The 576716-nt window shown below is 38.7% G+C and overlaps 6 protein-coding genes and 1 long non-coding RNA gene across 21 annotated transcripts; 3 read left to right on the top strand and 4 right to left on the bottom strand.

The window, feature by feature from the left end:
- Positions 1 to 80379: 80379 nt before the first annotated feature.
- Positions 80380 to 116807, top strand: SAMTOR (S-adenosylmethionine sensor upstream of mTORC1). The gene is made up of 5 exons (XM_065835626.2): positions 80380 to 80614; positions 92434 to 92575; positions 100389 to 100562; positions 108699 to 108813; positions 113576 to 116807. Exons 1-5 carry the CDS (start codon positions 80380 to 80382, stop codon positions 114203 to 114205), a joined length of 1296 nt encoding a protein of 431 aa, XP_065691698.1. The 3' UTR covers positions 114206 to 116807.
- A 1456-nt stretch (positions 116808 to 118263) lies between these two features.
- On the top strand, positions 118264 to 145627 carry TMEM168 (transmembrane protein 168). 2 transcript variants are annotated; one of them, XM_065835614.2, is made up of 5 exons: positions 118264 to 118384; positions 122604 to 123870; positions 134307 to 134449; positions 136619 to 136893; positions 140973 to 145627. In XM_065835614.2, exons 2-5 carry the CDS (start codon positions 122734 to 122736, stop codon positions 141518 to 141520), a joined length of 2103 nt encoding a protein of 700 aa, XP_065691686.1. In that variant the 5' UTR covers positions 118264 to 118384; positions 122604 to 122733; the 3' UTR covers positions 141521 to 145627. The 2 variants fall into 2 exon arrangements, with proteins under 2 accessions (XP_065691686.1, XP_071659407.1); XM_071803306.1 differs by lacking the exon at positions 118264 to 118384 and adding an exon at positions 120473 to 120563.
- A 74191-nt stretch (positions 145628 to 219818) lies between these two features.
- LSMEM1 (leucine rich single-pass membrane protein 1) lies at positions 219819 to 229315 on the bottom strand. Of its 2 annotated transcripts, none has more exons than XM_071803675.1 (4): positions 229192 to 229315; positions 225616 to 225747; positions 222188 to 222322; positions 219819 to 220478 (listed from the first exon to the last, which is right to left on the bottom strand). In XM_071803675.1, exons 1-4 carry the CDS (start codon positions 229313 to 229315, stop codon positions 220270 to 220272), a joined length of 600 nt encoding a protein of 199 aa, XP_071659776.1. In that variant the 3' UTR covers positions 219819 to 220269. The 2 variants fall into 2 exon arrangements, with proteins under 2 accessions (XP_071659776.1, XP_065711183.2); XM_065855111.2 differs by lacking the exon at positions 229192 to 229315 and adding an exon at positions 228220 to 228591.
- Positions 229316 to 230497: 1182 nt separating this feature from the next.
- IFRD1 (interferon related developmental regulator 1) lies at positions 230498 to 241299 on the bottom strand. 2 transcript variants are annotated; one of them, XM_065856207.2, is made up of 12 exons: positions 240966 to 241298; positions 238733 to 238837; positions 237728 to 237809; positions 237177 to 237301; positions 236724 to 236881; positions 235396 to 235446; positions 235124 to 235302; positions 234910 to 235018; positions 234408 to 234542; positions 233060 to 233188; positions 231931 to 232026; positions 230498 to 231203 (listed from the first exon to the last, which is right to left on the bottom strand). In XM_065856207.2, exons 1-12 carry the CDS (start codon positions 241009 to 241011, stop codon positions 231114 to 231116), a joined length of 1305 nt encoding a protein of 434 aa, XP_065712279.2. In that variant the 5' UTR covers positions 241012 to 241298; the 3' UTR covers positions 230498 to 231113. The 2 variants fall into 2 exon arrangements, with proteins under 2 accessions (XP_065712279.2, XP_071659406.1); XM_071803305.1 differs by lacking the exon at positions 233060 to 233188 and having other exon boundaries at positions 240966 to 241299.
- Positions 241300 to 285254: 43955 nt separating this feature from the next.
- On the bottom strand, positions 285255 to 339476 carry ZNF277 (zinc finger protein 277). Its single transcript, XM_065836800.2, has 12 exons — positions 339389 to 339476; positions 317955 to 318153; positions 314638 to 314726; positions 312300 to 312382; positions 300718 to 300809; positions 299199 to 299309; positions 295892 to 296024; positions 289361 to 289428; positions 288049 to 288145; positions 287502 to 287544; positions 286649 to 286823; positions 285255 to 285677 (listed from the first exon to the last, which is right to left on the bottom strand). Exons 1-12 carry the CDS (start codon positions 339420 to 339422, stop codon positions 285485 to 285487), a joined length of 1317 nt encoding a protein of 438 aa, XP_065692872.1. The 5' UTR covers positions 339423 to 339476; the 3' UTR covers positions 285255 to 285484.
- A 178-nt stretch (positions 339477 to 339654) lies between these two features.
- Positions 339655 to 576391, top strand: DOCK4 (dedicator of cytokinesis 4). 11 transcript variants are annotated; one of them, XM_071803294.1, is made up of 54 exons: positions 339655 to 339821; positions 422371 to 422454; positions 423450 to 423490; positions 425871 to 425926; positions 427856 to 427952; positions 432105 to 432253; positions 433600 to 433684; positions 435313 to 435464; positions 450291 to 450372; positions 450971 to 451031; positions 452941 to 453073; positions 454597 to 454685; positions 468216 to 468341; positions 485157 to 485281; positions 486791 to 486953; positions 488516 to 488622; positions 489275 to 489431; positions 495038 to 495135; positions 495243 to 495326; positions 495427 to 495527; positions 496243 to 496324; positions 497379 to 497549; positions 499005 to 499197; positions 506101 to 506228; positions 508087 to 508221; positions 512776 to 512874; positions 519009 to 519103; positions 526544 to 526619; positions 528159 to 528259; positions 528917 to 528975; positions 531097 to 531245; positions 532743 to 532828; positions 538056 to 538082; positions 538253 to 538348; positions 539674 to 539734; positions 543361 to 543454; positions 546992 to 547140; positions 548164 to 548250; positions 549920 to 550024; positions 551828 to 551969; positions 552578 to 552744; positions 553855 to 553941; positions 555615 to 555791; positions 559148 to 559231; positions 560923 to 561042; positions 561397 to 561518; positions 561777 to 561897; positions 562415 to 562496; positions 562712 to 562821; positions 563972 to 564139; positions 566303 to 566375; positions 568871 to 568984; positions 569939 to 570000; positions 573289 to 576391. In XM_071803294.1, the coding sequence occupies exons 1-54, from the start codon at positions 339785 to 339787 to the stop codon at positions 573712 to 573714; spliced, it is 6075 nt and encodes a 2024-aa protein (XP_071659395.1). In that variant the 5' UTR covers positions 339655 to 339784; the 3' UTR covers positions 573715 to 576391. The 11 variants fall into 11 exon arrangements, with proteins under 11 accessions (XP_071659395.1, XP_071659396.1, XP_065692859.2 ...); XM_071803295.1 differs by lacking the exon at positions 538056 to 538082; XM_065836787.2 differs by lacking the exon at positions 563972 to 564139.
- Positions 556223 to 564107, bottom strand: LOC139826919 (uncharacterized). Of its 2 annotated transcripts, XR_011737021.1 has the most exons (5): positions 563836 to 564107; positions 563339 to 563390; positions 563065 to 563138; positions 557166 to 557299; positions 556223 to 556350 (listed from the first exon to the last, which is right to left on the bottom strand). It is a non-coding gene; the product is annotated as an uncharacterized lncRNA (long non-coding RNA). The 2 variants fall into 2 exon arrangements; XR_011737020.1 differs by having other exon boundaries at positions 563339 to 564107.
- Positions 576392 to 576716: the final 325 nt, after the last annotated feature.

The raw sequence follows: 576716 nt of genomic DNA, 5'->3' as shown, positions 1-576716 counted from the left end.
AAAGCAGCTTTCCAGTCAGTCAGGACCAGGCTGTGCCAGTGCCTGGGGCTCTTCCTCTGGAGAGGAATTCATAGTGCAATTCAACATTATCAAGATAGTAGCTGCCAATTTTTGAAAAGAACCGAAATAATGACTTGGGAATAAAGGGCTTGTGTTACTGTAGTTGAAAGAAAGGTTATCTGAATACCATTGGACTAAGGGGAATGGATTGCAACAAACAGAAGTGGCAAGAAAAGGGAAGCAGTGTTCCCTGGTGAGCAAATATCTGATCATAGAAACAGAACTCCTGAGCGATGCACTCAGGGCTTGATCTAGTACCTGTTTAAACCAGTGAGAGCTTCCCCGTGGTTTTGGGGGCACTGAAAGAAGCCAAAATGTATCATGAAGAGAGGAAGAAAAGTTTCATAACATTTCTGTTTTTTTCTATCCTGCTAGTAATAAACATGTAGCAAAGTAAGCTCCTGGAAATGATGGGAAATTCTGAAGAGATTTCATAAGCTGAATTTAAAGTACTGAAGATGCAAAAATGTCAAGTAAGAGCATCAGTAGTCTTAGCCTCAGTCAGTTAAACAATTGTTTAGCTCCAAACAATTAATTATGTAAATAAATGTTTGCAGGACTGATACATATATCGGAAAGGATATCCAAAGCAAATAATAACACAAAAATTCTACTGTCCTCTCTCCATTGCTCAGGGAAGAAAAAGTAGCTTGGCACTACAAGATTTAAATTCATGTCAGTGTCTTAGGCAGTTGACTGCTGTGCAAGTAGTGAGGAAAGAGAAATGATTGTACATTTTACCCTGTGAGGCTAGTTATGAAATACTGATGCCAACATTGCATTATATAATAGAGCTAATAATAATTAGCAGGTTTCATCCATAGTGCAGATGAACAAGTTTAATAACGTGTTTTAATTTCACTTCAGATCCAAATGGATAACATGGGTCAGCTTGGCTGATCTGTGCATGTGTGTATCAAAGATTCTTAAAAGCTGCTTTTCCCTTAACAGACTGTGAATTTCCCCAATACTTTATTTTGTAAAATTTATGACACAGAAGCTGGAATTCAAATACCTTTTTCCCTTCACAGAATACAAGTTGGAATAAAGTTGGAATGCGAATTTTGTGGACCACATGTCCTAGTTAGAGATAGGATCTGAATTTAGGACCATGAATTAGGGCTGTTTTTGGAAGATAACTTACAAAGCAGATTGGTCCATTCATTCCTGTCCTGAAATAGAAATAGATCAGCAATATCAGAGGTGTTTGGTTTTGCTTCAATGTTTTATTAGAAAATCTAAACTTCCTATACAGCATTCAAATGTTTACTCATTTCACTCTTTCATTAATAATTAATCTTAAAATTCTAGATGTGAGCTCTTCTCTTTCCAAGGTGAAAAGCTCTTCACCCCCCATCCTCACTGTGAACAGCACTTTAAATTCGATGTACAGAAACACTGCAAAAAGTTTAAACTTATTTCTGACTGTCCCTCCAGATAAGATTGCCAAAGTAGAAACCAGTGATCAGAAATCACTGCAGGACTCACTTTGTTTCTTCACATTGTTTATACAATTATCTCTATCATCCAGCCACATTTTGGTGGATGCCAGCTTTTTTACTTCAGATCTTTAGGATTGTTTCAGTTTAAATACCTTCAGATACAAGATCTTTAACACGTTCCATTCTAGGTTGGGAGAGTCAAATTTGCCTTAAGTCAAGCTTTCTCACTGATAGCATTATCATTGTCTAATCATTAAAGGAGCAGAGGGTCTTGTCCTCAAGGATATCAGTTTAAGTCCAGCTCTGCGTATGTATTTAGCCAACTCAGAGGACATGATGTGGTTCATAGTGATTAATAACTATGTTCTCCAGAAGCTGGCATCTTCACTGAGGTCTACAGTATATCTAATTGAATTGGCCTCACTGAATTTAATCTTGAGATCCTCAACACATCAAAATTAAGTACAATTTTAAATATAGTTATTAAATTATACTTTCCTTTTACTAGGAAATATGGGCATGCAACACTTTAGTGACACAAGAGATAAAAGATTAATAATATCTCAACTGAATTTAGAACGATTTACAACTTTTATTTAGAAATAAAATGGCATTATTTATTAAAAAAAACACACCAACCAACAATTATTTGAATATTTACCCAATGTAGGCTAAGAACAAGTCATTATTTGTCATAGGTCCTCTGATATTATACAATATACAATATATTCAATATACAGTTGAAGATGTAGACTGTCATCTAGGCACACTGCCAACAAAGTGAATGACTCTTTATCCTTGGCTTCAGTAACATCAAGATGACCATAATTTAGGCACTCAAATGCCTGAAGATAAGGAAACTATTTTGTACTTGTTGATTCAGAGGAGTGGCAGTGTATTCTTAGACATCATATAAAATTAATGGGCAGAAGGGGCCTACCCAGAGGGCAACCAAGAAGGCCAACAAACTGAGCAAAGGGAGGAAGAACTCACTGGTGACGATGGGCACAGAAACACTCTTCTGACCTCTGTCCCAGGTTGGTCTTCTGTCCTGTCAAGATCCAGAGCACAAAATCTTCTCTGGAGGAGGGCTGATTCTTCTAAAATGGGGCCCTGGGGATGATTAGAGACCTGATAATTGGATCCATCCTCAGTTTGAGTGAATTCAAACCTTCCATTCCTTCATCCCGTGCCACAAGATGAGACCATGGAATAAATGGTTTACGTGGAGTCGTTGTGAGACTGATGAAACTGGCAGGAAAGCAACCATGGAGGAATTTGGCATTATATCATAGTGATTATAGCTCTTTGCTAAGAGGTGTGTGTCCTGGGTTATAAACTACCTGATAAACTCCAAAATCATTGACGATAATCTTGGACCACTGTTTGCAAAAAGAGTTTATGCTGGGTGAATACTTCTAAAGGTTTATTTCATTTACAAACTGATTAGCCTGGTATCAATGTCAGGATAGGTAAATTAACAGCTAGAAAAACCTAGACAATGATTAGTCCCAATTAGAAGATTTGTGATAGGATTAATGAATGATTAATCCCGATGAAGAAAAGTTTTAATTGCAATATTTCTGGCTAAATTGTAAACGTCATAGTTAAAACCAATATTGGAGATGTAACATACTTACATCATTTGACCGAGACTTGTACAACTTCCTGCTTAAGAAACAGGATACAAAAATAACTGATTAAAGCTATTGAAATCTAAGTAAATGACAGTGTGAAATTGTAGAATCTGAATCTTCATCAAATAGAATAAAAGTTACTGCAGCTTTCACAGATTTGTTGTTGGCCTCAAATGATTTCATTTTTTATCAGTGACCTGGAAGAAAAAAAACATCTTGGTTGAGAAAGTTTATGGGGATTGAGGGAGCAGTAACAATGAGGCTGGCAGGTCACTGATACGATTAGATTATGTTTTTGAGTAGGCACAAGCAAATAATGTGCATTTCTGTTCAGTTTATTGCCTCTTAAAGATGAGGAGTTCTATACTAATGAGTGGTCATTCTGACGGTGACTTACTGTCCTGGTCATCAGTCAGATATCGGTTCCCAGTGCACAAATGTGACTGAAATGGCCAAATGAAATCCTTCAGTATGAGACCAAAGACATGTGGAAGAGGAGTAAAGAGACCATCTCACTTGCACATGTGGTACAGATGTGACTGCCACCAGAATACTGTGACCAATTTTTGGCCGGGTAAGTGCTGAAAAACTGATGAAGACTTAGAGAAGCCCACAGCAGCACTTAAAGGAAATTAGTGAAAAGACTATTAAGCCTGAAAGGCTAAAGGAACTATTTGAGGCTATTGCTTAATCCCATACAGGGAAAAAAAGAATTTATTTAGCTGAAAGATCAGCATGGTATGGGTCAGCAGAAGGGCCGGTGAAAGAATACTTCCACCAAAATCCCTTGGTGGGCTGCTGTATTTACAGGGAGGGTTAGGAATGTTGTGTCGTTATGCTGGGACCCTGTTGGAGTGAGTGGTTCTGCAGCAACAAAGGCTTGTAAGGACAGTTGAAATTAAAGAAAGGATCCCATGACTTGGCCCGTAATGAGTGGGGTTATCCCTGCTGTGCAGTGCCAGGTGAACAAAAGAAACAGAAGGTCAGATTAGATAATAATCTCAGATCCTTGGTGCTTATCTGAGCCATATGTTTATCATACCCTACTTCAATCATTTGTCTAAGCAGAATTATTTCCTAATATCATTAAAACAAAATGTCCTAAACCACTCAATACTTCACATGTCTAGTTGAGCCACCATTCCTGGGGAAGCTGTATTCTTCCATAATATTTCAGCACGAAGTCTAGAAGTGCTCCAGCTTGCAAAAGTGAGGATGGGGGAAAATTTTAATTACATTTCTCCATTAAAATAACTTAATCCCTAGGGAGGGCGTTGTTCAGGTTTGGACAACACGTTATAACTAAAGGGCAAAGCCATCACCATTTGTTAGCTTGGAAATGGCAAAAATGCAAAAGATAACATTTGCAATGCAGTAACTCACTGCAAACAACCCTGCATTTTCCAGGGCATTTCACATGCAAGCTGCCTTCCAATCAGTGCAAGCCAGATGAAGTTTTGAACACTAAATATTACCTGGTGAAATGATTTTGCACAGTAATTGACCTCCTGCCACATGTCACTAATACAGTGTCCGTTCCCCTAGATGTGGCCTATAATAGAAATTTTTGGAAAAATATTAACCTGACCGTATATTATTTTCTGGTTCATTAAATATAATAGCAATTCTGGCAAAGCCTTTAGTTGATGAGAGAGGTTTGGCCTCCACAAGACAATGTTGTTGCAATACTAGATGCTATATCCTTATCTAATTTACTTACAGCCAATACATTTTTGAATAGAGACATGAGATAGTAAAACCACAAAGGACAATTTATAACTTACAGTCTACAAAACTCTTCCAGCTCTCAGTTTTGTCTCTGCTGGCAAACACTTCCATAATTCCAAAAATCTTTAGTGGGTTCTCTTTTGCATATAGATCTACAGCTCCTCTTCCCCTGCCACTAGTACAAACAATTTTGTTCTAAATGTTTGATGCTCTTTTGCCATGAGGATTCAGAGGGAGGAACAAGCATATCACCCTCTTGGTGGCTTCACTTCCATATGTAAGAAAGACCCTATAAAAAGGATTCAAGTGTTTGTTTTCAATGCTTCATCCAGCTTTAAAGCATCTGCTGTTGCCCTTAGACCATTTCTTTCAGGTCATTTGTCACTGTCCTGGTTTGACTGGCAGTGACAGTTAACCTTTGCTTAGCACCCTACAGATATTTACTTAGTACTTCAATATATTTTCACTTGCATGCTAATAAAATACCTGCATTTACAGAGGACCTTTTATCCCAAAGGTTTTCAACAAGCTCTGGAAGCTATAAATTTACAGCAGTTCTGTACAGGTAGTGTAGTTTTTTGCTTAGTACAAAAGACAGTTGCCAAAATCTAGGAATACTGATGTTTTAACAAAGAGACTGCTGAACACAGAATTAAAGCTGAAGGATGTGCATTTGAAGGGACGTTAGTCTAGGTTGTAGAGCCAGGTTCAACTACCTGCTGAACCCACACCCACAAAACTTGCACCAGAGTCCCATGTGACCCTTGGGAAGGTGCTAGTTCACAAAGCACGTGGGCACCTGACATGGGACTTCAGTAGAACTGAAACACTTCATCTCAGTGATGCAGACCTCAAAGCTATACCTGGCTCCTTAGGCAACAGCAAATCTATCAATACCTACATTTTCTTGTTTCTGATGATTAAAAAATAAAATAAATGTGATTCTAATATTGTGCATATCTATGTTCCAGCTCCAACCATGCTGCCCAGACTGAAAATCTGATGTTTATCACATGCCCTTACCCAGTCAAGACTCACCCACAAACTGCCCTTTGTTCTCAGGCCCACTCCATCAAGTAGGTTTAGGTCAAGCTTACCACAGAGTGGCAGCAGAGTTTAGTGCAGTACTAAACACAACATTATATCTGCAGCAGAAGGAACACTGGTTCTGATTCCTGGTCTTGACAGTGGCTGTCAGAGGTGGGCGAGGGGGGAAGAGTGTGTTGCTTTCCATCTAGTCCTGGCTGAGTCTGGAATTGATAAAGAGCAAGAAGAATGAAGAGCTTCCTCCAGCTTTGCCTTTGGTCAGTGTAGGGACTAGTATCACTGAGGCTGAAAAGAGTCTAAAACTTAAGCCTCCTTCTTCCTGAGTTGGCATGCTAACTGTAGGACTGGTTTTACAGAAGACAGCGGCTGGTCTAAAAGGAAACCATGAGACTTGCTTCACCTTTAGAAGAATGTTGGTGGGTGTTAAGCCTCAGTAAAGGACTGTTGGCAATCTGTGCCAAAGGGGTAGAAATCTGGATGCAAAGGCTGGAAGGAAACTGCTGAGCAGCCTAGCAGATCCCACGAGGTGAAGGACTGAGGGAGAGGAACCTTGAGTTCCAGTGCAGAGGACATCCACCCTCAGCCCAGATAGAGCTTTCATGTCTTACCCATTAAAAAAAAACAACAAACAAACCACCAACAACAAAACAGACAAACAAACAAAACCCAACAATCAGCTTTCTCTCTTCACACTGGGAGATGCACTGATACAATAAGAATTGAGGTCAGGATTATTTCCAGATTTAAAAATGTGACATATTCAGGATCTGACTTGACTCCCATGAAATACATATCTAAAATGAGCAGGTATTTTAAAAGTTTTGGCCTCAGTATCAGAAGTAAGTTTTGGATCACACCAAGTAAGAAAATATAACACTTTATCTTGGATTTATATTGTAAGTCAAATGCAAATGATTACTTTTCCTCATTTTCAGTTACCTCTGGCTATTTAATCCATCCTCCACTAATTCTCTTCTGCATTACTGGTCTGTAATTTGGTCTACATGATGAGAATCATTTAGTTCATAGCATTTTAAACTCATCTATAGACAGCTGATGACTGATGTATTTTTCTGTTCCTGTAATAAATTTGTTTCAAGCAAAAGGAGATTGTTTGGAAACAACACCTTAAATTTCCTAGTAAATCAGCTACTTAATATTTAATTTCAAATCATACTGGGAAAACAAATCTGATTTTTTCTCAGTCTAATATCTGAAGGGAAAAAAGTAAGATAACTGCAGAAATACAGAATTAGTAGTATTCTGATATGGAATATGTCTTCTTAATCCATAAGGAGAATGATTTTATATGTGGTGTTGACATTTTTCCATCTTAAAAGACAGCCACTTTAGATTAATTTAATTTGAATTCCTACGTTGCCTCTGTAAATAAAGAGAATGAATAACCAAAAGGAAAATGCCTTTGCTTATTCCCAGTTCTGAAAGTAATTTATTATTTAAAATATTACCATTAAAAATGAACCGTTTCCACATATAAGATGAAACAGGTAATTTTTCTACAGTCATCCTTACAACTCTGGAAAACGTGAATATCTGTTTACTGGGAAGCTTTTGAGAGGTATCCTCAGTAACATACACACAAAGAGACATCACAGATGTCATCTGTCCTACATTTTTTATGCCACTGTCATGCTAAATGGCATTAGACCTTATCATGCCTTTCTTTTAGATTCTTCTTTTTGTGCTGTATCCAGTCCCAACTTGCTCTCGCAGCATAAACCAAAGGAGCTCCCAGGTTTCACCATTGCTTCTCCTATTCTGTGTTATAGGACAGCACTACTGACACTTGACAACTCTGGATTAATGCTGCCACTCGATCCTGCCTGACGACAGAGTCCATAAGCGCCCCGTTCAGTCTCGTATCAAACAGCCCACGGAGGCTGTACTGAGCGTATTTTGTGTTGCTGTCAGGGGCTCTGCTGTTGTTTCGCTCTTACGTGGCTGCCTGTGCTTGAACCAGGGAAAAAAGTTTCAAGGAGTAACAAACACAACCCAGAGAAAAAGCTCAAGGACAAGAAGTCCTGTCAAATCAAAAGATTCTTTCCTCAGCTGTCCGAAAAGGCAAAACTTGTGATCAGAGAGGATTCCCAATGCGGGTGGGCTGTACTGTGGGTACATATGCAGCAGCAATAGTGGGGAAACAGTGCAAGTACAATTGGCATCCAAGAAGCGCAGTAGTTCTGTCCTACAGGGCATTTGACTGACCACTTACCCCTCTGAGTTTTCTCATCCTTCTTGGGATCTCTTTTTTAGCTAAAGCACACAGTGGAGAACTGCATTAGCTAAAATATTTCTTGAATCAGACAAGAAATTAAAGTGAACTGAAGACTTGACTTAGAGCTCAGCATTAATATTTTCAAGAGGCAATGACTCAGCTGAGTCTTATCACAATTCTTTTGTAAACTCAAACTTTCATCTCTGTTTCTGCTGACCCCTCGCAAAAGATTTTGCTACTAAAATGGAATCATATTTTTTGATGCAGGTCTTTACTTCATGCCAGTTAAGCTTCTGTGCCAGTGGAATTACTGGTTTGTCTCTGCTGTTGTGAGTATATTAGGAAAGCATTCAAGATTTTTATTCCTTAAAAGGTACCAAATCAGTTCAAAGTGACCTTATCTACTAAGTGGGGTTCAAGGCCGGCATTTGTACCTTACATGGTGGCATGTGCTCTGTGCCATGTGGTGGGGCTGGTTTTTTTTGCTTTATAACACTTCCCTACCACAGAGAGAGAGCCTTCACCTCTGTTAAGTAGCAGCTGATAATTCTTGCAGCAACATTTTTTCACTTATATATGCAAGACTATTGTACATAAAAACTTACAACATTCTGTTAATCATTTTAAAGCAAATGCCCTTTCCTTGAAAGTCAGTCAGTACTCTGAGGTCTTTTGGCACTCTACCCAGAGATGGAGATACAGGTAATATTTTTAGCTTTCAGGCCAATTCAAAGAGTCTTACTCATTCTAAGAGGCTGTTCATGCCCTTCACCATGAAGTTCAAGTGATTCATGGCTTTAGTCTACTCAGGCTCCTTTACATTAATATCTACTATACAGGAGCATAATTTCTTGGTGTAATTAATTTCTCCCTCTTCAATAGTCTAATATTACTAGTATAATAATTTTTAAGCTTACCAGCTAGAACTGATGTGAAGGTAGAGGTTTTCAGCTCATTTTCAGCTCATTTTCAGAGTTGCACTGATTAGTTTGCCAGAGTTCAATCAGGCAAGTCTTCCACATTCCTATAACAATGTTCCTATTCTCTTTCATAGTTCTGCCCTGTTATAAGTTAAAAGACAGTGCTGAAGGGCTCTGTTTATCAACAGGACTTCCATTTTAAATAAGCAAGGGGCACTTTCACTAACCCAAGCAATAACTGCAGTCTACAAGTTGTATCCTTCTTTATCATTCTATAAGAAAAAGAACTGTTGACATTATTTCTTTCTGTGAGTTTGAAAAATTAGTTTATTTGTGCAAAATACCTGGTGCCATCAGAGTCTACAACATTCTGGAACATATCCCAATATCTGACAGGTTTGCTCTGGTCAGTAGCCTGCACTCCCATATTACTTTCTTTTACTTTTTATGAAAGTAACTCAAGACTATCTCCTTAAGCATTTTTTACAGTGAATAAAACAGACTACAGGATAGTCAGAGACTAAAGAGCATTTATGTAATGTCACTGAATATTTCTTGATAGTCCTGTACTTCTTCAGTAGCTCCTTATTAAGGCAGGAAATCATTTGACAGTTTGCCTGGTTATCAAACAACAGGAGATAATCTATGAAAACATCATTCTTTATTATTGCTACACTTCAATGATACAGTTGTTAAGATTGCTTCAGAAGTAAAACTTCCTCTGGGGAATTCAGAGTCAATCAGCTGCCAGTCATGTCTCACAGTGACTTGAGCCATAGAGCTAGTTCCTCTTAAAGACTTGTATTTCATATTGGTGTCTCTTTCCATTAAATGTATCTATTCAAAATGAATACTTGTCAGTTATTCAATTGTTGAAAAGTAAGTGTAATGCGGATCATAATTCTGCTCAAATTAACGTGGTTCAGTATTTGCAGTATTTTGTGGTCATATTATAGAGACAGCTGGAGGAGCTTATACCAAAATGTCTTTGATAGCTTTAGTTCTCTGGTGTGGTTTCTTCAGTGACATAATTTCAATTTATTTTAGCTAGTAATAACATTATACCATATGATACTGTGTTAACTGTTGGGCTTGATCTCCCTTATCTTTACAAATGCATAAGCATAAAGCATATAAAACATAAGAAAAGGGTAAAAGGGGATGATAGTTCACAAATCAGCAAGGTTTTGTAGTTAAGGCTATCTAGTTAGCTGTTTTACTATGCAGCCTACACATCCCCAGTGCAAAGCTCATAAGTAGCATCTGCTTTTTGACACAACTTAAAGATGTTGGCCGAAGTTATGCAAAGACTCCAGCCTGTGTGTTGGTACATAGCAAGCATGAAATGACATCTGAAAAACTGTTACTATTAAGTTGCACATTTTCTATATCGCACTTTGTGTTTTGATAGTGGAGGCATCACCACTTTCACCGCATGGGTTAACAGTGCAGCTTCAAAGAAGCCAGGCAGTGGCGTGTGGCTCTTGTGATGTCTCCTGGTCATGTGCATTCCACCAGACCGATTATCCAGAAAGCTCTGGAGAATGGCAGTCTTATCTGGTATTCAGAGGGCAAGTCTTAGGTATAATTAATTTAATCAGTTAGAGTAAAATTTGTGTGTCTTAACTTGTTTTCCCCAATCGCGTGTTTTGTCTCTGTGGAGAAGGAAATTGCAGCAGCAGGAGGCTGCCAGCCTGATGCTGCCGTTGAGACAGAACCATTCCTCACCATACCCACCAGAGATGCCACTCTTCACAAGATAACACATTTAATAGCCTGGATTTCTCCTTGCCTTGTCTCGGGCAAAAATTGTATGAGGATTTCTTTTCATGAACAAAATGTTTGCTTATGTTCAAAAGGAACAATTCTTCCATGATTCTTCTTGGCTGTGCCATTGAATTTAGCCTTGTTTTGCAGTGGTACCTATACAATACCAGTATTACATGTAACCCTGTGAACTCATTTAGGGAACATCTTGTTGAGAGAGCTGGCATGTTTCTTTCATTCTCTGCTACAAGCCACTAAGAATAAATCCTATTAAAAGTAATGCAAATTGCTGTCATTAAGAAGATAATCCTGTTTAGCCTACATAGAGTTCACATTTTTCTCCAGCAAAACGTTACAGATTCTTGGTTCTTTTTCCAAGAAGCGTATAGACAATGCTCATGTTGCTGATGAATAACATAATATCTTCTTTTTGTTTTGTACCCACCCTCAAGTTATCATTGTTTCATGCAAAACAGCTGCAAATCCTGAAGTCCGCCTAGCAGGGTTTATAGGTGAGAGTTACCTGAACAGGAATCACTAGTATCCTCCACATGTGGTCTGGCACTGACCTGAACAAATTAGCACACATTCATTATTGCTCACAGTACCCAACACTAATAATATGTTAATTCTAATAATATATTATACTGCATATGATACAGTCATTCATACTGAGATATTTTCAGTGGAGAAATGACAGGAGATTCTATGGCAAAGAATTTTAGGTTCTCAGACAATGATTATATGGAAGATAACACAGTCTGTGTAAATGAAATCTGAAAGACTGGCATCCCATAATCTCAATTCACAGTCCTAAAAATATCACACTGTCCTTTCTGAAAGTAATATAAACCATCACATTAACTCACTCTGAATATTCTAATGAAGGGTTTAGCTTGGAGATTAAATAGATTGAACAGGCAAATTGACTGCAAGTCCTTCAAACATCAGCCCGAAAGTCACCATTTTTATCAGAACATTCCATTTTATTTGGAAACAGGGGGTTTCAGCTGATGCTTAATGCACACTAATAAATGAAAAGTTGAAAGATTACTTTAAATTACTTGTATAGTTTTCCACATGTGTTTTGAGATAGCTTTTTAGGCATTCTTCCTTCAGGGTTACCAGACTTCTCAGAGTTCCTGGAAATTCAAGTTACATAGCATTAACAAAAAAAAAATGTATGTAAAAGAGCATATTGAATTAAACATAATATACGGTATAGAATCATAGAATAGTTTGGGTTAGAAAGAACCTTCAAAGGTCACCTAGTCCAATCCCCTTGCCATGAGCAGGGACATCTTCAACTAAATTAGGTTGCTCAGAGCCCCGTCCAGCCTGGCCTTGAATGTCTCCAGGGATGGGGCATCTACCACATTTCTGAGCAACCTGGGCCAGTGTTTTACCACCCTCATTGTAAAAAATTTCTTCCTCATGTCTAGTCTGAGTCTCCTGTCTTACAGTTCAAAACCATTACCCCTTGTCCTGTTGTAACAGGCCCTTCTAAAAAGTTTGTCCCCATCTTTCTTCTAGGCCCCTTTTAAGTACTGAAAGGCTGCAATCGGGTCTACCCTGAGCCTTCTCTTATTCAGGCTGAGCAACCCCAACTCTCTCAGCCTGTCCTCATAGGAGAGCTGTTCAACCTCTCTGATCATCCTGGTGGCCTCCTCTGGATCATCTCCAACAGGTCCTTGTTGTTTCTGTACTGAGGGATCCAGAGCTGGACACAGTACTTCAGGTGGGGTCTCACCAGAGCGGAGCAGAGGGGCAGAATGACCCCCCTTGACCTGCTGGCCATGCTTCTTTTGATGCAGCCCAAGATACAATTGGCTTTCTAGGCTGTAAGTGCACATTGCCAGCTCATGTCCAGTGTTTCATTCACCAGTACCCCACATCCTTCTCTGCAGGACTGCTCTATATCCCTTCATCTCCCAATCTCTATTGATACTGGGGGTTGCCTCAAACCAGGTGCAGGACCTTGCACTTGGCCTTGTTGAACCTCATGAGGTTCACATGGGCCCACTTCTGGAGCTTGTCCAGGTCCCTCTGGAAGGCATCCCTTCCCTCAGGTGGGTCAACTGCACCATGCAGCTTGGTGTTATCTGCAAACTTGCTGAGGGTGCACTCGATCCCAATGTCTATGTCACTGATGACGATATTAAACAGTACTGCTCCCAGTATGGACCCCTGAGGGATACCACTTGTCACCAGTGTCCATCCAGACATTGTGCCACAGACCACTACTCTCTGAGTGCAACTATCCAGTCAGTTCCTCATCCACCAGACAGTCCAACCATCAAATCCATACCTCTCCATTTTAGAGAGAAGGATGTTGTGGGGTATTCCTATATATGGATGGATTTTTAATTAATATCTTAACGTTTATTAATATCCTAACATCTGTCTAATTACAGTAATGTTAATAGTAAATGTCAAACTTGTTTACTAATTCTGTGATTCTCTTCAGGCTATAGTATGTCTCTTAGGAAAATGCCTGAGCTACTGGCCATAAGCATTCTTATAATAAAGGAACTATTGAAATTCCCTGTCAACAGTGCAGAAAGGACTTGAAGAGTGGTGGTACCAGAGGGAAAGTGCATAGGCAAAACCAAGAATGGATTTGCAAACGGGAGGTCATGCTTGACCAATACAATATCCTTCTGTGATGAAATGACTAGCTTGGGAGATGAGGGGAGAGCAGTCAATATTGTCTACCTGGACTCCAGTAAGGCTCTCTCCCATGATATCTTCACAGAGAAGGTGACTGGCTGGATGAGCAGACAGTCAGATGGATCTAGAACTGTCTGTACATCTAGGTCCAGAAGGTACAGATTCATGCTATGAAGCCTTGTTGGAGGCCAGTAGCTATGAGTGTACCCCAGGGGCTAATATAATGTACAGGCCTGTTCAGTCTGATCTGGATGATGGGACAGAGTGCACCCTCAGCAAGTTTGCTGATGATACAAAACTGAGAGTAGTGACTGACACACCAGGGTGTTGTGTTGCCATCCAGAGGGATCTTGACAAGTTGGAGAAATGGGCTGATAGGAACCTCCTGAAGTTCAGCGAGGGGAAGCACAAAGTCCTGCACCTGGGGAGGAACAACCCTACGCACCAGCACATGCTGGGGGCTAATAAACGGGAAAGCAGAAAAGGATCTGTGGATCCTGGTGGACACCAAGTTGACCATGAGCCAACAACACACCATTGGGTTAAAGGCTAATGGTATCCTGGGCTGTATTAGGAGGAATGTTGCCAACAGGCTGAGGGAGGTGATCCTTCCCCTCTACTCAGCACTGGTAGGGCCGCCTCTTGAATACTGTGTCCAGTCCTGGGCTTCTCAGTATAAGAGAAACATAGACATACTGGAGACAGTGCAACGAAGGGCCAGGAGGATGATTAAGGAATTGGAGCATGTCTCCTATGAGGAAAGCCTGTTTAGCCTAGGAAAGGCATGGCTCGGGGGGATCTCATAAATGTATATAAATATCTGCAGGGAGGATGTAAAGAAGACAGAGACAGGCTCTTTTTAGTGTTGCCCAGTGACAGAGTCAGAGTCAATGGGCACAAAGTGAAACACAAGAGCTGCAGGCTGAACATCTCCTGATGTGAAGGTGACTAAAGCTCAGCACAGGCTGTCCAGGGAGGCTGTGGAGTCTCCATATTCAAAAGGCATCTGGACATAGTCCTGTGCAACCTGCTGTACGTGGCCCTGCTTGAGCAGAGAGGTTGCACAAGATGTTCTCTAGAGGTCACTTCGAACTTCAACCATTCTGTGATTCTGTGATTCTGTGAAGCAGAACTCTATTATTATGGTCAGAGATAATCAAGAGGATGGTGTTGTGATGACTCCTGCAAAGTATTTTACCTAGTGACTGTGATGCTGGCAGTGTTGCACTTCTTACTGGCTACTGTGAGGCAGTCTCAGAAGCAGTGGGAAGCTCAGACTCTGTGTCCTGCCTTCTTGTAAAGCCTACACTGTCCATACCTGTACAGACCTCAACCAACAGGCCAAGTAAAAATTTTTACTTGTGTGTCATTTATTTCTAGAGCTGTGATAAACATATGAGGATTATAGACATTGATTCATTTGCTTTCTGTGCCATGGTGTGTGTTTCTTTAATGATATCAGTTGTCAGTTTTCTTGTTTTCATCACATTTTGTGTGTTTAACAGATGGTCACATCTTGAAGTTCTGATCCTGAATGCTCCCTCCTATAGATGTAACTTCACTGTCATCTTTTATTCTAGTGAGGCTGTTTTCAGACTTGGGATCTCTTCTCATCAAATATTGAATATGTTTTGTTATGTTTTAGGGACAGAAAGAAAAAAACTTTTTTTCATAGTTGATAAGAATATCTCAATATAGCATATTTCAATGTAGCTTGCCAATGTTTCCTACTGATTTCAAGTGTCTGAAGTGATAACTCACCATTAAACAATCTTCCATGTCTATACAATTAAAGATGTATTTAATTTCATAAAGGAATATTTCTACTTCCATCTTCCCTTTCAGTTTGTTCAGAGATATAAGGGAAAGTACAACATCCCATCTCCATTCAAGATGACAGTAAATTCAGACCCCATAGCAAGGTTCTTCTGTCATTTTATGATTTCAAAAAAAGCACCTCAAAACAAATAAAGAGTAAGGAAGAAGTCTGTATAAAAATTAATAACTCATAACAAATTTATTTCTAGATATACTGCATCAGAATAATAATTTGCATATTTTCTGCCAACTGCCATTTGCAAATCCCTAGGATAGTTTTCATCCAACTGTGATCATAACAAACCTTTCCATCTGTGTATTTTTCTATGAGAAATCTCCATCAGAATTGTTCCCAAAAGGCCTTATGGGCTCAAAAATCTCAGCATGGTTCCATCATTCTCATAGGAAAAGTGATACGGAATTTAAGAGAAAGTTGTGTTTGTTCCTTAGGCTTGCTCAGCCATTCCAGTGAACAGATCAACCATAATTTTGCTTCAAAAACACTAAAAAATGTACAATAGCAACACTATTTCATTAAGGCCTTCTAAGTTCTAAAATATGTTTTCTAATACACAATTTATGTGGAACATTTGTCACTTCAAATCTGCTAAATTCCATGCAATTTTTCTAACAGAGGATGATTCTTCTGAAAAACAATAATTCCACATTTTGATATAATTTCTGTGTTATTTTCTGAAGACTCCAAAAGTTCTCCCCAAAGAGTGGCAAATTAAACACATTGGTATTCCAGAAAATATGTTACCTCCCTTTAACATGTGGGTAAAATGAGGCCATAAGAAAAAAGTCTGCCATTTACTAAGGTATTTCTTAATCCTGGCAATAGTTGCCTGTGGTCTTGGATACAGACATACTTGACAAGTGATTTATAGCGAAGTCTCAGGGAAAATCGTTGTTACAATGAGAAAAAGATCTAGATATACTGAATCTCAATTCTGTTTTAACCTTAAAATTATTATTTGACTTTTATTGATGGAATGGGAACAGCTATAGTAAATTACAACAAAAGTTGGTATATTTAACTTCCAATGGAAGCAAAGAAACAGTAAAGGAAAGATCTTATAGTCTCTTTTGAAACAAAATTCTCAGTGAAATGAAATTCAGGAAAGTACTTCAATGCCCATCGGAACCTATCCTTGTTCACAGCAGTGCAAAAGTGAGTGTTCTGGGTCTCTCAGTTCAATACACAGTTCCCCTTGGTTCTCGAAACTCACAAGTAAAGAGGTAAGCGGAACTAAGGGCATGAGAATCTTTCCAGGAAACAGGAAGATTTAGGAAGGGAATAAGGATTACCCGAAAAATGCGTCATGGCTTATTTTAAAATAAGCCACCTTTTAAAGTAGGCCATCTAATAAAAATCTGCATTTTCCTACTTTCAGACTGAAATAAACACATCAAAAGGAAAACATTTAAGCAAGTTTCAAACTTTAAGAGTGTGCCTAATTGAGGTACTACCTAAAAAGACTGGCAGAATCAAAGCCTGATACAGGTAGGCAATGGTTTTGCAGACAGTAGGACTTTGCTAGATGAACACAAGGACAAGCCATGTGCTCTGAACCAGGCAGGAATGTTAATTTAGATGAGAGATATGGCTTAATACTTTAATTTATTATTTTCTATGAAGTAGCCAAACAAACATTTTCATATCAGATTTACCTTGCAGACATGGTAAGACACATTTGTTATGTGAAGCACCTTGCCAACAGAGGAGCAGTAAGCACTGTGCCCTTTATCTAAGAGGCAAAGGAGGCACCGCACCCAGCTAACAGCAGCAGACACCAGTATCACAGGACTTCAAGGCATCAAACAACGAAGAAAGAAATCAACTGATTGGATGTCGTAGCACACAAGCAACATCTACCCACATTTGCCAGTGCACTCCTAGGACCAGAAACACACCCCTAATTTAACGGGAGATGCTATCATTTTTGCCATGTGATGGACACATGTCTGACTAGTCATGTGTTGATGAAGGGGTTGGGAAGAGAGGGAACAGAGGAGGCAGGGAACACATCACAGGCTGGCAAAAGCATGAATTCAACCAGCATCCCACTCCTGCTCATGCCTGTGGGCACTTGGAGAAGAGGCTGCAGGAATAGGCTGTGAGCTGGGAAAACTGTGAGGCAGGCTGGATCCATCTGGTGGGTCATACTCTGGGGAAGACTGAGCTAAACTATCAAAGAGTTTTAAAGAAAAGCTTTGACAAGTATACAGATGTTGCTGAGAAGCTAAACTCTTTTAAATTGCGGCTCATCAGAGAGAATACAGGACCTACTTGTTCTGATAGAATAGACAGTGTTAAAGTCATGTGTCCGAAACAGAACTAAAATAAATTGAGAAATTTAGGGGAAGCTAATCTTACAGTCCAGAAGGTATTTGCAGTGAAGCTCAAAAGGAAGTTAAGGTAAAGAGATGATCTTCTGCACCAGGACATGAACATCTGAGTTCTCAGCCCCTGCACTGATCTCCAGGCTGAGACTGAGACAGTCACTTCACCACCCCTTGCTTCTATTTCCCCAGCTCCAAAGTTGCAATAAAAATAATTGTCTTACTTTTCAAGTACTTTTGAGATCTGATTTTATTGATAAAAATCAAGGTGAATGTTTAAGAAGAGGAGATGTAAGCAGAGGTATATAATCTGTTGCTTAAATCTTTACTGGAGGGTTGAAGCAGAGCAAGCGTTTTAGGGCTCTTCTAAGAAGAAACTCAAAGGGTAAACTAAAGAATTACAGATCAATAAGACTTAATCCAATTCAAGGTCATTCTAAATGGAAGAAACAATTAAAACCAAAACAAAAATAACCTCACTATGGTAATGACAACACAGCTCTATCATAAAAAAAAAAAAAACACAAAAACCACCCACATCCCTCCCCTCCCGCCCGGCACCCAAACCCATACATAAACAAGATCATACCTCTTAAACGTATTATAATTATTTTGTTTATGGATAAAATAAAGATTGATGATATTTACCTATTTACTCGTTTTACTGTGGGTTTTGACTGGGAGAAAAAGGCACTTTCCACTGAATAGTCTGTAATGCAAAGGTACAGTGATGGGTTCTAGATTAACTGGAACCATACAAGAGAAATGCCTACATGTTCTGTTAAAACTACTTATTTTGGAGAGCTGAATAAAAAGAAAAAAAAAAAAAAAAACAAAACACAAAAAACACGCAGCTTATTTAAAGAGGCATAGAAAATAATCAACAATATTTCTAATCCTCATTCTTGGCTAACCTTCCCAGAAAAGTAAATGGAGATTAGGAGGATCAGAAACATGTCGACTATTGGGAGACAGGGGCATAACTGGAGCCCTGTCCAGAGGATTTTACAGAGGGTTTCTCTGGAAAAAACCTTCCCTTTTATTGCATGTATAAAAACACCTCATGTGCTGCTGAGTTGGGGTCCTTCACTTCCAATATTCTGCAGGCCACACTCATCACCTGCAGCAGTGGAAGTGTGATAATATCAGCACAGGCATTAATGTCACAATGTCCCCTTGAACATTGTTGCAGAGCTCATGAGTAAAGCAGTTTAATTGCCAATAAATTTTGTGATCAGTTCGTAGCAGGAAGCACCTTTTAGCACTCAGACTTCCAGATTGCCACAATAAATAGGCTACAATTTTATTTCAACAGTTCGTTTAATTATTTAAACTTGTAGAATTGCAAGTAGTGCTGTGCTGAGGAAATTTGGTAAAATTCAGTTTTCACTCCTGGAAGAAATTTCAGGAGACTTTGTAACTCTGATTTGATTTAAAAGATATATTACAGAAAGTGTTGTACGAGATGAATAATATGAAAAGAAAAAAAATCATCACTGCTCCAAAATGCAGTGGATTTCAAAGAGGAAGGTGATCCCCTATAACATATATTATAGGAATGCTGTCATGAACTAGAGCCTTTTTGAATGCCTAAGGTACTGCAGCAAGTAAACAGAGCTCTTTACTCAGCATTTATACAAGGGATTGTGCACTGTGATACAGAGCAATGGAATATTTGATTTGTGATTTTATATTGGTAGATCACAAATTCATAAAGCTCCTATGAACAAGGAGGCATAGTGATCACCAGCTCCTAATAAATGCCTAAAATTTCTTTGATGCACAAATCTTTGTTGCCTTCATAAGTGTTGTCAGACTAGATTTCATTAGCCATATTTACTTATTTGATATCTTTGCTCATTAAAAAAGGGGTTAGTTTAATGAGTCACAAACAGTGAAAAAAAAAATCCTATGTAAAATAACAAAAAATCTGGTTGAGGGCTCCTATTTAGTCAAGATATTGGCAAGTAAAATAAAAAATCCTGTCCCTGTGCAAGCTTTTGCGAAGTATTTATAAGGACGGCCTTAATATTGCATTAAATAAAGCCGGTAGAGCAGCATGCAAACTCTTTGCTATGGTATTTTTTAATAGCATAATTTACCATAATTTTGGGACCTTCATTTTTCCCACATTCCAAAAAAAGGATGTGAATGTTCTCAGCCTAATCTTTGTGAGGCTCAGGACTCTGTCACTAAGCACAGGTCTGTATCATTCAGATAGTGGTTCTCAGCAAGTGACAGAAACAACAGCTCACTTTCTCACAAAAAAGGATGCTGAAGTACAATCAACATTTTCTAAACTCTCAAAATGCCTTTGAAAGAAATATACATGCTCATTTACTTCCACTGTACTTTTAAAAATCATGGCCATTTTCTCTTGTATTTTTAGAAGAAGTAGCATTCCAGGATGCCATGGCTCAAGCACACTGATGCTGTCAGGAATTATCATATCAGTGGTTTAAAGATGTCCAAAAGTATCTATTAGCTGATGGGAGAGGAATTTAGTGCAAGACATTTTCAAGACAGGAAATGTCCACCTTTTCCTTTAATAAGAAAATACGATTAACTTGGGAATCCTCAATTAAACTAGAGGCTTACAGCAACATAGCAAAGCGCTGGGCTACAGACAGATCCCTTTGTTAAATAGACAGATTTTATTAATACACGTTGAGCCAGGGAGACCTTTGTTAAGGTTTATTGTGCACAAGGGCAGTTCACCCAGGGGAGCAGTGGACATACGTGAAGGGCATCCCCAGGTGAGCAGCTCTCCGTGGTGGGGGCTGCTGCTCCCAGCCACCGTAGCAGCTGTGACACTGTCCTCTGTGGGCTTCCACGGGGGGGCAAAAGCTGTATTTCATCCAGCTTTTGTAGGAGCCCTGCCAATAACTCTGAACATATCCCAGCCTCTGTCCCTCCTGAAACAGCTAGTCCCCAGTACAGAGGAAGGTAGGAAATACAGGCAGTAGTCTCGGCATCCAAGATTTGGAACTCTCATCAGTGATTTTGTGCACAGATCTGGTCTCCAGACTTTAACCTTTCCTCATGTTTCTCTAGACTACTTCACTTTCATGTTATTCTTTATTCTGTCATCGTCATTTGAGAAAAATAATAGCAGTTGATCTCTTCCAAAAATTCACCTCAGTCTCACACACAACTGATATCTTACATTTCCGTCAGTGAAACTAAAGCCTGCATTTAAAGGTTTTTGGTATTAAATTATAACAGTGCTCCTATGGAGGTACATATATTTACCTGGGCACCCAAAAACATTGAACATGATTAATGTGATTGCAACCAATGACAAGGTAATTTAAAATGAACACTAAAAATACCACCCTCACATGCGTTATTTTTGGAGTATCTACAGCAGTAGCAAAAACAGCACAGAGGACTGGGCACAACTTTCACAAACACTGTATAAGATGTGAAATCTAAGAAGAATAAATTAAGTTACTGGCATCTGTTTGTCTAGAAATAGAATCATCTTACCGTGTGCTCTGTATAGAGAAGGAAAATACACACTTTTGAAAATGAGTCAACATTTTCAGAAAAAGCCTCTAGTTCTAAGTGTGTCATGTTCTGGTTGCCCAGCTCAGACACTTGAAGGCTGGTTTGTTCCCTGAGACTCTCTCCATGTTTCAAGCCCTGTCTCTGTGTGTTTTCTCTCATGTATAAAACGGAAAGCACGGCCTCATATACTTCAAGGTCCCAAGCTTAAAATTGCCTGGGTGGCTGAAAGTCAAGCTACCTTAGAGACTATGGAAAAAAATATTAGCATGATCTTCAGAAATTACAACTACAGTTTCAAAATAAATATGTATTGGTACTCACTGTATCATTTTTTCACTAAAATTTTCTGATGCAAAAGTCCTGCATTGTAGTGCAGGATACATCTTGCAGAATCTCGGGAAAATCCAGTTCTCTTTTTTCCTCTTCTAAGGTAAATTTTCTATAGAAGTACTTTATCAAGATGCTAAAGCAAACAATTTACCCAGCTCCACAAGATGTGACAGTATAAAGTCATAAAATATGTAAAAAAAAAAGGTAAAGGCCATGTTTCATTAAATTTTCAAAGAGCACATTTCTTTTTAGTGTAATTCATGTTCATGAAACTGTTTTGAAGGTGAAAATTTCTGTGCGTATGCAATGTTGCTTCTATCAACAATATCCTTTTATTTGTTTTTGTTTGGGCAGAATGAGAGAAATAATACATTATGTTGGCTATGCCAAGTAGGCAATAGGCATTACAGCTATCTGCTTGTTTTATTTGCTTCATAATATTTTGCTATGAAAATTAAACTTAAACTGTGATTTCAGCACTTTCCTGTAGCTTAGCTCATGTCTTCATACCTTCACATGATTCTTGCAAGCTGCTGCCCAGGAAACCATCAGTGTCATGAATTCTATTGGACTCAACAGGATTCAAACGCAAGCTGAAATTAAAGCACACGTCTAAGTGTTGACCTAAAAAGACATGGATTTGTGCACCTTTTTTACTTATTTATTTATTTAAGAATTTAAGAAAAACTGTTCTTTAAGAGTTTAAGGACAATTATATAATTTTATTAGTTAAATCCATTGCATTATTTTGTCTTACACCTTGTACTGCTACCTGCTGTAAAAATACCTGTGTAGAGTCACAATACCTGTGCTTGGTGGGACTCTTCAAAAGCCTGGACATAAGTTGGTAAGCTCATGTTTAATTCTAAGTACATTGTGATGAAAGCTGTACGTAAAATCACGATTTTGTCAAAGAGAGGATGAATGTTACTGTTCGTCTTTGTACCATATAATGTTTTTTCAATTCACTGTAAAGGAAAGTCAGTCATGACTAAGGGCAGCATGTAGATTCTGGAGCAAACATTAATGACATCATATTATTTCATAAAGATTGTCCCATTTTCAGTGTCAGTGAGGCTGGTTTTTTGTCATCAATAAGGGCTGGCAAGTCCTGTAAAACTGTATAATTAGAGACCAAAAGAACCACTGATAATCAATGTGCTCAAACTGAAGTGATTCTAAAAATTTTTGGAATGTAATGGACTATGATAAATCATTCAAAATTCCATACATTTGGTTAAAAAACGGTCCGTAAATATGCTCCAAATTAAATTCTGTAGAACTTTGCCGTTAGGTGTGGAACTTGTTGTGTCTGTTGAATCATTTAACTTCTATCTACTAATCAAAAAAATATTGAGAGAAGCAAGATAGCCTTGTTAGTTTGACTCAGCAGAGTAGGTATTTTATTCTGTATCACTTGACTACATGATTGTATATAATGTTAACCTATTTTCTGGATAGAGTTACACCTGTGAAACTTGTTCTAAGAATTTTCTCCAGCTTCAAGTAAGTACCTTGTGTTTTAGTGAGTCAAATTTATTTACCCAAATCATGTTATATGGTTGGTTTGGTTTGGTTTTCCTCAGTGTTCCAGGTCATTGTTGACTGGTTCCTAGGACACAAGCAGAAATACTGGAAGATAGATAAGAAATATTAAGTTTCACTCCCTAGTGAGAGGTGGCTCAGAAGGACACTTGTGCAGGTGAATAGGGAGTGCAGAGTCTTTTCTAAGCCCCAAAAAAGGTGAAAGAGGTGTTGATGAAGAACTTGAACTCAATTTCTTCCTGAGATGGCTCCTGGAAGAGTTACGTTGTCGATGATGAAAGGTAAGACAGGAAACTTCAGTCATGCTCAAAACCGGGAAAAGTCAGACTAGTCCCAGAATTTGGTTTCTGTTGTAATTTATTATTATGTAATGCTCCTCCATTACAGTATAATTGAACAGGTCAAAACTGCTGATTAATTCACAGATTAATTCCCAAACTGCAAACAGTTAAAACTTGCTACAGAATTGTCATTTGCATTAAACTCATATAAAAATGCATAGATTAATGTAAAGTCATTAAAAAGATGTGAACAACCAAAGCCTATGTCTCACAATGCCTTTAGACCTCCATTTTACTACACAAATATGTCATTTTTAAGATTCATTGGTGGTCCATAATTTTTCCATGTGAAATATCAGTCTTATTTTTAAACTGAGAGATGGATGGATGGATGGATGGATGGATGGATGGATGGATGGATGGATGGATGGATGACAGATGTACAGACAGATCTACAAATCATTTTTGCAAAAATGTCAAAGTTGCACCATGTAAAATATCTGGTGTCAGCTATACAGTTGAGTGCTGATCCTTGAAATGATCCAGTCCTTTCTGGAAGTTGCTCTGCAAATAACAGGTCTCTTTCAGTGACATGGAAAGAGTGATGCTGCACACTTGGCATCACCAAAAGGTCTCCAAACAAGAGTTTGAGCAACTGTACTGGCCAAGAGACAGTAGAGCTGGGAAGGAGCCTGACTGGTGCACCTTCATCCATTCACTTATTACCAACAGGCAAAGAGACTGTTGTTATAGATTAGCCCTAGGAAATACAAGGCACCTAAAGTGCATATTTTGTCTCATCTCAAAACTAAGAAATAAATTTCTCTCCAACTGATGGGTGATGAGCACCTTCATGTTAACTATTCTTCCAAAAACAACGTTACAATGGGATCTCAGTTCTAATCCAAAGCAATCTTTTTGTTCTGAATTGTGTTGTAATAAACTCAGTTTTGTAGCCCATTCTCAGGCCTTAGTAGGATAAATTGTCATTGATTTCTTTTTTGAGTAATCATGTTTTTGACATAACTTTTAATATTTTTTAAACATCCTGGCATCACTTCGCTAACGTGAAGCAAAACAAAGTGTGAAATGGATTGTCAAATTCATCTAAGGACCTACTAACCTTGCAAACGTTAGATGTGTTAAAGGCTTTGAAACATTTTATAGCCTTCCAAAAAACCCAGAAACCGTAACCTCAGAGTCTAAGTCAATTTTTTATGGTCACTGATATGAGTAAATGAAAACCTGTCCAATGCATTATCTGTGTCTGCTACACTTCCATTCTCACTTACAAATTCAGAGACCAGAGAAGAATTAAAATGTTGCCAGTGAAATTCTGGCCCCACTGAGCCAACATATGATTTGTCATTGATTCACTGAGATTATTAATATTTTTGATTTTTTTTGCATAATGAGTACCTGTTTTCTTAGTTACTTGGTTGTGCTGGAAAATTCATATTAAGTCCATAAAAGCATATTAAAAATGAGTATTTTCTTAAAAACAAATTTGGACCAAGCTTCTGCAATTAGTCGCTGTTTGTATTTTTATATAATTATGTACTTATATGCCTTATGGATTCTATTGCTATTGACACAGTATTTCCAAAAATTGAAAAAAAATTACACTTTCTCCCTTCCATAGCAAATACTAAAGATACACATTTTAAAAGAATTTGTTGTTGTTGTGTCAGATGTTTAGGCAAACACTCTATTTTTAGCTATTGTACTTTACCAGCCAAGCTACTGATATCTCAGTAGGTTTTACAGCTCTGAGTTAAGGAAATAGCATCACCCTTGTTTCTCAGAGACATAAGAACTTCCCATTGTGGCCTCCCATAATTTCAGGCCATTCAGTTTCATTCAGTGACTCTTAGACTAAGCTGAACAACTCATGGTCTGAAAAGAAATGGAGAAAGTTATTCAGCTCTGTTTCAAACGTAATAAAAATGATGAACTGAAGCAGAAACAATGAGCTGTCATATGGGAAGATTGTGGTGGAGCTGAAAATTGAACTTGGTTCTCCTGGGTCTGAAGCCAACCACGCTAACACTTTATCCTCTGTTCCACTCTACCCAAGGCAGCTTTCAACAAAATAAGGGAGAAACTTCTCTGAGAGTTTAAAAAGTGTTAGAGCAGATGAAATGTTCCTAGCTAAATGCCACCTCAGCAAGCTTAGAAGTTTGCAAAAAAATTATTCCAGCTGAATGCCTGCCAAAACTCACCTAAATACAAGTGATCTAATTAAGGCACTGGTCAAGTGCTTTCGCCATGGATTGTTTACTAGATAATACACCAGAGCAATCAGACGTGTAGGTTCCCCGTGATTAGGAAAACTGGGTCATTTGCATAATTTTGCTTATGTCCTGGTTTTTTGATATCTAACTTTGCAAATATAGCCTTGTGCCTCCTTTCATTCATGAAGTGCATATGAAGGACAGGTTTCCACCTAGCGTGACGTGAAGACGCGGTTCTGCCATCAACCAAGTTGTTCCATTCCTGGAAGGGTTCTTTTGCAGGGGAATGTAATCCCAAACACTCACCTACTCTCCAAGCAAGAAGGATGCAGGAGCACCGTGCGTGGGAGTTGCCCATCTGCATCAGATTGCCACAACCACCACACGTCTATGCTTGGTGATCCTGGAAGAACACAGCATTCGGTGGGTATCTTGGAGGGAACAATAGGCTTTTACATGGCTCAGCCTTTGTCTTTATAGATCAAATAGCAAACTCGTTTGGCTTGCCCTGAGGCATACTCAGGCTAAAATACATTTTTTTTCTCAGGAAATTAAAAGGACTAAATATTTGGATTAGAAAGCTATTTCAGTCTTAATCTCTATATTCCATCAGCATGGTGTCTCCATAATCTTTCTCCTTTTTAAATTTTTTTGTCTCCCTCAGGCTAAAATAGTTTGTGCATCCAGCTAAGGACTGTGGCTGGGCAATGGCAAACTCTGCAGGAGGAAAAAAGAAGTCTTTCCTTCAAATGCTGATTCATTTTAACTACCTCTGTTCTCTCTCCATAGAGCAGGATACTTGGCTGTTCACAACAATGAATAGGGTTCCCCTGTCCCATTTTCTGCCCTCTGTGATGTCTGATCTGTGGTTGTTTACAGTAAATGGTATCATATATAGTATGTTTTATATTAAATAAGCCAGTGGCTGTGTGGCAGAGGGGAAAGTACTTCAGATGGTGAGGTGAGACCAGAGGAAGGGAGAGAAAGATGGAACCAAACTGTACTTTCCCCGAAGGCTGCTGTGCTTGCTCAGTTGGAGGAAGCTTTGGATTTGCAGGATGGGGCAGGTGAGAGGGAGTCAGTGCAATCCAGGAGCTGCTTGAGAGGAGCAGGACACAGAAACGATGTCAGCCCCTGGGTGGTGGAAAGCAGGGAGCTTCCCAGGGCACTGAGAGAAGCCCCTACAAACGGAACCCCTGGAAGCTGCTGGGAGATTTGTTTTCAAATCTTGGTATTTAATGCGTCCCTTGGCTGGCTTCTTAGAGAGTTAACTGTGGTTTATTAGTCTGCATTACACCAAGGCTAGGAGCCTTCTGATGTGTTGGTGTGCTCACCTCAAAGGCAATATTAACCAATTCTGATCCCAGGCCCTGTTAGTTGGGGTTCTGTCATATTCTTTTTTCCTAATGTGGACAACAAAGTGTTTCTGGATTTCCAGCTGTTGCTATATGATGATATCTATGGAAAGGGTTTTATTGTTTGCTCTTGGCCATGCACCACAAAATTCAGGGACTATCTTCTGTATTTTTGTTTGTTTGATTGGTTTTTATGGAACAAAAAAAGGTTTACAAAGCCCTACTGTAGACCACACTGGGATTCTAGATATTTGGCACTTGCTATTTGTTTGCCATTTATTTTTATCTCACTTTGTAACTCCTGGGACAAAGCTTCTTTTACAGGTAAAGGCAAATGTCTGAATTTCTACTACATTGGGACCAAAACACTTTAGTTTCATTTTGTGAAAAAATGCAGTTTCACAGCTCATTGCTCAGACAGTGCACAATGGAGAGGACACAAAACAGGCAAACAAAGGGAAGAAGTGTTGCCATTAGTAAGTCTGGTTGTACCTAACCAGAAAAGCGTTTGCACTCCAGTAGGGATGGCAATTTCCCTGATATAAAGCCCTCAAGGTGTGCAGACAGATGATGTTGCCACTTCAATTAGGCAAATAGACTCAGGGACTGTTTTCTTCCTTAAGCCATCAAGACTATGTTCAGGTTTGTAGAACTTTGTCCTTTAATATCTTCGTGAGTAAATAAATGCAAGGCAAATTAAACCAGCTGAGACTGTATCACGACTCACTCGAGCAGGCTGTAGCTTTCCACAAGGGAGTTATACATCAGCTTAATAATGCAGTTCATAAAGAGCATGAGGTGATCTGCATTTATCTACATTCAGGAAATAACTGCATAAAATGAGGCTGATTCTCCTTACATTTACCCAGTTTTCAGATGAATTCCAGTGGGATTTCTCCTTACAGCACCCTGAATGAGAATCAAAACCCTCTGTTTCACACAGCAGTGATGAATCCAATTAAGCTGGTCTGCCTTTCAGCAGTGATGAAAACAGGTGTGCTTTTTCAAGGCATCCTGTGTGGCTGCCATATATGTGTTATACCTCCACATGACTTCAGTCAGTGTAAGGGAGGGTATTACAATGGGTGGTGCTTGTGAGTGATGTGATTTGTACCATGGATACAAGCACATCTCCTGCTGGGCTGGGGATTACACAGGAATGCCTGTGCAGGTTCAGCCTGCCCTTCTCTATGTCCTTCTCGTAGGAGACAGGATCCAGACGAACCTCTCTAAGGGATGACAGCAGCATTTCAGTGCAGCAGCTCAGGGTCTGGGGTAAGTTGCCGGCTCTCCATGGGTGTCTGTGTGCCCCAACAGACCTTCCAGAATTGGGGGTGGCTCCTGTGGATCCTCAGAGCTGGACAAAATCCAGTTCTCATAGGAAACACCAACAATGAATGCCTTAAAAGCACCTTTGTGGAGATTTTTTCTTTTCAATCAGTTTTTTTGGGTAGAAATACCTCTGAAATACTGCAGAGGCTTTTCTTGCATAAAATGTTCAACATACTGGTATTCATCTCATTGCCTGTGGGAATTGCTCTGTAGCATCCAAGAGCTGTTCATGAGTGGATCTATGACCATGTTCCAGTCTCCTCCCCTGAGCATTCCTGTCTTTTCTCAGCTGTTAACAACTTGGTTAATTTTCTGAGGAGATTAGAAGCAAGGCCTTAACAATGATAAATGCTGCTGAAAATAAAGGGGGTGAATTAAGAAGACAGGCCTAGCAGACAATACCTATTTTACTGGGATTTGGCTCTGCTGAGGAATACTTTCTTGTGAATACGAGTAACAAGTCATCACCTTTTCTATAGACTATAGTGAAGCAAAGCAGCTGCACTATTCTCCATCTCTTCTGAGTATCTGCTCTTTACTTTCTTCCAAATGAGTTCCTTGTAAAAATATCACATTGCAATGCTGCTCGAAGGCTACTTCATATTCTTCTTTTCTTAAAAGAGATGTGTATTCTCTGACATCTGAGGTGTCTTTAATCAGCTCTGAATATGGCCTCATCTTCCACATTGTTTTGCTTGCTAAATTAGAAGGAAATACATAAAAAACCCAGCCCTTAATCTGTATGTTTTTCATTTGAATTGGGGAAATAACTAGCTTTGGGAACAACATCTTAATTGCTGAGATTCTTCTGTTGCCTAAAATATTACTAAAAATGAAGAATTTGGCCTAGTCATGTTTTTAAAAACTTCTTATAAAACCAACAGTTTTACAGAATCTGATTCATTATCTTCAAGCTAACAAAGCACCAACCGTGTCATTATTAACTTCTTGTTCATGATATGGAAGATTTTCAGGCTTGAACTGGTTTTAGTGGCATTTTTCAAACAAGTGAAATACAACCCATAAAAAACCAGAATTTTAACTTCTGTGGAAAATGTAATATTTCACAGTGTTCCATTCCAAATCAGGATAAAAACGTAAAATCAGATTGTATGTATGCTGAAGTACTATGACTTTTTAATATTGGAACATAATATTTTACATAAGGACATTACGCAATATTATATATGAAAAATATCATATTCAAACATAGTCTAGCGTTAATGCGTAGATCGAATCAAAATTACAGTTGAATGAAGGATTTTATCTCATAAAAATGAGACATTTTCTCCACTTGTACTTGATTAAATTTAACCAATTTAAATAAGTTATCTGTTAAAAATGGAGAAACATGTTTTACTAACACTTAAAAATTAATAAGACTATAGCCAGAAGGTGTTTAATAAAAAAACTTTCTGATCAATTTAAAAGTAAAATAATCATCAAAATAACTGCTCAGCTGCAAGTTTCAAGATATATTTTGAACATGTGGATTGAAATAGGCCACAATTTTTTATGTGGACAATTTAAACTGGTAAGACTATACCTTTCAGTTTCAAAAGGGGCAGCAGCCAAAGGCAATTATTATATCCAATGTTGCTTTAGGGAGCCATGTAAGCACTGTTGAACGTATTGAACTGATTTTAAGGAAAAGGCAAGTTATTTTCCTTCCCTCCACAAGCAGATCTGCCTTTCAGAGCTCCAGAAGGCACAACACTGTAGCTCTGTTACATCTGTCCTATAAAATTCCTCACAAACAACAAGCATAGGAGCTGTGATGTATAAATACATCCTATGAGAGTCTGTTGGGGTGAAGCACAAGAAGCAGGATACAGAAGGATGTTCAGCAGGATCAAGGAATCATTGTAGGCTCTGCTATTCCTCAGTGTAAAGTACTAGAAAAGCAACATCTACAAAGGTTGTTTGAGTTATAGTAGTGGATCAGTGGCAAAATAGATTCACTACTGCTCCTGCAAACTGTGATGAAACTTCTTCTGTAGACCTTTATGAGAAATTCCACATTCACTCCCCCCCAAAATTAAGCAGGAGGGTATCAATAGTCTCAAATATTAATAACCTAGTTGAACCAAACTATATAGTTCACTTCAATTTTTAGTTTTAAAATTAAGTATTTTTTATAATTATTTTAAAAATTTTCCTGCAAGTGAGAAGATTGTAAAAATAAAAATGTTATAAATATTTTTACTTGCTATAACTGTGTTCACGGACAGGTGGTATTTTATATGTGCAATAATCTAAAGAGTTACTAGGTTGCTGCCAGAGCAGCTCCATTCTGCTAGGTCTGAAAAGGAAGATGGAAAGCAAGATCCTCATGGTTCGGGTTTGGATTTTGCAAGTTCTATACCACAAATTTAGGAAATTTAGGAAAACGCTGATGGAAATTGAAAAGGATATTTGGTTTGTAGAATGAAAAATATCACAATTGCTGAAAGGCAGGGAATCTGTAAGTTTACACAGAATTCACCCACACTGAAAAAGAAGAATATGTGAAGACTCAGCAGCACCTCTTCTGTGACATCGTCTAGCCTTAAAATGAACTTTATTTTGGACAGAGAGCTGCAGAAAAATTGTGAAACTGCTACAGAGGAGCAGCAGTGAGTGGGTTAGTAGAAAAGGGGAATAGGCAGCAGGCAGGGAAAGCGAAGGCAAAGATAGACATATATAAAAAATATATAATATTTATTATATAATATCTGTTAAATAATATAATCCTACCCCTTACCTGCCACATAGCATTGTGGAGGATCTGTGGGCATCCCCAGGGCTTGAAATTGCTATTTTGCAGCTATTTGAGTTCTTACTCAGTTTGCTATTTCTTCATGTTTCTGACATAGAGTGTCTAACCCTGTACAGCTTTGGGAACTTGTTTTCTAATGAGTGATGGATAGGTTCCTAAAATTTCAATAGGTTTATTACTTCAGGGAGAAGTGCACATGCATTTCCATATTAAAGGACATATCAGAAGTACTGTAAGTTAAAGCGTAGCAAGACCAAAGTAGGCATTGAATGGGCAGACTTCTCTAAAGGACTTATTTTTCTTGCTGAAACATCAGATCACACCAGCTTCTGTTCTTGCTTGGTGTAAGGCACTTTTAAACCATATTGGCAGGATAAAGAACTTCAGTATTGTTTGGAATAGATCCCATACCTCTTTAAATATTGCATCTAACCAAAAGAATATTTCTATAACAACAACGTTGTATTTCTTCCACCCTCTACTCATCTCCAGAGCCAAAATATTTGTTATGTGATGCTCTCCAGCTCATTCTGCTATCAGCAACGCAGAGCCGTTACAGCAGTCAGATGTAATCTGCTTTATCACCAGCAAAGCAGTTGCCAGGAAAATTTCATACTACTGCGATTTTAATATTAATTGAGTGAAAGTGTCCATGGTATTTGAAACATATATTGATTTTCAGTCCCAAAGTTGTATTTTCAAACATAAAATTTGGGTGGCTTACTTAGCAATTTTGGTTTGTTGAGCAAGTGCATGCTTTGCACAACTTATGTATGTTGACTATGAAGCATCAAGGTAACATTAGTATCAAGTAAATTTTGCAGCCAGGCACGTTTAGCCAAAAGCCAAACTTTTTAGCTGATTTTAATTACATGTTGAATTGTTATAGAATTATCTGTGGCCAAAGGGAAAACTGTGATCATTGAGCCTTAGCTCTGAAATATCTAATGACCTTTCCTGTGCCAATGCACCCACTTGTACTGTATTCCCACGACTCCCTCTGGTGGCAACTTCTCCATCCCAGATGCCGGATGGCATCTTCCCTGTTTTTTACTGATGCTACGCACGGGTTAGTGGCACGCTGGTGGAGTCTCAGCTCATCCAGGCATTGGAAATACAATTAAAGTTTCTGCTGGAGTTATATCATCTTTTTCTTACTTTTTGCTATGTATCTAGCAATTCAACTCAATAAACAAACTTCTGTTAAGTCCCCATAATTAAAAGACCACCAAAAAAAAGGTTAATTTAAATAAATATTTTGTAAAAAGAAATAATATTTCTGGTTTATATACTTCCCTTTCACATAGCCCACAGCTGTATAAACACCTCACAAATGCACCTGATTTGCACCAGGGCAGGCTGCTGAAGCAAAGAGCAGGTCACAAATCCAAAAATAGGGAGCTGTGGCCTAAAGGAGGCAAGTGATTTGCCCAGTTTTACGTGACAAGTCAGTGTCATGTTGGGAAAATTAAACCTGGATTTTCTTCTCACCTAGGACAATTTACACCGGCCGATTATTTAAAGGTACAACTTCAATGTCTGCTAACTCACATTTTCTTTCAAGAGTTTTAGTTTCCAGGTATTGGAGACAGAATCGCTGTCTGCTGCCATCCCTGCCAGACCATCCCTCACTACCTGCTGCCCAGGCACGTAGCAATGGAGCCTGACAGCCTCTGTGTGACCAAAATCCTGGCAAATGTGCTAGGAGTTCAATGACAGGATACCCATTGTTGTCCAGTCATCTGACTTCATGAAAACTGATTGGTACCAAAATGATCTTACATAATTAAGGCACTTTAATGGCTGCTAAAATCCTTTATAAACATTGCATTGCAGTTTTTTCTCTTATAACTTGTCCTTCCTTGTGCATATTTGACCTCACTTTCATCAAGTAATACAATTGTAGCAAAAAATATAAAGCAAGAGAAACTACAGATTTTGAAGCAAAAGTGATTATCTTCAAACTCACTAGCTGAGAGACAAAAATATTTCTGTTTATCCTGCTGTCAAATCAACTGTGTTTCGTTTGTTGCTTACACAGATCAGTACCAGGGGTTTTCACAAGGACACTCACTGTGTTGGTAAGTCACACTCCATACCCACACCAAACATGTAGCTCCTTCCCTTGTCATGAATAAATCATCGTAGCTGAGTACATAAGAATGATGCACAAAAGCAGCATGACTGGTCCAAAAGGCAGAAGGATACCATGATATGTCTGAGGAATGAAAGGAGAATAAGATATGAAGCACCGTAATGCATGATGATGTGCTGGTGATCAAAATAGAGTAGCCTGCCACTAAAGAATGCTGTGTGCATTACTGGGATACTGGGAGACTAAGGAGGTCTCTTATGTCACCTCTGCTAAACAGGATCCTGCTATTTTTAACACCTTAATTCAAGTTAGAATTGAGGTCTCTCTTTCAGACAGGCATACCTCCCTGCCTATGTATACGTAGACAATATATGTGACATAATTTTCTATTGCCTCGAATGGAAATTTTTATTCAGTGATTTCTTATTCCAAGGCTGTTCTTCTGAAGAAAGGTGGTTTTGTCTACATGATCCTAGTGAATTCATTATGACTAAGGCTCTGGTCTTTATCCTGTAAGTGCCTATGCATGAGCATTTTATGCTTGAATTTTATTTTTCTAGCTGAATCATACCTATTGCAGCTCCCATGAAATGGAGGCATGCCTGCCCCTGGTGATGTGGAATCAGAATAAGGGTACAAATGGAAGCACACCAGTCCTGTCCCTGTCTGAGAGAGAAGAGTAAACCCTTGCAACACTTCTTGCTCTGTTTAGGTTTGCCCTGTATTATAGGTTCTTAGAGTACACTGACAAAGATAATACAAAAGAATGAGGCCTGCCCACCATAAAAATTCATTAACACCGCAGGCCATTCTTATCCCAATGTCATAACAATTTGGCTGCATTTCTCCCTCTAGAGAATTTTTCTTCTTTGCCCAAGTGAATCTTCTTTTTCTAGCCACAGAGCAGATCAACTACAGCAGAGCTACCTAAATCACCTGTAAACCAGAGCATTCTCCTGCTATGGGGACAGTGTGGATTCAAACACCTAGGGGCTCTGGAAAGGGTAGAAATCAGTGTCCTGGGTAAGTGCTCCCAAATGTCAGCTCTAAGTAGGACATGTCAGCTAATGAATTAAACAGCAATATTCCCTGCAAAACCTCTGGGTTTTGTCTCAGGAATTCAATATTGGGGTGCGCTAAACTGAACTACTCTGTTCGGTGTTGAGTTATTGATGCCGCGCTCTGTGAAAGACATGAACCAAACAGAGAAAACAGAGTAACAACGAGAACAATGCAAATCCATAACTTAGAAGAAAGGTTATGGAAGAGTTTGGGTTGTTGGTGGAGGTCATGATTAGAAACCTGGGTACCTCAATGACTGACTGTGGCTAAGTAAGAAGGATTTGTTATCGATGTCTGTGGTGGTAAGACAATAAACGGTAGCCTTTAATCAAAGAAAGGATGTTAGGCTGGACGATACGATACATTTTCCTGCAGCAAGGTAATTATGTACTTGTGCTGGTTTGACTGAAAATGGGTTAATTTTCTTCATGCAGTCAGAAACCTTTCTTTTTCATAGCCAGCATGCTCATTATTTGGACCTAGTTTGAGAACAAGCAGATAACACCCCAGTACAGAATTAATGTTTCTAATTGCTCTGGTCCGAGAGCCAAGGACATTCTGAGTGCTCTACCCACAGGTGTGAGGCATCGAGGAAGGGGGGCATGGATGGGGCAGAGCTTGACTGACATCCAGTCTGATCAATAAGAGTATTCCATCCCATTAGCATCATGCCTCGCATATAAGGAGTCCAGGCCTTCTGGGTGGTCCTGCTCTTTCGAGAGGGATCAGCTTTAGGACCAGGTGTGGCATGCTGGGATTGGCTGCTCAGTTGTGGACAGAGTTTGTGAGGAATTGTCTTGAGTATCTTTTATTACTGTTTTATATATATATATATATGTTTAGTAGTAGTGTATTAGTATTTAGTTATATGATTAAACTGTGTTTATCTCAATCCAAGTTTCTCCCTTCCCTCTTGATTCTCTCCCCTATTGGGGGGGCAGAAAGAGGGGGTGAGTGAACAGCTATTGTGGTTGTATTGCTAGCTCAAGTTAAACCATAACAGTGCTAGAACAGCTCACCTGGGAAGACAGTAGAGTGTTCATCACCAGAAGTCCTGAGCAACAGGTCAGATGCAGATACAAACCCATCTAGATGGAGCAGAGGGTTAGATGACCTTCAGCTCTCACTTTCAGTGATATTTTTGCAGTGGACTAGACAATCTCCAGAGGTTCCTTCCAACCCCAACCATTCTGTGATTCTGTGTCAGGATTCTCACAGCACATGTAAGGAGTAAACCTCTGAGGTGGGAAGGCATCCAAACTCTGGACTGCCATAGGTGTTCATCGGGAAACAGGTTCTGCACATGCCCAGCTGAAGTAGTTGCTTGTATTTAGGTGCCTGAGGAACTTTCAGACTGACCTTGCAAATACCTCCAGAATAAGGCAAGGGCAGAGATGCTCTCTGGAAAGATGTATTGGACACAAAGTTTACAGCTGAGCACAGTAATATCCATTCGCAGCATATTGGTATGTGACCAACAGGGAATTTTAGACTTCAGTGAAGCAGAACTAGCTAATAATAACAATTGCACAGTTAATTTATGGGTGTAAATTTGCATAGGTTCCTCAGGGCCAATGAGGTCAAGAACCCAACTAATTTTCCCAGTTTTGTGGCAAAATCATGCAGTTATGTATTCCAAGATATACAGTTAACTCTAGAGAGATAACGTCTTACTCAAGCAGTAAATGTGTACAGCTCAGGTTTAAATACGGTATAACTCAAGCACAAACTTTTTTCCGTAGCTGAGTATTACAAATTATCCACAGCCAATCTGTTCCACCTTTTCTTCCTGATCTGCTTCTCTAGTAACTGGTCCAGCATTTACCCTGAATGTTTGAGGCAGCTCCTCTCTCAAATTCTCCCTGAGTTCAACTGTCTGAATGAACAGAAAACATAACTATTTACTGTTCATTTCATGACCTCCTCAACTACCTCCATTTTTAAATACAATAAACACTGGTGGTGCATTCTTATTGCAGTATCCAGGATTACATACTCCTAACTAGTCATCCTGATTCATCTGAGGTTTTATGTACACAGCTCGCTGAGCCATTAGCTGTCAACACACTGTTGGGTAAAAGTACTTATTAGTGGATCTCAATTTTGGTACAGAAACTTGTAACTGTAATGAAGACATGTAGAATATCATTTGGGTGATACCCTTGTTCTTCAGTTATTTTAATCATCAAAAAGTGATGTGGAATTGATATAATTAATATTGTTCATGTATTTTCTTTCAGCGTTCACAGCATTTTATTAGTGTTGAACCAAGAGGCAGTAAAGAAGCCCTGCAGAATCCAACAGAACAGCACAGCCAGGAAGGAGAGTCTATCTCCTTTCCCTGTGCGAGGTCCTGCTGCCACCCCTAGGAGCCTTGCAGCAGCGTTGCCTGGAGCATGTGCAGTACAAAATACCCCCTGCTTTCAACTGAGGTGAAACAAAGTACGGGCTCCACGAACACACAAAAAAGCATCCAAACCTGTGATACAGGGAAAGTATGTAATTTAAATGAGAAATGGATGAACTAAGCAGGAAAAAAGACAGAGTCCGTGTTATACTGCAGCTGTTACACCTACTGTGTGTTGGAAGCCCGTATGTTGAAAAATGCTTATTTCTCCCTGGTAATGAAGCACTAACCTTGTGACATTACACCCCAGCCGCTACTTCTATCCCCCAGCCCATGTCTCCTCACCCCCACATCCCTTCTCCTTCTCTTTCCTTGCTGTTCCCTCAGCCACCCTCAGTGGTTGGCTGCTGGAGGGCCAGGGCAGGGCAAACTTCTCATTCCTTCTAATGTAGCAATGTTATCGAGACACTCGACAGGGGGTGATTTATTGATATATTGCAAAAGCATGTGCTTTTGCTAACAGGTAGTTAAATGATTAAAGGCAATGTTTTCTGTCCTGTAAACTTGCTTGTTGGATCTGCCTGGAAGAAACAATGAGCACAGAGTGGAGAAGGCTTCAACCATCTTTTTTTTTTTTTCTTTATAAAAGGTCCCATCACTAGTTTATCAAATTTGCAGGATCGTATTTATATATAGGCTGATTCTGGGAACAGTCTTTGCTTGTTTTTGTGGTCAGATAGGAGCAAAATCTGCTTCCCGTGTGTATGTTTTTCCATCTACCAGCGTAACTTGTTTTTTTAAAGTAGTCCTTTTTTCCTCATCTTCTTTTCTGTTTTTCTCCAGTGTCTGGATATTTTCCCTTTTCACTGACTGCAGTGTTTTCCATGTACATTTTGAATCTATTTCTTCTTAAACTCCTTGGTGATTTAATGAAATTCATATGCCTTTGATTTCTTTCCAGAATCCTGGCCTAAAACATATTTCCTATCCCCTCTTTGATGTTTTGCTTTAGGAGAATGTTCTTTAGGTAGACTATTCTTAAATGGCACCCTCTGTGGAGACTCTATTCCTTTCCTTAAGTACATTTTAAACTCCATTTTAACACCGCACTCCAGTATTCACCTTTAATGCCACCCCGCTTATCACATCCATGTAACGTTTGCCCGTAGTGTTTCACTGAGTTGTAATGAACAGGATATCTGACAAACACCTGATGATTTGCATGCAAGCAATTTCTCCTGAAATCACACCCTATCTGAAACAGAACTAACTTTGCTTCTTTATGAATAAGCAAACTTGGCTCCAAGCTGAGATAACAGGTTCTCTTACCAAATTTCTAGTAAGAGCATTGCAACTCTGCAGGGAACCCTAAGGAGAGACACCCTCCCGGTTCCTTCAGAGTCTTTATGGAGCCTGGAGAGAGCTGAGCTCCTCTGAAGCCTCCTAGACCAGCTCCTAGGTGGGAAAGGCAGGATGGAGCAGCCATGGTAATCAGTGCTGCTTCTCCAAGCACAGGTGCTACTCCTCATGTGGTCACCCTCCTCTCTGCTGGTGTCTCACTGTTTTTGATTCATAGGAAGGTCAAATATTTCAGATGAGAATCTCACCAGAGATGACTAAATGTTTCCCTAACATATGCATCCCTCAGTAGCCTGCTACCACTATAATTTGGGCTGTTTCAGCCCTGAAGACTTATTCTGAAATAGTCTTTTCCCCGGGCAAGCACCTCCCCAGTTGAAGAGTTCAGAGCACCCAGGCAAGGGCAGACAGGTCACTGAGTGCTGCTCCAGAGGCACCTCCAGGGCTGAGGCATTTGACATTATTTTGCTTATGTTTCCCACTACAAATCAAGGCGACACTTAGGAAATTAATGTATAAAGCTCTTTATTGCACCACTACATCCCATTAGCAGTTCAGAGAGCAGCTGTGAACACTTGCTTGCCAAAGCCTCCTATTGACTTAGTGAAAGCACAGAGAGCTTAATCGAACCATACAGACAGGTTTTTAAATCTTTTTCCCCACACCTTCTCACTTTTTCCTCCTTTGTGTTACTGGCTTTGGCTTCTTGTAACCTAGCAGAGATGCGCTCTCCTTAGCAGGACAGGGCAAATCCATCAAACTCTAATACTCTGCCCTGTTTGAAGCCATTCGAGAGACAGCACACAAGAAATAAAGCTTTGTATTGTGGTTTTCAGTAAATAAAAACACATCAAAAAGGGTGTCACAGAGGCACTGCACTGAATGTTTTATGTTTTGAGGGGATAGTATCTACATATTCTCTTTAACAGAATATTTTCTGTGCACTTTGAACAGAATGCATTTATTGGTAGAGATCATTTTTCAAATATAATTACTATTGGAATTGCTCATAGTATTAGTTTTCATAAATTCATCCAGTTACAATTAATATGTGCCTTTCAAGGACCTAAAAGGGAAGGCATTCAATATTTCTTGTCTCTAATTTTAGTATGATCTGATTTTCCTCTGGTTGCCTTTGCAAACACCTGGGGCCAGCCATATGAGTAAATTAGATTGTGCTAAAATGCATATTAATGAAGCTCAAGCAATGGTTCCCTAAAGGGACAGTAAAACTATATATAGCTCCCTTTTTTCCCCTTTCCTGGTTAATGTGCCTTTCAACACATTTAGATGCTAGTAAAATCATGCCATTTTGGAACAGCCAAAAAATACAAATAAACTGTTAAAACAAAAACTCAGAAGCACATTTGTTGAAAGTATATAAATGATCACTCCTTTTAATATTTGCATTTTAAAATTATTTCCTATTAAAATGGATTTTCTTTTAATTGACTTATCCTATGAGAAGAAGTTAATATCAAGACATTTGGGTTAGAAACAATTGGCATATTTGTTAATTGCCTACAGTGATCTCTGCATTTTCCTTTCCATAAAAAACCCATAGTGCTCATTATAATGGATAGCAGTGGAGGGTGACAACTGATTGTCACGTGTGATCCTCAGTGTAGAGAATGAAATAAGAGAGTTTTGGAAAAGGACACTGCAATAAAGCCCAGTTTCTCAGGGAAGTGCCGTGGTTGCCTGTAATTGGGGATTGTCTACAGCAGCATCTGGGCCAGGAGGGAGGTTTTTCGGTGAATCACTGCTGACGACACCTTGGTTCACACTACAGTGGGGTCACAGGGCGCATGCACCAGATTCATTCAGGAGAAACTAAACTGGAAGACAGACCCCACAGGCACGTTGAAAGGGCATCACCTGCTAATGTGCCCTCTGCTCATAGAAGGAAATTAGATTAAGTCCAAAAGAGAAACCTCCTAAATATGTGGGCACTGGCTCCTCAACATCATCAGTTTCAAACCAGGCAGATGCAAAGGAGACTGCCTGGATGGGTAGGGAAGTCCAGCTTATCATACCAGAAAACAATTGGTTTGGTAATTAATTAGACCAGAGGCTTAGGGAGGATGTGACTCAGTGATTAACAACAGGAAGGGCAAAGAACTACCAAGTCACAAAACAAACTGACACAAAAACAAGTGAGTATTAATTGCTCACATCCTAGAAATTAGAAGGAAGATGATCTAAACACAGATCTTAGTATTAGAACAAAGAGCAAAACAACACTGAACTTTTGGAACAACCTTTTGACTGGAATATCATGGTTTAGGGGAGCTCCAAATGCTTTTAAAATACAGTTTATGGAAGGAAGTGTATAATATAGCTGCTTTTAAGTGTAGGGAGCAGAATCTAATGGTTTAATCTGTTAGAAAGCAATGTTTCATTCCTAAGGATTTTCAAAGCACTGATGTAAGTTCAAACTGCATTTTAAGTAGTTTCAAGTAATTTTAGGTGCTTTTGAGTGTATAAAAAAAAAAAAAAAAAAAAAAGAAGAGCAGAAAAATACACAGATTACTTCTCCCAGGAAAAAAAAAAAAAAAAGAGCAAATCTGTAGGATAAGGAATAATGTCTCTATTAAACTTGAATTGGATGGAAGCATTGAAAGTGGCATATTCGTTAATTACCTTCAGTAATCTCTGCATTTTCCTCTTTGTAAATACTGTAGTGCTCATTATAATGGATAACAATTAGAAATAGTGTCATTGCAAACAGTGCAGAGGCCATGTAACTGCAGCTTGTGGCTCTACAGGCCAGTTAACAGTCCTACCTATTTATGCATTTATTTTTATTGCACGATGTGAGGCACATCAGAAGAGACAATCAAGAGCAGAGACACTCAAAATCAGTGGCTACCTCTCCAAGTGTTGCCTGTCAGCAGGGGCTTTGCCAGGCATGATTTTCAATTAGAAGGAGGAGATGTGGATTCTGGAAGCACTCACATAGTTATTAAGGTTTTCATTTTCTCCCGAGCACCCCTTCAGAGGAAACAATTGAAAATACAGGATGAGAGCTTTCTCTGTATTTAATGAAAATTTACTTTCTCCATTCTACTCTTCTTTCCCAGTGAAATGAAATTTTTGAGCATGCCAAAGCCTCACTTGTTACTTTAAAAACAGCATTCAATTTTACAGCTGTCGAAGTTTCATTCTGACTGTTTTATTATTCCTATTATTGGCTTTCTTCCTCCACTACTTGTGCTAAATTTCTTTACCCTCAGATACCCACCTGTTTGCTCTTCCCTTTGAAGACAATCCCAGCCTCCCTTCCAGAATTACCCCTTTGCCACCATGGGCAACATTTGGAGCCTGTTGGTTTCCAGCAACATGAACTGCAGGAACGACCATCCCTGCTACTGCCATCCTCTCCCTCCCCACTGCTATTCATCCCTAGGAGCAGGCAAAACACATCTGTCTTCTCCTGAGGCTGAGCAACAGTGCTTGAGGTGGACTATCCTGGTAGGAAGTGATCATTCATTCCCATTGATTGCTCTGGACACCCAGGACATGGTCAAAGCTTGACTTACGTAAGACTATCCACCCTTCATGTGGATAAAACTGGAACTAACACTGTCACATCCAAGAGGTAAAGATTTTGTGAAGGCTTTCAAGTCACTCACCATGAAATAGGCAGCCAGTCAGAACAAAAATCACGCAAATGTAGGTGCACAGGCAAAGGATGCTCTCATTCAAAAATGGTCCAGGGACACTACAAAGGAAAGTCTGTAATTTCAGTATGATCCCCTAGGAAAGGAACATTAATTCAGGGCCCCTGGAGAGTTTCCTGAGACCTCTGCTTTTATTCTGTAACCATAGGAAGGTTCAGCTAGGCTCTGAAAAATCAAAATGCCAAACACTAAGTTAGTGCATATATTAATAAATGCAGAATTAGAAACTAAAGGGAGAATTGTGAGAAAGCAAGGTTTGGCTAAGATATTGTGACTACAACAGACAGTGCCTTTCTATAAAAGTAATTCCAGGTCAGTTAACCTGCTCTTAGAAAAATTAAATCTTACGCATAAAATATGCAAGACCTTTAACTTTTCATCTTTGATGTTTTAATTGTATGGTAAAACATTATTTTGTTAAAGTAATTTTGTGCATTTAACTTTGAAGCATTTTCCAAAAGTCAATGACATGTGTTTAAAATATAGCACATCAAAAGATATTTCCATCAACATACGGCAGTTGTCATAAACAGCCTTAATTTCCAATCTAAATTACTGATCTATATATATGCAGACAAATTAATGCAATGGAAAATTATAGAACCCAAACTGTATACTTATTTATTGCAACATGTTTCACTTACATCTCATCTGCCATTCATACAAGGTTACTTCAAGTTTTGTAATTTTTTTTTTCCCCTTTTCATGCTCAAATTGAGAGGGAGACGTGTCTCCAAATGTTCATAACTGAGTTGAAAAACAAATTGAGGACTAATCTGTTCACTGGAATATTATTTCCTATATATCATACATTATAGCTACATTTAAACCGTCACCACCGTGTTCAGCTCTTTGAGACTTTAAGTGAACAGTAAGTAAAACTGACCTTTTGGATTATGTCCGGCTGGTTTTGAATCAGCCAGCCCTACAAAGTATTCTGAGGTGCAGAGATTCACCCATACGCACTGGTTTTCTTTGCAGCCTGGCTCCCAATGACAGCTTCGTAATTGGTTTTGGAGTGACACACAGCACAGGCAGACTGAATTGGGGCACTGCAGAGACTGGCTTCATTGAAAAAGGGTTGTATTCATTGAGGAGAGGATTTCTAACAGCAAAAAAAATGCCTTAGCTAATGATACACTACTAATCACCTCAGATAGGGACAATGGAAAGTAGATTAGCTCCCACAGCAAGTGTTAATGCTGAAAATCAAAAAGGGTGAGTGGTAAAATTTGTTTCATAGTCCTTAAGAAGAAAAGGCTTCTACTTTACAATGAATTAAGACCTGGTTTCTATGAGACAGCAGACTGTCCTCTCATCTTCCAAACTGTTTTAAAATTGAGTCTTTTTCTCTTCTTTTAGACATTGTAGCTTATTATGAGCAAAAAAAAAAAAAACCCTTAATTGTTCAGTATGTCGCCTTCTGTTTGACAGGAGGAAATGAGGAATGATTATTGTGTGTGTGGATTTCACATGGAGCCAGGGAAGAAAATAAAAAATGAAGTGAGATTTTTTTAAAAGGCAAAATGAAAAGAAACCATTTATGAGCAGCAGAATGAGTGGCTGTCTTTTATTTTTGGGTGGGTTTTTTTTGTCTCACAATGGAATTGCATTAGCCTCACCTCCTTTCTGCTACTTCTGCTAAGCTAGATCTCTCAATTATCACACTTTGATATGGTGCAGGGTGCTGGGCGGTGAGGATGGGAGCTGGTACCTATAGACTGAGGATCTTCTGCCCTTGAATGTCTGCGAGAGCCAAGGAGAACTCCTCTGCTCATCCCAGGAAGGAGAAGGCTTCATGAGCAGCAGGTGATGTGTGCTGGCACCTCGTAGGAACTCAACATCCTTAAACAGCATTAAACCAACTGCATTGCCAGGTGGGGCTAATGCTGGTCCAATGGATCAAAAACTGGTCAAGGGGAGCTGAGGTAAACAGAGAGCATCATATAAAACTGGGATAAAAATACAGAAACAAAAGTAATAAAATGACATATAGTAAAGAAAAATTGATTACAAATACAGTTGAGTCAGAACAAAATCAGCTGACTCTTCTTCATTGTTTAACCTGACTAGCAATACAACCACGATAGCTACTCACTCCCTGCCCCCCACCAAATAGGGTCAGAGAATTGAAAGGGAAGGGAGAAACTTGGATTGAGATAAACACAGTTGAACAGAATAAAAAATCACTAATACACTACTACTAAATATACATATAAAATAGAAATAGAATATAAAACAAAAGATACTTGAGGCAATTCCTCATGAAATCCATCCACACACAGTCAATCCCAACAAGCAGCACCTGGTGCCAACAGCTGATCCTGAAAAGAGGAAAAAGGCAGAAAGGGACAGAGGCAAGCAGGGCTTAAAATTAACTCATTTTCAGTCAAACTGGCACACTCTTCCACTCTTCTTCATGCAGTTAGAAACCTTGCTTTTTCATAGGTAGCACGGTTGTTATTTGGACTTAGTTTGAGAATGAGAGATAACACCCCAGTACAGAGTTAATGTTTCTAATTGCTCTGGTCTGAGAGCCAAGGACATTCTGAGTGCTCTGCCCACAGGTGTGAGGCATCGAGGAAGGGGGGCATGGATGGGGCAGAGCTTGACTGACATCCAGTCTGATCCATAAGAGTATTCCATCCCATTAGCATCATGCACCATATTTAAGGAGAGTCGGGATTCTCCACTCTCTTGCACATTCTTCTTCACTTTCTTCACTCTCTTTGTCAGAGCCGGAGGGGTTCTCTTTGGGACTTCCATTAGTTCAGCCTTTTGCCATCCTGCTGTTTCACAGAGGCCTCTGGACCTTTCTGCCTTTTTCATTTTTTTTCTCTCTGGGATCAGCTGTTCAGGACCAGGTGCTGCTTCCTGGGACTGGTTGCTCAGTGTGGACAGAGTTCATGACAAATTACATTGAGTACCTCCTATTTTATATTCTATTATATATATTTAGTAGTAGTGTATTAGACTTTTGTTATTTTATTAAACTGTGTCTATCTCAATCCAAGTTTCTCCCTTCCCTTTCAATTCTGTCCCCTGTTTGAGGGGTGAGGGGATGATGGAGTGAGAGAGCGGCTACCGTGGTTGTATTGCTAGCTCGAGTTAAACTACAACAGCAGGTCTCATCAGCTGTGCTTGTCCTATGCTCCACTGCACTTTTGGGGGAGGAAAGCTCCTAAACACAGGTTCTGGGAAATGTCCCAGTGGACTTTTTAACCTTCAACCATGGAGGTGACAATGAATATGTCTCCATTGTAATTTCCTTAAAAAGAAAATTTGGCCATGGAGAAAAATAAAACTGAGTTTAGGCTTGGAGAAACATTTTTAAAAGAATATTCTAGTCAAAATTTGTGAAAAGTCATAAAAGCAGGTACAGAAGCGATATACAGCAGGTGTCAGCAGCATGCCCTCCTAAAGTGCTCCAGCAGGGTTCTTCCTCTTACAAAGGAAGTTGAAGTGAAACAAATGGAGTAGCAGCTCTCAAACACAAACTATCATAATAAAAACAAGCTTGACAATGATTTTCAGACTGAAATCTGCTCAAGTACAGTATATATTCCTCTCTCTCTCCTTCCTGTCTCCCTACCTTTACCCACCCAAAAAAATACCTGGAAAAATGAGCAGTTCCTGTAGTTACTCATGAAGACTGTTGTATTCAGGTTTTGGTGAAGTAAGGCAGAAGACATTAGAGCCACTGAATATTTGAATTAGTCTCAGCAGGTCAATTACTACAAAGATTTTCTGCTCTAGTTGCTTGCAGAGAGATGTGCAACTCTTAAAATTCAAGCTATTTTCTGTTTAATTTATTTGCAAAGCAAGACATAACAGTGTAAAAAAAAATCAATTGAACAAAACAATTTTATTGGAGTTCACATGCCACAAAAAGGTGTACGAGCACAAGACCTCAAGCAAGATGAGTGAGCAGTCCTGTAGCTGCTTTCAAAGACCTCTAGTGTTTGTAGCAATGGAAGCTGAGCACGCCAGCAGTTTAAGAGGTTTCCCCCTTGATCAATTATTTAGTTTTTCCTTTTATTTTGTTGAAAGATCTTTTTTTTATTATTTAGTACAATCGCTACCTTTAACAAAAGGTGTATCCTTGTGCTTCTGTACATCTGAATTTAGAGGACTATAAATCCCTTCTTTCATACCTCTGTTTAAGTGGCTCCTCTCTACCCCCAGTAGTTTGTCAGGCAGGGAAAGGATGAGAAGTCAGTACCAGTTCCAGCAGATCAAAGAACAGGATCTGTCAGGTCTCCGCTGCCTCCACCTCCAATATTGTGTTGTAGTCCTCAGGGACCAAAGAAGCAGCTTTCATTTGAGAACTTGTGCTGAAGAAGTTACAGAATACCAAAGAATGGATGAAAGCCAAAGAAAGCCTGTAGGGTTGAGATTCACAGGGAAAAAAAAAAAGGGAGAATTAACACCATCACACACAATACTTGTTGTCATTAAAGAGGAGAAAATAAAGATGTCTGAGGATAATTAGCTAAAACTGTACAGTAATCTTCAATTAAAAAAATGAATCCTTTACAAAAATTCCCTCCAGTAACCTTGTAGATCCTGCAGTGTTTATTTCTATACTTTTTATTTCTTTTATTCAAATACCCTTACACACTTTAGATGCAATTGATATTTAAATTTTGTTCAATCCTTTATGAGGCTCAGTGGACAGGAGCAATTCAATCAGAAATAAAGAATGATGTGAATAAGCAGCAAGGGAATGCCTCTCCATTCAGTGTACAGAAAAATTAATAACCACAGAACAGCTATTAAATAGGGCAGATTTTTTTCAATGCTTCAGTAGTAAAGCCACACTGATTTTGTACCAAGCATTATACGCTTGAGAAAAGTGGGTGACAGAGCTGAAATTTGCTAAGAGGGGGAAGGGGAGCAGTAAATCCCACAGTAAACCACCAACAGATGTTACTTTACTCACATTAATGATTTCTGTTTTCTGGGCTTTTCTTTTCTCTTTAAAAAAAAAAAAAAAAAAGGCGATTTTCTCACTAAAACAATACACAAAACACCTGGTTTCACACTTGAAAAGTATAGAACATTGAGTAAGAGATAAAAATTAGTCAAAAAACCATGAGTTTATATCCCTGTTAGAAGGAAATTCTCTTGCCGTTAGTGATCAACAACTAAGTAAATAGCCCAAAAATAGTCTTCCTTAAAGACCACAGGGCCAACAGCAGCCAAGGGAAGCTAGACAAGCAAAACAGAGACACAGACACACTGGCAAAACCTGCAAATCAGCAGGGGCCCTGCAAACCCAAAGTGGGCTCATGCTGGTCCCTCAGGGCCAAGACGATGGGGCAGGACAAGCTGCACCAATTGCTCTGTGAGTCCCAGCGGCTCCACTAAGCTCAGCACAGCCAAAGCTGGGCTTAAAATACCAGATAGTTACATGCTGCCACGTTTCATGTCTGAGATATGAAACAAGGTGCTATAAGTGCATGAGCTAAAGCTGGAAAGTAGAAATAGGAGAAAACTCAGTCTAGGGGGGACCTTTCTAACGTGCTGAGCAGAAATTCGGGTCTGATCAAATCACTGGCTTCCCCACAAACTCTGAATAGTGAGAAATAGCTGAAACTTAAGCTATTCAAATAGTTTCATCTTCAGATGCATCACCATTACGTATCTTATTCTCAACAGGAAGGTTCTGCATAACGACACCAACTTTAACTCCTAAATATAACTGTCTAAGAAGGGAATTTAGAAGGACAGGCTAGGAAATATTCCCTCCACAGCTTCCATGCAGGCTGGGGTAGAATCACCTTTTCTCCATGGATGCTGAAGCTTCTTGTAACACTGAGGTCACATAACAACGTATTCAACAGCACATCTAATCTTTCCTCCCTCAAAGGCAGGACCACTTTTTCAGTGTGTTCTAATATGAAGTTTTATAATTAGTTTTAACTGGGAGGAGAAATATGGCCTGTAGTTTCTCATCATCTAATCAATGCTTGTGCCAGCTCAGGGCATTAAAGTTATAGTGTATTTACCTAGTACTTGCATAAAAGGGTGAGGAACACAGCAGCAGAAAAAGCTTATGATCTTAAAAATTCTCCGTATTACACTAGTGCAAATTTCCTATAGTGTGGAAGAAGAATTCATAGTTGCACAAAATCCACAATAAAGCAAGAAATTAATTCAAAATAGCTGTTCCTCCCAGGTGTAGGAGGAGAAATGGAAAAGGTGTGGGGGGCAGGACCGGAAAGGAACATTTACATTAAATCATTTTTCTCAGAATAGTGACAAATTTAAAATAATATTTAAAATTCTACTCTTAGATTTGCACTTCAGTTTCTCACATATTTTGACATACAAATTATACAAAGACAAGTTATATTAATTTAAGCTTGCATATGAAAATTCCTTTCAAATCCACAGGCGTAACACCCTGGTGTGTTACACTGGTTTATAGGATGCCTGGCTTCTTGTACAGTGATGACATCCTATATGAAATTTATATTCTACAAGTGTCTGGTAGTAATAATAAAGCCTAGTTATATCCTTAGTTTTAAGGTTATTCGATAACAGTGTTGTTTTAATAACTTCATAATGAATCTACATAGAGATGGTACACTGCCAAAGAAAAATGGATATGAGTTTCTTCTGCATCAGCGCTATAAAATTAGGTCTCCTTTTTAATCCTGTTTCTGGGCCATACAAATATAACCTTTATGCTTGCTTACAAGTCATTAATAATGACACTTTCTGCTTTTCATTTTGTTACTGTAGTGATATATAAACAGGAAAAAATGTATCTAAATACCTTGTGCACACCAATTTAAGGATGTATATACTCTTAGTTATTAATATACTGTGCTGATAGTACTTCTAAGTAAATTATATAAATGTTTCTTACTCTTCTATTAGAACTTACTTTTTGTGAACAAGCAATTACTGTAAAATTTTCACTTTTTTATGTTTTCTAATAAGCTTGTGGAATAATGCAGCCATGTAACCACTTATTCACTTGTAGTAAAAGATACTGCAATGGAAATAAAAAACTCAATGGAAATAAAAAAACTACATGTTGCAATTTTGAACACTTAAAACCAAAAACAAACAAAACCACAAATACATTCACACAAAACCACAAATGCAGCTTCATCACTGTAAGAAAGCACTAGCTTTTTTTGACAGTTTAATAGCAGAAACAAAAGTGAAAAAGGAGAATCTGACACCTACAAATCTGGGAAAGTAATGTAAGGAAAGATAGGAGATCATTACCATATAATCATGGCTGGCAAATAGAGATTTCACATGCAGGTTTCTATTGAACTGAAAGATCCAGTGAAGGCTCAGCTTGGTCCCAGCTAACGGGATCTGTCAGGAGGTAGAAGCCACATGCGACATCGATTATCTTCCCCATTGAAGCAGAATTGTTGCTAAGCAGGAAACAACAGAAAACCTCCATATGGTCCCCAAAACCCCTGTGTGCCTCACACATTTGCAGCGCACTGACTCTGCAGAGCTGGTTGCTGTTTTGTGCAGCACAGCTGGATGTGGAGGACATGAGATGCTGCTGCATGGGGCTCTTCACACACAGAACCAGAGGGTGTCTGGGTAGCAGGTTTTTTCCCTTGTCAAGGAGGTATCAGTACAGCTTAATCTGTTCTGCATTGCAGCTGGCCAGTGTCAGAGTGCCCTGAAACCTCTCGCCTGGCTATCTAGAACTGGCCCCTTACACCCATAGTGCTTACGGAGATGAGCCAGCTGGGCTGGAGGTGGCCACCTCTCCAGAGCCAATAAGGTGTAACAGACCTCACACTCCTTCTGTTCCCATAAATATTTAATTTTTAATATTCATTTGTGAGGTAAATCATAGTTCTATTTCATTTGAAAAACAAAACACTTTTCACAAGATTTCTAGGATGACTGAGAACAAAGAACCAATAATTTTACTACTCTAATACCTTAACTTTTATGAGTTACACACACAAATTCTCTCTGTATCATTTTGATGGAAGTTAAATGGAACCAGTAACATCCATATACCAAAACTCTGACATATTACTTTAGTGTTTCACATTACTGTGTCTTATGAAATGAGAGAAGTTAAAAAAAAGGATCAGCAGATTTATTATCATTGAAAAGGACTATCCAAAGACCCTACAACCCACGACATAACATTTAATTTGGATAAAATATATGAGGTTACTTAACTCCATTAAAAAACAGCAACACAAAACCAGGAGTGGGAGAGGTCTTAGCTGAAGACATATTTGAACTCTTGTTTTTTAACTGTTATGTAAACAGATTCATCAAACTCCAGCAACTTCTGATTTCTATGCCAACAAAACCCTCCCAGTCTGTAAACCGGACAAGTTCAGTTCAAGCTTGAGAAAGGTATTAAAATACCAGAAGCTAATTTCAGAAAAGTTTACTATGAGATGGGTGATGGCCGAAAAATAAATGTTTGAAGGAAGAGCCTGAATGAACAGTCTTCTCCCTTTTATTTTTAGTAAGGGAGATATTCTGGAAAACTGGCGACCGCTAGAACCAACTGCAAAATATGTTAATTCTAAAATTATTTTTTCTACACAAGCTGAGAGAAATCTGAGGTATAAAATAAATGTTGTAGTACCCTGTATCAACTCATCAATCTCACTTGGGCACAAAGCAGTTTGGCTGATAGGCTGAAAATTCACCACAGCAAAATGTAGACAAGACCCAATTAAGACAAAAAGTAAATTGAGTTTACTGAATAATCTATAAGAGTCAATAACAAATTACAAAAGCCAGAGAAAATTACAAATAGGTTTTGTTTTCAGTGCACAATTAGAAGTATTACATTTTTTTTAAAAGACATTACATTACCAAATAATGAGTGGGGTTACTTCACATTCAATCTTCAATAATGGAGGACAGAAATTGCATTAGATATTTGAATATGTTTTTGTACAAAACCAGCTGGCTTTTTTAAAACAGAGGAAAACCAGAGTTCCGGGGTACTGGTTAAAAAGAAATATAAATAATACAACACCTCCTTTTTGGATGCTGGGTCATGAGCTGGGTTCCTTGCTCTGTCAGTGGCCCTGCAGTTGGTGCCCAGATGCTCTACAGGTGGGCAAAGTCAGGCTGCAGTTCACTGATCAAGCTGCGTTAAGGATTTCTAGTGCCAAATCAAAATGCATTAAATGACCCAAATCAGAGAGACAGCCTAAATACTACACATCAGCCAGAAGATCTCACAGGGTTTGTGCCAGCAGCCCTCCTGCCCAAGCAGGTGTGTGCACATCCTGCTGTGCTTCCCCATGCCCCATCCTCACTCCGGGATCAGGGATGTTGAATTTCTTCATCTTCCCTTATCCATTGACTCCAGCCATCTCCTTTTACCTTCTCTTTGGACAATTGCCACACCAGGGTCCTCCAACAAGGAGCATTTGGATGGGCCCGTTCCCATCAGCAAGAGCTAGTGGAGTCCTGCCAGAGCCTGGTCACCTCTGCCCATTGCTGGGTATCACTCCAAGAGAGGCTGAGGGGCACAGTGGCGAGGCAGAAGTCCTTACCCAGAGCGCGCCACCCTGTCAGGGTGGCACTGATGGCACCTGCAGCTGCTTGAGTAATGGCAGATGAAGGCAAGGAATAAGCCAAAGTCACCACTGAGTCAAGCTCTTGCTGGCCGAGCAGGCCAAAGCTTCCTTTTCCCCTGCCACTCAGCTTGGAGATACAGGAACTCTCTTGCCATGAGAGAAATAACTGATACGAAGAGAAATAACTGATATGAATTTATCTGAGCTGAAGATGAAAGCAAAAAACTATGAATTTTTAACTGGAAGATTTAGGCATGTCCACACTGCTGTGCACTGGGTCTTGTATATCTTGTCTGAGGCAAAGCACCCGTGTGCAAGAAACACGGACACTTAAATGAAGGTGACTCCTAGGAAGCAACTGACTCCGAGGCACTTACCTGCCACAGCTCCCACTGTCAGAGAAGTTCAGTGATTTATAAATTTATGTGCTCCATCACTATTAACATTAGCAGCTCCAGTTTGAAATACAGTATCCTAATCAATCAGATTCCTCCCGTACAAAGCTACAAAAGGTACAGCAATATTATATATTTTGCTGGCACACACATTTCACAATATTTGAAGTAAATCTGAGTGCTTCGTGATGCCATTGGGCAGGCAGTGAAATTCCCAAAGGCACTTTGGCTCCTTGGCCATTAATTGAAGGGATAACGTTACGAGTCTGGTTGCAAGTCAAGCTGGGAGCTGCTCTCCAGACTGTTATATAGCACAGGCAAATGTTATCTCATCCAGCATAAAGTCTACAGGCATAAATATAACTTGAAGGGCTCTTTTGAACTTGCAATGCATTTTTATATTAAATCAGGAAGTTGTACCAGGCTGAAACGTGACCAGAGAGAAAACTGAATAGTCTTTTTCCTTCACAGTTCTGAAAATAATATCTAACAGTTTCACTACTAGGTAATAAATTACTGTCAATGAGTAAAAGTGATACTGAAAACCCACAAAATAATGATGAATTGGTGACAGGATTGTCACTGGCTGATTATGATTGCAGTACTTGTAGAATATTCACTGCAGTTGCTTATTCTATTTCTATATTAGGTAGGTCTTCCCTTGTCAGAAAAAAAAAGAAGGCCAATAGGTAATCCTTATTAGGGCCAGCGGCTTTTTCATAAGTAATATAACATGAAATTAATGTAATCTCTTTCTGCTTTGAAATATGCTGCAAACAGATCATTATTTTCTTCAACACATTATACAAAACTATTCAATGACTAATTTAAACACACTTTAACAATAATTCAGATCCTGAACCTCATTAGTAAGTAGCTTGCCACCAGTAGTCAGTATTAAAAATGAACTGTTTCAATAGATTAGTCATGTTGTTTTGTTGGACTTTTTTAAAAAAAAAAAAAAAAAAAAAAAAAACACCTTGATTGCACTGATGTAAATCAGACAATAAATTTGCCTATGTGAAGACAAGAACTCAGTACTATGTTTCACAAATACTTTGCAATATTCAGTTGATCTCCATTTTGACAATCACTCCTACTAGCTATCTTACTTGCTACACCTGCAGAATGCGACTACCCAAACAGCGTGAAAATAGGCTAAATATGCCTCTTAACAAAGGGGTTAGCTAAAGCCTCACCCAGCCTTTATCCACTGTAATTTTTTTTTCCATATTGTATATTCATTTACATTAACATCATGGAGGTACCAATGGAGGTATCGCTCTGTTTGTACAAGTTACTACGTGGAGACTGCAGCAGTAGAAAAGGCAACAGAAGGTTTCTCCACCTGCAGACCAGGGAAGCATTATTAAAAAGCAGAGTGAAGCTTTCCAATTAAAGCTTCAGTGACAAATAAGATAACCCAACAGAAAGAGGAACTCACCAAGAGCAGCATATTCCATAAAATCATATTGACTTTCTCTACCTCTACTCAGGTAACTTCTAGAGAGCCGTGCTGTGCTGACTTTTCTTCAGAAAGAGGGAGGGAGCTGCAGTACTTTGCCTTCTCTACTATTGCAGCTTCAAAGAGTCCATGAAGGACACAGAGCTCTGTTTTGATACCACTGCCTCATTCTTGAGGATGGGTAGACCATGGTTTGCCCTCCAGGTCATACGAGCGGAGTCCCTCTAGATCACAAAGACAGATTTGCCATATGTCAGATTCTGGGAAACTGAGCTCTGTAGTTTCTATTATAAACTTTCATTTTGCTCCTTAGAAAGTCACTGCTACCTCACTGAAACAAGCCTCAGCATCTGAAAAGCCACCTCAGACAGGAAAAGACTTACTAGGCTCAGTGAATACACTGACCATACAGGACCTATTTACAGAGCTGGCAGAAACAAACACAAAACATTCTGCAGAATTAATTTTTGGCTGCACTTTATATAGAACTTCAGAGAAAACTGTTAACATGCTCTATCAGTTATTAAAAATGCAAAGTTTCCTGTCATTTAAAAAATTTAGGAGGAAATAAAAAGGAAAAAAAAATAGGAGCTTGCTTAATATTGAATTACTTTTTTCTAATTATCACAAACATCTAGAGCAACCATTCCATTCTGCAGACTTGACAATCTTCATCTGCCACAGGAAGTCTGCCGAATTTTAGCAGTGCTCCTTCTAACTATGTAGTATTCATATCTCCGGTCAGTCGTGGCCTGAAGTTCACAAAGAAGAACTGGATGGGGTCTTGTAGCAAGAATTTTGCATAATATTTCTGGTATGATTGCTAAAAGAGGATTCATCTCTGCTCAATAAGGAGATACAAAGCAAAAAGCAATCTTTCAGTCCTTACTGTTCCTTTCTGACAGGTTGTTTTCTTCTGTCACTCTTTGTGCTAGAAGACAGCAGCTATTATAGATCTTTGGAAGGCCCAAATGCTGATGTCACACCAGCCTGCAACATGAGTTACAGCTGTTCCTCTGCAGAAGAGGGTGTCTCCCCATTCATCACTTGGCCCCTCATTGTGGGGAGGCAGAGCTGCAGCTAGGATTTCAGCTTCTCATGACATGGCTATGCCAGCCCTCCCGCAGGCTGCAAAGACCTGACCTTTCCAATGTAAAAATAGAAAACTGAATTCCCTGGACATAGAACACAGCTAGAATCTGAGGCAGGGGGATATTTAACTTGTTTTCCTGTCAATTAGGTAGATTCCTTAGACTACATATACCCTTCAAACTCTCTTAAATTAATAACATTAAAATCTTAATTGGTAACCAGCCCTTCTGCTTCCCCCAGGCAATTATGACAACAGAATTAGACTCAGGTAACACAATTAGACATCAGCCTAACACAGCACACTCCAAGTGGGTCTCTAAACAAAACTCTCCACGAGCTTGATGAAAACAGCATTAAAATTGCTTTATTGACGTCAGATAGCATATGCCTACAATCAAAAGTTAAACTTTCTCCTTGAAGGCCAAATGCTGCCTCGTTTATCCTATTGGACACCTCTTCCATTCCAACCCAGAAATTCTGCTGATTTGCTTGCTGTAGCATGAGATTGACCTTGTTCGTGCCTTGTTTCCCTCCAGTCCTGCTTTTTTTTTCCCAGACATTGCTCTTCAGACACATATATGAAGCTCAAGAGATCAGGCAGCAGCAATCCTGAGCTGTGTTTCAGCAATCCGCGCTGTGTTTCCTCTTCTGCACACTCCCTCTTTGCTGCTTGGAAGCAGAATCAGGGCTTTATTTCACATACAAAACCACAAAATTAACATGGAGGAGGTGTACAAAAGGGCAGCTCCAAAAATCTGCACAGCCAAGGTCTCAGACCTCAGTCCAAATAAACCTGGGGCCATGTTAAAACAAGTCTTTATCCTTTTGCCCCTAAAGAGAGCCCAGAATAAGGCACAGAGGCGTCACTGCAGTACATGGAGAGAGGCAGGTGTCTCCAAAGCATCACCCAGTCACCCTTTTCCCTGAAAACTTGAGGTGTTGAGGTTATTCTACATTGACTGGCTAAAACCCTATGACTTTGCTATGGAACAAGAATTTTTCTGCTCTATGGAAATACCCCGCCCCTAAGCCACTACGCTAGACTGTCACCTATCTGCTCTACAGAGGTGTGATGACTGTGCTCCTTGCTCCCTGGTACCCTACATCCACCTCGCCTGGTGCAATGGGCAGTTACCAGAGGCAGTTTCCCAGGAAAAGCTGATGGCCTGGGCTTGCTCCCCTGCCCCAGGCACCTGCTCCATCTGCTCGGCTGGTATGCAGAAGGTGAGAGGCACAACCAGACAGAAGGTAAGGTTTCTAAAATGATGCTTGTTTGCAGATATCCAGGCATGGGTTGGAGTTCTTGCCTCAGGTTCTCATCCCTTTTTTCAGGCTAGGCACTAAAACTCCAAAAAGGGGCAAATGTTCAGATACACTCCTGTGCTCAGCAGCCCCCACCACTAACTTAGAGGAGATTGCTGTTGCACAAGGGCTGGTCCAAACCCCTTCTCTGGCACTTCTTCATGTTGTCTCTACAGGGAGCCTGTATGCTTTATTGTATGATCGCACTTTACTCCAAGCACTTAGAATTCAGGCACTGGAGCACTTAATTGATGGGTACTAAGCCCTTTATTATATCTGCTCTCCATCAGTAACTTACTGACACAAGCAAAATTGATATACACAAGGGTTAAAAGGATTAACGGAAATCTACATTAGAGATTTGCACCAGACGAACCAGATTGATTTTTAAATCCACTTGATTAAAAGGGTGTACTTTTTCAAGACTGATTCATTTAGCAATTTTTCCCTTAAAGGCTTCACTGATATTTCGCATACAGTGACTAATTGCTTTTCAGAACGCTGTGTACTTGTTCTCTGCTTCTGTGGACTTTAGTGACTTCTGCACAGTCACTACAACTGGGTAAAGTGGGTATAAAGTGCTACCCTGCTTGACAGTATTTCTCACCACTCTGCAGGGATGTATGCAGGATCACGGAAGGAGCAAGAGGGCATCTGACAACTGCTGTTGCAGGTAGAGCTGCAAACAGTGAAAAAATAACTTGCCAAATCCTTCCCAGGTGGTGGGGCTGTCATACTGGCTTTGTAGGGTGAAAAAAGCAGAGTCAAGGTGAGAGCAGAATCTAGAGGTTCTTGAGCCCTTGCTGTGGAGAGCACAGAGGAGAAAGAGAGGGAAGAAACGCAGCCCTTTGCCACCTGCCCGCTCTGCTGCTGCTCTGACATAGGGCACAAAGCAGCCCCCAGCACACCTGCGGGGCAGCTCTGGCCACCAAGGGCTGGCAGCCTGCTGGCCTCCTTATGACAGAGGCAGACAACGTGATAATTTAAAACCAGCTCTTCCCCTGTTTAACATTCTTTTTGCGCTAAATTCTTGAACCCCGCTGCTCTACCCCTGTCCCTGGGGTTTACTTCTCCACCTTTCTTCACTTTGTAAGCAGCTTTTGTGCAGCTCTGTCTCAGGTTAGTGTAGGTTTTGGTTTGGTTTGCTTTTTTCCTACCTCCTTCATGAACAAGTGGATTTCAGTATAAAAGTCTGCCAAGTCTTTAAAAATCCTCTGAAAATTCTCTTTCTCAGTGAAGTACATGTCAGTATAAAAGTCTTCAAAGTCTTCTAAAAGCTCCTAACACTTCTCCTCCACAGTGATGCCTCAGTCAGACAGCAGGTTTGGCTGGCAGTCACACCATTGTCCATCATGCTAACTAGTATTTTCTCATTGTCAGCTTGTGCTCCCTGCTCCTTTTTATTTTATTTCTGTGCTGTGCCTCATCTTACACAGGAACTGTTTACCTTATGGGACAGGGACTGAATTTATAATGTTTGAATCATACAGATTTAAGGGATCTACAGCTATGAAATACCTGGTTTTTACCATCCACCACTTCTTATGTTAAGGGAGTGTACTCAAATGCCTTCCCATGGAGAAGAGGGTTTGTGGACCTATCTCAAGGTATGTGTGAATGGACAGTTAGTCCAACGAAGAGTTCACCTAGACTGTGCATGCTTTGAGAGGTACAGGGAGATCTCCATTCACTCCCCTCATGCTTATGCCAGTGACAGAAGCACATAGGATACAGAGTAGGAAAAGCCAACACAGCTGGACATGAGCCAGCACAGCTCTGGCTTTAGTCTGGATGCACTTGACTAACATGGGCACAATGACAGTCTGAGACAGGGCTCCAACAAAGAGGGTCATGTCTCCAAACACAGCCCAAATTATGGTAGTCATATGCTGCCCTAAATTCACCATCTCACTAAAATTAGTCCACCATACTAACATATTTATCTAATACTGGTAGTGCCATGCTGCCCATGCTGTCATGAGCAGGAAGAAGAAAGCCTGTGGTCAAAAGAAACCCTTTAGAAAAGTTTACAAAGGGTATCTTATTTCTTAAACATCATCACCTTGTTTATTGTAGTGGTTGCACTCACATGCCCCATAACGACAACAGAAGCAGAACTAGGACAAAATTTCCCCGGAGATGTGGCTCCAAAGCACTGAGATTTGTTCTTTCACACTCCGTTGCAGTGTAGGAAACCTGGCTGATGCCTGAGGCATTTGTGCCAGTTCACCTGAGCACACACAAGAGGAGGTTGGTGTCCCAAAGCTTCCCCAAGCCAGACCACTCATTTCAGAGCCAACCTTTGGGATCCAGTTGTTCTCCTGCTTTGGAGTTGCTAGAAATGTTGAAATTCACTCCGAGCACGTTGACATGTCTTCTTGTAATATTCTGTACTTATTACACATAGAGATCTTAGGAAAATTCATTTAAGGTTTTTTTTCCACATAGCCAGACGAGGCAGGAAGGGCAGTTTATGGCCACAGTTTCTCTGCTTCTTGGAGGCAGCTTGACAGTAACTCTCAAATTTCCAGGGCTGTTATTGCCACCACATGCTCCCTGCTAAAGCTGCCAGGAGCCGCTTGCGATTGTACATGACCTTTGTTGCGACCAGGAGTGGTTAAGACCTGGCTCAGCCTAAAGGAATAAAGACTAATACTCCGGTGAGGGAGCGCTGCACACCAAGCCCAGATCTGACTGGACTCTGCCATTGACTGAAGGAATTAAATTCCTGTCTCAGGGCCCTCAGCTACAAAACAGGTACCTGCCCGCATCGGGCTATGTGATACTTACAGCACGGTGGACCTGTGTAAACCCCTGTCATACCCTAATCGCCGACTTCAGCATTAATGGATGAGGTGTGAATCATAGTGGAAATTAGTTAAGTATTTCTAAGTTGTTACAAATACTGAGCAGCAGGAAGAAAGATTATACCTGACCTCAAGGAGGTAATGCTACAGAGACAAGGGCCTTTAAAGGTAATGTAGTTACAGTGGAAAGACAAAACCAGGAAAGGGAGAAGAAAAAAAAAAAAGTATGAACGAATAACTGAGAAAGGAAAAATAGCCAAGAAAAGGAAGCCTTTCCAGAAGGGAAATAACAAATTAAACAAACAAACAAACAGGTTGAGGGAAATCAACATGCTCAAACAATTTAAAAAAGAAAAAAAATCATAAAAAACAAACAAACAAAAAAAACCTTCCCAAACATTTGTAAGAGGTCTTTCCCACATTACTTTTAACACTTTGTGCACATTAGTTTAAAATCACAAGAAGTGATTACTCAAATCTGGGTACAATATAGATATCCTTCTTGCTAAAAAGTCCAGGAAAAATACCATATAAGGTCTAGGATGGACTGGTATCTGCTTTTCCCACTAGTGCCATGGATTTGAAGAATAAATTAATATTATTTCTATATGTAATGATTTTATTATTTCTAATTCCCAACCAATTATCCATTAGAACCTGTAATATATTTTGTAAGACACCACTCTTAAGAGTTGACAACCCTTGGTAAAAGAAGATATTAATAACTTTTAAATAATCGCTGTGAGATTAATCTCAATTTTGAGGTTGTTCTCCTTTATGATTGACAAGGTTAGCACTTTCATTGTCCCTCCTCTTTGTTCTTATTCTGATTGGACTAATGACTGTGACATGACAGATTTTCTTGTCCTACTTTCTACTTTGGGTAGTAATTCACTTCTTCCTCTGACAATTAAGATATATCTTAGAGAATTACTGTTCTATACACTACATTGAACATAAGTCAAAACAATTTTTAGTTCAGTTTGCAGGCCCCAGAGGAAACTGTTAGCATGTGCATATTGCACCCTCTATAAATGAATGCATGAATTATACATCAATGTTATATGTCTCAATTATTTTTAGATTATGAGTTGTTTATAGAGCACATTAAGATTATAAAGAATTTAGCATACAAAGTGACCCAAAGCCTGTCTTGCTGAGTGCATAATAAAGGTGCTAGATTACATCTCCAGAGAATACAGCTACACCATTTACAAAAAAAAAAAAAACCAATGTAAAGCTTCAAAAAGGAAAATACAAGGAGTTCTCCTGTATACCAGGAGGGCTCCATGGCTCCACTGACTAATCATCAACAGAAACCAGTAAACATAACTACATCATCATAGGCCTTAAGCGCATGAGTCAGTACTATCTAGTCTAGTATATTAAAATATGCAAAACCCACATCCTTCCCTGGGAATTTGTGAAAGTTGGATTTAGATGTGGGTTCTTCAACTGCATGTTTTTTTCTGGTCATGAGTCAAAGCCACTCTAAAGCTTGTAGAAGACTAAATTACACAGGCTACTATTTTATGATTCTAAAATCAAAGATTTCAAGCACAAGAGAATCCACCTTTCTGAAGATCTAATCCGAATTATCACAGTTTTCTTGGCATAACATGAAAAGATCTTTTTCAGAATGTAAGCAGCTATATTCCAAGAAGTAAATTTCAGGGATTTCAGAAAGAGCAAGAACGTTTAAAAAAACCCCACCCTGTGCCTGTAATATTGGGCAAATGGGTAAGAGGATTATGAAGAGCTTTACCAAGTACACATGTGAAAAAGTAGGTCTAGGATTGGGGCAGAAATTAACAATGATTCAAAAATTATTATGATATTGAACACAGTCTGGAAGTCCAAGCATATGGTAAGAGAAGATGAGCCACTAATGCAAGCAGATAAATACAAATGAATTAAAACATCAGGACCTTCACATTTGGATGAAGCACTGGGAAAGAGCATTAGATGGTTTTCTGCTCAGAATTTGGGGAGAGCAATCAATGAAAGGAAGAACTGGAAAATAAACCCCCAAAATACAAGTGGTTTTGAAAATTAACATCAGATATAAAAAGACACCTTCAAGCTATGATCTCCCAAATCCTATTTTCAGTATTCATAAAAAAGGCTGCCACTAATTTACCAGGCACAGTTAAAGTAAACAGATATACTGAACACTGGAGGTGTTTTCAGAGATCAGGAATTATGCTGAGGAAAGGCAAATCTGGAAAGAATTACAATTGGGTTGAATTAAGTGAATAATTTTAATGCTTTTTAAATTAAAACAAGTTTCATTCAAAATTACATTTTCATTTCCAGTCAGAATGGTACTTTTAACACAGAGTAAATCCAAACAATTTTACATCTGATTTTTATGCTTGCCCCACAACAAAATCCATTACTCACATAGGTCTGGTAAGTACCTTTCATTCAGACTAAAGGAAGGCGTAATTAAATATTCCCATGTGTGATGACACCTGAAGCAGAAACTCCTGCCCAAGGTAAACTCCTGCCTATATGGTAAGCAGTCAAGCCAGTTTGGCCAATAGGCTTCTCTGATTTCTCACTTGATTTCAAGGCAATGGGTTGAGGCATAGATGGTTTTTAGCCTTGTGTTATTATGTGCTGAGGGCAAACAAAGGACTAAAAGCAACCCAGCAAACAGCACAAATTGTACTCATCAGAAACAAATGCAGGGCTTAATGTTGTATAGGGCCAGTTGGAAAGTCAGACTTGGCTACCATGAGCTAAAAAGTTGGTCACTAAATTCTCTTTGTATACTCTCTTAGGACAATTATGCAAATGAAGTTGCAACAGATAAATACCAAGAATGATCAAATTCTGTTATTGAAAGAGAGAAGCCAGAAAAGCCTCCAAATATTGGGAAACCGTTTGTTCCAAAGGACAATAAATTACTCTGTGGCTAATGTTCATTAAAAAATCCATATGAAAAGGTACAAAACCAAAAAAAAACCCAGAACCTGGCAGTACTGATCTGAACTGGGTTCCAGACCACAAGGCTCACAAAGTCTTCTTCTCCCTGAAAATGAACACTGAGAGGGGGAAAGATATACCCACATACATAGAAGATATTTATACATACATATATATGCATGTATAAACCCCTTAATTCTGCCTTGGACAAGGCCTTTGGAAAAAGATTATTTGCATTAACCATAGCCCTGGCCATGAGGGAGCATTCAGGTTTCCATGCCATTTTTCATGTCACAGTTTCAAATCATAACACAGCAAGAAAAATAAACAAATAAACAAACAAACCAAACAAAACAAAACACACACACTCACACAACAAAATAAAAAACCCACAGTATCTGTCACGTACAGAGTCCACCCTGTTTTTCCTGATAAAAGTTGCATATGTGTTCATTCCTAATCAAGTCTATGAGCTTTTATACATGAAGGCAGGCCTTGAGTTCCTCTTCTACCTGGCATGGAGAGTAATGATCTGAAGTGATCCTCAATCTGTCTCCAGGAAAGTGCTGCCTCATCTCCTGACGTTTCGGTTGTGATAGTCAGATTCATTGTACCTGAGCTGACAGCTGCTGTCTTAACCCAAATGCATACCATAAAATGTCTTTAGGGGCCTTAGAGAAGAGGAAGGTGATCTTGAACATAATGTATTTATTTTGCAGAGAGAGCTGAGACTGTGGAGGCAGGACAGGTCACGTGCTCATGGAAATTTCTGTACTAGATGAGATATATTTGTGACAGCACTGAAGAAGTCAGGAGAACACCACAATCTGCATTATAAAAGGCATCCCCTGTCTGGGATTCAGCCTTCAGCAGGGATGGAAAGGCACCTCGAGGGCACAAAACACTGAAGAGCAGCAACACTCCCACTCGCATCACTGAAAACAGATCTTTCACGACATTATCCCCAGCTTTCTTGCAGCTTCTGTGTAACAGATGAAGTGCCAGGAAAAGGATGGCAGTAGAGCTTGAATGCATCTAACCTAACTTTATGTTGCTTCTCTCTACAAATAACATAAAAGAAAGCTTGTGACTGATTATGTTCATAAATATTTGTTTCCTAGGGAAAAAAAACAACACCCACCTCAACAGGAGCAGTCAGTAATTGAAAATTAGTTCAGGTTTTCAACTTTGTTTCAACTTTGTAGAAACACGCTGCTTTTCTCATGTAGAGACCCATAAAAATAGTGTCTTTTAATTCTTGTAATAGATATTTAATAAGACATAATAATTATTTGCTAACTATTTACACCCAGAAGCAAAAAGTTTTACTTTCAGTTATCAACTCTGTTTAGTCTCCACCTGGTTTGGAGCAAAACTGGGTTATGATATCATGCAATTTAAAGACTGTACATTTTTATTGACATTAGCCACCCAGCCTCTAATCATACATTAAAGCAACATCAAAATGTATGTGACATCCTGTTGCTCTTTGACATCCATGAGGGTGCAATCTACAGAAAATAAGCTAGAGGAGCAACAGCCAAGGACAGAAATCAGACTAGGTAAGGGTCTGCTTTTCCCAAACTAGTTGTAAAGTAGTTGGACAAACAAAGATTAGATAGTTGGTACACAAAAAGGAAAGCTGCTTTTTCTGGGGGCTGACATGTTACAGATAAACCCAGTATTTTTATGCAGTATATACTAAAACCACTGTGAACAAGCAACATGTAAAAACTTTGAGGCTGTTTGGAGTTAGCAGATGCATCCACTCTGGCAACTCCTAATTACATCATCAGTTGTTTGCCTCTTTAATCCACAATGTTCACTTCTTATTTTGCTGAGGAAATGACCGGATACCTTGAGCTAGCTAACATATGGTCCTGATGGGGGTCCTGGTGGACAGCAGGATGACCATGGGCCACCACTGTGCCCTTGTAGCCAAGAAGGCCAATGGCATCCTGGGGTGTATTAGAAATGGAGTGGTTAGTAGGTCAAGAAAGGTTCTCCTTCCCCTCTACTCTGCCCTGGTGAGACCACACCTGGAATATTGTGTCCAGTTCTAGGCCCCTCAGTTCAAGAAGGACAGGGAACTGCTGGAGAGAGTCCAGCGCAGGGCAACGAAGATGATTAAGGGAGTGGAGCATCTCCCGTATGAGGAAAGGCTGAGGGAGGTGGGTCTCTTTAGCTTGGAGGAGACTGAGGGGTGACCTCATTAATGTTTACAAATATATAAAGGGTGAGTGTCATGAGGATGGAGCCAGGCTCTTCTCGGTGACAACCAACAGTAGGATAAGGGTAATGGGTTCAAACTGGAACACAAGAAGTTCCACTTAAATTTGAGAAGAAACTTCTTCTCAGTGAGGGTAACAGAGCACTGGAACAGGCTGCCCAGGGGGGTTGTGGAGTCTCCTTCTCTGGAGACATTCAAAACCCACCTGGACACCTTCCTGTGTAACCTCATCTAGGTGTTCCTGCTCCGGCAGGGGGACTGGACTGGATGATCTTTTGAGGTCCCTTCCAATCCCTAACATTCTGTGATTCCACAGTAACATGCCAGTCTGCTAAAACCTGTTTCTAAGCATATTTCATGACTGATATACTGGTATCTCTGTGCATGGCTATACATGGGAAGAAACACATATTCTTCATTTATGAGTAGTAACTCACATGCTGTAAAATTCTGGAAAAGACAGAAAAGCTTTTTTTTTTTTTTAAGACATGATGTCAGATAAGCCGATATGGGAGAGTCTAGTGCCTACCACCATCATGGTTTTGATGCATCTGACAACTTTCTGTGATGCAGGAAGTATCTCACTGGCCTATACTGACACGTAAGGCCACTCTAGAAACAGGGTAAATCACTGAAAGTTCATTTAGAATTAAATAGTGAGGCAGTAATTTTGATTTCAGGACGTTCCCTTTGTTTTATAGTGTCAGTTATCTCACATAACTGGAATAATATGGGTTATTCTAGACTAAAGAATGGCTCATAGCCTCAGCTTTTTCTTTCTAGACCTAAATTCCTTTGTTACATCCGCAGGAGTCCTCTAAACCTTAGGATTACTGTTGGCTGTCTAGGATACCATCAAGTTTTCAAAATCTTTTTAAAACTGGCCACAGTATTCACAAGGGTAAGAAAAGTTGCATGAATCACAATTATTTTCCTGTCCTTAAAAGTCATGCCTTATTTATATATCTTGTACAGTACTCATTTTTTGCAACTTCATCATACTGTGCACTCCTGTCTCATTTGCTCTCCATCACCCTCAGGTCCTCCTCTGCGTTGCTGCATTTTAAACCTTGTGATTAGAGAACTGGCCTTAAGTAAAAATAACCAACTCAATGAGCCCTTACCCAGAATTTTGAGAATTTGGATAATCCAACCAAATATTCCTCTGCTCTCTTAACTCCATCTTCCCTAGTCACACTACAAATAAGCACATTTACTCCCACCACACACTAATCCTATTATAATTACTTCTCAGAAAACCTTTGCTATGGGTTGAGAAGAAACGGAGAAGAAAATAAAAAACTGTGCCAGAGGCTCCAGTCCTGTCAGGGGCAGGTGAGTGTTCCTTCCAGCACTCAGTGTGAACCTACCACTCTTTTAACCTGAGGGTGGAAACAAGAATTGCTGTTTTGTGATAATCACCTCTGCTCCAGCATCTTTCCCTTAGCAGCAGCTCTCTAAAGCATTTCTCTACCTTCTCTGGCTTCCCTCAAAGTCCCACACAGTTGGAAAACTCCTGCCTGGTGGCAAGTGGGCATTTTCTTCTGCATGGCAAAGGGGCTCTTTAGCTATTTAATACGGGAGTATGCTGAAGTTACATTTTACATTCTATTTCTGCAATCAATATCACTATAAACTCCCACATCAAGCAGAGGGAGATGAGATTCTTAATTGATATGATTATAAAAGTTGATGCTTCATGAAAACCACCAAAATAACAACAAAAAACAAAACAAAACAAAAACAAAAACAAAAACAAAAACAAAAGCACCACATTACAGCACGATTTCCTTTGCATCAACAAGGTTAATTGTTGTAAAATCAACTTCATAATTTGAAAGACAGATTCCTTGGTCTCTCTTCTGCTGATTGCCTTCCTACCAAGCAGCAAATTTGTGAAAAAGGAAAGCCTACAGTCAGCTTCTGGTTCTATTCACATTACACTGTACATAGTGGTAGAGGCTAAGGGACCTTCATCCCTGGAAGTTTTCAAGACTCAGCTAGACAAAGCCATGGCTGATCTGGTTTAGTTCTGCTTCAAGCAGGAGATGGGGTAGATAACATCCACAGGTTCCTTCCAGACATTTCTGGGAATCTGGTCTATGAAAGCAGCGGAAAGTCAATTGTATCTCAGTGCTTTTTAGATGTCAAATACTGAATAAGGGAAGAGGAGAAAATGCATCTAAAAATAAAAACAGAGTCAAAGAATGCCTTGTTTTTCCTGTCTCACAACAGCAACAAGAGCCAGAAGCAGACAGAAAAAAAAAAAAAAAAGAAGATATTTTTCTCTGGCAGCTTTGGTGGGTGACTCACAGCAAGTAATGAACTCTCTGCACACTGCTCCTGTCAGCACCGAGTGAATTCGCCTTCTGAGCCCTGACCTGGGCCAGGCGACTGCGGACAGAAAGAGGTAACTTGGCTTCTTCCTAGCAGTTCTGTCGATAAGACATAATGCTGAGGACAGCTGAGGACAGCAATCACTGAAAGTTAGACTTTGCAAAGCAGCTAAAAAACAAGTGGCAGGAAAGCAGGTTGAGAAAATCTCAGCAATCTCACATGCCACAGCTGCTCTGAATTGCAGCAAGCTGAATCTCTCCCAAGACTTTTCTTCCCAGAACTCAGAGTGTCTTTGGATCCAATTAACCTTTACACCTACCTACTGCCAGCCAGAAAATGTATGAAACGTGTTCTTGTACTCCTCATATAGCTAAGTACCTCACCAAAAATTGTAGTTTTCCTTGTGACTTCTAACTTACAAACCAAGCATAAAAAATTAACAAAGGCAATTTTTTCATGTGGGGAGCAGAAAACAGAATTTGAGGATGATTTTGTAATTAACTTATTTTTGTCCAGTTACTACATACTGTAATTGCACATAAGCACTGAGGTGCTGATGGTATATTTCACTTAGAATGCCATGCATTTTCACAGTGCTCATATAGCCAGAAAAGGCTATTCATGCTCTTCCAGAGTAATGGGAGGACAGTCTTGCAGTAAAGGTTTGATTTTAAACTTCCACTTGTGCTGTGCAGAACCAATGGTTTTGTACCTCAGCAAAACTTACTATAACATTTATTAGATGCAGAGAGTTGAATTGTATTTCATTTGACCTTCAGCTATGGATACTAGCTTTTAGCCTTCATAGCTCAGACAGCACCATACTAGTGTCTTGCTTCCCCATGCAAATAGGGTTTTCCTTATATCTTACACCTAAAGGCAATGAGCATTATGGCTGTGACATCTGCTGCCAGTGCAGCTGTGGCTCCAGCTGGTTTTCTTCCCTGGGGTAAACGAACAGCACAGTACTCAGATTCTGAGGGGAGTTTAATTGCTTGTAGACAATATCATCGTAATCAGTAATCATATCACTTTTTGTTTTGGAAGAAGTTGTTTCACAAGAAGTATGATTTAAGAAGCATTCCCCAGATTTCTCAGGCTTCAGAATGACAAACCTGTTTTTTCTTGTCTTTACTGTATACAACGTTTTACTGCTTACTTGTACACCAGGCAGAACAAGAGCATCTTATGCAGGCTTTGCACAGCTTGAGGCTAAAAAGAACCATCTCCACCTCCACGTTGCACAGGCTTTATGACTCGAAGTTTTTCCTGCTGAATTCACAAGTACAAGGACCAAAGTGACTGTTTATATTACATGTAGGGCTGATGGAAGCTTTTAGGTTCACACCCTGGGAACGGATTCTTCTTGGCCACATTCTGGAAATGGCTCAGGAAGCGGCAGAGCACTTTCCTCTTTCTTGACGTCTTACTCCTTTATTTTGGAGAATAAAGTCATTAGATACTGCAAGTCTCTTCCTCCCTTATGCTTTATGATCTCCTACTTCAAGTCTAATTCAGTTCAGTTTTAAGTGCAGCAAACTCACACTTGCACATGAAATACGATGATTTGGGGATGCTTGTGAAATACACACATATCACAGGATATCCTGTGACCGTGGTGGATTAGTCCTAGTGAAGGTGGTGGCTCCTTATAGCACTCCTTAAACAACCACCCAATGCTGCCATCCAGGCATTTGTCCATTAGGAACTGTCCCTGGCAGATAAGAAGCTACTGAAAAGCAGTCATGAGAAATTAATTGTATTTAATTCCAATTAGGCTAGATCTTGGTCTGTGACTTCAGGCTGAAGGAGAAAGAGTTCTGTGAGTGAATCTCCTGCTGTAGGATGTTCTGAGGAGAGCTGCATGATCACAACAGTTGACTCCTTTCTGACAGCCAGTCTCTGCTCAAGGTCAGGTAAGAGCAAAACAAGTGAACACAAAAGTAATTATTTAGGGGAAAAAGAGGCAACATCAACAAGACTTGGAATTTTAACTGAGGTGAAAGGAGCTTATGCTTATCTTAAAGATGCAAATGATGGTAAGTAAACACATTTATTGTCTTTTGAAGACAGAACCATTGATCTGTTTGCCCTTGTTATGTTGTCTAATTGATCACCTAACTGGCTGATTGGATTAAAATGTATTCCTGCTATGTGCCCCTTCCTCCTCATAGCTTCTATTTCTTAAATTTTTAGAGCATATTAAAAATCAGTTTACAGCCCTTTTTTCTGATTGCAGTTCGCACTTTTAATATCTCTTGTTATTTTAAGCACACTGTGAGCTCTAGAACAATGTTATATATCCTCTGTTATGTTTTCTGTCTCTAAGTGCTGTATTTATTTGGTAATTTTCCATTTACTGGTAATTGGTTCCTGTAACAAAACTATACTTTTTACTTACAGGAAATCTGCAAGTACTTATTCACTAGAATAAGTCAATCTTTGAGAAACTGAAATCTCATAGATATTATCTTCACTACAGGCATCTGGTGAAATCTAAAAAGACAGGTATTATTATAAGTTTTGATTTTTGTTTTTCTTCTGTGATTCAGGAGGTCACCTATCATGTACAATGAACCTTGTAAATTTTTTAAAAGTAATCAATATTTGGCTAACGTTACCATTTCAAAGTACGCACTCTTCAATTATGAAGTATTATTTTGCAACTAAAATATCAAATGGGGAGCCAGGAACCATACAGTATCAAGAACAAAAACCGTACTTATGGCCCAGTTCTTCATTACCTTGCTCTGCCTTAAGGGTCTACAAGCAGGCAGCAGCTTCTTTCTCAAGTTTCAAGGATAACAAGGGCTGGCTCAAAACTTGCAGTGCAGGTTTGGCCCCTTGGTTAATTTTAGAGGGCGTCCTGGGAATTACACGATCTCTGTGGTGCTCTAGCAGGGGCTGCCCTGTGCCAAAACAGTTGAAGTATCAGTGTCTTTGCCTCACCTCCACATCGAAACCAGCTGGCAAGAGAAACTAGGGAAGTTAAATAAATGGTCCTCTGAGATTAGCAAAGGGTCACTTTTTTTCTTAGCATTTAAACAGTGCAAAATGTGTGACTTGACACGAAACACATGACTCGAGTTATAAAATGTGATGGAAGCATATTGACCCAAGCCTTGCTACTATCTTTAAGAGATTCAAATTTAGACCTGATAAGCAACTGCTGTCAGAAGTAGTCAGTCATCTCTGAGACCCAGCAAGCACATGTGAATTCAGCAACCCCCAGTAGCAAAAGAAGACTCCAGACTACAGCCATTTGCTTGTCACCTTCATTTGGGTGTCAGGTTCTATAGGAAGAAGAGTCTCAGAAACATTCACAGATGACCTGGTAACTTGAAATATCAGAACAGTAAGTATTATAGTCACTGAGTATATACCCAAGAGTGGAGAGAATGTAGAAGATAATTTATTTAAAACAAAATTCCATTAAAAATGTGACTCACTGAGGATTAGGCAACTCTTTTGGAAGTCTCTTACACCATACCAATAACACAGGCATTTTGGAAAGCTCCTCTCCTTACAGTTTCAAAAATTTCAACACATTACTCAGATTGCAAAAAGGAAACTCTAGCACTTCTATAAAAGTCTCAGCAATGGAAAGCTTTAAGAGCTCACCTTTCTGTTGGTATTTCTCTTGTTCAGGATAAAAGAATAAATGGTGCTGGACTACAATTCAAAATAATAGGATCAACCTCTCTATTCTCTGTCAACAACCCAAAGATTACATGTTCCCATTACCTTTGGGGTGTATTAGAAAAATCCCTGGTGTGCAATTTCCAGCTAAGCTTCTTCAGGAAGAAATCCAGCTCCTGTCCTCCAATGGCCTTTAGTGACTTAAAGAACATCAAGCGTAGGAGATTCATAGGCAAGGGCAATTCACATCATAGAAATATTTATGTAGTGCTCTTAACCGCTAATGTAGGCAGATCCATTCAATCCCTGGGAGCAAAAGGTTCCTCCAGGAAAAAGAAAATTGGCCAGGGTCCCATTTGTGTTCATCTGCATGAAGAAGCTATTGCAAAACAATCAAGCCAGGTGTGAATTTAAAGTACAATAGCCATTTGTCTTGTTTCTCTTAGCGGTCTGGCTCCACCAGTTTTCACTGGGGTGGCTACAGAAGCTGCTGTTGACAGCTGTATGCTTGCCTCTTGCTCAGGGGTTTCTACCTCCACTATAAGGCTCGTTCATGAAGCAGCTGCTGGGCTGCCACAAATTACAGACTAAAATTAAGGAAAATCATCAGGTATAAAACAGAAACAAGAATGCATTCTTGTCCTAGGTAATCCTAGGCATCCTAAACAACATCAAGGACATAAAATAAATGAGATTTGTAGGTAGCCTGAAAAAACCTGCCAACAAGGATTCTTAGGATGCCTCATGCTGGATGGAGGAAATTCCAAGTGCTCCCAGGAGTCCTCCCCAAACGTGATTCAAATATAACCAGTGTCCATACCCAAACCAGTTTCTTTCTACCATCTAATCTGAGCTGCTCCTCTTCTAAATGAGCCTTCACAGAGCAACAGAATTCTGTTTGTCCCACCCAGTTGGGTTTACAGGCAACTTCTTTTGATATAGTGAATTGTGTAAAAATAACTACACGTATGGACAATGCACCAACAACTGTAAGGTCAGCTACATCTTTCTATTTGTCTATGGGTCTTTAGACTTCAGCCTGAATGGTAAAAAAATTGAAGTAGCCTTTTACCAAGGGGAAGTACAACCTGCAATAATTTTAAACCAAAAATTTCTTACAACTTTTCACACAGGTTTTAATATTGTTCAGGGAAAAGACAAAGACAAAACCAAAACCAAACAAACAAACAAAACCAAAAAAACAAAACCACCAACGACAAACAAAAAACCCCAACAACAACCACAACAAACAAACAAAAACACACACACGGAAGGAAGGAAGGAAGGAAGGAAGGAAGGAAGGAAGGAAGGAAGGAAGGAAGGAAGGAAGAAAAGGAAGGAAGAAAGGAAGGAAGAAAGGAAGGAAGAAAGGAAGAAAGGAAGAAAGGAAGAAAGGAAGAAAGGAAGGAAGAAAGGAAGGAAGAAAGAAAGGAAGAAGGAAAGGAAGAAGGAAAGGAAGAAGGAAAGGAAGAAGGAAAGAAAGAAGGAAGGAAAGGAAGGAAGGAAAGGAAGGAAGGAAAGGAAGGAAGGAAAGGAAGGAAGGAAAGGAAGGAAGGAAGGAAGGAAGGAAGGAAGGAAGGAAGGAAGGAAGGAAGGAAGGAAGGAAGAAAGAAAGAAAGAAAGAAAGAAAGAAAGAAAGAAAGAAAGAAAGAAAGAAAGAAAGAAAGAAAGAAAGAAAGAAGGAAGGAAGGAAGGAAGGAAGGAAGGAAAGAAGGAAAGAAGGAAAGAAGGAAAGAAGGAAAGAAAGAAAGAAAGAAAGAAAGAAAGAAAGAAAGAAAGAAAGAAAGAAAGAAAGAAAGAAAGAAAGAAAGAAAGAAAGAAAGAAAGAAAGAGATAATGAAAAGGCAGGCTTCAAAAATATTTTTTAAATATATTTTTGGTCATGCTTTTAATTCTGGTTCAGGGACCTTTAAGTAATGATGGATAAAATTCACGTTTATGCGTACAAATGGAGCTTGAAAGGTCATGAGTTACATAAGAATATTGGCCATGATTACTTTTTTTGATGCTTCAGAATTATTTCTATGTCTTCTAAGAAAAGTCTGTTTCTATTTATGTAGAAAAGCCTCCAGGAGACCATTCTAGCTTCTGAAAAGGCAAGGGCAGTAATGCTTCAAGTACTGTTAGGCTGTGTGATAAGCCTCATGCTGCATTTTGCTGATTACGTCAGGCTCCAAAAGAGGCAAATATTATAACTTTATAAGATGAAATTATGTTCCTGCTGAGCATATGACTTGGGAGCTGATAGCCATTTCACCTGCATTTGAAGGAGTCATTCAGCAAAAATCCCGCTTTCACATTCCAGCAAACAGGAGCTCTGCCTCTGGCTCTTATGCCCTCCCTATATTACATTGTGCTGGCAAATCATTGTCCCCATTTTGCAGTATGTTGTCATTATGACTTCCAAAATTATGTCTTTTCCTTGGTGACCAGTGCAGAAAAGCAAGTAGCCTAAACAGACATTTTTATTATAAAAACGTTCTTAATGTCATTTTTCTGTATGAAGCCATCAACATCTACAAGGAGCATTTGCGTCGGTTTGAAAACTTTTCTGACAAAGATTATCTGCATGCAATGCGGTTCAAGGAACAAGTCGAAATGGCAAATATGAGCACTTCAGTACTGGATCTCCAGCAAAATTTTGCTGCTTTTGCAAAGCAGAACTATGTTTTCTGTAAAGATGTAGGTTCCATTTGACAACCACAACTCTGAAGAAATTAAGTATTTGCAGTTAGCTCTTCCCCTCCCCTTTCTTTTTAATTAGTGAAAAAGACATGACACCTGTACGGACTGAAAAATATGTTGTGGCTGTAATTATGGAGCCATTCGGATTGTACAGCTGGGATTCTGCCAAAGCCAGATGAAGGTGCAGGCTGCCATGTGGCTTGGAGATGCTTCTTCCCCTTCCTGTTAGGATGCCAGTGAGATTACAGTCGTCCTCTGAAACATTTTGTTGCTGCCCAGGGAGAAAGCACCAAATTGATGTAGGTCTCAGACTCCAGAGGTTCATGGTTTGTGGTGGCTACCCTAATTTTGTGTGTATCTGCATGTGTGCATCTCCTCCACGGCTTGCTGGACATGTCCCTCAGCCTGCATTTCCACATCACCCCATCCTCCCTGGGTAAATGAGCTGTTCTGGTTTTCAGTGCTGCCATCTCTCCTGACAGCAGACATTTGAACCTTGCCACAAGGCAGATGGCAGCTCTTCCTCATGTGTCTCCTCCTTCCTCAATATGGCTGCCACCTTCTGTTTTGGACAGATGGGTTTATAGCACCTTCATGTTTCTCCAGGCTTCACCACAGGCACTGCCCTTCACTGCTTTTAGTGAGGCTGAAGTTGTGCCCAGTGATAAAGTGATGAGAGCTGTGGAAATCCTACAGAAGAGTGGGAAAATGTGACAGGAATGAGTGGCAGAAGGCAGACTGGGGGCTTGGAGGGATCTGAGGGGATAAGGCCTGAGGAAGATGGCTAGCACAGCATTGCTGTCACGGGGGGATCTTAGGTGGAGAAGATGGTGGAAGCCACACAGGACCTGCCAGGGAAGGAAAACACGGCAGAGCAGCAAAAAACCCTGCATGGCAGCCCCCGGTCCTGCACGGGCTGGGGCGGAGGGGCTGCTGCGGCCCCCAGGCATGAAACCTCCAACAGGAATTGAAAGAAGGGTGTTTGAAGGTAGATGTGTATTTCCTTGCTCATTGACTTTTTTTTCTTTTTTTACCTGCATGTAAAGTAATGATTTCTGTTACAGGTAGCTCAAACACATGTTTTAAATTATTATTATTGAAGTGTTTTCAATGTGTGAGAATTCATTATTTTAACAAGGCTTAAGATTCCAACCATAATTATAGCACTCAATAATGGAAGCTTATTAGTCTAAAGTTTTCCTAGGAGTTAACAAGACGGTTAATGTCCAAGAACACTCTTACACACAGAGAAAGGTTATAGACATATTTATTAGCCAGAAATCTGAAAGACTTCAAGTCTTAAGTCTGAACGTCAGTATGAAATGTATATCTCCATTAACTGTTACAGTACCTTTCTCTTCTATTTCCTAGTCTTTGAACGTAACAGTTTATCACTGTATCCTCAAGAAATTGAAATGGTTATTTAATTTTATCACAAGTCTACCTATCTTTAAATAAGCATTTCATAACAGTTCTCTTCTTCAGACTGTAGTCTCATTCATACCTCAGGGCAGCTGCTATCAGATCATTCTTAATCCATAGCAGTAGGAGAAAAAAAATTTTAAAAATCTAGTGTGGAGAATTCTCACTTCATGGTATTTGTGTCACAGTTGTTTTATTAGATGTTTGGGAGAAAATAAACCATTCTTCTGACAGTAGATTATCTTTATCTGTGGTGCTCATTTGGGAAAACTATTGTACACCTTTGTGTGCCTACTGTCAAAAATTCTGAAACCGCATTAATATTCGTGGTTTCATTTGTCCTAAAACCATTCTTTAGGTTCCTAAGTCCTGATCCTTCAAACCAATGAAGAGAGTACGAAACCTTTTAATTTTATTGATAATATCTTAGGTATTAGCATCACTGAGGCCAGACTTATCCAAGCCTAAAACATGAACTGTGCACTGAATACTGTGTACGCAGCATAAGAGCTTTGGCATTCCTTGCTCTTCCTGAAGCATATTATACGGCCCACAATATGTTGTCCCAAAGATAGAGCTCCGTTTGATGTCGTATGAATAGACTTTGTTGTTGTTCTCTCATCTTCTTAACTGAAAACTTGATGAACTTCAGTAGAGTCCCAAATAAACCACATGACAGTATTCAAGATGCAGGAGAGATTAAAAGGAGTTGGGTAATCTTTGGAATAGACAAGAATAGTTTATGCATACTAGAGATGCATCCCTTTATAGGTCATATCTAATGATACCCAAAATATCTTCTCCCACACCCTCTTAGGACTTAGGAAGGGAAAAAAAGGGAAAAGTGAAATGACACAGCATACCCTGATCTATCCACGGCATCACAGAAATAGAGTATTCTCCATATTTTTTTTTTCCTTGTCTCAGAAATTCACATGCAGTTTAGTCTTTCTCTGGGTGCTTTTTTGCACCCACAACTCCAGTCAGACTGTGAGGTCATCTTAGTTTAGGAATCAGGCTATCGTACCTGCAATACAAGATTACAGGGATAGTGCAGTATTTCCCAAGTCGAAAATGACCTAATGTACAGCTACATTGCTACTGAGCTGAACTGAAATTACACATACTTGACCCACACAGCAAGACTGGAATTTGAATTCCAAGAATTGAGAACATCTTTAAGTCTATCAGGTTCCATAGATGTATAAATAACCAAGCATAAAAGCTTTCCTGCTAGTACTGATTTTTCTTCAAGTTACTGTGTCTGAATTGATTACTCAGCAAGTTTAAGCATAGCAGCTGACAGAAACATGAATCAGTGCTCAAACCACATACTATTTTGACTGACATTGGAATAAAACCAGTTAGACCTGCTGGATGTTTTGACATCTCTTGCTAAATCAAAGTGATTTTATGAGTTAATCTTTTATGGCAGCAAGAAGTCAGCTAAGAAGAAACTCAATCTAGAAATAGTACCTAGTAGTTTTTCTTAAAGCAATAATTATATTGACTCTCTTCATTTAGTAATTCACGCATGCCAAATAACAGAGGAATGTGTGCAGTGCTCAAATTAAAATCAATTAAAAAAACCAGATTTTTGAGGGAATTTGGAATTACTTTTCAATAGGTTATGTTTACCTTTAATGATCTTCATTAATAGAGTATTGAGTATGTTTGCGACGCTTATGTTACAAAGAAGTTGTACAATGTAGTAGAGCATTTATTAGAAAAATGCCTTATCTGTTCTCAGCACTAAAAGATCGGTTTACTTTCTAGAGATACACATAAGATTCAGAATAACTTGCGTATAAAATTTGCTGGTTTTCAGTAAACATTTCATTAGTTCCATGGAATTTAATTCCCACTTTACTATTAAACAAGTGACAGACTGAAGGGATTAACAAAGTCTTAACTTTTCCCTGGTATGTCAAAAGAAACAGTTCCTTTCCACAGACAGACACGGTTGGTATCTGCTGGTCACAATGGAAGCAATGAATGTGTTGTTTATCACAAATGATGGCTACTGTTAAAATTATTTCTACCTTATTGTAACACAAGCTAACAAGCAAAAGACACAATTTCAATAAATAACATCTCCTATCAGTATCTAATTCTCGTGGTCTTGAGGATACATAATTAGACTTCACAATAAGCCCCCATGTGCGAAGGATTTCTCAGCCACCTTCTCCAAGTTGGGTGTCTCTGCCTACTTGAAGAGCAATTTTTATTGGTCCTTCAGTAGAAGAAACCTCTGTTTTCCAGAATCAAAATGTTTATTTCTGTAAATACTGGGACTTCAGACACAAACTGAAACCAATATCAAGGCTATGTTTCCACTAAAATACACAGGGGAATGAGTAATGGAACTGCTGATGTAAACTTATTTTAGAGGTGTCAACCTCCAGGAATGCAATCCAGGATCTGCAGTTATAAAATTATTGTTATGGGGTAGTAGTTTTAATTACTATGCAATTTTAATTACTAAAGTGTGTAGTCTGGAGAAATGTGTAATAATGGCCCAGCTCTTAACAATTGCCTCATTGCAAATTCAGGGATGCGACTCCCACTTTTTCAATCAAATTGTCATATTTTTGTGGCTTATAGGACTCTACAATGAGGAGGAGAAGAAAAATCTTAAACCAAATATGCTATTTCTGCCTGTTTGTTTTCCCTTTGGATGCATGTAGCAAAAACAGTTCCGCATCTGACAAAAGAACCCTTTATTTATTTTAAATTACAACAGTGTTTCGGTATTCCATTAAAATCATTACATGTTTTTGGTAATATTTTTGCAGATTACATTAGAGACTTATGATGATGTCACCACACTGGAGAGAACATGTTGTCTAGAAAGGCTTCTTCTCTTTGATGCTGTGCCATTTTTGGTTCCTTTTCAAACAACCAGCATCTAGAAGACACAAGCGATGAAGAGGCTCAGAAGACTTGGCTGTGAGAAGTGCCACTGAAACAGAGATGGGAGTGGAGCACTGCTGATTTGTGCAGCCCAGAAAGTTTTTATGTTACTTTTCTTGCACAGTTTCCCTGAGGAGAAAGACTGAGAATATAGGTTGCTGTCACCCTTCCCTCAGGAAGGAAGGGCACTTCCACTTTGTATAATCTCGTAGTGAAGATGTGTGTTCAGATCCCCTCAGGCAGAGTGGGGATATGAACTGGTTCTCCCAGAATCTCAGTGAATATTCCAGCCACCTGACTACCAGAAAGGGCTGGGGTTATTCCTCCTCCTGGCCTGTGAATTCAAGCTTTTGTTTCGAAAGATATTAATGAAAAGTGGCAGGCTCTGAAATACTGAAAAAATGCCCAAAGAAACTGTTCTAGTTGGCCCTAAATAGTTTTGTTTGTTTGGGTTTGTTGTTGTTGTTTGGGTTTTCGGGGGTGGGGGGTGGGGGGGTGGGGGCTGTTATTGTTTAAGAAAGTGGTTAATACACAGAAGATTGTTTGGCCGTTTTCTACATTTAAGACAGTAAACCTAACTGCTCAAAACTCTTCTTTCCCAGGTGGTCAAACTCCATCTTCCCCATCAGGACACAGGTAGTTTACTGTCTTATCCCCTTGGAGTAAGTGCACGCACCTTATCACTCGTTCTGCTCTTGTGCCTCAGGGACAATCACAAGATTTATGTCCATTTATGTTCATTTCTTTCTTTTCTTGACTCCTCCTGTGCTGTGTTCAAGAAATGTACTAAGCACAGGTGTTTTTCTTGGCCTTGACAAAGCACTGGGTCATCAGTTCCAGGCCTGCCAGAACCAGTCCTGCTTTAACCGCCCAATCCACCACCCCCCCGTATCTCGGTGCAGCACCCTGGGAAACGCCTCTTTCCACCGCTTTGCATTTGGAGTCCATCGCTGGGAACCAACTCCCACCACATATTCTGAGGTAAGTATCTGTGTGTCCTCGAAGCATAAAGCCTCTTCCTCAGGTACTTTCATTTTTGTTCCTGGAAAAGCCTGACATCAGGTAAATGCTGTTCACTTGCTTATTGAAACTAAATCTTTAAGTTACTTCTTTAAGAAGGGAGAATGTATTTTATATCTTTGTCTGTTTTCATATAGAACCACTTCTGTTAAAAATTTGATGCTCATCTATTTACTGGTTTTTAATGGTAGCTTATGCACCTAGATATGAAAGCAGTCTGTACACTAAAGTACTGAGTTGGATTTTTTCCCTTGTCATATTTCTAAAATAACAGAAAATAGTCAAAATATGGAAAACATAAAGCAACACCATCATTAATTTTACTAAAAAAATGTCACATAAAAACTGTACAATGTGAAGTCACGGTAATAAAGTACGCCTAAGATTACTACCGTAAGCCTTGAAATAATCGTGATTGATTAAAACCACTTTATATTTAAAACCTCTTTGTCAGTTTTAGAAAGAATCCCTGAGAACTGAAAAATAACAATAACATCATTAAAATAGTAACTTTTAATCATTATTCTGAGAGAGTGTATTTCACATGAGTGCAATTTCCCCCCAGTCTTCCAGTTCTACCACTAGATTTCCAATTTTCCAAACTACAGATACACTTTGACTGCGTACCCTGCACTTCCGAGAGAGGAGGCTTATGAGTGGGAGGGATTGATGCCTCAGCAGTATCTGTTAGGCCTGCCTGAAATTCCTCCACCTCTTTTCCGTCACTCTGATACTCCTGCTCTTCTGACCAGGCTCCCTCAGTGCTCTCCTAATCCCGTGACACACACCGAAGATTGGCTCATGCTTTCCCTCTTTGTTCTGTGCTTCGCCAAATCCTACACAATGTAAAGGTGGAAGGAACATGAACAACTGTCTAGATTGCCCCTTAAGCAAAAGGTTACCAATGTAATTTCTTTTTACACTTAATTCTTCCTATGTGGACTTGCTTATAAAACTAGAAATATTTCAGAAAGTTGTCATTAACCCCAGCACCAAGTCTTCTTTCTAATTCATATTTAACTTCATGGATCAGTTCAGTGAATATAAAATACAATAACCCATAAGAGAAGCTGATTTTTGGACATTTTCCAAGTCAAATTAGTATACACTCGTGGTTTTTTTACTTGACACATGCTCTTTTTTTTTCCACTTCAAAATTAAAAGAAAAACATAACTAAAAAAATAACTAGGTCACTATCCTTTCTTAGTGGTGATGTCAGTAGCAAAAATTTAAATTTTCCTTCTATCCTGTATTTTGAGAAAAACAAACCCAAAACCTGAAATATTTTGACAATAAAATACATAATGGCATGTAAATATAGTGATGGAAGACCCAAACTACACTCAAGTATTTTAAGCACTTTTACTGAAAAAGAATAGTACTGAAAAAGCTGGACCTTTAGTCATAATGCACAACCTACTTCCAGGGCAATGTGTGATACAGTATTTGCCTGCATAGCTCTGAGTGAAGTCAAAAAGGGATGTCTTTGGAGTCAACAATGATGAAAAGCTTTTGTTTGGACATTGCTGTTTTATCTTGATAATTGGACTTTTATAAAAGTTTATCAGAAAAGCAGAACAACACCGTGCTCTGTGATTAGCTCTAAAATCTTCCTGGCAGGACCAACACAGTGCTGATGGGGACCTGTTATACACCTCACTGCATAAAGCCGCACGTGTCACAGACTTCTCATTAGGATGAAATCTTGACCCTACCCAAGTCAGATTTGTCACCCATTTAATTGTAGCCGCAATTACCTCCTTAATGTTTTTGAACATCTTCAGAGAAGACAATTAGCTGCTTCTGGCCAAGTCAAACAAGCAAGGAACTTCATGGAGATTTCCCTGCCATGATCTCGTGAGGAGTGGTTTTGTCTGTCCTATTTCCAACATGGACTGAAAGACAGAACCGAAGTACTTTGGGTTTGGTGAAAGCTTGAATGCAGGCAGGGAGAGCTGCAGACGAAGGTCTTGCCCTGTATAGGGCAGTTTTGTCAGCTGCGGGTGTTGCTCCTGCTCTGGAGGGGTATTTCCAGCCAAATAACGTCAGAAACAGTACTCCATCGAGAAACCGGCCCAGCAGCTCCATGAAGACAGAAGAAAGCCTGTACAAAACCGTGCTCCTCAAATGCATGTGTCCAGACCGCAGACACCAACCTACCAAGGTTCATTTTACCTTATTTTGAATCTGGTTTGTTTCTGCAAGGTCTTTTGTAGGTGAGGAATGGGTTTTGTCAGCCAGCATGTGAACTGGGGAAACGCCAGGAGCAGAGAGGAGTCCCCAACTGCAGCGGTGCCCTGGAAGATGCGCTGCCCCATATTCTTTTCCTAATGTGTTTTTCATCTGATTTCTCCCACTAGTTGACTGAACCCTGCAGTGTGACCTACTCCAGATGTGCAGTGTGGAACATTTTGCTGGAAACAGCTAAACCCACACCTCCATGATGCAGCCACCCCTGTGCCCGCAGGGCCGACAGGGGCCACCAGGTGCTGAGCACCCCAGAGGCTTCTGCTCAGCTTGGAATCCAGAGTTGTAGCTTTCCAGAAGTGTGCCCCAACGCTGTAGTAATCTGAAGTCGTGTCCCACTTGACCCAATCAAAAACGCTGCAGCCAAGAGTGCAGGTTTTGTAAGAGAGGAAGACAGGATACATCACAGTGGGGTTTTTAACTCCACTGTTGGTAAAGTGGGCTCTTCTGGAGATTAGAGGGTTCTGGGTTGTGCTGCTTAATTTTAATCTGTACAAGTATTTCATCAAACACTTAAAATGGAAGATGTTAAGATCTCTAGGGGCTGTCACCCTACGGGAAGTTTTCTCTGCACTATAGAGTCACATTCCCTTTTGTGTTTTCTGTGGTCCCATGTGTCTTCTCTTCTTTTGCTGTTACCATCGGACTCTTATGTAGAACGCAAGTGTAAATACATTGTTGTATTCAAATAAGAAAGAATCTGCCATTAGTGTCTCCATTTGCTAGACGGGGAGAAGCGCTGGACTCCATGTCCCGGCATGCCCGGCGGGCGGGGCGCGCATGCCCGCGCTGCCGCAGAGCCCGGCGCTCCCGCCTCTCCCGCCTCCCTCAGCCGGGCTGCCGCGGCGGAGCAGCGGTAACACCATGGAGGCCGCTCCACAGCCCCGGCCCGGCGGGGCCGCCGCCCCCCTGCCGCCGCCGCCGCCCCCGGAGCAGGAGCGGAAGCTGGAGCAGGAGAAGCTGTCGGGGGTGGTGAAGAGTGTCCACCGGCGGCTACGCAAGAAGTACCGGGAAGGTAACTGCGGGGGAGGGGGCCGCCCCGCTCCCCTCACCGCGAGAGCCGGGCCGGCAGCGGGGGGCGGCCCGGAGGAAGCCGCCGTTCTGCGGCGGGAGGAGGGTACCCCCCTCCGCGGGGTCTCCGCTCGGATCGGGGTGTCTTCCCGGAGGCGGGGAAGCCCGGTGCCCTCAGCCGCTGCCGGAGCGCCGCGGGCCGGCTGGGCCTCGGACCGCAGCCGGAGGGGGTGTGCCGGGGGGGCGGCGGCCGGGAGCGGCTCCGGGCTCGCTTCCTGCCTCTCCCCGGGCGGCCGGGGCACCGTTGCCGTAGGCTTCCCGCAGCCCCGCCGAGGAGCCCCAGTCGGATCTGCCGAGGTTTTGCCGCTTTCCGTGGGCTCTTGGCAGGGGGGGGACCCCTTGGTGGCTCAGGAGGGCGCACGGCGCATCTCTAGGAGCTTTGCCCGTGCGATGTAGAAGAAGAGGATTGGTGGGCACGGGTGATGCTGCGAGATGAAAGCGTGCGCTTGACTGGAGGTTTGCTGCACCGGGAGATGGACGTGGGTCCGTGCGGCCCGACGATACCGCTCCGTGTGCCGTTCGCTAGCTGATCGCTGCAGTGAGGCCTTTCACCACAGGCAGCTTCCAAGTTGCGCGGCAGTGTTTTCCAGATTGGAAATCCACAGGAGTGGGGAGGACAGTAGGTCATGAATGCTGAGAGATTGAATGGCAATCTGGAGTGGCACAGGTCTTTGTGGACTGTTTGTGCCTCCTATCTTTCAGATGTGGAGGGATACTTAAGACTGGAGCACTAACTGAAAATAGATTGCTATAAGTCCTTGAAAAATCTACTTTAGCATCAATATTAATGCTCTAATGCAAGGTTCTTTTGGGTGGTATTGGAATGCCGAAAACCTCCCAGAAATGCTTTCAGATGAGTGTCAGAGTTGAGATTTATTTGCTGAAGTCTGTGATCTCTTCAAGTTGATTATAATGATCTGTCTAATCTTTATAATACAGGCTACAAAAAAAATCATCCATTCCTTCTTCAAGTGAGTCCCCAACTCTTTACCGACCTGCTGCATACCTCAAGACAGACACCCATGAAATGGGAACTCTTCCTGTTGTTGGCACTAGTTCTTGTTTCTCCTCTGTGTCTGTGTATGACACTTCTGTTAAAGTAACAAGGTTGTTTCTGGACTTCAGAAGGGAGACGCTGATCAAGAGTCACTGTTTATTTTAGACTTCGTGAGCCAACACTGGAGGGAGGATCTCCCTTGTTCTCCCAGTGCTTGAGTGAAGGAACATAGTATGATTAAATGTTCAAATCCTGGCAGAGTCCAGGTTTTAGCAGTTCATTTTTGTCTGATATTTCAGAGTGCCTGCAGATTAAGACAAACATTGGCACTGTTAACTTAAAAAAAAAAAGCGAGCAATCTCTGTAACAATTGAAATTTTTTAGATGAGAGCCTAAATTACATAGAAGTCTATGTAAGCCCACTTCTCAGCAAAGAAGTTAGTATGCAAGGCTGTTGTGTTTTATCTTCAGCTTAAGTGGCTAAGCAGAAGAGACAGTACTACTCTATTTCTTATGTCCTGTAAATCATGTGTTAGTGGAAACTTTACAGTGATTTTTTTAGTGTCTCTAAATTGGCAACATTGTATGTATTTTCATGGAGAGAGTTAAAAAACAAACAGTTCATCCCATCACATGTATGCAACAGGGAGAGCTCCACCCATTACCTACTCATCCAATAGTAAGTAGTCTTTACAAGTTACTGGCCTTTAGTGGTTGTTGTACTTCATATGTTAGGTTCCTGCAGCTTCAGAATTTTATTTTTGGAGTCCTTTCTCCCTACATTTCCCTATGCTTCTAAAAGCAAACTAGAGGATCTCCTTCCTAAATGCTTCCAATGTCATTCTGAAATTGTAATACTAGGACATGATTGACCTCTGAAGGATCTTTTTTTGGATTTTTTTGTTTTCTAATACTCGGCAACAACGACTGACAAGTATGTTACCCGGACAAAATCAAAGTTGACAGTTTGCTAAAGAGAAGTAAAAAAGCAACAAATGATCTGTAATTTCTTGGTATGATTTGAATTACAACTTGAGTATGAAAAAGTAAAGAGAAAAAAATACATCCTTGGTTATATGCTTACAGCTTATTATACAGGGAAAGCCTCTTGACTACATAGTGCAGTGTACCCACCTCCATATGAAGTGGGAACAGAGCTATCTCTTTCTATTGAAGAATCTTGTATTGTTATTTTTTTGTTTGTTGTTGGTTTTTTTGTTGTTCTTGACGCTGGGTTTCTTTGCTTCTTCTTATGTTATTATAGTTCTGTGAAATTAGTTTCCATTGTGTCTAAATAAGCAAACAAGCAAACAGTACTAGAATTGCTGTTGTGTGGACTTTGGTGCTTTGTCTGTAGATGCTAAAATAGAATTGCATATTAATTTTGTTGGTAGAGGGAAAAGCATGTTGGGTATCCTTCTGAAAGCTATATGATTATGTTGCTTAGGGTGGATAAGTCTAAGAAAGCCCTTGGTATTGTAATATGATATTAAGTTACTGCCTTCTGTTAGAAGTGTTGAAGGGAAATAGACACGTCCTTGACACACTGAGATGTTTGTTGATAGAAATCATACAGGTTTGATTTTAATAAGCTGATTTATTTGAGAATTCATTTGCCTTGCTGATGTTCTCAAGCCTTGAGTTTCAAGAAGCAATTGAAAAGGCAAGCCAGTGTATTATCTGACTTGCTTATAACTGGCACCATTGTTATAATTTTGTTTCATTTCCCACGATGGTTCCCCTCTTTTTTTGAAGATGAGCCAGTGGAAGAGAGACAATATGCTTCAAAACTGCAAGTTAACACATTTCTGAAAAAGCTGCATATTTGTCAAAGTACGAGAGCAATATTTCTTAACTAGGAATGCATCACAATTTATTTGTGGTTACTAAGAGATTACTAAAGTTTAGTCAGCATCATGTCATCTAAAAGGTTTGATGTGAAAACCTATAACTCTTGATTCATCAAAGCTGAATCTTGGCTTATTTTTTAAATTCTGCATTTGTTGAACCAGTTCTATTTTTAAGTATGGTTGATGGATTTTGTATGTACTTCCGTACTGTGGCTCATGTCATATAATGGCCCCAGAGCATGCTGGTGTATTTATGACAAGCATTTGCCATATTTGAAATGTAGCAGCTTAAATTGTTAAGGTTGCATTGAAGTGCATTTTTTTGTTTTCTTCAACAATTTAAACTTTTTTACAGTGTGATTAGTACTTACCTTTCCCTATTTTTGAGGGTATTACTAATCTAGAGTGACTTCTAGTGGGAATATTTATATTTTTTCTCCTTTTTCATCTCCTTTTCATCCTTTTTGATTTCCTTCCCTTCCCCTTACATCCTATCTGCTGTTAAGTAGTGAATAAAGAAGGGAAGTGTATAATCACAAATGCCATGGTAGATTTTGCAATTGATACTCCTTTTTGTTTTAAAATCTCCTGTGGGAGATAATGTTATCTATTCTGAATAATACAGTAGTAGTATATGCCACATATTTTAGAATGGTTTAATGCAGTTTAACATATTAATGTGGGTTTTTCAGTGTGAAAAATGGTGTGTTTTTTTAACTAAGGTGATTGGTCCTTGTACACACTGAGTGAATGTGTCAACTAAATCAGCTAATCATTAATATGTTGTTGCAGAGTACTTTAAGGCATTGATAGAGACAGACAAAGCCTGTCTAGTGGTTCCTAAAAATACACATAATTCCTCAGGTTAGCCTATAAACTTTGTCTTCATGAAGAACACTTACCTTAAGTGAGAAGAAAACACACTGAGGTGTCATGTATTCACTTAGGAGTGCATCTCTTCAGAAAAACACAAGTCTTATACTAAAGCTTTACTCCTGGTTCCTGTCCAAAATGAATTAGTTTAATCTTAGTTATCTACACACCAGGGTAAAATCCAAAAGCTGAAACAGCTCTCAAGTGCTCAGTTATTCCCTTATGAAACTTCAGGGTTCTGCATGCTTGACACAAGCACTTACGAAGTATAGAAATTAGGGTTTTTCATGAGGCTTGAATTTCTCCTACTAGCCTGTTACAACACAGAGATGGGGAAAAAACAATTTTTGGTTTAGCCTCTTGTTCTTGGTTCTGTTGCTTGGTACCACAGGTGACCCAAATTTTACAGGATTTTCCTCTATGAATTAGGCAGCTGGAGCCGTGGGCTGGAACGTATTGTATCAGTTGCGTATACGCATGTATGTTGCATATATGGCATGGACGCTGATGTCTGTCAAGCCTGACAGACAGGCTTATAAAGGCAGATTTAGTGGTTCATAGGGAACTAAACAGGATCTATTGAACAGCTGCTATGTGACATTAGTTTGTTTGTTTCTAGTTGCTTGTAGCAGCCAAGTAGGTTTAATTTTTACCATGGTAAAAATCCCATTCCCTGAGAGAGAGGCGGCCTTTTTTTCCTCTGAGTTGTTTATTACTTTTGTAGTCATGCAGATCTGTATTTATCAAGAAAACATTTTCTGTGCAGCATGACCCTTGGTTATAGATGGTTTTGTATGTAGTCTGGAAAGATGATTTACAAGACCCTCTACTTCTCCCTAGAAATCCTGCTTTGAGCACAAGTGGAAAAAAAATGCCAAGGTATCTGTAAAGGAATTTTATGAAATATTTTGCTGTGTGTTCACTAAAGCATTTCATTTCTCCTTCAGTACACCTCTTAAGGCTGTTCAGGCTTGGAATCACAAAGAACTGGTATTTGTCCTGGTATTAGTTTCTGTATCACGTAAGCTGATGGAAACCTTTCTATGTGGGAGTTTGACTCCTTAAAAGAAAGATTTGTTGAAACTTCAAAGAAATGGATGATGACTTTATTAAGAGGTTTTTCAGATCCAGAAAATCAGGAAGAATTTACAGGACCCTGTCTGATGATAGCAAGTAGCCTGAATAGGTGGGTGGTTTAGACATTCATGTGAGAGTGTTGTTCTTAAGTCAGTTGCTTTATGGTCTCTTCCTCTTTCGTGTTTTTCATGAAAAACCTTGAGAGAGCTTAAGTTCTTCCTGATGTGAAACAGGAAACATTTTGAAATAGTGGCATTTTTCACAGGACAGGAAAACTTTGTCACTGAACTCTCCATGATAAGTTAATGGTTGTTACACCTTTTTGTTAAATATAACTGGTTTACTATAGAACTAAACCTAAGTTTTCAAGATCTCCATTTGTCTTTCCCCACCTGCATTCATTTCTTGGAAGAGGGAGACATTGTGTAATACTAACTGTTACATTTTGAAGCAATAGAAACCAAATTCCGTTTCATTAAAATTAAAATTGGCATAAGCATTAAGATTGCCCTTACGGTTTGCACACCACAGTTTTGAAGTGAACCTTACATTAGAAATCCCATAGTATTTTACAGTTTGGGGCATTTAATCATTGGTATCATTTAGCTAGCCCACAAATTTTGAAAACCCACTGGCTACAGCACAGACTTGCATGCACTGAACAAACATCTATATGTAACCTCCTTCCCTGCTTGTTTATTGCCTTGGCAGGGAAGATATTCTTACTGCAGGGTCTGCATAATGGTATCTATACCTGTGCCTCAACTGCTTCTGATTTTTGCTCCTGCGTTTGCACAAATCTGCCAGAATCAGTAGTTTCTGTAATGTGTTCATCTCTGCACTGGTGTCCTGAAGGTGCAGCACATAGTCCATCCCATAAAGTCAGGTTTGGGGAAGAGAAGGGTGATGTTTTCCAATAGGGTAGAACAAACACCTGGAGGCAGTAATTGCTTAAACTGTTATATTAAACTCTTATATTAGACTTAAATTTAAACTGCTTAAATAGGCTCTATGCTGTTTGCATGACAACCATTGGAGATTTATAGTGGATCAGAGACACAGATGATTCCTCGGGGTGATAGAACTTGATCCCTACTAGATGCTTTAGATAGATGATGAATTGTACCCTGTGAGTCTGTTTAGTGTAAACAGATAGTAAGCTGACAGGTCAGATGTAGAAATCTGCATTTGGTCAAATGAATCCTTCCCATGTGAGTAGGAGAGAAGAACATTGATCTTGAGATAGAGAAAATCAGATTCTTGTACTTTTTCTTTTTTTTTAAAGATTTTATTGTGAAATATTTCAGGTAAATCCTAAAAAACGTAAAGCAAACATCAGGCAAGAGAAGAGAAATATTAGCTCTGACTGCTTGAACTTTGTCCAAGTTGATGTTCTGTATTTAGACATGTAAAATTGGAAAACAGTGAGGCCAAAATACGTAATGTTTTTCACAAAAATACAGGATATGCTGTTTTAGTAAGACAGATGTTCAGTAAGTTTCTAGTTTATCTTGTATAGATGGAAAGTTGTAAATAGCATAGTATTAGCTGATATTCTTTATGTAATTAATTTTATTAATCATTGCTGCAGTATCCAGACATCTAATAGTACAGCTAAATTTCAGCTGACACATTAATGAGGAGATTTAGTTGGATAGTCACAGGAATTTGATTTCAGCTTGGGCTTACTGGACAGTGTAGGGTTGCTTTTCCCACTTACTGTTAGGCTGTTGTAGAAACCAGTTTACTGTTTCCAGCAAGTAAGTGAGAGGCTGCCTTAAGAGGCTGAAAATGAGCTGGATTTCTGTCATTCCACAGTGCATTGCCATCAACAACCAAAAAGAAAGCTCAGCGATCTCGCTAGGTGTTTCTATGGGCAGCAGCCCTTCATCTGAAGCTATCCAGCATTGTCATGCATGCTTTTTAGCTATAAGGATAGGTTTGCTTTTTATGATGAGCAATTTAAACAGCTTTATTAATAACTATTATGCAAATATGAACATGTCACTTTTGCTTCTGTCTTTCATTGTTTGTCGATGTATTGAGCTTATTTTCTCTGCTACCAGAGCCATTAAAGGTAGACATAGTAAGGCAATGTGCTGTTAAATAGAAACATTGAAAAAGGAGTGGATTTAATCTGTTTTTTTTTAGACTACCAATTTATATTAGCATGTAGATAGCCAAAACTTCAAAGTCTTAAACTCTCGTTTGGTTTTGGTTGGTTGGTTTTTGTTTGTATTTTTGTTTTGACTTTGTTTGTGTTTTGGGTTTTTTGGTTGTATTTTGTTTTGTTTTGTTTTTTTTTCAATTACAGCTACTTTGAATTCAGAAAATGGTGGTTTTCCAAAAGGAAATAATGGCTGTTCTAATTCCAGTTTTCCTCCAGTGTTAAAAAACTGCTTCTTTTGGGGGGAGTTGTTGATTAAGACCTAAACCCCTATTGCATCCACCTGAAGCTTAAGTGCATGGTGTCAGCTAAATTCTGGGTTGCAGGATCTTGTTCAGTCATGGATGAAGTGTTTTGTACTTGTTTTTGAGATTGTCAGAGATGACTGCACTGTTTTTCTGAAGAGCAGTGATGGAACTGAGGAAAATAGTAATTACAAAACTTGTCTTGTGAGTGCAGATAGTACTTTTAACTCTGTATGACTTAACTACTTTATTGCTTGATAAAACAGAATGAGTCAAATCAGTTGTTGGGAGTTTTATCCCATTCCAAATTGAAAAATACTGCCTTTAGCAAAACTGAGCTCTGTTTCTTTTATACACAGAGGGTTGTGTTTTGTTTAAAATACGAATTGATATGATTTGTTCTGTCAGAAATTGAAGAACGATTGGCTAATAAATTTTCCATGTATTTCATAACCATACCTTAAATGACAGTTCCATTTAACACTCTGTAAGGAAATGTCTTTTAAAAGTAAAATAGGCAAAGAAAAAGTAGGATGGAAGACAGTTCAATTTTTGTTCTTAAAATAAACTGCCTGGAGAGAATAGTTATTGTGCGGGATGATCCCACCAAGAATGGCAAACCTGCTCTTCTCACGCTGTGCCAGGGACCTTTGAGATCTTGTAAACAGATGTGGAGTGAGGGGGGTTCTTACTGAGCTTGTGTGATTCTTCTTTATTAAAATGTTTTCAGTTGTTGAAACTTACAGCTAACGTTAGGTCTCTAGTGCTATTACCCACAATTAAAAGCATCTTGTAATTAGGATCATTTAAAAATAACTTCTACATGCCTGACCTGTTCTCTCTGTGACAGGATTCAGCAACTGCCGATTACTCTGTGGTTGAGTTTGGGGGTATGATTTGGCTATTCTGTTGGCAATGTTAATGTGGGTGGAAACTATTTAGAGGGATTAATCTGTTCTAGATAAAGGGTATTGGATTTTTGTTATTGCATTAGAAAACGACTGTTAGAAAGAAGCTACAAGATAGTAATTTATCACTGGGGTTTTTCGTTTTTAAAGGAATAGTCAATCTTTGAGGTGAAAATTAGGTAGTGTATTTATTTTCTAGGCAATTCTGGATACCAAGGAAATCAAACATTAAATAATTTTAAAATAATGTCACTGTTGTGATTTGAGAGATGTGTGAAACTCCTGTTAGGAGCCAGTCTTGCCAATCACACTTTTTACCTGGACATTGGCATAACTGGTTCCTTGGTGGAGATCTGAGGTGTATGAACGTCTCTGAAGAGTCAGTGCTCAAAACAGGTTTCAAATCACATAAGAAAAGGTGATCTCTAAGTAAAAGTGTCAAGTAGCCTTATACGTTATATTCTGGTATGGCCCTGAGTACATGAGAAGAAAAGTTGAATGCACAAAATCAAATATTAACTTTAAGATGTGATCAAAGATGCAAGATGCTTTAGATTCACCTAGTACAAACCTATATTTAATTTACAGTGTTATTGATTGCTTAACAGAAGATTTTATTTATCTTATTTATTTAGTAGCCATTAGTTTTACGGTGAAACCTTCATGTGTCTTTTACTGCCTTTTTGGTTACACAAGCAATGATTCATAAATAAATGTTTAACTCTACTAGAATTAATGCAGTATTTACACATGGATTATAACGTATTGTTTGAAAAATTAATATATAGCTTTACTGTGTTCTGGGTATCAGTTTGCAAGTGGATGCTGCCAGACCTGTTGTAGTCAATGCCTCAAAATCTCAGCAGATAGGAAGCATTATTTGCATTTTCAGTTGCTCAGTATTGGAGCATGATTCTGGAATTGAAGTTCCTATAAATGTAATGCACCTGTCTGCCTTCTCAAAGCTCACCCTGGAGAAGAATGGGGGGGTGGCCAAAAAAACCCAACCACAAAAAACCCACAGCACACACAAACAACAACAACAAAACCCACACATACCCAAAACAAAAGAAACATCCTCAGTACCATGATACTTGCCCAGGGGAAACTGAACTTCAGATGCTTCTTTGGAAGCCCCTGCACAATGGTGCCCATCTTAAGAAAATACCTTACCTGCAGTTGGTTTGGAACTTCCATTAATAAAAGGACAGACAAATGGGCATCACATCAAACCCAGTACTGACAGTGCTCTAAGAAAAGACTGACTAGTTAAGAACATCTTCTTCCCCATCTGCCTTATTTCTTAAGTTTTAAGGAAAAGTGGTATTTGGTAGTAGAATAATTGCTTAAGAATAGACCAAATGAAGTACTGGACTAAAAGAAGAATGGTATTAAACTTGGGATTTTATATTTATGATGTTTTCGATCAGTAAGTGTTCACTTGTTTACTTTTTCCTTTCTAATTAGCTGTGTATTCTTCAAACAAAACTTTAGCAACTGTATGTCACTTGAGCATTTCACAGCAGTCTGGAGCACACAGTGAGATTCAGAGTATTGTGGCAGACGAACTATGAAACTTTATCTAAATTGCAGAAGAATTAATTGGCTTTGAGAATACACTTTGAACTTGACTAGTGCTTTCTGGCTTGGTGCTACATGGGCTCCGTGCTTTGTTTACATAAGAAAAAAAGATTTGTAAGAGTTGTGCTTGTTTTGCCTCCTTTGCTGGTAGACCACTGTCTATACCACTTCTTGCTCTCTTTTGTCAGTAGAGTATGTTCTGTCCTGCATGATTGTTTCCACATAAGACCTTTTTGAAATTTCTGGAAACTGGGAGGTTTTATCAGAAACCCCTGCAGGACATACCTGCTGTGGCTCGGGTGTTTCTCTGCTCCAGTGGTCACCTGGTGACAACATCAGCAACTTTTCTTATAAAGCAACTGTTTCTGAACTTGGGTCATCTGGGAAAAAATGAGGGATACCACTCAAATATACTCTATATTTTGTCCAGTCTAATAACTTTCTCATATATGCTTGTTGAATAGCAAGCAGAATAGGTGATTTCTTGCATAGCTTCACTATTTTGTTTAAATCATATCCACTCCCATCTCATCTGCCATCTCCAACAAGGGAGTATAAACACCTAACCTTACACATGACTCATTTTGATGATTGTACGAGTGTGCTAGATGATTATTTTTCAAGAGAAAATTGTTGTGACATCCCTAAACCAAACTGAAATAGGGAGTCATCTGGATGGTTGGATTAAATCTTCTCAGTATGCAAATATCTCTATTTGTCCATCATACCCAGTCTTGCTCTAAGTGGAGGACAGGTGAGGTGAGGGATTGTTATTGCTTTGCACTTGAGGGGAAAAAAAGAGAAAAGGTTGCCACTGGAAGAAATCTGTTGATATTGCTGATTAAAACAAAGTATATCGAAGAACTTGTCCTAAGTTGGTTAGAAACAGGAGTCTCTTACTGACACGAGAAGGACAAGTCATACTCTAAGCTACTTTCAGGCTTTAGCAGGCATTAATAGTTAGCTTATGCTTCATACACTTTTAAAATATTTCTTTGTAAGAGGAAGGTGCTACAAAAACTGATTCTGGAACCATGTTGTTAAATGCGTTTTGATTGCCCAAGTCAAAGCTGAAGTGTAGCTCTGCTCTTGAAAACTTGTTTTTAGCTGTATTGACTTGCAGGTGCAAAATCAGTAGATAATTTTTATTCTACACATTTATATGTATTTATACTAGATGTGTGCACACATTTGTGGTTAAGAAACACAGAAGGAATTGGTGAAGATCATACCAGTGAGCATGTATTAGGGCCGAAATGTCCTTTAATAAGGTATACCAAGGGTTTGCATGCTGTAGAAACCACAATAGGAATTGTGGCTAGCTATGACTAGCATTTATCTTGTTTTCATTTAGCAGTACATTATATAAAGCAAGCTAGGAGAACTGGATACTCAGCAGCAAAAGAGGGAAAATCATCATGTTTAATTACTTGGAAGTACCAAAATTTAACCTGCAAGACTTTTTATCAAGGTGAAGAACATGAAAATAAATCTGCCCCTGGAGGTCAGCAGACAAATCTATGTGTGATTTTCTGACTGTAGTTGGTTTGATTCTTTCGTACTGTCCGCTAGAAGCTAACTCATCTGGACTGTCTAGCTTAGGCAGACATCAATGAAGGCTTGAATTCCTCTTCCAATGTGTCCAAAGCAATCTATAGTCTGGGTTAAACTGCCATTTTAAGCATTTTAGGATGTATTTGCCACGGACATGAATGCTACTAGGAAACCTTTCAGTCATTCATTTCTAAAATGTTTGTCATGTTAATGCTCATGCACAGAATCCTGAAAGCAAAACTTCCCAGGGATTTGAATTTCACACAATAAACTGAACGAAATCAGGACACTGAGAATATTGCTAGTTTCTCAAGTACCCGATACCCCTTCTCCAAAACCTCGAATTTTGTGTTTGACTAGAGAAAGAGGACTTTGTTTTTTGTTACATGCAGGTAAAGTAATCTCTTGTTGTGTTATGTAACTTCTTTTAATTGGAAGATGGGGATTTTGCCATGGAGATAGTGAGACACTTTGTATCTAATCTGCAGTTTTTTTCTGTTGTTTTGTTTAGTGGGAGACTTTGATAAGATCTGGCGTGAGCACTGTGAGGATGAGGAAACCCTCTGTGAATATGCTGTGGCAATGAAAAACCTTGCAGATAATCACTGGGCAAAAACTTGTGAAGGGGAAGGCCGAATTGAATGGTGTTGCAGGTAAATCTTCATGTACTTGAAAGACTCAGTTGCACATTTCTACTTGCAATTCTTTATAATACAAGACTTAGGCTTTTTTTTTTTTTTTGTCTTTTAAAGTTTTGCTCTATAACACATTAATGATTTATTGCTTCCTAAAACATATACTGCCTTACTGTTCCAACTAACTGAAAAAATAAAGCTTATTAAGTGTTTTGTTATAAGGTGACCCCTTTTTTAAAGGATCTTCAACAAACAACTTTTTTTTTTCTCTCAAATACTGAAGCTGTTTGCAAGTAAACCTGTGAAGTAATTTTCCATGCATTTGAACCTAAACTGAGCAAATGCAGTGACTGTAGCTCAAGTTTAATTTTCAGGACTTCAGTTTGATTTGCGCATATAATAGTATTTGATCACTAAATGCAAATCTCTGGTGCTTAATTTTCAAGTCTTAATCTCCTGCAATAGACTTTAGCCTCTGTGAAACTTGTTTTAAATTGATTTCAAACTTTAAAAATACTGTAAGTCATAAACATCTAATTTGTCTTGGGTTATTCTAGTTGTAAAGTCATGAAGTGAGTTCAGCTAAACTATTTCAGTCCTTGAGGACAATAAACTAAAAGAGGTAAAATGTTGGGGTCACTCAGGATTCCTACATACAGTTGGCATCTAAGACATACTGTGGAATCTGTACAGCAGAGTAAAACAAAATATTCTTGAAATCTAGCTGGGAAGAGAATTGAATCTGTTGCTAAGACCTATGCCCAAAACTGGACAGAATGTTCCAATGGCCTTGTCAGGGATGAATAAAATAAAGAAATATTATTGAGGTTGTAGTAAACTCTTGTTTATGCTGTTGACCCTGTTTGGTGGGTTTCCTGTGTTTTTTTTGTTTGGGTTGGTTTTTTTTAATTGATGTGGGATTGGTTATGCTGACTTGTGATCTCAAACTGCCCGTTTCTTTTTTTATAGGCTTCCTCAGTTGTTAGTTGTTTTCTTGTATTTGTGCTATTCGTTACTTCTGTGGAAATGCTGGTATTTGTATTTCTCTTTACTAAATTACACTCTCTTGAACCACATTGAATTCTAATACCGCGATTTCTTGCAGCATCTCCTCCCACTCCTGCCCCAGCTTGGCATTGCAGGCCAGTTAAGAGAGTACTGAGTGTTCCTATGGTCAGGTTATCTGTGAAAAAACAAATTGTACTGGACACAGGGCAGATTCACATGGAACATTGCTTGATATTTCCTTACAGTTCGATTGTCAATTAGTATGTGAAACTTTTTTCAGTAGAGCTGTGTGTGCTTTAATTTCAGGTAAACAGTATTCCCTTAGCTTGTGATACGGTTCTCGATTACCCTGTAGGACAGGATAATGTTCCTTGTGGACAGGGGAGGAACACTTGATGGCCTGCGTATTGAAGTTTTTTGGCTTGGTGTCTCACTTGTTTTCTGTTTGTAGTTCCTACAAGATATACACAGTAAACATTTAAGTAAGTGTCCAGTTTGGGCCTTGCTGCATGAATTGATACTAAGAGAATCTATGTGGTAAGAGATACTAAAGTGCTCTGTCTCAGTAGAAAGCTTCAGTTATAATAGAATGTACCTTTTCAGTTTGCAAAGCCAAGGGGTCAGGAGCTTTACATCAGTAGAAAAAGTGGGATACATTTCACTCCTGTGTGTATCGAATTAAACTGAGGCCTGGATGGCTGAATACCAGAACATTTCAGATTGACTTTGTGTTTTGCAATGTTTTGTTCCTTCTCAAAGCTCCAAGAGGTGCCAGACAGATGGCAGCTCCCTTTGTTGCTGCTCCTCCTTGTGTCTAGGTGCATAATTGCATGGAAGAGACCTTCACTTGCATGAGACTTCATTGAAACCTTTTGCTCAGTGCTTTGACTGTCACCATGACAGCAGGAAGGTAGCTGATTTATTAGATTAAGTTTAATTTGGAGTGGAATGCTGAAAATACTTGGGAATCACTAGTGTATCCCTGCAGAAGAAAGCATAGTCTGGGCTTTTTTTGTTTTCATTGAAATGGTATCTTTTCTGAGATTTGAAACTGAGAAATGTTTTTTTCCAACAGTTACCAAAAAAAAAAAAAGTTGTTTTTTATTAAATATTTTCTTTGTTTTTCTTGTAGTGTCTTACAAACAAGCACCTGATAAAGTAAATCAAAGAATGCAGAATAACCACTAGAGAAGTCATGTGTATGTCTCAGGACCAAGAATAAAGATTTTCTTGCAGCATTCCCATTTTGAAAGTCTTTCTAGCTATTTAGTTGAAGCCACTGGAAGAATCCTCCTTCTGACATCAATTCTCAAAACAGATGAGATAAAACTTATTATTTTACTTCTTCATTAGTTATTGATTTGAACAAGCACATAGCCAGATTTTAGAAAGTGTAAAAGATGGAAAGCAGTACATGATAGCCTGTGCTGATGACCACATGCTGTATTGTAAAGGGCCAGTTTTATTGTTTCACTGCAACATTATATATAATAATTTGTGGGGAGGAGGAGCAGGGAGGGGAAGAGGGATTAAAACTTTGTCCCTTGCAGATGCATGTTAATGATCCCCCTGACTGGTGGTGTAAAAAGCCTACAACACTCAACTGTCCTTCCCTTATGTTCTGTATATATCTCTAGAAAACCAAATATAGTAGCAAATTGTATTTGGAAATAAACATTTCTGTTTCTATTTCATTTATATTACAACACAAAAATTAAATCAAAATGGTGTAAGATGATGTTTACCCTGAATAATTATCCTAACTCTTAATTTTTGCTGGCATAGGTAGGCTGGTGAACCTTTGTATGGACAATGAATGCTGGCCTGTTCTGGTTCTAGTTAGAACAAAATAAGCTAGACCAGCAGGTTTGCTTCTTTCTGTTGCTTTTGCATCAGTGTTAAGACTTGTGTTGACTTGGCTATTTTTTAAACAACAAAAAACAAAATCTGCACTTCTAACTATAAAAACAGCTGTCATGACAAAGCGCTATTTAGACCTGCATTTTTTTAAAAAAGTCTTTTGACTGTTTCATGAGCAAACTCAACAAATACAGACTGATGAAGTTACTGTCAGGTGAGTACAGAACTGTTTGGAAAAACCTGCAGGGAATAGATATTAGAAGCTTGTCGTTAAAAATGTGATTTACTGAGGACTCTGTCAATGTCTGCCTCTGCATCTATTACTAATCAATATTTTCTTCAGCAGTCTGCCAAAATGAAGTCTTATTTATTAAATTTGCAAACAAGATAGAAAAGAATTGTCACTCTGAGATCAGGAATAAAATTGACAGTGTTGTTAACTATACCAAATATTATCAACTATACAAATCCAGGCCAGGGAGTAATTGATGTCAGTCTCTTCAGGGAAGCATTTGAAATCTATAGCAGCCACAAGCTGAATATGAAAACAGTCATGGGATGCTTTCGCAATAAAGGCAAATAACCTACTGGAGTGTGTTAATCAGATTGTCCACAGATATGTAAAGTACTCCTCTGACTTTATTTGGCGTTGCCCTCAGCCAAAACATCACCTTGGCCACTCCATTTAAAAAATAACAAACAGCAGCTTAACTCCAAGAAAGATAAAGAAATTATCAAAAATCTTCTAATTTTTTCTAGAAACTGGCTGGAGCTGTCTCGTCTAAAGACAAGAAGGCTGAGTGATCTCTTACAGGATCTTTGAGAATAACAGGTCTCTGCTAGAACTGGAAAGCTGATCCTGTTTTGGTCTGGAATATTGAATGAATGAATGAATGAATGTTCAAAGTCCTTTCAACGCTATTTTGCAGCTTTTCTCGATGAATGCACTCAGCTGAGCAATTCACTTTCAGGAGAATGGAATTAAGAAGGAGGTGATGTGAACAGGAAGAGGGAAACCATTTAAAATAGGAAAAAAGACAATGTTTATTGTTCATATTTGTATGATAGTCTTCATTTTTGCTTTTAAATAATACTTCATTCTGACAAAACTATATCTGTTTGTTGAACACTAGAACTAATTAGAGTAGTGATCATATAATAACTGCTGGCTGTTTTCAAGTTCTTGGAATCCTCTGGTAATTAAGGATATTGCTTCCAGAAGCTGGCTTAGGGTCAAGGAGTGGACACCACACCAGAGAAACATCTGATTACAGACCTAATTGTGTTTCTCAAAGAGAAAATATCTCAAAACCCTCAAACTGAACAAGTACAAAAAATAAAATGGAAAAATGTATTGTATACAAGTTTCTCAACTTGGAGTTTATTATATAAGAAAAAGTTATAATACTTTTAACTGAGAAACCTAGTGCTCTCACTTATGCTGCATACAGGATTTCCTTAACCTATAGCTGGGTGCTCGTGACAATAGCAAAATATTTTTCAGTGCAGAGGAAACTTTTCTGCTTTTCTAGATATGATTAATGTGTACAAGGCAAATTGTGAATTTTCCCCTCTGTGATTTTTTCCTTTTTTTTTTTTTTTCTTTGGAGGTTGGGAGGTGGGTGGATTAAACCTGTAGAAGAGTTTACACTTTTTTTTCAGGCCAGCAGTTCTGTTAGTTGACATTAATAAATGTATTCCCCAGTGTGTGGGAAGAGGGGCGAAGTATTTTGCAGACAGCAGCCATGGTAAGTGCAGGCTTTCCTTCAGCTCTGAAGGGAAGTATGTTATTTCTCTACCCTCACTGCACTTCAGTATTAGGTTTTGGTTAGTAAATATTGTAAGGAAAATAAGTCAACCTCACCTTTCCTCATTATGAACCAGAAGGAAAGAGATGGACTTTGTCAGTTCTTAGCCTGTAAAGCTGGCTGCTTGAAACCCTTTGAGTATTGATAATGGCTATTAGAAACTGCTTTCTGCCATGGTAAAAGCTGACCAAGCCAGCTTTAATTCAGTTGTTCGTTATTACTTAACAAGAAGAACTAACTACTGAATCTTTAATGGCATTTAAATTACATACGGTGTTTCTTTGGCAATTCTCCTTTTTTTTTTTTTTTTTTTTTAATTATACATTCTATCAAAACCCTTGGTTTTGGTCACTGTATTCAAAAATGAAGTTTCTCTTTCGTTACTGGAGATTATAAACAACCAAATATGTATTCATATTGGCTTTTACTCAAACTTCCTATATGTGTCCAGCCCAAATGGCAGAGCAGGTGGGTCAACTTGAGCACATTGTTTACTGTTTGAGATTCGTAGTATGGAAGACAAGTTTCACTGAGGAAATACCTAGTGTTTTGTTGTTTTTCTTTTTAAGCAAAGACATCAACTGGATAGCTCACCTGTCTCTCTGCCAGCAAACTTAAGCAGTTTACACCCGAACTGTTTATTTCTCAGTTTATGTAGGCTGTAGCAACTGTTAGCTCAGGTAGCATTTACATTGCACAATTCTGCACTAACAAGTATGTTAATTGTGGAGCTAATATCGGATCATCAAAGACTGAAAGCTTAAATGTCAGTTAAAAATTTCAGTTCTCAGAATTATAAGATAGATTCCTTAATTATATTTCTCTTTGTAGGTAATTCAGGGATGTTCTGTTTGTTACTTCAGACAGTTTTTAAATGTAGTCATGTTGATGTAGCTGCATGCTCACAATCACAGCGTGATCAGTGATGGCCTTTACTGGCCATGAAGTTAAATGCGGCTACATCAACAAGTGATCACGGGATGAGCTCCCAAGCGTGATACCTATGGGGAGCTGCTGTGCCCCATGGGGGTGTGGGAGCTGTGTGGTTTCAGCGACAGCTCCTCTGAGGCCACAGGAGCCAAAAGTGCAACAGGTAGTAATTCTGTCCAAATTATTGTACCTTCAGAAAGGTGTGAAATTGAGTTAATCCTCAGTGGTTTTAAAGTCCAGTGTTGCCTGAGGTTTTTTGTTTGGATGGGTGGATTTTTAATTTTTTTTTTTAATTCCCCATAGTAGTGCACAGATATGTGGACTAGGATCTGAATGTGAAGAATTTTACCCAGTTTTGGACATTCTTGTGGTTCTGGCCCCTCTGTTCCCCAGCAGAGAACCCCAGGATTAGGAGGTGCTTCTCCTCATGGTTGACTTGGGTAGTGTCTTATGTGCAGACAAGGAAGGTCAGTTAAGAAGAATATAGAATTAGGAGAACTCGGTTGACATGGTAGACACATGCCTCTGCGTGTGATTTTGCTACGTATTGTTAAAACGTGGATTTTATTTCTTTATTCCACATAGCTGCTCTTTGGTCTGAAAATAGCTCTGGTTACTGAGAATTTGTAACTTTTTGATTATAACATTTACTGAGTTTTTCTCATATAGCTGTCTTCCTGCTCTAAGATTACTGTCTATATTATAGACTTTTTATGTTTAGTGCAAGAATGCAAATGGTCTGCTTGAGCAAGTGAAACTTGCTTGCACGCTGAGTTTGCTAGACACAGGTCAGTTTTGATCTTGAGGTCCTATGAGTATGTCAGCACAGAAATGTCTCCAGGATAACTTATTTTTTTTCACCTCACAGCAAGAATTAGTAACCTGGACATAATGTGCTACTGTAATTATACATTTACTGATTCAAAGTTGTCGTTTCCTACCAGCTTGGAGTAAAGCAACTTCTATCTGTACCTATTTGATGGCGTATGTTTCCCTTTAAGGAATTCAACTCCAGTGACTCTTCTTCACATCTTATATGCTGGAGAAGCTGGATATATGTGGTGCTTATAATATTGCCAACTCTTATCTAAGGCCTGTGTATTCAAAGTCCTTGTCTCAATTTTTTATTTAAATACGGCATTATACCAACATGTCCTTCCCTGAATCTGTGGGGTGAAATACGGTTAAACTACACTTGACCTTATGTTTTCTGGAGTGTTTCCTTCAAACCTCTGCATTTTTGTTAGAGGAAAATTGAGTGAGTTTCAAGAAAGCATCATACAAATGGATTGTTATGAAAACAACATTCAAACAAGTACTATTTCTGTTAAACTTTCTGTGCAGATACTTGGCTGGCACATCTAATTAAAAATACTGCTTTGCACAGGGTGAGTCAGGCTTTTTAATTTCATGGCAACAAATTGTTTCCAATTCTAGTTCTGTTTTGTGGATAAAATTCAGTTATTCTTAAACATAATTCTTGCTTCTCATACACTAATGCTGACTACTCATTGAAGTATGCAGGTGCAATTTAACTTTTTTATAACATGCATTCCTTTTAAACTGGTTAACATTTCTGTTCAAGTAGGAGCAGATTATTTTGTTCTGGTTCCTATTAGCAAAATCAGTAAGTATGGGAAAAATTAAAAGCCAAACTAAGTCTTCCACAATAGTACAGCTACTGCAGATATCTGTTACTTAAAAACAAAAACCACCCCAGGCAAACTCAATTAAAATTAAAAACTGGCATATGTAAATTAGCCCATAAGCCTGGATTATGTTTCTTTTCCCACACATTACGTGCCTTGCAAGACAAATGTTTCAAAGGCCTTTGCATTTATGGAGAGCTAGTTAATAACTGTTTGCACCTTAGTGAAGAACTGTGGTGCTTGGGTGACAGCTGACGTTTACTGTCTGGTGGAGTTCTGACAAGACTTCTGTTGTCTTGCTCTAAAAGTTTACCCAGATGAAACTATTTTGAATCTGTTTACTCAGCTGTGATTTATGGCCTAATTTTTGGAAGTGAAATGCTGCTCAACTTTAATTATGTCTTTGGGTGTATTGCAGTTTCCTGAAACTGATTTAACAAAGTTGTGTAAAACCCAGATCTGTTTAAAAGCTGACTGTACTTGTATCTCTTAAACCTCTGTCTTGTGTCTTATTTATAATAATAACTAAAACCAGCATTCTGTTTTTCTGGGGAATTTTTCTTTTTGTCTTTTCAGTGTATGCCGAGAATATTTTCAGAACGGTGGGAAAAGAAAAGCACTTGAAAAAGATGAAAAAAGAGCACTTCTTGCTTCCAAGACCACTCCAGCTTTAAATGTTCCCCAGGCTCCCAAGGTTGAAGATCCCTTGCCAAACTTTGGCTTGACAAATCATGAAGCTATAACAGAAGAGTAAGTTTTACTTGTTTTCCAGACTTTTTTTTCCCCCTTCTATGTGTTATAAGACTTACATGGATGTTTTCTCTCTATAACATATTAGATCAAGCTGATGTCTTTTTAATAGTTCAGGAAGGGCATTTTCATGTGAACATATATACATGTTTCAATAAGTATTTTTATTGTAGTGTATTTTGGTGGATGCCATGAAAAAAAATTGCTTGAGAATGACAACTTAGTCATCTTCATTTAAGTGTTAGAGCAATTTCACTTTTGTATGTCATTGATGTGCAATGCAATTTATATTAAACCTTGAGGTGAAATAAGGGAGACGTTAATTAAGTTAGAATCTAATGGCTGTTGAGCATTGTTGAAAAGTCGCTTGTGTAAGTACTAAGTGCCAAATATAAATATCAGAGTACTTAAAACTTTCTCTACATAAATAATTGCAGAGAAACTCTTGATTCCAATTATACACTTCAAAAGCAATTTTGAATTATAACCCTTAATTTTAAATGTGCTAGCTTTCTGATGACTGGCTCCGCAGAAGTTGTAGTATCATTGAGGTATTTTTCTAACAACAGTTTTAATTTTGTTTTTGACCTTCACTCAAGTAAGAGGGTTTTTCTTGGCCTTCAGGAGTAGCTTTATTATTTCAGTTACAGTCCCACCCTCCTTTTTTCCCTAAATAACATGGGTCATGTTTGTGGCTATTCCATGTGCGATGGAAAAAATTCAGTATTTTGCAATGATAATGAAATAATGCATAAGCATTTAATTATGCATATCATTACATGTTACACTTATGACTTGCTTCATATTCTTTATAGACCAGTTCCTACAACTGTCTGCAATAGTGTTTTTTCTGTTCTGTGAAGAGATTTTTCTCATTATTGCATAGCATGTCTTCTGTGATCAGCACTAACTTTAAGTTACATATATTATTAGTAACATGCTTGTTCCTTTCCTAACTAATGTTATTAGCAGATGTCTGTCATAATGAGCTGGCATCTTTTGTGGTTTCTCATGTTTGTAAAGTAACTTGGAAAAGGCATAAAGATCCCAAATGTGTATATAGTTGAATAGTTACAAACAAAATGAAAACACTTTCCCCATTGTTGTCCTATTATGACAAAACAGATGCTTCCAAAATGAAGGTAGTGGCTTCTCATAAGCTGACTTCCCCTACCAACTCCTCTTTTTAGTGCTCATTTTGCCAAGTCAGCCTCAAAATGAATACCTGTTTTTGATAAGAACAGCCAGGCACTTTCACATACAAATACTTTATATCATCTGAATAATGCTGGCATTTGTTAACACATAATTTTAGCATTACTATAAATAGCAATTTGTTGGTTCTTGTGGGTTTTTTGTTTTGTTTTTTATTTTTTTTTAAATCAATAGGTTTCATGATCACACACTACTTAAAGTTGATTTGTCTTGCAGTGGGAGGCCTTGTGATAAAGCATTAGTGCTCTCTTTGCATGTGCTCTACATACTTTGTACATAGTTATACTGGCTGTTCTGGAGCTAACTTCACTTGAGTTTCCTCTTGTTAACAGTAATCTTTAGCCTTATCTTTTTTTCTGACTAGTGTGTAGAGAAAGTAGTTAATAGTGGAGTTTTTATTTAATAACTTTAAAAGTATTTGTTAATATAGTGAGTGATGATGATTTTTAATCTTCATTCTCAAAACTTTAAAAATACATACATCCATAAAGACATACCTGCAAAGACAAAATTCATAATATTTACAGGAGTAAGCAACAGATGGTAGTAAGGTTTTTTAGTAATTGTACAGACCGTAAAGCAACAAGGCATAGCTGTTCCAAATTACTGCCCGGAGAAATCAAGATTGAGATTCTTCCTCTATGCCTTATAGAAGAACTGATGGAATTTTTCAGAGTGAAAATGGATTGTGTATTACAAAAAGCATGCCCTTCTCCTGAAATGCTTTTCTACCACGTCTGCCTCCCTCTTGGGGAGGTCTCAGTACAAGGGATATGGGGGAACGTCCCACCACACACACTCTTGTTCAAATATTGTCACTCCACTCTGGTAATGTAACGCTACAAATAAGAGTTGTGGAGTTGTCTGTATGTATGACTAAGCCTGTGACTTTTTGTTTTACTCTAGTTAAGAGAGTAATTTTATTCTTCCCGTACATAATCCTCTCTCAAGTAGTATTAAAAGCATGTTGCTTATGTAGGAGCTCTTTCTGAGCTTACCTTTACTGGCAAGCCATTGTAGAGATATTGTACTTTTCTTGGTAAGAAGGAAAGCTAGCTCAGGAATAAAAGGTTGCACAGGTAGTGAAAAAAATGCTGGGCGATGTGGAAAGAAGTAGGAAGCACTCAGCCAGCACTTAAAGGTGATGGTAGGAAACATCATAGGAACCAGAAGTGCAAATTTACTGCAATTCAGAAAGTCACTCAGCTACTTTGAACCCATTTCTAGTTCCTCATGTTGCTCACTGCTTTGCCAGATTAAAATTGGTGAGCCTCACAGAAATAACTAGTGTGAACAATGCCTTTTTACTTTCATCTTGGTGAAATGTAACACTGTTCACCGCACTTCCTTCCATCCCAGAATGAGTTCTTATGTCTCTAACATTACAACTGCTCCTTGTGAAGGCGGGCATCAAAGTGGCTCAGTCTTGCAAGATAAAAGCAGCTGTTAGCCGCTGTTTAACAGCTCTTCCCTTCAATAGATCAGTCCCTGCTTTGTTCTCTTTTTGACTATTGTTTATATTTTTCCATCAAATTAAAGACTCTTACTTTTTATCCTTAATGGTAAAAATCATAACCTTTTTGGTATAGATTCTTCTCAGGTGATGATTTGATTATCTCTTAAGGTACAAGCTGTCATTCATTCTTTCGTATGTGTTTCAGCAAGCTAGACGTTCCCATTGGGTATGTTCATGTGTGGATGTTATAGAAGATTTGGGGCATACCAGTGTTCCCACTCAGAACCAGATGTATAGCTTTGTTCTGTTCTTCTGACAGTGGTGTAAGGCTTCTGAATTTTTTGCCCTTGCATCCTTGATAAATAATAGAGTAACTGAAAACTGTAAACTAGTAGATCGGCGCTTGAAGTGTTTAATTTCAGAGGTAAAGTGACTTTCCTTACAGTCATATAGCTACTCTATCTCCTTCCAAGAGAAAATGTCACTTACCTGTACAGCACCTAGTTGAATAATAGGTGCATTTTTAAGGGGGCTAATAATCAAGAGCTGTAGTCCATCTAATAAAGCTCCTGAAATAAGCGAGTGTGGAATATATTTAAAATGCACTGTTTTCCTAGGTTATGTACACTTTACCAGTTCCTGATGTTTAACTTCACATTTGGTTTTCCTACCTGTACACTGATGCGTTGGAGAATAGTGAATTCAATATGTGTTTGGAAATTACCTGAATTGGCAAAGTACTTGCTTTTAATTTTGTCTTGACTAAAAATCACCAAGAAAAGTGGGGGCCGAAGGGTGAATTCAGCAAGAGTACATTTCTAATTAAATCACTGGATCAGTGGCTGTCACCTGGATTACAGTTACATTCTGAACTTGAGTCACAGTGCTGAAAAAGTAGGTATCTGAATCAGTGGTCTGTGCCCTCGATGTATGTTCAGTGACCGAATCTAAAATGCTTCCAAATTATTTCAAGCACTTAACGAGGATGGTGTTCCTCCTGGTAACTGGCAGCCTGAGGATTGCTGCTATGCGATCCATTGCGCCTGTGTTCTGAGAGGCAGCAAAACCTGACAAGCAACAGGAAATCAAGACACAAGTGAGCATCTGAATCTCTGCTACTTCTGAGGTTTCAGAGTACATTTGCATTGAACTTGGACTACAAGGCTCCTCGGATGTGACACACCTATCAGAGTGAATTTGCTCTGAATTGAATGCCTTAGATCTGTTGTCCATCAGTGTAGAAAGGAGTCTCTAGCTTCTGCTCAGCTTGGAATCCAGAGTTGTAGCTTTCCAGAAGTGTGCCCCAACGCTGTAGTAATCTGAAGTTGTGTCCCACTTGACCCAATCAAAAACGCTGCAGCCAAGAGTGCAGGTTTTGTAAGAGAGGAAGACAGAATACATCACAGTGATTTCTTTCACTCTACTGTAGGTGAAGTGGGCTCTTCTGGAGATAGAGGGTTCTGGGTTGTGCTGCTTAATTTTAATTTGTATTTCATTGAACACTTAAAATGGAAGATGTTTAGATCTCTAGAGGGTGTCACTCTTTGTGGGAAGTTTTCTCTGTACTATAGAGTCACATTCCCTTTGTGCTTTCTGTGGTCCCATGTGTCTTCTCTTTTTTTGCTGTTATCATTGGACTTTTATGTAGAATGCAAGTGTACTGTCGAGGGTTTAGATTGTAGGGTGACAACAAAAACCCTGGCAGATGTATTGTTAACCTCCTCTTCCCCCCACACCCCTTCAGCCCCTCCCTCTGCCCCTTCCCACTAAGGACAGGTGATCAGGAGGAAAAGAAGGACAGAGAGAAGAGAGTTGGAAAAATTAAAAATGTTTTACTAATGCTACTAATAAGAATAGAGAAAATAATACAAAAATATACAAAACCAATCTTGAAAGTCTCAGCAACTGCAGAGCCAGCACCCAAAGTCCTGGATTTGACTCTGTAGCCAACCGGAGCTGGATTCAGTCTCTCACTAGGCCTCAGTTCACAGGGATGACCAGCAAGGTCCTCTCCTAATGTCGGCCATAAGGAAAAAGGGAAAAAGGATGAGATCCTCGTGATCTCCCACCTTTATATGAAGTATTCACATGAATGGAATGTTATACACAGTTGGTCAGTTTCGTGGTCACTTATTTCTCGTTGTCCCTCTTGCGGGATGTCCATCCATGCTTATCAATAAGTTTGCATTCCATTGCTATGTTTACCAAAACATGTGTCTGGTTCTCCAGGAAAATGCAGCTAATATGAAGGCTTTAGCTGACAGGCAAATTCACTAAAAGAGAAACTTGTTTTTTAACAAAACCAGGACATGTACATACATTATTGTATTCAAATAAGAAAGAATCTGCTCTCAGTGTCTCCATTTGCTAGGCAAGGAGACACGCTGGTCTGAGAAATTTCACACAAGTCTTATGTGGAAAAATACACTGCCTGACTTGTTTGTGGCCACCAGTATATCAGTGGTCCCTCTGCAATATTCAAATTCCTGTGCACAGTTTACATTGAGATTGGCATCCAAGCTGGGAAAAAATTGTTGCTATCATCATCACTCTGAAATCTCACTCAGTGCTAACTGACTCACAGGGTAGCCTGGTAATGTGTGCAGTTTTAACTTAAATTGTTGCATTATTTGTCTTGGTGATACTGACAGGAGTATCCCCTAGATATCTTCCATTGTGGGTAGAAACAAAATCCTTAAACTTGGCATTATTCTGCCAAATGCCACAAGAAATCTTTTGCTTCTCCAACATCCTCTCCTTGGTAGAATGCTGGGAGTTTAGGAGGAACACAGCCCAAATCTCTTTATTGCTGCTTTTTTTTTTTTTTCCTGCAATATTCAATACTGCTTTGTTGTTGCTATGTTGTGTCTGGTTTTATCTGACTCCATAGCCCTGCATGTCTGTTCCTGAAAGTTTTTGCAGTTGTCTCTCTAGGGCTGAATCTTTTTCAGAAAGATGACAAATGATATTTTGGAGATGCTAATTTGAGCTGGCTACAGAAACTTGAAGCAAAAAGTAACATTTGCTCACTGAAAATTTATCATTTTCTCCCCTGTGAATCCCCTGTGAAAGCTGTGAGTTCGCGTTTGTTTGCCTCTATTAATGGATTCTGGGTATTCTAATATCTTAAAAATCTTGCTGGAAATTTTGAGACACAGTCCTGTAAAGGATCCAATAGAAAGACCTCAAACTCTTGGGTGCTAGCGGTCTAAGGCATTATTGTCAACTGCTGGGTTTTTTTGGTTTTGTTTTGTTTTGTTCTGTGGGGGGGGTTTGAGGTTGGTTTGGTTTGTTTTTTGGGTTTGTTGGGGTTTTTTTTTGGGGTGGGGGTGTTTGGTTTTGTTTTTGGGAGTTTTGGTTTGGTTTGTTTGGTTTTTTTGATATGTGAATGCACTCATGAAGTTGTGCTTTAAAGAACAGGTGGATGTAAAGTCTGTACTAGTGGACTTAAACAGAATTGTTTCACTCCAGCATTTACTGGTTTGTTGCAATTATGAAGAAAGAAAAAACAGCAGCAGCCTCCAAATTCAGGCTGCAAGGAAAATAAAAAACTAAAGAACTGTGACTTTGGTCGTAGGATCTATTCAACACCAAAGTTCTTGATATTAGCGACAATTGAGCGCAACATTCAAATTGTAATTATTTTAAGAGGGGCAGCATATCAGGTTAGACAAACTAAGTGCCAGGATGAAGCAAAATCTTTAAATGATGACATGATAGCTGACTGCTAGTACTTCTCTACAGGTGGCTTGTCTTATCTGGTGCTGCATTATGTATACTGGTAACTACCTTAGTCATGAAGAAAATGCCCATGATTGCAAACTCGAAGACCACAAATGTTCCTCTAGGCATTGGTCAAGGAGACTATCCTTTGGAAGATAAGAATGCTTTCAGAGGCAAGGCAGCAGTCACTATCCTCAAAGGTTGTCAGGCATCTTTTTATCTTATCTTTTTTTTTTTTAAATTATATATTTAACTTAAAAGAACAATTATACATTGATCTTCATAAAGGCATTTCAGACTGGTTTGGCAGTTGGTCACAGATGATGTCAGAACTTCCCAAGAAAAGGCAAATCTCATCTGCCAGCCTTCTGCTGTGCTATAAAGGGAACTTCCACCAAACAGTACAAGAATGTCTTGTTCTTTAGTCTGCTGTTTTCTTTCTGATCTTTCACTCCTGCAAAGTTGTTTTGTTTTACGCCAGGAGGTTTTGGACTGTGGTTGAAAAGGTGATGGGCCAGTTATTCAGTGTGAGGTTTTTTCATTTTCAGTGACATTTTGGAAGGGTGCACATCTATCTCTGCAGCATTCTGGAACTAAAGTATTAAAGTGTCCTCAGCAATCTGTCAACCCCTTAGTATCAGTCCGAGCAGTAAATTGTGATTTCTAAAGTTAATCGCCCCCCATTTTTTTATCATTCACCTTTTCTAGTTCAGTGGCATAGTTAAGTATTTAGCATGACAACCATTGGCCTTCTTATCTGTAATTTCACCTTGAACAGCAGGGTCATCACACAGTAGCAGATAAGGAGATAGATTTTTGGCTCACTAAAATGTTCTCCAGTATTCTTATGAGATAGATCTTCATTTTTGAGTGCTTCAGAAGTACTCTGATTAGGACTCTCTCCTAAACCAGATGGCTATTTTTCAGTATTTTGAGTATTGCTTTTGGATATTCAAAAAGAAAACTAATTGCATGGCATGGAATGGAGTTTGGTTTTTGTCTTTTGTTTTGTTTTCCCAAGTAGTTTTGAGGGAATACTTCTGTTCATTTAGATGTTCAGAGTAACTTCCCTACAACCTGAGGAGCTAGTTTTTAAGTTTGTGGCTGGACTGATATAACTCTTTCACAGCATTCATTGAAAATAGAATTGGAGTGAACCTCCAGCAGTCATCCATTTTCAAGAAATATATTTTATTTGCTTTATGTTAGCTAAGGGAATAATTAAATGCATTTATTTTTAGGTTTGTTTGTTTGTTTACCTTGGAGGACCATTATGTGTTCTCTTGTCTTTATTAAACCAATTATGGCACTTCAGACACCCGCTAAAATGAGACTTACAAGTAGATAGATCATAGAGTGTTGCCAATTTCTCTTTTAAACTCCTGAAATTTTAACTCTGACTTGTGTGATTTCAACACCAATAAATACCACAAAAAGGTAAGTGGGAAACAGAAAGCAATAGAGGAAGGCTGTCTAGTGAACACACAACTGGCCATTTTAGTTTCTTACTACAAGTACACAAGTTAATAGTAGACCATAATTCTTCTGCTTGAAGACCATCTGCTTCACTGATGGAGCTTGGCTCTTTAGGTATCTCAGTAATTAAAATAAGGCATTCACTTCTGTTAGTCACTCCTGTGATGTTCTTTGACGAATTTTTTGCATGAGTTATCTGAAATTGTAATTCAGAATATAGCTTCAAATATAACATTTGACAAAACTGAATTCTTGCTGTTTCTCAGATTACTCCACTCCTTGGGGAAGATCAGATTACTTGATGTTGGTAGCTGCTTTAATCCATTTCTGAAGTTTGAAGAATTTCTGACAGTTGGCATAGATATTGTTCCAGCTGTTGAGGTATGTAATGTCTGCTGAATTTAATATAAATTCTGTTATTGGATATTTTAGAATGCTTCAAATGACTGTTAAAAAAAATAGTACGTTTAATGCTTAAGTATGTATCCTAAGTATCTGTGCTTTAATAGGAGCTGTGGCCCTCCTACTTACATCCTTTCCCAGTTGTGAATCTTAAAATTGTAAAATTTAAGTAACCATCTTTTAATGGCATTTCAGATGAGTCCTTGTATCTTTAAAAGGCATAAATAAAAACTGAGTAGGCTTACACTTAAGCATGAACCTCTCAGAACTTGCATTTGTTGACACAAGGAAATGACCAGTGGCTGTACTTGGTGAGTTTTTCTGGGGAGTTTTAGTAAGCAAAAGTGCACTGTAAGGGGGCTTTTAACAGGGCTTCTCTGTTTATTACTAGAAATATTACTGAACTTCCACAATCCTGAGGACAAATTTATCAGCACTTTTTGGGTAAATTACTTCACTTTCTCTAGGTAGTAAGGTTCTGGTTCTCAAATGCATTAATTCTGCTGCAATCATACGTTCTTTCTGTCTCTTGGTCTTGACCCAACTTTTGTCAGTCCTAATAGCCTTTATGAACCAAGCAAAATGACAAAGTGGAATGAAAATGAAAAGATCAGAAAGGAATACATTTTTGACAGAAAACAGAAAAACCTTTGACCATACACATCTTGACCACTTACAGTTTAAAATTAGGCTCTATTAAAATCAGTGGCCTAAGGTATAAGTGGAGAGATGAGAGAGAGATACTCTGTAAAAGTGGAGAGATGAGAAGAAGCATACGAGTACAATAATACAGTTAACTTGAAAGTAATGCTCTTTTATTTGCTGCAGTGTGGTTTACATGCTAAATGCATGTTATTTTGCTGTGGTTATCAGGTTGAGTCCACTAACACCTAATTTCTACTTTCATGTATGTGCTTAGAGATCATGAAAGATATTCTTGAGGGGGGGGGGTGGAAATCTGAGCCTGACAAATTTCTTTCTAAAGCAATTCAATGTTTTTTTCATCTAAAACACAAAGAAACTCTGAGTGGACTCCATCTTGCCTGATTTGAGAATAGGTATCAGTTGTCCAAACGTGATTGCCTTCCACCACTTAGGAGGCTATAGGACACCTGCGCAGGGCTGTTGGTCATGACACAGGATGTAAAGGAGACACATGGCAGCCTATGGCATTGTAATATCTGGCAAGTAAATTTCCAGCTAAGATATATAGATCATGGGTGTTTGCATCTGGAGTTCTAAGTTCCAGTTATAGTCAGTGAAGACCTGTTAAAAACAGTCAGTGAAACCTTAACAACTGCTGTTCCATGCTGAGGTGAATTCTGTACTGGCTGCCTCTCCAGTGACTAATGGGAGCCCAGGCACCTGAAATTACATGAGCTGAATCTAGCCATTAATTTTTGGGTATAATTAATTAATATTTTGGTATCTAGTCTATCGTGCTGTTTTCATAAGAAAACTACTTTTGTTCTCATGACAAAAAACATTATTGGAAGAGTCACAGAAAGGTTACTTGTATGGATGTAATGGACAAATATGAGTAATCCAGGCCAGACAACAGGAGAGGGAGCAGTCAGGTAGCTGCAATTTCTGTGTGCCAACCAGTTTTTCAGGCTCTCTCCCAGTACAAGGGAACAATAAGATAATTGATTTCTTGTCACCTAACATTGTTAGTACCTTGGCTTGATGATGGGAACTCCCCAGCATGCTACAGTACAGACCAATGTAGTTCCTGTGAGGTGTGTCTCGGGCTCACCAGCTTCTCTTACTTCCACCCTCTTGGATACCTTGGTGTGTTCAGGGCACCTTGAAACCCTGATAGCAAGTGCTCTTGAGGTGACATGAAATACGGTTTGTGCACTCAAACACATCTGCTAGAATAAGCTTAAGCCCACCTCCAAAAACAGAATTAATAAGCCCTGAGGTATTCAAGATTACTCTACTTCGAGCTGTATCAGCACCATAACCTCCTGACTAAATTTAATCTTTAGGCCAGCAGTTGGCCTGGGCTGATTTAAGATTTCAGAATAACAGCCAGGGGGTTCTTAGGGTAGTGAATGTTGTCTTCTGGCCTGAAAAGTGGATCTGATAACTTGAAAATAGATGAACTGGTAAAATCTTCTGATTTAGCAGATCTTTTAGGTAAGATACCAAAATACTTACTGAAACACATTGAAGCATAGGGCTTCTTAGGAAGTTGGTTTCTTCAATAATGTTGAATAGAGGGTTGAATCATTTCTTCTTTAATAAAAATAGATTAATCCATATTCTGCATATAGAAATGCTTTGGATATAGATTAATTAGCTGAGTAAAATGCTTCATCTAATTTGAGGAATAAGAGGATATAATTGTAGGAAAATTAGGAGAGGAACTGAAATGTTAATTATATAATTTAAAAAAATAATGTCCTGAAAATGATTAGAATCCCTGTTTCATATACAGAGAATATAAACAGTAGAGATATTATTATAGAAATATATTTCCTTTGAAAGGTTTTGTGTTTTATGGGCTAGGGGAACTGCACAAAGATTAGTATTCTCTTTAGATGGGCGTTCTTCACTCATTTTCAGTGTGTTGGTGTAAGGTACACAGATGGAAACATGCACTATTAGCAACTAGGACAAGAGAAACTGAGACTGGGATAAGCAGAGCAGGTTTCTTGACCCAGTGTTTTGTTGGCTGTTCCTTCACATGTTCTACTTATAACAGATATTCCAGGGTACAATTAGCAATGGTTATTTTCTTAGATGAGTTTAATTTGTCTACATTAAAAAAAAAAAAAAAAAAAAGGCAAAAATTGGGATGACGGAAGAATCTCCACTTTGGAAAAACCAAATACAGTTTCATGCTGCTATGAAACATGCTGAATATGCAGCAGATGTTGTAGTGGAGTAAATATAATCTGAGACAAAAAAAGAGGCTGTATGGGTACTGGAATTAAAAATTAGAATATACAAGTAGGATTGTGTTCTTAAATGTCAGTGGATGCACAGAGATCTGAGTGCTGTTTCAGTGTCTAGGAGGACTGTAAGATCAGTTTATGACTTGTATATCTGCAGTTTAGTAGCAGTCTCCAGTTTTGTCCTAAAACTGCCTGCAGACTTCAGATTCCACTTGAAACATTCCTGAAATTGTCTTTAACATTATTTCTACATAACTGTGTTATGAGTATTTTTCCACTACTCACAAATACTTGCAGTCTGAATAGTTTTTTCAACTGTATATGCATAACTTCTGAGTGTTGCTTCTAAGTAAAGTTAGCATGTTATTCTGAATAATTGTTCTTCAAAGCACTTCTTTCTTTAAAAACTTACTAGACGATATCATGCAATTACTACTGTTAATTTCCTGTTTTGTGTTACAAGGAAGCAGAAAATAGCCCTGCAGGTTTAATGGTTGCAATTAAATTATTTTTATTACAGACACATAATGCAAGTCTCTTTCTTAATTTTTGTATGGTGGAGGCCAAGATTAAAGCTACTGAAAAAATGAATCACAGGTTTTTTTGAACATTGAATACTTTTTTTAATTTACTGCGTACCCTCAGAAGGGAATGTGATTTTAAAATAAACAGAAGTAACATTCTTTTCTACTTGGAAACAATTGTGCATATCAGTTGTTTTATAAATACCTTTACAATAGTGTTCTTAGTGATCTTTGTTGAATCTTGTTTTATAAAACATGCTATAAATATTTTCATGGTATGACAATGCAGGAGATCTAACTCCATGTTTCAGGTGTGTTCTGCAGAACGTTTTGTGTCTGCTTTCATATTCACTTACCTGTTTAGAGTGTCCGTCATTCACTGCACATTCTCTAGGCATTAGTAACAATTTTCGTTGCCGTCATGTCAAAACCTTGTATCTCAATACCTTTTTTTAATGAAAGAAGTGATAAAGTGTCAAAACTTAAATGTAGTGAGTAGCATACTAATATTCTTATTTTTTGAAGGCTCTGTGATTAAGGATGTTAAGAATTTGTTATTCTGTATGTTGTATTGTGGTGTCATATCCTGTCTTTGACAGCTTGAGTGCACAAATGATCAACAGATTAATTGATAGGCCTTACATTATTTTGATAATTGCCCACATGTGTACCACTACATTTCACATCTACAGCAAGGTTAAAGCATGGACCTGCACCCCTGCTGCAAAGCAGTTAGTGTACGGTAATTTTCTAAGGCATATTGCCTTGACATAGCTGCTTTGTTTCTGTACCAGTAAAGAATTACACTTTCTTCCTCAAGTTACCAAGCTAAGTTTCTTGGATTCTTCTTGAAGAACTAGTGGAAATACTGAGGTATCAAATTTAGTTTCTAATTACTAATTTCAGGTTTTTAAAATCCTATAAAAGGTTTCCAGCATCTGGAGAAACAATAGCAATGTAGGCTTATATGTGTTCTTCTTAAATCATTTGTGAGATGGTTGATTTGATACTTCGTTCTACTTGGCCTAATTTCCTTTAAAAAAAAAAATAAAACTAACAGTTCTAGACTATCAATCTCTAGTAAATTACTGCACATCTAAAATTTTGCTTTGCAACTGTGAAAGCTGTTCTAGCAATATGTGTTATTGTTATTTTGGATTGCTCGATTTAATAGCAAGAGGAATGTTCAGCAGGCTTGACATTTCCTCAAGGGAATTGAGAGGTTGTCATTGATTTTTTTTCCTATGGATTTGGATCGTATTTGCTCTTTAACCTTGATGTTTGTTTGGTTTTCTGTTTTTCTTATTCCACCAGAGCGTATACAAATGTGACTTCTTAAATCTTCAGATTCAGCAACCTCTCCAACTGGCACAAGATGCTATAGATGCCTTTCTTAAGCAACTAAAAAATCCCATTGATTCTCTGCCTGGAGAACTGTTCCACGTTGTTGTTTTCTCACTCCTCCTTTCTTACTTTCCATCGCCTTATCAACGATGGATATGCTGCAAGAAGGCACATGAACTTCTCGTATTAAATGGCTTATTGCTTGTAATAACTCCTGATTCATCTCATCAGAATCGCCGGGCTATGATGATGAAGAGCTGGAAAATTGCCATAGAGTCCTTGGGTTTTAAACGCTTCAAGTATTCCAAGTTTTCTCACATGCACCTGATGGCATTTAGGAAAACGTCCCTGCAAACAACAAGTGACTTAGTTAGCAGGAACTACCCAGGAATGTTGTATATCCCACAGGATTTCAACAGTATAGAGGATGAGGAATATTCCAACACTTCCTGCTATGTTCGGTCGGATACAGAAGATGAACAGCTTGCTTACGGTTTTATGGAGCTACCTGATGCTCCTTATGACTCAGACTCTGGAGAAAGCCAGTCTAGTTCAATTCCTTTCTATGAGCTAGAAGATCCTATATTGCTTCTAAGTTAATGTAGTCATTGAAGCGCCCTTTCAGTCAAACCTCTTGCTTAAACTAATTTTGCTATACTAACATGGGCTCAACACACAAAAATGGTTTGCATAAAGAAAATGCAAAGGTTTACAGAGTTTGCTATTTTTTTCTACTTTTGAATTTTAAAATTTATTCTTGTATGAAAGTGAAGAAATACAAGTTTTATGCAAATGACTCATGTCATAGCATAAATTGCTGTTACTTTCTTTAGATTCGTATCACTAATTTTTCTTCCAGAAAGGTACCATTCTTTTCTTTAGTGCTGTGAAGTGTGAATTCTATTTAATTTGCTAAATGTTGTTTCAATATTTTAACTCAATGTGGTTGAGCTTAAGGCACTGGAGTTGGTGGGATTCTGAGAAGTATATGTAGGAAGAAATAATTTGCACTTTAATTAAATGTGCAGATAGGTTAAGACACTTGGTTACACATGTCCCTTCTTAATTATGGAACAAAACTTTTTCTTCCAAAATTTGTTTCACTCTGGTTAAGCTTGGGCTGGAGGAACTATAACATGCTTGCACATTTGATTTTATGTTCATTGCAGTCCTGTTGAGATAACATCACATCAAAATAACATCAAAACACTGGAATATTTTCATCCATAGTTATGCAATGAAATTACACAGTATGTATAAGTAGTAGTTAGACTTGAGATTTCTAAGGAGGTTATCTCCCCGTTCAGAGGAGGATGGGTACGTCTAGGCAGTTATGTTTCACTTCAAAGTTGGAACATAGTTTTGCCATTTTACAAGTGTACAAGCACTAACAGATATCAGTATTTTCCCAATGATGGTTGTCTGTATTTTCTTCAAACTGTTTATTGGGGGACAGGGTGGGTTTTGTCATGTTTTAAAGTAGATTATTTATGCCTTTTAAAAACAAACAACTTTTTCTTTAATTGTCCTTACCTGTAGACCTCCTAAGTTCTATGGTCACTACAGACCGATTTTGTAAAAAGTTTTTCAAGGGTACACATATTTGCACAAAGCTGTGTATTCACGCCTCACAAGCGAAGCCAACTTACACTATTTGTTTGCTTATTTGGACCCAAACATTTTCTAGTTAAATAAAAACTCCACAGCTGTCTGAAAGCTGGTCTGCACTGTAAGGAGATGGAACAGAAGTGTTTTGTATCTCTTAAGTTTTTTAACTTGTGTAATAAATTTGTGAGTTTTTGCAGGAAAGAACCAATTCTATTCAGTGGTAAAAATAGAGGATTCAGCATTAGTTTTGCTTAGATTTCCTTCTGTTTAAAAATAATGGCCAGAATTTTCAGATTTGAATGTTAGGCTGTTAAATCTATATGTAAGTGCCTAATAATAAATTATTTGAATGAGGTGCCACATCATGGTTTGAAGACTGACTTCAGCAACATGGTAGGAAAATACTAATATATAGTTTTGCAGATGGTTATGATGGAATATAACTTACACCATATTAACCTACCATGTTGTATTTATAATACAGAAGCTACCAGATAAACTGAAGTTGTAGCATGGATTTTAGAGCAGTTGCTACAAAAATGAAACTTACCCCTTCCATTGAAGTTTTGCACTGTTTCACAGTTTGGCCTACCTGTTTTTTTTTCTTTCATATTGTTTCCTACAGAGTCATCCCACATTGGTCCTGCTTACACTCAAACATGATCTGGACTGCCATGTTTTATTCTTTCATATAAGCTTTTTTGTCTCTCAAATGTAAAGCTTACCCTAATACTTGATTCAAATTTGTTAATCAATCTGAACGATATAGCTATATACAAACAAATTATTTTCTGATGTGTTTAAAAAAAAGAAGTCTATAAGTCAGTATTTGCATCTAATGCTTTTACCACTTTCACTAAAATGTTCATCAGTCAAAGCCTTTCTTGTTCCCAGTTAACCACTGACTGCAGCAGTGCTCAAGTTAAAGGTAAAATATTGGTGCTATAAATTCAGCTGTTTATGGAAACTTCATCTGTGCATACTTCAAAGTGTACCGAACATTTTAACTTATACTCCTTTTTTAAAAAAAGTTATATACTAGCCAACGTATGTTGGCATTGGTTAATGTAAATTGATTTGTGATTCATACAAAAAAATAAATTCAGACCAAGATTTATCTCCCCAAAATAGTTAAAAGTATTAACACTTAAAATTTAAGCCTCTTTGGCAGGTTGGTGACACCATTCTATTTGTGGTTTAGGGACCCAAGATTCATAACAGCTTGGTTTTCTTGCTGCTGTTTCTAAATACCTGAAGTGTTTTGTTTGTGTTTTGGGTTTTTTATTGTTGTTTGTGGGTTTTTTTGTTTTTTACAAGGGACAGTGGACTGTTGTGGAGGAGGAAAGTGGGATTTACAGAAATACTTATACCTCCCTGAACAATAAAGTGGTGATATCAGGAGTTGTTGGATATTTGGTTTTGATGCGAGAAGAATGCTTCTAGGTTGTGTTTGAAAATTATGACTGTGCAAGAGATCTCTCATTCTTAAGGTGCTGGAGAGAAAGTGGAAAAAATGTGTATTCGCATTTCTGTTGTCTTTATGTCACTACTTTTTGTGAACAAAGCACATTTATTAAAAAAATGGAACTGAAAACCTTTTTAACAATGGTTTCTTTGGGTTTGGAGATGTTGTCCTTTTTTCTTCCTGTGCAATTGGTTTACACTGAATGCCAGCGAAACCAATGCATGATTATATTCCTTGTTTTCAAGAAAATAGTTGTGTTTTGTTTGTTTTATAAACAACTGAATTATTGTAAAGACGGAACTTTGGAACATTTGGAACTTGGGTTTCAACTTATACATCTCAGTTGGGGGTCTTTGCTTTACAGTAGGGTTTTTGGAGTTCCTGCAGTTGATCCTGTATCATGTTTCTTTGCCCGTTTAGGATGAAGCCACTTTCTAACACAGTTCCTCTCTTTTATCTCTAGATGTTAATAATTTCTCCTCTATCTCGCTGAAAACCATTGCAGCACCTGTTGAATATTTGCCATGGAGGTCATTGTGGTGTTTTTCTACGTGGTGATTTTGAGTACTGGAGCGCTTGGCAAAGGGTGGCAAGGGGAAGAGGAAGCCCAAGGACCAAGGCAGATCTGAGCAGAACTGAGGTGTGACCCCGGCACTGCAGAGCCCACTGGTGCCTTCTGGCCTCTTACTGGACAGTGAACATCAGAAAACCTGATTTCACACCTGTTCTCAGTATTGGTTCCTGCAGAATCTCTGTCCTTTTCTACATCAGGGAGGCTCTTTTACTTGGTGTAAATGTGATCATTCTAAGTCTCTTTCATTGTATCTCCAGGAATCAGCAGCATATCTTTTGATTCCTTGCATTTGGGATATGTACATTTTCAGGTTTTCTGCTCTTTTTTCCTGATTTACTCAATTAATTTTTTTTTTTTTTTAGAAGGGTTGCATTTCACAAACTTGCACAGAAACTTAGCTGGGTGAGGATTTTTTTGTTTTGCTTACTCTTTTAAGTAAAATATTCTCCAAGAAATTCAACAAATAGTTTCTTGAAGAGCATTCCTAAATCACAGGTGGACAGATACGGCACCAAATGTTTTCCATGATGCTGGTAAAGCACCTGGAGCAGGTGACATTTACTAAGCAACTCAGATTTCTGCTATTCTGCTTGTTAAAGGAGAACCCCTTAGCCCCTTTTTTCTTTCCCCACCCCTCCATGTAACTTTTAGACCTGTTGGCCAGTTTTATTTAAAATTTGAAGAGGGGTATGAACTTTGGAGATAACCGGGGTTCTTGTGAGTTAGTTGTCTGAAAAAAAATCAGGCAGGAGAGACTGTCAGAGTTGAGATGTCCGAGTATCCAGCCGCTGCCAGTTTGTATTTTGAAATACAAACACTGTTTCTGCTACAAAAACTCTTATTCCCGCTAAATGCGCGGAGTTCTTGGGCAGAGGTTACCCGAGCCCGGGCGGGGGGCAGCCACCCCCTTCCCCGCCGTGGGCAGCTGTCCCCATTCTGACGGGCGGCCCCTGGGCGCAGGCACCGTCCAGCCGAACGCCCCGTTACGGGTCCGGCTCCGGCAGCGCCCCGGGCCTCGCCGGACGGGTGGCGTTTGAGCCTCGGCGCGGCCCGTAGCCGCGGCGCCTCGCTCGGCCTCAACATGGCGGCGGCGCTGCGCGGGGGGCGGGAAGTTTCGGGGACGCCTGTTGAGGTGAGTGCGGGCCGGGGCCACCTCTCGCGGGCGGGGGGCACCACGGGGACCCGCGGCCCCTCGGGGCTTGGGCCGGACTTGCTCCGTCCCCACGGCGAGGCGGGGACGAATGGAGCCGGGGGCCTGGCGGGCCGCGGCCTCCCCGCTCAGGCCCGGGCGGGGCGGGGGCCTCTGTGCGGAGCAGCTGCCCCGGCCGGGACCCCGCGGTGAGCGGCGTTATCCCGCAGAGCCGCGGCTGCAGCGCCCGTGCCGCGGAGCCCAGCGCCGGCATTAAAACTTTCCCGGCCGGGCGGATGCCTCGGGCGGCTGCCCGCCGGTTGTCTGGCACCGGTAACCGGCATCACCGCTGGGAACGTCTGAAAACTGACAAGAGTGGTTCATCGAAGGTTTAAGCCCACTGTATTAACGCGTTAGCTAAATTAGACTTTTTGTTTTCAAAGTCTCATGGAGTTGCATCTTTTTTTAAAAAAAAATTCATACTTCCAGTTTAGTGCAAGAGAAGGAAGGAGTGTCTAGTGCTTTAGATAGGCCTCACAGAGATATTTATTCAGCTGCAGTTAAACTACTGAACCATCTTCGGGTTTTTGTTCTTTTTCTATTTTCTTAGACAAATTACAGTAAAAGCTACTTGGGCAGTTCTGTTCCTTTATGTATGGAAAAACTCTTGGACAGTTTAGTCTCTAAATCTATAGTTAGACACCAAGTTTTGCTTAAAATTGTGTTTGCAAAACTTGACAAATGTTTCTGGGTATATGCATCCTGTTTGGTTTGGATCTAAATGTGATTTGCTCAGATACATAACTCAGATGTCGCTAACTGAAACACTAAGGCTATTAGTTTAAAAAACAAATACAACACCTCCCCACCCCCTGATTTTGAAGTCTTTGCCTGAACAGGCAAAGTCTTTACAGGAATTAGTAACGAATACCTATGTTTTAAGGAATAAATCAGATACTGACATTTCCTGTTAAAATTGTCTTAATTGCTGTGTTATATTTATTTGGTAATAGCTGCATAATGGGATACGTTAATCATGAAAGTGCTGCCTTTTCCTCTCATCACCCAAAAGTTGACCCTGTGTTTTGGTTAGAAAATACTAGCAAGTAACAGTGCAGTTTAGAAGTGCACCTTTTTGCTAATTGCCTGAAAGATCAGGAAGAGAAAGTTACATTCACAATCAGAGCTGCCCTTTTGCGAATACCTGGTACTCGAGCAGACTTCGTGTCTTTCCACTGGAACAGGTGTGTTCCCCGTCCCGGCACCCAGTGCAGCACATGGGGCGGCAGCGGCAGGACCTTCTCTTTTGTGGTTCTTGTGCTGCGGTAACAGCAAAACCCCACTTGGCGTGAGTTGAACCAGTCAGAGTAGTTTTCTATGAGAGTGGCTGCTTGCCCGCTCTTAAGGAAGCTTCTTTCCCCAGGTTTCTTGCCACAGATACTCAGTCATGGATTCCAGAAATTCTTCTTAAAGTAAATAGTTTATTTGCAAGGTACAGCGTAGAGCAGCTTGAGCTGCGTGCCTCCTGAAGAGGAACCCCCAGCCAAAACTTGGACAATGATACCCCCACAATCCAAGCTCCCACCTGCCAAGTGTGGGCCCCACTCCGGACCAATTGCAAAATTACAGTCTGGGGTCTTCCCGTTCTTATTGGTTCTCTTCATTTTAATCAGGCAGCCTGTCAGTCAGAGTTCTGACATTCAGTTTCTATTTTGCACCTGCAGCTGGAGAAAAATAACTTCCTGCCAAACCGAAACATTCTTCTGTTTTGCTTTCTTTTAGATGCCATTCTGTTCCTTCACTTATCTCCAGGGACACAGCTCCCCTTATCTTCTAGCGTGGAGACTCTGAGGGTTTTCCTACGTACTGAAGCAGAAAGTTTCAAGGTTCACAGCTTGCAGAAGTTGTGCTAAACGAACTTACTTACACTAAGCAACTTTGGTATAGGCAGTTGCTCAGCAAGTTCCATAAGAAGCAGTATACCAAATAATTCAGTAAGCTCAGGAAGTCTGTTAACAAGTGAGAGGAGAAATATTAAAAGATCTTAAGCATCCAGGCAACTCAGAATTAAGTTTATATGTATAAAACAATAATAATGAGTACAATGAAAATGCACAGTTGAAGTACAAATAACTTTAACTTGCAATGGTGTAATATAATAACCATTTGCTTTAAATATATGGTATGTATTCTATTTCAATTAAACAGATTTTTAATGTGAGTTCTTCCAAGTATTATCTGCAGCATTGTTAGGTATTTAACATAATTTGAAGATACAAAACTTACGTAATTTTAAAACCAGGATTTCTTAGGCCTAATTTCTCTTGACACCGGTTACTCAAGCTGGTTTTACACTGAATGTCGGTCCTCAAATCAGCCAAAGCTTATAGGCAAATCAGTCAATTCACTTTTTCTGTTGTTGTTTATTGCTTTAAAAATTGAGAATTTAAAAATCAAGAGAGTATAAAGTCTCAGCTTTGAGTTTCAGTCAAGACGTCCCTTCATACTTCCCTGAGCATTACGAATAAAAGCAGTAAACTGTAATCTAGCTCAGAGTTTTCTTGATACATTGACTGCTCTCTCATACCAGTAACTCTTCGAAAGTCTCTCTAAGATGGGCAGTTAGGTAATTACTTAAAAAATTACAGAGGGTACATATGTTGGGGACTCTGCCCATGACTGACCTGTGTAATCATAGTCTTAGGTAAACTTTTCATTAATAACTTTAAAAGCAAAAGTTAAATATAAATACTACACAGAATTTCAGTAAGTTTTAACTAAGGAAATTTGGACAACTGGTTGTTCTGGGTCTCTTCATAATTTGTGACACTTCTGTAGAAAATCAGAGATGAAAAAAATATTGATGCTGATTTTCTTGTTTCTGTACTTTCTTTTGATCTACTTGTTGGTTTCTGCTTTATTTTCTCTGGAGGTATAGGCTCTGTTTTATTAATTCAGTGACTCTGGGTTTAGAGTTTCTAGGCACAGAAAGATCAAAAATCAGAGGTACATATGGCTCTCTTTATATGTAATTTCACAGAAAGCTTGTTCTCTGAGTAATTCTTATCAATTTGTCGCTAGTAACACATTTTGCATACAGAGCAGGGTTGTGACTTCAAAGGATCAGTCTGTTTTGCCTTTAACTAGAGAGCTCTGAACTCTGCCCCGATAACTTTGTGATAAGTAGAAAAGTACATAAATACAGTGAAAGTGAGATTTTCATGGAAATAGAATTTCCTTAATGTTTTTTCCTAATTATAGCAATTAGTAGTATTGTTTATGTGTAAACTCTGTAAGATGAAACACCCAATAGGATTACAGTGGCCCTTGTGTTTCAAGACCAGGAAGAAGCTTATCCCATAAAACACTGATGATCTCCAGTGAAATATGCCTGGCCACCTTTACTTACAAAATTCTCCTAGAAATACTACTATCTGTTCCTGTACTGTCTTACTAAGAAAAGCAGGGTGGTTAAAAGGATCAGAGTAGGAGCCGCTTATGTTCTGAATATAATATTTGTCCTGATCATTTTGTTTCTTTTATTCTTTTTTTTTGGGGGGGGGGGGGTGGTGGTATGGGGAAGTGGGTTTGGAGGGGTGAAAATTAAAGGTTACATTAAGAAAAGTCTCTGAAAATGTAGCTAGATCAGTTGATACATCTTTGTGTCTACTCCTGTGAAACTGTGATAATGATAATACCCTTTTTCATTAACTACTGCGGGTTAAGCCTGTTAACTGGTTAAGAAGTTATTTTTGTAAATCATGTAGCTATTTGACTACTAAAAAGTCTTTCAAAGCATATTGAAAAGGTTCAGTATAAAGTGAGAACTTACTTAATGTAATGGTGACGTAAAACAATGTTTTAAACCAGTATTAAATTATTTCAGAAGATAATGTATATCATAGCAGTATTTTGGATACCATAGATGTCTAATATAGATACATAATGGATGGGTTTTGTGGAAAAACTGCACAGGCCAGGTTTGGTTTAACTTTTTCTTGTATCCAAATTATGAAATAAGCTTTATGCAGAACCCATTTTATATTGGTTTAATAATGACCCCCATTTGAATTACCTTTAACAACACTCTTACTCGGTCTTTATAATGTGTTTTTTAATTTAGATGCTAAACTCCTTGATGAGAAAGGATGTGTTGTGTTTTATGCTGTGTATGATGAAAATTAATTGTTTGCCACTAAAACTTTTTAAATTCTTCTTCCAGGACTTCAGCGATTCTGAACTACTGTTACTGAAATGATATTACAGGAGGCGGTGATCGCATTGCATTTATTGGATGAAACCCAAATATTTACTTTCAATCAAGTGGGTAAAACCCCGTAACTGCAGTTTACATGTGTAGGTCACTGCGTTACTGTGTTAGTCATTGTCTCTATGCAGCAATGACAAAGCTGGAAGAAGCAAACAGAGAAGTGAACATGCACTCATCAGTCAGATACCTTGGTTATCTTGCCAGAATCAACGTACTGGTTGCCATTTGCATGGGCCTTTATGTCAGATGGGAAAAAAGGGCAGATGCACTGATTTTGGTAATATTTATTTTGGGGCTTTTTGTTCTTGGAATTGCCAGCATACTGTACTACTATTTCTCAATGGAAACAGCAAGTTTGAGTCTCTCCAATCTTTGGTTTGGTTTTCTGCTTGGCCTTCTCTGTTTTCTAAACAATTCTGCCTTCAAAACAGATGTGAAAGAAGAAGCTACTAAATATTTGCTCCTCTCTGCCATTGTTTTAAGGATATTATGTGCACTTGTCGAGCGGATTTGTGGTTGCGTCCATCATCGACCAACTCTGCTGACAACAATTGAAGTTTTGGAGCTAGTTGGATTTGCAATTGCCAGCACAACTATGCTGGTAGAAAGAACTATGAGTATTATTCTGCTGGTCATCGCTTTGGCCATGTTGATTATTGACTTACGTATGAAGTCTTTTTTGGCAATTCCAAATTTGGCAATTTTTGGAGCCATTGCATCCTTACTTTTTTTTCCATCATTGCAAATCCCCACGAACCCCTTTGCCTTGGCATGTTTCTTCAGCTCCCTGATTTCAGATCCGCTTCTTGATGTTTACTTCAGTGGACTTTCAGTAACTGAACGATGGAAGCCCTACTTGTACCGTGGTAAAATTTGCAGAAGGCTTTCTGTCATCTCAGTTGGAGTCATTGAACTAATCTTTTTCATTCTTGCAGCCTTTAAACTCCGTGATTTGGATCTCTGGTATTTTGTGATACCTGGGTTTTCTATTTTTGGAATTTTCTGGATGATCTGTCATGTAATTTTTTTTATAACTCTTTGGGGGTTTCACACAAAACTGAATGACTGTCACAAGGTATACTATACCCACCGTGCAGAAAACAACAGCCTTGACAGAGTTATGGCATCTAAAGGAATGCGTCACTTCTGCTTAATTTCGGAACGGCTAGTATTTTTCAGCCTTGTCGCAACTGCTGTTTTGGGAGCTGTTTCTTGGCAGGTAAATGATAATTGTTTTATCTTCATCTCTCTCTTGAGAATGCTCCTGAGAATTGTTTGCACTTCAAAATTCCTGGGACACTTGATGGTGTGCTGTGGCTCAGCAATTCAGTGTTGGAACCCTTGGTTTCACCAGCGTGCTCTTCAAATTTAACACTTGTGCTGCCTTGGCTGTGGCCTACTGAGGCAGCTGGAAGTCAGTAGCTTCATTATGCTGAATGGGAAGAGTTAATACTTCCAGGGCGAGAGTGTGCCAAGTATTTTAAGTTTACCTCCTTATGAAATCATTTTGCTTTTGAATTAATTGTGCCATAAAATTTGTTTTGAAAGTAAATCATAATGTTAAACCCTAGTAATGAATGCCATATTGAGGGCTTTTCTTATGGACTGTTTTAATTGAATCAAATCAAATTCATGTTTTAAGAATGTGCTTTTCCAGTAACTTTGCTTTGCATTTAACCATTAATGTAGAGTTAGAGATCAACTGATTAACTGGTAAATTATTGGTATAGCATGTGCTCTAAGAGTCTTATTTTTGAATCTGGTTATGTACTGCATGGTGTGTCCTCTGAAAGACCAGTTCTTAAAGTCACACTGCTTCCTTACTGCAGGCCGGCTGTGTGAGCAAGGAGGATTGGATTCTCACCCATCTTCTTTTTTTTTTGTCACATTGATAATTCATTGTAATTTTTTTCTGTCTCTGTCCTCTGCCCCAAAAGAACTCCAGCTGTTGCATACCTGTTCATTTTCAGTCATCTGTAAATCTGTAGAAGTGCGGTTGTGCTGTGGAATGACTTGTGCAGGACTGTTCACAAGAAGCAAATTGGAAATGTGTCTGAAATCTTAGTATTTGTTATTGATTGATTTCAGTTTCTAGCATCCTGTGTGTAGATAAGATAAGCTGTTGCTCATAACTTCTTCTGATGGGTTGCATATTTGCCTGTTCTGTGGGAAAAGTAGTAATTGTAGTGGCAAAAGTGAAAGGCATCAGACCAAATACTTTTACGTGTCAGGAAATTCAGGTTTTCATTATAATAGTTCGGTTTAAGTAGATAATTACATTTACATTTCTCTTACTATATTTATGTTTCTTTCATAATTTATTTATAGTAATCAGTGAGATGATGAAGGCAGTTGTCTCCAGCTAAAGTAGTTTTTACTTCAGAAGATGATGTGATGTTTGCCTTGCAGATCACTCTGCCTATTTCATCTGTTGTCAGAAAATGAAATACTTTATCAGATCTGGCCAGAACATAATTTAGTAAATGGGCGTATAATTTATTACGGTGATTACAGAAAACTCTGGCCTTTTCTGTATTTTTCTGGATAGTGCCAAGTTTCAAAATAATTAGAAGAAAGTGATGATGCATGAGCACACAAGTTACCCTCTTACAGGGCATTTGTCTTTTTTTTAGGAGAGATTTAAGGAACCTAATGTTTTTTCTTTGTAGAGGGGATTCAAGGTATCAAGACTCTACTTCAGAATCTTTTGCTGAATTTTTGAGTCTGCTGTTTCAGGAAGCCTAACAAGCTCAACAGTAATGCAGAAAATAAGCTTCGCCAGTGAATATGTGTTTTTCTTATGGTGATTTATATGTTTTGTAACAGTTAAAGAGACAAATCAGAGAATGCTCTCTGCCTTTCCTCTTTAAAAAGTATTAGTTGTCGCTAAATACTTACTGGATTGGGGTTTCAGGGTTTTGTTTGGGTTTAAGAAAACTTTGCGACAGAAAAAATCTGGTGACATCAGTATGTGGTAGAAAGGGATCTTAGGGCTGTGTTAGATGCCTTTCCATCAAAACATCAGCTTACTGTTTAGTGGTGGTCAAAAAAGGCAAATTAAATATTGGGAATAATTAGTAAAGGACTGGAGGTATCATTATGGCATTGTATAAATTCATAACTTGTGTATTTTGAGTAACTATGCAATTCTTACTTGCCATCCTACAGATGAGAAAAGCGAAGGTTCAGAGAAGGACGATGAAATTCATTATAGACATGAAACAGTTTACGTGAAGGGAATGAATAAACAAGGATGCTTGTCTGGAAAAGAGAAAACTAAGTGCAAATATGATAAACATATAAAATATTATGTGTGATGTGGAGAACATAAAGAGGCAGTAGATGATCAGTTCCAGTGCAAAGGTTGAGGAAAATCAAGTTGGCAAGAAGCAGGTTAGAGCCAAACAAGTGGGAATAGCTCCTCATGCAGCGCCAGGTCAGCTCTGGGGTGGTTATTGGGGAGTGCCCAGCGGTGGCAGAGGCTCAGGAGAAAGCTGGACGAGTTCACTGAGGTTTACATACTGTGTGGAAACTGTCTGACTCAGGAGGTCCTTGAGCCAACAGTGGTTGGAGTACTCAGGAACCATGTGCTTAGTCTGTCCTTACAGTCTTTCCTAGGCATCCATTTGGCCTCTTTGGAGACCGGGCGTTCTTCTAGATGGACTTTGGCGCAGCCTAATACAGCCACTCTTACATCTTTTATTATTGCATTTTTTTAACTGACATTTTCAATGTATTTTTTTCCTTACATTCTCATAGGAATGCCGAGTGTTGCTCAGTCAGCAGTTCCTGAAGCTGTGTTTGTTCTTTTAAAAATTATGTAGAACATTTTTTGCATGTGTAAGATCAACAATTTGCAGTCTTTCCAGCTTCAGTTTGAGATTTGTGTAGTCATTTTAGTAAGTGCTAATTATATTTGAAATCTGTGAAGTGTCACCTGGATGGTGAAGCATATTTTTTTTCATACCTTTCCTCACTCTGAAGATGTGCTGGAAGCTTATTTAATGATACTGCATTTGATAAGAGAGGTGGCTTAAAATCACTTCATGGTCTGTGATTTGACCTCCTATATAATGAATAGAATTGGCTCAAAACCTGAGCCTTGGAAAGATGCTTCCGAACAGTCAGCTATAAATAATTATCCCTGGCATATAAAAGGTTTAGCTCAGCTGAGTGTGTTAGGTTAGAGACAGAAATGGGGTAATGGAGGGGGAGTGGTGCTGTGTCATGGAAAACTTAGTTACAGGCACGTTATATATGCCCTTTTAACGTTTTTAATAACTGTAATATCTGTGCATCATATAAATCTCAAGTGTATGAAAGGTCAAGACCTAAAGAGACAGTTGTCTGCTAATTGGTAGCTAGAAGTATCCTACTTGATTACGATTGCCAGAAAAATATCAAATCTCCTTTTGTGGAAAGGCTTTTAAAGTGAGGTCAGTCAACTTGCTGTTGCATGCATGGTGGTTTTGTGACTCCTGCAGAACTGTTGAGGCTGAAGGTCCTTTTAGCCAAGGACTTTTTTTTAAGGGGATCTTAGCCCTTGTAATAAGCCAAGGGTTGAAAGTCTCCATTCCTGGTACTTCAGTATGTGCTTGGGAAGAACTGTGGCTCCAGAAAGCAGAATCTCCCTCCAACAGATCAAGCTTTAAATGTGAAAAGCAGAATTTTCAGGTCTGTCTGAACCTGGAGGTTGAGCTCAGGAAGCATGAGAGATGTGAAAGTAATTTGTTAAAGCTGGTTGCATTCAAAAATGGAGTAACAGCTTTTCAGTGGGGCATGCTTCAGTTTGGCCATGGTCTACTGCTGAGAATAATCCCTGCTTTAGCTGGAAAGACACCTTGCCTTGTCAGTAGAAATGCATTAACGTTTTCCTTGCAAAATCTGAAGGAAGTGTTCTGCACCTGCCTTTATGTTGTGTGAGTAATTTCAGTCAGATCAATAGACTCTTTAACTCCAACTTACTCATTTCAGCAATGACTCACGTGCCTGCCCATAATTAGACCCTTGAATGGGACAAGATACAGCAGAAGTGATGCAAATGACTCAGGCATTACTTCTTTCAGAAGCCAATCAAATGATGAAAAATTTCTGATCAAGGTCTTGAAATTTGCAAGCAAAGATCTCAGAAATGCTTGGAGGACTCTTTTTCGCAGTAACTTGAAATCAGATTTCTGTTAAGTGCTCTTTGCCAAGGTAACTACAGGTTTTCTAAATTACGAGCGAAAGAGAATTATTATCCCTGGCAGACCTGTATTTAATATTACCAAGAGAAAAATGAACTATGTCAGAGACAGGTAAAGTAACAGAATGAAGTACTTTCAGTACATTATTCTTGGTTTTAGTGAATTTTATGGGTTAGTAAAATAATCATATGATTATATGCTTGAGTTCTTGTACTTAAATGGACAGTACTATTGAACTTGAATTACTCATGGAAGAAATGTTAGTTTATTGTACGTATAAGTATTTTCTTGTTTTGGGGAGAGTTAGTGATTTTGCAGTGTTTATTGTGATGCGATTGCCTAGTGTTTCTTGAAAGCTCAATTTACAATGCCTTAATAAAATTGAATATGATGGCTGTTTTGAACTTCTCTAAAACCATGAGTATTTTTTGAAAAGTAAGAAGTTTTGTAAGTAACATCTATATTTACATGCATGTGCTTTTGTTAACATCACAGCTTAAACAACTTCTTTGAGGGCAAATCGTATCCAGTCTTCCTCCTTAATTTTCCCCTGCTTTTCTTCCTGACTTTCATTTTTAATTCGGTCCTCAGGCTTTGATTGTCCAGTTTAGTTTGTTGGCGCTTTTTTTGTGGTGGTGTATTGTTTTCCTCAGAGACCCTGCTGCACCCTCTAGCCTCTCCCTATTTTCTCAAATAGCCATGCCACTCCTTGTTTGTTTTTATTTTTCTCTCTTACCTTTCTGATCATCTTTAGTTCACCCCTTTCTTTTCCTCCCTGTCCGTTTTTCCGTTCCTTGACAACTTTACTTGTATATCTTTGTCTCCCTGTTCATAGACTTCTCTGTTCAATTTCTTTTGCAATACCTTTATTCCCTCTTTCCCTGCTGTTTTTTCATCTCTTAAGCTGGATCCTAAATCCCCCTTGCTCACCGCTCATCATTTCTTCTCAAACTCGCCCACTATCGTGTTTATTTTTGCTGCCCATCTTCCTCTCTGCTCAACCCTCCTTGGCTCCTGCCCGTCTGGCGGGATCCTGCGGGCTGTGCCGGGCTGTCGCTCACATCCACCGTGGCAGCATCTTCCTGCTGTCACCACTGCTTCCAGAGGCCTCAGGTCCTGATGGGCATCTCTGGTGACAAGAGAAAGGAAGTATTCGTTGCTAGTCTAAAGCATCTGATTTGTGTGTTAAGCTTCCTGTCAAAGTCTCATTAATTTCAGAATTCAGATTTTTATATTAAAAAAAAAATCAGAAATCATGGAATAGAATCATGGAATAGTTTGGGTTGGAAGAGACCTTCAAAGGTCATCCGGTCCAACCCGCCTCCTATGAGCAGGGACTTCTGCAACTGGATCAGGTTGCTCAGAGCCCAGTTCAGCCTGGTCTTGAATGTCTCCAGGGATGGGGCATCTGCCACATCTCTGAGCAACCTGGGCCAGGGTTTTACCACCCTCATTGTAAAAAATTTCTTTCTCCTGTCTAGCCTGAATCTCCCCTCTTTTAGTTTAAATCCACTTAGTATACTTTTAAATTGACAACCGCTTTTGGTTTTGCTGAGACAAGTGCACACAGACTAGAGTACAGTCTTTCCCACGGTTAAATCATGAGTCGGGGATGGGAAATATAACACATTAAATCCATCTGCCAGTGAATGTGATGACTATTTTCTGCAAACTGTTTTCTACATTTCGCAGTGCTGTTTTAATATTTAGAAGTAATGGATTATTTATTGTTCTCCAGAGACTATTATTCAATAATTTGTTGTAAGACTGTTTCCTCTGTAGTTTATCTGCATTGTAACTTTACAAATTTTGTCCTTAGGCTTCTTGTTACCTGTAATGCACATATCTTGTCTTCATTTGGAATAAGGTGTCCATCAAATATTTGTAGATTAGTTGTCACAGTATCCTTTTTCTCCTGAGCCTTCTCCATCATTGAGGTAGTAAAAATAGGTAAATATTATTCAACTTGGATAATGGAAAGCAGGGCAGAATTTTTGCTTAGAAATATGCAAAGACATCTTGTAAGCCTCCTCAGGTGTTGGTTTGTCACATATAATCCAGGCATCCTGGTGTAGGTGGCCCTGCTTGAATAGTGGGTTAGACCAGGACCCACCTCCTCCATTTGGTGATTCTGTGACCATCTTAGTTGGCATCCATTTAGGAATTTATTTCTGTTTTAATCAGAATGGCTTTTATGTAGGTCTTTGTAACTGGCTTCCAATTTAAACTAATGTTTCTTATTTCTTTTCTTCCTCATTATTTTCATCAGTCACATCAGCAATGCTCCATTGTTAAATACAGTTCCAGAATCATTCCACTTCCAACAGTGGTTTACTCCTTGGAACTGGAGCTGTCCTATCCATGGACATAAAATGATATATCTTGACTGTAAAACACCTCTAAATTCTTCTGGTGTTTTAACAGTTACATCTAGCAATGAACATTGCTTGAAAAGCTAAAAAAAGTGGAAAGATAATACAACTAGTGAACCTCACCCGCCTTTATTGTCTGTCAAGTCTTTTATTTGAGATGAGGACACACTGTGTATTTCCTAAATATTTATTTATAAAGAAGACAGACAAAGGTGAAAAAACCCTAAAGATTAAGATAAAAAATGGCTTCTCATGGTTTCAGTGGATTTGCCGAGGTGGTCCCTGGCTTCCATTTGCTTTTTGAGCAATCTGTCTAGAATCAATGGACACTTAGAGTGCAGGGATGTGCTGCAGGCTGAGGTGGCCAGTGCACTCAAAACCAGAATGAAAATGGGTTGAACAGATGAAAGAACAAAATCCCTTTCTGGCTCTGCCTGTGCATCTGTGGCCATCTGCTCCATTAAGGACCAGTCATCAAATCTTTAGGGTTTAGTAAAGCGCTGACGCTCTCCACCTGGCTGTTAGCTTAAAAGAGGGACCTATCTTCGGATTTACGGAAATTGCCAACTAATTTATATGGTATTTTTTGTTATTTCCAGTTCCTATAGTTTAGGTATTATAAAATGCCACCAGCCTTTTTTTTTTTTTTTTTTTTTGCAGAGCTGAATTAAAAATATTTAGTTACCTTACTATAGGGCTGCTCTAAACATCATTAAACATTCTTGTATTTTTTACTGATATATGTAATCTAAAACTGTTGAAAAAGTGCTGACAGCAAGTCTTTATGTAAGACAGATGTGAATACATGTAATTATCCATACTAGCAATAATTTCCTACTCTGTAGCATAAAATGACCGTTACATGAAGATGGAGTTGAAACTTCAGATGGAGCTGAGTTGATTGATTACATTATAGAGCACATTTCCCATTCCTCTTTGGTATTTGGTAGGATGCAGAGCAAGATGGATTACTGAGGTGATCCTTAGAGTTTCTATGTAGGATCCTACATAGGATCTCATGAGTACTTGTGAACTTTCTTGTCACTATCTTGATATTAGTAGGAGTGTTTTTACAGTTAAATGTAGTTTGTTTTTTTTTTTTTTTAGAAGTCAAACTAGATCAGAAATTTCTTGAAAACCATCCATCTTTGTCAAGTTCTGTTGTTGCAGAACACTATAGGCTTAATAACTTGGTTTTTTGGGGGGGTTAGGGAAATACAGGGAATGTTTAGAGTAAAATGGTATGTTGTAAGAAAACTACTACAAAAAATTTCATTTAAAGTAATAACGTAGTGTTCTTTAGGATATTACGATAGCTGTAGTTTATATGGGCAAGTATGTTTTTTGTTTTGTAATATGTCAACTGTGATCAAAACAGTAATGCAATCTAAGAGCAATTTGCTCTAACAAGATCTAAGAAAAGTCATGTTTATTTGTGTCGTATTTATATATTATTGAAAACCTGAATTAATCATAAAAATGCATTCTAATACTTCCCAGTCCATGTGTTCAATCTTTCCAAGATTGAGAAAATCCTCAAACTAAACTGATCATGAATAGGAAGCTCTTCCAGACGAGCCCTTCCATTTCTGCAGGATCCAAGTCTTCCTGATTTGTTTGGTTTTGTTGTTGGTGGTTTGCTTTGGTTGGTTTTTTTTTCAAATCAAGTTATCTTTCTGGTGTCTACAGTTGCAAAAGTAAGTCTCCAAATCTTGTAACTATTTTAACTAGAGAGTTCTATTTCATCAATGTCTTATATTTTACAAGGTTTCTATTGAACAAAAGCTAACAAAACCTTTATAAATTCTTATTGCTGCTGCTCTGAGTCCTTTTCATTTTCAGAATGCATTTGGGAAACTGAGCAACAAAACCAAGCAGTTTCTGCTGATGCATTTGAATCAGAAATTATATTGTCTTAGTTTCAGGACTTTTTTTCTCGTTATTGACCAGAAAACAAGTTGAGGTTGCAGCATAATTGTTACACTGTTTTAAGCTTTCCTGTCGTTTGTTGATTTCAGGTAATTGTATGGATTTGAGGAAGATTATTCTGAAAATTTTTATTCTTTGACACAAAACTCGAGAATCATTATGCAAATGCCTCTCTGTAGTCGTCTTAAATACATTCTGTGTGCTCATTGATCCTGAGCCTCTGGGTACAGGCAAGACTGAGGCGGGAAGGGCGTCTGTCTGCAATGATGCAAAGTACCTCCTGAGATGGGGGAGAAAATTATGTACATAAAAGTGATTGTGAACCTCCCCTGATATAAGAGTGCTTCACAGGTACACGTTGCTCCTTGTAACTTCAAATTATTAGCAGCAAAACATCAAACTACATTGCAGCACATGAAATCAGATTGCAGTATGAACACTGGCTTTATCACCTGTTGATGGACATGTACATCCCAACCAGTTTTGTAGCTTGAATGTTACCAAGTCGTTGAGCATATTAATTGCTCTTCTGTGATAAGGGAAGCTCTTCGTGGTTGTTCTATAATGATTTAACATCTGCTCAATGTCATGTCCTCATGTCCTTGAGAGCTAGAAGCTAAATAAATAAACTGTTCATTTGTCATTAATTATGTAAAGCATAGGAGGAGCTGGATATAGTTTTATAGTGGCTTCAGGTGTTGAAATTTGAGAATAATGGTATCAGTTACCAGTTATTTGAGAATAGGGCTATTGGTTAATAATGCTTTCTGTTAGTTATCAGTTAATATCAGATTCTGGTGTTTATTTGTGGTTAAAAGTATCGCTGTCACTATTTCGAGGACACATAGGTGAAAATCTTCTGTCAGAAGTATAATGGGACACTTTAAAACAGGGACAGGTAGCAAACACTGTTCTTCATAGGGCAGGAAGCACATCCGAGGGGTAAAATTGTTCTTTCAGACTAAGTCATGTAACGTTTTTGTGTTTAAAATTGAATATGGTTGAGTTAGTGCCATGTGCCAAAAAGAACTGAGTTAGTTTAGGTGTAATATTTTCAGTATCATTTACTTTCTAAATTATTATTAGCGTTGTCTGTGGGTTAAGCTGAGCTGCCAGTTCACATCAAATCACTGAGTGTTAAACAATAAAACAATATTCAGATTTAAAGAAAAAAAGTATATATAGTAAACTTATGCAAAGAGGTCAAATAAAACTTAGATGTAGTCAGAAGCCACAGGACTCTCCTTAAGACAGAAATCTGTAGCTATGAATTTATTTCCTTTGCTACATAACAAACATTTATAACTGCACCATGGGTAATAAAGTTCTTGGTTAATTATATATTATAATACTGTTTCTACCTTTCCTAAAGCATGTAATGCCTCATTAAACCCATTCAGATCATATTAAAATAATTAAAATGAATCTCTATCAGTTCTGCCTCTCACTGACAGAAGGCATTTCAGAAGTCCATTTTTATTTTAGTAGTACTAGCGGTTGAGACTTAACTTTTGAAACTTCTTTTTTAATATAAATCGTCTGTGTATCAGTGAGTGTAATCTTTTCCAAAACTGCTTTTCACCCATGAAACAGGAAAGCTCAATGTAAGGTGTTAGCTGTGTGAATGATACCAAGTCCTGTAGTGGATGTCCCTTCTTTAGTTGCAGTAATGTTCATAAATATGCCCACAAGTCATCTTCTGTGTGATACGTAGTATTCCACAAAGAATATTTAAAAAACTCTCTGTGTTAAAAAGCAAGAAGAGTTACATCTATATCTTTAATGGCGAAGTATAGTACACTATCATCTGATGCTAAGTACCTAGTATTCTGTGGTGTTCTTTACTGATTTTCCTGCTTAAATAGGTAAATCTAAGCTATGATCAGGGCTTTTAAACCTAAGTCCTGTGCTGTTAGTGTTTTCAAATGCATTCATTTCAGAAGAGTGATTGCTGTTCACCAGCTTACCTTCTCCCAAGCCTTTTATTTGTCTGTAGAGTACTTCACTATGTAATATATGGAAAAATAAGCATACATTACGTGTAATAACTTGCATGTTTCAGGACCTAGTAATGTTTGGTCAGACACAGGGGATTATTCATAAAACCATAACCAACAGATAGGAAGGATTTTTCATGCAATACCTGAATCTCTCTGTTTTCTTTGCAGTCAACCAATGGGATTTTCATGAGTGCATTTCTCATCGTTTTACCTCTGGAGTCCATGGCTCATGGGCTTTTCCATGAGCTGGGAAACTGCTTGGGAGGAACATGTGTCGGGTATGCTGTTGTGATTCCCACAAACTTTTGCAGGTATAGTTACCACGTATTTCAGCTTCACAGTAGTGTAAGTTTACTGTTGGTTTATAGAGACAATGCAGTACAGTTGCTTGTAGTTTTCAATAATTAAATACAAATTTCAATAATAGATTTTTTTATTTATCATTTTCATTACCTTCCAAAAAGAATTAGCAACTCCAACTACACCTTCTTATATGCATTTAATTGCTTTTAGAAAGCCAGTGAATGTTTTACACATCAATCATGCATAGGCAGATACAACAGTCCATACCTTGTGCAAAGGAGCATTGAGGCATTTGGCCGAGTGCAGATATTTTACAGCAGATTTAATAAACCAAACAGAACAGTTTAAACCAATTTTGAATTATATTAAATGAGCTCGTGTCTACATTTAAAGGACATTGCAAATAGATTTGAAAGTGGACTATGTGTCAGTTATTGGTATTGTGAATTTTTGGGTGTTTTCTGTTCCAATATGAATGTTAGCATATAAGAAATGCTTGGGGGTGGAAGGATTGTACTATTAATATTTGCCCATCTTCTTATAAGCCTTAAACTTGTGAATACTACTTTAGCCATATAATTAAAATTGTGTACACATTTTTTTTGTAAATGATAAACAAGAACTATGTAAGTTATGTATTTGAGTTACAATAGAAACAGAATGGTAAGTTGAAATGAGAGGCTTAAAAATATGACTGCCAAATTTGTGAAAACTGCCCGGCTTGCAGTGTATGTAATGGATTCAGTGGATAGCAAAAAAAATTAACAGGCAAAGAAACAGAAGGTAATGTGCTGATCTTAGATCACTGTATTTTAAGTAGTGTAAAATACTGTAAAAACAAATTTTCTGAGCTTCAATCTAGGGTCTTCAGCTGCACACTCTTTTAAAAAAAAATCTATGTGGTCAATTATTGTTAGGGATAAAAAAAAGAATTTTCAAAATTTACATTACAATAGAAATTATTTTTGTTTCCATGGCAATAAGTTAATTCTTTCATTGTATTATATTATTCTGGCTGCGGCAGGTCCCTCTAATTTCTGAGTGAATGAGATACTCTTGAGTGACTGTTTAGGACCTGACAGAACTAAACTTCCTTATTAACAAAGCTTGACTGTTTCAGGAATGGGCCCACTCTTCACTTGCTAAGACCAACAGTAATGCTGGTGTATTCAGTGTAACAGTAGTAGCGGAACATTAGCCTTCATGAAGGCATTAGGGAAGTGAGGAGGTGCAAAATTTAATTAGACTGAAAATGAAAGCAGGTAGCTTTACACACTGCCTTGCAAACAAAATACATGGAGAATACATACATAGATACAGCAATATACATTATAAAGTCATATTTTGTATTAGTAGAGTAAGACCATCTCCATATTTTCATCCATAAAATTTATCAGTTACCCTGGGAACCCAGGGACTCTTTTATTATGTATGAATATTCATATAAATATGTAGACACACAGAGACATGTATCTATACGCACACACGCACATCTGTATATATGTGGTTTGTTCCAGGTCTAGTTTGCCATTTTCTTAGAACTTTCATTTTCTAAGTGGTGAATACCATCATCTGAAACGTATTTCTTGCGCTGAAAGATCAGCACCTGAACAGCACACACAAGTACAGATTACTGTATTTGCTTGAGTAGTGTGTTGAATAATGGCTAGTTTGGAACAGAGAGAAATTAATTCAAAATATCTGAGCAAAATGTGTACTTGGATTTCTCTATAGTCTGTTGTTTTAAACGAGTCTGCATGATGTTTTGTGCAGCCTAACACTCATTCTCTCTGCGCTTCCTTCCAGTTGTGTGTCTGAAGGCAGCGCTCTCTCAGTGGGCCTTAATGAAATGGTAGAATCCCACCCAGCATGTTCACATCCCAGCTCCCCTCTCATGCTCCCTTTGTCTTGCAGCAGACAGAATAGCATGGGGTTGTGTAAGGACTACGCTTTGAAGTGAAGTGTGACGGATGGGAGAGGGAGACAGTGGTCCCTCACTCAAACACAGTATTTCAAATTTTTTATAAACTGTACATTTCAAATTAATTTGAATTTAGAACAGTGCTACTTCATAACAGAGAAAATGTGCACAGGGAAAAAAAATCACCAATTACTTGAAGTCCACTAAGCATGAAATAATTATAAATCATGATCATAGCTGTTTTTCTTCTCTTTAGTCCTGATGGCCAGCCAACTCTTCTTCCACCTGAGCATGTACAAGAGTTAAATCTGAGGTCTACTGGCATGCTAAATGCCATCCAAAGATTTTTTGCATATCACATGATTGAGACATATGGTTGCGACTACTCTACAAGCGGACTGACCTTTGATACCCTTCATTCCAAGATCAAGTCTTTTCTTGAGCTTCGGACAGCAGATGGACCCAGACATGACACCTACATATTATATTACAGCGGTCACTCACATGGCACTGGTGAATGGGCACTGGCAGGTAACTGGTTTGGTTTTTTTTTTATTAATAGTTTTGGTATTAATACACTTTCCAAGTGGATTTCTTTAAAAATCATACTGTATTGCAAAACTTGGAAGTTTTCGTCACATGTGTTATCTGCTAGTCCAGAATGGTGAAGAACCACCAGTCTTTGGACAACAGGTTCATACAAGCTCCTGACAGGGAAGGAAGAAAGGAAAGGGTGATGTACAGAGCATGGCTCTTCAGAGATGCAAGGGCTAAAGGAATCATCAAAATAGGCAGGGTTGCAGTATGACTGCCGCTGCTCATGGAGAGAATGGAGAAATGCAGAAGCCCCTTTTGTATGCAGTTAACTTGTAAAGAAGCAGCTTTTTCCTTACCTTGCTCTGTATGACAGTCAGCTATGTTACTTCATGAACTTCTGTGTCATTTTAGTGTTTAGTCACTTTGATAAAAACCCTTTTGCAACTAACTAATGTTACACTTGATCTCACAATTCTGTAAATATTGTTGACCTCAAATGTATGCTTACAAGTTTAAACATGATTTCGTAGTCCCCTTATAAGTCAACAAGTTAAAGATCACTTTTTTTAATCCAGAAGAGTCAAGTGGAGATGACCCGCTACTTCTCTAAAGGCAGATTTCCCTTGTGTTTTGAGAATTATTTGTTCACCGTAATGAACAAGCATAATATTTTCTCATTCCCTGGATGTGACAGAGTGAATTATACAGTGTTCTCTGCCACTGCGTCAGGCAGTCAGGAAGGATGGCATTCCTGGCCTTAAGATGTACTCTTTTGTAAAAGATAGAATCAATGAAAGAAATAGGAGGCAGGTGTACAATGCACACTAGAAAATTAGGTCTTCAAACTTACAGCAAACCTTGTCTCCTGGAAACAGCTATGGTTTGCTGGCATCCTAGAGTTCGGGAGTCACTGTGGGCACAGTGTAGCCTCAAGACTACAAACCCCTAGATAAAGGGCCAGTTTAATGCTCCAGTGAGCAGCCAAGGCACAATTAGCCTACCAGTGTTTATAGAGCCAAATGTCCCTGCCAAAATTGGACAGCTTCAGCCCCTGGCTTGTATCTGGCCTGCCTGAAGTGTGACAGGGAAGTTCAGGTCTCTGTGTACCCATTCAGGTAGCTGTAGCCTAAATTAAACTGTGTCTTCACCTTTAGGATAAGAGCCAAGGTAACCATTAAAAAAAAAAATTTCTGTGCAAAAGGTCCATTGTGTAAATGCGGCTGTGGTCAGCCTTCTTTCAAAACTCCTTTTAGTTTTCTTTCCAAGCACATCTTCAGCTTCTGCTTGGAGATATGTTTATTCACTTAAACGAGAGGAACAGGCAGCTGTCACATGTCTTGCATTCTTTTTTGTGACTAATTTTAGATAAATCATGGAGTGTAACCTGATACTCCTCCCACATAGCGCTGCTCCTGAGTGTAACTTGGAGTATAAACTGAAACAATGAAGGCTGCTTGATTGTGAACTTTTACCGCATGTATTGGATAGTGGCATTTCATGAGATATGGAACATTTGGTCATCAGTTGTGTACTGTCCTCCGACCTCTGGAGGAGATGGAGATAGATGGCTACAATGAAACATAGCATTGGGATCTAATAGGAAAAGCTGTATCTCACTGTGGGTTTATGCTGTGATATGGTACAGCAGTACCAGTGTAGTCTTTGCTCTCTAATGACACCTTTTAAAGGAGGCTTACTGGATTTATTAGATCATTAATGATGTTTCTCTGTTTTTGGAAGCTGAGATGTAACACAGTGTTGTGTAAAAGAAACTGTTAACGAGTCATGCACAAGTATGAGCAATCGGATGAGCAGGGAGGTTGTGTTCTCTGAGTGAAGGCAAAGGTGAGTGCTGGGCTAGTGAAGCATTGTCTCTGTTGCTGAAACTGTCAGCTGAACGGCCTGCAAAAACTGCCGAAGAGGCACTTGTGGCCAGACACACGGATTTCTTACATGTCCTAGGGCCTAAATCTTATGCTGGCCAATGGCTCCGTGTGTTTGAGAAGCTGAGCACGTGTTTATGTGTGCTTATGAAAGATGGGGGGGTTTTCTTTGGGCAGTTCTATCCAGCACTGTTTTGAAATCACCTGTACCCCTGCATAGTTAACACTAAAACAAAGTTTATTTGTAAGCCCTTAAAATATGAATAAATAAAGAAATTTTTAATGTGTATTGACACAGAAGGCTTACCTAGAAAAGGGGAACTGCTTCTGTGCAAGTCTCTGCTGTAACTACACTGAACTACAGCAATTTGGGGAGCATATACCAAGACAATTACTGTAGGTTTGTATATACTTCAGATTTTCTTTGATGCTTTTTAAAAATTTTTCAGGTTTGTACTTTTTTGAGAAAGTTGTAGCCCAGTAATTTTGCATTTACTTTAAATGTGATAGCTTACTCAAAGCTTTAACTCTGAACTATTAAGTTGAAGGACTTTTTTGTCATCCCTTTTAGGTAGAAATGTGAGTGCTGAAATATGCAGCTATTTTGTTTGAGATTCATCTGTGCAGTAAAATTCCTACTAATACTGCTTATTGTACTTATATTCCACAATGAAAATCACTGTGGAATTAAAATGCAGTTATTTTAAATCACATTTTTCTACTTTTCATCTGTAAATCATCTTTCTTCCTTTAAGTTGACAATTTCCAACTAGAGTGTTTTTGTTGTAAGTCTGTTTCATAGCTCTAACTTGCCAACACCTAGAGGTATCAGTTCTTCACATTGTCACTGTGCAGCCAATGGAGATTTATTCCCTTGTTTGTAAGATGTTTCCTTAGGCAGTGGTCTGCTTTTCAAAGCTACCTAGATCCTGCAGTATCCATTACACTTAAGCAGGACTCCCCACTGAACGTAACTTTAATTACAATCTGCTCTTTTAGAGCATTGTTGGAGCAAGAGTTGAGATGGAACATGAGAAGCTGGACACTAATTGCAAGTGTTTTCTGAACGGAAGGAAATACTGTAGAAAAATTCCTATGAAATTTTTATTTCGATGAGCTGTAAATCCATAACTATTTTTAATTTTCTTGAAGCTCTGAAAACAGCTGTGTCTATAGAGTGAACCTCTACATTTCTGGTTACATGAATTTTTCAAGTCAAAGCAATGCTCGTGCTTGTAGGTGGCTTCCTCATTGTGCTTAGAAATAGTTTGCATGTATTATGTGTTGGAGTAGCGGTGGGCTACGAAGGTGATTAGCGGTCTGGAGCACCTTTCTTATGAAGAGAGACTGAGAGAGCTGGGTCTCTTCAGCCTGGAGAAGAGAAGGCTGAGAGGGGATCTCATCAATGCTTATAAGTGTCTCAAGGGTGGATGTCAAGAGGATGGGACCTGACTCCTTTCAGTGGTGCCCAACAATAGGATGAGGGGCAATGGGCACAGGCTGAAGCACAGGAGGTTCCATCTGAATATCAGAAGAAACTTCTTTACTTTGAGGGTGCCAGAGCCCTGGAACAGGCTGCCCAGGGAGGTTGTGGAGTCTCCTTCTCTGGAGACATTCAAAACCCACCTGGACACATTCCTGTGAGATCTACTCTACGTGAACCTGCTTTAGCAGGGACAGTTGGACTAGGTAATCTCCAGAGGCCCCTTCCAACCCCAACCATTCTGTGATTCTGTGTTCAAAAGTCCTCTCCTTTCTTTAAAAGAGGAGTCATTTTTAATATTAATAAAAACATATTTAAAAGAGTCCTTTTCTCCCTTAAGATTATTAAGAATTTAGTACAAAATAAACTGTATTTTGGGTTTTCTTCCCTTGTTTAGCTATTTCCAGGTTTCTTCAACAGGCTGTAATTTCTTTCACCCTGTGAGGGAATTACTTTTTTGTTTGGTTCTTTTTTTTTTTTTCTAATCAAGGGTGAGTTGACAGCATCATCTGCCACAGCAAGTCAGGTGGAATCAGTTAATTTCCCTCTGGAGATCTGCAACGTCTACAGGCAGGGAGGACCAGCTGAAAACTTCTGTTATCTCTGTCCAGGTTCTTAAAATAAGGGATTGCTGGAACCTTCGGTCAAAGTTCCACAGAGGTTTCTGTTTCTTTCTGCTAATGATAAATATTTTTCCCTTGTGGCAGGAGGTGATGCTTTACGACTTGACACGCTTCTGGAGTGGTGGAGAGAAAAAAACGGCACTGTTTGTTCTCGACTCATCATCGTTTTGGACTGTGAGAACTCTCAGCCTTGGGTTAAAGAAGTAAGAAAAGTAAATGACCAATATGTTGCTGTGCAAGGGGCAGAAATGGCCAGGGTTGTGGACATAGAGGAAGCAGACCCTCCACAGCTCGGTGACTTCACCAGGCAATGGGTTGAGTACAACTGTAACCCCGACAACAACATCAGCTGGTCCGAAAAGGGCCGCACGGTGAAAGCGGTGTACGGTGTGTCAAAGCGCTGGAGCGACTACACTTTGCATCTGCCAACGGGAAGCGATGTTGCCAAACACTGGATGATGTACTTCCCACGTGTCACCTACCCATTAGTACATTTGGCAAACTGGTTTTGTGGTCTCAATCTGTTCTGGGTCTGTAAAGCATGCTTTAGGTGCTTGAGAAGATTCAAAATGAGTTGGTTTCTTCCCACAGTGCTGGACACAGGACAGGGTTTCAAACTCGTCAAATCCTAATTACGAACCAAAGAGGAAATTAAGTGAGAGCTCTGGGAGCTTTCTCACTTTACTGTACTTACAACTTTTTATGTGACTATTTTTCTCTGAAAAAATCTGCTACACTCACTTTATTCAGCTCTTTGAGCAGCTACAGTATATGCAACAGTTAGAAACTGCAATCTTGAGCAGGAGAGGGTAGGACTATAAAATTTTGTTACCGGCCTGTATGTACACATGTAAGAGACTTATTTAATATGACCATGCATTTTGGAAACAGATCACATGCTTATACACATTACTTAAAGCAGTCTTCATTCAGAGTCACCAGTTTGATGGACAACAGCTTCTGTTATAGCAGGTGTATTTGCCATATGTCCACTGTAAGGTTCAAATGCAGGAAAAGAACTAAGCTAATATGCAAATTAATATATATGTCCTAGAAATCATATGGTGGGATCAAGGGTATTATAAAACAGTGCTGAGCCAAAAAAAAAAAAAAGAGAGAATGAATAGCCATTGTGGGTAAGCAGCTACTAAGAACCTTTATTTGTTTTTACAACTTCAGCCCCTGCCTCAGTGCCTCTACTGCAATCAGTGGAAATTTGCCACAGAAAATTGCCACAGAAAACAAGGGAATCAGACAACCCTCTAATGTTCTGATGCTGTTGCGACAACATTTTGTGGAGTACAGTTTTAAAAACATTCAGTGTTACTTTCAAAATTCAATATCTTGCTGGTGACCCCTTTTTTTTTGGTCTAAATATTCCCAGTAGTTACTGCATATATGGAATAAAAAGTGCACTGAGAGTTTTTCTCTCACCTGTTAGAGTACTTCTGTCTATTCCAGGCTCTTCCTAGTCTGTATTTTGAAAACCTACCCTAAAAAACCAACCAAACAAACAAAAAACACACCAAAAAAAACCACAACAAACTCAAAACCCAAGGAATTTAACAAAGAAAATAATCTACAGATGAAAACCAGAAATACAAGCATTGCCTTGCTTCCATGTTTTTCTGGTCATTGTTGTACCTAAGACCTTGACTCTGTAAAATGCTGAGTACAGGACTGGACCAATGAGTACATTATCTATTAAACCCACAAGTGAAGTTACTTAGAAAGAACAGATTGTTCCCTTAGGACAGGAGTGAATCCTGAGTATTCTTGAACTCTGTTCTCTCAGCCACAACTCTGCTCTCTCGTGATCTTAATCCTTCGACTTACAGAGCTGGATGGGACTCCAGAAATCCTGCCCCGGTCTTTCCCCTTGAGCCAGAGCAGCCATATAGCTTTCTGATCTCATTTTCTCAAGTGCAGAAAATAAGGAGTGAAACAACTAAGTGGTTAAGACAGTAGAATTTGTGGTGGATTTTTTGCATTTGTGTGTGCAGTCCAGTAGATCTAGATTTCTACTTTTTTTCTGTTTCCATCAGTATTTTAGTAAAAATGTTAGGCATTAGCTGATATTTGTCTAAAATATAACTTATTAATTTTTGTATTTAAAAAACTGAAAAGACTCTTCAAGTCTTTGCCATCAAGGTTTCTTTCTAATTCCATTTGAACTTTTTAGCCAGCTCAGTTAGAGAATCTGCTAACACTAAACTCATTAGTAACTCCTGAAAATGAAATTTGTGAATAAGTTATGAGATCTGCAATAGCCAGAGTAATTTGCACCCACCAACTTCAAAATGATGATTTTGTAGGATTTACAAATGGCAGCCACCAAATTTCTTCATTAGTGTGTATTACAGAACTTTGTTTGGCCAGACACCACCCCCAGCCCGCTTTGCTTTTCTTCATCCCCGTCTGTAAAGTGAAAAGGGGATAAAGAAATAGGAGATGAGATGATGAGATGAGACATCCAACCACAACTCAGTTGCACTGGGTCTTCTCTAAATAAGTGCTGTGATTGCAGCTCAGTCAGGAATTTAAGAGGTGGCTGTTTTCGCTATGGACAGGATAATCACAGCATCTAACTTCAGGTATCCAACTTAAGTTCATAACATGGGAGCCTGAGGTAGGAGTCATCTCATTTAAATTCAGATGTCTGAAAGCTAGTGACTTGAAGTGCTCCACTTCTCATTAACAAAGATGAATAAATATTTCCAAAGGAAGATTCGATCTCTGTTTTAGAATGAATTTTCCTGTGATTGTGCCTCTTAGATTTGTTTTTGCTTTCATATGCTAAAGGCGAAGCAGACACATCCCTTGTGTCTGTTGAATGATCTTAGAACACTTCTGTTCTAAGTCATCCTCTGGAGCCTGGGCTGGGTACATAAGCTCCTTGTTCAAGCACATAAATTGGATACTTGAAGTCAGGCTGAATGAGCATCTGTTAAGTTGCAGAAAAGCAGCTCTGCCTGCTCTGCAGAAGTGATTTCCAGCCATTTCTGGCCAACAACCCTTGAGTAGAAAGAAAAAAGACTGCAGAAAGACAATAGTTTGGTTTGTAAAATCACCATTATTTTGACTGCTATTTCAGGAAAAATTCCTTTGATGACATCCTAAACTGTTCCAACATGAGCACTAGAAATTTTTAACGAAGTCCGCATAAAGCAACACTGTAATACCTGATAGTCACCCTGTGAACATTGGAAAGTCAAGAAGTCAGTCCTTTCTGGTTTGGAAAAACTTTCACTATCAACCATAACACTTCCCATTAATTATAATGGGTAAATCTTACTCTGTCCCTGCTACTGTTACATTTTAGTGGACATCACCTGTATCTTTGTACATAAGGGGAACAGGAGAAGTGGGACCCCCACGCTGTCCTGGAACTGTGAGCAGCCTCAAGTGGAGTGTCTGCTCTGCGTGGCAGTGGCAAGCAGAACAAACACAAGAGTTGGTGCTCATCTTTGGCTTCTTGTTTGTTAAATGGTTTCAAGCTTAGTTAGATCTTCTCTAGGATAGACTGGGTGATCTTCAGAAGTTTGCTGAAAGTTAGATAGAGAGTCAGCTAAAAATACAACAGAAAGATTACATGCAAAACTAATCACGTGTTTGCAGATTTTTTTTATGTTTTCTCAATTAAAGAATTCTAGTTTTCTGAATTTGAAATAGTTTTAACAAGAGCTAACATATTCCCACTTTTGATATTCTTATTTTTTTTAAACAGCAAGGGCATGGTAAAAATGCTGATTTAAACTAAAAGAAATGTTTACAGCCATTCAAACCTCTGAGGCCTTTTTGGACAAAGAGACTGTCTTGTGTGTTTCAGAACACGGTAAAACCCAGGGTGTGGGATGATGAGCCACAGGAATTCAACAGTATTAATTCTCTGCTTCTACACCAACGAATACCAAGGTGTCCTCCCATCACCCCTGTTCCCAGGTGTTTTTGCCTGGCTCCTGGTGCTCCTAGGGGCAATGAGGAGCAAGGGATTCCCCTCGGCTCTTCCCTGTGTGGGAAATACCTGAAAGAAAAATTTAAATCTCATTCCAAAGAACGTTACATATGCTATCAGTTATGTACAAGTTGGTTTTCTTTAGTGGTAACATGCTTAGGAATTAATTGTCTGGTGGAGAAAATCCAAACCTTTTTTTAGAGGCTTGTCTCTGTACTGTATATTCAGGCATTTTGTTACAAAGGTTGTTATAAATTTATATCACAACAGTAATTTTATGTTGACTTTGTTTCATTCACCTTCAGTATAGTATCAACCTTGCTGAAACATGCAAGTGCACTAGGTCCTACAAATGTTAAGTCTCTAAAAGGAATTCAAACTGCAAATTCACGAGTGTTTTCCTCTGAACAAGTATTGGGGAAAAAAGCCATTCTTCTTCATTTTTGCACTACCAGAGTTACCTATTTGCAGTTGCTTATGCTTTGTATGTCTTGTGATTGTTGTTGTCCAGCCTTCAGTTCAAGATTTTCCTATAAAAAATTTCTTCACCTTCACTAAGCTTTCCCTTTATTTTGCAAAGGCCTAATGAATGCTATGCTAGCTGTAAAGCATCTCTGTTGCCAGCAGTAAACAATGTGACTGGGTGAATTTTCTTGTTTATGAATACCTTTCTGTGGGACAATTTTTACTGGACATACTGATTTTAGATCTGTAAATAGGGGTGGTTTTTTTGTCTGTGTGTTTGTGACATTACTTAAATATATTTTGCTGGTTTGGATGCTCATTTCCATTTCATGTTTTTGTTTATGCCTTGATCACTTTCCAAATTTCTGTGCTTCCTCTTGAATTACATGGATTTTTTTTTTCTGTACAGCTTGTTTCAGAGAGGTTCTTTAGCTTGAAATTGCAACAGAGCTTACTGAGAATTTTCGGAGGATTATTCTTAGTTTCATAGAAATGAGAATTATCAGCTTAAATTACTAATACCTTTCACTTTGTTATTTTTTTTCACCACTTAGCAAGCTGGTAAAAATGTTGTTTATACTTGGAGACAATATTTTATAGAGGCTTAATCTAAGACTTAGTTTACGTGACTGTTTGTATTTAGTCAAACTTGTCACCTCCAGTAAGATCAGGTTAATGGAGGGTTCACATCTGAGGTCAAGCCTGGAGATGCAGCAGAAGGAAACTGTGACCCTGCAGAATGGTGAGGAGGACAGATCTACACACCTGCTCCTCTCGGAAACTTCTGAGGAGGTTCCTCCTCACGAAACAGTTCCAAAACTACTCTTAACAAGCCCAGGCTTGTTCAGTGAAGACTGCGGTGGGAAATGGAGGAGAAGCAGAGCGTTAACTGTGACAAGAGGTGACAGGCATGTCAGTGGTAATGCAGTGTCGAGAGCAGCAGAGAAGGGCACTGCGCCATTAGCAGTGCTTTTAACACGTTGACTGGCTGAGTGCAATGAACATTTAGTGGCAATTTTTGCTTTGTTTTGTTTTTTGGGGGGCTTTTGTTGGTTTTTTTGTTTGTTTCATTTTTTCTTTTAGACAGGATGAATTTAATTTTGACTCATCCTTCTAATTCATGACTGAATCCATTACTTTTGTGTTCAGTCTCTAATTCAGAATTACCCTGGAGAGCAGCACAGCTCACCCTCCGTGCTGCCCTGCAGCCATGCTAAATCTCTTTAAATGGAGTCAGGCAACCCAAGGTATATTATGGTTTGGGGTTTTTGGAATAGTTTTTGGTCAACTTTTTTGGTGACCTGGAAAATAAAAGTCAGTGTAAATAGCCATATGAATGGTCAGTAATGTTTCTTCTTAGGTGGTATTATATATATTATTGTTGGAAATCAAGTGTAGCAGAAAAATTCAAGCACGTTGATTTGGAGCAAGTAGCACACAAAGGCTTTGATCAGTGCTACCTGCTGCGCCAGCACTGCGCTTGGCTGGTCTCCCTCGACTCTTGAATACATTGCCCACTACCACCGTGGAGTAAAATACAGATACACTATTACCGCTGTATTTTACTGGAGACAGAAAAGCTGGATCAAATAAAGGCTCGCAATTCAGGCCCAGAACACACACAACGTCCTTGCACAAGCAGGTGCACGCTTCAGGCATTTTGGAAGGGCTGGTCACCCTGCAAGGCAGCAGTCGGACTCTTCAGGATACTGGGCAGGAAGCTCTTCCCAACCAGTGCCTGCAGCATCTTACTGCTCACAACTAGTGACATGGAAATCTAAAATTTTACTCCTCATCAGCATTGAGTGATTTTCTCTATGTAGTAATTATGTAGTGGCTTCAAGGTGTAGTGAAATATTCTGGGCTCTCACGTCAGGTACCACTCTGCACAGGGCTGGGTGCTGCTGGTGCTGACTCATACCAGTGCTGAAGCTGATGGAGGCATGCAGCCAGCTCCGTTGATTACAGACACTTCTATAATTAATAGCTTCTAAAATAAATCACCGTGAACCTGACTGTGCCATCCCACAAATGCAAAGCCAGGATACTGCAGGACAGTCTGTGTCAGGAGTATAAAACAGACAACGTGGCTTCCTTTGCAAATCGAAGAGAACAGCCTGATTCAGAGACTGGCAATAGCCAGAAGTATAAACTTTTTTGCAAAAAAAAAATGTTTGCTTTATAAATTGTGTATAAGGTCCCTAGATACCATGGTACTGAGTACATTATAAATGCATTAGAGATCCATTAAGAGAGATGGGGAGGGGGAAAAAAACTGACAAATTAGGTTTATGTAGCTGAAAGCCCCAAAGATTTCTTCTGCCTTACAAAACAATATAAAGATTTTTATCCTTAGAGAAAGGTTACTTTTTTTCACAGGAAGGAAGGGGCAGAAGGAAGGAAAAAAGAAGCCAAGAGGGAAAGTAATGCTATCACATGGGTCAAATTCAGTGCTGTGGCCAGAACAGCATTTGAAGACCCAAACCTAAAGAGGGGCTTCAGAACTCATCAGTTTTGTTTCTTCCAGAGGCGGCCTGTGTGTACTATGAGCCTGTCTTCCCTTCCAGACCAGGGCAGCGCCATCCAACCTTCCCACTGAAGGAGTCCCACACCAGCTCCCATGCCCTGCCGGGGAAAGCCGTCAGCCCAGCCAGCAGTGTGCTGGGGCACATCCTGACAAACCCATAGGACAGACGGGCAAGTTATCATTCTGTGCTATGTCCTGGCACCATTTAATTTACTGTTACAAAGATGGCTTCTAAAGAGTGAAGATTATTATATTTTTAATATAGTGCCCAAAGCCAGATAATGCTGTACAGCTGCGGTGGGCCAAGTAGCGGGGCTTGTACAATGCGAAGGCAGCAGAGGATGTTACACACCCTCAGGCACATTCCCACAGCAGTGTTTGTGCACAAAACACTTGCTGCAGCACTGGAATAGGTTCCACGTCTTCTGCCATCGCTGGGGAGGAAGATGGCTCAGAACACTTCAGCCAGGTCTCCGCCTCTGTTTCATTTTCACTCTCAGGTGAGTCTCCAGATGCTTCTCTGGATGATCAAAAGTCATACCTTCCCAAATGAATTTGAAATGGGTTTCTAATATCTAAAATTAGTCAGTGAAATAAATTGTTTAAAGATCAAGCATGCTCTGAGAGGAGATTTGATGACTGCAGACAGAATGCAGTACTGGCATACACAGCTGAGGTATGTGAACTACAGAAGGATGGAAAGCGGGGCTGGAAAGAGAGCAGGAAGCCCTACAGAGGAACCACATCCTGCTTGTCTTGCACCCAGATGCACTACAAGGCTGTTTGATTTAGGGCAGGCAGTAAAATATTTTGTAATTCCTGCTTGTTTGGCATAGGTGTATAAAAATAGTAAAACTAAGATAACTACCAGGAAGGATTCAGATGACTGACCCACAGCCTACCTCCTCTACTAATACTGAAAGTGCTAACAGGTCAGCACTCAGGAGTTTGCCCGTCTGAACAAGCCAGAACAGACTGGTTCCACCCACAGACAAGACAAAATAAGCTTTTGTGCCAGCCTACTCTTGATGAACAAAAATGTGTACATAAACATCAGAATTAGCTCTTGGAAGTGAGTAATAGATGTACAAAGTCTTCAGGCATCTCCAGTTCTGAGTAGGCAATTTGTCCTGCTGGTGATGCCAGACTTAAGCTTAGCAAGTCTGGGTCTCCTGGGAATCTACTCCAAATTGTCTAATGCATGCTACGAAATTGTATTATTTAGAGGTAATTTCTGTGAAGGAGTTAAAATCCAGACCCCAACTGTCTGAAAAGCTAGTACTTTTCTGGAATCCACTGCTGGGCATCAGCTGCCCTGTGACTCTTCTGAGGAAAAAACAAGAGGAATTGATGGCGACTGGGCAGTTGCTTTGTCGAATTGCACTGTGAACTGTTAGCACTGGCAAGTTAGCAGCTCTCGCTTGTGTGTGCCCTGGAGGGGGTTTGTTGGTCATTGCGTGACACTCGATGTCAAGTTGCAGCTGGAGTACTGTTACTGTAGTTCATTTGCGGCTCTTCACTAAACAGAGAATTAAGCTGCGAGTCCTGCCAGAGGGTATTGCAGATGCTTTTATGGATTAGCGAGATCTAGGACAGGCTAATGGTAGACAGCTGCACTGCGGGTTCTGAGACACAAAGCTGGTAACCCAAGTTGAGGACTCCTCTCAGCTGTAAACTGTTTGACCCATTCTTATGGTTCACCCCATTTTTGGCCACTCTAAGAAAAAATGATGCAGTACTGGACGGGGTTCTGACCAGACCCGATGCATTTGCTCTCATTTTATGTTCTCCTTCCCCAGAAAGTCTGCAGCTCTTCTGTCTACCCAGTGAGCAAAGTGCAAAACGTCCCCCCAGACCAGCATGCTGCTCAGTGGGTACCAGGTTGTGTCTACCATGTGTCACCTTGTGGCTAAGAGAGCATGAGAGGGTCTGTAGGTGTCTGCTTGAGGATCCCAGGATCTTCAAGATCAGTCACTAAAATACCCCAGAACCACAAACTTTGAAGCTATTTTCATCTCTAGGTCCATAACAGATTGGGGGACAGTCATGGTGTGACCCTGAAAGTCCACAATTATATCAATGTGCTGATTCAACCTGAAATATCGAAACTGAAGTAAATACCCAAAAATACCACTTAGAGAACTCATTCCCTGTTCACTGTCTCATCTCCTCTAGCTAGTTGCTGCTCTTTATATTTTCAGTGATCCTAGGATGGTTTCAGTTGTGTTGGTTACAGTTCTGATATCTTCAGAATTTATGAGGCACTCAGCTTTAGACTGCAAAAAGGAAATAAGTCAAAACTGGTCACAAAGCTGTCAGTTCACAGCTCATTCCAACTCATCCATCCTTCACTTTTCATTTATTCATGGGTTGTCTTTCCCACAGCAGAAATCCCCAGTTGTAGCTCCGATACAGCTCCTATTCAAGCCATCAGATTTACCCCAAACCCCACTCAGATGAAGCTATGATGAGAACAATACCACCCAAGGGCTGGGGAATAGCCATCGAGCTCACAGGCAGCGGAGTGAAAGTGAAGCATCCCAGTGCTCACGGGGGAGCACGTGTTCATCCTGTATCTGCACCGCTCCGGACACCCACGCTGCTACTTCTGCCACTCATCTGTCCTGCAGTCTCCTGAACATTAGTTCGTTTACTGGAAAGTCGAAGGGCAGATGTAACATACTTTAAAACCTTGGGATTTTAGGGGCTACATGGTAGGACCCAGCTAGCACTTTTCCACCAGACATCATCCTGTCACCTAAACAAGTTCAACCCAGCTTCTAGCCTTTTGGTAGGGTTTCGACAGCAAACAAAAAAGGCTCCTTCCCTCACCCGAGATTTTTACCAGCCTCACACACATTGCACAGCAAGCCTGTGTGTCTGGGCGTGCACAATGCTAGAGAAGAGCCACCTTCCTGAGAAACCTTTTTGGTCATTGCTCTTCCTTCATGAGAAAGGGGGGCCAGCTCCACAGCCTCCACCTGCTGCCATCAGTGTAAAGGTGCGGTGCCACCCCACATTGAGGAATTCAAGCTGCAGATATGTGAAGAAGGCAGGGATGCAAGCAGGCCATCCAAGCCACCAGCAAGGGACGATGTGGTTGATGAACTGTCAATAACATCCAACACTCCAGCTTGAGTGTTGCCAATGCTCCAGCTACTTTAAACAGTATTTAAAGCTGTCTGGGGTTAGGTTTCCCCACTCAGGAGAGTGTGGTACGACTGGAGCACAGCACATCACCTTTGTCTGAGCCAGCCCACCATACCACATGCAGTGAAACGCTGCTGCAGTGAGGCCTGGAAGAGATGCTCCACCAGAGATGACTTCAACAGCGCATGGGAGGTGCTGTTCTCGCTGAGCAGCCACAGGAAGTGAACTGTGACCACCCACACCATGGGGGAATAGCTGTAAATACCAAGTTTTGAGTAAATAAGAAAATTTCCGTTCCTTGCCAAACAGCTGTTGATTTATTAGGGCAAGGGGGTGTAAGGTTCCAGAAGCAGCTTGTCCTTGTGTACAACAAATCCCATCCTGCACAGCCCCGTGGTGTTCGCAAGAAAGCCAGCACTGGGTATTTACTTACCATCCTTCATCTCAGGAAACCATGCGTGAACGCAAGCACAGGAAGCTGCATATTAAATGTCAAAATATGCTATGAAAGCTTCATGTGGACTATGTTTTTCCCCAGCTAGAAAGGTTCAAGAATAATACAAGGAGAAATTAAATTACCTATGTTTTTTTCTTTTTTCCATTCATAAACTACACTCTCCTGAAGTCAAGCACTAATACATTAAAATGTTTTTTACCAGTGGCATTTTGCACATCAGGAAGAGCTCATAATTTCATTTTGAATTGGCATTTGCATATTCAGTCAAATACATTTCCGCTCTTGATTAAGCATGCTATATAATTGATATTCTTCTTCCCTGTAGTGTGACACAGCATGTGACTCAAAACTTGCCTACGTAAGGATACTTATGAATGCTGAAGCACAACACATGAAGGAAAGCATATTGTTTTCCTGTATGCTCAGGCTAGAGGGAAACAGTCGTAGTGCTCCGTAACTTTGCTTTCTTCAGAGGACTGGATGGTGTCTTTGATCTGAGAGAGAAATATTTGCAAGGAAATACCAACAAATCTCTCTCCACTGGTAATTTTGTGAGTTTGAGGGAAACAAGCTGATTGTGATGAAAATCTATCACTTTCTTATTAGGAGGACACCAACACTGAAGACTTTTAGGGTGGTTTTTGTTTGGGTTTTTTGTTTGTTTGTTTGTTTCTGAGTTTTGTTTTTTAAGTACTGAATTTACTTCAGAAGACAAGCCAAACTTATACTTAGCGAGTTGCTCCAAAAATGCATAAGCAACCCGGTGGGCTTTTTTGCCCCATGCAGAGTACAGGCAGCCAGAACAGAGCCCTGTGCTTCATCAAACATTTAGAGAGGCATCGCATGCCCAGCCACCATCTCCCTGTATTTAAAAATTCCTTTCTCCTAACCTAGACTTTTCAAAACTTGTCCTAATTGAAAAGTAAGCCCCTGGCAAGTGTAAAATTTTAATAGTAAGCCACTTGAGACATCCAGTGAAGAAGAAAGTTTTTAAAGAAATGGAACCTGAGAAAAAGATTAACCACTGAAGCACCCACTGGAGTAGCTGAAAAGCTCAGCACAAAAGGATCCAGGTATTGAGCACAGGCTGAGAAGCAGCGCGCGGCTGCAACTCTGGGAGAGCGTGTAGCACATTCTTCACGTGCATATGCGCACAGGCTCTGAATGTCAGCTGTACATGTTTCTCCACTTCTCAAGATGTCTTCATTTCTTATTCAGATCAAGGTTTCTAATTCTAAAATGATTCATAATACAAGGTAATGTCATTATATTGCAAGTCAGCTTAATTTGTGGGTTAATTCCCTGCCAAGAGCAAGGCAACAGAGTTCCTAATTCTAAATAAAATCTATTTTATGCCAAATATCCTTACCAAAGACCTCTAATGTGTTGGCACCAAATGGCTCCACAGGAACATCCTACTGTCAGCAGTGCTTTCCAGGCATTACTGGTACCTTATGGTGACTCCTTTATTTTTCCCACGTGATTGTCAGTTTGTTCTACCCTTCTCCAAGTAGTAAACATGAGAGTTTCCTCTCTCAGCCACCACACACATTAAAAAAGATCAGGTCACTTCAATATATTGTACTTCAGCTCTGTCATGTCTGGAAATACTGAACATTACTGTTAAATATTTATATAGTGAAGCAGTTCTGTCACGGACAGAGAAAGCGGTTAGCGTTGGAATCTGAATCACAAATGTCAACAGGAGACCTCTCATTCACACACAGACAGAAGAAAAACTTTATGTGGGATTCAGTTGCTTCAAGCACTTACATGAATTATCCTGAAGACTTGGCTCAGCCCAAATGCTCTTCGTCTGTGGAAAAGCTGAAGGTTTTGCTTTCTGGCCTAGTGGGAGCTGAGAATATGAGAATATTTTAAGGCCTCTCTTGACAAATAAGCACATTCCCATCAAGAGGAACCAAAAAATTAGATCAAAGTACTGGCTTCTCTCTATTGATTTAATCATTGTGAGCCAAATTATAAGCTGTTTTCCTACAAACTCCCATTAGAGGAAGCTTTCCCGAAGTAACTGAATGAACTCCAGAAGAAATCCAAATGTCTCTCCCCATTGCCCAGCACACACAATACATCCGTGCAGTAGCCAAATGTGCTGCCTGCATGCTTTAACATTGCAGGTAGAGTGTTTGTTACTCAGGAGTAGTTACACACATTCAGTTTTGTACTGTATAGCCATCCACAGGCACTGATAGCTGAGTACAGAATCATAGAATAATTTTGTTGGAAAAGACCCTCAAGATCATTGAGTCCAACCATTAACTTAATACTGTCACTAAACCATGCCCCTAAGAACCTCATCTATGTGTCTGCTGAAAACCTCTGGGGATGGTGATTCAACCACTTCCCTTGGGCAGCCTGCTCCCACAAAAAAAGATGTGAAGGGAGAAACAATCCAGAAGAGAATACTTACCTTCTTACCTGAGAGCTTACTTACTGGAGGTCTAGCTGGCACTGACCTGTGGTTTTCAAAACTTGCTAACACATCTCCATGACCTCTCTCCTCCTGAGGTAGTCAGTCATCTCCAGGTCATTGCCAGCGTGTGTGTCAGGTGTTGTGACCCACTCCACAGCCCTGCTAACACCCACACAGCCTTGTAGAGATGCGTTTGACAGCTTGCTCCTTGCAGCCCCCACTCTGTTGGGCTACAAGAAGCAGCTTTACCAACAACTCCAGCAGATCATAGACAAGGAGCCATGGACCAATTGTCCAATAGTAAGTTTTCCTGGGTGCCCTTGATGCAATGTAAAAAGGTTTCAGAGCTCAAGGAGGAGAAATTGGTTCCTCAGTCGTGGCATGACCTGACCTGAATGAAGAACATTATAACGAGACAGATCGTGTCTCTAGAGATATGATGAACAACCAGCAAATCTGGGGAAGCAGCACACCAATACCAGACACCTAATCTCTGCAAAAGCTGATCACCAGCACGGCCCAGAAACCTGCTGCCTCTGATCATCAGCCATCAATTAAGCCTGAGCGGGTTATTTGCTGGCTGATGATGGGATTGTGCTCTGCTGAGGTAAAGTACGTACAGTTGGTCCAGGTAGGACCTGATAGATTTTCAACAGGGTGAATGTGATTAAAGAACCTTATCTATTCTTCCTTGCTCTTACATTATGTGTCTGTCTTTGTTAGTGGAGTCACTTGCTCCAGAGTTTGGTTTAGCACAGCGATATGTTTGTCAGCATTAATGCACTGTGCTGTAAAGCATCTATTTCTTCCCACAGCTACTGTGACTGGTAGAATTGTTGGTCTTCTCCTTGGAGATCCACCTCATCCTTTGCTTCCCTGATCAACAAAGCTTTTTCCTGCATGGCCGTTGAACTATTGCTTAATTAGCTGTAAGGGAAGGATGAAGCATGAATTTGGAAAACTGAAAGGCAAGTTGCAAGGCTAGAGACTTCCACTTGACAGCCTTTTAATGTTAAGGTTATATACTTCGAGACTCAGAGGTAGAAATTATGAGCAACTAGAAAGCTGCTCTCACCACAAGACCATTCTGTAGCCTCTGATGACAGCTGTCGATGCAGCATTCCTGCTATGACAGGAGGGCCTATTTTTTATTAATAATAATTCAAAACAAATTCCAGTGAAGCTGTGGCTGTGCTGTCTTCATGCTGTGTGTAATTTTGAATGGCTAGTCTATGAATGGCTGGTAAGAATTTTAAGACCTGTTTTGTGAATCTACCGTGAAACATTGCTTGTCTTTCTTTAATGAAATACAAGAAAAATGAAGCAAGATTACTGTTCTCTTACAGCTTGGAAGGAATTTCATAGTCCTGTGATTTATTATGCTTGTGGCTGTGATTTTTTTTAATGCTTTTTAAAATATTGTATGAACATTGCTATTAATGTTATTAATATTGCTATGAAATTTAATGAATATTGTAATATACAGGATCTGAACAATTCATGAAAACTGGGTGTGTGTTGTCTTGGAGTCTCCTACCTTACAAGATATTTCACTGAGATCTCAATAATTTTCTTTATACACTGGCTTCTATATTTCATGAAAACCTCACGAGTCTTTTTAGAACATTTTAGATATTTCATGAAAATTGCTGAATATGAGAGTAGAACTCACTTGACTGAAAGTTATGCTTCTCTAGAACTTTTTTCAATTATACAGAAGTAAAATACTCCATTAAAAAAAAATAATAATTTTGCTGTAATAAATTACACCAAAGAGGAAACCTTGCAAACATAAAATGAGCAAGTGATTGAATTTTGGTGCTTACAGAAAATACTACAGGAATTTGTTAAGTACAGGAAATCACAAGTTTCCAACATTATACAAGTAGCTGCCCACTTTGTTTTAGGTATCATGAGGACCAGGATCCTACACGGGAGAGAGCCCTCAGCTGGATGTGCTGTTTGATATGGCAGCCAAAACAAACTTCCAGTTTTCAGTGCCCTGTACAGAACACAAGCTGTGATGGGAGGAAAAAAAAAAAGGTACCTTGTTTCAGTCTGCTTCCCAGTGAAGCCATTTACCTGTTCTTTGTGTGCAGGAGTGATACTCATTCATCCCTGTTTTCCCAAGTTTTGTTGCTCATGGTGAGATTTTCTTTTGTTATGACATGGCTAACCCCTCATTCTTCTCTTTCCAACCTTGAGAGACTCTGAAAACAGTCCTAAAAACACGTAAACTCTTAAACTCCTAGATGTTGTTCAAGCTCTTCCTCCTTTGATACTTTTCTCCTTCTTGTTCAGAATTGCAAGGAAGGAGGAAATTGTCCTTGAGAGCACCAATGGCTCATTGTTATGGTTTAGGCCAGCAGGCAGCTAAACTCCACACAGCCCTTCGTTCATTCCCCCCTGCAATAGGATGGGGGACAGAATTGGGAAAAAAGGTAAAATTTGTGGATTGAGATAAAGACAGTTTAATAGGACAGAAAAGAAGGGGAAGATAATAATAATAATGATAAAAGAAGATACAAAACAAATGATGCACACTGCAACTTGTGACTAACATGCAGCCTGTCCTTGAGCAGCAGCCCCCTGGCCAGATTTCTGTCAGCTTCATATGCTGATCATGGTGTCACATGGTGTGGTATATCCCTTTGGTCAGCTGGGTCCCTCCCACCTTCTTGTGCACCCCCAGCCCACCCACTGGTAGAGCAAGGAGCAGAAAAGGCCTTGAATCTGTGTAAGCGCTGCTCAACAGTAACTAAACCATCCCTGTGTTGTCAACACTATTCTTATCCTAAATCCAAATCACGTGACGTGTGGTCAGTGGGTGTAGGTGGGTGATATTTTGCTGCAGATTACTAACCAAGAAGAGCTGACTGCAAGCAGCAATGGTTCCCGTCACTGCAGTGGGAAAGGGAAGAAGAGCTTTCAGCAGATAAATACTTGGGAAAGCTTTGAATGCCTGCAGGAAGTAAGCTAAGAATTGTACAGTGGTTTTCACTGACAGACTCCATCTAGTATTAAAAAGCACAGACGTGCTTGTTTAGGAAGGTAAATGGAAACTCAGCAAGACACAGGCAGATTGATTCCCTCACAAAATGCTGCTGGCATACGAGGGTGTAGCTTGATGTAGTGGAGCAGATGAGCAGGGAGTGCTGCCTGGCAGGGCTGCAGCTGTACCTTTAGTGTCTCCTGCAGACACATACAAAGTTCACTCAGTGGTTATAATAACCCCTGTAGGATTTCCTTGTAAAATTGTCTTGTTAGGCAATTAAATGTTCTATCACCATGACGTAATTCTATGAGTCATCTGTCATAAATACCATCTCAACAACGCAATGATAAAACTGAATCAAACTGCTTTAAATGATGACTCGCTTCTAGACTGCTCTAGAAACTTATTTCACTGTAAGGTTTTGTTGCCCGGAATCCAACATGTGGCACGCTAAAACCACCACCAGGGTAGACAGGGTGGTTGCTGACACCAGAATCCTTGTGGACTTCTCTCTCGTTAGCCCTGTGAGCCAGAAGCTGTCCTCATCTCTGAGGGCCTGCCTTAGTCAGCAGCTGTGAGAGGCTCGCTGCCGGCTGCTCTCTGATGAAATGCCATCCGGCTTGTCAGAACAAGAATACGATTAAAAAAAACACTGGAGGTCTGGGTTTTGCCCAGTTTCCTACGGAGACAACACATAATAACCATGTGTGTGCATGCATATATTCCCAGTAACTTTTAAATAGTAGTGATCAATAGAAATCTCATTTTGTGTGAGGCTAGAGATGTTCCTACAAGTTTCATGAAAGGACACAGAGGAGATGGAGAGAAACCTCTCGTAATGGTCCCTCTTGAATGAAAGGCTGAATCCACTTCAGGTGCTAGTTACTGCATACAGAGTGAACGGACCATTATTGCCCTTATTGCTGGGGCATAAATCACAGCTAGTGTCATTCAATGCCAGAGTCCAGCTAGGAGATTCAAATCCACAGGTAATTAATTTCCTTCGGTTTTTACTACTCATGAATCCTGTTATTTCTTCTTTGAGTCTTCTACAGTTTGCTTTTACCTCACTGTGTTAATAAAACAGACAAGCCCAGATGCCTCCTGGTTCAGGTACCCCTTTAGGGGATACTTCTCAAGCCCACCCTGAACCTTTCCTTCTTCACCAAAGTCACGGACATCTGTCCCTCCCTGGCTGACACAGCGCTGGAGTATCTCAGCCATATTCTGCTGATAATGGCGCCAGGGATGTCCACATAAAAATGCCCACTATTTTCTCCATAGCCAGATAAGGCCTGAAGGCAAAAGGACTACTTCATCTTGGTGTGAAACACAACAGAAGGACTGCCATACCTTAAAAGTGTGGCTTAGTCTGTACTACATCAATAAGCAGTGAACTTATAGCACCTTCCAAACAAACTGAGGAATAAACACTGTCTTGGCAGTCAGTGCACTCTAATTATTTTGCATTGTTAGTTGATGGCTGCAGCTACTTTCAGCTTAACATGAAATAAATACCCCTGTGAAGACACATCTTTAGTTTTGGATTTGTCATCTCGTCCAAAGTGCTGCAGTGTCTCAGGAAAATAGCTGTTTTTAAACATTAATTCTCTATACCACTTTCTTGAACTGTTTTGTAAAGTAATCTTCAAGACACATTTATGAGGCAGCTAATGGTATCCAGTGAAACAACTCAGTCAAAACAAAACAGTTGTCCTCAGGTGGGGAATTTTTGCAGAGTGGGTAATGCTGGATCACAGGCCAAGCTCTGGAGAGCCCAGAATAGCCCCTGTCACTCATCCTGGACAGAGGTCCCTGTCCTCTGTCCCCTGCCCGGCTGTCTGCCTTTGCACTGAGCACCTGCAGAGGAAGCAGGAAGCCGGAGCTGCCAGCATTATTCTTCACTGACACAACAAAAAGCAGCTGGTCAAAGTTGAAGGTTTCTTTGTGGTGCCTAATGCCCTCCTCAGCTTGCTCAAGATGGAGTCTGGGACGAGAAGACCAAGATGATTAGAGGGTCCGTGGCTCTCTTAGCCTTTAGGGAAAGAAGCCTAGTGTCAGGTCTTGTAGAAGGAACCCAGGTCCATGACAGATGAGTTCCTTCAAGATCCTGATACACAGAAAGATACAACTGACCTCTGTCTCCTATAAACACAATTCTTCGTGCTCTTCCAGTTTTAGTCCACCTGACTGTTCTCCCCAGGGTTGCCCCAACACTTCACTTTTTCCCGTAATTGCCCTTTCTCTTCATTGCAACCCCAAGTTTTTTCCTCCTCAGCTTTCCATCCTGTAGTCTCTGCCCCTGACAAACATTCATACATCATTTCTTTTCTGAACTAGCTGAACTGTAACCCATGTAAAGCATATAATTTCAGAAGATATTTCCTTTAAGTAAAAAGAAGAGGAACACAGTTTCCTCCAACAGTCATTTCTAACTTCAACACTGATTTCTGTCAATGGCAAGCAAGACCTTTACACAGGCTGAATGGTGCTACAGGTCAGTGGCCACAGTATGTCTCTACCAGAGTCACTCTTAAATGGCAGCTTCACAAGGATGCATTCTATTGACCCAGGAGACCCACTGCAGACTGCCTAAAGAGAGAATTAAGCTCCCCATACAGGTTCCCTCAGAGGTGCACAAGGTGCTTTGCTCTGGCTAGGGTAGGGGTCGAGAAACTAAGAACATTTGAGATATAAATAGATTAATGATTTACAGGTCACATCTTCCCGAAAGTTGTGACCTTCACTTGCTAGCACTAAAAAAACTCTGTTTTATGAAATGGAAAATGAATTTGAAGACTTTTGCCTGAATTTGAGTCTCAAATGCTATACCACGTCAGCATAGGACATGCCAGATTTCAAGGTATATGTGTGTCGTTTAGACATCCAAATAAGCCAATCTTCATATTTAAAGGCCATGCCAACTTCACTCTAGTGAAGTCAGCACTTCAGTATGATCCCCCAATGAAGCTGAATGCTGTAATTCATTAATGCACAAAGATCACCTAGGAATTCCTGTTGTGATGACCTCAACCTCTTGGAAAACCCTATGCCTGCTTCAGGTGTGCCTCTGCTCTTCATGCAACAGCTGCTAAAATGCCCCAAATTTACAAAGGTTACACATAATTTAGTTTCTGTGTCACATACAGCTAAGACTGCAATAAAAATGGACAAAGCAGGCCAGAAAACAAGGGGCATGACAATTCCTCTGTGTTACAAGGATAAACTGGATTACATTGACCAGAGGGATACATGCATTTCAAAGAGGTCTTGTAAAGCTGTCACGGTGCATTGCAAGCAATTCTGTGTGACCTCATCATAGTCTGCATTTTGTTTTTGTTTAAAGCTACAAGAAATCACTACAGTGAAGTAAATAACAGTCACTGACTTTCTTTTTTGAGTATGCACCACTATTTATTAAAGCTGATAAGGTAAACTGCACTGCTATTAAGTCTTCAATATCTTGGATTAAAATGAGTTTTTAGTAATTGAACTGAGTCAAAGCTGTTCCTGAACTCATTAGTCACAAGGAGTCTTTTAATTTCTCCCTGCCATGTTGGACTAAATGGGATTTTACTGTCCTCTTCTGTGTACACTTATTTTTCCTATCAGTAACATCCCCCCTCAACCTTTTAAATACAGAGCTTTCCTGTATCAGCTTTGCCAAACAGGTTCAGTAATGTGGTGCACAGCATTATGCAACTGGTCAAATGCTTCTTCCTACTTCTGCTGCTATTTACATATTCCCAGACTGAAAGCTGGCATGCAGACACTAGCTGGCGTGTACTTTGTTTTCATAAACATGAGCTTAGCTACACCTCAAGAGCTTTGGAAACTTCCTAGGCTGACAGATCTGTTAAATTTAGGCTGTGAACCAAACTCCACAATCCTGGGGTTTCTGGGCACTACCGCTATCAAGCAATGTTGAGAATCAGGTCATATATTCAGTAGCCTTTCCTTAGATAACCATAGTTTAAAAAAATTCCCCAAAACCTCAGCATAAATATATCATACCATTAAAAGATAAAATGAACTGCATTGTAAATTAAAACTCCTTTTGCGAATGTTTTTAAAATACAATATTATAATGCTACAAGTTAGATTACAACCTGAAACTTGAAAATAAGCCTAAGATAAAGTCATTTTTTACAAAGTTTTACTGCTGCTTTGAAAATAAGTTAAATACCTGAAATGGTTTGAGGTGATACAAGAGGTCTGCTATTTTTTTTTAAGCATTCACAAAAGCATGAAAAAGAGAAATAAATACACCAAAAGAAAATTTTTACAATTTTTCTTTTTCTCTGTATTTTTTTTCTTAATTATAGGGTCACCACATAAACAAAAGTGCCGAGCTGCGAGACGTACAGGCATAGCTGCAGAAGCTGTTAATATTCCATCTGGAGCAAAGCTGGTAAGAGAGCTCTCCAGAGCAGGGAAGGCACAGAGACAGGTCGCTGGTCCTCAAGACCTGCCAAGAGCAACTGTCCCTGCGGGATCCAAAGCAGGTATTGAGGCAGCCACAGTAGTTAGGTGAATTATTTACACTGAGAAAACGAAAGTCAGATGCTCTGGGGATACAATAATGTCTCTTTATAGCAAGCTTAGATAGCCACTAAGCATGTGAAAGGTTGACAAGAAAAATATGAAGAAACTTTATTTATATGGCCTTCGTAAATCTGCCTTATTTACATTATTTGTCCCCTGAAGGAACAGAGGATCACCTCCAGGATATGCTGCGTTATAGTCATAATCACATCAGTTAAAATAAGGTATGTGCAAATAGGCTTGGAGAAAAATAAATTACTGAGATTTTTTTTTTGTTTTGTCTCATCATAGATGGATGTGCTGTCACAGGGATTGTTAAATGCAGAAATAAAGTATTATGTTTTTCTGGTTAAAATCTTTCATTCTCTACAGAAAAGGGAAAATTTCAAATATTCTGTTGTCATTTGTTTTGGTTGCTGTTGTTCGTTGTTTGAGTTTAAAATTACCAGTAATTCTAGATAACAGTTCCACACAGAGAACTTATCTAAAATGAGTAAATATAATATTTTGAATATAATGATTATAATGCTTTTAAGAGACCAGCTTTCCAAGACTGCTCCTCCTCAGCTTCCGCAAGTTCACTAAGCAGCATTCAGTGCCTCCGTAGGCAGATGTGCCCCAGAAGGTACCAACTGGGAACTGTAAAGCACCAGCACCTCCCAGAGGATGCTGTGTCAGCCCTGGAGCACCCAAACTGGCTTTGCTCCCAGCCACCAGTCTCATTTTAGGCGCACAAATGTTGATACAGGTGTGAGTTAAGACATCAAGTATCTTGCAAATACCACACTGGAAGCCCTCAGCTGAAGCCCTCACACAACGTAGAATCATAGAATAGTTTGGGTTTAGTCACAGCTAGTGAATGACCTGGTGAAACAGGGATCTTCCTGCACCAGAAACAAGACCTAAAGGCTGCAGAAAGTCATCCGGGGCATTCAGTTCAGTCTGCAATGAGGAATGTGAAAGCAGAGAGTTTCAGTTTCTAAATGGAAAATGTTTAAAAACAAATTTAAAATAGAAAAGAACTCTAGATATGTAGATTTCATATTTAGTGGGAACACAAACTCATTGAAATTTCAGCATTCTCAGAAATTCTCTAGTTTTGATTAGGCTGCTTAATCGTATCCACATTGACTCTGCAGACTGAGGCTGCAGTACTGGAGCAGAAGACATTATAGCAGCGTTCTCCACTGAAGGAATGGACAGAACAAAGTTCTGAGATACATCTTCATCCCACAGCAACATATTGGTACCTTTGATCTAAAAGTTATCATCTATTCTCATGAAATCTGATTCACTCTCCACTGAGATTCAAAGATAAAGACTTTTCTGGCTTCAGTAGCAGCGAGGTGTGGTTTCTGTTCTCTCCAGAGCCATCATTGCCAGAGAGAAAATAAAAGCACCTTGATGGAATTGTTAGGCTTTCCCTTTTTATAAGTGAGAATGTAAGAGAAGATTTCCAGTCCTACAAAAATAAGGGGAGGAACAGATTCCAAGTCCCTGAACAAAAGTGTTTCCTGAATAAACACAGGGAATGTCATTGGTACAAAGATTATATGCAGAGAACAACAACAACAAAGTAGTTAACCCAGAATCAGAGGACGTTTTAAAAATAGAAGTATTTTAATATGCTCCTTAATCAAACACATTGTATGAGATCACAAAGAAATCTGTAATTAAGACATCAATGCTTAAATGTGAAACAAAGAAAAATAATGCAAAAATCCCTCCATTCTACTTATATTTATGATAACAGTATGCAAGCAGCATAGCATGATAATATTTTGAAAATCCATTACACAAAGCCTCTTGTCAAATATTTCCAAGTGACTTCAGACAAACACAATCTTTTTTGATACTTTAGTGGAAAAATAAAAGTACTGTATTTAGAGAAACTTACTGTGATAATGAATTTTTACTCAAGTGGTTTTGTCTTCCTCAACAATGAACAAATACTGGCACCAATGCTCTGTGATTAGACAAGCCTTGACACCCAGGGCTGTGACATAGTTCTAAGATAATCTTTAGCAAGGATAACTTGCGCAAATGCCAAAAAACGAGCACCAGAGACATAAATATAAAACTCTTCATGACCGTTGTGCCGATTCTTAGACTCTTTCCATCCCCAGTATGCAATGCTGCATGGCAAGTCTGCTGCCAACTGCTCTGGAAAGTGCAACTGTCTGAACTTTTACATGAAGGCAAAATTGTCCTAAACAGCAACACCAGACAGACAGAGCTCTGCTAAACACAGCAAAAACAGGGCACAAGGTTCCAGCAAAGACAGCAATCTTTCTTCAGTTGTTTGATAAGTAACTCAATTTTAAGCCAGGAAGCCTGGTCCCTCAATGCAGGGGCACACACTTGCAATGTCAATTCTGCTCAGCACCAAGAGACTTCAGAGGAACTTTTGATCTACACTCCACATCACTTCAGTCCTACTTGTATCTACAAGCCACAAAATTCAGACCATTACTTTTGCAAGAGGCTGAATGTGTCAGAAGTTATATCCTCAAATTTGGAAGGAATTAGGCTCATTAAGCTACATTTCAAACTGATATGTGACTAAGCATAAAGTAATCTCCGTCCAGAACTAAAACTGATACATATTCCTGCAGGAAACTCATTTTCCCAGTAATGACTAGACTGAACAGTAAAGTGTAATGATTTATAATCCTACAGTTCCACAATATTAAAAAATCTTCACCAGATAATCCATGCCAATAATCCAGAAATTGGTTCTCTAAAAAAGCTGCATGATCATCCTACTTCAGCTGACTGCTGGCGCTGTACCACACATGTCAGCAGATTCTCCTCTTTGTCTGTGTAACCAAATGGATCTAAATGAAAATGTACACTTGATGAGATTAATGGAGTATTACCTAACCCTGTGCTGCAGGAATCATATTCTGTGGTGAGATAACAAAGACTTACTGTTAGAGGATGATAATTCCTAAGAGTTAAGTCTATTAACCTTTAAACAAGTACTTTGAAAAGTAGTTTGGAAAGCCACCAAAACCTGATCAATTTAAATGAGTTCAAGAAACTCCTTCTTTAACATTAAAGAAACAATTTTTTCATAATTCAAACAAAACATGCAAACTTTCTCTTTCAAGTGAGTTCCATCATGGATTGTAAGACCAGCTATAAAACTGCTGTTCAGGTTAGAGATTGCCAGAAAAAAATATCAAAAATTTTGCTTGTATTTGTGGATCTGTAGAAGCAGTCAGAGTTATAATGGAATGGGCTCTAGTCCATGTAATTGCTTTAGTTGTCTCATAATAGTATTTTCCACACTAAGATATACATTTGAGCACTAATAAATATAAAAATTTTGACCTTTAATCCATTTGTAAGAGGTCACAAAAGCAAAGTGAGCTCTGACAGGTTCTGTTCTTCTCAGTTGTCTTAAAAATTCCTGATTGCATCACTGGTTAGTAACTCGGTGTTTTCCAAGTTCAAATTGATCTTGGCCAAAGAAAAATAAGCAAGTTAATCAGTGGTTAAAGCGAAGATAAAAGAATATCTTTGGTAAGATTAAAAAAAAAAAATAAATTTGGGAGGAAGAATCTGTTTTGCAACAATGTAATTGTTTTCTATAAACTTTGATTAATTATCATTGCATTTTCCTCCTTTAACTCTATATTAATGAAATCTTGTATCAGCATCCTTCATTTTGCCTCAGACCAATGTTAGAGAAGTCTTCATTGCTCTATAGAATGTTTCAACTAGTAAAATAATTAAAAGATGTTACCTCTGTTTATAAACCTTCATTTTCTTACATCCCCAGGCTACCACAGACACAGCAACACTGTTACTAGATAACTCATTGTCTACAAAATATACCATTAAATTTAGAGAATATAAAGTTGTAGAGTCAGAAACACAAAAGAAGCTTGGTCAAGTTGAGACTATGCTTTAAGAGTTGGAAGGAAAAAGCCCGAATATGGAAAGTGAGAGAAGTTCTGACCTCTCACTGGGGTGCCTGTGGGAGGGAGATGATGGAGCTTTAGAAATGATGAAACAAAATCTCTTTTGCATTTAAGAGCTGCAGACCACAGCTGCAGAGCAACAAGAGTTGCTTCATTGCAATTTTTCACTGGAAAGAGAGAAGAGTTTATGTTGAGGAAATGGGTACAGAAGCCACAGAAAGAGTGCCTGGAACATAATCAGGAGAGCTGGAAAAACTCAGAGATCCAAGCACTTTGAGCTAACCCAATTTCAGGTATTATTTTTTAGTAGTATGGCTGTTCCGTAAGTTATTTGGGTAAACAGATAAGGACTAGTCTGCTTTATGCCCCTTCCATTGATGATTACATCTGGTCACTAATTCTGTGCCAAGATATACAGTTCTTGCCTAAAAACCGAGATGAAGGGACAGAAGAATGTTGCTCTCTTTCCAAACTACTTCCGTCTTTTGAAACCAGCATAGATTTGCTAAGCACTCAGTCAACTTCCATGCTTACAATACAGGGCATCTGGAGGAACCACGTGCACTACGGCAAACCTAAATTATTGTGACTGATATTTACGTCTAATCAGCCTCACAGATGTGACAGGATGATTCTGCCTGAGTTTTTTTACTCTCAGCACTCTGAGTCATGTAAAGTGTCAGTTATACTGAAGTCAATAAGAAAATATTTAATTTGCTAAGTGTAGGATCATAAAATGAATCAGTCTCTGAAGAAACAGGATTAGTTAAAAAACAACAAGCAATAATTGCCTGTAATTTTGTTTAAAAAAAAAAAGCAGCAAACTATGACAATATAAAATCTAGTTCCGTCTTATTTTCCACATGCAAGTCAGATTATTTAAATTCATGAATAATGGATGTATCTCTTTTACGATGTCTTGTTGCTTTCTATAGCATGAAAAGACAAGAATTATGCAAATACAACATCTTAAAACAGTCTCTTGTCAAACAGGCATCATTTTCTATTTTTCTGTTGCTAATATAATTGACAAAATACTTGATACTACTGATTATGCTTTTTCTTGTAAACTGCTTATTTTACAGATTTAAACAGCTGTGGGCTTGCCTTAATGAGCTTGTGATTGTGTTAAAAAGTTGTAACCATGCTGTGAAAGAGCAATAGGCAAAGTCTTAGGCATACTATCCTACCAGTTGATAAACAGCATTTTGTGGCAATAAAGGTATAATTCAATCAACATTGGTACATTTCTAAAAAAGGGAGAAGGTTATTCTTCTTCTTCTCCTCCTCAAGTACTCATATCCACATTAAATGAATAGAGTTTTAATTTGCAAATCTGAATGTAGATGTTCTTGAGTTATACAGAATCTCTTCAGAGTTCCGCAAACATCTGTCACTATTAATAATTCCAGGTCTCACCCTAGGACACGTTAAGTCAGTTCAGGTCCCCTCAAAATTTCTTTTAGGATCCTTCGTATTTGCTATAAAATTAGACCCCAGGCTAATTCGAACCTAGAGGCTTCAACCTAAGAGAAAACACGGTTACAGTTAAGGCATAAGTATTGTTCATTCCTACATTACACCATTTCTGCGAATGAAGCCTGACTTGACTTCTACAGCAATAAAACAATTACAGCAAAGTGGCAACTTCTGGCCAAAGATTTTGTTTGGAAACACTTACTGCAAAATTATTTGTCACTAAAGTACTTCAAACTTTTCAAGTACCACATCAGATTAATTCTACAGTGTTACAGACTTTGAAAGAAAAACTCAGTTCTGAAAAACATCACTTTCAGCTTGAAGAGATATTTGGTATCAAGCCAACAGAAACTTCATGAAGTTCCATGAAAAGTACAGAGTTCAACACCTGAGGCAGAAAACTCTGATGTATTGCAACAGACTGGGAACCAACCGGCTGAAGAACAGCCCAGCTGAAAAGCTTCTGGAGTCATCATGTTGGATCTCAAGTCGCATATAAGCCAATAGAGTGCCCTCATACAAACCAAACATCAAACATATTAGGAGGATCATGGCCAACAAACTGCAGGAAGAGATTATATCTCTTTCTACATGGCATTGGCAAGGCACACTTGGAAGAGTGTATCTAGCTTTGAAAAATAAGATAACTGGGGAAAGTACAGGAGAGGGCTCTTGTGGCAGAGGACATGTGGCCTACAAGGAGAGGACAAGGGAAAAAGTCTCGTTTAGTTTGACAACGAGAAGATGAAGACTGAGAGGAACTAATTGCAGTCTACAAGAACTAACTGAAGGAGAGTTACAAAAATGATGACGTCAAACACTTCAGACAATGCCCTGAAGTTGAAGTTCACACTGGACATCTGGAAAAACATATTCACCAGGAAGGTACTGAACCTTTGAACAGATTACACAGAAAGGCCATGGAAACTCCATCCCTGGAGATTTTCACGACTCAGCTAGATGAAGTCACAGCTGACATGACTTAGATCCAGCAACAGTCTTGCTAGAAGTGGGAGGTTGGACTAGATAACTTCCAGAGATCCATTCCAACCAATATTTCTATGATTCTATGTGAGGAACTGAAAACCAGCATGTAGACTTCAACATGCTTATCCTTGAAGAAATAGCAAGTTTTTTTTATTTTGTTTAAACTGGAGAAAGTGGACTGAAGTTTGCATTACACAGCATATTGTAATTAAACAAGTGCCATCTTCAGAGCTACCTTTCTTTTTTTTTCAGCTACGCTAGAATGAAGATACTTCAGCAGGTAGAAAGCTGAGATCTAAGAATCCCAACCAGAGACAAGCACCTTTGAGAAATGGAATTCAGACCTTGTTTCTCTCCTCCGCATTTCTTCACTCATCTTTGCAGCTTGTTTGAAGTCACTTCTAAGGTGCTTCATTTTCCCTGCTGTATGTTGAGCACCTGTGCTCTTAACAATAACTGGTAAACTTAAGAACTGCAACAACCAGGCAGTATGTGCCAGTGCAGCTTCTGAGCTCTGCAGCACCTCTCCTGAAAAAGATGGGTTAATAAGGGAGAATGTGGTTTTACTTTTAGCTATTTTGTAAATACAAAAAAAATAATAAATTGGAATATGCTACACAGTAAAGATTTGCAGGATGTATTTCATACAAAGAATAGTCTAATTAGCTGCCAGCTTTTTGACTAGTGTTAAAAAGTTGCAAGCCCATCCTGTTTTGGTTTTCTTTTCTTCAAGTGTACACCAAGGCTGGAAGAGGTATGGAAGATGAATAATAAGCTTACAAACAAGAAGCCTTTTTGAATTTCTGGTGTTAAAAGTATTTTCAAAAAGCACATAGCTCACAGTTATTGGTGACAAACAAATCTATCGCTGCTAACTGTGACACTGAACCAATGTTTTTCCATCATTTTTCTGGCTTATGGATTTGAAAATGTTCATTCTATGGGGCTGGGGCTTTTTCCTTAGTGATGAAGCAACACCGTTTTGTCCCTGCACATGTATGTATGTGCATGTATGTATACTGACCACAACAGTTTACGTAATTCTCATTTACTTGGCAGACCTGGAAGTAACATTTCCCATGCAGGATAACTGACACTTTGTGATGGCACTTCTGCTATTACAATCTTTGTTTTGTAGTTCATGGAGCTAAAGAGTCCCTTCTCTCCTGGCCACTCCGAAGCAGTCTCGGTGATTCACAGAATCCTCCCTGAAAATTCGAATTCTGAAGAAAATATGTCCAAGTTATTTTCTGTTTGAACATCTGTGTACCTGGACAACAGTTTAGGAATGAAATTCAATTTTAAATTTTGTTGCGCATTTTTTCCAGTGTTGTACTAAATTGGGATGGTTCTTCTTCTAGATTTTCCCACAACATACTTTTCTGTTAGGTAAATCTTGTTTGTGTTTAGTTTTATATACTTAGATGATCACTAAGTACAGTGACACTGGACATGTTAGGATTGAATCAACAGCTCTGAAGGCCTCTTGGCTTTACCACAAGCCTTGGTATGGTCTGACAGTACAACATCAATACCAGCACAGGTACAGTGAGGCCATCCTGAGTTTTGTCTGGGTTCCCAGCAACAGTCCCTAATATCTACAGAGCTGTCTCATGGTCTGAAAAGATTGGCATGGATTAGAATGACACAAAGCTTCTCTTTTGTGTTTCATGATGGTGAAATTTGAAAGAAGCACTGGGAAAAGAATAATGTAAAGTTGAGTGTGTCAACACTGCTATTCCCTCCTTTGAAACAGTTTTCTTGAGGCTATTTTAGCCTCATGAAAACAAAAATCTCTTCTTACCTCTGCATTAGTGCTTAGATAAACCAGCAAACCAAAACAAATTACAGAGAAACAACAACCAGAAATGAGTTTACATTTCCACTTCAATTAGTTTTAAAATTTTTCTGTGTGTTGTTTCACTGTTTGACCTACATGTGCAAATACACTCTATATGTTTTTTTAAATAAAAATCTGGTTTGAATGTTCCCTGCGAGTATAACACTTCTTCCTTGTGCCTCCAGCTAAAAAACGTTACTATTCTTTAACTTTTTATTCAGTTTAATCAGTTTGACATGTTCAAGGCAAAAAAAAATCTCAGCAATTCAACTTAATAAAAAGAACCTCTACCCCTTCCAATCAGTGACCCACTATTGCTGGCAAGCATTAATTTTGTGTTTCTATCAAGAAAATAAAAATCTACACCTAGATTAAACAGTCATAACTTGGTAATTTGCCTGCGGTTGGTTTATTTGCAAAGATTTTCATGTATTATGTTTTACAGATTAATCAGTAAATGTAACCTACCTGCCTGTCTTCAAACTCCACTACTTTAAGCTTTTTATTCCTTATCTGTCCATTCTTTCCATATTGCAGATTAAAAAACCCAAACCAACAACCCACACTTTGGGTAGGCTCTAAATGGAATAATGCTTTATGTTCTATGAAAGTACTACATACTTCTCTATTTCCATAGAAATGCTTCTCAGTAAAAATAAGTAAACAGAACATTCTAAGGAAGAGAAATAGGCCTTTGGGATAGTTTTTCAGTCCATAAGAACAGATATATTGTTACCTTCTGATGTTGCATCCAATTCCTTCGTTGTGTCCACATCTGATATCCTCCTTCAGAAGGCAATGTTGTCTGGATATCTAGTTGGAGTACCACACCTAAAAGGTCGTACTTTTTAACGTGGAAATGATTCATTTGCGTTCTCTTTCCTTAATGCTGACCTCAAAGAAAACAAGATTTCTCAAAAAATGAAATAATTTCAACATTTTTGTAGAGAAAATTATTATGGGTCAGAAATGGTTTCTCAAAAAAGTATGTAATAAAATCTTTAATGCATTGATTATAATGGTTTACACATAAAAAAACTTCAATGATAGAGTTGAGAATATAGAAACACTGATGGGAAATGTGAAATACTCTAAATAGACTGGTATTTTATATTGGCATAGTTGTAAGTCTGCCTTTCTCTAACCACCCTGACAGGCTGACCCCCCACCAGAGCTGCCTGTGACTGAAGATCCAAGGCCCAGCTCTGATACAGCTGTTGTGTAACCTCAGCTCCGGCTGCTGCGCAAATTGCAAGGTGAGGAAGAGCAACAGAAGGATCTGTAAAAACACACAAGATAAGAGGTTTAAGGAGAAAAGAAATACAACCTATAAAGGTATAAAAACTTTCAGGAAAAAACAGGGAATCAGAGGAGGACACTTCAGTACCATCAAGGATCTGCTGCAAGGAGGAACAGAAGTCAACCTTCCCCCACTTGACTGATAGTTGTCTGGCCAGCAAATGTTCCCCAGGTGTCTTACTGGGGTGGGGAACATACTAATGCTTAGCTGAGTAGCTCGTTAATCCTAGTGATTTTTTGTGTGGTTTAGCCAATAGGAAACTTATTTCTGCATTTGACTTGGATATGTTCTGTATGCAAAGTGTTCAGGCACCTTTAACCATCCACTAAGAGCAAGGTGACTCCTCTGCAATCACAGAGGGAAGGTAACTTACACAATAAGGGCCCTACATGTACAGTGCACAACCAAGATGCAATAGAAATAAAGAGATCTGGCTATACGCAGTAGAAATATCAGGATTTAAAATAGTGAGGGGGTGTTTTCTGGAGGAAGAATAGATCTTTACCTTCAAAGAAAGGAAGCTATTCTTTAAAATAATAATAAATAAATCTATATTTTGAGGCCTGCAAAATATGTTGAACAAACCGAAAGTTTATATAACATGGATACTTGCAGTTGCAAGGATCCTGATTGAATAACCCAAGAGGTCACCTTCCAGTCTTAAGTTCATATTTTTATTAATATCTGGTTCTGTTTCATAGTCAAACAAACAAAAAAACCTAAGCTTTGCAAAATCAGACAGACTTGCTCCTCTGAATTTTAAGCTATCAGATGTTAAGAATTGCAAGGCATGCATATCAATTTCTGCTTTTGGCTTGAAGTTTATCTACACAAGAAGGAGCTAAAAAGGAACACACAAGTCAGGAAAGGACTATCAGTCATGGGTTTTTTTGAAAGGAATACTTAGACAAGTTCTGACTTTTTATTTGTAAGCCACGCATTCTGATGCCTAGGATAGGGGGCATAGGAACTAGCTTTGCTGCCTCAATAGAAAAAAAGGAAATTACTAAATGATTTATTAAAGTCAAAGTTATTAATCAGTGAGGAACCTTTCATTATTTAAGTGATAATAACATCGAAAGAATTAGGGAAAAAGGGTCTGATTAAGTCCACATTTATGGTGTTCTGAATCACTGTCTTATGGCAAAGTCTGAGCACAGGGGTAAGCTTAACTGACAAATAGAAAGTCTCAAAAACCGAGTCTGTATTAGCTAATTAAACGGGGCCAGGACAGTCTCAAGCACTGTCTTGCAGTTCTTCATACTGTTTAACATATTTAACTCTTAGCATGCTCCTTTACTGTGGCTTTGCTGGGTCAGCTACTGCTCGCCCAAGTTATGCCACATTGCTAGGACAGCACAGGCCCAGCTCTTACTCCCAATAGACAGAATTATATGGCCACAATGTTTAAAGTAGATAAAGAAAAGAAACATTGGTCATATGAGTGTAAGTCATAATGTGACACTTGTTTTAAGAGTTAGAGAACAGGTTCAGGTGTATTTTATTTAGTAATACAGACATAGCCCTATAGTGTGGACTAACACAGAACAGGAGTTACACAGAGACAGCATGCTGAGGATTGCATAAGAAATGTATCACATTTTCCCAGAGCAGGTTGTAGAGCTTCGAAAATTAATAAGCTTCAGTATTCCTAAATTTCAATGAAGGCAATAGAAAGGTAAGATTTTCATAGTGATAAGAAGCTGAAACTCTCCCTAAATACATAGTTTATCTAGGACAAAATAATTCTATTGCACTATTGACCATAATGATCTATATTATAAGAAATATTGCCACTGAAAATATAGTTCCTGTTGAAGGTCTTATCTAAACAACAACAAAAAAAGTATCACTATAACTAAATTGTTAAATTACTAAATCCCCCCTACAGCATAAGTAAAGAAAATTCACATAACATGCTAATCTTGATATGGACTTTTTCCTCCAGAAGGAATGACAATAAACCATACTGGTAGTACACTTCTGTAACATAACTACATTCACACTACAATTTGTAACACTTATCAACTACATTAACTAAAAATAAAATCACAAGTTTAGTGGACATTATCACAGCAACCAAGTACCCTATTCAACAAAATTGTCTTATTTTCTAAAATAAACACTTGCAGTAATAAATAAAGGTTCCCTTGTGGGGTTGAAGCATCTGCTAAATACCAAGTGAATGATGTATCTTAAGCAGTGATATAACATCTGAAGTACTTTAATTTAGACATATACGCAGATCACCTAGATTCTGACTGAACTGGAATGCAGCTCAACTTTCACTGACCAAGTATTTTCACCATTTTTGGGACACTCTTTAGATACTTATTTTGGGAAGTCAGGGGACAAGACTAAAGTTTCCACCTTATTTTTCTTTCTTTTTGTCACTATACATTTTATAATCTCAATGGAATGTATAATCCAGGATTATAATCTGCTGTAAACGTGGAATGAAACTGCACTCAATATTTTTGGAAATACTTTGGGGTGAGGAAATTAGTAGATATGAGTTGTCCAAAAATATAAAAGGTGTCATAGTATTCTAAACAATTCATTGATTTGAGGCAGACAAAGGCAGAATACTAAAGATAGTGCACTAAAATAAACACTTTAGTAATTCATCCAAAAGAGTGATGACTGTGGACTGACTGTCCATGCAACAATAAACAATAAATGACTGTCCAGCCAACAAGCTGTTGGGTGTCCAGCCAAGAATCTGATTTCCAAAATTGTGTGAGCTACAGTTGGCAACCTTGGGTGCCTGAGAAAAGGAAAAGTCATAGGAAACATTTCATGATATTATGAAGATTCAGATCCTTTCCTTCATACAAGTTTTCCTAAACAGAATGAGTCTTTTCACTACAGCCCAATCCATTATTTAAAAATAATTTAGTTCTTCTTCTTTGAAAAAATGCTGCTGTGAGAAAATGAAGTTTAATCTTATTTGGTATTAACAAGTATTATAACTTTAAATTAATTCATGGATAGGTCTTTGAGACCATAGGTTTATTCTCTTTGCATTTCCTTTTTACTTTTAAAAAGGTATTAATAAGTACCAAATGAGAAAAAGACACCAGTATTTTGCCTCTCTTGCCTTCTTTATTTGGTTGCTAGGATAATACACTTATGTTTTCTCAGGAGCTCTCTGCCTGATAAGCCATAGCTCTATGATAAAAGTTTCTAAAATATACCTGCATGTACTGTATATCAGATTAACTTCCCTGTAGGCAATCTTTGAGCTAGTGCTGCAAAGCATGTCAGTGTTACATATTTTAGTGGCTTTTTTAGAAGCAGTTCTTGCACATTCGAGATGTTCACAAGTCTTTTAAAATGAAACAATATTTGCCTAAAACGTAATTGATAAATTAAGTTATTCAATGTAAAACACAATAAAGATACAAAGTACAGACCTTAGAAGTGTCTGTGTTTTCATGAATTCCATCTATTTATGTCAAATATTACAGTTCTTTGTCTTGAACATTCACTTAATTAATCTCTCTGCTTACAAGACCCTAAAAAAGGAAATGTTTATTTATGCTTTTTCTACAAAGGTTAAGTTGAATAAACAGAAGATATCATTAATTATTCTTAATTCCTATATGTAATTAATTAATTAATTAAGTTAATAAATGAAAAAACACAAAATCAAGTGATTCAAAATTAAGGTCCCAATTAGACATCCAGCAAGTTGAAAGTGTGGACATGCTCAAATAGCAGTAACTCATACATTTTTACATTGCTTTCAGGGATTGCTTGCCTATCTCACTTTCTTTAAATTTCTTTAAAGTGATTGTAAATTTTGGATCAGGAGTTCTTTCCTTAAGGGCTCCTCATTGAAAAGTTACTGCAACAGAACAGCAAATTTTACAACAGCACAATCTTGTTTAACAACTTTTCCTAAAGAAGATAATGACTGTAGAAATGTAAATTGGAAGACACAATGCTTTTACAGCCTGAGAGGGATATTAAAAATGTGTTAGCACTGCTTTTGTAGCTGACTTCATGCCATATCTTTCCTATACCAACTCTGAAAGTACCACCAAGGTAGGCTTTCATGCAAGTACCATAACTTCATGATTGGCAGTATCAAGTATTTAATCTGAATTGTATGAAAACTGTTTGCTGTACAGACAGAGCCCTGTTCCATGGGCACAGAATCTGCCATGTAGTTGACATGTGATTGTATTTCCTTCATTAGAAATCAAAGAATATCTGTAGCATTCATGAGCCATGTATGAGCATGCTGTGGATCCACGAAACAGTATCACTGTAAATTTTCAAATGCCTCAAATGACAGCATTATGATCCAGAGATGATAATTTCAATACCAATATTTGACTGTTTCACTGCTGATAACTTTTAACAACTATCTAATTAGTGCCAAAGTTTAGTAGCACAACCACAATTGCTTACTCCCACCTACCCAGGAGGTAAAAACTGTTCCCAGCCAACCTGCTAAATCTTCACCTATGGCTGGTAACAATTAGACCTTTTCTATATAAAATCTACAGTATGTCAAAAACATAAATATGAAACATCATAAACTGGTTCAAATTCAGTGTGAAAACAGACCACAAGAACCCTGTAGACATGTTTTCACACTTAATTCAATAGCTAAATCATTCTGAATGCCCTGTTGCTGTGTATTTCTCCAGCTGCAGCTAAAAATGCAACTGAAGTAGCTACAGCATAACCACCAAAGTGATACCAAAAAGATCATGAAGAATATGTCTTGTCAAACAATGTGCATTGGCCCTGAAGTTGAACATTAATGAAAATGCCTTTGATGTGCCATTTGCTTAAAGTGGCACTGCATATTTCTGCCTGTTATGGCTATCTTAAGCCAGTACTTGGAGAAATCAAGCAGTTGAGGCCAATGAGTAAATTAATTTTTGTTATAGCTGAAAAAGAAGTTAAAATCTCAGGGCTGGGTCTTCAATTCCTATGGCTATTAGACGGAAAAGTTCATGAGTACCCTTTTTAGAAAACGTGGGGAAAACACCTTAAAGATACTCACTCTCAGTATGAGTAACCTTAGCTCAAGGTCACAGAAATAAGTTACCTTTTGAAAGCCATTGGGACTGATGAAGTTTGCACTGATGTCGGTGCACGCTAAGCAAGAAGTGGTCTGAGCAGACTGATGGATTTAGATTGAATTAGCCATTCAGATGAAATTCAGTTGCTTTGCTGCTGATTATTAAATGATAATAGATCTTGCAGAAGACCTATGTAAATGCTTCCCGTTGCCATCTCAAGGCACTGAAACTTTGTAAACCCAGGCAGATGAAGGAAAATACTAGCCTCAACAGCTAGGCAATGCCAGAGAACAGTCAATCAACCTGTCTGAGACTTGACCTTCCAACAGTAAGATACAAGTACAAATGAAAAGGTATTTGGGCAATCTGAATGTGCCTCCAAGCCTTGAATTCAAAGGGACTAGGAGATTCTTCTGTAAGTGTGTAAAGACGCAGCCTTCACTGGAGACATCACCAAGTAAAGACGTGTTATCTGTGAGTTCAAATTCCAGAATGAGGACAGAGCTGTCTGATGTACAATGACAAGAAATAATGACCACACCAGCCAAGAACAATGACCTGTAGTCTAGAGCTTTTATTTCCTGGTTCCAGAATATATATTATTAATGGAATAAAACATACTTGTGCCATAACTATTGAAAGGATCTAATGGTAAACCACAAGATCAATACTTAAGTCATAGACATGGTTCACATGTTGGTATAGCTAAATTGCAAAAGAGGAGTATTTCAGGTTTTGATATTTACTGTAAGATGTTTTGCAAAATACTGTGTGAACTGTATTTTAATGATGGTTTTATTTCCCCCAAAGGTGATAGTTGTGTTTCTGTTTTTTTCAGAAGAGCATTACTTATAAGCTCTTCTCAAATACCAGGAGAAAAACAAATGAAGTTATTTGGATCAACATTAAAACCACAGAATACTTATTTCTAATTTAGCTTTATTGTAATTGTTCACAATCTTGCCATAGTGTCTAGATAAAATGGTAGCCATAGCAACTACCTATCAGGTACCAGATAGAAATCAGTATCAAATCCATCCACTATATACAAAAATTTTAGGACAGAGCTAAGAGAAAACAACTGATGAATATTCATGCATCAAATTTGTCATATTGAGAAGCTAAATTCATATACATTACCTCAGCAGATTATGTTTTATGTATAAGGAACTGTGAAAACTCTGATGATCAAAATTCAGACCTGAGAGCAACTCTAAACAATAGAAGGTAACTGCTGAGGTACAGAGCTTCCCTTCAGGACAAAACAGCATCTGTCTCCACCAAGTGACCATTTTACTAAGAAGTAATTTTACATAGGTAAAAGCACTATCAAATATACATAAAATAAGACATAGTACTTCAACCTCAGTGTGGCTACATATTAAAAAAATTATTACAAACCACATAGAACAAAACTGGTTTACCTAATTCTGTTCTCAATAAACACATGCTAGAATTTCAATTTCAGTGAGCCATGACTACATTTAAAGCCAGCATAGTGGTGGATGCAGTTTTATTGTAAACATTCAGTATTCTAAATAGAATTTCTCAGTTGTGGGAAGCATGAAAAGAACAGTCAGCTTAAACAGAACAGTTTCCAAGCCTGATCTCAAGGCACAAAAGGAAACTATTCTTACCTACCTTTACAAAATGACTTTTTACCACACTCCAGCATAAGCAAAAGACTGATTCTTAAACCCTTGCTGGTGTAAAAGCCTGGCCTGGCCTTTTTTCATAACACTGTTCCTATGGGAGATCAGAATTATTCATTGTTCCATTTTGCAGCCTCATTTATGGTGTTTTAACATGACAAAGAAGTTAGAGGAGTATTAATAATCATTCTCTTAATGAACTTGCATTTAAAGGTACCAATTAAGCAGCTTTTAGTCGAAAAGCATGCTTGTTCTGAAGAAATAATGCATTTTACACAGCTATACAGCTATGCAAAAGCTTCGTTCTGAATCAAGCTCAGTATTTCAAAAACTGAAAGACCAGGTTCTGACCTGCTACAAGAACTGAAAATGGTCACAGCCTTATTTCACCATTCACATTTGTTTATCTAATGGCCTGGCTGGGATTACTGAAGTGCAGTGTGCAACCACATTGAAAAAGCAGCACGCTGTGAGCAGACCAGCAACTTTTTTCTGTGCATGTCTAATCATAATGCACATATGTGATTGGTCACATTCCTTAAGAAACAAACTCAAAGATCAAGCCAATGCACATTTCAATCTAACCACATTTATATTTGAAAAGTTCATCACATCAGCCCACAGATGGTAAGTTCAAATGAAGACTTTTATAATTAAAACCAATAGTTTTTGCAATGATATGAGACAGGTTTTTTTAAATTTAGTTCCTGATTACAGCATGTATTTTCAGATCTTTGGGTTCAAATCAGGTTTTATGGGACTGATACTTTTCAAAAAGCTTTGGAAAAAAATATACTGACACAAATCTAAATTTAGTTAAAGGATACTACATTAATCTTTTTCAGGGAGAGAAGCAATTTTAAGAAGTTACTGCATGTCAGCTCAGCAACAATTGGTAGAATGTCCATTTCCACTTGAGTTGATGGCAGTCATATAGAGCTACACTTCTACTCCTTGAGTTCACTGTTTCATCATTGATATCTACCTGCTCTAAGAAGAAATTTTAGATAACTAGTTTCACTAAAATTTCAGGTTAGTCTTCCTCTGTGTCAACTTGCCCGATATTATTGCTCTATCAGTGCAATTTTATTAGTTTCTTCCTCTGATCTAATTCAAAAGACACTATGACAAGGGAGCTGTCATGCAGATTATTCTTTTTTAAGAGGTAATGTTTAATCAAAAAGGCAATATGGCACATGAGTCTGCATATATCTTTGGACTTTGTTAGAAATCTGCTCAGTTAGCATGATCCCTTCTCCTGAATCCAGTAACACACCAGCATTTTTCATTTTGCCTCTTAGCACTTTTTATAGGGGAAATTCCCATCATGAAAGAAGATCTGTATAAGGAAAGGGTGAATTATATTCTTCAAAATCATTTGAGAATAGTGTGTAGCACCTAAATAACATCTCTTTGTCTTCTCAAGGGTATATTCTTAGCCCTTGATTATTCACTGCAGGGTCTGCATTGGACAGAAGTAATGTGATATAGTTCTGTCTGTGAAAGAGTTATCTATATACCTTGGGGAAAAAAAATCCTGTAGATGATTCTACTGTGACAACCCATGGCCACTGGAAAAAAAAAAAATCGAGTAATCGGCGCCTATTTTTCCCAAAAAGCAAAACAATAATAAATCAAATCTTGTTCTGACCAGTCATTTCAGATGAGCTCTTTACTATTCTGAACAAACAAGTGAGTTCTTAATTATCATAGAAATATGCCATTTTAAGACTAGACAAGTCCTCCACATCAAAAAAACTGTTGAAAGGCCTATTAATGGGTACAGAACTGACATTTTTACTTGATTATCAGCCGTGTGGAATTAAATGCATAGTAATAGAGATGATTCCTTGAGTAAGCTTGAGCATGTGGAGAATTTACAGATACCAGATTACAAAAACTATCATCATTCCTGATTCCTTGAGGGATTAATAACAAGAAACAGATGTCCACCTGGCCAGTTTGAATACACATTATGTCAGTGGAACAGAAGAATCACTTGACCTGTGAAAACTAGCTAATTCCCTGAGCATCTCTTACAGCCTTAATCAAGGGATTCTCATACTGCACTGGAACTTTGAGTCTCAGCTGTCCCACCAAATAACTGCTAAGTGGACCTTATATTTCCACATCTCTTGCTCCAGACCAAGGGCAAAGCATATTGGAAAGGTATTTTTCGGAAGGCAGAACACTCACTATGCCACATCTGTTGTGTGAAATAACAGAGGGGTTTGTACAAATTTTCTGTGCTTTCATAGAGCATTAGAAGTAAAGTGTTTACTTACTAATTGCACATTAATTACCAGAGTACTTGCAACACAAACCTGTACTGTAATTAGCAGCACATGAAAATTGCAAGCTATCTAGCAAATCAACTTGAACTCCAGATGTATATGTTAAAGTCAAATTGCAGAAGGTTAGAGTTGAAACATTGGTTCCAGGGAACATATAACTAATTTTAAGTCACAGTGAATTCTATAAAATTCGTTTTGTGTTTAAAATGAAACATATTATTTAGTGTTGCTCCTTCACAGCTCTAAGTCTAACCATACAGTTTGCTTGGCAAGACTCTTTGAAATCATATCTTCAATTTCCAGCCAGCAAGATGACTTAATTCCTCTAGCTTTAAAGAATGATTAATTACATTTCAGATACTTCATCATCATTGGCCAGGTTGGTAACACAGATCTGATGTTTTTTCTGCCTAGTGTAGAAATTATTATATCAACCTCACAAAAATAAATTCAGATAGAAAAGTCTTATCTTGCTTTTGGAATGCCATGATTTGTCTTCTAAGGTCTGTTTGTAAGAACTATTCCAAAAATCAATTATTCATGTAGTAAAATAAATGTAATCTTCAGTAAACTAGTTTGAAGTTTTCCTGAGGGACTTTCCAAATTTTAATTTAGTGTGCTTCATATTCATGCAACTTGAATTTCTCACCTGCACAAATCTTTGTGATGTTATAATATTGTACCATGCCAAGTAATTTGCATCTAGTACAAACTGAGTTTAAAAGACTTATGGGTCCAAAGACTTATGGTCTAAAAGCACAAGGGGGAAAAATGTAATAACGATTGATTCTCATTTATTTCAAAATGTGCGTTCTTTACTGATTCCCAGATGTGTCAGCAGGTGATCAAACTAACCCAGGTTTACTTTACTGATCAAGCATTCTACTACACATACTGAAATATTGTCCAGAACTGTTCCACTGGTGCTATATAAATATTATGTGTGCAAGAACATTGCTCAGTAACCATAACTCTTCATATTTCTTAATGGTTTTAATTTTAACCTTAATGATAATGTTCCAGCTACCCGTAATTCCTTTTTCTCCTTAAAACAAAATATTGTGTTTAGTCGTGCTGCCAGAAACAAAACAGACTCCCAGTTCTTTGGCAGTCTCAATTTCTTTCCATTCTACACTTGCAAGTATTCTTTCAGTCAACTCTAAACAATTGCAGCTTTAGTTGTTACCATGAAGGGTAGTATCAGATTGACAGTTCTCTTTGAACTGCCACAAGTTGTTTGTTCCCTTATCTTCTCCCCAGGGAGCACTGTATGTGCTGAGGAGCATTCTACTTTGGTAAAGCTTGTGGTTTTTTACCCAAGCACTACTGGTTACTGCAGGAAGGATGTGGAATTGTAACTGAAAGGTGACCCAGAAACAAAGCTTTTACTTAGACACTTCACAATGTGAGATTAGATTATACCAAAACTCAAGAACCAAAAGCATTTGAGGTCTGTTTCAGCGTAAACAATGGCTTAGATAATATATGCAAGTGCTTAAACTAAAGCCCAGTTTGACCTCATATTGTCTTTTTTTTTTTTTCAACACATCATAAGAAGCAAAACAAACTACCCTTTCTGTACATTTTCATGCTCTTCATTTCTTTCTGAAGGCTGCAGGCTCCCTTTCGCCACAAGATTATTTATGATAGCCTCCCTTACGATTAAAGCACAGACACGAGAAGGATTGAGCCTGAGGCTTCAGTCTAAATCAATGTCTCTCTTTTTCTGCTTTAAAGTACTCTGCACAAGAGCTCTGATACAGTATGTATCCTGTGAAACAAAGCCTAACAGCAGGCTCAGTTTGCTCCATCCTGAAGGTAAGGATTATTTTGCAACACTTTTCTTGTGTGCAAACTGAAGATGCCTCTGAAGCAGACAGAAGCTTCAAAGAGCACCATCTAGCAGGTCATGCAAAAACATACTGAACTTCCAAGCCTATCTTAAACCCTGGATTTTCATGAGTTTTTTCCCAGTACCCAAACTCAGTAGTTTGAAGATGGCTTTGACAGATCCATGTTGTTATATGTAAGAGGAAATTCTTCTATGGAAAAATTGAGATAAAATAATTTAAAGCTGGAAATATTATCCATCAAAATATAATTTTCCCCACTTCAAATTATCTTACATAATAACATTTTTTACATGAATATAACTAGGCTTGTTTTGATTACAGTGGCACTATTTTAAAACTTGTCAAAGTAGTACTCTTTTATAACAAATACAGCAGACAAGATTAATGATTTCTAGGAAATCAGTAATAGCTAAATGAATAAACTCAAGCACCTGTAGAAATTAAATGCTAGAACATATATTTTGTATCATGATTACTTACAGGGTTTGTCGGGTCCAGCTGGACAGCCTTGTTAGCATCACCTATTGCTTTTTTTCCAATTTTCTATATCTCCAATGCAGGATAACTGAGCGAAAGGAATGAATAGAAGTGTGGACATTTTTCTTAGCATTAGATGCTTTTCACAATGGAATCGGAGCTTTTAATACATACAGTATGAGTATGCAATACTGGTATTTTTTATGACATTTCCTTGGTAGTACTTGGAAGTCCTCTTCTAAAAGTAGTTTTACCCTAGTGAAAACTACTTTTCCTTTTTCTTGTGCAGTCATTACACCTAAGCATCTGCCCACTCCTAGTGCCTACTCTAAGACACTCCCAGCTAGTGGCTAACACAATCTCTTCAGATGGCATTTCCTCACTCAAACACGAAGTTGTACAATATATTCCGAATGACTTAACTTGCTGCCTCTGAGAAGCAAGGTCCCATTCCTGTCACATCTTTCCACCACCATACTTGGTCTCCAGTTAAGTCACGTCTTGCAACTGGCTGACTTTTTAACCAAAGCACACCAAGTCTTCCAAGTGAGTTTAATCCTTATACGAAAATTTGAAGCCCCAGACTGAGAAGTGACATAATAAATGTGGGGAATGCTGCAAAGATAGCTTGTGCCATGTTAGCAGAAAATCCACACAGAAATGGTGTTTTGGCTGAAAGACAGATTTTATGGTGTGCAAGACCCAAAACCTGGGTGTAACTTCTGTTGTAGCTGAATACTCATGTTTTTCTGTCATGCCAATTCTTTCATGCCTAACAAAGGTTCCACTTCCATTGCCACCTCAGGGTCCCTCTAATTCCACCAGCCTAGTTTCATAACATTTGTGGGAACTGAGTATCTCTGAGTTTCTGACATTTTGACTCTTGGCTGAAATAGGCCAAGAAGATCAAATTTCTAGATTCAGGATTTGTAGTGTAATTGCATGAGCCACTTTTCCTTTTGGAAACAAGCTACAGGTACTGTTGGAAGAAGACAGAAAATGAAGGAACCACAAGTGACAATTGGTCATGCTGCCTTCTGCGATACTGGTACCAGCTTATGTTCAACACTGACAGGACAACCCACAGCAGAACTTGGGCATGCTAGAACAGAAAATGCCAAAGTTTCACTGCTGCCCATACCAGACATACTGTGGCTTCAACAAGATGGCATTATATGCACTTGCAGCAAATTTTTACTGAATGCACACATCAAAAAAATAATACCTAGAGAATGCCCATGGTGGTTTTGCTCACTGCAAAGTAAAATCCAGAAATAAAAAAACAGGCATGTTTGAGCCAAATTTATAACCTCCACTTTTTGAAAGACTTGTGACCTCTAACCACCAATGTGGCTAAATAAATACTTTGTCTATTGCAGCAGAGATATAGGAAAACACAGTGTAAATGCGCATCATTCTTACCACTAAAGCTTAGACTTCAAATACAAAAAGCAGACAGCTGGAAATAAGAGACCCAGAACAATGCAGATACGCCTCCACAGTCACAAAATAAACTGAAACAGAGCTGACTGCAAAACTCACAAGCCCCAAGTTCCAAGTCTTTGTAAAGAACAGCTGGTGTTGCAATGGAGTTTTTTTACTGCTGTGTGGTTGTCCCTGACCACCTGTATAGCTACTGATATCTTTCTAAAAAGGTGAGTACTCCATTCTCTCTCCTCATTGCACTCTCTGCACATCTGCAATAACTTACAAAGCCAAACTAAACAACAAATCTTATCTTTCATCTTCTCCTTTGCTCAGTTTTACCAGGTATTATTGTCATTATTACTGGTTTTAGATTTTAAAAATACATTTTGTAAAAAGACAGGTAGATTTATACAGAATTTTAATTTAATTAAAAACATCAAAATGACATGCCAAATATGGTCAGCAGACATCAAATAATGAAAAAAAAAAAATGAAGATAATAAAATATAAGAGCTGGTATACGAATACAGGCTATGATACGTAGCAAATACACCCATAACATATATGTTTGATCATGAAACAATAGGGAAGAAATACCTAAAATGCAGACATTTTAAAGTAATTATTTGTACAATTTAGTCAAAAAGTTACATAATGCCTTTCTGAAATGGACCACCATCTGCAGGAAACACAGATGCATTAATACTGATAAACCTTTGCCACTGCAACATCAATTTTTCATTTTGTGCCTTAAATTGATACTTTAATTCCCCTGCAGGTCAAGGGAGGAACAGTAGCTTGGAGTATCAATGAGAATGAAGTACTGGTGAAGAAGCTCCTGCAAAGAGAAGCAGCCCACTAGGCTGCCCAGCTGCTAAATTCAGACTGTCCTCAAGTGCAAAGTGATCTAAGACCCCTTTCAGACTCAGACAGTGCTGTATGTGGATGAATGTCAAATGAAAGTATTTTTCTTACTCAGTTTTCCTGCTCTTTCTAACAGTCTGACTATGGTAAGAAACACAAAGAACAAAATCATCCCCATAAGCATATTTTTGTACCTGGAATTTCAATATTTGTTGACTAAATTTAATCAAAGTTCTAGAGAATCTTAGCACATTTCACATGTGCATATGCTCTTCAACAAAGTGCTGGCGTTTGGAGGATAGACTTAGAAACACAGCCAACCTGACATACCCTCTGAAGAAAAAGAGACGGGATCATGAACTATAAAGTTATGATTTAAGCAGCAGCATTACACTGCATCCAATATCATTACACCAAGTAAACACTGTCATTACAAACTTAATGATATTCTTGAGACATCCACATTAGCACCATTGGTCCTTTATTTATTTCAAATTACTGTTCTTATTTACCTCAGCAGGACTCTGTACGATTACTCCCCAGGCTGCTAAGACTCCTATGGGGATGATTTATGTTGTCATTCCAATATAATGTTTCCCATAATTGTACTGTGTTTAAAAAACATTAGAACCCAAGGGGCTAGACAAGGAGTTATAATATCAACAGCATACTCATATAAATCAATTTACTTCCTTGGAGGGGAAAAAAATGAAAAAGAAGTTAATAAGATTACAGAAGAACTGCAAAGCCAATGCAAGCCTAACATTTTAAGTGTGTTTAATCAATAACTGTAAATGCATCACAGATGAATTCTGGAAATGAAAACATAAGCAGGAATCCATTTCCACATGTGTAGTATTATGTAATCGGCATTAATAGACTGATCACAAAAAGCAGGAAAAACATCATTTCACTGCAAAGATTCAATCCCAGAAAGTGGTGAGCACTCCGAATGCTATAACTACACAATATTTTTAAGAGCTTTCAGACTTGTAAGATCAACCTAACATTAGTGGCAGACGTAATTTCATTATTGTATAATTTTAAAGATTTCAAGTACATTGCAGGGATCAAGAACTAACCCATGATTTCAGAAACACTGACTATTAAGGATAAAATCTAATGATAAGAGTTATGTGGGTAGAAAAACAGGGAACTTCAGCCTCTCTTTTCCATTACCTACTGTCTCATTTTATTTTAAAATACCTAATTTTATTTTTAAAAAATCTCACAAGTCAATTTTTAATACGCTTAATGCAATGTGAAGCATAAGATAACCTAATATGTTCAGAAGATGGATTACTTCTAGCTCTGTCTGATCTGAGCCTCTAAAGGCAGTATTGCTTATTATATTCACTGATCTAATTTGGCTGTACTGTAGCTATATTCTAAGATGCAGCTGTCAATCACTGTAAGATAAATTTAGTGTAATAAAAAACTACAAGACTGAAACAGGACAACAAATATTAAAAACCACTATTCTGATATATTCCCTAATGGAAAATGTAGCAGCTCACTAAACCCAGGATACAGAAGAGCAGGCTGTTATGCGACATACATATCATCAATCCCACTGCAGATGGACCTTATGGGAAGATGAAACTTCTATTGCTTTAGTGAGTTGGTCCAAAGCCTCCTTATGGTGATTCCACTTTTTTTTTCTTTTTTTTTTTTTTTTTTTGGCAAGGCTACAGCTAAATGATCAGAATCACAAGCTGTTTTTTGCAGTTTTAATCTCACTTAAGTTTGCTGTACCCTAATGAAAACTACGTTTACTTTTTCCTGTGCAGGTAGCGTCTCTCCTCAAGTAGCACCCATCTCAGGACAGACTCAGCTTCTGTAAAGCAGTCTGCTCTACAGGATGAAATGGAAATATGCTGCTTCACAGCAGCTGAAGATCTAACCCTTCAGTCATTAACTAGAATAATGAAACTTGCTGCTGATGCAAGAACTATATTATTGTTTCACATTAAAAATCTTCGGTACTTCTAATAAGAAAATAGATGTTTCATAAATCTGACAAATTGATTTTAAATGCTGCAAAGTTACCATGATACTAAGCCACAAAAAATTATTTATTTCAGGCTTGTTAAAAAAAAAAAATCAGTATTTTGAATTCCAACATCAGATCACACATATGCTTCAAATTGAACTGCTTAGGTAAACAGAGCTATTGTCATGGTTAAATTTTGGTACCTGGGAAACCAGTAGGAGTGCAGCTGGTTGGAAACTGTATTACCAAAAAAAGTTTAATTGGAAAACATCAAATTGTTGAGCACCAAGTATTTCATTTAAGCAGCTACTCCAGAAGTAAGAAATCTGGAAAATTCAAGTAGCATACTGCAGGACAGGTTACCTGAAGATTTCGTCCTGGAGTCAAAAAAATCCCTGCAAGCACAGGCACTATAGCAATTGCAAAATGTGCTGGTGGCAACTGCAGCAGAGGCAGGACCTCTAAATGTTCCATGCTTTAAACTTACAGCAAAGGCCAAAATAATAAATAATAATCAATAATAAATAATTCCTCATGAACAGCAAGACCAGTAGCTGGAGCTTGGCTATTGATTGCAATGCAATCAGACATTAACACTGTTTAGAAGTTGTGGGAAGAAGAAAGGTGAAGACTTGGAGAGGAATCTGAGAAGTAACTTGAAAACTAGTCTTCATGCTTTTTAAGTTTATAGCCAGGCCTTTTGTAAGAATTTTCTCTTACACACAGGCAAGGTGTCCTCCCCATTTATATCAGCTTTGGGGACAATAACATTGCCAGTGGTGCTGGCCCTATGGCCCTGAATTGACACTCATCAGTTCTCTTCCAGACCTAAGGTAAGAGATAAATGGGGGTGGCACAAGAAGAAGCATCGAGCAGAAAGTGGAAGCAAATTAATTTCACTGTAGCCCATCCACTGTGTGTTGGGTGGTATCAGCTGATACTGGAGAAAATTGGAATTCTTTCCTCCTGCACAGCTGCCTGTTGGATTGGAAATTTGGCTTGAATAAAGTTGTCCTTCTGAACAGCCATAAGCATTGCTGTGATCTGTGCCTGTTTCAGACTGGCACTGCCCTGTCTCAATAAAAATAAAAGAATAGCAGAAGACTAATAATTGTCGTACAAAGAATGTCATGCACATGTTGATTAGTCAGTCGCTGTTACCTTCCTTAGGGAAAACCAGGCAGATCTTGTGAATTAAATGGATATGACCTTTACCCCAGTCTTTTCATAGCAGGATTTTAGTTTCTTCCCAAACCAGTTTTAGAAGTTGGATCTATTTGGGAGCATGGTCCCATTCCTTGAAAAATATAGTTGTTCAATGTTAGCCATGCAGCTTTGTGATTCCTGGCATCTGGCTTTAGTTAAAAAAAAAATTAAAGAGCACATCTTAGCATGAAGACAAAAGGTAATTTAAACATTGTATAATTTAAAGGACATAGTCTATATTTAAAGTTTATTTCAGATTGTTACCGTGGTCTACATTTGCTTAATCATAAATACCTCAAAATTATTCTCTTTATTTTAGACAGGAGCAAAAAGCTCAACATTTCTCTACAGTGAGGATGCCAAGAGGTTAGAAGGATATAAAGAAATACCGTTTTTTCTTTTGTCTTTCTATCTTATTTTATCCTCCTGTTGCTTGCTTAAGTATTAGACTGCCGTGGGTTTCCTGAGTGCAGCTGCACACTCCTATGACAAAAGAGCTGCCACATTGTAAAAACAAAACAAACAAACAAAACAAACAAACAAAACAAACAAAGTTCGTGGAGCCAGCTTGCTAGAAAATTGGAACCATTTCCCTGCGGGACCAGATACACACCAGTGCCAACAGCAGAGAGACAACTGGAGCAAGTGGATTAAAGGAGGGCGCAGGAGTGGGAAAACAGAGCTGTCCAGTTTTTGCAGCATCTGGTTCAGTTTAACTGTAGTGTAATACCACCCTGGAAACAATAGTCTGTATAATACTAACAGTGAAGACTAAGTGCAGATTGGGAAATCCAGAATCCTATTACTTCTGCAGAGTTTATGTTCCTGAACTAGCTTTCATCTGTATAGAAAGCAGAGGCTAAAGTATTCTAAGCGCTGGCACTTACAAATGCTATTACCAAGAACAGAGCAGGATGTATTACTATTTTATTTTAAATCACAGTGGGAGATAGTTATTAGTGAAAGCAGACCTGTAGAATGTGGGAGAGCAATATGGAAATCCTTTTTGAGCATGAAGAGGTTCAGACCACATCTTTCATTTTCTAAAATAGTACCCTCTCCATCAGGCCCTATTCAGAGCAGACCAGCATCTACAGCTTATGATTCACAGTGCCTAACCTTGCGGGCCCTAATCATGAGCACAAGAAAAATCACATTTTCTTCAGTTGGCCAGACTAGAAACTGTAATACACAACAAGCCAGTTCAAAACTATTATCCCATCTAGGTTCAGAATAATACCACAGAAATGGAAAAATATGAATTCTTTCAAACTCATGCTATAGAATACATAAAAGTCTAACTCATGAAAAAAAATGCCATTGGATGAAAAATAACCCTCATCTTAGTTGTAATTTTCCTGTTCATAGGTGGTAGAATTACCCACAAAAGAGGTAGTTCAAATAGAGTTAACAAAAAGTGAGCAGTTTTGTACAGCAGCTACCTTTAACGATTAAAATCTTTTGCCTGTACCAAAGACAGAATGTGCAGGAGAGTCACCTTCCCCCAAATTGTAATGTAGATCTTGAGAGCATATAAACAGGTTGCTGTAAAACATGGATGCAATTTGCCTTGGAGCAAAAATGGTAGCTAGTAATGAGAGTCCAGTTTAGGTCCCTGTGACTGAAGAGGTGATTAAGTTTAAAAAAAGAAAAAAAAAAAAAAAGAAGTTATAGTGTGGTTAACAGAGTATCTGAGACCTGGACTATAAAAAACCCTATTTCTAGGTTCTTTGAATTATCCTCCATTCATGTTGTTCCCACAAAGAACAAAGAGGAAGCAGGCAAATCCCAATGTTTTTAATGCTTTTTGCAATATTCTGTGATCAGTGCTCACAGTACCTAAGAAAAGACATGTCTTAAATGGAATGAGTATTCGAAACTCTTATTTCCAAGTTGGGGGAAGGAACATTACAGATATATATTTATATATTTATCTGTTTATATGTTTATATATGTTTTTTTCCCCAATAACAGAAGTTTAGGGAAAAGAATCAGTTACGTTATTTAAAAGAGTAGAAAATTTTGATTATTCCAATTCAAAATTGCTGCCAGTGGATGAATCTATAACTATATTTTTAATTTAAATTCTCTAGTGACATTTCCGGTAAATCCAGAAAGAGGATATGGGCACTAAAACCTGTGTACTCAGCAAGCCACAAGGGAAGTGGCAGAGGCTCTCTTTTCACCATCCATGGTTCTTCTTGAACCAGTGTAAATGTGCAGCAAATTCACGAAACCAGAACTGTAACTCTCTAACTGATGATTAGGAAAACCATTTTGGAAGCAGAGCTCATGTCTGTGCTCGCTGCAGCTAAACTTTTATGTATTTTACATCACATAATAATCAGACATAAGCCAAGAACCCTAGGTGCAGAGACACAGAATTTGGAATATCATCTGTCTGGAGAAGGTCCCTTAACTTGAGAGCCTTTCCTACAGTTTCACTTGCTTGATCACTCAGGGAGTTTTGAATTCTTCTCTAGTTGACAGCAGAGTTTCAATGAACCAGACGGAAGAGAGCCTGCAGGTGACTGCACTTTTTTGAAGATGAAGCTCATTCAGCAGATCCAAATGCTGGTTCTTCCTTTCTTCCAGTTGCCATCGGCAGGTAAATCTTTAGTCATTTACAACTTTCTTCCTTCATGACACTTCTCTACTATGATTTCCCCAAGGACATTGTATCATGAGATTGTGTCTCTTCAAATCAATCTTCACCTTGAAATTGTGAGAACCCCCGCTTGGTCACTTTTGGTCATCTGTGTATTGCCACCTAGATTAACAAGGCTCAAACTGAAAGTTGCCTCTCAGTCAGAAACATTCTCGAAGATTTAATGTCTATCTAAGGAAGACTAGCATTATTTTAAAGACTTTCTCAGAAAGCATTTAATCTCAGAGAGTAAATTCTGCAGTGATACACAGCCGTTTTCTTATAGAACTCTAATTGCCCCTTTTCCTCTCTCCTCTCCTCTCCTCTCCTCTCCTCTCCTCTCCTCTCCTCTCCTCTCCTCTCCTCTCCTCTCCTCTCCTCTCCTCTCCTCTCCTCTCCTCTCCTCTCCTCTCCTCTCCTCTCCTCTCCTCTCCTCTCCTCTCCTCTCCTCTCTTCCCTTCTGTTCCACTGAAATTCTGAAGTACAGGGACTTCCATTCCTGATGACTAACCTCTCCTTCAGAAGGAGAGTGAGTACAAATAAAATACTACAAAACAAATACGTAAGTTAACCAAGTAATAATTCTCAATTCACTGTTGACAAGAATAAAGATGCAAGATCATTTCAATCTCAATATACTGCATGGAATTCCTTTGCTTGTTTATAGCATACATAAATTTTGAAAAATATCTATGTAAGTAAAAAGATCAATGCTCATGTCTTATCTTCAGAGATAATGCTGTGAAAAGGGTAGAAAGTCAATCATATGCTTCTCAACAAAATCAGTCTTCTACCTGGGGACTGTGGTCTCCATGAAGTTTTAATCCATTGAGTTATAAATCACAGGAGAAGATGCATTCTTTGAAGACAATTGTCTTTTTTTGTCCTGGCACACAAAAAGAAAAATAAGCATTCAGCCATCAGTAGCAATAGGAATAACTACTCAGCATTCTAATATATAATTCCTGAGCATTTATAATCAAAAACACTGTTTTCACCAACAGTCTGTTTTAGCATGGGCCCAATTATTATCACTGGCTTCCAATTTAAGATAAGCCACCAGAAAACCAAATACTATATTACTTCTGGCATCATATCTTTGTCATTAACAAAAATAATTATTGTCCTTTGCTGTGCATAAACCCATTTTCTAAATGTTTAAGTGTTGAACAGGAGTGGTCCCAAATTCTCTATGCTAATTCCTTTTTTTTTCCTACTTTTCTCAGAAAACCTCAGTTTAATCTCTGTCTTTGCAATCTTCTGATTTGGAACAGTTCCCAGATAGCCTCCAAAGTAGTTAATGCAAATGACCTGAGGGCTTGTTGGGAGGACACTGCAGAAATTCTAACCATTACATGCTTGCATGATTCTTCCAAAGGACTGTTCTCATGAATGCTTTGCCAGTATGGTTAGATGAACCATAGTGGAATTATTCAGTCTATAATTATACATAAATTCCTACCTCGCAAAGAGGCACATGGTAATCATAATTCTTGAATCATTCTCATACCCGCCCATTTTTTCCTATTGTAATGCCATTTAACTCCACTGAAGTCACGCACGTACCCATAGAGTGACAAATGTCCTTGGGGACTGGAGGGCAGCCCAGGTTGTGTGCTTCTACCTTTCACAGCATACCTCCTTGAAGGAACCAAAGTGTCATGGTTAGGGCTACATAATTCCATTTGCACACACATATAACATGCAAGGCTAGTTTATACATGCTGTCTCTCACACACACATTGCTCCTCTACAAGAATTTCAGAATTGGAAAACTGAGATATCACCCACAGTTTTGTAATGCATGTTAAATCAGAAAGAATTGTATCCACAAAAATGTTAGTTCTACAAAATCACGAAGTACAAAAGCGGTTTTCCGCCTAAGCAACAAGGAAAAGAGGGGTCATCTGTGTCTCAGGAGGAATTGGACAGAAAAGCCGAAAAAGATGGAGGTTTACAATTTATAAACAATTATAAAAATTATAAATTATTACAAAACCAGATTACCACCAAATGTCTTTACTTTTCAGGTGCAGCTATCTTTGTGGTGGAAAATTGAATAAGAGGATGAACAAATGAATGTATAAATGGAATGAAAAAAATGAGACTTCATCAAAAACATGAAGATGCAACCAAACTGGAAAAATGGCATGAACTTAACTTCTTACATTCAGAACTGTATCTTGATATGAAAGTGGATAGAGAAGAGATAGAGAACTGAACATAGGAAAAGATGCAACAGACAATTCATCTCATTCGATCCCTTTGTCTGTCTGCACTATCACATCCCCTTTAGCTGTGGCAGAGAAGTTCAGCTGGCACAGCTCCTGGTACACGTCTTGCTGTTCTTCTGTCTCCCACCACACCTCCTTCACCTGCTTGGGCTCTTGCTCAGAGGATAACTCTCCCATGCCCTCTGTCTCCTGCTGTCTGTCCCCAGAGCTGTTGCTTCCCATCAGAGGAGAAATTAGCTCCAGGAAGTATCCCCAACTCTCAGAAGTATCTTCCTCACTCCCAGACATGAAAAGCATGCACTACCCTGAATTCAGACACAACTAAATTGTTTGTCAAAAGTTTCGTAGTGCTATTCTGATTCTTCGATTGAAAAGAAACAGCACAGTTGAGACACATGCTGGAGCTTCTTGCTTTTCCACCAGCCTTTCTCAGCCTTGCTGCTTGCTTCAGCTCTGACAGAGTTTGACCTCATAGAAAAGCTATTCAAAATCCATGGGACCAGAAGGAGCATGATACTATAGCTCTGTGGCTCCCAGCCCTTTCTTAGCATCAGCACCACTACTTTTGCCTTCTTCTTTTCTGTGTTCCTGCCTGGTCCACCATATTCACACTTCCCCAGACTGAAAATACCACCTCTCTTTACCCGCTTGACTGCTCTTGTCTGGCGGAGCTGACTCCCTCCTCCACACTCCCAGCACGGAGGTGGTAGGGACTGAGCAGCAGGACAGGAAGGGAAGGTACAGAGCTCAGTCACCTTCTCGTCCTCCCCCACACTGCCTGTCATTACTGGTGGGACACAGAGCAGTAACACGGCATTACATCCAATTTCTAGAGTGCTTTCCTGGTGGGTAGCCAGTCCAGGAGCACAGCAGGAAGACCAGGGTTCTGGGGATGTTTGTGCTGCAAGTTGTCTGTAAAAACATGCAAACAGGTTTGGGGGCAGAGACTGGACCATGTAACTCCATGTCTCCCATAGGAATTAGGCCTGATGATGCTTGGTCTGTGTACCTCATGTGGTCTGAGGCAAGAGCTGCCTCCCAGTTCCCTCAGGCAGAAAATGTGCAGTAGCAAAAATTCAGAAACAAGAGAAACTTATAGGTAAATTTAAGTGCTTATGGACACAGATGAGACAGGATTTGTGCAGACTGTTCTGTTGACATCTTTTGGCTCTCCAAGTTTCTGCTGAGCAGGTACAAATTGGTCCGTTTCAGAAGTATAATCAATCTGGAGTGGCCTTGCATTGCATAAGGCCATTCTGGCCACAAATATTGCTTAATGTCTAGTTTCAAGCCTTAATCAAAACTTAGGGACGCAAGACCTGATCAGAAGAAAAGTTTACCAAAATTGTTTTTAATTTAGCAGAACATCTTTTCCTTTTGTCTCATTCTCAGAAACAAATGAAACTTTAAAGGAAACAAGGTGGAACAGGAAAGAGGAAAATCCTGCGTGAATCAGGCAGCCAGCAGGAAAATTTCAGCACAGCATTTGACATCTGGCAAACTTACAGCAAAGTTTGGATCTTAACCTTGAAAGTAATGTATAGTTACATTCACTGGCACTGCGATCAGCCCTATTTAATTCAGCACAACAGTATCTTTCCATTAGTGCTAATTACAGTATTCCAAAATAGTTATTCGTTCAAACAGATACCACTTACTACAAAAAAGATCCACATAAAGTTTTCTTTCTTTCTCCCACGTAATCTCACCCCATCATTATTAAAACAATATGTGATATGAGATGGGTAACACTCAGGCCTAGCTAAGATCTAAACAAAGCAACACCCAATATCCCCTGTTGGAATAGTCACTGTTGTTTTTAAAAATCTATTCTCCCAAGAGAAAAAAAACACTTTATCTTTTCACTGTACTCAAAATTTCTGCTGCAATTCACTGATCAGTATCGCTATTGTTTTCAGCAATGGGATTATGTTTATAGGTCTGGTTTCATTGAATCATTTTCTTCTCATAAATCATTTAATCTCTTGCCAAGCTGCAATATCAAAAATAGATGGATGCTTTGCAGCCAGCAAAGCAGACATTCAGAGCTCTATATGCTCTTTCATGAGTAGTCTACAAATAACATAATTTTATCATTTTTTAAATGTTGGTTTTCTCCTTTTAGACTCTCTGCTTTTAAATGCACAAAGATTAACATTGTTACTCTCTCAAAAATTTATTTAAATATAGGCAAATCCACAGATAACATTGTGTGTAAACAAAGGTAACCCAGAAAAATAATTTTAAGCAGCATGTAGAAATAGGGTTTCTGTGAATAAATGCATTTAGGGGGCCCAGTGAGAAATTATCAAAATGATAGGTAGACTCTGTGTCTCCCTGCAGATAGGGTCTGGTATATGTATTTATGAAGACTGTTTGGCTATTTCTCATGCCTCTATCCAGGCAGAATTTAGAGCTATCTCTCACTGAACAAGTTTAATTATTTCAGAACAAGAAACATCAACATTTTAATGAATTGTATGGTAACCCGTGAAAAGACACTGTAAAAAGACACAGTGCTAAAGACTAATTAGAAATTGTACTCTCACACTTGGGTTAGCTTTTTCAAAACCTATGGCCTTGTAGGGAACACAGAAAAACATTTAGATAACAAGCACTGCAGAAGGAATGTAATTAGTAAAGTTAGATATACTGAACAAGGCTCAAAGCACATCTGCAGATCATAAAAATGGTAATTTTATTGTTTGTATTATTTTCAGTGGTATGCACAAGATAACGCTGAAAATCTTAAAATATTGCAATACATAATCTACATGTTGTCATTTCTTCCTCAGAAAACACTAAGCTATAAGGACCGCTATCCTTGCTGAGATATACCTCATACAGAAAATGTCTTCTACTTTAGTAGAGGCGAATTTCGATTTTTTCATCAGAAGATTATCAGCATTAGAAGGTCTTTATTAAAATAAGGTCGACAGTATTTAGCTTTAAAGAAAATGAAATCCCAGGAAGTGTCTTAAAATGATCATGTACATTTGAACCTCACTATTCTCACCATTTGAAACGTTTTTACCATTCAGACGATGGAAAGTTTCTGTTGCTGAAGTGTGATTGTTACTGGTTTAAGTCCATGTTGTTTAAACTCAAACTTTTTTTTTTTTTTAACAAGATGTAAGAATTTTGACCTAAGATAAAACATAAAAAGCAATAATTTTAAAATGTATGTACTAAATGCATACAAGCATGCGGCTGGATCAGCAGCAGAGGCAACACTCAGCTAATGCTCAGATGAGATTCACAATGTAGTTTCTCCATGGGGCATTCTAAAAAACGGTTAGAAAGAGAACAATGGGAATTTCTCTCTTGCAGTTATGTAGCGTGGATAAGCATTAGCAACAAGAAAGAAGTAGCATAGCTAAATGGTAAACAGAGCCCATATGTGTATTTTTGTTTTCTCTGCACTGATCTCCCCAGCCCACAGCAGTATTCATGAAAATAGGACACAACTTATTTTGGTTTTGACCTGATGCTCAAGTCATTACTCAATATTTCCTGTAGTCATCTCTCCATTTTTAACTCCCTTTGCAGAAGTTTTAATTAGCTGTTAGACTGAGTGTTTTAACCTTTCTGCATCCACCAATTATACCGATCACAATAGCGTTTGTGCTATGTATGCACTGGTCACTCTCCTTAATGGGTTTATTTTTCATAAAACACAAAAAACTTTCTTAAAATAAAGAAGATGCAGCATTGACTCACCACACCTGTAGCCCTTATATTTTTACCACAGTTTCAGTGCTTTCAGGATTTAGAAATATATCCATCAGTTGCTTACTGACTAAAATATAATTGAATCCAGAACTATTGAGACTGCTTTTGCACTGCATTTAAAACACTATAAAAAAGACCCAGAGTGTACAGTTAGAATTCACAAATCTTGTGACTAGACCTTAGTTGAAAAATTAAATTAAAATGTTATATTATTAAAGGTTTTTAAATATTCGTGCATTCTAAAAGCAGGATAAATTATTCAGCTCTGCCAGTACTGAACTGTGGGGTTTTTTGTCCTTTCAAGCGTGTGTTCAGAAATGTATACACATGTATTTGTATGTTTGTGTCCACAAATAAAAATGAAGATGTAAGCAAAATACTTTAACAGCTTTACCTAAAAGTCTAGGACAAGTAAATGCACAAGATAATCCTCAATGGACTAAGCAGATGAGGTCCCAAGGTCCCAGGTAGAGACGGTAGATCAGACTTTATTTTTGCTAATGCTTTTATTCTACTGAGTCACAAGAGATTCTGCAAGCATTTTTTGAAAGAGCAAAGAAAGCAACGTGGTGCCTCATTACTGATTCTGATACAGAATCAGGTTCCTGATTCTGTTCTCATTTGGAGATAGAAGCCATTTTTGGGTAAATCATGCATATCTCTCCTGAAGTCAATAGATTTAAAACAGTGTAAAACTGGGGTGAGGGAGAAAACTTACATCTCTCAGCTGCATAGGAAACCATTTCCATGATATATTCTATAAATTTGTAGGAAGCCTACATAAAATTTTCCATTAAGGCAATTTCCTGTAGCATAGCTAATTACTGTCATCTAACTAAGGGGAAACATGTAATTGCAATATGACTCACAAAAACATTAAAGTACTCAACAGAAGATATAGTTTGCATAAACAATCTCAGCAGCAAATTAATCTTTGAACAATACTGTTCTCTAACTATTTATTTCAATATTTTGCAAAGAGATATTTAAAAACAGCAAAACTGCTTTATGGTTGAGGTTCAAGATCAGGAGGATGTGTGATGACTTCTTTCCTAAATGTTGCTGCAAAGTTGCCATAGTAGGCAGAAGTTTATAAGCCCAAAGTTTTCTACAATAATGTCTCATGGGTACTTTAATGCAGATTTCTGGGCAGGTTGAGATGTGCCTTAATTTTGATAGGGCTGAGAAATCTCCTGAATCTCCTGAATCTCCCAACTTTTTGAACACCCAGAGACTAGGCATTTCTACTATGCTGTTCATCAGATGACTTGGTGAACAATCTTGACCACAACTCTCAAGCCAACACAAGGTTAAAGATACAGTATTTCAATGAGCTGAACACACTCTTGGGGTGTGGGATACCTACCTGAACTTTTTCTACATATCATGAAGAGAACTTAAGTGCAAAGGTCCACGATGAAGTTCTCTGTGTAGATTAAAAGTGTAGGAGGGCATCACTCTAAAGCTTGTTCGATTTTCTTAAAGGTTAAGTCACCTCTCTCAGTTGAAATTCCCTCAGATCAGCACATGGACTTTTCTAGATTCAGTTGTGGGACTCTCAGCTATTCCAACTGTATCCAGTCTTTTGGTCAAAGAAGTCACCTTTCCCTGCAAGCCTTGCCTGCCTTACATGCCTAGCCTTCCTGGCTGTAGCAGTACTACTGTTGTGCTGGGGTGTGTGGGGAGCACAGGAGCACAAGACTGCAGAGCTTATTAGGTGGCAAAGCACTTTAAAAGTTTGGTGATAGTCAGACAGACACAGTCAGAATATTACTCAAGTCCACAGACTAAAATTCCCTTCACTATTAAAAGGGAATATATCTGTCCCATAGAGCTGTTGGATTCATTTTGATGCAGTGCACAGACTTTGAGAATTAAAACTGTTAACATAGCTCTGTCACAATATCAAATTCAATGGTTGCATATAATCTGTCAGCTCTGGTACTGAAGCCTGCTTACTGTCGACTACCATTATAAATCTTTTGTTCTCTTTATCAAAGGCACAGACAGCAAAGGGGGGAAATGAAAGCACTAGCAACTGAAAGTATTAAGCATTAATTATATGCTTTCTTTTTAGTTGCCATTTAGAAGGCAGTGGTTGTCCTATTTGAGGGGCAAAAAAGAAAAGTTACAGGGACTGCAACTGCAGCTGCTGCTATTGCTGTTGCTATTGAAATCTAATTTTTTTTTTTGTGGAGATAAACCAAAACAAGCATGTATAAAACAGGACAGAAAGGGTAAGATAACCTGAAGCTTTTCATTCTGGTATTGATTGGTTTTCAGTGCTGGAGCACCTGGTCTTACAAACCTTCCTTCAATATAGATGGCCCCTCTGATAGCAGTTCCTATCCGCAGCCTCTTCCTGATATTTGAAGACATGCTGCTTTCTGACTCTACTTTCTGAACTGCTCATGTGAATACAGATCCTCATCTTCTGGATGAGGATCAGAAGCATCCAGCTTTGCATCATACTTAACAATAAAGCCCTAACCATAAGCTGTGTCTGTTGTCCTCCTCTGCCTTCTCATGTCAGTATCCAGAAGGACACAAGCAACTCGGACAAAGCCAAACTCTCAACAAGAGTTTCAGTTAGGAGAAGACTGTACTACACATTCTTGGATTAAAGGGCAGTCTGTCAGTGCAAGTGGACAAACAGATATATACATTTTCTCTTAAGCAAGGGACTAAAAATATATTTGAGTCAGTATTCAAAAAGGCCTGGCAAAGGAAGGAACTTCTGAAACTCTGCTGCATTTGGCCAAGGAAGGGCTGCAGCTTTACTTTATTACAACACCCTGTGAGGCTGAGTTGGGACGACTGGACTGCGTTCTTTCCAACATGTTAGATACTTCTCTTGCAGTACAAGTAGCAGAGCAAAAGAGGAAAGATTATTGAGGTGATGCTTTAATATAATGTTGCCAAGGGCTTCTGTTTTCCTGTGTCCAGTGACATGCCAGATATTATACATGTAATTGAACAAATAAACTTACAGCTATGGCTAAGAAGACTACAGTGCCCTGCAATCCAGCTGTGTTCTGCTGCATCTGCTCAGGGCTGCATTAGGCTGAGCCTGGGCTGCTCCAGCACAGCCCTCACAAGCCCTGACTTACCCACTGTTTTTGGGATGTGCCCTGGACATCACTTGATCGTGATTGTCTCTAACTAGTACTTGCTCATTCACCTAGTCCTTATATTCTTGCCTAATATTTAGATCTGTATTGTTTCCAAAGTGTTACTTGACTCTTGTAGGCTGACATTCAGAGGAAGGAAAAAGAAAAAAAATAGTTGAATGCAAATTGAATACTATAAACAGAGTTTAGAATATCTGTAAAGTATAACTCCAGTAGCCCATTATACTGACAAATATCTCTCTTTTTTTCCATTAAAATGTTTTTTTTAGTATTGAAAACTGTTTCATTCTAACCCCCTGCAGATTTGTTCATTACAGATAAACTAGTGAATATGCTTCGTTCTCTAGAATTACAAACACAGGAGTGTTAACCTGATTCATAGCTATACTTTGAAGCCACAACTATTTTTCATGTATGAAAATAAGTAACAGAAAAAAAGTTTAGAAGAGCACTGATTTCTCAAGTATTCTTACAATTCTATTATTCATATTAGCATATCATATAAATATAACCATAGAAAACAAACATTTACATACAAGTAAGAAAAACAGTTTCTAATTCCACAGCCTTAGGAAGATTTTGATCAAAACAGAATGTAACTCCAAATAGAAAAAATGTCAGCATGACAACCATTACTTGCTACTAAATAGGCTTCTGTTTTCCTCACACAGATCTGAGAAGTGTGGAGGACAGCAGCTGCTATCTATGCATCTGCTAAGATGGCCATGAATTCTAATGGATTTCCTAATGTGATTAAACACTGCAGACCTCTAGCAGAAAAATATCAGATTTTTTTTTTTTTCCTGAATATCCTTTTTGTTTGAATAGGAGAATAAAAAAGGGCATTGGGAAGTTACCAGGGATCAGCTCCCAAGATTCCTGGTTAAGTGTCCAAAAAAATCTAGAAAGCAATATGAAGGACTGTACTCTATTCTCCTTGCTTACAAAAGTGGGATTGAATCACTGCTTTCTGAGGAAAGAATGGCAAAATGGAACCTCAAATATACATGTTGTAATATGAGGATTTTTCCTTTACTATAGGACCTTCCCTTCTCCCTAGCTCATACATATTTTATTTCACTTACATTACCTTCGCCACCTCAGCATTTCCCAAGGTGACCTGCATGCTGTGAGCATAAAATGGTAACAACTCTAAATGGTAACAACTGTCATTCATTTTGTATTGGCCAAGTGACTACAGCTTACACAGGGCAGTGAAGAATAGGCCTCATTTAATATTACACATAATTAAACCATTCCCATTTTTCTGGAGTGAAAACAAACACAACATTGCTTATTAATAGGCAGCGATCTCTTTTGGCTGTAGCCTCTCTGTTCAAATCTAGTGTTTGAACAGACACTAAAAGCACGATGCCCAGTTCATGTCTGTTCCTTTTGTTTCAGTGTAACTCCAGTAATTCAGGCCATAAAAGTCAAATTACACTGGATGTTACTGGTGTCAAGAAAATAGAGCCATTATTTTACATTTGATAAAACACAGTAGGCCATTCTGTTCGCATTGTGTCACTGTGATGACACGCTTCCTTAGGGAATCACACTTAACTGGTAGTTGATGTCTATTTTGTCTTCCCAAAGTGGGCGTTTCCACGGATGTAAGATCCTTCGTCTAGCAATATCCTTGGGAACTCAACAGGCGTCTCCATGGCTGCTCCATGCAAACTGTGCTCAATGGAAGCATGTGAGGAAGAACAGCTTTGGTCTGGACAGTTGCCATTTAATTGCCACTTAAGTCAGAGAATACATCAAAAAGGAAGCAGCTTTGCTATTAAAGGACAGCTTTTCCTTGCAACACTGGTTAGGAAGCAGGAGGTGATACAAAAAATGGAATTTTCATTCAATTGCCATTTGCATCCAGACTGAGATTCCTCAGGACGTTAGATATGCAAGACGTTTGCAGATCCTTCAAACTGCCGGTTTAGAAACAGTTGGCATGGAGAAATAATAAAAATATAAAAACCAAATCAGCTGTTTTCATTTGGTGGTTGTTTAAAATTCGAAAGGCACTCCTAGGCTTACAGTGATTGAGCTCCTTAGTTATTTCTACATAAAAAAGGCATAGATAGAGAAACACCGTAGAGCAATAACCTGCAGCTAAGTTGTCCTTAATGTACTCATTTTCTCTCTTTTGTAACAGTTCATGTACTGTGACTGGCTCGATGTCCTATACTAACGTAAATACACTTTATCATTTGTGGCTAATAAAGTATAATGCAGTTTTGGATAAAAATCCTATAATACCAAAATAGCAAATTTTTAAAGTAGACCTGAAAAAGTACAATCAGTCTCAGCCTGCCTTATTTTTGCTTTGTTTTTGTTTTTTTTTAATTTGACTAACAGTACTTCATATAATTTCCAGGACGTTCAATGTACAACTCATTCACATTCATATATAAAGCTGGATATTCCAAACCTTTAAAAATCTCTATGAAATAATTTCTGACAAAATATTAAGAAAACAAAAGCCTGAAACTACACTCCCAAGTGAGAATTCATGATGCTAAAATATTCTCCACAGCACTGAACATTTTAATACATTTTTAACAGCCTCTGGATTTCAAAACAGCAGAAAAATGGCAAAGGTTCAAACTTCAGATCTGAAGAATGGTTTTATTTATACGATCAAAATATTTTTTATTATTAAAACTTTCCCAAAAATCACATTAAAAAGTGACTTGGAGGTCTTCCAGGACTTGAAGCCTCTGCAAAATACTTTTAACAGGTGAGCAGGTACACTGAGAAAGCACTGCAAAGTTTAAGTCTGTTCATGTGATGAAACCTCCTGCTTACCCCAGTTTTCTTCTGAAGAGTGAATGATGCTGATATCCCAGATGAGAGCTGGCAATGCATAAAACAATTTGGACTGCACTGCAATTGCTCTGTTCCCCTGTTTCACATGCCTGTCCCAGTAATACAGTCATATTCTTCATTTCACCTTTTCTGTCAGACCCATTTTCTTTCTCCCTTTTCATCTAACACTGTTCTTTTTTTATAGCACTCATGCCATGGGGCACCTTGAGAAACTGTAAATGTTGGCTGAGGATGGTGACCCAGAATACTATTCATACCGATTCAAGACATAAGACTGAGAAGAACATATAAAATAAGCAACGTAGAGCATTGTTAATAGGATATAGAATCGTAGAACACTTCATAGAATCATAGAATGGTTTGGATTGGAAGGGACCTCAAAGATGATCTAGTTCCAAACCCCTGCCATAGGCAGGGATGCCTTTCACTAGATCCAAACCCTATCCAACCTGGCCTTGATGGTCCAGCTTTAAGTCTGTGCTCCTAATCAAGGCTTGTTATGCACGCTGCCTCAACTGACATTTTTCTGTGTCATTTAGGGAATATGGTATTTCAGGCAGAACGAACATTCCCAGGAGCCACAGGGAGAATAGATTTAGCTTCAGTCACTGGGCAAGTTTCCCAGATACTCGATGGATACATCTGGACCTAGTTCTAGGTGTAACTGAGTGAAAATTTCTACAGTCAGTGGCAAAAGTCCCATTGTATCCATTCGGGAAAAATATTACCTGAAGGAAGCAAAGTGCTCAGGTGAGTACAGGTTTTTACTAACTCAGATGTAATGAAGCAAGTTCTCACCACCACATAAATCTACAGAAGGCTTGATGCATTCTTGCACTCAGTATTTAAGCAACTGATATCAATAACCATGTCTGTTTTGGCTTTGCATAATGATTGATGGCTGTGATCTTACACGTGATAGCTATCTATTAAAAAATCTTTCAAATTATTGTTGGTATTGGTTGAGAATTGATAGAGCAACCCAGAAAATCCAATTATTTACCTGTAAATAGATTAAAGTCATCCTCACTGTCTGTGGGTACAGGTATTTTTCTTCATTTGCATAACGAGATTAAGACCAAGAGGGCTATTAAATTGAGAAAAAAAATATTCAAATTGGCTTCATAGTAGTGAGAAAACTGATACAAATTGGAAGAGGAGCTATTTTCAGTACAAAAGCAGGTGAAATCATTTCTTGTAATCATTAATTTAGGAAGCCTGATAAGAGATTTATGGGATTCTGAACCTTGAAATGTAAGAAAATTGGTCCTATAACATGTTCAGTCTGCAATTTCCCACCGTGTATTAAATTCAACGTCGGACATAACAGTTAAAACTTGGAATTTTGCTCATGCTTACCAAGCAATCTTTCAGACTAGTGTAAAATTGCCCCCATTGGATAGAGGCATTTTTAATAAAAATGAAATGTGATCATTTTTCCTGAAAAAGTTCATGTTAAGATTAAATGTTACATTTATACTAACCTACACTTCTGGACTTTTTAATCTGGTTTTGCAACAGCATCTGTAAGATCAAAGGCATTTTGGAGGAATAATAACTTTTAACAAATTATTTTAAGTGTTTAGATGTGTGTGAATTTAATATAGTTTGCATGTGTGTATTTGGGTATGCCCGTACGCATGCATATGTCTCTATGTAATGTAAAAAAGCCTATGGCAAAAGAACATTCAGGTTGCAGTTTCAGGTATTCAGAAAATAGAAAATGCTAGAATGAAAACTGCCAGTGCATCATCATTGGCTCCCTTATCCAGAAGGAAGGGAACAATAGATATTTTTTCACTTTCTAAGTGCTATTTCTGCAGCTCCTAAAACATCACAATACTCCACACAGACACATACACATATTTAGCAATTCCACTCACGCATATGCCAGCTCTTAATTGTAAGCCTCTCAGAAAACACACACACACAAAAATGATAAAATTATATCATTATTATTATTGACCAATTTCATACTTTTATCTTCCGTTCCACATCCTCGTAGTTGAATATGTGTTAGCATTTTCTGTTTCAAACATGGACAGACATTTAGAATATAGGAACTGGGAAAGTACGATTATTCCTCCATCAAGTTTTCTCCTCACTTTCCCCCTATCCTTTGATCATCTCTCCAGTTTATAGCTCAGAGGTGAAATTCTACTTTTGCCATAGTGGTATATATTACAAAAATCACAGGTCTGAAGCAGCCAGCCAAGGTGATTGGCTTTATAGCACCTTAATATATGAAGTGCTCTGTCCTCCAGGCATCTTGCTTAACTTGATCTCTTTCTCCTTCTTGCACTAAGGGAATGGCAACAGCATCCTGTTACTACTAATACACAGGTGTTTTGTACATCCTCCTGATTTGAATATCATTTGTCAGATTTATTATGACACCTGAGACCAACGGAATTTGCTTTGTTCTAGACAAAATGCAAACACAAGATAACTGATAGCCCCTACTGCAAAGAGCTTACACTAAAAAAGACACAGGAAAAGCGACTCCCACCTGGGAGTCAATTGTTTGAGCAACTAATTTACATTGGGAGTTACCTAATCACATCAGACAAGCAAGAATGGATAAAAACCAGTTTCTTCAGGTCGCTGTGCTTCTCTTTCTTCAGGGAAGTAGCTCCAATGTTAGTGCTGTGTGCTAGAGGAATCCCTAAGAAGACTTTCCAATAAACTATCTAATGCCATGATGCATTCAGTGGTGAGACAGCGATTCAGTCCCCTGCGAATCTTCCACCCTGGCAAATTGACCTTGGGTCACCAGGCTTATTGGGCAGTGGTGTTGCCTCTGAGTGGCTGATCAAACTAAAGACCACGTCACTGAAAACCTGTCTTGTGATACATGTAGGAATTAATAATTTCAGCAAATTGAACAAACAAGATCATAGGATAACTCAGACTGGAAGAGGCCTCAGGAGTTCTATAGTCCAACCTTCTGCTCAAAGCAGGGTCACCTATGAACCCAGGCTGCTCAGGGATTTGTCCAGTCCGTTCTTGACAAGCTTCAAAGTTGAGATAGTACCACCTTCCTAAGCAGCCTGTTCCAGTGCCTGACTGTCCTCATGGGGAAAAAAATGTATCCATTCAGAACCTCTTCTGTTTCAGTTTCTGTTCCTTGTCTCTCATCCCCCTCCCACTGCTATGAAGAGTCTGGCTCTGTCTTCTTGATAACTTTCCCACAGATACCGGGCAGGATGCTGTTACGTGCCCCCAGAGCCATGTGTCTTCCATATCGGAGGAGCTCCTTTCCCTCAGCTTCTCCTCACAGGGAAGGTGCTCCAGCCACTATCCTGGTGGCTTTTTGCTGAACTCACAGTACTTTATGAGGGTTCCTGTATTGGAGGGGGGCCAACACTGGATGTGGTATCCAGATGTGGTCCAACAAGTGCTGAGTAAGCCTATATTAGACCTTACAGAGAAGTTACATAATAAAGGTTGCAAATGTTTTCACATATGCTCACTGATTTACAAAAGAAACTGTAAGCTGTGTAGGTATGATGTCATTACTTGGTACTGAGTTTGCCCTGAACCCTGAGATTCTAATCACATTGTGGCAATTAGTATCATGGACTCTGAAACTTGTCTCTTCTGCAGCCAAATGCCTACAGTCAGATTGATAAAGCTGTGTGAACCCTAACGTAAAACCAACCAGTGTGAGTCCTCAGGGAAATGTAGCTGTTGCAGTCAAACTTTAAGCCCGGGCTTGTCCCGGTGCTACTGACTGTCTTGGGTGAACACTACAATCTGAGATAGATGTTGCTGCAAGTGTACCCAAGCCAGCTGAGTCAAGACAATTTAGTGTTGATATATTCCATTTTCATTATAGCATTTGCAAATGAAGCAGTACTTTAACAGAACCATTAAAAGGCAAATAAAGTTGAAGAGAAGTACTGTAACTTCTCTATTTTAATAATATTGTCCTAGTTGGAAGTCTGTGAACAGAGAATAAATGGTTTGGATTGCTAATGTGATTCTGTGTAATAGAAGCCTCTAAAATAACCTTTATGTAAGTGATGCTACATTTTTGAGGATGAAGGATAACACTGCAGAATGAGAGACCTAAAATTAGGTGTAACATTTAATGAATAATGGATTTCTGGAAAATATTAGAGAGTATCTGTGGAATGCAGAGCTTCTACTCCTTCTATTTAGGCACGACAACAACAAAAAAACAAAACAAAACAAAAAAAAAAGAGGCTGTCTACAGTTCTTTGAGCAACTTAACTTTCAGAATGACACTCCAGAAATCAAATCAAAAGGGAATAACCACTTCCTTTATTAGCATTTCCACTGCAATATTATTTGCTGTGGTTATCAACAGTCCATAAAAAACACCCAGGAAAAAGAACAAAGCTTTTAATTAATAGGATAAAAGTAATCTAGTTATGACTATATCTGTCTAAGTATTGCTAGTGAACTTGAGATTTTCTGACACTCATTGCTATAGCACTGCATTTCAGTTCTGATCCGGACTTCCCATTGTAATGTATATGTAGCAAGTATACTTGTTTGGCTAAATTTCAGTTGAGTAGCAACCAAATATTTATCTAAAAAACAAACAACCCCCCAAAAAAACCAAACAAAACTAACCAACCAACCAAAACCACACACAAAAACAAAAACAAACAAAAAAATAAACAAACAAAACAAACACAAAAAAAATACATCAACTTCCGTAGTCGACCAAGTATATGAATGCCAAATTCATGGAATAGTATTTTACAGTAGTTTCAGAATAACCACTGTATGCTCTATTTTTTTTGGCAATCAGGCTGGAGATAAGTGTAACCAGGTTTTCTGGCAAAACCACTTTATCCAGGGAAAGGACAGAGGATGAGAAGTGCTCTTAAAATAAACAGAATTGAACAAGCTCTTTTCTCTACCAGTGCTGGAGTTCATGGCCGTTCTCTAGAAAGGTGCTAACGTGGTTTTTTGTTTGGTTGGTTTGGTTTGGGGCTTGTTTGTTTGTTTTTGGGTTTTGTTTTGTTTTGTTTGTGTTTGTTTGGTTTGGTTTGGTTTGGTTGTTTGTTTGGCTTTCCACTTCCTGTGAAATTCGCTTTCAAAATTCTCCTGATAGTACCAGGCCACATTAACTACATAGTACAGCTTAAATTTGTAATCTGCTAAGCAACATAAAGGCAACAAAATGGGCTTCATATAGAAAAACCTGTATATATATATATATATATGTATATATACACATATATATGTATATATACATAAAGAAACCCTGTTATTTCTAACATTTGTTATGTATATTTTTAATTATTTAGCCAGCTAGGAACTACACAGACCTCTCTCTGCTGCACACCATGAGCATGAGGTTTATGGGATGAAGGACACAGGTTGTTGGTGGCTGTTTCCTGTGCAGGCATCTCTAAGGGCAGAGGTAGGGCAGAGGTAGAATGACCTGTCAGTAGAACAGGTCACACAGAGCATTCCCGTTCCATTGTCACGAGTACAGAGATGCAGAGGTAAGCTTGTCATTAGACTCTTTTCAGTCACCATTCATCCTATCAACAGCAATGTTGAAGGTAAATTTTAACTGAATATGATACAGATATAGAAGACTGTGAGAGCAGGAAGAGAAATGCTTTGATGTTCTGGAAATGACAAATGTAACAGATACTGTAATTTAGAGAAAAGGTCTAATTACTGTATACTAGCCAAGATATTTGACCTAACATTCATACAAATCTAGTCCCTGACTGGACAAAGTAGGAGAAAAGAAGTAGCAGAAATAAGATTAATGCTACCATGACTAAGTCCAAGAATCCAGCCAATAATAGTGCTTAAATAAAAATTCCCATTTGGACAGCAGGGCTGGCACTCTCTGGCTATAAGGCTACCAGGGATGAGGGTTCTGCACAGCCTCCCTACTCGCAACATCGCTGCATAACTACAGTCAGAAATCACTGTCTGACTCTGGGAGGAGAGAAGTGGACAAGAAGGGGAACGGTGCAGAGACAGGTATTTCTGAAGATAGCAGGGGAAACTTTGCTGATCATACTTAGGAATGCAAGATCTCTTTGGCAGAAAGAGAAAGCATAGCAGTAATTACGCAGATCATGGGGTACCCATGCAACCTGAATGCTGCTCAGGGATCAGACAGGCAGGCCAAGAATAGAGATCAGATGGCAAGATCATATTCCCTAGCAGTGACATAAAGGAGTAGAGTTGGTGACACCCTCTTTGACAGGACCAGAAGAGCACTGATGAGCTGCAACTTGTTAACTGAAGGCTCATCCCAGTCCCCTGAAGAACTGAGCCTTTTAACCTCACCATGAGCCACTTTGGTGATAGATGTCAAGAACAAATCAAGGAATTCAACAGCAAGACTGAGGTCCGACTATGCATAAATTGAGAAAGATTTCTCTGTGATGAGCAGAACTCAAGATTCATAATGATAGCACTGGGTGGAAGCACATTAGGGCTGTGTTCAGGTCTGATACTTTTCCAGGACACAAGATCATAATTTATGAGACTGGATGTTTGCAATATACGGTCTGATAAAATGGATCAGAAAGCGAACCCAGCATGCTCAGAATGACATTAACAAGAATATGATTTATTGTATCCTGTTCAACAAATGAGGGGCAAGTTCACTATCTAAATCGCAGCTTCACTAAACCAGGTATCTCACCATAACTTTTATTTTTTAAAATGAACACATGTTCACACCTCAATTCTATGGGATATGTGAATTGCTATTGAGATAACAGCCATGAATTTCAGTGACAAGAGTAGGCCCTCAATATCTTTGAAAACTGTATCTATGATAGTTGCTTTCATCTTAAAACATGAATCATGTGTCAGTTATGACTTGGGAGTAGCTTTGAAAGAAAAAGGGTAGAATAAAGTCAGCAGCAGTTGTCGATGTTGTATTAAAAGAAACAAGTGACTTTGCAAATCCTTGTTCCTTCTGTGATGTTCGTACCAGAGCATGTGCCTTGTCTCTGCTGTTTCAGTCACGAATTATGCCGAAAACAACAGAAAACCGTGTCATTTTCAAATTGTTGTTGTTAAATAATTGATCGTTTTGCTGCCACCATGAGGACACCTTTAGAAACAATGCTTACATGGCAGCGATTCTTGGGCTGTGGGACATCTCTTGAGCATGTTAATTAAAATTACTAATTTAGAAAACATATTTGGCAGTTGAAGATAAATAAATGCATGAGAGATTTGTTTCCTGAGTTCCTATGGTCTGAAATTACAGAAGACTGCCCTTCTGTAGCGGGTGAGAGAATTAATTTAGATTAAATTATCCTCTCATTTTGTTTTCTAAAACATCAGAAAACCTCCCTAGCTGACATTTTTGCCTTTGTGTCACAGATAACATTACGAATAATTTTCTATGATTGTCTCTTCGACAGGCAGAGAACTCATTTTAATCGATACATCGTAAGCTGTTATTACAGCTATTTTCTATCTTAATTCAGCCTGCCCTTCATCATGTGGATTTTTTCCTATAGTTTTTTTTTCCAAAGCCCGGGATGGTGGCAGATTTCCACCACCTAGTGGAAAAAGTCTGTATTGTCTCCCAAAAACCTTTGCTGAGATTTCTCTCTAGCGCCTGTTTTAAACCTTTCCGTTGCAAGCTCCCTTTCACCAGCACTTACTATCAAAGTAGTTTTCTCTTTTCCATGCACTGGTGAATGTGCCCAGGTGTGTACAGCTCTCCTTGAAGGTGTCAGACATTACACATACCACAAAGCATTTGTCTCAATACACAGGAATAGTATGTCTGTGTTTTCAATTCAGTGATTTGTAATGCGAAATGGAAAGTGGAGGAAGATCTGCCAGCGAACATCACTCCTTCCCTGCAGCTCATCTGCTTTGCAGGGAGCCCTGATCCCCACTAAGGTGCATAGTCCAGCACAAACTGTGCCAAACCCCACCATTCTCCTTCAGGTAATTTTCTGCGTCGGGACACTCTGTACTTTGGGTGCCGAGACTGAAATGCCAAACCAAGTCAGGGGAAAACTTCCAGAGAGGAGGCGGTTAAACAAAGGCAGATATACATGGTGCCATTATTACCTCTCCCTATTGCTGCCAGGAAAGGCTCTACAGCCCCTGCACATCTACGGAGTATCCTCTCCTTTCGCACCTGTTCCAAAGTGAACAAGATGTCTCCCTTGGCCTCAGAAGAAACTACTTTTCAGATCCAGCTTTGAATGTGAATTTTCATAGATAAGAGCAACAGGGTAAGAAGCTCTCTTCCTTTCACATTGTCCAGGTAGAATAATGAATCTGAGAAAAACACTGTGCTTGTTGAACCCAGTAGGATTTTTCCTGTTGTTTTCCCTGGGAAAAAAAAAAAAAAAAAAGGATGCCATTATCTGGTTCATATCACTAGATGACTCACAGTATTTAGTGTATCCTCCAAATGCCTCTTTGAATCAGGAAAAAGCTACTACCTCCTCCACTTCACACCTGGAGATGTACAGCTCAGGGAGTTTAAGGTGTCATCACTGCAGTCCCCTTTAGGAGTCATAGGATATGTAACATGTTTAGGAGTTACTGTGATTTGAGTGCCACAGATCCTTCCTGAGAGATCCTCCCCGTTTGGTTATCTTCCTAATCCTTTGGGCTGAGTTCCAGGATACAGATTTTTTTTCCAGCACCTTATTTCCAAACTGCCACTTAATTCATCTGTGCTCAAAACCAAGATCTTCGAAACTCCAGCTAATTTGCCATGTAACGTTGTGAGCATGCATCTTTACAGCAAAACATTTCCCTGAGCATCTGAATACCCTCTCCTGGCAACGTTGATCAGTTAGCGTCTAGTTCACAGCTAAGGTCTGCCAGGATTCAGAAATGAGCTGTTGGCACTTGTGTCTCTCCTACAGTGCCCAAGCTGCTCAGTATTTTAAAGTACATCTGAGAATCATGGTCTACTCAGGATAAAAAAAGACAATAGTAGTGTTACTGTCCCCTCTCCTGTTTCCTCCAACAGCTCAATGAGAGGCTGCTCAGCTGTCATGGGCAGGCTTAAGGAGATTTCAGCTATTGCTTCCTATTTCCCTGGTGAGGGCTATAGACCTTAAATTACAGGGAGTTTAAATGTAGCTCTCACTGACACTTGTTAAAGTTCTACCATTTACATGGAAAAATTACATTGGAGAAAGCAAAAGCTTCAAGTAAAGCTATCAGTAGTTAGGACTTCGATATGAAGTTAATATTTTTGCAGGAGGAACAAGAAAATACAGTGCATGAATAGCTGGCAAGAAATTAACGGCAGCAGGTGAGAAGTATAGTCTGTGGTATTCATAAAAGAATCCCTCAAAGAGGTAACTTAATTAGAAGGGAGAAACCCCATTGCTTTTTTAGATATCTAACAAAGAACCAGAACTAAGCTATACAACACAAATTGTTGGAAACTACCATAAAGACTTTTTACTCATCAACGACACCTGGAGCTGGCAAGGAGAACCTGGATGGAAAGTTTTCCATGTAGTTTATTGCATGCCAAGTAATGGTATTGGTGCTTGTTATTCCTAAGTAAAGGACAGGAGACGAACTGTTTGGGAAGGCTGTGTTTCCCTTCCAGTTAGCTTGTGTAATACTTTTGCGGTTGCAAAAATGTGAAGCCTGTGGTCCAAATGGAAACAGAACTCCGTCCCAAGAGGCACAGAATCATGAGGACATCTGTTACACATAAGACAGTTCATTTTCTTCCAAGTTGGATAGCTAAATGACTATGAATACCGGCAAAATTCCTTATATATCAGGTTGACAGCTTTAAGGAGACAAGACAGAGTTTATCTTGAAATGTCTTGAACTGCAAAAGGTTACTATCACTCAGAACAGAGAAATCAGTCAGATGGCAGCTATCCTGCGAGGACTGAGCCCAGACCAGAGGTCCTTCAGAAGGAAATCTGAATACAGACGAGATGGCAGAGTCTCAGTGATAAGAAATCTGACCCATTTTTTAGTAGATCCAGCTCACTCCTGAGTATTTAACTGCCCCTAGCAAGACCAGAAAGATGCATTTCACTGGATACTTTGAGATGGTGGATATTTCATAATAACATAATATTGGAACAGCTAGTGTAGCTACTTCAGTAGGACGATAGAAATTTGAACTACAAATCCTAGATTCTTACAGAAAGGGAAATGTTGGTCTATAAAGCATAATGGAGGGTGCTTGTTGAAAGAAATGGCTTCATCTTAGATAGTCTTGCAGAGTATTGGGAAGGGTTCTTCAAGTGGCATAAGAAATTTTCCATCTCAAAATGAGTGAATAGATCACAGATAAAAAATTGCCATTTGCATTATAAAAATTTCCAAGAAGGCCTACATCTTCCCCAAATCAATTCATATGCCTAACTCTTGTCAAAGTAATGACCTGAGTGTGTGTCTCCATGTCAATGATTGTCTAATAGGTTTAGTAGTACATTCTTCATCAGTGTGTGAATGGCCATTCTAGTCACTGGCAAAATGTCATTTTATCATAGATCTGAATGAAGGAAAAATGATGCTGAACAGACTAGTGAGATCCAAGTTAACCATCTCTCAGAAAACGCTCTGCCAGCTCCCAGGCCTGGCAAATCCTGTGTGCTGAGCACGGGGCTCCTGCCTCTCCTGCCCCCAGGCAGGGCTGCCTCTCACATCTCCTCAGGGGCCACCACAGATCCTTTCCCAGGAATACGACAGGTACCCAGCAGGTTCCAGAGGCCCCAAAATGCCCATTTCCCATCTCCAAGATGGGCTGAGGTTCCTCTTGTCACAGTCCCTATCCCAACTCCACCCCATACATGGCAAAGTAGATGCTTGAGGAGTTCACATTTCCTGGGGTTGACCCCGTCCATCTTCATCCTCCAGTGCAGGTCTCGCCTGACAGTCCTTCTCCTTTCCTTTCCTTCTGTTTTCCTTTCCTCTCCTTTCCTTTCCTCTCCTTTCCTTTCCTCTCCTTTCCTCTCCTTTCCTTTCCTTTCCTTTCCTTTCCTTTCCTTTCCTTTCCTTTCCTTTCCTTTCCTTTCCTTTCCTTTCCTTTCCTTTCCTTTCCTTTCCTTTCCTTTCCTTTCCTTTCCTTTCCTTTCCTTTCCTTTCCTTTCCTTTCCTTTCCTTTCCCTCCCCAGGCTAGTAAAGGAGTAGAGACTTCACCTTGGCAATTGATCTTCCCTGGTCTCCTGAAGGGCTGCCATGTTTAGAGTGGAGGGGAATGCTGGAAAGCTGAGGGACCTTTTCAAGAGACACTTATGTTAATTCCTTTTTAGACCTGATTTGATCACAAGCCCCTGGGTGTATCATCATGGTGCATGGCAGAGTAGCTTCAGAGACTTGGGATAATGGGGTCAGCAGTGACTGGATTGCAAATACTAACAGGAAAATTTACACTAGTACATTCGTACCTCTCCTTTTTTTTTAAGTTTATGTTTTTGATCAGCTGCACTTCTGCCAAACCTGCCTGCTCTTTCTCCATATGTAAGCCTGGCAAGTACACGACTTGGCGATTTCCAATAAAATAGCAACAGGCATCTAAAAACTCATTAAAAAGGCATTACTGTTCGCCCTGGGAGAAAGAAAAATAAGAAAAAAAGAGAGCCATTGAAGAAAACCAGGCGTTTCTGACAGCAGACTCGAACAGCAGTCCCCGTTCGGCTTAAGCGCGGTCTCCGTTCGGTTGGTTCCGCTGCAAACGCGCCCGGCCCCCGCGCCCCCTCCCCGCCCTCTCGAGTCGCACCGCACTTGCCGACGTGGTGCCCAGGGGATGCTCCAGCCCAAGGGATGTGGCCCCAGCCTCCCTTCCCCTCCCTGTGCCCCCCTGTCCTGCGGCCCGCCCGCCCGCCTCCCGCCGGTGGCCGCCAGGGGTCTCCCTCGGCCGCCGTAGAGCCCTTGGGCCGCCTGAGGCTGCGGGGGGGTCAGCAGGCGGGGGTAACACCCCAAAACAGGCGCTGCCAAGCTCCTGACCCGCGCGGTCGGGACATGAAGCTGCAGTTTATAAGAACAGCCGCGTTGTGTTTTGCTTTGGGCTGTTTCTCTCTGGCAGCAGGCTTCACGTTACTACAGAGTTTTAATAAATGGAAGACTTTTCTAGTATTAATGACAAAAAATACGTGCTGTTCTCCAGGCCTGCCTGGGCTCTGCGAACACAGAAGCAGGGAGGTGACATGTTTTCGGCAAGAATTGTCGGGAGATGTCTGATCTGACACTGACTGTCTGCTTCTCTCTGCCTGAGTGCTCCAGCAAAGACCTGGCAGCACCAGCTCAGACAGGACATCTCTTCTTGGGGGAGACACCAAAACACAAAAAGCAGTAAGGAGGAGCTTTCAAACTCGTGACTTTTCCCTCTTTTACCAGTTTATCTCATCTTTCTTGTTATGACCACCACTCCTCGAGGAAGAGACCTACATGCATCGGTCAGTTTTTATTTATAGGTGCTGAGTCAGTGCACTGGATTTCATTCACTCCCTATGCCAGATGACTCACTGAATGTCCATAGCTGGGGATCCTCCTGCTGCTGGCTTTTGTATGGAGCTGAATGTAGCTCAAGACAGCCCCAAAAGGTTAGGACCTCAGAGAGCTCTTTTTTAAAGTCGTTGGCTTGTATCCGTGTCAAGCAAGAAGTGCAACCCAAAAACTGCTTCAGATCAAAGTAGTGGCTCAGGCACACCAGTCTGAACTAAAATCCTACAGGCGAGTGTCTACAAGAAGCAACTCTCAGAAAACTTTCCTTCCACTCCACAATAGGTTGGATGACATTGTTTGGGGTTTTGGGTTGTTTGTTTGTTTTTAATACACCTAACATTCTATTAAAAACAACATCATTAAATTCTTTGTTACTATTGGTTTACAGGTAGCAAACTTTTACTCTGTTATCTAGTTATTTAAACTTGCTCCAGGATGCAAAGTCAGTCAGTCTCTGATGATGCACAAAAAGAACTAGAATTCATGTCACACCTTCTGCTCCAAAATCAATAAAAATATTGTTGTTCCCACCTACACATCTACTCATATGATTTTGAGAACTCAGGGAGACATCTTCAGAAAATGCTTGAGTGTTCCTTTCAGAAAAAGTAATGCTTTATTAGAACTTAATGGATTAGTCATGAGTTTTTGCTGAGGAGCAAAGGATGTCTGTGAGTTTCAAAATTTCGTGTCACCTTGTAGACAAGCACTGTTTTCCAAAGTCAGTTATGTGGTGAAGAAGACATTAAGATTAAATGAGCAGTGCAGAACTTGGAAAGCAAATCCATAATTATTAATAGATTTTTAAATTGGCAGGCAATCGATTTTTAAGCTGTCCTTTCACCCTTGTGTGTAATGCGGTTTGCCTCACAGTGATAAATTAGCAGCAGCACTGTGCTGCGACTGTTTCCACTGGAAGGTTCTCATTACCATTCAGGGGTTTTGCTGGCTCATCAGGGAATCGTGGGCAGCATTTCGATTGCTGAAGTGTGGCCTAGAAACCAGAGAAAGGATATGAAACAGTCTATAAAATCCTTTTCTTGAATTCTGAGTTTGATCGGCCTCTCAAATAAGACTAACTTTTTTGGCCATAGTGTTACTATTTTCTATGTATCCCAGAGGAAATGTCAGTACACCTCTCTGTCCCTCTTTAAATCTCAGTATTCTTGTTAATTTGACAGGAAGATAAGAACAGTAACTTGTAATGGACCGAATGTGCTTTTTTTCTTAAAATAATAGTTCCCTTAATCCCAGTAGCACTTGGGCTGTGATCTAAGGCTTTGATCCCACTTCCATTATTTGCCAACATCTTCCAAGATAAGTTATGCTAGCAAGCTATAAGAAGATCAAATTAAGTATCTTCTTGGACAGACGATTTTCAGTTACTAGTCAAAACATAAATCCAACTTTTAGTTGCTATTTGGCATTTGTTTTATCTAGGTGTTGCTTGATCAGAGTTCTAATTAGAACAGGCTGCAAGGTTGTTTGTCAAAACAAACATTTTCAAAACACTAAAGCTTGCATGGAGCACATTGCTTTGCTACCATTTCCAGTGGGGTAAGTTCTGAATCTCAGAGCAGAAACTCCAATCAGATAGGGTGAAATGAATAAGAAAATGTGGAAATTTGGATCTGAAATTGCATATCTTCAGGCAATTTAATGTGTAACTTTACAATATTATGCTTTGGTAGAATGAAAATAAATATTTGATCTTCAAAGACTTCAAAACCACATGAAATGGGATTTTGTTCGTCAGATAATTCTAATTCTGACAATACTTCTGCTTTGTTCAACATTGTTCTACTCTGCTCATTTTGCAAGCACACCTCATTTAGCGTTCCTGAACAGTTTGGATTGTGTGCAACACACAACACATCACCTTTATAGCATATGGTTTAACAAAATTTGTGACAATCCTTTTGCCACTCCTAGAATTTTCTGTTCTCTTTTTATTCCAGATTCAGAGCACGTCATTATTGTTTTCTACCATTGTTCATCTTTGTATTGTTACTAGCAAATGATGCACATGAACTGAACTCAGCTAGAGTTTAAGAACAAATGTTTCATTAAAATTCCAGATATCTCAGCAGGTAAAAGAACATTCTTACAAGTAAAATTGCCTTGCAGATTTAGTGTAATGTAAAATAACCGCAAAATTGGAAAGTAACCAACTATTTTTCATATTCAGAAGCAAGTGGTCAGCTAATACTGAGCTTAAATTTCAGCAGGAAAAATTTTCATTAAACTCCCAGAAAATTAACCACGTGGTTAGTTAAACATTAGAAAAGGAGACCTGTGGAAACTCCATCATTTAAATATTTTGCAATGTGAATGGACAAACATCTGTCAGGAAAGGTTTAAGTAAATCTGCTGGTGCTATCAGGCAGTGGGATGGATTTGATTGCTCCCAAAATCCCCCTGTGCCGTCTGTGCACCATTTTCTACTGAAGATGCCCACTGTATGGATTTACCTAACCTCCAACTGGTTCACAGACAGGTCTCTCTAAAGAATATGTGTAATTTTTATTTACCCTAGACCCAGACAAATCCCGCAAAGCAAATTACTTTGGATAGATATCTCCATAGCCTGCAAAGAAGAGAAAAAAGGAAGAAGCGGTACTACTGATGAGATTGACTGTGACTGCTGTCAGATGGAGCTGTTACTGTGAGATCACCTTACTGTACAGAGTTCTTTGTCATATACCAGGTGTTACAAAGGCTCCTGAGAGGTGCAGGCACTCGAGAACAGAGATCTCACCCATGTCTGCAGGAGACATTGCAACATCCGCATGCAGCACAGTGGTTGTGCCACGTGTGGTTGGAGCTTGGAGTTCACTCATCACTTAGCTGTTTATTCAAGGTAAGGATTATGGAGCTCTGGAGTGAGCTGAAGTCCACTTCAAGGTCAAGTTTGTAGAAGATTTTAAGAGTCAAGTATTTGTTTGGGGCTGTTTCACTGTCGGTAGATAAGACAGATATGTTCCCCTAAAGAAGCCACTACTTGCTTCTGTTTGGGGGGGTACTCCAAAAAGTGCTGGTGGGGTGGTTGGGGCACTCTGCTGACAAGGCGGCTGTTCCAACCCTCGCTCTGGTCTCACAGGGAAGTGGCCCTGACTGGAAATGGATATTGGTAACTGAGTCGAGGGGCCATGAGCAGCTGCATGCAGTGCTGCCCCGTGTCACTTTGAACACAAGGGGCTACAACAGAGGAGTTTCACAGTGCTAACAGGATGGGCCTAACTAAAGAGTTCCTCGGACCTTTGTACTTTTCCAGTCACTGATCTTAATTGCTGATCACTGCTAGTGAAGAAGCAATCAAATATGAAAGGGATGATTCAGGGCCTCAGTCCTGTGTAATACTGAGCACACCTGCACATTGTTATGCCTCACCTGGTCCTAAGTCTGCGACAGTTGAGGGCACTCAGCAACTTGCAGGATCAAACCATGGAGTGAAAAATAAAAAAATTAAAAAAAAAAAACAAAAACAGAACAAAAACAACAAAAAACCCCAAATACTTCCAAACAATAATAAAGATAGAAGAAGTCTCTTTATTATGAGTAGTGATTAAATAACTAGATTAAGAGTAACTGATGAAAAGACCAGGGAGATGAGGAAGATTTCATTTCTTTGGGGGCTGTTGCTTTAGCACAGATTTTATTTACAGTCTCCTGCCAGAAAAATCTCTTGGCAATTGGTAGCAGTTTGTAGTGGACCACAGAGTGCTCTGATAGCTGCAGTTGCAACAAGGGATGTGACAAATCCATGTGTTGGAGATGCACCGAGTGCCAAACACTTGAGTTGTTTCCCCCTTGCTAATGAGTAGGGATGTGTGTCAGTGCAAGACAGGAGCTCGAAAGCAGTTACAGTAGCTACAAGATGAGTGGGAGAGATAAGAACTTAATACACTCACTAAAAAGCGGCTGACAGCTTAGAGAAGAACACAGAAACAACACTACGAGTGTCATGTTTTTAGTCATACAATACATTTTCTTTCATCGTTTAACAGTATTTACAGAAAGATTATTTATTTGGGCTTTTAGGGTTTCTTTCTTTACAACTTATTCTATGCTTACTTTCATCATTCTCTGTTAGCTATATTAAAGTCCTCTTTGTAACAACCACTTGTGATGTCCAGAGCAGATAACTTTGACTCCAGTTGGGAATCAACAACAGAAACAGACAGGTCTCTTAAGACCAAACCTCACAAGTTTTATGCAAGTTCTTCATTCTGTTGTAGGCAATGAAGTAGTCACTGCAAAAAGGACTGTCATTCATTCCGGAAAAGGACACTGCAGTGCAAGTTATCTACTGCGGTGACTTTATTTTTTTTTTTTTTTTTTCAATTGTCCATAAGAGAGAGGAAAGCATTGGATGAAAAAAGAGATCTTGAAGTAAAAGAGATGGTGTCGGACCTACTCCCTACTGTCAGCTGCCATTGCACCCTTGTGATAGGAGTAACCGATTTGTTCATCAGTAATGGAGGTGGCTTCTTAATGTACATCCTAGTAGAAGGATCTGAATGCTAAAATGACAAAGCTTCCCAGCAGTCCCTTATGTGATCACACTTCTGGGTGTCGGTCTCCACAACTCTGTAAAATTAGAGTGAGAAAGCATCAGCTCCTACTTTCACCCTCTGAGCTCCTGCTCCGTTTTAAAAACGTGAAGGCTCATTCCAGGTTTCTACCTGCTCTGTGGCCCTTCTCCAGTAGTGACCAACAGCAAGGATAGGGAAGAGTACAAGAACATGTAGCATTTTACCCACAACACCTTATAAAAACACTTGGCCTTCCTCCAGAAAGCGCCAGCAAATCCCAAGTACAGTGTACTAGCATTGCTATGAGATCGGTATTACCAGAATGAGTCCTCTAAAACCATTTCCCATGTAAGACAATGACGCCCGCTTTCAGACAATACTAATTTGGGTTGAATATGGTCTGTTATTAAAGGGTTGTGTTTTATTCAAGCTTGGGTTTGTTTTTGTTTTGTTTTGTTTTTTTCACAAAAGGAGTAGTAAGTCCGTCTATTTAGATGCACAGGAAAGCAAACCACCAAACTGTGTAGTAGAACTGAGTTTATTTTTAAGTTATGGAATCAGAAGTTATCCTTAAATACAAATAATACAGAAGCAAACACAAAATTTGTTCCAAAGAAACAGGAGAATGACTAAGTGAACAAGGTCATGCTGGAATCACGTGAATAGCAATCACTATTTTCTGTGATCATTCACTTATAGTTAAAGTAAAGCTAAGCCGTTAACCCTGCAATTTACAGTGCACAGAGAATCTGGAATCCTTCCCAGAATTGTTGACAATCCATTGTTTATTGTAAATTATATGGGTTAGATTTCAAAATCTATGTTCACAAAAAACAGGATATTATTTTCTAGTATTTTTAATTCAGGTGGCTTTTCCAATGCTCCTGTGACCATATAGAATGTTTAAGTAATCTGTGTGCCATACATGAAAACATCTGTGTACATGAATATGCTGAATTTCATTCCAAAGAAGATCTATTCTCCAGGGACTTTCAGATCAGCATGGGTAAAGAGGTAATCATGAAGATCAGGAGACTGCGTGAAGAGGTATTTCCCATTTTCCTTAAATCCTGATTGATTTAGATGCTTTAATATCATATTGTTCATTTTCTTAAGCTCTTCTATGTTCTTCTTTTCCAATAATAGTCTGCTTGATATTTGGTCCATCTCGTTCCTAGTTTGAACTTGAAAAAGAAAATGTACCACATTAAATTAGCAACATTAAGTCAAGAGCATCACTACCCTCTCTAGCATCTCTGTGGGAATTTGTAGCATATTATGATGAATAAAAATATTAAACAGGAAAATAACTGCAGGTAAGAAGTTACACATCTGGTGTAGTTGCCTGCTCACTAGATTCTTTAACTGCTTATTTGCTGTTTTTTCAGGGCAGTGCAGCATAATAACTCAAATACACCTCAGACAAATTCTGCAGTCTTCAGGAGCATATCCATTCCATTAGTGTCCACAGGAAAATGTCTTATTTAGGGGTTCCAAGTTGCTATTTCGGGGCAGTATACACCTGTATTTTTCTAAAAGTATGATTACTAGAACACCCCAAAGACTATATACACATCACTTGATTTTCTAAAGCATTTAGGTTAAAGGAGAATTATTGCAAATATTGCCATGAAGAGGTCACTTTCCTCTGGACCATCAATCTGCAGTATCTGTCCTGTACGCTTGCGGAGCTATTTTTATTTTGGCCTTGTGAAGTTAACAAAATTTACACATGGGCTATGAAGCTTAAGTCTTATAGTGCCAATGCTAAATGAATCTATGTCTATGGACATATTGACCTTCACCAATTTGTGCGCAAGCAAACCCTTCTAATCCCTATAAGAAGTCTTTTCGCTATTACTTTACCATTTTTACATTAGAGGGGCACATTACTCATTTTTCTATACCAGGGCTTCACTTTCAGCTACTCCCTGCTGAATACATCTGGAATTCAAACATGAGATATTTTAATTAGGGTTTTACAACCACGATACATAAAATTTCCTTTGTGCTCTTTACTTGTCTGATATTCTGTTCTTTGAGTGCTTATGAGCAAATTCAGTCAAGGGTTAGGATTTTCTGTTCAAAAAGGAAAATGAGGATTTTTGCTCCAGTGAATTCTATACTAAAGGATAGAAGAAATCTTGATTTCACATGGATTACAATTCATTCATAATGGACTTGTAAATTAGAATAATGCACCTTGTACTCTTCCCAAAGCCATTAGCCCAGAAAACCCAAAGATGGCAAGAGCTCCACAAACCAAAATCACAGTGTGTTTAGTTAAGCCAGCCTGACCAGACTAGGCAAAGCGAAACAGTAGGTACATCTGTAGACTCAGTGCTACATGCCCATTTTGATATATCTTTCTTGTCTAATTTTTTGTTTCTTATATTTGAGATTTTCTTAGTTCCCAACAAATTTCCAGTCAGTACTTTGCTGGCAACTTTCAGGTCTTTCTTCAGGTAGTCTGATTTAAGTGTTAGTCTGGGTGTAATTCCGGTTTCAGTGGAATGAGACCAATACTGAGTTTTATTTGAAAAGGAATGGAAGGCACATTGTCAGAGCATCTCACTGCCATACAGTCATCTTTAAAATTTAATTTAATTCTCAATCAGCATTTTTAGCAACACAGTATAACCCTGCTGAGCTAAATTCTTCACAGCTGTTGAAACTCACAAAACCTTTGCATTAAGAACAAAATTGTGCCTCTTGGCTCAGAGAGTGGAAGCCTGTGCTTTGCACCCAGGACCATGACCCACTGCCCATAACCAGCCAAAGCCTTTGACCACACAAATACAGCAGTAGCCTGTTATAGGGTAGCACGACACATTTCAACAAAGTTCTTCCAGTTGACCCTACATTTTTAAGAACCACTGTTTGGTTTACTTACTTATTAAGAATATCACGAATGAAACAAGTGCCAAACTGATGATCAAAGTAAGAATAAATGTGACGAAGAACAAGCACTGGTTTCTGTTGCTCCCTGCTGTGTTTTCTCCAGCACCAACAGTGCTCTCTTCCTCATCTGTTACAAGATGACAAATCAATTGGTCATAAAGTTTGTTAAGGTTGGTTAGGATAAACATGACAAAATGTTTCTGGCTCTGTGAAATGATGCAAAATGCGTCATAATTTTGGCCAACGGATTTTATTTCTTGTGATATTGCATAAGAAGGAAAGAAATTCATTTTATGAGCTCAGCTTGAATTTGGAAGTATAAAAATTAATACATCTGTTTTAGCTGTTGGAACGTTTTCAACAAAACTGTTTCTGTTATTGAAACACACTGTTTTGTTGAAGCTGACCTGTTTTACAGCTCAGTTTTACAGGTACGGAGGCTGCAATGAAGTTTTCATCAGAAGGCTTTCTGAGGACCAGAATGGACTCAGTTTTCAGAAGAGAAGAAATAAAAACTCGTATTGAAAGCATGGCTACAGACTCATCCTACACATTAACCCTCTAGATTCACATATTTTCCTGTTTAACTATAGAAATGTCTCTGGGATGATTAATTTCCAAAATTAAGCATCTCAGTTAAGGTCCTGATGTCAGATAGGATGAACGGAGGTCTGGACTTTTTAAACAAGTGTTTTAAAAACTCTTCTTTAGGTTTTGTTTGTTTCATTCCAACCAAAAAAATGAGGTATTTTCAAAAGTGGAACAGAGTCTCACATGGACTTGTTGTCCTTCAAGCACATGAAGATGAGGGGAAAAAAGGACAAGTAGTTGCTGTGCTGGCTTCTTGCTTTTTAAAAGACCGTGTTGCATAAAGGGAAAGTCGGTAGTTTATCTCACAGAAACAGTTGTGATCAAATGAAAGGTGGCAGCAAGTCCTAAAGACAACTCATAAAGTCAAGTGAACACCATGAGGAAATTCATGTGAACATAAAAAAATTAATAATAATACTTGAGACAGAATAGTTTAAATCCAAGCTTGCATACTACTTTAACTATTTACTAAGGTTTGAGGACAGGGAGATAACGTAATTTAATTTTGGTGTCAGTCTTATACATACTAAAATTACATGCCAATTACTGAAATTTCTCCTCCTGTAATTGCTGTCTTACCATTCTGAAGGGGAGAGTAGCATATGCAGCTCTGTAAAATATATTCCTAGATCATGTTCTTGTTTTAGCTGGCAGAAATCTCTTTGCAACTGAGCCTGTGGTGATAAAGCTGAGGGAAGGCTGCATATCCCGTTACAGCACTTTAATAATGAACCAACCTGAGGCTGAGCATTTCACTGAGTTTGTGGCAGTTCTCTGGGAATCTCCATGTTTTGCTTCATTGCATTTAACACGTCTCTGCCTGCAGGTAAGCTGAAAGCTTTTAATATTTGGGGTTTGGGGGTTTTATTTTTATTCCCTTAGCATTCAGAACAAATGCAGGATATACTAAGTGCCTGCACCAATATTGCCTCCTAATTGGAATAACAAGAATGGGGAGGGCGTGCTACTGCTGTCAATCAAACACCCTAAGCTATCAATGGTCACTCACAAGTGGTCTGTGCTTGCTCTGCCTAATGAATGCTGCTTATGTTGCAGCTGGCTGAGCCTGCCAGACTGCAGCCTTGGGAGGAATCAGAGAACACGTGTTCTTGCCAAACTGCAAACAGTGGGGCCATTCTGTCATCTAAAACATGAAGAAATTGCTGCCACCAAAGCAATCAAAAAATATATAAACTTTAAATAACTTTTAACATGTTTGCTGTGTGTTTGATGAGCCAGGTCATATTAGGCTACTGAACAAAAGGAATGCTATGTACCGCAACACTCTTGAAACATCAGTTTTTAAATCAAATTGGGCATCTGCTATACAATTAATAGATCATTCATGAGAATTTAGTATTTATCAGAAATTGAAAAACATTCTACAGAGCTCACTAATTTTCTGGCAGGAGAATCAGAATTTTATGCAGCTGAATAGGGAAACTAAGGACTGTGAAAAAAAATTCTTATGTATCTAACCAATGGAATAATATATCTACAGAATCTCTGAGGTTTGTTTTTTTAAATAAAGAAAATGCGTTTTGAAAAGAATAATCCTAGAAGAAGCCAAAGTGCTCTACAAATTGCTGCATAAAATGCATACTAGGCTACCTTTATTTACTGCTGAAATGTAGGAAGGAACATGCGTGTGATTATTCCACAGAACCATATATGATTCCACAGAACCCTGTGTGTTTACCTGGAAAGTAAACGATACTGTCCAATAAAAATTACAAAAGACAGCAAGACAGCCACCCTGCAAAGAGTTTCTTTGGCATTAAAACCAATTTATCCCGTTGTTTTATTATGTGCTTCTAGAAGTGACAATATCAAGATAACATACACATGAAAATTAAGTAGATTATGTCTAACATCTTTGTGTTAAATCTAGGAACAAACACCACCCTTGTTAGTTGTGTTAGGAAAAGTTACAGAACTCAGAAGCAGAAGTAAAAGAAAGATATTTAAGTCCTATAACTAGAAGCGTGATTAAGTTATGGCCATTTGAAATTCACTTAAGCATAGCTGTTGTTTGGTAGTTTTTCTTCAGTCAAATTTGCCATTATAGTAAGGGAAATAAAAGCAAATTCAGATAATGTCATGTGGAATGCTGCTGAAGAACTTAAGGTTTTAAGACGTTTCAGGTCACAAAGAACTCAAATATATTGTAGCCATCCCTGGGTGAAAATATTCTTATTGCCATGAGCAGATAAAATATAAAAGCTGTATAAAACCAGTAAAAGTGTGAGAGCCCGTATCTGAAATTGTAAGTAAACAGTCCTGGTTTTGGTGACAGAAAGAGAGTCTGCAAATTGAAATGCTTAAAAGTCCCATGGGATAGTTCAGATAACTGGTTTGAGTCCTCAGGAGATGTGTCTTGAAAGAAGGTGCTTCTATTGCCACGTGTTAGTTTTAGTGCTCATGAAGAGTTATGATGCTATTTATGTAGCAGGTACATATTGAGCATGACTAGAGAAATTATTCTGCAAGGCATCACCTCATGGGTCCCAATGGAAATGGAAGGTAAGTTCAGGCTTGACAGTGAATCCCCAGCCAAATGCAAGGATTTCCAAGAACCTAATAACCGAAATACTCAGCAGAAGCAGCTAAACCATTAATCTCATCTCCCTAAATTATGCCATTTTCAATACTTTTCTTATACTCTTCCGTACAGAGGTGGACATATACTTATATGTCTTGTATATAAGACTTATACTATTGAGCTGCTGACATTACATGTGGTCAGCCTTTTCAAATGACATACATAACTCTTTTTTGATGGCCTGTTGTATGTGTAAAAAAACACAAAGCATCATCTATCATACATACCTAGTGCATGTTGGGATTCAGCTGGACAAACATTGAGTTTGTTTAGGTTGTTTAAGGAATCAACTACATAAAGTTTTCCCTCTTCGTGAGTATCATGCAGGTTAATTTCCAAGGAAGGCCTCTCCATTGTATCTAAAATAAATAATAATTTAAAAGGTAAATTGAAATACGGATACATGAAATAACTGGTAACGGTTGGTGGCCTGTTCTAAGGAAATGCTGAGCCACCTTAACCCTTAAAATAAAAAGATTTGAAGGACCGTCATACTTACTAAATCCTGAGGGCAAGGGTAACTCAGTACATAGCACTTGTTTATTCTTGGGGATCTTTGATGTGTGTAAGATTTCATTTCTACATTGTGTTTGTGCACACGTGTATACTTGTACTTACATTTACATATGTATGTGTGTGTGGAGAAAGAGAAAGACCTATTTGACTGGGTCCAGCATTGATTTGAACATTAGTTATTTTGTTGTGTAACCCTTTTAGTATGGTGGCTACTTGATGAGTTGATGGGTAATATCCTGACTGCAGTGAAAGCCAAACCTTCACTCCCACTGCCAGGAAGGATGTCACTCAGGTCCTCTGCTTCCAGCACCAAATCATTCAGAGATAAGACAGAGAAAGCAGGTACAGATGTAGGACATAAGCAGCAAGAATATGGGTCTGCTTATGCACCTTGGCCTATCATAGTGAAGTTATTATTTGTGAAAGAGAGCAAAAAATGGTTTTCTAATGTGGTTCTACCTCACACAGATCCTAGTTTGTGGCATATGAAAGCCTGACAGGAAAGGCTTTTCTTCAGACTAATACTCTTTGCCTGGATGGTACCGAATCAGCAAAATCAGCTTCTCTGCAGAATCTGGGCACATGAATTATTGTTTATATAAATACAGTTATGAAGGAAGATTATATATAGAAAAGAAACAATACCTAAGGATGTTGCTCTATGAATTGCACTTTATTCTTTAACAGTCTTTTTGGTTTATTTATGCTACCCTAATTCCAAAAATATCTGTTAGAAGCAAACTACAGTTCTAGCCATAAGGAGATGCAGGTGCTCTAAATAGACATCTTAGACTACCCTGGTTGCTGAAAACTCCCTCTGTAACTATCGAAGAAAAATACATACCTCCCAGTAACATTCCTCTTATTCTAAGACAAGTCTTTTTGACTTTACAATTACGATCTAAAGGTGCCTTTCCCTTGCATGTATGGGGTATGTAAGGGGAAAGCTCGCAGAGGTGAGTTTAGACTTGGAGTTGAAGAGATCTTGACCATTTAGCATTTTATCAAAGCTCTCAATTTCAGTTTTACTTGCCAAACATAACTCAGCACTTCATGGGATGCAAACCTCCTGTTGATGAAGAATGTTAAGCACCTAAGAGTGATTTCTGAATCCTAGATGGACTGAATTGCCCTCTTGACATGTCTCTCTCTCACTCCTTCTCCAAGCAACAGAGAACACAGTGTGACTGGGATTCATAACATAGCACTTCTTAAATTAAAAACCTGATGTTTGGTGAATACAGGTCTGAGCATTTACAGAAAAGACCCATTCTTTCCCTCATCAAACCAAATGCAAAGATTGTCATAATTCACTCAAATCTGTGCACACAGCCACATTCATGGATCCTCAATAAGTTTGAAGACTAAGCCAATTGCTCCTGAGAACATGGCTCGCTCTCCTGATAGTGGGGATTGGCTGGCCTACGTGTATACTTTTATATTGCTACTTAACAGAGTGTAAGAAGAGATTACACCTTATTTCTCCTCTGTTTAAAATTGTTGCGACAAAATACAAAGATAAGGCAGAAAAGCTGTCATGGTAGTGGTGACCGTTACCTAGCGTATGATTGTCAGGTGTGGAGCAGTGATTTCAGGACTGCTGTGTCCACTTTCCTTCCCCTAGAATGTCATGTGGTGCTGGGCAGGAGGGTCCGTGAGCCCTCTCGCCAGCAGCGCTGGCTCTGCTGCCTCCCTGCAAGCAGAGCCGTGGCAGCTGCCATCCCTGCTGAGCTCTGCCTTTCAGCAACGGTGTGCTAAAAGTTGCCACCTCATGCACAGCGACTTTTGGTTACTTTTAGCTTCCAAAAGCAGTTGTTTGTCTTGGGTATTTTGATTAGTACCTCCCTGCAACTTCAGAGCAGACTCTTAACAACTTGAGCTGTAATAAATGTGAGTACCATTGATTCATCAATATTATTAATTATTAGTTACTACTTATTAAAAATGGATTTCCTCACTGTGCATGTAACCACAGTGAAGATAACCATTATTAATTCAACAAAGGCTATATTACATCTGTTTGATTCCATCAACATGCGAAACAAAAGAGAGAGTCAGTGTCACTGGCCAAACACATTGATTATTTTCCAAACAAACTAATTTAAACATTGGGGGTTTTGGAGTCACTCTTATCTTGTACTTTAACCTTGCTTAAAGATTTTTTTTCTCCATGTGACTTTTAAATTTCTCTGTAAGTTGTGGCAAAGTCAGAACTTAATGTGAGAACACACTGAAAATTCTTTACAGAAAAAAAAAAAAGGAAAACAATCAAGTCTAAAAGGAATTAAAAATCAGGAGAATGAAATGTTACTTACAACATAACCACGTTGAGGTAATGTGCCAGTATGGAAGAAATCAGCCAGTGAAAATCATCCGAAGAAAACTCCTCTCTACTTTTAGAGCCATAGGAACGTGTCAGCTCCTGCAGGACCCATGAAGGCAGCTATGAAACACACTGTCCCTTCCCATCTATATTTAGAGTTCATCTTGGCTATGTATACTGCCTTCACAATATTGGTCTGCTTAAAATGAAATCAGCACATACACAGGTCTTCTTCATTATATGGGAATCAAGATGACAATATCCTATCACGGAGAAAGAGGTTTGTTACTGATGATCAGTATTTCACTAACCTTTTCGTTAACGATGCCTTTTTAAAACTCATTTGCTAAGCAGAAGAGTCGTGTCTACAACACTGCAGCTATGAGTAACCAGTTTGCTATGCAGAAGAGTCATATCAACAGTGTTGCAGCCATGAGTACTTTAAAGGCATAGACCAGAAAAAATGGTGTTTTTTTCCTTCCGCACACCTTACAAATTCAAGTGAGACAGCATTGTGGGATGGACTAATTCATTTGGTTTTCTTAATTGTTTAAAAAATTAGTTCTGATGGACTGCTTGTATTGGTAATTGCTCCTTGGCAGGCAGTTCTCTGTTTTTTGTTGCCGACGTTGTGGAATGTAATGGTACAGCACACCACAATGACAGGCAGCTGACATGTGAAGAGACCATGGCTCAAAACAAATCCTTTCTGAAACCATTCTATACATCTGAAATGTTGAACCCTTTTTTAAACTGTCAATATGTGTGCTTTTGTCTCGGAAAACAGCAGAAAGGATATATCTTCTGACTCATAGTTTCCCAGCCCAAGCTGACGAGCTCTGCCACTGCCCAGTCTGAATTGCTGGGCCAGCAACGCAGACGTAAGAAGCTCACTCCCTTTCTGCAGGCATCTCTTCTTCCCTCCAAACAAGAACGTGCAAGCCAAAAAAAAAAGATATCTCACCTCCATCCCCAGGAGATTCCTGCCACCATCCTAATTGGAAGATGAGGACCCAGGCCACCCCAGTTCTAAGCTTGAAGAGGTCTACAAACCCATCGGGTCTCCGTAGGGCAGCAGAACAGCCCATCTGCCCTCAGATAGCCCCAGAAGCCACCCCAGTCTCTGTGGTTGGCAGCTACAGGGTAAGAGGGGAAAGGGCAGCCTTGAGCTTGGCCACCTGTCAGGTGCTGTAAAAACCAATTCTGCAAAATACTGGCCAGGCAGGAAGCTACTGAAAGTGCAACTTTACACCAAAGTGTGCCAAAGGTGACCACCCAGAAGCCACCAGAGACACTAGCAGGGCCTGTAGGAATGTGTTAGCTCAAAGGGGGTTTAGTCCTGGGCTGAGCAAACACAGGCAGCTCCATCTCCTTCAAGGATCAGAAGCTTCTGTTCCACTTGTATGACAATCACTGACAAGACATAACAATAGCACAGATTTTCATGTCAGTAATAGCACAAATTTCAGTTGAAGGCCTTGCTTTAGTGCATTATTTGAGGAAAAAAAAATTAGGAGTTACAACTAATTAGCACGTGTGGATTTTCTAGAATAGGTTCTGCTGCAATCTGAAACTAAAAAAAAAAAACAAACAACAACACACACACCAAAAACAACAAAAAACCCAAAAGACAAACAAACAACAACCACCACCACACACCAAAAACCCCCCACAAAAATAAACCCAAAAACCCAAAACATCCACAACCAACACCAAAAAAATCCTGCTTTCCCTTATCAGAGCAAGCAGTAGTTTTCGGGGTATGGGGCGGAGCTTTTTGGGGTGTGAGGTTTACTTTCTTCGCTGATAACTTGACCTCCACTTTTCAGAATGTTTATTCTAAACAAGTCCTTTAATTTATAGGTCTGCCAGTTGAGAAGCTCCAGCTATCTAAGGCTTTAGTGTCTTTATAACATATATCCTCCACCAGCCCTCAGAGAGACAGTTCTCAGTTACCGGCAGAAACTGAGGACAGAGTAGTTTTTCAACGTGATGAAAACAGGGCAGCAGGACTGGCTCCTGCAAGATAAGGGACACAGTGTCGTGCAGTACCAGACCTAGAAAACATTTGACCATTACCAAAATGATGGCAAATCCACGGGCTGTTGTGCAGACCATATGTAAATAAGATATACCTTTCAAACACAGCAACACATAGCATCTACTGAAGCACTGAGACTAACCCAATAAACAAACCCATGTGTTTCAGCCTTCAGGTTTTGCTCATGTTCCACCTTTCCATTCACATAGTAATCACTTCTACACAGAAAGCAAGCAGTGACAAGCATCTTTATTCCAAAAATTAAAAATCCAATTTCAGAACATAAGAAATCTTGGTTTTATTTTACATTGAGGCAAGTATTTGTAATGCACTGTTTCACTATAAGTGAAGGTAACTGAACTTTGCAGTCCCCTTTAGGAAAAAGCTGTACTATGTAGAAACTTCTTTGTCCACCTGTCACTGAAGAGTTTAAAAAGTTACTAAAATAACTCCACGTGAACAAGTTCATCTTTTCATATTAGCACATTCTTACCAAAACACTTGGTCAGTGAATTAGTTTAATTTACCTTCATATAAAGAATCCAATCTGACACACAGCATTTGACTACAATTATCAACCCCACTTAACAGCTGAGTTACAATATATTTAACCTTTGGAGCAAGTTACATCTAAAACAAGTGTTATAATGTATCCCTGCACTCAATCTTACATCAATCTATATACAGTATATATGCAACTAAGCAACAACATGCACGATATTTACAGATTTTATACAAAATCCCTATGCACAAGTGCCAACTGTGACTACAGAAATTTAAAAAATTAAAGGTTACAAATTTATTTTAATTATTAAATACTTAAAATTGAACCTCATGGAAAAGATCTAGAAAAATTCCCCCACATCCGCTCTTTTATCACGACATTTACTTCTAGCCTTTGTCCGAGCCTTGAATGCTGCAGAGTTGTACAAGTGCTACAAAATAAAAGGAGAAATTAATCACAGATATTCAAAAGACTTTCTGTTAAGAAACAGCTGAAAAGACCTTTTTATTACTCTTTGAAGCAGATCAGTAGGCCTTTTGAAATTTACAGTATTGCACAAAAGGCTGATTCATTTTATCATACATATGTTTAGAGGAAACTTGGCCCCTGTAAGGAAGGCTGAGCCAAGAGCGATTCTGGAAGCCAGTTAGTCTTGAGCATCATACAGACACAATGTAGATTAATGGTGCGCCCCCAGATTAAACTTGATAGCACCTTTCCACAGACTGTTCATGCACAGGATGAGTACATTCACAACCAACAGAACAAAGTCCCCAGTATCCATTTCATACTGGCGAGTTTGGGATACTGCTGTTAAAGACTTTGCTTCTATGGTTTCCTGTGGATTCCTACCCAAAAACCTACAGCCCTCCTAAGAGTCCAAGTTTCACATCTACGGAGAATGAATTTGGTACCAATCAGCAAACAGACCCCTCAACCCCAGAAACATGCAATAGCAGCAATGTGCCCAGTGGAAAATCTAGAAAATGAGCTCAAACACACACACAAGGAAGGTTTGGTTTCATTCACGACAATATGGGGCTCTAAAGTGACAAGTTTAAAGATGACAGCTCCTTAAATTCATGTTTAGAATAATATTTAATTCAGCAGAAATATATTAGTGTATGGAGAAAACAGATTAAGTTGCAGTAACCTACCCTTTCAAAACGGGAGATCTTCATTGTTTTAAGAGTTGCAGCATCTAGCATTACTGGTGGACCAAGTTCAAACACATTCCGAAGAAAGTCATTTGACTAAACCAGAAACACATAAAATTATCAGTTTCTCCTCTGATTATCAAGTCTCCATAGATGACTACTGTTAATTATCAAGTATTCCAGTAAGATATAGCAGCAATTTGACAGAAATCTTAGTATCTTTTGCAATTACGCCAGGGAACACTTCTTCCTTCAATCAGAATAAAGCTAAGAACTAAAACTGCCCTCTTGAGGAGACAGCTCCCCACCCCACCCTGCATTGATATTTTTGTCCCAGCAATTTAGACACTGTTTTATTACATCCTCTGCACAAGATTAGGCAGCTGGACACAGACCCGTACGGTTTCACAACACACCAATTTTTAAATATTTGGTTGTAAAAGTACTACAGCGTGTTTTCAAAGGATGGACCAAATTTCAAAGCAAAGTGATTTCAAATTGGGCAAGTCTTTTTGAAACACCCTGTATTTGAAAAATCTGAAAAAGCTGCTATGTGCCTGGGCTGCCACAGTTACACAGAAATACAATTGACACTGAAGATTTTAACCCCATGATTATTGTAGCAATTTGGGAGCATATACGCCATAGCCGGAGTTCCTGTTTCTGCTACGTATCTAACAGATGACTAGTGCACAAGGAGTTCCTGGAACAGAGATAAGGACTTATCCCTTGCCTCCTGCAATGCTGTCATCATTGGGCTGCAAGTCATGTTCTTTACATTTAATTCAAACTTTGCATTCCTTTGTATAGGCTTGAGCAGGAAGGGTGGAGGCACACAACTTTATAGCAGTCAGATGACTACACCACTCTGCTGAAAGAGAGCATAAGGCTTCAGGAAAAACTCTGAAGCTAAGATGGTGTTCAGCCTGGACCTCTTATTTCCTGGAGAAGTCTTCTAACTGCTACAACTTGAAGGCAGCTCACCCAGACAGTTCCAGCTCACTGTGGTTCATGTTGCAAGTGCTGCCTTTTAACATCAAATTCTACTCAAGATTTTGTGATTCAGACTCAACTACTACAAGGAAACCAGGCAGGGAACAGTGTGAGCATGTATCAAACAGCAGCTCACCTGCAAATGATATTGCATCCCCGACCCCAGAATCTCCTTGAAGGTATCGTAAGTTTGTTTTTTAACCCAGCAGTCAATATACATGCGCTCAGGTCCAAACTTAACCATCTCTGCAGGGAAGTCACGCTCCTATACATAGTTAAAGGAAACAACATATATAACTTTAATTTAAACAGTCTTTTGCATTAGAAATTGTATTTATTTATTTTCATTAATAAATTTGGCATATCAAAACCTTTCAAAGAATATGCATATACTAAGGACTGTATTTGTTCATAAACACCTAAAGTTAAATCTCATATCAGACTTGAAGCTGACATTCTTCAAGTCAGAAAGCATTTCAGAAAAGGAACACAACTTTCATCTTTAAAATTACTAAGAATTGGACTTATCTTCAGAAAAAAACAGTTCTGCGTGCAGGAGTCACCTTTGTAAGTTTGTAGCCTTATTTAGTCCCCAACTTTCAAGTGCAGTGAGCTACATTTGTGACAATGGAATGTAGCAACTGCTATTAAGTGACTCAGGTTCTTCTATGGGTAGAACCTCAAAGGTGACTTCAAATCACTTCAAAGCCTTCTCCTTTGCTTCAAAGATTTCAACTTTTCTGAATGTCAACTAATATATAGTTGGTTTTACCCATACGGTAATGTAAAAAGTAATTACCTGACAAGTAAAATATCTAGTTTGAGAGGTGTAAAATAACAATCAATTAAAGTGATAGAAGTTCGACATTTGTCTTAGACGCTTTACTCAGAAGTTATGTCACTAACCAAGTATCTTTAGAGTCCTGATTTGTTTTCTGTTCTCTTAATCTGGATATGGAAAACAGAGCACATCAATCAGGAAAGCAACCCACCCCGCCCACCCAAATACTTCTTCAGTCCCTGACAAAGGTGCCATTTGGAAATGTACCTTACTACTAAGTTGCTTTCTCTTTGTTATGCACAGCACTTCAATAAGAGATTTTATAAGAAACCTTTTCACAGAATTCAGGACACTAATTTGGATGTCCTACAAAGTTTTCTATGAAAAAAACCTCCTCACTGTATAAAATAAAAATAATTCAGTATTTACAGTGCAATGCTTAGCCTTCTATAAAGAAAAAAATACTCTTCACTATGGAAGTATAGAGCAAAATAAGCAATGTTTGACTTTCTTTGCTCTGTATTCCTAAAAAAAGCAGTTATATTTTGCATAAGTAATCAGAATTTGAAGTCTCATTTAAGTAGGTTTTTTTTCCTGTTGTTTTCACTGAAACAGGAATTCTATTTAATAATTAAACCATTTTCATAGACTTGTACACTACATAGTTACAATCCAGACATCCACAGTAAGACAACAGAATTACCTCGACGGCTCGCAGAACATCTCTGAAGACAGATCGCTGCTTTCTTTTATCTACTTTAGCTCGGTGCTTGTTTCCATCTGTGGCCAGAGCTCTTAGTTTCTCTGTTAGGAGTTCCATATCTTCGTAAAAAAAATCCTAGTCCAAAAAAAGAATTTTTTTTGTTTTAGTTTCTGGTCTTAACATCTTTCCCTGCAAAAAGGAAAATGGATCTCTCAAATTTTAAAGCTTGCACACTACATTTCTAGTTACTCTTAATTACTGTTTGATGTGTTTTGTTATACTGGTCCTGTTTTGCAATATGGAAAACAGTGTAAAAATGATAGCTCAACTGCTGTGAATCATTGCTACACCTAATTAGACTGGGGCATACTCACTACAAAGAACATAATCCAGCAAATTATGGGCTGCTTGTTGAGATCCAGAGTGCTATACTACACAGGTTAAATAATTTGTCTTGTCATCATGCCAGTGCAAGAAAATTTAGCTGCTGACATCTACTTACAGCATCTGTTTCGCGTGCCAGTTCAAACAGAAGTGCTAGTGTTTCTCCAGCAGCTATTCTCATGTTGAGATCATCACAAGACAGCAGACTTGGAAGTTTATGCAAGTGCCTATGAAGTAAGTCACATTTCTTTGAGTTGTAAATTTTGTTGACCCTGCTTCATTGCTTATATAAACAGTCATTACAAATTTTGTTGTCCAAGAAAAATACTCACGTTTCAATTTTCTTCTTCACTTCATTCATTGGACAAATGGTCAACAACAGTGTCCATGCTAAAAGAGCACTGATGTGAAGCACAGTATTATGGGTACTCGATACACCATTAGTGTCTCTATCTCGCGGATAGGCCTTTGTGAAGATGGTTTCCAGGCATTCCATAGTAGAGTACAGTTCCTGAACAGGGCAAAAAAGATCATGGAAGTGCTTAAGTTTCATACATTCTCATATTGCCAATCTTTTTTTGAAAAATGTATTCTTTATCCTTACCGTAATGTCATCAGTGACAATGAAACAGCAAATCCCTAAGCAAGTTGCACACTAGATAGAAAAGAAAAAAGTGTCAGTCTTTGACAGTAATGTTACTGTTGACAAAACCTTCAATCTTTGACCTTTGAAATCTAACACCTGGAGCAATGGGAACTTCAGACTAAGACCTCAGCAGAGGAGAAGTTTCTAACACTGTTTAATTCAGCTCCTTTCTAATAGTTAGCTCTCAGTTCCCATCTACTCTCAGGTTGATTCTACAACACACGCAGGTCTCAAGCACTGACTTTTCATGCTGTATTATTTAATACAGCTTACAAAGCCCTTCCAAAAAGCTACACACAGAACTCCTTTTACCCAATTACTTTCAATCCCACTAGGATTCACTAGCAAAAATCATGTTGATAAACAGTAATGGACATATGAGATTTATTCACAGCTGTGGGAAATATTTTCCCCTCTCTGCCCACTATTACAATTGAAAAACATGAAAACACTGAACAGCAGCCTTTCTCCAACTTTTACTGTGAGGTCCTACAGATCTCTTCCCTATCCCCAATTTGTACTCAGTCTAACAAAGAGGAAGAAAAAAAGATGTCTGTAAGTGACATCAGCACTAATCATACAGGACTGAAAACTACAGTGAAACTGGACAAGCTTCAATAGCTTTTGTTTGTTTGTAGAAAAAACTGTTGTTGAACTAATACCACCTCCTCTTCCAACTGAGAGTATCTATTGTAACACAGCTTGAGTACAACAGAAGTAGCCAGCTCTGTAATGGTAACAGTAAGCTGCAGTATATTAGTTAAAACCCTGAAGTTTAAAAAAATATTGGCAAGAGCTTTAGACTGTCTTCAGTCAATATTTCAAGTATACCACTGATGTGTAGATGAGATCAATGGGTGAAAAACTCAGAATACTGTGCAGTTCTAGATCTGCTATATATCATTTTACCATATATATTTGTATACACAACATTCCTCTGTTGTTAAAGAAGCTAAAATTAATACAGGAATGATACTTTTTTTTTTCTATAGGACTTCAACACGAGCCTTCAGAAGTGCACTAAGGAGACTGCAACATAGTGAGTTAAGACACTTGGCAAAGTACTAGACGTGACAGCTCTTTAAGGAAGTTCTCAGGCTGAAGAACAGAACGTTGTTTAGCCTTTACGTGGAACTTTTTAAGTCAGTGAAAATCGCTATGCATCATTCAGAGCTTACATCACCTTGTAAGGTATAGTAGTAACCTTTAGTTCTGGATTACTCAATCATGAGCTGGTCAAAAAATGCCCTCTGTCCCTGCCTGGGAAATAAACATTTTATACTTACAGCCTGTCTGGCTTGGATACTGGCTGTTCCATCACAGACAATCTTCTTCAGAACTGGACCAAGGGTCTTAAAAATCTCTTCACTTTCAATTCCAGACCCCATCTGCACACACAGAAGACATGCCAGTCCGGCAGCTGCACACTGTTCGTCACTCTTACCTAAAGGTTAACATATTATGATGAGTAATCACTTTGTGCATTGCTTCTCTCCTTCAAAGATAGTGGTCTGAAAACTTGTGAGTGGAAATTCAAAAACCAATAAACAGAAGACAATTTTAGTTGATTTGCTAAGTCAGTTAAAACACGACATTTAAATTAAAAAAGGGATGTTGTTAACATAACTATATTATTAAACGCTCTATAAAGTACTAAAGAAGTCTCAGTCTTAATTCCTTTTATACAATGAGCTATTTCATAGGGATTACTGCTTTCTATCAGCAAGCATGCTAATTACCTTTCTTTATGCAGCGTTCAATGCTATCAGTTAGTGTCATTCTCCTTTCCATGACAAATTCATATAATATTTTAGAAGAAAAAGCACTTTTCAGACTTTCAAGAGCTGCTTGTCTTGTCTTCGCACTGTTAGAAGAGAGAAGAAAGACCTCCTGAAATCCATACACATCAGTTAAAGCTCAGCCTTTGCTTTCATGGTAGTTTATATTTATCTGCACCCAATAGAAGAGTAACCCACAGACGTATCATGAAGTATAAAATGCTATGAATTGCCTCCTTCCTCAAGGACAGAAAAACTTACGAGATTGAGCTCACAATAATACACCAGACTAGAAATAAAGTCGCCCTACCTCAAGCTATTAGGAAAGGAAAGCCTGACTCTCACTTATCCAAAAACGTGGTGGAGGGAGAAAGGTCTTTTCAGATCCAGAAGGAAAGCAAGTCCTTCCAAGCGAGAAATAATTGTAATTTCAGTAAGCATCTAAAGAACTTGGATGCATTATTTCCCTTATTATATCAGATATCAATGCATTTCTTTAAAGCTTACCATACCTCTTGTCCAATGTAAGATCAATAAATCCCTTCAGTTTGTATTCTAAGTCTTCTTGAGTGGCTTCTTCATCAACTTCAGGCCCTAATCCAGAGGAAACAATTTAGTCCTACTGATACACATTTTATTAGCAGACACAGTAGTATCCAACAGTTAATGTTTTTAATACTAAGAAGAAAGCAGTTTAACAAAGACTACAGCTACAGAACTGTTCAGTACTACAGCAACAGAATGGTGTTAAGCATACTACAGCGAACTGCTCCTTAAAATACTTCTATAAAAATTGACATATTAATACATCTGTGCTTTTTCTATACCTGCTTCTCACACATGCCAAGAATGAGGGAGCTCACCAGGTCATACATTAATTTGCTGAAAACTACATCCCTCAGCCAATCCTGTCAGCAATATATTTTCATCCAGTCCACCACATCTACCCCTGCAGCACAGTGGAGTGTTCACAGTCCAAGCAGCCTGTCCCACCTGGCAGCACTTCAGATGCCTCTGCAACAGCAGCTCAGTTAAGAGTTGCAGGTATTCACAGGGAAGTCTCCCTGCCTTATCCCCCCTGCAGCAGGCTTTCAGGACACTTCCTCCCAACAAAATGACAACAGAGCAGAGGGCAGAGGAGACAAAGTAGAAATCTAGCTCAAAACAGGCAAACGTGACTCCTTCCAACTCAAACTCTTCTGCAGTTCCTACCACCTCAGCTTTGTGTTATGAAACTCCACGTTTTATAATGCACCTTAAAAATCTTATTGTCTCCAAAAGTTAACATTTTATAATTCCATAAGACAAAAGAAGCCTAGTAGTTTAACAAGAAGTTCATGAAACCTGGAGCATTTCTTACCAAACAAAAACGATAGCAACTAGATTAATAATCACATAGTGCTTAACAGAATGTCACTATTTTGCTACTGCTACTTACAGTGTAGTGCTTAGACTCCTAAGTCAACTCAGACTTTATATTTTTAAAAAGATGAACAGGTAAAAATGAAAGAACATACCATCCTCAGTGAAACTAGCAGGATCACTGAAGCCACTGCAGTGGCTCATAGTTTCAATTGAAGCATCTTCATCACTAAAAGGCTGCATGTTTCTGGGCTGACCACCTTAAGGAAAGATGAAAACAATTTTTCATTTTTCATAAGGAAAAGGAAGATCTGAAGACCAAAAGCAGAATTCAACCCTCCAAACCAATTCGCTCTCCCTCACCCAGACACATAGTACATTTCTTTCCTTTGCTGGTTGGTTCCTTTACTCCCACCTGTTCTGAAGACTTAAGTTGGCTCTGTTCTGGACTATCGTTTGCGAATGGTGGGGAAGAGCCCACCTAGTTTTCAAAGCGTTGACAGAATTCCTAGCTCTAGCTTTAGGATTTTTGTACAACCCACTTCAAGTGAATGCAATTTCCTGTGACTGTGCTTTAAAAATAGCTCTATATTAATTTAACTGTTAAGACAAGCTACCAAAAATAATGGCCATACAAACTTTATTTTTCAGTTTTGAGGGACTTCAAGCCAGGATAGGTTATACATTTAGGTGAACATACATTACCCAGTTCAATGCAGAGCTTACAGGATTAAGTGTAGTATGTGCAGTATCAGCAATACTGAATTACAAATACAAGCCAGAATGTCAAATGCTTAAGCAGGGAAAAGTAGTTTTAACCTCTCAGCATCAAGAAGGCCTCAGTTCAGTAACTCAAGTCTTTTTGAAGAAAGCAGTGTAATTTTCACCAGTGCTCACCTTTACAAAGCTTTCATACATGTATCTTATTGTTACAGTATTGAGTTGGCGGAGTTTGATCTGATAATACTATAATTTCTACTGCTCTCCTATCCTAACCCTTAATTTGTGTCTACTAAAGTCAATTAACAAAAGAATATTTTCACTCTTATTTCTCCAACAGCTCCCAAATGTCATTTATAGAACCTTGAATTCTCCTCTTCCACATATTTTTCGTGGTACAATTTATTCTACATTATTGAAGAAGGCTGTGCACAGTGCTTGGCAGCTTCAGGTAGGCTTCCTGTCTACCAAAATCCCCAGAAAGCATTTGTATCTAGGCAGAATCAACCTTGAGCTCATCACTGTCCAAGTGCTTTCCAATAAAGTCAAACTCACACTTCAGAGGTTTTGCAACTCTTAGCTGTAAACCATTTACTTGCATCACTGGCCATAAACCTTCGTGTTTCCTATAGTTACAAACGACAAACATCAGTTAATGCACAGACCAAGAAACCTGGAGACTCAGAGCTCTGGCATGGCCACCTTTTGGCTTCAAGTGATGTCAAGCAGGGAAGTTCAATGGGAGAAGTGGCAAGAATGACTGCCAGCCTTTCACAAGCTGAAATAAAAGCAGCTGCAGAAAAGCCCCAGATAATTACTCACTTCCTGAACATTCGATACTAAAGAGACAGACTCTGCTCACTGCTACGGGAGCCTGAAACGGAATTTCTCACCACCCCACAAAACCTCCCTTCTGCTCTGGCATCAGCACCTCAGCCACACAGAGTCTGGATCTGAATTAAGGCTGTTTATTCCACAGCATCCTCTTCTAGGCTAAAAAAGTCTTTTTTAAAGAGACTGTAGCCTTTTGCAGCACAACGCGCTGACACACAGCTCCACCGACCACCAGAGACACCGGAGTGACGGCAGTAGCCGTCCTCTCCGCCCCGGAAGAGCCCAGGCTGACGGCGGGCACAGCGGGGACACGAGGGGCTATGCGTGTCGGGGACGAGCCTTTCGCTGCTCCCGGCACCCCGCGGGCCCGGCCTCCGCCGCCGCAACCGGGCGGCACCCACCAGCGCGGCGGCGAGGAGGCCCCGGCGGGGCCGGCCGCTGCCCTCAGGGCGCTGCTCGTCGCCGCCGGCGGCGCCAGGCACGGTCGCAGCCTTCCCGGGGCCACCCGCGCCGCCGGGCGCATGCGCGCAAACGGCGTGAGGTGGCGGTTTTGGGGCCGGCTCCTGCCTGCCCGGCGGCGCCGCCCGGCCCGTGCCTGGCTCCGGTTGTCCGGCCCCGCGGGGAGCTCCGCGGCTGCCCCTGTCCGTCCTGCCGCTTTCCCAGCAGCCCCGCAGAGAGCCTGGGTGCAGCCAGCCAGGGCTGGCCCGCCCGGTCGCGGCCTCTCTCGCCGGCGAAAAGCCGCCCCGCCTCGGGCAGATCAAGCGGCCACGGGAAACGTCGGGCGACCTTCGCGCCCAGAGAGGCCGCCCGCTCCGAGCCCCCGCCCGCGCTCACCGGCTCCGCGCTGGTGGTTGCTCCCCCGCTTCTTAGGCTTGGGCATGGTCGCAGCGGCGCTCGGCTCGGCTCCCGCGGCCCCTCTCTGGGTCTCGGTCTCTCTGCTCCCCCCCGCCCGGGAATCAGCGACAATCAGCCGATGGAAGAGCAGGACCGCTTTTTACTCCAACGCCTCTGCGAGGCCGATTTCCCGGTCCGGGGCAGCGGAGGTGATTGGCGAAAGCAGGCGGAGGACGAACCGGCGGCGAAGGCAGAAATCCCCGTGAAGGCCCGTGAGCGGAGTCGATGCATCTTTCTCCTCTCAGACACCTGGGACTAAAGGCGCGGAGGGTGCGCCGGCGCCGCTTTTATATCCCGCCGGGCTGCGGGGGCGGGGCTGAGCGACGCGCCGTCGCCGCGACCAATGGCCAGGCATTGCGATAGCAAGCGGGTGCCTCAGTCGGGTGAGCCCGTGACGTCGCCGCGCTGCGATCCAGCGGTGGTGCTGGACGTCATCGCAGCTTCGCGCGCCACGCCGCGGTGCATGCTGGGAGCGGCGGGCCTGGCCGCCAGCCTGCGGGCGGGGGAGGCGGTGGGGGCGGCAGCGGCAGCGGCAGCGGCCTGGCCCGGCCTGACCTGACCGTGGGTCTGGCAGGGGCCCGCGGAGCCCGCACCGTGTGCGGTGCCGCTCCTCACCGGCGGGGTCTCCTTGGGGCGCCTGGAAACACCGCGCTGCCGCCAGGCCGTGCGGGTGGCGACGCCGCGCGGGGCCATCTGAGGCCGTGGCGGGCGGGGAGGAGCCCGGGCTCGCCGCGGCGGCTGTGGCCGTGCGGAGCTCCACGTGGTGCTGCTTTAAATCGGGCCCTGGGCCGCGCCCGTCGCTGGCCGTGGCAGATGCTGGCGTGATGTTGTCTTGTGGAGTGGTGTCGGTGTACGGTCGCTGGTTGCAGCTCAAGGGAAGCGCCAGACGGGTTCGATCGTGCTCCTCTCGTTTAAAAACGAGCTGGTATGGGACGAATGGCTTACTTCTTCAAAACAAATTCTCTTCCACACATAAGAATGGGTTTTGTTGTCACGTTTTTGTACTGCAACCCTGTATGTTTTCATTTATCATCAATTTTTTTTCGATTTCCTGCTGAACTTCAAATAAAAGTATAGCATTTCTTTGCACCAAAGGAGATTGGATTGTAATGTTTCTGAAACATGAATGTTTGTGAAATCTCACTGATGGGCTGTAACAGTTATACCATATTTGGGGGAGGGAAGACAATTCTGCAGAACATGCTGAAAAGTTACGTAAGACATAGCAATGATTACACTGTTTGAATTCCTTTGCATACCAAATGTGTTTACACTGACTTCCAGAAAGGTAAACTTTAATAACAATTCTACATTTAAAAAAACGACCAAACAAATAAAGGAAAAGGCGTTTGTTTACCCATATGTGCGTGTTGGGTAAGGAAATGCTAGTGGTGTCTATTTCTAGAAAAGGGTAGCTGTCAGTTGTGATACATGTGGGTGCTGGTAGAGCCCAATGTTTTGCATTGCTGTGCAGCGTGAGCCTCCTGGAGAACAGTTCCTTGGTCATGGGAGAGCCAAATTTCTGAAAAGTTACATCCAACTCTTTTAGCATCCTATTTAAGTAGAGCAGAAAAGAGATAAAAGTCAGTACATATTGAACGTATGCAGGACAACACAGGAGTGTCTCAGAGGCATCATTCTTTCAGGATGAAATGTTAGAGCAGAGGACAGCTTTCCAAGTAAGTAGGCGAAGGAGTTGTAATTAAATACAGAAAGCATAACTGTGCCATTGGATATATGAGACTCAGAGCAAGGGATCCATGCTGGATAAGCTACAACACCTAATAGCAGCCAAGCAAACTTGTACAGTGGGAGTATTTGAGATGCAAAATGCCGATACCTTCTTAGTGAGGTCAGCCATGTCCTAACAACTTCCTGTGTGCTGGCCTTCTTAATATATAAATTAGTCTTGGAGGTGCCACGTGGCTGGCCTAGACTTCGCTGAAATGGTCACCTTCGTGCTGATAACCCCATCTCACAGCAATGCTGTCTGAGGCTGCTGGCGACGATAAGGTTTAATCATGATTTCCTTGCAGGTGTGATAGAGTCTGGACAACATGCAGGACTGTGTGTGTACAGAGGGTAGTCCAGGTGTCCTGTGGTGGGCAGGCACGACAGCAGTAGTGCCTCATGGAACTGGAAGAATGAAGAGAAATATCATAGACCTTGTATGTTTGAGGAGGGTCTCACCAGGATAGGTGGAGGTAAAGCCCTGGAGAGGGAAAGGAGAGAATGTTGCAACTGAGGTAGGAAAAGCCACTGCTACGGGACACAGAGGTGTTGCCAGACTTGGACATCCAAAATAAATTACAAAAGGTGACAGAAACAGCTTAGGACTACTTGGAATATTACTAGGGCTTCCATAACGCGCCTTCTCCAGGCTACTGAGATTCCCTGGTTAACGGACCAACAGTTCAATGAGATCACACAACAGGGGTTGCGCATCACTGTCTAGTTTGGTCTTTACAACATTAAATGCTGTAAAGAAGTCAGAAATGAGGGAATCACATGGGTCCTTGATTCCTATGGGTATGTTTTCCTCCTCTTTTGACACAACGCTTCTGCTATCTTTGCAGGCAAAATCCTTTGGGTTTTCTTTTCTTTCTTTCTCCCATTCCTTGGAATACAACTCTCTTCAGACACAGAATCCCAGCCTCATACTGGTTGCCTTACATTGCACGATCGACTTTCTCAGAATCATAAAAGATCTCAGAACCACAAAGAGAGTCCAAAGCTGGAGGATGGTCCACGGTAAGGCAATCTGGATGAATACTCCAAAATGCCGGTGTTTCCAGTGACCTGCCGAGACTGACGTGCCTTCAGAGTGTGAATCTGTTATCAGTGCCACGCTCCTCACTCTGGAACATTTAACACACCAAATGCTGTCAGCATTGATGTGTAGCCCCACTGCCCAAAACAAATTCACCCATAACAAATTACGGCCACAGCCCCTTTCGGTTTCAGCTGCTTTTTCTACAGTGATGCGCTTGGTTGAGACATGAGTCTGTAGGCAAAGGCAACTCTTTGTTTCCTTCACATAAGTGGGGCACCTGGTTTGCATCTAGGGAGAAAAAGTAGGACTTGGAGGGGAAAGCTCATGTCAGGTCTTCACTGGGAAGATGCTTGGATGGACATGTACTTCCAGGCCTGCATGCAAGATGTATCTGATCAGTTCTTACAGAGTGATTGATGGCATTTCTGTGATAGCAATTGCAAATGATGTGACTTTTTAATGAACAACAAGAAGATAAAAACTTCAAATAAAAATATAGAGAGGGAGAGCCAAGAGCGGCAGCTTTTTTCCCTTTGAATGCTGAACGCATGTTGAAGGGCTCAACAGTTCCCACTATAATATTTCAAGGGTATTACGCTGCAGCAAAAGTTGTACAGCATCCAGGTTGGAGGTACTTTCAGTTTTCCTACATCATTTACCTCCTGTCTTCGTATTTGTATTTTGGAAGCCTGACCAGCTGTGATCCAAGCATGTCCAAGAACCCCACGTCCAGAATAAAATTAAACATGACAGCAGGCTCACTATTGGAGCCACTATTATTAGAGCCTGCAGGATTTTTGGCCTTAGCTGCAGGGGTAACTTCAGACTCTGATGGAGGCTCCTGATGTCTACAGCTGTAAGTCCAGAGCTGTAAAGTGATGCAAAAGCAGCCCATACTCTTTTCCCTAATTTCAGCAGCCCTGTGTGTATGGACGTGTAGATGACATATTGAAGGGAAAAGAAAGCAATCAGGAAAGAAGTTCAATTATTTATGGTGAGCAGATGGATTTAGCAAGCGTGGCTGCTGGGACAGAGACAAGGCCATGCAAATCAGCTAAGCAGTTAATGGTCACAGATACCATCCTCTCACAGTCCTGATGGTGTTTATATTGTATAATATATACAGTGCTAGAGGCATATATTGCACTCTGTAAATAAAAAGAAAGGTAGCTCATGCTCTTTCAAATTTACAATCCTCTTTAGCCATTTATTCAGTACAATGTATGTGGACTTTATCAAACACTGTGTGTTTTATGCATCTGAGCACATCCTCAGTGACACATTACACTGACTTTCCACAGCTGTGGGGTTCAGATGCATTCCTACTCCAGATATTTTGGCTGACTTTATCCATATCCTGCTGGTATTTACCTCTTTTTCTTGAGGCAGATCCTTCACTCCATGTTTATGACTTATTCGTGCCAAACTTTCTTGGACCTCCGCAATAATTTTTCCTGGTAAGTCATGAAGAAACAACGTGCACTTAAGCTCTCTGGTACGTATGCCATTATTAATTTCATGTCTAAATTTGGCTGCCTGAACTTTGACTGTCACTGTCAATAGCAACTGACCACAAACATTATTCCTAACAATAACAGCATTGCAGAGCAACCATGCACCCATGGAAAAAAAAAAAAAGGTAAGACTCTTTGTCAAACCTAAAGCCCTTGAAACATTTTGCAATAGCTAATAAGATTTTGCTGGAATGAGGGTGCACAAATTTGTTAAAAAAATGTATGGGACTCTAGATTTGTCTCTGGTTTATTGTCTGTATTGAGTAATGAACATCCGTGCTGTTGTAAAACTGTGTTAAAAAGTAAGTATTTCGTGCCTCTTAAGACCTTGCAATTTGTCACTTTGCATCTTGCTTCACTTGGTTCTCTGTCTGTTTTGCAAAATTTTGGGTTTCCTAATATCAACCACTAAGTTAATACCAAGTATTACCAAGGAAAATCAGCGATTTTCTGCTATTCTGAAATGAAATGGTTTTTAAAAATATTTTTGTTTCATGCTTTTTTTTAGACCCAGGTTCAAGTTTAAACCTAAAATTCTAAATGACTTCTATCCCCCTCCATTAATTTCAAAATATCAGGATTAGATGGAAGTAGAGGACTATGGCACAGCCTTTCCCCTAGCATGTGATACAATAATCAGGAGTCCACATCTTGTTCCCCTTAGCAAACATGTTTATATTGAATTATAACACTGTTGACCCAACTGGTTTGCAAATATTCAGTGTCAGTGTTAGAAGAATCAGATATTTCTCTTTCTGTCCCATTATTTTTGGGCAATGTGAATAAAGGCTCATTCCACTGAAAATTAGGAAGGATTAAATAGCAGGAGATGATACTCCAAATCTCATTTCTGCCAATGCATTAGCCAAAACCCCTCCACACTCAAATTTCCATGTCCTTTTCTAGCTGTGTGCCAGGCACTTGGCTGTGCTCTGCCACTGCATTTGGCAATACACAGCTGCAATCAATAGTCCATGTTTGTATTCGCTAGGACATTTTTAACTGCATGTCCCAAGCACTTCAGGTTTGCACGAGACTGGCCCGTGGGCAATGATCTTCCATTACTGCAGCAGTCACAAAGTGGAAGGACAGTAACCCGACCCACTTTGCCATTAGCTGTGTGCACGGTGGCACACACCATGTGTGCCAGTGGCAACTGAAAGCATGTTCATAGTGTTTGTGTTCCTACTGAGTAACACCTGGCCGTGCATCTGTCCATCTCTCAGAGAGGGGCCTCCCTCGACTTGGGGAGCACAAACATTTCACTCAGTTTGCTGGGATATGCTGTAACACAAGGGTAGCTCAGACGCTCAGTGCTGGAGCTGTTCTTGGTTGTTTTCCTCTTGTGCAGTTCTGGTCTCAGGAAATAGATTTTTGCCATCCTTCCCTTTGATGCAGGTGGACAACCACAAGGCAGCAGCACCTTCAAATAATTATTTGCCAAAACACACATAATTTTGCAAGATGTACCTTTTGATGCTGATATAAAGGATTAGTCCCATTTGTATTTGGTAACAAAAATCCAAATAAAACAGTGTAGCACAAAAGAGCAGAAGGAATCTTTTTATATTTGCCAGTTCAAATATTTGCTATTCTAGGTATGTTCGTCATATAACCTCTTAAATTAACTCATTCAGCTGCAAATTAATTCTGGTCAAGTTTCTTATTCCCCCATCTACATATGGAAGGCTGTTTCCAAAGGTCATCCCTCTGTCTGTCAGAACAATTTATTTGTGCCCAGTGTTTGTCAGTTAGTTTGTCCTGCTGATGAACCTGACCTTCACCCCTTCTGTGGTATTTACACTCTTGGAGCAGCTGGTTCCTTTCTCAGGCTTTGTTTTTCAGAGGGCAATATTCTTCCTGTGTAGCTTAAAGTATTCAAACAAAACAACTCATTTAGGAGCCAAGTCAGAACTCAGGTAGGCTGAATGACTGGAGATGTCCATCTCTTTCCGTTGACTACAGGAGTCGCTGGTGACTGTTTTCCTAATGTAGACATCTTTGTGAAGTACCTGAAGTTGGGCAGCATGAATTGGGGCATTAATGCCTTTGTTTTTTATCTCCTGACCAGCCCTGAAGTCTTCCTTCACACTGGTTCCCATGGGAATTCATCTTTTTTGAGCATAGGTGACCAGTATTCCAGATGAAGTCTCATCACTGGTGTCGATAGCTTTCCTGCTTCTCTGTCAATTGGAAATACCCTGTCTGAAATAGTTTGTTTACTAAATTCTCTACTACATCTCCTTCCTCCCCATGATTTATAGTTCATTAGCTCCCTAGCTTAGACTTGAAATTCATGTTAGTCCTAAGTTCATGATCTTTTGCTGTGGGTTATTAAATTTTGCTTTATTTCTGTCGGCTTAAACCTCATGGTCAGTTCTTCCCAGGCAATATTTAAAACTTCCTTTATAAAGACATCACCTCCCACTTCACATAGCAATTTTAAATTTAATTAATAGCCCCTTGTTTCTGGTGTCCTGGTAATTAGTGGCAACATTAGGCAGCTTGTTCCCAAGAACAAGAAATTCCTGTTGGAAATCCGCATTTTGTGTTGATTAGTCACCCACTTGTTGCTTATATATTTGCCAAGCTGCCCAAATAGTGAATGTCGGAAGGTGTAATTTCTTAATAATAAATTTGTTTTTGAAATGGAGGGAAATGTAACAATAAAGCTGTTATCAGCTGTCATGTAATTGCAGCCCTATTTCCATTCTGTCAGTGGAAACTGCTACTTATTTGAAAGATGATTATTTGATTGTTGCTTGATTGCTGCTTATTTGAAAGGTGATTTCTCATTGCATATCACACTGGAGCTGCTGGGACCTGCCAAACCCCATGCTCCATAGTCTGAATAAGATGCAGACTTCATACTTCTCTTTACATTGAAAACTGGAAATATGAGGAGTGGTTAATTGCTTGAAGGGAAAGATTGTTTCAGCTGCTGGTTGACAAAGAGCTGGTTGAGCAAGAGGGGTGGCAGAAGTTATTTCCAAAGAAGGGAGAGTTGGTCTTGTTCAGTGATATCAAGACAGCTGACAGCTACATGGCTTTCATTTTTCCCAAGCCAAAGCAAGGAAACACCAGGCTGTACACCTTGTGGTACCTCAAGGTCAAAGTCCTGGCACATCCCAAATTCTTCTGCGTTCCTGCCTTACTCTTCCCCACAGGATGATTGTGGTCTCCCTTCCCATCTCTATTCATCGTCTCCAAGTCTTCCCTCACTCCACAGCTGTCATCGTATCTGGGTAAACCTTTCCTCCCTCAAGGGGTTCAATGTCCCTCTCCTTTTCCCTCACCACAGCCACTGTGATTCCTCTCTCTCTTCCTTCTGCCCTACTCTTCCACAGACTTAATCAAACACTGACAAGAGCTGAGATCTTCGCAATGCTGGAAGATTTTACCAACTTGTTTTCTGAGAGGTGATCAGTTCCAAATGGTGTTGGAAGTGCTGGACATGCTACCTAGAGGCTCCAGTCACTGCTCTCTGGTTGATTTGGCTCAAAAAGAGGCAGTTTCTGCTCAAGGGTGTCTGTAACATTCCTCCAGTGTTCTGGAGATGATTGAGTGCAATGTTGCAAATTACCCTATTACAGGCAAATATAAACAGCAGACATGGGTATTAAGATTTTTTTTATGGGCCTTAGCTTCAGCTCCCAAAGGCAAGGACTCACGCCTGGATGCAAACGCTGCTTTAACATTTCAGGTACTGATGAATAAAATAATAAGAATCAACTTGCTGATGCTAAGTAGTCACCATGTGTTCAACAAGGAAATATTAGGAGGTGCTTTTGCATTGAGGGGAGAAATGTATGCATCTAGCAGGAATCAGAGAGCCCTTCTTGGCAGAACAAGAATGCTTTCACATGAAAATAGAGAAAAGAGGATGTAAACAGAACAGAAATAGGATGCAACCCATGCAGAGCTCTTCTGTGAAATCTATGGAGCATAGGGGATATATAGGGCAATAATGTTTAGATTTTCCAGTTGCTGTCAATGCTGGCCAAAAATAATGACTCATTCAAGTATGCTTAAGAGCTGCAGTTTGAAAATAAGAATCCAGGCAGACAGGTACTGGCATGGAAATATACACAACAGTTTGTTTAAACAGTCTCTTTCACAACCAGCTACTCAGTGACACGTGACAAGCCACAGTACTCTTGTCACGTCAGTGGCCTGTGCTGCGTTTCCCAGCTCTGTCACCTGTGTCTGGACCCGTGCTCAGCAGCCCTGTCACACCCACCTGCTGGGCTGCCACATAACTCTCATCCACTCTCAAGCGTGTTTCGGCCCCCAGGACGTGGCTGTACAGACTCTCAGTCTAATTGCACATCTGCTCTCCCCATCCTTTCAAGGTTTTCCTATGGCACGCAAGCAATTTTTGCACATTTAGGAAAAACAGAATTTAATCAATAGAAGTGTTGTGTAAATTCCCTTTCCCAAGATGGGAAATGTTGGAAAATACACATACGCATGCTGTTGGACATATATAATTGCATTGGGGTTGAGGTCTGTGGGTGAAAACATGCTGTCTTTGTGATATTTCAGTATTCCCAGCAAAATGATATTAAGAAAGAGGAAGAAAAAACTATTAAAAAAAAAAAAAAAGAAGAAGAAGAAGAGAGGGAAACAGGTGGCCCTGTTTCAGTCAGTTTCGTATTGAGTGTTTGGATGTGTAAGACTCCACATGGGTGATCCATCTCCAGCAGCTCACTTTGTCACAGAAGCTGGAGATATAAATGGAAAAACTTCCATGGAAGCTGGAAAATACTTCCTGCCTGACCCTTGTCATGTACAGGGGAGCGTGGACATGGCATCTCTCAAACAGACAGCATGTCTGTAGACCGAGGAATTCCCCTGCAGCCTCTGTGCTGTCACCTCTGATGACTGTCCCTACAGGCAGCAGCATGGAAGGGACTGCCCCCACATCCCTGAGGGCTTTGGAAATGCCCCATAAATGCATATCCAATGAGAGCTGTCGCAAATATTGTAGCAGAGACGCAGTGGAAGTGTCCATGGACACAGTGCCTCATGAGCTGGCTTGGTGGAGGCGATAATTACAGCCTGTAGCACAGGCAGCATTCCTCTGCCTTGAGGTCAGCATCCCAAACTAGTCAGACTGATGTCAGCACCTCGCCACACCTCCCAGTCACGAATCCTCTTCTCCAAGAAGTTGGCACCAAAGCTCTGTTCAGTCCTTTATTGCCTTTTTGGCAGGAGGAACCGTCAGGCACCTCCACGGGGATAAGGATGGGCCAAGGCCGGGTTGGGACATCAGCCCGCATGTGGGTGGGGGGGTCAGGATCAGGCCTGGTCAGGGGTCTCCTGACATCTGACAGCTCCACTCCGCTACTGTCCCTGCTATTTCTAGGACAGGGTCAGTGGGCTCATAACAGGAAACAGTATGAGCAAAGCAATAATGGAAAAGATAAGATATCACAAGATATAATACAATGCAGTATTGTAGAAGATATGACTGCTGTGGTTATGAGAACTCTACTTTGGTCAAGCGACAAGGAAGGGCAAGATAATTCTTTTGGATTGTTTTTCATTTGTGTGGTTTTTTGGTGGGGTTTCTGGGTTTTTTCTAAGATTCCACTACTAAATCTAGAGAAAGCTCCCTTTTGTCTGGTGACATTGGCAAGAGCTAATTGGTATTCCAACCTGAATAATAAATCTGCATCTAAATTCAGACATTTCAGAAGGCATCTCGTTTTTCAAGGAGACTCTGTGCTACAATTTGAAAAGGCAGACAGCACCCAGCCTGCAGCAGGGGCAGGGCTGGAGCTCACAAGCTTTCAGGTGCCCTTTCCTCCTCTTGCAGTGCAAAGCCTATGGAGCCAATAAAACCAGAACAGGCCCCTTGTGGCTGCTGCTGCCCAGAACCTCTGTGCTTGTGTGATACCACACTGCTGTGTGCCCTTTTTATCAGCGTTAAGAAAATCTGCTCAAAGGACAGTTAGACACTGTTTCTTCCTGCATCACAAAATTTGTCGGTTCATAATTGTACCCAGGATTATTAAAATATCTTTAAATGTCTCTGGTTTATTTATATGTTATATAAATAGGGCTAGAGGAATGAGGCATACCCTATAGATTAACAACACACCAGTGGTGCCGCATGTACCATTCCTTCCATTTTTTATTTGAAAACATCTTACAAGCAGTAGATTAATATGCTGAAAATGTAAATCTGTCTGCCTTTCAGTGCAGCTAAGTAACTAGAAATAAAAGAAACAGATTCATATATTAGACTATTATAGGCCCAGGTGGGATGAATACTCACTGTAGCTTGTCATAAAATTTTTGACACAGGTAGTAATAGGACATGATTACCTTTGAGGTGTTTGAGACAAGGCGTTTCTTTTACAGGCTAACCAAAGGAACAATTAGAGGTGCAAAAGTCCATCTTCCTCACATGCTCTGAGACACAGAATATATTAAACTATGAACAAACCCAGAGGTTGTGATCTTTTGTTCTGCAAATTAACTGACCTCATAATTACAGGGTTTTGTATAACTTAAGGAGGTTTCTTTTGATCTGCACTTCTTTAAGACCAGGTTGCTTTACATCAAAATAATCACTGACCTGCTTTGCACAGGGGATGTCTCCAAGCAGTATTAGTGATATTTTCTTGCAGTGGAACTCATTACACCTTGAGGGTTGTAGATCTTTAATTTTCAGAAAGCAAAATTGCTCTGAGTTCTCTGCCATGAATGAAGTGCTTGTAGCTACAAACCTCCTGTACTCCTGGAAATATTAGCCTTTCTAACTCAAGCAAGTCCCATAAAACCTCACAACATAATTTGTTTCCAGTAGTCACAACTAATTTCTCACTAATGAAGACAGTGCGACGCAGGACAGGTTTACTTCCGTAAACTTTGTCATCTCATTAAAACAAGCAATTAGCCAAAGCTTCAGGTGTTACAGACTTTTCTGCTGAGGATACACTGATGATGGAAGCAGATGCTTCTCCAAGACAAGAGTTGCTGTTCATTCACAAAGACAGCAAGACAACTTACATCCCCAAATTCAACAAGAAACGTGACGATGGGCTACGTCTTTTCTCACTGCACAAATTCCCTTTCAGGAGAGCAACCTTTGCCGTCTAACCTGAGGGACATGTGCCTGGGGTTGTCCCAGCTGTGCTGAAAGCTGTGGACATATCAGAGCACCTTTGCCATCTGCAGTGTCCCGGTGCTGGAGCTGCCATCGCTGTTCTGCGGAGCCCAGTGCAGCACCGGGGCTTTGCCATGGCCCTCAGCTTCACTGCTGCTTCTGCTCAGCGGCACACAAACACCACCCCCAACAGGGAAGGTAATTTTACTCTGGGCAATAAAAACAACAACAACAACAAAACCTGCTAACATTCTGGGAGCAAAAGCTTCTAACTGAAGCTGAGATACTTTTGCATTTATCATGCATTATAAATCGTGACTGTAACACAAGCACCCGTGTAAATAAGTCTAGCAGCTGTATTGCCCTGAAGACTGGTCCATATTGAGAAGGGTAAATAAGATTATTTTCTTCCTCAGCGGTTGCTGACAAAGCTCATAACACGTCTAATAATGCTTGTGTCCTGTGGGAAATATGTATGTTAATTTGCCTGTATAAACACTCATTCCTCCTAAGGAAACACTCTGCCTAGCTCTACATGTTCCTTCACATGTGTTATAAAAACAGTTAAATAAACAACTTACTCCCAGTGCCTTTTCTCTCTGAACAAGTGAGAGGAGTCAAGACCCAGCAGCCCCAAAACATATTTCTGGTCTTTATGATTTCTCTGAAGAATCTCCCCTGTCCTCCTCTGTTTCATGCCATGAAGATCAAATCAGTTTAGGCTACTTTAAGACTCTTCCATTCATCGTAGCCTGGGAAAGTCACGCCTTGCAATGGTTTTATTTATTGACATCTCTATCCCTGATCTTTGCAACTGAGACATTGGAAAAATGACCTTAAGTCCTGGGAAGAGATCACGTAGCTCCTCCCATGTTTCCAATCTTTTTTAACATCTTTCAGTGTCTACAACAGTGAAGACTGCTGCTTTGAAAACTCTTTTCTTGTTTTGTTTTGGGTTTTTTTTAAAGCAATTTTTAAACATTGACTGATGCCGTCATATCACTGATTGCTGCTCAGCATGAAACATAATTTATGAATGGAGGGTACGAAAGCAGTTTCCATTGCTGCCATCTTCTGGTGCAGTTAATGAACTCCACATGACAATTACAAAGGCACATTAACTGGGAAGAGAAATTAAACAAACTAAAATAGCATATAAATCCTCTTGAAGGCAGCTGTTAGATGCCAGAAAAGCATCTCAAAAGGTAATACACACCAGAAGGACCATTGCCAGCTGAAAATTGCCATGTTCCCTGGAACTGCCTTGCCCGTTGTTGTAGTACCAATGTAACACCCGTGACAAGATTAGAAAACATTAGAGAAAAAATGTATTTCTCTGTGTTTTGGAAGGTGTTTGATATAGCTACTCTACAATCAATTTTATGGCTTTGCTGAAGTCATTTCCCTGCTGTTTGTACAGCTTTTTCAAAGACTGGGAAAAGGAAGAACATTTTGGGGTTTTAAGTGGGTAAAAACGATGGAAATTACCCAGAGGAGTTCAAGGAGAGGTACAGGGTTTGAAATTACTTTAATTTACTTTTTGTAATTGATCAGCTGAAAACATTTCTGTAGTTACTGTGATTCAGTAACTGTGGTAAGTAAAGGAAAAATGAGTAAATTTCCTGAAGTTCAGTAAAGGTGAAACAGAAAATGCAGTAACCTGAGCAAAGAATAAATACATTTCTTTAAGAGCTATTTTTGCTGCACACCACACCACATTTCAGAGTAAAAGTAGCCTTTGTTGTGCTCTGCACAGAGAGCAACTCCATAAGGTGCACAGCTGAACCCAGTGGGAATCCATCATACCAGTACAAAATATCTCTGCCCTCATTTTGTGAAAAAGAGCACAGTATTCTGTCTGTTTCCCGTTAATTCCTGCTGGATTTCAGATTTTTTTTTAGTTTTGTCATTGTGTTGGCTTGCTTGTGAGATCAAATTAATTTTTAATGATTAAGAATCCAAAAAGCTCTCAATATTTCCTGGAATCACACTTATTTTCTTCAACTGCGAGCTTCCCTAATCCCCAGAAATTCCTGCTGCTGCCATTAGGGGGGACGATGGAGCCCTCGTTAGCTTTTTGATCTCTTCCACAATCGTTACTCCATTCATCAGCCAGCCAGCTGGCTGCATCAGCTCCCTTTGGAGTCCCTTTCCCTGACTAAGCAGCACTGCCATAAAACTGCATTCTATCCGCACATTCTGCCCTTCCTCCACAGCTGTTACCATTTCAATGGGCATACACAGTCCCTCAGCAAAGCTAAAATACTGTTCTGCCAAGTTCCTCTTGGCCAAGATACTTCCTGATGCTGATTTTTTTTTATTATTATTTTTTTTTTTAGGGCTCCTGGCAACCGTGTACCTTTCCCACCCCAAGGACAGAATGTCTTTGGTTTACCCTGGCTGGCAGCCTGCTTGTATGGCATCCAGGTTTCTGGAGTTCAGCATGGTTTCCATATGATCAGATTAAATTATTTGGGGATAATAAATGATTTGACAGTGCATGGCACTCTCTGGAGCATAGTCATCTATGCCCGACAAGTATTTTGCATGCAAAAATGAATGCAAAACCCAGAAACGTAAAACTTAACCTTAGACAGAGCTATTTTTCTTGCATGATGTAGTAAAGCGATAGTCTTGAATAAGATGTTCTCTATGAAGCACTACCCTATGCAATTAACTAAGTAATTTTTACCTGTCATTCTCTATTTTTAATCCCACTACCAATTATTCGTGTGAAATACAATGGCTTCACATGACATTGCTGAAAATAACCATGAATTTGGACTTTGTATACAATATCACCGCTGTTCAGAATCAGCTAACCAAAGATGCACTTCTCTTTGCTGTTCTTATGCTTTTCCTAGTCCATATGTCATGTTAAGAAGATGTGTAAAATAAAAAGAATTAGCACTTATTAGACACAAGCGTGGCCTAATGACGAATGCACAGGGAATGGCAGGATAAGCAGGGACTGCACAGTGACATCTGTGGTGACAGGCAGGTGTCTGTCACGATTCAAGGCTGCCTTGCAGCAATGAGCATCACACTGACTGCTTTCTTGTAGAAAGTGTGAGAACAAAGGCGCTCAGAATACAACATAAAATATTTATGGTTTGTCTTTTCATAACTGCTAAATGTGGCTGACATACCTGTGGGAAATCTCCCCTTATCTTTGGCAGAAGCAGATGCCCGGGAGCATTTGCAGCCTGGATGAGCGTGTCAGTGAGCTGCGTGTGTGCACGTGGAGCAGGAGGAAAGCTGGGAGCACACGTTCCCAGGTGCAGCAGCTTTGCAGGGAGTGCTCGGTGCACTTTCCAAAATGCTTCCACTGCACTTATGCTGCTCAGCAGTTTTATCATTGACCCCAGGAGGGAGATGGAGAGTTTCCATGAACAACAGGCTCCCCTTTCCTTGAAGGTTTACCTTACCAACAGGGCAGGTGCTGATTTGCTGTTTTGTGCCTGTCCTCTGCGCAAATTAGGGACCTGCTTGCCATGTTTTTCAGCCCAGCAGCTTTCCCAGGCACACAGTTGTGTCACACGCAAAAAATGTTATTTCCAAGTAGGTGTTCTGTGGACAGAATCTAGGTCCTCATGGATCATTTCATGTGTGCCCCCATATCCTCCCACACACCATCGTCCCAGTGACCTCCTCATCACCTCTGCCCTTGCTCTCATCCAACACTGGCCAATCATCTCCCTTTCCCTTACTCCTTCCCTCATTTCCTTCAGCTGTACCTCACCTTTTCACTAATTCCTCACTGCAGTGCTTCATCTTTCCTCTCATGCCTCTGTATTTTTGGCAGTTCAAGAGGCAGCATATGCTCCAGCGGGTTCAGGGCTCCGTGTGTGCTGCTCGATGGCGGCATACACACGCTGTTCAGGCAGCAGAGAGATGCAGGGCTGAGCTACCCTTTCCTCCCCTCCTTCAGGGCACCCCTGCAGTACTCCCAGACCTGCTCATTCACCAGCATTTTATTTAGGAGTTAAATATCTTTGAGACTGCTACTTCTGTAGTGGATTGGGTAAAAATAGCCTGACAGCTTCAGGAGCCTTTGCAGGGTGGGGAGGCAGACAGGAGGATAGTCAGCCGCTGCAATTACACAGCCTTAGTTCCTTAGAAAACCAGCTAAAAATTAATTACTTTGGAAAATGGATCCTAAGGAGCTGGACTCGGTGCTGTTGTCTTTTGTCTGTCTATCAGGCTGCTTCTTGTCTCTCATCCTGAATTTAGATCACAAGGTCTGTGGGGCAAAAAATGTATTTTTGCTCTCCGTATTCTCCATTTCAGTAATAAAAAAGAAATACAGATAGAAATACACAGGATCTGACTAGATTCATTCTCTATGGCCATCACTTCTCACACAATTGTTTTAAAAGCCCCAGCACGTGGAGCCAGTGAACTCAAACGTCAGTATGATTGAAAGTGCTGCAAGCTGCCCCTTAACCTCTTCCCCAGCTGCTCTTTTACCCCCAATACATTTTTTTTCGCTGCTGTGACCTCCTGACACCCAGTATGCCAAGTCTCCATCCCAAATCTGTTGTCATGGAGATTTGGCCCCACACTCCCAGGAGAGAGCGTGCTTCTCTCAGCCATCCAAGTGACAAGTCCTGAGCAAAACTGCACTGGTTCTCAAAAAAACCATGGTCCCCAGCAAGGTCTGCACGCCACACAGCTTGTCAAGTCTAGTGGCACCATTGGTCCTTGTGTGATGAACTTAATGTGGGGAAACAAACTCTGAATTCTTAAAAGCACCAAGATTTGTCCAGATTTCCCTGGAAATCTGCAAGCTAATCACAGGAGGTCACCTGCTGGCTGGCTGCACTGCCACAGCATTAGGAGTTACAATGAAATAATATAACAAGAGAGAGTGTGTTCATCTTGTGGCAATAACATCTCTGGGGCAGTCTAAAGCAAGATGGAACAATCAAAACCTTGCTTTGATATTCAGTGCGAAGAGCAGGGGGGTGAAGGACATAATAAAATAATGGATCAGCTTAATATAGTTAAATTTTCTTCCTTGTTAGTTTGAACAGTAGGATAAGTGATTGGTATTCATGCTTGTCACAGAGGGAGTAGAAAGATGGAGGTTTGCTCACACAGGAAGAAAAGACAATATTAAATATCTAACCAACATGAATAAATGAAAAAACACTGAAAACAGATAGAAGCCCATTCTCGGTTGTTTGAAATATGGCAATATTTATGACCAGGATCTGCAGGTTATACATCACATTGGCCTGCCTCAGGTAGGTGTCAAATAAAGATTAAAATGTCTCTTGTCTTTTTCAAAAGGAGTAGACAAGAGCTATGATGCCAGATCACCATTTCTGCTCTTATGTTCCCGTGTTGAAGGTCTTGCCTTCGCCTTGCACATTAAACCACTCCTCAAATCCACACAACTGTTGTTTGGCTCTGCTCTTAATCTGCCCCTCAGGTGATGGAGAATATTGTTGAGTTTTAGCACCTGCTAAAGCAGAAGCAAACTGGAGCTGGGGAGTTTCCAAGAAGCTCTGCTTCTGGTTGTACACACTTTGGATGCGTGCTGTTACCTTTAGTTTGAACCCAATAAATTCAATGTTTGGCAGGGGACATAAATAGATAGAGAAGAAAGGGTCCAAGGCCTCAGCTGTCTGTGTGGCATTACTTGGCATTGGCCCTTGTAAAGTTACCCCAGGAAACACAGACTCTGAACACCAAACCTGTCCCGGGCTCAGCTGGAACCCCCTGAGGAAAATCCCATTGCCTATACGTGACCCCAGCAGGGCATTGATGCTCTGCCTTGAGCTACCTCCTAGTGCTCCAAGATGTAAAATCACATCTGGTTGTTAATTACAGAGGGTGGGGAGAGATATCTCACTCTTTGCTGACTGTGGACAAGAGGGGCTTCTTAAGAAACTTTCCGGGAGTGCTGAACTTCCACAGCACAGGCTAATGGCAGGCAGATTGCCTGCCCCACGGCAGGGTTGCATGCAGCAGAGAGACACAGACGTGAGGGCTGTGAAGGCGAACGGGAGCACAATGAAAATGTTGCTCTTTGCTTGGGGTTGGGTTTGCAAGTGATGGTTGCTTTTGCTTTCTGCACCCAACTGTGAGGCCAGAAGGAGGAGACCCCTGGAGTATCAATGAGCTCCATGTTTCTGTCACTTTGCAACAGACCATACTCTCAGGAAGAGGAAGAGGTGTTGTGTGGTGGAGATTTATGCTGGGCTGGTGTGAGAGCTCAGCAGCCCACAGGACTGCCCAGAGGCACTGGTACACTATGGCCACCCTGCTACCCACTCTCCTCATATCCCTGTGTGTCAGTCTCTGCTCACAGCACATGGCCAGTCCTGCCATATCCAGTGGCTTTCAGTCAGTGCTGCTTTGGCAGGTGGACTGTTGAGGTGCCTTATTTCTGGGGCTGCAACTTGAACTGTGCCTTCCCCCTTCCCTGAGTGGCTGTGGTGCCCTCCTATCCCAGTAACATAGGCTAACCCCACCATGGGTTGCTCTACCTTGTACCGATTTTCATTTCGCCCTCTGCAGATACAGATGGATTGATTCTGAAGGCTACAACAACATCTGTGGCCTTGTTGCTATGCTGGCTTTCTTTGTGTATCGCCTGTAGTGTTCCCAAGTGAGTCACTGTCACTGGGTGTATGGGGTTGATGTTTGGCTCTCACCTCCTCACCTCTTTTCTGAGGTGGTGGCAGCTCTCTCTTCCACTGTGTCACAAATGGCTGCTGGGATAAAGCTGTGTCCTGCTGCAGGCTACATGCAAGTGCCAGAGAAAATGAGAGCACGAGAATGCTGTTTCTCATAGCAATTAGTAATTAAACATACCATCCTTGAAGCATGGCTCCTGCCTGTATGCACGTGCTGAGCTCTGTCGGCCTTTGCGGAATGGCAGATCACAGCTGCTGACATGAAACACTCCTCCAGGCTGGCTTAAACTCCATAAAGCTGCTTAGTCTGAGGGTGGCTTTGCATTCAAGGTGTGAAGTGAAGTACCTGGATCTGTTACAGGACAAGAGCTGTGTTAGTAGGACCCTTGCCCAAAATGCAACACCCAAAGAAAACCTGAGCCCCACACAGGGAGGTGTTCCTGGGTACCAGTGATGGGCGCAAGGGCATGCAGGCAGGGATGGGGGAAGGAAAAGCCACAGTCAGAGGAGCAGTGTGATCGCAAGAGGAAGCCATGGAAGCTGTTGGTGTTTATACAAGCTAGAAAGGGGTTTGCAGCTGTAAGAAAAACAAATCTCAGGAAAATGAATGTGTTATTAATAAGGAAACTAAAATGGGCTCCTGAGTCCACCCATTTACAGCCTCCATGACCACCAAATGTGTAACTTAAATGGTCAATAACATTAGTTGTGGGAAAAGCTGCAAAGGGATACCTGAAAACCCTGCTTAATCATCAATATCAATGCAATTTGAGTGGTGGATATTCCCTTATCCCATCCCAACCCATCCCATGCCAACCCATTCCTCCTTTTTTGTAGCAGTTCATCTTTGATTTAGTCTCATGCATGAACTAAGTCATAGCAGATCATCGCAAATTACGTGCTTATGTGAGAAGGAGGCACCTGGAAGCTCCGACATATGCAGCTTGTACTGCATCCTAGTTTAAATTCCAAGTAAGTAATGAGAAAAAGAGACACGGGAACTTGTGTCTTAAGGAGAACAAAATAACAGTCGTACCTCCAGGTCCTTTTGATGTTGTTACAATGCAGCAGATTTAAAATACCGCTGTCGACAACTATTAAAAGACTGGTTTAACCAAATGAACATCCTAAAAGCTATTCGCCTAAGGTGCTAGTCCAGAAGCGCCTGTAGCCAGCTGCTTGTCTTTGGCATTTATTTTTGTCCTATTTAGCCTTAGGGTAAGTCATTCAGGCCAAGACTGATTAAAGGAAAGGCCAGGCAGGACCAGGAGCCCTGATAGTTCTCTGTAGTTGAGAAGAGAGGGCATCAACATGGGAGCAAGCAAGGATGTAACAACCACAGCTGATCTCATCATGACTGTGAAGTCCCCACCAAGCAGGCGGCGGCAGGACACAGATAACCAGTACGGCTGGTTTGGGAAAGAGTTGTTACAGTCATGTGCAATCACTGAATCAGTGGCCTCAACAGGATGAGTTTATTTTTACAGACTGGTTGAGGAAACACTACCTGATAAGTATGCACTGTTTCCTGACTCAGCTATAAAACAGTGGTGATGGCATAAGAGCATGTGACCAAATGATCAGTGGGGTGTGCTGGCAAAATTCCTCTCTGGAGAAGTGCTCAAACCAAGGGTCTGCCTCTGAACCTCTCTGCCTGGTTGGTTTTGTAAGATGCATGATCTCTCTGATCCTGCTCTGTACTTCACCGTGGCACTCTGACCCTCTGTACACAAATTATTCTACAGCTTGCCAGCCCCTTGGCACTTGGGTCCTTCACCCTGGCCCCCTTCCCGGGAGCCTGTTCTTCCCCTTTTGCTGGGAGGCCGCTCTGATGTCATTTTTCTGAGTTAAAAAGAGTTCAGTGGCCATGTACTCAGGCAATAAAACTGAATCAGACACCTTGTTCATAAGACACCTTCATCACTTTTTCTGGAATTTGAGTTTTTCACCAGCTTCCCAAAATGTCTTTCAGGTTCTCCCGAACTCACTCTTCTGCAAATGTCTGAACAATGTCAGTCATGCTTTTGAGTCACTTTTTTCTAATTATTTAAAATGTTTCTCTTGTTTCCATACAAGAGGCATGAAAACATTCTTCCATTTTCCTTGCTCGCTCATTATTTTACTGTTGCTTCCAACCAGTAACTAGTGAGTGAGGACACTTCAATCTCAGCTGCTTTCCTTATTCAGCTTTTTGTTCTCACCTGTGTCATACTGTTTCTGCAAGGATGTGAGTTTCTTTCTCTTTCTTTCCCACTTGTCTCCACATTGCATTTGGAAAGAAAGGTTTAATATAGAAGGAATTGTCTTGCGTTGTATTGAGAATGCACTTGGGCTTCCATAACGCAGCAGACCAACAGGGTGCAGTACCACACTGCGCCCGGCTCCTCGCAGACACAGAACAGCCTTCTCTCTTCATATGGGCAAAAAGTAGTTTCTCAGTTCCAAACCATGAAATTCAGTTAGTTTGTCCCAGCTTAGCATCTATTTCCTAAGCACATGCTAGCATTCTTTCCTGAATGAGTTTGGATTGAGCATAAATAAGAGTGCAGATGGAACAATGGTGCTTTTCTTGTAGAGCCACTGAACAAACACTTTTTACGTGTTTAGTTGAAACCCTCACTGTAATGATTACCCACAGTGTGTTTTCATGGCTATGAAGCCTCGGCTAATAGCCATGAGCCTTTAAGTAAGATGTACACATGCTGACTGCAAAGGGGATTTAAAGTGATCTTTTATAAATAGTTAATATAGCATAAATGGAAGATAAGGAAAAAGAATTGCTGAGCAGGAAGATAGAATGGTGTCTTACTTATTGCATGGCAGTTGCAGTCAGCCTGAATGCTTTTGCTCTAACACAGGACACTAATTTCATTCATGGTTTGCCACTTCAATCTTCCAGCTCAACTAATACGGCTGCCTGAAAATTAGAGGAGCTGCAAGCCTGTTTGTCATTTGCATTACAGGGTGCTGTGGAGCAGGGCCTTTGGCTGCTGTGAAATGGCATGGGTTCACTGAAAAGCAAAGAAAACCTGTCCTGTAAACCAAAGCACTGCTCTCTTTTCATGGCCATGCTATAACCTGCTTGGCATGGCTGCATTTTTTAGTTTTCAATCTGAAGGCATTTCAGTTTCCCTTGAGAATAAGAGCAAGCAGCCCAGCAGCGTGTGTGTGAGTTATCCAGAATCTAATTTCTTTTTTTTTAAATTCATCTTCCAAACTCTGAAGACTAAAACTGCTTATATATCCCCTGCAGGGGTATATGCAGAAATACCAGGAATTTGGGGTTGTATTTTTAAGGGGAACACTCATTATTTCTGAGGCAAGCGGAGAGCCCTGTGGCAGCGAGGGCAGCAGGGATGGCACACAGCACTGCCTCCTGGACCAGAGCTCCAGAGCTCCCAGTCCTTGCTGGTCCCCGCATGCAGCGTGGTGCTGCCGCACACCTGGGCGTGATCCTTCTGTGGGTTCCCCAGGACTCCGCGGGGAGAGGGGGATGTAGAAAACTCTGATAAAGCTCCTTCTCCGCCTCTTCCTACTTCTCCAAAGTAGAAACCTTTGTAGCAAAAAAACATCTCACAGCTGTGAAATGTGATGCACAAGGAGCTGTAGATAACTGTGTACCTGGGGCTTCTCTCACAGCTGTAAAATGTGATTTTTTTCACTACAAAGGTTTCTACTTTGGAGGAGGAGGAGGAGATCTTCCTTCCCTGTTTTGCCAGCAGCTGGTGTATTTGATTTGTGCACAGATGCTGAAGTTCAGCCCTCCCCTTGTGCAGCCCACTTGTATCTCTGCTCACACTCACAGAGGGGCTTGGGGAGCCAGTGGTGGGGCATATGCCACCATAGCCAAAGCAAGCTGCAGGTACCGAGCCTTGAAAAAACAGTCCCAAGTCTGTAGCTTTAGGGCTGGTTTTGACAGAAGCTGTAAAGCATCTCCTTTGTGTCAAGTCAGTCCAGTTAAATGGCTGCTCTGAGATGAGTCTCTATTGCTCCTTTTAAACAACCACAAGGAACCCAACCTTCCTCAGGTATTTCTTTCAGTTTTAGGTTATGGTAAGAACACACTGTTAAAAACATCTTCACAGAGAAGGAGAACGATATTTCCTACTAGCACTCTCAGATATTTGCAAATAACATTATCTCCCTAAAATTGTTTTGTTCTGTTTCCTTCCTGACTCCTGTGTGACAACGCTGGTAACAACAAGCAGAAGACAAAGGACAAGGAAGTGAGAGTTCACCAAGGAGAAACTGCCTTTATTTTCGTAATCCAGCTTCCTTTTCTCCTCTAACTTATCTTCAGCTGCCTGTTTGCCCAGGCGCTGTGCTCTGCCTGAAGCAGAAAGAAGCCGTATAGAGGAGTTACTGTTCTCTCCCCCCATATCTCCTGGGGTCACAGACCTTTCCTACCATTTTTTGCCCTACCGTGCAACAAACCACAGTCAGCAAAACTTGCTGTGGGACTAAAAGAGGGGGGAAAAAGCACTTGAGGAAGAAAAAAATGTTAGGCACTTCTATGTTGGCAGTTTGTTTATGAAATTGGTTGTGGATAGCGCAAGTAAAAGGAGGAGCGATGGTGAGAAACACTAGTGACCGTCAGCCAAACAGATACCAAAGGGGAAGCTGAAATCTGCAGGAAAAATTACGCGCAGGGTGTTCTGATGACTGAAAAACTTAAACAAAAGCAAAGCTTGTTCCTCACACCTTTCTCCGTCTTTGAGCAAAGCCACAGGATTCAGCAGAGAAACCCAACCCTGATATGTAGGCAAGACTACGGACATTCTAGGGAGGAGAAGTGCCACAGGGAGCTCATGTCAGAGCCAAGGGCATCTTTGATGCTGAGGAAGTGTTTAATTGAGTAAGATTGTCAGAACACAAAAGTAGGATTAAAAGGCTCTGAAAGCCTTTTACAAGCCTTTGTACTGTTTCTAAAAAGTGCTGTGCCTTTTATCTTCGGAGCTGTCAAACCAAACCTTCAATGTGGTTGTGGAGTAGAAGTGGGTTAAAATGATACTTAAAATCCATTCCTTTTTTTGTTAATTTATGCTTAATTTCTGTCTTATTCAGGTGCATCAAGGTTATGTTTTCATGCTTTTGTTCCCCAACACTGAGTGTAAAGTTACCCTTACAGAAAAGGGAAGCTGGTGTTGTTTTGCTGTTGTTGCTATTGTTTTGGTTTGTTTTTCTGGTTTGGTTTGTCTTTTTTTTCCATCACAAAGAGGTACAACACTCAGAAACAAGCAGAATTTTATGAAACTTGTGTGAAAGTCATGAAAGCTCATGTTGCCTTGTCCTTCATTGTAATGGTGAAGCAGTCACTCCTACACTGGTGTCGAGCTCCCTCTCTGCTGGCTGGGAGGTGAAGGCCAGCAGCTGAGAGCTGACACTGAAGATTGCTGTAACCGTGCGAGTGTTTCCCTCATCCCCTCAACTCTGAAGCCAAAACAGACAACTTTGCCCTCCAGAAAGATGATGTACGCCTTGCAGCTTACTCATTACTTGATAACAGTGTGTTGAACTTCAAGATGAGATGCAGATGCTGGCTAATGTCAGTTTTGAGGCACAGTTACCTTTTCTTTATTACCTGTGTTGCTTTTCAGCACCTCACAAACAGATACTGGCTTTAAAAAGTGGGGTACAGCCAAGAGTGGGCTCAGAGAGCAGCAAAGGACACCTGCCCTTGGTGTCCTTCAGGAGTGATACTGGTTTCACTCCCTCAACATATGGGAGGGGAGGAAAAGGAGATGAGGTGGCTTTGGTCCCTCTGTCCCTTATCCTGTGTGCTGCTTGGTCATTCTTGCCCCACTGGGTTGGCAGGAGGGCTGTTCAGAGGAAGTTGAGCCTGGCAGCCCCCCCAGCAGTAGGACATATAGGACCCCTCAGAGGTGCATATGCAGGAGAATACAGTGCCATGGTGAGACCATCGAGACACCAGGAAGATACCTATGGTCTGAAAAGGATAGGCTATGCTTTATTTTATTTGGCCCTCTGTTGCCACAGGGAGAAAGGACTCCAGGTTTTGCCTGGGTCTCCGGCACACCCAGGACAGCCCCGACTTGCACCGTACACCTGGGAAGCCCTGGCAGGTGCTCCCCACCACTGGGGGTTACTCTGCAGCATCTGGTTGCTGGTGACACACTGCTGTGACCTACCTCCCTCTTTCCAGGATATCAGTCAAAGGCTGCAAGCAATACAAATTCTGTCAGGTTGACAAACAGTGATGTACCAAGCTGAAATATTCTGCCTATTTCTTTACTTCTTCTTCTTCTTCCTCCTCTTCTTCTTCTCTTTCTTCCTTTCTTTCCTTTATTTTCTCTTCTTTCTCTTTCTTTCTTTCTTTCTTTCTTTCTTTCTTTCTTTCTTTCTTTCTTTCTCTCTCTCTCTTTCTCTCTTTCTTTCTCTCTTTCTCTCTTTCTCCCTTTCTTCCTTTTCTTTCTTCCTTCTTTCTTCTTTCTTTTTTCCTTCCTCTAATACATTTTTCCCTGTGATTGCTTATGAGAAATTCTTCCTTTTGCACTGCTCAACCTTTGACTACAACCCAGTAGCATTCAGGAAGACACTTCCTTGATTTAAACTTGGCTCCTGTGCAAACAGCATCTGCAGTGCCGACATCTCCAGCCTGTAGGTTTGTAATGCAGCGTCCCTGAATTAATTGAACACTGTGCCGTATTCACTAATTCTTGCCTGTGTCAAGGCATGTCACTTACACTACCTCCCAAGTAACCTGGATAAAACACAGAAGCAGTGTCTTCTCTTGAAAGCTATTTGCATTGGAAATAAAATACATGAAACTAAAATGAGCTTATCACAGCAGCAGGATGAATTCTGCAGTATTCTGGATTTCCTGCATGAATCATTTTGCGTGTCTGTGTGTTCCTCTTTTGATGACTTGGCAGAGCAGAAGGAATGAGTTGCTTATATTTAAAGCTGGTCTGAATTCTGCTCTGGATTCCCATCAGTGTTATGGTTTGTACAGCAAAGTTGTTTGAGGGACAGCGGTTTATATGGAGGATTAAACTTTTTATTTGATTTTAAGATTTCTCAAACTGCCTGTCCAGCACAGGGAAATATTCACATCAGCAGAGAAACTGAGAGATTATGATCTCATGGTTTATTCTATTAGCACTGCCTGTGGTAATGAAATGATGCTGCAGACGTAAAAACTATTATTGGTTGTCTGTGTGACTCTGTCTATTATGAGGGTTAAAATACCTCATTTAACAAAGAAACTGGACCACCTGTAAGTTCAGAACAGACAAGAACCATATCATTAAAGATACTACAGTAGATTATTAGATCACTTTTGTATCTCTTCACCAGAAGGGAAAATTATGTGAAACCACCCCTGCAAACACACAGGCGTGTTTTAAATCAGCTGTCACCATCCCGTCTTCAGAAGTTTGTACCAAATGAGATAAGAACCAGCCTCTCCCTCACCACAGCCTGAGAAAAAGACCCTTGGTTTAATACACCTAAAGCAGACCTGACTGTCTGTAGTTATTATGTGTTTATTTTAGGATTTGTGCAGTTTGATCATCTATGTGCCGACTTTCCAAGGATATTTCTGTTGTACAGAGAAGTCAGCAGCAGCCTCAGTCATGGTGCTCAGGCAGGTTGCTACGTGCGGTGCCTCGTGTGTGCAGCCTTCAGTCTCCACATTTAACTTTTAATTTCCTCGGTTGCTGCGACAGTGGTCTCTGCCATGGCCACGAAGGAGCACGTTGTCCTCCTCACCTCCACAAATCTCTCCTGTCCCCCAGAGGGATCCTGGATGGTATGTAAATCAGCTGGTCAACCTTCCAGCCATCTGACAGCATTAATCAGAAACCCCATGACAAGCATGCACTCTGTTAGACTCATCCCCTTCACTATTTTAAAGAAACTGCTCACAAACTTTCCAGCACTATATTCCTGTGCTGAGAAAACAGACTAGCTTAGACACAAACATCCTACAGTCTTATTTTGACAGTATCTTAATTTTCCATAAAATATTTTATATTCCTCTTTCCAAGTACCTTCTTTATTTAAATAGTAGTACATTTCAGTAATTAAACCAATTACCAGTTCTCAACTGGAATCCAAACTGGCCCATTAATGATCCACCAGTGTCTTTTAAATGGTAGCAAGCAATGTTTTCAATAACAAATAGTCCATTTCTTTATTTATTATAATTTGTTCAATTCCAACTTTAAGACAAAAAGATGAAAATAGAATGTATCTGACTGACAAAAACAATTAAAAAGAAAATCTTTCATTTTCTGCCATGCAAGCAAAATAATTTTCATAATGTCATAGTTGCCACAAACTGAAATCACCAGCTTGCATCTAGTTGTCGTGTTGTGTTGGTGAGAAGATAAGTAAAGGGAATACCATGCAAATTTACTACAAACTATTATATGAAGCATAACATGATAATATGTAAGTGCTTTTATTTGCTGGCTGAATCCTCTAATAAGAATCTGGTCTGTTATTGTTGTGCTACAGTGACACAGCTGTCTCCAGGATTAAATTGCTCCTGAAGTTTGAGAGGTTCAGTGATGAGTTTAACTACCTAAAAGGCAGATGCACACTCAGCCACCCATTGTGATTCTTTGCTTGGGTTCTCTGCGCTTTGGTCCCTCTCTGAAAGTGAAAAAAGTAGCAATCCCCCATTCCACAGGGAGATTACACTGTATTTGGGAATTTCAGAGAAGCAGCACAGACTTGCTGGACTCTTCCTGGCAGCAGATATTCGTGGCATCAGTACACAGCCATGGCACACTGGGAAACGCTTCTGAGACAGCTGACTGCATTGGAAGATGCTGGTTTTGCACCCACCACCCATCTTGTGGCAGTTGCAATAGCTTCCAGTTTTTCAGCTTCTGAAAATGTGCTGCAAAATATGTACCCACCCCTAGGAACTACACTTTTTGGGGTTTATAGCCTACTAAAAGTGTATAGTCTTATTTAAACATCAGATACCTGATGCAACTTAGCACACAGCTACTGCTCCAGATGCACTGGTAGCAGATGGTGCATCTTCCACCGTGCTAGCTGGGAAGCACCAGACTCCTCTTCTCCCAGAGAAACTAAAGAGGAAGGCTCCAGGTTATGCTTGGCTTTGAGACAGCCTGCGGCAAGGTTTTGCACACTCTGCATGCACACTCTGGTGCCCAGCCTTTGGTGCTGCAAGGGCTGAGTTGCTGGTGATGGGCAGCAGCCCTGGGGGGACCTGGCTGTGCTGGGCAGTGTCACGTTTTGGGGGACAGCCAGCTTGATGGGCTGGTACGTTCCAGAGGTACATTTGGCTTAGCAAAGGTTTTGAGTCCCTTTTCTTTTGCTGGTGTGGATGTGCAGCCTAAGACATGACCTAACCCTCTAAATGGAGCATGCGGGTTGCAGGAAAAAGATTAATTCTGTTTAAGAAAAAAAATGTGCCTCCCTCGAACGCTGATGCCCTTTACTGCTCCGGTCCTGTACCTGAAGCATGCGTGGGCAAGGTTAGACTGTAAAACGCGGCTGTACATCACCAGGCCTTTTCAACAGCTAAGCTTCTTAACTGATCAGTATTCTAGATTCAAGTTTCTGTAACTGCCTGCAGACAATCTCATTTAGTCTTATGTATTTGAACCAGCTCAGCATGTGTTTCAGAGGTTTCTTAGGTATTATCAAGCTGAGATCCTATTTTTTTAAGGAAAAGAAGAAAAAAAAAGTCTCTCCCTCTTTTTTAGAGAAATTAGGTTGCAACTGCTACATAGGTTTCCAAGTAATTTCCTTCTCTTGCAGAAGTAAGTGATGCCCTAATAATACCTCTAATGCTCAGAGAAACTAGGAAGCCCATGACTGTCAGCTGTGACTGGACTCATAAAGGGCTTGAATGTGTGCGAGGAGTCTGAAGCAAATGAAGTGAAAGGCCAAAACTCTGGATGCTGGAGCTACAAATGCTGCTTTTGCTGGTGCTCCCGTGGCTCTGCTTCCCTGTGAAGCAAGAACGCACTGTTCAAAGGAAAAAAAATCTTCAAAAGAGGTAGACGTAAAGAGTGGACCCAAACCTGAAAGGAAAACATCATAGAAAAGGCAGAGCTGGCGCAGAGCCTGTTTCCAGCAGAAGGGTTTCACAAGCAGTCATCCAGGCTGCCCCTTGCCTCACTTGTTTTCCTGACTTGCTTCTGGCCTTGTAGAGCCTTATTTGCAAAACAGCAGTCTGCAAAAGGCTGTGTGGAACACCTAACTTGCATGTCTGATCCCTGGAAATGCCAGATTTTCAGGGTATTCACAATAGTCAAGCATTTAACTGAGACCTGCTGTTGTACATGAACTTCTGAGTGCAGCTCAGGGCAGATGTCAGGGTATTTTTTCATGTCTGTGTATTAATGACTATGTCTCCAACCATAGCAAGCTGCTCAATGGAATTAGTATAAGATTTATTTTTCAAAAGTACTTGGTGAGTTAAGATTTAAGTTCTGCCTCCCCATCCGTAGGCAGTAAGAGCAGAGGGGTTATTTTTGGAATGGCCCTAACACACTATTTTAGTGTGAAGAGAGATTTAAAGCAAGGATATTTAGTTTGTGCAAACCTCTAGCAGACTGTACCTTGTTCTCTCTTTTAACAGCCAACCCAGCTATAATATGCACAATCCTTGTATTATGTAGGCACCATGTGAAAATTGGCCCAGCTTAAGGAATTTCTGCCAGGCACAATGCCATACCCTATAGCTCCTATGTGGAGGCAGCTTCATGTTTCTCTACAGAATTGCCTCACGGCAGAGACGTGTACCCTCATTAGTTTTGAGCTGGAAAGGTTTCCAAATTAAACTTGAGGCAGACCTGGGGCAAGTCAGAGAAAATGTTTGTCAAAAAGCTTACAAATACACCCATGTTTTCACAAGTCTCCTTTGCAGAATAACACAACTATGGGAAAGTAACAAGGACTTTCCGTGCACAGCTAATGGAATATAAGACCCTGTGGAAAAAGAAGATACTATTCAGCATCCAGTTAGTAGCAACGGCAGAGCATTGTCCCACATGAATTCAAATGAGTGTGTGTTGGAAATCGGAAAAGGTTTTCAGTATAACAGCCTAAAAATGCTGCAAACGATACATAGCGAACAAAAATGGCATGCAGGTGCCACATGATCCTGTAAGGTACACCTGGGATTCTTGCATGATAGTACACAATATTTTTCACCGTTGCCCAAAGCTAGTTACCACATACCTGTGGTATATGAAACTTTATGCCACTGAGTATTTTAACATATTTCATTGAAGGATCTTAAAAAAAATGCAGCGTGCTGCTTAAAAAAAAGCCTTTCATCGGAAGGGTGAGTGCTGGAAGCTCTCAAGGAATCGTGTGAGCCTCCCTGTGTGATTCCAGGTAATTGCAGAGAACAACTTTCCTTACAAGGGCATAGGTTTGCACTAGAATTTTTATCAGTTTTAAGACTAGACCTTCACATGTTGCCATTACGCTATCCTTCAAGTCCCTGCTCTAGGTAAATCCAACAACTTTTGTAGACATAGAAGTGTAGAATTGGGCTATCCTAGAAAATATCAGGGTAGTACATTCATGAAATACCTCAGGGAGGGAAAGATGTGATTTCTGAGACAATGAAGAAAGTATTGTTCATATGCCAGTAGGAAAAATACACAGAACGATACTGTGAAATAGCTGAGTCTAATTATATATTGATGATAACTGCGCATGGTTGATGAGAAAATGCACCTACCCAGTGCACAAAAGAAGGAGCAGAGAGGTAATATTATCATTCGTTTTTTTATATTACGCCAGAATCTAAATCAAGGCAGAAAAGGCACTCATGACATTTTGGCACTCTGCAAATACCTATGAATGTATTCCTGACACTCAGAGCCCAGGACCTGAATAAGATATAAGATGCGACAGGGGAGAAGGAGAGGGAAGCAGCAGTAAGAATTCAATAATGTTATTTGTATTGGCTAATGTAACATCAAGACTTCCAAATATCTTTTAATGGGAGCCTACTGAATCATTAAATAGTTGGCCTGCCTAGTACAAGAAAATAACCTATAAAACAAGGATTTAGGAATCAAAGGTAAACAGAGTTTCTATCTAGCTTTTAGCACTTCCATGTGATTTATATGTTTCTGTACCAGAAACAGGGAATCTAGGCAGTCACTGCTCATACACACAGGGCACTTCTGGGTTCTGGTCTCCAGAGATCTTGTCTCTTCCTTAAGGCCATGGCACCAACAACAGAACTCTTCAGCATATGAAGGTGCTTATCAGTGTGGGATGAAAAACATTGATGTGGAGTCATAGGACACTTGCAAAAGGATAAAAAATAATGGGAAGTTAATGTGCAAAAAAAAAAAACCCAAACAACCACCTTTTCCTTTTTTAATATAGTCTTTCCTCCAATACTTCTTTGTTCGTAAACAAACAGCCCTATAAATAGATTCAGCTTTTTCACCCTCAAGAGTAGATACAAAGGCTATCATTAATCTTCTTTTCCAACACTTGAGATACATTCAGTGAGCTCTCTAAAGAAGAGAATTTATTGTTTTCTCTTTATGTTTGTTGGTTAATTTATCCCTTAATATAGAATACTTGCCAAGTTGTACATATGGAAAACCTGATTAGGATAGGATAAGCCTCTTTGAATTAAGAGAGATGGTTGAACACTGTTTATACAGAAAGGCTCTCGAGAAAGATATCAATAGATTAGATTGATAAATAGATTTAGTATTTTTTAAACTTTCAAAATCTGCTCTGCAAGAAAACGTTTGCCAAATTGCCCCAAAGCAGGAGGGAAAGTCATATTGATAAATGAAGATGCTACGCTGGACCAGGAACTCCATTTCAACCCTTCTTTCTGTAAACTGGCCAGCAAAGACAACAGTGTTACTCTGTAAGATCGTGTTAGACTGCTTTTGCCCTTCTGCTGGTGGTTTTATCCAATGTAACTGCATTTACACTTTCTTTTTCCCACCCCTGCTTCTTTCACTACAAAACCCCAAGTGCTAACACAGAAGTTGTGGGTGGCAAGCTTCTGAGGCTGGAATAAACTACCTTTCTAATGACAAGGCAGAAATATCAGAAATTTTCAATTCCCTTATCTCAAGAGGCCTTTTCAGTGTTAGGCAGAACAGCAAATGCAACTTCTCAGCCTTGTACGCTCTTCTTAGATTGCATGACCTGCATTAAATTGCAACACACTCAAGTAAGATGGAGAGAGACTGCCTGCCATGTGTCCTCATAAAAATGAGATGAGGGCTTTGAGAGGATGCTGAAGGAAAAAGAACTACCAGCAGATAATAATGCATGTGCTTGACTTATCAATCTGAGTAAAAATACAAATATTTGTTAAAAGTACTCTGAAACCCCCAAATCAATGAATTTATTTTAAGAAAGTATGTTGGATAGTGTCAGAGAGACAAGAATTTATTCCCTGAAAATGAATTACAAAATAAAAAAATACTGGATGCTAAAAGGAACTTGGCTGATGGCACCAGTTCTAAATGCTGCACTCCCCCCAAATAATTCTGTACTTGTGATGAACACCTACGTGCTCTCTCTGCCCTCATTGCCTGAAGAAGACACTGGGGTAGGGGCTAGACCAGAGTCCACATCTTCCCTTTAGGATTTTGGGCAATCACTGAAAACTAGTGGATGTGCACAGTGATTAAGGTTATAAAATTAATCTCCTGGAGGCCAGGAGATGCCTCCAGACCAACTGTCAGATGATACAAATTTTCAGCTCCTGAGTACAACTGACCACTATTTGAGTGAACGAGCAGAAGATGCAATCAATAATGCACAGAAAATAATGAATAAAATATTATCAGGTGTATCAATGATTCAAAATCACTTGAGCTCTTCTTTAATATTACTGGTCTAATTTGCCTGAGGAGTTATTTGAGTTCAGCGACCCAGATCAGTATCTCTACAAACATTTACTTCATTAAAAAAAATAATGGCTGTGCAGCAGGAATGATGAGATGAAGCAACACACAGCTGGGTACAGGGCCCTTCAGCCCCACAGCCCTTTCTGTCCTTTCAGATCAGACATCGAGGACAGACATCTACCTATTGTAGTCTATACATAACTTTTATGTGACAGAATGTATTTTTTCATAAAGCTAACCAGAAAGTAGGACAAACTTAGTCCCTTCCTTTTTTCTGGAAGTCCTAAACCTGTGGTTTCCAACCAGGCGCTGCCTCCAAAGTGAACAAGAACAAGCAAATTCATGTCCTACGTGTGCGACACTGCATGTGCCGAGCTCCTGAGGGGTCTGTGCCTCTTGAAAAAATAGGGTTGAATGTTCCTGCTCTGTGTAATCCCGGGAAGTTGCCACACTTCAGTCTTTCTACTTCAGTGATGGCACTTTGCCTATCTCAGGTAGAACTTTCTTTTTTCCCCCCAGAGGACAGAAACTCATTTTTATTCTCCCTAAAGATTAGTGAAAGTGAATTTGTGAACTTAAAGTATTCAACATTTTGAGAAAGCAGGTGGCTATTTGTAGTTTTTCCACTGACTCCAGTGTATTAAGTGGCTCATTTCAGAAGCCTTGCCCACTAAGCAATGTTTGCTGTCAAAACATCACATCTGATTTTTTGGTAGGATTTTCATTTGTAGCATGCTGTGAGGAAGCAGCAGTTGTTTCTGTGTTTCTTCCGATGTGTTAAATGACAGTAATGGATGCAGAGCCTAAAGCAGTCAACTTTCTAAAGGTAAGGTAGTTTGCAATCTGTCACCACTGACAAAACCAATTTCAAATAGGGACAGAAACACTGTGGAGAGAAGGACAGGAGAGACCTCTGCAGTTTGTTAATCAAATAATGACAAATTTGTGGCAGTTGTTATGGCATGTGTGCTTTTTACTTTTGTAGCAATTACCTGCAAGTCTTCAGAAAGTTAAACAGCATTGACACAAGAGAGATGCCTCGAGCCCCAGATTGTGACTGATTATCACACTGCAGTGGCGTGGTGCTGTAACCAAGCCAGCGCCGAAGCATGTCACCTCTGGTCAGTGCTGCGAGCTGCAGCTTCTCCATGTTGATGTACCCTTCTTCTGCTCAGGACCTGGCACTGCGTATGTTTATGAACCTGTGATGTACCTGCCCTTGTGAGGAAATACAGAGCCCTGAGTTAGTACTTGTGTTCCCTGTCTAGTCCATGGGGACAAGCATCCTAAAACATTGCCCAGACCATCAGCATAGGAATCGGGGAGCCAGCAGAAAAGGATGAAGAGGTTTGCATCTAAAAGCTGTTTGCTCACTAGCACGTAATTGCCTGAATGAAGGCTGCAGAAATTTCATCTAGGTAAGATACGGAGCCCACAGACTCCCCTGGAGGTTGTTTTCATCTGGTTTTAAATTATTGAAAGGTTTTTTCACTGCTTTCTTTCATGCTGTGAGCAGAATTGCTCTGTATGAGCCTAGTTAGTACAGCTGCACAGGGAGTGGGGATCTGGTCCAGTATCTTCCTCTGCCTAAAATGGTTTCAAGCGTCTTCTGCACAAACAGCCTCATCTTAAACATTTTTAAGTCTCGCGGCTGTTTTGCCACAGAAGAGAAAGACCAGTGCAAAAACGTGGCACCAAAATGCGCACAGGTCTGCAGCCCCATGCTGAGGGCAATCAGCCCAGAGGGACAATCCTTGCTTTGGAGAATAGTGTAAAATCCACAGAACAGTCATGGGAACTAGAACCATTCTGCTTAATTCAGTTTCAAAGCACCCGAGCCATGAAATACAGAGATTTCACTGAAAATTAATCTGCACACATGTATGAACTTCTGTATCAGCAGGCCATGGGCAAAGGAAATTCAGAAAATTCAGTAAGAAGTGCTCTATCTACTTGTGTTTTTAGCTGGCGTGTTAGCTATTGCCTCAAGGGGAAGGAGGGATTCAAGAAAACAGGGCCTGAGAGTGAACCATCTGCCTGCAACCCCCTCTGTGACCTGCTGAGGCAGGGATAAAAATCTGTGTTCTGCCACAAAATGGAGAAGGTTGAATATAAACAATGTACACTTACTTGGAAGAAGGAATCAGGGAGGTTTCTTATTCTTCTGGCTCTTCTTGGTCCATGAGGAGGCCATAACCTTCCACCATCACAGGGAAAAGAGAATTTTGGACAGAGCAAGTTGCCATGAGATGGAAAGGCAGCCGGCTGCAGGACAGCTGGAGGTGTGAGAAATGGTGTCAACAGCTGCTGGAGAAAGGAGGAGAGAAAATGAAGAGTTGTCTTTCCCTTCCTCACTGTTTTTGCAAGCACTTACGTGGCTCTTTGTCATAAAAACAAGTGCTGCTCACTAGAAAAACATATTATAGTGTGAATTGTTGAAGTTACAGGCTGCAGCGATCAGCAAGAGGAGTGAATACATGTGGTGACTAAATCTATAAACTGCTCCTGGCAACTCCCACTGAAATCAGGGGGAGCCAAAGGACCCCCAGACCTCACAGGTGTGAGACATCAGGGCTCATCAGAGGGTGGGAGGGGAAGGAGAATTTCTAGGAAGGATTCATTAGGGCAGTGTAGTTTTACCTCTGCGGCTCTGTCTATTCCTTGGTATTCAAGTGTAAACAAATTACAGCTACTTTGTAAATATGCCTTCTAATACTTTATGTGTGCTAAGTATTTTCAATGTCTCCCATTCCTGAAAAATTAGGTTTAATTTCAGAAAATAAGGTTTTAAAAATTATTTCAGAATTTTGCAAGATTTCTGATTATTCTGGGGAAAAAATATGGATTTATTGGCATGCTTTTTATGTTTGTTTGTTTGTTTTAAATCTTGCATCTCAAGCTGTACAACCTTTACATGGCTTCTGCCTTTTTTTCATTTCAGCTTACAGATGCTTAGTCTCCCATTTTCTATGTAGTGTAAGACAAGTTAAATTAAAATTCATTAATAAAACAAGTTAATAGAACGCAAGGAGCTAAAGCTAAAAGTTATTTTAAGTCAATGACTGAAAATGAGATTTATTAGACCATTTTTTAAAAAGATGGTTGCCTTATCACCATGTGTCTAAGCTAAGACCATTTCAATTGCTGTTTGAAGTCAGAGGGGCAAGGAGTTAAACATGTTACAAACCAGAAGAGTGAGCAGTGACCACTCTATAAATACCTGGAGAAAAAAGATCAGATCTTTTCGACAGATGTAGCCTTCTCATAGGCAGGCATAAAAACTCTGTAATTAAAAGGACAAAATACTAATTTGTTCTTTGAAGTTAAAAAAAAATATCCAGATTTCCTTGACTGTTTTGTAGCCACCAGAACATTAATTCACAGCCTGCACAACAGATGACACAAGTCATCTGTTTGCTTTGTGCTCAACTATTGCTATGTCAAATAGATTAGTATGTAATTTGTCATTATTGATTTATGAAAGTCCTTTTGCAAGATCCCGTAACTACTGATTTTTACATGGATCATCCCACATACATGCAGAAAATGCGTCTTGCCTTTTACTTCATGACCAGAGCCAACCAAAAATATTTAACAGTTCTTACTGCCTTCCCCCTGCCTCTGCAAAGCCCCAAGTCTGCATGGGAGACATCCTGCACACGTACTAAGCTCTATTAAACCCTTGACTATCTAAAATAATATTTAATCTAGCTTCCAGATAATATTCCGATACCTCACTCAGTTATGTGTCTTCATCTGCAACCGCCACTTGCACTTTGATGCTTTGGTTTTCTCAGTTTTATTTTTGGCCAATGTTGCCCTGATATTTTTAGCTTATTTTTTTTTTTTTTTTAATTAGAAAATGTTTGGTAGTGGTCTGGTCATCTTCCTTAATGTTTTAGCTTCTAGCCATTGCTCTCACTCTGTAAGTCAGTGCAAGCTTCCACTTGATGTACCCTCCTGTGATTTTTCCACAGCTTATTATCTAATTTTCTCTTTCATTTTAGTCTTTTTTTTTGAGACAGCCTTGGTGCACAGTTTTTACAGATTCCCTTCTCTTAGTCCCAAAGCCCTTTATTTCTTTTTCAGGTCAGCTTTCAGCCACTGCTAGAATCTCATTGGATTTTATCAGCCCATGGCAGGAGAACCAGAGTCTGAGCTTATACTGTGATGACACCTGTGAGCCTGCAAGGTAGACCTGCCCGAGGAGGTGGTGGGATGGATGGTGGCCGAGGCAGAGATGAGAAATAAAAGAGTGGGAACAAGGGAGGTCAGAGTCTTTGACTGTACTATTTTTAATCAGCAGAAAGCCCAAAAGAAAGTCAGTGGATAAACGCTGTCAAACACATTAAGAAATTTTATTTTTTTTTTTTCCAGATGGAAACAAAACTAAATAGTAGAAAATCTTTGCTTGGCAGGATGCTGACATTCATTTTAGATATTGATTGGAATCCTCTCTAACTGGTTTCAAACCAGTTATTAGGGGCAATTAGATGAGTCTAGCAGGAAACAGCAGGAACTCCATCTCCTTGATCTTTAAACATCAGTGGGGACAGTCCAGCACCAATGTGGAAATGGTCCCTGTGGTTCACACAGAATGTCAGGGATTGGAAGGGACCTCAAAAGATCATCCAGTCCAATCCCCCTGCTGGAGCAGGAACACCTAGATGAGGTTACACAGGAATGTGTCCAGGTGGGTTTTGAACATCTCCAGGGAAGGAGACTCCACAACCTCCCTGGGCAGCCTGTTCCAGTGCTCTGTTACCCTCACCATGAAGAAGTTTCTTCTCACATTGAAGCGGAACCTCCTGTCCCAGCACCCTGCTGCAAGCTGGCGGAGCTGCTTTCACCTGCCTGTCTGCTCTGCTTGGAGGGTGAGGAGTCAATGCGAGCACCTGGGACTGCTGCAGGTGTTAGCACCCATCTGGTGAAAATCTCCAAAAGACTTTTTTCCAGCCCAAATATAACAGAGGCCTTAAGGGATATCAGGGGTTCTTTTATTAAAGATTATTTAATGGATCCTCATTGTTTTCTGTGCAAAAAGACCAGAGAGAAATTAAGGATCAGGCAGTAAGGTTTTTTTCATACTTTATGTCTACAGAAACAAACAGTATCAGCATTACTAAGTGATCAGTCCTTTCAGAGATTGCTTATCTGAAATGTGTCCTGTTTGTCTGAATGGCTTAGTGCAAGTTGGAAAACTCAGATCCCTGGTTTAGACAAGAATATAAACAAAGGTACCATTGCAGTAACTTTTGTGTATAGAATCTCATCCAAGTATCAGCTATAATAAAGAAAAAGTCCCACCTTACTCAGAAACTTTCCTATGCTGAAGCAAAGTACATGAAATAACACAAGCTTAAGGGAATGTTGAGAAATCTTTATCTAGATCACACATATACACTTTATGAGGAAAATATTTATTAAACCTGCCCTTCAAAAATTCTTAGAGAGCTTGGATTTTAAATAGAGGCTGTTTACAAAGCAAAGGAACAATTAAATGAATTAAAGTATGCACAATGTTTTGCCATTTTTTTCATTTTTTAAAATTATTTTTGAAATATCAGTGAACTCAAGGCTAGATGAAACCAGGATAAACAGGTCCACATCCACCTATGTGGACCATAGCTACTCTACATTATGTGATTTTTTTTGTTACACAAAATAAGTCTTCCCCAGTATGCAACTGAAAGATCTGTAATGTGACTGAAAGCATAGGATCTTTTACATAATATTAATTCTCTGCCTCAAGTGATGCCAAATATGACATTCTGAAAATCTTACTTGGAAGTTGTCCTTTCTTTTTAAAATATGTCATTCTCAAAATGTTTAATTTCTGTGTCTTTATGGGAATATACCCCCAAGTTAAAGTTTCTTCTTCTTGAATGAGCAAATATTTTGACTGTGATCTAATCACTTTTTCAAGTAAATATTCTAAATATGAAAACCTGACTAATGCAGATAAGATGCATGCATACATTGGAATCCTATCTCATATGTGCCTTTTTTTCCCTGGTAGTTATTACCACAATCTTGCTGCTTAGGAAACTGAGGCACGGGGAAGTAACAATATTTGTCAAAAGAGGCCGGCATTGTCACACATTCATGATCCTTATTCACAAATGCTAAGCTCTATCCTTGCTTATTTGCTCTTTATTTAATCCAGATTCAAACAAAAATATCAGACGGTTTATTAAAATTGGTCAAATATTTGTGAAGATTCACAGCAATATTTCTGTAAATGGTATGAAGACAGATATGCATCAGAGAGTAATGAACCGACCACAATACAACTGGAAGTTTAACGCCAAAACCACCTAAATGTTAAAGCAGTGCTCAGCTCTCTAAAGCTGTGGCAGGCGCTTCACAGACTCTCTAATGAGCAATCAGCTAATCCTGCATTATTTATTTCTATATTGTTCTGATATTTCCCAATAGTAAGTGAAGCTGTGCCTGGAGGTGACGCCAAAAGTCTGCCTGTAATTGTTTGGATGGATTTCACTACATCCTCATGTAAAGTGATGCAGAAATGCATTGCATGACTCCCTCAGTTTGAAATTTTGAAGCATTTGTTTATACTGAAGAATCACATTTGCAGCTTCCCGGTGTTCAGGCGCTCAGCACTAATACTGGAGCTGCCACTGGCACTTCCCAGGCTCCTTGCAGTGCTAAAGGGAAGAGCTGGAGCTTTTGGAATGCTGCTTATCTGAGTGATGACACCTGCAAAAGAAACCCTGCAGGAGTGGGAAGAGTTGGGCTGCATGTGGGCACGCTGGAGCAATAAGTGCAGATGAAGAGCAGTATGTTTTCCCTTCCTGTGATGTGATGAGGCTCTTTGTGCTGTCTTTGCAATATAGTCAGATATACAATTTGTAAAAACAACTATCAGCCTGTAGGTATTAAAATAATAATTAGCAATTTAATTTATTTCTCACCTAGCAGCTGCCCCGCTAGTCTGAATTCACACTCAAGTCCCTGCAGTGTTCTGGTTTATGCTCACACTGTAAGGAATGAGCCGCCAGAGGACGGGACACATTTCGTTGGGGCCTTTTGGATCCTTGTTTCGAGCAGAGCTACAAACTCTTTGCTTTGCAAAGGCACCCTGAGGGAATACATGCCAGTTTAAGTGCTATCTAAATGCTTTATTACGTGATGAGGTGGTACAATGACTGCTATAGTTTATGTCAAGAGCCAGATTAAATTAATCACCACAAACCATAGCTTTTTTTTTGGGATGTCGTTACAATGTCATTACTTTGCATTGTAACAGTGCCTACTGGTCTCAACCTGGTTAAACCATGCGTGCTAAATGCTCAAAATAAAAAGAAGGAAAAAGATAGTTCTTGACCCAAAATGCTTATAAGCCAAAAAAATTTTGAGATATGAATGAAGAACCTGGCATGTGGTTAGAAAGGTAAGAGTGGGACAGTCAAGGTTTAGCCATGTTCTTCAGTGTGGGCCATGGACTTCCACCATCTTTTTCACCCCTATTCAGCCCCAGGAGGGTCTTCCCAGACAAAAACAGAGATGCAACAGTAGTTTGCGGGCAGGAAGAACACAGACATCACAATCTATCTGTAGAATTTGACTACTCCTGTTTAACACGCATCTACTCAACAGTGGATTATAATTGAGATTCCTTGAATCAGGGAAGCACATATATAATGTATGTTTTGTGGTGTACTTTTGCTACATTTTAGTGATTTCTATGGTGCATGATTATAATTTAACCTGTGACCATATGTGCCAAAAGGTAACCAATTCTCCTCCTGTCTCCAAAACTGTTGTGAGAACAGAGCGGCAGAGGCTGAGTGAGGTTTTAGAAATTTCCAATGTAGCTACCAAAGCTAATTCTCCACTCCAGAAGGTAAACCATCTGATCTATGCAGGTATCTACCTTCAGATTAAATGAATTCCATAATAGTAGTGTAGAATAAAGCTCTAAATTAATGTAACTAAATTTGGCAGTCCAGATGCGGTGAACAGATGTGACCTAGGTGCCTAAGCTTCCATTACAGGTATTGCAGCCCAGAAGAGATATTTAGCTACCAGCCAAAGGTGCTAGATTTAGCTGCTTTGACTTAGATATGTGTCAATGCCATCTGAGGTGCTCCACGGTATCGGAAATGCTCATATGCAGTTGACAGAATGGACACAAGACCTTTGAGAGGGCAGCATCCTTCCAGAGAGGCAGCTGGAGACCAGGAATTTTCAAGCATCTCAGATGACATTAGGTGTCTATGGACAAGAAACGGAACAAAGTTTTAGGTGTTTACTTTAGGGTGAGCTCCAGGATTCATAGACTACATTTATTGATTATAATGAAAGCTTAGACATTAGGTTCATATGTAAATTACACACAGGCAGCTTCCCAGTCTCAGGATGGTAAACCAGATGGAGAGAACTGTGTTTCAAGGAACATTTGTGGCAGGAAAATGTTTTGATTTCTATCTACATTTACGCAAAGGCGATTGAAGTATTTTCAGTTGTAAATATCCAAAATTCCCTCACTCTTCCTATGGAGAGAGTGAATTTATCAGGGATGTAAAATACCAAATGTGAGTTCAACTAAGGGGTTACACAGTAGCTTCTAAAGTAGTTACCTTATCTGTATCTTCATGAGCAAGACTCTGGGAAAAGCTGTAAAATCAATTTCAAGGAGCAACTAAAATTTTCACTGGTGGAAGAAGTCACGTCCAAGCACTGGGGAGAACAGCACATTCAGTGCTCGTGAAGAAAAGGAATTAATTTTACATGAACTAGGTTCTTCGTGCAACCACTGTACCCTGTAGTATTTCTACAGCAGCTGATTCTAATGACTATTCCACAGAAGCAGTAATGTATTCCAGGGTTACAAATTACCTGTTCCTTGTGACAGTTGTTATCTAACCCAGTTTGATATACTGACAGAGACAGACGAGGGCATAATTTGACCACAGACACTTCAGTCTTTCTATTATAACTAAGGCCTAGAAAGCATCACAACTTAAAAAGAACTCCTGGGGAAACAAAGTACTTTTCATGTTGCTCCTGTGAAAAACAAGTTTTTCTCCAGGGACCTTTGATGCTCCTTTGCTTCTGTATAAGTGAAATGCAAATAATGCAAAGTAATTTAATACAGCACTAAATCATAAGCAAAACTGTGAAACTTGCTGATGTTTAATGGCAGTGGACGGCAGATGTGGCCAAGAACCATGTCCAGGGTTCACTCTGGACTTGAATTTGAGCACGGAGACTGGTAACCTTGGTGAAAAGAACTGCTCTTCTGGTCACAGTTTCGTTTCTCGTGTCACATTTAGGACAACCACTATGTAAAATGGGAGAAGGAGAGAGATACTGTACCAAACATCCCACTCACTAGAAGAGATCTAACCAGAATGCAGAAGCAGTGATGGCCCTGAGAGATAACAACAGCAAAGATACTTTTCAGAGACTCACTTCAGTGTTTTGCAGATGGGCTACCATCCAGCCAGCTGAGAGCAGCCACTGACAGCTCCCTCACAGCATGCCAGACAGATGTAATACAGAAAACAAAAACAGTTAGAGTCTTAGATGAAACTCAACGACCATTAGCTTGTTAAGTAAATTTGGATCTGCACAGAACTGTCAGAATAAATTGTGTGTGGAGGGGTATCAAGGACATAATGAAGGTATTTGTAGAAAGAGCAAGAGGAATCACTCGTCAGCAGGACACAAGCCTCTTTCCTCCTTTTACCCAGATCCTTCTAAACAAGGAGATGGTTTTAGATAAAGCAAATTGAGTGTGTATAACGAGTCAAGATCTTGGCTAAAAGGAAATATTATGGCAAGAAATGTGCATTGGACTTCTTCCATACCAACTAGCACCACTTATTCTCCTGATCTGACTCTCTCAAGAGGATTTGTCAACCCCAACTTAGTCCATTCTATGACTTATGGAAACACTATTTTTGTTGTAATGTTTCCAGAAATGCTCTTTTATTAGAAGACCATATTTGCCCATATAATAGCTGAGCCTACACAGTGTACATGGTCATGACTGTGTCCTCTACTCATGACAAAAGATAACTTCACCTTTAAAAGATGCTGATTTTGACTTTGCTTTGGATAAAGGACAAGAATACTTGGGGAAAATTGTGGCCATTATACGAAGAAATACAGTATGCTCCAGCAAACTATCGATTAGAAGCATCATTGTACTAAATGAAGATGCTCAGTTTTCACTGTAGAAAACGTACCCAGCTCTCTCTGTGAACCTACAGAGACTTTAGACCTACTTTGTTGCTTGCTGTTTGTATTTGAAGTAACAAGGTCAACCCCAATCTGACTCCTCTTATTCCTTGTATTTTCAGCGAACAGTTATACACTGCTGATAAATTTTTTAAGTACCTTTTCCTCTTTACTGAAAAAAAGACAGCCAATCCACATCATTTATACAATTTATCTTAAGATATTCTCTTAATCCTACACTGATAAAAGGTTACTTCAAATTTTTGTTAGAACTAGGAACAGCAGTCATTTCATATTGCTGATATTAACATTTTTTCATTTTGTAGGGATGTGAGTGACTCAGCATCACATTCCTCATGATTAGGAAATGTTTTATAATTTAACTTTATGATGTATCAATAAAATTTTATCTTTCCCTTAATGTGCCCTTCTGAGATGGGCTTGCCATAAAACATGTTCATGTGCTGCTGATTTAGCCATAGTTTTCTTGCTGATTTGTTCCATTGCTCAAGACACTTATCATTAATGTAAACCCCATCAACTTATACTCCCACCTCACCTAAGAATCCGACCGCAAAGACTGAAAGAAATTTCTAATTTAGGAAGAAAATAACTGCTTAGGAAGAAAATTACATAAAAGGAAAAAAAAACCCGCAGCAACAGCCACTGCAATTACTGTATGAAATCAATACATTTACAAATGCAAGAAGTACAGACTATAGCTTATCGAAGATGATCAGATGTTCTAGTTCAAAAATATTTGGACTGTTCCTCTTAAATTTTTGCACCAGTTTAATCAAAGCCAACGCAGACATATGACTACAACTACCCCCTTGTCTGTACTCTCGGCACCTGCTGAACCACTTCCCCCCCATTTCCTCTTGAGTCAGGTATTGCTTCTGTCTCCATTTTACTGTGCACTTAACTGCCTGATCTATCTTCTTCAGTGCATTTTCAGCATCCTGTTGTTTGAACTTATCTCCAGAGCACCTGGGCCCAAGAGAAAATAAGAAAGAGGAAGCAAAGAGAGGTGCTAGTGGGTGCTGGGTAATGTCAGGAGAAAGCAAGTTCAATGCAAATTAAAATAAACTGATACAAATATATTGCAGGGTGAATTAGGTTGGATATGGAAGGTTAGGAGAACATGTGTGAAGATTTGAACTTTAGCCCCTGCTCCCAGGGACTGCTGTATAAACCTCAATCACTGTGTAATGACAAACAACAACTCTTATTGACAGCAATCTCTTTCAGGTAAAGAGGTCTGTGCAAAGGCAAAGCTATGGCTTTGAATCTTCTCAGGCAGGGAAGGCCACTGAAATGAGACTCCCGTACTTTGAGCAAGTGCTCTAACACCGACCTGAAGAAGAAAAAAGAATGTGCTGCTAGTTTTAAAAGCAGTTGTACATATTATGGAAAGCCAAACCTGAACTCTGGAATTTCTTCTTAAGATTTCAGAGGATAACCCTAGCAGTACCTCTGCTCTGAGCTGCTTTGCCATATCAACACTGAGGTGCTTTCTGGACATGCTGAAGGCCTGTTATTTTGGGAACTTTAAAGTTCAGTATTAAAGGAAAAATGGTAACTTTAATGGACATCTGAGTTGAGATTTGAGGATTTAATTTGGATTTATGTGTCTGCAATCCCCTAAATAATTTCTTTTGCATCTCAGTTCATGACCATACAAGAGGTCTACTTCAAATTCTTTGGCTCGTTGATGTGACTTTGATTGCAATTGTTCCTATGCTTTTTTAGGCTTTGTATTGGCAGCTTTCCATGCAGTCAGATACCCAGGGGCCAGAGAGAGCTTTACTGATGTTTCTGAGTCACTTTTCAGAACAGGCACCATATATCTTATATACTGATGATGAAAAATAGAGATATACAGAGGGTCTAAAGTTAAAAATAGCAAAAGTTGCTTTACGTAACAGACCAAGAATTAAATTCAGGCTCTTTTCCATATGATCTCTAACGGCAATAACACATACAAGATTCACTCACTGGCTCATATATCAAGACACATTATCTCAATGGTTTGTGCCTTTCACAGGACGGCCTTAAAATAGAACTCAGATTCTGACTTATTCAGAAAAAAATAAATTAAAGGACAAAATGCAGAAAATCCAGCATTTAATTTTAAAATAAGGCTAGAATTTAAAGGAAGATAAACAAAAGAAGTTTACACTTTCATACAGTGTTTGTCCAGTGATATCATCTATGAATCAAATGTATTCCAATATTAGTGAATGTTTGGTCCTGGTTTGGTTTTTGTTGGTTGGTTTTTGTTTGTTTTTTTTTGTCTTGTAGAAGAAACACTCAAAGGTCAGCTACTGTAATTCAAGGTCAAAATTTCTCCTGACTCTTGTTCTCTTCACACAGGAGCTGGTTTAAAACGCTGCTTTGTTTGAGGGCTTTTAGATTGGATATATCTTCGCTTACAACAGGGACATCTTCACTTTTATCCTCAGTTATCAGATCTTCACTGTCTGACAGTGTACACAGGAGTGTATCATTTTCATAGGTAGGAAAATAATACCTGAAAGCAAGAAGGCATAATTACTAGATAGTCACGTATTTTGTTTGAAAGAGGCAGAGCATATTTTATGAGATTAGAATTTTTAAAAAGGAAAAATTAGAAAAGTCTGGCTGTCTGGAATGACAGTAAACAGAACACCCAAAAATATCAACTGGCATGTACATCTTAGAGGAGTCATGTAGAAGATTTGGCAACAGAAAAGTCCTTCCTCCTATATCTTCATCTGTCTGTTGTCACAACAGAGGCCACAGATCCAGATTTGTCTCACTACTGCTGAACCGAGGTGTCTGTGTTAGAACAATCTTTGTGCTTTACCACCTATGGCACCATTCTCCAGACCTATTCAACCTTCTTACGGTCTGAACCAGCGTTATGTTACACAATTTTTATGGAGAAAACTAAGGATAAGCAACCAACTTGTTTTGATGCCTAAATATTAGGTAGACATTATGCATATAGCTACATTATACATGCAACAGAAGGGGTTTGATTTCGTTCTAGAACTATATGTCCACAGCAGTATCTTTACAAGCGATGAAATATGTGCCAGAAGCCCATTCCAGGCAGCAATCTGTGTAGAGAGCCAACAGCTGGAAGACCTTGTGCCTACAAGAGGGACATTCGAGATGTCACTTTGGTGCAGACTCAACCTTGGTTCCACCAGGAGGGAAGGTGGTCTGAGTACACCAGGTATGCCTGTCACCGTGTACTGACCTGACAGTGTGGACACAGCTTATGGGGACCGTGCATCCTGGATGCAACTAGAAGAGCAGTATCCCATGTTCATTTTAGCTTCTGATAGTACAGAGATTTCTGAGTAGTTTTAAGAGCACTTATTATTTTATCTGGGCTAGTAGAGCTGGGGAGCTCAGGGCACTCTTGCACTGGCAAAATCGGAACTTTCAACTTACTGTTATACAGAGGTTATGAAGTAACAGTACACATGCTAGAAGAAATGTGTTTGCTCTTACTGTGGTTGATCCCATGTAGATCTGGCTGGCAGGAATGTAATGTGTTTGGTCTCTTCCATATGGCTTATCAACGCTCCTTTAGACTGAAATTTTTCCTGGCAGTTGTAACAACGACAATGATGGATTTCTCTTCTGATGAAGTTCACTAGCTTTACTTGCTGATAAAAGTTCAGACCTGGGAGAGATGGGAGCAAACAAGCACTTGAAAAACACAAGACTTAATTTACCAATGCTTGCTTGGATTAAGCCTAAACATTGCTAAGAGCTTACTGAAGACCAGCACTGCCTGAATCCTGTAATTTAGGAAACTAACTAAACAAACGCTTTTTCCCAGCTGCAGGGGAACTAGCCCTTCGTTTAACGTAAAAACTGCAAACACTTTGCTTCCTCTCACTCTACAGCAAAAAACGAACACTGGCCAAACAAAGCTTAAAGCGCAGCCTTCTAACATGCAAACAAGTATTAACAGGCATAACAACAACAACAACAACAACAACAACAACAACAACAACAACAACAACAACAATAATAATAATAATAATGATAATAATACTTCCAGGGCTCCAGCAGCCAGATTTGGGACACCTAGAGTGGGTATCTGTAGAAGCTACTCTGCAAAAGAATCCAATGGTTCTAAACAAAATAGCACACGTCCTTGGCACTAACAACAGTTCCAGAAAAATGAAGTGTTCTTGGCTTTCTTTTGTAAGCCAGCAAAAACAGTTTCCATAATGGAAAAGTTAAATGTCTGAATAAAAATTAAATTGATACAGTTGTTTCCCACTATTATTATGATGTGGTTTTCTCCACACTAGTGGCAAACACTGACAATTACAGCATCTCTTTTACTCACCATGCTCTGACTTTAGTTCAGGAAAGTCAAATCCATGTGATTTCTGAAGGAAAAAAAAGGAAATAGAAAAATATCTTATTTCCACTACTTCTACTATTCCAAGTTAAAAACAGCTCAGCTTTTCATAGACTGACCCAGACATATAGACATGCAAACGCTAATATATGAAACAAACCACCAAAAGTTTTGTTTCATCAGAAACTTTCATATTCTGTTAAACTGCAACGCTCCTGTTAAGTAGTTTATTTAAAACTGAAACAGAGATGCTAACCATTAAGTGTATTAAATCATCAAGCCACTATAATATTCAAGATGCTAACTCTTTACTGTCTGTACCAGTCTGTTCACTCATAAGTAATAGCTAGTCACACTCTCAATGTAAAATTTGACTCCTCTGCATATTTTAGAGAACAGATGCTGGGGATGTAGACAGTTCTGCACCACAGCGGGCATTCTAATGCAGCAGCTGATTTAATCTTAAAGATACTACGATCCTACTTTTTAATTCAAACGTGATGAAAGAACTGTTATTTAAAGCAAGTCTTACCTGCATGTGAAGATACAGTTTTTCCGTGGTGTCTGCTTGTTGTTCACAGAAAAGGCAAACTGCACATACAGGATGCTCTTCCCAGTCAGACCAGTCTCTTACGATCAAGAGTCAAAAAGATCCATTTAATAGTACAAAAGAGAACATTTTGTGAAAAGAGACATTTTGTGAAAGGGCACTTCAGATTCTGCACTCGCAGCATTAGAAATAAATCCAGAGAAACTGAATACTTTAAAGGGGTGGAAGAGACAGTATGGATTTATAGCTGGATACATTACTAGAATCTGGTTTACAGTCCAAAAGGAATTACCAATTCAAGAATAACTAAGCAGTTACTGTTGGGTAATTCCTGTGCAGACGGGCAGTAAGTCCTACTTGAATTTGACTGCATTAACAAACAGGATCTTAACTTCAGTTTCCATCCAGTTTGGCAAGTCATCAATATTGCATACAGTGCTTATTTTTATAAGGTCTTTTAAAATTCTTTTATACCTTTCTAATCTTTCAATACAGCAGCCAAAGCCATAATCACCAGGCAGAGTTCACTCTAAGTGTTATTTACTTATGAAATATTATTATTCCTGAAAGAGACACTCATTTATGCTACATCTAGATATGCACACAAAGGGTACTTTACCAACATATCCATTGAACTCCCCAATACTGCTGAGAGATAGAAACATGATTGCAACCAGGTACAATCAAGCAAAATAAAGCTCAAATCACAGATGGAACCAGGAAGGTTAGGGGCTCTGATAGCCACAAATTACTTCCTGCTTATTCAGTTCTCTATGGACAAGGAAGCCACCTCTGCAGGAATCTGAGGGCCTGGACCACAGAAGAACGCGGAGGAGAAGTGGATGTCACCTTCAATCAGCACTGCTGACAAGTTTCCTTCAAAATTCTGCTTTAATCTCTAGTTGTTACTTTTTTTATCAGACTTTTTCATGACATTTCTTTCTCGTGCTGACATTTTTGATGCTTACTCTTGATTTTTAAATTTGAGCAAAACCCGTTCAACCGTTTTATAATACAAAAGTAAAAAAACCCAACACATTTTGTCTATGTCATTACCAACCCAAAAGGCTGTTATTTGAGCTACAGGCAAATAAAAAATAGGCTTGTGGTTGAAATATGAAATTTACAGTCCCCATTGTGGAGTAGTGTCTTTGATGAGAACAATTTGGAGATTATTTGATTGGCTTAAATGAATTTTAACTGCGTCCTAACTATGCACGGCATTTTCCCGGTAACTACTTTCAACAAGAATGGTCTTGCAAGTCTTTATAATGGGCATATAACTAACTCTTACTCTTCTAGGTTATCTAGTAATTCCCGGTCGTCCTCTGACTGCACTTCCTCCCAGGACTTTCCAAATTCCTGTGGAGAAAAGAGAAAAGAAAAAGAAAAAACATTTCCTGATTCACATCACATTTTATATATCAATTGAAAGAACATCCGGGAAGTCACGTTCAACATCTTATTTTGGATCACTTTGGTACTTCCGTGAGTTAGTCATACGACACTCCTTTAGTAATAATTTTTAAAATAACAATTTGTTTTGTCTTTTAATGGGGCATTCCCCACCCTGTGTCTAGGAAGATGATTTGGCTCAGAGCTCTCAAGAAGAGGACCCAAGCTCTGTGTAAAACTAGAGTGTTGCAACACTACCAAGGTGTTCCCGAGGTGGGATGTTATCGCTGCCTCAAGGTTGCCATCACGCTTGCTCAATCCAGTGTGCCTTCACATTGCTCTTCACGCAGCATATGCTGCTTAAACAAAGCAGCTATCACACCTGAGACTTCAGTTGGCATAGTTACACCAGTCAGTGCTTTTACCTTGTACAAGGTTATGTCAGTAAAAACACATGGTGTAAACTGAGCTAGAGAGTACTCCAGCAAGGCAGAATGAGCCAGGGCACAGATCTTGGAGATGGAATCCAGTTCCTCTGGATCGTCTTCTCAGACATAAATGTAAGCACACCTATTCATGGTGTTCTGTTCTTCCTTTTACTTTTTGTTTATTTATATCTTAAAGACCTTCAGCACAAAGTATATCACAATATATTTGTGCAGCATTCAGCAAAATTGCAAGCACTCTCAGCATGACTGTGATATAAATAACAGGCAATAAAAAGCTGAAGCGTTCTACTGAAATACCAGCAGTGATCTTTAGGTAGTGTTTTTCTTTCCTCTGATTATTCCTGCCTTTAAAAATAAACCAGTGCAAACTAACCAGTAATGAAAATAGTATTTTTGAACTCATACTTTTGATGGCAGTGAAGGATTCACAAACAACACAGCTGACAGTCTTGTCTCCATCACAAAAAGGCAGTTAATAAAAGGATCACTCTTTCATTTATTTCTTTCAAATATACCTCCTAATAAATACATTTAATAACATCCTTAGTAACAAGTGTTATTATTGCCTTTGTAGTTTGGAAAAAGGAGGAAAAGATATCCATCATTTAACAATTTAATGAGAATTTTCAAAGCTGTTATTGTCTATCAGGTAAATGATAAACAAATGTCTCTAGACAGCTCTAAACATAATGCCATCATATATTACAGAATAAAAATTCACTAATTAATTCAGGGATGCTACATGGCAGTGCGTAAACTCTCTGAGTTACAGGGGAGACTTATTAATGTCACTGTTATTGTGAGATAACATGAAGCCATTAACACCTCTCACCACATGTTCTCCCAGCTGCACACCAGTTTCCTATGGCTGTTAATGTTAACACCTTAATGAGCGGATAGTGGCCCACAACCACTACAAAATGAAGACAAATGCTCACAATTTTTCGCCTTACCAGCTTGAGATATATGTGCACAAAAGATTATGTTCAAAACAGCAACCGTTATTAAACTTCACCTTTTAATTAAAGGTGAAAATGACGCACAAGCTTTGTTATTGCTTGCTCTTTCTTTATGGTGTTTCTGTGAAGAAGGCAGAGAAGGATCTTGCAAGAGGGGTCTGTTTCCCTCATCTATTTATATTCAGAGGAGAAAAAAAAGGGAAAAGGCAAAAGCTAATCAGATCTTCTGTTACTGGAAAATTGCATGGTGAATGGATAACCAGGATAACATCACACTGTGAAGAAAGTGCCAAGAGACTGAAGCTGAGCAATTGGGTGGGAAAGAGTTCTTTGAAACAAGTTCCAGTTTTTTTAAAAACATTTTTTCAGTTCTATAGCTTGATAGGCATCTGGGACCAAGGGTGTCTTTGTTAAGTATTCAAATTCCCTTGTTCTTTCATGTGAGATGCAAGAACTCCCAGCAATCATCTCTAGAGATTCCCAAGACATTCTTAACAAAAACAGAGAAAAAACCAGACTTGATATTGTTAATAGTTCACACAGTAAAAAATGCATAATTAAAAAACCTGCAGGCCTTGCTGTATATTCAAGGAAAACCAACTTTTTTTTTAAATACTTGCTGTGTACCTCAGAGGGGAAGATCCTATAGAAAAGTGAGGAGAGCATGCAAATGTGTGTGGTTTGATTACTTCTTCTTCCAAAATGAAATCTAAATGCACAGAGATGAATTGCCTCACTGACAATTTATCTTCTCAACTTGAGTGCGGTTTTAAAGATTCTATAGGGAGAAGATCTGTGTGCTTCACTGAGGCAACACATCCCAACTTGAGAAGTGCTGAGATGGGAGAAACTAGAAACAGCAGCTGCTATCTCAAGCAGTTTTCCCACAAGAGCAGTTACTGAACTACAGGCAAATAGTCTTCCAGGCCTATGTGGCTCAGAAACTCCAAACAGATGCTGCTTTCCACTGCAAATCTCCTTTGCCCTTCTCACCTGCCTTACTGAGATCATCTGATTTGTTTTATGTTGCTGCAGAACTCAAGATGCTTTATCACACGGAAGAGATGGTCTTATTAGTTAATAGATATTGGATGAATTTCAATATGGACTGTTCCCTCACGTGGAGGACTTCATTAAGTCTTGAGTTATCACCAAATGATGAAGGGTTTCTCTTACATTCTCCCCCAGCCTCCAACAGATAATAACAATTATATAGGGCTTGGCAGTAAGGAAAAAAACATCTTTTTCTCTTTGAGGAAATGTAAAGGCTTTATGAAACAAGTTTTCTAGTAAGTAACAGGTACCATTTTCAGCCATCTAGCTTAGTCATAAGCGCATTCATATTAGTGATGTTACATTACTACAGATATGTGCTATTAGCTGATTTGAAAATAAACATCTGTGCTTCCTACAAAGGATACTCTGTACTTGAAGTGCTGCTGGTAACAGCCAGGTGAACACAGAAGGGGCCCTGTCAGCCTGGGTCCGCCTCAGTTCCTTGGGTTTTAATACCGTCCTCTGTTCTCTCATGGCCTCCAGCAGGCACCACAAAGTGCTTCCCTCTCCATTTTCACCTGGCTCTTTGTGCAAGGCGAGTCATGGGGCCACAGGCTAACACAGGCACAGAAACAAGAAAATTAGGTTGGAAGTTTTATTTGGAAAAAAAGAAAAATAAGCTAACCTACATATATACCTTGAATGCTTTGTTGCTAAGTTCTTTACTTTCTACTGTCAGTTGGTCTTTTTCAATTCATACTTTTAGCCTTTCCAAATAGGACTGGTATCATCTTCCATGCTTACACAATATTGACAAAAAACCTCCAAATCCACTGGGGAAGTGACCCCACTGCCTTTCAAGCTATAATTGCAAAGCTCCCACTCTAATTCAATGTGACTATCTATTAATAAAATTTTTGATACTTGCTTTTGAAGGAAATCTATTATACATGCACATGACAAAAATAGCTTCCACTTCTACTAAAGATCATCTGGTAATACTCTCACCTGAACACTAACCTGTGAGCAACAGAACATGTCAATAACATGGGGGTAGACAAATCAAAGCAGCTTGTAGGTCATGACAGAAGACATAGAAAGTCTCAGACTACTTAAATATTTACAAAGGAATTTGCCCTTATATTACTCACTGTGATGCCAAATCAGAAATTAAGGGGAGCGAACTACCAAAACACAGACATAAAATGTAACTTGTATTATGAAAACTGATTCATACAACTGTGCTAAAAACATAAGTGAGGCCAAAAGCAGAATGGAGGGAAAGGAAGCAGGAAGACAAGGCTGCAGCTCTAAATGAAATCAATGGGAGCTCTGCCATCAGCTTAAAACACCAGTAAGAACTGGCCAGAAGATCATGAGGCCATTCAGCAGACACTCTCAGGACTTCTGAACAAAAAGCCATTAAAACCTCTCAGTACAAAAGCCCAGAATAAAGGCAACTGCTAGTTCCAGTTAAATATGACTATTTTACGCAGTGCTTGCTGAAGATAATACGTAACAGAAAATTATTAAAAAAAGGACAATAATGTCTGTAAGATGGTTGTACTAAAGAACTATCCAATTAAATAGCTTAAGATCCAGTTGCCGATAGAAAAGCTTTATGGTGTATATCCTAAAAGCAAGGTGGATAAAACTGTAATAATATTGATGTTGATCATCAGAGACCTACATAGTTTTATAGTTTCTTTATGACGAAAACAAATTATCAAACTGGCATAGAAAGATCTTTGTTATAGTCTCAAAATTCAAACTTTTTTGTGAAAACCTACAAAAAATAGATAAATTGTATGCCTACATCTTTAGGTCAAGATGAATTCGGTAGTAAATTTTGAAACAGTACATATGTAATTTCAGATAAAATACCTAATCCATGTCTGCGTCTGTGAAATTGTATAATTCCCCTTTACATTTAGAGCAATGCAAAGCACAGGTCTTTAAAACTCAATGAGAAGTTGGCAAAGCTTGGTAACATACTTTTAAAAAATGTCTTCTAGTAAATTGTGAAGTGCTGGGGGAGAGGAATCAAAATCTCTACATCAACATCTTATAGTGAACTATTGTGTAAGTGTTTCAGACAGAGTTTTCAGTCTGTTTTTTAATTCTTTATTCCAAAAAAAATCCTTTCTTTAGAGGAAGAAATGTCAGAAATTCTGATATAGCAACAGTTTGAAGGAGCAGCGAGACAGAATAGGAACAGTCCACTGGGTAAAGTGTAGTAGAAGGCAACTGAAAATCTGTGGAAAGAAAAGATGGCTGTAGCAGAGCACACAGAGCCAGGCAAAGAACTGTGATCATTCAAAGTATGTCCCAGAAGAAGCACTGGCATCACACTCGTACAAACCTTGCACATGAAGACCCCTCTGCCCAATTTTAAACATTTTGGTGGCTTGACATATCTTATTTGAACCACGTTTACCATCCTCTGTAATGACAAGGACATGAAAAATGCACCTCTAAGTGATGCTGCTAAGTGATCAATACCTGAATTGGTTCAGGCTAGCATAAGAGGTCACTCTGCAAAGTGCTGCACAGAATACCAGCAATAACTAAAGAGGACCAAGGCCCTGACGTGAGCAGTGCTCTGTGATCAGCCACACTGTTTAACAGTTTGCATGTTCCGTGGCCACGCCAGCAGCACCACCCAGACAACGTTTGGATGTGGTTCAGGAAGCACACAGGCCACAGCTCATTCTCAGCAGACAGCATGCACAAAGTATATGAATATTAGTCTTGCTCTTATATTTATTTTGGCACATTCTGCTTACTAACATCACACAGCCACTGTGCCTGTAATGATGTTATGACCTCCCTCCCAGTATCACATGGTTCTCTGTGCTGCTGGACAGTCATCTAGCTCAATTTCCTGATCAAAGCTAGGACAGATTTAAATCTGAACACAAATTGGAGACAGAAGGCAATTTAAAGAGGATGCCAAGTTCTGAAAACATAAGATTACCTGCAAGACTAGCAGAGAAGAAAAAAACTATTAAAATCACTTAAAACAATTACAATGTTAAATTTAAGTCTGTTAACTTGCAACGAAGAAGTGAACGTTCGGTCCTGTTGAGGAGCTGAGAACAGCCATGCTGCAGAACTTGACAACTTTTTCCTCACTGTGCAGCAAGTGTAGGTCAGATTTTTAAAGCAGTGATATTTGAATATATATAAAAGTAAACACAGGCCTCAGAACATTGAAAGTATACAGGATCACAGAGGGAATTCACTCCATCTTGGTTAGAAGGGACTTGGCAGAACATTAAACATACAATTTTTGTTCTCAGTATTAGAGTAAAATCCAGTGAGAGAAATTAAAGGGAAAGAGTAGGTAAAACAGATGCCTATTTATAAGCTGGGTATTAACACATGTAGAAGGTACAAAGACTAGCTCAGGTGTAATAGAGTTATTTCTGGAACAGAATGTAGCAGCTTTTGAAGCAGCTCCTATATGCATGAGTTCAAGACAGCAAGTGAAAATCTGTTACACACACATGCACACTCGAAGGTCTGAGATAAAAAAAATTTAATACCTAGCAACATACACCTACCCGAAGGCTAAAAACGAACACTTTCTTTCATCTATGTATCTTTCATTTTCCTCCTCTTTGCATTTCATTTATACTCTGAAGAGCACTTCCAGCTTAAGGTTTGTTGAAAACAAGCTCAGCGCCAATAGCATTCAAGTTAGACTTCAATTTACTTCATTACTCTATCTCATTTTCCTGTCTGGTTATTAAAGCAGAGACTGAGCACTAATGACATGATGATTAGTGTCTCTTCAAGCTGCATTCTTGCATCTCTCAAAATCAATTCTCAACAACAGATGTTTACTATTCCTTAGTTTAACAATTACCCAGAATACCATACCATAAATGAGCATATTTCTAAAGAGTCCTTCACTCGATTTTTGACCTCTGTCAAAATTGCTGGTTTGGAATTACTCACTTCTAACACGATATTGTCTGTATTTCTTTAGTGAATTTACTAATTATTCATAGAAACACTTACCAAGTAGTTAATTATATAAAATTTGTCATATTCTTTGTTTTTGGCATTTATTCTGCGATGCTGCTTCTTTCTCATGTGATCTTTAAGTGTGTTTTTGTCTCTGAAGACTTTTTCACAGTATAAACACTGTAAACTAGAATAAAAAGGTAAACAGGTCAACATGTTAAAATGAAAATAGTAAAGACAATATCCTTAGCTAAGCTGGACATATATACAGTAAGATTAATTCTAAGCATGTGAGAGCCAGCCAAATGAAAAAGAAAGTTTATTTGAAAAAAAAAAGTACAAGATCACAGCAGAGTCAACGAAACGCAGAGATGATAAAAACAACATAAAATAAAAATATAGATAATAAAAAGTTTATTGTTTGCCCCACATGCAAAGTGGGAGAAAAGTCTGATTACCCAAAATTGTCCAACCAGGGCATGGGAAGGACGCTAATTGGTCAACATGTGAACTCTTAACTCAGCATGCAGTTATCCTGGCATCCAATTCATCAGTAACTGTTTATTTGTAATTTAGAGTGAAAAACCCTGAACTCTGCATGTGCTACATATCTTTAAAAACAATCTAAATTAGTTAAACAGGAAGTTTTACACTTTTAACTCAACAGGGAGGCTAAATGAAACTTTGCCAGGGTGATCAATGAGTTTTGAAATCCCATGAAATCAAATTTAGTAAATAAATCCATAAATAGACACACACACACACGTGAATGTATAATTATTGTCATATGTGTGAACATATATATTAACGTATATGCCTATATACATACATATGTGTATACACATATATATACATACATAGACATGAATTATTATGTATATACACACATTACTCGAGAAAGTGAAAACATTCATTCACAAATGAGAGTTTTACCACAGTGCATCTTCCAGAGCAATTCAAACAAAACAGAAGTATACACGCTGTATCCAATTCTCTATTATGAGTATTATAAAATAATTGTTCTCTCTACTCTTGTATCAACTGACACCTGAAAACTGAGCCTATAAAGCAGTAAGTCAAATCACTTGACTGAGACAGTGGACTATGAGGACAGTAATCTGCATTTCAGCCTAAATGGGCGATTCTCCCTGAAACAGATGATGGTCATTTTTTTTCCGGCAGAGACGTAGTAGAGCTCTGAGCTTACAAGAACATTTTTGTTTCATGGATGTAGGTCTTGAGCCTCTAGTTAGCCAAAGCGCTAAAAGATTTTTCTTGTAAGTGGTGGCTTACATATTCTACCAAGATGGAGATAGTTTCTTGGGCTGTTTGAAAAATTAACCCCGCAGGGGGATGGGGAAAACCCTGGAAAACAATTTCTTGTGAAATAAAAACTTTCTAACTGTGGCATTATATCTTTGCATTGGAAATGCTGGCTAGCAGGAAAACCAAATTGATAGGAGGGAAGAATGACAGCACTTTAAGACACAACAAACACAGATCATTAAAAAAATGTGGTGGGTGTGAATTCAAATGGTCACCTTTATTTTTCTTTACTCACAGATGAAAGCATGTTTCATTGTATAGTCAGAAGGAATTTTAAGTGTCTGGTTCAGTCCCTTCTGTGATTTCCCCAGGTTTTAAGATACAGATGTCACATAAGAAAATTATTTTCTTACACAAGCATTTGCCCCCACAAAACCCATTAATATTGGGCCTAGAAGGTCTGTACCTACACCCTGAAAACGCTCACACTGTTTCTGCAAAGGTGCATCTGGATTCCCATGTGTGGAGTAGCAATTCTGGTTTCTCAGTATCTTTTTGCCTTCCAAGAACTGTTGTAACATTTAAGCCTACTGTTAAAGATGCTTGGAGTTCTCCTTGCAGCCTCAAAATCTAAATATTGCCTTGTTGGTGAATCACAGGTCCGATGGCAGAATACGTCTATGAATTTCAATATCTGCTTTCCTCCACCTGCCGAGAGCAAAGTGTTTGCTCTACTTGGGAAAGGCCTTCCCAGGAAAAGTATGCAATGCTTTCCCTCAGCATACACAATGTAGTCATGCTGTTTTCCTGAAACAAGATTTTCCTCTTCTTAATAATATTTTCAGGTACTATTCTACCAGCATAGCTATCAAGTCTATTCTCAGCAGTAGCAGGAATGGCCTTTCACTGCTTTGGAAGCAATTTCAGCATGTGTATTTAACTACAGAGAAGACTGGCTTTGAGAAACCTCCATATAAACTATTAGTAGCTCCTACTAATAAATATTAATAGTAAAGCTGCAGTTTATCAGTCAGCAAGGTAACTGAGTGCATTAGGCAACACCAATGATGATATAAAAGGCATTCTTAATACATCTTCATTTCTGGAAGAAGTTAACCTGTATCCCTTGTGTCTCTGCATTCTTTGTCAGGCCAAAGACTAAATTAGAGAGCACCGTTGCCTTTGCTATCCCTTGAATCTCTCTTTTTTTTTTTTCCCCCCATATGTATAAACCAATGGATCCTAAACTTACTTGGAAGGATATTTAATCTAATTTCCATATCCCAATTTTCACACATCCCAGTGTCCTCTGGCTTTCCATAACTAAGCCTAAGATTTTGGCAAATTTCTCCTATAGTCTTTGATTACAGATTGTATTAAAATCTAATAAACTTGTTAAAGCTACAGTTTCACTCTTAAAGAAATACATTTGCTGCTAGAGCCCGATTTTTATTTGTGGCATACTTCAAATTGTCCCATTTGTGAAATTCACAAAGGGCACTTAAATACTTGCAAAGGAAACTCAAAATGGAGAGTTTCTTGCTCTTTGCTACCCATGTTCTTCTCCCAAATTCCCTTTTTAACTTCTTCAGCCATATCAGGTTTACGTGTTTCTGAAGCAACATGTACACTGGCTTTCCCCTTCTGCTTTGGGATGTGCTCTGTAAGCAGCAGAGACCAAACATCCCACGTTATTGATTTATAAAGAGACGAAGATTGGCATAAGAACTCTGTATTCAGTGTTTAAAGGGATGTCTAGCAAAAAGATTGTTATGATGAGAAAGAAGAACATTAACGCCTATGAGAAAAAAAAACGTGCTATTATTGATGTCAATAGAAGCTGAGCAATGCACAACAACTGAATCACTGCGTGCCACTCCATTTTTCCAGCAAACACATACTATGAGTTGTTACAAATTAGCTTTCAATAAGTCAACAAAAAGCCTTCTAAGAGGACTCACAATAAACTTACATTCTCTATTTGTTTCCTCTTAAATAACCATGAATGTTGAACTATTTTACTCCAACTTATTTCCAAGGTTAAAAGAAATATGACCTCAGTCCATTAAAAAAAACCAAACAACAAACTACTTACTTGTCCAGCTTCTCCTGTAATACAGCCAAAAACTCATTGCAATTAACAATGTTATCTGGCAGCCCAATGTTAAAAGCATGTTCTCTGGCCATATGATTGAGAAGGACAGATCTACAAAAGATATTGGAAAAGAACATTATATATTTTTGAATATATATGAGGATTATTCAATTAGTGAATAAAAATACACAAATTGCTCCAAAAACGCATAAAAGTCAACATTGAATAAAAATAATAGTGCTGCTGCCACTGCTAGAAAAAATAATGCAACTTTATTGAAATAGGAAGTTTTCAATTTCAGCTCTGCTGAATGTTCAATAACATTTCAACTGCTTAATCTGCACGAATGAAATATAATCCTTTAAACGAAAATGACAATATAGTTTATTTTGACCCTCACTGTTAGCAAAGCTCATTTATTCACTTGAATAAGTAATCGCATGTTTTAAACAACCATCTTGAGAAACATTCTAAAAAGCCATTTATCAATTTTCTCTATGCTGGTTAACAAAGCAGAACTTCTTGGATGTGATATGCTTTTGCATCAATATTGCTTCACACAGTGCTAACACCACAAACAGCACTCAAAAGCATGCACAAACAAACATAATGGATGTTCAAATAAGATCTTTTCCCAATAGAGATATACTGGTTAATTCCTTAGGTGTCCAACATCTCTATATGCCTGAGCTTCTGCTTTTGGGGACTGAAGAAATATCCAAGTGTTGACACTGCTAAGCTTTGTTTTTGCCATAGTCCTGGCATGATTTTCAAACCATGTATTCTACCTGTCAGACCCAAGAATAAGCAGAGAATGAAGTTCTTGGGGCCTGAATGATGTGAACTTCACTACATCAGGGAGTAAAGAGAGCATGGGACACACAAAACATTGGGATGACCTGCAGGGACATGGCCTCAGGTTCTTCTGCCTTTCCAGAGTACCAAAACTACCCATGCAAATAGACATTCGGAGATATGACTCAGTCTCTCCAGCTGAAACTGATTTACTGTGTATAAACAAATTTTCATTGCAGCAAGCACTTGAACATAATTCCTGCTCACATTTGACTGATACTGCAAAGTACTCCATTCTCTAATTTTCCTCTTCTCTCTTTCATTCAGTCTTCAAATTTACACTGGTTTGGCAAGGCTTAAATAGGAAAATGTGTACCTGGGTAGAAATATTTTTAAACAGTCATACCAGCTTGAACAGCTCTACTTGCCACTAAAACAACTGCTGAAAAACTGTCTCTCTTTAAAGGTTCACTTCCCAACTCTGTCTTACTGTGTAGTAGAAGAAGTTGTACTGGAATAAATAAAGGATTGAGAGGTAGGACAGGGTCTATTTCAAATGGCACTGCAGTTAAAAGAAATACTTAAAATATACTTTAAGATTAATACTATCTTTTGAATCCTACCATTAGGCACTAACTGGTTCAATGACATTAAAACCATAAGCAAGATGCTGAGCAGATATGAAAAAAAAATAAACCAAAAGCTAACAGGTCAATAAACAAACCTGTTTCCTGTGAATTCTTGATCACAGAACATACACATACTATGAAAACTTGTGTCGTATCTCTCTCGTTGTTGCTGTTCTAGAATTTCTCTCTAGAAGAATAAACAGAGTTAAAAAATAGAATCATTCCATCACAGAAGCTTATTATACCTCTTTATCCTTACTGGTAACAAGGAACATAGAAATTAAAAGGTGCTGCTGACACAAACCCGATGTTATTATTTTTGAGGGTGGGTTCTCATAAAAATTGCAGGTTTTTCAAAGGCAGTATATGCTCCAGTCAAGTTTCAGTGACATTCTCCTAATGTTACACAAGGTGCACAGAAAGAAATAATAATAAAAATAATAATACAATCCACAGTGAGATTTTATGCAGCTATTGAAATGATTCTCTATGCAACATATCAGTTTACTCTTTCTACTTATGGTTCAGATTTACCTCTGGTATCAGTGAGCAAGTTTACAGGTAACCACATAACACCCAGTGGAATGGTAAATGCAGTTTTACATGGGTAACTGCAGGCAATCTAGAGGACTTTTTCGTAATACAGGACCCATGATAAGATGTCCCTGGCAGTTTCTGCAAGGAGCTATAGCAGATATTAAACTCAGGGAAAAGGAGAAGCTGGTTGCCTTTACCACTGGTCCTGTTTAATGTAAAGCAACAGGCTTGGCTAGATACTTTACAACACTTGACATAATATTCCCAACAACAACAAAATAATGCAGCAGGTGATCTTCTCTGGTGCTTTAACAGCAGAAGCGTAGTTATATTGTGGAGTTGCTGTACACTTCAGTTGGAAAGGCCATAATCATTTGGGACATGGAAGAATCACTGTTGGGATTAAAACTGCGTATTTTCAGCCCAGCAGTACACTATCCTGTGCTCATGTTTTAAGTACTGATAACTGGCAAGGGATTTATTTTCTGTGCAATGCAGAGGTGCTACTGCCTGCTTTCTGGACTGAATTTTCCGGACTGAATTTCTTAGGCCATTTTTCTCAATCTCTTTATCTCCTTAGAGCCTGCAACAGTGGAGCTTTTTGTTACTCACCTATGTCTTTAGTAACTCTTTTGTGTGGATTAAGGCCCAAATTTGCCCATATTCTACATCTAAATTCACACTCTGCTACACTTGTTGGATAAGCTCCATAGAAGGCAGAAAAGAAACAAAAAGAAAGGAAAAATAAAGTGGGGGGGAAAAAAAGTAAATAAATAACAACAACAACAAATGACCCCCAAAATAAATAAGAGGAAGGATTGAGCTATTGTCATTACAGGCCCAAATGTGTCCTGCAGCATGGATGGGCTGGTGTGGGTCTAGTACACCACAACTCCATGCCCACTGAGAGATGGCAGGAGGCTGATATTGGGCAAATAAACGTGCTCTTGGTTTCTCTTCCACAAGAGCAGCATGCCGTACCCAGTGAGGGGCAGTGGGATGAGAGGGTGCCTGCTGGAGAGCGCAGGAATGTGTCACACCTGAGTCACAGGTGGCACAGGGCTGGTGGCCACTGTGGGGGACGAGTGCGCTGCAACATAGCGCATTCTAGGGCCCACATTCAACCACGAAATTTGGGAGCTGTAGCTGTTGCACTTCAGCTAAGAATCCATTACTCTGAAAATGCAGATCCTGGGGCTTTTTTGTTTGCTTTTGTACTACAAAGGTATACATTTTCTGCTGGAGTCATGCTCAGCAGTGCCTACTCACATTCCAGGCCATATCCACTCACATCCTGCTGCATTATGCAAAACGTCAACTAACAGAAATATAAATTCCTATTTTTCAGGGCTGGCTCCTGAAAGAGATAAATGGAGCATACCACATCTTGTGAGAGCCCTTCAGCACAGATGCAATTAAGCATGGATATCTGTCTGCGGCAGTGAACACCCCACAGCACAGCTGTGAGAACCTGGGCTCTCTCTGGTACTCATAGCTGCCACCTCTCCGTGCTCAGCAGCATGTCTGACACGGTTTGGCTTACCTTGAAGGCATCTGTGTGTCATATACTTTGCAAAATGCAAGAGAAAAAATCTTAAAGAAAATCAAAGTATACCATGTACAATTCAAACACTAGGATACCAAGGGTTTCAAAACCCCCTCCCTCTCATTAACATTATTCCAACATAGCTCCCTAAATATACTCTACTAGGAGGGGGAAAAAAAGAATTTGTGCAAGATTTGGCTGCCTGGAGCCCTGCTGTGTTGCTACTCCCAGTGATGCCTGAGGGGGAAGAAGAGGCAGCTGGTATCCTCCCCACTGACCTGTACCCACCCTGTACCCTTCCCCACTCTGGTCTCTCACCCATCCCGTTTTTTCCTACACCAGCACACTTGGCAGCTGGGAAGCTTTCACTAGCCCGGAATTGTTGCTTTATCAATTTACTCAACAGCCTTTAAATAATATTTTGCAAGGTAGACACTTCTTTTATCAAGCGTTGGCATCATTCATTGCTAGGGGGAGCTTTCTGAGCCAGGAACCAAATCTGGTACTTGCACTGGTAAGCACTGGTTCAAGTCAAGTACAGCAAAAGCACAAGGTTTGCTCTTCTTCTTTACAGACACTCCCAAATACCCTTCTACCTCCGCTCCATTGCTGGGACCCTGAAGGGAGAATAGCATTCAAAATAACTTGCGTCCAACTTTCAAGATTTTTCCGAATGGAGACCATCAGGTGGTAAAGAAAGCCAAGCTTAAACTGAAGTTATGCAGTAGGAATCGAGTAATTCAATACTTGCACCAGTTTCCAAGCTGTTGGATTTGTTCGGGCTGTTAGCATTAATTCATGGTTGACACTAAGACAAAAAAAATCTAAAAACATTTAAACCATGAATATATTCCAAAACTTTTAGGATACTGTGTCATAGCAAAGTGTCAGAGAACGAGAGGGCAAAGTCACTTGAGGAAAAAGTAAACAGACCACAAAATATACATATATTATTTTTCTTTTTCCATAATGGATAAAAGAATGGAGCACAGACAGAAAAGCTAAAGCAAAACACTACAAAAGTAAGTGAATCAAATGTTATAGCTTGATATCAGGAAAATAGTTTACAATATTGATACAGTTTGTTGAATAATTCCTGACCCCCATCTCTTTTCATCCTTTGTGGGTCGTTCTGACAGCTATTTGCTCTACTCCTCCTGCTCACCCCCTCATCCCCACCCCAGGAAATTCATTACTTGCCTGAAGATTGTCAAACTAGTTGTGAAACAACCATTGCCAGAACAGATATCCCCATTGATACAAAGTATAACTTAAATTACAGAGGCTTTTAGTCTGATATCCCCACTGGTATAAAGTAGAACTTGAATTACACAGGCTTTTAGTATAAACTGCTTGTCCTCACAAACCATATGAAGCTGATGAGATCAACCAGGCATTGTCAAAAATAAGTGCTACTAGATGACAAGTTCTTGGAAGCACATTTTTCGACAGTCTAGCTCAAATAAGCAGTAGATATGACTGTGGCAGTTAGCAGCCTCTTGTGGAATAGCTTTAGGAAAATTCCATAGCACATAAGTGGTTGATCACCTTCAAACATGGGAAACAGAAGCTGGATATTATTGACCATACTTACAGGTAAGAAATATGTAGTTCCTTTGCCGGAGTACTTAATGTATTCAATAAAATCAAATCTAGTTTTAATCTTATTCCCCTTTTTTTCTGTCTGGAAAAAAAACCAAAACCCTTCTACAGTTCTTAGTTGTACAATTTCTACTATATGGGTGTTCTACCATATAGAAATCTGAACAAATTACAAAATAATAGCTATTCTGTGTTTTACCTAAGAAAACAAAACTCATGGTAAGGATGTGGAAGTGTTGATCATCTTTAAATATACCTACACAATAAACTGCTAACACAAAAGAAATATGATGATTTGCATGACAGTTTGTAATTTGGAGTCTAAAAAAATGCCTTGCACATTCACAATGCTCAGTTTGAGGTTGTGAAGAGTTCAGACTTTCTCTTAGGAGGTGGTAATTTAAAAAGTCCCTGAAAAGAAATGTGCCTGTTCGTCTCTTAAGAAGCAACATTTTGTAAGAAATGCATCAGCAAGAATTCACACTGATAATCAGCAAAAGATGAAAAACGCATACCTGCAGGTAGTAAGCACTTTTCCCTAAACAATTACTTTGCCTCTGATCTATAGCTTAAGAAACATTCAAGACAAATAAAATGCCTTCAAAAGGTAAGACTGAAAACTAACTCCTTCAAATGCCAAAAGCTATGGACTCAGGACAGTTGGTTTTATGGCACATTAGATTTTTTTGATATTGTAATTCCTGATACTCTTCTCTCCAACTGACACTGTATCCCAGGTGGTAAATTGTCTTTCTTTATTACTGTCAGACCACTGCTTTTTTTAAATCATAAACTCCTTTACTAACAAGGCCCTCATAAATAATTTATGCAGCTATTTAAATACATGTCTTGGACCATTGACATAGAACAACCATTCACAACCAGTACTGAGCAAAAATTTTGCTGCTTTTGTTTCCAACTTGAATAAGGAATTGGTGGTCAAAATTCTGCCTGTTTTTTCCAACTACATCAGTTGGTCCAACAAAAATGTATTACTTCTTTCTCCAAACTCTGTCTTTTTATAATCACAGCACTTGTGATACATAAGAAATGAAGGCAGAAAGTACTTCTCTAGCTCCAAGACAGGAGCAGATTACACTGCAGTTTGGGACAAGATCAGGCAGTGACACCTGAATTTATCATTCCTCAGTCCAGGAACCCATTTGTGCACTGGAGGACTGGACTCTCTAAAACTGAGCTAACAGCCGTATATATCTTATTTTTTAAGATATTCAGGACCACAAAAAACCCAACCCAACCAACCAACCAACCAACCAACCAACCAGCCAGCCAGCCAACATTACTGCCATAAGCCCCGACAAGGCAAAGTCCAAAGTTTCTCATCCAAACCCTTAAGCATACAAGTAGTCTCAACTTTATTTCAGTACTAGGCTGGATTGGGGCAAGAACATACTGTAGTTTGTTGCTATCTGGCTTGCCACTTCTGGTCCTCCTTTCTCATCCCATCTAGGCAAGAGACTTCAAAGACAGCATGTTACACAAATGATCAGTTAAGAGAAGTTCCAATGAAAGCTTTTTATGAATGGTGCTATATCCTCTGTGGATGTAGTTTCCCTAAAGATGTTCTTTTGAAGAGGAAATTTCATCAATGTTACAGTGTGACGGACACAAACATCTGAGCACTCAGCCACACTGTTGTGAAGAGTGCACGATCACAGGGCACATTTTTTTGTTACGGTAACAGGCTCATTAATACTACTAAAATCAGAGTGTGTGCCTTAGAATTTGCATCTAAATAATATAAGATAGACACTTCACAATAACAATACATATTCTATTAAGTTCTCCAAGGTGATCTCTCAAACAGACAATGTGTATCTTTAGTTGCTGTTTCTTCCAATTTAAACAAGTGTTACATTTCCCTGCTGAGTGCTCACATAAATTAGCTATTGCTGGAGCCAAAGGAAGCAAGTGAAACAGATTCTGGTTTGAAAACAAAAAAACAAAACAAAACAAAAAATCATGCTGACAGATCACAACAAGAAGCTGCTTATACACTTTACTGGCAAAAAACCAAACCAGCACAGTACATTGAATTAAAGACCTGAACTGGTGACACTTGAGATACATTACAGTCTCTAAAAACTTGCCAAGCACATTCTTTGACAATTATATATACCATTAGGATAAACTACTCTTGGAGCAAGAGAATTACATTTGGTTTTGTGCCTACAGTTTCCTCCAAGATTGGCTGATGAGCTTTTCATCATGCTTGTAGCTGCTAAATAGGAAAAATATTTACGAAGAATCATGATATCAGAAGCTTGACATCTCTCTAAAGACCTGCAATCTTAGCTGTATGTCAATAGCTTGTCTCCTAACTTTTGTATTCAGCTTCTCTCTTCACTGATCACTGTTTTCAGTTCTCCCTCTTCAAACAGTACTCTCTTGCCTCTTGAGTACAGAAGAAAATAATCTTCCAATTTTGTAATCATTATCATGTCCCTTCCAATGTTATTTCAAGAAGAGTGCCTTTTATATTATCAGAGATGTCTGCTGGAGAAGCCCTTCAGGAAACAGTTTAGCGGTAACACGCATGGGAATATAACAAAATTGTCAGGATAGGACATCCAGTCTGGAGAACGCTCTCAACACTTTTGAAGCCAGCTGTCACACCATCCAACACATGTGTTTGCTTACTACTGTGTGCGTTTTTCCCTCTCACCTAGTGAATGTGAAAATTCTTACTTGGTTCAGGAATGTCACAAACAGAGCCCCACTGGCTAGACAGACAGACTAGCGTGTCAAAGACTAGACACTAAGGACTGAAGGATGATGGCACTAAAGACTCACTTTTGGGACAGAAAAAAGAGGAAAGCAATGAGGCAGCAATCTACTATCTTCAAAGAGATGCTGCCTGTCTGGAGATGAAATTGAGAGTACTCCACTTCATTTGGTACAGGCTTATCACCCAGCTGGGCATTCCTTACTTTTTACCAGATACTCTTGATAAGACATTACCACAAAAAGTTGTGAACAAGAATGAAGTAAGAAAAGGAGCAGGTTAGCATTTTCCTCACTCTTTCTGGTTAAGTTCAAGGCACAGGTGTAGATCAACATCTCCTGGAGAGGAATATATAGCTATGGAAACAGTGACAAAATAGGGAGGATTTAAGAATATAATCATATGGCTGGAGAAACAACAGCTACCAATGAACCCCCTGACAAAGAGGAGGACATCAGTTTCTCAGCTAAGTGGGGAGACTTCAGACTAGGTTTGAAAGGACAGCAACCAAAAACTCAGTGAGAAATAAAAATTGTGACCAACTGGAAAAACAGGAAGTTGGGAAGAAAATGGTGATGGTGAGGGAGAAAAGATGTAAGGAGAACCAGCTGGACAATCTTCTGAACCACAGATCCTAAGCAGACGGAATGAGTACAAAGACCAAAACCACACCTCCCCTCACTCACAAATATATTAGAAATAAACAGCAAAGAAAAGCAGAGATTCATTACTTAATGCAGGAAGAGACCAAACACAGACAAAAGAGGAATGCCTGCAATATTTGGGGCTTCCGTCTTTGCAGGAAAGGTTAATTACGTCACAACCATTAATGAAATGCATTTAAAACAAAAAAAATAAAAAACTGAGAACAGAAAATGGTAAGAAAGGGTTAAAATTGGACCTTATACGTATCCAAATCTGACAATTTACCCAAGAGTCATTATGGAATTAGATAAAATTATTTCTGACCGTTAGTGTGAAAAGTCTTCAAAAACCAAAGGAGGATAAGCAAGATTCCAGAGTCCTTGAGAAGCAATTATATACCAAACAAAGGCAAAGAACGACTTATAGAATTTCAGATATAAGTATTAACATGCTGACATTATTAGCTACTCTGTAAGCGCCTCTGATGCTGCATTATGCTAAATTGGGCTAGAGTCAAGATCCCTTCCAGTGCATAGCTTCAACTTCTTGAACCATGTCTCAGCTTAAGCTTGTGACAAACTGGGGATCACACAAACAGCTCATCCTGGGAAGATGGTATAGCTCAGTCCCTCTTACAGTTTTGGTGAAAGCTCCTTGTCAGAGTCTATTTATTGGGAGGAAGACTAGTGTCCTCACCTAAAACTACCAGTCACATCACAAGAGAACACCTGTAAACATGACATAAGACAAGGTCAGTGCCATGATAGGAAGTGTGTCTTTTCAAAAAAATTGGTGGGTTTTTTTAACCTTTTTTAGAAAAAGCTTAGAGATAAGTCCAATTGGCTTATACTAACACTGCCCCTCCTAGCGTCTCGAGATTTGCTGCCAGGACTTCCTTGCCTGGTACTGCTTCACAGCTACAAATTCTTTGTCCAGACTGTGTTTTTCCAAAAGACTCTATCTATTCTGCGCTACGCAGCCTTGTGAGCTATTTCAGCAAGCTGTGCTCTCTAACCTAGTTCAGGCTCATTCCTTGGCCTCTCTCAATACATCACAGTCACTGTAATGTCTCTGCATGACATCCACCTTGGCTCGCTCCCCTGCTGCAATGCAGCCTGAAATAGTCCTAAACTGGAGTTTCAAAACTACAAAATGAAATGGTTCAGCTAGCACATTTTAAAGACAACATTTGTCCTTGTTTGGGCTTGCTGTTGGAGACAGCAGTTAGGATTCAAAGGCTGCAGAAAAATCACCAGAAGTTGTATAGTTCTGGTCTTTATTCTGCACAAGTCCCATGAGCCCATTTGCCAGCTCACTCTTAATTGCTGGACTTGTCTGAAGGTAAAAGACTTTGCAAAGCAAAATAACTATTTAACTTGCAAGTCAACACTCAGATTGCAGCAAAAGGAAATGAAAAACTAAACAGACTTCATTGCTGTAACTAAAGCAGTGTCTCCATCAGCCCCAACTTCAGCTGCCACTTGATATCACAAAATCCTTCCGTAAAAACTGAAGATACAATTCTGATATTTAAAACAGTGTTAACAGAAAAGGCTTTCATAACAAAATAAGAAGGCATACCTCTTTCTTTTCTAACTTGCTCTGATAATCAGCACTTGTGCTGGGCTAAATCCTGCACTCTTTTTTGAATTTGAGGAAACATCTATTTGAGGATCAGGTGAGACAGCTCATATGCCAACAGATTCTGCACTCCCCTGACACTGGCAGTGGAGATAAGACCTAGTTGGAATAGGACTGCATAGCCCAAAACACCACAAAACCAGAAACAAATGCCCCTTATAAAAAGAAAAAGTAGAGCCCAATGTGTAGCAGCCAGGAGGTATCATTACAATAGGCAGTTCCATGGAAACATTGGCTCTGTGCTCAGTCACGATCCTCCTTCCTTCCTCTAAGCCACGAACAACATGATATAAGCTTGGGAAACAAACATCATTATGGCACAGCATGCCCATATACAATGTTCAAGATGTCTTTCATAACATCAAAAGCATTACAGGAAACTAGAAAAGGTAAAAAGGAGTGCAACGATGACGTACATTGAAGAAGCATCAAACAGACAGCATTCTTAAACTTGAATCACTAAATCATTCAGCTTGCAAAAGACCTTTTGTGATCAGTTAGCTCAACCCTCCTGCTCAAGCAGGGTCACTTACACCTGGTGGCCCAAGGCTGTGTACAGTTGTGTTTTGAGTATCTCCACAGATGGAGATTCTATAACCTCTGCAGGCAACCTGTTCTAGTGTTTGACCACCCTCACAGGAAAAAAGTGTTGTATTTATACACATTGAGAAGATCACCCCTGAGCCTTCTCTTCCAGGCTTAACAGTCTCAGCTCTATCAGCCTTTTCTTCTACGAAAGATGTTCCAGGCCTTTGACGGTCTTTGTGACTCTGTGTTGGACTTGCTCAAGTATGCCTGTATCTTTCTCGTACTGGGGAACCCAGCACTGGATCCAGCACTCCAGATGTGTCTCACCAATGCTGAGTAGAGTGGAAGGATCACCTCCCTCACCCTGCTGGCAATGCTTTTCCTAACGCAGCCATGGATGCTCTTGGTCTTCTTTGCTGTGAGGGTGCACTGCAGCACAAGACTAATGAAAGACAAAACAGCAGGGGGGTTGGAACTAGATGATCTTTAAGACCCCTTCCAACTCAAACCATTCTATGATTCTCTAATAATGTAAGGTAGACAAATCATGAATGGTTTGGATAAGATAAAGGATGAATTGTCCACCACCTCTTCTAATATAAAAAACAGCCAGGTGTGAGGTGACAGGTTCAAAAAGGCCAAACAGTTAAGCTGTGCGACTAAGTGCTGCAGCGACCTCTGGATACTGGAAGTTTATGCGAGTTCAGAATTGAAGGTTCATGAAAGAAAAATCTATTATGTTAATAAATATAGATATAATGTTGCTGAATTAAGAAATTCTTGAGCTGCCAATTGCTGGAGACTAGAAGAACATTTTGAGAAAGAATCAAGGTCAGAAGAGAGCAAATACCATAGACATTTTGTTGCTGGCAAGGATAAGATACTGATCCAGACAAAGCTTTTTACTGATCCAGGATGGTTTTCCTCACAATGAATCGTAAGTGAAGCAGCTAGGCATGAGTGCATCAGCTGTTTTTTTCTCAGTCCAAGCAAATCCAATGGACCTACACAGGAATGAAGATTTCAGATGAGGCAACTTCACCTCCATAGGAAATCATCAGTAGCAGAACTACCACAATTCGCCTTTGTAGGAACTGGGATCCTATGGAGAGCTGTATAAGACTGATGCATACTCCACAGGTTCTGGGGATTCATTAGTCGCGTGCCTTGAGCTGCAGAACATTACTGTAGCCAGCAAACTGAAAAACACTCACAGGGTACTTGAACCAAATGGATTTTGCCTGCCAATCCCAATTTTCCTGGGGACTATAGTTTGGATTTTCAAAGCATCTCCTTCATTCTGAATGCTTATAATTTAAGGTGTCTTCAGTTGCATGCTGTGTACGTACAGACATGTAACAGAAACATAAGGTTGGCACCTTACCAACCAGGTAAGGTACCAGAAGAAACAGCGTAACAAAGGTTTAAGAGGCCTGTATTGACAATTTCCAGGGCAGACCTGCCAGTAGCAAACTGATGAACATGTTTATGTCAAGATCAAAAGGCCTGCACTCTAACACCTCACAGTACAGACAACTTGTCAGCAGAAGACCCTGCATCCTAACACAAGCAGACTGAGAACAAGGCTGCTATGTATCCCATAACACTCACTTTTTAATTAGCCCAACAGGAAAACCAGACTAAATATGTACATTTCAAACAAGAAAACAAAGCAAAACAACAACTAAAACGCCCAGTGGTCAGCAACATGGACTAAGACTCATGAAAGGTGAAGTCAGCAAGAGTTTAATGTGAAAGATCACGCACTCAGAACTGACCACTCTGAAAAGATATGAGAGGTCTGTCCAAAGTAACAGGTTGCTGTCACCAAGCAAGAAGAACCAGAGCAGTTCAAGAGGACTCAACAGCTGGCATTTCTCACCCTTTGCTTCTCAGAGAAACAACACTGGCCAGACTTCCTCCGCTTGTGCACTGTGGTGCTTGTGAGCATGCAAGTGTGAATTAATAAAATCTGAGCAAGAGAGTGTGAAGACAAAAAAAACCAACTTGTTTGAAGATTTTGAAGTACGTATCACCTTCCCTTCTCACAGTATCGCACACAGAGTTTTATTTTGCTAATTCTGCTACATGTATATTATTAAGCAAAAGACGGTGTGTCAATGCATTGCAGATTCTTGCAAAGAAGAAAAATGTTCAGCACACTCAGCCTTTTTCAGTGCTCTGGGCCTATTTTTCAATCTTGTGGAACACTGACATGCAACGTGTTGATTTATTCCAAGGAAAAATCTATAAACAATGAGTTTGTGTATGTTTGCACAGCAGGTAGGGAAATGAGCTTAAAAAATATATAAAAAAATCAGAATTTTGCAGTCTAGCAAAAAATACTTTCACTTTAAAGTGCCCACTAAGTTACCATATATTACACTACAGAACTGTTTACCTCAAAAAATGAAAAAACAGTAATTTCTTACCAGTCTCTTTTGCTGAAGCTGTTCTCTAAGTAATCTGTCTTCTGGTAAAACATCACATAGAAGAAAATAATTGTCCTGTTCTTCTGTTAAGAGATTAGGAAGTGTGGATAAGAGATGGGAAGTTGCAGGTGCTTTGAATATTACTGGCATGTAATTTGCTAAACCTTTGGCATGCATTAAGAAGAAAATGTATTTTTTAATCTATGAAAGTCAGTTATTTTAATTTCATGATTTAATTAAACATGCTAAAATATTTATATATAAATATTTATAAGAGCTGTACCTCATTTATATTGCAGTACAAAGACAAAAGTCTTGCATAGGTTTTTCCCACTACCAAATGTATTATTTTTTATCATAGTTCTTCTGGAGTCATAAAGCAATTTTTATCATTTATGTTGGTTACAGTACGAAGTCAGCATCAAAAAAACATGAAAACACCTTTAATTTTATCTTGCATGTGGGATTTTCCGTTATTTCCCTAAGTAACTGGCAGTTTTCAGTAGTTATCTGGGCACAGACTTCTTAGCAGGTCCTGTTACGATAAGACAAAGGGTAATGGTTTTACAGTAAAGGAGGGGAGATTCAGACTAGAAATGAGGAAGAATTTTTTTACAATGAGGGTGGCGATCACTGGCCCAGGTTGCCCAGAGAGGTGGTAGATGCCCCATCCCTGGAGACATTCCAGGCCAGGCTGGGCAGGGCTCTGAGCAACCTGATCTAGGTGAAGATGTCCCTGCTCATTGCAGGGGGTTGGACTAAATGACCTTTAGAGGTCACTTCCAACCCAAACTGTTCTGTGATTCTGTGATACGATATACTCTACCCTTACCCTGACCGATCACATCACCTTTTACCATCAGATCTTGTTCTACCTGCAGATATGCACCACAACTGTTCGGCAACACACATTGAGACTTGCCTAATTTACATTCTAATTATGTGTTTTACCCACATTTTATGTTTACTAACTTTTTTACTGTTTATGTTCATATCCAATTTATTAATAAAACAAATCTTATTAAAATGAATTACATTAAAATTACTCAGCATGAAAGCAAATACGGAGACACAGAAATATTTTTCATTTGAAATTAACTCATTTATTAATCAAAGTGTCATATGGTTGGTGAACTGAAGTGACTATTATTAAGTCTTTTACAATATTGAACTTGCTATATTTCAGCCTTTCCCATCTTTTAAAACAGAAGCCCACGTGAAGACAACTCCCCCTGGTTTAAGAGCTACGGAATTTGAAGGAGCTAGCCATTTAAAAAAACCCCAGGTTTGTTAACAAACAAATAACAAAGTATTCTCATTGTCCTTTGGAAGGGCTATTGATAGTTTATAATTCTAGCATGCTCTGGCATTTAGGGGCTTGATTTGCAATTTTCAAGCAAAACAAAAACATAAAAATGTGAGAGAAATTATGGTCTTTGGAGTGATTTTCATGTTTTCTAGGACTGTTTTTTTTCTTAAAATTAATTTGAATAATTAAAACAATTTATTTTCATCCATTTTTTATTCAGTTTTCACCTTCCACCTATCTCTGACACTGGCTGCATGCATTTCTTCCTTTTTTAAAGCTCTCTACAGAGAATAAAAGATGCAGGAAAGCCCTAATGTTCTCTTATCTGCTTTTAGGTAAATTATATCTTTCTGTTAGAAAAGGGGAAGCCAAATAAATACATCAGCTACTTCTGAGAAAAACACTTTGTTTGCACAGTCATCACTGTCCCAGTGATGGAATGTCTCACTGTGCCAGCGCAGGAGAACTGTGAAGTGTGGTCTTTGGTCTTGCGTTAGAGCCCAAAAAATGGCAGTTTTTGTAACCCCACTATGAAGATATTGCCTCCTAATACTCTTGGAGCAGTAAGCAGTGTGGTGGAGGAAAGGAAGGGAGACTGTGGCCCTGCTGTGCAGGAAGAGGTAGCAGCATCAGTGGGGGTGGTAGATGGTGTGAAGTTGGAAAAGACAGCTCTCTGGGGATGTATCTCCACATTTCTGGAAGGACAGTCTCCAATTATTCTTGCAGTGGGTACCGAAGCTTCGCCAGCCACAATGAAAACAGCACTGATTCTAGGCCTCGATTTGCAAGTGGCCCTGATTTGGCAGCGCGTTTAAGCATCTATTGAACTCATCTTCCCTTAGCACAGTGCTGAAGCACATGTTGCAGTCCTTGGGGAAGGTAAGTTTAAATACGTAGTTAAGAGTTAAATATCACTTCTGTGGTTTTCTAGTGTCAGATTACTTCACACCTGGCTGATTAAAGCAGCAATATATGCCAGAAATTATCACATGATCTGGCCAACAGAGAGTAAACAAGCAGCGTACTTACCTAATGGAGCTTCTGAATTTGTTCTTATCACACTACAAAAGTCTGTGACGGGCTGTTCTGCAAACCGCTTCTTCCAGTATAAGATGTATCTTTAAACATAAGGGGAAGATGATCAGTGAAAAAGGAAACATCAGAAAAAGTTTAATAAACAGTTGATAGGATCTTGCTTTTTCCATTATCTAAAATCTTAAGAGTTCTTTGAGTTTTTTCTTAATCCCTGTCTCAGTGTTCTCTTCCTTTAATCCAGTTTTCCAATTCATTAAATTTGTTCAGCTTCATTAAAACTGGGTTTAACTATCCTGTCAAAGTGAAGAATTCAATAAGACATATTTGCATTAAACTTTACATAAACACTGTGACCTATTCACATCTTCAGACAGAAGTGCCACTCAGATGCATCTTTACTGAAAAAATATACTACGGAGTACTCTAAAATTCCCAAAATATCATGCTCTGTGTGCTGCAAGATGCAGGCAGGGATCTGAAACTCGGTAAAAGTATCAACTTGTCAAAAATGAGGTTTTGGCAGGTCTCCTGTGGAGTTAACAGTGAAAGCTGTAGCTTGCCAGACAACTAGAAAGACAGAAAAATGAAATCTCCAGACACCTTGGGGGTGGGATAGCAGACAGAGTAAGGAAAGCCCTAAACATATCTTGAAGGTTTAACCCATCAGCTACAGATGTTTCAAAACATTCCTGTACTATCATGGTTACCAGCAGCATTACCAGACCCCAACTGGGAACAGGTTCCCACCGGACTAGAAGCTACTGTCTAACCAAGAAGAAATCACCTTCGATTATATGATGAAGGGAACCAAGCAGTCCTTGTGCTAATTATTCAGAAACTCAGTATAAAAGAAAATAAATCTGAGAGTACCTAAGTATATGCTTATACTTATGACTCATGTGTATGATAGAAATCATGTGAGAATCGCTAATGTAAAGGCTAATTATGCAATGACAGCTATCTATTGACATGCCATCTAATTAGGAAAATCATAAAAAATCAGATATCAATATTATGAGGATATTTCTAAACAGTTGTAACTTTTAATACTTGTGCAATCTAAAGGTTTACTTGCCACAGCTATCACATCCCATGGTGGTTCATATTCTCTCTACCATCTATCTTACTGTTTGAGGACTTTAACTGCAGCAGCCAAGGGATCAGCACGTTTGTTTCTGCTTTGGCACGCAGAGGATTAACCTGCAGAACAGCAGCCAGCTGAGCACAGGCAGCCCAACACGCGCAGCGAAGCTCCCTCAGAGGCACCATTAGGTGTCAGTGAGAGGCGAGTGTTTTGTTGTTCCCCACCTACTGCACTGTTTATAATGCACAACAGAACAGTCTCGCTGCTACACAGAACAGCAAGTCTTCCAGAATAAGCCTTCCTTGAGCGTATAGGAGGCAAATGTGCAAATGAAGGGATTTCAAGATGTCATTTAGTCTGTCCCCTGCACTGAAATAAATGAATACTGTTCAAACTCACCTAACCATAACTGCCTCTTCCATGAAGCTTACTGTTAAGGGATTTCATATCATAAGACTTAACCCAAATAATCAATGATCAAATAAAGTCAATGCCTTGCCATTTTTCTAGGGAGAGAGAACAAGTGGTCAGTGTACATGAGTGATCATGACCAGTCATGCAGTATAAGCTTATTCCCCTTATCTCTCTCCCTTGCCCTAATGCCTACTTGTCTTTATTCCTCCAAGTTTTTTTTTTTTGTGTGTGTGTTTTTTGTTGTTGTTCTTGTTGTTTGTTTTTTTTGGTGTGGGTTTTTTGTTTGTTTGTTTAATTTTGTTTTGTTTTTTAAAAGTTTTCCATTAGCATTGCTCTTCTCTGGGTTCCCCACTTGTAATTCTGTCAAGAATTGTATTCCTAAGCGTGACTGTAACTCATTGCTAAGTATAAAAAAACCCCTATGTTTTCAAAGTTGTTTCCCTGTATTTTCCACACTTCAGTTTAGTATCTCAGATCATACCTCCTTTTTTGTGCACAGTATTACACTATTTTACTGATGTTCAGGACAGCAGATAAGAGAAGGCACACTTCACAGTAACAGCTCCATCATTTCACATCCTGGGGCCACTTTCTATAAGATTTGGCTACCTTCCAATTGCATTAGCAGCAAAAATAACCTAAATGGACATCTTCTTGAACAGGTGATTTTAGAATACATTTCTATTAATGCAGAATAATCCCCCAAGCACACTTAAACTGGCAGCCCATGACCGAACAGCTCTGATCCCTTTATTTATCTGAGGAAACCGGCATTATCTCCAAAGAACACTGCATTCTTGTTCTGCCTGCTTTCAGCATAAAACCAAACAAAAACAAGTATCAGTTTTCAATTTTAAGCAACCTTAAGCTCATACACCTGAATAGGGATTTATGTGTCTTACAGTTCTCTTCCTAAATTTCATCTCAAAGTTTCTTTTTTTTTCCCATCTTGATAGCCACAAGTTATTTGCTTTGGCTGAGTACCTAATCACAGAAGACCTACCAGAAAACTCCTTTCAGTTGAGAAATTATCCAACTAACATTTAAACACTGCAGCAGGACTATCTACAAAGTGGCAGGTTCTGTCTAGGCTACTGCCTGATCCATACATTGCTATGTGAAGGAAAATGTCAAGCAAGTGCCCAGTCTCTGAAGCTCCAATCCAGCAGGTGCTGTGCCAGCTACTGGAGGAAGTAATGAGACTGAAAGCCAAGTGTGACCCTGCTGAGATGATCAATGACACGGCTGTAGAAGGAGTCACAGTTGTGTGTAGATCACAGTACTGTAAAGTATAATTAAGGATTAAATGTGATTTCTATGGGGAAGTACTGGCACCCTTAAAATAGGGCATCTGAATTTCATCCCAGAATGTGAGATTCTATACTGAGCAGCTTCTGCATACAATACACAGCTTTAGGACATTGTACAGTAGTAGAAATAGTCTTGTCATATAAAAATAAAACTCAAAATTAGGAGAGCTGATTGTCTAGAATTTATGTAATAAACAGCTGTCTAGCTTGTATGCAACTTGTTGATTAGTGACAGGACCTGAGAAATCCCTAGGATATGCTGAAGAATGACGAACACAGGAATTGCCCTGTATTCTAATATGGAGTCCCCTGGTCCCAGCAACATCTAGGGGTGGAGGATGGGAGGGGAATGGGAAAACAACCTTACAAGTCAGCAACAAAAGGTCATGAAAAAAGTAATAAAAATTCTCCCACAACACCCTACTGCTTTTAAAAATATTTTAAAATTACTTTCTGTAATACCTGTGCACATACACACTCATTTCAAACAATATAACCCTTACCTTCGAAAATCTGCAACCAGTTTCATATCTGCTATGACAAGCTTGTGTTCAATAATCATGTGCTTCAGGAGCTGGTCTTGTTCTGCTAAGAGATAGCATTCTTTGCAGAATATACAAGGCACATAGGGAGAACCTTCTACAGCAGCAACACCACCTGGACTTTCTGGCAGAGACAGAGGCTCCAAAATACACTCTGTATCTAAAACAAATAAAAAGAATAATTAATGTTGACTAAGTGAATAAATCTACATCACTTGGTGTACTTTCAGGCAGTACATGTAAAGTCTGTTTGGTTGGGTCCCAGTTTTGTTGCACGGATCACTCCAGCAACAAGGTGCTTGGAAGCGATCAGGTCGCACCATTTCCAAGCAGGACAGTGGGAGGTTAACACATGACAGTCCTCAAGTGTCTGCTCTGGCTGAAATTCCAAGCTGACACCAAGCCAGACAGGCAAAAGTGCTCTGGTTATATTAATATTATACTAAAGGTAATTTTATTATGAGAAACCTACTTTTCTCCTCTCACTACCTACTCTACCTGTTGCTATGCATGAAGCTACTCTCTTTGCCACATTCCTCATGCTACCAGGGAGGCTTTAGACTGCATAGCAAAGTGTTTTGCATATTCATTGCTCCTAACTATACTTTTATTTATTGCACAATACTTCTATCATTTTCCTATAGACTCTTGAAGGTCTGTATACATCTGTCTTGCCTTTTTTATTTTTTTCCATTAGCATCTCACTGTTCTGTGACAAAGGAAAAGACCATTCTTGATAAAGGTTCCCGTCACAGCTTAAACACAGCTAAACACTTAATAATTGTACAAATGTTGAGGAAAGACCAACCATGCACCATGTGGAAAAGTCAACGACCCGTGTTAGTTTTATACTCCACCAGTCAGACACAGGTTGCTCAAATAACAGCACACAGAGGTGAGACACTGGCTGATGTTCTCAAGGTTTGTGGCTGTTTGCAGTTCAACAAGTGGGTGCACTGCACAGAAGTGTAGTATAGCAAACAAGCAGACTGACCTGAGGTATATGTGTGTGCCCCCATTTTAAACAACAGCAGTGTAAATTCATAAGCTCTTCCACTGGTATAAATTAGCATAATTCATTAAGAAGCATTATGTGACCAATAGATTCCAGCAGCTGGCTCCATCAGCCTAACCAAATTCCAGTTGTCTGGAAATAAACCATGGTATTCATTTTCCAATCAAATTGTATCATCTCAGTCTTCAGTAAGGTTTATCTTGGAAACAAAGTACCAGTCTCAATATCTCTCCTCAATTTCAGCTACATCAGTTTTGGATAACAAAAGGAGAGTAAAAGCAAACAGAAAAAGCTCCCCAACAGTTCCTGCACTCTGAGGATGAAAACTTAAAAGAAAACATCATGGGTCTCCTTGACTCTTGTGATATGACGTTAACTTGGGCAGCAGTAGAATAAACTCCATGCCTTGGGTTTCCTGCAGTGACATGAACACCTCTGTAAAGACATAAAATCTTGCAGAATCACAGAACGGCTGAGGTTGGAAGGCACCTCAGGAGATCATCTGGTCCAACTCCCCCTGCTCAGGCAGGGCCACCTGAGGCCAACTGCCCAGGACCCTGTCCTGATGGATTTTGAATATCTCCAAGGATGGAGACTCCACAGCATCCTCGGTCACCCTCACGGTGAAAAAGGTGTTTAAAAAGGTGTTTCTTATGTTCAGACAGAACCTCCTTGGTTTTGGTTTCTGAAGATATCTAAAGAATTAATAAAAAGGCTTTCTCCCAAACCTATTATTTTGTCACAAAGGAATTATAAAAAGTGTAAGATTAAATGAAGTTTAATTAACAATATTTATTAGATAGAAGAATCAATGTATGATGATTTTCACCCTACAAAATTCGCCTGTATATATTGTATATTGGCAAGCACACCAAATCTGATAATTTGATAACATGTCCACATAGAAAAATGGAAAAATAATTTTAAAAATAATAGCTATTTAGTTTTTTTCCTAGGAAAATAAGCTCATGAAGCAGCGCTCCTCAACATCCTCCACCAAGACCAGGAAACAACCAAAAATGGGCTGCAGCTGAGAGATGGATCTGGGAAACTCCTAAAAGTTCTGTGATAAATTTCAGGTAAAGCAAGATGAGGCCTGGATAGGGGAACAGGGCTCTGCCACCCATCACACCCGTGCTCAGCAGTGGCTGCCCAGCATGGCCGAGCGGTGCTGCAGGGCGGGGGACACAGGGTAAGCTGGGGCTACTGGGACCCAGAGGTGGGAAAGGGTACAGAACCATAGGAAATGCAGCTTCATCAGTTCCATACTGGAACAACATATCTGGCCTGCAGAACTGCTTCTACTTATGCCATCTGAAAAATAAAACTTCCTGGAAAGGCAGTGACTTGGCTGAAGACCGATGGTCAGGTTACACTGAGTTAAGTTTATCCCATAAAACTCAGCAGCGCAGAGAAATGGCAGCACCAAGACCAAAGCATCACTTGGAGCAATACAAATGCTATTTACAATCCAACATTCTTCCTCTCATAATTTTACCTGCAGTTCAGCCCATTCCCTTCCCCCAAGTATTTCTTTATTACACTGGCATTGTATGAATTGCTCCATTTTTTCCTACTTTAAGATCAGCAGCTACTACACCAAGTACTAGACTAACTCTCATGAAAGTGTCGGCTCTCCCAAGCCTATAAAACTGATGTTACCTGTAAAGCTCTAAGTTTGTGCCTTCTTAAAGTCAGTATTAGTTTGTAGCCTGAAGAATCATTAAAACATGTTTACTGAGAGAAGTAGATCAACATAACTCCCTTTGCAATTGCAGACTCTCACTGATGCCAAGAGAACTAAGGAGATACTGCGTCAGTCAGTTCAGCTGTGCCCAGTAAGCATCTACACTGCTTTCTGTTCGCTTTTGGTTTAGGTCTCTTGCAATAACCTATTTAAACATTTAGAAGTCCAAATAAACAAGTGCTTACCTGCCTCAACAAAACCTGCTTTCAGAAGATAGGTGTGTGTGACAGGAACTGCTGCTCAACACAGACAAGGAGCCAATGCAGTTATTTAGCATTAGTACTCAGGAATAGCAACTGTTTGGTTTGGAAGAACAGAGCTATTAATCTTTAATTGCAGTGGTGAGTTGCAGAAAAGAACAAACTGAGGTGAAGATTTGCTTTCTGCACAGAGAGAATGGCTAATACTAAAAGAGAAGAACCTAAATACAGACTACCGGACCAGTGTGGCAATTGTAGAAGCTTATGCAACTTATTCCAAAGGCACTTAAAGGAGGAGGTAAGGGAAAAAAAGAATCCATGAAAATATCTTTGCACTCATCTGCTGCAAAAAACACGGAACAAGAGAATAAATGCACAGAGCTGAACAAAGATGCACAGCCTTTAGCGTAGAACTTAATGGACTAACACGTAACGTAACCATCAAAATAGGAGAAATAAAACCAAGCATATTATTGAAATCTCTGCAAAAGCAGCTAATTTTGATGCTATATTTGGAGCAGAGTGGCCACAGGTACAGAGGAAAAGCTGCTAACTAAAGCACAGCTAAGGGCTAACAGGGAAATAAAACCACTCAGATGGAGTCCTCGGACACCAGCAGGACTCCACCTGCAGAGGCCCTTGAAAATGAAGGAAAAACAGCGAGCTTTTCTCTTAAAATCCACTGCCACAAGAATGACTTCACAGGGTTAGATTAAACACCTGTCTAGTGCAAGTGCCCTGGCTGACAGTGACAAGAAGCAATTACCTAGGGAAGTGGTATAAAAATAGGGTAAACAAACAGTCACCACATAAATGGCATAGTCTTCCAGAAATCTGAAGGTGGAGAGCTTAAGTCAGCGTCTGTACATGCATCTCAGTTTAACGGCACTGTACGGCTTTCCTTTTTTGCATGGATTTGTTTCAGCACTGTTTGAAATTGTTGATCTTTAACACCTACAGAAACCTGCAGCAACATTTCATGTTCTGTAATAGCCTTCCATTCCTTGTTGCCCTTGTTCAGCTCTTGGCCAGGTCTTCTTTAACCTTCTTCATGTACTGAGGTGAAGGGTGGATGGTTTGAAAATGCCTCAAGTGTGGAAGAAAATGGGTTTCTAACTCAGCGCACTTCTTCCTCAACTTCTTCTCTATTTCTCTTTTATTCCTACCATTTTGCTTGGTTTTAGGATCATTGAATTAACCACTAAGTTATCTTCAGTGATTTCAAACTCTCAGAGAAGCTGTGATTCAGGTGTTAATGTACAAGACAGTGGACATACTCTTCGTGTTCACTCCCATGTGTGTTCCTCTGGATTTGTTAATGCTGAATAGCACTTTTTTTGTCCAGTTGACTCAAATATCATAAGATGCTTCTGCAATACTTCATTTGGCTGTCCTACTTATCACTTGGGAAAAAAAAACAACCAACCAACCAACCAACCAAAACAAGCGTGTTAGCAGCAAAATTTATCAGCTAACCCCCTTCCTATTTGTGTCTGTGGTGAACAGCAAAGGACCTAGGTCCGAAAAACAGCACAACTGTTATGCAAACAGATATCCCAAAGGCTTCACAGAAAGCCCACCGAACTCAGGAACCAAGAAAATCCCTCTCATTCACAGAGTTGACAGTTGACACCATGTTGTTCAACCTTTGACAGATAAAATTGCGGTCTTGTACAGCTAAATCAGAGCTAAAAGATGCAGATTAGTAGAAAGAAGGGACTAGAGGAATATATTCTTTGAAAACAGAGACTAAAAAGTATACCTAGTTCTTCAGGGGAAGATGAAATGAATCCTCTGAAGACATTCAACAATGAATTGGCATAGAAAACAATTTGGATTACACAATTACTTTCAAAACTAGAATAAGCACTGTTTTTCACTATAAGTGTCCATAGGATACCTAGTGCAATGGAATCCTGATTCCAGCACTGGAACTCTACACATCATTACGACAGTGATATAAGAAAATGAAAAAAAGGCTGCCTGTTATAGAAATTATATGGCTTTATTTTAAGTGTTTTTATAATATAGACTAGCTGATTTTCACAGCTAATGAAGCAACAGGCTTGAAATGGATTCATTTTCCTTACTGGAACATTTTTAGTTTCAAATACAGTTATTCTCAACTCTAAACTACTGTTCGTTTTCACATTAGTAAACGTTCCACCCACACAGTTATAATGCAGATGATAGCAGTACAGACAATGTACTCTACCCGCACAATCACACATGCAATTACCACAAAGCAATATGCCATGTAATTTTATGGCCAACACAATAGATGTGAGTATCAGAAAGAAAAGGAAGGTAAGATTCAGCATGTGAAGATGAGTTGTGAAAGGCAAAGTTCTCAGAGATGGTTTAGCCAGTGTAACAGCTTTCTGCCACCACAAAGTGATGTCTTGTTATCCTGCGTTTCTCCACCTTATCCTACCACTCCTAACCATCTCCTATTGCCCTTCTGCTTGTGCTGGCTCCTATGCTTGCCAAATCCTTTGATGAGTCAATTCAGCTCTTTAAGCAGACTGAACTACTCACTTCTTTCATTTTGCTCAATAATGCTGAAAATCCTCACAGAAGAGCCCATCAAGTGCAAGAGCAACCTAAGGACAGTGCACAGCAAGAAGCAGAAAGATGAAACAGGACCTTCCCCTTCTCATCTCAGCTTCCTCCTTTCTTCTCAGTTTAACAGCCTCAGCTGTTCCATGTAATTTTACCAAAAACATGCCCTATACAGTGCGCAAGGTTCCTTCAAAAGAATTACAAACAAAGAAAAAGAAAACACTATGATTTTATCACTGTGCTTCCTAACAAGGACAGCCAGTGCTGGCTTCATTTTGCAAAACCTGCCATTGTCAGCGCAGGCATATGTAACACAATAAATGTGAGCTGTTGTGCTCAGTTCTTCTTGGTTGCACACCTGAACTATTTGCTCTGACTACATCTGGGGACAAGCTGGACACTGCTGCATAAATTACATTCTCTAACTGGAAAGTGGAGATATTGGGGTCCAGATCAATGAAGTAACTTCACTGTTACAACCGGTCAGTCACAGGGCTTGGCCCTGCAGAGGAACCTGCAGCTGTGACTGCAATGCCAGGGCTCAGGGAGAGGCAGAGCCCTTGGGCAGGCAACCAGCACCCTGAGCCAGGGACCCCCCAAATCCACCTGCACAGCAGGAATGCTGAGGACAGGGGCACTCACACCCTTCTGTTTGAAGCTTTGCCACCAGATACAGAGGAATGAGAGTCATGGACCCAGAAGGAAAGGAGATGAGTCCAAAGACAAGGGTTTTTAAATAGGAAAGAAGAAATCTAAGTAGTTTTAAAAACATCAAGCATTTTATTATCAGATGAAGGATACTCTGAAGATACATGACTGTATGTAGACTGAGCAATGAAATTACGGGAAAAGAATTCATACAAATTGGCTTAAGACACATATTAACAGGTTTCATGTAATTTTTTGCAGTTTATGGCACAACAACAAGGCTTCAGGTTGAAGAGTGTTTGATGTAAAAATAAACATGCAGAGTATATATTTATAAGCCCACTGTTGATAACACAAGGACAATGAAACAAAATAAGAACATCTGCTGGAATGTTAAGTGTCTTTCTAATTAAATCCAGTAGTTGAATGAATCAATTCTTTACTAACAAGTCTGGTTTATTATCTCATTAATACAGATGGTTAATATTATGAGGAGATTAGCACAAGAACTTGAAATGATCCTAAACCAAAAATGAATGCAACAAAGATACACAGACAAATAAAGGAGTCTAAACAATGAGTAAAAGACTGAGGTTTGCCGACATGTAGAGAACAAAGGGGAGAGAGAATGACAGGAAAACAAAAGACACCTAGCAAACCTGGCACTGACACTCAGTGTAACAGATGCCGACTGGAAAACAGAAAGGCTGAGCACCCTCCCCCAGGCTCACGCTGATTACATGGCAAAACCATTCAGTTATCAAAATTACCAAAGCCCCAGATATGATACATCAGGGAAACAAGCTGGAGTCCTATAGGTAATTCTGTGTAAAAAAAAATGCTGCATTTAAAACTCTTTGGGAAAGGAGTAGTTTTAAAGCTTTGTCTACTATTGAAGTTTTTTTGAGCTATAATGAAAAAGAATATCGAGAAGCACTGGCTTGACACTTGAAATATACATGACAGCTTCCCTGTTTTGCAGCCTTGGCACTGCAGCATCTATTTGTTGGCACAGCAGCATCCCCTAATCTGTGGTCATATTCTTGAAAGAGATTTTACACTGATTACAGGATTTTTCCTTTGTTTTCTAGAGTATGAAAGACGAATGACTAATGACTTGTCAAATAAATAGTATTCAAAACCAAAACTCAGAATAATGGAAATAAAGCACCCTGTCATCGTCCTTGCCAACACTACATGCAAATGTAATCCTTAGTGAAAGAAGAATCAATGTACATAACAATTTCCTACCTCTATATATTTTAAAGCACTCAAGTACTTTTATTAAGTCGAATTATCATTGAGTCTGAGTTCATGAGGAATTATTTAGCTATTACTTCTGCTTGTTAACACACTGTAAATGATATGTAGTTAAAATGCCCATGTGCTCTAACAGACAGCACATCTTGTAGCTTCCTCCAAGATCAGTCACTCTCAACCCTGCCTAGTTTTTCATTGAATGCAAATGAGCACTTCAAGAGAGTCCTTAATCCTACAGCTAAACCTCATCAGTTTTACAGAAGCTGTACATATTCTGTAGCATCCACTATCTGGGAATATGAGAATTTTACTCCTGTCAAATGACAGTTTTAAGAAAAGCTGTGAGTTACCAAATCCTAATATCTCAGGACAGAGATTCTATAGAGCAGGTGTCTGCTGGGAGCTGGAACTAACAGAAATACAACTGTGCTTAATAGCCATATTTAACAGGGCTGCTCTGTCGGGGAGCTTAGGATGTTGCAGTTTCATTAGCATTAACAAGTGTTGCTATGGGTACCGGAGCACAGGCATCAGAATACAAGTGAATAGAAGGAGTGGGAAAGTGAATAATAAAAATGTGAAGTCTTGGAATTTTAATAAAACAAAACCAATGTGTTTGCCAATAAGATCATGCTTAAATAATAGACTACATTATTGCCCTGTTCACCAGCAGGTATATGCCACTGTGTGTCATCGTTCTGCTTAAGCTCAGAGAGAGAAAATTCCATATCAATAAAAATAAAGACCAGAGCAAACCTGCTGTTCGCACATTCAGAGGGACACATGTACATGGATGAAAGTGACCTTAATAAGAATTCCTAACAATATTTAAGTGCTCAGAGCCACATAACACCTCATTTCTGGGTAAAGGGCATGGACCCACATTAGCACAACTGAACGCAGGGTTTGATATCTTGGTCACAAATATGAAATTATATTTAATTCAGAATGAAATTCTGAATACTTTTATTATATCCTTTAGAGCTATTCTGATTTCTTATGGATGGTGTTAAGCACAATTAGTAGCATTTCTGTTTACAAAACACCTAGAGGGTGAAATGGCAGTATTGCAGGAGTATCTGTGTTGTACTAAAAATAAAAAGCCAATTTCTACTCTTAGCAAAACTAGGAAAATGTCTTACCTGAATTACCAAAAGAATGTAGGTACATTTTACCTTTTTTCCCCACCCTCACTGTTCAAAATTCAGAATTAAACAATTAGCAGCAACAGTAATTCCCACAAGTGCCAACCCACGTGATAGGCTAATAATTAATTAATTATTAGCAGAACAGCTTTGCCTATAGCAGGTACTTTCCTGATTTCAGCAACATCTTAAAAATATCTCCTGAGTTGCAATACACCCACTCTGATTCGCCAGTCGATAGATTTCACTGATTCCTTTGGAGATGCCTTAGGATTTACTTGTGTTGCGTCCCTCCCCTGTGGGTGCTGCTCTGGACTTGCAGGAAGGACCGTTCCTATGCCCTATAAGCTGCACTGTAATAAGTACACAGTTCTTCATTTCTCCCATGGTCAAAACACGTTCTGTTTCAGCAGACTGGTCTTCCACACCTGTGGCTATAGCGTCCTTCCTGACCCCACTCTGCCCACTCCTGCGGGATACTCTTACCAGAGTCTTTCTCCTCTGAGGAAGCACTCAGCACTCAGATCTCCTCAGGGGTGTGAGAGCAATCAGAAAAACAAGTTCAGTTTAATTACTTCATGCAATTTGGCATAAAACTTAATTCTTGTTTCTTTCTACTTCTCCCTCCGTTCTCTGCCCGCTACCCAAACCCCCGTAGCACAGATGTGGCACGTGTAGGAGTTACACCACCAGCCACCCATCTCCCTCCATCCTCCAGCTCTCTCCTCCCAAGAACACTTGTTTATCTTTACCTTTGTCACACGACCTCCCCAAAGCTTCTCCTTTCCTGAATTTTGGCTTTGGATGCAGTTTTACTTGCAATCTCCATAGTTATTTGTGCAAACATTTATTTGTGCAAACATTTTACTTATGTAAACAATCTTATGCAGTTCAGCAGGCTATTTAACTTGCTATTCAGCTCAATGGATTTGCAAGAGGTCAGTAGATCATAAATACATGGAGACTGTCTAAGAGAATATCTATAAAGAACAACATCTATCTATGCTTTTTTTTCAACAGAGATGCAATAAAGCAAATCAAGACGATTCCAAAGTGGTATTCAATACTCAGTGGTCTCTCCTGACATTTTCTCTGTACTTAAATGTTTAATTTTAAAAATTGATATTTATGAATCACTTAGGCTTGTATGAATTATTATACTAATCTCCAGAATAATAGGTCACTTCAACAACAAAGATATTTTTTGAAGTAAACAATACCAGTTTTTTCTTGATTAGTGTGATCACACAATGTGCTAGACATGAAGAGCTGAGATTCATGTTATGTACTAAAATCAGGGATTAAGAAGCAATGATTAAACCTTACCCTATTATCTGAAAAGATTAACAAGATAATTACGTAGCCTGAATCTCAGAATGCTTAGTTACAAAGAAGAGGAAGAAAATATCCAACACAAGAATTCAACATGAAAGAACAAAAGCGAGCATTTAGGCTCTTCTTTTGTACTTATCACCCAAATCTAATTAATAAAAATTAGTATTTTTTTCTGTTTAACTTGCTATTAAATATGAAGGCGTATCATTCTTACGTATGTTAGCACTGCCACTGTCCTGCTGACTCCTCTGCAAACACTAGGAGGCTGGAATAGGCCTGTCTTAGGTTCCTTTTACTGTGGCCTGACCTTCCACAAGGAAGGTCTTAGATGTTTAATGAGGACAGTAATACTTCTTCATTGCTACAGTTTATCTTTGTAGCGCCTTTAGCAACTATGGTTCTAAGCCTGATATCCAGCAGTACTACCTAAAACGTATTAGTTTACTCTCTACTCCTTGCTGCCATTACTTAGTAGAGATAAGTAATTCTTTACCACAAAGATTTTCCTTATCTTTTCTCTTGTCACCTGTCTTTTTTGTTTAACAGAATTCAACTCCCAAGCATGTTGATGCTCTTGATGTTAAACGGACTGCCTAGTGGTCTTTTAAAAAGATTGCTTTACATTCTGTAGCTAAAAGAAAGGCTGTGTGATTTTCCTTAAAAAACCTAAAGCCTGCTGCCCATTCCTAAGAGACATCTCCATGTCGTTATGGCAGGAATTTTTACCATGCTTCTGACTAAAATGTTTGTATCATGGGGTTTTTAACTCTTTTCCACTGGTAGACATTGGCAACTATTTGAGAAAAACAACTAAAAACAGTGTGAAATTTTCATTTTAAATGTCACTTTAATTTTTTTCAGACTCATGTAAATTAGAACTAACCTCAAGGTGCAACCTGAGAAGTCCCATTTCTGGGAACCTGATGTATGTGGGTTTCATACTGACAGAACAGGTTGAAATCACTCTCAGGTATTCTGACAGAGTTTCTTGACACTCAGAAAGCCTTTAAGGCTGAATTGTTCAACCAAATTTTGTACTTAATGAAGAATTAGCATGAACAAGAGGCCCCGTGGTGTTAGAAGCCCTGTGGCCTGTTGCTGCTTTCTCAGTGAACGGGAGCTTTTCCAGATGGAGAGAAGCAAAAGTTGTTTCTACTTTTAGAATCAAACCTCCATAAATTTGTATTCAAACTGGAAAAAATAATGACTGAAAAGGACAGTTCATTAGAGTGTGCAGTGATGTGGATCAACGTAGTTCAGCCTGATATCTTAGCTCAGGAAAACAAAGCTTGGACTGTATCTCAAATAAACCACTATTTATACTCTTTATAAATAAGTTTTTGAAAACTAATTTCAGAAGCAAGTATTTTCGAATCAGAGCTTAAATACTAACATCTTACAGATCAAAGGGACATCTCACAGCAGGCTGTATCAAATTTCTATGAGCAGAGTCTGACTTTGTCCCACAGTTTGAAATAAGTATTTTTGTGATACTGGACTTATTTCTCTTGTCCTTCACACATTCATTAAGCATATCACACAGGTCTTGACTTCTTAAGTATGATATACACTTAGTAACTGATATTGCCAATGTAGCTCATGGACATGGATGATAAAATAATTGAAGTTAATTTCCTCAAGAAACAGAATTAGAAGGCTAGAATTAGTGATAAAAGCTGTTTATGTTTTTCAGGAAACATTTTGCTAACTGCATAAATATATGCAGACTCCTGAACATTAAATCAGTACAGTAATAACACAGGCTGCATGTTTTCATCCCATATAAGACAAAATCAAATTAAAGCCTCAAGCAGGATGTTTTCTGTTACATACCAGCCTTCAGAGAAAAAGCTCTATCTCATTTATTCATGCATTACTGAGTCATAATGAAATTCAGTGCTGACACACTGGTCAAGACAAATGCTAGCAGAATGCGCTGGTGACAGCAGTATCACTTATTCTTGCATGCATTTCTTCCATAACCATTCCTGTTTTCATGCTGTGAGTCTTGTGCACTCCCACCGCGGCGCTGCCAGGGCTGACCTGGGACACATGCCACCCACTTTGGCAGCGGTCCTGAATCTCAGGATGCTCTGCCATGTGTGCCTGTGCTGTCCACCAGCCCTGTCCCTCTTCTTGCACCTCTCCACACAGCTCTGACCCTCCCAAGTCCTGCAGCCCCTCATCATCCTCCAGCTGCTCTACACACTGGCTGGTTTCAGAGAGCAGTTTTGGTGCATGTGAACCAGATTCACCCAAAGCCCAGATGTGTACGAAATGCATCCCAACACCTAGAAGAGACATGTGGGTCTAAATCAAGGGGTACTGCTTCAGACAGCTGTGAAACATCTGCGCGTTGAAGCCGTTTGGTGTGGGAAGGCTGACTACACGTAATCCAAGGCAAAAATGTCAAACCATGCAATATAGTTGCAGGGACAGCAGCACCAAGTGTCTTTATCTACTGTGCCTTATTATATGTTAATGTGAACCAGCTTGTAAGTTTGAAACAGATGGCATACCCAGTTATAAACCTTCTATACCAGAGGGATAAAGAGAAAGGTTTTAACCTGCTACTACTACACAGGGCATAGAACAGGAGCAGCTACTCCTCGGGGCTGGAGCCACTGAGGACAAATGGGAGTCATAAATCTGACAGTCATAAAAATCAGATAAAAATACAATAAAGTGGAAGAAAGACCATTTGGAAGAGATGGCCCAGTGAAAACACGAGGCAAAAAAAATCAAAAGGCAAGCTCAAGAAACCAAATTTAAATATATTACTAAGAATTGACAGGTATCTGAGAGTTTTGGATCACTGAAGCCACATGTACTACATCTACTACAACTTCTCATTTACAGGTCTGCTATAGCAAAACATTATGACAGAGTGGCAAACAAGCAGTGAACATGGAATTACCTGCTGGGAAATCAGGCCTTGATACCAATGATCGGACATCAGACTTGCAACCATACCATTCCCTATAGTGCCAAAACATTACAACTTGACAGCTATTGTGGTACACTGATGATCTAAAAACCTTTATAATCAGAGAACAAACTCAGGCAAAACACAATGCTCTTTTCATTTACTTCATAATTACAATTTGGCTGCCATAACATGTAGCATGTTTTGAAAAATCAATAAAGACTCCAGTTCAGCACACGTGACTCTGCACCACAATCAAAGTATCATTTGTGGGAACTATTTCTGTACAAAGCAGTTTGAGCATTTCACATCTGTACAGTAAAAAAGTGTTGTTGCTTATACCACAGGGTATAAGTCTACTGCCCTACTAAGCGAGGCAGAGAAGCTCCCTGACATGAAACTGTATTGTATAAATAGCCACATGCATTACATTTGTACCCTTATGTAGTATCTGGCATATTCTTACTGAGGAAAACTACTTGCACACCTTCAAATTACCTAATCCTACTGTTTAACAGTTTGGCCTCTTTCAAAGATTTGCACATTACATCGCAAGCTAAGCAGTGCAGTTTCAGCCTGGTTACTCTGCTTTAATGTTTTAAATACATTATTTAATTCAACAATTATCAGGTCATTGGACACTAGATTTTTCCTTTCGAGTGACTGTAATTAATTACAGACAACAATTCTGCAAAGAACCCGTGCTTTCACATACGCACACCTCTGACTTCAGTGACATCCTGGGCAGGATGATGTGCCTAATTCTTCACAAGCACAGGCTTGCTTTGAAGTTGCATAAAACTAACCCCATTTTTCCCTCCCAGTTCTTCAATGCCATGATCTTTCTCACACTCTGCAGGGCTTTTATTGAAGCAATATTTAAAGCGATATTAAAAGGTCCATAGAAAAGCATTCAGATGCTTTCAGGCTTTTCTCCTAGCTTCAGTCAGTTGGAGTTTGTGGATGAGAACACGAAGCAGAAGCCTCAGAGAGAGTCTGGGAGCAATTGTTTTAGGATGCAGACTTCCACATGAAGATACAGAATTCTAGCAGGGGCTGAAAGAGACCATGGTGGAAGGAAGCACACAAGGCTGGGAAAGCTTATGAAGGCTGTTTGGACAGAGAAGAATTCCACTTACACTGAAGTTAAAATACTGAACGCTTGTAATTTCATAGTGTTTAAGTCCTTTTCTTTGTTTCTTACTGTCTGCTCTTCCCAGAAGCACATCCCAGTTTAAGCCCTGTATCCCTTTATCAAAGCTGCCTCAAATCTCAAAGGGAGAACTCTGTCACCTGTTTACATGACAGGCACACCTTATGGGAGACATCACTGGCTACAAGGACTGACAGTTTTGGTACTCTTCCAGAAAACCAGTGTTCCCCAGTAAAAAGAAAACAAACCAAACCAAAACATTGAACAGGGTGTTTCAATAGGGACAACAAACTATGCTGGTATCTGTGCCACACTTAAGACATTAAAAAAGCTTGTAATACCTCCCTGCTCCCCATCGCTACATCTAAATAAAGCATGTCCACACCTATTGTGTGTTCAGGCAATGAGAAAGCCTTTCAGGTCAGAATCAGGTATTTGCTAATACTAAGACAGTTTAATGGTTTTCATCAATCCATAGGCTCATGAACCACCACTCACTGTTGCTGCACTGCAGGTAACAGGCCCGAGAAGAAACTTCATATAACTTGAAGGCTTTAACGTGCATACAAGTTGCGATGTTCTAACCTGTTCTGTGGTCCACAGGCGCAAGTTCACCAGGTGTCCTGACACAGCTTACTTCTCAAAGAACTCCAGTTAGTATATAATAGGATACAGAGCAGCTGAGACTTGGTAGCTCATTTCTGCATCAAAGCCCCTACCTGCTACTGAGCAGGCAAGAATTGGCGTAGATTACTGGAATTAAATGCAGCTCTGTGTCCACTAGTAGCCAGTTAAACTATATTTAACAAAGATAAAGGCCATCCATCTTATCTTTTTAAGCTACAAAAGTTTTCTGAATTCAGAGAAAACCAAGCAGCAAGCCTTTATTGGGTATTTTTGGAGAATACAACATATCCTGTATCTTGTGTGAACAGTAGCTACGTATTCATGCTGGGGTGTGGGGGACATCCATTTGTCTTCAGATAAAAATACAGTGCACATTTGTAACATAATTATTTGTGAAATTATGGCAGGATCACAGGCAGCTCAGATTTGTACTACCACGCAATACAATCCATTACTTATCTTATTAATCCATTACTATAATTTAATGAAATAATTAGTTTCACTTGTATATTCTCCCATCATCAGGGTTTTTTTTAGAAATGTACTGTGGAAGGTGAAAAAACACTAAAATCTTATTGTAACATTACATGAAAGGATTTTGCCTTTTTACCCTTCAAACACAGAAGCACATAAAAGCTTATTTTACAAGCTGTAACTTGGTAATTTCCAGTCTTCCATAATATCCATATGCTTATCAGGTAACCATTCAAAATTACTATGATACTGCATTTTAAATTAAAAATCATAACAAATGTCCTTAAAACATTTTAAATAACACTGTTTTAGGAGATTAATTCTTGTGATCATATTAAAATAAACTGTGTTGCACTTACAGAATTAATTAGTGCACATCCTCCAGGTGTAATTGCTAGATGTTCGTTTCACAATGATTTGCCTCTGTCAAACCAAGATTCTTTATGAATCTCATAATGCCTACTGCTAAAAGGAATCTCTTCTTTGCCTCTCCAAAATTTATGGTAGGGTGGCAGCCCCAGGTCTCGAAATCCTCCATTGAATGCATAGATTTAGCCCAATAAATGGATCACTGGTGGAACTCTAGATGCGTGGAAGCCTGCAGTAGGATGCAACCATGTCTGTGAACATTTGGGACTGACTGGGGTTTTAAGAAAGGGTACTGAGCAGGATACCAACCTCTAAGCCATCAAACAGAAATGGGGAGGTAGGGGTGGGCTGGGTAATCCCATCAGGCCAACGTTTGAAGAAACTCTGATGAATGGACAAGGCCAGCTGTGTGCTTGGGGCAATGGCTGCTCTACCACCTCTCTGGGGTTTCCACCCACAGCAGCCAGCAGCTCGCTGTTCCCAGCTGCGCATGGTGTGGATGTTCGAAGAGGAAGGAGATAACTCACTTGGGGCTGACCTGCCTAGGAGGGGTAGTATAAGGATGTGTGAGATGGGAGAGCATCTGGGTCGTTCCTTTATTTCATTGAAGACTATTCACTAGAAAATAATTAACAAATAACAAGGAAGTGGCAGATTACACACAAACACACACAAACATTAATGAGCAAGTGATAACAGAGACAATAAGCCATCTTTGGTCACTACAGGAACTAATGCCATTGAAGGAACTACTCAGAAACAGCCCTGAACAGATTCAACCTGAAATTTGTCACTGATAAGGGAGGGGAAACATGATTGTCATATGTATTACAGTATTTCTGAGGGTGTTTGTGGAATTGCATGAAACTTGTTATGGGGTATCAGAAGAGGTTCTTGGGATTATGTTTATCTTATTATGGGAAATTCAGAGGAGGGGGCAAAGGAAGAAATGGAAGGATGTGGGGGGCTAACAAACGTTGTAAAACTGGGATGAAGAGTAAAAAAGGGTTAGTTGCATTTAAACAGGCTGCTGGTGGGTACACTTAGCCAGTCAAACCCCGCACCTGATCACTAAGGTCTATCCTTTTTTTCTTACTAAATTCTTTCCTTTAATACTTTATGTAATTCACCCTCTATCCTATGTGTGATGCTGTTGCAAGGTCTAAGAGCCAGCAGCTGCAGGTCACAAGGTCTGCAGGTGGGGGATCAGCAAGTAGAGGGACCATGGTGTGTCTATGTTTTCCTAGTGAATTTAACCCTGTATGCATTGTCCGTGTATGTGTAATTTCCTAGCAAGGTTCAAACCAGAGCAGTCAGTGAGCAGAAAACCTGTATTTGGAAACACTCAAGGTCTGAGTTGATGGCTGGGCAAGGGTCCCAAGGTCCAGCCATGTGCAGAGCTGAGGCCTGGCAAGTCCAGCCACAGCACTTAGAGACTCTGCTAATATTCAAGGGCACCATGACTGTGGGGTACATGTGAGACAAGTGTGAATGTGTGCATCCATTTTGATAGCCAACACCAAGTGGGATTTGCTAGCAAACAGGAGAAAAGTTGCATTCTGGGTAAGAGATGGGTATAGAGGTCATGGTAATATTTAAGGGATCCACAAATGTGGATGTGCTTCTGAATCTGACAGTAAGGGTGTCTGTTTTCACTAATGCGCTTCAATCCTCATCAGTCTTCGACATCCCAAATGGGACTTAAATGTACCACCCTCCTTAGCCCTCCAAATCTCGAAGACTGGCTTTAGGGCAGAGCACAAGTATTGCTGCTGATGCCATTTCCCTCCCTGCCTGGCTCTCCCAGGGAAATGGGATTAGAATGGGAGTGAGGGAAGCACTTTCCTTTCTGGAAGAGCCCTAAGTGGCCAGGTGCCACTGTCCAGCAATCCCTTTAACTGTCCCTTCAGCAGGGCCATCCGAATCATCTAGGTTGGAAAAGGCCTTTAAGATCACCAGGTCCAACCATAAACCTAGCACTGCCAAGTCCACCAATAAACCATGTCCTGAAGTGCCACAACTACACATCTTCTAAGTACCTCCAGGGATGGTGACTCAATCACTGCCCTGGACAGCCTGTTCCAATGCCTGACAACCCTTTTTTCCTAATATCCAATCTAAACCTCCCCCATGTAACTTGAGGCCATTTCCTCTTGCTCTACTGCATGCTACTTGGGGAAAATCATAAAGTTTATGAAGAAAATTAACTGGAAACTAAAATGCCCACCAAAACCTCAGGCTGGCAGAGGCTAGAGCAGCAGAAGGGATACCCTGAGAGTGTGGTGATGAAATAGCAAGCTCAACTTCTGGCAGCCGAAACCAAAACCAAGGCAGAAATGGTGCTAAGACATGCAGGACAATGACTGGGCCCTGGCCTGAGGTTTAGCTATATGAAAAACTACTGGGCAGGACATGAGAAACAGCTGAACATAAATAACAGAGTGAGATGCTGGAATAAGTTGCCAAGAGCACATTGTGAAGAAGGGCTCACTTTCACGTACGTAAGTAGGGGGGTTACTGAGAGGCTGCTGGACTTCACAAAGGGTTGGGTGTTAGGTGTTGGGACCTTTTGGGGAGCGAAATCTTGCAAGGCACACAGGGCCAAGGTAACTGAATCAGTGATACCATGTGAGGCTGAGCTGGCCCACGTAAGAGCATCAGAAACACCAGATTTTGTTATGCATCAGGTAGTGATCATCAAGCTGGAGCAGTTGGTGAGCAGGAAGAGACCCTTACCTGGAAAGAGCTGGTGTCTGAGCCAGTGGCTGGGCAAGAGGCCCAAGGTCCAGGAATATTAAACAGACTGAGAGCCCACATTGATATTCAATTGGTCTGTGAATATGGGAGTGCCTGCAAATCTAAAGAGGAATTGTATTTTCCCTAGTGAATGTCAATCCTGGTCAACCAGAACACAGGAACAAGACTGGGCTACCCCTATGCTTGTTTATGTGAGTATTGTCAGTGTTTATGATGGCATGATAAAGGCATTGCTCTGTGGGTGCCTGTGTGACCAACCATTTCAGTTTTGTGTTTGTGCATGTCTCTCTTGAATGCATGCTCAGATTTGCTGCTCGCCAGACCTGTAGGCAGGAACAGCAGCAGCTCCCTCCATCAACCGCGATGGAGAAAGCTCTCAGGTCTGAGAGGACACAGGGCTGGCTTTCAGTGACCAGGAAAGAGGAAACCCTGGATCCCAGAGCCCACTGGGTTGAGTGGCTCTCACAGCATCCTTAACAGAGCTCAGAGTTGAGCTAAAGAAGTGATGCTTGCAGTATTGGGAACAAAACAGCTTTCTCTGACGCATCCTCTTGGTAGCAATGAGAAAAGGTAGACTTGTGCAAGACCACTTAAATGTTAGTTTTCCACAGTAAACCAATGAGCTAAGAATGAGACACAAGAGAGAGACATGCAAAGAATAACATGCTGTGCTCTGGCATGGTACACTCCAGCAGCATGGTATTAAAAAACATTTGATCACGTTACGACCCCAAGTAGTAAACCATAACTGTCAGACTGCCAATGAAGCTACGAAAGACACACTTCCAGAAAAAAACTCATTTTAAAATCCATTGACAGATGCTGTAAGAAATGTTGATATGTAGCATAATTAATGTAGACTGAACAAACTGTACTGTGGACAATGAAATGTTTATTACAAGCCACTCAGTGAAGACTGCTGGAGGGAACTAACTAAAAAGCAGCACAGTCCTGGATTAGAATATACAAGCATAGGCTTCCTTGTAAATAGGAAACCGCAAGACAAGGATAAGTATTTTATTTAATTCTCCTATATACTGTCTCCAAAGAAGTGACACACATTCTCAAGTGCACATGCAACTACAAGATGTTGCTAGAGTGAATAGCCTTGTAGAAATGAAACCTAAAGAATTTTGCTCACAGACAGGGAAATTATAAATTTTAGGGTAAAGTATTTTCTTTGCCCAAAGACAATGTGATTTATAGTGTAAGAGCTATTTACCCTAAATGACTGGGCTCTGAATAATTTTGAAAAGGCTGTTTTAGCTGTTTGGTAGTCTTGTCTTTGTTGAAGAGAACAAGAAAGATGGGCTCTGAGCCCAATACAAACATGCTGAAGTCAGTCATGGTTAACATGACAGACAGCAGTTAAAAGGCTGTGGCAGAATTTCATGACTCCCAGCCAGCATGTTGGCAGCCCTCTCTTATGGATGGAGACAGGAATAGCTTGGATGTACATGGAAGTCTATAGGCTGGGGTAGAAGTTAATTTAGTCTGGCACCCATTATTTTGATTTTCAATAGTGACTTTTATACATTTTAATCATTTAAAGACTCCAAAGGATCTGCCAGGGGATGCAAAGCGAGTTTGGGAGCAGAGACACTGAAAGTTTATTAATCCTTTCAATGAACTCACTAATAGGAAAACTGCAAAAGTCTCTGAATTCCAATGGAACAAACTTTTTTTCACACTGGTGCCAATGTCTTTACGAGAATTACCTAGAAAAACCTCAGGGTAACCTCATCGTCTGTATTACTCCACAAACCTATACACAGTTTCACATAAAAGACTTGCGCAGACAAAAGTAGCTGTTCTTTTCAACAGTTAAATGGCACAACTTTGCCTCTGAGTGCAATGACACTAGTGTGGAAATGCTCTAGAAGGGTCTGGCTTTTCATGTATGAGAGCATCATGCCAACACACTGCAACACATAAAAAAGAGTACTGCTTTAACTACTAGCATAAATAAAATATTACTTTTATGAACAGAAGCAGAGTATACACTAGAGAAAGAACACAAAGGTCACTTAAAAGATCACTCGCTACCAAAGTTTGACAACTAGAAGGATAAGCACTGAATAGGTTTGAAACTGCCTGCTTGCACATGACTTTTCCTTATGTTGTGTCCTTCACACTATCAGTGGCTTAAAAATTCAACATTAGTTGACAGTAGAAGCTAAAAGCCTGAATTGGAAAAAAAAAAAGAGAAAAAGACCCATGTCCTTCTCTTACATGTGAAAACATTAAACACAATTTTTTTGTTCAGCTCAAACTGAATCATCCCCTCAAATTTCTAGTTACCGGTTCAAAGTAATGATTTGTTTGGAGATTATTTTTTAAAAACCAGACATATTCATCTCAGAGACAGCCTGTACCTGGCGAGGCTCACAGAGCAGCATCCTATCACTGGTGTTTCTCCCCTTTTTTCCATCTGTTCCTTCCCCCAGGGCCAGAAGATGTAACTCAAGCTCTTTCTCCTGCCTCACAATGCCCAGGTCTCTCTAACAAGGATCAGTTCAGCCTGAGGATTTATTGAGGTTTACCTAAGGTGAGCTCTAGCTAAGCTGCTTCTAGAAGGGCACAGACATACAGGTCTCTCAGTGAGGATGGAGACTTTGCTGTTGTTGCTGCTTAAGGTGCCTGGCTTATCCCTGGCTGTCACTCTTGATAGTCCATTTGTGCTCCTTGCTGTACACCATCTGCTTTTCTTTATCTCTGCGTAGGTCTGTGCTGAGAGACGGATTTATGTGAGAAGTCAAAAAGCCACCCATACTATCAGCTCGATGTTCGACCTCTCTGGCACACTGCCAGCACCCAGTCCCCCTCTCCAGCACGACCCGCTGTTGAAACCTCTCCCAGTCCCCTCAGCTCCATGTGCCAAACTCGGAGCTTTGCTAAGACGAACGGCACCAGCAGCACCAGGACTTACGCCCCTTTTAACGACCCGAGGCGGGGACGGGGCTGCTCGGAGCTCATCGCCCCGGAAGCCCGCACCGACCGGCGGGGCCCCCACCCGCCGGGCCCTGACGGCTCCCGGCTGTCCCACACGTGTTCCCTGCTCCACACCCCCGGCGCCCCGCGGAGCCAGCCACGTCCCACTGCCCGGAGAGCGGTCCCGAGCCAGGAACCGTGGAGCCGCCGGGCGGGGGGAGTTGGGCCGCCCCGCAGCGCACTCACCTTCCCGTGCCGGCGTCCCGCCGGACGCTGCCATGCCGCCGCGGAGCCGCTCCTCCCGCCCCGGCGTGGGGCGGCCTCCGAGAGCCGAGCTCCGCCCCGCCCCGCCCCGGCGGGGAGCGCGGGGCCAGCCGGGGCTCGTAGTCTCTCCCACGGCCGCGGGCGACGAGGGGCGCGGCCGCGCCGAGGCACTACGTTCCCCGGCGTGCAGCGGGACGGGGCATATAAGTGGCTGGCGGCGGGCGCGCCTGAGTCAGTTGGTCCGCCCGCCCGGCAGGACAATGAGTTTGCTGCCGGGGCCGGGCAGCCGCGGCTGAGCGGCGGCGGGAGCAGCCGGGCAGCGGACGCTCTGCTGGCGGAGGGGCTGCCGGCCGGCGCGGGGGCCCGCACGTCGCGAGCATGTGGATACCCACGGAGCACGAGAAGTACGGCGTGGGTGAGTGAGAGAGGGGAGCGGGGCAGCGCGGGGATGAGGAGCGGCACTGCCGGCGGGGAGCGCATCCCGCGGCGAAGCGGGCTCGTCCCGCGGGGCTGGCGTGGGCTGCTGGCGGGAGTGGGGGCAGCGCCCTGCCTCTGTGAGTGGTCGTGTCGCCCTCTCTGTGCGGCGAGGGTCAGGGGTCCCGCCGGGGCGGGAGAGAGTGGTCCCTTCCCCAGAGGCGCAACAAAAGGCGGCCGGTGCCCGAGCCGCGGCTGCAGCGCCTCTGGTCGCTGCCCGGAGATGGGGCCGGTCACCCGACTCCGAGGCGGGCGCTGGGTGGAAAGGTTGGTTTTTCATGGGGAACAAAGCGGCCTTAAAAAATATCGCCGGGAGCGGTGACCCGGTGGGGAGACGGTCTGTGGCGGCGGCGCCCCGGGGAGGAGCAGGAGCGGGGCCGCGGGCATTGTTCGCGCGTCGGGGGTTTTGTCGCTGCTTCAGTGGAAACCAGACAAAGTGTCTCTGGTGGGAGCCGCGCTTCCCTGCCTCTGTGTTGAACTCTGCCCGGTGCAGGGCTCTGGAGCCCCTGATGTGACTTACGAAATGATTAGGGAGGTTCACTATGGGTTTTTTTTTGACACCACCTATTAAAACCGCCAGCATTCGGTGAGCTCTAGTGGCTCGTCTCGGACAATAGCCCTCTCTGACACAGCTGAACTGTTACACAGACCTACTAGCGTAGTAAGCAGCTTTCCGTTTGTTTACGTCGTGTTTGAACGCGGAATTGTGTATATTACGGAAAAAGCAGGAGGAGCGCGGAGCCCTCCTTTGTTTTTGTGTGTGTTTGTAGCAGCGCTCCGGCGAGCGCGGGAGCCAGCACCGTGCGGGGCCGCTCCGTCCCACTTGGAGTTGGTCCCAGATGTTGCCGTCCTCCGAACATTAAATTACAGAGATCATCGATGGGATTTATGTCCTTAACTTCTTTATTTGCCAGGTCACAGCTGGGTTGCGAAATATTGATTAGCCCTACCACCCGCCTTTCTTTACGAGGATGGGCAGAGGCTTAAAAACCACTCCGGGGCTCCCTGGAATGGCATGCTGGATATTAGCAGTCAAGTATTTCAAGCTGCAGCCCTTCTCTTCGTCGGTTTTTTTTTCTCCCTCCTGATTTATGAGCTAAAAATCACTATGGAGTGTCTCTTCCAATACTGAAAACAAGCAGCTAAACACTGTTCCACTTATTTGAACAACTACCCCCCAGCTGCTAAACAAGTGATATCCATTAAATAATATTTTCTATGTTTAGTAAACCGTTGCAGGTACTTGCACATGGATCACTGTCCAGCTCTCCCCCACTTCCAGGGCTGGTGTCACTGAAATCTTATGCCTGCTAAAGAGATACAGTTCCAATTTCTCAATAGTAGGCAAATGTGGTTCACTACAAAGATCCTCTTTATTTGTGTATATATAATATAGTCACAAAAAGATGCTTATTCTTATTTAAATTTGTTCCATGGTTTTCTGTGATTTGCCTTCCAAAGGCTATTCAAGACAGTAACAAAAGGCCACTGTTCAATTTGGGTTCTCTATACCCTTATGATGGGGGTGATATCACAGTTAGTATGACCATTGCAAAATGTTGAAATAGCAATTAAAGTAATTTAGTTTTTCACTTGAACTCTGTTTTATGTGATGTGCTCACTCACCTGCATGATGAGTGCTGTCTGCGAAGTCTTCACACCCAATTATTGTATAAGCTATTGTGCTCTGCAGCAGTGGTAGGGGAGGCAGGAGAAAGAGTTGTACATTGCTGTATAATTCTTTAAACTTCACATAAAGTGAATTTTGTAGATCAAACTTGCATTTTTGCACTGCAGGCCTGCTTATATATTTTCTTTTTAGTGATGAGATTATTTCCAAACAGTGTGGTGTGGCGAGTTGTTTTTTGTGGGTTTTTTGTTGTTTTTAAACACTGATGTATTTATCTGCCCTGGTAAAATGGGTGGGTTATAAAACCCCTTTGAGAATCCTGATTAGTTGTACAAAGCATATGTATCCTTTGTATGAAGAGCTCAGGGCTTGCATCAACATCAGACCTCATCTGCATTTTCAATCTGAATTTTGCAGCACATGCTGTGTGGTGCACATTTGTACTGTGACATGCCAAAATGGATGAATAACCAGGCAACAGCCACCTGGTTACACTGAAGGGTTGCTGGTAACCAGGTGGCTGTGGCCCACCTGCATAGCCTGACTGATTCCTACTTTGAGGGGTAGTTAATACAATTAACAATCTTCTTCAAATTTTTAAGCTTCTGCCCATTAGCCACTGATAATATCTAATTGCTTTTCTTCTGAGCAGGTTGCTAGACTTTGAGTTCATTTACTAGTAGGCAGACACACTGCCAGTTCATTTCCTTGTAGACAGCCAAGCTGTCATAACGAAGGGCTTTATTACATTGTCACACCCTTTGTACTGCAATTACGTGGGATTTTTTTTTATTTCTAAGGCTATAGGTTTTGTCAGTTATCTATTATCCTTCAGGATGCTAAAGGTGAATTAAGCGCTGGAGTGTTTCTGATTCTGAGAAAGTTTGCTTTGTCTGGGTTTTAATATCTTTATTTTCAGAAAAGGAGGTTAAACTTCTGTATTTCACTTTGAAATTCTATATGTTTTGAATCACACCTTCAGCTGTGTGTCAAACTAGTGATGGCATTGCACAAAGGATTCAGTGGTCACTTATGTGTAGTATTTAGCACAAAGTATATTGATGTAAGGGTAGGAGAGGTAAGATTTTTGCTGTTATTAGTATCTAAATCTGGTAGATGTCAAATTGAGTTGACTTACACAAATGCCATGTTGCTGTTCTATGTGAATTTAGAACCTAATGGAACAATGTTTTTTAGAGCAATAACCAAACCCTTTGATAAAATGAATCATTTAAGACTGCATGGCTGTGGAACTGCAAGCAGTAACTAGCAAGTGTAGCTTTCAAAGGTGACTTACTGATCTGTGCAAACTGGAAACTTTTAGCTGTAGTAAATAAACCACAGGACTGTGTAATTATCTCGTAGCTGCTGTTTGGAGTAAAATACAAGTTGTGTTAGCCTGAATACAGAGGATCAGTTTTTCTTTTTGTCTTGCCAGATCTGCAGGTTTACCTGCATCTGTAAGGATGCAGTTACACTTTCTTGAACATAAGTTATTCACTTTTTTTCTACTGAGCACAAAGTTTCTTAGCATTTCTCAGGAAGGTGCTTCTTGGATTAGGATGGACATATTAATTAAGGAGAATAATTTAAAGCAGTTGGCAAATGCATCATCTAATTTATAAGCAGAATGCTATTCCATGTACTGAAGTGATTCCATACAGCAAAATATATACCAGTTTAACTTGGTCAAGTTTAAATAATGCTTGGTTTTTTTAGTGTGGTTAAGCTGTAAATCTGTCTTCTTATAGGTGTATGAAGTGTGGCCATCTCCTATTTTATAGATGGAGAAATGGAAGGATGAAATTACTTTCTGCTGTAAGCTGGGGCTTGTAGGAGGAAAAAGACAGGAGGTGTATTAGCTGATCACAGGAGCAGTATTGACTAGCACGTAGACAAAAGCCAAATCAATTGGCTTGTGTCTTGTTCTTCTGGGTTGCAGCCAGACTAGTCTTGCTAGCAATCCTCTTGAAAGATAGCAAGACATCTTTCTCTTCATGCTGTAATTGCTTTTTTGACTGCAAGCTGAGTTTACTGTAAATGAGCTTGGTTTGTTTAGCTCAACAACAAAAAGACAAAGACTATTATGTGGTTAATGTCACATTGTATCTCTGTCAATAACTGTGCTAGTCTTCTAATAGAACGTGTTTTGTTTAACACAAACACTTCATCAGCTTATCTTAATCCATCTCCAAATAGTACAAATGAAGCCTTCAGTCTTATGTCTTCCATTCTTCTATGTTGAACCTGCCTCATAGTTTATTTGGAATTCAGTTTGTATTTTTGATTTGCACTAATGTGACCACTTAATGTTCTATAGCCAAAAATCTTGTCAAGCTGCCTTAAAACTGTCTAGGGATGAGGCGGGGCAAAACATAGCACATTTTAGGTCTTATGAGGTCCATTTGGCTAATGGACAGTTGGAGGATGATCTTCATTTTCTTGTTACAGGTTGTGACTGTTTATGGGGCTGGTCACCTGCAAGCAGATGAAGGTGAGGTACCATGGGACACTGAGTGAGGCTGGCAGGGTACCAATATTCCCTTCACTTCACTTGGGCAATGGGAGCCTGTTATCATTTTATCAGATACTCCCCAAGTTCTAGCTATCTAAGCTGGAAAATGTGTGTTTTTTGCTACAGGAAGATTCCTGACACATGATACATTGTCATGGAGGCTTTTACATCAGTTAAGGATGTCAGATATTTTCCTGGTCTTCCATATAAGCAGTAACTTTCAGTATCTTTCAAAACCAGCATGATCTCAACTCACAGCTTTTGGACAAAAAAAAAAAATCACTGACTATATTCTGTTGGAGAGCAGAATATGAAGTTTGGATTTTTTTAAGTCATTTTGGTCATAAGACTAGCCTTAGCTTAAACAAGTGTGGATAAAGTGGTGAAGTTGTCTTAAAATAAAACTAAATCAAGTTTTTTTAAATGCATTTTTTAGCAGCTGCCTCCAGAAATTTCTCATCTTTCCTGTTCACTACATATCTGGACCTACTGGGTAAGATTTTTGAAGGCTGATGTTATTTCACGGTTAGCTGTATGCTGATGACACTGTTTTTCTTCCTCTTTTGCTGTGTTGAGAATGGTGGCAAAAAAACCTCAGTGTTGGAGTTGTGTGGCTACTAACTGGGTCAAATTTAGCCAAAAGATGGTGGACCAACAGTGAATTAAGTAGCATAAGGAGTCAAGGAGAGAATGTGGTCTTACTGCTGAAAGGGAGGATGTGCTTTTTTTGTTCCTTTAAATCTAGCGTAGAATAATGTAATGTGTGATTGCTTCTGGGAGCTCAGGCAGCACATGACAGAGTCACTAACTTCTCTGTCAAGGAAGCTATGACTGGTTATTTTATTCCAACCGTGCAGATATTGGCAGCTTTTTGCACTGATGTAAGAGTGTCTGCCTTTGACACATCTCTTTCCTGGGCTGCAGGTTAGGGAAGCAATGGAGCTTCAGAATAAAATAGTGTTTTGCTTTTACAGCCAGGTTCAAGGTGAACATGTTATCTACCACATTCTGTAGTTTCCTTTTAATTTCTGAGTGTAATTCAACCATGTAGGTTTTGGTCTATAAAGTTTTCCATAATTTGGGCCTTGGGATGAGGGGAAAATCCCGATGAGAGCCGTTTTGACTGCTTGGATCATTTGTGACACTTGACTGTATTCAGCAACTGAGACAAGGCGCTCTGAGTTTGCAGCCCTGGGAGATGTTACTTCATTTCTTTAGTTCTGAGACACTTTATGTAGTGTGTGTGTGTGTGTGTGTTTTTTTTTCTCCCCTACTGGATTTGTACTTGATTTTGCAAAGGTACAGGGGAACAAACTAGGTAAATCAAAGTCCTTTCAAGCTTCTGTTTGGCGCAGAAGGGTTGAAATGTGAAGGTTTTGATTCACTTTCAGTCTGGAGTTTCTTATACTGTGTGTTGGGTTTCTGTTTGCATGCAACTGTGTAAATCATTGAGTAACCTTCTGTTTTGCTTTTCCTAAATTTCTTGCCATTTGTCATTTTGTGAGCAGCTGGGCAGAGTGCCTTTGAGGTGGTCATTGTCCCCTTCCTGGTGATTTGGGAGCCAGAAGACCAGAGGGAGATGTCCCTTTTTATTTAGTGGTATGCATTTAATTTGTTGTAAATGTTTCTAACAGTATGTAATACAAAAGATTAATTTTGTTTTGGAGATAATCAACAGAAACAAAAAAGTGTTTAGAAAGAGTTGAGATTTAATCTATCATTTTGTCAAGCCGTGTCAACTCTTATCACATGTGAAGGATGTTTGCCAGCATGTTCTTTGAAATGCTGGTAATAGAGCATCTACCTTCTATGGTCAGAGCTTAGTAGTCTTACTACTAGAAAGTGTTTAGCACTGGAGTAGTTTTCCTTTTGCATGTGTTGTGTGTATATGAAGACTTGACAAGACTGTCTCCTTGTATGAAATGGCTCCAGTTATTTAATCTTTTCCTTGTAGATGGTGTTGTTTGTATCTTTAACCAATTTATCTGTTTTCAAAACTGGATAGGAAAGCTTCATCAGGTAAAGCAGGAGAGTTTTTTAGTGTCTGTCATGTCTGGTGTGATGCTTGTTCCTTTTGTAAGAGCGTTGTGTTGACTCATGTTGTCAGGAACTGCTAATCAATCCTTCAGATTCTTTGGAATACTGTTGTCTAGACAGTTATTTTTCCCCATCCTGTATTCGTCAGCTGATTATTTCTGCTTATGTGTCCTTAGTGAAGTGCACCTCTTTTCCATACTCTTTCTTCAGTTTGTCAGCTGCACTGGGTCCTGAACTTATGTTCTTGCATGAACCTGTTGGAAGCACCTTGTCTGACAGCTTTTTTTTTTGTGAGAGATGCAATTTCGGATCTGTACTTGCTAACAGAAGTGGAGCTTGTTAAGCAAAGCAGTGCATGATGAACAGCTCAAGACCCTTGAATGACATAGTGATTTGCCATTAGTTTGCCTCCTTATGTTTAAAGGAAAGTATTTTTCAGGTGTTCGCAACGATGAGAGGCTGAAGTGATAGCTGTGTTCTGTTTCTCTTCATAATGCCTGTTTCTTGTTATTTGAAGTGCATATTCCCAGTTACACAATTTAAAGATAACTTGTCGACCTTGCATTCTTGAGCACCTGGAAAGTTTAGTTTGAAAATAATGCTGATCTAATGTCCCGATGCTCAAGGGTGGATAGGAGAGCTGCAAACACTGCAGCTCTGAAAGTCACTGTTCTACAGGGATGAAGAAAGAAGCTTGGATTTTGCAATTCGTAATGCATTGTGCTTGCTGTCTTTGTGTTGAGTATGAAAATAGGATGTAATCAAATCAGTTTTTCAGGATTAGAAAAACCCCACAGTCTTATGGGATGAGGCAAAAAAAGTGTTCTTGAAGGAGAGCTAATATAAGTGGAAAAAGCCCTGCTGATGCTGATTGCACCTTTCATCTTTCTCAGACATTTTTTTCAGATTCACATGCAATTACTTATCTACTTTAACAGTAACAGCTGAAATTACTACAACTGAAAGTGGGTAATGTCTGTTTACTCAGCTCTCTAGGACATGGAGTTTTGTTTTCTTGATAGTTTCTGTGTAGAAAAATGCAAGTAGTAGATGAGTTAATAAATACCAAAAAGGGGTTGTTAGTTTGCAGAATTCTCATTAAAGTGTTTGAGGAATAACTTCAATTTATTTCAGTTTCGCTTTCTGTGTTACTGGATATCAAGTGTGTGTGTGTGTCCATTCAGGGCCCTGAAAGCAGGTGGTGGCTGGTCTTAGGCAGTCAGTAGGTAAATGAACCTGTTGAGTTCTTTCTGAAACAGAAGAAATGGAATGACCTTTCAAATCCATTGCTTGGGATTTCTTCATTTGATTTTTTTGTTGTTGTTTGCACTGAACTTATGATTTCTGAGTTTTATTTAGAAATGCAAATGAGTCCTTAAAGATGTGTACTGACACATGTTCATGAATAATTTGCATTGAGTGTATGGGGAATTTATATATGCTGTGTTTAAGAGGTGAGCACCAACTACACAGTTGGGGTTCTACTGTAATAAAGTTACTAAATTTTGTTTAGTTATTTTTAAAACAAAGCATTTTCTCTTACAATCATAAATTGACCACATATAATGTTTCATTTTTGAAACTCTCTGAAATTACAGGTTGCAGTGCAGAAAGCAAATAATGACTCCATGAAGTCTTATTTTAACTTCTCTCCAGAGTGGTGTAGTGAGCTATGCATGTATGAGATGCTGCCTGGGGTGGGAGCTAGTATTTCTGATGCCTTGTCTTGTTCTAAGAGTTAGATAAAAGTTAGCTGCAGAAATAGTACCATTTCATTATTGTATTATACAAATGGCAATGGGTAGCTGCAGGTATGTCATAGACTATGTAAGTATGAAATAGTTGTGCTTAGATAAAGCAGCAGTCATACTTTTGTAGATAATGTAACCCATAAAATATAAATATTATTTTTCTGAGGAAAAGACCTGTATAAAGATGACTATTTGATTCTAAGTGTAATTAAAAAAAAAAAAATAGTATTAGGGAACTTGAATGTCATCAGTAGTTCATAAGATTCCCTAGGTGTAACTGAGGTACAGTCCCTGGAACTAAGTATTATAGACATGGTTCACAGGTTGTAAATACTGTTTTTTTGTGTGGGAGTGATAGTAGTGGTTTTTACAAGGAATAAAGTTGGCTAATATTTTGTACCTTGAAGGAATGTGCCTCTTTCCTTGTCTGTGTGTTTTGGTTTTTTTTTCTGTGAGGATACAGAGCTTGACTTGGAATTTCTGCCTTTGCACAGGACTCAGAATTGCTCCTTTGATGTAAACATTGTCTCCCCTGTTACTATGATAAAGAAAAAAAGAAGTCTGAGCATGTATTTTTGAAACAATTCAGTGGACAACAGCTGGCAGAGCTGCTGTGTTATTCATGGTTAATAGTGGAAATGTCTTGAACATTCTTCAGTTATCTGTCTCTTCCCTATTCCTCTACCTTCCCCCACTACTCCCAGCTTCCTTCCTTTTTTTTTTTGGTCTGTAAAACTTCAGACAAAAAAAGGAAATCCTAAGGTGGAAAACAGAAGATCTCTGTTCTTCTATTTTGGTGTCAGAGAGCATGTGTCAGTTCTGTACAGAGTTCATTACTGTAGCTATACTTACTTTTCTTCCTCTACCCACCCATATCAGAAAAAAATTAATAGCTAATTATAACTCAAGCCAAAGTGATATTACTTCATGATATCCTTTCTTCCACTTGGAATAACAAGACCTGAGAGCTAAGATTCTTCTTGTGGGGCAGATGTAGTTCTGAGTGCTCAGCTGTGTTGAACCAATGGGCTTATTCCTATCACTTGCTACATTAAATAGGGAAAGGGTGGAGATATCTGCGCGCATATATTTTGTCATTGTATTTGTCCTGGGAAAATATGTCAGTGCCAATAGTAAGCATCTCAGGTTACAGATTCTCCAGTTGCTTGCATAACTGGAAAGCTAAATTCAGTAACTTGGAGTGGTTTTTTGCAAATCAGATTGGAAGACAAAAGACTTATTTGTGTTTTCTGCATACAAGTTAGGCTTTTTGTAATGATTTAATTATGCAAAGGCTTTGAACAATTTCTTTCCACCAATTAATTGAAAAAGCATAGTAAAAAATGCTGAAAATAGGTGAAACGTCAGAACCATGTAATTTCTTGGGGGGAAGTGTGTGTTCTTGTATGTGAGGCAACTGTTAGTTTTGGAATTTAATCTTCAAGATGGTACTTGGGGATGTAACATGGTAAACAATATTCAGAGGAATCTGAAGTAATGGGCTTTTCTTTTTGGAGGCGGGGTAATATGGAAGTCACTCTACAGTCACCTGGAGTTTTTCTTTTTTAAGCTGCTGTCAGTGGTTGCTTCTGGAAAATACTATTGGTTTGGTTGTGTTGTTTTTTTAAATTATTTTTAGATATAAATAGTAGCTTTGTCTCAGTCTGAGCACTTATAATGTGCTTTAAGTAGTGTCTTAAAACTTGTTCCCTTAATGAAATGCCTTGGCTTCCTGGCTGTGTGAAGGACGAGTGGTGTCAGTCTTGCTGCTGGTACCTGTCTGTTCAGCACTAGACCACATCCACTACTTTTTGTTTCTTCAAGCTCAAGTGCTTGTTTACATTCAAGAAGTGTGCTAGGAAGCATTTAAGATTGAAAATTGTTGGGTTTTAGTGTATATGCATGCAAAAGAAAGTGTAGTTTTACTTCTGCAAAGAGCCTGTTCTACTGAATAGGCTTTGGCTTAAATAGCAATGCCTCTGAAAATGTGTATTTAATAGTAATACTAAACAGCACTAATTTTAAAGATGGCTAAGGAAACTACAGAGGTTAGTTGTCATATTAAACAAGCACAAATTATGTGGGTCCCTCCTTTCCCAATGTAATCAAAAAATATAATCTAGTAAACATAAAAAGTGCAACTGGAACATTAGACAAATCACATAGGTTTTCATGATGGTTCTTACAAAGATCTGTTTGAATTTGTATTGATAAATACTGCCTCTAGCTTTCTTTTTGAGCAGCCAGTTAACAGCATTGTAATTCGGGTGTAAATGTGGCTGCAGATAGAGCTGTGGTCACTGTGTGCTCTGCCTCTTTGTGGGTTCCTCAGCAAAATAATGACAGAGTAGAAAGAGACTAGACTGATGGGGAGGTGCTCGCTTTTGGAGAAGCAGAAGTCCAGAATAATCTTACTTATCTGGTAAGTGTTAAATAGACTATTTTAAACTAGCAAGCTACAATCTTTTGGTTAATCTATGAAGTGGATATTGTTTGTAGAACTGTCACAGGTTTGGCTTTTTTAATGACTTCTGTAAAATGCCATTTATGTTATTACATAGCTTATGTGAAACCTCAAAAGCACTCTGTGGACTACAAATAGTGGGTTTTATGTAAAAATATGGCATTTGTGTAGGGTGGGAATAGGCACAGCTACAGTGCCATATGTTAAAGCAATTCAGGAAACTCAGAAAAGCATATTGTCTTGTGTGTGTGTGTCGGGAAGCTTTAGTGAGCAGAATGTAATTGTGTGGGGACCAGCATGACTGTGCCCAGGCCAGCCCTTGTACCCATTGAGCTCTGGCCCATGCACTTCCCTCTGCTCCATTGGAACAGCTTCTGTGATGAACAGTTGAGAAGGGCTGATCTGGCTGGAAGCTAATCACTTAATTTGGCAGGAAGGGATCTCTCCTGGATCAGCACCTCTAGCTGGCCTGGGATTGTCTGCCAAAGCATGTGTGCCAGCGTGGGGGAGGCGAGAAGGGTGCAGCCAGGAGTGCAAGAGATGGCAGGACCCCAGTGCTTTTTGTGTGTCTTGCATGAAGTGCTTTGCAGCCACAGTAAACTGGTGGTTCCTTGTGGCATACTGGCATTGCCAAGTGCCATGGCTTTTAACTCGTGATGGAGCCTGGGTGCGGGGCTCTGCAGGCAGTGGCCTCCTTGGCTGGTGAGGGGTGGCTGGCTGGTTGTTGTGCAGCTGCTGGCCCTGCTGCAAGGGGAGCTGCCTTGCTTGGTCAGACCCACGGGCACATCAGATGAGGTGTAATAGAAAGCTACGCTTTGAGGAATTTAGTTGGCTTGTCAAGAGTATATGACTGTTTTCAGAGGATGGGAACAAATAATGAGCTGAAGTAGATTAATTGCATGCCTTATCTAGATGTTTGCCCTGGATTTACAAGTGTGCTGTTTACTTGAGTCTATTGTGGGTTCTAAAACTTTTACGAATTTTGTGACTCCTGTTACTCCTGCTGTTCAGATACGGTCTTAATTTGAGCACTTTGACTAGCATGGCAGTAAGTGCTTTCCTATTCTAGAGGCTGCTTAATAAGCAATTGCCTGCCCTTGCTAACTCAAACTCTTGTCTCCATATGCATCAAGCAGAACTGTCCAAGCACATATTTTGGGCATTAAGTTGGGATTGGTTCTTGCCAGCTCTGAGCAGGCTGCTAAAATAAACAGTTTGAGTGTCACAAGATTAGAAACTAAAAACTCTCAAGGTGCAACTTCAGTTTTGTAGATTTAAAGTGTGTCTAATTTCACCAGAGAGAGAAACTTTTGGAATACAGTAGAACAATGACAGAACCAGGAACTGGTAAACATACAGTGGTGAGATGTAAGTAATAAAGTAAAATGAACCTACATGTTAGAAGTATAACATCATTTTGAGGGGTCTGTTTCATTGCTGCATCTGGAACTTAAATGGGTAAACTGTGAGTATAGTACATATAGTAATATATAGTAATATGGGAAAGAAAAAGAAACACATGATCAAAATACATACTTCACAATGATAACAAAATGTGGTTGATATGAGAATGTGAATGCCCTAAGATTAATCAGAACTACTGCTCTTTGTAAGAGGATGACTCTTAAGCATTAGCATTGCCTCTTCATTCTTGATAGTTCTGGGGATAATTCTGATGAAAAAGCCTTGGCAGTTGTTCTTCTGTCTCTACTAGTCTTGTCCTGTTTTCTTCTTTGCTGCAAATACCTCTCTGGCAGCCCTCCTGGAAATACTCAGTGGAATGCCTGGGGCATCCTGCAGTACCACAGTGGTGTCCTGTTCTTCTGCCTCTTGTCCCATGTCACCGAGCTCCCTTCTCTGATTTCTGTCCATTCTTTCTTCAGGTCCAAAAACTCTAGCTTAGAGAAAATACTTCAATTATGCAGTGTTTTTGTACCAAAATCAGTTTGACACATAACAAGCACCTTTTAGCACAGGAATTGTTTGATTTGCCTGTGATCTATGGGAATACTGGACTTTTCAATGTCTTCTGAATGTGAAACAGCATCTTTACAACTTTGCTGGTACAGCAGCTGTAAAGATAGGGCATCACATAATTTTAATAATACTGTAAGCATTTTCTCAGGTGTTTTCCCCCCTCTTGTTAATTAGAGTAGTTGTGAACTGAATTTTACTGTGTTCAAACCATTCTTTAATGTAAAACACACCCAGAAGTGTGTGGTGGATGTGCTTGTTGTACAGAAATATAAAAGAACAGGGGCTAGAATGTGTATGTATTTTTCCAAGTCACCTTGCTTATGACACTTAAAATTGCTGAGTGTGTGTTCAGCCAGTTTTCACACAATATTTTGAATTTTTGTCTCTGCTGTTCAACCCTACCACAATGAACTGGGAGATGAAGGGCAGAAAACCCAGCCATTAAATGTCTGATAATCATTGTGATGGCTCAGATCCAGAATGCTGTTTATGAGGTGTTTCACAGGTGATCTTTAATTAGGTAGCTTGTCTGGAGGTGTCAGTATTTACTTTTTTCCCTGCAGTCTTGAATCCTTGAACTACCTTTAAAATTCAAGGGGCAGGTGGTTGTTATCAGGCATCAGTGCTACTGCTGCTTTTTGCAAAGATAGCTAGTGCTTAGCCTTCACGGCTCTATACATACTACTTGATGTTTTGTTATTTTTTACAAATCTACAATATCGGTTTGAAAAAAGTGCTTTATGGGTGATGTCTTGTAGAAATACAAAGTTTAATGATAAAATATAGAAGTGATTTGGAAGATAATAGCTTGGTCTCTTCAGATCTGTATTTAATAGAAACCTATTTGAGCATGTCTGGCTTTGCTGCTTTTTAGTTCCAAAGGTTGGATACTGAATTCCATCGTGTGGTCATTTTTCTTCCTCTGTGAAGGACTCAAGCTCCAGAAATTCACCAGTGTATAGTTCAGCCATAAAATAATTTGACTTTTTCTAGTATTAGTTATTAAGAACTAGCTAAAAAGAGATTTCTGTATGGATGTTGACTTAATGGCGGTGAGGGCATTCCTGCAGCCTGTGGTATGTGGTGCAGGCCCTGGGGAGGCAGAGGAATGCTGCAGCTTCACATGTCACACCGAAGCTCTGACACTGCCAGTGTGAAATGTGGCAGCACATAAGTAGTACAGCATACCTGACTGAAATATCTTGAATTCTCCAAGCTTAGAGATGGAGCAGGATTTAATAGAACTTGTTTTGTAATCTCATACCGAGCTGTCTTCAAGTCAGCATTATGCACTCGTGTGTGGGTGAATAGCAACTTGGCAGAGTCTTCTGGCACTTGGCTCCTCTGACAGCTACTCCAGTAATCATTTAGAACCAGAACTTGTGCCCTTCCCCCTGCTTAAATTACCCATGTGCTTCTACCAAATAATATGACCCTTTCTGTACAACAGAAGTTTTGGGCTAAATTAGTTGGTTTCTGGTAATATGAAAAATCCATCCATACAGTTGCATGGAGATACATACAAAGATCTTATGGCAGTAGTTTTGTGGTTACTTAAACACTGTTTTTACATAAAAACTAGTTGTTAATCTTGCAAGAGTGAATTGCTATAAATCATGGAGTGAACTAAAAACACTCAAGTATGTTTATCTGTAATTTCTAGAGGTTTTTTAATATGGAAGCTTGCAGGTTGCTGCAGCAGGTTCAGTGGGAAATGAAGAGAGACTTGGGTGGAGATGTGCCTGGGAAGTGAAGTTTGGCGAACTCAGAGGGTGGTCAGTACTAGGCTTAGGAAGAAGAGACTCAATGAAGGATCATGGAGCCAAAGATGGCAGGCAGGGGTGGAAAGGTCAGAATTGCCATGTGCTTTTATCAGGTGACGAAGTGGGATTTAGAAAAGGGTTTACAAGTGAACTGACAGAGGGGAAAGCTGGTAATCGGCCACAGAGAGCGAGGAGCAGTTATGGCTGTAGGGAAAGGCGCAAAAGTATATGAAAGTGTAGGAAGCTTTGAGCAGCTTGCTTTATGCTCCCCTGATGGCCCCTCTGTGGTATCTGCTGTCTGCCTGTCCAGCCGGGAAGTTGTAATTAAGGTTTGCTGCAGAACTTGCAGAAGAACTACTGTGAGGGAGTGGGTCTTGTGGGAAGCCATTCTGGGCAATGAGCTGTCAGGGATTGCATTTTGGAAAGGATATATAACATTACTTGTGGTGCTAATTGGATCTTATTAAAGCACACTTCAGAAACAAGACCATGTCAAGATTTTGAAGTGCTTGATTCAGTTTGAGTTTTCATGGTGTCTTGTATAGTTCTGTGGTTTTAGGTAAGGACCTCAGATTTGAGCTTTCTGTAATCAGTGATATTTATCTTAGTTTGTAGGTCATGCAGGTTTTAGTTTGCTAGATAACAACTGAGAGATTCTTGAATGTTGCTAATGAGCTTTGGGCTAATCAAAAGTCCTTGTCCTGTGGTGCTAAGTAAGGGCTTGCTGCTCTCGGAATGAGCTGTTCCTGAACATATAAAATTGTCACTTCTAGAGGGCTGCTTTGAAACTTTCAGCTCACTGTGTAATTGTGAACAAATAAGAGTGCTTGAATTGAGACCTCACAGGGTAATGGTGTTTCCTGTGTTATGGGCTTTAGCCACTGAGGTGTTAATGCATTAACTAGGAATAGGCAATATTTAGCTGCAACTTGAAGATGTGGTTGCTTATGTGACCTGCAGGTGACAGACAGTGGTTGATTCTGAAAGATGTAGACAATACTGATGTTGTCTGTAAGATGTTAATTGTTAGTGCTGCTTCACCAAGGTAGTGGATTCTGTCAGTGTCCTGTTGCTTGTGGCAATCAAGTTTGAACTTCATTTGTAAGTGGACTTCCAAGTGGCAAAACAATCCTGATTAAATGACATGTTCATTTGGCCTTAGAAGAAATGCTTTGTTTGCTGTACAAAACTTTAGCATTCCCTGTATTATCTGTGCCACCTCATTTCACCTCAGTGAAATGTAGAGACTAGCAGAATTTGTGTATCAAAAATATAATTTATTAGATAAAATGGAGAGTACGTATTTGTTCAGAAGTGTAGAAAGTGATGAATGAGTGTGATTTAGTTGAACTAAGGTTGATTGCACACTGCACAGTTGTGGTTTTTTTTCGAGGCTGCTGCATAGAGTGAGTGTTCTGGCACTGCTGGCAGGCACTTTTAGTTAGAAAATGGTGTGTGTGAGGGTACGTGTGCACCAGTACTGCATCACAAAGGCCTGCTGCAGAGTGATAGGACTCAAACCTGTTTTATAATGAACTGTGTGCAGCAGAAGTATTATGAATGCTTGTAATGCTTATGAAGTGGCCTTTTTATTGACAAATCACCATACATAATCTTAATGTTTTAAATGTCTGTTCTGTATATAGTTCACTTCTGTAATCTTAAATGTGTATTTGAAAGTGCTTTCTGTGTTCTTATCACAAATACTGAGTAATGCAGCTGTGTGTGTTGTGGGAGACACTGGTGACCTTACTAAAGACTGAATTCAGGCCATTCGGCTATTGTCCAAATGCTCTGCCAGCTTAACAACTTGACCACCTGCTTCTGTTTTTCCATTCCCTTTGTAAATGTAGGTTTTGTTCATTTTTCTGGCATTTTGGCATTGCATTTTGTAAAAAAAAAAAAAGTAAAATTGAATCTTGTGGGTATGGTCTACATTGTAGATTGCTTGGGGGTCTTTGTGATTCTTGCAGCTATTTGAATTTTCATTAGCCGTTCAAGCAGGGGTATGTTGGAAAACAGCAGAGGATGACAGTTTCTGCACCTCTATGCTTGTGTTCCTCAACTTGGCTCATACATGTCAGACTGTAAGACACAATGGCAGCTGCGCAGTTCCACTCAGTCACACTGCGGCTTTCCTGCACTGCGTGACCCTGGTGGTTATCCCCACTGGGAAATGTACAGGTAGCTACTGGGGTGTGACAGTATTACTTAAACTGTCAAAAGATGCGGCTTTAGTTCTTTGTCTCTGTTCATATCTTTTCAAGATGAAAAACTGAGGAAAAAGGAAACATGGATTGTAAAGCTAAATCAGAGACCTAATGGTAAATCATTTTGAGTATGAATCCTGTAATGGCCTCATATGGTTGGAGTGCTGAATGGGGAGTCTCCAGTAATGAGTTGCATTCCCACATCTACTACTGATCTGCTCATTGACTATGTCCAAGTTATATGACCTCAGTGCCTGGTTTGTAAAGCAGCACACTGAAAAGCAGACTGTTGCTTCTGACTGAAAGCTTGTGTGCTTGTATCCTCTGACATAACTGAGATAGTTCAGGAGTTATGTCTGTGGCTGGATGATGAAAACTAAAGAAAAAGGGTTGGCTGCTCTGACTTGTCACTGTGCTAAATACTGCTATCAGTTTCTACAGTTTTAGCCTCATTTTTGTCAGCGGGTACAATCCTGATGCAGTGATTTGGGTGCACATGGTTATTAAGGCACTGAATTTTAAAACAGAAAAATCTTAAATTGCTTCTGGTATCACTACAAATGACAATGAACTGTTTTTATCTCATATGTTTAAAAATGTGTTAATCATGTAAACAAGGTTGTCTCCTGCTTTTTTCCATTGCATTTGAAGACTGCCCTGGATAAGCCATATCTAGCTGAAACAAACTGAGTACATGAGGCTGTGACACTTCCAGCCCATCCCAGCAGTACCTGTGTTGCAGTGAGTGTTCATAGCATCAGTTGTGTGAAGCCACGTGATGTCTCTGCAAATGCCTGGTTGTAACCATGATGCTCAGAATGGACTGTTTCTGCTGCTTGTTTGGGCAGGGGAAGAGAGTACGGAGAGTAGGCTGAGCGGGCACTGGATATGGTTTTGATCTAAATATAGTAACCTATGCTCATATTTGTGATATCAGCTGGGCAAGTGTGATGTTGTTAGCTGGCCCTATTGCTTGTTAGGCAGATTACAGTGGTTTGGCAATGCTGAATTGGGAACTTTGGCCTGTGAGGCACAGGGTCTATGAAGAGGGTTGAATGGCTACACGTTCCACCATGTGAAAAAGCATGTGTTTTGTTAGCATGATGAGATCAGGCATCAGGACATGGTTGTGCAGGGGGGGGCTGCATGAGGTCTGTGTACATATGGGCTTTAGAAGCTTGCTGGGTTGTCCCAGGAGTTTCTGGATGTCCCAAGGTTTCCCTCTGACATGGTGGAGGATTGTTGTGAGGCTCCCAGTTAGAGGTGAGAGTGTAATTTTTCAAGAAATGTAGGTTCCTCTATGCTGTCTTATTATGGAGCCTTCAACAGAAACATTAAGCATTCGTTAAGAACAGCTTACTGGTTTTGATAATTTATTTAACAGAAGTGGAATACTTGAGCTCCCACTCTTAAGCTTTCTACAGCAAATATTTATGTTCTTTTGATTTCTGTCTTGTTTGGTACCAAAGATGTATTTGAGCCAATATTTCTTCACTCATTTATTTTTCTCCCCTGCTTTATAAAAAAAAATCTACAACAGAACAAGCCCACAACACAAGATGATAAATCTGTTTAAAACAAAATGCACCACAAAATTCCTGAAACATCATGCAAACCAATCTAATTCTACCAATTAGTGTGTAGTATTCTACTTTCAGGATATTAGAAAGGCAATGAAATTAATGCACGCAGTGATGATTTTCTTTCTAAAGCTAGTTACTCGTGAACGTTAAAAGTCGTGTGGGGGAAAAGTCTTGTTTAATGCCATCTGATACAGAGGAAGATTTCTGGTGTTGTGTCCTGTTTATGAAGTTTCTACTTCTCAAGTGGCAAATATTGTATAATAATTGTGCATTACAAAGATCAGTTGAGCAAAACATTACTGCTTTGACCTGTTTACTATTACTGACTTACGTGAATAATACGCTCTCAGCTGGTCTTCAGTGTCAAATGGTGTACAGACTATCACCAAGTAGTGGATTGCTGCATGCCAGCAATGTGCCACCGCGAGTTTGAAGTGGTGATATCTGGATTAAGGTAACAAATAGCAGCTTTTCTTGGTATACTTTAAAGAAAGAGTTAGAGCATCTAAGTTCTCCAGAGATTTATTTACTTACTTTTTAAACTGGCTGTGTGCTCAGGACATTTGGGCTTTAGCCTGGATAGATTTTGAGAAATGTCTGCTAGGAAGAATTTAAAAAGGTGATGAGGGAAAAATTAGTGTTTTGTTTCCAACTTGTAAATAATCAACATAAAGCCCAGTTAATTTAGGGCCTTATTTCTCAAAATAAATGCAGAAAATTGGAAATTCTGTGATGGAATGGATGGTTTTGTCTTATTTTCTTTTGGCCTTTTCAGTCTTAGGCATTTGGACAAGAGATGCTATCAATATCCAAAGCAGTTAGGTGTAGTAACCATTGGATTGAGAACTGACCATTCGCTTGCCATACTTTGTGAGGTTATCAAAAGAAGAAACGGGATCATTATTCTCCAGACATTGCTCCTGGAGAAAGATTTAGTCTTATTCTGATTTAAGGGTTTGACAGTTCATATCCTAGAATGCTTTGGCTTGGAAGGGACTTTGAAGATGAACTAGTTCCAATGCTCCTGCCATGGGCAGGGACACCTTCAGCTAGACCAGGTTGCTCAAAGCCCCATCCAGCCTGGCGTTGTTGACTTCATGCCATGTCATGCCATGACATGAATGAAGGTGCCACACATGACCAATTGGTCATCTTTGTGTACTCTGGAGGGAGTGGTCTTGTTCTTAAGCCATTGTGCCCAGTAGAGTTTAAGTGCATGAACAAATCTTCACTGCATTTGTTTGCTATGACAAATTCTATGGAAAAGTGGTGGGAAAAAAATCTGAATTTGAAAAGATGAAACCAGAAAGCAGACAGTTAAGTGTGGGAACTTGAAACTGTGAAGTAAAGTATTTGAGAGGTGACTTGGATGCACTGAAAGGAGGATTTGTGAAGAAGGGATATGAGGAAGCTCTGCATCTGGCAGTTGAAGTCTGCTTAGGCCCCTAGATGTGGGAGGATAAAGGAATTGGGAGCAGCACCTGTTGCCTGTGGTTTAGCAGCAGCCTCTTTGAGCTACCTTGAAGTACTGGACAGTGGAGATAAGATGTTATTTTCTCCTTTTCACAGGGGGAAGTAACATCTGGTCTGTCTGGCTGTGACTGACTGGGAATGCAGGTGCTCTGGTTTGTTCTTGTGCAGGCACTTTGTGCAGTGCTGGTGCCTGGGCTGCCATTTCCCTTTGTAGCCTGAGCTGAGGTGTGCTCAGCCCTCTTGTAATCTCTTCCTCAGTAAATCTCCAGGAACTGTCCTTTTTTCCAGCTCTACTCTTCAAGCTCTTGCATGCCTTGCAGAAGGTCACTGTGGAGAGAGACAGCAACAAGAAGTCAACTGGACTGATTTGGGGAAGTTGAAGCTTGGAGCTGTGAAAGTGGAAGTATCTCAGGCAGGAGCTGCAGGAGGGGAAGTGAGAACAGACTGATGATTAACAGGCAGGTGCCTGTCGAGGACTCCTTGTGCTAGCTCATTTGGGTTTTTTGTCTTGTTCACATGCTCTCAGCACTCGGGTGCATATATGAAAGCCTGGGTCTGATGTGGATGTATTCCTGTTGCTTGTGTTCTGTCTTGGCTGGCAAGCACTGAGGTGTATGTGTGCCTGCCTTCCCTCAGACCCCTCTTGGTACCAGCTTGGAAGATGATGGAAAGTAGCTGCAAAGGCAGTTCTTCCTAGTGTGTGCTTGTACCAAGAAAAGCCTTTGAAATATCTTTTGATTCTAAAAGTATGGGGAAGACTTCAAATTATTAACTCAAATATAGCATGTTATTTTCATGTAATAGTTTTTAGAGCTCCCAGAGCACATCAATAGCAGTGGCTGAAAAGCTATCATTAAATATATTTAGTGTCTAGCTTGCTGGAATCCTGAGCCCTTTAGGTTCTATTGTAATAGAAATAACGGTGTCTGCTGTGGTCTAAAGGCCTCTACCCTCATCCATACCCAACATACATACCTTAAACTGACATCTTACATGCACATTTTTTGTACCTGCATTAACAAAATGTGAGCAGATTGTAAGGTATACTTTGAGAGCTGCCTCAGTTCTGTCCATCATTGTAATGTTAGCATGGATAGTCTGGCCTGAGGCTGCACTGGGTAATTGCTGAGGAAGTTTAGAAAAATGAACAATTGGAGTCATTGAACTTGAGAAAGCTTTGAATATGCTGTCAAAGTACTTGCATAAACTACATGTAATTAATTCTAAATAAACTTCCACTGCATACTTGATTATACAATCTAAAGTGCATATAGGCTGAGGGCTGTATGTGTTGTGCAGTGTAAATGTTGGAACATTGCTATATGGGGGTGGATGAGAATTGAATAGGTTAGAGTGCTCTGGTCAAAGACCTACCATGGGCCATCTCACTTTGAGAAGATGTGGTCACCTTTCCACATTTCACATAACACAGAACACACTGTTACAGTTTTCAGTTAATATAAATGAATTTGGAAGTGAGTGAATTTTGTTCTTTTTTTAATGACTTGTGAATCTGAAGTAATACTACTGAAGATACTTGACCTTAAGTTCTCCCCTCTTTTTCTCGCTTAGCTTTTTACTCTAAGAACAAATGTATGTAACTTTATTTAAAAGTTCATTTTTAACTCATAGAAATATGTGATTAAAAACTGGATATCTGGGAAAATTTTACTACAGTTACTTCAAGTAGATATATTGTTTTATTGAGTCATTTTGGTAAGATATTCTAACTTATGATTGGCAGCTTCTCTGGTAATTAGCAGACAAATTCTTTCCTGTATGAATTGCTTTTGTGATACTAATGTAATGTTAGTCAAAACTACTTTAACTCGTAAAAATGGGCTACTGAAAATAAACAATTACTGAGAGCTGCGAACACTCAAGGAAAATACTGTGGGTTCTCAGTTAATTTTGATGACTGCTTCTAAAACTCCTGGAAAAAGAGCTCTGAGATTTGTTCATAAAATTAAACTCTGCCTGCATTTCTCTACATGCACAGAATAAACTGCTGTATGCTAGTTTTCAAAATTTCTTTCCAGTGGGTCTATAGCATTTCTCTACTGTGTCAGTGTACATATAGTACTGTCATTGGACTTGTTTGTGCCTATGATGATTCAAACAATTGACAAAATGAAGTAGAGTCTCTGTATTTTAGAAACAGGAACTCTGATAGAGATGAGCCCTGTTAGAGATCTTCCCTGTCTGGGTTTATTAATCTGTGCCAACATTTATGTGGAGATGAGAATGCCTTATTCTTATGGAGGAATAAATGCCAGTGTGTTTTTTCACAAATTATTTGCAGAGAACAATTGTTCTCTTACAGTGACAGTGCTCAGTTTAATGGATTAACTTTTTTTCATGAAACATGGAAGCTGTCCTGAATTCTTGAGCTACTCTAGAAGGAAAGCAATGTGTGCTTTCTTTTCCAGAACCATAGCAGAATTTACATATTTAAAGTAGCCTCTTACCCAAACAAACATATAGCATATCCTTTAAGAAATATTACTACTGCTATTGTCTTTTTTTCCCTTGCCACTTTCTGCCAAGAAGTACAGGCAAGAATAGGTTAGACTTCAATGGACTTTTTCTTTTCCTTCCTTTACTACATGTTGTTTAAAGCTTTATTTATGCTCGGTGAATATTGACAAGCAATTCATTATGCAAAGCTGTAAAAACATGTGGTTACTACACCTTGCTTGCCAACATTTTTTGCTGCAAGTTTTCTGTAGCTCTTCATTGCAGTCCTTCATCTTTGTGACCATTTGACTCTCAGAATGCCCATGTCTCTTGTATTGGGGAGCCCAGAACTGGATGCAGTTCTGGGTTCCAGGTGAGGCCCCCCGGCTCTGAGTAGAGGGGAGAAGGATCACTACCCTCAACCTACTGGCAATGATTTGTCTAATGCAGCTGAGGGTACCACTGGCCTCCTTTACCACAAGGGCACATTGCTGGCTCATGTTCCACTTGGTGTCCACCAGGACCCCCAGGTCCTTTTCTGTCAAGCTGCTTTCTATCAGGGTGGCCCTCCACATGTCCTGGTGCATGGGGTTGTTCTTCTCCAGGTGCAGGACTTTGCATTTCTGCTGGCTGAACTTCAGGAGCTTCCTGTCAATGCATTTCTCCAGCCTGTTGAGGTCTCTCTGGATGGCAGCGTGACCCTCTGGTGTATCAGGCACTTCTCCCAGTTTTGTCATCAGCAAACTTGCTGGGAGTCCACTCTGCCCATGTAGAACAGGATTGTATATAGTATTGACCTCTGGGGTACACTGCTAGTTACTGGCCTCCAGCTGGACTTTGGGTCACTGATCACCCTCTGGGCCCAGCCATTCAGCCAATTTTCAAGCACCTTGTTGTGTTTTCCTGCCTGTGCTTCATCAGCTTCTTTGGGACAGTCTTGCAGGAAAGTGTCCAAGGCCTACTGAAGTCCAGGTAGACACTAGCTACTGCTGCCCACTTGTCTACCAGGCCAGTTGTTTCATTGTAGAAGGGTGTCATGTAGTAGGGTATTTGTTATGACAGGTGTAAAACCTGTAACTCTTAGTGTTGCTCTGACTGGATTTGCTTCAGAAGCTGGACTATGTAGACCATAAATCTTTCTGGGTTTTCATACTTGAAGCTATGAATTCCTCTCAGATAAATGACTAATGTTATGCTAATTGAAAATAAATCTATTTTATTAATTGTGGAATGCCTTAATGAAATTTCAAGTGTACTTTCAAGCTTTGGAATGCCTTTATTTCCAGATTTTTTTAGAGACACTTTATTAAAAATAACTGAGTGATCTGCTGTAGCTATACCATTAGTCCCCTGCTTAGTGTGATCTTTTGTGACTAAGCTTATGTGATGGTAACAAGCCATACACTGTTCAGTTCAAAGATAATATAAGAATTTCTACTACATTTCTGTGTAAAGGCTTAATATAGCAACTCTAAAATGAAACTCAACCTTGAGGACAACGTTACAGTATTTTTTCCCATCTGCTAAAAAGAAATAACCCCCCCAAGAAGTCCCACAATTGTTAGGTTGCCATGGAAACTAACTTTTCACTGTATTGTAGAAATGGATGAGTTTACACACTTGAACTGGTTCAACTGCAGCAAAATAAATGGTAAATAAACTATGTGAAAGTAACCTTAAACCTCTTGCTGAAACACTTTTTGTGTAAGTCTTTAAAATGAGAGAGTTTGTAGTGATGTTTTTACACTGAATTTCTGTTGCAATCAAAATCATAACTACCTGCTCACTCCTCCCTCACCCCTAATAGGGAAGAGAATCAGAAGAGAAGGGAGAAACTCATGGATTGAGAAACAGTTTAATAAAACTAATATAATAATACATATAAAATGAAAATAGAATGTAAAATAAGACACTCAATGCAGTTTCTCAAGAGCTCCATCGGCACTGAGAAGCCAGTCCCAGGAAGAGAACACCCTGGTCCTGAACAACCAATTCCAGGGAGAAAGAAAGACCAAAAAGGTCCTGAGGCCAGCTGTAAAACAGCAGAATGGCAAAAGGCTGAACTAAAGGAATGCCTGAATGGAGCTCAACTGGAACAGAGTAGAACTGGAACAAGTCTCCCAGCTGGCAAGTCTGACTCCAACTAAATACAAAGCATGACATTATAAGGTACAGAATATTCTCATTGATCAGTCTGGATGTCAGTCAAGGTCTGTCCCATCTATTCCCCCTTCCCAGCTGCCTCATACTTGCAGGTAGAGAGTCTGGAAAGACCTTGGTCTCCTAGACAACAACTAAGGTAACAGCAAGTTCTTGCATTCTTTTCATTTCAACTCAAGAACACTGGAAAGTTACTGAAATAAAAATATTAATGCTGTCCTGAGGTGTTATCATTTTGTTCTAAAACTAAAACCAAACAGTGATGGTGCTAGCTATGAAAAAGAAAAGTTTCTAACTGCATGAAGAAAATTAACTCAATTTCAGTCAAAGCAGCTCAACTTGTCAAATAGAACAAGGGTTTCTGCTCTGGTGACTTTGGCTACCTGCTGTTCCTGAAGTTACAGAGATGAATGACAGAAGAAAAGCTCTTGTTCTTTTGGATGAGTTTGTACAGTGCTCAGTAGAGCATTCAATGAATTTCCTTGGGTCACTTCATGTTATGGGCTTTGTTTATTTGAAGGTTTTTTGTCTCAACCAAATTTGTAGGAATAAGACTGAGAACTTGCTAAACTAGGAACTTTGAGTTTAAAATGTTCTAGGTCATGTTTTTTAATTTTGCTACTGTAATGTGCTACTGAATTTATAACTGAGCAGATGGACATGTGAGGCACAACTGACAGATTTGGGTAATTGTGGAATATTTACATTATTATGCAGAAATGAATGCCTTTTACAAATGGAGATGAGTTTGGCAAGCTGTAAATATTTGTCTGTGACACCACACAGTCTTGTCCTCAGGTGTTGAGCATGTCCTTGGGAGGTGATACATGCATCACTGAGCATCTAGTATCCTTGATTACACAGAAGGAAATGAAGAGCAACTTCATCTCATGGACAAATTTCACTTTTTTTCTAATGGCACACTTGACAAATAATGTAGCTTTAGTGTGGTAAAGAAGTCCTACTTAGTAGGATCAGATATAGAAGGGAACAAGCATTTTTTTTATAACTATAAACAACAATTTAAAAAGTCTTTTTGGGGGGTAGGGAGTGTCCCTTTTTATTCTTACCATAATGTCTTCAGCAGATGCTGCAGCCCAGCAGTCACAGTGCAGAAGATGCAAAGGGACGGATGCTTTCTTCAGTTCTGCTTTAGCTGATGTTGGCTTGCAGGAGTGCCCTGACCAACTTGTTTCTTCTAGGTTCCTTAGAGCCTGATTTCTCTAAGCATCTGTTCCTGGAGCTCCTAAAGGACAGGTCTGAAGAAAAGACTTGGGCAGGATCCTGTTGGCCATCGTTGTAGTTAAAACAAATCCCCAGGGCAGGAGTTGGTGTGACTGTGTTTAAGTATCTATACAAGATTTAACATCCAGGTTTTGGAATGTTTTGAAATCTTGCCCCTTTACAACCAGAAATTTTGTACAGGACTGATTTGGGGGACATACTTATAGTTGCTGTGGGGCTCCTGGTAACTGTTGACCAAGTACAGAATCAGGTAATGTATGACTAATATTTAAACCTTGAAGTCCTTGTCACAGGCATCTTGTTTCAATATTTAATGGAAGCGAAAACTCTAGTTGCCTTTTTAATTTAACAAAACCCAAATAAGTTTCTTCAGGGATTTAAAAAATATATTTTAAGGACTTCAGCTGTGGGATTTGTGTTGTTCATTTATGTCCTTTAATTACCTTCTGGCTGCTGTCAGGCAAAAATCTCTTGCAGTATAGTTTTAGCCATAGTAATTATGCAATAATATACAAGGCCTGGGCTGGGAATAAGGAAACTGTTCTATTTCTATCTCTTCCTTATTTTTGGTTTATGACACGCAGCAAATCACTGAACCTCTTTGTGTGGTCATTTTTTAAGCCTATAAGGAAAAGTTATATTCTTAAGTTTGTAAAATATTTGAAGATACTTCAGACAAGTAATTGACATGTAGTGTATTGGGTATTTTTACTCTTTTAAAATGTAATATCTTTACTTTCTTCTGAACTTTAATAGAAATAAGAAATTGCAGACTTAATTTGTATATTTTTGTATAAACTGGAGTTTCTGAGTTACAGGATGTCATGATTGAAATGAAGTGTAAATAATTTGTGGAATAAAGTTTTGAAATGTAATTGTGTGTGAAAGTAGCTTTGCTTGGTAAACAACCAAAATAGTAAACAGTGTTTTGTATCTGTTAGTTCTGTTCTTTTCCATTTCTACAATATAAATTAAAAAAGTTTATTCTGGTGTTAAGTTTAACTGTATACACTCACATCCACAGTGTACTCTGGTTGTTTTTGACGTACATTGAAAAAACATACCTCCAAGAAAGAATGAAATGTGATAAGTCGTTAGCATTATAAGTAATTAAAAAGCAAATTAGATTTGGTGAAGTGTCTTGTATTCCCAAGATCAATTCTAATTCTTTGGAGAAGAACTACTAAGTCAAAGGCTTTATCTGTCTTTTTATTAATTTTAGAGGGTAAACTGAGATACTTGAGCATAACAAAGGAATAAAAGAGCAAACATCTGTCAGTACAGACCTGCTTCAAGTGTACTTCAGTCACTCCAGTGTAAGGTTTTAATTTCACTTTTGCTCAGAAGGAATCAAATTATTTGGTCAGAGTAATGGGAGGAGATTTCTTGGGATGCTGTGTAGCTTGGCTCACAGGGAGGAGCTGTCATCTGTCAAAAGTATTTACAGAGTGCAGTTCACTGCATAAAGTACGCCATGTTAATGTTTACCTAGGGAGTCTATAATATTGAAATGATTGCCATGAGTAGACCCCAGCTGTATGTTGGTAACAAGAAGTCATTGTATTTACATGGTATTTGGTTTTATTTGAAGACATTTTGAAATAGCAGAGTTAATTGGGGTTAACCTCTGGCTGCAATATATGGGCACAGTTCCATTAAGCTGAGCTTCTCCTGTGGTAAACTTAGCCTTTTATGATAAAAATGTATGGCCCTAATGCTTTCTGTCTTCTAAAAGGACTGAGCATGGACACTGATGCTTCTTTGCATAAAACCGGGGATTTTTTTTTCTTATTTGAAACTGATCAATGTTTGATAAATAGGGCATGGGGGGTGCAATCCTTCCTGTGGCTACTTACATCACAGGCAAAAACCCATTTAAATTTATTAGCTGAATGTATTCTACCTGACCTCGTCACAAAGTCTTCACTCCATTTCCACTCTTGTTCTGTGGTACCTGTAAATATGAGAAAGAAGCAGACCATTTTCTTATTGCTCAGTAGTTTTTTGTCTCTTTCCAGAGTCCTCAACAAAAGGTGGAGTTGAGTGAAATATAAGCCTCTTGAGTTTGATCTAATTAACAGTATCTGTTGTTTGGTTGAGTGACAGATCTGTACCTCCTCATGTGGTGGATGAAGGCTGGGCAATACTAGCTCTCCTTGGCTCCACTATGGCAGGAGAGCTACTACAGCAAAAGGGCTGAGGGTTGTTCACTAAGTCTGACTGAACGGTGACTGTTTATCCATGTTAAAGACATTTTATGTAGACTACGAAACACACACTTGTGCTTGAAGAAAGCAAGGAGGGAGAGGAGAACAGTTGTATGTTGCGCTATTAAATCATAAAATTTCACTAGATATCTTAAGAGGCAGCATGTAGAAGTGATAAATGTACAGTTCAAAGGTGTATATCCACTATAAGCTTGCTTTTGTTAGGACAAGCATAATGAAATAAAGGATGAAATGAGGGTTTACTTTAAAGAGTATATAATTTCAGGCGATAATACTTAAACTGTCTAGCAAACTTCCACTTTTTATTGTGCCTGGTTTTACTCTTCAAACAAAGCAATTCTTTAATAATGTTTTCATAACATTTCAAAAAATCAAATGTTTTGACCAAATTTAGACTCATATTTGGGCTCTTCATGTCTGAAATAAACAGCAATAGTTGTCAAGTGATCAGAACAGTAAAGGAAATCTCACAAGTTTACATTCAGTTAGCTGTGTTGGGAGATATTGCCTTATTTCCATAAGAAATTTGATATTCAGCAGATTTTTAGTTTTTCAATGAGTCACATAGGTCAGAATGCCATTAGGTTGATATCAGTGGAATTCCTAACATAGCTTCCATGCTTTGATTTTTTTTTTTAATAGATCAGGTAAAAAGCACATTGCATTATTTTCCTGTGCTTTGTAGGTGAAAGAATCTTGTTATGGTATTTCTAAACAAAGGGTACGAAACCTAGCCACTTAGCTTTTGTTTTGTCCTTAGAAAAAAACACATTTATTTTCAAGGATTTGGTTTCAAATGCTGAATTTACCTTTTAGATAAACATTTAATTTGGTTTATAACAAACTGAATTGCTGTAGAATATGAAGACTTCTTTTTGAAATTGTGTGTGGGGTTTTTTGTGGTATGATCTTGGAAGTCTCTTGTCGTCTTTGTAACACCAAACAATGTCCAGTGGTGATAACAAGTTGAGCATGTAGACGAAGGGAAATATTACACCTTGGTGATTTTTCCAAGAATTGCTGTGACAGATGTTGTTCTTGGAAGGAAGATATTTTCAGTTTAATCACTAAGCAGTTTCTAGGATATTGAGTACTAGTTGAAGAAAATATTGAATCTTTTGCCATGTCATAATCCAAAATAACCCAACATCAAGAATGGAAGGAAATGCTAAAAGGGAAGACTTAAATGCCTGATTTCATTCCAAGGATATGAACTGGCATATGCTTTTTCAAAAGCTGTGAAACTTAATTAAAAAATGAAAGTGACTTAGCAGACTAGAGCTCTTGGAAAGTAAGAGTCTTTTCCACTTCTATTTTGACTTCGTTTCTCTACAACTTTCCTGGGTTAAGCTTTATTTCCTTCCCATTAATCTTATGTGGAAGCTCGAAATTTCATGTGTATCCATGATTAAACAATCAGCCTAAATTAAAGTAGCTGTACGCTTACTTTTGTGTTCACACACTACAAAGAAAAATTAGAAATGAAAAGACTATAAATAATATCAGAAGGTTCAGGTGGATTAGTTAAAGCTTGTTGCCATCTTGAATACTCATCCTCAAATGCAGAAGTATTTCACTTTTTCCAGCTCAGGGGGAAAAAAACAAACAAAAGAACCACCCAAACACACAACAAAATAACTGCACTTTCAAGTTGGAAATAGTATTTCAGGAAGGGAATTGCTCAGTGCCTTTAACTGCTGATAACAGTTCAGAGGTTGGGCAGCTTATGCCTTAACTCTGCTCAATTACTGTGGCTGCTGCTTTCAGTTCCCTGCAGGGACTGAGCTTGTTTCTGTCTTGTCTGAGGTCTGACCAAGCTTGGTAGGAAGTGTGTGGTCACTCGGGTCTTGATTTAATGTATAGCTTAAGGAAATAATAATCTAAAGACCTTGAAGCATGAACAAATTACTGTGAGAAATGCATTGCAAAGGACAAGTGCAGTTAGGACATGAGGATATTCACTTGAAGATGAAGCGGACCACTTTATAGAAGAGTCTGTTTGTTTTCATTGATTGAAAAGGAAATCTGGCTTATGGGTGGTAAATAGACTCCATTCTGTACATTTTAGGGAAAGTATAAAATGCCAAAATCCAGTCTACAGCTGACAAGCAACATCCTGCTGTGCCTTTCTTTGCGTGCAGTTCTAGCAGTGGCAGAACCCTGCTGCTGTGTTCTGCACTGATGTGCAGAAGGTGGAATCAGCTGAATATGGAGGTGGTGGGTAGTAGTGTGCGTTTTGAACTGCTTTCAGTTGTGCTTTTCATGTAGTTTGGGTTTAGGGCCCCTACTATCCTGTTGAGTGGAGTTATCAAAATGCTCTCAAAAAAAAAAAAAGTAAAGAAATTCCTCTGTTCTGCAAAGAAGCTGAATAATTTTATTTTCCCTAAACAGTAGTGGTCAGTTGTTTCAGAGGCCTTATTCTAATTCTCTACCAACTGCATGGAGTCCGCTTGGCAAACTGAGCAGATTAAAACTGTGTGTTCTGCAATAATGACAGACATTCTTGATGACATTTACCGAGATAGCAAATTCTCCGATTAGGTGACCTGGGAACTATGGGGCTATTTATACTACTTGGACTGTAAACAGTTGCTCTATAGTTTCTACAAGGGTGAAACTTTTGAGTGAGAGCAGAACTTTTTTTACTTCCTTGACAGTTTTTCCTGTGTGTGTTTTCAAATGCAGCTCTTGTAGTGTGCATTATTTCTTATGACATTGGGCATGTTTAATGTTTTAAAAACAAACATAAAAAACCACTTTGCAAGGTGACAAAGACCCAGCCAGGCAATAAAAATGTAAGGTATGAACTCTGTGGAATAGATAGTTGATATTATTCATGGTGTGTGGGGAAATAGGAAATGAGAAACTCACTTATGAATTCTGATGGGACTGATACCCATGACAACAGTGGCTAATATGAACTGGACTGCAGCATATGCTATGTGGTAAAATGTATTGAGGGAGTAGTTTCTGGGGGTTTATTTCAAATTTTGCCAGTGAATGCTTTGAATTGTGTCACTTGAAATATATAATTCTGGGGTTTATGGAAATGATAACTTTAAAATTTAGTGTAATGTATAATAAATGAATCTCAGCACATAACTCTCCCAAAGTAATTTATATTTTTTTTTTGCAACATTTCTTCTGCTCAGTTGAGTATCTTTCAGTTTATTCTGTTTAATATAAGTAGCTTAACTTGACTATTCATTTCCAACAATCCCTTCCTATTAACTTCCTGCAGGTCAGCGAAGTGTTGTCTCTGATCAGTTTTAAACTGTTGGTTATAACTCTTTTGTCAGCTTTTCCTGAGCTAAGGGTTTGTCTATTGGAACAGCAGTAAATTGCTTTAAATCAACCAAAATGGGGAAAGATCAAGCGGGCTTTAGAAGTTCAGGAAATAATTCATCCATTAGTGTTTCATGAACAGACTGCTTCACTTCTAAATGCAAACATGTAGAAAACACTAAATGCTTGCATTTGTGTCCAAAATACCAAAGTATAATGCTGAATGTTTAGGAAGATAAATGGAATGGCCAGTTACTGGTTTTGGTTGTAACACCGAACACCATACCCCACTGTTCTAATTTAATAATCTGTTATTATACAATTACTAGGAAACTTTTTTCCACAATAGCCACAAAGAAAAATAAAATCAAATTCTCTACCTGTGTGTGCTGACAAGGAATGGGATTTGAGAAGCTGAGGTAAAATACATGTGACAAAGTTCAGCATTACTGATAATACTATTAACTGTAAATAAATTGGGCTGGAACAGAACTACCAGTATTTCAGCCATGCTTAAAAACTAAAGAGCTTTTTTCTTTCTTTTTCCACACAAAACTGTAAAATGGAAAAATTTCTTACAGATGAATCATGTAGTCTTTCTTGTAAGAATGTGGAACCCACATTTTTAATTGTGATTAATTTCAAAGAGGCTGGGGGCCTCTGCTTCAGTGAGAGGTGTGAAAAAGGCTTCTTGGGAGCTACAGAACCTACCAGTGGGGAAAGGCTTCTCTCGATTACAGGGTGGTGGATTTCACCTAGAGCTTGTGGGTTTGTGCCTTTGTGCCTAAATAGTTCATATTTTAAATATTGCTTCTAATGGTGTTGGGTACCTTTTCAAATATCCAGTTCTTTCTGGCGGTTTTACTAAGCACTTGCCTTCAGTTTCTCCCTGTAATTAGACACAGTGATTACTGTATAAACAAGAATTTCTATATGAAAAGTTTTTTTCTATTATGAGTTTTAACTTAGAAACCTTTCAGTTGCGTTGCCTACTTGTAATTTCATGGGAAATGTTGAACAGTTGTTCCTGACCTACTTTCTCTGTGCTGTTCATTATACTTTATATCTCTACCGTGTTGCACCTTTGGAGACTTTTCAGGGGGAACAAGTCCTTCTAATATCCCTTAATTAGGATGCATTTCTACCGTTCTAATCTAAAATTTACTTTGGCAAAATTAAGAACCTGTGCCCTCCATATTGTCAGTCTTCAAGAGAACAGTTTTTTTTCCCTTTTTCTGAAATCTGTAAGAAATCTTTTGCAAGGAGTTATTTTCCCCAGGGAAATTTTCTCTTCTGCCTTTTTTTTATAATTCACTGACAAAACATGCTGCTGTTATGAGATGGAGTACTTTCTGTAGGTGGATTCTCTTACTTCCAGTTACTTTACCACTGTTTCTCTCACCCTCTGGCAAGACAAAGATTTTTCCAAGACAGAGGAATGAGCTTCCCTGTATTTAGATATCAAATTACATGTGTGCAGTTGTCCTTCTGCCCTCAAGGTAAGATCAATCATACCTAAAAACCACAGCATGCTCTGACTTTATAGCTGTTTTTTGTATTTCATGAGGGTACTGGAGTAGAAAGGTTAAAGAAGCATAAACTTTTTTTTCTGCTTCTTCAAACAGTTGTTCACAGCTAAGAAACAGTGCACTTGGATCAGTCATAAGCAATGGCTAATGTTGAATTTGGTACTTCAGCCACAGCAACTATTTACTATGCTATTTTGACTACTACTTCTGTTATCTAGGCAAATATTTTTTATAGTGGTTGTCTGAGCTGTGTGACTAGAGGATTGGTTGAAAAATTACCCTTTTTCCTGCAGATGGGTTAGCATATATGAGTTTTATTCAGTCACTGACTTGCTATAACTTAAGGCACTGTTTCAGTCAGTGTTTGTGAGATATTTCAAATTCTCATGACTTAGTTGCTCTCCATTACTACTTCGTGGTGAACAGTAGTTATTCTTTGCCACACAACTTAGTGGGGAGAATGATACTGGAGGAGAAAAGCTTTGAGAAGTATTGGATTTCTTTTGGCTTTTGTATGAATTCACTGTGCAGGACAAAATTTATTCATGTCTGTAGGATTAGGTACGGACAGAATTAGGGAAAGGGACTTCCCTGCATGTTTCTGTGCGTACTGGGAAACCATAAGCTAATAATGTGGGTAAACTTTGCCTGGACGTTGATTGGACCTGCTATTGGAGAACATATGTATTGAGAGAGTAGAGATCTTAAATTTGGTTAAAAGTTCAAAAATGGAGTTTACATACAAAAGCAAGCTTCTTTACTTTCCAAAAGGCAATCTATAAACAGGGAAGAAATGGATATTACTGCCATATTCAGAAGATATTTAGAGAAGAGACTGAAGGAGATACTCAGTGTACCTTAGTTTAACTCCTCAATTATGTTCTGGCTGGCTGTACATGTGAAATGAAATCAAAAGAGATGATCAAGAAAACCAACAAAGGAATATTTCAGAACTACTGTCTGTCTGTAGTGCCGTCCAGGAAACCATGGGTAAGCTGTTCATGGGGAAATGGCTTAGGGCAGTCATCAGGTAATTTTATTTTCCCAAAGCCCAGGATTAAGAAGAATACTGAGCTATTTAAAATTGCTGCATGGAAGGGGAATTCTGAGATGGCAACATCTAAGTAAAGGAGCTGCAGATACTGCGCTACTCAGGAGTCAGCAGAGCACGAGACAGTGCAGTACAACAGAAGCAGGAGCTCTGCAGGACGTTTCCAGTGTGCAGGCCCAGCAGTGCCACTGCATGTCTGCTGGCGTTGGCTGCCCAGCCCACAGCTACAGCCACAGCAATGGGGAGAGGCAAACACACCACGTCTCCTTTCACCTTTCTGCTGGTGCTACATTTGGGTGAATGTGTGGAAAATCCATCTGGAAGCAGCTGTTTGGGGGTCACTTTAGCAACATATGTTTGTAAGCCATGAAAGAAAAGTATCTGTCAAACAAACTGTTAGCAACCTCTGAGTAGCAGTCATGTTCCTTGCACCAGTTCATACAGGGCCTTTATGTCAGTATGTTTAGCAAGTGATTTTGCTCTTGTGGACCTGTGCTGGATGATAAAGGTGGGAAGCTCACTCTGGGAGGAGAGAGGCATAATGGAAACATATCACGGTTACTGAGATTGTAAGGCAATATAAGTTATCATTTGCTCTGTAATCATGATGGGATGCTAAGAAATAGGATGTCATAGTGCAGAGATCTGGTGAAATCAGGTGAAACATGAATTTCATGCTGTAGAGAATGCAGCTATAGGGCTGTCACTTCAACATAGTTCCACAAAAGAGAGCAGAGAAGTCAGGGATACAGCTCAACCCCCAGCAGTAATGAGCTTCTCTAATGGTTGTGAAATTTTTCTTCTGTCTTCCTACTCCCTAATGGGGAATGATGCTGACAGTACTGGTTCCTCTTTTTCCATCATGCCATATTTTGAAACCAGACAAATATTTTTAGAAACAGTTTTCTCTTGCATTCTCTGTGAATGTGGCCTATCCCTTTTGGAACCTGTAACTATATACGCACTGGAGTCCTTTTGGTTTTTTTAAAGAGCTGTGGAAAGTAACTGTAAAAAGGGAGAGAAGTAGAAAGCAAGTGGGTTGTCCTAACTTTATTTTATTACTGTCTTTGTTTCCTGCAGAAGGTGGCCTCTAAAATATGAAAATGCTAAAGCTATTGGGACAGAACTCTCTGTAGCCCTTTCAGGGTTGCCTTTTACAATAAGGTTTCCATGAATATACAAATTCAGAATAATTGTGCATATGAGAAGGAAACAAAGCAAGATGTAAAGAGTGTGTACATGGGCACAGAGCAGCCTGACTTGCTTGGAGACAGTCTGCAGCTTGAGTCAGTCATTACAGTGTGAAGAAAATCTCTGAAAAATGCGGTTACTTATTCCTTCTGTGTATCATCAGAAGCACAATAGGCTGTTCTTGAAACTACACAGGTCAGTCCTGTCTACCCTGTTAGACCTAAGCATGTCTGCAGAGTCAGCCTAGAAGCACAGGAAATAACAAGGTTGTTCATGCTCATTGTGCCTATGATACTTCCCCTCTGCCTCTTTTAAATATTCATTTTCTCACTTAATGTGGAGTTTTTGTTATCAAAAGATTCCTAGTACTCACCAAATAAATGATAGCAAGACTTAAAATACAGAATGTCTGTGCATTTACTGGTTGTGCATGTATTAATATAATGTACGCATCTCATTCATGAAACAGTTTTTTCTGTGTTTTCTGAGATCCGTTGGTGATGAGCTGTGTATTTGAGTGTCAGTGGCCTTGGGTGATGTGCCAATTGCTGAGCAGTCAAAAATATGTGCAGTTCAAAGCAGGTCTGGACATTGTGCAAGGGGAAACATATTGACACAATCTGAGAAATCTGCTTGATGTTCTCTGACGTATTTGGTTTCAGTTTCTGAATTTTTTTTCATTGGGTAGTAATTGCATCTCAAATATTTTAGAAATTACAGTCCTTTTGGACCAAGCAGCTTCTGCATTTTTTACAATGGAGGAAAGGCCAAAGTAATTATTAGCAAGTGTGAATCAAGTTGAAATCTCTAATGTGGTGAACTGGAGACATGAGAGTTGGAGATGAACATGCTAATAAAAATAACTCTTGAAAATTAACAAGTTTGATTCAAGGAATTGATGAGGTATAGACAGAACTTTGGCTTCAAGTTGAGTGCTTCTTGCAACACTTCAGTTAAATCAAAATGCAAAGGAAGGACACTTACCTGATGTGGGAAGATAATGCAATAAATGTTTTGGAAAGAAAAAAAAAATCACAAACTACTGGTGTTCTTGGTTATTTACAACCATGAAAGTGATGAATGAGAACTGAGTAATTTTTTTTTTTCCCCCTAGAGAGATGTCAATAGTGATCAGGTATGCTCTAGAAGTTAAGAGGACTACTTAAAGTTAACAAACAGCAGAAAGGCTTTGCTTGGCTTACAGTTCCATTTAAAAATTAAGATACAGATACTGCACTACTGTACACCTGATGATGTAATTATAGTTTTAAAATGAAAGATATTCTAAACAGAAATGGTTGTGATTGAAAAGGAGGAACAAAAAAAAAGCCACCATGCAACAACAATTCCTAGTGCTGAGTGTTTATTGCAGTTGACTGTTTTTCAGTGGTTTCACTATTCTGCTAGAATCTTGATTTGGAATAGACCACAGGATCTCGTGCTCACTTTGTTCTTTGCTTGCTTGGGGGGGAGTGTGTGTTTATTGGGAACATGCGTATGCACAGCTGCTTCTAAAACTTTATTAAGGGATTGCTGCAAAACATTGTTTTGAATCCATTTCTTCACTGAGCAATGATTTTGATCCTCACTGGAATCTCTTATTACACCTAAAATAGTTGTTTTGGAAATGTAAACAGCCATTGGTAGAAAACTCCTACTCTGTTGTAAATCTGAAATAAACGTTGTTACAACCTGGATACACTCTGTCCAAAAGTGGCATCTGTTAGAAACATGTTTCCAAATAAAAGTATTTGTCAAATTGAAGCTTGAAAAGATCTTCCTATTCCTGCTGTCCTGCTGGATTAAGGAATACAATATTATTAATGCAGTGGAGGGAAACTTGGCTTCAAAGCAGAGATTTAACAAACAATGGAAACAGTGTGGGCACACGCCTTTTCTCCTGCAAGTTCCACACATTTAGACATAAGTTCATTTCCCTTCTAAAGTTTGGCTTTTGTAACTACAGCAACATTCTGCACAAGCATAACGAAATGCTGTGGCTTGACATGTGTGCATATGCACGTGGACCTGCAAGCTGTCTTGGATGTCCTCCCCATCTCTTGAAGTGGGAATATGCTTGTTTTGTGCACTCACAAGCACAAGGGATGCTCAGAAGCAAATGCTGACCACATCACAGCAGGGTAAAAGCCAGAAAGCACTTATTGTAGAAGATTAGAGACAGTAAAAATGGTAATTACAGAAATGAAATGGGCCTCTAACTAGACTTGTGTGTGTGAGTAGTACAAGATCTGGTGCTTATCATAAAGTTCTGTACCAGTTTGAGCTAAAGGGAGTTAAATGAATATGTAGGCATGGCTAACTTGTCTAAACTGACTGTTCAATGTAATTAACATAATGGAGAAGGAATTAAAGAAAAGATAGATCTAAAGTAAGTGGCTCTTCCAAGTATATTAGACATATATATAAGCTCTATAAAAAGTTAAATGATGGGTGCTTTGAGGCATTTACATGAAATAAAAATGTAACCTATAACCCTGAATAATGATTCTTATTGCATTATTTAAAAGTTAGGTGTCCATTACAATTAAAAATCGCTATTCTTTGTTATTCTCTGCAGCTGAGTTTTGACTCTCTCAAAAGGTATTGTCAAATTATTAATACTTGAGGAAAAAAAAACCCAAATAAGCAACTCTCTTTGGAATGTTAAAACACTGTTGGAATCTGATGTGGTAGATTTCCTGCTGAGGCTTTTCAGGGCACCTTGTGGGGCAGACTGGGCAACTCTGAATTAAGGGATAGTGAGGTCTGAGTAGTGAGCCTGCCAGTGCATATATGGATTTTAAACTCTTTGTGCTTAGTGTTGCTCATCAGGCTTTTTTTTTTGACTTTTATGAAAAAACTTACCTAATGTGATTTAGTAAGTAATTTCAGAGAGACCTTGTAGAATCATAGAGTAGTTTGGGTTGGACGGGAACTTTAAAGGTCATCTAGTCTAACCTCCTTTGCACAGGTGTGAAATATTTGACTGTATACTTGATCTCATGTAGATGTTTACATCTCCAAAATCTTACCCAGCCTTTCTCAAATAGACTGCCATTATGTGTATCTTTCTAGTGAAATGTATATAAGACTTCAAGCACCAAGAGAAGGAATTAACTCACCCTCTGCCCCCAGTTTAAAAACCTGTTAAATTCTGTACTCTTATCTTCACCCCAAATGGGATTTGGACTTTGTAGTCTGTTTGGGAAGTCATTACATTTGGCTTCTTGCTGATCAAAAATGATATTAATTCAGGGCCAGTTTTTCTGTGGAAAGAGGCCTGTAAGCCCCAACTTGTGAGTGGGTGCTTCAGCTTGAGGAGCTCTGCTGAGCATGTCTTTTGCAGTGGCAGCTGAGGAAAGACCCAGGTTTTTATCTGAATGCCAAGATTTTATGCTTTTTGTGTTGGGATATTCCGATTTTGTTCTCAAATATGATTTTCTTGGGTAGAGCTAGAAAGTTGTACATGTTTCATGTATGCTTTCAGTCTCATTAGTGAAATTATCCGTTGTTAGTGTGCTTGCTGGACTGAGCCCTTGGGAGACCTTGTCTTCTCTCCAGTACCTGCATGCCTGTCAGGTTTAGGTCTAGAAACGTGAGGAGGTTTCAGCTGTCTGGGCAACATGCGGCTACAACTGTAGGAACCTGGAGAAAGGTGTGTTTTGGTTTTTATTTTTGGTTTGTGTGTTTTGTTTTTTTTTTTTTTTTAAATTAAGGGCTTTTATAGATTTAATCTCTGTATTTAAAAACCTGCTTAGATGTGTGGTGTAGAGTTACATCTGAGACACCTTAAAATATACTATAATACTAAATGGCTGATCAAAAATAGAAATTATTTTTGAAACAGCCTGTATATGACAAGCCTGATAAGCTTCTATTTAAAATTTGAGGGCTTGAGCAGAAACTTTGGTGTAAGACAGTGTGTGTGTGAGCCAGTTTACTTGATGGACTGTGAGGAACAATTTGTTTTTATGCTGAGTTAGATGCCTTGATGCAGGTGTGGAATTGTGCACCCCATGTTCATCACATGCAGTCAGAGCCTGAATTCTTATGCCAAACGATTTCTGATTTGAGGTTGAAGAAATTGAACTAACATGGAAAAATAGCAGATAATTTTTTCTTTTTGAAGTAAAATATAGATTCATGGTAGGTACTTGAGAATGCAGGGTCCTCCAAAGAAGATCATGTAACTGCACCTATTTAAATTTCTGTCTGAATTAGCTGTCCAACAATCTGGGTACATGATGTTCCTTCCCCTTCTTTAAGCTTTAATGTGGGACTTGGTGGATATGGGGATGTAAAATATTCTAAAATGCTATGTATACTTTGGAAAAGATGTCAAAAATGGTTACTATTTATTGTTCCTCAAATTATTTGGAATTATGGAAGAAGCAGAAACTTATGGTGGAAAAAACCTTTTTTCTAAAAGCTGATTGTCTTTATGCTTTCAGGAATCCAGACTGTTGGCTCTTTGTAGTTAACTGTTGAGCTGCTTATGTATGTACTGTGTTACAATAAATACTATTTAAGATTGTGGCTCTATTGTTAGGCGGTAGTACATTCCTGAAGTAGACTGTTTTAATGAAAGAGTAACTTATTGGAGAAATATTTTCCTTCAGTTGCCAGAATCTGTGTTTTACTTCTCATTATTTACATAATCTCCTTGCTTTGCTGATGTGTAAATCTGGAGCAGATGTTACACTATGGTTATACAGATACAGACTAATGGAACCTAATTCTGCCTTGACCGTTTGGACATTAATTACTTTGTGTTCATGCCTGTAACTGATAGGAAAAGATAGAGAAAGACTTCTTACACTTTCTTACATTTCTAATATATTTGAGATGAAAAATTAAACCACATTAAGTTTTTCTTTCTAGCTAAAACTTATAATATGAATCTGTGGCATGTCTCAAGACACATTTTCTCCATGTCAAATGAAGTTACTGATAGCATTTGTAAATAATAAAGAAAATCCAAATGCAGTTGGCCAATATGTTAAAACCTGCTCTTTAAACTTCTTCCTTCGCTTGATTTTTTCCAGGTAGGCGGTGTGTTGTAGTGAAGATTTCTGCTGTGCAGCTCATAAGAACAAGGAGGTTGCTGAACAGCAGTGGTTATTAGACATGGAGGGCAGGCTGTGAAACGGCTTGGGCTAATCAGTTGTGACTTCAGCTGAAAGATGACACCTTCAGGAGAACAACTCTGTATCTTGCATTGAAATAGCATTGTTTCCCCTTAAGACTCCAGACTGGAAAATATTACTGTAACTGTTTAAGTGGAGTGAGTAAAATGTGTATACCCCAAAGAAGGGAAGAACCTAGGGAATTCTAGGAATGTAGAACAGGAACACTTCAATGACTCGGCAATAGTTGCCTTGTTTTTAACAGGATTTGTTGACCTCAGCTGAGCATTAGTCATGCAGGACCTGAAATGACTCTAAACCCAAGCAAGTGTTGTTGCAGTGCTCAGCTTCTGCATGGGTGCAGCAAGTGAACAGTGCCAGCAAGGACTTGCCACAGTGCCTGGATGAATAAACCTTCCCAGAATGCACAAAGCGGGGGAAAGCAGCACAAAGCTGTATTGAAACTTGTGTGCCTTGGAGTTTACAAGCCTCGGCTACGCTCAGATAGAACATGGGAACTGGGGAATTCTGCAGCACGGTGGTCACAATTCAAGGATTATGGTCTTTAATACGTGTGAGCTGGTTCTGCATAAAACTAGCTCAGCTTTATAGCCAAAGTGGGTAGTAACTTTTTCAGAATCCTGCTGATACTGGAAGTGATACAGCTGTTCAGGCCTGTGATTGTTCTTGTCTCTGCCTCCCTTGCCATTATTGCTTTGTAAGAAGAAAACTTATCATGAAAGCTGTGTTTTTGAAGTTCTTTAGCCTTTTCATCATCTTTATTCCAAAATTTAAGAAGAAAAAGTCACAATCATAAATGTCTCAGCTTGCTATTTAGTTCTGCTTGATGGATCCCAAATCACAGCTGTATTTTTTTTCTGACTTGCTTACTAATGTTTTTCCTTTAGAAGAACTGTTCATGCTTGTCTTAATATTTGAGATAATTAGAATCGCTCTCTGTAATTTCTGTATATGGCTCCTCTGCTGTAAGAACCTGTTAGAGCTTCCCACTACGCCCGTGGAGTTTATGGCAGGAAACTTCTGTGCGGAATTCAGAGCAAAATAAAAATTAGAACTTTAACACGTGTCATGCCATTCTCTATGATTTGTGTTGTTGTTGGTTTAACTGCTACCAGTAGGTGTCTTCTGGTAGTTATTCAGGCTATCTCTTATAAAATATCATTACATGCAGTATTTCAGGCACATTGTTGTGGTTTAACCCCAACTAACAATCAAAACCATGACAGCTGCTTGCTCACTCACTTCCACCCCCCAAGCAGAAGAGAGAATTGAAAGGAAAGGGAGAACCTCATGGGCTGAGATAAAAACAGTTTAATAAAATAACAGAATAATATTAATATACTGCTACTAATAATATATAAAATATACTCCGTGCAATTCCTCACTAACTTAATCTGTGATGAGGAGCCAGTCCTGGGAACAGAAAGAGAGCATTGTGGTCCTGAACAGCCAGTCCTGGGGAGACAGAGGGAAAAGGCAGAAAGATCCAAACACCAACTATGGAATGGCAAAAGGGTGAACTAAAAAAACTAACACAACTGAACTGGAATGGATCCAAGAAGCCAGAAAAGCAGACTCCAGTTATATATGGAGCATGATGATGATGGTATGGAATATACTCATTCAAAAGCCTGGATGTCAGTCAGGGTCTGCCCCATCTATGCCTCCCTTCCTAGCAGCCTAGCACCTGCAGATAAAAATCTTAAGACAGACCTTGGTCTCCCTGACAACGGCTAAGATACCAGTAAGTTCTTACATTCTTTTCATTTCAACTCAAAACCGCTGGAAAGTTACTTGAAGAAAGCATTAACTCTATGCCAATGTGCTACCCTATTATTCTCAAACTAAATCCAAATAATTACTGTGCTATCTATGAAAAAGAGAAGTTTCTAACTCTGTATGAAAATTCTATTTCAGTCAATCCAGCACACACATCTAGTACGACTATTTGCATACTGAAATACATGTAAATATTCAATTGCAATTAAGATGCTGTCATTTCAAGCAAGATGTAAAACCAACTCAATGTAAAGTTGATGAGGATATAAGCTTTGTATGTATTTCTAGAACAGACAAATGTTAAGTGTCTGGTTTGCAGGAGGAATTTTAGTGTTGATGGAGAGAAGTGGAGTTGTTCAAACACGACACATGGTGAAGAAGCAGAAGACCTGCATCCTTCTGATTCAGCTGGTGCTGATGTGGAACTTACTGAATGATGTGTTCTCTCTTCTTTACCCTTTGTTTGCACTGTAAATTATTGTGGGTGACAACTTTGCCTCATTGCTTATTTGTACAGTTCCCAACATGTTAGACTCTCCTCTGTTTGGTGCCTTAGACTATTAGTATAACACAAATGTTAAGGGGGGAAATACACTAGAAATACTACAGAAGTATGCAGCTGAAATTTCATTGATCAAATAGCCAATCATAATAAACAGCTAAACCCATAAGTTTATCAGGTCCTATTAAAAAAAAAAATCAATGATAGTTTGTATTTAAAATAAAACAACCCAACCAAGAGCAAAAAAAGACCTGTAAGAAGTTGTTGCTGGTTCTACCTTTTTTCTTTCATCTCTGCTGCTTCCCAATCTCTAGTATTGTAAGTGAATTTTCTTCAGGATTTTCTCCCTATTCCAGCAACTCATTGTTCACTGTTTCTTTTTTTTTTTATGCCCCCTCTCTCTACATTGTCCCATCCCCCTCCTTGTTTGGTTCACAAAGCTTTTCTTTTTTTTTTTTTTTTTTGTAGATGTGTCAAAAGCACTCATGTTTTGAGACTAAATTCTACTGCCCTGGAGGCTTGATTGTATTTCATCGCACCTCAACATCCAAGGATGTCTGGGGTTTATGGTTAGTTATGCAAGTTGTGGGTTATACCCCTGTCCTTTCATCCCTAATTACAGCTTTTAAAGACATGATTCAGCACCATACTTAAATAGTACTTGTACATTAAGGGCTTTGCTGAATTTTGAAATGGAACACAAACCACAAATGCAAGCGAATGGGAGACAAAAGTAGTAATTCCAGCTTTTGAAACATAGATGACATGGGAAGCTACTGGTCTGGGGTTCTGTTTCATGTTCCCTGTAGAAAGCCTTTTTTTGTGAGAGATGGCTGTTGCATGGATTCAAGTACATATGACAGGGCTGTACTAGATGGGGTCAGTTTTTGCGACTTACCAACTACTTCTGCTTGTTTCAAAGGCACATTTCTGACACTAAAAAAATCTGTTTAGACATGTAAGAAGCTTCTTGAGTGCAATCAGCTACTGTAAAGCCATTTTCATTATAGTAATTTTTTGAGAACTATCTAGTCTTCTAAGTCTAAGTAAACAGGCTTTTCATTGTCTTCTAAGACAAATTACAGTCTCATCAATATGTATTTGCGTGTTTTCCCTTGGGCAATTATGTGGGAGCTGGAGGACTAGCCTCTGCCATTATCAGTTCTTTGTTAGAAATGAATAAGCAGTTGATCTAGTATCTTGAGTCTAATTCCAACATTTTCATGATAACACTTATGCTACTGTCTTGTTGACAGTATAATATGTGGCTGTATTGCCATTATTTATATATTGGGGAAAGGAGTACAAAAATACCATGCAAAGTACGTTAATTCTTTCAAGAATTGGCCTTGTTTTCCGCTATCACAGCTGTAGCTCGTGTTTTTTCCCTGTGTATGATGATACAGATAATAAAATATCTTGCAGCATATTATAAACCACTATGAAGCATTTTCAGAAAGTCATCTGGATCTCATTTGCTTGTGGAATTGTTGTTCTAGTCTGTGGTCCCTCCTGTGAATTTCTCTACTGTGAAAATGAATAAGAAGCAAAAGAGTAAAGTGTGTATCATCTAGAAGTCCTAAAAACATAAGATTGTGTACTTTACTTATCTTTCACATGCCGCTGATGCAAAAAATCATATTGAATTAGGTGTTAGTTACAGTTAGAGACTTGCTGTAGCCATTTATTGTATTTCTGTGAAAGGCAATATTATCTGCATTTTCTGATGTGCTTAGTGTGTGCTTCATGTTAATGAAACTCATGTTAAATTATTTCAGTGTTTTGCTAGGTAAACAGAAACTTAAGATTTGATTTATTCTGTTTTTGTTTTGGTTCTTTTTTTTTTTTTATGGCAGTTTTTTGTATCTGAATTTGTGCTTGATGATGCAGCTTGGAAATTTTTGAAGGTTAAAAGGTTTCAGTAAAAACTCTAGATACTTTAATTGTGCATTCAGCACTTTCAGGTTATGTTTTTAGTCTATGGAAAGTTCTAGCAAGTCTGACATTACAAAGCAAATTTTGATCTAGGATCAGTTGGTTGTAGAAAGAAGAAATGTATCGGGTTTTTTCCATTCAGGACTAGATGACTTACATAATTATCGTTAATTAATATGCACATCTGATTTCATATCTTACCCTTTCCTGGAATTGTGTGGGTTTTATTAAGTAGATCTACTGCTTAATTCAGTCTTTGAGAGCTTTAATAACAATAACGAAAATACTTGCAATAAATACAGTTCAAAAGCTACTGCGTTGAAGTGGTGTTTTTTCTGGTTATATTTCTTCTGTACTGAAGACTTTTGAGCCACCATTGCAATCACTTATTTTGAGATCTGGCCAAGATAGTTTTAAATATGACAAGTCTGTTGTTAGCTGTCTCTTTGAAAGCATAGGATAGATTAATTTTACAAATCTGAACTCTTGTGAGAGTTCATAAGAAAAAGGATTGTGTTGGGGTGCTGGTCTTCTCTTGTTCCTGTTAACGCTGTTGTAAATGTCTTGATATCACATGTTTTCATCGGGTGAGTTGTGATTAAACAGCGTGATTGGGACTAATATTTATTATGTATTAAATGTTGATGGTCATATGTTGATATGAAAACAATGATTACTGGATAAAGGATGTTGAGCTAACAGTAGAGGACAGGTTTCTAAGTTATTAAAAGAAAGATTTCACAGGAATTAAGTCCCCTTTTCCATTTTAGCATTTTGAATTTTATCATGTAATGCTTTTAATACCTGCCCACATCTTTGCATGAAATTATCTGTAGAATTGCATTAGCAATTTTCAGCATTGCTCTCTGTAGCTCTTCAAAGCCTGTTGGCGTTAATGAGAATTGAGACTATTGTTTCCTCTCTAGTAATTTCAACTTCAGTTATATCAGTCTGAGGAAAAATGATCAGTTCTCCTTAAATAACATCAGACTCCACATTTTGTGATAATGTTTAGTTCAAAGCACTGTTTAAAAAGTTGTTAATGCCTACCAGTCTCTACTCATTTTGTTCAGAGTTTTGCTTTGCCCTGGGCTTTTACCATTTATCTTTGGAGTTGTCCCTCTCTGTTATACCCTCAGAAATCCTTCAAATTCATTTCTCATGAAGCATGCAGAACTTACTTTTTCTTTTCCATCTCCCTGCCCACCCTGCCTTTATGAATTCCATTAATGCTTGATATAACACTTCCAGATTTGTAAACTGAATAAGGTGCTACCAATTTTACTACAAAATGAACTGGGTAAAATTACAGTTGAAAGGTGGAATCTTGGCTTTTAATTTCCTAGTGGTTGCATTGCTGTTGTGGAGATTTTGTGTGGATAGCTTTAAGTCAGCTTCATTGCATACAATGAGCAGCTTAAGTAAAGACTTGTTTAACTTAGTTTTCTTGGTTGTCAGCAATAAGTAAACTTGTGTTTAGCTGGGATTATAAGGATTGAACTGTTCTGTGGATCTACCGAAACGTTCTCATATACTAGACAAAACTTTTGGAACTGTGTTTAATATCTTTGATTGGGCTGCTTCAAACACACACACATGGAATTCAACAGCTCATGGGAGGGAGCTGAATTTATTCACGTTTGAACATCATCAAAATTGTTAAGACTTAATTACATTTGTCTGTACTTTAGTTTCTGCCCCTGCTTTGAAGACCATTCTAACTGATTCAACGTGGTAAATCTTATGTTTTTGGTGTGTGGATATTAAGGAAGAAAAATGTACGTATGGGAAAAGGGTATTTCCTGCTAAGCAAACTACAGTAGTAAAAATAATTATATTATGTTGTTTGAATTTGTCTTAAAAAAAACCCCATCCTTACGTAAACTAGTACCCCCTGACTTCTTTAAAGGCTTTCATATGATTTTTTTTTTTTCTTCTGTAGGCTACCAGGCTAATTTGAAGCTCAGCATTACTCTGATATGGTTTTGTGTGCTGTTGCAGGGGGAGACGCAACCCTGAGCAACGCAGGTGCAGCAGGTCGGTTTGCACATGGCTGCCGCGCTCTCTTCTTGGCCCTTGGAGCAGCACAGGGCTTTTCAGTCTTTGCTAGTTCCTCTCAGTGGGGCTTACCAAGAAAGTGTTTTCCATCTTGCTGACTTCTGTCTTATTCCTAGAGAAGTGTTTCTTCATTCTGTGTCTCTCAGAGTCAGACTGGGTATAGAAAAACTGATGAGCTCAGATCCCTGTGTCCAACCAACAAGACCTCCCTCCCTTAGTGATTAGCAGTCACTGATTTCAAAGACAGTGTAGCTAAGTATGGTAGTACTCTGTTCTGGTGATGATGGGATTGCAGTATGTAAAAGATCATGCTTGCTACCATGAAATATCTTTTCTTAGCACGATAGAGTGTTAAAGACTGCTACAGTTCAGATTTGTAGCAGAGCATGTACCCTTCTCGATACTACGGTACAGGTTGTGGAGGAGGCCTCTTTCCTGTGATGTTTGGGTGTATCAAAATTTGTGATAGATACGCTTGTATACTATCTTAAATTTTATTTAAAATTATTTTGTTAGAACATACTCAAGTGACTGCAAGTCATCAAATGAATAGGTATCAGAACATGCTGCCATCTCTCCCAGGGCGAAAGGTGGCACGTGACAGTACTTGAGCCTCTGGTCTACTGCAATGAGAAGCAATTCAGTTCTGTTTTACTCTGCAGCATGTAGCTGCAGTCATATTCAGATACTTGGTGCTTGTGTTGGCTGGTTAATGGGTGGCAATAATGAATCTACTGTTCCCACTTTATTATGGGCAGATCTGTTTTTTGGACAACCATAAGTTTGTTTTTTAGTTAATCTTTCTATATATTTTTTTAACATCAATATATGAAATCAGATTTATACATACATTTAATTTAATTTGTTGCAAATAGTTGCAAAACCAATGGGTTTTTTTTACATTTGGTTTATAAAATGGGGGCCTGTGTTCTCATTTCTGAAGTTAGTTTTCTGCATAAGAAAGAAGTCCACAGTTAGAGCTTTCAATCTTCAGCTTTCATATTTACTGTGACACAGGAGCAGACGTTGCTCCTACTGTGTTTGAGAAGCTCTCTGGTGTTTAGGGTTTAGAATTAGAAGTTACTCTTATGTTAAATTTCTTTTGTGCATCCCAGCCTAATTAAGAATCTATTAACATGAACTGTTTTGCCACTTTTTATTGGTCATGGGCCTAGAGGTGTAGAATAAAATCCTCGAAATTTTTTTCACCTTCTAACTAGAGTGTTTAGGGAATAATCACTTCTGAAGTAATAGTCCAATAATGGTATTTCAGCACTTGGAGACTGGGTATACACACATTTCCATATATTGTGACATGTTGTTCTTTCTATATGTACACTTATATAAAAATCTTATACTGGATGTGACTGTTTCACTTGTTCTGCTTGCAGTTAAATATTTGAAAGCAAAGCTTTTACTCCTCACTCAGTATTTAAAGAGAAAAAAACCTGGTACAGCCCTGCATGTTCCATGTGTAAAATATCCTTAAATATCACCTTATTACTGTACTCTGCAAGGTATTTTAAAATATGCCTGTAACATGAGCAATTAGGGAAAATCGAAATATGGTAGAAGGTGTGCTTGCTGCCCTTCCTACTGTGTTATTAAAGTAATGCTGAGAATTCCTGTCCTTAGTATGGCAGAGGGCCCTGGGCCTCAGGAGGCTTTTCAGCCAATATGGAGTTGCAGAGCAGTGTAGATAGGGTATTACTTTAACATCAGGCTGAAAACACAGCAATCCTTGAAGAAAATAAATCTATTTCCATTCATTTTTCAATCTTTGGACACTAAGCAACTGAGATAGAGATGAGACATTAGATCAGCTGCAGAGAACTGATACTGCTGTGTTACACAATCTGTGAATCATTTTAACAAGTATTTCACTTCAGCTGAAGTCAGCTGAGTCCTTAGTGCTCTCCAGTCAGATGTGAGGATGGGCTGCTTTCTTCCCCTTGGGTACTTCTGCTGTGGTGGAAGACATTATACTGTTGAATGATAGAATACACTTCCACTAACATATAGCAGTTGTAAAGATTGGATACTCTTCTGTAGCTAAATTAAACTTAATGAACAAAACCAACAAAAACCAACCAAACAAAACCCCCACAAACAAAAACCAACCACCACAGAACCCAAACAAAACAAAATGTCAATAACCCCCCAACAAACCCTCTAAAACCTGAAGTCATTTATTGCTTTAAAGAAACTGAAGTAATATCTGCAATACAGTAATCATCCAAGTAATGCTTAGATACACATCATAAATTTAGTTTGTGGAAATCATCCATTGATTGTAATTGAGCATAATAAACATACTTTCCAGTGGCCTTCTCGTCTCCTATTTTTAGATTACTTTAAGGGAAGTGATCTACATCTCTTCTTTGCCTGAGATGTAAATGTTTAATAATTTGGTATTTCTCACTTGAGTTATTAAATTTAATAGCATCATTTTTGGGTAAAAGATTGTGGATTAAATGGTTCTTGGAGGTGTGGGGTCGAGGCAGGATTTAGTCAGGATGCCTGTGCTCCCCAGCCAGCCTGGTCATGGTCAGTGGGAAAAGAGAGGATGTTCTGTTGTCCCTGGGGCACCTTGGTTCATACCCAAGGCTACAAAATCAAGTGCTGTAGGGGCCTTATCCTGTGAAGTACACAACCTCCTCAGGCGAGCCCTCTCTCTCTGCCAGGACTCAGTGACACTATTGCATTTACCTAATATCCGTAGTGTTTTGGACTGTCAAATGTTTTGTTGACTAAGCCAGGCTTCTATAGATAAAGAAACTTGAAAAGGAAGCTCACAGTAACCACATGGCCTGTGACTGGTCTCTAGTATTAGTCAGCCCCCTGGGTGGGAGATGCTTTGGATGTCTGCAATAGCTCACAGCATTTCTTCAGAAACTAGTGGGTGCTGTCAGGAGTGCTCAGTGTCCCTTTTTATTGTATTTGTGTGTTCTTTGTAATATAAACAACACAACAACCCCCACCTACTAAAAGTTCTTTGACTCCACTGCCCCTTCCCTTCTATTTGATTGCATGTATTTGCTACCCCCTCAATTTTACACTCATTTACTCTGTTTCTGCAGATTGTATCTCATTTTGCCTTCCCAGCAGAGCTTTTAATTTTATAGGGTAGGGTCTGGAGCTGTCCTTGCTGTGAAATCCTCTGGGAACAAAAAGCAATAAGAGCAGGATTATCAACATCCTGTTTGAAATGAGAGTGAAGGGCTTTTCCTGCCCATTACCTGGCTCCTTTCTGGAAGAAGCAGAGGAAAATAAGGAGATTGCTGCCACTACCACAGCTGCTACTACCACTGTCATGATCATTTAATTGCTGAAGCCACTCTCACTGCCAGCACATGGGAGTAATTAACACTGATGAGAGAAGATCAAAGATGTGAAGTGCATACCCTGCTTTACATATCTCCGTGCAGAACAGATAAATCAAAATGAGAACTCAGCAGAATTGCGCAAAAGCAACTTGCTGCTCTTTGCTTAGTTCTTGGAGTGGCAAACTTAGATGCTTTTTTGTTTCAAGCACGGCTTGAAAGCATCACGTACTGTAGTATTGTAGAAGTAAATTATTAATGTATACAAAGTTCTCTGCTGCTTGTAAAGCATCTCACATATAAGCTGGTGGCTCTCAAGGCCAGTGAAGGCACACTAATCCTACAATGATATACTTCCTAGAACTGTTAGATTATATCAAAGGTCTAATTGGAAGCCATCATTGCTCTCTGCTCCAGTGTGAATGTATCAGTTTTTCCATTAATTGTATGATGACTGTAATTTAATCTACAACAGATCAATGCGAGTGAACTATGAAGTATCTTATTTCCATTGAGTAGTAAGTGAATGGGATGTTTGAACTAGTTTAGTGTTCTGTTCAAAGGACAGCAATTGATTGGAGATAATGAATGGAAGAACAGCACTGCAAACCACATGCAAGTCCTTTTACCGTTTCTGCCCCCTTCTGATACTTCATTCAAGTTTCAGTCGTGATGTCTATCACATTAATGTAGATTCCTGTGAAATCATCCCTGACAATCTAGGGGTTAGCAAAAATTAAATTGTTTGCTGGTTTTTAAAAGTACACTGTCTCCTCTACCCTACTCTTCTGACCAGCTCCTCCCTTGTCCTATGTGGAAAAAAGTCTGTCATAACTATCTTATGACCCAAAATCCCAAATGACAAGAAATGAGCTGAAAAATCCATGTAATTGAACTATACCTCAGTAGTTTGTGCATTGTGTTGACAGATTTAGTTTCAGGCCCCTACATATCTTAGATTTTTCTTTTCTGTGCTTTTTAAAAAAAAAAAAAATTAGGAACTCTCAGCAATAAAGAATGCAAACAGTCTAAGATATTTAGGCATGGGATTTAATGACTGCTATCAAGAGACCTGTAACTGATACTTCCACTTCCTCCTTGGATCAAAAATTACTGTTGTTCTGCATTTGAGAAGTCCAATTACTTTATAATGTGTAGTATCAGCTAGTTTAGAGCATGTCTTCCATCCAGCTCTTGCATACAAGAATTTTTATTTGATTCTGATAACGTACTACCTTCCCCTTTTGCACTGTGAGGCAGTAAGTTAGGGGAATTTCCTGAGATTTCTGGTGTAGAGCCGATGAACAGGAATTGATGATTAAGGAGAGCAGGGACTGTCTTCCATGAAGTCTCTGGGAGCTGTTGTGAAAGGTGACTGTCATACTAGCAGCAGCTGTGGGGGGAGTGCTGCCTCTACCTGACTGACCAGAGACAGCAAACAGGAGTGCCAGCTGCCTTTTGGCATTGGTGATGAGGCAATAAGGTGTAGGCACTTCAAGAGATTAAAAAAATATCTCTTTTAAGCCATGCCATCTTCATATGTAAAGCTTACCATCTTCAGCTCTCAACAGAAATTTGGATAAAAGAAGGCAGAAGAACACAGCATTGTTTTAACCAGTGTTGCAATGGAAGAATGTTGTGTTTCTTTTTGCAGATAAGCTAAACGCTGAAGGAATTCAAATGGGTACCAGTTTGAGAAAGCAGAAGTAATGTATAATATTTAAGCTAAGACTGAAATGTTTTGCTCTTGAATTTTATAAAAGCTTATAATGAATGCATAGAAATGTTTGTATGAGGCCTGATGCTGGTTTACGATTTGTCAAATGTCTTAATACAGTCTAGTAAAGGTAGTACAAGAGTCTTACAGTATGTTTCCAGTATGGTCATAGTCTTCAACACTGACTGAAAGCATATACACTTTGTTCTCAGAATTCACTGACTGTCAAATCTGATTGCTTTAAATTAGATGCTTTTATCATTAAGAGGTTGATGTAAGACAAGCAACCTTTTTACTGTTAGGAGGATCTTACAGAATCCTGGAAACTACATAAATGTCATTACCTGTATAGGAGGCATCTAATGTCTTAAATTGAATAAGTCTTGCTATCACTCACATTACTAGGCAGTGGAGGCTGGTGCTAAAAAGACCATTTTGAAATGCAGGTGCATCACATTACAGTAATGGATGCATTTAACGAATGAGTTTGAAGTTAACTTGAACAAAAAATGATTAATCTTCCAGGAACTTCAAGTTACTTATTCAGATTGCTTGCTTTTGTTCTCTTTTGCCTTTCTGCCTTAATAGGGTAAAAGAGAGAAAATACTGCTTTCTTTGAAAAGCTTCTCAAAACAATAGGTTGGATGCTTAAAGTGTAGTAGGTTTGGGAAAGTCTTCATGGTATCCTGTTCTCAGTCAGAAGGAATATTCCTTGATATTTCTGACTTAGCTTTGTGTCTTTTTGGTCCAAAGTAGTTACATTTATACAGTCCTAAATTACATTCGTCCCTTTGAAGGCAACTGCGAGGCTGATGTGGCCCTGGGTGAAAACGAGTTTGACACCCCTCGTATATGCAGTTCTTTAGATTATGAAATAAAGGGGTGATTGTCTAAAGCCTGTCAAGCCTACTGTAGCACTAATTAGTTATTTTTGATCTTATGTGTTTCTACATTGTAGGACAGAACTGAATGCTTATGCTTAACCTAGGTGACTTTTTATCCAGTTATTCAGGCACTGAAACAGCACTGTATTGACTAAAATGTTCTGTAGGGCTCTGCTATATAGTAGGAAATGGCAGAGACGTGCTGTCTATACTGCGCTGTTTCCATTTTCATAGGATTAGTAAACTGATTTCTCTTATTAGAAAGACTCAAATGTTGTGCAACATCAAGTACTTAATGTCTTATTCTTGCCTTCAGAGATTAATATAAACAGATGCAGATTGGTTTGTTTGTGAGCAGAATTGTAAATTGCATTTCAGTCGTGGTGAGATCTGAAGATGGATTGGCGGTGGCGCGGTGTGGCTGACACAACCTGCGGGCAGCGCTGTACCTGCTCGCTGCATCGCCAGGACCCTGTGGTGGGTAGCGCTGCATCAGCATTCCAAGACTCTACAACTTTCTACTACAGCAAAAGCTTTCTGCTAATACAACCAGGTTTCTAGGTTTCAAAATAAATAAATGCTCTATGTGTGTGAAATCTATTTGTTTAAATGAGATATTAAATAATGCATTTTGTGTAACCCTTTTTCACTGGCATTATGTGTTACTAATGTTGGTTAGGATGATGATTTTAAAGTATTTTTGTATAGTGGTAGCCATAGCATTAGAAATATTATTTTTGTTTAAGTACTTTCTTTAAACTATGGAATTTTGGCTTTGCTGCTATGAGCTGAAGACAGGTGAGGACCATTTTGTGTGCCAGGCAGTCTCCCTGAAAGGGCCTGGTTGTCTGGCCGACAGCTGAGCCAACCTAATTCAGCTGGAAAGTGGGACAGAGTTCAGTTGTGCAGATCATTCCTCTCACTGAGTTATTGACTACATTTGCCACCTCTTCCCCAAAGAATTAAACATTCAGCAAAATCAAATGTATGTGCAGTGTCCAGGGCCCATTTGTCAAGTCAGAGAAGTACCTTAAGTCTCAAAGATTTATTTAATACTTTGAGAAATAAAGTGGGAGCCTTATGTTTCAGTACTAGATTTCCATTCTTCAACTGCAGGAAATGATCTCATGTTTACTAGAAATAATGCTGTTTGCATTTCATTACTTTTGAAATTAGAAGCATTGGCATTCAGCAATATGGGTCATAGCTTTAAAATCATATCCTCTGATCCTTCAGTTGTGAATGCTTCTACTTTATTTTTTGATATGGACTAAAGATTTTCGTATTTAGATCTTACTAATCAATGCATTTTTAAATGCTACACCAATTTATCTGTATTGTTCTCCTAGGTATTGTGTGAGTCTCTATCCATTTCTATTTGCTGGAGATGTAAATAACAGAAAAATTTATTTCATTATGTATAGGACAAGAAAATACTCTCTCTGTAATAGAACTCAGCAAGCTAGGCTTGTCTGACATGGGAAAGCTCCCTGTTAATGCAAAGAGCTTACTTGATCTGAACATATTTAATGGCTGAAAACGCAGAATTTCTTAGTGACACACACATTCCACTAAGCATTGAAGAAAGCTGTGTTACCAGAGTTTTAATGTCATGGGGATAGAAAGGGACTCTCTGTTCAGAGAAACACTGATTTATTTTTCTTTGACATCATGTTAAGGAATTTTTTTTGTAGACTTGATATTGCTTCTCAAGGAAAACTGCTTCTATCAGGTGTGTCCACTTGAGGAAGCAAAGTTAGAGGTAAGAATGCTTTGGGATTTTATTCTGGGCCAGGAAATCTCTAATACTAGAAACTTATTTTGCCTGTGGTGGTTATTCATACAGGACCAAGTAGAACAGAAATGCTTTTATGACTTCCAGTACTGGTGTTACATTAGCAGTTAAAGATACAGGTTCTACTCAGCTAAATGCTGTAACAGTGCACAGAAATATGTTAACTGCAGTAAGTAATAGCTTTCCTCTCCTACATTCTCTTGTCTTTCCTTTTTTATTTCTTTTCTATGAAATAATGTCTGGGAATGTAAGACTTGCAATATAGTGAAGCAATTGTAATTGAGGCATCGGGTTTACTGCACTAGAAAAATGAAATAAAAATGATTTGCTGCACAGCTATTAATGTTAGCTATGGAAACCCTCTCCATAGAAGTGTCTCTAAGGCGAGTGGCCATTAATAATACTGAGCAATGTGATGATTGGGAGAGGGCTTTCTCTCTGCCTGCTGGGGGAGACAAAATGAGGATTAAAGCATAAGTGCCAAATGTTTCATAGCTTTTTTTCCTTCAGTTTTTATGCAAATTCTGTAATGGATCAATTTGCATATTCCCAGGTAGTGCACATCTTGATTAAACTGCATGGTTTTGTTCTGAAGGTTAAACTTCATACACTAGCTTTATTGTTTCAACGTAAGATAGGGATGGGACAAGTCTTTACTACTCTGCTTATGCCTCACCTTGATCCCAAGGGCATGGCTTCTTTCTGAGCAAGTCAACAATATGGATTTTCATTGTCTGGTTTATTTTTTATGCTTTTGCTAAGGTTTAGGCACTGCAGGGAGATTGAGCTGTATCCGTCATTTCTGAAATCCATTTGCTAAGGAGATACCACCAAGCACCCAAGTGAAGCAAACGCTATTGCTCACAACGCACTGATTTGTGTGGGCCTGCAATAAATGTTCAGTTGAAAGAAGTGACATTATAGTACTAAAAATGCAAGTTAAAATTAAGGCTCACCTTTCCCTTCAAGTGGGTTGAAGGCAGAGTCTGCTGCAGGTTTGCAGCTTGTGGTTGTACAGGTATCTTTGATTAGTGGTGAAGAACAGTCTAGTGAAAACCCAGCACAGCCACCTAAGTCTTGATGTACAGATAATGAAAGCCTTGGAGTTGAAGGTATGGAGAGGTTTAAGTAGCATTTAGCTGAGCTGTATTTACTCTACACAAGCCTTTTCATGGTTTGTTATGAACTCTGTCAGTAAACCTTATTTTATTTGGTCACCTAGTCTTTTCTTTTTTGCTTCGGAGGGCTCCTGAGCTATTTGTTATTTCATTTTCCCATGCTATTTGTGTCCCTGTAATTGCTTATATCTAGTATTACCAGCTATCCAAGAGTCCCAAGTCTCATGAAATGATGGCCACTAGAATCACCTCTTGCTTTGAACGGTCTGTATTGAATTGCTATTGGACAGAGCTGCTGTAGTGGAAAGTGCTGCCTGTGCTGTGCAGCTTCTATCAGCCCTCTCTCAAGCAAGAAGAAAAATTGAGGAGAGAAAATTTTACCAGGGGGATTGTGGATGTCACTGGAAGGCGACTGGCAGCATGAAGCTATAAGAAACATCTAAGATGCTACAAAGACCAAAACTATCTGAGAGTTTTTTCCTGCCACTGATGACTAGAAATTAAATACAGAATATTTGGACTGAGCAGCACAGCTCTTTCCAGTGGGATATATGTGATCAATCATGCCTGGAAAGTGCTATTGACTGGTATCTTAACTAGACTGAATAAAATGCTGCTGTGTACTGCAAGATGTAGTTTTGCATCGGTAGAGGAACTCACTAGTGACCCAATATGGCTTTTGTTTCTAACTACTGCTCACTTAAAATGCAGACCTAGGATATTAATTTTTCATGGAGGAGTAATTTAGATAGAAGAGAAAGCAAGACTTTTTTTTCTTTTCCCTCTGACTTGATTATGACTTCTGGGCTCTGTAATGGCTCAGTCTTCATAGAACTGTTATCAGTAGGGATTTCAAAATGTTCAATTCCTTGTGCGCTAACAAGAAGATTAGCAGTGTTCAGCTTGACGGGAAATGTCTTGCTACCACCCTGTGATTTTCTTGTGCCTGTCTTTTCATGGGTGCAACTTGTGCGTGTGGTAGGGCTCGGGGATTGTTGGGGTTCAGGGTGGTTTTCCTTGTTTGTTTGTTTGTCTGTGGGGTTTTTTTAAAAAGGAAGTAAAACTTGCATGAATCTTATTACTTAACGGGCCTGGTTTTTGTCAGTCTCATAATGAATGGCCTTGTTGCCTTAATCTCTCAGTTGTCCAGACACAGCCCATTGCAAAAGTGATGCAAATATTTATATACATCTGATAAAAGCAAAAGTGAAGGATGTTCCCCTCACTGTATGTGTTTGATATTTTAGTTCTGTTGAATGGTTTTTAAGGGGTAGGTGTTCGTTTCCTGGGTTTTCTCCTATCCTCTTAAGGTAATAGGTGCAGTCTCTTCTTTTGTTACTTTTATTTTAACTTTTAGTCTTGCAGGAGAGTGCACTTTTATCTGTCATACAACGAGGTGAAAGATGCTTCTGTCTGGTTATCACGTGAAGCTGAAATCTGGAGTCCAGATGTTTGGTTTTAGCTCTGTTTCATGCTGCTTGTTGGAGTTTGTCATTTTGTCTTTCAATACAACAATGATGTTATGCACCTCCCTGCTTTTTTAAGGGCTATTTTTTCCACATTATGTCTGTGCTTATGCTAGTTTTGAGCTAATGCAGAACATACCTACACTGTCTAGAAACTTCTGTTTCTCTTTAAATGCAGCGTAAATATTTTTCTGGAGACACTCATTATTTGCTTTTTAGCTGCAGTCTATCGTACTGTGTTTCAGATGACAAATGTAGTAGTCATCATTTACTCTTTTATTGTAATGACATAATTTTTAGTTATGTCTTCCTAGTTTGATATGTGTAATCTCTATTTTTTTTGTTGCAGTATGCGCAGGAATGTGGAGATCCAAATAGCTTATATTTTATCTTGAACTTTTTTTCTCTCCAGAATACCTTTCTAACATGTATATTTTTGGTTTTACTTTGTTGGGGGTTGTTGTGGGAATATCTTTGTGATTTCCCAGGTAGCACTCAGTAGTTAGACTGCTGTTACGTCCTTGTCATTTTGGATACCAATACTGCAACCGATAGTAGGGTCTACAACCCAGGCTAGAGGTACCTGAGCAATTTGTGGGAGTGTTGTTAGTCCTGGTGGGTTCATCAGCAATCCCCTCCTTTCTTTCTCTGAGAATAGGGCTCAGGCAAAGGACTCTGTTCTGAAGAACACAAGAGCTTCAGGCTTTATTTAGACAAGTCTGTCTTCATTAAAATAGAAGTTGTATTCACTGTAGTCTCATCTGAGCTGGGTACAAAATGTACAATTACATTGCTTTTGAAGGAAACAGAATTTTGTGGGAATGCTGAATAATAATTTTTTCATTCTCCTTTTGAAGATCAAACAGATTTCCCTTAACGTTGCTTTTGAACATGACAACAGGCAGGAAGACTGTAAACATAGTAAAAGGACTTTTCAGATTTTACTTGATAGTTTTGAGGGTTTTCTTGTCTGTTTTTAAAATTATTTTTTCATGCATCGTTCAAAACTGTAGTCACAAACTCAGCTTGAACTCGGAATAAATCACAGAATATTCAGTGTGGAAGGGTCCTCAGAAAATCTCTAGTCCACCTTTCTGCCTGAATCAGGGTCAGTTATGAGATGAAACCAGGTTGTTCAGCACTTTATCCAGCTGGTAGCCCTGAAAACTTAGAGAGACTGCACAACGTTCCTGAGCAACCTTTGGCACTGCTGGATTGCCTCATGGTGACAGCCTTTCCTTCTATCCAGTTGAAGGCAGATATAAAAAGTGTAGCACTTCAAAAGGAAGAGGAAGAAGGGATCTGTTCCACATTTCCTATCTCCATTCTTCTCATTTGTAATGTTTTCCCTCTTATTTTTCCTCTTTAGCCTCTACTTTAACCTCAGCTCTACTCCCTCTCCTAAGATCACTGATGTGATATATCCATCTCCTTTGAATGTCCCACAAAGCACTTCTCTTTAAAAGTTTGTAAAGATGATGACAAAAGTAACCACAAAAGGAAATTAAGGCAAAGAATGCTTTACTGATAGTATTATAAAACTTATTGCATCCTTGACACTCAAAGGCTGGCACAGATGGTTGCAAAGGAATATGCTATAGTTATTTTGCAGTTTTCCTTTACTGTGTAAGGATAGCATAGTATGTGTTAAAAGTGTATTTGAAAGATCATACTACCAGAAGCTACAATGTGTAATTAGTGTGTTGTGTTTTTTTTTCAGAAATGTTAACATATGATATTCTATAAACTGCTTCAGTAGGAAAACTGTAACAACATGCATTTTGGCATTTTTGGCAGGTTTAAGTTTTGGTTAAAACGTCTCTTTTCTTTTAATATCCCAGAGCTGAACCTCAGATTTGCACCTAGAGGATATTTTATGAAATTAATAGAAAATATATTGTTATTTGTTAGAACAGTAGTTGTAAAATCAGGAATCATTGTAACACAAAAAATATGGAAGCATGCAGAAAGAGGTTTCAGAAGATGATTACATGGAATTTAGTGGGTTATTCAAATGTTAAAGGGTTAAGATCTGCCTTGAAAGACTTGAAAAAAGTGACTATTGATTTTATGTCTAGAGTCTAATTAATTGAGAAACTGATTGTTTGGTATAAAGACAGAGTTCCTCTGGATGTAAAGTCAATAAGTTGATATCTCAAGGGAGCAGTGATGCAATGAGCTTTACTACCCGTGTTCCTTCATGGTGTAGTGGGCTGCTGTACAAGTAAGGTGACATGGCCACACATGGTGGTGGCTCCGTGCTCTTCACATTAATGAAAACATGGTCAAGTACTACCAGAGTCTCAGGCCAGCAGAGCCAGGCAGAAAACACATATATTTACTTGCACTAGTCAGTTATATTAGTAAAAAAAAGCTTATTTGTATACTTTTCTGATTTATAGATTCCTCATTTGCAGATTGGGAGAATGTTTAGTGACAATATATCCCACTCAAAACAGGATTCTTCATCTGTTTTGAAAAGAGATAGGAAAAATCTGGAAAATATATCTATTGAAATGGTGATTTGCCTTCAGACAGAGCAGTGCTCAATTCTGATGTCACAGCTAAAACAGAAGCAGGCTAGATTAGCAAATCTAATCTGTTCTGGGTCAGAAATCAAGTTGAAATGGTTATTTGCAGATTTACAATATGAAATGACAGAGAAGCCAGGAACTAATTTGAAACTGAATGTCAGTTTTATTTCCCAAATGTGTAGATGGTGACTTAGACAACATGATCAGCAAACATCTAACTTCAAAAACTGGAGATTGTGCAGAAGTCTAAAAAAATAAGTAATTGGAAACTAGTTCATACAATCTCGTTGACCTCCAGAAATAACTTGAATTTCTTGTAACAAGTGGTTTGATACATTGAAATGATTTTAGAAAACTTTCATAACGAATCAGCACAAAGATGATTTAATACAGTTTAATACACTGAGGAAATATTGTATCTAGTTTTGTAAAAGGCAAATGTAGTAACCTGTGGTCTTCCTCATGGTGTGTTAAATTATTAATAAACTTGCTATATGAATATAAATTGTTCTTTTCTACTTTTTTCTTTCCTACCAACCTGTCAGCATAAAGAATAGCTGCTTGCAAGCTTTTTATCCTGAGCAAAGGTCAGGAATGAATGTGCTTTTCTTGCTGAGATGTGACCTACAGAAAGCAGATGAGAGCTCCAGGTTTTGTTTGGGGTAATATTTAATACAGATGAAAATCTTTCTGGGGATATCTAACTTTATGAAAATTGGAGTTACCATAAGTTTTTCTTGTCATCTGGAATATGCAAATTAAATGCAGTGTGGCAGTTGAAATTTAGTTATGTAAGTCATCAAACTTGGAATTGAAACTTAGATTTCCTAGCTGAGGAAAAAGGAACAAGCAAGTTATGCATGTAGGATGCTGTGCATGTACCTTTTTCAAAAATGCAAAAAAAACCCCGAATAATGGGTTGCTGGAAAGCAATGGATGGTTGAGGAAGACTTTCTTCTGAAGAACAGAGTGGAAAGTTAAATGTTGCTGATTTTCTGTGTGGAAAGAAGGGTACTTAATCTCATTTAAGGGAACATACCACATGACATGGGCAGATTTGCAGTGGAGTATGAAGCAGATTTCTTCAGCTTTATTGATGCCCAGCAAATGAAATACATATGTTGTTCCTTTTCTCACAGTTTTCACACCAAAATTTATGCTCTAAACATCTCGGGGATAACGTTGAGGGGTTAGAAGTGCATACAGAAGCAAACAAGGTTCAACAAACTTAAGAAGTAAAAAGTACTGACCTCTAGCATAGACAAAATTTGTCATCAGAGAGCCAGAGGGGTAAGTGGAAAACATGCATGCAATACTGTCTTTATGAAGACAAGACATACTTAATAAAATAAAAGATCATGGAGGTGTTGTCAAGCTGCTTAACAAAGAAATCTGTTGTTCTAGGCCACTACTTATATATTTAAGCTGTAGATAAACATTTGCTGCTCTGTATTTCTAGTTCTATAACAGATTGTTGTGTGTGTGCAGTGTTTTCTGAGGCTCAAGTTAATATGCTTTTCCTCATTGCTGTTTTGCAGAAGCCTTTAAAAATTTTAAGAAGTGAAGAAAATCCCTTTGCACTTACTTGTACTTTGGAGTTTTGAATAGGCAATATCTGCTTTTGTTCCTTTGTTAGTTGTTAATATTAATTGCACAGAGTGGTTCTCCCCTTGTTGCACTCTGCTCTGTACCTCCCAGTTGTTATCTCTTGACTGTTGCTGAAGCTATTTTTGATAGGTATATTTGATGGGTGTTTGTGCTGGGTGTTTGTGTAGGTCTTGCTATAATGAAAATCTGTAGCATGTATAGTGAAGAGTGTGACTTAGAGGATGAATCGTATTTTCCTATTTTTAAGCAGCTATGATACTGCTTAGTGGTTCTTAACGGTGTTCACTTACAAGACTTCAAGTTTCTGTCTGTTTTCTCGGGGAAGTTGAGGGATTTTGAGATCTGAGAAGCATGATACAGTGACGTAGTTTTCTACCCATGTTTGATTTCTTGGTCCTTTGTTATGCAGTGGAGGAACTTTTGTGTTTCATGAACAAGGTAGTTGTTAAATGAGGAATTGTTATCTCAATAACTACATCTTAGTTTACTAGTAACTACAAGCTATGTACGGTATTTGAAGCAGAAACTTGCTGCGAATGCCTTGGTCAGTTTATCAAGGACGAATTAAAAGCAGCCTTTTAAGTAGCATTTCATGGGAGCTTTGCTGCTGCAGCAGGTGAGCACCCGTGGGTGATGCGTTTGGGCCTTTGTAGAGGGAATGGCCCATGTGCTGTATTCATGCTCCCATCTTCAAGCACAAAGGCAAACTGATGTACATCTGCATTCTCATATTTAATTCCTATTGTTTATACTCTGTGATACACAAAATATGTGATCACTTGTGTTTCTGTCGAAAGATATATAAGTAAGTAGCTTTCAAACTTCTCTTCATTTATGCTTAGGCTCACTTTCCATCTTTCACTTAGCTCTCCAGACTTGGAAGATTGGTTCTGGGTGTGGTATCAAAATTAAATGGAGAGACTGGCAAATATGCCAGAGCTGGAAATCAGGAAGCAAAATCACTTGTTTTGCCTATGATATCTTCATGTTGATGTCTCTTACTTTAAATTGGCAAATTCCCAGAATGGCTGAGGCTTGTTCAAAAGTAATACAGCTGGGTAAAAAACTGTAGCCACAGGCATGCTATATATGTAAACTATAGTTGTTATAGCAAAAAATACTGGTAAGCTAATTTAAAAATATTAAATGCTTTATTCATTTGTTACTCTTAGTATAACAGCTTGGTCTCACGTAGGCTGCTTTGACTGTGGACGTTAATTCCACCAGTAGTGACCGTGCCTTTTGTTTGTTCCAGGTACAGTAACTAAGAATGATGCTTTGTTGCAAGTCCATCAGATAAGTGGAAAAAAAACCAGTGATTTTAGAGACTCATGTTGTTGACTAGCTGTTCAAACACTGGAATTCTGGATAAGCAAGCACTTTGAGCTCCATATAAGTGAATGAGAAGCCACTCCTGAGGTTGATTGATATCCCTCTTTTTCCTTCCTGAACTTACAAAGCTGTTCAGCTACACATTTATAAACATAAAACCAAACACTCTTTTGACTGCTGTGCTGTGCATGTTGTGCTGTTGACTGGTATCTTCTAGATATTAGAACCATTTCTTTGGGCTTGTCTTAACTGAAGGCTTGTTGGAGTAATAAATACCTTTGTAGACACTAGTTGGTGGTTGTCCTGTAAAATGAAGTAGGTAATTATTTTGTAATTGCTAGTTTGGATGTTGCTGGAATGTTTATTCTGGGCTGCAGATATTTGTAATTTACTCTGGCATGTCTAGCCTGATCCCTAGGGTAAATTGCAATTTTTTAGTTTGGAAAAAAAACCCAGTTTGGGATTGCCTAGCTAACTTTGACAGCTATATTTATGGCAGCATAATTGGCTCAGTCATCTTGAGTTTAAAATATAGCGTAATGTGACAAACTCATTTAACACATGCTTAGAAAAGAGTATGGGGGAGGTAATTGAAGAAACACATTGTCATCCTTTGGGACTGAGATACTAATGCAAATCTTGTGGGGGGTGGGCTGTGTTGATTGCTGTGCATTTTTTTTTTCCTGTTTGGTTTAGGTTTTTTGTTGTTTTTGGTTTTTTTTTGTTCTGTGTGGGTTATTCTTTTTATTTTCAGCCCTTTTTTTCCCCCCTCTCCTCTATGTGTCCTAAACTATGTAACAGCCAGTTACCTTGGCTGTCTTTCTGGAATACTTTTTGTAATCACCTATTCTGAAGGAAGATGGCCAACTCCCACCACCCCTGTTGTTAGAGCAGTTCAGAGGAGCCTGATAGCCTCTGAGCATGAAAGGAGGAGGTTTGTAATGGTGGGCTCACATAATCCCAGTGGAGCTTGGCCCCATCTCCAGGCTTTGGCACCGGTATGTGCTAAAAAAACAGGACTTCACAGAAGCTAACAAACACTTTCCTGCTCATGGGGAAGAGAATCTCAGCCACAACTTCTCTTCTAGTTGAAGAATAAAAGTCATAGAATCATAGAATAGTTTGGGTTGGAAGGGACCTTTAAAGATCATTTAGTCCCAACCCCCTGCAATGAGCAGGGACATCTTCAACTAGGTCAGGTTGCTCAGAACCATCCAGCCTGGCCATGAATGTTTATCACAGTATTTCTCTGATTACGTAAATTTTGCTTCAAAAATAACACTTGTATTACAGCCATGGTTGGGAAAATGATTCTATGAGGGAATCCAGTGCCCCATGGTCAGCTTGAGCGAATGCCAGAAGACCAGATGGGTTGTTCTGCTGCTGAGGTCAGTGTCCTGACAGAGCTGGTTTCCTCTCTCGCTTCCTTGGTGGGATTTGTGCCCATAGCAACACCCATGGGCGACTGTGAGATTGCGGTGCTGCTGCTGCCCAGCCCTCTGCAGTGCCGCTTCTCTCGGCATACTGACCTAGAATACTGCCCTACATCTGTTTCAGAGGATTTCTTTAATTTTCTACTTCCATCTTGTCAGAAACCCCCTCAGGATGTTAAATTGGTTGGTAGTTGCAATATGATAAACTGGCTGCTAATTAGTTTTTCCTAGAAACATTAGTTCTTACCTTTTAAACTGTTTTTTCTACCCTACACTTGTCCTGACACTTTACTTTCTCTGACACATCAGAATGTTAATTAATCTTTTTAATTCATCCATTTGTGTAAATACAGAACCTGTAAGCTACTATGGTGTTTCCTATTAGATTCTGGCTTTGCACAACTGTAAACTAGCCAGTTCACTGACTATCAGCACTTGCAAACATTTGTGGTGTCCCTCCATCATCAATGTTTTGCTTATTGCAGTGCTTTTGTTGTGATAAATCATAACACTAAGGCTCTCATGCACATTAATTAGTATTAAGTCACTTCATACTGAAGTCCTTAACTGTCAGATATGAAATGCTGACTTTTTTTGGCCTTTGCCTAAATAAGAGACATAAATAATGCTCTAAAATAGGAAAGAATGCTGGTGACCAGTCAGAAAGGGCATTCACCTTTGAAGTGGTCCATGTAATCCAGGAATCATAGCAATCTGCTACTTTTTTAACGATTTACATGGAGTGGCTCTTCTGGTCTTAGTCCCATTCTCTGAGGACAGATGACTACATAATTTAAAAAAACAAAACAAAACATTAATACTTGCGGATGACCTGTGAATAAAGAATTCTGAGAAGCCAACAACTGAATGTTTTTTTTCAGCATCTCCGAATTCAGCATCTCTCATTTCTTTTAGGTTTTAAATTTCTTGGTGTTTTCCTTTATGCCATTAGTTAACCTTTTCTCTAATTCAATATCAAAATCCAGCTGTGTGAGAGCTGCTGGGCCTGTGGTAGCATTGTGTTTCAGCTGCACTTACCTAGTGAGGGTCCTCTGGATGCTGTCGCTTCATGAAAGCGGCGTGCTGGAGTCACCTCTGATTTGGCAGGACCACTTGTGATCTTAGAATAACTCTGTATGGAAAAGATGTTGTTCTGAGTTGTTTTGGCACTGCTTACAGTTACCTGTCTAGATAAATGTTATGTTAAAAGGATATTAAAATATTTAAGAATATGTATGTTTCCAAAAGAGTTCTCCACCTAATTCCTCCATGCCTCACAGATGAAAGGTTTCTACATTTTGTCACTGCCTCAGTTTCCTAAGTTCTCTGGTGCTTGCTTTCTTTTGCTTATATTGGAGTCTGAAAGGCTCGTTCTTATATTTCCCCCTCCCTCACATTACATCAGCTTTGCATTATTGACACGCTCCCTTTGTCCTCCTCCTTGGAGCTTGGGAATAAGCTCCCATCTTTCTCTTTCCTCAGAACCTTTTTGGGTCTTCCTCAGTTTCCTCAATTTTTCTACTTCCTTTTGGTGCTGCTTCCAAATCTCTGCATCATCACCCACCTGAGACCAGGATTTGCAAGGATCTGCATTAATAATTGACAAAAATGATTCTGTCTTGGATTTTTTTCCCTTTATAATAAGCTTGATCAGGTTTCCACAAATAAAAGTCATTAAGTTATTATACGTGGTATAATTTTCCCTATCACTACAATTTTTGTTCTTCCTTTTTTGTCAAAGCCCCACAAGTGTACAGTACTTAAGCTTGAAAATGTAGTTTTAAAAAGGATATAAAGAAATAAGGTAAACTATCCATTTTACTTAAATAAAAAAATAAAAGCTGCTTGGCAGCTGGGTATAATTCTCTAGAATAAGATTAACATGCTGTTTGAATGCAGTGTTGGTGCAGATGATACCATAATTGCACTGCTCACTTCCCAGGGTGAAATCTGAAACATGGAGCTGGAAACAAAATCTCCAGATACAATAACTGTCTACTAGAATATACTTTTCAGATTTACGAATGTAGGGAGCCACTTAGAAGAGTTTTACTGTCAGTGAAGAGTGTTGTCCTTCCCTTGGACAAAACAAAACTGTTTTTAAGTTCTAATACCCTACATGTCCAAGCTAACTCATTGAATATTGGAAAAAGACAGATTTCACTTAATTATTTAACTTACTAAGTGTTGAGAATATTAAGTACTGGAAGTCATGATTGTAGTTTGTAATGTAAGGAATCCAGACAGTTTGCAGACTAATTTCTTTCTTGGGTCATTTTTTCTTTGTTTTACCAATAAACAGAATTTGTAGGCTGATCTGAATGTTAAGATGAATGTGGTTACATAAATTTTGCTTTCAAATGTTGCTTACGAAGAAGTAACTGTGGCGTTTTCCTCTTTACCTTCCACAAGTACATAATTTCATTGAAATTAGTTCTAAAATATTTCTGTGCACAAGTTAGATTAAATTTTCCATTAAGCCAGAGTTCTTAGAGTATAATTGGAAAAATAAAAGTTTATATGTATATTTTCAACTAGGATTTCTATATAATGTATTCAGTCTCTTTAATACCTTCTAATGATAGCATTTAAGGAAATACTGAGCAGCTGTAAATAATTGCTTAAGAAAAAAAATACTGGAAGAATTCTAGATCAATTAGAAGTGGTCTAAAGGCACATGGTTTGTCATTAATATATATTTTTAAAGGTGTGTATATAAATATTCCTCTGTTTGCGGAGACAATGGACCCTTTTGTAGTTGAAGTTGGGTCAAAATCAAGGGCGGGGGGAAGGAGTATCAGTTTAGCAAGGAAGGTGATTTGCATACTATTACCCCTTAGTCTTTGCTTTCTGTCAAATTTTGTTAAGCTTGCTGTGACCTACTTTGGAGTCTTGTGATGAGATTAAGAATTCCAGTGAATTCTGTGTTGCAGGCTAGAGTAGTTTTAGCACTTATGTTTACATTGACACTTCTGTTTTACTGGGAAGAATACATGGTTTCTCATCCTAAGCCTTTGATTAAGTCAGTGATTAATTTTCCGCTACTGATTCTTGCTGGTTCTTGTTTTTTCTTTGTTTCTCAATTGTTGTTTTTTGTTTGATTGTTGGAGTTTGGGTTTGTTTGTTGTTGGGGCTTTTTTTGTGGTGGGTTTTTTTTGTTGTTTTGTGTGTGGGTTGTGGGTGGTGTTTTTTTTTCAAATTATTATTTTTTAAGAAAATACGGTCTTGCAAATGTGGTATTACGTTTCTAAGTTATATCAGGCAAAATATTGGAGCTGCTGGTTCGCAGCGGCCGTTCCAGCTGTCAGCTGTACATTATGAATTTCAGGGCAAACCCAACTGGAAATATTTGTCTTTCACCAATATTTTGTGAGACATTGCCAGAGTGTTCTTTTTGTCACCACAGCTATGACAATATCTGGTAGTGTCTTTGCTTTGCCCCTCTCAGTTATATTAGAAACATGAGAAATGCAAACCACACATAGATGAACTATACCCGCTCTGACATTATGGCTGTATGGCAGAATGTCGTGTCCTGCAGAGACATCAAAGTGACCACTCTCAGATACCAAAATTAAGACTAGTTACCTTTGTGTGGTGTAGAGGCAGAAGTTAATTAGTCTGCTGAGAAATGGATATTATATATGGGTATAACGCAGTAAAATTTATGTTTGAACTCAATGATCTTAAGGGTCCTTTCCAGCCTAAATCATTTTATGATTCTAGTAGTGGCTTTTTTGCCACTCATGCTGATACTTCAAGCTACATCACTAGAAATGAGCATATATAATTCTGAAAGGGTCCTGTGTTGTAATTCATGAATAATCCATAGCTTTGGAAAGCATGAATTATCAGTTCCTGTGCATTAATAATTTTATAGTTGAAAAAAAATGGAAGTTGGAAATGGCAGAAGATATACTTCTAAAGGTGGAAAGAGGGGTTTTTTTCATAAGGGAGGAGTCAAAATGGGAAAACATCTTTTTCATTCAGTACTACTATAAGTTCAAGAGGCATGAGATAGAATACATCTATCTGAATTGCCTCAGTTTTTGTTCTTCTATACTTTGGTTAACCTTTTGTTGCTAAAACCAGAGACATTTCCTTTTTTCATTTATTTTGGAATAAATTAAATATATTTTAGATATTATTAAAGGGAAAAAAACTACTTTAAAGTATAAAAGCCACAACACTGTTGTCCTGTCACCTAATTCTGCTTCCCAGTCCTAGCAATACAAGTTTTAACTAGGGCTAACATTGATGAAACCAGGTCAACCCTGAATATTTTATGTAAATCTGTAGTCCTGATGGAGTACGTTCATAGTTCAAAAGCCCACCTGGGCAAAGCAAGTTGGAAGGTTGAATCATTAAGATGATATTTTAGTCTGGATTTGGCATGTGTTTGCCCTACATTACAATAATTCCATTAATCAGTTTAGTATTTGTAATGGAGACCAATCTCTACACTTAGTGTCAGGCCCTTTCTGTGTCCTGGGTACTGCTGTGCTGCTCGTACAAAGGTACAAATTAAAGAGCTCTTCGGTTTAACTTTTAATTCTAATTAATTCTAATCCATTACTCTTTCATTGTACTTTTTACTGGTTGTTGCTTATTATGTGCTAGTGTTGGTGGTTGTTTCAGTGCTTAAAAAGAAGAAAGTAGTGGAAAGAATTAAAACAGTAGAATAGAAATGATAGGGCAAATGAAAATAAACACATCTCATTTCTAATCAGTATACCAACTCTCTTTTAGAAAGGATTGGTAGGGGTATTTCCAAATAAAATTCATAGTTTGTCTCTTCTCATGTCTAATCCAGCTGAAGTATAAAGGCTGCAAACTCCACAAGATGTACTTGAACAAGAATGTTCTGTTTTGGCTCTCTTGACATCTCTAATTCTTTCAGAGACAGAAAGCATAAAATTGTCTAATTTCCATACGTTTTAGAAAACAAATCTGAAAGTCATAACACTTTACTTCACTGATTTTGCTCATATATAATTTCCTTTCTGCGATACTTCATTGGTTTACATGCAAGACTTCAAGGATTAGGTAGGATTATGTTGGTCACATAATGGTATCTCTTTCTGGCACAACAAGTAACCAAACCACCAATGAGTGTAATTATCATATCCATTAACATTGCTGCTGGTGAGAGCTAATGAACTTCAGTGTGAGCCCAGCAGTGATTGTTGGCTGACTTTTCAGATAATCCTAGTAAAGTGGAAAAGGGATTCCTGTTAATTGAGATGGTAATTTTAGAATTAGTAAACTGCATATTTTTATAAGTGAGATGAACATACTATACATAAATTGCTTAAGAAAGTTAGAAGCAATGTTGCAGGCCTTGGTGTACCTCTTACTTTCCTCTTCCTCCCAAAGTTTAACTGTTATTGTGCTGCAGATACTTTCCTACTACATAAAATACCAGTTTCCCTTGTTTTGGTCTCTTCAATTAGTTGTTAGGAAGAATAAACCCTTTACGGCCTAGGTGTGTTATCAATTATGCACCTGTAATAGTTTTAATTAGTGAGTAGGGTCATAATTGTCACCTACTGCTGAATCAAATTCAAAAAAGCTTTTGTTCATGTGTGATACTCCCAGTGATTCTATATTTGAGGTGATATCTCAAGTACTTAAATTCAGAGATCTCAGGAAAATTAATTTTTGAGAGAAAGGAAAGGAGTAATGCAGAAGTACTAAATCATAGAGTTATTTTAAAGCCAGATAAGTCCAAGGAAAGTCATTATTGTTTATAAAGTATGTGTGTGCAAGCCAGATGCAGCATTTGGCTTGGCTTTCAGCAGCTGATTATTTTCAATGGTTTTGGAAGTCTTTTTTTTGAAAAGAAGAAGTGTCCATAAAGAAGACATACCACATGATGTTCCTCTTATCAGTCTTAAGGGCTTATTTTGCTCAATTTTAAAAACATCCTTGCAGCCTACTGAGCATCCAATTTACTAATTTTCAACACCTGTGTGTTGCTACTTAAGCTGATGTTGATACCAGAAACTGCTTGGTAGAGAATAGGAACTGGAACAGCTGTCAGGCTGGATCAAGCCACAGATGTCTCTTACCTGTCCATTAATCCTCTACTGGGAAAGCATGTAAGAAATAAGGAAAATATAGATTTAACCATAGCTTTTAGAGATGCACTAGGACTGTTGTACTTAAGCCCTTAAAACTCCTATTTTTGACCTTCACAGTGTTCTGTGACAATGATTTTCCATAACTTGATTGTGCCTTTGTGAAAATACTGTTTGTTTCAGTTCAAACCTGCTGCTAGGCCATACATTTCTTGAAGTTGTTATACTTTGAGGAGAAGAGGATAATAATTCCATGTTCATTTTCCCATATCGCTTGTGATTTGTATACCTCTGTATATCTTTTCGAGTAGATCTCTTTTCCAAGCTTGGTTCTTCACTGCAGTGGAAGATGGTGCGTGCCTCTGAGCCTTCCTGTCTTTCTCTCACCAGCTCAGTTCTGGTTCTTGTTCCATTTGTTGGTCTCTTCTCCCAAGCAGCAAGTGATAGGACGAGAGGAAATGTCCTGGAGTTGTGCCAGGGAAGGTTTAGATTTGGTATTAGAAAAAATTTCTTCAAAGAAAGTATTGTCAGGCATTGGAGCAGGCTGCCCAGGGAAGTGGTTGAGTCATGATCCCGGAAAGTGTTTAAAAGACACGTAGATGTGACACTCAGGGATATGGTGTAGTGGTGGACTTGACAGTGTTAGGTTAATGGTTGGGCTCGATGGTCTTAAAGGTCTTTTCCAACCAAAATGATTCTGTGATTTATCCCAAAAATGTGCAAGACAATTTTTGCAAATGGGGTCATTGCTGTGGATTTTCGGTAGTAGCAGAACTTTTGAGTACAGCAGCAATTGGGTTTATATACTCTTTGGAGCTTTGAACATACTATCCATTGGTTTTCAAGTGCCACTTGCCACAGTTGACTCTGATTAAGCAGAGTTTTGCTTATACCATAACTGTAGGAGTTTCGTTTGCTTATTTATTGTCATGAGGGCAGCCACAGCCGTTATCTGAAGCACTGACCTTTGAGACAGAGTGTGGGATAGGATAGAAGTGATCCTCTTGATGCAGATTAAAAACTCTGACTTATCTGCTTGCTGTGTCTTGCGCTTACTTCAATGGGTAATGTCACTGCCAGACCCTGAAATAATTTTTTTCTTAGGCTAAATTGGTGGGAACTGTGGTTTCTTCACTTATTTTTTTTGCCTAGAGGATTCCTGGGCACTGTCATTGCTGTTGGGCAATACTAATTTCTTCCTGCAGCACTGTACAGCTACAACTTGGTCTTTGAAAGAGGAAAACTGGATACTTAATTGTAGTAAAGAATTTTAGTCAACATATTTTTAAGGAATAAATTGCTTTCTGAGCTGTTAGTGTTTTTAGCAGAGAGGAAAACCTCATATAAGGAATTTTCAGGGTGTTTTAATCTGTCTTTACTTTGTGGACAAAGCAATTTCGTGCATTAGCGAAAGGAAACTGACGAGATATTTTATGGCACAGCCACATATGTAATTATTGTTTTGGCTTTATTTTAAATTAGTGTGATAAATATATCGGCTGTGTGTGACATGATGGCCCTCTTGACGAATTGTGATGCTGTGGCCAAGTCTGGCCCTGGGAGTTGCGTTTTGTTGGGGAGCGATCCCTTCCAGGCAGCAGCCTCTGCTGTGCTGCAGGGTTTGCCTTGACTTTCGCTTCTCCTCATTCCTGCCTCATCCATGGCCATTTCAAGTAGAGTTTGGCAGCTTTTTTTCCTTTAAGTCTGAGTTTTTTACCTCTGTTCAATGCAAAACAGGTATAAAATGTGGCTTAGTGGTGTGGACAGTGGCCAAATGGATAGATTGCAAATGTCTTTGGTTTGAGCTAGCTTATTTCAGCTGGCAGACATTGGGCTGACTCAAGTCTTCATACCAGTCTTTACTTGTTTTTCTTATTTACAAAATAGAGATTTTGATTCTTGTGGGGTTTTTTTTAAGGAGTTTTGGGGAAAAGTCCTGTAATTTCTTTCATCTGGAGGAGGATGGGAAAACTCCTTAATACTAAAAGAAAAGAAGTACATGTGTCTGGTTTTCCTGGGACTGCTCAGTTGCTTGTCAACACCTTGACTCAGGAAGCATTTCATGGTGCAGGATGATAATGTGCCTCCCCGTACCAGTTCCTCAGAAATACATCACTGTTTTCTATGCTTTCCTGCACCTGTGGTATCTCAAATGTATTCCTAGGCTTCTGTACCAAATCTAGAGGAAAGGGTAAGGAGACAACTGTTATAGTGGCAGTTATATTGAGGGACTCTTCCAATGTGTTATAAAACAAAAGAATCATCTTGTCTCTTGAAGGTTAGATATATGTTCAGATGCAGCAATGAATCATAAACATTCGAAGAGGACTGTTTGCTCATATTCTTCTTTCTCCCCATCACATCAAGCAGAACAGTTGCCCCCTTGTCAGCAATCTTTGTTATCCTAATTGGTTGTATATTATACTTTTCAGATATATTTTGCTCATGCTCTTGTGCACTTTTATAAACAGCCACCGACTGAACCCAAACTCTGTTCAACTTTGATTTTGCAGTAACAGGCACAGTTCCTATGGAAGCACGAGCAGAATATGAAGGTTCATACAGTTGCACTTCTGCAAGTGCACCATGACACCACAGAGATAACTGTTAAAAATATAGATTGAGGTAGTTTTTTTATATTTCAGAGCTTTAATTAGGAAAAAAAGTATATGCACTTCTCAAACTTCCGTTTGGTCATACATTTTAAGATGCTTGTGGGATTACGTTAAATATCCCTGAAGTTTTAACTTTACGGAGATTATGGATTAGTGATGAAACTCTGCAGGGCAAAATACGCTAATTGTGCTGGCTCAACTCTCGAAATTATCCTGAAAAGTGCGGTGGTTATTTCCAACCATTAAACTTAAAAACCTGGCTTAAAACCGGAGTGGGATGTTTAAACTTGTGTTCAGCAGTCTCTGAGGATTTTCACAGGAGAAAGTAGTTTTGCTTTAATAGTCCTGATAACCGTACTCCAGTATATTTGAAACACCTCTTTATTACACTAGATCAAGAATGTTCTGCTTCGTTTAAGATAAAAAAACATTTGCCAGGGTACTTGTAAGTGATTTGTAATCATTGTCTATCTTAGTTACACTTAATTCCACACCTCGCTAAGCTGTCCTGTCTTTTAAGAGGTTTACTGGTACTGAGCTTCTGTCTACAGAGGACTGACTGATCTGTAGAACAGGCTACAGAAGGTCACAATTACAGTTTATTTTTAATGTTAGCTAAACTGCACAAATTGCTCATTGCATAAGTTGGTAGGGTTTTGGTTTCTCTACTGAAGGAATTACTACTTAGGATTAAACCCATATTCAAGTGATTTTTAAATGCAGAAAAAAATGCTATTTAATAAATATGCATCATAAGTAGCAATGTGGTTAAGGCTCCTAGCTTACAAAAGCAGAATAATTTCTTGCGTTACAAAATGCTAGAGAGAACATTGCAGGTAGGTTAAAGTAAAAAACAAGAACAGTGTTACGAAGAAAATACTTTATAATTTAATATCTAATTATTAATATATTTAAAAATTTATAATGAAATGGTTGAATGTCAGAGATATATAGATAATCAGGAGACTAAAACTCATCTTAAATATAATTATGCCAGACAAGCTGAAAACTAATGGCATTCAAAATTGCAATATGTGTTGATTATTTTTTTTTTTTTGGCATTGTTTTGGTTTTTGTGGTGGTGGTTGGTTGTTCGGTTGGTTTGCTTCCACTGATTTTTCCAGTGATGTTTTTTAATCGTCTTCCACTGATGGCAGGTCAAGTACAGAGTTAAACCCTGCTCTTCCAAAAAAAAATAGAAGAAAACTGGACAATGTTTCATCTGTAAGATCATTTGATGTCATTTGATGGACTTGTCTATTAGAAAAAATTTACTGTGTATGGTGAAGAAGACTTATACTCTGCTTTTCTTGGTTTCCTTAAATGCTATTTATTACTTGAATGGAAGTAAAGAGTGAAATAATAAGGGGAAAACTGGCATCATTTGCTAAACTCTTTGATACCAAACAGATGGAATTTCTCTGTCAGTGTTCCCTTTGGGTGGCTCTGATAGTTGGTGAGGAGTAATGCTGCAACTTGTGCAGCAGTCTTACTTTCTTTACAGTTTGCAAGACTTACAGCTCTTCTGAGCTTTGGTTTGCATGCTGCTGCTTGCAGTTTGTTAAAGGCTGTGAAATGATGCCCTGCAAGTTTGGAGCAGCATGTTGTGCTAAAATGCTTTTGGGGAGGAAAGAGGAGAATGGGGAAATGTGTGGTCATAATTCTTTGGACTGTACCCAGTGTCCTTGCAATAAGTCTACATGAAATTGTAAGGATGTACTTATCTATTCAAGGCCTACTTTAAAATAATTGCCTTTGTATTATTCTGGAAAAAGTTAAGTGTTTTCTGAGAGATATCTCCTGTGTCTATAATTGTGTGCAGCATCTATTTTTCCCGTTCAGTTTCAGGTTGTGTAGGGACATGACAGGTAGCCAGCGAATCTTCTAGCATATACTGAAGTGTCACCGTGGATCCAGCTTTGAAATAATGTAGAACTTTGTGTCTCTTAAATTTAACTTTTTGGAGGTTTTGGTGAGCACCACCTCATGCTTTAATGAGGTCCAAAATGCACTGAGGAGTTGTCATGAAAGCTGGTATCTGCAGTCATGGGGCTTTGTTGGCTTTGATGGACCTCAGGTGATGCACTTGTGCTGTGAATACGTTAACTCTTTACCATACCAGACACTTGCAGGGAGTTACAAAAACCCTGGCAGTTGATTTGATTTTAATCAGAAACTTTGTTTCCCCAAAGGCTACAAATGTTGTCCTGGTTTAATCCCAGCTGGCAACTAGGGACCACGCAGCCACTTCCTCACTCCTCCCTGGTGGGATGTGGGAGAGAATCGTGAGACTAAAAGTGAGAAAACTCATGGATTGAGGTAAAGATAGTTTAATAAATAAGGCAAAAGCTGCTCACACAAGGAGAGCAAACCAAGAAATTAATTCACTACTTCCCATGGGCAGGCAGGTGTTCAATCACCTCTAGGACAGCAGGGCTACATCACGTGTTACGGTTACTTTGGAAGATAATTGCCGTCACTCCAAATGTCCCTCTTTCCTGTATGTTCCCCCAGCTTTTATTGCTGAGCGTGACGTCACATGGTGTGGGATATCCCTTTGGTCAATTGGGGTCAGCTGTCCCAGCTGTGTCTCCTCCAGCTTCTTGTGCACCCCCAGCCTGCTCTCTGCTGGGGTGGTGTGAGGAGCAGGAAAGGCCTTGACTGTGTGTAAGCACAGCTCAGCAGTAACTAAACCGTTCCTGTGTTCTCAGCACCATTTCCAGCACAAATAAAAAACATAGCCCCGTACTAGCTACTGTGAAGAAAATTAATTACATCCCTGCCAAAACCAGCACAGAATGAAACCTGAAGACTTTTTCAAGTTAAAGTAGCAATAACTCTTCTCCTTGATCATGCTATTAAAAACTAAAGGCAATTACCTAAGAGAGTTTGAAAATGCTTGGAACTTTGGAAATACTTAAGAAAATAACTATTAATAACGTAGCTATTTTTAGATGAAGAAGGTTGTTCTCATAGATAATGTCATCTTAACATAATCTTTTTTCCACTTCTTTGTACTGGCTGGATTTTTAAGCTGTTGCTGTTTCCACATAATGAGGGAAAATGTGAATCCCCATTTACTATTCAGGATGGCAGTCTTAATGCATCGATACTGCATCTGTAGCTCTACATTAGGGAACTGTAACTGAGACCAACTGGTTGAACTGCATGTAGACTAGTTCCTTTATTATAATTTGGTTGAAAGCATGAAATCTATACCTGACTGTACTGATTCCATCTCTCTTTCTACTATGATGCCTCTGACAGGTTTTACATTGACATTCCTTCTCTGTGGAGAAGTAAACTCCTGATTGAGTTCATAGGGAGAAGCTGTATCATTGATTCAGAGGCTCTAAGGTGTATTAGATTTTCTAGGCTTGTAAAGATGTTTATTTTCTTCTTACTTTTAAATTCCTGGTTCCATAACTAATGCAAATCAAGGAATTGCTCTTAGCAGGAACAAGATATAGACATCAAAAGATGTAGCAGGACTTCAAGAAATATAAAGGGCTTAACTAGCTATTAGGTAGAAGAAGAAAAACAATTCGTGAAATCTCATGTCTGCAAGGACAGGGACCCTAGTGGTACATGCTGAATTATTCCAGCTTTGGTGTTCTAGATTGGTGGTCATTCTCAACAGCAAATAGGTGCCCCAGGAAGCCAACACTTGTTAATTTAGTGCTCTTCCCTAAGACATAGTGCTTAATAACTAGGGTACCCCAAGGAAAGAGTTAGCAAAAGCGTTTGCAGATGTTGAAGGAACCAATCAAGCAGTTACCAAAGAGATGTGTCTAGCAGAGATGCTGGATGAGGAGAGCTTGACAAATGTTCAGACAGTCACACTAAACTGATTATCCATGTCAGAATAGTCCTGTGGCATTTGGCAGCATTGTAATCGGGGATTTGAAAGCGATTACCTTGCTGAATTAAAATGTTGAGACCAGCACGGGAGGGAATACATTCTGCTGCAGTTTTGTGTATTTAAGATTTGGCATCTGCCTTATCTACATAGGTAGCTGGTTCTATTAGCAGTAGGAATTCCAGATGATTTTGTTTTGTTTTTCAGAAAAGTGAAGAACAGTAGTATGTAAGTATTGTACTTTTTGTAGTATTTTCAAAGCTTGGACATTGATACAGACTTTTTTTGATGATTTTTTGAAGCACCTTCAGGTGTTTTCATGAATAGCTGTTAAATAAATGTTCTTATTGGAAGAATTCCACACAAACACTTCTCTCTTAAGAACAATTGACTGCTGTATACGAGCAGCACTTGAGATGTTCAAAAGCCACACGTGGCTCAGGAAACCTGGGCTGGTCATCTGAGCTATGTGTTTGATACTTTTGATTGCGGTGTACATATACGTACATATACATACATCTGCAGGTGAGAGAATTCACATTCATTTCAATATAAATTTGAGTATGTTTATCATCAGTAATCAGCAAGAAATTCAAGAATCTGGCCTGTTATTGAAACTAATATTCATATATGTTATGTTTATTGAAAGAAAATTAGATTGATCACTCCCCCCTCACCCCATTTTTTTTGTCACTGCCTTCATTAGTGTGTTTTTGGTTTGCAGCAAACCTCCTGGGGTGTCTGTGGACAGCACAATGCATTACTGAACAGATGCCCAAATTAATTTGTGTGTTAGAAGCATGAGTGTGTAGCTGTGCTTTTGTGTGACTCCATCCAGATCAATTTGTATGTAGGCAAAGCTCAGTGCACATGATAGTCTTGTACAGTCAGCTTTGGCCATTTTGCATTAGCAAAGTTGTATGACTGCGTGTGTTTTATGTTTCTAAAAACTCTGCCTGTTTAGAAATCTAAAAGGTGAAAAATTTTAAGTGGCACTGTAAAACAAAGCAAAGACTTTTTTCCATGAAGTGCTGGAAAACTTGCTGTGAGTTTGTGGACACTGACTTTATGGTTCACATAAAGCCTGGTTAGGCAAATTCATAGGAGAAAAATCTATTAATGGTTGTTGAACTCAGAAATACCATGTCTGCCTCAGGAGATCCCTAGGCCGCAAAATACTGGGAGCTGTACCACTGGGTGCTTGCATTGTTTGCTAGTGGTCCGTAGCTTCAGAAATGAGTTTGCAAACAGTATCCTGGGTAGAGTCATTGCTCTGATATATATATATTTTTTTTTAATGGCTGTCCTAACCTTGTGCTCTCTGTAATGTTACATTTTCTGCAGCTGCTGAAAGTGCCAGATGTCTGTTGCATTTAGTATCTGTAAGTACATATCAAAGGATAGTTTTTTACATTTCTGCAGTAAAGATCACTGAATCAGAGCCTTTGTCAAAGGTAATATATAATTATTACGCAGCAGCTAAAAAACTGCATGAAAACAAGTAAAATTTTCTACTATGAAGAAAACATGCAACAGTAAATTATTATTTCAACTAAACTCAATTATATCTTTTTAACATTAGAAGCTCCACAATATAATTTATTATAGCTTTTCTGTTTGTTTTTTTTTTTTTTTTTTTTTAAACTGTTGAATAGAAAAGAAACCCCTTGAGATGGTTGTACCTGAAACTCTCAATCTGGTGGAAAAATTGCACTTTAAGTCCAGAGTAAAAACTTTAAAAATTGCTTTTGCCACTGAGAGGACCTGTTTTCAATTATAGCAGATAATATCTAGAATCAGTAATAGTTTCTGGTCGTCTCTTAGGAGGAAAGGAACAACAAGTCTGCCTCATTAGTTCTTATGTGCAGATATCCACTTATTTCAGGCATTAAAATTTTAGGAATATAACCCTGAGCAAAACTTTGAAGTGGGCAACCTACCCCTATTACCACCTAATCAATTCCTTTTCTGTCAGAGCATCTTGCTCTCTGTCAACACCAGTCCCTCTGACACAGCATTCCCACCCTCCAAATCTGTTATTTTCCAGTGTGTGTTTACAAGATTTCTGTGTGGTTCAAATGCTGCCTCTGATAGTTGGGGCATCATGACTTAGAGCACTGAACTGGAGACTATTTTTCACTCCAGCATTTAGAGTGTACAGTATGACCAAGTAATTATTCAAGTAATTACTAAAATAATTTAAGTTTTTCTACCCCACATCCTTTCTCCTTCCTCTTTCTTCAGTTTTTTATTATGTGAAACCTGAGTCTGCTATTGTAGTACAAATGCTCATTTTTGAGATATTAGTAGTTGCTGTAGATGTTGCTTCTACTGCTGTTGATTGCTTTATACGTGGGAGTGTATGTCCAGCTACTCAGCCAGGAGCTGCAGTGTACAGTTTGTCTCCTCTCATAGCATTGAGCCCAATTTTAACTTGTGATGGGGGCATTTTAAGCACCATGTCACATTGCACTCTTTGTGGGGAGCCATTTTCATCTTATAAACAGGAAGTCAAGCCAGCCATGAAACCCAGCGTGCTCCCGATGAGTCTCAAATGCATCTTTTTGAAAGTAGAAAAGGATGAGAGCAGAAAGATGAAGTTTCTCTTGAGAAGCTGAATATAAGAGCTCCCTCAGATTATTCTTTCTCCTTCCTCTTAATGGCAATAGTAGTCTGATAGTTAATGATTAGAAAGCTCTTTCCAATTATTATCACAGGTCCTTGTAGGGAAAAGCTTTGTGAAGCACATAGAAGGGATCTCTCGTGAGGTCTTATGTCACATTCTTGACTGAACTGACTCTTTTCTACTGAAATATAGAAGAAGAATATTAAGAAAATATTAGCACTTTTGATTAATTTCAGCAGTTATTCACAGATAAGTAACAAGTCGCTATCCCATACAGGTTCTTCTCTTCTGCTTATCTCTCCATAGTTCTCCTGGAAATGGGTTGTTTCGTACCTTGGGATTCACTGCACCTGAGATACCCGAGAAATTTTAAACTTGGTGTTAAACTCAAAGCTACTTTAATATTGCATGTCACTGTAGTTCTCACCATATATTTTCATCTTCTGTATAGATGAGAATTTTGTATCCTCTGTTGTCTTGCTTTCTTATCCTGTGAGTACCCTTTGGCAGCAAGAAGGTATTTACTAATGCCATCAAGCTGCTGTATTTGAACTCAGTTTCTAAACCACTTCTGAGAATATATCCTCCTACAAACTGTTGTTGTGGAGTTCCACATTCCTCCCATGGGTGGGAGGTGACTGAAGAGGGCATCAATTGCTATACCCCATGCTTGAAAAACAAACAGATAATTTATATGATCAGTTACTAAAATGACAAAAAAACGTGTCTGGATGTAAGTGCTTTTCATATGTATCTTTCTGTGGCCGTGCCTGTGACAACACATCTGCGAAGAGTGCAGATATTGGTTGGTGAGCTGTATTCAGAATGGATTTCTCTATTCTTTTCTGACCTCCTTTTCTAAGGTCTCTGCTATCCAGTTGCAATGGAAGTGAGCAAAGGTGATAATCACACTAGCTACTGGCATTGTAAGAATGAAAAATGTGCATATTTGACCCACGTGGCTCAGCAAATGCTGTGTATGTAAATAGTCCAGTTTGACGAGTTGGTAAATGTGTACTGCACTTGAGTTAGGCTGAGAACACCTCAAGCCACAGTCACCATAGAGTGAGTAATTATATACTTCCTACTATGAGGAGAAGGAAAGAAAGAGCATCTGCAAAATGTTTCAGAACAATATGGTCATTGGAGGAAGGGGCAAGAGGTTCAGTACATCAAATCTGTATCATGACTTGGTTAAGAACCCTGTGTCCTGGTTTGCTAAATCATGGGAACTTCTCTGGTGGAACTTTATCCACCTTCTTCCACAACTTCATTGTTGTCCTTCCTGCAGTCTACTTATGTATATACCCCACAGATAAACAAAGAAGACATGAATAGCCACATTCTGTCTCGGTCCCAATTCTGTAACATGACTTGATCAGTAGAAAACAAGCGGAGTAAACATTTCCGTGATAAGTTCATCTGTGGCTTGGCATTAAATTCTCTGCTACTCTGCAGTGCACTTTCTTTTGTTTCGAGTGGCATTGCTGAAGGCCGCAGGCTGCCTGTTTTGAACCTGACCTCGCTGCAAGACATCTGCAAGAATCCAGCCAGGGTTTTGCAAGTCGATCAGGTGAATGTGCTGGCTGGGTTCCACAGGTGATGCCCTTGTTTCTTTGTTTCTTTTTCTGGTACCTTGCAGGCCATACTTCTAGAAGGTATTTCAAGGTATAATTCATTTTTTCTTCTATACGTGCTCTAAAATGAATTCTAGTTATTTTCCACACTGTGTCAGATTTCAGTCTTTTTTGTTCTAAAAGTTATTTTTGAACTTCACTTAAAAAAAAAAAGAGGACAAAAAAAGAAAAAAAGATCTTTAACAGATCTAGTAACTAAGTAATAAAAATTGATTGTCACAGCAAAATTGGATCATAACAATGTGACAGAATATATTGGCTCTTAAGGAGAAAATTACAGTCATTCTCTTTATTGCATGGAGTTTAAAAATAAGACATCTCACAACTGTGATAACATACAAGGGTTTGGTTTGGCTTTGCGTGCTAGTTCTGTTAATTCTTCCGTTTTTTTTTTTTTCCAGTGGCTGTCTGTATGTGCTAGTTTGGCAGGCTTCAAAATTCACTTTTGTTTCTTGAAGCTAGAAAGGTGACCAGAACTAAATCGGTCATTCCAAAGCTACAGAGTAATTTAGATGCACTTTGTATTGATATTCGGCAGGTGGGACGGGGTGGGGAAGGTGTGTTTTTGCTTTAATCTCTTCATACTTAATAAACCATTTTCATTTTTAGATCCTTGTATATGAATTAATTGAAAAATTCTTATTTTTCATCTCTTATACAAACTTTTACAGTGTAAAAATTCTGTCTTGCAACCAACCCTCTTCAAAAATGGTATACTTCATTATGGTGGTGAAGCAAAAGTATGTCTTTTTATTTCAGTGTGCTATCTCAGGGTATTTTATTTCTATGTAAATAAATACCTTGGAGAACAGGATGAGCATCAAACTGAATAGAGATTGATGCAATACACATGCTTTGGGAAAAAAAAAAACACAAACCTCAAGGCTACAGGTACTGCTCACATGTTATATCAAACTCTGATGGACTGACCAGGCACCTAATCTCACAGGCTTTTATCAAAGGGACAGATAAAGACCATGGGTTACACACAGTGATGATTTAGAGATGACTGAAGTGATGATTTAATTTAGTGAGTTTTGAAGCCTTCAGCTTCTGAAGAAAGATTTGGCAAAAAAGTACTTTTTTGTTTATATGCCATCCTGTAGTATAAACTGTATCCTATTGGTTCACTCTTGAAATCTAACTTTCTGGCAAAGATTCAGAAATGACTTTTCAGTTTTCATGGCTGCTGACAGCTAATCTCTTCTGCTACCTTTGATGGACAATGTCACAAGCACAGGCGGTGGATGACAGGTTATATTGTGTTTGGGCATATTCTCTGCCGGTGGAGAGGGACACCTCCAACAGCAGACAAGAGCCACTAAAATGGATTTTTGTGACTCAAAATCTTGAAGGTCCTTTGGTGGAAGAATAGTTACTTTATATACCTGCACCTATGGGGTTTGCTTTTGGCTTTTATGTGTGAAGATTTTTTTTCTCATGCCTCGAAGTTCGTGTGTTTCTTCACTTTGCTGTGAGATTTGGGATTTCCTATCTAGATGGATAGATATTTGGTAGCGGCAAGACTGCTGTTAGGCCACTAAGTAACTTTGTGCATCAGGCCCTACTGGTATTGGTAGGCTGTTTTGCTCATCAACTTCAAAATTAAGCTCCAAAAGAATATTGCAATACAGAACATCAAAATCACTATTGCTTGCTCTCATGGCCTGAAATGGGCATTATTTTATTTCAGAATTTCAAATACAGTAAGCGCAGGGTTGAATAGCAGAATTGCTATCTAGTATGTTAGTGGATTTTTAGCATTGATAGGAATAAGCATTTTGAGTGGCTTTGGAGTATTATATTTTGATTCTGAGTGAAAAAAATAACAACAGAAGCCTTAAAATGTGACCACTCTAAGTATTTGGGAACATCGCAGGTCTGGTGAATGTTTTATTTCTGAGGCACATTTTGTCTCCAGTTGGGAAGCCCATGTCTGTAGCTCCTGGGGCTGCAGGGGAGACCTTCTGTGCACTTAACAAATTTCAGTGAAAAATACACTTTGCTGATCTCCACCCCCTTACCATTTCTTTACATTTGGGATTACATGGAGTGTTGGGTCTATGGTATCCATTAAGCGAATGTGAAATAAGGTTTCCCTGTTGTGGTTTGTGGATGGTATAGATGGCAACGGAAAATGTTGATGCTTGCAGACTTCTGAGGTCAGATATGTGTTAGTGTGAGCATTTGGAATAAAACAGTTTCTTTCCCATGAGATGGTTATGGTCTAGCTAACAGTTTTATCAAGTACAAGCTTTCCATTCATGATTAGTAATTCTGTAAGTGTTTTGGGTTTTTTCCAAGTCCTGTATTGTAAGTTCTCTGCTCATAAAAGTTGCTTAACCTCTGATTGTTTCTACAACTTGTTAAATTTCAGTAAGTCTGTTCATTCTAACATTTAACTTCCCATGTTAATACACTCTTTTTGTTACAGGAGGAATAATGAACTGAATTTTAATTGTGCAAATAATTGAAATTTACTGTCTTTTTCAGTAATAGCTGGTTTTCGAGGGACAGTCCCACATGGCCTATCACTGGAGATCGGAGACACCGTTCAGATATTGGAGAAATGTGATGGTGAGTTCACAAACTGGAATTCCAGTGATAATGAGCTACTGTATAGTATTGATTTGAACCTCATTATTATCCATTTATTTTCTTAAATTAGCACATTTTTAAAGTCAGTGATTTAACACATTCTATCCTCTTTTTAAATTTTTTTCACAAATCAAATGAGCTCTAATCCCTACAATAATTAATTTGCAGTTCATTCTTTTTATTTAATCTCTCAGTTTAATAAACATTCACAGAGGATAACAGTTAAAACAGCAAGGAGTTTTCAGTTTAATTCTTCTGTTTTCTTGGTATTTCCAGGAGAAGCCTGGCTGCCATCAAGACTGTTTCAAATGAATTCAAAGTCATCAGTTTAAATCTTAAAACAGTGTAAACATTCTTTTCTGCCTCTGTTCTGAGGTAGAGAATGCTAATAGGATTTTACCAAATGTCTGTTACTAGTGTAAGAGAAGTTACATGTTTTTCATAATTTGCCTCCTTATTACATTACCTAAGGCTTATCTGTCAACATGACTTTTTGATCATTTAGGATTATATAGGTATTTCTTTGTTTATTATCAGGATTATATACTTTTAGTCTTGTAAGAAATTTTCTTATCTGTTCTTTTGAATCAGGCATATTACGAATTTTGTAGAGTAATGTCATTGATAAATTTAGAACACGAAGTCCAAAAATTATTTGTAAATGTTTACAGTGAATATGAAAATATTCCCCTTTATCTAGACTGGTGCCTATTGCAAAATATACCTGGATTACATTGTAAGTAACATCTGGGGATACAGGGTTGAAGAGTAATTCCCGAAAATTTGTGAATTAAGACATTTGATTGTGAGCTGGTTTAAACAAAATACCTTTTATTATATGGAAAGTATTTAAATGAATGCAGTCTGACAGCACTGTGTAATTGTCATATCTTTCCAAAACGAAGAAATGAAATCTGTTTTACATATGGAAATTATTTGCGTAGTTTAAAAAACAAAATGTCCTTTCTTTACAGGCTGGTACAGAGGATTTGCCTTAAAAAACCCCAATGTTAAGGTAAAAGTCAATTGCAGTTTTGAATTCTATGGCAAAAACGTGTATTTACTTTTTAAAGGTTTATAGTCTTCATGTAAGCATGTAATTTTTACACTTAAAAGAAAACTAGAGCTTAGTGGGAAGTATGTTACTAATATTGCTTTAATTAGATTTGGACATGGATTATACTTCTGAGATGCTCCTCTGTATTAGGATGGTACACTTTACAAATCCGAGGCTATGGTGAATTTTCTTTTATTTCTGATTTTTACATTGTGATCTCAGAGGAAGCTAAATTGAAAGGAAAAGACTAAGGAGAACACAAATTGTAAATACTACTAGAAAAGTGATTTAGACTGTGCCTATATTTCTTTGTTATGAATTAATTTAGAGCAGCAAGTGGAGATAGCTAGTTTATAGGAGCCACATGCATTGCATTAGTTGAATAAAAGATACGTTGGTATGTGAAATATATGCTTCATTTTATTTTTGTTTGGTCTTTGATCTCCGTGGTAGTATAACTGATAGTACTGTAAACCAGACTTGACTGATTTATTGTTTTCTGCATTCAGACATGACATATGAAATTCATATTTCAGCATTTGTTCATGTTGAATATGTTTAAGTTTAGCTTTCTTATTTGTCTTTCTATCTTCCTAATCTCTCCTGTTGTCTTTTCTCTGTGACTGTAAATATTTTGTTTTTCATATGGGAAACCATTTCAAGATTCCCTTTCTTTTCTCAATACTGTACTAGGGTTTTTAGTCTTATTAAAGCCATTGAAGAAATATCTTAAATCATCTGTTGCTCCTTTAAATCACCTTGTAAACTTGTAAGCTTCACTCTTTTTTTCTCTCTTCATTTCCAAGTCTCTTCAGCTGCAAAATGTGGCACATATACATTCATTCCAAAAGTTTCTAGGAGCTCGCATTGTAAGTTGTTGGCCTCTTGTGCCTTGGCTTGCAGTTGCTGATCACATAAATTTCTTTTGCTTTGTATGGGAGGTCAATGTGAACAATAAATTTAACCACAGAGTCTAATCTGATGTTTACTACTTTGACCTCAGTGATATATATTGCAATTTGATTTCAAAGACATGAGCAGTTGGGATTTGTTATTGCATCTTCTGTGTCTTTTGTTGCAATTCTCACCACATGCTTGCTGTCAGTCTTGCTTTGTGGTCTGTCAAATGTGTTGAGAGAAGTTATGAATAGGTTTTCTAAACATGGCTTGATGTGTGAAGAAATGAGATATATATTTTCTGCTTTCCTAGTGTGAATGCAAACAGTTTTCTGAATTAGATTTTTGAAGGGAGTCTCTCTCAAAGTAAAACAATAAGAGCACCTTGTAACTCCACTTGTTCTTGGTATTTCTCAAGCAAGATTCTTCCCTTGTTATTCTGTCAGTTTTGACACTCAAAGAACTAGTGTGTGGCAGCTGGTCTGCAGACCGTGTGCATGTGCAGCCATCTCCTTTCTGGCCCATCGTTATAACTGCAGGGCTGTGCATCCGACTGTCCTTGGGAGATGTTCTTCTGAACTGCTTTACATTACTGAGGATTAAGAGCATTCATAAGGGCAGTTGCCTCTACATAGATGTCGTTTTGTCAAAGGTCTAATGTCTGTTTGGGTTAAAAGAAAATGGGGCACTGTCATCCCAAATGAAAGCTTTATACAGCTGGTCTTATAAAGAACATATATGTATTTTACCTCACTGCATTATGTGACGAGATGTAGCATTTGCATTCTCAGCCAGAAACTTGAAGTTGAGTTACTGAATTTTGCTTATTGTTCTTATTTATGAAGATTAGTGCTCCATAAGAAAAATATGACTGTTGCAGCACTGCTGTCCATTCAAAAGAAGAGTGGAAAGCCATTAAATAACTAGAAAAGGACGACCCCTGTCAGGACACTGAGGCTCTTTGGTAGGCATCTACCACAGCAGGGCATAGTAGCCACCAAAGACTTTATTTTTTTACTTTCTTTATTAACTTTATTTTCATTGAACTTTATTAACTTTATTTATTTTGCTTTATTTTGAAAATCCCTGTCTGAAGAGACTGTTTTTAAAGATGCTGTTGATAAGATGTTACCCCTCCCAGCTGATCTGTTTCTTGTCAAGATGGGAGTAATTAATAAACACCTCTAGGATAAATGAGTTCTCAAGCAATCTCGTACATGTTCTACATGTGTTTATCTCATTTTCTGAAGTACTGAAGGATTAAAACTCTACTGAATATATAATTTTAGTTTCTCTATACTGAATATATATTGCATTCTTTTTTTGTGCGTCTGTGTTGGTAATTATTGAGGCAACTCTTAATTCAGCACACATTTGCACGTTAAACCTCATATAAAGGAAGTTTTTTTGATTTTTACTTAAACTACTCTCTTTTTTTCAGGGCATATTTCCATCCAACTACATTCACTTGAAAAATGCGTGTGTTAAGAACAAAGGGTAGGTGAAATGTTGCGGATTCAAATGTTTGAAACATGGTTGGTTACTTGTACTAAAGATCTTTTCCTTATAAGGTAAAATGGTATTTTTGTTACAGTGTTTTACAGCTTAGTGCTACAGGGACCTGAAATTGTTGTCCTTTGCTAACCTGATACTTCTACATTGTCATAAAATTGGAGTGACATTCTGAAAAGACATAGAGGACAATTGGGAATATCAGTCTGTATTGTCTAGAGGAAAGAGAAAATGACTGAATGTTTTAACTTCCTGTTTTTGAGTTTGGCTTAAAAAAGGTATTGCCCTAATTAGAAGAAGTTATTCTGTACAAAAGCTGACTATTAACCTGCTGTTTAGGATTAGTTGTTTTCTTTGAGGACAGCAGCTGTACAATGGCAGACAGCTGGCATTTCACAAAAAAAAGAGGTAAAATTGTGTATCAGTTCAATGGGAAAAAAATTCACCAAAACTGTAAATGAACAAAGATTGTTTTTTCCTTTACTTCTTCACGTAATAAAGAGCCAATATTTATTTTTTACAACTGATCTCTTTTCATTACTGAAGAGTTAATACAAACCAGAACAATCAGTTAAAACTAGTTTAAAGATTTTGTTTTGGAGCACAAATGTTCTGACTAAAAGAGACAGAGATTTTTTTTTTTTTTTTAGATGTAATACTTTTCTTGACAGTATCGCTTTAAAAAAATTGTGATCTTAGTTCAACATAGTTTTTTTCCCAAGTTTTACTTGGCCTGGGGACGTTCACATTGTGTCGTTTATTTAAGTGTATTGATAGACCCGATATGTAAAAGTCTGAAACCCGTTTAAGGCATTTCTCGTCATAATAGATGGAGGCCTAAACATCAGGTGCAGGTGACCTTTATTTTGAGAGCATGAATGAGTGAGTAGAAGGTCCATATTTCATGATGGACAAAAATAATCATGAAGACTGTAATCATACAAAAAAAAAGTCTCATTCCCACAGGTAAAAATGGCTTCACATAAACAGTCTGTTTTTTGCTGTGGAGTGCAAGCCATGTGATTTGTCATGCCCTCAGATCCCTTCTTCTTTAAAAGTGGTTGTAGTTAAGCTTGAATGTTCAGTGAAGTAAAATTTTTGTTAACCATCAGAATAAAACAAAGCTTAAAGATGGAATAATTTTTGTTAGAGGACACCATGACAGGATTTGCAGAGTATTCAATCTGTGTCTGTATTTTCTTCCTTAGTCTGGATTTCCGGTCAGGCCACGTGCCCTACAGTGCATCATGGGCAGGGGGTGTCACTTTGGTCAGTTAATGTGATAAGAGAGAAATGATAACATGAGAAAAGTAATCCAGACGTGAATGCAAACCTTTGAAAGGTTCTGTGTGCAAGAACCAAGAGGTAGTGTTGATGGTGTGCATTAAGTGATGGCGTGGAGGAGAGTTTGGTCTTGACCAAACTAACCCAGCTCTTTCTTGGCCAGCATCAAATCGGTAAGGACTCACTAACACTGTACTACTTCCCTTTTGCTTTTTTATATCCTCTTACAGTTGAAAGACCAGCGTTTTCTGTCTTCTATAAACAGAGATGTAAAAAATAGTGGCAATAATCCCTGGTCTGGAGTCTAAGCTAAAGCGGCAAGATACCTTTGGAAACTGTGGACATTACTCTGCTATGAAAGTGGTTTTTGACATGCTTATCTCATAGTAAAAAAACCTCACCTTGACTTCTCTAGGACCAAGAGTTTCCATGGATATTAAATTATCTTTGCCCAAGACTTTTTTCCATGGGGATTAAATGAAATACACAAATAAAAAAGTATCCTGGGCTGAAGGAGCACCCATGTAGGTCGATAAACAACACTGTTGGCGGGATGAAATCTTTCTATTATTAACTATAATGGGATTTGTAATGCTTGTGTAATATCGTGTGTTCTTCTGCATGTTACAGACAATTTGAAATGGTTATTCCAACAGAAGATTCTGTTATTACAGAAATGACATCAACTTTAAGAGACTGGGGAACGATGTGGAAACAGCTCTATGTGGCAAGTATCCTGAGTGATGTTACTTTGATTTAATACCAGCTCAAAAGATACACTGTATAGATGCTCTAGTTTAGTCCAAGTAGATATTTCAGAAAAAAAGCATTCAATTTGGTTTTTAACTGTTCTAATTAGGAAATAAATACATCTGTTAATTTGTTCAAATCATTGGCTACCACTGCTGCTAAACTTTAGCAACTTTCTGAATCTTATCCAACTTCATCATGTAGCTGTTGGATCTAAGGTTTCCTTTGCTAAACAGAAGTGTTGGAAATAGTGTAACAAATAATATTGCTATTTTATTGCAATACAGAAATATATATATAGCTGGTTGATTTTATTCGTAGTCATCTTCTCGTGGATCTTTATTTCCTCTCGCATCTACACACTCACAAGCGCTGAGATATGTACATGTTATTTGACCAGGACCTCTTGTATATGGCACAGAGATCAAGGGATGCCAACTGTTGAGTCCTCATTTCTGAGGGAGGCTTGGGGGTGCTTCTTGACCAGCAATAGTGAACTGATTTTGGATTTACCTACCACACGTTACGGAAGTGGATTCTGGTTTGAACTTCTTCCTTATTTTACACTTCATAAGTCCCATGTTTCACATTTCTTTTGTTTTCCTTACCTGGTTATTTTATGGCTCTGGTCTTTTTCTCCCTCTCCCTGACATCTTCAGGTCAGTTTATTTCTCTCCTTGGTTGAATGAAATCACACTTACGATGTTCTGTGGCTATTAGTGACTGCCCTTCTGTGTTCTGTCATTTCTTCTCATACTTATGGATACGTTTTCATGTTTCATTCATACCAGTCTTAGTAATTCTATTACAACTCCCTACAGAATGCTGCTCTGTGGAATTGTTCCACTTTAATAGATACTTACAGTTGTAGCTTTCTGTTTCATTATCTTAGTAGGCTCATCTTCTCAAATTTAACTTTAAATCACATTTTTTAGCCTTAACCATTCTTGTTTGCTGAACCCATATTGTATTTTCTATTGCATTTCTGGACTAAGAACTGGATATAGTATTCAAGTAGCAGCTGTGTGCGCACCAAACACAAAGTAGCAATAAGCAACTGTTCTTTTTTCACAAAGAACACCCGTGGTATGTGTGGTTTCTATAATTTCCATTTATCTCTCCATCACTCTATTGTGCTCACTCTGTAAATCTGGCCTCTCCAATTTTTTAATTACCTTCCTTAAAAATTTCAGTTGAAGCGAAGATTATATCAATAATATTTTTAATTAGGGTAGGCAAACAGTTTTGCTTAGCGAAAACTCTTCCAAACTCAGCCGCCTGATGATTTTCTATTTATAGTCTTGTTTTGAGTCACCAGTCATTTAAGCAGCTCTTACTCCATTATATAAATAATACAGATGTGGGATTATTCTACTGTGCAGTATCAGTAGGATCTCAGATACAAGCTCCCCAGACTGTTTTTTACTCCCATGTCTCTTGTGAGCTCAATGCAGCCTCCCATTCTTCTGAGAGGTTTCAGACCAGTGACTTTTTCACTGTAAGAAATCATTCCATTTCCTTCTTGGATTGGCTACTATTGCAGGTAGAAGTTTTTTTGTGTTGATGTACTTAGAACACACAGAATGAAACCTGTTCAGTATCTCTCTTTATTCTGACTGAAATTCAGTGTTTCCTGGCTGTTTTGCATCTTTTAACATTGTTTTCGCACATCATAATCTAAGCCATAAGAATTGCTGCAATTTCATTTTTCCATGCCTACTGCTATTTCATTAACTCAATTTTTTAATATTCTCTTGACTGTAGAGTTGTATCTTCAAAGGCTTAACTAAAATATTTCAGTTTTAAATTGTGATTTACATCATGATTTCCTTCAATTTTTAACATTTGACCTTCTAATCTACTACATTGAAAACAAACCTTGGTTTGGACGTGACAGCATGTGCATGCATCAAATGTAATCAAAACCTGTTCACTTGCATCTGCATAGTCTCCAGTCCCTCATCTTAAATAATTGCTGACTTGATAATTATGACTTAAATTGTCAGATTCCCTGCTGATACGGGGGCTGCTTCTGCTATGTAAGAAACAGCGATGGGTGATGCCAATGGACCTCCTACAAGCCGGGATGGTACAGAAGTAGCTAGTCTGCTACTTTTTAAGATATTTGTATGGATTGTGTTCAGAGAGGCTGTTCCAAACCAGGTGATGGTTCTGGAAGTGCCTCTGCAAGTGGTGCAGTTGCTAATTTGCTTGAAGTTTTCATACAGGAACCTACAAAATCAAGTATTTTTTTGGTTGGATTCTAAGTGATATCATTTTAAATTTGACAGTGAAATTATAATTAGGCAATATGAACCTGTTCCTTGGGAAACAAGAGCATTTATTCAAAGCTTGTTTGAAATTTCTTTAGATTATAATGGGGAACAGTTTTCTTAAATGTCTGAAGCACAACTAAGTGTGATTGCTTTGTGTATATTAGCAAGTATATTCGTACATTGGTTACTTCTGGTACAGAACGAGCAAAAATATCATTACTTGGTGTAGAGACCTAAATCTGTGAAGCAAGTACACTTGCTTGCAGATCCACTCAGCATTTTGAGAAATGAGCAACTCATAGAAAAATTCTAAAGCTTTGGAAGATAAAGGATACCTGAAAATGTCATTTTGATCTTAATAGTGTTGTTAGACATTAGCATGTCTTTTGTATTCATTTCAGTAGAGCTTATCATCAGATATGGAAACAAAGATGCACCTGAATTAGTGTTGGTTCGATTTTGTTTGTTTTTTAACTGTAGAAATGAGATTTTTATACACAAGTGTCTGATGGAAAACTTGTGAAAACATACTGTCAACCTACTTCACTATAATGTTCCTATAAAGTCTTTTTTGTCTCTTGCTCCTTATTCAAGGACCTTTTGTATGACATTTTTGTTGTGTTTGTTTGTTTTTCTTACAAAGTTCATATCTTCCTATTGTTCTTACTGAAGCTGTTTCTTTTTTGGCAACTTTTTCCTCACTGCTCTTGTTACTGTGTGTTCAAAATACTCTGGCTTTCTTTTTTTCTGACAAAGCCAAGACAATAAATTAATGCCCATTTATGGGCACACTTAGGCTTATGAAGTGAGTGGATGTGAAATAAAGAGAGTAGTTTTATCAAATGCTAGTTTGTCAGGGACCTTGGAATATAGAAGCTATTAACAGAGAGTAATGGTGCTTGTAACTGTATTTTAGCTTTTCAGAGCAATTACCAGCAGAAGTAGCTGAACTTCATTTTTATGCCATTTGTTCCTAGGAAGAAGGAAAAGGGAAACGGGCTTAGGGTTTTGAGCAAGAATTAGGAGAACAAATCTGACAAGAAGTGGTTTTTTTCGACTTTGTGTGGTACATCACTTAAATGGAGGTTGCAGTAGTTTCCTTGAGCTAAGGTTTCTCAGAAAAACTGTCTCAAGTAAAACCACTTGGAAGTGTTGAAGGGAACAGTTAAAAGACCTCCTGTTTGGGAGGAAACTGTTATGGGAAATTGTTCTATGCCCTTAACTAGTGTATAATTAGAGTAGGAGGATGTGGTTTAAAAAGCCTTCACATAATTTCTCCTACTTAACAGTTTGAAGAACAGCTGTCTGGACAAGAGATTGTCTACAAGACACTGTTTATTTATGGTTAGACTGTAGTGTGTACAGTTATATCCATACAAGAAAAAGTTAAAAGAATATTAACACTCTGATTCAGAGTTTGAATACTAGGAGTTATTCCCTGTTGATCCCTTATGTGTGAGTTCAAATACTCTTGAATTTCATGATCGTGTGTTCATTTTGGATGAGACAGCAGGTCTCGGAATAAAACAGTGCTATGGCATGAAACAATTTTTCTGTTGAATTTTTGTTATATCACATAAATTAGACTGCATTAACATGAGACATAACCAATTGGAGTGAAATTTTAGAGTGAGTGTGGTGCAAAGACAGGGTCTGTGGTATGCTCTGAAATGATTTTGTATGCACACACACATACGTGCAGGTAAAATCATCACAGCATGATGGGGAGAAAAAGGGTCATGACTAAATAAGGGAATAAGAAAGTTTTCTTGATTTCTCCACCATATCCGTATATATTAAGGATTATCAGCTTATACAGTTGATGCAGAGGCAATTATATTTTTATCTTGCAGAGGAATGAGGGGGATCTCTTTCACCGATTGTGGCACATAATGAATGAAATCCTGGACCTGAGAAGGCAGGTCCTTGTCGGCCACCTCACTCACGATCGAATGAAGGATGTCAAGCGACACATCACTGCTCGCTTGGATTGGGGCAATGAGTGAGTAAATATAATAATAAATTAAAATAATGCAATCTGATTGTAAGGCTACAGCTTTAGGCTCATTGTAGAATGTTGAAGTAAGGAGCAAACTTTTGATGGGTGTCAACTTTTTTTTTTTGTAATGAACTTTCTCCATTATTTTTCTGTCCTCTGCTCTAACAGTGAAATGTTACTTGCTGGTTTATTTTGCCTTTTTCTCTCAGTTTATTTTACATACAAGTGGTACCATCTACAAGAACATATGCAGCACCCTTTTATATCTTCTTTAAAACACACCTGGCCAGATTCCTATGTGACCCAGTCAGCACAGCTCTGTTGTCTTAACCAAAACTATATTAACTGACATTGCTTCTTTTATGACTTGGGTCGCACAATTCAGTTCCTCCTTGGGCATCTCTAACACACATTTTGCTACTGTGCTCTGCATCTTTCTTTTATCTGAATAAATAATAAAAGCTAATACAAATCGTATTATCTTTAAAAAAAAATAGAAGTGAGAAAAAGGGTAAAATAACTTTTGGCATTTGGGTGCTGTTTCCAACGTCTTTTCTTTAGCCTATATTTATTCAGTTAAACGCGAAGTGCAGCAATATTCAGTAGTAGAATTAACTGAATTTCAGGAGTTTCTGCAACTTCTGCTATCTGAAAGCCTAAATACCTAGCATATTGAAAGAACTGTGATTAACTGTGTATGATTAACTGTCTGCTTAGAATTTTGTCCTAACTGAATGGAATTGTGACCATTTTTTAAGTGGTCAGTTCCTACTCTTGAAAACATTAAAAAAGTGCTGTCATCTTTTAAGTTTTTCTAAATTCAGCATGACTGCTCTATATGTGTTCTTAATCCTTATTGCTTGCTGCTGTGCTCAAAATAACTTTTATTCCCATTGATTCATGTTCATTTCATTATTTTGTTGAGGGGATACAACCAAAGAGCTTTGGTGTCATCCAGTCCAAATTAAAAAAAACCTGATGTTTTGACATTTGGTGGATTTTTTTTTTATCTTCTTTTCTACGTCTGTCATTCAAATTGACAATACTAGTGCAATTCACATTGTACAATGTCCACAATACTACAAAGAACAATATCCATTGTATGTTGTCCGCAATGTAAAACAGATATAAAAATTGTGGAAAAACATATTCTATTGATGTTACAAAGTGAAGAAAGGGGAAGAAACACCCGTGAATGTAGAATACATCCAAAATACATTAAACTAAAACCAGCTGTAGAATGCCATTTAACACGGTGTTTGTTGGAATGTTTATACTATATGTGAAAAGAAGCAAGTTATTTCCTTTGTATGCAGAAACTACTTATTGTTATTCAATTTCTCATACAGACAACTGGGACTTGACTTAGTCCCAAGAAAAGAATATGCTATGGTGGATCCTGAAGACATCAGCATTACGGAGCTCTACAGGCTGGTATGTGAATATGATACTCGGTATTTTTGCTACCAAATTACATACTGATGTTTTGATGCTAGCTTTCTTCTCCTTAACCAGAAGTACTTTATTTGATCAAAGAAACTGATGTTTGATAATGTAATGAGTTTTACTATGAGGAAAGTAATTTTGTTTTGAACAGTTATGTTATCTCTACATCTATATGGATGCGTTGATATCAAATTTGTATATGTAAACATGCAGAAGTTTTGTTTTCTGATATATTATTACAATTGTGAATTAACAGGAATTCAACAGTCACTAAAAGCTTATAAGACTCCTTTTCATTACACCTGTAATTGGCCCATGAGTCCTGTTAGATAAGATTTGTGGAAATACAATAATATACTTATGCTACAAGTATTGTCACGATTAATCATACTGTGCTATTGATCTTCTCTAATATATTAATGTGAATAGCAGTTAAACTGCATAGGAAAGCTCTCCTTTTGGTCTGTGTGAAAGCCCATCTTGACTTGCTAAAACCAGCACTGATACTTCTGATTTAATTTAATTCTGATTTAATTTGCAGTGAGTTTTAAGAAAGCTTGCTAATTCATTTGTATGGGCTTTGGATTATATTTAAGTACTGCAGCTGTTACAGATACACAATTCTGAGCCTTACTTGTTTAAGACTAAGCTTTTATTTAAACTAAATTTTATTTGTGTTTACTTTGTATTTAAATGTAAAATAGAGCAAAAATTAGAATTGCTACAATTTGATGTGGACCTTAAATTATAATATATTTCTGATAATTTTTAACAACTTATGTTGATAACTTGTGCTGTCAAGCCTAATAGTAATTTTTTAATGCTAGAATCAGTATACCTTTGAGCAGTTTCTTCAAAGCCAAATGTAATCTTATGGAATCCTGTTGAAGCGCTAGATGAAATACAGTGAGGAACCATCAATCATAAGAAGAAACATACAGAAGAAGAATAACCCAGAAAACTAATGATGGAACTCATGGAATGCACTTTCAAAAAATAAAGAGCGGGGAGAAAAGCTAAAAATAGCTTAAGAAAGATTGGTGTTCAAAATTATCTTGGGTACAATGTAAGACAGAAATAGTACAACTTAATATTGTCCTACCTTTATTGTGTGATTAAAATGGTGAGGGTATAAACTGTGAAGTCAAATCAAGAGAATTTAGTCACTTTTGTATCTGAAGACTTTTATAATCCAAAGATTATAAAATATGGGTGTGATGTTTTTGCACTTTAAAATACTGGTATTTAGTCTTCTACAAAAACATTTTTTGTGTATTTGCATACTAGAATATCAGATCCTTAACTATTTAAGCCAGCTATGAAATACTATATTGTTACAGCACAAAGCTTTAAAGTGGCTTAGAATTTTCTGAGTAGAAAAAAGGGAAACTTCTAGAGATTACTATTTTTCTCATAGAGATAATTTCCACCTTGTGTTCTCCTTCTGAGATACAAAAAAAAAAGGCAAAAGAAAAAATCTATTACAAGTTAATACTAAATTCGAAATTTAAAAATTGATATTAAGGAAGTAGTTCTGTATTACATTTATTTTGCCTGTTGTTTTGAGATTTTTACTATTAATTTGAAATGCCTGCTGTGTTGTTTCTTATTTTCAGATGGAGCATCGTCATAGAAAAAAAGACACACCAGTACCAGCTAGCAGCCACCATCTTTTTGTTCAAATGAAGAGTCTAATGTGCTCCAATCTGGGAGAGGAACTGGAAGTCATCTTCTCACTCTTTGATAGCAAAGAAAATCGGCCCATCAGGTACCACACGATTTTTCACTGGAATACTGATTTTACATAAGTTTTGTCAATATGCATTGTATGTTTTGATCCAGGTAACAAATTTCACATTTAGAAGCAAAGAAAGATAGGCTTGATTCAGGGTCATTTTTTTCCTTCCTTTTGAAATTCTGTTTCTATAGAATTTTTCTATGCTTGTAGTATTGTTTTAAGTTTCAGTAATGTATGTTTTTCTGTCTTGTTTACCTATTTCAGTTTTCAGTTGGTTTTGCTTGTGTAGGAACATACATACATGTATGCATAAAGGTGAATATTAGCTCTATGACCTAAGGGTGAGTTTTCAGTGTCTCTGCTTTCCTTTCTCCTAATCACTGCATATTCAAAACTTGGAACTGTTGCTTCCTTTGTACTATTTATGAGGTGAGTTCTCCTAGGTACATGAGACTGGAGGGCTGCCCTCAGTGAATTGAGTATTTTTATGAAAGGAGCCTGTACTTCAATGAGGAAGGGCCTGTTCTTCAGTGTAACAGTCAAACTCTGTTTCACATCCGTGTAGGGTTTGTTTGGCCTCTTTTTCAGCTGGGAGCTGATTCTGAAACTGTTCTTTTACTGTTTGTCCTAGAGCTTAAATTCTGGTAACCTTGTAATTTTTAAATACTCACTAGTTTTTTCTACTCCCAGCATATTTCTGGCTGAGGCAGAGAATATGAGTGAACAATAGAAGAACCCTGATGCACTTAATAAACATGAGCGCAGGAGAACAGAGTTAGTGAAAGACTCTTATACACGCTGTTTTAGGAATATGCCAGGAAGACTGAACCACTAGATGCTTGTGCAGTGCAGATGGGAGATCAGTTTCTGGTCAGAAGGTTCCCGTTCATAATTTGTTGCTGGTTTTTGGCCACTGTATTCTTCTCTGCTCTCCTCTCCTCACCATAGAAAGAGCCCGCTGATAGGATAAAAAATGTTACTCAAAATGTGTCCAAAGTCATGTCTGTGTGCTAGTTATTGTCTTAAATATGGCAACAGGAATTTGGGACACCATGTGGAATTTGGGCTGAATTTGACAAAATTATGTCTGTGCTTTGTAGCTGGGCAAGATAACTAACCAGTCCTTTGAAGGAAGATTATACTGAGTAAATTGATTTTTATTGGTAATGAAATCATATATGAGCAACTGTTGTTAGAGTATTAGCTGCTAAATACTGACATTTCATTCTGACCTGCACTTTGGACGTTAGTCACCAAAACACAGTTTACTGTCATTTCTGGGACTTCAGTGTGCATCAGGGCACATCTTTTGTTTTTACTCCAGTGAATGGCACAGCAGGTGATAGGTTTAGGAGGGAGCTTCAGACCTTGACAGAAAACAATTTGGGTGTTATGGATTGCTGAAAACAAGGTTGTGGCACTAGTGGTGGCATGAAAGCAAATGGATTGGATTTCACATTCACATGAAAGCACAAATTCTAGAGCTGTTTGTCACATGCTTGCTGTGATCTGACCTTCAGTTATTGATTGCTGACTCTAGTGTCTGTTTGCAGCTGCTTTATTATGTGTGAGCTTCCTCATCTTGTTACTGGCAAACCTTGAAGAAGTGTGTTGCCGTGAATCCAAAGTGCCTTCTAGGGCATGAGGGGAATGAGAAGATGAACTTTGTGAAGGTAGTTTACAACCATCTGCAAAACAAACACACGTACACTCCCACACAAGAAAAAACCCTCACAAAAAGCGAGACCTCTCAACGTGTTGAAAAAGCTGAAACTAAGAGAGTTTTCATTAAAAAAATTGAATATGAGGTATATCTATATCACAAAATGAACTCTGGAAACAGAGGTGTGCCAGCTGGAGATTTATATGGTCTTTCTGGACTAGACCTGGAGTCAAACCAAAGATAGTTGGTCTTGGTGCACAACACTGTGGTATGATGTATAGCTTTTTATTCATTACAAATGAGTGGGTTATTTCAGAGGTCTTTAGGGCCCTGGCAGATGCATGCATGAACTGATCAGCCTCCCTCAGAAACAGGATATATGAGAAGAGACAATGTCCACACTTGCCTACTACTGCAGTTCTCACCCTGCAACGATGCTGAAGCCCACTGGCAATAATGGAGATGTGAAACCTGGATACACTGACTCTTCTGCTCATTTCTGGGGAAAGTGCAGGTCAAAAGCTGCATGTGACAACACCTTAAGGTCTGTCACAAACTTGAGGTGTCGTTTGTCCATTGGCTGCCTAAGTCATTAACTTGTGGTCTACTAGAAAAATGCAGAGTGCAATGATCTTGTGTTCTGATGCTCCACTTTATCTGCTTTATGAATCTATTGTAATGTGTGGTCATTTATGAGATTTGTGAAGTTTTGAGATTTTTCTGTTCCTAAGAAATAATCAGTAGCTTCTGTTCTGTAAAGCTGGAATATGAAGGTGCTTAGATTCCCAGCATCTAGAGTACTGTGGTAATTTGCCCTGGGGATATCTTCTCTTACTAGCACAAAAGTTGGTGAGATGAACCTTTTCCTGAAGTTAGATCACACGTACAAAGTCAGTAGTATGTACTTCAATAGATGACACAGTTACCGGTTTTGTAGTGGCAGATTTTCAGAGAAATAGAAGACATCCGAGCATAGTACGTGCTTTTCCCCGCTACGAGGTCATATCACTTCCTGAATACAGCAGTCTGCAACAGTGATGACCTTAGTGTAGCCGGAGGGCCCATTTACACTGGAACTCTAAGAACATCAATCCTTTCATCAAACATATATTGTTTCTTTTTTTTTTTTTTTTAATCAGATCCTGGAAAGATTTCACTTACCAGCTTTTAATAGAATCAGCCTAACAAGTTGCAAGGGACAAAGTAACAACTTAGCTGTTTCCCAGACAATGTGTGTTATTCACTGAGACTCTGTTAACTTTATTTGTTGCCCCAAGAATATTCTACTTTTACAACAAAACAAAACCTCAAAGAAAATATATACCAGATGACTGTAGTCAAAAATTCAAATATCCCAATGTCTTCTGAAGTATCTGCCTTTCCAGTGTAAATACTGTAAGACCATATTTGTATACCTTATTTTTGTAGCACATTGTTGTCCAGAGATCTTTCCTGTTTTTTTTAAGAGAATTTTGAGAACACCAATAGCACTGGTCAGTGTATCTTGAGAAGGGGAATGAGGGTTTTAAACCTGCTGCCTGCACTTGTTCAGTTCAGATTGCAGACCCTGTTCTTGGCACTGATGAGTGTGTATAAGAATGCTGCATCATCTCCTGCCTAAAGTCCCAGGTGCTTTGCTGACCTTCACATTTATGTAGCGTTTGTGCCCGTGTTTCTACTGCTGTAGAAATTGTTGTTCTTAAATCTGCAATGTGACACACAGATTTTGTGTAGCAGTCTCTTTTCTAAACCATTTTCTTAATGTTATATTTTTTCCAAATAGAAATGCTGTTAATAGAACAATTTCAAGACAACACTTCAGAAAGATGGAGTGCAGTAAGATTTTCTTTAATTGATGCACACTTTGTGTCTGTGTCAATATGATATGAACATCTTATCACAAATGATTGATGCCTCTGGCCCCATCTGTGCGAGGAGCAGAGATAAGTTGGCATGCTAATCCTCCTCCTTTTCCTGTCACCTTGAACAACCTTGTTTGTAACTATCATATTGCCCTCAAATGAGCACAGATTCTTAAACAGCACAGAGGAATAGGCTGTTTATCCAAGACGGATGAAAGCAAACTTCATTTTCTATTTTGTGAGCTTTTGTTTATATGCCTAATGATTGTGTAAACTCCAGACCACATCGAAGAAGATTACCCTTGCTTCGTTGTATTCTCAACCTCACCTTTTTAGTGACATTCGGACATGTCATCAATCTTTTAATGCCTTTCGTCTTTCAGTTTTGCTATTACTTTAAATCAGTTCGATCACTTGCCAAAAGCTGAAATCCATGTTTTGTTTGTAAAAATATTTACTACTTTGGGTTCAAATTTATTTATTTTTTCAAGCCACAATGTCAGTTTTTCTCCCTTAAAGAGACAAATATTTCTTCTCCCTTCCCCTTACTCTATGCAAATCTTGAAGGATTTTGTATAGTAAGAGAATGTTTAAAGACTTTTTTGCAGCCTTCATCAACATCTTTAAACCCAAGATCTGCTCTGCTCTAGCAGAGCTCGAAGAACCTGACTTGTAATCATTCTTCTAACAAAGATTTACACAGCTGACTATTGTTAACAGTCAGAAGAAGAGCAAGGGTGAGCTTGGATGGCTCTTGAATCAAGCTGATAATACCTTTCCATTACCCAGAAGGCTCACTACTGAGAACCCAGAATGTCTGTCTTTGATGATATTCCTGTGGCCTCTCTTGAGAGAGAGTTCAAAGACTCAATATTAATTTAAGCATGTAAGTGTCTTACACTTGAATTCTAATACCTAGTTTATTTAGGATCAGTGCTCCAGACAACAGGACTCTAAATGCAGGAGACTTGAATAATCCATTTCTTTGTTGCTTCGAAACAGTGTCGAACACTAGACCACAAAGTAGATGGAGAATATATTTGCAAAGCCATAGGCTGTGTATTCAGTGCAGGACTACAAAGTTACTACAAAAGTACAGGAGAGGAATCCTTTGTGGTTGGCACTCTGGCTAATGAAGAATGTGTTGCATGCTGTTGTGAGGAACAGTTCATTAGTTGCAGTAATTCAGAACTTCAGGATAAATAAAGACAAGTGGTAAAGTGTTGTAGAATGGCAGAGGTGGAAAATGTATAAGAATGTGCAAAGAACTGTATTTCTGTAAAGACCCAAATGACCCAGCTCTCTTTCTGTCTTGCCTTTATGTGGTACTTAGACATAATCACAAAACCACAGAATGGTTGAGGTTGGAAGAGGAACTCTAAAAGTCATCTGATCTAACCCACCTAGATCTGGTTGCCCAGGACCGTGTCCAGATGGCTTTTAACTGTCTCCAAGGATGGAGACTCCACAGCCTCCCTGGACAAACTGTGCCAGTGTTCAGATGCCTTCGTTGTAAAGAATTTGTTTCCTGATACTGGAAGGAACCTCCTGTGCTTCAGTTTGCACCCACTGCCTTTGGTCCTGTCACTGGGCACCACTGAAAAGAGCCTGGCTCCATCCTTTTTGCACGCACACTTCAGGTATTTATATAAATCAATAAGATCTTCTCTGAGCCTTTTCCTCTCCAGGATAAACAGTCCCAGCTCTCTCAGCCTTTCCCTTCAGTCCCTTAATCATCTTTACAGCCCTTCCTGGACTCTTTCCGCTGTGTTCATGTCTGTTTGTACTGGGGAGGCCAGCGTGGGACACAGTACTCCAGGTGTAGTGTAACCAACGTGAGTACAGGGGAGAAGGATCACCACCCTCAGCCTTTTGGCAAAAATTTGTCTAATGCGGCTCAGGATACCGTTGGCCTGCTTTGCCACAAGGGCACATTGCTAGCTCATGTTCCGCTTGGCGTCCACAAGGATCCCCAAGTCCTTTTCTGCCAAGCTGCTTTGCAGGTGCATGGGGCTGTTTCCCCCGGCCAGGTGTAGGACTTTGCATTTTTCCTGGTTGAACCTCAGGTTCCTGTCAAACCCATTTCTCCAGCCTGTTGAGATTCCTCTGGATGGCAGCCCAACTCTCTGGTATATCGGGCACTTCTCTCAGCTTTGTGTCATCAGCAAACTTGCTGAGAGTCCAGATCATTAATGAAGGCATTAAACGGGACTGGAGCCACTGTTGACCCCTGATGTACACTGTTAGGTACTGGCCTCCAACTGGATTTTTTGCCACTGATCGTCGCACTCTAGATCCAGATGTTCAACCAATTTTCAAGCCACCTTGCTATCTGCACATCCAGCCTGTACATCAACAGGTTCTCTTGGAGGATCTTATGGGAGACAGTGTCAAAGGCCTTACTGAGGTCCAGATAGACACTGTCACTTCTCTCCCCTCATCTACCAGGCCAATAATTTGATTGTGGAAGTTTAGCAAGTTGATCAAGAAATTTTGGTTGAGAACCACTTGCTAACTAATTTCAACTTCTTTATGATTCTTTTCGTATCAGGCTTATCAAGCATGTACTTCATGCCAGAAATGTTATTTTGGGCTGATTTTGTTGTTTACGGTATATGTGTCTATTCTTCCTTTCCATGTCCTTTCCAGGCTCTTGATTCTTTATTTTATTCTAATGTTAAAGCAGAGAATGAATTAAGTTTGGTAATGTTTGGTAGGGCACTTTAAAACTAGATTTGGAAATAATTTTAAATGGCGCAATGTATTTCAGATACAAAAGCTGGACTGAGAGATAGAATGGTAGAATCTACGTGCATACACGCACACACATAAGTTGATGTTCAGATTTTTTGCTCCTCTATGTAGAATATCTGGTTGTTCAATATTTAATATTTGTGTTTCTGAATGCCACGGAAATTAAGAGACTTTATTAATAAATAACTCTACATAAAGAGAGGGGTTTGTTTCTACCATTATCTATGAGAATGAGTATCATTCTCAGGAAAAAAGTGTGCGTTTTTTTCCAGTTGTCTAAGGATATATTTTAACTGCGTCTCAGACTAAGTTACCTGATTTCAATAGCATAGGATTGCTGAGAGGAGTGAATGCTGACTAGAGAGGCAGAGTTTAGACTAGACTTTATTTTAGTTTTTCAGCAACATAGAATTTTTGTAACGAAAAAATGTATGTATCTGAAAGTGTGCTCAGTACAATACTATATTATATACTATACTCAATCTAAGTGCTCCGTATAATTTTTAATCTATCACTAGGTGACAGGCTACTCTGACTTTTCCCCTGAAATACTAGTTTTTGCAGTTTGTGTAACCTTCACTTCATTAATGCTGTTTCTTGGAATTTAGTACTTGGATACTTCAAATTATCCATGGATGACTTTTGTCTGGAAGTGGTCTTGAATCCTGACTTTCTGCATGCAAATGTACCTGCTACGCAGGACAGGGATTTGAGCTAAAGGAGCTTGCAGGGCTTCTGATAAGAACGAGCAATCCATGGGAACCAGAAGCCATGAACTAGCTCAGGGTTACCTTTCCTTTATAGTATTTCCACAAAAGCATAATCTGCATTTCCACTGGATCACAGCATAGGGTAGCTCAGTGTTTCGATGTCCTGTGCAGTGTGCACAAAAATATCTCATGTTGCACAGTATTAAAACTGTGCCACAGCGAATTACACAAAATCAATGCATATGTAACTATACCTCATAGATGCAGGAGAGATGAAACGTCTTGGCTTTTCTGGCTAGCAGACTCTTATTTTAAGAGTCATCTGTTCTGGATCAGTCACTTTTTACTCTCTTTTGTCCTTCCTTAGAAACAAGGTAAACTAAAACCAACCTGGTTTTATTTACTTCCTATTCATTCAGTAGGTAGTCCTTACTTTAGCAGGAGGGTTGAAACACCTAGAATGAAATGTAAAGGCCACTTTGGCAAGAGAGCAGTCACTGCTCTATTAACAATCCTTTACGCATTTGGAACAAAAATACCTCTTTAGATGAGTAGCGTGGTGTATGCATTTGTGAATGTGGTTGCTATTTTTTTTAAATTATGTCATCCTTTATATTGAGATATATATATATATATATATACACACAATAAATAAGCAGGCTTAATTTTTTCGTTATTAGCTTTAAGACAAAGCACATGATAATTTGCGCTTATGGACAAGAATGTATTTGGTGTGATTGTAGTTGGAAGTAAATACAGGGTTATAAAGAGTAGCTTAAAAGAGAAGCCTGAAATTCCAGAAACTTCGAAAGGTTCCCTTCAGAAAACATGCCTCATTTTTTCCAGTTATTCATGTGAGCAGAAAGATTCCTACATGCAGGAATATAGTCAGGACATACGTAGACAGTCAGCCTTTTCTTGGCATGAGTAGTGAAGCAGTAAAAGTCATAGGGCTTCTCTGCTTGGATCCTAGATGAGGAGAAATTCTGGAGTAGGAGTCATCAGAGGAGATTAACAAAAAAGTTATTTCTTGGTCCCAGTCAGTCTGGAAATGTGAAGGACGTGCCTCAAGTGAATAATACTTTTTCCTTCAGAATTCTGACTTGAACTGCCTGCTCTGGAGTTCCTCCACATCAGAGGTAAGAACACTAAAGTGCTGGCCCAGTCAGTGTGCCCTGTTAATTGCATTTCCATTTGTTGTTTTACAAAACAAAAGAGTTTTGAAAATAACTGACATGCTTACCGTAACTACTAGCTGGATCTGTAAAGTACTCAACATACACTAATCAAACATTGGAACGTGAGCCTCACAGGTACTCCATGAATATTCTGGCTAGTTACCTTACAGGAGGAAGATTTTTATTTAGGTATTTATTTTTATCTGACTCTGGTTTTGGCCTGAAAACTCATGTTCTGGATTTAGAAACTCTTCACGGGAACATACCATGACCAATGAGAAACTTCAAAATCAGTAAGCTGGTATCTTACAAATAATTCTGTAGCTCTATCCTCATTCTCCCTTGTACCTATAAATATTTGAAATTTTTTTAGCTTTCAGATATCAATAGCAAAATTATATTTTATTCACAAATAATTTTTTTTTGGTTGCTCAGTTTTAAATTCTCTTCAACAGTATAAGCAGATATGATTTATGTAGTGGGAAGAATGTGTATGAAAGAATGTTTGGCACAGCTGCGTCCTCAGAATGTTTTGGCCTTATAGTAGTTTCTCTAATAAATGTATTTTCTGCAGATTTATATTGCCCTTCGTTGCCAGGTGATAAAAGGGTTCGTCCTGGCTTTAAGAGGCTCTAGATGTTTTAATAATACTTTTTACTAATAATTCATTTAATCTGACTTTGTGCAGTGCCATGTAATTTGCTGTCATTAATGAGACATTTTTGATTAATTGCTCTTTAAATACTGGCCGTTCTTGAATTGCAAGAGAATAACGTTTTGCTTCAGGGTAGCGTTCCAAGTATTTTTTGCGGAGCTGGCATTTCAACAAGCCCATTTGCATTGGCCTGACTGCCCAGACTGGCCTGTTCAGCATTTGTACAGGAGCTGCTGCATGTGAATTTGCAGCAAAATAACCACGTTTGTGGATAAGTAAAATGAAGTAGATATGGTAGGAATGAGTTCCTAAAAAAAGGCACAAGTGTAGTCTAGCAAGAAAATGCTTTCGAAGTGTTTTGATTTTATATTTTATGGGAAGACAGAGCCTGGTTTTAATCATGTCTTTCAAATGCCCTCAAATCAAGAAGTACAGATATGGTATTCCCAGGTGTTGAGAGTGTGTTAGAAAGTAATTGTATTTCATAATGTAGCTCAGTTTCTCTCACAAAACCCCACATTCAGTGAAACAAATGTACCTACCTGTCTACTGTTTAAAAGATTCTTTCTCAAACATGATGTACTTGCTGTTGTTGGAGTAAGAGTTGTGCTGGCTTGCGTAGATCCTTGCTCTGATCTTGTGTACACAGATGCTTTTTTTTTAAAGCAAACCAACCGACCCAAGCAAGAAGAACCTGTGGTATCCATTAAGTCTCTCATGTGCTTTAACAAATAACCCTCTTTGTTCGTATTGTAAAAACTGAAAAGTAACAGGAGAAATAATTGTTTTTGATTGCCATGATGAAAGCGCTGCAAGGGGTGTGACCTGTCTTGTAGCTGGCGGAGCTTAGGAGGTTATGTTCAGAAAGGAATGCGGTATTAGAATACGGATATGTGCACCAGAAATGGCATATTTCTGACAGATTTAGGTAATGAATGAGATATATTCAACACTAGTGGTTTTCTGGTGGCTTTGCAGATCATCTTACGGAGAAAACAGTGCAGTCACACTTACTGCTCCCACAAGGTTTGGGCACAAAAGGAGACAGACTTGCTCTTTGTAAACCCGTAAATGGTGTTGAATAAATAGGAGCCCAGGTGGTGTTGGAGGGAGGGGATTTTCTTAAATGCTTTTGTTTCCCTTTCTACACAATTCCTTTTGCTCTTTTCAAGTTCAGTTTCTGTCTTTGGAGAGAGATACAGCAAATCTGCTTGTATCTGTGCTGTTACTTCAGTCAGTGACTAGGATAATAATCAAGACTGTAATTCAGCTTAAAGGATCTGTAGGTCTGTGCACTGATAATACTGTGCTGCAAAATGTTGATCTGTGGTGGCAGAGTAAGCTCACTATTACTGAGAGCTCCAGCTTCTGGTGCTTGTTGTTTCTTTAATTGTAAATACCTGCTGATACAATCCAGCCTGCTGTCTGTCTTTTAAAACCGTATTGTCATCTTTTGGCTCCTGTGGTACCTCATGAAAAAGAAATTGAAATTAATGTTTCCTAAGTAACTTGTTACTCTTTCCAAGAAATGTGTAACACTGCTTCTCAGTTAAAAAGAAGATGCAAATACCCAAAACAATGTAAGCTATGTTCATAAAAATTGGGCTCCGCAGTATAAACCCAGCATCAGAAAATGTTTTTCTTGTCCTTCCTCCATGTTGTCAGCATGGTGAGGAGACAGGAGGATAAACTTCAATATAACATCATAATATCATTCTGTTTGATTTATTTTTGTCAGTGTTAATGCTTTGCTCTTTATCTGAAATTGACCAAAATCTTATTTTTATAGTACTATCTTCCTTTTTTCTCCCCCTTTGCTCATTGCTACTTATTTTACAGTTAGAAATTTAGGTATGGTTTTCATAAGTGCCTGACAGAGTTAAAATACAGGGGCTGACTTACTGTGGAACAGCTTGTACTGCTAAATCATGTTTTTCTCTGATTAAGAATGTACTTTTAAGGTTTTATTGTCTTAATTAACATATGACATGTTGTACTACATTTCTCTTCGTTTCACCACTAGGTATGAGGGTAATATTTTGCATCTGATCCTGGTTTTATGAAGTCAATGAGCCTTTAGCTGTAAATGAAGTCTATTCAGATTCAAGTTCTTAATGAACGTCCATTAATGGTGTTCTGGAATGTGATACACTTGAGCTGGTGAATTATGTGGCAGTGTTCTCTTATTGTCTTTCATTATTTGCTTTAGAAATCACTGTAACTTATATTTAGGCAGAGAGAATTTATAAAGATGTCTGAAAGTGAAGCTGTACTGAGAACTATAACTATTTGATGATACAGCTTTAGTACAAGAATATACCATGTGGTATAAATCTGTCTGGTTCTTTTTTGATAGTGTCTTTATAAATCATAGAACAAGCAATCTGTCTAGACTGGTAACATGTGACTGGTAACATTTTCCTGCTAATACTAAGGAAATAGGGGTCACTTATGAAAATAGAACAGTTTGTGGCCATGTTTCTTTTAAATGTGTGCGTTAAGCCTGCAGATTTGGAACACATTGTTACTTCGCTAATACATGGGAAGTTACAGTACAAAAATCCCTTGTTGACCTTCTTAAATTAATCTCTCCAGCATTAGTTCTTTCCTTATTTTCAGTGGGAAGACAGCAGAGTTTAAATGTGTAGAGCATGTTTAAGTGGTGAGATTTGTGCTCATTAAAAATTCATTGCAATCTGAACTGGAATCAAATAATCTTAATACAAAGAGAAGGTATTTCTGCTTTGGGGTACTGCTGTGTGTATTTGCCATATGTACGTATGTGTAACTGACTGCTGAGAAGAGTGCTGTGTGTAAGATAGTAGCCCTGGGTTTAACCCTCTGGAGTTTTTGCTGCTCTTTGAAGCCAAGCTTTCAGATGTTGGGGATTCTGTCTCTGTTTTGTTTTAGGAAGGCTGTTTGCTTTCCTCAACCATTTTCTAACCTGTTGGTCTCTATAGAAATCTTTGAAATGCTATATAAATGCGCATGCTCTCTGTACTTAGAAATAACATTGCCATTTTTTTCTCATAATCCTCCAAGTCTGTTGGTAATGTTGGAAGATAACTGTTTTAATCTGAACCGTAACTGGTGCTGTGATATGTTTCAAGCAAAAAAAAAAAAAAGTATCAAAGCACTGCACAAGGATTAATATTTTTTTAATTTATTGTTTTCAATTTGCCTTTTTCATTGCTGCTGCATCCTATGCTTCAGTCAAACAAAATTTTAAATTCAAATGAGGAAATCAGATCTGCATAACCATTACATGTCTGCTGCAATCGGTGCATTTCTTTGTGGCGTGACAGGAGTCCTTGGCTTTTAATTGTGTTGTGAATTATAGTCTCATGGTCTGTGAGTGTAAGCAGAGCTTGAAATTTTCATATCGTAGTGGATAGTGAGTAGGAAGCTTTCAAAGATATGACTTTGTTTCTGCAGAATGTAAGCTTCTATAAATACAGAATACACTCGCAGTTAAATTCAGTATTTGCAGTTCATAGGTAAACTATGAAGATAGGTTATCCACAGCAAGCCAGTTTCTTGTTGGTTCAAAGAAAGATACCATTTGACATGTCTAGTGGTTGCTTCAAAGACAAAAGATGCAGTGAAATGATGATGTATTACTTCTAAATAGTTCTACAGACTGAGGATAAGGTGGTGAAATTCAGAATCACCTCTTATTGGCCAAATTTGTATTGATGCACCCCAAAGCACTGCAGGCTTCAGTGCACAGGAGCTGCATTGTTACTGCTGGAACAGAGTCTTTTTTCTCTGTATTCGGTTTTGCATGGTGCCCGACATAGTGGGGTTCTAAAGCTTTAGCTGCTTTGGCGATATAAATAATCGTTCTTGCTCAGTGTACAATAACTTGGTGTGAGACAAAGCTCTGCACTTTTTTTTTACTGTATTTTCCAATATTACAAATGAGCTAAATCTAAACGAAAGGGCAGAATTATTTTGAAAACCATTTTTAAATCAACAGCAAAATACCAGCTTGTTTCTCTGTAAAAATATACTCACATAAACAGTCTTTAAAACTCCATTTTAAAGTTTCCATGGAGACCTAAGCTGCAGAAGTTGACTGTATCATAAAACATGAATGTTCCTCAGAAAATAGCTTTTTCATGCACTTTGAGGTATTTGAGTTCAACTCTGCTATTCTTAGGTTCTGCCTTTTATGCCATCTGATAAAGAAGCTGCATAGCTAAGGATTGGACTAATGTTTTCAAAGAATAACAATGAAAAAGTCTGAGTGTTTGCACATTCAGCCTGGATAGCTGGCACATAAAAATATTCACCAGATGAAGCTCTTAAGAAATGTGCTCTTGAGTGTAACAGTGCTCTGGGCAGCATCAACAAGAACATAGCCAGTTGCTTAACAGAAGCGATCATGCCCTTCTGCTCAGTGTTGGTTAGATCGCGCCAGCTTTGGGTCCTTCAGTACAAGATCAATATTACTGAAGTGAGTTCAGCAGAAGGCCTCACGTTGTTTGTGGGCTGGAGGTCTTACCCTGGGAGGTCTGGCTGAGGCTTTGAGGGGGGAAGAAGCGGTTTTGAGGAGAGCTAAGTCACCCGCGGGTACCTACAAAAGGATCAATGGTGTATGGTGGGATAATGAGAGACAAAGGATATGAATTGGAATGAGAGAAGGTCCATCTGGACATAAGGAAAAAAAATTAGGACAGCTAGTGAAAAGGATTTTCCAGAGTGGCTGCGTGGTCTCCATAACGTGAAGGTTTTCAAGATCTGAATGGCTAAAGCTCTGAGCAAGCTAATCTGCCCTACAGCTGGCCCTGCTTTGGGCAGGAGGTTGAATTTAGAGGCCTTTTCAGGTCCCTTTCAATGAGAATGATTCTGTGAATCGTTCTGTGATCAATCCAGATTTTCTACAAGGCAAATGCTGCAGTAATAAAGATTTAATTAGTCTCTATTGAGTTGGATCTTATCCAGCATACTCCTAGTGATTTTCCAGTGGTATTTTGAAAAGCTTTGGATGGTGTAGAGCAGAGCTAAACCATGTTTAGCCTCAGGGATAAGCAGAAGAGGCGGGTGCAGCTGAGGAAAACCTAGTTGCACTTTGGCGATTTTGTTTCCGATTTGGGCATAAAAGGGCATCCAGACTCAAATGGCCAACTGGCTGGGGGTGAAAAAGGGAAACATATATAAGGGTTGCAAAGTCTTTGCTTTTCCCATCTTCCACATCTCTCCCTGTGGAAATATTGTTATTACCCCCTGTCCTATCATTACATTTCCTGTGAGGCTGTATCTTGGAGAAAATTATCCAAAGCATGAGCAGTTTGTTTTTTCATAGACTTAACCTGAATTGCTGAGTTGCGCAGAGGTTAGATCAGATCCATAATGGGCCTACTGTCAAATAGCACTGTTTCAAAAGGCAATTTTGCTTTCAATGTGGTCTTCTATTCTCAAACAAGAACTCTCTGAGTCTTCTTACTACCTGTATTAGTACTTATATCAGCTGAAGCACTTAACACCCACAGTAGGTGGCAAAACAGAATTCCAAAAATGAAATTTGCCCTGCTGGAACTTCCAAGACTCTTATAAGAATGCTGGAATTTGTGTACTCTAGTGAGAGATTTTGATAGAGTTAAGTAGGAAAAATGTCCCCTAGGATCATCTGCCTGTCCATGAAAAATAATGTTGGTTGAATACAAGCATGGCAATGTTGACATTTGTTTAGTAAGAATCAATACCAAAATGCTACACATCTAATTTCAGTTCCAGGATAAATAGATTTTATTGCTTGCACCTCTCTTTGTAGTAGGATATGCAATATCATTCTTCTAAATGACAACCACTCTTCTATTTTGTATTGAGCTTTCAATAATTTTTAGATGATTAAGTAAATCAACACCCTTGACTAGTCTCCTTTTTTTTTTTTTTTTAATTGATACAGTTGAGACTTTTAGAAATAAATTATTTATATCTTGAGGAAGATTACATCTAGAGATAAGATTAAAATGCAATATATTTTGCTGCAGTGTTGTTCAACATATCTGTCATATTTGTTTTCTTACAGTGAAAGATTTTTTTTAAGACTGAATAGAAATGGTTTGCCAAAATGTCCAGAAAAGCCTGAAAGACACTGTTCTCTCTTTGTGGTGAGTTCTTCCTATTCTCAATCTTTGTTGTTCTGAATGGAAAACAGAAGTTGATTACATTATTATTCTGTGGTTCACTTGCAACTGCTCTCTTAAGTTTTACATTGTTATGAACATCAACTTCAAAGGCTGGTTCAAGTGTGTTGCTTGAACACTCAAGCTGAATGTTTTCTGGTGATATGTGGACACTCACCTGAACATCCACATGGGTGTATGTGCCAGTCCTTCCCCCTGCAACAAGGACCAGTTAATTTTCCTCCTTGTGCGTTTTACACCCAAAAGATTGTTTGCGTAGCACTCTCTGTACTTTCAGAGTGTTAGGAATTGCACAAATGCTTTGCTGTTGTTTAAGGCATGCAGCGAGTGTCCTCCCACTGATTTTACTGCATTACAGCATATTCTAACCCATTCTAACCCAGTCGATTTGAGTGCATCACCACCAATTTCAAGTGTTAAAGGCATAATTTGTTAGTATTCTATTAATGAACTCACTGTTCCTTTATCACTGTCACTGGCAGTGAAAGCAGTGTGTAAAGATCTCTTTGAATGTCACGTTTTAAGCAGGAGTCAGAAATAATGAGGTTCTGATCTCACGCAGGATTTGGGTAGCAGTGAACTCAGGAAGGACATCTATATCACTGTGCACATTATCCGAATAGGTAGGTGTAATCATCTGTGAGTAGATAACTTGCATTTGTTACACTTGTTAACATTGTTGTTATATGACAGTAAATAAAAGAAAACTGCTTGGGGTTAGCTTTGGGATTTGTTAGATTAACTAGGCCTTTGAATAATTTTTTTGAAAAGAAAATGCCTGTTTTTTGATGGAAAAATTGCTTTGGATTTCTCAGCATTGTTTTGTTTTATTTTTCAAGTGTATTGCTGGGTTTAGATTCAGGACCTTTTGTTACTATAATAAAGCAAAATAAAAGTGTAAAATATGAACTGTCTAAAGATGGTGGAGTTGTCATTGGAAAGTCCATTCTTGTTCCAAAGAGAGTTTCAAGCACCTTTTGTTCATAGAAAAACTTGTCTGGAAATTTAATGTACCTAATTGGTATATCTAAAATTGTTCAGATTAATTCTGTGTTCTCCTTGAACCCCTTAAAAGGAGGAGATGGAAGCAAGTAGAGCAAGTCTCATAATAATTTTGATCCACAATGCTATAAGCAGATACCAAATCCTTTAGAACAAAGTGAAAGAGGAGAAAAGTGTATGTTTGTGTTAGGTGTTTATTTTAAGAAGTTATGCTCTGGATTGTACTGATGTGAAACAACAATCTTCAGGTCTGTTTCTGTTGTCTTATAGATATTGTTTTCTCTGTAAACTGTCTCTATAGTTTTATCATTGCAGTACTAAATACAAGTTTTCTTCCTATTTTTGAAAGGTATTTTGGTTTGAAATGTAGTGGCTCTAATGTGCTAAGTTCTGAAACAGTTAGTTATGAAATAAACACTATTTTACAGCTTAGAGGAATAATTTTTCCTTGCATTTTCATGCTGTTTCAGTGTTTCAACAGAATATTAAAATATGGTGGTTTGGTTTTATTGGCAAGGATTGGGGAAAAGTATGGTAAATTCTGTAATGCAAGTATATTTCGTAACAATGAATGCTTTAAAGAAGAATAAGGAGTAGAATTTTTCCTACTCTATGGTTTTCAAATATATTTTCAGTCAAGTTTATAAATGAACCACTGCAATATTAAAAAGTTAAGATTTCTATGCTGCGTGGTGTGAAAATGACCAATTACTTTCCTAGCTGTTGTGATGCATAGGAATATTTGGAGGAGGCATTGCCCCACAGTGACTGTAAGCATAGACTTCTCTTGTCAGACATTAAGACTTGTTGGGAAAGATACATAGCTGCCAGTGCACAGTTGAATGAAATGGTGAAAAAGAGGACAGTTTCAAATGCCAGGAGCACAGCTATAAGATGGATCAATTGTATTTGTGTAAAAAAGAAAGGACTAGGAAAAATATTCTGTTTCAAATCAGTTTTCCTCAGCTGCCATCTTTCTTTCCTTATCATAAATTGCTCTTCTGCCCTTTGTCATCTTTCCTTTCTGTGTTTCATCTCTACCTGATTTTTCTGCAGCTGGTTGATTATCCCCTTGCTAGCCAGTTGCCTGTTTGGAAACAGCTGTTGATTACTAAATTGGAAAGGCTCAGTCGTAACATCTCTTGTATGAATCTTGAGTTAGCAACAACCACAGTATAATAATTCTTATTGGACAGCAAATGTTGAACACTCCACTGTGCCTGACCTCTAAACTTAATCTGGTGATGTCATGAGTGTACTATTGCTTCTATCAGAAAATGATGTTTGAGCGGAGTTCATGAGAAGAGGAGCAGAACCTTTCAAAATCACCACATATGTAGTGGACTTGTACGTTTTGTTATCCTAACGTAGGATCAAGATGGACCAGATTTGCGATGAATATACTTGGCATCATCTGCTCCGACCTGTCACCATACTAAGCTGGGTTCCTCTCTGCCTCTCTTCTGTGGTTTTATGAGAGACAGTTCCCTGGATTATGTATCAAATATGTGTTTTTTTTCTTTTTGGCAGGACGGATGGGAGCTGGAGAAAAGAAAAATGCCTGCAATGTACAATATAGACGGCCCTTTGGCTGTGCAGTCCTCAGTATTGCAGATTTGCTGGCAGGCGATTCTAAAGATGACCTCGTTTTAAAAGTATACATGTAAGGAATGCTTTTTTCCTAATTTTTTAAAGTATCTTATAGTCAGTTTGCAACAGAAGCAGTGGTGTTAAATGCAGTGTGAGTAAACAGCTGTAGCTTGTTCTGTTCCAAAAAAGTGTAGTAGCTGTTGTAATTCTAGTTGTAAATTTATTATTTTTTCTTGGTCACAGTTTGGAAATTTTGGCTAATTCTACAGATGTGTTTATAAAGTGGGATAATGTTAAAGATAAAGTTTGCATCATTTTAGATCTCTGTGTATTTTCCACATCCTTATAAGAGCTTGCTCTCTTTTTATGCCTGCATGAAGTGCTTTTAAGACTTGTTTAAATGCTCCGTACTGTCTAGGCAGACAGTGGAAGTACTTCATAACTACAGAAAAAAGCAGACAGACTGTCTTTTTGTGAAATGAAGCAGTTATATAATTGGAATAACAAAAATGTAAAAGGCAGTTAGTGTTGGAGAATGAAAAATGGAAAATAGATTTTAAAATGACTGATAATATAGTGGATTTTGGCTGATAGTAATTGGAAGAAAGTTCAATTTTCTAGTTGTAACAACACAATGCATGTAATTTCCTGCTGATCTTTGACTTCATAGTAAGAATCTTTTTGTGGAGTGATCTGTTCTAACTATGTAAACCTGGGACACATTGTTGTGCACATGAGGAAATTCTACCCTTCCCAGGGTTAGCTCTCAAATCTTAAAGACATGGAAATCTTTCAGGCAGCATTTTTCCTCTCCTCTGTACCCTTCTGTGCTGAATTAGAGCTGCTGGAATCAGTGCTGCAGAAAAGCAATTTAGTGTGACAGTGGACACGTGAGCTGGCTCTTGTTTAGACTCCCAGGTCACTAAAGTACGTGTTTGCTGTTGCTTAACAAATTGTTAGATTTGTCTGCCTGTTATGTTTTTTTCACTCTTGCCTATTTTTTTTTTTTTAATAACAAAAACAATGGAAGAAGAAATATCACTCAAAACCGGATTTGATGCAAAGACTAGCTCCAGTCTAAACCATGAAAAACAAACCTTAGAACAATGGTCAGTTTTTCCGTATGGAAAAGCAGCTCTTTAAATGTAATTTGCTCTTTCAGTGACTACCTCCTGAAGACCACATCCTGTTTTAGATAACTTTGAAGTGTACAGCACAGATTTTTCTTTCTGCTAAGACTGATTCTGAGTCCTGTGTCTCCTCTTGGGTGTCACAAGATAGATTTCTGTGTGGCTTAGTGCTGAAGGGTCGATCTATACAAATGACAAACTTGGTCACGGCTGACTTCCTGGGCATAATTGCTCATATCTTTCTCCCACCCTTGGCACGTGAAACAGGTGTTTCCATGACGCCTTTCTCAAGTGGTAAGAGCACTCTCAGCCTTTCCATTGAGACAGACAGTTTCATGGGGCTTTACCAGCATCTAGTGTGTTATTAGTCTCATGAACAAGATGATTCATTTAGAGATACGTGGTGAAGCTGCTCTGAAAAACTTGCGCTCCTGTTTCATGGTTAAGATAGTTATAATTTTTCTAGGTGCAACACAGAGAGTGATTGGTATCAGATCCATGAGAATATCATTAAAAAGCTGAATGCACGTTACAACTTGACAGGCTCCAATGCAGGTGAGTAAGTTACCACATTTCTCTTTGCATTCTTAGTGTTTTCTTAATTTGAAAATGAAGTGGTTTTATTTCAGAAGGACTAATGTCTATGAAATAAATACTTTTTTACATTAGTTTTGCTGTTCATGTGCACTTCTAAGAAAAAAAAGTCACAGACTTTTCATCAAGGAACTGTGTAATGCAAACTTCTATTCTGTGCTGAGGAGCTACCATTTGCTGTGGAGTTCTGTTCTCATGTTGGAGCTGATCAGATTATTGATCTCTGTTGCCTGACATTTCTGCTTCACGTTTTCATTAGGGATATAGGACTTGCCATTGACATTGTATATTAAACTTCAGTTAATAAATGAACTGGGAGCTGCCAGGCTGCTGTGTGTTCCTATTGCTAGCTCTGTGTTCCAGCTGAGCAGGAGGCAGAGTTGATATTTAAGAACTTAACAGTAGTCCTCCATAGTCAGCCTTATGTCACTGTAACTGCCATAAAAACAAATTCAGGGGTGAGTCTTAAGAAGTGGGAGACAACTGACCTTTGTTATTGTGAGATGGTGGTTTGACCCATAGGAGATGTGGAATTTGCGTTTTTGTTTGTCTTTTAATACCTACTTTTAACTTTTTCTGAATGCTGTCATCCAGGGACACAGTCAAACTTGAAGTGAAATCTGAAATGGAAGCTTCTGAGTCTGTCATCCTTGTATTCAGATACTGTTTTGTTCCTGTGAAATGTTAATTAGTTGAAATAGATCTATAGAAAAATGTCATATGAACTAATTTTCCAGATTGTAATCCCTTTCATGTAGTAGACTTCATGCTTCTTTAACTTGATTTCAAACATGATGATTATGTTGAAAATGTATGTTAAACAATCTTCAGTGGATCACCAGGAAGCAAATAAAAGTTCATGTTATTTATAAAAAATGAAGTTATAAATATAACCATTTCTAATCCTTTTATTTTCACATGTAGAATGTGGCCACGTATATACATATATTTAAGGTTTAGAATGTCATACATCTTACTGGGCAATAAATACAAAAATCATGTTGTGGAGCACATTACGGAGTCAGTATAATGTTTGGCTTCTTAAATATGTTAAACATTAATGAAGAACAACATTCCCCTGGTTGTTCTGACTGTCCACACAATACCTGCTTACACTGTGATACATCACTTACCCTGTTTCATTCTCATGAAATAAGAGTTCACATTTAAATACCCAGTTGTCCTAGGAGACACTAGATAAATTTGAATACTCTTAATTATGCAAATACTCAACATGAAAGACATGAGGGACCATTTTTTTTGAGGTTACAGGGGCTGGAAACTAAAGCTCGAAAATTGAAGATCAGTTAGATTTTGAAAACTTTCGTCGGGGGAGGGAAGTGAATTAAAAAGAGCAGCACAGAATTCTGGTAGTGCATGTGGAGGTTGGAGAGGGAAGGAGGAAGCAAGCTGTAATGCCACTTTGAGTACTGACCAACTGAAAAATAAACTATGAAAGGCTGTTTACATTGCACATGTGAAATTTGGTCTTCCCTGATTGCTTAACAGCTTGAAAAGCCACTTGCAAGGCTTTAGGAATATGTTCAGATACTTCTGCTGACACCTCATGGAAAATATTGTTGTTACACTAGTTTTTATTTTTCCTTTGCTGTCTTTTTCTGTAATCGTATTGAATGTCTGGTTCTGTCTGCGTTGTCTGCCACCTTATAGTTGTCAAAAAATGAGAAAATCCTACATTACAGGAGACATGGGTCTTTTCTCTCTCAAGCTCTGTTGTAAGTATGAGCCAAATGTAGGAAAACTTGAATTTTTGGTTTACATAATACTTGCCCTTTTCACATAACGTTAAAAAGAGTTTAAAAAGGCAACACAGTAAACAAGTAACAGCAAATACTCTTCCAACTATTGTCTATCCTTTAGACTTGTTCCCTCTTCACATTCTGTCCTGTACAGTTTCTTTCAGCTCAGAGGATTTTTACACAAATTCTTTAGTTTCCACAAATTATCTCCCACTTATGAAATAGTTTATCAGATAATCTCTAATATTCTTCAGGAAAACCCAAACCCAACCAACCAACAACAACAAAAAGAAACTAAACAAACAAACCAACCAAACCTCTTAAGGTTTTCCAGAGAAAACTATAAAGGAACTCAAAATGCACTTTCGGTGTCTTGCATGTAAAACAGATATTCCAGGTCCATAGCATTTGTATATAGCACTCAAACCTCCACTCCCCAAAAAAGTACTTCAACATATGACCCTTCTTAAATACAGAATCCTCTTGCATCTTATTCTTAGTGTGTGTCTAAAAAAGATCAAATGAAGGCAAATGACTTTCATTTGTTAATACAGCCCATACAGGAGCAGGAGATGGGTGTTCATCCCCTTTCCTTTTCTCAGCGGGTGCAGGAATGGAAGGACTCAGTCTCACAGATAATTTACCATCATTTTCTAGAGTGGGAACTGAAAGGTATATTCTGCATGAATTTCAAGCAAAACAAAGACTAGAGTAGTAGGTAGTGGATCAAATTCCCGTTCACCTTTAGTCTTTTGGAGCTGGTATCAGGTATCAGCTCACTGGACACCTGGTAGCCCAGTGTAGGAAGTCAAACTGCTAATGCAAAGGCCAAAAAGGCCTTGGCTGCATTTAGTAGCATTGTTATTTCTTATGTTGAGTTTGTAGTATTTGTAGAGTAACTATTATTAGATCTACATCAAGGCTGTTAAACTCATTTTCACAGGGGGCCGCATCAGCCTCGCGGTTGTCTTCAAAGGGCCAAATGTAATTTTAGGACAATATAAATGTAACTGCTCCTATAGTCCTAAAATTACATTTGGCCCTTTGCAGGCAACCGTGAGGCTGATGTAGGCCCCGGTGAAAATGAGTTTGATACCCCCAAGCTAATTATTAAGCAAACTACATTTCAGTAGTATCTGGAGTGGTGCTGGCTTTATTTTTCTTATATTTTTTTCTTAGAATTAGAAGCTAGTTACTTTGTTTTAAAATGCAAAAACCTGTGGAAAAATGAATATTCTTGCATAGGGATCACACCTCATTATATCAGTCTTACGAGGAAAATAACACATTTCTACTTCTGTATCTGCAGGAACAAAGATTAGTGAAATGTATCCTACTGATATAGAAAACTGTTACTGGCTTATCTCAAACCATGTAAAATCATCCTTTATCCCCATATAGTATATTTTAGATAGTGAAACCTAGCCAAAGTTATCACTTTCATGTCAAAGATTGGGCTTCTCCTAAATGCCAAAATCTCCTTTTAGGGTTTGCGGTGTGGGTCATAGTTGAAGATCTTATTCTTTGCGTCTGTCTGTGAAACTGTACTCTGGACCTTTCTTGGTCTACAATAAACAAATAGTATTGGATGTGGGCTGCTTTTCTCTTTAATAAAGCAGGCAGTAATGCACAAAGTGCCTTGTAAACTGTTATCGATCATATAATAGCTGCTTCATTTGACCACAGAATTACTGTGCCATGAGTGAACCTGTTGATTTTTAAAATGATTTGAAGTGCATTTTAGGACAAAGGGCAAGAGAGCAAGGCCAAATCTGATTGTCATTAAACGTGGTTATATACAAAAATAAATAAGAAATGGAGAATGCAACTCCAATTGTATATACTTATGCAAAGTTATGGATTTTTTTTTCTTCTGATTTTCAGCATGGGTTTATCATGTGCAACTTCATATCCCTGCCTATGACGCGACCTTTTTTTTTTCCTCCAGTTCTTTAGGCATTTAAAAGTTGAAACGTAGTTATTTTTAATACAGCACTTAAGGAGATAAAGCATGTCTAGTAATTGCAACAGTCTTTTATGTCTAGTGTTTGGAGCAGTCCTTTGGGTGCTGAAGGTAGAGGGTTCTTGTCCACAAAAATTGCCCACTTATGACTGAGCAAGTTAAACCGTGATGGTTCTTACCGCAATGCCATCAGCATCTTCAAAGTACCTCCTTAGGCACAAGATCTTCCTGTGGGCACCTAAAGCTCAGGTAGTTTTCATCTCCACCACTGCTTGAAGGTGAGAAGGAGGTGGGTGGCTGGGTGCACCCAGGACACTTGCACCATCAGGATACGAGTGCTCTAGATTTTGCTTCCTGAGCGCTAGGCTGAAAAAAATGCTGGAGGTGATTGCTGTGACTCTCATGACCCTGCTATTTCAGGGAATGTATAAATATTCACTGGGTTTAGCATAGGAATTACATACTGCAGTGTTTGAGACATTATTCAAAGACGGAAAATGTCTTGGTTCAGACTCTGATTTGCAGAAGGATTTTTCAGCCTGTCTCACGTGTCCCAGATGAGCATGCTAATCGCTTGGCTTCTCAGACTTCCCTGCAGCAATTATTCAACTTCATATACAATCAGAAAATATTCATTATACCGTAGGGAAAGTGAAAGTGCCTCTGAAGCTTGCCAAGTAGCACATGATTTTCCTAAGTGTGATCTGTATTCATGTCATTTTAGCAAATGCTACAGAGGAGAGATTTAAACCTTGATCTCATGTTACATGTGAATAGTCTCCCCAATGAGTTATATTATTAAAAGCATATTTAAAAAAATGAAAAATGCACTACAACTTTGTCTTTCTTCACCCTCCTTTCAGAAGAAAGACAGGATAGCTTAGTTTTAGCCTGGATCCACATCCAAGTTTTGGATTCCTGTGTGGATTGCACAAAAGTAGTGACTGTAGTGGGAGGGTCTTTTCTGTGCCATTATTTTGGAATACTCTGATGAACTAGACAAGAGTGATGTACCCTAACTGCATGTTTACTGAATGCAGTGTGGTGTATTCTGTGGTAGCAGTGCCAAACCTACATTGCAGCTCCACTGGAAACACTGTTAATTATACATTAATTTTAATTGATGAGTGGGCCTTAAGCTTTAGAGGAAACACATTCAGAATGGTGGGATTCCTCTTGCTGCTCTTGGCTTGACCATGATCTCTTCCTTTTGGTGGCAGGGTTAATTTTTTAGCTATTGCATAGGGAGTCAAAATACAGCCCTTGAAAAGTCTGCGTAAATAACATCTTCTTGCATACAGCTTAGCTCATTTAGAGAAAAAAAGAACTTACTATATTGTATCTAGTAGTTGGCAGGAACATGGTTGTTTAAATATGGTAGAGGCAAAACCTGAATTGGGAGGCTGTTTTTTAAGACAGATCCAAGCTGTGGTTTGATTTTAAAAAGATTGTCTTAAGTCTGTCAGCCACAAACTGTTAATTTGTTTCTTTAAAAGACAAAGATGCATTAATAGGTTTTTCAAATGAATAGTTTACTGCCTGTAATAAATTCAAACTTGTTTCCATTTACCTGTGCAAAAATCTGCAGACAGAGGGTCATCCAAACGGAAGTAGACTGGTCAATAAATGGGCAACTGCATGATGCAGTGATTGAAGCATGGGGGGTTCGAAGCCCATGCTGTTGACAGATGTTTGGCAAGAATCCCATCATAAGGAAGGAAAAACTGACATCTTAGGGGGGAAACTTATTCATCAAATCATATAGTAAGTTAGGTTAGAAGGATCCTCAGAAGGTTATGTGGTCCAACACCAGTTCAAAGAGGAATCAACTTCAAAGTGGAATCAAATTTTTTTGAAGTTCAGTGAGGTTGCTCATTCAAAGGCAGATTTCATGACACTGCTAGCATTTTCATTTAACCAGACAAAAGCAAGTTTCATAAAACAAGCATCTGTGGTTTTATGGAGCTATTGTTACCTTACATGTGGGGTTTTTTCCCCAGCGTATGTGTCAGTTGATACTAAATCTCAGTCTGGCTCAGTGGCTGTATGAGAGTCTGATGGGAAAGATGAGTTAAACCAACCCAATGCATGAGCTCATCTGACAAGATGCAAGTTCTGAGACAAATGTGGCAATGGTGGCATTTGAATAGAAACACCGGTGTGTGTTTTGGGGCACTATGTGACTTCTTAGACCTATATACGTGCAGTCAACAGCCTCTTGACCCTCTAATAATGTATTTTCTCTATGGTTACCATCAAACAGCGAGAAACAAACAAACAAAACGGGTGGAAAACCTGTTTTGGCTGTTGTATCTCCTATTTTATAGAAACAATGCAATGGAGAAACTTCTTTGAGGGTGCCAGAGCACTGGAACAGGCTGTGGAGTCTCCTTCTCTGGAGACATTCAAAACCCAGGTTTTAGCAGGTGGGTTGGACTAGATGATCTCCAGAGGTTCTTTCCAACCCAATCCATTCTGTGTTTCTTGTCATCAGGGTTCACAGATGTGTCAATGATGCTCTCAAGTGGGTTTTGTGTGTACACATCACTAACATTTAAATAGCAAGTACGTTTGTTTAATTACTCTAGTTCTGTGACAGTTTATTAACCTGTCAGTTTTAATCTTTGTTGCGTTTTGTGACAAGGAGATTGTGTATTCCATTTTGATGTGTTTAAGAATTAGATGTCACTGAAGACTATTTGAAATACTTTCAAAATAACAATAGTGCTTATATGTGCTTCACTAAGTACACAACGAATTAAGGCATTCCTACTAAAGCTGAAAGATTAAATATGGAGAGAATTTTACACAGAAATTGTTCAAGATCATCTGGCCCTTGATGACCACTTTGACATATAAAAAAATCCTTAAAGGTGGCAGACTTATAGACCAGTCACATGTATGTTTGTACATTTTTACAGCAGTTGAAGCTTGTATTGTTGTGAAAGTTCTGTCTTTACCATAGGGGTTTCAAAAATCAAGTTCAAGGTAGACTTTTGATCTAGTTATCTGTAAGTGTCATACATAGAGTGTGATTTGTAGACTGTGCTGGACATAAAGGCTCTAATGAAGTTAAATTCATGCTATGCACTTGGGTGTTGCTAAAGGACTTGTTTTTAGAGAAGAATGAAAAATGTGCCGTCATCTTACTGACAGGGGTATCTTGTATCCAGTAGACGCTAATGACTTGTTGTTCGTCTCAGTACTTCAATTATGCATATGATTGAAATGGCATCCAATTTAAGGACTGAAATTCTGAACTAAGGCTACATAATGAGAATAGCTGGCTTATATTTCCTTCTGAGAGTTGGGTTATGTTTTAGCAGTGAGGTTTTTGTAAGCCTTTTCAAAAAATTCATTCTGCTCGTTACTATTCAGTACTGTTGTTGACTTCATTTACTTCATCTACCAAAAGAATAAAAACTCTTAAGACTCCTTCAGATGATAAATAATAGAATATATATGCATGATCTTAGCTCCTTAAAGTGTTATGTTTACAAATTCATTATGAATGTTACCTGGGCTTTTCTGGTGGGGGGGATTTGGTTTTTTTAACACTCTCTTTCGGTCCCAGTTAAACATTTACTGTTTCTTTATTTGAAATAAGACACAATTGGAGTGCCAGTAGCTAACAATGACGTGAAAGCTATTTACATGGCAAAGCTGCACTTCATGAAGAAGAAAATAACAGGTGTTTCCCTGGAACCTTTTGTCCGTAATTTGCACTAGAAGCGAAATAAAATGCTTATAATTGTAAAATCGAGTATTTTGTGCACTGCCTAATATTCTACATAATAAAATACTATGTAAAAATGTAATTTTACAAGTTTTTGAGCAAGATGATTCACCTTACAATGCGACAATGTAGCGCGGAAGTGGGTATTGACATGTGAGTATTGTTAATAGAAAAGGACATCGGTGGGCATACTAAAGTAAGAACTGGAGAAATTATTGCTGATATCTCTGTTGTCTGTGTAAGGAGTTTAGACTAGATAGTTATTTGGCCTTCTGGTCCTTTAACCTTCATCCTGTGGTGATTGTGTCAAGAAATACTTGAAGCTCTACCACCTCCTCTGTGAAGAAATTCCAAGCCAGTTTTCTTGTATAATGTAATGTAATTTGCATTTAAGTGTTTATGTTCCATGTGAAGAAAAACAAACAAACAACCAGCATTCCACACTTGAGGGCAGTTCTGGCCAAAGCCTGAAGTACCAGAGCTCATTTAATTCATGAGCTCCAAGAATACTGTCAAAATTTTGCAAAGGCTGTTTTTCTTGCCTTTTAACTGAGCTGAAAAAACAGAACTTAAAGCTGAGGAGAAGAGAAAGAGTTTGGAGTTTCCTTTGATAATTCAAAGTAATCACAATCAAGGCTTTAACAAGGCCAGTGAGGATTGAATCTACCTCTCCTTTTTTCGTCTCTGTTCCCAGACTGTAGTTTGTGGGATTTAAAACATAGATTTTGCTGTGGCCAAATTGCACAAGATTTATACGATTATTTTTCCTAGATCTCATTAAATCAATAAATCATTTGTTTGCCAATAACATTATGGAAATCTACTGGTTTTATCTTTGCAGTGATAATTTGACCACTTAAAATACTACCAGAAATGGGAACACCTGTATACTTTCAGATCACTTTAACACCCTTAGGCAGCTTTATTTGGACAGATGCCTTATTTTATTACGTTTCTTAAAATACAAACAGTGCTGAGTAGCATTCTGTCCGAGTTGTGTTTTTGGTTTCTTTTTTTCCTGTCGGCTTCCTGAGCAGCTGGTAGGCATTTTCTTCTCAATATGATCTAGGATTCTCTGCTGCCAAGAGATAGAAGCTAAATGTAAATGCTTTCCCCTCCCCCCAGAAGCTCAAATGCAAATAAGCAGTCTGCAAGTGTAATGAACAGTTGCCTTTTGTCATAACTAAATGCAGGAATCAATAATGCAGTATAAAAGCTGTTTAAAGGTAAAATGACCGATCTAACAAAAATCTGAAATGCTGATTCAGCAACTTGTCATTTTTCAGCATTCTCTTTCATCCTAATGTTAAAAAATAATCTGCGGTGAGCTATGGTAGAATTTAATTGTGAGAAATTTCATGTGCTTGCAAAATAAATAAGAGGAGATCTGTTTGCAGTACCGCAGAGTTTTGTAGTAATACTTTAAAAACTGGAGTAAATAAAGAATAATGGCTAACACAAGAGGTTTTAATTACCACTGGGGAGGTAATTGTAATGTTTTCTGAGGGGACAAAGCCACACTATGTACCTAATTAAAGAAAATGTGCCACTCCTTCAGAGACTGGATAATCATTTTCATTGTTCTAATGTTCTAGAAATGAAAAATTTATAGTTATGAAGTTTTGGATAGATTCTAGATCTCGTAGATGGTGTAATGATCATATCGGCCACAGTCAGATGCAGTGTATGGTGGCATGTTGCAGTCCTCTTTGCTTTGTTTGTGCACAGCTGTTCCAGCAGAAATGCTTTGTTTTTTTCCAAAGGTGATCATTTTATTGTCTAGTGCACGAAATGAGGTGAGGAAGAACTGATGTTGACATACATTATCAGAGTAGAATTAAATTAAAAGACATTACCTTTGTTTTATGACAGAGAAAGGTATTCATGTTTCCATAGGAAATCTACTTATACAAAAAGAACATCTCCATTATTTTGTTTGCGTTACTTTTCCTGAGTGTCTTCTCCATTGCTCCCAGACTGGCTGCTGACCAAAGTCTTCGGAAGCCTGTTCCACCCTGACCCTGTCTCTTCACTGTCTGGCGATTAAACCTTCCTTTCTACAACTGGACCAGTAACATTTCGTCTCCACCCCTTCCTTTCTTCTCCATAAAGATAGCTTTAGTCACTTGTAAATTGAGTTCAGTGGCTTTCTGGACATTATGGTATACAAAATTCTGGTTATGTTTTGCTGAGGAAGGTGATGTCTCTCAACTAGTCAGTACTTCTTCATTCCACTTTGTTTTGCAGTGTGTCTGAGGAAGTCCCTGTTCAGCTGAATATGCAACCTTCTGAAAATCTGAATTGCTCTGTGATGTTAACTCTAATCAATGGTCATGTAACTTGATTTATAAGGATACAAACTTTAGTCCTTTGTAAAATGTGAATTATTCCATCTTTTTCAAGGAGCCCATGACTTTTATTTGAAATGTGTGGTTCCTCAGTCATGATGGATGCCTAGTTTCTTTGGCAAGTGTATTGTATTTTTATAGACCCATAAACATGGGATTGCTGTGGCTTGTAACTGGCCACAGACTTTGTGTTTAGCTGACAAAACAGTCCTCTACCTATCTGACTTTGGCTGGGTGGACTTGTCTTAGCCTGCCTGGAGATTTGTTCTGACTTATAAAATCATATATCTAATGACAAAATAATAAATTATATCTACTTCATTTTAGCTTCTGCTTAGCTTCATACAATTGTGTGGTGTAACACGCTTTGGTGTATATGTTTTGTATTTAATAGGTAGTTACAACATGTAGTAACTCTGTGTAGAGTTAGGTAACTATAACCCTAGATTAAAATGGAACATAGAAGAGTAAAGATGTGACAGCAACTGAGACCTTCAAAGGTCTTGGGATGATACTGAGTCACCAGACCTATGAACAGCTCACCAGTGGCCAGTTACTGGTCATTACATAGTGTGACCTTGAGAACAGACACGTGGCAAATATAAAACACATTATATATGATGGATTAAGATGTAATGCAGACTTGCAGACCAGTGAAGAAATAACAAAGTGTTTAGCACATTGACAAACATAAAAATTACTTCAAGGGGAGCTTAGAGAGAGAGGAGGAAGAAACTGGCAACATCCTGCTCCTCATGGCAAAGGACTTGGGATGCAGGAGAACTTGCTCACCCCACACCACCTTCCTAGGTTGAAACCATTGACCTTAAGACCCCAGAAGGTCAGTGAAAGAGTGAGCAAGTGATAGGTACTAGAAAGATTGCGTGTATATATGTAATTTGAACAGTATTTTGTTTGGAATATGTTAGTATCATTGTAAATGGACTAAGTATTTGATTACACTCTTACAACTTTCATTAGGACTAAAAATAAGTTCCTGGCTTTTCATATACAGTGTGTTCCTTTTGTCACAAGGTCCTGAATGTAACACATCAATGGGAATTCAAGCAGCCTATCTTGTAAGTTGGGTATCACACCTCAGTAACAATAATTGCAAAATTAGTGGAGCTTTGAGGGAGCAATCAAACTTAATTTGGGATCACCTTCTTTTCATTGATTTTATAAAGTCATTGTGCTCCTAACTTCATCATTTTTACCAGATTTATCAGATCTTCTGCTTCCCTTTTTGGCAATTCCCTTGTCATTTGGCAGCTGGATCTTCAGTGACAAGATTGTTAACCTGAAACCTTGGGTTTTGGAGGGTCTTCAGATGGCCTTCCCTAGACATCTTTGCTCTGTTTTCATTCTGATTTAGTTTTGCTCTTTTATCTTGTGCTAGACTGTTTAGACCTTTTAGCATTTTTAAGTAACTTTGCCATCTTTAGTCCAATGTTCTTCATTATTCTGAGGAGATGGATGATGCATACTATTTATATTCCAAAGTTGTGTTTGTACTATAAGTAAAAATGACTAAACCATGTTTCAAGTGTGTTGACTGACAGAGTTTCTTGATGCTTTTGGATACAAAAGGATAATGATTCTTTTTCTAGCGAAGAATGCTGGGAAAAACAGAGCTGTAATACCTTTCTTGCCTCGCGTGACCAAGTGCTTCAAATTCTTGGCAGGCAACTCATTTCTCACTTTAAAACTATTTTGCCATTAATGAGATTTTTTTTTTTTTTTTTACATCTATCTCATTTTTTGAGCTAAATAAAACACTTCAAGGAAATCTGTGAAATTTGTGCTCAAACAAAACTGTAGTACTGATTGGATCTGAGGTCTTCAACTTATTGTTTGAAAAACACAAGAACTTTACTCCAGGCAGTTTACAATATCTGATTAACACTGTTGTGGTTGATGTGATCTGTTTTTTTAGGTTTCCAAGGAAACAGTGCAGTAGGGACATGTGAGGGTATGAATATACATATGTCTGTATAACAATTTCTTAAAATATTAAAGAAAAAAGATTGGAGGTGGGCTAAACATATTTTTAGGTGAACTATTCCCAGCCTAACTTTTCCCATCCAGGAATGAAAAAGTTTTCACCTGCTCTAACACTCTGAATTTTACCTGTATGATTTCTTACCTTTTTTTCTCATCTACACCAATAACAATTATCACTACTTCCTAAAGGTTGTTATCTGGGTAACCACAGAACAAATTCCCATTACCAAAGTAATTGATGTCCGTGGCATAAATACAGTCCTTAAAATTAGAATAGACTTCACTGAATGCTTTTCCTTGCCAGATTTGTTTATGTAATCAGTTGGAGATGTGTAGGTGAGCTGTTTTTCGTAAGAGAATGGAAGTCTGGTCAGAGTATCACATTCTCTGGAGTTGCTAAAACAATAAAATGTAAGTGTAGGTAAGAGAAGAAAGATAGAAGTTGTCATGCTAATTAGATCTCTGATCTCTTTAGTGAACTCGCCTGAACTGGCAGTACTTAGTACAGATTTTTCAAGCTCTGATTTAAGAACCATCAAACTTCAAGTAAATTTATTCACTTAAATAGTAACATGGTTGTAGGGGAAATTTCTTCCAAAGCCCAAAGGACTGATGACCTTGTTCAGTCTGTGTGTACATGTTATTTACTTAAGCTTAATCTGAAGTTAATTGTGACTCTTCTGAGTTGTCTATTTATCTCCAACTGTTCAGTGAATATGAAGAGTTTGTTCTTATCTTCTCCTTGATCTGTATGTTGACGCGTGATAAGCTGTAGTAATGTTGAAGGTCAGGGAAGCTTAATCTTTACAAGCTGTATCATCCTGACGCTTGCCTCTGTGATTATATTTGATATAACCAAAAGGCATGCCCATTGTTTTTCTTAATGTCAGCTGTAATGAAGTATACTGTTTGCAGTTTATTTGTATACTGAAGATATAGTAGATGAAGTTATTCTTCCTTGGTTCTAGAGAAATAAATATTGGAAAACTATTATATTGCCACCCTCCCATTTTGCATGTCTTCTAGCAAACATAGGAAAGAGCATGATTGATTAAATCTGATGAATATTGAAAAAAAAATGAAATTTCAGTCATTATGGAAATTACTGTGCCTAAGTTAAAAATATTGATTATGCTGTGTTGGTTTATTAGTGTGTGTTTCTTCAGATTTTGGATTAATAAATTATATAACTTTGTGTCAGGTTAACTGTTACATTGTAATGAGACGTGCATGTTTCTACCATGGATAGGAACCATTGTTTTTGCTCATTTTCTTGCAAACCAATGAAGGTAGAATCATGTTGAAGAGAGTGAAAAATGGAACTGGTAGAAAATATTACTGATTGATGTTTCTCTAATTTTTTCAAAATTTTTTCCCAATTAAGGCCTGAGTCCATCTCCATTGAGATAATTTTGGTCTAACATGTCATTGTAGTTCAGCTACACATCAGTAATAATTTGCTAATGCTCTTTCATGAGTAGTTGTTTTCAAGTCCTTGTTGTTTTCTGGACATCGGTACCTTCCTCAATAGATGGTTTGATATTATTAAACTTCCTCTGAATTTTCTGAGTTCTCAGGAATGCATATATACTTTCAAGTATATACAATTTTTAAGAAGTAGTGAGGGCTATAATCTCTTTGAATGTCTTATTTTTTTCTTGTTTTTCTCTTTGTTCTCAGGTTTAGCAGTTTCCCTTCAGTTACTTCATGGAGACATAGAACAAATTAGGAGAGAATATACATCCATGTTTACCCATGGAGTATCCATAACGAGGAAACTAGGTTTTTCCAATATCATAATGCCTGGTAAGTTTAAAATAAACTCCCAATAAGCAGCAGAAGAAGGAACTAATGAGAAATTACTTAGTTTTTAGCTGCTTTCCAAATAAATACTGTATTCTAAAACTTCTTAAACTTTTCCAGAGACTTCTGTGTTAGGGTTGTTTTTTTTTTTCAGAAGGAAACTGTGTCCCAGTGACCCCATTGCATTACGCATTCTGTTGTTACTATATCAGTGTCAAAAGGGTATAAAGCCATAGTAGCCTTTTTTGAGAGATGGAAACCCATTTTGTAGAAGCAAAGATGACTGAACACAAGACTGTTGAGCTCTGTGCAGAGAAAGGGATAGCCAGCAGAAAATTACAGATTTAGGAGCTGGTAGCTTTCTAAATAAGGATTCACAGAATTTCACTGACTCTGTACAGCTTCTGTTTTCACAAGGCTTGTGTCTCAAATACTGGAAATGGGTAATAATAGGAATGTAGAGGCTTTATTTTTCTTATCCTGTATGGCAAATTATACAGATACAGATCCTAATGAAGGTAGAAAGTTTGTGTCAGTGTGCACGGGAAGAAACAAATACAGAAAGGTCATCTCAGCAATAGCTATAGTTCTGTTCCTGAAATTTTTAGAAAGTCTAATGGGATGCTTGAAATTATAAGGCAAATGTCTCTTTAAGACATATTTGCAGACAGACTAGTTTGGCATGATAATGGTGGTGTGTTGTTGCTGAGAAATGTTGCAGGACTGAGCTCATATCTTGGTTTCAACTGAGTCCACGCACAATGCCTCGACTCTCTCAGATGCAAATCATCCTCATGACTTGCAGATTTTTAACAGAGACTACCTTCTTATAAAGATCTGTCTTCGCATTCCTGTGTACCTAAATCAGATGTAAACCAAGGTTCCGAGGCAAGAATAAATAAGCTTCAATACTTCACTGATCAAGGAGGTCTTAAATAGGCATTTAAAACTCAGTAATGAGACTCAGCTTTAGCTATGGGCATGTATTTCTCTTGAACTTCTGCCTGAAACTTGACAACTGAGAATTCACTCTTGTATTCTTACTGCCAATTAAACATCTGTCCTTCTGCATTCTTCATCAGTACTATTAATCACTTAAAACATGCAAAGAACACAAATTAATGAAACAGTTTTAGTATTATGGTGAAAATACTCTGCTGTTCTCACTGCAAGATTTAGAAAAATAAAATGCATGAGTTGGGTACCATTTAATTTAAAGGTAGATTAAATATGTATGTTCAGTGGAAGCATTCAATGGAAATCTTATGGCATATTAGCTAGGGTTTATTTATTGTGTTACTGTTGGATTTGTAACTTGGATCAAATGAGTATTGTATGATAGATAATATGGTTGATAACAGTGGAAGCAGTTTTACTGAGCACACCAACTCGTATTAAGAAAGCTTTTTCCATTTATCTGTGACTTAGTGACCTTCTGCTCTGTGTTATCAAATTTTTCAAGTTCTATAAATAGCTCTCGTATCCACTTGCTTTCCAGTTGTGAAATATTGTGATGTGATAAACGGTAAAAAAGGCGTTGTAGAATAGCACTGTGTAATCAGCTGCTGGAGGAGCTTTTCAACTGAGTTTCAAAGAATTGCACAGGCTCAGTTTGTCCCTTTTTATTTTTCAAAAATAATATATGGGTTCTGGTGTGCTGCTTTCTCAGTCCAAATGTATACATACCTCAGAAAATGTCCAACTTTTATTCTGTGTTTACTGTCACAGCAGAGATTTTTCCTCTAGAGAAATAACCATCCCACTCTTGCAATGATGAGTTCCAAAGGCTAAGCAGAGCAGTATGCCCCAGGCACGGAAATGCCCGCAGGAACCTAGCCTTTGAAATACTTTCTTCTTTTAAAGCTCCCATTTCATTTTATTTCTCTTCTAGAGTCTTTTTTCAGAGATAAATTAGAGAACTTCATCTTTTGCCACTGGAAATGGCCATTAATTAGACCTTATTTTATATTTTTGTTGAATGTAAGTGTGCTGTTGTGGCTAATTAGGACTTAGGTTAGGGTTCTGAACCAGACTCCCTTGAATTATTCAATAAGAAATACTTCATGCTGCTAAACTACAGTGTCTCTTCTATAAATGCCATATTTTAAGTCCCTCTCCTATTCTGGTGTATTTAAACTCGCTTTGACCTCCATTTTTTGTTATATCAATCATTTTCTCTTCTGAGGTTTTGCTGTTAAAAGTAACTAGGATCAGCATACATGCCAAACCAGAATGTTGTTGACAATAATCGTGCATGTTTTTATAGAGCAATACTTTTTATGTCACTGGAGCATGACAGGGTGAAGCCACAGAATGCTCTTTCCAGGACCTGTGGAATTTTTTAATGAAGAACTCCAAGTGTTTTAGAAAATGAAGTAGATGGCTAGAAAAAAAAAAAGCACCTATTATTCAAAAAGGCTGTGAAATAAGTAACTCACTTTATTCTAGCTGACAGTAGAAGGAAAGGCAGTGAAACTGTCACCTTGGGAGTCTAATCAACATGCATTTTCTAGATTTAACTGGGATTTAAGGGCAGACTCTATGCAACCACTAGTAAGCTCATTTCCAGCATCCCAGTATGACAGTCTGCAGATATACAAGCCACTGTACGCTCAGAAAGCTTTGTGTAACATCGAAGGGCAACTCTGCTTACACCCTGCATTTTTCTGTTCACCGTTGTGTGAAAGGACGAACAACCACATCATTACATAGTGTATAAAGCTTAGCACATAATATTTACAAATATATTACTTAAGCAGTACTTTAAGTTAGATTAATGTGCATAATAGGTGATGGAATGTGAAAAGCCTGTATTTTTCTATACATACTTTTACCATTTTTTGGTTTTGAGTGCACTCTTATGGAGTACTTTTCCAAATTTAACTTAGAGCATCTGTATCAGTGCATGACTTTAGTGCTGCATGTGCTCATGTGTTCTAGCACATATGTATCTACCTATTTCTCCGCATTTTTGTGGAAGATATCTAATTCCACAAAGAAACCTTATCATTAGTGTGTTTTGTGGAATAAACTCTAGCATAGCTGTTTGTCTAAATGAGGACTTACTGGAGGAGCTGTAGCTCCCCACTAGGGCTGCTAGCTGTAAACAGACTCTTACCTATCATATGGTAAGCATCCATATAGTTGCACATCTTCCTTTCTTGTTCTTATCAGACCAGAACTGCACCTGGTTCACTTTATTTAAGTTATATTGTTCTTAATAGCACTAGGTCTATTACTGGTAGTAGTTGTCTTGGCTACTTGGTACTGTCAAAGCCAGAATCCATTCGGTGTGAGACATTAGCACATAAAGTAATCTCATGCCTTTCTATAGAATCTTTTTTTTTTACTAAGCAGTTCAGATAGGTCTAACCGTTACTTCCTGGAACTTTACCTACAAACTTTCTCTATGAAGTATTGTCTAGAATATAAAAGATAATTCTTATCTAAAACAGCTGTAGTTATGATTTTGGAAGTCTCTGTGTCTTACAGAGGACAGCAGCTCACCTCCAAATGTCATAGTCCATAAAATATACTCCAGCATGTGAATAACCTACCTGTTGGCTGACACTTCACCAGATTTTCACAGCTCGATATCAATTAGACATAGACAACCCTTTTCAGCTTATGATCTGAACTGGTTGTATTTATGACCACCACTTACTGTGAGTTAAGATCAAAGTTTATATTTCTTCCTGTACATCGAAACTATGAAACTCTTATGATATTAGAAGACATTAAAGGATTGGTGAGTCAGTACAATGATATTACATTGACCATTGTTTTCCTTGTATGTGAACTTAGAGGGTCTATAATGCTGGTATCTATAACTGAGCTAGTCAGCCCTGACAGGAAAGTTCTTGGCTTGTAATCCTTTGCTTTGAATTTTTTGGTCATCTTCTAATCCTGTGCTATAATTTCACTAGTAACATAGCTAAATACTCCCTATGAAGCTACAGGATTAATTTCTGTAATGGAATTTTCATACTTTCTGACTTATTTGTCAAACAATAAAAGTCATGTTTTGTTTCTCAATATTCTGTCTTTTTTTAATAATGTTTGCTCATTCAGCAGATAGAATGAACTGTCCAGGATGTTGCAGTGCTTTTAAGTTTCATACATTAAGCTTCCATATGCTTAATTTTGGAAAAATGACTTATTTTTTTACCATCACATCTGCGTTGCTTTGCATTTGTTAACTTTCAACTTCATTGGATATCCTTTAGCTGTCCAGTTAATCTCAGAATCCTGTCAGAAAGCTACTGAATATACTCACTACTCCTTCATATGCATTATTGCAAGGCCTTTTATTCCTTTAGTGTGCAAGCACACCTCTCCAGTCTTTCTTACTTTCTATTTTCAGAAGCTTTTAACTAGAACTGGCATCTTTGTGTTTTTATACAAATGATCTCACCAAATGGTATCCTTGTTATAACATGCATTTTTCAATGATGTGATTTTGACAAGAAGCATATTCCTGCTTCCAAGACTTAGAATAAGAGTCTGGAGGGCAAGAATGTCAAGAAAACTATGGAATTTGTTCTTGTCATTGTGCTAAGTGTCTGTATATGTCAGTGAGCTTAGACTTAGTAAAGAGCTGTTGATTCTAGGAAAAGAAGTACATGTCTGAAACACTTAAGAATTTTTCTCCCACAAGTAGTGATATGAATTTTTTTCCAATCTTCTGTATCCTGCATCAAATAAAACCAGCCTAAATTTAACACCTGCCTTTGTTTGCTGTTCTGATTTCCAAGAATCCAGAAATATGTATTTTTAATTTCTGAAAGTAGTATTGCTTGGATATATCAGTTACACAAAATACGTTCAAGCAATATTGTAGAGTAGACACCCTGAATTTCGACCTTTCATTAAACTGTAGTAATCTGTAGGGAATATCCTCTGCTTTCCAAATCCTATTTTAATACTTCTTTAAAACTTTGATCCTGTGTACCAAAGGAATTATCATTTCTACAAGTCACTGGAGGAAAAAAAGATACTAACATACGACTACACACTTGGTTAGACAATTACAAGGAACTTCTGTATTGTTTTCCTTCTCCCTCCCATTTCCTCTGTCTTATTTGCTTGGTTCATTAGGAACTGAAGGAAAAATAAAAGAGAACTATGGAAAGGGAAGAAAAGCCAAAGTTTAATTAGACTTCCCTCGGTTTAAAGCATCTGGAAGTGGAGAACAGGAAAAAGTGTCTTCTGCAATTTATAGTACTGAGCTTTCTTTTGAGCATAGAATAAGTGGCAGGGATGCATGGGAAGTGTATACAAGGATAGTTACGGCTTGGAAGTCTTTCTTCAATAAATCAGGTAAGGAGCACTAGCAAACTAGCAATTGTATACTTTAGCTATGTAAAAATAAATAGTGTCTCAAAATTCTGTTGAAAATATTCTCTTTATATTGTAGCTATACAAAATCAACAGGCCAGTGTTCTCTTTTAAAAAAGCTCGTACATCTTTTATTCCTCACTTGTTCTAAGCAACTTAGTTTATATCTCATTGTTAAAAGGAAGAGAAAAAAAGAAGTCACAGAGCAATGGAGTCTTGCATGGTAGATCTACAGTCCATTTGAATCTGAAAGCATTACAGTTTGAGAATCCCTTGTAAAGGGCATTTAATTTGCTTATTCAGCTGTTTTCTGATGACAGTTTCTTAAGGCTTGTTGAGAGTTTCTGTAATAAAACTGAAAATGCAGATAATGGTTGGTTGAAAAAGAACAGTAGTGTAACTGAGAAATATTTTTCGTCTTTGTCTTTGATTTAATAGCCAGGACTTATTTAATCCAATAGTAAAAAGGCAGTAGTGTTCCCCAAGTCACCAACGCTCTTAAAATTCTAGCACATGCAGACTTGTTTTAATGTTTGCCTTGCATAAACAAGACTATCAGTGATAATATGAAAACTAGCTGGCAGTATAGAAATAATAGAAATGGTCATATTTCTTTCTGCCCATGCCCTGTCATGTACTTAAATGCAGACACCCACACCACCCCAAATAAGTTTTTGTTAAGTAACATCCAGAGTGTCTCAATCTATTTAAGCACCAAGTACAACATTTTCTCATTCTCGAGTCATGTGTGAATATTACTCGTAAATAACAATTATTGTGAGTCTATGCAAAAGCTTTTTGGAAATAGCAATACTTTGCCACAATAATGGAGAAGTCAAGGTATCGCTGTATGGGGAGAAATTACTGAACAGGCAGCTGACTAGTGGTGTCATGGTCTTTAAATGTGACACGCATTTACTGGCAGCTTCAAGTATGTCAATGAGATTTGTTTTGTTTCTTAAAAGTGTTGAACACATTTGCTGATAAGCAAGCAGCCATACTTTAGGTATCTTCTACAATGCAAAACAGAAATTGTTTCAATAATGGGATTTCACTTCTTACAGTAGTGAAATTCTTTTTGGAATGCAATGTGCCTGTGTCTTCCTGAGCTGATCTCCTATAGAATGCCCATCTCTCAGATAATGTTCTTCTATACCATGATTTTCATGTTAGATTGCTTTGATATTTTTTTTTAAATTAAATACAATTGTGGATCATGTGTAAGAAATTGGTAAGGGAAGGCACGAGATTGGCATGGCTGCATAAAGACCTGCTGGTCAAACTAAAGAGCAAGAAGGAAACACACAGGCAGTGGAAGCAGGGACAGGTATCCTAGGAATTGTACAGGGACACTGCCTGGTTGTGTACGGATGGGTTCAGGAAGGCCAAGGTGCAGCTGGAGCTGAACTTGGCAAGGTATGCAAAGAATAGTAAGAAAATCTTCCAAAGGTATGTCAGCCAGAAAAGGAAGGTCAAAGAAAGTGTATCCCCCTGATGAACATGACTGGCAAACTGGTATTAATGGACAAGGAGAAGACTGAGGTACTCAACAACATTTTTGCCTGAGTCTTCACTGGTAAGCTGTCTTCCCACATCTCTTGAGTGAATGGACCCCAAGACCAAGGACTGGGGGAACAGAGTCCCTCCCACTGAAAGAAAAGATCAGGTTTGAGATCACCTGAGGAACCTGAACATAGAGAAATCTAAAATGTAAAAAAATCCCTCTGCAGCTTTCCTGTAGGGCCATTATAGGTACTGGAAGGATTCTGTGAGGTTTCCCCAGAACATTCTCTTCTCCAGGCTGAACAACCCCAGGTCTCTCAGCCTTTCTTCATAGGAGAGGTGCTCCAGCCCTCTGAGCAGCTTTATGGCCCTCCTCTGGCCTCTATCCAAAACATCCATGTCCTCCTTCTGTTGGGGGCACCAGAGCTGGATGCAGTACTCCAGGTTGGGGTCACGACAGTGCAGTAGAGAGAGAGAATCACCTCCCTCGGCCTACCAGTCAAGCTTCTTTTGATGCAGCCCAGGATATGGTTGGATTTCTGGGTTGCAAGCACACATTGCCAGATCACGTTGACCTTCTCATCAACCAACACTCTCAGGTTCTTCTCCTCAGGGCTGCTTTCAGTCCATTCTCTGCCCAGCCTGAATTTGTGCTTGGATTGCCCTGACCCCTGTGCAGGACCTTTCACTTGGTCTAGTTGAACTTGCATGAGGTTCACATGGGTGCACCTCTCAAGCCTGTCAGGGTCCCTCTGGATGGCACCCCTTTCCTCCATTTTGTCAACCACACCACACAGCTCGGTGTCATCCGCAAGCTTCCTGAGGGTGCACTCAGTTTCACTGTCCGTGTTGCTAACAAAGATGTTAAACACTGCCAGTCCCAATACTAGGCCCTAAGGAATGCCGCTCATCACTTGTCTCCACTTGGACATCAGACCTTTGACTGCAACTCTGAGTGCAACCATTCAGCCAATTCCTTATCCACCAACTGGTCAGTCTGTCCAATCTGTGTCTCTCCAGTTTACAGACAAAGATGTAATGTGGGACAGTGTTAAATGCTTTGCATGAGTGCAGGTCATCTATCTGGACTTCTGTAAGTCTTTTGACGTGGTCCCCTACAACATCCTTCTCTTTAAAATACGGAGATATGGATTTGATGGACAGACTGTTCAGTGGATAAGGAGTTGGTTGAATGGTCACAGCTGGAGGGTAGTGGTCAACAGCTCAATGTCAGTGGTTGGACAGAGTTGAGTGATGAGTGGTGTCTCTCAGAGTCTGTACTGAGACAAGTACTCTTCAGTATCCTCATCAGTAACATACACAGTGGGAGTAAGTGCACTCTCAGCAGATTGGCAGATGATGCCAAGCTAAGTGGTGCGATTGACAAGCCTGAGGGATGGGATGCTGTTCAGAGGGACTTGGAAAAGCTTGAGAAGGGGGCCCATGTGAACTTTGTAAGGTTCAACAAAGGCCAAGTACAAGGTTCTGCACCTGGGTGTTGGCAACCCCCAGTATCAATACAGGCTGGGGGATGAAGGGATTACCAGCAGCCCTGTGGAAAGGGAGCTGGGGTTACTGGTGAATGAAAGATTGGACATAAGCTGGCCATGTGCACTTGCAGCCCAGAAGGCGAATCCTATCTTGGACTGCATAAAAAAAAATGTGGTCAGGAGGTCGAGGAAGGTGATTCTGCCCCTCTACTCTGCTATGGTGAGACCCCACCTGCAGTATGGCATCCAGCTCTGGAGCCCTCAGTACAGGAACAACATGGACCTGTTGGAGAGGGGCCAGAGAAGGCCACAAAAATAAACAGAGGGATGGAACACTTCTCCTGTGAGTACAGACTGAGAGAGTTGAGGTTGTTCAGCTGGCAGAAGGCTCTGGGGAGACCTTATTGTGGCCATTCAGTCCTTAAAGGGGGCTTATAAGAAAGATGGAGATACAGTTTTCATTAGGACCTGTAGTGGAAGGACAAGGGATAATGGTTTTGAAGTAAAAGAGGGGAGATTTAGACTGGATACAAGGAAGAAATTTTTTACGATGAGGGTGGTAAAACACTGGAATATGTTGCCCAGAGAGATGGTAGATGCCCCATCCCTGGAAACATTCCAGGCCAGACTGGATGGGGCTCTGAGCAACCTGATCTAGTTGAAGATGCCCCTGCTCATTGCAGGGTGGTTGGACTAGATGACCTTTAAAGGACCCCTCTAAACCAAATTATTCAATTATTCTATGAAATCATCAAAGCTTAACTGCCAGAAAGGCACTAGCAAGAGTTCAGTATTGCTGTAGTACTCCAGAACTTAATCTATTCTCCCCTTCCTCCCCTGCAGTGTATATATTAATAGTCACATGTATTTTCATAGTTCAAGTATTTACAACCTGCAGGTTGTGACTACTGCAAATATGATCAGCTTGTAGTATAACTTGTTGAAACTTGGACTATATACTCCTGGTCTGTGGTGCATCACCCAGACATAGGGCCACCCACTTCTGAATTGAGCTCTTCTGTGTTATTCCCTGTGTTTCTGTAAACTACTTTTACTTACCTTAATTTTAGCTGTCCCTGTTCCAAGTTCACTAGACTAAGAAAGGACTGAAAGATTCCCTGCCCTTGTATTTTATCTTCCAGTTTTGCTTACTGTCGTCAGTGTATCAGCATGGATAGTAACATCATAGACCATTCCAGCTGCTAAAAGGTAGATGGCATGGATTGACTCCAAGGGTAAGAAGCAAGGCAGACTAAGCTTCCCTATCACTCTCCTCAGGTTTTTTTTGAGATCCTACATCCTGGATAACACAGTTTTGTCTGTGCCAAATCCAGAGATTTTTCAGTTCCTACAACTGAAATTGCTTTAAGAGCTGTTAAAGCAATGTTTAGGGTATAAAACAAAGCAATTCATTAGCTTGTATTTTACAGAAATGTAAATGAACAAGAACTTTCTCTGAAAAAATAGTGTTTTCTGCTCCTTTTCAATTCATGGTTCTAAAGGACCTATAATTCTGAGCAAAGCTTTCAAAGAAGTGGTTCCTAACAAAAGCTCCTACTGAGTTCTGTGTAATTATTTTTAAATTAGTGGCTGCTGTCAGGACAGTTTAGATTTGCACACTGAAAGCTGTAACTATCAGAGATTCTATCTTGTTCAAATACAATCATGCTGTGTTTTGTTACAGTACTAAACAATCAAATTGTAATTTATTTCACTAGGAATCTTTTCAAGGATAGCAGGCAAACTAAACTCTCTTTGCTTTCTGACAATAACTGCCTTTGATCTTTGACAGCTGTCTTTAGCTTGAAAACTTTGTTCCATATTAATATGCTATGAAATATTCCACAATTCTAAATGTGGTTGGAATATGACAAAAGTCTTGTTATAATATCTGTGTTGAAATTGTGATTAAAGCTTCCTTAATGTACATGTAAAAACAACTTTGTGATGGATCGTTACTTTGACGCTTAGGTTAGGTACCAATATTTCTAGAAAAATGAAAAAGCAAACTATATATTTATACAGATGTTCTCCTGACACTTGTCCTGATATGACTTTCTCCTTATGAGTGGTTTACCTGTGTTGCTCCTGTTACCTGAGGTTCAGTGGGAGGGTGCGGTGTAGATCCCATAGCGAGGAGTACATCCTATGAGCAGCAGCAGACCTGTGCTTGTGGATAGGTCCTGGGTAGTGATGATGCCACCTCCTACAAAGGAAAGGGAGCCTGCAGAGGCATCCCATAATGAAACTGTGTGGTGGAGATTATAGGACCCCTGAGCATGCGTTGTCATCTCCAACCTGCAAATTACTCCTGGCTCTCTTCTCTTTACTGGTTATTTAACATTTGTCTTTTATAGTTGGCAGGCTCAGGAGGGCTGATCTCCATTAGCTAAGCATGTCCTTCAGCAGTGGTTGTTTTGTCATATTACTTGGGCTTTCCTTCTGCTCCTTATCGCTTTTTTTATGTAATTGATGCTGATCACCTCTCTGTCCTCCACTCCTGTTCAGCCCTTGCACACTTCATTGCTAGTTGGGTTGAAGTCATGAAACTTTTGTTTCTTCTTAGGTCAGAAACCTTGAGCTGTGATGTGCCTGGTTAGCACCTACATCTGTGGCAAGAAGGATTGGGAGTTTTTCCTCTCTCAGCCTATAAATAATGCTTTCAAGACATTTTTGCCAGGTCAAAGCTGACATGTATTGGCAGGACCACATGAAGAGGCAGGTACTGCCAATGCTGTGCTGTGCACATTTTGATTTAGCAACCAAGACATTTCAGTTCAACACCTTTCACACACAATTAAATTCACTTACCAGAGTAAATGTCCCTGCAGAATGTGCACTCAACACTTGTGCTGCACAGGAAAGTTAAGGCTGTATAATCATCCACACCACTACAGCTTTACTTTTTTCTTTGTTAAATTCTGTCAGTTCCCATTTAGCTCAAGCCCTCAATTCATAGTGCTTCAGTCTACAGACTTTTACTATTTAAAAATCTGGTTTTGATTAGCCAAATACATGAAATAATAGGGTGCTTAGTAGTGCAAACGTGTTGGGTTAATGGGTCACTTCTGTAATTAGGACAGAATATATTGATACCCTTTTTCAGAGCATTCTGTTATTGTCTGAAGTAAGAACAAACAGCATCCCTAGATACTCTTTGATCCTTTATAGTTCTTCCGTCTGTTCCAAGCTTATTACCTCCTACTCTCACAGGGACCAACACCAACTTTTTGTTGTTGTTTTCTGCTTTGTTGTTTGTCTCACGTCCAATGTGCAACAACCTTCTGCCTTTCCTGTGGTTGGTTGTAACACTTTAACCTAATTTTTTATTGGCATAGAAAGTAGCTGTGCCAAGATAAGCAGCTTTCTAAGCAGTAAAGTGATGCAGAAATACAGCACATGGCTTCTTTAATTTGCTTTTGTCCTGCTTCTGTTCACACAGCCAATAGCTCACATGTCTAGAAGTGCCCTGCACACCTAAGGAGACCTAGGTGGTTTAGCTCCACAAAACATGTTTAATGATCGTAGTTTGTGTGGTTCATCATTCTATAGTATTTTCTTACCCAGAAAACTGTATGTCAGTCCTAGGCAAAGCTGACCTATAATGGGGTTTGACCCTGTAATGGTTAACGGTGTTACTGACTGGATACTGACATCCACAGGCTCACTGCGCAGTCCAGAAGCCATAGTGAATTCAGAAAGCTTAAAGAAACTGTCACAACAGGAGTCGGGAGATGGGGATGCTCCATAAGAACAGGCAAAAATGAGCTGCCCTTTCTTTTGAAAGAAATGCTTTCAAATAATCTAGATCTTTCATACCACACAGCTTCATTATAGGTAGAGAGGTAGGTTTGTCACTTTAAAGTTGAACATGGTTTTCGATAGTTTTCAGTTGGTAATTCCTGTACCAGACTTCATGCTGAAAATAACCATTGGATGTTTTCACTGACACAGACTTAGACAAGTGGACTTTGTATTTCTCAACATGGAAATAAGCTGGAATAAGTACGTTGCATTTTCGTAATACTAAAAGTCTCATTATGTCTGATCAAGATTCAATTCAAATCAAGGAATGTTTTCAAGCAGTAATTAAAATCTGATGCATTGTACTAACATCTTGTTTCTGTGTAAATTCCTCACATTTGTTCAGGTATAAGGCTGTGTAAAAATCTCAGTACGTATACACCTAGGAGAGATTTGAGTCATGCAGATACTTAAGCTGAAGATACCATTTGTACTTACCAAGCTAGCCTCAGAACTCAGATATTCAGTAGGACTTTGCCTTTTAGTGCTACTTATGGCTGTAGTTGCCCCTTTAAGTAGAAACAAAATGATCTGTCAGATCTGTCTGACAATCTGTCAGAATTATCTGTCTCATATACTGGTTAAGGCAAAGATCTCATAGAAAAATGGTGCATGTTCTTGTAATCAAATATGTAATTACGGTTGCCATAAATTAAGAAGATCAGTTAAAGGAATATAGATAAATTCAACAATTGGCTGATGTTTGAATATTTCATAGAGGAAATTGGAATTGTTTTTTCCTGGAAGAGGGGCCATAAAAGAATGCCCTTAGTTTTACACAGACGATCTCATTTTTTGGAGACAGAATTTCTGTTAAGGAAGATTGAAGCAATGGCATTTCTACAGTGAGGAATAAAAGTGCTGAAGATCTCTACAGATAAATATATTGAAAGAGAAATGATTTTGAAAATGTAGATCCTAATATATTTGTCTAAGTTGTTATTATAATTTAGTTTCATTTTTTCTTTCCAGAGTGAAATTTACTTACCATATCTATTCCCATTTTTACTGTCACCTATTTTCTGATAAGGTTTTGTGCCTGATTTTTACAACTCCATTGACTTTTTTATTTCATGAGCTTTTATTTGTAATATGTTCATACAAACATTGTGCTAAAGATTTGTCAGGAATATGACTTTAAGTTAGCAACATTCCAGTGCACTTACCTGAACTCTGCCAGTTAAATATAGTTGGGTATTTTTACATTTTGGGTGCAAGTAGTGATCTTTTTAAAATCAAAAGTGAAATATGTGTGTGTACAAATCCAGAGGCAAGGCCAAATTTAAACAAAAAAATATTTTTATAAATATTAACATGTCAGATGTGCAACATACTTACAGAACTGGAAAGTGCTGTTACATCTGCCTGATGCAAAGTATACCCTTGATTTATAGGCCATAGTCTACCTTCTTTTTGATTAATTTTCCAGTCTGTTTCAGGTATCACCCTTCTGCTTTTCTATCCATTTCCATGTAAATCATCCTTATTCCTCATATAGTGTGAGACGCTTAGTGTCCTCTTGGATTTAATTTGCCTGGCATGCTAATGGAGAAAAACTAGCATTTTCTTTCAATAATATGGCCCACGTGTCATGATTTGCTCTGAGATAATGAAAACAAAGTAGAGATTCCTGAATGGATGTAGGTCAGGACAAACTTCTGAACTATCCTCTCATGACACTGATTGCAAACTCTGCCAAGGTTCTGTAAGAGAACAGGACAATATTTGTGAAAATACATCCTACTCCCCTGTCTTTCTTTCCTTGCGATTTGATTTCTCCTGGCAATTAAAAAGGTGAAATTTTTTTGAAAACTTTGAAATGGAGACACTGTTTTTGAAAGCCTGCTTAACTTCAGTGAAAATCTGATTACTTCTTTTGGAAAAGCTTTCTTATTTTTGTATAGAATCACAGAATGGTTTGCGTTGAAAGGGACCTTTAAAGATCATCATTCTTGCCCCCTATGGGCAGGGACACCTTCTACTAGATCAGGTTGCCCAAAGCCACATCCAACCTGACCTTTAACACTTCGAGTGACAGGACATCCACAGCTTCTCTGGGCAACCTGTTCCCATGTCATTTGCATTTAAATCTGGTACATTTTACTCTGCTTAAAAAGGAAAAAACATGTGGCTTTCACTGAGATTTATCTGGGCTGGGTCATGAAATTTGTGGTAGAAATAGTGATTTGCTTATGTTTCTGTGAAGACCCTATGGAAAATTGAAATAATTCCTTGCTGATAAATAAAAATAATGGCTGAATGTAGCACAAATACACATAGAATTAAACTTCATCTTTAAAGAGGAATTGATGCAACTACAAGTTGTGTGCTAAAATTAGTTGTCTAACAAGGCTTCTCTTTTTGGTCATCAACTGCCAGCACTAACTAGAACTGATCCTAGAAGAAGCATATGCTAAGTAAGGACTCAACATATATACTGCAATATTAATAGCTTCTAAAACTTCTATAATCAAGTCTTACTCTGATGTGGAAATAATCAGAATCTAGTAGTTTTAAGGGTTATTTTGTGACTTGAATAAACATACAAATAGCTTTACTGAGTCAGATCAAAGGCCCATCTATCCCCGTGCTGTAAATACACCTAAGGAGGAGTAAGAACTGCACATGTGTCTATGTGTGTGTGTAATTACCTCTGAGACTCTCCCAGCCTCCAGCTATTTTCAGCTCACGGGATTTCCTGAGCTGCTTGTGATCCTCTGTTTCATATTCTTTAGTGGCTCTTCCTTCAATGATTTCCCCATTCTTCCCTTGAACTCTTATGCATCTCTCACATTTACCACATCCAACATTCCTTGGAAAGGTTTTGGTTTGGTTTTGAGGTTGCTTTTGTGGTGGTGTTGTTGTTTTGGTGTTTGGGTCGTTTTTTGGGTGTTTTGGGGTTTTTTTTTCTTTGATTGGTTTGAGTTTTGTTGATTTTTGTTTGGTTTCTGGGTTGGTTGTTTTTGTTCGTGGTTTGTTTGTTTTTACAAATATTGCTGTCCATTACCTAAATAACCACCACCTTTTGCTTATTTTGAACCTGTTTCCCACTGGGAACCAGAGATTGATTCAATGGTTGCACACACTTATTAGAAATTCAGCTCTTTCATCCTTAACTTCACACAAAACTCTTAAATGAATACCATCTGGTCCTGATATTTGTTTCTGTTCATTCTCTCTAGCTGTATTCTATGCTCTGTCTACAATTATTTCAGAAGATAATTGATAATAAGGTAATAAAATAGCAGATTTTCAGTTGTTTAGATTATGCTTTGGAGGCATCATTTCATTATTTTGTATCTAGTGATGGAATAATACTATAAAAATTTTAGAAGACTGTAGTAACATCTTTGCTTCTGGTTCTTAAAAATCACTGGAGAGTTGCATATGGTAAAATAAATGCTAGAAATGTGAAACATGAGAGTATCCTTGAAAGTTCAAGCAGATCACATTCTGCTTGCACATTAAAATGGCACCAGAAATTGAAGATTTATTTATCAGTTACATATTTTGTAATTGATTTTACTTGCGGTACAAGTATCCATCTCAGATTTGATTTCTAAGTGGTACACCTATAAATACACAAAGCTGTCATGCTTGGTTTCTTTTCAGCAGTGCTCAGTGAAAATCTGCTTTATTAAAAGAGGATATTCCCATTATGCTGAACTTGTATTTCACTAGATGAAAGCAGATATTCTTAATGTCTTTTTCTGACAAATCTAGAAATAAGAGTTTTAGAAAATGCTGCTAGTTATGATGCTGTTCCATCCTTAATTTCTCTAGTTTTCATAAGGAAAGTCCAATTGCTTCCAAGTAGTTCTAGTAATTAATGCTTGTCCAGAGATAGATTACACTTTTTAGAAATAGTTTTAGCATCTTCAAATACAATGGGGGCTTCCCTACCACACCACTCCAGCCAACACCAACACTGCTTTGCTCCACCAACTGCCAAGCAATCTTTCTTCCTTTCATCAACTATAAACTCTGTGTTTTTGTCAATTGAAACAAAGATAAAATTACCATTGATCTCATCCAGAAGATCTGGTTACGGTCTGAGAGAATGCTTGAGCATGTTAACGTATGAATGTGCAAAGAGTTTCATTTTAAACATGCTAGCAGTATTTCATAACTTGAACATAGTGCATGTATTGGATTTGTAGTTTGTGTTAATGAAGATTTTAATTTCTCTGAAGCCTTTCCATCAAGCAGAAAACAAGCTAACTTAGCTAACTTTTTGCTAGAAAACTATGAACACCCTGTCAATGTAAAATATGTTGAGATCTTTTAGATGAGAAAGACAGATTTGAGTAGTAGCCATCTGGGAAGCCTGCCTTTCTAATGGAAAGAACACCGACCTCTTGTTCTTTGCTTCTTCGGAGTAATACACTTTCTTTTGAGATTAAGCGTAAAAAAGTTGTAATCAGTTCTTCAAGGAGTTTTCTTGGTTTACAAAAGCAATTGTTACTATTAAAAGTCTGAAAATACTGATAAATTGTGGGTGTGATACTATCCCTTGTTTGGAAGACTGTCTACTAAATCACTAAAAGCAAAATGTAAGTAAATCGAATTGACTTTTGCACACTTTGTGTTTGGTTGTTTGTGGTTTGTTTGTTTTTTGTGTGTATGGTTTGTGGTTTTGTTTGTTTTTGTTTGTTTGTTTTGTTGGATTTTTTTTTTAATATAGGTGAAATGAGGAATGATTTATATATCACTGTAGAAAGAGGAGAATTTGAGAAAGGAGGGAAAAGTGTGGCCAGAAATGTGGAAGTGACAATGCATGTCGTGGACAGCAGTGGTCAAATTTTAAAGGTATCTTTCTTGTATGTTTTTCCTTACTGTAGTTAATTTTGATATGTTTTTTCAGATGTAAATCATATTTTGTGACATTGTTTGATAAGTAGAAAATTACTTTGGAAAGGTTGCATCTTGTGCTGTCTTTAGATATTCAAACTTTTTCCATTTTGCTTAAAGCCTTTATAAAATGAATGTTGATTTTTATTTCTGTGATCAATTGAGTGATTCAGATAAACACCTACAATTGCCAACCAAATAACTAATGATGCCATTAAGATGCTGGAAGATGTTTAAACAAGATGAAGTTTTGGAGAAATTTTTGATTTTACAATAATTCTTCATGGTAGATATGCATTTCCTCATGTTACACAGAATGTGTTTCCATAATTTTCAATTTTTTGTCTGATTTTAATAAATCCAAGATCCTTGATGTAAAAATCACCCCCATGTATAAAAAAAAAAATGTTCCTTCTTTTCTTCCGATTTTATTTCATTTCATACTGCTGGTGATACGTTACAAACAGGCACTGTTTTATATTTTTATTATTAATAGATGACTGTTTCACAGTTGGTTTTGGTTTTGTTTTTGTACCGGAAGATTTCTGTTCACATTCAACCTTTTCCATACATATATTTAGCACCATTTTTATTTTCTTTTTTTTTTGAAAGTACTTTTTTCACTTGTTCTACATGATGTTGAAGGCTGTGGGGTAAGAAAATGAAGAAAGGTTGACACAAAGTCTGGCGCAAATTTTGTGTGTGCATGTGTATATGTGAAGTGCACGATGTGCAATGTATGTATGGTTTTATATGTATATAAATACGTATACCTGTGTGTGTATATATATGCAGTTTATATATGTACACATTAAAAAAAAAATAAGGGATACTGTGATGCAAAGGTGATCCCTTATAATTAATTAGGAGAAAAGATACATCTTACCTGTCTCACAGAGAATTAATAGGTATTCCCAAGGCAGGATTTAAGAAAATCCCTTTGCATACTTTGCTATGGAGAGACCATCATGGGTGTTGCAAGAGCAACCAACACTGTGTTTCTTCCTAATCAGAGAATCCGGATATATTTATTTTTTCATGCTGGGACACATCACTGATAACAGCAGGGTTACCGGCTTATTTAAGAGGACTAAAGATCTTGAGCCTGGGCTGTTCTTGTCTCAGTTCGAGTTTGTTGCCTGGGCATGGCACTGGATGGACCATTCTGTGTCATGGGGCTCCATGTCACATTTGTTGCTTAAACCTTCCTGATCACCGAGCTCCCCTTATAGAATTCTTAGATGCTCATCAGTGGGGCTGATTCTTGCCATTTTTTCTAATTAGCAAATATTAACAAAGTACTACTATTTTTGTGGGGTTTTAAGATATTGACCATGATACCGCATGTGGCATTTATGGTACAAATGTAAGTATTGAATAGTCTTTCTTGCAAAAACAGTCTTTGATGACATCTCACCAGTGAGCCAATCTGCCTTTAATCACTAATCAATACTTTTTCTTCATCAGGATTTTATCTCATTTGGCTCTGGAGAGCCACCAGCCAGTGAGTACCATTCCTTTGTGCTTTATCATAACAATGGTCCCAGATGGTCTGAGCTGCTGAAACTTCCTATCCCTGTGGATAAATTCAGAGGAGCACACATCCGCTGTGAATTCCGGCACTGTTCCAGTAAGCGCGGTTTGCAACTTCTGCTCGTCCTCTCTGTTACAGCTGCAGTCAGCACACGAGTTTCCATGATACCTCAGGAAAAAGATTTTTCTCTGTGATGCTTTTATGACACAGATGCTCAGGCTTGCAGCTCTACTTGATGGAGCTCAGTGCTTTGGTAAAGCCTAAATACCAGGAGAAATCAGTCTAGTTTTATTAAATAGAAATAGACGACATTGCAGCTACTAATGTAAACAGAACTTCAGGTAAATGTAAATTTAGAATTTACCTAGTGAATTCTCCAAAGTTATGCCTGTTGCTTAGTGCATGTTTAGCAATCCAGCCAATGGGAAATGTATGTAGGTACTTCAGGTCCATTAACATCACTTTTGTGTTGCCTTTTTTTACTTATAAAATAAAATTCCCAAATTCTCTAAACATTCTAAACAATTTTAGAGATGATTTTGAGGTAAAAACTGAGATCTGGGTCCACGTTCTGTGTACCAAAGTATGCAAGACAGGTTTCATAGATTTGGTGTTGACTGCTGTCAAGCTTGTAGAGAAAGGTGGGTAAAATTGCTGCTGTTGTTTGGCTCTTTTTGGTGATGTAGAAGTAGTAAGATTTAATTTTTTGGTTTGTCTTTGTGGAAATTGGCACACACAGTAAATGATAGTATATTTAGATTTTGCGTACACAAACTACAACATGTAAGGAATAAGTAATAGAGGAAGAAATTTGCGTTGATTTCTTTCTAAGATTTCATTTATAAACTATGAAGTAATAAAGGAAAAACATCAGTGGTATGTTTCAAATAGATGATACATTTTTGCATAATCATTCCCATGCAGTACAAGTTGGACATTTTTGTTATGATTGCCTACACCACACCAGCTGTGCTAAACCCAGACTCAAAAGTCATATATATACACATTTGATGAACGATTGGTTGGTTTTCAAAAGTGTTCAGCATCTGCACTGATTGGCTTCAGTGCAATCTGTGCCATCTCAGTGTTTTGTAGTCTGCTTTATATTTAGGTGATGAATAAGTTTTGGAATTTGAGCTTAGGCATCCAAGTTTGAAAATGTTATCTACTGCCTGACATTCATGTAAGGAACAGTGACATCTTCAGTCATATCTACAGAAACTGGTGCCTTATTTGAAAACAGAAGTGCAGTGCAGCCTGAGGCTGACCTGAAATGGAGACTAGTAGGTAGAAGCTACTATAGGGCAGAATTGTCACCAAAAAATATCCTTTTCTCTTTGTGTTGGGCTGGCTAGGTCACGTTCATTTGGGTTTCCTGGCATTCTGTGTATTACTAAGACTGCGTATTTGGTGGTTTCTATTATTTGTTCTTAATAAATACCAAATCACTCCAGAATACGACTTTCTGGTTTGCAGTGAGATAAAAGAAACCATTACAAGAGATAATGTGCAAATCTGAAAAGAAATTTAAGATAATCTTAGTCTGATTAGCTGCAAATAGCTTCCAGTATAATTTCTTATGCTGCACTATATCCATTTATTTTGTCTAAAATGTATAATATTAACTTTAAATGCTGCTATTTCCATATGTATTTCAGCGAAAGAAAAGGGTGAGAAGAAGTTGTTTGGATTTTCTTTCGTGCCTCTGATGCAGGAAAATGGGAGGACTCTGCCAGATGGCACCCATGAACTCATTGTACACAAGGTAATTTGAATTAGTAATCATTAGCTGTAATGATTCCTCTGGAGCACACTTTAAATGCCCAGAACCATTAGGTTGAGAAAGTCTGTATTACCAAATGAGTGATAGTCTTGTCACCATTAAAATATCCACTGCTGATTGTTTAATATTAATTCCTGTTACAAACTGCAATTGCATCAGCGCACTGGTTTTACTGAGTCCTACTGTTATATTACATTGTATTTATAATGAATTTCACTACAGTAAGTTCAATTAAAACACAAAAAGTGAAACCCATGATACCCCCTAACTGAATTGCTGAAGCTGGAAAATGGAGCAAGCTCATTTATGCAGATCTACTCAATATTATCATTTTTAGAGATAATTCAGTTTTTGTGGAACACGTTTAACAGTTATCTCTTTGTTCAGAGGATTTTATATTCTCCCAGATAAATTTTATATTTTAACACTAACATTTGTAGCTATTCATTTGAAATAACCTGTGCAAATTTCTTGGACTTCAGTGTGAGATTTGAAGCTATGATCCAAAACCAAACTTGCAACAGGCATAGTAAAAATTCTTCAATTTCTGGCAGAGAAACAATAATACAATAATATAATTTGGAGATTGGGTCCTTTGGGCAGTACAGTTCTTTTAACTGGTTTGTTTTCACAGTGTGAAGAAAACACAAACCTTCAGGATTCTGGTCGCTACCTCAAACTCCCCTTTTCAAAGGGAATTTTCCTAGGAAACAACAGCCAAGCAGTAAAAACCACTAAAGAGTCCTTCTGGATTACGTCTTTTCTCTGCTCCACTAAACTCACACAAAATGGTAGGATATGTTGATTACTTAAAACATGATGAGTTCAAATGGGTGCGATAGCTGGCCTTTTCCGTGCCATGCAAGCTTGGATGTACTCAAAAATAGCTTATGTTCTATCCATTTTACAAACTGGCTTTCTGCATATTTTTTTATATCCAGATGGAAACCAATGCAGTATGATAAACCACTGATTTCAAGAATGCTTTTTAGATTAACAGGATATTGGATCAAATGCAGCACTCTTGGAATCAACTATCAAAACCCAGCTGCTTTACAAAACCTCTTTATCTGTTTGTTGTAGATTTTTTAATGAAATACTTATTGTAGGCTTTAGGCTCTGGCAGTTTGGTTTTAATTAGGTGCATATTGCTTCTTTGTTGCACCACTTCTCTTCCTTTAAGCGAACACACATTTACTACTAATAGCAATCTCATATATTTGATATAAGGAGCAGCAGATAGAAAGACATGTTTGTGCTCTTTACCATTGCACTGTATAAAATTCTTAAGGTTCTTGTTTGTTTGCCGTATTTACTAGAGTTTGTAACTGAAACAGTTTTCTACAAATTTCTAAATATTGTGTATTTGCCTGAATGTGGTTCTGACCGTTCCTTGGTATCCCCACAGATATTATTTTTTCTGCGGTGTTTATCACAGATCTTGCTTAGCTCTCTCTTGTGCGTGAATGACTGTGTCTTTACACTTCTTATATATATGACGATAAAATTGCTAATTGCTTGCAAATTGATTATACTTGTTCAACAACAACTAGAGCAGCTTTTAAAATTGAAATAATTGCCTTAATTTTCATCCTGTAGTAGCAAGTGTTCAGAATAGAACTGTGTGCAAATAGTAAGTGGTCCGTTTCACTGTGCACATCCATTCTGTATTCTCATAGCAATTAGCTTCGAAGTAATAAAAGTTAGCCAATAAAGGATTTTCCCAAAGGTTCATAATAGGCAATCAGAGACAGAATTTCCTTCAGTTAAAAGTCTTGATTTAGGAAATCACATGAATACACTAGTACTTACACATGCATGAAAGTGCTGTCCGGAACCTGAGTGTCTCACTGATAAATAGTTGCACTGTGTCTGGGGTTATAATACTGGTTTTTGTTCACAGTACAGGAGTTATTTTGTACTTAATGTGAATAGATGAGTGACACGGGGCATAAAATTTCTTTTTTTAATCATATTCTGAGAGGGTGTAGAATATCTGAATAATATTGATCCCCTTTTCAGCTCTGAAAGAGTTAACAATTATTTCAGCAGTACTTCAGAGGGTGGAAATATTTTCAATAGACAGGCTCATATTTTCTCCAAGGATCTTCTTTGGGAAGTTCATCTTGGTGAGTTTCCAAATCCCCATTCTTTTAAACAAAAATTTGCCAAAATCTATTGCATGCTCAGAAAATGAACATAGAACAAAGCATGTGGATATTTGGTCATGTGAGGATTACTTCAGTAATCCCTGAGAGAATGTAGCATATTTGTTAAAAAAGACAGGACGAAAATGATCTATGTATTTACATTTTTAGTAAACAACTGTATTAGTATTTTTGAGAATTGCTGATTATTTTTAATGTTTTTAAGTTTGGAGATTTTCCTGAAGCTCTCAGAGATCTTTCTGTGTCTACGAAGAAGCAATGTCCATCCTGAAATGAACTGAAAATTACGCTATTGACCTGGCCATGGGATGAGGAAGGACCCCAAACCCAGACTTGTAAAGGGTGTGACTGAATCAGGCCACAGCTTTACTAGCTGGCTGGGAAATTCTACTCAGCTCTCATTCTCTCATTGATTTTTCCCACATGCCATCAGCTCTCACGCGTATTAAAATTATGGGGACTGGAGGAAGGCGGCTGACTCCCAGTTGTTGGGATCCGTAGCTTCCTTACCCTGGGTACTTTGGAGGCTTTTTTAGGATTAGTTCCAAACTCTTTTCAGAGACCTTCTAACCAGGGTAGTCTGCATGTTCATCAACATATCTCATAGGAACGCATCCTTACCTAATCTGTCTGCCAGTTAGCTTTTCCTTAGCTTTAATTTTAGTCCTGGATAATCAATGAGTTAATGTTAGCAAAAAAGGTATACCAGCTTTTATATATTACATTTTAGCTGGATAATTACATTTCATTATCCTAAAACAAACAAACAAAACCCAACAAACATGCAAGAGAACCTAGTGTTATTCTACTGATCAGTTATCATTGCAATCTTACTTAGTTTTTTAACATACAGAAGGGATCTCTGCCTGCCAGAAACTCAGGATCCATCCAGCAAGTCAGAATATTTTAGTGCATTGGCATCCACTCATTTCTCAGCACTGAGAAACACATCCCGATCCAGCAGCTGTTCAACAGCAGAGCAATGTCCATTGCACGGCAGAGGTGTAATCTGTCTATCCACATTTTAAAAAAGGCCAAACTGGAGATGAATAAAACAAAGGTAGCAGGGCAGCTTTCCGGAGTGACCCCAGTTTGGAAGGAGTGTTGGAAACCAGAGTACCAGCCTGTTTGCAGAGGAGTCCAGTTCTGGAATTCCTGTTTTTCTTTTGAAGTGCAGCAGTTCTAAACCAGGTTTTATAGGAGAGAGATGGAAAGATAATCTCAAACCACTTCCTTGTACATATGAATCTAAACCTTTTATTAAATCTAGCGCTTTGGATTTAATTTACAGACTTTGAGAAGTGTTTTGTTTGGTAGGAATGGTAGGTCAGGTGTAGCCTATTTCAGATGTACAAATCTGATCATGATTAAGAGAAGGCATTGGAAATGTTTTTCTTCTTCAGCAGAATTTAGCAGCAGCATTGACTTTTTGCCTTTTCCAAAACTATGTTTTCCTAGTGGGCCTATTTTTGGGCACAGTTTTATATTCTCTTTTCTCTTAATACATGACACATTGCTATCCCTTCCCCTTGTGATTCACATGTCAGATTTTCTATTTGTGTCATTTATGCTTGGGCTATTCACTAATGTTATCTCAGCAATGTCTTTCCTCCTTAGTGTTTCCCTTGAAATAAGTGCTTTGAAGTGAGTGTCTTAGATTTGCTTTCTTGTTCTTCTTTAATCCCCCAACAAATCCCTAATATTGAGTGTCAACTATCTTCCACCAAGTTCCTCCAGCAAACCTGTAAAGAAGTATTTTCCTGCTATGAACTGACAGCTTCAGCTAGTCTCGCTACTCCTCAACTTAAGTTTAGAAGTCCATTTAATTATCCAAAAGACAAATGCAGTTCACTGGATTTGTAATGCTTGTTTCTTGAAAATTCCTGACAGAAGGGAGAGGAAGACCCATCATTTGTCCTTGATCTTTGCGATGTGTCTTTGATGCATGTGTTGCAACTCAAGGATGTCTTTGATCCAGACCATTCCATACTATCACAGCATGAAGCAAAACACAAAAGAAACATATAAACACATAAAAATTATTTGTGACCACCAAAACCAATTAAGGTAGCAACATATTAGTGGAATAGCATGGAGGGTGTTCGCCATTAACACCTTAGCAAGATTTGAATATAGGTGTTTTATTTAATGTTATTAGTTCATTTCTTCTTGCGGAAGAGAGGAACTTTCCTGGAGCAAACTGGCAAAGAAATGACATAAAGATGAGTGAGGCTCAGAAGTTACTTGAATGTGGAAACAGTCTGTGGTAGAAAGCACACAAATAGTTGCTGAACCAAGAGGAAAATTTTCTATTTCTTAGTTTGATATGTACTGAGAACATTTCAGAAGAACTGGATCCTTCTAAGACAATGCTGGACTGATCAAGTAGACAGTGTTCAGCTTAAACTCTTGGAAGGATTGGACGGTGTTAAGGTTTTCTGCTTCAAATGGCCAGGTGTTGAGAAATTCTGAAAAGCTTGCTGAGTGAAAAGTGGAAGTAGTAAACTTAAATGTAAAGGAGTGTTGAGATTTATTTAATTCAAATATGTGGGACTTTTACTGAATACAACTGGACAGGAGTGCTACAGACCTGAGCAAGTGAATCACTTTGGAGTGACCAAAGGGAGAAAAATAACAGCAACGTGTCAGAATTCAGCAAGGGTCAAGATCAAGTGAATACTGCTGAAAAGCCAAGCTAAGTTTGGAAAACTCTATTTTAGGATATTGAATGGTATGGGACATGAAATACCCAGTTGTGTAGTCCTGTGGTTTTTAGTACATCTCTGAAGCTGAAAGCAACCATATATGACCTAAGAGTAATAAATATAGTACCTGCATTCAAGGCAGATGAAAGAGCAGATGTGTTAACTGGGCCATCACCATCCAGTGAATTTTATGCAAGTATTTACAAGAAATCATGGATTAAAAAAAATGAGCGTGTAGCTAAATGAAATGTGCTCTAAGATGAGTTTATCAAAGGCATATCATGCCAGAATAAACTCCTTTATCTTTCTTTTCAAAGTTTTGGTGTTTTTTTATTATTATTCAGAGGAAACATAGAAGATCTAAACCATCTGGACTTTAATAACACACCACATGGTAAATTAGTAAAGATACAGATTAGCATAAGAATTTAAAAACTGGTAAAAACAGGCTAAAAGCGAACTAGCAGATTGCACTGTAGTGGAAGGAATTTCCTTCTTGAGTAGAAGGAAACTACTACTAGGTCTGAAGAATTAGGCCTGGGATTGATTTCTATTTTAAAGGGATGAAAGGGGGTGGAGATGGGATTTACTTGACTAGAGCCTGTTAATGAAATGTGCTGCTAGTATGTAGTTGAAAGGGCTCATTAGTTGACAGAGTCATATATAATATAGGTGAAACAAGGTAACTTTGATTTAAGTAATTAATTAAAAAGAGTACAAATTAGATTAAATCTAGTGGTACAAAAGGGAGGATCGTACCTTAATGGAGTCTCTTGGGGATTCTGCTGTAGACAGGGACCTGAGCAGTATTAAAGGTATTTGTGCCACCAATATGTTGTATCAAAAAAAAAAAAAAAATCCAAATTCTAGAACATATATGTCAGGTGATTACAGCAGACATATAAGATTGCTAATGATATAGGAAACAATGATGTAATCTTGTCTGTAATGTAGTTACTGTTTTGGTCAAGAAAGCTGAAATAGAATGAACTAAAACTGGAGGAAGTGCAAAGATACTCAGGTATATTTTAGCTCAGAAGAGCTGAATTTCCGGAAGAGTTTGTGTTGCCTATTAGTAAAGCAGGATCTTAGAAGCATTGTATTTCTCCTCCAAAGAAGACGTAAGATGGGTGTTTTAAATATATTCAACTTGGTAATTGGGAGACTACTTCTAGCTGACAAGTGGTGGCTCAGGAAGGCAGATCCTTGATTGGGACGAGACACAGCAATGTAATTACTTTTTTTAAGATGGCAGTTGACAAGTATCTGAACAAGATTGCATGATAGACTTGTCATAGGAGACTGATTTTAGTGCCCTGGTACCATGTGTTTATGTTTCTATTCATGGAGAAATTATGGGATGAAATGAAAATTTGTTGCTGGGCAGGTCATATTATGGCAAATCTTGAGATGTTTTCTTTTGTTTTAATGATGCCAAGTTTTGCTGAGTGGACTGTAATAGTAGAATTTAAAACCTGAAATGCTGCTTTGCTTCCAACTTTAATCTTGCATTTTGTTTTGCAGGAGATATGCTTGACCTTCTGAAATGGAGAACCCACCCAGACAAAATTGCAGGTTGCCTTTCAAAATTAAAAGAAATTGATGGTTCAGAAATAGTGAAGGTATATACACCTTTCTATCCTTTCAGATAATATGAGGGAAATAATGCATTTGTATGTCACAGAAATAACCATTTAATTATTTAAACTCTCTTATTCTCTCCAATCAGTTTCTTCAAGACACACTAGACACTTTATTTGGAATTCTAGATGAAAATTCTCAAAAATATGGATCAAAAGTATTTGATTGTTTGGTAAGTTTCACTTTGTTATGATGCTTAACACTATTTAAGAATTAAGTGAAAAAAAAGAACAACAACAACAACATATTCTTTCTTTTTCCCCTACATTTAGGTGCACATAATAAATTTGCTGCAGGACAGCAAGTTTCACCACTTTAAGCCAGTAATGGACACTTACATTGAAAGTCATTTTGCAGGAGCACTTGCATACAGGTGAAGTCTATACTTTATCTGATTTGAATGCTGACAGTGATTGGTAAACTAAGCAGAATCAATCATTAGGTTAAATTAAACAGTATCCTTAGAAATAAAATGCAATGCTTTCATGAGTGCCCAGAGTTAGGCTGTTAAAAAAGTGTATAATAACTTTAAATTACCAGAAAGGTTACTCCCTATGTTCTAACATTAGCTTCCTTTCTAGATCTCTTTCTTCAGCGGATTTCTTTATTTGAATTACTTTGAAAAAGGCAGGAGCCTTAACATCACCAGCTGCAACTGTGTTCACTGTGTAGATCAGTGCACTGACAAGTATCACTTACTCTGCTGTACTTGGTATTTATTTGCCAGCTAGGCTTCCGTTGAAACCAGTGCAGTTTAAGGAGACTGCAAACTGATGCACGGAACAGCAGGGACAGTCCATTTTGACAGAGGCTTTTCAGGCTTAACTGAGCTTGTGTATCCCTGTTAGAGTCATTCTACTGCACATGCACTGGTGGTATTATTTCCTGTTCGACAGAGATCTACAAAGTGCCTTTCAGCAGACTGAAACCCAAGTGTGATATTTTGCCTGTAGTGATTTGTGAAATCTCGTAATGTATTTTTATTTTGTCAGTGTTTCTCATGTGACAGCTATTGGTTTGCATTTTGAATACAAAGTTAACGCTCCTCCCACTTCTGTGTTATAATACTTTCTGATGTGCTATTCTAGAGATCTTATAAAAGTACTGAAGTGGCACATTGATCGAGTCACTGAAGTGGAACTGCACGAGCACATTCAGGAAGTACTAAAGGTAATAAAAATCGTCAAAGGCAATTATGTATTTGAATTATGTATTCATACAGTACCAACAGATTTAACTTAGAAAATCAAGCAGTGTATGTATAAATGATGGAATGGTAATACTAACACTGGCAAGCTGCAAACTTTTTAATTGCAGTCAGTTTATTCATTGTTCTTTCTTGTCAATAGTTGATCAATGGAACTTACTACTGCAGGACTCTGGAGCTCTGTGTTCCTTACAGAATGGGGATATACATGGATAGGAGTCAGAACTAAGAATTGAGATGTAGATTTTATTGGTGGTATCAACACCTGTTGCATAACTGAATCTAAATGGCAGACATGCTTGCTGACTTAATTGTTCAGTCCTGACACCGGCAATTTTACTGAAAAAGGTGGGTTTGGTAGCTCTTGCCCAAATTTATACCATCGAGAGAGCCCAGCGTGGAGTCAGGCTGAGTTGTACAAAACAGTATTTCCATTTGGAATAGGTGCTGCAGTCTGGAAATAAAATATCAGCATGGTACCCTTCTGTGCTTTTCTATGATGCTGTTAACTTAGGTGTCTTGCGTGTAACAAAGGGCTATATTGTTAATTTACATTCCAACAATTTTGCAGCTTAACTTTTGTGGGGTTTTTTTAATTATCTGTCTAACAGTTGACAGGAGAACAACTTTTAAACAGCAGAGAAATTCCAAGAACAGAACAAAATTTTGAGCCTATCAATCATATTGTCCTGTATGTTTATGCAATATCTGTTTCTGTAGCCAAAGACATGCGAGGGATGAGGCGGGGGGCAGTGTTGAGATTTTGCAGTTTTCCATTAATTACAAAACACATGTTCCCTGATTTGTAGAGATTATGAAAGGCAAGCGAAGAGCATTTCCAAGTATGTGCTTTTGAAATGTTGTTTGTGTTTCATAGAAAGATTTGTCAACATTGAAAAACATGGTGTCCTGTTTCAGACAGTTCTCATTATTCAAATGATACGATTATTGTGTGTGTTCTGTTTAAAGATGAGCTGGTTCACTTTAATGAGTTATCTCTGATTTTGACATTTGTAGGCACAGGAATATATCTTTAAATATATAGTTCAGTCTCGAAGGCTATTCTCTATTGCCACTGGTGGACAGAATGAGGAGGAATTTCGCTGCTGTATTCAAGAGCTTCTTATGTCAGTACGCTTCTTCCTTTCCCAAGAGAGCAAAGGAGCTAGTGCTTTATCCCAACTACAAGTGAGTTTTCAAGTGTGCCTTGCTTACTGCCACTCTCCATGTCTTAATATAGAAAATGTATGTATGTCCTTTCCTATATGCCTAGGAAAGAGAGTGTGGTTTTCCTAGAGCAAAATGGCATTTTCAGCTCATCCTTATACTTTTTGTCCTATATTGTGAAATTTTCATATCAGCAACTTCTAAATATACTTGGCAAAGATAATCCTAAGTCTAATATTAAATTTGAATTATAATTATATTATGATTATAATAATTATATTATTCGATTCAAATAAAGTAATTTATCTTTTTGGCCATTTTACAACTTGGTTTAACCACATTAGAACTGAAGAAATTGAGCCATACAAAGGACTATCAAGAGTTTTAATGCAAAAAACTTCTGAGTCTTGGTGAACTGTGGGTTTTAATTGAGAGCTGCTGTCTTTATTTCAGTTGAGACTACTAAAACTGGCTTGTGCTAAAGCGCTGGGGCAAAACACACAGGAGACAGCTCTCTACATTCAGTGCCATAGATTTACCAACTTCTAGAGCTCATAGATATATCGTCCTCTTCCCCTGTTTCTGTAACCGAAGATGTTCAAGACCTGTTAAGAATTATTAATTTCTTAAGCTATGTAGAAAATTGTTCTTCCAAGACAACGGCAAATCAGAGAGAACAGAGTAGAGAGGTGGTTCTTCCATCTCTTATCATGTAAGTGGGTGGAATGAAAACATAATTGCGAAATTATATAAACAACCACATTTGGAATTCTTCTCCAGTGTTTTTAACCTTGTATGTCACCTGTTCTTATACCAATGTGAAGAACCTCTGAGGTATGAGCAGGATTTGCAGAGGAACAAGGGAATGTCAGTTCTGGCTTCCTTTCTCTGGCGTTATCCTCCTTTCTTTTCCAGTGTTTTGTTTCCATATTCATTATACTCACCAATGACTTTCTAACCCTCTTTTAGGATTGCTGAAGTGAACCGAGACTGCCAGTGTTGTCTTACTCCAAAATAAAAATGTTAACTATTTAAAAAACTGAATATATGGAGGCCATCGTATTATTTTTCTTAAAACAAAGGAAACTGAAACAACTCCACTCAAATCTTTTACTTCTGATATCCGCTGGCTTTTATTATGCTTTTAAAAATTTCCTCTCACACATAGATTGTGAAGAACCTGTAAAGTGTAAATATTTTTATTCTAAGCTGAACTTTTTACTTCCACTTAGTCCTGGGAGAAATCAACAGTCATTAGGTAGTGCTTAAAGGAAAATAGTCACAAGCGTAAGCCCGTTAATGAATGTGAGGATATTTCTTCTGAAAATGTGACCATTTTTAAAGCTACTAACTAACCTTGAGTGTAAAACCAGGTATTTTTCTACTGTTACGAAAATTTCTCTAGTTATTTAAATTCTACAAATGTTAAAACTATACTGCAATATCTGACTGTCCATTTTTGCCCTTTTCCTCTAGGCTGTGTTTCTCAGCTCATTCCCATCGGTGTACTCTGAACTTTTGAAGCTCTTCGATGTAAGAGAAGTGGCAAATTTGGTTCACGATGCTCTGGGCAGCCTGCCAACAGTCAAGCATGGGGATGAGTCCCTTCAAGCTGTCAAACTGCAGAGTATTGGGAAAACTGTTGAGAGTCACCTGTACACTAACCCAGGTGAGGTTACCTTGGGCTGCCTGCAGACAAGGAACTCAGATTGTGTGCTCGGTACACAGGCCAGCGGGTGCTGTTCAGAGTGTTGTTCCTTCCTAAGGAATGATTCTTGAGGCACAATTCTTCGAGCTCTGTACAAGCTGCTCATTTACAAGAATACAATTAGTTGAATTCAGTGGTTTGTTTTTTAGAGACAAAGAGTCTTTAAAATAAAGGTTTGTTTTTATCTACTGCTGGCAGTATGTCTGTGAAGGAAGTTTGCCTTATGCTTTTTAAGTAATTATAAAGGAAAAAGCTTTACTAAATTGACCCTCTTTTTTTTTTTTTTCCTCCTTTGGGGGCAGTTCAGCAAATATGTTGCCAGTTATCCATTAAGTCTTATTTGTATAACTCTTGCCAATTCAGCACTTTCAATCCTCTGTTTCTTAATGTAGCATAAAAAGACTGCACAAATGCAAGTGGTAGCTCATGCATAAAATACATAACAGCATAGTTATTTGCTATGTGGAAGAAACAACTGCTGTGTGGTGGTGAGCTTGACATTCTTTTTTTCTGTTCTAAGTGAAACTCATAGAAGTGACCAAATATTAAATTTCAGATGAAGTCATTTGGAAATAAAAGAATTCAAATAGAAAAGATTTGAAGAATTCTATTAAGTGTTAATTTACTCACCAAAAGCCCTCTTGAGAGCTGTTTGAGTGTTGGCTAATAGAATTCAGTAGACACAGTAAGTTTTACCATCTAAAGCATTAAAGATAAACACATTACAATGATGGAGGCTCAGCAAAACCCACCAGGCTACGCAAAAGTATTTTGAGATGTTGCAGAATAAAGGAAGACACCTTAGAAAGTTCTTTTTGTAATGCTTTCAATGATTGTACTTTAAAAGTATGAGGTCAAAGAAATGGGTAAGAAGTATTGGATCTTGGCTACTTTGCTTCATTCTGTCTGTGAAAGCAGCTCATCCTGTCCCTTGTGAGCCTCCACAGAGGTCCCTCCCAGAACAGTGAGCTCTCCCTACAGCTCATTGATCAGACCTTTGATACTCTGGGTAGATGGTGACATATTCATGGAGCAATCTTAAGCATACTCTTAAGTTACTTTTTTTTTTTTCCAAACTACGTAGGCACCAGGTAACACAATTTCCATTTTCCTCCCATTATCTCGGTTAGGTCAGCCGAACCAGAAAATCCAAATTAATGAATGTAATTAAAGAGAGTTATTTAATGCTATGTAAGAGGCTCTTGGGGACTTTCTTGGAACTGTAGATCTTTTTTCAGTCATATGACAATTTTTTTCGTTTGCTTCCTTTTGTAAAAGTGTGAGGTTTTTATTCAAATCCAGTTTCATTATTAAGAAGTCATATGAGTTGGTTTGACTATAAAAGCAATGAAAATTGTGTGTTAAATTTTACAGGAAGTGTTGGTTATACACGAGTAGAATATAAATTTCTTAGACCACAGGTAAACTTATGTGAAAGTAATCAGGCAGTACTATAAGCTCCCAATGTCTGTGGTAGGAAACTGAGGCAAACACTTGTATCATTTCAGTCATGTGGAGATCAGCATCTTGATCTTTTTGCCCTTAATGTTTTACATCTTTGAAATACCAAAGTATAAGTAGACTTTCCCTCAGTCAATCTCTAGAAGGAATTCCTTTTAAAATCCTCTTGGGAAAATAAATATTGCACGAGGCTATGTAAATGAGCAGAGTAAACTGTACATCCTAATGTGAAGTTGTGGCGTGCTGCTGTGAAAATAATTGATTTCTGTCTCCCAGATGAAGATGCTGCAAACTGCAGTGCTAGCTAACGCATTGGAACTAGATGGAACACAGGAAATAACTATTTATTCAAACATCTGAAAATGAGGCGTGCACACCTTAGATAATATTTTCTGTTATCTGGAGTTTTCTTGGAAACAGCTGAGAGTAGTTTAGCATGCGAGTTTTATGCATTTTGTTCTGCAAGGGCCTGAACAACTAACACATTAGCTCCCACTGCCACAGAAATCAGCTGGCACTAAAGCTAGGCTTTCACTGAAATTGGGAGATATATTTGCTATATTGCTGAAAACAGAAACATTAGACACACAGGGGTTGATTTAAGGTACCCAAGCACAGATGGTACATACAATTTCAGATGCATTTGATGCATCTGGTCTCTACCTGCCTCTCTAGAGAATGCAGGTTCTATATTGTATTTACTGTTAGTGTGTGGATGGGATGTCTCAAATGGCTCTGTATTGAGGCTTTGGTAAAGCTTACTTACAGTAATTTTAAACTTCAGCTCTTCCTATAAGTAACAACTACAGAGATGTTTAAAGGTGTCAACAGGAGTTATCTTCCTAACTCCTGTGAAAAGTTAGTGGGTGTTAAGGCCTTTACTTCTATTTTTCCCTATTTACTTCTGTATCTTTGTAGTACACTGCATTGGGTGTCTAAAAAGAAACATATGACAGTTTTCCTGCTGATAAAGACTAGCAGTATTTTTTTTTCTGCCTGGCCATTCTTTCAGTCTCCTGGTATCTTGGGTGTAACTTTGGATGCATCCCTGTTGATACTGTACGATGGCCAAATTGATGACCTATATATGCTTGTACCCAGAAGATCTTGTACCTTTGTCATTTCCAATACATCAGTAGTTTAACGCTCTTGTTTGTTGTCTTTTATGCATTAGATATTATTATAGCTTGCTTTGGGGCGGAGTTAAGTCTGTTTTGCTGGGAAGAGTTAGGGCCAACAACAGAGAAATACATCTTGAACCATGTTCTTTTTGACATGGTTCATGAGGAATTAGCAAAACATCAATTTTTTTTTTTCTCCAAGTGTACTACTGTGAGCTTACAAATTCAATAGCTGTGAAAACTTGAGGTAATAGATCTCAGTAATCTTTGCAAATGAATTGATTGCTATAAAAATGCAAAAAGTCTATCAATACTGAAACTGTTGATACAAATCCTGAATTAAATTTAGTTAAAATCCATTAAACTTTACATGTTAACATAGATTTGAAAAGAGAGGGTTTTTTTCAAAACATAAAGGCTTTACACATTGATCCATAGTACTACTTTCAAGTACTCAAACATCTTTTTCAGATTAATTAGTATTTCTTAATTTGTCTTCCATAGCAGTATTCTGTTCTTTGGAGTTGTTTCTTATATATGTGCTTCACAGACATCTGTGGAGGGATGTATGTACGTATGTATATTGCATACAAAAATTCAGCCTTTATTAGTACCTCTATAGTGCAGAGCAGAAAATATTTTGTAAAACCCTTGAAAATGATGCTTCGCATCCATGGCTCTTTTGTAGACCAAGGGAGGACTTTCTCAGCCATACCTGTGTTTTCCTTCTGCACTACAGGCAATTTTTTTCTTTCAAATGAAACAATTCCTCACAAAAGTTTTCAAACTGTTCTGAGAACAGTGACATGCCCATGCCTTCACAGAGCAGGCTTACATGTTTGGTTTTGGAATTGTAGTGTTAACTGTTTGGCTCAAGTATTTTCTTCTGCCACCTTCAAGTCCAGTGGTTCTTTCAAACAGGGCAGTGTAAATTGAATAGGTCCAAGTAAAACTAGCAAAAACAAGAGCAACTTCCTTGTTTCTCACTGTTCAAGGAGACTGCTGTTTATTTGTTTAAAATGTTCCATTACACTAATTCTGAAGACAGTCTGAAGTTTTGACCATCTGTTCAGATATAGTTATTGAAATTAATATCATCTTTCTGAAATTATTAGCTAAAATATACTAGAAAAAAAAAAAGAAGTTTTGTATGTCTGTGCTTATGCTTTACCACTAAGTGAAAAGCAAGGGGGGAAACTTGTGCAGTGTGTTAAATGTTAAATGTAACGTAGCTTGCATAGGAAAGTCACAAGGATTGCCCAGAGTAGTCTCTCTTGCTAATTATGCCAGGCGTGTACTTGAAAAGCTCTATGTCATGATTTTTTTCCTCTCTTTCTGTATAATATTTGTAAAGGGCAAGCATTAGCATTTTAAGCAGTCAGCTAATTTGGCTTCCTGCACAGAAGAAAAATTAGGACAGTTACTTATGACTGAGAGTTCTGATTATTGCACCATTCCTTGCACTCATTAATTTTTCTATATACAGTGGCTGACATTGCAGCTGACAGTTTTTAAGAACAAGAGTAACCTGAGACGAATGTTTTACACTATGTTCTGCAAACTTTCTCACGTAGCCCTTGGTCTGACTCAGAGGTGAATATGCCAGCTCTCCTCTGCTGTAATATCAGTACACCTTTCTGTTTAAACAGGTCAAGACAGAGACGTATTTAGATTATGGGCTTACAAGGAGTCCATCTGAAGCTGTGTTATATGTGGTGGTTAATTCAACAACTGGCACTGTTTCCTCCCATGTACAGTTGCAAGTCATTGTAAGATGCTTTTTGCTACTCTGTTTGGTCTCGGTAAAACAAAGTTCCTGATCATTTTATGGAGCTTTTGCAAAAATGGCATGCTTGAAACAGTGAAATGAGGATGTTGAGTTTTGACAGAGATGCTCCAGGTCACATTGTATGTAAGAGCTCGCTTTTTACAAGTCAAGTGTCTCTAGTGCAGTTCTCTCATCTTCAAAATGGAGTTCATAATGCTGCACTTACACGTAAACAGCACACAAAGTACACAGAAAAGCTACCAAACCCTGTTTGTGCTCGTGAGGAAGCTGCTTAGAGTTAACCAAGAGGAAACACCTCGGCACAGCGCTGCTCCTGTTTTCTCCTCACCTTCTGGGCTGAGGGATTTGAGTTTTAGCTACATGATGGGGCCTGCTGTCCTCAGAGGACCTCTGGCCCAGAGGAAAAGGCTTCTGCTAGCAACGTGTGAAAGAGCTACTGTAACTGCTCTCAGTCGTGGAGTTGAGTAGTGATTTGAGCATTTGCCTGGGAATGGAAGACCAGGTTCAGTGCTCTGTCAGCCTGCATTCAGCTTCCCATCACCTGCCTGCCGAGAGTGCCCCAGCCACAGAACCACAGGCTGGTTTGCATAGTGAACCTTTCATCTCTGCTCTTGAAGATGGTTTATCAGGTAGTGAAGAATTCACTATATATAATACCTACTGGAAGGCAGGGAAAAGGAGTCGTCCCCTGTAATCCAGAGGTTAGGTCTATTTTATAGGAAAGCAGAGTCCTGCTTTTCCAATTCAGATGGAGGCATTAGGTCTGTATTTTCACCTATCAGTAATCAATAAACAGATTTCATGGTGGGGATCAGAAGCTGGCATTGCCCTAAACACAGGTCTGCACATTAGCCATCTTCTTGCCTGCTTTTCTTTCGGCCCTATAGATCTTGCAGGTCCACGGCAGCTGTGCACATTTGACACCTCACTTACCTGGGACAACACTTTGCTGAACTTCTAGGTATTAGGTAGACAAAAAGCAAATGCCTTGTTGGTTTTGTTGAGACACTTTTGCCCAGCTGCAGTGCTACAAGCAGATAGGAACTCTCACACCAGCTCTGATGAAAACCTACCGAGGCACTTGAAGAAACAAACAGTCGCTGTTTGTTTCCCAGTTTGGGGTTTTGATACCACTGGTTTTAGATTCATTGATGGCCTTTTGCCTATTGCTATACAGTCTGTCTTTATATTTTTCTTCAGTAGGAAGATATAGCAAAACACCTGAATAAATAATAAGAATGAAACACTCACTTAAAAAGATCAAGCAGGCTTACTATGAAAACAAGACTATACTTAAATAGTGTGTGTGAATCAACTTGTCCGTATGATTTGTGTTATACAGGTAACTAGACAATGAAACCAAGGGAATAATAGAGAAAGAAAAGATTAGTGCCGTATTTCAGTGAGTGAAAGAAGCATTCAGCAAATAAAATCTCAGAATAAATCTATCTTTTCCTCCCTCATGGAAAAAATAGGAAATATGTGAGGCCAAAAAAGTGTTTAGACTAATCCACAAACAGTACATGATTGACAAAATTATTTTGAAGTGGTAATTTTCCAGGTAGATAAACTCAATTTTTAGGAAATAGTTACACTCATGAACAAAGGAACTAAATAGAGGAATATATTTAGATACTTTAGCATATAATCATCATTAAAATTTTAATAGAGGAAGTGATTCAAATACATTTCATTTATCAGTTATGGAAAAGATGTATAAACAATAGAATGAAAATGCATAACACCCATTCAGTTTGTCAAGTTATAAATAGATATTCAACATGTTATCACAGGTGTATTTGGGCTCTTCCTGTCTGGTGTCATCCTTAATTATAAGAAAAAGAAGCAAGAAAATGTAGCATGTTATTGAAGTTCTTGCATCATTTTGAGAGAATTCAGGACTGAAAATAGCACCAAAGAGCTGTGCTTAGAAAATTAAATAGACGAAAGGCAAATCATTCTGTGTAGACACCAGCAGCCTAAATTGTTCGTACTGAGTATGAGTGAGGAATCTGGAAAGTGAAAATCCTGAAAGAAATCTGAAAGTACTGCTCGTAAATAACAGAAGTTCAAGAATAAGTCTTTTGTGACCTAGGCTTGCAAAGGGATCCAGTCACGTGGTAGGGAACACTAGAGCATAATCTCACATTATTTTGAATACAGGTATTATGGTGCTAAGTTTTTTTCCATGACAGTTCAATAAATACTTAGAATTTTCTGTTATATATGCTATATTCCGCACAGTGTTGTTTTTCTCCATCCATGATATAACAGGCTGACTTTCAGCATATTTTTTTATTCTTCAAATATTTGCTTTAGAATATTATGATTATGAAGTAAAAGCTTTTGCTGATCAGAAATGTTGGTTAAAGCAATTAGAAGCTTCTGCTTATCAGAAATACTGGTTTGGACTGAGGACACATTGTATGTCTATATTAAAATGACATTATTATATGAGAAGCTCCGGCTCATAAAATTTTTCATTTTTTCCAGATTCTCGATATATTCTACTTCCAGTAGTTTTACATCATCTCCACATGCATTTACAAGAGCAGAAGGACCTTATAATGTGTGCACGTATCCTTAGCAACATATTTTGCCTCATCAAGAAGAACAGTTCAGTAAGTAAACACCATGTCACATCCCCAAGGTGTTGAACTTCTTTATATGATTCAAAGACATTTAATGACACAAACTGGACCTTGACAAAGACCATTTTAAAGAGTTCTCTGTGTAATACTTCTGCATAAACGTGTCGTTTTGATTTCTCATGAGCTTAGTGAAATACATACATATCAAGGCCAGCATGCATTACATTGTAATGTATTAGTGATAACTATTTTTTGTGTTTATTCATTTTTCTTCATGTCATGCCACTGTCAGCAATTAAAGTTGCTCCATCAGTGATTTGATATGGATGCGGCTTGCAACTTTAGCACTGTAGCAACATTTTCATTGCAGCCACTCCTGGATTAGTATAATACCTTGTCATGAAATAAAATGATAGATGATAAAACATAGCTGTGGTTTTAGATTGGGAGAAAGGCTTATGTGTCTGGTCTTAACCTCAGGAGATCTTTTTTTTGGAGACATCGTGCCAGAGATGTATACAAAAATAAGTGGATGTCTACATAAGACTCTCTCCAGGATATGCAGCTACTATTTTTAGTGTTCTTCAAGTCACTGAGAGTGTTAGTAACTTGGTGACTTTGATATTATTTTTGTTCAGTTCAGAACTTCATTCCTTCTCTGGTAATCAAGATAATTTGGAGGTTGAGTGCACAAGTCAGGCAGCTTTGAAAGTTAAGGTTGTTGGGCATTCTAACAGTAGTTCGTACATGAGTCCTCATGGTTGATATAGTTCCTAAATACACCGTATACTGTCTACCTTTGTAAGTAGCAAAGTTATCAGTTGTTTGATGGTAGACTAAGTGACATGGAACATGGCTGTGACACTAGACTCACCTTGAGTCCAAAGAGGAATTTTGAGTTTTGTTACAAATCACATGCTTTGGGTGTGTAGGAAGGAAACAAAACAAAATCACTCCTACACCTTGATGTCAGCAAAGATGAATGATCCGTTTGTCAGCTGAGTTTTAGTTTGGTTGTATGCATTTGATTATGAAGTGTTTCTTTCTGCAAAAAAAAGTCATCTTAAATTGTGGGTAAAATCACTCAGATCAAGATTGTGTTGTCTGCTGCGGTGGAGATAGAAAACGTTGTTGAAGCAGGGAAAACAGATTTCCATCTGAATTAAGAAGGAAAAGTAGCTACAACTTGACTTCATCAAGTGTTTTCATGCATGTAATTAAGGTATTCGTGGTCTCTTGGCAGTGAACACTTTGGTTCCTTTGTATTGATGTTGCATACAGGCAGTTGTAGGCTTACATAAATGACTAATTTGTTTGTGCTATGCAGTTGATGGGAAGCAATGTAGCTGGTCTTTACTGCTGAAGCAGGTCTTGAAGGTTGAGCACCATCTGCTTGTTTCTGGTGATAGTTTCAAAGTGTGAAAACAGAATTCTACTTTTTGGAATTTAAGCCGCTTGGCAATTTCCCCAGAAGATATATGGACGTTACCTATAAAAATCTTGCCTGAAAAGTTCTTGTGTATTATTTACTGCTTTTCTCTAAATATTAATTGAAAATAGAGATATGCTGATTTCGTGAATGCTAACATCTTCAAAGTTGTTCCTGTAACAGTCCTCTATTTCAGTATAGTGTAATTAATTGAAAGCTGTTAGGAAAAAAAACAAACCAAACCAAAACCAAACACAGTAGAATTAAAGAATCTCTTAAGTAGAGAATAGTCTTTGTTTCTCAAATGTAACATTCATAGTAAAACTATAATTTGCTTCTAAAATGACATCAAAGAAAATATGCCTGTGGTCATCATTCTGTTTTAAAATCTTAAATATTGTATTTAAGGAAATGTTGTATTTAAGGAATTATTTATTTATTATTTATCTTGTGTTTAAGGAAAAATCTGTCCTGGAAGAAATTGATGTGATTGTAAACAGTCTGCTAGATATTCTGTTGAGGACCATACTAGAGATCACCAGCCGACCACAACCATCAGGCTCTGCTATGCGCCTCCAGTTTCAGGATGTGACTGTAAGTTTCTTATAATGAAATAGCTCACAATTGTCACTGGTTGGACTAATAGATTTCTGACAATATTGTCTTTATGTTGCAATTCACAGTTTGAAGATTTTGTGTATAAAACAGAGAATGAGGAGAACAAAGAAGACTTTTCTTGCACTTCATTCATTTTCAGTGGAAATTGTATTTTTTTCATTAAATGTATTTATAAATATGACTAAAAAAACCCCAAAAAATAACATTTCTTTTGAGACTGTTTCAGGTCAATAATTATTTCCTCTTGTTTCTTTTATAGACAACTGTAATAGTTTTCTGAAACTTTCTTGGAATTTGAATTCCTGAAAATGGAAGAGTATCAATCGATCACATTTTACTTCCTAAGAGCATATGTTTTTACATGGTGAAACAGCTCTAAAAATGTTTGCAGAATCTGTGATGCTAACTTGTTCAAATTCAAATTTATTAATTGAAAGGCATTTTATTGTTCTCTGGGCTAAACATTTGAGCTGCATTTCAGTTGTATGAAGTAGAGCATAAAGGATGGATTTAGAAGATTAACAAATGACACTTTGGTCAGCCTGCTATAAAACCTCACACAGATTAGAAGGTCGAAATGCAGGCGTTTACGGAAAACCCTATGATGAGCACTAAGGAAACAAAATGAGGTGTTATTTTGCTTTGTTTTCAGTTAGATTCCGTGTTTGCTTTCGAAGGGCAAATCAGTTCTAATATAGCAAGGGATGTGGCCCCAATATGAGGTGAGGGGGTAGCACTGTGCAGAGAACATAGTATGCTGTGTGATTTACCATCTCACGATACACTTAATTAATTGCCCAATTTTCACACTGATTGTTTTTGTTAATGAATAGATGGCTGCCTTTCAAACCAGAATTTCCTCTGAGATCAAACATTTCAAAAGCATTTAATAGCCGTGGAAGAAATGTGTTGTTGGGTTTTTGTTTGTTTGCTTTATGTTATCCCACAGAGAACAAATGTTATATGCAGAGTTTTATGGAGCTGACCAAGCTCTGCAATAAGATAACACCGTGCTTCAATCACTGTGATTCAGCAGGACTGTTAGAGTCCAGGGTTTTTTTTCTTTAAATTACAAAATTACGAATGTACACTGTGTGGCATATCAAACCATCACAAGAAAAACCTAAGCTGAAGTCAGGGTAGTAGTATTAGATTCTTAGCGTAGCAAGACTCCAAGCTTATTGGTTTCTTCTGAGCTATACATTTGCTTGCAGATTAAGTTTTCATAAAACACCATGACAGCCTAATTTTTTCACACCATCAAAAAATTAGACTCCAAAAGTGCTTTCAAGTTGCAAAATTTTCTTTATATGCATAATTTTCTTTTTATGCATCTGAAAAGCCATGTCATTGTCACTGGAGGCTCTCAAAGAATACTTAATGTGGAAGTGACTCACAGCACAACATAAGGCAATTATATACATTTATGTAGAAACACTATGCAGTATGGGCTTATGGCAACACATGGAACCAGATTCTTGGAACTATTTGTAGAGCGAGTATGATAAAGTACTCAATATGAGTACAGCAATAGAGTCTGTTCCAGTATGTTACCATTATCTCAAGCTGCATTTTTCATGAAATATTCTTTGTGAGATGTACCATGGCAGCACACTGGATAAAATTCTTTCATGTTTTTGCAGCAGATACAGTCTCAGTGTGATCTTCGGGGCCCACGTGTCACTGTTGCTCTGCACAAAGAAGCAGCATAAAATCACAAGTAGTTTTGGTACCTTGGTAGCGTTTCCATTTGCAGTGAGGAATCTTGTTAGATGGCAACCTCTAAGCTGCATGTCATGCTGAAAGAGCACGAAGAAGAAATGACCTCAGAGTGTCAGTGTTAGAGAAGGTGCACTAACAAATGCTAAATTTAATGTACCGGTGAAACTTCTGCGTTTGGATGTCAGTGATTTAGAGCTTTGGATTTCCTTAAGAAAAATGGGTTTATATGCAAAGAGTTAGCAGAAAGCAATCCAGTTAAAGAAAACCTTTACTAATTTCAGATCTTGGAAGTTCAGTTTCTTCAGAGCCTAAATGAATTGCAATTTAATTGTGAGCTCCATGAGTTTTAATAATTTCCCTCCTTAAGTGAGACACAAAAAATAATTACAGGATTCTACATAAGTGAATTGGATATACTGCTTGGCTTGACTTATGACACTAGAATTGAATCCGAAATGGATTTTATCAAGGTTGTTACGTGTGTGGAGTTTGCTTTTGTGCATGATTCGCATGTACCCTGACTAGTTAGTCTGCGACTAACACTGGCAGAAATCTTACAACAAATGCAGCTGAATGTTCATTGTTATTTTAAAGACCAGCTGCCTGTATAGCTACCTACATTTGAATTAAAAGCTCAAATTTAGAAGTCAGTTAACGATTAGCTAAAGCTGGTACCCTTTTATAGCTAATCTGTCTGTCAACTATAGTAGCACAACTTTCTCTAAAAGACTCTGATTTTTAATATCATAGAATCATAGAATTATTTGGATCAGAAGGGACCTTGAAGATCATCTAGTTCCAACACACCTGCCATTGGCAGGAATAGCTTCTACCAGACCAGGTTGCTCAAAGCCCCATTCCAGCTGACCTTGAGCACTTCCAGGGATGAGGTATCCACAGCTTCTCTGGGCAACCTGTTCCACTGCCTCACCACCCTCTTGGTGAGGATCTACTACTATAAGTCGAAGCAAATGTGGGAACATAGAAGGAAGGTGCCTATAAAGGACTGCTTAAAATGCTTAAGCAAGAAGGGAAGTATTCAAAATGTTCATACACACTCAAGCTAGCCATTAGGTAAGCTTACACTCTTATTTATTTACTCTGCTTATTTTGGCTAATTAACCAAAGCTCAGTGGTCTCAGATTTCATAAACTGGAATAAAAGGTCTCCAAAAATCATTCCTATTTAGGGGAACCTACATTATACAAATGGCACTATAAAATCATATTAAGGCTAGATATAATCAGACATTTAAAAATAATGATAAGGGATGAAAGTCTTTGTTTTCTCGAGACCTGATAGTGTTGCAAATACATTTTCAGATATTTACAAGATAGCAGCTGTGACCTTGATGGTTATGCCCAGAGCATGAAGATTGAGACTTTGTAGCCTGAGGATATTGTTTTGAGAATGCTATGTGAACTGTAAAAAGCAATGGTTTTAGAGGGATGTAATTAATTTGGGATAATTATTTCAGTGTAGAATCTTAACATGGGCAAGACAAGTAGTATTTTATCACGATGTTGCCAGAGAAAGCTGTCACCTCACATACCAACAAGTATATGAGGTATAATCACAAGTGAGTTAGACCTTCCAGTGTAAAACCCAGAACAGCCATTCCTGTGAAAACATACTCCATTTTCATCTTATATTCTGTTTTTAATGAAAGACAGGGAAAAATCTTCCCCAAATTTGACTTGACAAACCAATGAAAGGCACCATTTTAAACTACTTTTATCATACCTCTCTTGTTCTCCCAGCCTCATTCAGCAATCCTGGTAGATACAAGCCAGAGGTGTATTACGGATTTTTTAACAAGCTTGTAAGATGTCAGAACTGTTCCTTTTAAGCACTGGGATGCAATCCAGGCCTTTCACCCTTCCCTGTCCTCATCCTGCCTGCCATCGGGCCAGATTAATACCATTCAGTGTTTCTTCCCAGTTGAAAAGTGAAGAAGCAGGCAAGCAAGGGAATGGGGGAGAACCTGTTTTCCCATAACGTCTTGTCCGTTCGATTGCTCACTGGAGATACCCAGTGCAGTTCTCTGCTCTTCTGTTCCTGAAGAACAACCTGGTGAATGTGCATCTCCAGAGACCAGGAGGAATCTGCACTGCAGGGCACTGAGTCCCTCAGCTGCTGCCTGGAGTGTCCCTTTTCTGGAGTGTGGGACATTGTGGAGCAGGGATCCAGCCATGAGAGAGTCATCTTCCCTATGTTTAAGCTCAACTTCTAGATATATGTGTTAGTGAGAAATTCCTCTGTAGGTCCAAGGAAACTTCTGATCAAAACATTTTCAAAATTTGTTCCATCCTATAAATGAGTTTTCTTTTTGACAAATATTCATTTTTGTAATGAAAAAATGTTTTGAAAAGTTGCTGGTTAACTCCATTATTTTTTTCCCTAAAGGAAAATGATAGCATTCTTCCCAGAACTGTTGCAAAATATTTTTATTTATATTTGTTGCAAAATTGAGTTGACTAAGAGGTTGTAATTTTAGCAATCTAAGTAATTTGTTTATAAACAGATTCAAGGGAAACAAATCACAAATCAAACTTTTACTGGTTTAGCCCTTCTGGAACTATTTCAAATAGGTTTTGCTAAGCAAGTAAGCTGCATTTTCAAGAAAATAATTCTTTACATGGGTAGGAAGTTCAGAGATAAATTAATGTATGGAGTCTAAGCCTAATTGTCAATTAGTTTTGTGTGCATTTGTTAATTTTTTTAAAGTGCTTATAAGATGGAAGTTTAAGCTCAACTACAGAAGACGTTATAATCTATAATGTTTCTATTCTTGGCTTATCTGAACAGGGGGAATTTGTCTCTTGTTTGTTGTCACTCTTGCGACAAATGACTGATAGACATTATCAACAGCTTCTTGATAGCTTCAACACAAAGGAGGATCTGAGGGTAAGTAATAGAATTGTCTTTCCACTTGTTCAAGTCTTTTTTTATTTCTCTTTTTCATTTATTTCTTTATTCCTGTGCTTTGATGAAACACTTCAGTATTTAAATGCAATCTGTTTTTTCAGATTAACTAACTTTTGCACAGGTTTTCCTGTGTACTCATGTCCACTTTTACTGTGGGACTGGGATCCTGTGGCTTCTACAATGACAGCAGATAGAGTAGGGACAGAGGGGACATACAGAATTGCTTGAAACCCATAAGCTTAGCCTCCAAGCCTGTTTTAAAGTTGGTGTCCATCTATGGTTACACAATTCTGCTTGATTCTTCCTATCAGGCATTTGGGTTTTTGTTTGATTTATTGTATTTGTTTATTTAATCATTCATTACATTATATATGGCCATGGCAAAAACACAGCTGGAGAAGTGCACATTCAACTAACTCTCAATTTTTCTTAACTGTGCAGCACGTTCATTGGCAGGAGGACCTGTCAGACTTAGGATGTCTGTCTGCCCAGTTTAATCACGGAAGAGAGTAGCTGCAGAGCTCTTTCAGGGCAGCTTCTACCAGTTTCATTGATGGAGTTACCTGCATAAAGATACACACTAAGACTCCACTCTGCTAGACTTAAATAACTAACATAATACCAAATTTGAAAACTTACATAGTACCCAGTTTGATCCACACAAAAAATCTTGAGTTATGCCCATTTTTCAACCAGTGTTCCTAGATAGGAGAGTAATCATGTTCTAGTGTGATAGTATGTCTTTACATGTTACGCTTAAATTACTGTTTGATAAACTTAAATATTACCCTGAAAAAGAGAGTCCGGTCATGGTGCAATTTCAGATTTCCTTAAATTCCTAAAAGCTGTTTAGAGCTGTTCTGAAGAAAATATACCATTCACAAGTGCCTTCTCTTTGTAATCAGATGGTCATATTGAGCTTGAAAGATAGAAAATGCTGCTAAGAGGTTATCTCTGTCATGAATCAAAAGTACTACCTAGGAGATATATAGGGTGGACAATTTTTTACTAGTATTACAGCATATATTTTCACCTACAATTGTTGCTATTCTTAGGCAACTTTTAGTACATGTTGTGGAACCTAGGCTTTTTTTACTGAAAGTATTTTCACTTTTGTTTGATTGTTGAGCAGGTCTGTATTCCTAGGTTTGGATTTTAAGTATTTCCTAGAGGTTTCAAGCTTGATTTCTGTTTGACGTATCTATGAAGTACAGTGTTGAGTTTATTCAGACTTTCTTACTTCTAGAACGTGAAAAATCTCTAGAATTAATGCTTGAATTGTTTTTGATTTGACACATTTATATTCCCCCTACACACGTAGCCTACTATTATACAGAGACATTTGGAAAGCAGCCGTAGCCAGTGCTATCAAAATAGAGGTCTTAGGATCTCAAGTCCAGAGTTTATTTCCTTTCAGATCTCATAAAATCATCATCAGCTCCACCACTGATTCGGTGGCAGTAGGTTGATCGTAATTAATGCAACATTCCTTCTCTTCTGAATATGAAAAAATATATTGTTTTTTTTTTTCTTCTCTCACTTGGAAATATCAACTGTCACTAAAATGTGTATAACTAAGAGCAAGGGGGAAAGATGAGAGTGGTTGTGTGAGGCTGACACTGCTGTTAATCACGGGGTGATTGTGTGTGACTTAGGCTGGCTAAACCATCTTGCCACTTAGCGCTGTATCTTTCTGCTTTGTTTGCCAAGTGTGGAACTTCTCTGGCATTTTATACTGCTTTAGTAAATGACATCAGTATGAGTAAATGAAGATTCAAAAGGTTTAAATATCTGTGATACTACTTTTTCAGTTGTCCGAGATACTTTTAGAGGCTTAACAAGTAGCCATAGTTAATCCTGTGCCTAGTATATACTTGAGGATTTCAGCTTCAGTGGTAACTACCATCAGCTCACTGTATTTTTGAATCCTTTTTTTACCTCCTGGTCAGTGATGTCAAAATGGGTTGGATCTTCCCTGATCCACGTTACAGGTTATTCATCTGACATGGGGTTTGCAAGGGACTTAGCTATCTGCTAGGCTTTTTTTTGCTTTGGCTACCTCTGTTTACAATTAACCATCTATACTGAATGATTAGGCACTGATGTTACAAGATATTTCTTCTTTCTTCCAGACTCATTCTCAAGTTGACTCTGTCAAGTCCTTGCATGGATGCCTGTTTGAACAACATTTGTGATATTATTAAAAAAATATCCCCACCAAACCAGTTCTCCAAACAAAAATCTATTCATGCAAGTACTTGTAAAGAGGGAACGAAGGTTATTCATTCTATCAGAATATATTTGCAGTTCTTATTATTTTTTCTTTAAACAGTCTCTACCAAAATTATTAAAGGCTGTTTCTCCAGCTTGTTAATCACAGGATAGCAAAACGTAGACTTCAAAGGAACGGCATGTGCACGTTTTTTTATGACATGGATCTAAGTGAAGCTTTAGACAAGTGGTTGTTTATGGAAATATTTCCTCTATTTTGTAAATATATTTAGTTTAAGTAATTGACAGGGTGACTATTTTTATTCCAGTCAGGTCTTTAAGGAAGTCAGTATTTTTCCGTACAAAACAGAAGACAGAAAATGCATGTTATATTTAAAAACATGCAAATGAAGTAAGAAAGAAATGACAAAGGGATTCATGGCTGAGTGGTAGCACCAGAGACTATACTTCACTCGTTTTCTGAAACAGTAATTTTAAATGCTTCCTTTTATCTTTCAATATAATTTTAAAGATATGTTCCTGTTGCTTACCACCAAATACCATCGTCTTCTACTAAATATATTTTATAGCAATTGATGGGACAGAGGCGTCCTTGTAGGCGAATATTTGCTGCCGCAAAAAAAGCTCAGATGTAATTTATGGCAAAAGGTAATGGTGGAAGTTATAAATAGGAGGAGAGAAGTGGGAAAAGTAAATGAGAGAAACAGTACATGTTAGCACAATGCTGCTTAGACCGCAACAAGGTGGTTCTGGCTGATATGTGTGAGGTTTTTAATTAATAGATTACAAGAAGACAAAACAAACAGATAAGCACCTGCCAGAAGGCCTAGTTTTTATCCACTGGCAGTGTACCCTATATAGAATAGACATACAAGACAGATCTGATGAAGGAAAAGATAATATTTCATAGGGATGGGTATAAACCCTGCTAGTTCTCTGATTCCTCTCTTCCAGCTAACGGAGCCTGAGTAGGGTAAGGTGGATGCTGAACCCTACTACCAAGTGCCATTTATTCCGCTGTTTTTGATTAAATAAATGGATGGTTTTCAGTCTTTCAGAAGGCCATGCTTCTTGCTTAATCAAAGTTAGATAACTTAAGCAAATATTGCTGCTAGAGGAAACTGAACTGTGATATTGTGATATTGTTTAAGTGGTATAAGATAGTACTAGATAGCACTAGGTGGAAATATTAGGAGATGGTATTTAGAGTATGTAAAAGGACAAAATTATTTCCTTGCTGCCTCTTAAGATAGAAGGCATATGATACAGATCTGTACTCAACCAACCAAATGTTAGTTCACTTATACTGCCGGCAAAAGTGTTTTTTAAATGTTAAAATCTGTTACTAAATCACGATGATGCGTTCAACAGAGCAGATACAACTATGAAAGACAATAGCTTAATGCAAAGGAAACAGTTCAAAACGCAGTTACAAAATTGATGAATGGTACTTCGTGGTAACGTCTTGTGACGTTTGGATCATGAAACAGAAGTGAGTAATTGCGTCATGCAAATGCCAGGCATTGTAATGCTGATCAAAACATTTTATGGAGTTGCTACACAGAGTGGGTCTCTTGGGAGTGAACCCTGGCACTGAATATTGCTGAGCAGTGCTCACACATGAAGGACACCAGCTCATTAATGCAAAGTATCAGATTAGTCAACTGGCATCTTACCCTTTGGTTATTGTCATACTTATAACGGATTCCTAGGGAAATGTATTACCAAACATACAAGAACTGAATCTTGAAAATTAGCTATAGATTAATTCTGTTGATAGAAGCTCAATAGTTGTATCTTGAAAATCTTACAACTTACTAGTTTTTCTGAAGGTTTTTATGTTATCTGTTTCTTTGAGTTATATTTCAGCTTTGAATTATACTGCATTTTACCTATGTTTTTAACATGTACTGTAACAGAGAGATCTTCAATCTTACTCGAGCTTTTCAAATTCACATTTTGTGTCTAATATCACCACTAAATTCATGACACAATTTTCTATTTTTTCTGTTAAAATTAGAAATAAATTAGCCTGGTGTTGATGATTCAAAAGTTAGTGCCAGTGTCTACATTTGCTTTGTTTTAAATTTTGTTTGCAACAGAAGATTTATTCTGTTTTTAGCCTAGTTACCCAAAGAAATGAAATATATATGATCTTTGTCTCTGTCTGTCCTTCTCTTAATGACTTTTGAACAAACTGATGAAGTTTGGGCAGGCTTTGGCAGCAGCCCATAGATCTCAAAGGCACTAAGTTTATACCTCATGCAGCCGTTGGGTTTAAGTCCTTAAACCATTGCCTGGTTTCCCAACAGCAGCCATTTGGTCTCCTCAGTTCAGCAGCCAGTCAGTCAGCTCCCCAACACGAGTAACATGTATGGTGTCTGGACAGCAGAAGGATAAAAATGGGATGCAGGATAATTTGGGACATTATTGTGAGGTGACATACAGCAGCGTTCTAGGCATTGCCATTGTGTTGGGATTATGGCACAGAGGTGCAGGGATTACAGCACAGGGAAGGGAAGTAACCCCTAAAGAAAAATGGGAGAAGGGAGAAATGTTGAAATTTAACTGCAAGGCGCAAAGCCATAGGAAAGCAGTCTGGAATAAATGTGTTGCTCATAGAGCTACTTGTTTATCTGTAAAGCTGGTCACCTGCATCCAAACTCTATGTTATCTGCAATGAGTATCGTTTATGCTATTTAATACAGAGAATTTCTTGGCATCTTGTTCAGAAAACAGGTTGTCTCTCTTATGTAATCCTCCCTGGTGGGTGGGTGCAGGGATCTCAGCTGCCTTTCCCAGCGCCTGCATTCATCCCCCTTTACAGTGATTCTCTAATGAAAGACATCTGTTCTGCAATGCCCATCATCTACACTTCAGCAAAGGCACTTGAATGTATTTTGGTGTTCAAAATCATTTGGTATCCTTTGGTTGGATCTTCATCTCATCTGTGTTTCAGGCTAACTGTCTGCAAGTGGTGTGGGCAGAATCAACACAAACCATGTCAAGGTCAGGTACCACACTGATTCAGTTAGGCGCGTTATCATCACTTGCCTCATGCTCTTCATGATGTGAAAAGCTCCATTTTGCTTACTAAAAAAATAGTGGCAGCACTATACATGTTCAATATGGGCCATTAGAAATGTTAATCTTGGCGGTAGTTTTATTTGTAAAAAGAAAATCTGAAAGAAAAAAGTGCTGAGAGGAATAGTTTAATTTAGTTATTTATTAGTGAGTTGAGATGATAATGCTAAAAGCTCTTAAGCAGTGCTTTCTACATTCAAAGTGGCTCACATACGTTCACTATTTTTATAGTTTCAGCAAATGAGGCAGAATGGTGAAGTGACCTGCATACAGCCAGCTGCAATAACAGTTCAGGGGCCTGGGCATCACTATAGAATTCACTGGTCTTTGCAAACCCAATGATAAAATTGTCTTTAGAGTGACTCTCTTTCCCATCAAATAATGCCTCTTTTAGAATAAATTTTGAAGGTGATGAAAACCTGGCATGATTAAGGAGATATTCAGAAGTCTGTAGTGTTTGTAAAGTGCTTTTTTGATTTGCAAATTGTTCTCGGGATCGCATTTGTGGAAGTGCATGGGTGGAAACCAAATGTATCTTTGACATTTCATTTATACATTGCTGTCAATCAAGTGGTATATTAAATTATTTTCCTCCTTTTAAGAAAAATGAATTAAATAGCTATTTGAAGCTTTCTTGGAGAATAAAAAAAAAAAAATTATAAAAGTATTCTATGTTGAAAATAAATGCAATTCTGCTATTTCTGTAATGAATTTGTGTCTCTAATTAAAACATTTGTAAAGCTCACTGCTCTTTTGAAAGTAGCAAAGACATATGACTGCTTCTTTTCCTTCCAAAGGATTTTCTGCTGCAGATTTTCACTGTATTTCGGATACTAATACGACCAGAGATGTTTCCAAAAGACTGGACAGTGATGCGTTTGGTTGCAAACAAGTAAGGCATTTTTAGTGTTACTAAAAATATGGGTACTATGCGAAGATCATGGTAAAAATCAATAAAGTTATATGGTGTATGTAATAAAAACTCAAAATATATATTTTTAATGCTGGCTGCAGTTTATAGTTTTTGAATTTCAGATTTAAAATCTCTGGACTTATTTTACATGACAAACTCATACTATAATCTGTACCTTTTTCTATTCTGAATTTCAATAAGCACATTTAACTGGAAACTCAGAAACACTTTACAGAATTAAGATGCTACGTATCAACAGCTTTGTTTTCCAAGTAGCAAATGACAAGTCTCAACAGAACTTCAAATCTATTTGTTGAAATGCTGAGTTGGTAAAGATCTGTTTGCTCTCAGGAATAAATTATTTGCTGTAATATCATTAACGACGTTTTTGCAGATTTGTTAATTTAGTGCTTGTCAGAAAAATCACAAATAAAAAAATCACAAATCAGAAAATGAGGTACAGCACAGGCAACAGTAACGTAGGGCTCTAAGCCTTGCCTAGTGATACTTGGAGATATAACCTGCCTTTGCAATATTCTTTCTCTGCTCAGGCCTTATTTTTAAAGAAGTAGGTTCCCAGCATTTCTGAGAATTCATTACAATGAATCTGAAACTGCTGAATTTTATTTCACCTGTAACACCAGGCTTAGCTTTAGATCAGCTGAACAGTCAACACAATTACAAAAACGCCAGGGTGGGCGGAGGAGAGGGTTTGTGTTGGGCAGGCCTAGAAATCCAAAATTTAGGATTGACTGAAACTTTCATGGTACATATTGCAGTGCCTGATGGAAATTGGTTTTTAGTCTGCGCTGTGCCTGCTGGCTCCAAGGAGAATTTAAATTCACAATGCTGTACAGATTTCTAGTAATCATTATTTTTACAATTAAATTTGGCAAAACTTGTGTTCGTGATATGTATTTGTTATATGTGTGTGGATATGCAGGCATCATAGTATTTGTCAAACTTTGTCATAACTCAAAAAAAAACCCAACATTTTTGACTCATTTTTATTAGCTCAGTGTTGCTAATCTTGCCAAGTTTGAATTCCAGGAAAAAAAAAATCTTAATAATCAAAGAATGGATGTGATCATTTCTTTCTGTGTATGATATTAAAGAAGATATGGCTGATACCAACCGACATCTGGTAATCATGCTTAAGAGATAAATTGAGAAACATAGGAAAGAGGGATAAACATAGGAACTTTTAGACTAAATATATAATGTAAGAAATTGTTATATATTCCAGAAACAGCTGGCTTGGCAGATGGCTTTGCAGTAGCTGACATGTACAAAACTAAGATGAAGGAACGACCTTGGCACGTGTTTCTCAGGCTGGTGGTGTTCAGATATGCTAATGATGATACTAAGTTCTGCAAAAGGAATGTTTACTTCCACGAGTATTTTAGTTAGCATCGCACATCTCCTGTTATTAATGCAATGTTGCTTCTGACAAACTAGGAGGTGACTCTGTGTCCAGTTCTGCCAGACAAAGAAGACAGGCAGAAGCTGACAGTAACTGCTGGTGGGGATTGGCCATGAAAAGCCATTCAGATCAGCCAACTGAACCAGATAACACACAACTGCATAAGCGTTACTACCCGTAAATGGGATGTAAACACATCTTTACCAATTCAGCACTCAGTAATTGCCGTGCTAGGCATTCATTCTTTTGTGGAGGAACTGCTGGTTTGCTATGAAACAGGGGGTTGGCCAGGTGTGCTTAAGAGTGTGGCATGAACTGAAGACACATTGTTGCTGTGTTATACCTCTATGGCTTAGTTTCTGTTCCTTTTTGAGGCAGCAGAAAGGAAACTACACTTCTGTACTCTTCTCAGCTGCAGAGCACTAGTCTTTCTGGAGCTGTTTCTGGACAGGAGCTCCTTCCCTTCACTTGTGTCCACCACCGCCATTGCAGTGGCCACTTTGCTTCAGCTGCCCCGAAAGCACAGTGCCACAGAGTAGTAGCTTTGCTAGAATTGTCCCAACCCAAAATCTTTAAGTGCAAAGGGAAGAGCCTTGGAGGCAGGATGAGAAATGAGGGTGCTGCCTGCACCCCAGACAGGAGCGCCTGTGAACCATTCCTTTTGAACTTCACTGATGACCCAGAGCGCTTCCAGTGACCTGAGACTCTTCGGGATTGAAGGCAAAACTTCTTGAACTCCTTGCTCCATTCATGTCTAAAAAAGGAAAAGCTGGAGGTCCTAGCCCGTCTTTTTAAGAGCATAATCAAATAATCCATTAACAGTCTTGATCTTTTCTGACTTCTGCTTGCCAGGAATGACATGACTGTCATGTTTCCTGTGTCAGGTGGCCACCTTCTCAGCTGTCTGGGCTTCAGCCTGAGAAACCGTAGCTAATGTGAAGGCCGTGTGTGTCTTGAAAGCTTCACCCATCACTGCAGTTGCATCACCAGCAGCACACTCTGTCCCTGGAGTGACATAAAAATTCAAACTGTCTGGTATTTGCAGGAAGAGAGATTTAGCCTGTCTGAGCCTAGGGAAGAAATGAGTTCTAGCAAGGATATAATCAGGTAATAAGCTTTTCCTGAGGGAAAAAAAAAGTCTTTTTTTTTTTTTCTCTTATTTATATATGCAGAACTTAAATTTCCTGAAAGCTTTTTAGGTCTTAAAATGCCATAATTCTTTCATATATCATATTATATATAAAAATACTGCTGCCTTCTGGCTTCTAGATTTTTATTACTTATTGCTAGTATTTTCAGCAATTATGTGGCATCTGATACTTGGATGCTGGCTGGGATTAAAAAAAAAAAAAAGATATTGTGACCTCAAGAATACAAATCCGTAACTATCCAGAAATTAAGACACTTCCCAGTGATGCATGCATGATCTAGAATTCTGAATATCCAGATGCCCATCATGAAAAAGTATTGATGGCTAGCATTTTAATACTACCCAGTGACTTCCAAAATTTGAGAAATAAAATAACATTTGAAAAGGCAGACTTGGCACCTGAGCAGAGAAATAGATACTTTTTGAATTTTGTTCTGTGATGGAAAGAGAACATGCAAAATAAAAAAAAAAAAATCCTTAATTATCATTTTAAACTGAGGTTGAACATGGCAGTTAGTGCCATGATCTAGTAAATGGACTGGAGTTGGACCAAGGGCTGGACTTGATGATCTCTGAGGTCTTTTCCAATCCGGTCAATTCTGTGATTAGCTTCTAGCAGTTGCGGTATGAGACAGAAATTAACTCTCTTTAAAGCTTCATAACATGTAATATCTGTAGTGAACTAATCAGCATACATTCAGCAAAGCAAAATATTTACTCCCGGTTATGTAATATTTCTAACATAGATGTTACTACTGAGTGAAAAAATATGGTTCTTAAATATGTTGTGGAAAATACAGTTTTAATTTCTTTCATTATGGGGAGAAACTTACTTTGTATATCAACTAGGTGGTAAGCTAGATTGCTGACCCTCTAGGCAAAGCTGCTATTTGTAACTCCAAATGAACACCACATAATATAGGAAGATGTCTGAATCAGTTGCCTAGCGCTAGAGAGGAATCTGAAATTCTATAATAAAAATTCCGGACTAAAATCAAAGCTGCTGCATAACACCTTCGTAATGTCTCTCTGTACTGGAAAGCATTGTGGAATGGCCACTTGCCTAAGTTTACCCTAAAGTTAGGAAAAGGATCACTTATCTAATACTTTAATTGACTGGCATCTTTTGAGAGCATTTAAAAGACTCAGCTGAACTCCCAGTTATGTCATGTTTCATTAACAATTGAGGAGGCTTTTGGAGAGCAAAGTGAGTTTCTATTACTTGCTGAGCAAAGGTTTGATGTTTTTAACATGCTATGCCTATGTTTTATTGAACAATGAACTAATTTTCCACTACTCTTGGTATGCAAGAAGCTTTAATTTTAAAGATCTCTGTATATTAACTATGTATGTATATCCTTTCAGCATTTCATTGAATGGTAGAAATGCCAGATCATCCAATTCTCAATTTGAATTTTATGAGCATACAGAATGGATGCATGAAAATTATTATTGATAGTAAAATAATTGATCTTTAAAGTAAGATTTACCATAGTGTGTTCTTATACTAGAATTCCAAATGTATCTACTGACAGGCATAGGGAATTTAAAGAGAATTGTTTTGGTTATCTAATTCAGTAGTGACTGAAAGGCATTATTATTTTTTTAAAAGGTAAATGGAATATGCAGTAAAGAAAGATATTGAATTAGCATTAGTTTCATCATTATGGCTGCTTTGAACAATCCTGTTAGCTGCTGTGGTGTGGGTGTCCGAGACTCCTACAACGAACAAAAATTCTTGCTCTTATGTAATACACAGTGTTGCTAACAACATTCTTGCTTTTATGTAATACGAAACATTGCTAACAACTGAACCTGACATTCAGTCTGTCACAAAAAGCTTACATATACATATAGGTATGCATGTATGAGTAATTTAATATACATATAACAATACGTGTCTACACATACATGTGACTGTAGGTTTATTTCATTTATTTATGAAATACAAAAGAATTTTTTTTTCTGTTCGAACACCATTTTTGTCCATATCAGAATGGAAAAAGAAAGCTTTAGGTTTTCACCATTGGCTACCCTGGCAAAAGCCAGGTTGCAAGAGTACAGTCCAGGCAAGCAAACCAGTTGTTGAACTTCTCAGCGATGCTTTGATTTTTTCAAACAGGTTATTGCAGAAGGATTTGCTGTGAAAATTTGGTTGAAAAGCCACTTCTGTCAAAAATGCCCTGACTGAACCTTGGGTTAGCATCATGTGTATGAGCCCAGAATAATTTAGTAGCCAAAAGCAGAGGTTTTTCTCCTGTGAAAGAGAGAGTGGTTCTGAACAAACTTGTGGCAGGTGGTAAGAGGAAGAAAAGTCTTGTCACAAACTCCATGTTTTCTAGTTTGATACTCAAATGGATTTTAAATAAATGTTGTTGTTGTTTTGAAATTGTTGGCTGGAAAGCAACTTGGAATGTGAGCATTATACTGGATCAGGCAGCTGTCCATCTGTCCTGGCTGCTGTCTCCACTTCATGCATTTTTGCTTTTTTTAATAGAACCTACATTATTAATAGGAAAAGAGGATAGAGAACCCCCAACCTTAGCAGTATTTTCTGTCCTACCTGACTTCAATTGGTTGTGGATTCAGAATAACAGATTGTGGGTCAAAAACAGTGGCTTCATCTTTGTGTGCAGTCTGATGTTTTGAGGGTTTTTTATCTACAACATACACGCTCTCACTCTACAGACATGCATTTTATCAGCTAATCCATATCAGATCTTTGGCTTACAAAATAAATAAAACCTGAACTCTGTTGCCTATCGCAAGAAATGCCTAAATCACAGTTATTCTGTTATCTCAGGAAAATTCTGGGAAGATATTCTTAAAATTGCATCCAAGATTTCTACTCTAATCACCTTCTCATAAGAATTGAAGCAGGTCTTTCTCTTTAGTTTCACCTGCCACAGATGGAATGTGGCAAGAAAGGAATTGTCTCAGACATAAACAGAACTAAATAATGTAAACTTGGCAATATGGATCTTCAGATCTTTTGGAATTTTCTCTTGCATACAATTTTTCAGGGATTTATTACTTTGGACTTAGGTTGAAATTCTACATAGCAGTAGTTCTGATGAACTGACCTTTTCTATCAGAACATCTTCCTGGAACATGCAAACACTTTCAATTTTTGTGAAACAAATGGGCTGTAAATTAAATGATACATGATAACATGAATGTCAGGACTTTCTTAATCCACACCTTGATTCTTAGCTTTGCTTATATTACGGTTTGTTACCATTTCACTTTGTCTTCCCTGCTGCAACAGGGAGCGCTGTACACCCAATGTAACTGCCCATTGGTGGAAAAGTAGGGTGAACTATACAAATGAGTGTTAAAAATGGAACAAGACTTGGATAGAAAAGCTGTAGTATAATTCTTGAGAAAATAATGTGTATTAAAATGATGTTTCAGAAATGGAACTAGGAATGAATGAAACTTAAGACTCAAGCAGTGTTCTAAAAACAGTCTCTGACTTGGCTCTTACAGGTGTTCAGAGACAGCAAATCAGAAGGTAAAGTTTGGCAGGGACAGTAATTTTAAAAGTATAGAAATGGAAGCAAACATTTGGACTAGTAATAGGCTAAATGATACCTAGCCATTTTGTATTTTAAACTTAAAACTGACAAAAATGCTGGAAGAAAAATACAGTTTATTTTTTAGGTGGGTTGGTTAAAGTATAATTCTTCAGTGTTGGGAAGATGAAAAATATTATACTCTTTTATATATATATTTTTATATATATATCTGTTATATTTAATATATCAGATTTATATTTAATAAAACAAATTTTGTCTTAAATACATGACAAAAATAGTAAAAAATGAAGTCTGAAGTATGGAAGGGGAAATAAATTTTAGCATTGTAACAGCATACAGGTCAAGAATTATGTTCAAAGAACTACTAGATGTATTAATAGTAGGTAGATGATAATTAAATGAAATGTGTAGATATAACCCTTTTCTCAGAAGGTCTTCAAACAGTTGATTGTTGTAAGATACATAAGTGTGACAGCGAAAAGATCATTCTATGTTTCTCCTTTTCCTCCCCCGTAGCCATCCTCTACTGACTACTTTCAAAGAGAATGTAATGGTTTATATGGATTTTTGGTTTGACTAAATATGTTGGTAGACCTAAGTACTGCAGAGGTTAGCTTTGTGTTGAATCATTTAATTATATTTAAGTAATATTTAAGTACATTCTGTTTCTGTACTAAACTTGGTTGCTACATTGAATGAGACTCATTGACCTCTGGTGACAACCACTGTGAAAGGGTTTTGGTTGTATATATTTATCTAAGGTTGATTAATGAAATTCAGGCAGTTGTCAATGTAGGGCAATGTATGACTGTTTGCAACATATAGAACAGAGATCTTTAGAAGAAGGTCTTTCTCGCAAGGCTCATGTTGTTCTGAATTTTTCTGTTGTCATTAAAATGCTCACTGTCCACGGGGCTGTCAGTATTGTATATTGGTAATTACTGGATATTTTATATTTGTAATCTATATGCATTTCAGTACCAAGAAAGCTGAAAGCAGATTGCCCAACTGTATACACGAGTGCTAATAGGACAAAGTGTATATTAAATCTGATATCCACATTATTTGCAGAAAAAAGTCATGTTCTCTACAGAACATCTATTTTCAGCACACATTCTTTACATCACACCTATTTTTTTTTCATAATGTGCATGTTTTCTGTCACATACTTTAATATGTTTAAAATGTAGTATGCCACCATACACACCACATCTATTTCTTCATTGGAAAATTGTTGAGCTCTGAGTACTAAATATGAATTTCCACTTGATGAAAACTACTGTCTTTTTTTATTCTTTTCTTCCCAGTGTGATCATTACTACCGTCTTGTACCTTTCGGATGCCCTTCGTAAAAACTTCTTAAATGAAAACTTTGATTACAAGGTAGAGTAAATGTGTCAAACATAAAATGGATACAGTACCCGCTACATTATCCTGTGGCTTCGTTGTTTGTTACTAAACTTAGCTCCAGCATCTAAACAGCCAGAACACATACTAAATCAGCAATTTCAGAGAATACATTTTTTCTTCAATGCAGAACTGTCTTAAAAATAAGGAGTGCGGTGGTTTTTCTAAATTTCTTCTTATTTTTCATTTTGTTATTTCAGCCTCTATGGTAGGCTGCTTATTCAGGAATGAATTTTATTGTTTGTAATTTTGGAGTTATTGCAAAAAGGAAAATTATTCAATTCTTTAATCGATGCAAATTTATCAAAAATATGGGGTTGCATTTCTCTCAAGACCAATTAACTTGCTGCATAATTAAAATTGGAAAATTATGATACTGCATGGTGAATGTAGTTGAAGATGCTAGTGTGTACCTCATACACTGAGACATGACATCTATGATAAACTGTGAATTACAGAATGATGCTTTTAGGATTCAGACAAGAAGACCTAGGAACGTGTCTGGAAAGACCCATTACCATGGAAACCTGAACAAATGTTCTGCCCAGCAAAAAGACATTAGTCTAATCGCTTCATCATAAAGAGTGCAAAATTTCCTTCCTGGAGAAGACAGCCAGCTCCTGGTGACTTCCAGCAGAGTTGTGGATGCTTCCCTTGAACTCCAGACTCCTGTTAGAGAGGCTGTCAGGAATGCAGATTTATTTACTTGACATAACTGGCCATGAGGAAGCCTATCCTTTATGGTGTTCCACAAGTTGAGGGGCTAAAACTGATAGACGAAGCATCTGTCCTCCTTAAAGTTGCTTAGCTTTGTTATTACTATCGTGCAGAACTGCAGTGTCTGGAATAGGGCTCCCCCTACACCTCTTTATCCTCCCGCCATGGAATCATCTATAAGTGGGTTATAATGAATATTTTAATGTATTTTAAATTTACCTTTAAATTTATCTTTAAGTCTTCTAAGTAGAAGTCTCAACATCTGATTCAGAGAGGATGTGCACAAAACATTTTTATATTTGCAATATGTTAACAAAACCTGGGTTCAGTTTTGTACAGTGAAGCCTGCAGCAAGTGAGACTTGCAAGTAATATTACAAAGGAGGACAGGCCAGAAAATGGCAGTTCTATTATGTAATTGCTTTTGAGATGTCAGATATTTTTTTGGTTTTGGACTTAGAGGCATAACTTTTTGTAGTCTTCTATTTAAATATACAAAAAAAAGTTTTCAAATTTAGAAGGTAAAGTTTTCTGATTTGGAGGGATGAAAAATATTTGCAACTCTGAAACCTTTACATTTAAGAGATGTAGAATATGTAAAATAGATTTATTTCTGCTGAACATTTTGGGGTTGGTGAAAAATATATTTGGATGCAAAGACATTTAGTCAAAAACAGTGTGAATAATTTATTAGTTGAGACAGAAACAAGTGATATGATTTGAAAATTTGCATCTTGAGTGGTCATAAAATGGTGGTACTGAGAAAATGAAATAACCGAATACCATATGCTTATTGTAGATTTGGGATTCCTACTTTTTTCTTGCTGTCATTTTTATAAACCAGTTATGTCTGCAACTGGAGATGTTCACACCTTCCAAGAAGAAAAAGGTTTTAGAAAAGTAAGTACTGCTGTCAGCTTCTAGAATACTGTAATAGATCAAGCACTTATCAAAATGGAAGACATATGGGGGATTGGAAGAAGGTCTACCAAAAAGATAGTGGTAACGGTGTTTCCACTGACTACAGTGAGAGTTGGTTCTCGCCCTTTGCATAGGTCTTCAGAGCTGATAGAGCCTTTGCAGAAGTGTCCAAATTGGTTCAGATCTTGGGAGCAAAATACTCATGTTGCCGGAGTGCCAACACTGATTTCCAGTTTGTGGATAAGCTGGTTCAGACTGGTTCAGGTGTTCCTGCCAGGCACTGCACTGCTGTCTGTATGAATTAATTGTATTTCTTTAGGCTAAAGCAAAATTATTTTCTCCCAGAGAACTACAGCATATTGCTGCAAAAAATACCTTTTGCGTCACAGCTGTGTTACTGATGTATAACATTTAGAAAGAACTGGTACTTTTGACAATATTGTAAATAAACCTGGATTTAGGAATCCACTCGCAGCTGGGTACAACAGAAGGGGCAAAACCTCGGAAGAAAACATCACTTTTAAAGTAGTATTTTATGGACTATAAATGAGACACTTAGTTTAACAATTTAACAGAATGGCAGATTTTCTTAAATGATCTTTTACTCTTTTGCTTTACTTTTTTAATACATTTCAGATATGGTGACATGCGGGTAACAATGGGATGTGAAATCTTCAGCATGTGGCAAAATTTAGGTAAGTAATTAAACACAACATCAGTAGCTCATAGAATGAAAAAAACAATTATTATTTCTTCACCTATTAAATACGCTTGGCAGTGATAGAAGAGTTATTGATAACCAAGCTCCCATGAAGTCTTGATTCAAGTTTAGTCAAACCCCGGTCATCTGTAGTTCAGTTCTCTATAGCTAAACTCAGCTTTCTAAACCTGGATACTGTATCTGAGTTTCTTCAAAGAAAACTGAAAGAGTATCATCAGAGAGAATTAGAAAAGAAAGTATTGCTCTTTTGGGGCAGAATTATTATGCCTGAAAATACACTTAGGTTCACAACTTTAATTCTGTTGCCAGACAGTTTAAGGAACAGGCATAAATCATAATTCTGAAGCTCTCTTGAGATGCTGGATTTGCATCAAATCTTCCCCTAAGTCCTAGTTGCACTAAAATATAAAGGCATAAAAAAATTAGTGACTGATGTGTAAGTGACACACTGGACAACATGAGAAAAATATAGGCTTGGATATAAACTTAGGAACATTTTTATATTTATAAGCAATAACTGTGCAAACTATTTGAAAGTGTGAGCCCCAGAGAAACGCAATTAGATGTTGTTTGGGAGGAAAATCAAAACTGAGTAGCAGATTTGGACACTACATTTGTCGTCTTTATATTGCAATTATTCTATGGTTCATTCATTGAAGGGCTCATTAAAGATATGAAGACCATTGGTGGTTACTGAGATACTGCCATCCTAATTCTATAAGTCTTTTCCCCAGCAAGATATGTAATTGTAAAAAAACTGGTCTTTCTGATCAGCCTGGACTAGAAAGAGAAATATTCAAAATAAGAAATATTTGCCTATTAATATCTTGTTAACATTTGTGGTATAGCATATTTTACTTGTTTACAGTATTTAGTGTTGCTCGAAGGCATCCTTCTAAGTTATTTGGCTAAACGATGGGTATTTCTAAACTGGTATATCCAGGATCCGCTCCTGGGTCTCATCTCCTTCCTGTGTTCTACGCTAAGACCTTAGTGTGCATCATCTCCTCGCTCACACTGTTTGCGGCTGAATGGAAAACCAGTGTATGGGCAAGGAGGGAATCATGATGCCTTTCAGTAGCATTGTGCGGGGTACAATATGGAGTTCATCTGGTAATTTGTTAAATTAAGTACTGTAGTCAGGACAATTCATATAATTGGTGTTATGCTAGTCAGCATTTTACAGTTCCCTTAGCAGTAAGATTCATCATAAGCCTTGATCCTTGTACAGTCACCTCGCTTTCATATGGATATGAATCCCAAGATGTTTCCAGCAAAGGGAATTCTGGTTTTCCTTTGGACGAACACAGGCACCAAACAGAACAGCAGGTAGGGCTGACTCTCCATTGGAATATCCAGAGGTCGACTGGGACAGAAATTAATTCCCTGCTTGGAAAGTCAGTGCATGGTGATTCGTAATCCCCCTATTCTGAAGATACAAGAAGTCTTTCTCCTGGAAAACTGAAACTAAATGGTCAGTCTTCATTGTATGCCATTTCTAGCTTTCCTGACAAGCACTTAGTTTTGTGGTTTCTGCAAAGTAGAATGCGGTGAGTTGTTGGAAGATGTTTCAACGCTGATTTTAAAGCAAGTTGTTTTGAGAACAGCTGAGTCACATCTTCCCTTTCCTGCAGTCAAAACATGTACTTCCATTTCTGTACTCACAAAACTAAAGATAGGTAAATGTTAAAGTACCTCTTTTTGATGAGCACGTACTATCAGACAGTTAACCATTTTGTAAACAAAAGAATGTAGGGCTTAGAAACCAAACCACTCCTGTGAAAAATAAGTGAAATGCCCAGAGAGTCCTTTTGTCTCTTTGTTCTCCTTTTGGAAGACTAACTTGGGATACAGAATAACCCACTGTCACTTCTGAACTCAGTATTGCATAATGAAATCTGATTAATTATATTGGACTTATATTCTTCTATTGTTTCCAGCTTTTCTCTGCACTTTCTGGGCTTAAGAAATAGCCTGTGCTGTGATGGACATGAGATAAAATAATCTATCTATTTTTTAATTCTTCAGATGATATTTGAATTGTGTGAAAGCTCACAGGACACCCAATTCAAGTTTGTGTTTGTTTTCATTTTAGGGGAACACAAGCTTCACTTTATTCCAGCATTGATTGGCCCCTTCCTGGAAGTGACTTTGATCCCTCAGCCTGACCTGAGGAATGTAATGATCCCCATTTTCCATGACATGATGGACTGGGAGCAAAGGCGAAGTGGCAACTTTAAGCAGGTACTGTATCGGAAGATGTTTATAAAACAGGACTGAAATTCAAGCACTTCAGGAGCCACTGATGGCTCAGGGTGAAGAACACAGCCACAACATTAGACCTGTTGGAGAGGGATTACCAGGTTTTCCCTTTTTAACTCTCTGCAGGGATAGTAGGATTCTCCAATTGATGCTGTCATGTTAGTAATGTAAGACAATGAGTAAAATCTGCTGATTTTGTTGTGGTATTTTTCATCTCTACTTTACAGCAGTACAGGCTACTGGTTAGATAGGATTCAATTAGCTTCTCTTCCAGTTAGTACGAAAAAAGATCAGATGGTCGTTCTGAGGAATGTTCTTCTCTAAGGATCCAAGTATTCTTGCTGCTCAAACACCTTCTTAGCGGGCTAGGAAGGAACGACGAAGTGTGCCATCTGCTCCTGCAGCTCCCACTCAGTTCTTTCAGGCTGCTGCAAACCATTTCTCAGTGCTCTCCTTCCTGCTGCTTCAAATGAAGGAAAACAGAAGTATTTGAATTACACCCAGGCAATCATAATGCTTAGGGTGGGAGCTGTATCTGAAACACAAAGCAAACTATTAAGAACGGAGGAGTGCATGTGATTTAAGTAGGTAGCTTTTCACTATCAATATATAAGTTATTGTTAAAAATCACCATAGAACTGTTAACAAGGAGAGGGAAAGTATCTGCTCATTCTGCTTCTCTGTGTTTTCAGCTTGGGTTTAAATGTAAATTGTAGTAGATTTATTATCTAATAAAATATCTTGACAACAGCTTGGCTTCTGCCCTAGATTTGTGGTTGCTAATGTATTACTGCTAAAAAAGAGGTTCGAAATATTAACACGCAGTGTAGCCTCACTTCTCTGTATTTTTTATAATCAATACAGTTTAAAATATGCATTGAAAGAGTCATTAGCCACCAGATATATTCTGCAAGTTTCTTCGATAGCTAATACATAAATGCAGTACATTGGGTTTCTAGCCAAATACACAAGCAGGTAAGGAAGGTTGGGAGAGCAAGTCTGAGCCCCCAAGTGTTCTGAACAGTACAGACATTTATAAAAATTAATTTATAAAGACTGGGGTGCAGTTCAGTAAATACGAGGTTTTTTGTTGTTTTCTCTGCAGTGAGAATTCAGGCAATTTATTTGGGCTGTGTGCTTTTTGTCTGACTCCATAAATAGATAGCTGCCTTAGCAGCAGCAAATGCTACTCAGCCTGTAGTTTTAAAGTCACGTTGCTCAATTTAAATTAGCTCCCTCCCTCAAAAAAAAAAAAAAAAAGAAAAAAGAAAAAAAACACCAAAAAAAGAAAACCCCACAAACCTTGGGAATGATAACAGCTTCAAAGAGATGAAGTGTATTATCAGATTTACATGATTGACCAATCATTCTAAGATTTGCATTTAGGAAAGTCCCTTACATAAAAACAAATCTTCTCTCAGTTTTCTCTGATCTCATTAAAGGAAAAGAAGTTGTTTACACCACACTTATATGTTGCAGGTGGAAGCAAAACTGATTGACAAACTGGACAGCCTAATGTCGGAAGGTAAAGGTGACGAAACATACCGAGAGCTCTTCAACAGTATGTGAGTAATATGTTTATCTTACACTAATTCCTGGAGTTTGGATCATTGTATCAGATGTTAATGTCATTGTAGAGAAGTAACGCTTGAAACAGTTGTGAATCTCATTTTTTCTTTTACTTTTTTCTTTTTTTTTCTGAAAATCTGAGGCATAAAACATTTAGTGGTGTTGTATGGCATCGGTAAAGTCTGGCTGTATTTCTTGCATGCAGCAATAATTGAGAAAGGCTAAATCTGCTGTATCACAGAACGTTCTCTTTACCTACTAATTTTAAAATCAGAAAAGCAAGAAATGCTTCATAATTGTATAGCCAGGTACAGTTCAAATGGAGCATTTTGAAAACGAGGCATGAGATTTCAACAAAAAGCTGTTCAGTAAGTAATCTTCTGTTACCAGAAACTTGTACTCGTCTGTGTAATGTCACTTGTTGATTTCTTGATTAATAGATGTTATTTATTCTGATAAGATTATTTCTTATTATTTTGCTTTGTTTTATAAATTAGTTGTTAAGTTTTTAGTATATTTTAATAAATGACACATCACTGAAATCTAATAGGAAAAGCTAATAATAATAATAATGTTGAAGTCCATAAGGTAGCCCATAAGTTTTCCTATTGACTGAAGTAAGGATTGTGACAGAGTACAGGTACAAAATAACTAACTGAACTCTCTGTTGTTCCTCAGAACTCAATTCCACCTGAGTGGATGATTTAACTTATTTCTGGTGTGTTTAATAGGAGATGTATTGTTCATCTTCAGGATTCCAAGCTGTGTATTCTTTAGTACTGTTAAACACACGATCTTTTTGTTTACCCATTCCTCCTCCTTTAGTATTAGTTCTAGCTCTGTTGTCTTTGCTTAAATAGCAACATTCAAATCTCAGTGTCTGTGCATAGCAAACATACAATAATCTGTAATTGTATTGAGTTGAAAAAAATAGAGTTCCTAAGTATTTATCATTTACAGAAGCAAAAGTGGGTAGAGAGATTAGGCAGAGTATTATGGAAATGGGTGAATAATGGTAAACAACAGTACAGTATGCTAAAGCAGAACTTTCTCGTAATTATTCAAGAAATTTTTCAGAATCTCAGTAACGATAATAAAAGGTAAAATCATTTCAATATTTTAATAACACAGTATTCTAACTTTGAAATTAAGTCATTAAGGGAAAATCTCTGATTATAAAATGAAGTCTACAAGCATTCTCCTGTGCAAAATACATCAGGATGTCTGTCACTGAAATAACTTAAAGTTCTATATGAAAGCATATTGGTATGAAACATAGATACTGATTTCTTTTTTTTACAGTTTTGAGTTAGATTTAAACTGGGGGATGTTAAACAAGATACAGTGAAAAGTGGTGAGAGCCTTTTATAAATCTAAATGCTGAAGACTTAGTCACAGTAATTTCAATTTTAAAATGTCTCGCAGCATCAGTATACATGTTGTTTCTGTTCTGGTATAACAAGTTAAAACTAAACTCATTGGGAAATTTCAGAGCAACTGCTCAAGTTCACTTCCAGCTTAAGAAGACTATTATTTATAGTCATGTTTTTTCCTGATTTAACTCCATATATTAACAACTCTCAAGAGGAAAGCTTGCAGAAGATACTAATCTAAAATGGAGGAGGACATAGTGTTGTAGGGTATGTGAAGGAAAATTATTAAAATCAGATGGACAGTTTAAGGGAGACAAATGCAAGGAATAGGGTCAGTTAGCCTGAGATTTCTTCTTTTTTTTTATTTCTTACATAGGTAATTTAAACTAACTAATATTACAGTGTCTTCAGACAATACAAGAAAGCAGACTTGTTCAGGCTGAAGTGACAGAGATGTGGTGTGTACCCAAGGGCTGAGAGACAGTAATATAGTTTTGCAGCAAGCAGTGGTTTTGTAGTCTTTAGTGAAAGCAAATGCTGCAATATTACCTGATCTTTCTGAAGACTTGGTGGGTTTGGTTTTGATAGGTACAGTTGGGAGGTAGGGGATGCACACACCTACTTTAGATATGGTCTAGTAACTGCAGTGGGTGTTACACTTTCAGGTTTTGTCATGCTTTTTGTTTATTTTGTCTGAATCAGAAAGTGGGTTTAAATCTCTCAGCTTCCACGTTAACAGCTTTATTTCCAGAGACAAACACTGCATCTTTCCTTTCAGTGTCTTCTGTTTTGAAGGATAAATTATAAGCATCCCTGAACATACCTAAAACGTTATGTACTTAGAATTCACTGCTTATAATGGAATTATCTTTATCAAATGAAAAGACATAGCAAAAGCAGGGGGGAAGATGACTGCTGATTGTTTTCAATCAATGTCTTTCCAAGGACTTGAATGTGACCACTCAGTGATTAGCTCCTGATGTCCTTGGAAGAGCTGCAAAGCACAGAGTAGTGAACATTTTGCTATCATGAGAAACCAGATGTAATTGCTATGCAGTGTAATCGTGGTATGAAAGGTGTCCTGATCTACATTTACACTGTGAATTGGCAATTAATTAGCACAGGGGAAATAATGAGTTTGCTTTATTAAACAGTTGGTAGTTGGAACAAAATCCTTGGAAGCCAAGGGATGTACTCAAGTAACTCCTTTGTTCTAAATCCTATGGATGCTGCTTCTGTAGCTGTATTCTAGTCTGGCCTAACACAAGCCATTTCAGGTTTGGAGCTTAGGTGGCCACATTATTGAAGCACAAAACCTGGGCTAGTGAGCTCCACTGGAGGCCTGATGACGAGGCTTCTCTTTGAAGAAAAAGGAGCAAACATTCAAGCTGATTAGGCATTTGATACTGAGCTCTGCCAGTTTGTGGACGGTTTTTCTAGCCCTGAAGCTGTTAGAATAAAAGTGATGACTGCTACAGCTCATATGCTGTCTTTGGTCTTAATTTCTTCCCTCAGTTGCATGGCTGAATTCAGCACTGTCCAGCCCATTAAACTCTTCCTGCACTGAGTATTTTAGAGCCCTTCTGAATATTTTTGTGGGGTTTGAGTATCTCCTCACTGATATCTGAACTTCTGCAGCAAAGTTTGACTTTGACCCGTCTGACTAGGTGAGAGAACCTCTGGCTATACCTGGAGGACTCTATACTCCAAAATAGACATACAGATATTTTAAGGCACCTCTAGGATTAGATGGCAGTGAGTCAGTGGTCTGGATAATTCTGGGGCTTAACCATATAAAATCCACTTACTACATTGTTGGGCAAGCCTGAACATGGTTCTAAGTCTGGTGTTCGTCCCTGGAGAACTCTCATCCTCTGAGTCCCCACTGTACTCTCTTATTCTTGGGAACCCAAGGTTAAAAAACAAACAAAAAAATAACACCAAAACTAACAGCTGTTCAGGTGAGCCCAGAGGTTAGCCTATAGTAGCATGGATAAGGCAGAAGCATTTTCATTGTTTCTCTATGTTCTTTATCCCCCTTAGTGCTTTGTAGAACTTAGCATCTTGGCTATGCTTTGGGACCTGTAAGTAACAGGAATTTAACTCCATCTAGATATAACCATGAGGAAGCCAAGGGATATATATGAGTAGCTTTTTCATTCTGGGTGTTTGTTCTGTGCATTGTGGTGGAGAGGGGGAGGCAAGCATCAGAAAGCGAGTCATAAAATTGTTCAACTGACGTCATTGATGTCAGTTTAAATAAGTACTTTGAATGTATCTATACAACCCATTTGTAGAAATTGTATATTTATAATGAATATGCCAATACATTTATAAAGAATGTGCATTAGTCAAATACCTATGAAAACCATCTGTTTAAAAAGAGAAGTAATTCTACTGGTTTTCTATGGGAACTGTAGGTAATTATTTTTATTAATTTAGGCTGTGAAATGTTCCTGTTTAACACAAAGGTGAAAGGCAACAGAAAGAAAAAATCAGTGCAGTAATCAGTGCTTAGTAATGTAAAAGGCTTTACTCTTATTTCTTGTTAAACACAAAAAGTTGTATTGAAAGGAACATAAGGGGTTTAAAAGAGAATTCAGCCTGTGTATTCTGTATGGAAAGCAGAAATACCAGGTTAGTGCTTCAGCCTCTTCTGGTTAAGGATGGCCTTGTCGTCTGTCTTTGCCAGTCTCTGAATGTGAGGGAAAGACACCTGATTGCCTCCTAAAGTGAAGAAGTAAGTCTAAGACCGATACAAGGGTGCAGAATGAAGATCAGTGTTTCCTCCTTGCTTCCATCAGAGCACAGCTTCATTGAGGTCAAATTAGTTTGGAGAATTGCATCTGCGACATCTCCGTGTATGTGCGGAGCTGAACAGAGCTGGAGCGTATCGCTAGTGCAGTTGGCATGTAGGAGTTACTGGGCACTGTTCTATGGTTGGTGAAATCTGAATGTGGGAGTTTTATGGGCCTGAACATGCTCAGTATAGATGAAGGTCAGTGGAGCTGACAGCTTGCCCACTGCAGGCAGAAGGTTTGGAGATGCTATTAACATCTCTCTGAAAAGCTCTGAGTATATGGATGTGGCAATTTTCAGAGACTTCTAAGTAAACCATACCTGAGTGTGTTTTTCAGGTGGACTGCCAAAATACCTCTGTGGACATGTTGTCCATCTGAGGTCCTGCAGCAAACCATAAAAGTAACACAACTTAGTAGAGAAATATTTTATTGTGCTGTTTCAGAGAGGAAATGTTGGATACCCATGCCCAAATGATTACTATTTGATAAACTTCAGCAGTGGAAATCAGAGGCCTATAACAGAAAGAAATATTAAGTATAGTATTACTGACAGCTCCACTTAAGACACCTTTTTGAAATCTTTTCACTCGAATTTGTGATCTGCATTCACATTGGTGTAAGAAGTCAACACGACGATTTTTAATAATGAAACTTATGACAGTTTAAACTAATGGAATTTTACATGTGCATGATAGTAAGTTCTCAGAAGGAAACATTATGTGTAGAGGGGGAATAATCATATTAAAATCCCTTTCCCATTCTTAACTTTCATACGTACTGAAATATTAGAGGGGAGAGAAGGAAAAATCTTTGTTAAAAAAGTTGAGGTTTGATTGAGAAGGTATGCTGAGTGGAAAAATATTCTTTTCTAGGAACATATTTAAACTCCCCATTTTCTGAAGTATCAGCATGAAATTAATGTATTTTATGTAAGAGTTCTGTTAAGTCTTTGGGATATTAACATATTCTGAAAATTAGGTATTGGATATATTTTAACCTGATGCAGCTAATATGAAAATCATTTGTTTTGTCAATGCTTCCTGGACTAGAATTCCACTTTTTGGTCCTTATCCTAGGTAAGACATTGTTTGCAAATTGTGCTTCTTGGGAGGGTGTTTGTAAAAGAAAACGTAACTGTTGAAGATGTTGCTAAGGTATTAAGGCAATGGTAAAAGCAGAGTGGTTGTCATAGTGACAGTTAAAAATAAACGGTGAAATTGTTCTGGCTTTTTTTTTTTTTTTTCAGTCTGCTGAAGAAAATTGAGCGGGAAACATGGAGGGAAAGTGGCGTTTCATTAATCGCCACTGTGACTCGCCTCATGGAGAGGTTACTGGACTACAGGTGAGTGATTATCGCAATTTATAAGTAGGATCTTCAAAATATTAGGAGGTAGATATGATGATCTTGTGCAAGTGGTGACTACATGTGGATACATCAACTATACATGTTCAGGCTCTCTGACAGCAGCTGCTTAGTCAAGAGGACAATAAAACAAGCTTGGCTGAAAACCAACCCACTAGCCTCCCCATGGTATGAAAATCCAGTGGCTTGCACAAGTTTCCTATCAAGGAATACTGGAACTTTTGGTTGTAGGTTAGTGACTCAAGTCTGTCTGAAGACACAGAGCTCAATACTAATACCTGACAGTTGTTTTACAGACTATGTAAAATTCTTATTACTGTGTCAATCATGCTTAGTTGTAGTGTCAGCCAGCACAGCAAGTATGTGTACAAAGATACAATCTTTGGGTGAGGAGCTCACATCTGACTGTACCACATGAACAAAGGAGAGGGAAATAAGAGACATATACTCCCTTTTAGGAGTGGGAGACTAAGAGAGATTTTTCTCTGTCCCTGTTGAATTTTGTCTAGAACTTTAGGTTTCAGCTTACCTTATTGTCATCAGTTGTAGCACTTTGTAGAGCTTAAGTGTTAGTTTTTTCCCCCAATTCCATGAGGTACACTAGTAAGACCTCATGCTCCACTTGCTATCCTCACTGATAGTTTGAAAGAAAAGCAATTTTGTCAACAAAGAGACCGAGCTCTTAATTTCTAGAACCCTTGGCAGTGCTATTGCCCTTCACAGATTTGTTTGATTACAATCTTCAGGGCTCTCCATCCAACATTTTTCAAAACAGTTGTGCATACTGATGCTTATGAGAATATTTGGGATGATTGTTTAGCTTACAAATGCAAGAATGTTTTAAAACTACGTTAAATTTCTTTTGATGACTGCATGGTGATGTCAGCCTCTTAGTTTTGTACTCCAGTATGGTTATACTGACACTATTTTCAACTTTGTTTTAATCAAACTCTGAGTGTTCCATTTTAAATTTTGACTTGGGGGTCAGACCTGTTACCTCCCCAAACAATAAATTATACCAATTACAAAGTACTGCTGAGGAAAATTTGGTGGATCTTGGAGCATTTTACAGAGGAGGTCAGCATCATTCTGCTTTTTTTCACGGAGGAGGAGCTAATGCTGTAACTCTGTAACGAATTCAGGTGAAGAAAGCAGACTCATCCCTGCCCATTCCCTCATTCACAGCATTCTCTTGCCTGTGGCAACACAAGTTTTTGTGCTGCACTTTGTCTGTTTTCTGAGGTATGCTTCCCTATGCGAGGATAAATGTCATTCCTTTTGACTTTCATTACTTTCTCTTTTAGGGACTGCATGAAAATGGGAGAAGTGGATGGCAAGAAGATTGGCTGCACTGTTAGCCTTTTGGTTTGTATAATACTTTTTCCCTTTTGTATTTCAGTTGAGAATTTTCTAGTACACAGCCACACATTTGAATAGGGGGTACCTTGCTTCTCGATGCAGTTTGAGTAGAAGTTGACGGAATAATTCTGCACTTAGGATCCCTGATTTTTTTTTCAGGTTGAAATTGATACAGTGGGCAGTTAGTCTTCCTCAGCATTTTATAGTTGGGCTCTGAGAGATTTTGAATACTGCTTTATTCAGTTTTCAGTCTCTTCCTGATGGATAAACTTCACCAAAGTTTATTTAGTCTCTGAGTTTATAAAGCAAATAATAAACAGCTTCTCCAGACAAAACGTACATGATTTCTCCTGTTTCCCTTCTTCCCTGATAACCGATGCAGGTTGGTTCTTATGACATATGATATGTGATATCTCCTGAAGACTGCAGGCTATCTCTTCTCTTCCTAGAAGAGCCAGAAATGCTGCTCAAGACCTCTTCTTCCCTTGTTATCATCATTGCAACAAACCAACAGTACCAATTTGTAATATGAAAAAGATTTCATTTTTGCTTACAAGATACATTTTGGTTCGAGGCCAGTTTCCACTGACAAGTTGGTTGACTTCCGTTAACCTTGGAAAGTTTCTTGTTTTCATGGTGCATGTTTTGGAAATCTGTATTTTTAGCTAGGGAAAAAAACAGAATAAGCTGACTTGTAATTCTGCATTTTTGACGTCAGTGAAACAATTTGGTATCACTTCTAAGTAGCAGTTATACATAAGAGAATAAAGGATTTCTTCAGTGGGAAAATAGTTCTCTCTAAATAGGGATGATGTTTACTACATAGCTGCAGAGCAGCTGGCTTTCTGTCCGAATCTCTGGCATGATTTGAATTCTGTAAAGCACCTGGATTATTTTCATCCTATCACTAAGGAGTTTTTAAACTATTATTAGCAAATTATCCAAGATTTGCACGAAAAGAAAATCCAAATATTTAAAAACCTCAAAACACCATAATAGTTTTTAATGGGATTTTCAATTACTTGTACAGGCTAAGGCAGATTTCATATCCTAATAATAATTTTCAGACAAATTTTAATACTATTTGCACACCAGAAAAACAACAAATGCCAAATTTTGAAAATGAAATTCAAATTACGAAAGTAGTCCACAAATTTTAAGACATTTGCTTTCCCATATGATGGATAAACTGGTTGTCAACTCAAAAGATGTTTCATGTGATGAGAAATTACAGGAATGTATACCGTTAAAATTAGTTGAAGTCCAGAGGAAGAAGCAATAGTTCATTTTTCACTACTACTTTGAAGGTATTCTGACTTCCAGAGATGAGAGGACTGGTTGGCATGAGAAGAGAATTTTTACATTGTTTTACTATAGAGGTATATACTGTTCTTCTGGGAAACAGAACTGTCCAAGTTAACCAAATTATAAAATGAACTGGAATTATGCCACATCATGAAATATACAGAAGGGTATGCACCGGCAGCAATAACTTACATGAAAAGAGGAAGCAGGAACTTTTTACCTACTCTCCTACCCTCTGAATCATCTGGAGTAGGTTTCACATTAGTAATGCTTGTTTGGAAAAGCTGGTTTAAGAGGTGTCTAAAGGAGTTAGTTCCTTTTGCATAAGAATCACCTTACTCCTATTGAAAAGTTGAATTTCTCGTGAAATAACTCTCTCATCACAGAGCTGTACGAAAGCATTGAGAGTATATCGAATAACTTTTGGTAACTCACTGAGGAGTTTTTCTCAGGCATATCTGATTCTCATTGTGGTTTGACATTTAATTGATATTGCAGGTTTTATTAATTTAAAATTATATCTTCTTCTTAGAAAAAGGAGATTTTCCTGTGGTTCTTTACACTGGCATATGACATCATGCCTTTTAAGTAGAACATGTCCACATTGCCTGTTTGAATGTTGTTTTCAAGCTGTTTTTTTCTTAGGAAAAACATCTATGTCCCCTTTTGAACACTACATCTGTTAAATTTTAAGTCTTGAAATAGTTCGTTGAAAAAGCACAGGGCACCTTTATTAGCATGATGTATTTCCTGAGCTGTGACTGGATTGTCTGGCCATGGTCTGCCTGACAGACCCACTGGACATTGTCAGAGCTGAGCTTCAGAGGAGAACTAGTTGATTTGTGTAGTTCAGGTTTGTGACAATTACTGGAGTCTTTAGTGCTCAGGGCTAAGAGCCAAGAAGCCTCGTATTGCAGTTCCGTACCATATTTTGTCTTGATTTTTACGCTTTATTCCTCACAATTCTATATCACGGATTGTATTGTTTTTTGTTTTTTTTTTTTTTTTCAGGCAGGTAAATACAAACATACAAAAAGATACCTTTTCATTTTCTGTTCCAAAGAAAAGCATATGTTTCTGATCTGCACTTTGTAGGAGGAAAGGAGAAGTCTTTGAATTATAAAGGTGGATGGTGGCCTAAAGGGAGCATGTCAGTACAGAGCTATTGTTATGTAGTAATTTTCTCAAGTCAGTTAAAAAATACTTTCTCTATAAAGTTTTTCTGTTGATACTTCCGTAATATTTCTTCCACCTCTGTCTTTGATGATAACTCAGTTTAGGAAACAGTGGCACAGCATAAGAATACTGTACAATAGGGGGAAAATTTTGGCCACTTGCACAGAGTTCGAAACAGTGATTTGAATAATAGAACAAAAGTTGTTAACTGCTGATGAGGAACAGCGCTAGATTCTTCTATCTGATAAATTTGTATTAATTAAGGCAGGTTAACCTGAACATTAAGTATGGGCTAGCAGGGGGACTCCAGCTGCATGCCCATAGTGAGTACAGCAATACTTGTGAACAGCTGTATAGGCTTGTGCTCTTCTCCCTGTAACTAATTTGTACTTTGTTTTAGGGCTTGATTATAAATGTTTTGATGTTGCATTCCATATTTTATCCATGTAACAACAAATAGCAGTTATGCATGCAGAAATCTTTAGCCACTTGTAGAAATTTTGTCCTGGATATCACTTTAGACTGCAACTTTGTGTATATCAGTCATGCAATGCAATATTTTTTCACCAGTTACCAGTTCCCAGCATCAGTTAGGGCTGAAGAAATCACATTTTTGATTCAGGATTATGAATTCTGAATTACTGAATAGTTCTTCATAAAGCTACCAAAGTCCTTCTGGCATTTTACTATGATAGAAGTAAGAACAGACATACCAGGCAGTAATATTTTGTTAAAATATGAATACAAAAGTCAGATTGTTGTCAATACTTTAAAATCAACATGCAGCTTTCAGCAAGATGGTAAGTGGCCTTTGTAAGGATATACGGGTGTACTTTCTGGGTAGATTGGTGTATATAAGGAAAGAACCATCAGCTTTCAGTTATATGATGTTCTGCCTCATGTTCTATGAAAATTTTAATTAAAAAACAAACAACATTCAGCAGCGTGCTGACTTGTCTCCTGAAAAGTCACTATTCTATTTACTATTTCTTCATATATTACTGCAGGTCTGTGTAATAACTTTGTACATGTGAAACTTTCAAATCTACGCATGTATTTCTAGAGCATCGTGTTTGAAGTCTTTTGTTTTTAACCACTGTCATATATTCATTAACTACTACATTTCATTACAAAATTCAATTTTATTGCAGAATTTTTACAAGACTGAACTGAACAAGGAAGAGATGTATATTCGCTATATTCATAAGCTCTATGACCTACATCTGAAAGCACAAAACTTCACAGGTAATTGAGTACAAACTAGAAAAAGATATTTGGGACCAATCTGTGATTTGCAGCCTTTGCAAACCTGTAAGCTGTATCTTCAGTGCAGAACATACCAACCCAGGCACCCGCTGAGTTTCCTTCACAATTAATCTCTCTCAAAATATGGGTTTTTTTCAGCCCCACAACTCCCCTACTTGTTGTGCTCTGTTGAATGTAAATGCTTACTGTCGATAGGCACTAGCAATAAATATGCGATGCAGTCATTGTTCACCCAGGAGGAGTAAAGTTTAGAGGAAGTTTTTATGAGTCTGTTTGGTAGTATCTAAGCCTGTGTACTTTTTTTGGAATGCTGCTGCTTAGCTGTTTGGTGTGGTGTTTCTACACAGCTGTGTTTCAGAACACAGCTTGTAGGTTAAAAAAACAAAAGAAAGGAAGACCCATATCACTTACTAATGATTAGACAGACACCCTAAAACCTGTAACAAGTACAACACTTTGCTTGTGTTTTTCTGTCTTCACAGACCACATTTGCAGTACTATTGTCCAGGATTTTTCAATGCAAATTCAGTACCAGGGCTGGCCATTCTCTTTTAAATTAAGAAATAAGAAGATAATTTACATGATTGTTGTTTATACAACATAAAGTGTACTTCATTTGGGTAACTACATGCCATCAATAATTGCTGGAGAAGACATTAATAATACCAACCTAATAAAATCAGTATCTCTAAATTAAACTATCTTTGGTTGCCAAAATATTTAACTGACATTATAGTTTCTCCATCTTTTCCGCAGTGTTTGCAACTGCACCTGGATGTGTTCAGAATCCCTCCAGAATTTTTTCCTTCTTAAAATGAGATTAGTTGGCTGGGGGTCATTAAGAAACAGGCTGCAGGTACCTCCTGCCACAGCAAATTTCCTTATGCTTTTCTGCTATACATAGGGAAGATCGTTTCCACAGTCCCTTTGCAGTTCATGAGTTTGAAGTGTAAACTAGATAGCAGAATATATTAAGGAGAGAGTTTCATTTCCTCATGTGACCGGGCAGTAGTGAGTCACAGGAGAGCTTTGATTATCAAGAGGTATCTGACACAGCTGCCTTTTGTGCCAAACTATTCATTTCCTGATTTTACATAACAGATCTTAGTAACTCTTGAAGCAATATTGAATTACTGTTAAACATTGGCTGCTAATATGTGTCCAGTTTACCTTCAGTGGTGATATGAATGCTATTTTTTTTTAAATTGTTTTGCTATCCATTCTTACTTGAAACAGTATTTTTCTCAAAATTTATCTCCAGGACTTTGTTGTGTTTCTTGTGTATTTATTATTAACATGTGTGCTTTTTTGTGTGTTTTGCCATGGTATATTCCACAACTGATTTTTTTTTTTTTACCATGAGAACATTAAGGAAGGATTGTCTCACACTCATGGCACTGGGATAGAGACAGTCTTTCCACTTTTTCTATCCTTTCATAGTATGATTTACAGGACTGTTTTATACTAATCCTTAGCAAAAAAAAAAAAAAGTCCTTTTTAATATAAAATGTAGCTTCAAATCTTTCTTTACCCAGCACTCAGTTACAGCTATAAATATAACTCTCTTGAGGCTGAAGCATATAAATGCACTGATTCCTCTTGTGTCCCTTCAGTCACCTGAGAAGTGTAATGAGATTGTCTTTGTATCTATCCATCTTAGAAATGTTTGGTTTTCTGAATCTTTCCGGCATAAATTGAATTTCCCACACTGTGAGTCAACCCTGTTTATCTCTCCTTACTGTTTTGGTGCACAGCCAGTACTTACAGACCTGGCCCAGAGGTACCAATATGTTATTTGTTATGCTTCCCACTGCCAGACACAGGAAGCTCAGTAGAGGGACCCTATGGACCTTTTGTCCAATATGGCCATTCCTACTTTAGAAACCTTCTCTATAAACTTATGATAACTTTTAAAAGGGAAAAAAAAGGTATGGCAGACAAAAATCTGTTAAAAGGAAGGACTTGCATGCCAAGTAAGAAAGGAAGGGTCATAGTGATCTATCCCTGACATGTATTTATGCTCTGCTAGCATTTTCTTTCTTAGGATTTTGAATAATTTGTTCTTATCAACTTCATGGGGTTTTTTAAACTGGTATATGGATGTGCTGTGTATTTTGAGCACCGAACTGTAGCAGGAAACTATGACAAAGGTTGTTAACAGTCAAGCATCCTGAAAATTGTGTGATGCCAGAATTAAGATTGTCTGTGCAACTTCAGCCCGTCTCCTTAGCACGTATGTATTGCAGTGCAGCATCATGTTGCACCATGCTTAGCATTTTACAACACTGGGATTCAAAGCACACTCTCCCACAAACATCTGCTGCAGTGATGGTTTTTAAACTGGATGCTTAGAAGGAACACTACTGTTAAAAAAACTCTGTGGAGTTTGGTTTAAGTTGCCTGTCTTATGGGAACTCACATGACAGAGGCAGAAGTGGGATGTGGTTGCCTGGGCCATAAAAAGTATATAGCTATTTTTTGCCGTATATATAACCTATAAAACCTGCCATAAAATAAGGCTGGTAAGCAACTTCTTTCTCCAGTGCAGCACATCTCCAGAACATGGTCCATATTTGTACTGACTCACTTATGCAAAGTGGTCCTGTGAGTGAAAAAACAGACTATAAAGACTAACTTGGAAAACAGTAATCCATATGTACAGTTAACCAAATTGAATTGTCATAACCAGTAGTAATTCTGGTGGTTTATAATTGGCCAAAGACTGACTTTGCAATAGAGAGATTCATTTAATATAAGTTTTAGTGTACTGTTTCCAAGGAATTCTTTAAATCAAAGTAACAATAATCACAATTTTTATATTCCCAGATAATTTCTACTAACCATGATCTAAAGATGACTGCACAGTTCTCTGACCAGAGAGCAACAATAGGTTAAATTCCTTCCAAACCTAAAACCAAAACAAAATACATATTAATTAAAAAAAAAAAAAAAAAAAAGTGTGCACTTCTAAATTATTTGTTAGGGTAAAGTGTTTAGGCTCAGATATGACAAATTTATTTCTATTATGGAAAGAACGGAGTCTATTAGGCATACATCTGCCTCTTCATTTTCCTCCCAGTGCTGATCTCTTTTGGACTGTGTCCACAGTCCTGTCTATCTTCTTTCCTCTTTCTCTACTGATGTTCCTAATCCTCCAGTCCTTGTACCCTTGCTTAGACAGCAGAGTCATTAAGAGTTTGCCCTTACCAGTAGGGAACACTAGGGCCAAGCAGGAAATTGTTTCTCAATTTCTGTGTCCCCTTTGTATTGTCACACTCCAGGAAAACTGTACCCGTGACTCCACTTTAAATAGTGTGTGAAAATTGTAAGCTGAATTTATTATAGCTTTTGATAGTAACCCTGTCCAAAATCAGCACTACCATCTGTCTTGTACTTGAAATAAATCAGTTACTCATTAAAAAGGTGCATCTCATCCAGAGCAGTCGGGTTTCTGTGTACTTTGTTTGACTGTTTCATTTGGTGTTCGTAAGTCCTGTGCTATCATTTGTCTTGCAGAGGCTGCCTACACACTCCTGCTGTACGATGAGCTGCTGGAGTGGTCTGATCGGCCCCTCAGAGAATTCCTCAACTACCCCATGCAAACCGAGTGGCAACGCAAAGAATGTCTCCATCTGACCATCATTCAAAACTTTGACAGGGGAAAGGTAAAACACTCCTGTTTTACTGTGTGGATCCTGTGTGGACAGGATGGTTTACTTGGTTTAGGACGTTAGTTCCAGGGTTGCGGTCTTTTCTCCTATAGAGGGAAGTGTTTATCATCACCCGATTAAGCAGTTACGTAGAGACACAGTGGGTTTCTTCTAATCCTGTGTTTGTATCCTAGAAATCCCACACTTACATGTGAGAATAATTTGCACTTGTGTAGCAAGTCGCTTTGTAGCTGTCAAAGTACTTTATAAAAGATAGTGTAACTTCTCCACATTTTAAAGGTGGCAAAAATTAGACTGATGAAAATCACTGAGTGACCAAGTGAGGAAAAAAATTCAGAGGTCTGGATTATGAGGACTATGTTTACACCTTCTAAATCATGTTGTATCTTATAGAATAATAATTGCAGAATCTGTAAGAAGCAATGGGCTTTGTGATCACTGAGAATGCTGATTCTGAATTTGGCAAGAGTAATTATCCTGTAGTCTAAAATTTTATATACACTTTGATGATTTGCCTTGCTGATAAACAAGCAGTTCGTTGCAATTTTGTGTAATATCCATGTAAATCTAGTAAATGTAATCAAACTGATGTTGATCATCGTTTTTTTTCAAAAAATTCTGTAATCTGCTTACAGAGTTTAATTTACATGGTGCAATAAAATGTTTTCCCATCTACAAAAATTAGGGAGGATATGTTAAGAATACAATTTTAAAATGTAAAAATCATACTGTGTTGAATCAGTCTCATATGTAGTATCAAAAGAGATGTCCAGGATGACTTATGTCTTGTGCAGTGATATAAGAATCATGTATTGAATAAATTTCTAAATATTTTTTGATCCTTCAGAGAATTCATCAGTATTACCTAGCAGCTGTCTGTACATCTAGTGGACAACATGTTCAAGTATTTTCAGTTATGGGCAGTATGACTTAGTATGGAAAGAACAGACCACTAAAAAATCATGAACTGTCAAACAGTTGTTTTGAAATTACTGAACATCTTTTACTTGCTTGCAGTGTTGGGAAAATGGCATTATCTTATGCAGGAAAATTGCAGAACAGTATGAGAGCTACTATGACTACAGAAACCTCAGCAAGATGAGGGTAATGTACCTGAGTACTTTTCATCCATCAGAGATTCAAAAGTTTTTTAGTTTGGCTTATAAGATATTACTTAAATTTGCCATGGAATGTTCCTTAGGTTTGGTTTGCAAACTTAATCTTTAGCTTGTGAGTTTTTTCTACAATAAAGATCATAAAAAGGGAGTCAGCGTTTTGAAGAAAAACAGCAAAAGAAATGATCTTGTAATGTTTGTACCTGTACGGCACCCCTGTTGTGTGCATGTGTATGCAGACAAATTATATTACAATTTCATTTTTGTTGGTTTCCAGTGATTTTTCAAGGGTTGTGCTCTATGCAGACCTTCACTAGGAGCAGCAACCTGTCTTTGCAGTTGTAATTGCAAGCAAACAGCTTACAACAAGCAATGTATACCTTTGCAGTTTTTTTCTTTACTGCTTAAAAATAGGGTCTGTTTAAAATCATATAGCCAAAATGAATCTTTTCTGGCACAGTCTTCCTGCTTTCTCTCTCATATTTTCTTAGAACCTTAAGCATTGTTTCTTTCTTCATTCCTTCTTTCTGATACTCTATTTAAAGATTATTCAGTCTTTCCTTTTCTCCTCTGCATCTGATGGATTCTACTTTATATTACAGCTTCCTTTTAAAATTTTCTGTATGTGTAGGATGCTTGCTGCTAGGACTGATTGAAGTGTACTTAATCCACAGCTGCTTAACAGCATTATGCAAAATTCTTAATACAGAGCTATGTGGTATTACTCCCTGTGATCTGCTTATTGCAGATATCTTCTATTTAGATATCCCAGTGGCAGAATCCTTTAAGCAAAAGCAAACTGACTATCATCATGTGAATAAAATAATTAGTTTATGCATGTTTAGTTAATTGTACTTAATGTGTTTTGTGTTTGAGTTGGGAAATATCCTTCTACTGTATCTGTGCCACCTATGTTAATCCAAAAATGGAGGTGCAGGGATTTATCATAGCAATATAACTAGGCAGCTATTTATATCATATATGCATTAAATAGCTGTCTGCATTACCTAAAATAGAGCTAATACTGGGTGTTTTTTTCACAGTATTAAAAACACACAGAGAATGCTTTGCTGAAGTATCATCAGAAAAGGGGGACTTTTACATTAAGATTACTTTGTGTCTGTTATGAGTGAAATAAAAGCAGGATGTACTGATCAAAAATGATGTTAATTGCTATTGTGAGATTTTAAAGAAGCTCATATTTGACACTTAAATCATTGGATTCTGGTGTGATTTGGACACGGCTCTCTTGAATATGGAAATTGGACTTTGCTGACTAAACTGACCGCATTACTGCCATGTGTTTGGATGATAAGCACATTATTGGGTCATATGTTTCAAACTGCGCTTCTATTACTTCCATTTTTCATTAAAGAACTATGCCTGTTGTCATTAATATTTTACCCCTTTAACATAGGTACTTCATATTTTAAAGCTTTTTTTTTTTTAATTATTGGAAACTTTCGGATCTTTAAAAGGTATAATTATTTAATCTGATGCATTCAGAGACTTCTGGATGCCCTTACTGTTGCTAAGAGCTGCACTGCATTTCCAGTACTCCAGAGCAGTGTGCTGAAAGGTCCTGCCTTTTGTGATAACTTAAGGTAAAAATATGTTTTCAAAAAAGACTAATTGCATTTCTTATCAATCTCATCCAGATGATGGAAGCATCTTTGTATGATAAAATTATGGATCAGCAACGTTTGGAGCCAGAATTTTTCAGAGTTGGATTTTATGGGAAAAAGTTCCCATTCTTCTTGAGAGTAAGTGAACTGAAAAACAAACCAGAATGAAGTTATTGTGGAATTCATGCTGTTGTTCATGATCACTTTCTCAGTGTGAGAATTCAATCATACCATATACAAGTTCTCATACTATGAGAAACAGGCAATTCTTTGTGGTAATTAATGAAATATCCACATGTTTTCAGGGTTAAGAAAAGGTCCTGTCTAAAGACAGGAAAGACAAATGCTAGGATTCCAGAGTCCAACATAAACTTACTATTCATGTTTATGTTGGAAACTGTGCACCTATACTATTCCACAGACCAACACCTTCTTTTCACGGTAGTTTGTTCCCTTTCTCCCGTTCTGTTTCTGCTGGTGTCTGCTCAGGAGAAGGCTGTTAGAAGAGGCATCCTCTGGCAGTGGCACAATCAGTAATTTAGCATTTAATTGCTTTCCCAAGTTCCAGTTTTTTTAAGTTACTTAGAAATTCAACATGCTGAGTTGCGTTGATTATCAAAGTACTAAAGCTGACACAATACATAAAGTTCCTCTTGAACATGAATCTTGGATTCTGAAGTTACTGAAGTGCCCTTGAAAACGTTAGTTCTGTTTACCCTGTTCCCTTCTTCCACATCTGGATAAACCAATTCAAAAATGTTAATTAGAAAGATTTGATGTTTAGATTACTAAACATCAACTGATGAAGTAAAAGTACTGGGAAAAGTTGCACAATAGTGCAATACTTTCAGACCTGTAGGTCTTTTACTGCTTATGCATCTACCCAGGAAGTATTTATGCATTTTCCAAGTTAAATGTACATAGTGGAGGTTTATGCTTGCAGTACCAACAAGGAACACCTCAAAACTTCCCACAGTTGGTTTAATTTTTATATGGCAAAGCAGTTTGTGTGTCTGGCTGTGTTTGCTATAGAAGGAATAAAGAATAAAGCTTTCACCTTTTAATTTGTAGTTGCACAATAACACTATTGCAGCTGATTTCTTGTAGCAATTCCCAGGCTCTCAAAATTCAATACTTCCTGTCTCCGCTGTCAAGATACTGTAAAGACAACAACTGTTTCTATGTAAACCTCCTTCAAGAGGAATTACAGATCAGTAATGGCTTTTTAGAATTTTCTACTGCAGATTTTAAAAGGAAATTCACTTAACAGCATTTTTAGAAAAATGGTTGAGATATTTCCTTATTTCAAATGCACTTGCAAGGAGAAGCAAATCAGGTGTTTGTTACACCTCTATTCATGTTGCACTGCCTCAGGAAAATAAGTATGTTGGACCCAGGAGTATTCCTTTACTTCACATTGCAAAAACTGGATAATTTCAGTTAACCGGGCTGATAATTGATAAGCAAATTGAAGGCTTTCTACCACTTTCTTATGCATTGTTTTCCTTCAGAATTGTGTAACTTTAAAGTTTTCCAGTTCCTCATGGAAAGGTCTTTCAGCCCATTCCATTGTTTTAACTGTCTGTTGCGTTATGTGTTTTGTTACATGTTTTATACAATCTGATATGTTAGTTACAGACGTTAATCCAATGTAATGATTTCTCCCTTTAGATTTTTATTAAAACTTTAAGTGTGATAATTTGATTTTTCCAGACTTTGAAATAAAACATATTTTATTGGGTAAAATTTCCTTTTTTTAAGTAACCTGTTCTTTCTAGATTTCTTAATTCCTGCCTTTTGTTTCCTATTTTTCCCTTTCAAAATGATGTAAAAATTGCCCAGAAAGTCTATATTTAAGAGCTATGTTTGGATCTATCTAATGATATCCAATTATTTTCACATAACTTGCTCTTTTTTTTTTTTTTTTCTTATTCTGCTCAGAATAAGGAATTTGTTTGCCGAGGACATGACTATGAAAGGCTGGAGGCCTTCCAGCAGCGAATGTTGAATGAGTTCCCACATGCCATTGCTATGCAACATGCTAATCAGCCAGATGAGACCATCTTTCAGGCAGAAGCACAGTGTATCCACATAATCACAAACCCATACACTGCAGTTATGTCTTTGCTTTTAAAAAAATGTAGGTACACCTATAGCCAATTTCATTCTCAGTGTGCATGCGCTGAAATAAATGGTAGGTGAAAATACCCTGCAATTTGTCCCATTCTAGTATGTTTGGAATTTTTTCCTGTAATTGTTGGTTTTATTTAAAAATTCCTTGGCAGGTTATTAAGATTCTTACTTTAGCCAAAAATACTTGTAGAACTATCACCGATGCGATAACGGTGGATCAGTTTAAGTTACAGGAATTTAAGTTCTTACAATACAACGTAATGTTAGCATAGCATGACATACTGTGTGTAAGAATATACTTAATTAAATCCCTTTACTCTGTGTGCTATTTCATGTAAGTAGCTCTATTTCAAAAAGAAATATGAATTTTTCAACAAAACAGTACAAAGAAATCCCAAACCATCAAAAAAGTCTCTGTTTCTTCTCCCAAGCTGTTAATATTCTAGGAGCATTTCAAGATACACACTTTTTAAAGAGTTTTTCTTCTGTCATGCTTCAGGAGTCAATATGTTTTGCTGATTTGAATGAAGTGGGATGGCCTTAACTCTTTACGTATAGATTTGCAGATTTATGCAGTGACGCCAATTCCAGAAAACCAAGAAGTACTGCAGAGAGACGGCATTCCCGATAACATCAAGAGCTTTTACAAAGTAAATCACATCTGGCGATTCCGGTATGACAGGCCGTTTCACAAAGGGACCAAGGACAAGGAAAATGAATTCAAGGTAAAGCACCATGCTCTCTCCTGAGACCTATGGCTTTATTTGTAACATGAAGGATAGTTGTGTTATTGAAACATTGTCTACAGTTGTGTTATTCAACTGAGTGTGGTATAACAAGTTCTCTAGAGGACAGAGTAGCTCAAGTTTGACTATTTCACTTCTCATTTTTATTGAAATAAAATGAAGAATACATGGGAAATGGAAGGTCTTGTTGGATGTTGGAAATAGGAGAGAAAAAAAGTACCCCTTTGTTTTTGCATCAGTGCTATAGAGGAGGCAGAACTGGAGACAGCAGAGCATCCTCCAAAGAAGTTTATAAGGCAGATGGAAAAACATTGTTAAGTAGGTAATATGGGGTATAGATAGGATTGCCAAAAGTTATCGCTCCCTAGAGGAAGGGAGAGAGAGTTTTGACTAAACTGCAGCATAATGTTCTGTTCCTGTGATATCATGACCAAAAGCTACCTCGGAAATTAGAGATTGTCTCAGGGAAGAGGAATAGTTCCTTCCCAAATCGTAAAGGACTTCTGTTCCTCCTCACACAGAAAATTCATGTTACATTGTTCTGGTGTAATTTTAATCCTTACCCAATAGAAACACCTACATCCTGATGCAGAATATATTCTAGTATTCAGGAACAAAAAGAGAATTATCTAATAATAATTTTGTTATAAAGTTAGAGGAAAGAGCACTATCCCATGTCATTTTACAACCCTGAAAGTGTTTAACAGTAGTACATTTGAGTATCCCATCAGCCATGCATTCTGAACTCTCCCAGAATTCTCAAATGATATCTCAGAAAGGAAATATTAAAATGCTGATTTAGTTGTGAGTGACTTTTGGAGATTAGGGGACAACATATAATATAGAATAATATGTTTAAGAGTGAAGCATCAGCAGAACTTCTTTCTTAGTAGTAGGTCCTAGAAAGTAAGGAGAAAGTGAATGCCATGGGCTTCTGAGATAGACAGTTCAGTAGAAATTTGGATGTTAGTACTTTTTTTTTTAAATGTATACTGTAATTTAAATGAAGGTATTAATGAAGAAAACTGGGAGTATTCAGGGAAAATATAGAGGTAAATTTGAGAAATAAATTGAGTTTGTATATTGTAGAGTCTATGGGTGGAGAGGACCACACTGATCTTGGTGCAGAGTTTACCTGGGATATCTCGTTGGTTTGAAGTGGAAAAACGTGAAGTAGTGAGTATGAGACTGCAATACGGATTGTGGGTTGGTTTACTTCCTTATCCATATGATATTTGATGAACTACTTTAAGATGTACTACCCATACCTAATCTCTTTGCTCAAGTTTTTAAGCTGGCTGCAACAAAATTATTTACAAAGTATTTTGAGTTGCTTCATTTCTATTGTCTTGAAAAGTATTATTAAGTTACCACCCTTATGATTCATTTGAACAGTTGAGGAAAAAAGAGGTTGGGAATAATGGGCAGCGAAAGGCAACATTTAAGGTCAGCAAATTACATTCTTAAAACTCAGCACGATGTGACATTTAATACTTAGAATATCTATAGCTTAACATATCTTTCAGTATTCTCAAAAAGTAAACATTCTTCAAGTTCCTGTACTATAATGAACACCATGTAGGTCTATCTCAGTGTCTGCCTAAAGCTCTGTTGAAGTTCCCAGATCTCAGCATGGGCAGGGAAGGACGCCTACACAGAACCTGTAGGAACAGGGTCTAATGTAGCAATCTGTTACTGACACAGTGTAATTTCCTCTCCTTCCCTGTTGTTATATTTCTTAGAAAATTCTTAAATATGTTTCAAATGTATTCAGAGAAGTGCTCCTCATATAAAGATCTCTAAATAATTGGTCAGTTGTTGAGCCCAGCAGTATAAGATCTGTAACTTTTCCTTCCTGTGAAAGCCTGTCTTACAGTAGTCCCATTAAATATAGGGATACCACTGTACAACTCCTTTTCTCTAGAAGTCTGTTGTGGTTTTCTTTTATAATAGGAACAAAATTTCATTTGTTCAACATCCTCATATTCTCCTGTGGAAAACCAAAAATAGAATTTAGTAAAAATCAAAAAATTCTGTGTGACATGAGAAATGTTGTTAGTTGACTCTTACTGAGTCCTTATAAGGTTAATATGAGCCCCAATGTGAAGATCCTCAGGTTACTATCACGTTAGTCACCATTTCTAAAAGTTAACTGTAATAATTTTTCCCGGGTATAGGCTAGATCATAATTCAGGTTTGTGCTTGTTTGTTTTGGTAAATGATGCCAGCTGCAGGCCTGCACTTTTCTCACCACTTAGCTTTTTGTTTCTCCTGCAGTTCATGCTGCTTGTGGGCAAAGCTTCCTCACTCCCTAGGGAGGACAGGCCCGTCCCGCTCAAGGGCTGCTCTTGACTGTAGTTTCATTATCATCTTAACTCAAAGCTTACACCCTAGCTGTTGACTTCACTTTGGGTGAGGGAACAAGTTTTGCCCATACTTAAGCTCTGCTCTGTGCCCTTAAGCATGGCGAAGCTCTCCCTGATCTCAAGGCCAATTTAGGTGAAGTTACAAAGGACAGTTTAGCCCTGAAGTCCAAGAGTTCTACCACAGGCTGAAGAGTAAGAGTGTTTTGCAGCAAGGGCTGAGTATCTCTCATGGTTAGGTAATGAATCTAAAAGAGAGGTAGGGTTGTTTATTTTCATCCTTGATTACATGATAAATTCAGTTCTCTCATTGCTCAGAGTATACACTTGGAGTGTAGCCCAAGTGAGAAGAACTTTTTCTGCCTCAGTACTCTAGAACATAGAATAACATTGTTTTCTTTTAACAAATCAAAAATTACCTTTAAAATATTTCATCTTTTAAGTGAAGATTAAGCATGTTTGCAATGTTCCTCACTCCTCTTTCAGGTGGAAATGAGTCCCCTTGAGAATGCTATTGAAGTCTTAGAAAATAAGAACCAGCAGCTGAGAACACTGATTAGTCAGTGTCAAACTCGACAGATGCAAAATATTAACCCTCTCACAATGTGCTTGAATGGGGTTATTGATGCAGCAGTTAATGGTGGAGTTGCTAGATACCAAGAGGTAGGCAATTTTATTTTCTGTCTGTTGAAAAACTGTTACAAGACAATTTCTTACTGGTTTCTTTCTCTGTACAGATGCAGCTCCTCTGTATGAACTGAGGACAGAAAACACTATATCAATGATAGTTTTAATTATACCTATATTGCAGTTTTGGTTGAGGTGATGTTAAATATGTACAGCTTTATTGAAATGACTGTTTTGCTGCAGGTAGTCTCATCAACTTACTCCAGTGAGGAGCGGATTCACAATTACTTTGGATTCTCGAGTAGATTGTTTGGGGACTTTTAATGAAATAGTTAATTGTAACTATATTATTATAATATATTCCTTCCCCCTCACCCTTCTAGGTCAGGAGCTACTTCTAGCCAACTGACAAATTTACTCTTTTGTGCTGACATTAAAATTTTAAGACATATATACACATGCATATATATATATATATATATATATATATATATATAATTCTTAACAATAAATTTACTATCTTGAAGAGTCATATTTTTCTTGAGCCTTCTTTCTTTTCTCCAAGTTTTTGAGGTGAGAGATTTTCTGGAAAAATCTAGGAAGAAATAATACATATAATGAAGAAATGTCTAATGCTGGATTTGTTCCCAAAAATTGTTCCTCATTATTATCAGGTCTGCATAACTTTAGGAGAACCTTAAATGTTTGGGATGCTGTATTTCCACGAAGTTCTGTGGAATTTTGAAAGTGCAGAGAAAGGAAGGATATCTTTTTCAGCCCAGCTTGATATTCCTCTTTTTCCTGATAGGCTTATGAAACACCTGAGCCTGCTGGTTACTCATTTTCCATTGAAAATGTCAATTGAATAACATTCTGTCCACTTGCCTCTAATACTGCAAGATTTGGTGTTCACTCAACTGTATCTAAATTAAACTACAAGAAATTGAGTCTGCTATAGCATTAGAATATGTCATCAAAACTGCAATGTTATGGAAATTGTGAGACTAAAGCAAAGCAGTACCATGGTTGGTATTTCCCAGCTGCTGTTAAAGAAAAACAAAACTTTTTAGCATAGGGAAGTGCCACGAAGGGAGTCCTTTGAGACATACAGTCATGTCAGAGCTATGTCTGGTTTGAATTAGCCATGTCAGAGCTACCTCAGTGTCTCTGCATAGCTTTCCATTCTTCACAAACATATTAAAGGTTCTGGCTTGCTCCTTTCTTATTTTTGTTCTTAGCTGCAGTTCTTGATCTCCTAGACAGTCCTCATGTTTCGATTCCCTCTGTCTCCTCCCTCTCTCTTGCTATATACCTATATAGGACTTTTCACCAATTTGAGTTGTTAACACCAAAACTGATAGCAGTAGTTGTGAGAATTGGGTTGGTGGGCTTTTTTTTTTTCTGTTTTACCTTCATTTTCTTTGTACATCCTTTTTTCAGTCTTTCTGTGTCTTCCTGCTGTTTTGCCGCTTCTACCTTCCTTTTCCTCTCCTCTGTAAATGCATTTCTCTGTCCAGCAGTTTCACTTGCTTTTTCCTTCTGCTCTGTAAAAAGTGCAAAACTCAGTCCTGGAGCATGTGACCTTGATGTAAACATGACGATGTCTTTACAGATATTCTCCTTTCCTTTGGGCAGCTTCCAAGATTTAAGAAGTGTAAGACTCGGCAAATAATGTCCTTTGGCCAGCTGCTGCATTCTTGATCCTGTCCTCCTTTATTTTTTCTTTTTTTTTCTTCCCCTTCCCACCCCCACTTCCTCAACTCCTGATGGGCTAAAGAGCAGCTGTCACTAATTATTCCGGACTTTGGCTGGTACTTCAAGTGTCACTGGTTGCAATACAGGAATAGATTCCAGGAAAATCTACAGAAGTAATAATTATTACACAGCACCTTCCTATGTAGACTGGATCACTGATTTTTTAAAAAAAAAATTTTGGAAACGCTGTTGGAAGAGTGTGTGTTGTGCCCACTAACACCTCTCAAATGGCAATTTTTATTATAACTTACATTTTTTAATGTGTGCTAGAAGAGTAGAGGCCTTACGTGATTAATTACTGGAAATCACTGGTTCCAAGATACTGGATTTAGTAAAATTCTGATTATTTTTTTTTCCCTAAAGTACTGGTGATTTTGTTTGAAGTTAGATTATTACATCTCTGACTCATTACAGATCTGTATAAATCTTGGCTCAAAACCACTGGAGCACCACCTGCTTGATATTGAAAGAACATTAAGCTTGTAGCTGAGGGAAAAAAATCAGCTGGCATTAGTTTGGGATTTGGGATTTTAGCAACTATCAGAGGGCTCCCTTTAACAGTTTGTACATGAATTCTTACAAGTCTACTTCTCTGCAGTGAAAGGCCCATGTGAAATAAGTGTTCTTCATTACAGTATCAGCATTTTCTAGACAGGTCTCAGCACTTCCTTTTTATGCGTTGTCACAGCATGAAATTTTGGAACTGAATCAGAGGAATGGGTATATTTAACTCCAGCTCCTCTGCTCCTTTTGTTTACTAATGATTCTGCCTGAGAAAGATTTTAACAGCTAAAGTTGGATGGAGAACCTTGTAAGAAGTATGTGATGGAAATGCTAAGACAGGTGCAAAGGAAAACACAGAGCAGCCACTATTAGCGTCCCAAGTCTATGGACAGAAAACCATGTGTATGTATACGTTTGCATACAGACACTGTTTTTGACAAATGCACTTTCCAGAAGGTCTAAAAATCAACTGAGCAGCTGGGCATTTTCTTTACGGAGTAGTGTTAAGAATCATTATAAATTAAATATAATCCCCTTGCAGGGTAGGGTAGGTGTCATGTTAAGAAAAATGTGATCGTGAACAAACAGGGGAGTCCTGTGTCCAGGCCTTTGCTGGTGGGTAAAAAAACCTTTGGGGTACTATGGCAGCTACAATTTGAGTATTAGCGATGGTAAGCTCATGAGCACACCTGGATGTGGGTCAGATGCTCCTGAAGTGAAAAATGTGGCTTTTTGACACCAAAGGCATTGTGAATTCTTCAAAATATTATCTATATTAAGAGTGAATAAGAAGATGATGTCACAGCTCCAAGGCATATAATAGCATCCTATGTCACAATTAATGAGGAGAGTTATTTAATTCAGGTGACCTGTGTTTGGTTTTAACTCTGATTTGCAGGTTTCCAATTTTTTTTTTCAGGATCTGTCCTGGATATTGAACGACCTATAAACTCCACTCAAGAGTGGCTACATTTTATTTGCCCATAGTCTCCACGCATGCAATTGTGAATAATTCATTATTTAGCATTTGTTATCTGTTGCAGTAGAAAGGAGCTTTTGTTTCAAAAATATCATCAAGAAACTTGATGTGTTTTTACTCACTTTATGTGACTTCATGATTTTATTCTGCTTAGGCGTTCTTTGTCAAAGAATACATCTTGAACCATCCAGAGGATGGAGAGAAGATCACACGCTTGAGAGAGCTGATGCTTGAGCAGGTAAAGTGGGGAAAAGACTGATTAGGTAGCCTGCTCAGCTGTTCTAGCTGAAAGTGTCCCAAAATAAAATATAAAATTTCAGAGGTTAATAATTTCCCAGTGTTCAGTAATCTGAATTAGATTCCCAGTAGACAGTAACTTCCTATACAAGCAGGTTTCTGGGTCACGTTAGTATTTTTTCCCTAGACCTTTTCATCATCATCTTAATCACATCAAACTTATAAATTAAAGGTTGAATGAGAGGCAAGTTTTTTTGTCTTGTGATGCTCATGTGCAAATATTTGCATGTTTGATGGGTTCAGCAAATATTTTTATGATGTATTTTACCAGGACTACAGAACAAATATTTTCACTGCAAAGTTTAGCATAACAGCAAAAAAACCCACCCAAAAAATCTTATTACAGTGGAAGATATCAAATAATAATCGCCCAAGTATGTAGGCAGTAAAATAAACATCAAGTGATTAAATTAAGCAGGTGAATATTCTATGCATTATACAATTTTTGTATTATTTCTTCATTTGTTTATAAGATGATGACATACCAGCCTCAAATATGAAGGGTCTCCATTTGGAAGTGCTGAAAAAAATATTTTTATCAAATTATCTTACTAAGGATTTCAGCTTTTTTTAACTGACATTTACCTATCTTTGTTCTCTGCAGTATGTTGAAATTTCAAATTTTATTGTGAACTTGGGATAAAGAGGTCAGAGTATTGGAATTTGGCAAGATGAAGATTCCATTTTTCATCAGCATTGTGGTATCTTTTGGTCAGACCAGACGAAGGACAATAGAAAATCAGAATAGGTTCCCCAAACTCACTTTCATTTAGATAACATATAGTAATTTACATTGCAGTTTCCTTTTTTTCATAACTGAGTATGACAAAAACGTGAATTCCAAGTTTAATGCTGTCTGGCACCTACAGATGATTTAACAGAAAACCCGAGGATTGGGGAGGGCCGGGGGTGGGTGTGCGGGTGGATGTGCTGCAGCTGCCGGCCCACGCACAGGCTGCCTGAAAACATCAGCCAGTAGCTCCCATCCAAAGATATGACAGCATGGCCTAGCTATTTTGTTTTTAAATGTGAGTTTATATCTCATTCCTCATGTAACCAGTTCAGTATTTTAAATGCCTGTAGGCAAATTTGAGCAAGATTAGAGTTTTAGCATTGTTCTTCTGAAGCCTGTCATGCCTTGCACAAATAATATACATAAAGCCACCACTTACTGAGGTCTGTGGGGTGCTGGAATAGGACAGGGAACCATGGACACATTGATAATGCATTACAGGGACCCTACAGGATGTCGCCGTTGCTGTTGTTTCATACATTTTGTCACTGTTTTTGTAAAAAAATTGCATTTATTTAGGCTTTAGAACTGCTCCATTTAGCCAGATTTTTACCATGTTTTCCATAGTGGTTTTTGTATCAGAGTTGAATTTGCATAGGCCAAATCTTTGGGAATGCTGAACAGTAAAATGGGAAGAGGCAAAAATCCTCTTGTGTGTCACTAGTTTTGGTCTAAGGCCTTGTCTGATTACAGGTCTGACAGGGTTTTAGATAAGAAGCTTTTAACATGATGTGCATTTTGTTGGGTATTTTTTATTTATTATTATCCTAAATGATGATGAAAGCTTAAAGAAAATGGATCAAAAATGTATTTTGCCTCTCTTTCTGTCTCTTCTGCAGGCCCAGATTCTAGAATTTGGCTTGGCCGTGCACGAGAAGGTGGTACCACAGGACATGAGGCCGTTGCATAAAAAGCTGGTGGATCAGTTCTTTGTGATGAAGTCAAGCTTGGGAATACAGGTATGAGAGCAGGTGCATGAATAAACCAGGAGAACCTTTAGCTGCAGTAAGGGTTGTTTAATTTTTCTAAGCAACAGATAGTGACATCTTTTGGTAGTTTCTCCACATTGCAACTTGTAGCATTCTTGCAGTACCAAAAAGCAAAGAGGAAAGTTAATAAACTTTGCATACAGTGCAGAGAAAAATAGGCACGTTTTACTAAAGGGAAAGTATCATGAGCAAAATTATTTTCCTTGCTAATGATCAAGCTGAGCCAAAGTGCAGATATAACTATTCGAATTACTATCTGTATCTTACAAAATGCTTAATGATATTATACACATTTTAATTAATCTTCTTTTAACAACTCGCCAGGAATTTTCTGCCTGTGTACAAGCTAGCCCTGTTCATTTCCCAAATGGAAGTCCTCGTGTGTGCCGAAATTCCATACCTGTTTCTATGAGCCCTGATGGTGCCAGGGTAATACCAAGACGCAGGCAAGTTATATTACTAGAAACTGATAGATTTTCTTATGGGAAATGACCCATAAAATACTTCTGTTGTGTGCATGCCTCCTTGTATGGGCCGCCTGAAGTATCTTGAATAGCTGATGTATATATTCTCTCCCTTTCTCTCTCCCTCTCTCCTAATCCAAATTAAACTGTGGAGATTAATAAACGTGTCCTATTTTCACATGAAAAATTATGATTGGCAACTAGAGTTAACCATTTTGTATTTTGTTATTCTTATAATAGTCCCTTGAGTTACCCAGCTGTCAATCGATATTCATCCTCATCCCTGTCATCCCAAGCTTCTGCTGAAGTCAGCAATATCACTGGGCAATCGGAAAGCTCTGATGAAGTTTTTAACATGCAGGTACAAATTATTGTTGTTCTTCAGACTAAACAGAATCTTTCTTACAAGGCTATTTACTAAATTAATGCTCCTGTTACTTGGAAATTTCAACATTATTGCTGATACTTCTTTTAAAAAACAAATCTATAACTAGGCTGTTAACCTCCATAACTTAGAACAGTTTTTGATGAAACTTTTTTCTTATTTAACCTCAAGCATGATTTTTTTACAGAAGTAATAAGCAGCAATACACTATGATGCGACATCATTTGACCTTACATAGACATTTTTGTCCAATTGTCACAGTTGTGATGCAATTATTTTAATACATTAGGAAGATTTCTATTTATTTGTCATTTTACTACATCTTTCTATAGTAGCATTAATGCTCCTATATACTGGTTTGCTATTTCGAAATACTGAGAAACCTGTCTAACAAATTAGAAGTTATTTCTTTTGGTAAAAAGTATGTTATAAGGTTTTATTTTCCAAGTCAGTAAGTGTGATGTGGCAACAGCAGCATCTCTTCTATACACAGCCTAGTCCGTCTACCTCAAGCCTGAGTTCTACTCATTCTGCTTCACCTAATGTGACCAGTTCTGCTCCATCCAGTGCCAGAGGTCAGTGCTCATCTCCTGTGGTAAACTGTATTAAAGGATTCTTGATACATTACACAGCTGAATTTTGGCATGATATCACTGGTCAGACATGAAATTTAGCCAGTTGTTTGAGTAATATGAATTATTGCGGACAGAGGATTTCTCTGTCATAAGCATAGAATTGACGTCTGAGTTTCACTGCATGAATTTAATCACTTGACACATTTATATTCCAGCCTCTCCTCTGTTGTCTGACAAACATAAGCATTCCCGAGAGAACTCTTGCCTGTCCCCAAGAGATAGGCCCTGCAGTGCCATCTATCCCACTCCTTTGGAAACCTCGCAGGTAGGAAGCGTGTTGGGAGTTCTATCAACACGAGTAGCTTAGAAAGTGATAAAGCTGCTTGTTGAACTTCAAGCAGATTCAGTATCTGCTCACTGCTGTTAATTTTCAGGGGTTTTTCTTGCTTTTATAAACAAATACTCTAAAATATTTTACATTAAATAGCTATGAATAGAATACACGGTGCTTGATCACATTTCTGTTTGCTTTGTCTAGCTTTACAGCTGGTTTTTGATATTTACTCACAGCAGTGAGAGAGAGATGTGAAGAATTACCAGATGATACAACCTGCTTGCGTGAAACAGCAGTGTTGGTTCAATCTGGGGAAAAAGAAAGAAAAACTGTTAGCGTAGCAGTTGTCCATGTTGACCTCCCCTTTATCTCTTCTGAAATAGCTAATCCTAGCCACTGTGAGATAATAACCCACTCTGTGTGACAATTCCTATTTTTCAGTATAGTTTCAGAAAAGAAAGATAGGCATTTTGTTACTTCAGATAAAAAAAAACAGATGAGTACTTACCTTAAAATTACAGTTATCTAGGTCTGTATGAAATCCATATCTTTTGAGTTATCTGAAATGCAAAACGAGCTTGGTGAGCTGCCCAATTTTGAATCCTTATTTCATCTGTTCTTCTTCATGGACCTATTTTCCTAAAGTGCCTTCCTTTAACACAGTTGCTGTTTTAATCCCTGCCATCACACAATGCACTGCTTGCTGAAGCTGGGAAGGATGGGAACATAAGTACAGTGTGAAAGGCCCTCCTCTCAATGCTCTTTTCCACCAAAAATTTTGCCTCTGATAAAAAACAACTTGGTATTCCAGGATCTTTTGCTTTAGAAATGATTTGTTGGTTTCTCTTTAGTTGTATTCTTGTGCCTTGCTTCTTCAGTAATTGAATTGGCTCTTCATTTAATTTTTTCCTCTTTTCTGTTTAAGTACTAATGCTGTTACCTGAGGGCTTAAGAAGTAATACTGATCTTAGCCGCATTTAAGGACAGTTTTTGGGAACTACTCACTGATATGTCTACCAGGCACCTTCTCAGTGGTAGCGGAGCCAAACCAGCATACAGCAAAGACCAGGAGATGTTCTTTATTTAAAGCGGTTTTACAGTTTGCCGCAAAGAAAAAAAATTATCCCATTTTTGCTCCCAGACTACAAACTCTTGCTTTGCCAAGTGGAATGCGACTTCTCTCCCCCACTCTACCCGCGATTCGATAAGGGAGGCTGAGGAGCTCGTAGGCCCAGTCTCCACTCTCTCTGAGACTCGGCCAGCAGCAAAATCTCCCAATCTGTCTCTACCCTCAGTGTCCCAAGAGAGGGTAAGTAAAAAATTAACTTGCTCATATGTTTCAAAGGTGAAAAGGTCTGACAGTTTCTTTCTGCCCTCATAACCATAAAAGAGGATATAACTTCCTGGGGAAAGGTGCAATTTCTTTCTCTTGCTCTATTCCCTGAGCAGTAAAAATGGACTGTGATCGGAAACAAAATTCTAATTCTCTGCTTTCTGATTAAGAAGGGGAAAAGAAATTCTCAAGATAATTGTAAGGAGATATCTTAGAGATGCCTGCAACTCTTATTAGAATTCAGATCCTCAAAGTGTTCCTTATCCTTTCTGGTTTTATTCTAACACCAGTTAACTTCAACAGTCTTGGTTGGAGCTTTCTACTAAGTTAATGAGGAATGGACCACCCATTTATGAACGTCTTTGTTAGGGCTTAATGAATGCAGTTTTCACAGTAGCTTTTCAAACAGAAAAGATGAGATGCACAGGCAAATTCCTGCACTTCAAGTCTAAATCAAGTCCTTTCAGGCTATATCTACCTCATTTAAGGAAGTTTGATGGACTTCATAGAACAAGACCACAGCAGTACTGCATCTGCTTCTCTCATTGAAATTGATGCTCATGGTTATCTATGTACAACTGTTTTCAGTCAACAACCATTTGTGCTTGCTTTTTGATCTCTGTCTGAGCGATTGTTCAGTGTTTCTCCAGCTGTTCCCATACTCTGAAGAGGAGTGCCTACTGTCATTGGCTGATCAACAAACCTCCTTAGTTTTTGCACTGTTATTCTTCCTAATGGAACTTTCTGAGTTTCCAATTTTTGAGGATTTTTGCCTCTCATTAAACATCCCGTGATTGCTCTTGTTCTTCCATATGATTTTATATTTCATTATTTTAGTATGTCCTTGTTTCTCTGTGTTTCATTCAGCTTTTGTCTCTTTATCTCCTCCAATTTCAGTTGCTTTTTCAGCCTTTGCTCTTTACCTGCCCAACAGGAAACAGACTTACCCATCAGATTCTGATGCACTGCAGACTCGCTAGGCAGCGAACATTTAATCTAGACCAGGCAGGAACATACGATCACATTTTCTGTCACGCTGGAGTATGTGTGTAGTTACAGCACCTTGCCTTAATGGTAACTCCAGGAAAAAATGGGTATTATCCGATCCAGTATGACTCTAGTACAGCACTGACAGGCAAACCTGGGGTAGCTCAAAGTCTACCAAAGCATTCTCTTTATGAGAAGTTTCAAGTCAAGTTGAACTGGCCAGGTATTTGTTCCTCACTTTGTAATACGAAGCTGCAACGTTGGATCCATGACAATTACTTTGCAGCTGGGTTTGCCATCTTGTGGAACCACAGCATAGTGCCTCGCTGACTCAGCGTGGGCCTCTGTGAACACCAGAAGGAAATAGAAGAATGTGATTTGATTTGATTTGGATTTCACTGATTGTCTGATCTTGCAGAAGGGGAAAAAAAGGAAAGTAAAGTTTATCTGTTCTTATTTGCTTTGGAAAGTACAACTGAATTACTTGTAGGATTAACTGTATGCTGTTTACATCTGTTATCAAGATAAACTAGTACCCTGTGGATTATTTTGCATTATATTGTGCCAAAAGAAATAACTAGGCGAATTTTAAAATTGTTTCTTTAATGGACTGTGATTTTAAAAAAAAAAATATTCAGAAAAGGAAAGACAGCACACTTTATAGGTTGGCTCTTATCTACAAGAGAAATGAGAACACTGCTACCAAAAAAGTCAGGATTGGAAGTAATACACAATGCTCTTCTAAGATAACAGCCATAACTTGAATATTGTCAAATGTTACACCTTGTTCAGATCCTGATTCTGCAATGAAATCATTGCAAATCCATCTCTGCCTTTGTTTACTAATCTATCAAGATACCACTTGAGGAATGAGCCGTATTTTGTTTTTTAGGGAGCTAGAAACTGTCAGAACTCAGTACATAATAATCCTCCCTCTGACTCCAGTGTGTACAGTTTTCAGAAAGCTAGTCTACTCCCTATTTGTATACATATATTTTTATTAAACCATTTATGTTCTTAGGTGATGTTTATCACTCTACTTCCAAAGCAGACCTGTGTGGTGGGGATAATAACAAAAATATATTTGTTTTCTTAAAGGCTACTGAAATACAGCAGCAGCTATGCATAAACCATACTGTTCTCAATTTACAGAGAATGCTGTTTAATCATATTGGAGATGGTGCTTTGCCACGAAGTGATTCCAATCTGCCCGGCCCTGACAAAGGTGAGTGGAAATTCTGCACCATACCAAACTTGGAAGCAATGAAAACATAATTAATCTGTCATATTCCTGTAGAATGCTAAGTCTTTGGAGCGTATATTGTCATCTCCAAGTGTACAAGCATTCTAACTAACTAATAAATTATGCTAACACTCTAAGTTTCAAAACACTTTGCCAAAAAAGGGGGAACGTGGTGTTTGTTTGAACGGAGTGTTTCACTCAGAAGGGCCCAAGGGTTTGGAGGAAGGGGGTGACAGAGCAGCAGGTTGCAGCAGGCAGCCTGGGAGAGCTGCCCTTGCTGCTCAAGAGACGTATTGGGTGGTGAACCCTGCAGATGAACTTCTGGAGACCGGGGCAGAGAGAAGCTGAAGAGATGGAGAGAATAATGAATTTTGGTACCTGCAAGTCCTTTTTACCAAATCTGAGTCACTGTGCTTTTGGTTACGCTTTGATGGAAAAGATCAGTTCGTGGTTTGATGGGGGGTTTTGTGTTTTGTTTTGGTTTTCCTCTTGTGTTTTGTTTGTTTGGTTGGTTGGTCTTCATTAGAGTAAATGAGAAACCTGTGAATTTCCATAGACAAAATATTGCCTTTTATAATTTTGCACATGGGGAAATTCAGTGTTGTTGGCACAGTGCCTGAGCTAAGATTTCATTATGTGCTTCGCATCCATAATATACTCCATCATTTCAGTATGTGCTGCCCTTGTTGTACCCTGAATAAAGGATACAGTAAAGCAGGTGTACTGAAAATAATTACTTTGAGAATAAACTGTAACAAGAACTGACCAGGAATCAGGTTTTTGTCAATAAGCTGATTTTTTGAAGTATTTTTGCGTCCAAATTTTTTATGAAAGCTCAAGTGTCAGATTTTTCACAGGGCTGAAAAACATATGAAATAAATCAACATGATAATGGCTAAACTTTTCCACTGGCCTATGTAGCCAAGTACATTACAGAATTGTTAAAATAAAATATTCTTTCCTGGAGACTTTAGCAGTCCAAAGAACTGACTGCTTGGAAGACTTAAAAAAATAGCTTTTCAAGAGATTCAGGCATGTGAAGTACCCAGATCTGGTGCCAAGCCGTTTTTAGAATGAGGGCAAAACTATTCTGCTAGGTGACAACCACAATAAAAAGCAAACACTGTATTGCATATTTTGGCAATAAAAAGGCAAAATGTTCCTTTAGAAAATAGATATTCTGTGCTCTGTTATCAGGGTGAACTAATGTGCAATTATACTGTAACAATATTGTTACAGATAAAAAACAAATACTATTTGTACTTGTACTTTTTCTATTAAGGCTGGTATATACTGGTATAGTGGGATTCAAGTCCTCCTGGGAGCCCTTGGTGTTGCTATAATACCAATAATTGATACCATCAGTTAGTGACAATACTTTACTTTTCACTTCATTTCTGTAAATGAGCACAGGGTCCTTGCATGTGGTTCTTTATTCACAACTATGAAATTAGCAGACAAGAAGGAAACCCATTGGGTTTTGGTGGTTTTTTTGGGGGGGTAGGGAAGGAAGGAGATTTGAACCATTTTTTCCCCCACTTTTTTACAGGACATGTAAGTAAAAATCTGGGGTTTAAGTTAGTTTTTGTCCTGTCTGTGCAAAATACCATGTCTTTCTGTCTATCTGACTTCTTTCCAATCTGGTGGCGCCTTGACAACCTGAGATAATCCAGTTCAGTTCTATTAGGGCAGCTGTTCCAGGCCTTATGGGATCATTCAATTATGAAGTTGTGGAATTTGATAAAAGTCACACAGACAAATACAACAGCCAGTTTTATACATGTCAAGGTGATAGTCAGTTTACATGGTCAAGGAGAGATGCTCGACCATGGCTACAAACAGCTTCTTAGTCCACAATAATATTTTCATTTGATTTTTTTTTTTTCAGGCACCTTCATTTCTCTCAATTTTTACTCCCCCCATTTTGTGCCCTTCTTTCCACCATCTTTGAATGCTGAATTTGTAGCCTATGCGAGCGACAAGAGAGGGTTAGCACTGAAAGCCTTCTGAAGCATGGGGATTGGAATTTGGAGAGTTCCTTTCTTTAGTGCCTTCTGGATATAAAACATGTTAATTGAAAGAGTTTATGAACAGTCTGCTCCCCTCCTCCTAGAAACCTTTAAAGAGGAGTCTGATGCAAAGATGAACTGGTTATATTAACAGGCTTCAAGCTTATCTCCCTTCATGGCTGGGTTTGCAGTGCACCAGAGCGCTATCTCTGCTCCTGTTGTTGATGCTCCCAGCTGCTCTGCAGTCCCAAACTGACCTGAGGGCCAGATGCATACATCAGGCAAACAGAAGATTGACAGCCATTATTTAAGAGCTTTTCAAAGGCTGATGTAATCATGAGAGTTTTTCAGGCACGCTTGTTAAGTTGTTTAACATTTTCACTCTGTGTATTTTTACCCTTATGGATAAAGGCAAGTCAGAGGGCTGGAAGTGTTGACACTTATGCCAGGTTTTTCATTCTCTTCCAGCTGTAAACACCACCCCAAGCAGCTGGAGCCTGGACAGCGGGAAGGAAGCAAGGAACACATCAGAAACTGGAAAGCTTATATCTCCTCCTGTACCACCAAGACCTGCACAGACTGGTGAGTTAATGGACATTTTGGGCTAAGTTCCAGTAAAAAAGTGATCTACTTGAGCGCTCAGGTTCTTTCCACTCTGATTAATGTTTAGCTTCTTGGGCAGGTTAGTCTATTATTTGATTACTTAAATGGAAGGCTATAGATCTGCCTCCACAGGTATTTTCATCTCATTAATGTTCTGTGTAGTGTTTTGTTTCTAATACTCTGTTCCTTCACTTAACAACTGAGTAGTTTTAGACAGTTCATGCTGGTACTAGGGAGGATGATCAAATTTAATCTTTGATCTTATGATAATTGAGGTTAGCAATCAGGAATGATCATTAACCACAAAGAATCTTACTGACCAGAAAACACACAGCAATCATGGAAGTACATTAGTTCTGTTACTGTAACTAATTTTCCTTTCCAAAGATTAATTTCCATTTAAAGGAAAGACTGCTTAAGTGATACTATAAATATAAATGTTCTCAAGGGAGTGAAGTCGCTTGTTGTTTTTTAGACCCATGCCTCAAAATATGTCCAGGCATATTTACAATATATTTAGAAGTAAGCATTTTATATGTAGTACAGTATGTATTATCTTTTTTCTTATTTGACATACAATTACATAATATAATATCTTTCTTAAGAGAAGAAGAAAAAGAGGAGGGGAAAATTTATTACACTAACTTGTTTTGAACCCTGTTCATTCGTACCCTGTACATTTGGAAGGAAAACAAAATTTGTCAGAAAATATGAATGTCGAAGTTTCTTATACATCATTGATTGTACTGCAAGATGATCCTGAGAACAAAGTAAAATAAAAAATTTTCAAAAACTACATGCAGCAATCAAGCAAGTACCTAGAGGGAACCAGAGATAATGCTTGTGTATAGAATGATTTCCTATCCACTTAAAAAGATTTCTTAGCAAAGATTGTAATGCCAAGAGTGCACTGAAATCTTTCTGACTTTACAGCATCACCAGCAAGACACATAGCCTCCGTTTCCCCTTCTCCTGCTGGCAGATCACCAATGAAGGTACTGTCTTACTGCACTGTCTTTGTGGGGTGGGTCATATGTGTTACTGGGTAGATAGTGTATGTTTATTATCCATTATTTGGGATTACATTTTTTTCCCTTTTATTATCAAATGCCTATACAAAAAAAAAAAATATCACACGAGTAAGTAGCCATAACAATTACAACCGCTCCGAAGATTTTCAAAACTACAGGCAAGAAATCTAGTCTTTAGACTCTTTAGCCTTTCAATATTAGGCTTCTCACCTAGCTGGATAATCAAGCTCACCTGAGTCAGTGGACAGAAGAGAGTGTAATAAATAAATGGGAGAGATACCCGATGATCCGCCTCGTCCAGAATTCTGTCTCAGACAGTGGCAAAAGGGGAGATGCCAGCTAAGAAGAACCTATTGTGCAACCCATTCCTCTTACTCTTCTAGTGTCCATAGCTGTTGGATTAGAGGGTGTGTTAGGGAGTAATCACTGTTTCAGTCATTTTAATATCCATTGCCTCTGCAGAACGATCCAACAGGATTGTGTAAGAAGTTGGAAGTAGTTTGAAGCCTGACAATAGCAAACGATCAAATACAGGCTGTGAATAAGCATTGAATCTTCTCTGGCAGTTAAACACTTACAGCAACTGGGGATCCTGGCTAAACTAAGCAGGCTTCATTTCTGTTTCATGATATTTGAATGTGTTGGTACCTGCTTGTTGCACACTGCTTATTGGTTAAAAAATTTGACCAGGAAATCTGTGTCTTTCTCAGCACTGGAGGACACAAACACACAGCCTGCATATTCCAGGTAAACCCCAGTACTGACGGACTGTACATTAGTCTCAGGGATAGCCTACACCACCTCACTGAAGGTGAGATAATTCTGCAGTTAGAAACATGAGGGTCAACAACCTGGAAGGAGAGCAAATAGAAAGGAGTATGACTCATGCTTCAGGCACTTGGGTGCAAGGGCAGAGGGAGGCAACCCTGCCAAACTGGCCCCTTGGCTACCCAATGCCTAACTAATGCTGCAGGGATTCACGTCTCCTGAGGAAGAAAGTGGCACCCAAAATTGCCTCCTTTCCCCTTGAGGTGTCCCTGATCACAAGTCTTCAGCCAGTCTTCTGTTTGTCATCACTTGAGCCCGTAACACTTCCATTTGTGGCTGCACATGGTCCAGGTTCAGCATGGAACAATTGTGCTGGCCATCAGAGTGACCTGTAGTCCTGTTACCATAGTGTACCTTCTGCTGAAGTGGGCACCAGTCTCAGGTTTCACACTGACTGCTTACTAGGAAGCTCTTCAGAGCATTAGGATATTGTAAGAAAGGGGAGCAACTCCTCTCTGTTCCTGAATGATTCTTAGGGGTGTTTCAAGCTCGTCGTAACATTTTCTTCTAAAGGCCTGGACAGAACTTAAGCCTTTTACAGCCAAAGTCTGGATTGCTGCTTGGGAGAGGAATGCTGGCCCAGAATACTTCTGAGAGTTGCTGGATCTCACTTTGAGCATCTGTAAATTTCCAGACTGTTTTGGGGTCTAGACTCTTACTCACTACTGGTACAAGCAGTCTGCACTGCTGTCAGGAACCAAGTGCTTACTCCTGCTCAGCTCCTACATTGAAGCAGGCAGGGTTTACACATATTTGCTCTTGTTCTGAATGACAAAAACAAAGGTCTTATCTGTGTTCACTTAATCTGAGTGTCAAGTGTTCTTGGAACTTGAACCAATTACATCATTTATTTGAAAACCTTGATCCTGGATGCTAGTGGGGATAGGAGCACAGCTGCAGGTCCTCCCATGCAGAGGAATGGAACTTGAAACAAGTAGTTACACAGGCTTCTTGCAATGTCTGAAATGTCTTCAACATGTATTGAGCTTTAAATAAAACTTGCTGTGCTTTTCCCTAGCCATATACAGGGCTCAGTGTTCAGCCTTTGCTCCAACTGTTGTGTGCTGCCAGAGAAGGCCATCTTAGTACAAAACCCAATGATGTAAATGAAGATATTTTTTTTCCATTGCTTTCAGTCCACTGTGGATCCAGTCCTAGATGGATAAATAAGATTATCACAACAGCATAAAGTCAGTGCAGCCAGCTCTGTACATCCCTGCCCCTCTCCTTTTCTTCCCCTCCCCATCCTTTGTTGCATGACTCACACTCTCACCTCAAGCTGAGCAGCTGAGCGCCAACCAGTCTAACAAGAATTGGGATGAGATGTTTGTCTTTGACATGATTTTTCCATCCTTTTGTAGCCTGTGCTTGAGGCCTTTAAGTCTAGATTGTCTCAGATGGCTCCAGTCAAAATCAGATATGTTGCATTAACTTTTCAACTTGCAAAGTATGGTCTAACGTTTTGGAGTTTTCAATTGAAATTGCTTCACTAGAAAAGAACTGCTCAATGTTTTTAGGTAGGACTTTACTGTCCCTGCCCACTATTCTTCGTCAGCACTGTTGTTGCCGCTTGAACCCTCAGCTCCCCATCCCTCATCTTCCTCCAGGGACCTGCAAGGCTGCTGGTGCAGCCATTTGCAACCTTTGCCTTCTGTTGGACCCTCATCTCTGGGGCCCGCAGTGATGTCTTGTGTTTCGTCCAAGCAGCACAGTGTGCCCAAGGAATGCCTGGGAGATGGGGGACAGGAAGGGTGGAGCAAGTGGGGTTCAAGGTGCTGTCTGCAGCAGCGATGCCTCACATCACACCTTCCTGCTGCTGCCTCTGAATCGTGAGAGGGGCTGGAGCCCAGCAGCAGCTCTGAGCCGGGCATCCGCTCTGCGCTTCACCTCCGACGGTGGTATTGTGGCACACTCAGAAATGATGCCACAATGTACATGCACTTTTCATTGCATGACGGTGCGCTAAAACAATGAGGAAAAGCTTTGGAAAATGGACTTGGAACATGAGAGACTGAAGTAGCAGCAGTGACTGGGATGTAACTCCTGTGCTTTGGCATTAGGTGGCAGGACGCCCCTGGGTTGGCGCTGTGCGGGGTTCTGCATTTCACTGAAAGCTAGGAAAATGGAGGCCGCTTCTTAAAGGCTTCCAGATTTTTCCAGAGTATTATGATAGTAAGATAACATTTAAACACAGTTTTGCTTCCACTTACATGAATGACTGGCATGAGCACTGTGTAAGGTGCACCTAGTCACTCTGGAAATGAGCTTTTTATTGTTTTCTTACTAGATTTTAATTAAACGGGGATGCAACCGTTTACATTTATCAAGCCTCAGAATCTGTATGATCTGTGTTTTCAGTCTGAGCACAGAAGCACTCCCCCTCGTTTACTCCAGGTAAATCTTTCTGCGCTTTCTTTTGAGCAGGGGTCTGTGCAGTCATTCACACCGTCTCCAGTGGAGTATCATTCCTCGGGGCTCATATCCAACTCCCCAGTGCTGTCAGGGAGTTACAGCAGCGGCATCTCTTCGCTCAGCCGATGTAGCACATCAGAGACGTCGGGCTTTGAAAGCCAAGGCAGCGAAACAACAGTGACTGTCCCAAGCTACAGCGTTTCTGAGGAGCCTGTGAGAAAAGAAAGCAAAACCCCGCCGCCTTACAGCGTGTACGAGCGGACTTTGAAGCGCCCCGTTCCTCTACCTCACAGCCTCTCCATCCCGCCGGCCGACCCGCCGGCGCTGCCGCCCAAGCCGCAGCTGGTCCGGCCCAACAACCTGGAGAACAGCAGCAGCAGGAGGACTGAGCAGGTGCCCCGGCCTAGGCCTCTGCCCCGCAAAGTCTCTCAGCTCTGAGAAGCCACTTTTATATTTAATTGCCCCAATTCTTTACCGTTTAAGAAATACTATTTTTTAAACATGGTAAAATGCGTTTAGTTAGGCACTTTAATATTTCACCCACCTTTTCTTTCGAGTAATTTTGAAATGCTTATTAATATTATGTTGCACATTTGAAATGAAATTACTAATTTAGGTTGGCGGATATTATAGGAAGCATGAATGTGAGGATTTTTTTTTTTTTTAATTTCATGATGGTAAATACTGAGAAATGCTTTTATTTGTACTTTATTTTTATTTTAAAAATCTAATCTAAAACCCTACAACTCTCATCTGAGTTAGCCGAATGCTTCTTACAAAATATGGAATATACTGACTGAATCTTTACTACTAGAGATAAATGCACGCTTTCTAACAAAGTAGTCTGTAGACTAGGATGTTTCTGCAAGTAGGCTGAAAGTTGTTTCTCTTATCCAATGAACAGGTTGGTCATTTCAGATGTCTGTGGAAAAACTCGGATATAATGCAAGTTATACTGCAGAGAACTGTTGTAAGAATGTGGTTTGGAGTTTTTGGAACACACACTCGGTTTATGAAAATACGTGCATTTCATTCATTTCATTCAGCGTTACAGCATCATTCTGGTGAATCCTGATCAGGTTTTTTTGTATTAGTGTATCACTGTACCTGACGCATCCTTTTCTTTTTGAGGTGCAATTTACTTTTATTCTTCCAGTTAATGGTTTGTTGGTTGATTTTTGTTTTTGTTTTCCTGCTTTGGTTTTGTTTTTTTTTAAAAAGCTAGCAGTCTGCTAGTGTAAGTTCTCTGCTCTTTTTGAAAGTTTACCCTAAAACACAATCTGTGTATGAAATAGGTACAAATGAGTTGTTCATTTAACTTGCGTACAAGAATCAGTACTGACTAGTACCAAGAGCAATACACTAAATAAACACTTTTTAAAAAATGCAGATTACCAGATATCAATCAATATATTTCAAAAGCTAATTGCAAAGGTCATTAATAATGATGTAAAAACCTAGCAAAAATTCTGAACGGCTCTTTGGATGTGTATGTACCAGTGGAGTCAGGTTTTGGATTTGCTTTTTAGCTTGAGTTCATCACCATCATCTTTATGTAGGAGAATGGTGTTTGGCCTTAGGTTGTATTTTAGTGACTGGCATCTGAGGAGCTCTGGAAGCCGTAGGAATGTGGAGAGGGAAAAGAAAAAGGCACCTTCTGTATGTATTTTTTGTATCTTCTTTTACTGACTGTTTAACATGTGCTTGGGAACAGATGTGTGAACTGCATTTTAAATCATGCTGTTAAAAATATTCTCCCTCTTTTGTTGGGAAGCTCATCTTGATTTTAGCTGTGTTTGATTTGTTGATAGTTTAACTGGAAGAAAGTGACCACTTTTTATATTCTCTCAATTAAATCTTCAGCAGTTACAAGCTGTTGATGGTAGTTATAGAGGTTTTCTATAATAAATGTTCAAGTATTTTTGTACATAATTGGTAAATTTTAATAAGGAGTGTACCATTATGTGAAAAAGCAAACAGTTGTGTATGCAGTAAGATTGTTATTATTATGCCAAATACTTTATGTATGGAAAAAAAGAATATTTGTAAATATGTGCTTTTAACAATAATTCTGCCATATTGACTTTACAATTTTGAATGTCAGAAAAATTAATATATGTTAAAATATTTATGTTTTAGTGAAAGTATTCTTAACTTGAAAAGGAACATATGAATTTTAGGTTTGTATCTTGCTGATTCAAAGTCTGAAATTCCTTGAACTAGGTCTTGCTTTCTACTATAGCGTTTTTGTGTCTGTAACCACATCATAAAAGGTGTAGAAGGCTACGTATTTATGCGTGTATAAAAAGGTAATGCCTGAGATTTAAATAAGGTGTCACAAGTAAGATAACAAAGCTGCTTTGGTTTGTTTTTTTTTTTTTCACCCTTGTATAGTTTAATAGATTTTGTTGACTAATACTTGAGCACAGTATGAATCAGTGTTATTTGCTCCCAAAGCCTTTTTTTATTTCTGGCAGCGAGCAGAATTGATGATTTAATCATTCGCGTGCATTACTGAAGTCAGCTTTGCAGCAAAACATTTCATGAAGTTTCCGTTTACCTAGACATTCATATTGGTTGCTGCGTAATGTTCATATGGAGTAAAGTGATTTGATTAATCTTTACAATACAACTTATTTTCTACAGAATGCGAAATTAATTCTGCAACAAGCCAAATTATAAAGTTCTGACTCCCTGTCTTGCTAAATCCAGTTTTCTTTCTGTTAAAAAACTCCCAATGGATCTAGTTTTCTCCCTATTTGGATTCGAAGCGGCTTTGTGAGACAATGTGGAGAGTATTGACCTGCTCTTCTGAACAAGTGAAGAATGTAAAATTTACTAGGAGAGTTCCCTGTAAATTAACCTGCATGAGTGCTCTGTTTTTATAACTGTGACATCAGGATAGTCTGAACGTTAGCAGACAGTGTAAAATTGACAGAGAACTCTAAGACCAAGCTGATGTATTTTCTGCTTAGCCAATTTTGACAAATTGATTCTGTAGATCAGCTTTTCAACCTGATTTCCTATAAAAAATGTAGTATGAAATTTTGTTATGTATGTTGCAACACCCAGCGCTTGAAAACCTAATGTAAATAAAGGACTTATTTGAATTTTATGTATTACTCAGAAATGTAGTTTTATCACTTTCTGGATGACAGTGAGTAATTTATAAGCTCACATAAGAGGACCTATAAGAACAAGTTGCTGTTACCACTCAATAGCTTGAATATTACCTAATGTATGTTTAATGGGTAGGATGATCTTGTATTCAAATATTGCATTTGAGATGCTGGTACCTCTGGGATGGCACCAAAGCTTGGCTGGCTGGCTTTGAAATGATGCAGTTCAGACCGGTTTACATGATGGGCTAATGCCTCTCTATCTTATCATGATATCTCAAGTCAGATCATAAGCAACAGTCTGTGTTCTGAAAGAAGCAC

This window comes from Patagioenas fasciata, chromosome 1 (assembly GCF_037038585.1).
Source record: "Patagioenas fasciata isolate bPatFas1 chromosome 1, bPatFas1.hap1, whole genome shotgun sequence".
In the NCBI taxonomy this organism is placed as follows: domain Eukaryota; kingdom Metazoa; phylum Chordata; class Aves; order Columbiformes; family Columbidae; genus Patagioenas; species Patagioenas fasciata.
This window is presented reverse-complemented; position numbering and strand designations above follow the sequence as displayed.

Bases quoted from the DNA above. Each gene is read 5' to 3' on its own strand.
- ZNF277 (XM_065836800.2), bottom strand. From the start codon at position 339,422: ATGGCAGCGTCCGGCGGGACGCCGGCACGGGAAG. The intron at 299,310-300,717 runs GTTTGTTTATTG...TATCTTTTGTAG, and splicing joins CAAGAATTCACAGGAAACAG to ATCTGTCCTTCTCAATCATA. The intron at 296,025-299,198 runs GTAAGTAGTTTG...TTTTTATTCTAG, and splicing joins TTACAGGAGAAGCTGGACAA to TTTACAGTGTTTATACTGTG.
- DOCK4 (XM_071803294.1), top strand. From the start codon at position 339,785: ATGTGGATACCCACGGAGCACGAGAAGTACGGCGTGG. The intron at 486,954-488,515 runs GTAAGCGCGGTT...TATGTATTTCAG, and splicing joins TGAATTCCGGCACTGTTCCA to CGAAAGAAAAGGGTGAGAAG. The intron at 488,623-489,274 runs GTAATTTGAATT...TTGTTTTCACAG, and splicing joins ATGAACTCATTGTACACAAG to TGTGAAGAAAACACAAACCT.
- LSMEM1 (XM_071803675.1), bottom strand. From the start codon at position 229,315: ATGGGCTGTTCTGCTGCCCTACGGAGACCCGATGGGTTTGTAGACCTC. The intron at 225,748-229,191 runs GTGAGATATCTT...TATTTATTTTAG, and splicing joins GGAATCTCCTGGGGATGGAG to ATACAATGGAGAGGCCTTCC. The intron at 220,479-222,187 runs GTAAGTAAACCA...TTCTTTTTCAAG, and splicing joins ATTCGTGATATTCTTAATAA to TTCAAACTAGGAACGAGATG.
- IFRD1 (XM_065856207.2), bottom strand. From the start codon at position 241,011: ATGCCCAAGCCTAAGAAGCGGGGGAGCAACCACCAGCGCGGAGCCG. The intron at 234,543-234,909 runs GTAAGTAGATGT...TTTTTGGACTAG, and splicing joins TGGCACGCGAAACAGATGCT to GATTTTTTTTACGAAGATAT. The intron at 233,189-234,407 runs GTAATTCTGTTG...AACTATGTATAG, and splicing joins ATGTTCTGCGAGCCGTCGAG to GAGCGTGACTTCCCTGCAGA.
- TMEM168 (XM_065835614.2), top strand. From the start codon at position 122,734: ATGTGTAGGTCACTGCGTTACTGTGTTAGTCATTGTCTCTATGCAGCA. The intron at 123,871-134,306 runs GTAAATGATAAT...TTTTCTTTGCAG, and splicing joins TGGGAGCTGTTTCTTGGCAG to TCAACCAATGGGATTTTCAT. The intron at 136,894-140,972 runs GTAACTGGTTTG...CCCTTGTGGCAG, and splicing joins TGGTGAATGGGCACTGGCAG to GAGGTGATGCTTTACGACTT.
- SAMTOR (XM_065835626.2), top strand. From the start codon at position 80,380: ATGCCCGCGCTGCCGCAGAGCCCGGCGCTCCCGCCTCTCCCGCCTCCC. The intron at 80,615-92,433 runs GTAACTGCGGGG...TGTTTTGTTTAG, and splicing joins ACGCAAGAAGTACCGGGAAG to TGGGAGACTTTGATAAGATC. The intron at 100,563-108,698 runs GTAAGTTTTACT...GCTGTTTCTCAG, and splicing joins CATGAAGCTATAACAGAAGA to ATTACTCCACTCCTTGGGGA.